The following is a 535,386-nucleotide window of genomic DNA, read 5'->3' as shown; positions in this document are numbered from 1 at the left end:
GGCTCCTTATGTGTTCTTCTGGTTGTTACTGCCATTGTTGACTTCACAAACAGGACATCACGATTCCAAGGACACTGTGTCTTCTGGACCTGTCAGGAGACTCTGCCCTGGCCTGCCATTCTGATGGCATCCCTACCAATTATTGTCCTGTTTTCTCATCCACTCCCTGTCCCCCTTTCCCAGATGTTCATGTATTAATTCTTGCCAGATCCTTGCTATTACTGCTCTTTGGGGCCCTTTCAGAATAAGGAGTGGACAAGTTTACAATTTAAACCTTATGAGTTTACATTTTCAAGTTTTGAACTTAAACCTTTTGGTGATTACTCTTGTCCAAATCAGCTTCCTGCCCTCATGAAAAAAAAAATTGTCTCCAAAAACATTTGACATCTAGTAGCTATTACAGAACATATTGTTGGTGATTAAGTGTAAAGGAACCAGAAACATATGGATTACATTTCCTTTTAAAATGAACATGGTCTTCAAAATGAAGAGAGTCAATGAATTATTTGGCAACATCCGGTTTAGAGGTGGTCAATATTAAAGTATGTGAAAGGTAAGTCAGAGCACGAGGCCTGCTTCCAGGATTTCCCATCTTTGAGTGGCAGGGAGCTGCTATTCTTGGTTCCGTTGAGGCCATTCCCCAGCTGTGAGGCCTGTGGTGCAACACAACCACTGGCCTGGGTTGAGAGATCACTACTGTCCAAAAACATTACTTAGTGATGGTTCACCGCTCAAATGCATTTAACTAACACTCATAAATAAATGGCTCATAAATGCAAGACATAGCACTAATGGGGGTTTTATACACTTGAAGCCATCGCAATATATTAGTTATGAGTCCAGTCTTTGTAAACAGAACGGTCTGGTTTCAGATCCTAGGTAAGTGACCTTGGGCAAATCCCTGTGCTTTTCTCGGTCTATGTCCTCATCCGTATGAGCATTAAATAAGACAATGAACATAAAATGCCAGGTTCAGACCCTAAAAGATTCATTACTATGCAGATTTATTTGACTTCTCAGGATGGAGAAGAATGCGTTTTTGTCACTGCAGCAGGAAGAATGATTACAGCCTTTCTTGTATCAGACCCAATCTGACCCAGGTATGTGTTTCCAAGTTTTGCACAATGTGTAGAGATTGGTCAGAGATCTGATTAAACATTCATCTCTGAACTGTCTTTGTATTTCATATGTTTGGTATATTAGCGAAAATGAGAATCTAATTTGAAATTTGAAATTACTGTAAGAATTATTGAATAGCTTTCAAGTGCGGAACAGTGAGCTAGCTAGGGTGGGTAATACAGATTTGGGGATAAGTTAGCCAAGACCTGTAATCGACAGACAGAATTCAAGACAGTACTGTAATAGCAAGCAACCTTATATTATGGATACCCTGCGAATGCAAATCTGTCTTCTACTTCTAAACCTGTGTGGGGTTGGCAGCCTTTTTGGAATCGGGTCCCGCTGTATTCCTGAGTCATTCTGAAAGAAGCCCAGGTCCCCGGGAAGAGGGACCATACATAGCTGGAGCAAGAGCATTCTCACATCCTTTTTTTTTTTCTTGGTTACATTAATAACCTACATGGCTCTTTCAACAGCCACTGCAGACCTGACATGTGTAACAGGCAATGCACTTCTTTAGGCTTCCCAACCAGCTTCCTTCTACTGTCTTCCTTCTCTTGGTTGTTATGATACCCTCTCCCATTGAACCAAGTAGGTTGCCTTGGAACTATCTTGGACCCAGTCTTCTACTTCATCTCCCATTCTACTAAATCACCACATCCTGTCGGCTGTTTAAAAACACACTTTAATTGACATATAATTCACATTGTACACTTTGTCCATTCCAGGGGTACAATTCACTGGTTTCTAGGATAGTCACAGATATGTGCAGCTATCATCAGAGTCAATTTTAGAACATTTTCATCACCTCCAAAACAAATTTTGTCCCCTTTGGCTGTCACCCCTGTGCCCTCCCATTGTCCACCCCTGACGCCAGCCCTCAGCAACCTCTGCTTTACATTGTGGCTCCATAGATTGGCCTGTTCTGGAATTCCACGTGAATACAAATCTTGCAAGATGTTTTTTTTGGTGACTGGCTTCTTTCACGTAGCCTAATGTTTTCAAGATTCATCCATGTTGTTGCCTACTTCGGTATATCACTCTTCTCGATGGCCAAATATTTAATTATACTGACATATCACATTTTGTTTCTCCATTCATGGGCCTCTGGTGCATTTCCACTTTTTGGCTGTCATAAATAATGCTGCTACCTTTGTGTCCAAGTTTTTTGTGTGAACATACATTTTCCTTTCTCTTAGGCATATACCTGGGAGTAGGATTTCTGGGTGGCGGTAACTCTAAGCTTAATCCTTTGGAGGAACTGCCAGACTGTTTTCCAAAGTGGCTGCACCATTTGCCATTCCTACCAGCAGCATACAGTGTTTCAACTTCTCCACATTCTCTCCCACAGTTATTATTGCCTCCCATTTTGATTCTAGCTATCTTGTCGACTTGAGAAAAATCCTTTTTCTCTGAAAAAAAAAAAAAAAAAAGGCAACATCTCCCTTACCTAGAACTTTTTGTCTTTTCCCAGCACTGCCACCCTGTTTTAGCACTTCATCACCCCATGCAGAGTTCTGGAGTCTAGGCCTTTTTTTTTTTTTTTTAATTTCTCCCCTTTCCAAATCACACTGCCCACTGCTGCCAAACTCTATGAGGTGTGCAAAACTATGAAACAGGAAATGTGCATTCTTCTCTGCTTCATCTTCCTCAGATCCCATCAGTGGCTTCTCTGTTTCTTTTTTTTTTTTAACATTTATTTATTTTTTAGAGACAGAGAGAGCATGATGAGCAGGGGAGGGGCAGAGAGAGAGGGAGACACAGAATCCGAAGCAGGCTCCAGGCTCCGAGGCATCAGCACAGAGCCTGACGCTGGGCTCGAACTCACGAACCACGAGATCATGACCTGAGCCGAAGTCGGACGCTTAACCGACTGAGCCACCCAGGCGCCCCGTTGGCTTCTCTGTTTCTATTACACTACCTCTGAACTCCTCTCCTGGCTTTTCAGGGAGCCCCGGAAAATCCAGCCTCTTCCCATCTGCCTCACCACAATCCTTCTCCTCCCTGACCAGATATTCAGGCAGCTCTGACCCTGCCATCAGAACTGCTGCTGCTGCTTGGTTGTGGCCCATTGTCTTCAGACTCTTTACTGTGAATGGCCCTTCTTCTCTTTCCCTGGACCAACAAACACCAGAGCTTCCAAGAAGACTTCTAAGACTCTTTATCCCTTCCTTCCTCTGTCCACAAAGTGGGTGTGGCCAGTCATGTGTCCAAGATGTCTGCCAATCTTGTACTTTCTGCCTGGAATGCAAATCTGGGCCAAGTGATATTAGGATTGAAAAGCAGTGACAGTGGTTTCCTCCAAAGACTCTTCATTTTTTCCTATTATTCTGATCCCTGATTTGACCTTGAACTCCTGTTTCTTCCATGACCTGACTCTTTAACTCTTTTCTTGAATCTGTAAGCTGTTCCCTTAAATTACCAATACATTCTTTTGTATTTGTTTATGTGCCTGTATTAGCGAAAGTCAGCCTTTACTGATTAACCTTGATCATCCTAACAGCACGACGATACTATTAGGAATGATTCAGGCACTGTGCAAAACTTTCCACCTAGATTATTTCAATTCATCTTTGTGGTCACCCTGTGAAGTAAGTAGCATTTTCTTTCCCTTTTATGCATGAGGAAACTGTATCTCTGAGGAGGCAAGAATCTGTCCCGGGTGACACAGCTGATTAATGGAGGCACAAGGTTGATGCTAGGTTCCTGAGTATGTGCCCTTAGCTAATATGCAGCTAGGCCTCTCTGGCATCTGTCTGGCAGCCAGTGAGGGCTCTTCTCCCCTGGATGCCTTGTACACTCTTTGGTATTGAGGATAGGTCACGTTTCTCTCATGGCACTTAATCACATTCTGCTTGTCTTATAACTCTTTGTGTACATGCTTAAACCTCCATACCCCAGAATCCAGTATATATAAAAAGTAACCAATAAATATTTATGTGTAAGTAAGGAAATGTACAGTTGCTTCTAAAGAAGACCAAATGAAATTTTTAATTCTTCTAAATATTGTTTTAATGTTTGTTTATTTATTTTGAAAGAATGAGAGACAGAGAGAAAGAATCCCAAGCAGGCTCCACGATCAGCGTGGAGTCCAAATCGGGGTTCGATCTCACAACCGTGAGATCTTGACCTGAGTCAGAATCGAGAGTTGGACACTTAACTGACTTAGCCACCCAGGCACCCCAAAATTCTCAATCGTAATTGAAGAAATGATCCATTCTATCAGCCCAATAGAGGGACCTCACCCTGGCAAGATGGCAGCAGCTACCCTTTTCCCATGAACACATTTATAATTTCTTCTTTACAAAGCCTGTCATGTTATTACAAACTACTGATCTCCTTTCCAGTGCTTTACACGCAAACCTTTAATAGTGGATTGTGGTTTCGGTCACCAAGGTTACTTTAATTAAATTCAGCAGTTAGCCAATACTTGGTGGAAAAATTTCTCCCAAGTTATATCATTGGCCAGTGGAGCAAACTGCTTTTTGCCAGGGTCTCTTTGCTGATATATTTTCTCCTTTGCGTTCTTTTAACTTGGTTTTTTTTTTTTTTTTTCTTTTCATCTTGCTTCTCTAAGACTTTCATTATGGCACAGCTGAACCAGTTGCCTGTCTCCTTGTAATCTTGACATTACGTCTGGGAAGGAATTTGAGAAGAAACAGTTTCCCAAGTAGTGGCTATCGGTAAGGGTGAGGACGGAGGGAGGGGAGCAGCCCTGATGGGGTGGACTGATGCCAGAATGGCTGGCTGGTCCTGAGTAGAATTAAGCAGGGTGGCACAGGCCAGCACAAATGACGTCAGTAATAACATTGTCATGTTCCCACAGACTATATGAGTTGCCCAATTGAGGCAAGTTTTTGAAACTTTCACAGAAAAGATGCAAAATCTAAATTTCCCTTTTAAATATCCCCAGCCACTACAATTTACTCTGCAGGTTGTGCTGGCTCAGAATTTGTATTCTGAAACATTTGTATGTTCCATGTCCCCTTTAGTAACATAGCATGCTTTAAGCTGCCCCTGTCCGATTAACGATGTGATAGAAAACCTTGTGAAACTCTGCAGATTATGAGGACAGTTACAGAAGATCAGTATGGAGAAGGAAAGAACTGAGGATTAGCAGGGAGTTTGCCTCATTTCAAAAAGTGAATATATTCTACACACTATTTATATTTCATTTTATTCTATACATTATTTATATTTCATTTAACTGTTCCTCCCCAACATTAATAAATAAGCAGAATGGCTCTTAAAACAGCCATGTCGTATGATGGAAATATCACGGGCCCACAGAACCTAGATTTAAACCTGGGCTCTTCCATTTCTTGGCTCTGTGTTCTTGAGCAAATGGCTGAAGCTCGCCGAGCCTGGGTTTCCATGTTTGTACAATGGAGATAAAAACAACTGCTTGCAGGGCCTTAAGGAGTAGGTGAGATGTGTGTGTATAAAGTACTTGCTCTCATGAGTGGCACGTAGTAGTCGCTCAACATATGCTAGCAATAGATGTGGCCTCCTACCTCCAGTGTGCTGCCGAATCGCCAGCCTCTTCATCATGACAGCTGAAATTAACGTGATGGAGTTACTCTGTCCCAGTCACAAAGAGAGTGAGAGAAGTTAAAAGAATCAGTAGAAAGGCTTCTACAACAAAGAACATTTTTTTTTTTAAGATGGTATAGTTCTCTCATGTACAGTGTTCCTGGCACTGCAAAAGTACCTGAGCATCTCTTTTGTAAGACTGGAGGTAGCTGCAACCTTCAAATAGAGCTGCAGACTAAGTTAAGTACCTCAAGGCGAATGGAGGCTGCCCAGTTTGTAAGTACATTATGACCTCAATACAGTTCTAACAATGTTAATGCTTGCTAACTCAAGCCCGTCTGAGCACTCAGGAAAGCCAAGTTGAATCCCAGAAAGAAAAAAGAATGTTTGAAGCAATGGTGAATTTATGTTGTGCTGAAAGTAAAAGTGTCAGGGTAGAATGAACCTCACTATCTACACCACAGAGCTTTAATAACCTGCAATAGAAATAAACGATCAGCCTTATAATGAGTTATAAAGCCGCTGGATAAAAGCTGGAAAATTGGTTACATACCCATAACCAAAAACAAAAAAACAAACAAACAAACAAACAAACAAAAAACCCACAAGAATCATAGACCTTTGATTTTTATCTGGAAAGACAGATTTTATTTGGATTTGAACATTTAAATTATATGCAATAATTACATCTTCCCCAACCCCCTAGTTTTGGGAAATGACTCCTGGCCTTAGTAATAACATTTTTGAAAGCTGACTATGCTAGTGGACGTAGCTTCCATGAAAATGGAGTTGGAGCAGAGAGGAAAAAGCAGAACTTTAAAGATTGTTCATCAAATTTGCAACTGTCTTTAAACACTAACTTGTAATTTATCACATAGTTCCAGACAATGAGTCGCTCTGCCTAAACAAACTTTGTATGCAAGAACCAAAACAGTTAAAAAAAATTTTTTTTAATGTTTATTTATTTTTGAGAGACAGCAACAGAGAAGGAGCAGGGGAGGGGCAGAGAAAGGGAGACACAGAATCCAAAGCAGGCTCCAGGCTCTGAACTGTCAGCACAGAGCCCGACATGGGGCTCGAACTCACGAACTGCAAGATCATGACCTGAACCGAAGTTGGATGCTTAACTGACTGAGCCACCTAGGCGCCCCAAAACAGTTTTTTTTTAACTTAGCTATTTCTGTGAGGATGTTGGTTACATTTTCAGCATCCTTAGGCAGAATGGACAGCATATGACCAAACTTTGTTGACTTTGACCTGGAAGATAAGGATAGATGGTCTTGATTTTACATATCTAGAAGGCAGAGCAGTGATACATCAGGAAAAGATCTAGTTATAACTAATTAGCTATGAAGGCTTAGACAAATCACTTCATCTGGAATCTCGATGTTCTCATATTTAAAATTAGGGGTTGGGAAGCCTGGGTGGCTCAGTTGGTTAAGTGTCCAACTCTTGATTTCAGCTCAGGTCATGATCTCATGGTCGTGTGATTGAGCCCCACGTCGGGCTCCACACTGAGCGTGGATCCTGCTTAAGATTCTCTCTCTCCCTCTGCCTTTCTCCCCCACTGGTGCTCTTTTTCTCAAAGAAAATTTTAAAAATAGATTTAAAAAAATTAGGGATTGATTTGTAAGTGTCTTCAAGAATTGAAGTTCTTTACTTCCGAGATCAGTTACGGGATTATGCTCTGAAGCCATATGCTGTAGCTAAGCCATGTCTTTATCTTACTTAACCCCTGAGCAGTATTTAACACAACTGATCATCCCCTCCCCTGAAAACAGCACCTCCCCTTGGGTTCCAGGACTCTACTCATCTGTTTTCCACTTACTTCACTTGCCTCCCCTCTTCTGTGTTCATTGTTGAATGCTCCTCATCTTCCTAAAGTCTAAATGTTGGAATGCAACATCCCCTGTCCATGCATGCATCTTTCCTAAATTATTTCACCCAGTTCTATGGCTAAAGCCATAAAAATATCCCAACTATTGACAGTAACTCCCAGGTTTATATGTATAGTCCCAATGTCTCCCCCGAATTCCAGAAAACCTACTCAGTGTCTCCATTTGAGTACCTACTAGGTGTATCAAAATCAGTGATCTAACACAGAACTCCTAATTTCCCTCCATGTGCCTAATCCTTGCCAAGAATTCCAGATGTCAGTAAATGGCACTTCCATGTATCCTGTTTGGCAGGTCAAAGCTTTGGAGTCAGTCTTGGCTCTTTTCTTTTCTTTTCTTTTCTTTTCTTTTCTTTTCTTTTCCCTTTTTCTCTTCTCTTTATTATTTTTTAATTAATTAATTAATTAATTAACTTTTATTCTTATTTAGAGAGAGAGAGTGAGCAAGAATGGGGCAGAGGGGCAGAGGGAAAGAAAGAATCTTAAAAAAATTTTTTTTGTAATGTTTATTTCTGAGAGAGAGAGAGACAGAGCGTGAGTGGGTTAGGGGCAGAGAGAGAGAGGGAGACACAGAATCTGAAGCAGGCTCTAGGCTCTGAGTTGTCAGCACAGAGCCTGATGTGAGGCTTGAACTCATAAGCCATGAGATCACGACCTGAGCAAAAGTCAGACGCTCAACCGAGCCACCCAGGTGCCCCCAGCCAACGTTTTTTATATACAATTTTACTGGCTGAAAGGAAATGTCATTCTGTGCTCAGATCCACCCAAGTGACAAGGAGCCATACTATAAAATTAGCACCCTGGCTTTCTACCCCTGACTGGGGGCTTGAACCCATGAACTGTGAGATCATGACCAGAGCCCTTAACCGATTGAGGCACCAAAACACCCTGAGAAAAAGAGACAGAGAGAGAATCTTAAGCACACTTCATGCTCAGTGCAGAGCCTGGTGCAGGGCTCAATCCCATGACATGGGATCATGACCTGAGCCAAAATCAAGAGTCAGATGCTCAACTGACTGAGCCACCCAGGTGCCCCGTGGCTCTTCCCTTTCACTCAAATGCCGTATGTCTTGTATTAGCAGATGCTCTTACCTCCACTTTCTTTTTTTTTTTTAATATATAAATTTATTGTCAAATTGGTTTCCATACAACACCCAGTGGTCATCCCAAAAGATGCCCTCTTCAATACCCATCACCCACCCTGCCCTCCCTCCCACCCCCCATCAGCCCTCAGTTTGTTCTCAGTTTTTAACAGTCTCTTATGCTTTGGCTCTCTCCCATTCTAACCTCTCTTTTTTTTTTTTTTCTCCCCTTCCCCTCCCCCATGGGTTCCTGTTAAGTTTCTCAGGATCCACATAAGAGTGAAAACATATGGTATCTGTCTTTCTCTGTATGGCTTATTTCACTCAGTATAACACTCTCCAGTTCCGTCCACGTTGCTACAAAGGGCCATATTTCATTCTTTCTCATTGCCACATAGTACTCCATTGTGTATATAAACCACAATTTCTTTATCCATTCATCAGTTGATGGACATTTAGGCTCTTTCCATAATTTGGCTATTGCTGAGAGTGCTGCTATAAACATTGGGGTACAAGTGCCCCTATGCATCAGTACTCCTGTATCCCTTGGGTACATTCCTAGCAGTGCTACTGCTGGGTCATAGGGTAGGTCTATTTTGAATTTTCTGAGGAACCTCCACACTGCTTTCCAGAGCGGCTGCACCAATTTGCATTCCCACCAACAGTGCAAGAGGGTTCCCGTTTCTCCACATCCTCGCCAGCATCTATAGTCTCCTGATTTGTTCATTTTGGCCACTCTGACTGGCGTGAGGTGATATCTGAGTGTGGTTTTGATTTGTATTTCCCTGATGAGGAGCGACGTTGAGCATCTTTTCATGTGCCTGTTGGCCATCCAGATGTCTTCTTTAGAGAAGTGTCTATTCATGTTTTCTGCCCATTTCTTCCCTGGATTATTTGTTTTTTGGGTGTGGAGTTTGGTGAGTTCTTTATAGATTTTGGATACTAGCCCTTTGTCCGATATGTCATTTGCAAATATCTTTTCCCATTCTGTTGGTTGCCTTTTAGTTTTGTTGATTGTTTCCTTTGCTGTGCAGAAGCTTTTTATCTTCATGAGGTCCCAATAGTTCATTTTTGCTTTTAATTCCCTTGCCTTTGGGGATATGTCAAGTAAGAAATTGCTATGGCTGAGGTCAGAGAGGTCTTTTCCTGCTTTCTCCTCTAGGGTTTTGATGGTTTCCTGTCTCACATTCAGGTCCTTTATCCATTTTGAGTTTATTTTTGTGAATGGTGTGAGAAAGTGGTCTAATTTAAACCTTCTGCATGTTGCTGTCCAGTTCTCCCAGCACCATTTGTTAAAGAGACTGTCTTTTTTCCATTGGATATTCTTTCCTGCTTTGTCAAAGATAAGTTGGCCATACTTTTGTGGGTCTAGTTCTGGGGTTTCTATTCTATTCCATTGGTCTATGTGTCTGTCTTTGTGCCAATACCATGCTGTCTTGATGATTTCAGCTTTGTAGTAGAGGCTAAAGTCTGGGATTGTGATGCCTCCTGCTTTGGTCTTCTTCTTCAAAATTACTTTGGCTATTCGGGGCCTTTTGTGGTTCCATACGAATTTTAGGATTGCTTATTCTAGCTTCGAGAAGAATGCTGGTGGAATTTTGATTGGGATTGCATTGAATGTGTAGATAGCTTTGAGTAGTATTGACATTTTGACAATATTTATTCTTCCAACCCATGAGCACAGAATGTTTTTCCATTTCTTTATATCTTCTTCAATTTCCTTCATAAGCTTTCTATAGTTTTCAGCATACAGATCTTGTACATCTTTGGTTAGATTTATTCCTAGGTATTTCATGCTTCTTGGTGCAATTGTGAATGGGATCAGTTTCTTTATTTGTCTTTCTGTTGCTTCATTATTAGTGTATAAGAATGCAACTGATTTCTGTACATTGATTGTGTATCCTGTGACTTTGCTGAATTCATGTATCAGTTCTAGCAGACTTTTGGTTCTTACCTCCACTTTCAAAACGTATCCTCAGTCCAACTCCTTCTCAATACCTTCAACTGATACCACACTTGTCCAAGATACCGTTGTATGTTGCCTTGAGACGGTCTCTTTACTGGAGTGATCCTTTTGAAATACAACCTGACAATATATCTCCCCTGCTCACAACTTTTCAATGGCTTCCCAGCACAAGGAGAAGAGACTTGGAAATCCTTACCTTGCACTGGGTGACCAGGCTCTGGCAGTGCTCTGCTCCATCTGCCTCCTTGCTGTTTCCTAAATTCAGTAAGCACACTCTCACCCTAGGGTCCTCACTCTTCCTTCTGCCTGTAATGCTTTCCCTCCAGATCTGTGCCTGTGCATAGATCCCTCCCTCACTTGTCTCAAAAGTCACTTGTCCACTTCTCTAGCCATTCTGGATAAAATTGTGGCTACCCCACTTCCGCCATTCTCTTCCTTTATTGGCTTCATATTCATTTAAAACCTTTATTTCTACCCAATATTATGGATTTGTTTGCTTGATGGTTGTATGTCTTCCTTGATTAGAATGTCATCTTCTTGAGGGCTGAGACTTGGGCTGTTTCATTCCCTGCTGCATCCCCAAAAGCTACAACAGTGGCTGGCATTCAGTAGGAGCTCAATACATGTTTGTCAAATGACTTATGAAGGTATCGGACTGTTTGCATCTAACTTAACTTGTCCCAAAATATTCGCAAGCAGAACGTTTGATGGCATTACTTCTCAGTGTCCCAGTTTCCCTCCCACCTTTTTATAATCTGCTGCTCCTCATGAACTATGGTTATAACCGTAAGAATCCCAGGGTTCCCAGGGAAAGCAAGATAGATAAACTTGTTATGACAGTGAGATTAATTTTATGCACGATGCTGCATTAATAGGCCGTATCTGTGGCAATAAAGAATGGGAGCCAGAAGCATGGGTGTCTCATTATTATGATTCATCCACCAACCAGCTGTGTGATGAGGGTGAGTCACCTGGTTTCCCATCCCCTGATCTGTCCTGAGGTCCTGAAGATAACTTCATGTGGCTGCTGGAGAGCAGATTACGTAAATTTGTGATACTTATTTCTATCACCACTGAGATTTTTTTTTTCTTGCTTTTGGATTTTGGGCTGAGTGAGAGATATACTTGGTTGAAGTCATATAGTAGTTGATTGGAATTTGGGAATCTTATATTCCTTCATTAACTATATAAAAGACTTATTGGGCATATACAATGCCAAGCTGTGAAATAAGAACTGTAAATAAAGTGGTGAATAAGCCAGTCTTTAACTTTGCCTACATGGAGTAAACAGTCCAGTGGATAAGATAGCCCTCAAACAAGTGATCACGGGCCAGGAGACCACTTAAGAGCCTGAATCAATGCTCCAGGTCAACAGTAACATTACCGTGGCCCAGGAGTGTACACAGCTACTGAGGAGAGAGAAAATTGGAGAGATGTTTTGGAGGCAAAACTGATAAGCCTTGGCAATCGACTGAATGTGAGGAGTGCAGAAGGGAAAACGTGAGTAACTCCCCAAGTCTGGTGGTTGACTGGCTGTGAGAAATGAGGACAAGGGAGGAAACATGGCTGACTCCTAACCTTCTGGCTTGAACAACTGGGGTGGAAAGACAGGGTGCCAATTCTCAAGACTGAACACCCTGGAAGTGGAGCAGATGTGGGCGTTACAGGTCAGGAGAGAAAACGAGGAGCCCGTGAGACAGAGAAGATGTCAAGGAGCAGGTGGGTTCATGGGAAAAGACTGCAGACACAAATGTAGGATTTGTCAGCATATGTGACATATGCGCCTACAGGACAGGGTCCCCAACACTCGGGGCAAGGGCACACAGTCAGAAGAGGACAGGACCCACGGACAAGCCTTGAGGAATTCTTATATTTAATATTTGAGCAGAAGGGAAGATTGAGCCAAGGGATCTAAAAAGATGGGCCAGAGAGGAAGACACCAAGGAGAGCTGGGTCCCAGAGGTCCAGCAGAAGAGAGCAGACAACTGTGATAAACACGGCAGAGAGGCCACGTAAGGCCAGAACTTCAGATTCCACCCTGTCCGCACAACAGTGCAGTTCAAGGAGATGACAGGTTGCAGTGCTTTGAAGAGCGAGTGACAAGAAAGAGTGCCTGAAGGCGAGAAAACAGGGTAAAAGCACATAACTTTTTAGAGGAGTTCTGTAAGGCAGAGGAGACAGAATCATAAACAGAAGGGCACAGGAAGTCAAGGGAATATCTTTTTTTTTTTTTTTAAGTGCAGGCTTAAGCACATTTAAATGGGAAGAGAAATGATCAGCGGAGGGGGAGAGGAAAGAGAGTGGGAGCAAGTGTAAGAAAGAACAAGATAAGAATAGCACAAGATTTCCAAGAAAGAATAATAGAATAACATTGGGAACATAAGTGGAGGAACTGAGTCTAAATCAGAAGCAAATGTTATTTGTTGCATCCAAGGGAAAGGGGAAAAGATGGGTGTGGCTGTAGATAAGTCTGGCTGGTATGGAAACTTGAAGCGGCTCCCAGCTGATGACTTCTATTTTCTCTGTAGAGCAGGAGGTAAAAGGGAGGAGAAGGATCACGAGTGAGGACAGTGGAGAATGTGTGGAGATAGTCGTGGTAGATAGTGAAAAAGCAAGACAGCCAAGATGGTAGGACCAAGGACCCAGCAGAGGCTGGTCACCATGACTGGGGAGTGTTACCAGCCTGCTAGGTCATGTGACCTCCTGGCATCCTGAGCCAGGCGTGGAGACAGCCAGTAGCTGGATTCAGGATGCTTTGTGAACTTGCCAAGTGGTACAAGGTATTCACATGGGAGCTCAGGGGTATACAGAGCGTGGTGGGCAGTTTGAAGAAATACCCCCAAATATTATGGCTGATTTGCATTTGCTTTTTCACACTTTTCTCTATTTTACTTTTACAACAAACAAGGTTGTAACAGACCTTCGGTGTTGGCATACCCGGCATCCTCCCCCCTTCCTCCAGAAATAGCCCCAGCGTTTTACTTGATGATTTTTCCTGATCAACTCTCAGCCCAGATGGTCTGGGTGGGGCCACAGGATGGGTACAAGGGCCCTGTGGTCTGTCCTGGCCTGTCAAATGTCTGCGTCTCCCTGGCCACTGTAACATACTCTGGTGTAACAGCCTATGTCCCCAGCTGGCCTGGTCAGAGTAAATATCAGGCTATAAATATCAGGGAAAAGGTAAGGCCGAAAGTACTGTCACCATCTGGCAACCATGAGGAAGAGCCAACTAAGAACCGACGAAAGAGCAAACATGGCTGAGGAGAGAGAGAGAGAAATCTGCTCCCTAATGACACGGAACCCTGGACCTAGCAATACTGGCACTGACACCATGGCCTTTCTAGTTCTGTGAGCCAGTAAGTTTCCCTTTTTCACTTGAGCGGGTTTTCAAAAGGTGTTTTACCTGGTGCAGAATTTTCATTTTCATTTTTTTTATTATTTATTTTTTTTAAATGTTTATTTTTGAGAGACAGGGAGAGGGACAGAACAGGAGACAGGGAGAGGGAGGGGAAGACAGAGAAGGAGACACAGAAGCCAAAGCAGGCTCCAGGCTCTGAGCTGTCAGCACAGAGCCCGACGTGGGTTTCGAACTCACGGACCATGAGATCATGACCTGAGCCGAAGTCGGACGCTTAACTGACTGAGCTGTTGGTGGTTGTCCTCAAATGGCCACTGATCCTTAGCTATCAGTTCGTGTGTAAGCATGAGGCTCTACATTGCCAGTTGGAGTTTTATGTGTGGTGGGTGGAAAAGTCCTGGAGAGGCTGCTCTCAGGGTCCTTCATTGAGGGATCACAGGACATTGGCTGCTCTTTCTGTCCAGGGTCTCATGCCAGAAGACTTCTCTGTGGAGCTGTTTAGTTTCTCAACAGAAAACTCACCTCTGGTCTGGGATCTCTGCCATCCTGCTAGAATTCTGAGAGGAAGGCAGCATGAGGGGCAGTCCTTCCATTTAGTGTGTAGAATTTAACTAAGCCATCCATTAGTTCATTTAGCAAACACTTGTTGATACCTATTATGTGACAGGCACTATTTAGGGGAACTTGGGAATTCATCAGTAAACAACACAGGGAAGGATCCTTGCCCTCATGGGACATAGAGTCCAGCAGCCTGAAGACAGCCATAGCCTGAAGATAGAAATAAACAAATTATATAGCATCTTGATAGGTGATAAGTGCTGTAGAAAAAGGAAAATAATAGAGCAGGTTGAGGGGGATTAGGAATATTACCTGGTTGCAGTTTTATTTTTATTTATTTATTTATTTATTTATTTATTTACTTATTTTGAGAGAGAGCAAGAGCACACATGAGCAGGGAAGGGGCAGAGAGAGGGAGAGAGAGAATTCCAAGTAGGCTCCACACTGTCAGTGCAGAGCCAGACATGGGCTCGATCTCACACACCATGAGATCATGACCTGAGCCCAAATCAAGAATCAGACGCTTAACCATCTGAGCCACCCAGGTGCCCCGACATGGTTGTAATTTTTAAAAAGGTGGTCGGGGTAGGCCTTTTTAAGAAATTTGGCTATTTGTTTATTTTAATTTTTTTCAACTTTATTTATTTCTTTTGAGAGAGACAGAGACAGCGCGAGTCAGGGAGGGGCAGAGAGAGAGGGAGCGAGCGAATCCCAAGCACGCTCCGGGCTGCCAGCACAGACCCTAATGCAGAGGGCCAAGAGTCAGACACTTAACTAACTGAGCCACCCAAGCACCCCAAGAAATTGGTTTTTAAACAAAAAAGAAACCTGGTGGAAATGGGGTTAGGCATATGGATATCTGGTCTATTCTTATCTACAATACTTCTGACACCAAATGTGTCCTCACACTGATCAGTTCTCCAATCCTCTGGACACCAACTGGGTGCCCTACAATTCTGTCCAGTCATGACACTAACTGCCCAGAGTAGGCACAGACCTCAAAGGTTAAGGACTCAGCCTCAGTAAGACAGCCCTGCTTCGGGAACCACTCACCAGTCCTGGGCCTTCTGTACCTCTGATGACCAGCTATACATCAGAGTTTCCCATAATCCCCACTCAGGTTTGATCATTTGCTAGAATGGCTGACAGAACTCAGGGAAAACAGTTTAGTTGCTATTACCAGATTATTACAAAAGGATACACATGAAGAGCCAGGTGCCTATGGAAAGGTTCCGAGCACAGGAGCTTCCGTCCTCGTGGAGTTGGGGTGCACCACCCTCCTGGTTGGTGGACTCATCCACATGCCAAATTCCTTGAACCCCATCATTTAGGGGGTTTTATGGAGATTCCATTATATAGGCACAATTGGTTAAGTCATTGGCCATTGGTGATTAACTCAACCTCTAACCCTTTTCTCTTCTCCAGAGGTTGAGGGATGGGACTGAAAGTCCAACCTTCTAATGCATGGTTGGTTCCTCTGGCAACCAGCCTCCATCTAGAAGCTATGGGAGGGAAGGGCCCAGCCCTACAAAAGATACTCTTATCTGTGCAGAGATTCCAAGGGTTTTAGGAGCTGTGTGCCAGGAATCAGGGAGGAAGACCAAATATATATTTATCACAGGATATCTGGGGCAAGATTGGAGCAGTCTAGTTGAAAGGAACAGTGAGTCATTTATCCAAGGGATACAGGTGTGCTGTTTCGAAGGGACACATGCACCCCCATGTTTATAGCAGCACTATCCACAATAGCCAAAGTATGGAGAGAGCCCAAATATCCATCGATGGATGAATGGATAAAGAAGATGTAATATATATACAATGGAGTATTACTCAGCGATCAAAAAGAAGGAAATCTTGCCATTTGCAACTATGTGGATGGAACTGGAGGGTATTATGCTAAGTGAAATTAGTCAGTCAGAGAAAGACAAAAATCATATGATTTCACTCATATGAGGACTTTAAGAGACAAAACAGATGAACATAAGGGAAGGGAAACAAAAATAACATAAAAACAGGGAGGGGGACAAAACAAAAGAGACTCATAAATATGGAGGAACTGAGGGTTACGGGAGGGGTTGTGGGAGGGGGGATGGGCTAAATGGGTAAGGGGCACTAGGGAATCTACTCTTGAAATCATTGTTGCACTATATGCTAACTAATTTGGATGTAAATTAAAAAAAATAAAAATAAAATAAAATAAAATAAAATAAACAAATATTCCAATTAAAGTTAGGAACAAGGCAATGGTGCCTTTATTGTTGCTACTCTCTGACATTGTTCTGTATGGCTAGCCAACCCAATAAAGCCAGAAAAAAGGTTTTTTAAACATATAATCTAAGAACACTTAAAAAATAGTTTTAACATTCATAACATGAATGATTAACAGATTAAAAAAAGAAAAAAGAAAGGAACAGCCAGTGCAAAGGCCCTGAGGTAGAAGCAGATCTGTCATGTTAGAGGACTAGAGGACTAGCAAGGTTAATACAGCAGTAAGAGAGTGATTGAGGAGGACACAGAAGGAGAAGGGGTCACAGAGGTGCAAGGAGGGCTTTCTGGGTAATGGGAAGCTTTTACTGAGAATAGAGGGGCACCATTACAAAGTGTGAACCAAAGAGTGACAGGATCTGACTAGGGGTTTCAAAGAATGGCTCGTGCACTTGAGAGAATAAATCACAGGGAGCAGCATCCAAAGTGAGAAGACCAGTTGGGAGGCTATTCCAAGTCATCTAGGAGAGAGAGACATAGAGAGAGATGGTAACTTGTACCAGTGTGGCAACAATAAAGGTGGTGAACAGTAGTTGGATTCTGGATTTATTTTCAAAGTAGAGTCAACAGGAGTTTCAGATAGAATCGGTGTCAAGTGTAGGAGAGACAGAGGTGTCAAGGAGGACTCCCAGGTCTGGAGATCGTTCAACGGAAGGAAGAAACTGCCGTGCGCTAAAATGAGAGGAGTGTCTGGAGTTCAGCTGGGATGTGTTCCAGCTTCCTCCTTTCCTTCCCGTGGCTTACCTCGCCCTCTGCTGGGTGCAGTTCAGTTCTTCCAAAGAACGAACCTGCTGTTCGTTACCCGTATGTGTGGAGATGGGGTGGGAGCCGTAACAAGTGAGCAAAAGGGTGTGTGAGAGCTTGAACTGTTCCCTATGTGTTCAGCCAAGTCCCCTGATTGTATTCCCACATCTTGTTGCTGCCTTCCATGAGAACAGATACCTTCACGTTCTCAGCCTCTCTGGGGTTCCGTGGAGGTTGATTCCCTTGCCGTTCACCTCCGCAGACACCTGGGCTTCAACTGGCTCAGGTTTTCAAAGTGTTCCAAAAATGTGTTGGAATTTCTTATGCATTCTTGCCTGTTCCCATCCTTGAGTAAGCATGCACGTGACTGTGTTTGGCGAACAAGAGCGTATAACGCTTGTGATCAATTTGTGATGTTGAGCTAGAAATATGCAGTAGGAAAAAACCCCACCTTTTTAAAAAGTCTTCATGATTTCATATCATCTCATTTTCCCCTCTCTCCTCACCTTGATGTTTTAATGATCAGCAGTGACACATTACCTGCCAAAGACCTTACAACACACCGAGACCCTGCAGTTCAAAACCCTGGCTTTCCGCATGATGACGGAATCGAGAAACCATGATTTCTGGGACCTCTGTCATTCTCAGGAAGCCCTTCCATTATGAGGCCCAGCTCTGGCTTGGAATTGGAAAATAAAGCATGGCATAGTTAAGAAGGGAGTAATGAGATTAAGTTCTGAGAATGCATTATTCAGAACAGATAAACAACATCTTCTAAAATATTCCATTCCAGCAAAAGGAAACTGAGTCATACTCCTGTGGTTTGGGACATAAATAATGAATTATTAAAAACTGAAAATGTCTTGGGGTGCCTGGGTGGCTCAGTCGGTTGAGCGTCTGACTTCGGCTCAGGTCATGATCTTGCGGTTTGTGGGTTCAAACAAACCCGCTGTGCTGACAGCCCAGAACCTGGAGCCTGCTTCGGATTCTGTGTCTCCCTCTGTCTCTGCCCCTCCCCAACTCATGCTCTGTCTCTGTCTCTGTCAAAAATAAATAAACATTAAAAAAAATTAAATAAAAAACTGAAAATGTCTTCCTATTCTTGGTTCCCTCAACCCTTATTCTTCATGGATTTAGATATTATGAAAGACCATCTGTACAGATGCTCCTGGCTTTTGTGGTTTTCCCCTTAGAATCCAGTACTTGCCATTTCTGATTAATTGGTACAAACTTCCCCCTCACTTCCAGCCACAAAACATTTATTCTGAGCACCTTTGAAGATTGCTTGTTTCACCCCAGTTTGCCAAAGGGGAAAAATCCCTAGGTCTGCTAGAACTATTTAATCTTCCGAAGGGAACAGTCATAACTTCATCAGGCAGTGAACTTCAATTTTTCAGGAAAAAGTAAAAAGTGTATTTTATTATTTTCTCGGTGGAAGAGACACATGACCTTATATTCAAGTATCAAGTAAAAGCAATGAGTTGATCCACATATATGAGTAAGCAATTGTATTGTAGGTTGTTTAAATTCAATTTACATTTTCAAATCATTTGATAGTGACACTGCTTGCTTCCTGGGCATATGTTTGTACATTTGGTTTCGATACCAGTGAGAAGAAAATTTGCTCTCTCGTCCATACTAAGGTTTGTCCTCAAATGTCCAGTGGTCCTTGGCCAGCTTGCCGTCTGATGGTTTTCGCTGTCAGACGACATGGGGGCTGAGCTGTCCTTGTTTTTTTAAAAAAAAATGTTTATTCATTTTTGAGAGACAGAGAGTATGAGTACGGAGGGGCAGAGAGAGCGAGCGACAGAAAATCTGAAGCAGGTTATGCTCTGACAGCAGAGAGCCTGATAAGGGGCTCAAACTCGTGAACCATGAGATGTGACCTGAGCTGAAGTCAGACGTTCAACAGGTTGAGCCACCCAGGTGCCTCCTAAGCTGCCCTTTGTAAGGATGGGGTCTCCCAGGGTCTGTTTCTGGAGATTTGTTTTCTGTAGACATTCAGTTTCTCTAGAGAAAAATCCTTCAGTCTCCCTTTTGGAGATACACGTGCCCAAGTGACAGAGTAGCCTGAAAGGAAAAAGAACTTCAGTTGACTACTCTTTTTGGTAAATTTGCAGCCTAAGATTGGGATAGGGGGTGGGGAGCAGGTAAGGCAAGGCAGGATAGAGGAGTCGTGCATCTCTCTTTGTGAGTGCCTTTACAATGCCCTATCAGCCAATTTCACCAGGTAGAACCTTCAACTTTTGTCCGACTGTCTACTTCTAGAAAGAACCAATGTACTTAGCATTCACATTCTTTAAATGCCTATAAGAGTTCTTTAAATGAACTCTTTAAATGAAGAATATAGCTAACATCTGTTATTGGCTAGAAATGAAGAAATGAATTCTTCAAATGAAGAATATAGCTAACATCTGTTATTGGCTAGGCATCATTTTAAGGCTTTTGTATCCTGGAGGAAAGGCCATGTGAGCCCACAGCGAGAGATGCCTGTCTGTATGCCAGCAAGAGAACACTCAGCAGACACCAAGTCTGCCAGCACCTTGATCTTGGCCTTCCAGCTCCCAGAACCGTGAGAAATACATTTCTGTGGTTTAAGCCACCTGGTCTGTGGTATTTTGTTCTGGCAGCTGGAGATGAGTTAGACACTAGCCCAATGACCATTTAACTGGAAAGCCACAGTCTGAGGAATGAAACCTGGTCCACTCTAATGTCAGCACCTGCTCTCTTTACTACTGCACAAGATGGCCTCTCTGAGGTATAAATAAAACATTAGAACACCAATAAACGAATGTGGGGGGCACCTGGGTGTCTCACTCGCTTGAGCGTTGGACATTGGTTGGTTTGTGAGGACCACCACCTCAGCAAACAACCCCAATGGTAGATTATTTCCTGACTTTGGAATCTGTGACATGATGATATGTTGTCTAATGACATTGAGATGTGTATAGGCAGGGCACGGCCTCACAGCACTAGTTACAGGAACTCTTGGTTCCAAAGAGCAGTGACTCCTTTTGACATGACCATGGCCTTCAACATCAGCTCCATTGAAAAATAGCTTTCTGGGGGCTCCCGGGTGGCTCAGTCAGTTAAGCGTCCAACTTTGGCTCAGGTCATGATCTCTCAGTTTGGGGGTTCGAGCCCCGCCTTGGGCTCTGTGCTGACAGCTCAGAGCCTGGACCCTGCTTCAGATTCTGCGTCTCCTCTCTCTGCTCCTCCCCTGTTCATTCTCTGTCTCTCTCTCTTTCTCAAAAATAAATAAACATTAAAAAAAATTAAAAAAAAAAAAGAAAAATAGCTTTCTGTTTCTGGCTCTTCCATCCTGGGCAGGAGGGACTTAGGGAGAAGTAGTAGAGATTCCAGAAGAGGCTAGATTCCTGGCCCACAACAGCTGGTTTTCATTAATTTTGTTTTAGATTTTCTTTTTCCATTCTGCTTTATTTTCTTCTTGTATTAAGGACTTACCTGTTGTATGTCTCACTATCTTCAAACTCATAATATTAGAGGAATGGATATTTTATCAAAGCACCTGCCTGTGGATTCAATTTGTGATTTAGTTCTCTCTTACCCAGAGAGAAAAGTGCCAGAACATCAATCCAGTCACGAGGGTAGCTTATGTGTGGCATTTGGGGATCAAGCAGGGTGGCATCCTATAGACTTGAGGTATAGCTCCTTGGAGTAACTGCCTGTGCTGGAGAGTGGAGAGTCCTTTGGTGAATGTCAGGGCATTCTTTCAGAAACCCCTGGAAGGAAACTCCTCGATCTTAGGGCTGAATTAACCCTTGAGGAGAAGCTGTTTTAGATCTGGCCTGCCAAAGCCTAAAAACGAGCATCAGCGGCACCAAGCTGCGAGTTAACTGTCTGCCAGAACAAAGTCACAGCTCTCTGCAAGTCTGGATCTTCCCTGAGGCCGACACCGAATGCCAAGATGAGATTAAACGTGCAAGGATTTTACGAGGGGAAATGCCTGTGGGGAAGGAAATAGGCAGAAAGCCAGGCAAGAACGGAGTGTCATCAGACCTCAGTGTAAATCTAACCCCAAGTAAAGAGAGAGGGGGAGACATTGGATGGAAGCGCTCTGACCTGCCCTGAAGTTTATGGCAAGGTTGACAAAGCTGCTGGGGAGTCCTTGAGCCCAGAGATTTCCACCAGAGAGTTCTGTGTCTCCCTGCCTCGCTCAGTGGGGATCAACCCATAGGAGGCATGGCCACCTTTCGGTGATGGCTTTGTAAGCACAGCAGCTGGGGCCCTCCTTCAATTGTATGCCCCGAAGTTCAGCGAGGTGCCTTCTCATGGCTTCCAAAGACCCCCTGTGCAGATCTACTGTTCCACATTGTTTTGGGGAGCAGCCCCTGTCGTGGGCACCCGGGGCATTTTCCTCACCCCCTCCACAGGCTCTGAGCCATGTATCAGGTAGTCTTCCTGTGGTGTCTGCACCTGTTCCCTCTGAGAGCTTCTGAGACCGTTGCTTTGCAATGCCAGTGGGCGCTTTCATTAGTATGGTTAGGAGCTGGAAGTCTGGCTCACACGTACCCATCCCAATATTTCTATAATCAGGGGCTTTTGGATTCCTTCCACTGCAGCAATGGTTCTCAACACAAGGACCCACCTGAGGACTTTTAAAAACACAAATGCTTGGGTCCCACCTCAGACTAATTACAAAAATATCTGTGGGCATGCGGGCCTCAGAGTCATTTTTAGTTTGAAAACGTTGAGGTGATTCTTTTTTTAAAACGTTTTTAATGTTTATTTATTTTTGAGAGAGGGAGAGACAGCACGAACAGGGGAAGGGCAGAGAGAGAGGGAGACACAGGATCCGAAGCAAACTCCAGGCTCTGAGCTGTCAGCACAGAGCCTGACGCGGGGCTCACACTCATGAACTGTGAGATCATGACCTGAGCTGAAGTTGGACACTTAACCAGCTAGCCACCCAGGCGCCCAACTTTGAGGTGATTCTAATGCACACCCAGGGTTGGAACCACTGCTCTAATTCTGGCACATCAGGCTCACTGACTGTAGGTTAGTCAGTGAGTTAAACGGCTGAGTATAGGATCCAATTAATTCCAGTCCAGATCTCCAAGCTAACATATTAAATATGGAGTCTTCAATGAGTTCACCAATATCAAGAAATTTGACCTGATTCAATCTTATGCAGTAAAACCTTGGTTTGTGCTTATAATTTGTTCTGGAAACACGCTTGTAATCCAAAGCACTTGTATATCAAAGGGAATTTCCTCATAAGAAATAATGGGAACTCAGATAAGTGGTTCCACAACCCCAAAATATTCATATAAAAAGGATTACAATACTGTAATATAATACAAAATAATAAAGTATTGTATGCTGTAATAAAATACAAGATATAAAGAAAAATAAACAGATTAACCTGCACTTACCTTTGAAAACCTTCGTGGCTGGTGTGAGAAAGACAAAAGAGACAAGGGTTATTATGTAGAATGACTTTCACTATCACTAACGGATGTCGACTACAGTACAGTATTAATAGACTCTTGTCATCTACTGTATTTAATGTAACTGGCAGTAAGACAGAAAAGGAAAGGGTCTATATCTGCAGGCAGCCTGACTTATACGGAAGCAAAGCATTCCTAAACTTACTCTTATAGGGAAAAGCAAAGAACTGTCCATAGGTGCTTTGAAGTGACAAAAAATACATTAGTTCCAGTTGTGGGCACCTTGCAACGTTCTGAAAAATCGCTGATTTCTGCCAACCACTGTGGCCTGCGACCAAGCATCCAAACATGAGAGACCATCACCCACAATCCCACAGAAATAGAGAGAGAGAGAGAGAGAGAGAGAGAGAGAGAGAGAGAAGAACCATTGGGTCAGATGTGATCATGTAATGTTAGGCATCACGTACTACTCATATTGCAAGACATTGCTCGTTTATCAAGTTAAAATGTATTAGAAATGTTTGTTCATCTTGCAGAACACTTGCAGAACAAGTTACTTGCAATCCAAGGTTTTACTGTGTTTGGTGTAACACCCTTAGAATCTATTCCCATATATGCTCCCCAAGCTTCTGGGGGAATTGGAAGAACCCAGATGTGCAGGCTCTCTTCCTGGAGAAGGAATAGAGCACTTCTTCTTCTGGGCTATTTTAGGGTCTCATTTTAAGCCTTAGGGCAATGAGAAGTGAGTGAGTGAAGCCTGAGAATAAGTATCTCTTTATAAGGCACCTGCTCCAGATGAGGCACAAAGGTGTTTCTGCAAGAAGACACTGTTTCCTCAGACAGAGTGGAGGGTTGCTTCCCCTGGTAAAGAAGGGTCTGAGGGAACTGATGGCTTGAAATTCTCAGCTTTGTTTTTGTCCAAATATCCTCATGCCCCTTCTCAGCCTCCTACTCTTTTCCAAACGGTGCCCTTACCTTAGCATTTATAGACCTGGTGGGGTTGCCCATTTAACTGATGTAGCAACCAGGGCCCTAATCCAAACTATGCTGGTCTCCCATATGACCATAAGATGGTCACAGGATATGAGATGAGATAAGGGACTTCTTTAAAGTAACTGTAGAAGTTTTCTGAATGTTCACTTATACCTTGGAATGGGAATTTAAAGCCTTATACTTATCTTTCACTTTTTGGCTCTCCCTGGGGCATTCAGAAGAAGCCATAATAATCCATAACCCTCATAATCACCAGCTCAGTCAACAGCTCAGTCCTACAGCCTCTCCATCTCTCAATGCCTTGCTTTCTCCCTGTAACCCATCCTGTGCTGCCATTGGTGAAGATCTGGGTAAGCACCATCCCATAAAGGAGGATATTCATGTGCTCTTGAAATATGTGAGCTGCCCAATCCCATAGTCACATTTCGAGAGTCTGTTTCCTGGGACGTATATTCCTGATTAGATGATTGTATCAGGTCCCAACAGAAAACACATTGCACAATCCAAGGATTTAACTGGAGGGAATTTAGCAAAGCGGCTGTTTCTGGAGTTGTGGACATGATAAAGGGAAGCAAAAAGGAATCATCACACACCCAGGGATTAGCAACCGCGAGAAGTCGTTACCACACTTGGACCCCAAGTGGCAAGAGGAAATGGTTGTACCAGTCCCTGGAGAGAGCTGGATTGTGCAAGAGAACCCCTCCACAGGAGCTGAGACTACAGACAGGCTCAGCGCCTGCCAGAATCATAGAGCTGAGTGAGGTCCAGAAGGAGTCAGGGGGAAGAAGTACCTCAACCTCTCTCTGCCTTTTGATCTCTTGATGACACCTCCCACTGGTCAAACTCATCTGGACTCAGAGGTCAAGAGAGGCTGGCTGATGCAGTTAGCAAAGATCAGCCTCCTACAGCAGAGCACAAGGCAAAAATTGAATTAGGTGATGGGAAACAGAATAATTTTCCCGAGATACCAATCTGTGTCCAAAAAGCTGCTGCAGGAGCGAAACAGATCATTTTGAAATCTCTGCTGATCGTAGCCTTTGCTACCTATGAATTTATCTTTGGCCACCGATGAGATGCTTCCAGGATATGGGAATTAAAATAAATATTTTATCATTCTTGATCTTATTTTGATACTGTCCCTCCACGGAGAAGCTTCTTAGTGAGGTCGTAATAGAACCAGGAAGGAAAATGAGATGATCTAACTCTTAGCCTACTGTTCGGTTCTCTATCTTAACTCCAGAACATTCCCTGTCTTGCTTTTGTATGGTGAACCTGACTGACACAAATGCTGAAGCTTCACTTGATGCTGGCTAAGAGCCTTCTGGCCTCTGAGCAGGCTGAGTGAGATGCCGATTATAGGGCAGGGCTCAGTAAAACTCTCGCCTTCTCAGGGTATAGGAAATGGGGTGGAGTGGTGGTAATTTCAGACAGAACCCTGGAGAAGTGAAGATGTAGTTGGCAGCTCTGAGCCTCATTTTGGGGGTGAACTTTGTTGCTTTCCTATGGCTCATAAACTGTGTGACAAACGATAACCACACTGTGAGTGATTTCTGTGCATTCTTAGATAAAAATAACGTTTGGCATTACACAGCATTTTTTCTGAAGTTTAGCTTCGTGGCAGCTTCCTCTTTGTAAGCATTTTATGTAAATCCTGAGGCAAGAATGACCGCACTAAACTGTTTTTTTTTTTTCCCAAGCATGGCAAAACAGCTAATTGTCTTCAATATCTGTTTGTTCCTTCTTTTAATAATATAAATCTTTCCATAGGATTATAGAGACAAATCTCGTTTTCCTTAGAGCTAGATAGATACAGCCATATGATTTCCTAATCGTTGGAATATGAACAAAAAAGACATGTGCAACCCATCTGTGTCCTAAAAGAAAACACTAGCCCTCCACTTTCTCTCTCTTCCCTCCATGGGGCCGGGTTGCAGCTGTATCGGTGGGCCGGTGCTGAGCGCGTGCACAAGGACGACCCGCTTGGGGGACAGGTGATGTCATGGCCAAGAGCCACCTGCTCATCTTGGATCCTCCACTTAGCTCTGGACGATCCTGTGAAAAAGTAAACTTCTGTTTTGCTGGAGCCACTACTCTTTTGTGATCCCTTTGTTACAGCAGCTTAGCCGAACCCTTAACTAACGCTTCAGGCTCGTCTGGAAATAACAGATGACAACTGGCCATTTTGCGCAAACGTGTCTGAGAAGTTCTCCTGTGATCCTTGACTTCCCATCTCAGTAAACAGGTGTCCAAACACAGTATTTTATTGAAAAGCACCTTTATTGGATTTTATGTAATTAAATGGCTAGCTGGAAGAAAGGAAAAGAATTGAGCAGAAATTAAAAAAAAATATTTTTTTTAATGTTTATTTACTTTTGAGGAAGAGAGAGACAGACCGAGTGTGAGTGGGGGAGGAGCAGAGACAGGGTGAGACACAGAATCTGAAGCAGGCTCCAGGCTCCGGACTGTCAGCACAGAACCTGAAGGGGGGCTCGAACTCATGAACCATGAGATAATGACCTGAGCCAAAGTCAGGTGCCCCTACTGAGCCACCCAGGTGCCCCTGAGCACAAGTTTGAATGTATATTTTTTAACAGATTGGTTTTCTCCTTCATGTGTTTTTCTTCCTCTCCTTTTTTTTTCTAGTGACAGTTTTCCCTACTTCTAGTTCCCACGCCAGACTGTGTTCAAGATACTCCACAGAAAAAAACATTCATGACATCATCTTTCTCTTCTTTACAGTTCGTTCTCAATTATTATATATGAACTGCCAAAGTCAGGCAGCATATTTTCCCATTTAGGAGAGAGGGTTGATTTACACAGTCGATCTTTATTTTAAATACATTAACTTAGTGAAAGTACCAAAGATATATACCATATGACAGAGTAAGAGAACTTAACTCTTTGGGGAACTAACTGTTTGGGTCCCATCGTTCATTCCACAAACATTTATTGAACATATTAGGCTGTGAGGGTGCTGTGCTCAGTGTTTCATTAACACTCAGTTCGTGCCTTCTGTGCCAAACGCCTTTCGCGGATGGTAGGGAAGAGAACTATTTGCACGTGTGTCTAGTGTAAGACTGCTAAGTGATGGGGGGAGAGGCCCTCTGTAAAACAGCCTTTCAAGAGAGCACCTGGTACACCCTTCCCGGCTTGCCACTACAATACCCAATCAGCTAGAACTCCACTATCCACTCCTTAGATCAGACACAGTGGTGCCGGTGGTAGTGGGGCAGAGAGTGGAGACTATTTCGAGCTCGAGGAACACAGCCCTGACTGAGAGCCACCGTCACCATCCGTAAGTGTGTGAGACTCTTGATTTCACTCTCTACTTGGTCAAATATCTTTCTGAATACAAAGCCTGGATACTGTCCTTACCTGAGTCTCGATACTGAGTAGATTTTGTCTTTTTGTGCAGCTGTGCTGTGGGAAGAAAACACTTGATGAAGTCTCCAAGAAATACAGAGAAAAATGACTTAAGAAAAAAATAAGGAGGGGGGCTCCTGGGTGGCTCAGTCGGTTAAGGGTGTGACTTTTGATTTCTGCTCAGGTCATGATATCATGATGAGATCCAGCCAGCCATGGGCCCTGTGCTGACAGCTGGGAGCCTGCTTGGGATTCTCCCTCTGCCTCCTTTCTCTGCCCCTCCCCCACTCGTGCCTACGCGCACATGCACTCTCTCAAAATAAAGACACAGTTTTTGGGGTACCTGGGTCGCTCAGCTGGTTGGGCCTCTGACTTCAGCTCAGGTCATGATCTCACAGTTGGTGAGTTCCAGCCCCACGTCAGGCTCTGTGCTGACAGCTGGGAGCCTGGGGCCTGCTTTGGATGCTCTGTCTCCCTCTCTCTGCCCTTCCCCAGCTCGCACTCTCTCTCTTTGTCTTTCAAAAGTCAATAAACATTAAAAAAATTTAAAAACAAATAAACATTTTGAAAAAAATCAATGAAAGAGTCTTGCTCTTAAACACAATGGCAATAATTTTTGAATTATGAAGATAAAAAAATTCTGTGTATATACTGACCAACGTGTGACAGAATTTTATGTATTTATTTAATTTACTTATTTTTAAAAATGGAACGCTTCACGAATTTGCTCACCGTCCTTGCTGCAGGAGCCATGCTAATTTTAGTATATGTGGTTGCCGAAGCGAGCACGTGTCACAGAATTTTAAACAGGACTTGTTCTATCGTGTGCTAGTGTGGGTGGTCCAAGAAGCTCCAAGATGGGATTAGAAGTGGAAAGGATTTGCTGGGGGAACTAAGTGTGAGGGAAAGGTCATGGAGCCAGGGGAGGTGGGTCTGCCTTTGGGCTGTGATGCTGTTGTGACTTTCTCCGTTGGAGGGAGGGAAGAGGAGGGCTGGATGAGAATCGTCTCAGACTATAGCGCTGGGTTAAGAAAGTTTCTGGCAGACCAATGCGAAGTTTTTCAGCTAAACTTGTCCATCAGCCGAGAGTCCTTCCTAGGGCCTTCATTAACATCCCTGCTAGGCTCAGTCATTCATTGGCCCGGAGGAGCCCAAGGAGGCGTGGCCTCAGCATAGACAGGAAATGGCGGAGGGGGGCGGAGTTCACAGCAGCAGCTGGAGCTGTCAGTCAATTGCATTTTCTCTCCAGCCTGAAGGATACCCTTTCATGGTCACCGCATGCAATCAGCCAAAATCCTAAACCTGAGAACCATAGATGGTAAATATTGACTCCTTTACAGTTTAGACACACGTAAGCAGGACTTGGTAACTGACAGCGGAAGTAGTCTAGAGACTGGTACCCCAACCAAGCTCTATAAGGAAAGGCTACAATTTGGAATTTCCAAAGAAAATAATTGAAAGGAAATTTCTCTCTTCCTGGAAGGCTACTATTCTCTCTTCAGTTATCTCTATCCTGCTTTAATATCAGGTATGTGACATATATATCCAGCAAAGGACTCATATCAAAAAAATATGTAGTCAATAAGAAAAAGACCACCGATGGAAGAACATGCAACACCCTTGAATAAGTCCTCCACAAATGAGGAACTCCAAAGACCTAATGATTATGTGAAAAAGTCCTTAGCTTCACTGTAAATCAAAGAGGTGAAAACTGAAACCACACACCAAAGCAGCTAAAAATCACAAGATGGGTAATATTACATATTAGCAAAGTTATGGAAGACTGGGAACTCTCCCACACAGCTGCTGAGAGTGTGCCTTAGTACCACCAGTAGCTTTGCAACCTCTACTTAAGTTGAAGGTACACACATATTGTATAGTTTAATAATTTCATGCCTAGATATATACTCAACAAAAATACATACCAGAATACATATATACAAGAGTACTTATAGCATCATTTTTCATAATAGGTCCTTATTAAAAATAACTCAAATATCTATCAACAGTAGAATGGACAAATCATGGAATATACATGCAATGGAATACTGTAAACTCCATTAAAAATTAAGAATAAATCAAAAGTTGGGACACCTGGGTGGCTCAGTCAGTTAAGCACCAGACTTCAGCTCAGGTCATGATCTCATGGTCTGTGGGTTGGAGTCCCACATCAGGCTCTGTGCTGACAGCTCAGAGCCTGGAGTCTGCTTCAGATTCTGTGTCTCCCTCTCCCTCTGTCCCTCCCTTTCTCGCACTCTGTCTCTCTCTCCCAAAAATGAATAAACACTAAAAAAAAAAAAAAAAAAAAAAAAGAACTCAAAAGTTAAATGCATTATCATGCATAAATCTGACAAACATAATGTTGAACCAAAAAAGCCAGACATCAAAGAGTAATATTAATGTTCTTTTCTATATAAAGTCTAAAAATAGTAAAAACTAATATATAAGGGTTAGAGATGCACATATAGATGGTAAGATAACACAGAAAACAAAGTGAATATTGTAAAACTAAGAAGACAGGAGTTTTAGGGGGAAGGGGGATTTACCATCAGGAGGGAATTGTAACAAGGTTTCTAGGGGATGCTGGTAATGTTTTCTTTCTTTTTTCTTTTTCTTTTTTAAATTTTTAATGTTTATTTATTTTTGAGAGAGAGAGAGTGCGAGTGGGGAAAGAGCAGGGAGACACAGAATCTGAAGCAGGCTCTAGTCTCTCAGCTGTTAGCACAGAACCCGATGTGGGGCTCAAACTCACAGACCGCGAGATCATGATCTGAGCTGAAGTCGGACGCTTAACCAACTGAGCCACCCAGGCACCCCACTTTCTTTTTTCTTATTTCTTCTGGTCTTTTTTTTTTTTTAATGTTTATTTATTTTGAGAGAGAGAGAGAGGGAACGCAACTGGAGGAGGGGCAGAGAGAGAGGGAAACAGAGAATCCCAAGCAGGCTCTGCACTGTCAGCGGCCATGTGGGGTTCGATCTCACAAACCATGAGATCATGACCTGAGCCACAATCATTTGGGGAGCCTGGGTGGCTCAGTCGGTTAAGCATCCGACTTCAGCTCAGGTCATGATCTCACAATTCGGTTCATGCTTGGGTTCAAGCCCCGCATTGGTCTTTGTACTGACAGCTCAGAGCCTGGAGCCTGCTTCAGATTCTGTGTCTTCTTCTCTCTCTGCCCCTCCCCTGCTTGCTCTCTCTCTCTCTCTCTCTCTCTCTCTCAAAAATAAATAAGCATTAAAAGAAAACCTTAAAAAAAAAAAGAGTTGGATGGCTAACCGACTGAGCTACCCAGGTGCCCCTGGTCCTTTTTTTTTTTTTAATTTTTTTTTTTGAGAGAGAGAGAGAGAGGGGCACTGAGTGGGGGAGGGGGCAGAGGGAAAGAGAGAGAATCTTAAGCAGGCTACACGCTCAACTCAGAGCCTGACTTGGGGCTTGATCCTATGACCCTAGGATCATGACCTGAGCCAATATCAAGAATTGGGCCCTCAACTGACTGAGCCACTCAGGCACCCCTCTTCTAATCTTTTATTCCAACATAGTATTTATTTTTTCCAAAAAGATTCTTATTTTTTCCCCTAGAAGCTCAACTGTTACATTTCCAAAGCAACACATACAATTGTAAACAAGCATTCATGGACTAAAACACCCAGACAGTGACAACAACTCTTAACCTAATGCTGTCTGCATATTCTTGAATTTTATTGAATATTAGATCTTGATCACTATTAATAACAAAATCTTACTATTATGCTTAGATTTACAGTCTGTTTTTAATGGTATATATATATATATATATATATAATGTATATATATCACATATATGTGTGTACATGATATATATATCATATATATCTATCTATCTCTCTATATATCATAAGTTTTACCATTTTAACCATTTCTCAGTGTATAATTCAATGGCATTAAATACATTCACACTGTTGTGTAAACATTACCACTATCTATACCTGAAGCTTTTTCATCAATCCCAACAAAAACTTTTTACCCATTAAACAATAATTTTCCCTTTCCCCTCCCCCTAGGTCCTGGTAACCTCTAACCTGCCTTCTGTCTCTGTGTGTTTGACTCTTCCAGGTTATGTCATATAACCTCACACGATCACACAATATTTACTTTTCTGTGTCAGCTTACTTTCCTAAGCATGCTTTCAAATCCCATCCATGTAGCATAAATCAACATTTCAATCCTTTTCATGGCAGAATAATATTCCATTGTATGTATATACCACATTGTGTTTATACACTCATCTGTTGCTGGACATTTGGGTTTCCACCTTTTGGGTGTTGTGAGAAATGTTGCTATGAACGTTGGTATACAAATGTCTTTTTGATTCCCTGTTTTCAATTATTATGGATATATATACATAGGAGTAGGATATGCTTGGTCATATGGAAGTTCTGTGTTTAATCTTTTGAGAAACCACCAAACTGTTTTCCACAGAGGCTGCATCATTTTACGTTCCCACCAGCAATGCATGATAGTTTTTCCACATCCTTGCCAATACTTAGTTTACTTTTTTTTTTTAATTGTAGCAATCCTAATGGGTATGAAATTGTATATCATTGTGATTTTAATTTGCATTCCCTAATAAGTAATGATGTGAGGCATCTTTTTATGTGCTTATTTGACTACTTGCCTGTCTTCTTTGGAGAATTGTCGATTCAAGTCATTTTCCCATTTTTGAATTGGGTTGTTTGTTTTTTGTTGTTGAATTGTAGGAGTTGTTTCTATATTAATAAAATAACATATTAGTATTATTGTAGTATATCAATATTATATTAATTAATAATTACATTATAATATAACTATTAATATATAACATAATTATATTAACGTTAATTACTATGCTCATATTCATAAATATAATTATTAATATATACTATATTATATTACATATAAGGTATGTTAATACCTTATCAGATATATAATATACAAATATTCTCATTCTTTAGGTTCTTTTGTTTTCTTGATAGTATCTTTTGAAGCACAAAAGTACTTAATTTTGATAATGTCCAACTTAAGTTTCTTTTACTCTCTGTGTCTTTGATGTCACATTTATGAAGTCATCACCAAATCCCATGTCATACTTTCTCCAATGTTTTCTTCTACAAGTTTTAGGTTTTTAGCTTTTACGTTTAGGTCTTTGATCCACTTTGAGTTTATTATTTTTAGATGGTGTGAAGTAAGGTTCCAGTTTCATTCTTTTGTGTATGGATATCCAGTTTTCCCAGCACCATCTGTTGAAAAGACTGTCCTTCCCCCATTGAACAGTCTCAGCATACTTGTGAAAAGTCAACTGACCAGGAGCACGTGGGTAGCTCAGTTGGTTAAGCATCTGACTCTTGATTTCGGCTCAGGTCATGATCTCACGGTTGTGAGATGGAGCCCCACGTCAGGTTCTGCTCTGGGTGTGGAGCCTGCTTAAGAATCTCTCTCTTCCTCTCCTTCTGCCCCTCCCCAACGTTCTCTATCTCTCTCTAAAGAAATACATTGTAATCAACTGACCATATACAAAACTTTATTTCTGGGCTATTTTATTCTGTTGATCTATATATTTATCCCCATGCCAGTGCCACACTGTTTTAATTACTTTAGCTTTATATTGAATTTCAAAGTCAAGAAGTGTCTGTCCATCAACTTTCTAAAGATTACATTGGCTATTGGGGCCATTGTAAATCATATGAATTTGAGTACTGGCTTTTCTATTTCAGTGAAATAGGCTGTTGGGATTTTGATAGGGATTGTGTTGAATCTGTATGTCATTTTGTGTGACATTAATATCTTAACAATGTTAAGTTTTCCTATTGATGAATATGGGATATCTTTCCATTTATTTAGATTTTCTTTAAATCATTTCAGCAATGTTTTATCATTTTCATCATATAAGTCTTTCACTTTCTTGTTTCGATTTATTCCTAAGTATTTGATTCTTTTAGATGCTATTTTAAACAGAATTGCTTTCCCAATTTCACTTTCAGACTGTTCATTGCTGGCATATAGAAACAGAACTGATTTTTGTGTGTTGATCTTATATCCTGCATCTTTGCTGAGTTCATTTTTTAGCTACAATACCTTTCATGTGAATTCTTTGGGATTTTCTGTACATAGGATCATGTCTTCTGCAAACAGAGGTAATTTTATCTCTTTCTTTCCAATTTGGGTTGCTTTTATTTATTTTTTTCTTGTCTAATAGCTCTGGCTAGAACTTGCAGTACAATGTTGAATAGCAGCAATAAAGGCAAACACACTTGTCTTGTTCCTGATCTTGGGGGGGGGGGGGTAGTATTCAGTCTTTCACTGTTGAATATGTTATCAGTTGTGGGCTTTTCATAAATATTCTTTATCATGTTGAGTAACTTTCCTTCTATTCCTAGTGTCTGAGAAGTTTTATCAATATAAGTTTTTATAAATAAAAGGTTGTATTCTGTGAAATGCTTTTTTTCTGTATCAATTGAGATGATCATGCTCTATTAATGTGTTGATGCATTTTCTTGTGTTGAACCACCCTTCCATTTGAGGTACAAATTCCACTTGGTCATGATGAATAATCCTTTTAACTCTCCTGGATTTTATTTGCTAATATTTTCTGGAGAATTTTGCAACTATATTCATAAAGATTTTTCTTTAATGTTTATGTATTTATTTTGAAAGAGAGGACAGAGTATAAGCAGGAGAGGGGCAGAGAGAGAGGGAGACACAGAATCTGAAGTGGGCTCCAGGCTCTGAGCTGTCAGCATAGATGCAGGGCTTGAACTCACGGACCATGAGATCATGTCCTGAACCAAAGTTGGAAGCTTAACTGACTGAGCCACCCAGGAGCCCCTCAATTTCTTTACTTGTTGTAGTCTGTTGAGATTTTTGATCTCTTTTTGAGTCAGCTTAAGTAATTTGTGTATTTCAGAAAATTTGTCCATTTCTTTGAGTTAACTAATTTGCTGGCATATAATTGCTTATATTTTCTGTTATATTCCTCTTGATCTCTGTAAAGCTGATAGTAATGTCTCCACTTTAATTTCTGATTTCATTTTTTTATGTCTTCTGTCTTTTTTTTTCTGTCAGTCTAACCAATGGTTTGTCAATTTTGTTGATCTTCTCCGGGAACCATATTTATTTCCATTGATTTTCTCTATTATTTTTCTATTCTCTATTTTCTTTGTCTCCACTCTAGTCTTTATTATTTCCTATTTTCAACTTTAGTTTGCTAAATTTAGGTTACTGATTTGAGATCTTTATTCTTTTTTAATGTAGACATTTATACATTTATAGCTATCAACTTCCCTCTGAGCATTGACCCATTAGTTGTTTGAGATTTGTGTTGTTTAATTTCCACATATTTGTGAATTTTTCAATTTTCTTTCTGTTATTTATTTCTGACTTCATCTTGCTATGTTCAGAAAAGATGCTTTGAATAATGTCTTTCTTTTAAATTAATTGAGAATTGTTTTCTGGCCTAACATATGGCCTATCCATGGAGAAATCTCAGGTGTGCTTGAAAAGAATGGGTATTCTGCTGTTGTTTGGGTGGAATGTTGTGTATAGACTGTTAGGCCTAGGTGGTTTCTTGTATTGTTCAAGTCTTCTAATTCCTTACTTATTACCCAGCTGATTGATCTATCCATTATTGAAAGTGGGATGCTGAAGTCTCCAACTATTATTGTAGAATATTATTGTGGAACTGTCTAGTTCTCCCTTAGACTTTGTTCATTTTTGCTTTATGTATTTTGAGGATATGTTATAGATGTGTATAAATGTTTATAATTCTTACATCTTACTGTATTGAACCTCTTACTGGTATGTAATATCCTTTCTCTTTTGTAACATTTTTTGATTAAAAGTCTATTTTGTCTGATATTAGTATAGCCAGCTCAGTTCTCTTTTGGTCACTATAAGCATGGAATATTGTTTTCCCTTCTCTCACATTGAACACATGTCTTTGGATCTAAAATGAGTCTCTTGTAGACAACAGATAACTAAGTCATGTTTAGAAAAAAATCATTCTGCCAATCTCTGTCTTTTGGTTGCAGAGTTTAATTCATTTACATTTAAAGAAAATTACTATGAGGAGGGATTTAGTTCTGCCATTTTGCTATACGTTTCCTATATGTCTTGTAATTTTTTTCCATTTCCCCCATTAGTGCCTTCTTTTGTGTTTAGTTGATATTTGATTGAAATATTTTGATTCCTTTCTTATTTCATTATGTATATAATCTAAAGATCTTCTTTGTAATTTCCAGGGGGATTATATTTAACATTCTAAAGTCATACCAACCTAATTTGAATTTATACAAACTAACTTCAGTAACATACAAAGACTCTGCTCCCATACAGTTCAATCCCCCCTTCCGGTTAATGATGGCACAGACTACATCTTTATACATCGTGTGTTCAATAACATAAATTAATATTTGTCTTTATGCCTTTGTCTTTTTTAAAAAATGTTTATTTATTTTTGAGAGAGATGGAGTACTAGCGGAGGAGAGGCAGTGAGAGGTGGCCAGAGGGTCTGAAGCAGGCTCTGTGCTGACAGCAGCGAGCCCACTGTGGGGCTTGAACTCAAGAACTCTGAGATCATGACCTGAACCGGAGTCAAATGCTCAACTGATTGAGCCACCCAGGCACCTCTATGCCTTGTCTTTTAAATCACATAGAGAATTAAAAAATGGACTTACAAACCAAAAATTACAATACTACTAGCTTTTATAATTGCCGATCTGTTTACCTTTCTCAGAGATCTTTATTTCTTCTTTGAGTGGTTCCAAACACCTTCAGCTTTTGTTTATCTGGGAATGTCTTATGTCTCCCTCATTTTTGAAGAACAGTTTTGCTGGATATAGAATTATCAGTTGATAGGGATTTTTTTTCTGGCACTTTGAACAGATCAACCTTCTCATCTCCAAGATTTCTGATGAACAGTCAGCTGGTAGTCTTAATGGGAGTCTCTTGTATGTGAAAAATCACATCTGCCTTGCTGCTTGCAGGATTCTCTCTTTGTCCTTGGCTGTCGACAGTTTGAGTATAATGTGTCTTGGTACTCATTTCTTTGAATTTATCCTACTTGCAATTTGTTGAGCTTTGTTAGATTTGTAGATTTGATTCTTGCAAAAAATTGGGGGAATTTTTGGACATTATTTCTTCAAGTCATGTGTCTGCTCCCTTCTCTTGCTATTTTCCTTCTGGAACTTCTACAATCTGTACACTAGTCAGCTTGATGGTATCCCACAGTTCTGTTAAGCCCTCTTCATTTTTCTTTGTTCTTTTTTCCTTTATGTTACTCAGACTGAATAATCTCATTTAGCCTATCTTCAATCTCATTGATTATTTCTCCTTTCCGATAAAAAACAAACAAAAAAAAAAAGACGAAAAAAAACTGCTGTTAAGGCCCTTTAGTGATTTTTAAATTTTCAGTTAATGCACTTTCAGCTCTAGAATTTCTATTTGATTCATTTTTTTAGGTCTTAATCTTTTTATTGATATTTTTCATTTGACGAGATATTATTCCCCTACTTCCCTTTAGCTCTTTAGACATGGTTTCTTTTGGTTCATTCAACCTTATTTAAAATAGCTAATTCAAAGTCTTTGTCTAATAAACCCAATCCAATGTTTGAAAGTCCTTAGGGACACTTTCTATTGATGACTTTTCTCTGTGTATGGGCATACATTTGTGTTTCCTTGTATGTCTCATAATTTTTTGTTGCTGTGGGAAACACAATATGTTAAATAATATGACAAGTCTAAGATCTCTTGCCCTTTCAGGACTTGTTGTTGCTGATTATGGTTGTAGTTATTTGTATGCTTAGAGGCTTTTCTGAACGAATTCAGTAAAGTCTGTATTCTTTGTTTTGGTGGCTACTTATGTCTTTGCTCATTAGCTTAGAGGTCAGCTAATGGTGAGACAGAGAGTCCCCTGAATACCTGGAACCAGTAAATCTCCCATTTTTTAAGATTTTTAAAAATGTTTTTATTTATTTTTGAGAGAGAGAGAGAGTGTGAGCAGGAGGGGCACAGAGAGAGTGGGGGACAGAGGATCTGAAGCGGGCTCTGCACTGACAACAGAGAGCCCAATGTGGGGCTTGAACCCATGAACTGTGAAATCATGACCTGAGCTGAAGTCAGACACTCAACCCGCTGAGCCACCCAGGCCCCCTAAATCTCCCAGGTTTTGCCAAGGGGCTCTGTGTAGGTGTTGAGGTATCCCTTCAACATTCAACCAGGCAGTCGACAACTCTGTCTTAGGCTTGACATCCAGTTTGAGCAATGCCTCAAGATAAGCTGGATGTGCTTAGGGCTTTCTTGGGTCTTTTCCAAGCATGTGGGTAGCCTTAGTCGTGTGCACGGCCCATAGCAGGCATATGGCCTTTTAGTTTTTCAGGAATCTGTTGGAGCTTTTCAAAGCCCCCTCTAGATATATAATTCCTGAACGTTTCCTTTTAAACTTTCTGACAAGCTTAATGTTTGCTTCAATTGTTTGCCCGCCTCAGGCAGTTGCAAAATTAAACAATTACCTATGGTTATTTTCAACCAGTGCCCCTTAGGAAAGGCTGTTCACACAGACTGAACTGTGAATCAGGTCAAATAAAGATAACCTTGAGAGCAGTCTTCCAGGGAACCCCCCCCGGTAGTTCAAATATGACAATTCTCTGAGAATGAGGCTTTCAAGGGTCTTTAAAGGGACTATATGCTCCTTCCAGTGGTGGCCAGGCTACTGATTTGCACCATGATAGCAGGCTGTTGATTTTTAAGGCTACTGCAGAGCTGAGAAGAAGGAAATGAGAATAAAGCAAGTTAGAATGTTATAAAGCTCAGGTTTGTTTCTTTTTAACTGAGATTGGGCTGTTTGTTTATTTTTGAACAAACACTCTCCAGATTGCTCCAAGATTTTGGCTATTTCCCAGAGTTCTGAAATAGTTAATTCAGACCATTTTTTTCCAGCATTCACCTTGCTTTCACGGAGGAGAGGATTTTCAATGCTCCTTCCTCTGCCTTAATTCTGGTTATTTGGTTTCTGACTCTTGATCAATTTATTATGTGTTGACTCAGGTCTGAAATTCTCCCTGGAGACCCCTAGGGTTAGTTTTGTTACTGGTAGTTTGCAGTTGGATTTATGGGTCTGATATACCTGGCTTGATTATTTAAAAGGGGTTCTCTAAGAGTTTCTACTTTGAGCTTTCTGTAAACAAGGTTCCTCTCACAGACCTTGGTGGACTGAGCTGGTGACACAGCAGGGACCGTTTATGCAAATAAGGGCCCTTGGGGAGCTGGCACTGGTGATGTCTCTCTGACCTCCTATACTTGTCTGTAATCTCTGTTGCTGCACTGTATCCTTTGCCTTTGTTTTCCAGAGAGAGAGAGACAGAGAGAGGAGCGTGAGTGGGGAGGGGCAGAGAGAGAGACACAGAACCGAAAGCAGGCTCCAGGCTCTGAGCTGTCAGCACAGAGTATGACGCATTGCTCGAACCCACAGACCGTGAGATCATGACCTAAGCTGAAGTCAGACGCTTAAACGACTGAGCCACCCAGGCGCCCCTCCTGTGCCTTTAAATACAAGCCTATGTGAAGATACTCTGTGGAGTCTGGTGAATCCTTCCAAATAACCAAACTAGGAAAATCTCTGCAACAGTATAGCCATACAATGCAGCTGTAGAAATGAATGTGAAAGATATCTGTGGAGTGATATGGAAAGATCCCCAGAATATAATGTTAAATGAAAATGCAAGGTGCAGAGTGCACTTTACTACACTATTTCTTATGTAAGAAAGGGGAGAGATACAAGAGTATGCAATTGTATAAGGAAACACAGAGAAGATACACATAAAAACTATGGAAGCAGTGGAAGCAACATATCTCAACATAACTGTCCATACTGTTTTGATTGTTGAGCCTTATGACTATATTACCCGTTCAAAAAAATCAGATTTTCAAAGTAAATGAAGAAAAATGAAAAGAAAAATTGAGTCATATGGCCCAAGGGAAATAATAAAGTATCACAGAAGTTCATAATAAGTACCAAGATATAAAGATGGAAGAATAGGGGCACCCGGGTGGCTCAGTCGGTTAAGCTTTGGACTCTTGGTTTCAGCTCAGGTCAGGATCTCACTGTTCATGAGTTTGACCCCTGCGATGGGCTGATAATGTAGAGCCTGCCTGGGATTCTCTCTCTCTCCCTCTCTGTCTGTCCCTCCCCCGTGTGTGCTCTCTCAATAAATAAATAAAGCTTTTAAAAATTTTTTTAAAGATGCAAGAATAATAGACATGTCAAAGCATAAGCATAAACAAAAGTAAATAGGTACAAAGATGCAAAGGTGAAGTCCCATTTGGACAGTATATAAAAGCCTGGACCTCTACCCACTAGATGCCAATAGAACTCGCTCACCCAATCCCCCACCCCCGCCCACCCTTCAAAGCTGTGACAATCGAAAGTCTCCAAAAATTGTCAAATGTCCAGGAGAGAGTCAGCAAAAGCACCTCCAGTTGAGAATCACTGCTTTTAGCTGGTCTGAATAGTGAGTGGATTTTCTGAGCATCTCCTTAAGTTATTTGTTTGTTTTTAGGGGCACCTCGGTGGTTCGGTCTGTTAAGCATGGGTCTCTTGATCTCAGCTCAGGTCCTGATCTCAGGGTCATGAATTCAAGCCCCGCCTTGGGGCTTGGTGCTGGTCGTGACGCCTACTCGGGGGGGGGGGGGGGGGGGGGGGGGAAGAATTTTGTTAAAATTTTTAGTGAATGTATTCCTGGCAAATGGTCTATTTCCCAGAACTATTCTTTCCCTGAAGTGTCAGAAATTTCATGTAATAATATTCTCCAGTTTTTAAGTAATTGACATAAGCATGACTCAGCTAGTGTGTTATTTAGCAACTTTTGAGTGACATGAACGATTTCTCAGAATCATTTGGTGCCATTTTATTACTTTGAGTCTTTGTGTGGTGGCCAATTTCTATTTGTTTAATGACAAACTGAGGGGAGGAACACCTCTAATATGAATTTGAAGTAACTCAGTTAATGACTCCTTTTATCTCTTTAACATTTCCTTGGGAGTCTGGAATCCTTCAAGAAATTGTCCTGTGGGTGGTGAGGACAATTATTAGCTCTACATCTGGGACACCCCACTAGCTCAGTAGCGCACAGTTCCAACAGAAGGAGCTGTTTCTCCCTCAGCTCTACCCAGGACCTTCTGGAAGGTGGCCACCCCACCATTATTTTCAAATATGATCGTTTAGGGGCGCCTGGGTGGCTCAGTCAGTTAAGTGTCCGACTTCGGCTCAGGTCATGAGCTCACAGTCTGTGAGTTAGAGCCCCGCCTCGGGCTCTGTGCTGACCGCTCAGAGCCTGGAGCCTGTTTCAGATTCTGTGTCTCCCTCTCTCTGACCCTCCCCCATTCATGCTCTGTCTCTCTCTCTCTCAAAAATAAATAAACGTTAAAAAAAATTAAAAAACATATGATCATTTCATTGCTGAAGAAAGCAGGTCAAACCTGTAATCAGGACACGGGTCTGTCTACAGATTACAGCACAACCATCTGTGTGAGCTTGGTGTCGAAGTTTCCTTCTTCCGCCCTGTCCCGTTCCGGAAGTTTATTTTTAACGTGATTAATTTCATTGGGAAGGTCAATTTGCCAGGGGAATCACCTTGGTTTACCCCACCTCTGAACTCAGGTGGAGGGGTTTCCTCCTTGGATGGGACCTAGCAGGAGCGTGAAGACTGTTTTCTGGCAGAGATGGAAAATTTCTCTGAGTTCTGAAAGTCTGAAGATGGGATGCGCTCAAGTAAATCTTCAGCCAGCAAGAGAATTTTTAACCACCCTCTCGCCTCCCCCAGTGCCTCCGGAGTACGCGCAACCCCATTCGCAATGCACGCGAGCGCGTGCTTGCAGAGCTCCGCTCCCAGGCCGGGGAACTCTCCCTGCAGCACGGGCTAAATAGCAAACAGATGCCCAGCAAGCCAAAGATCTCACCGACTGGGGCACCGCCTGGGACACGGGTCCCGCCCCGGCAGTTTCCGAGTGGAAAGGCTGGCCGCACTACTATGGCTTGAAACGGACCGGTTTGGAAATCAGAACGTCCCCTTTCCCAGGGACGACCCCTCTCCACCTCGCAGCCCCGGAGGAACTCCCCTTGCCTTTCGGTCGGCCCCTCCTCCAGCCCCGCCTCGCCAGCTCGGAACGGCTCGGGGACTCCTGGCCTTGTCTCCATCTTCGCACTCTCTGCCTGGGCTGCGTGAGTCCTGAGCGTATTCAGGAGGCGAATGTAGGGCCAACGGTTTGGCTCCGGGAGTTAGTTCTGATGGCGTGGATGTCCTTCTGAGGGTCATTTCAGAGTGCGTCTCTAAAAGTTCTGATCCTTAAGCCCCTCACCCAACCTCTAGCCCTCGCTTCCCCAGCTGGTGGCCAGCAGGTGTGCTGTCCGCAGACCGTCCGGCAGTCAAGGAGCAGCGTGGGCCCTGCACTTGTCTCTTTTCCGACAACACCTGAGACCGCACTGGGGCGCATCTAACAAATCCCATGAATCCAGACATCCTCGTCGGAAGCGTCTAAGTTCGAGTGTGGTCCGACCGTCCCTTTCGCGCGTCGACTCTGGAAGCCTCTTGTGCGAGGTCTTTTCCTTTGGACCCAAAGGGGCGCGCGCTGCGGTGCGCGGGATCCGCCTCTTCCCCAGGCTCCGGCGGGGCGGGGGTGGGTGGGCAGGGACCTGGATCTGATTAGCTGGGAGGGGGAAGCCGTGGTCCCAACCGTTCGCTCCTGTCTCCTCAGCTCCTCGCGGAGGAGGAGGCGGGACGGTACAGAGAAGAGCGAAGGGGGTCCCATCACTGAGCACCCGGGCCACGATTTGAGCCGCCGAGGTCTCCCGGCTGTCGCCCGGCCCTCGCCCCGGCCCCAGCCATGGGGCCCCTTTCCAGCTCTGGCTTCTACGTGAGCCGCGCGGTAGCCCTGCTGCTGGCCGCGCTGGCCGCCGCGCTCCTGCTGGCGCTGGCGGTGCTCGCCGCCCTGTACGGCCGCTGCGCGCGCGTCCAGCCGTCCGACCTCCATCACAGCGGGGTCCCGGACGCCGCGTCCTCGCCGCGCGGCACGCAGGAGGAGCAGCTGCCCACCTGGCCGCCCCGCCCCACTCGTGAACCGGCGGGTACGGCCACCCCGGGCCACTGGCGACCCCCGGGCCCCTGGGACCAGCTGCGCCTGCCGCCCTGGCTCGTGCCGCTGCACTATGAGCTGGAGCTGTGGCCCCGGCTGCGTCCGAACGAGTTCCAGTCTCCGACGTTGAGCTTCACCGGCCGCGTGAACATCACCGTGCGCTGCACCGCGGCCACCGCGCGGCTGCTGCTGCACAGCCTCTTCCTGGACTGCGAGAGCGCCGAGGTGCGGGGTCCTCTGTCCTCTGGCGCCCGAGACGGCGCGGTGGGTCGCGTGCCCGTGGACGACGTGTGGTTCGCTTTCGACATGCAGTATATGGTCCTGGAGCTCGGCGCGACCCTGCAGCCCGGGAGCCGGTATGAGCTGCAGCTCAGTTTCTCGGGCCTGGTGTACCGGGACCTCAGGGAGGGGCTCTTCTTCAGCATCTACACGGACCAGGGCGAGCGCAGGTAAGGACAGGCGGGCCCCGGTCCCCCGCTCTAGCTGGGAGTCCCGCTGCTGCCTGCGTCCCAGTGCGCGTCTCCTGCGCTTCCCCGCAAAGCCCCCACCCCTCGCGACGCTTGCTTGCAGAGCCAAAAGGCGAGCGCCTCCACCCCCCGCTGCCCTGTAGAGACCCTGCTTGTCATAAAGCCTCTCGGACCGTGGTCCTGCCTCTGGCCAGTTTTCAGCCCCATCCCTGCCCGTCCAGTTTGTTTCTGTCCTTGCTTTTCTAAGGTCGCTACTACCCTAGAGGTTGATCGAAGGCTTCAGAAAGCCCCGCTTCTGCTCTAACCCCGGAGGGCTTGTTTCACCACAGGGGGCAAATAAATCCCTTGCTATTCAGTTTGGTCCGCGGGCCGGCGGTCGCTGTAATATCTGGGAGCTCGTCCGAAATGCAGATCTCCCCCCGCCCCACCTCGATCAAAGGGATCAGACTCTGCGTTTTAACGAGACCACCGGGGGATTTCTGGGGGTTAGAGGTGGAGAAGCCTGGGGCTGCCGCACCCACACGCTCGCCGAAGTTCCCTCCCCCAGCGCCCCTCCGCGCTCAGCTCCCTGCTCTGCCTTTCCCCTGGGCGCTCCGTAGATGCTACTCTTGCAACAGGCAGACTCACGTCGGTGCTCTTCTCATTTTTTATTTCTTTTGCTGAGGGTTCTCCCAAATTTAAGAATCCCCTTTAATTCATCCCCTCCCACCCCCTGCCTGGGGAAGGCGTCTTGTTTTGGGGATGAGTAGCAGCACCCCCACCCCTCCCAAGCTTTTTGAACAGCTCTCGGGACGCTGCTTCCGCTGGGCGTGGGGGTGGGGGTGGGGGGAGTACTAACAGCGGTGACAAGAGACCTCCCCTCTGAGTCTGCAAGCTCACGCCGCTTACATGTGTTCTCTTTACACTCATTTGGGATAATGTCTTCCACACGGAATGTTTCCAGCGCAAGAATTGCCTCTTCCACGCCCTGAGATCACGCTACTGAACTCAGGAGAGCGCTGGGGAAATCGTTTCTGCGGAAGACACCAGAAAGGTCTTTCTCCAGGCTGGCGAGCTTCTTCACTCACGCACTGGTGGGGCATTTGCGGTTTACACAACTGCATGTACTTTGCCTTTTATTATTAGAGAAAATGTTCTCAGATGTTCTCTGGGGGAGAGGAACCTAGTAAATTATCCCCTAAATCATCTCCTGCCCTGTTTTCAAAACGCCAGGGGTTTTAAAATAAGTTTAATAAGCTGCCTTAGCGGATGTGTAATCTGTAACTTTTGTTTTTAAGGACTGTATGCTTGGTTTGTTTGTTTGTTTGTTTTCTTTCAAAAATGCACCAGTGCTTGAAAAAGAGTTTTGGAAACTTTCTCATTGGGATGATGTGTCACAGGACTTACGGACACCAGAAACCTTTTAAAGTGACTGTATGTGTATTTCAGAATGCAAGATTTTTAGAGGAAACACACACACACACACACACACACACACACACACACACACACACACACACACAAGGGACCACTGCACATACACCTGACAGTATTTTCTGCTGTCAGCCAGTAAATCTTCATCTGCTAACCCATCTCTTCCTTTTTCCTAATAAGGCCACGGCCTGGATGAACTGCCCTAGAAATATGGGAAACGAAAGGCCCCTTTCCATCTTTCCATCGTGTGGCCAACTCGAGTGGTAACTAGAAACCATATTTTGAGAACATGAAAATTCAAACAAGCAGAAATCCTAATCAAGTCCCACAGATGTTCATAGACCGATGTAGAGTTCCAAAACTGTGGCATCTTGAAGGGGCTGTTGCTCAGGAGTTGTTCTCCTGGGTCTCTGCTTTGCAAACCGCAAGGGAAAGCAAACGGCCAGTGGAGCTGGAAGCCAAGGTCGCGAAGAACTTGGACAAAATGATGACTTATGGTGAAGCAGATTTTGGAAGCCCGGCAGGCCCGAGTCTGAGCTGTGTGCCTTGAGTCGGTCTCTTCATGTCTCTGAGCTCATTGCCTCATTCACGGAATGGAGCTGAGTGTCAGCTTTTAGGGCCTTGTGAGAATTAATGAGAGAGAGGTCGGTGCCTGGCACACAGTCCATGCAGTGGCAGCTACTGTCGTTAGCTCACAGTGTAACTGTTAGGGGCAGCTTCTTGTCACCTAAGCGAGAAACCTGCCACGTTCTGGGTAGATCTGAGTCGAAGAAGAAGAGGGCCCCCACCTGGGGGACAAACTGCCTAATCCCAGCTGGGGTTTCTAATCCCAGCTGCCAGTGGTTGAACATGTTTGCCTCTCTTGTTTGGTGACCCCGTATCACAGTCTGGACAGGCTGAAGCCTTTAAATAATTTTACTACTCAACACTAAGGGAAGAGAAAAAGAAAACCCTTCCAGAAAGTGCAAAGAGCATCGCCGTCTCACACTTCTAAGGCTTGGGTGAAGATTTTCTGGCTTAAGAGGTTGCTGGGGAAGCTTCTCTGCCTTTCTGCACGTGGCAGGTGCCATCCCATGTCTGCATGTAGGAGCCATCCACCGAGTGCCTTAGATGTGTGCTTCTGTGTGTGAGTGTGTGGTGCTCTCCTCATTCCATGTGCCAAAAGTTGAGAGCAAACTCCAAATGTTAATGTTCCTTGAAGCGGTGTTTCCCAGACTTGATTCTCTGGCATGTCGCTACCCAAGGTTTTGCCCTATTCACACACCTCTGGCCATATTTTTTTGCTTAAAAAAAATCACTCAGTTTAAACAAAAATAATAAGTAGATTCATTAAAAAGCAACACTACATTATTATCATAAGTCAGAAACCATTTGGAATTTATAGTCATGCAACTGACCAATACAATGAAAAACAATGTCACTGAGTTCTCCCTGCTTTTATTGTCTGCTGAAGAATCCGATGCCTCTGAATCCACGGGCTGCTCTCTCTTTCTTAAAAAGGGAAATTGGAACTAGGTGTTCAAGAGAAATAACATCAAACCAAGGTTTTTCTTTTGATCTTACCAGAATGATTCATAAAATTTGAAAAAGACTGACGTTCTCGTGTGTGAGTCAGATCTCTATAATAAGTGTGTGAGGGTTACCCCAAATCCTTGCCCATCTACACGTGAGGAAATCCTGAATTAGAGCAGTGGTTCACAAACTTTTAAAGTATATTAGAGGGGCGCCCAGGTGGCTCAGTTGGTTGAGTGTTGGACTTTGGCTCAGGTCATGATCTCGAAGTTCGTGAGTTCAAGCCCCGCGTTGGGCTCTGTGCTGACAGCTCAGAGCCTGGAGCCTGCTTCCAATTCTGTGTTTCCCTGTCTCTCTGCCCCATCCCCCTCTTGTACTCTGTCTCTCTCTCAAAATAAATAAACATTAAAAAAATAAAAAAAAATTATAAGAATAAAGCATATTTAAAAAATAAATAAAGTATATTAGAGTCACCAGAGGAGTTTATGAAACAGAGTCCTGGGGCACACCTTCAGAAATTCCAGATCCGTACACATGTTCAGAGCAACATTAGTCAAAACGGCCACCAGGTGGAAGCAATGCATGCCCATCAATGGATGGATGGATGAACAAAAGGCGGTATATACGTAAAAGGGAGTATTATTCCACCTTAAAAAGGAAGGAGATTCTGACCTATGCTACAGCATAGATGAACCTTGAGGGCATTGTATAAGTGCCTAGAGTAGTTAAATTCAGAGACGGAAAGTAGAATGTAGGTTGCTAGGAGCTGGCAGGGGCAGGGAGAAGTTGTTACATGGGGACATTTTGGTTGTTTCCAGGTTTGCCTATTACAAACAAAGCTTCCATGAGCAATTTTGTATACGTTTTTGGACAAACACAAGTTTTCATCTTTCTGGAATCAACACCCAGATTCCACGATTGGTGGGTCATACTGTTGTTTCACATGTAGTTTTCAAGAAACTGCTAACTTGCTTCCCAAAGTGTACCATTTACATTCCCACCAACAATGTATGAATGATAGTTTCTCTGCCGCTTAGCCACCATTTGCTTTTACCACTGTTTTTATTTTAGCTGTCATGATGAGTATGTAGTGATACCTCATTGTGGTTTTAATTTGCATTTTTCCAAGGGCTCATGATATTCAGCTTTTTCTCATGCTTACTTGGCATCTGTATATCACCTTTGATGAAATGTCTCCTCATGTCTTTTGCCCATTTTCTAATTGAATTGTTTGTTTGTTTACTTTTGAGTTCTGAGAGTTTATACATTCTAGATCTGAGTCTGTTGTGAGATATGTGGTTTACAAATGGGTTCTCCTGGTCTGTAGCTTGTTTTTTCACCTTAATAAGGTCTTCCAGGAACACGTGGCTGACTCAGTTATAAAAGGATGCAACTCTTTGTTTGTTTATTCTTGAGAGAGAGAGCACTCGAGCAGAGGAGGAGCAGACAGAGGGGAACACAGGATCCGAAGTTGGCTCTGTGCTGACAGCAGAGAACTCATGAACTGTGAGATCATGACCTAGGCCCAAGTCAAACACTTAGTCAGCTGAGCCACCTACATGCCCCTAAAAAAGGATGCAACTCTTAATCTCGGGGCCCTGAGCCCCATGTTGGATGTAGAGATTACTTAAATAAATAAAACTTTAAAATAATAGTAATGATAATAATCATCTCCAGGGAGCAAAAATTTTTCATTAAATGAAGTCCGATTTATCAATTATTTCTTTATTATTATTTTTTTCCGATTTATCAATTGTTTAAATAGACCAGGCTTTTGTATCATGGCTAAGGATGCTTTCTTAAAAAGGCTTTTGTTTTAGAGCAATTTTAGGTTTACAACAAAATTGGAGGTACGGAGATTTCCCATATAGCCCCTGCACCTACACCTACATGGCCTCCCCCATTATCAATACCACCCACCAGAATGATATATTTTTTTTAACCAAAGGTGAAGCTATGTTGGCATACCATAATCACCCAGAGTCCATAGTTTACTGTAGGGTTCACTCTTGCTGTTATGCATTCTATCTGTTTGGACAAGTGTGTAATGACATATATCATTATAATATCATACAGAGTACTTTAACTGACCTAAAAATTCTCTGTTATCTGCCTGTTCATCCCTTGCCCCCATCACTGATCTTTCTTGTCTTCATTGTATTGCCTTTTCTAGAATGTCTTATGTTTGGAATCATATTATGCAATATGCATTTGAGATTCCTTCATGTCTCTTCATGTCTTGATAGTTCATTTCTTTTCAGCACTGAATAATATTCTATTGTCTGGGTATACCATTGTTTATTTATGCATTCACCTACTGAAAACTATCTTCGTTGCTTCAGGTTTTGGTGATTCTGAAAAAGTTGCTCTTAACTCTTTGTGCAGATTCTTGTGTAGACAAAAACTTTCAGGTGATTTTCTTTAGTTAAATACCAATGAGCATAATTGCTGAGTCATATGATAAGACTGTGCTTAGTTGTACAAGAAGCCACGAAACTGTCTTTCAAAGTGGCTGCACCGTTTTATGTTCCCACCAACAATGGATGAGAGTGCTTGTTACTCCGTATCCTCACCAGCATTTGGTGGTGTCAGCGTTCTGGATTTTGGCTATTCTAATAAGTCGATAGTGGTATCTCGTTGTTGTTTTAATTTGCATTTCCCTGATGACATATGATGTGGAGCACCTTTTAATGTGCTTATTTGTCATGTGTATAATTTCTTCGGTGAGTTGTTTGTTGGGGTTTTGGCCCATTTTTAAATTGAGTTGTTTTCTTATTGTGTGTTGTAAGAGTTCTTTGCATATTTTAGGTAACCATCCTTTATCAGATATGTCTTTTGCAAATATATTCTCCTGGTCTGTGGCTTGTCTTCTCGTTCTCTTTTTTTATTCTGTTTATTTCTGTCATGGATCATGTCTTTGGTGTAGTATCTAAAAAGACATCAGCATACTCAAGGTCATATAGGTTTTCTCCTGTGTTACCTTGTAGGAGTTTTGTGTTTTTGCATTTACATTTTAAAGTGGCCCATTGTGAGTTAATTTGACCCTTTATGAGCTTAATTTTTGTGAAGGGTGTAAGGTTTTGTGTCTACATTCAATTTTTTTGCATGTGAATGTCTAGTATTCCAGAAACATTTGTTGAAGAGACTGTCACTGCTCCATTGCATTGCCTTTGCTCCTTTGTCAAAGATCAGTTGGCTGTATTTGGGTTTATTTCTGGGCTATTCTGTTCATTGATCCATTTGTCTGTTCTTTCAGCAATATCACACTCTTGATTACCGTAGCTTTCTGGTAAGTCTTAAAGTCAGATAGTGTCAATCTTCCAACATTGTTCTTCTCCTTCAATATTGTGTTGGCTATTCCGGGTCTTTTACCTCTCCATATAAATTTTAGAATTGGCTTATTGATATTCACAAGTTTAGCTTGCTAGGATTTTCGTTGTGATTGCATTGAATCTATAGACTAATTTGGTAAGAACTGACATCTTGATAATATGAGTCATCCTATCTATGAACATGGAATCTTTCCCCATTTATTTAGTTCTTTTTAAAATTTCATTCTTCAAAACTTTCTATTTTTCCTTGTATAGATCTTGCATATATTTTGTTAGATACCTAAGTATTTCATTTTTTGGGGGGAGTACTAATATAAATGGCATTCTGTTTTTAATTTCAAATTTCACTTAATTGTTGGCAGGTAGGAAAGCAATTTGCTTTTGTGTATTAGTCTTGTATACTGCAACCTTGCTATAATTGCTTATGAGTTTCAGGAGTTTCTTTGTCAATTCTTTTGGATTTTCTACATAGACAGTCATGTCATCTATGACCAAAGACTGTTTTGTTTCTTCCCTCCCAATCTATATACCATTTATTTCCTTTTCCCGACTTACTGCATTAGTAAGGACTTCCAGCACAATGATGAAGAATGGTGAGAGGGCACATCCTTGCCTTGTACTTGACCTGAATGGGAAAGCCTTCAGTTCTCACCAGTAAGTGTGAAGTTAGCTGTAGATTTTTTGCAATCTTTAATTCAGGATGAGTAAGTTCCCTTCTGTTCCCATTTTACTGAGAGTGTTTTTTTTTTAAACCACGAATGGATGTTGGATTTTGGCAAATGCTTGTCCTGCATCTATTAATCAGATCATGTGATTTTTTTCTTATTTACTCTCTTGATATGATAGATTACATTAATTATTTTTCAAATGTTGAACCAGTCTTGCATACCTGAGATAAATCCCACTTGGTTGTGGTATACAATTCTTTGTATACATTGTTGTATTCAATTTGCTGATATTTTGTTGAGAATTTTTGCATCTGTGTTCATGAGAGATGTTGGTCAATAATTTTCATTTTTTGTAATGTGTTTGTTTTGATATTGGGGTAATGCTGTCCTCACAGGATGTGTTAGGAAGTATTTGCTTCTATCCTCTGAAAGAAATTGTAGAGAATTGTTATCATTTCTTCCTTAAATATTTGGTAGAATTCACCAGTGAACCCATCTGGGCCTGGTGCTTTCTTTTTTGGAAGGTTATTAATTATTGATTCAATTTTTAAAATAGATATAGGCTTATTCAGATTGTGTCTTCCTATGTGTTTTGGAAGATTATGTCTTTTAGGGAATTGGTCCATTTCATCTAGGTTACCAAATCTATGAACATAGAGCTGTTCATAGTACTTATTATCCTTTTAATGTTCATGGGATCTGTACGGATGTCTCCCTTTTCACTTCTGATCTTGGTTTTTTTTTAATGTTTACTTATTTTTGAGAGAGAGAGACAGAGTGTGAGCAGGGGAGGAACGGGGGGGGGGGGGTGGGGAGACACAAAATCCAAAGCAAACTCCAGGCTCTGAGGTGTCAGCACAACACAGGGCTCAAACCACGAACCATGAGATCGTGGCCTGAGCCAAAGTTGGATGTTTAATGGACTGAGCCACCCAGGCACCACTCTGATTTTGGTATTAATATAGTTGAATTAATATTTATCATGTGCATTATTGTTTTTTTTTAATTGCCATTGCTCTTTGCTCCTATTTTTGTCTTCCACTCCTATTCTCCCTTTCTTTACTATGTTCAATCTGCCAGTCCATAAACATAGTATGTATGTACACTGTTTAGATCTTTGATTTATTTCATAAGCATTTTATTGTTTTCACCATACAAGTCCTATACTCTACCCATGGGTAGAGTGCTTTGGGTTTCCTAATCCAAGGTCAAATTGGGCAATTCAAACCGTATCTAACCCCTAAGCACTTAATTTTATTTGAACAATTGTAAATGGTATTGTATTTTTAATTTGAGTCTTCATATGATTGTTGCTACTCTCTAGAAATACTGAATTTTGTATGTTTGTTTTGATATCCTATGACTTGCTCATCTCACTTACTAGGTCTAGGAATTTTTTTTTTGTAGATTCCTTGGGCTATTATACACAAAGATTTGAGAAGTATTCATGTATCAGTCTGTGTATGAATTCTTTGTGTGAATTCCTTTTTTTTTTTCAGTAAATAACTAGTGGAGTGGATGACTGGAAAATACAGTAAGTAGGTGTTTAATTTCTTAAAAAATTATAAAATTATTTTCCAAATATTTTTACTATTTTACATTTTCATCAATACTATAGGAGAATTCTAGTTTATCTTCATCAACACTTGGTATTGCCAGCAGACTTTCTCATTTTAGCCATTCGAATAGGTGACTCTGACTGCAGTTTTAATTTGTATTTCCCTAATAACTAATAATGTGCATCATTTCCTGTACTTATTTGTCATCCATGTATCTTAGCAAAATGTCTGTTAAAATCTTTTGTCCATTTTTGTTGTTTTGTTATTGTTGAATTTTTAAAGGGTCTTTTCTCAAACATATAATTTGCAAATATTTTCTCAGTCTGTGGTTTGTGTTTTTATTTTCTTAATAGCATCTTTGAAAGCAAAAGTTTTCCATCTTGATGAAGTCCAATTTATCATTTTTTTCTTTTATGTATCAGCCTTTTAGCATTGTATCTAAAAAAGCATTGTCTACACAAAGTTCACAAAAAATTTCTCCTATGCCTTTTATTACAAGTTGCATAGTTTTAGGTTTTGTAGTTACACCTATGATCCATTTTGAGGTAAGTTTTAAAAAATGTTTATTTTTGAGAGAGAGAGAGAGAGAGAGCACAAGTGGAGGCCAGGAAGAGAGAGGGGAACAGAGGGTCTGAAGTGGACTCTGTGCTGACAGCAAGAGGGCCAATGCAGGGCTTGAACCCACGAGCCATGAGATTATGACCTGAGCCAGAGTTGGACACTTAACTGACTGAGCACTCAGGCACCCCTGAGTTAATTTTGGTATATGATATGAGATATGGATTGAAGGTCATTTTTAAATTTTTTGCATACAGATATTGAATGGTTTTGATACGATTTACCGAAGAGTCTACTGTTTCTTCTTTGAATTGTCTTTATACCTTGTAAAACATCAATTGTTCATATATAGGAGGGTGTATTTTTGAATTTCCTCTTCTACTTCATTGGTTTATTTGTATATCTTTATGCCAATTCCACAGTGTCTTGATTGCTAAAGCTTTATAATAAATCTTGAAACCTGATAATATTTATCACCAACTTTGTTTTCTTTTTAAAAGTTGTTTAGGCTATTCTAGATCCTTTGTGTTTTCATATGAATTTTAGAATTAGCTTGTCATTTTCTACCAACAAAAACATCTGCTGATCTATAAAGCAATGGGGGAGAATTCAAGTTTTAAAATATTGAGTCTTCTAACCCACGAATATGATATATCTCCCTATTTATTTGTGGTCCTCTTCAATGTCCCTTGGCAAGGTTTTATAGCTTTAAGTGTACATATCTCGCACATGCCTTATCAAATTTTCCCTATTTTATATTTTAAACGTATTATAAATGGTATTTAAAAAAATTCCAATTTCCAATTGTTTGTTGTTAGTTAATTTTTGTGTATTGATTTTCTATGCTGTCACCTTACTAAACTCACTTCTTAGCTTTAGCAGCTTTTTTGTTAATTCCTGTTTTGACTTTGTTAAATTAACATGTTACATAGCCTTGGGGTGTTAGATAGTGAGCCAAGGTTCAACGAAAGACCGCAAAGGAATTGAAATGGAGAAGTTTATTATTCCTAGGCTCTGGAGGAAGTACATGGCACACCTTGAGGGGTCACATGGGGAGATCAAGGCAAGGTATAGGTAGAACAACAGGAGCTGGGGCGCCTGCCTTTATTAGGGTTCATGGCCAGAGTGCTTTGGGGTTTTTAGTCCATGGCCAGATTGTGTAATTCAACTGAAAAAGAGTGAGGTTTTGTTAAGCTTTGCAGGGATGGCCCTGCAGGTGGGGAAGGCTTTGTCACAAGGTATATCAGGAGTCACATCAGGAGCTTGTATTTACCTGTGACTCTGCAGGCTGTTGTCTAGAGCATGTACTTGTATGAGGCTAATGTCAGGTTAAGGCCCCTAAAGGCTGCTTGGCCAAACAATATGGATGCCAAAGCAGCAATACCATGGAGTAGCTTAGCTAAACTGAGAATTCCATTAAATTTTCTGTATCAGTGATTATATAGTCTTGAATAAAGAGAGTTTTACTTTTTGGTTACTTTAAGTGCCTTTTATGTCTTTCCCTTGCTTTACTTCCATGGTTAGAGCCTCAATACAATGTTGGATAAAAGTAGTTAAGTACAGATATCCTTGTTTTGTTCCTTATCATAAGCTGAAAGCATTCAGTCTTGCACTGCTAAGTATGATTTTTTCCTGTAGCTTTTCTTCTTTCTCTTCTTCTTCCACCTCCTCTTCCCCTTCTCCTCCTCCTCTTCCTCTTCCTCTTCCTCTTCCTTTTCCTTCTTCATCGTCTTCTCTTTATAGATTCCCTGTATCAGATTGAGGAAGTTCCCTTCTGTTTCTAGTTTTCTGAGAGTTTTTATCAGATTGGATGCCAGATTTTGTCAAATGCTTTATCTGCATCTATTGAGATGATCATATGGTTCTTCTTTTTTTAGCCTGTTAATATGGCAAATTACATTACTTGATTTTCTAATGATAAATTAACATTGCATTTGCAAGATATATACTACTTGGTTTTGATGTATTATCTTTTTTATATTTTGTTGCATTTGATTTACTAAAATTTTGGTTTTAATTTTTGCATCCCTGTTCATGGGGTTTCTTTTTCTTTGTCTTGTTTTGGTATCAGAGTAACGCTGCCTTCAAAGAATACATTTAGAAGTTTCTTTGATTTTGGGGGAAGAATTTATATGGAATTGGCATTGATTATTGCTTAAATTTTTGGTTGAATTTCACTAATGAAGCCACCTGGGCCTCGAGGGGTTTTTTTTTTGTTTGTTTGTTTGTTTCTGTGGGATGGTTTTAAACTACAAATTAAATTTTTTTAATGAATAGAGGGCTATTCAGGTTATCTATTTCCTCATGAGCAAGCTTTGGTCGTTTGGGTCTTTCAAGGAATTTGCCCATTTAGTCAAAGTTGTCAAATTTAAGTATAATTAATGTTCAAAATATTCCTTTATTATTTTAATATCTGTAGAATCTGTAGTGATGTCACTTCTCTAACCCCTGACATTGGTCAGCTTTTTGTAAGGTAAAAGTCTCTTCCACTTCCAGTGTCTCTTCCACTTCTGACAGACAATAAGTTTGATCAGTGTGCCTTGAGATTTATCTACTTTGTTAATCTGTTTCAATGATTTTCTCTACTGTTTTTTTGTTTTTCAGTGCAATGCTTTATGTATTATTCTTTATTATTTCCTTTCTTCTTCTTACTTTGGGCTTCCTTTCCTTTTCTTTTTCTATTTTCTTAAGGTGGGTGCAAGGTAAGTGATTTAAGGTATTTTCTTCTTCTCTAACATAAATATTTAGTGCTATAAAATTTCCAGTAACTACTGCATTAGTGGCATGCCACAAATATTGTCATGTTGCTTTTAAAATTTTCATCCAGTTCCACATACTTTGTAATTTCCCTTTTGATTTCTTCTTTGAATCATGGGTTATGTAGAACTGTGCTATTTAGTTTCCAAATATTTGGGCATTTTCTCATTTTTTATTGCGTGCCTGACATTTCAAAGTTTATGTTGCTCAATGCCACATTTTGTTACATTGCTTTAATGAATGCTGGTCTTTTTTGGATAGGTGTACAAGTTATTTGGTGACCTTGATCCTTGTTTGATCCGCCATGTCTTGTGTTTAAGTTCTTTGAGAATGGATCTAAAGTCATCTAAAGTCACTAAAGGGGCACATAGGTGGATCAGTTGGTTAAGCATCTGACACTTGATTTTGGCTCAGGCCATGATCTCATGGCTTGTGGGTTCAAGCCCCATGTTGGGGTCCATGCTGGCAGTTGGAGCCTGCTTGGGATTCTCTCTCTCCCTCTCTCTCTCTCTGCTCCTCCCCGACTTTCACTCCCCCCCCCACCAAGATAAATAAATTAATTAAAAAAAAATTAAAGTTGCTTTTACTCCAAGGCTACTTTAGTTCACTGCTCAGGCATTACCTTCCTGGTCTCTGTTGAAAATCCATTTATTCTAGCAATTTCTGTACTCTGGCTTGTGGGAATTGGAACAATTCCTAGCATTGTGTGAGCTCCAGGAATTGTTCACCTTTCCTCTCCATGGTAGCTGTTCTTTCTTTGCTTGACCTCTTAAAGTACAGGTTAATATTTGACCAAAGGCTCGGGGTGAGGAGGGGTTATGTGGACTCTGTGCAGATTTCTGGATTTCTGCCCTGAAGATTCTAGCTATCTAGGTCTCCCTGAGCATCAGTCATAGCCTCCTCAATTCAACGAGACCACTGCACTCTGTTTTTGTTCCCTTTCCTTGTGCTGCAGTTGAGAAATTACATCCAGGTAGGCGAGGTGATTATAGAGTTCACATCTTTTGTTTCTCTTCTCTTGGAAATCACAGTCCAGTGCTTCCTGTTACCTAATGTCTGAAAACAGTTGTTTCATATATTTCATCAGAGTTTTTAGTTGTTTTCAACAGAAGGCTAATTCTAGCCTGTGGTACTACAGAAGTCTCATCATCTCTAGATTTGGTAATGTTATTAAGTATAAAGTTAATCCTCAGTTCTTCCTCATGATATCTTGGTCTGCTCATAGTTTCTATTACATGGTGTTCTACAAAGCACCTAAAAGGATCCCAGGAGAGGGAGCTAGCTGGAAAGGACCCCAGGTTGGGAAGCTGGAGCCTTCGTTCCGGTACTACCCCAACCCCTGCCACTTACTAGTTGTCTAACCAGTTATATAAATTCCCCAGGGTGCCAGCTTCCACATCTATAAATCGAGATGGGACTCTCCAAGGTCTCTTCCACTTTGGAAATTCAGTGAAAGAAAGAATTTGTAATCCCATTGTTGTTCAAAGTGTCCTTTAAGAATACTCGTTGCATTTCCAATCATGCCATGTCCTGTATAAATATAAGGTAGAACAGGGAGGTATTCAGGGGAATGAGAGTAGGAAAATTAAGAGATGAGGGCAGCTCACTAGTGTGAAATGGCTGGAGAAAATTAGGATTTTTATCTGGGACCCGTTAAGGGGAGAACCGCGTGATTAAAATCCATCAGCATGTGCAGGTGTAGAAAGAATGAACAGAGAACTGGAAAAGACGTCCTTCCAGTTGCTGTTTATGCTAGGAAATCTGGCACCAGCCTCAGAGAATGACACACAAGAGAGAAATTTGAGCAATATTAGGAAAGAATTTAGAAGTATCCAAACAAGGTCAGTGAACTCAAATACCGAGCACATGATCTCACTGGTGTCACAGATAAAAGAGGTCATTTCGTTATCCTATAGAGGTGTTGAGCCCACATGTCTCACGAGGCCCAGCTGTCTTCTCTGGGAGATGGTTTTGCTCATCCAAGATTCAGATCCTGTATCTTTTGCAAGCAAGTGTAACCAGCCTATCGAAAAGGCACACCTCCCAGTTCAGTAAAAATGCAACTGTGTTTCTCCCACTGTGCTTTTACAATTTAGTCTCAGAGATCATCTTTCCTGCTCCTGCTTAAATACTCTAACAGCCCCATAATTTACTGCTCATTCTTAGGTGACAGATGAGCTACATTCCCTAAGTCACAAACACTGTCCAGATGCAAAAATTTGAGCATCCAGTCCTGTGTCAAAGCTTTTGAAAGCTTTGAACTGAGTTAGCTGTTAAATCTCCCTTTCTCTCCCTCCACCCTCCCTCCCTCAAGCTTGGGTGGGCTTTCGGGTTAGAAGCCTGCAGTCGGTCAGGGGTAGTGGTGCTTCCTTCCCTTTCTCCACCTCAGGGTTCTAGCCCCCCCCTCCCCTTTATCTTGAGAGCTGCTTCTACGCCCCGACCAGATCCGGTGGGTCTGGGGGAGACATGGAGAGGTGACACGTAGGGCAGTTCTCACCTGAGCCAGCACTCTTGCTATTTGTCCTGACTCTGGCCTAGCACATACCTTTTTTCCCTTGAGATGTCATTTTCTCACTGTTTCCCTTTCTACTACAATGTTCTTGACCCTGCAGAATGCTGCCTCTAGTTCTCCATTCTGGTGGTCACTAGTGACCCCTTCCTCAGCCCCTAGACACGGAGGAGTGCATCTCCAAGCTCTTCTAGTTTCATGCAGGTGGGCCCTGTTGGACAGAACCCAAGTCAGTCCCCGTCCTGGCTCAGCCCGAGTCTCAGGGCCCACAGCTGTTCCAAGGAACACTCCTAATCCCTGGCTTGGGGCTCACGTGGGTCCCAAGGCAAGAGTATTCTTCTGGTTCCACCTCCAACGCCTTTCCTTTTGCCTTTTACATTCCCACTGGTGGGAGTTCAACTCCGACCGGGGTCAGTTTCGGCTTTCCCAGCAGTAAGCTGGGTACCAGGCTCTGAGTCTCTCTGCTTCTGCTCTCTGAGGGATCTTCTCCCCCATGGCTCACCCCAGTTAGGGGGTTTCCCTCCTCCCAGCACCCTGAGATCAAGAAGCTTGGCTAACCCGCACCACCTCCTCCCCCCCACCTAGAAATCTCTCCTCTCATCTCTGGCCTCCGTTGCCTGACCTTCCTTCCATGTGTTTTTGGTGGAGCCCAGAGGCCCCAGAAGGGCCCCAGGTCCTCAAGGCCGTCTACTCCGAAAACTTTCATAAGGTGGTTTGGCACCTCTCTCTGGGATTGCACGTCTATTGTGTTTTGTTGCCTGGTGGAAACTTCAGCTTTAAGATCCTATGACACAAGTAATAAACAAACATGATTCATGGGCCAATCCTTGAACCACAGTCCAGTGGTGTAATATGTGTCTTTACTAAAACATTTTGATTTCTGAGGGTGTTGTTGTGTAAAAACAACTTGGGGAGACGAGCTTTCCGGTCTTATTTAACCCTTGACCAGTTATGTCATGTAGCACTTGTTAGCTAGAGCTGTAGGCAGAGTTCATACAATGACTTGGAATGAATGAGTGGATATTTTTTATATGGCAGTAGATGGATCCCAAAGGATATCACGTGGTCTTGACCCCTAAGCCCTCTTCTAGCACAAGAAAGTGGTGAGCCCATGATTCCCTGGCCACACAAGAGGGCAGGAGAGTGGCTTTGCAATACTGAGCCGCTACGGGACAAATTGTCCCAAATTAACTCCCTCACCAACTGACCGCGCTAAACCCAGACTTGTCAGGCACCATAATAGCATGTTTCGGCGAGGTTTGAAGGGAGCAGAGGGTGGATGGTTCTATTTTCTGAGGTCAAGATATCTTTACAGGGTTGCTTGAATCCAAAGCAGAGAGAGAGAGAGAGAAGGGAAATAAATACCAGTGTTGAGTTCCCAGATGTGGCATAACCAGATCGTGTGTGTTGCTGGCTGGCCCTGACCTTTGCAGTTAGGACTGCGAGCCAGAAGGGCTGTGTGTTGTAGGGACTTTTTTCCCTTTTTGTTTGTTTGTATAAAACCAGGGAGGGAAATAGTTGAGTAAAATCCAAGAGTCTCTTCTATTTCACCTCTCAAGAGGCCTGAATCATGGAATAGGAAGGCACTTGCTTGCTATTTGCTTAAAGTGGTGACTCTCTGAGCTGATGTCTCTTAGCCTTTTTGAACCTGTAGCCCCCTTTGAGAAGGTTAAAACTTTCCCACTTCCTTGAAGAGTCTGATTTTCTCTCTTGACCTTGCAGCTTCCTTGAGAGGCCTATGATTTGTGAGGTCATGGCAGTGGAGATGTTACCAAGCTTTATGTTTTATAGTTTCTATTACAAAAACAATAGGCATGTGGTGGCTTTCCAGATGGATAAGCATGTTTTATAAAATTGGCTGTGCTTTTTCACTCTACATTATACTTTTTCAGGCTAATTTATTACCATTAGTACAAAATGGCCTACAATTCCAGGGGGCTCACAGGCCTCATGGAGGCCAGGCATGAACTTCCAAGGGGGCTGTTTCTCCCAACCCTAGATGACTCAGTCATGGTCACCTCAGGGGCTCCTTTTTCAATTCTGTTGGATGTCTTTATCCCTGTTAGAATCCATTTTGGGGGGCACCTCAGTAGCTTAGTTTGTTAGGTGTCCCAGCTCTTGGTTTCTGCTCAGGTCATGATCTCATGGTTCGTGAGATCAAGCACGATATCAGGCTCTGCACTGACAGCGTGGATTCTCTCTCTCTGACCCTACACCACTCATGCTTGCTCTCTCTCTCAAAATAAATTAATTAATATTAAAATTTTTTTAATGTTTATTTTTGAGAGTGAGCTCAAGTGAGAGAAGGGCAGAGAGAGAGGGAAACACAGAATCTGAAGCAGGCTCCGGACTCTGAGCTGTCAGCACAGAGCCCCATGGGGAGCCCGAATTCACGAACCACAAGATCATAACCTGAGCTGAAGTCAGACGCTTAACCGACTGAGCCACCCAGGCGCCCCATCTCCTTGAATTCTATAGTTCATCTACGTGGAGAGCAGTTTGTGAGGTTGCAAGGAATATAGCAGAATTCAGAGGTGGTTTGTTGATACATTCAGCTAGTAATAATGTGAAAGCTCAAACAGCAATAAAAGGTTGGTAGTGCCATTGCTTTCTGGATGGGGAAACTGAGGCTCGGCAGGAATGTGGGACCTGTCCAGGATTACTCAGCTAGCAGGAGATGGAACAGAGTCCTGCAGACAAAGTGGCTGGTATCAGAGTTCACAGGCCACCTTCCAGTCCATGCAAGCAAGAGCAACATACAGTGGGAAGCTGCAAGTAGGGAAGGCTTGTTGAAAATTACACTTTGGTCACGGTGAGGTGATGAACACATCCAGTTAGCTGACTGTGGGTGGCTTTTGAACGTGCTGATCGTTGCCTGTGAATTTTCATGTGAGTAGAGGCCTTATCGTGGTAGAGGAGGGATCCCAGAGGTGGGTGGTGGTGACGGAGGGACCATACTCTCTTGTGGCACCCTGTTGAATTCCCCTGTTACTTATCTAAGAGCTGGGCCTGAAGTAAGAGTAAATGCATCAGGGACACTAAGTCTCAGGGTCTTAGGAGAAAAAAAAGAATTAGCATCCACAGTTGTCCTCCCAAAACAGGTTCCCAAGTCTCTAAGTCTGTCTTTCTTTCAGAAAGAGAGAGAGAGAGTGAGCTAGGAGGGGAGGGGCAGGGAGAGAGGGAGACAGAGGATCTGAAGAGGGCTCCATGCTGACAGCAGAGAGACCAGTGTGGGTCTCGAACTTGTGCACTGTGAGATCATGACCTAAGCCAAAGGCAGACGCTTAATTGAATGAGCCGCTCGGGAACCCCCTACCCCCACCCCAAACCCCACCCCCACCCCAGGTGACTGAGTCTTAGTGATTCCACAGGTTTATTCTGAGGAGAGTTGTTAGCTAGGCCCCATGTCCTGTCAGACTTAGGCCCCATTGACACAGAATGAACCTGACCATCTCCTCATTTGCTCAGGACACTCTTGACCCTAAACTATTCTCCATAAATCACCAGTGCACTGTGAGATAATGCCACTTTTTAAAAAATTTTCCATGGAGATGGGGGGAAGGAGCAGAAGGGATTTGATAAATCTACCCACCTGGAAACAAAAATTATCTTTTCCACTTGACACGCACCTGTATTGTTTACCCCCAAGAGGGTGCAAAATAAAACATTTTCTAAGTTTTCAACCCAGAAGAACAGGTGAGAAACAGATAAAAATGTGGACATTCTTGGGGTGTCTGGGTGGCTCAGTCACTTAAGCATCTGACTTCAGCTCAGGTCATGATCTCATGGTTCGTGAATTGGAGCCCCACATCAGGCTCTGCACTCACAGCATGGAGCCTGCCTGGGATTCTCTCTCTCCTTCTCTCTCTCTCTCTCTCTCTGCCCTTCCCCAATTCGAGCTTTCTCTCTCTCTCTTAAAATAAATAAATAAACTTTAAGAAAATCTTTAAAAAAATGCATTCTTCAGCAGACACTGCTTACACTTTGGTGGAAGATGAAAGGAATAGTCCGTTCCCCAAAAAGAAATCCTAGTTTAAAAAAATACTTGGTTCTCAAAAGCCTGCCATTGCACATTTGCTATATTTGTTCCTATTTTGTTTGCAGAAGGTTTTAAAGGCATATGATGTAATGAAGTAAATAGTATTTTGTGGTTGAAAATTAAATAGGTCTTTTGTATTTTAGGTCTTACAAGAATTGCAAGGTGCGGTGAGCCTTGGGAGTGTGTGTGTTTTAACTGGAAGGCAGTGCGGAAGATGAGGGGAAATGTTCTAGCTCCTTCCTGAATATAATTACAAGCCATCATCCCTCAATATTTTTGTGTGTGTGTCCACTAACTTGAAATAAAAATAAATAGGGTTTTTCCCCCCCAAATGTGTTACAGGGCCCTGTTAGCATCTCAGATGGAGCCAACATTTGCCAGGAGCGTTTTTCCTTGTTTTGATGAGCCAGCTCTAAAGGCAACCTTTAATATTACAATTATTCATCATCCAAGCTATGGGGCCCTTTCCAATATGCCAAAGCTAGGTAAGTAAGATTTCCTGTCATGATATGTGTGAATATGTTAATTACAATAGTGTGCACATATATGGACCTACAGATATATGTGTATACTCGCACATACATATATATTTAACTCTTTAATAGCTTTTATAGCAATGGCTTTTCTAGGCCGTGTGTTGGTAGCGTATTATAATTAGGGAGAGCAGTCACATGGGGTACGTATCAGCACCCACATTTTAGAGATGGCAAGTCCTGATTCTTTTTGCACAGGAATCTGGGGACACCATTTCGTTCTACTTTGGTAGCCTGTCTGCCCACTAGTTTGGGCTTCAACATTGATCGTTAGTGATAAGCTCGAGGACTTAGGCTGAATCTGGTACACAGATGTGTTTCATTTGGCTCGCGTGATTTTTTTTTCCTTCTGATTGAACTTTTAAAAATCCAGAGATTTCTCATAAACATCAAGATTTTTACTCCCTTGTAAACTTAGAAGATCTAACAACGCAGGGCCTGCAGCTGCTTTGTGACAGCAATAGTTACAGCTCACGAGAGACTGTCCCCTGCAGACGCCTCCCCCCCAGACTTGCCATGGTCCCCACCACTGCCCTGTTAATGTTTGCCAGCCTGATTCACATCAAATACCTGCCCTCGGCTTGGAAGGCCCAGCTTGCCTCTACTGAAGATCTTGCTGAAACCTAGCAATGGCAAAATTATACTTCTATGACCTGTCATAGGCTCTAGATTAAGCATCATGAGAGGTGGCCTGGTCAATGAAACAGTAGAAGTAGATGGAAAAGATGAGACATGGGTGGTGGGCGTCACTTGAGGTGCCCATGGATTAGGTCCTCAGTCAAGACCGTGTTATTCAAGATACTGATTCGGAGCAAAGAGGCTGTCCTTAGACCTTCCTAATGCGGTTTGTTTTTAAATGTCTATTTATTTATTTTGAGAGAGAGAGAGAGACAGAGAGCACAAGTGGGGCAAGGGCAGAGAGAGAGAGAAGAGAATCCCAAGCAGGCTCCACCCTATCAGCACAGAGCCAGATGTAGTGCTCGATCTCACTAACCATGAGATCGTGACTTGAGATGAAATCAAGAGTCAGATGCTTAACCTACTGAGCCACCCAGGTGCCCATTGTTTGTTTTTAATTGAAGTACAGTTGACTACAAGATTACATTGGTTGCAGGTGTATACCATAGTGATTCAACAATTATGTAATATTATTGCAATGCTCACCATACAAAGTTAGGACTTTTATTTTTTTAATCTTTATTTATTTTTGAGAGAGAGAGAGAGAGAGAAACACACATTCAGGGGAGGGGTGGGGTGGGGGAGACACAGAGTCTAAAACAGGCTCCAGGGTGAGCTGTCAGCACAGAGCCCGACGCAGGGCTTGAACTCACAGACTGTGAGATCATGACCTGAGCCCAAGTCGGACGCTCAACCGACTGAGCCACCCAGGCGTCCCCTAAAGTTAGGACTGTTAATGACAGACTTCTCCATGCTGTACATTCTTTCCCCATGGAATTGGTTTTGTAACCTAGAAGTTTGTAGCTCTTAATCTCCTTTACCCATTTTGCTCATCTCCCTAGCCCCCTCCCCATTGGCAACCACCATTTTAGTCTCTGTATTCCTGAGTCTGTGCTTTTTTTTTGTTGTTGTTCATGTGTTTTGCCTTTTAAATTTCACACGTCAGTGAAATTGTATGGTGTTTGTCTTTCCCTGACTTATTTCACTTAATATGGTTTTGACAGGCTTAGGGGTGCAGAAATCCACACTGCTAGACTATGGGTGACAGTCAACTGCACACATTGTTTCAAAGGTAGCTATTACTGCTTAAGTTTAACAGTGATTTGGACTAAAACCAATTTCCGTAGGTCAGTCTGAAAAAAGAGACGTGAATGGAAGCGTGTGGACTGTTACCACCTTTTCCACCACTCCCCACATGCCAACTTATTTAGTCGCGTTGGCCATATGTGACTATGACCACGTCAGCAGAACTGAAAGGGGCCAAGAGGTGAGTGAGGAAGATTCTGCAGGTAAGGGTGCCTTCATACTGGCCACAGGTGGTTCATCCATTCTCTCTGCATCCAGGGGTTATGCCTACATTTCCCATCGTCACCTCCTGGTGGCCCCTCTGACTTTTTCCAAGCCCTGTTGAAACCCTTAGGGTGGCTTTGCAGATGGGACGCCACCATTCTCCCTTTTGGCTCTGTGGAAAGGCTGCACTCAAGGTAGGTTCTGGGCCCCCTCTTCCCGGGCTGTTGGCACCTTTCAGAAGACAGGGGAGCTGCCAAACTAGCACCTCGAAGCTCAGGTTTACCTGTTGTGTAGCCGATGCCATTCATGAAGCGGGGGTGATAATCCAAGTGTCTGGCAGTCTGGGCACCAACCGACCAGAAGGGACACCAGCTGGGAACAACTGTAATGGCAGACAGAGTGCCTGCAGGATGGATACCTGTAGGTAAGTATCGCCCCATCGAGAAGGAGCCCCGCTGGATTCCTCAACTCTGAGACACCCGGCACCTCCCCACAGTTGTACGAAGTGGGCGCTCTGTCTTGAAATACCCAGTCTTCACCCAGTTACAGCCTCATCACATAATAATCCTCTCAGAATGGGGCACCTGGGTGGCTCAGTCGGGTACACGTCTGACTCTTGATCTCAGCCCAGGTCGCGATCTCACGGTTCGCGTGTTCGAGCCCCACGCTGGGCTCCGTGCTGGCAGCGCAGAGCCTGCTTGGGATCCTCTCTCTCTCTCCCCCCCCCCACCGCCTCTCTCTGCCCCCCCCCAACATAAATAAATAAATAAACTTCAAAAAATAATAATTCTTTAGGAAAATGTCAGGGCTGCTGTGACAAGTACTTTACATGCTGGTTCACTGCCCCTTCTGCAGTGTGGAGGGAAGGCCGATTCCGTAGGCTGGGATCTTGCTTGCCAGATGGACTTCACAGAGCTGAGGAAAATCAGGCCCCCACAGTCCCATCTGAGACTCTCTCCTGGGCCCGCCCCAGATCTCCCAGGCTCGTCCCGCTGACTTGTGGAGATAACGAAGCTGTGCATGAGCCAAGTCTGTCGCCAGGAGGAGAATCACCCAGAGCTGCTCCTCTGGAGGATGCATTAATAACAACGTGTTAGACGGAGACCACAGCTTATCTTCCTCAACTGTTGGCTCCAGCCTGAAGAATCACTGGTAGATCCTTGATATCCACAGATGGAACACAGGCCACGCCGAACACAGCCAGAAATTGTGGGCACGACTTAGTGTGTTAATCTCTCTTAATGTTTATTTTTTTTAAAAAAAAAATTTTTTTTAACGTTTATTTATTTTTGAGACAGAGAGAGGCAGAGCATGAACGGGGGAGGGTCAGAGAGAGAGGGAGACACAGAATCCGAAACAGGCTCCAGGCTCTGAGCTGTCAGCACGGAGCCCGACGCGGGGCTCGAACTCACAGACCGCGAGATCGTGACCTGAGCCGAAGTCGGACGCTTAACCCACCGAGCCACCCAGGCGCCCCAATGTTTATTTATTTTTGAGAGAGAGAGAGACAGACAGACAGACAGTGTGAGCAGGGGAGGAGTAGAGAGAGACAGAGACACAGAATTCGAAACAGGCTCCAGGCTCTGAGCTGTCAGCACAGAGCCCGACGCGGGGCTCGAACTCACAGACCACGAGATCATGACCTGAGCCGAAGTCGGCCGCTTAACCGACTGAGCCACCCAGGCGCCCCTGTTGTTGTTTTTTGAGAGAGAGAGAGAGAGAGAGAGAGAGAGAGAGAGAGAGAGAGAGAGAGAGAGGGGCAGAGTGTGAGTGGGGGAGGGTCAGAGAGAGAGGGAGACACAGAATCCGAAACAGGCTCCAGGCTCTGAGCTGTCAGCACGGAGCCCGACCTGGGGCTCGAACTCACAGACCGCGAGATCGTGACCTGAGCCGAAGTCGGACGCTTAACCGACCAAGCCACCCAGGCGCCCCAATGTTTATTTATTTTTGAGAGAGAGAGACAGACAGACAGACAGACAGACAGACAGACAGACAGTGTGAGCAGGGGAGGAGTAGAGAGAGACAGAGACACAGAATCTGAAACAGGCTCCAGGCTCTGAGCTGTCAGCACAGAGCCCGACACGGGGCTCAAACTCACAAACCGTGAGATTGTGACCTGAGCCGAAGTCGGACGCCTAACCAAGAGAGCCACCCAGGAGCCCCCTTGGGCACTATTTAGAAGCGCGTGCTTTGTGCCTGGCATGAAGGAGCCGAGCCCCGGAGCTCACGAGCGACCCGAGGTGGTGTGTCAGTATCCACATCTCAAGTGGCTTGCCCATCTCAATGCTGCCATACTGCAACCACGTCTTACAAAAGGGACAGGTCTGTTTCTTGGTGAAGGACAGCCCTGAAAAGAAAACCAGCTGCCGTTGGAAGCAGAGAGGAAATGGAACATGCCTGAGGAGGTCATGTTCTTAGCCAGAAAATTGAAATTTGGGATTAATTTATCAGCGGAATGCTGCATTTGGCGATGGCTCAGCTCTGCAAAGGGAAGGAGTCCACCATAGTCTACAGGGGAGCCAGAATGTACTCTTGGAATAGTGTCCAGAGTATATGAAGAGTTGCTTATTAAGTAAGAGATAAAAATTTAGTAAAACTGAAAATGCAGTTAAATCCTTGTTGACATCAGGATAAACGTGGAAACGTAACTAAGGATGGAAATCATATATATATATATATATATATATATATATATATATATATATATGTATATATATATATACATATATATATATGTATATTATATATATTAAGTTTATGTATTTTTGAGAGAGAGAGAGAGAGAGAGGAGGATGAGTGGGGGAGGGACAGAGAGAGAGGGAAACACAGAATCTGAAGCAGGCTCCAGGCTCTGAGCTGTCAGCACACAGCCCACGCAGGGCTTGAACCCACGAACCGTGAGATCATGACCTGAGCTGAAGTCAGATGCCCAACAGACTGAGCCACCTGAAAATCACATACTTTGAACAGAGCTTAGCACACACGGGCATGTGTAAAGGTACTCCTCTCTCAGGCGGTAAGGTCCACTGTGTTCATGGAGAACCACAAGAATACACTGGTGGACTAGCCGTGGTGTTGAAAGAACTTTGTGGCTGCATCTCCAAAGTGTTCCTCACTATTTTGTGTTCCTGGCGGCCCTGCTGGGGGCTCCCTGCCCCTTCCCACACAGCTTGAAATCTCCATCCTTTGCCTCCCCTTTGGCTTATAAAATGGTAGTTTATGAGAGGGGCTTTGGAAACGTTGAGTTAAATATACAAAGGCTTGATTATTTTCCCATAGGTTACAGTGGAAATGCACACATCTTGAATGTGGGGAGTGGGGACTATTCTTTCCACTCAGTAGCTTAGGCTTTGGTTCAGCAATCTTCCCCTTGCCTCTGGAGTTAGAAATGAGGGGGGCGGGGGGAAGGTGGGTAGGTGTAGCACAGGGGCAGGGCTGAATCCTGGGGCCACCTTCCGAGATAAGGAGGCCTCTGCAGCACGGGGGAGGCAGAGGAGAACGAGGTAGGAGGCCTCAAAAACAGGTGGTTGCATTTTGTGAAAGGGGAACATTCCTGAAGACCTCACGTAATGCAATGTTCACATAATTCAAGACAAATTTTCCAGCAGAAATAAAAGTGAAGTTAAGGTGGATGTGTTCTTGGGCTGCAGCCATCTGCAAATATCGTTGCTCTGCTTCTCATTTTCCTAGCATTCTCTCTAATGTTTTGCAGAGAACCCTTTCTCAAAGCGACTGTGTTCACATCAGGACAATTGCCCTCATGCCCTCATTGCTAACTTTTGTAACAAGGTTACTGAGTTTCACACATGTTCTGCGGCATGAATGTTAGTGACTCCATTAAAAAGTGCTCCGATGGTGGTGGTGTGGGATAGAAAGTGATTTCATATTAAAATAATAATGAACAGTATAACAAGAGCAAATTAGCCACCGAGTCGCGCAAATAAATTCCCGAGTCCCCAAACAACAACACAGTTACATTAAACTAACAAAACGTGGCAAGGCTTTCTCTTTACCTGCTACAGAGGAAGGGGTCATAAACAATAGAATTCCCTTGTTCAACAACTGTAAAATCATAAGACTTGTGATGCACTTCTTTAAATTAGGGGAATTAACCTTATTGAAAAACTTTGAAAACAAGATCACACTGTTAATGATCTTAGCATTGAAAACATTAACAAACCGTTTTAAATTTGCACAACTCAGGTGTGTTTCATAATGTACCATATTGTGTGAGCCCTGCCAACTACACAGTTCTGTTTTGGAACATTGGAAACATGTCCTAAAAAGGGAAGCAGGGGTCTGAGATAACTTCTTACTCTAAGATAGAGTCTACATTTTCTGTAGGGGTAGATACCATCCCAGAGATTATTTCTGAATTCCAAAAGTTACACATGTCATTGTGAAAAACAAAACAAAACAAAACACGACTAAATAACACCCTTTCCAGAGAATCACAGCTCACATCTTAGTGACTAGCCTTCTGGACTTTCTCCAGAGCATGTACACATTTACAGCTGACCTTGAAGAACACAAATTTGAACTGAGTGGGTCCGTGTACACACAGGTTTAAAAAAAAAAATTTTTTTTAGCACTTTATTTTTGACAAAGTGCGAGCGGGGGAGGGGCAGAGAGAAAGACACACACAGAATCCGAATCAGGCTCCAGGCTCCGAGTTGTCAGCACAGAGCCCAACATGGGCCTTGAACTCACGAACTGTGAGATCATGACCTTAGCCGAAGTTGGATGTTTAACCAACTGAGCCACCCAGGCACCCTAACTTCCTCATGATTTTTGAAAATAACATTTGCTTTTTCTTTTTACTACCTTACTTTATTGTAAGTTTACAATATATGATACATATATAAAATATGCATTAATCTACTGTTTACATTATGGGTAAAGGCTTCCCGTCAACAGTAGGCTGTTAGTAGTTAGGTTTTTGGGGAGTCACAAGTTACAGTTATATGCAGATTTTTGACTGCACGGGGTCAGCACCCTTAACCTCCATGCTGTTCAGGATTCGTCAACTGTCAACATTTCGTCGTGTAGCTTCTTCTGGAAAGGTAAGTCTTTGACTCGAGAGCATCAGAAAATTGGCCCATGCAGGCTGCCTCTTTCCAAAGTTCACTACCGCTTTCCCTAATCACTGCTTAATTGTTTTTGATTTAGATACGCATCTGGGCCCGGAAAGATGCCATCGCAAATGGAAACGCAGCCTTTGCTTTGAACATCACAGGTCCTATCTTCTCTTTTCTGGAAGATTTGTTTAATATTAGTTACCCTCTTCCTAAAACAGGTGAGCCATCTTCTGTTCCAATGCCATTGGTTTCCTATTGTTGGGGCCCTGGGTTAAGGTCAAGGGCACACAGACGAGCCTCCCCTGACCCATTGTTACCACTTAGCCTCTGTCAGAGGCAGCCCTGCGGGCGTCCCATCCGTAAGTGTGACACCTTCCCAAACACAGAGAGGCCTATCGGCTATTTCTCCATACACTGCCCAGTGCCCGCAGGTGTTCTCAGCATTTAGATTCCTCCTGGGTGTTCGATGCCAGCCTCTCCCCCTACAGAGGCTGCCGTCCCTCCTGCATTCTGTCCTTTCCTCTCCTAGTGCATGTGTGTGACAACACAGTTCTGGGTCCTTTTAGCAAGCCTATGTGAGTTACTCCATGTCCCATGAATAAGGTTGGTGGTGGTTTATGGGGGGTAGCGTTTGTATGTCTGTTTGTTTTTTAATATTCTTTAGCTGTGAGTCATTGGATTAGGACGTGGGGGTCCTTTCTGTCATACAAACTTGGAATCACGTGTGAACCCTATACAGTCCTTGAGGAAATATAGAGACATTTTGTTACTCCTAGATCTGTACAGTATGCCCTTAAAATTGTGTTGAGCCCCTCCGCTCAGAAAGCTGTCCGGCGTTTTCTCTGTCTCTGGTATCGTGTCAATGTATCTTGTTCCTCTGACCTGTTCTGCAAAGTCTTGGAAAAAGTGTGCTCTGCCTTTTTCACCATCAGCTCGGCTGATGGTGGAAGAGGGTAGGAAGTAATTGTCCAGGAGCTCAAGCCTCCTGAACACCGGCGAGCCAGGGGTCTAGGCAGCTTGAGCCTTCTGGCTGGGGAGGAACGGGGAGCAAACCAGGCTTGGCCCATTCAGGGATCCCGGAAGTGATACCTCTCCTTCTGGGAGTTGGAGGTATCAGAAGCCTGGGCTTGGAGACATCTGTGACTGGAGGCTGTCACAGTGACACTTGTCTAGGCAAGGAAAGTTCCATTTGTCTTTATTTACATAAACAATGGTCCAGAGTCACCCTCCGTTCCCTGTTCCGTAAAGCACCTCCTCCCTCCAGTTAGTCTCCTCATTATTGTCCCCACCCCTTCCCTGCTGGCCCCCTCGAGCCCGTCTTGCAACACTGAGGCACGGGGGATCTTTCCACAGCAAAACGTGACAACCATGTTACTGTAATATTACATATTGCTGTCCTCTTTAAAGCCTCTCTGTGGCTTCCTGTTGCCCTGAGGATAAAGTCCAAACCCTGTGCCCTGTCTTTACAACAGTGCATCTCTGGCCAAACTCTCAGGGCTTTTGGCAACTCCTCAGAGTTGGAAGGATGCCCTAGCATCCGCTCTGTCCCCTCTCTACCTTCCTCTTCTCCTCTCCCTCAGGCTCTTGCACATGGACTTTGTACATCCTGCAATGCAGTCTCTCCAGCTTGTTACTTTGTATGTTTCTGAACCCAGTGCCTCCTCCTCCAGGAAGCTTTCCCTGATTCCCTTTTCCTCATGCTTCCACAGCATCCTATGCACCCCTCCGTTTGAGCTCTTGACTTAACTACAACTTAATTGTTTCTCTTATTAGATCAAGAGTAACTTGGGTTCAGGATCCGGCTTGTCTTTTTCTTTGTGCACACAGAGCCTATTGAGACTTCTTCTTCTAGAATGGTAGACAGTAACTTTTTTTTTCTTTTTTAATGTTTATTTTGGGGGAGAGAGAGAGAGAGAGAGAGAGAGAGAGAGAGAGAGAGAATGAGAATCCAAAGCAGGCTCCAGGCTCTGAGCTGTCAGCACGGAGCCCAACACGGGGCTCAAATCCACAAACCATGAGATCATGACCTGAGCCCAAGTTGGATGCTTAAGCGACTGAGCCACCTAGGCGCCTCTGCGTTGTTAGAAGATTTGAAAGAAGAAGTGGCATGATGCTTTTAAGAATAAATGTGGACATTTAAAGATTTATAGAGTTTTAGAATAGCAACTTCTCTTCTAAGTTTTAATTGTGCTTTTAACTTAAAAAAATTTTTTTTGACGTTTATTCATTTTTGAGACAGAGGGAGACAGAGCACGAATGGGGGAAGGTCAGAGAGAGAGGGAGACACAGAATCTGAAAAGGCTCCAGACTCCGAGCTGTCAGCACAGAGCCTGACGCGGGGCTCGAACTCACGGATCGCGAGATCGTGACCTGAGCCGAAGTCGGACGCCCAACCGACTGAGCCACCCAGGCGCCCCTGTGCTTTTAACTTTAAATAACAGAGTCCAAACTATATATACTACACATCCACACATGATTTGTATTTTTTGTAGCAATGAAACTCAGGTACAATATAAATCATAAAACAGTGAAATAATGACCATAATCAGTGAGAATCTATGGAGCAAATACTGGTTACCTATTACTTTTCTAGGTGCTTTTTTTTAAAAGATTTTTTTTTGGAATGTTTCTATTTATTTTTAAGGAGAGAGAGAGAGACAGAGCATGAGTGGGAGAGGAACAGAGAGAGAGAGGGAGACATAGAATTCGAAGCAGGCTCCAGGCTCTAGCTGTCAGCACAGAGCCTGATGTGGGGCTCGAACCCACAAAGTGTGAGATCATGACCTGAGCCGAAGTCGGACGCTTAACTGACTGAGCCACCCAGGCTCCCCTCTAGGTGCTTTTTGAACGCAAAAGAAGTAAGTGGCTGGGGCTCTCTGTTTAAGTAGCTGAGTTGGGGTGATACTTTCAATATGTAGAAACAAAAGCAACAGATCACCAAGTAAGGGATAATGTACTGGCTTAAGTAAAAGTCTTAAAAGAAAGAGGGTTAAGAAGTGGTAATGGGAGTAGCCTACATATATAAAGAACACCTACAAATAAATAAGAAAATACAGTAGAAAAAAATAAAAGATACCTGGATAGATGTTATAAAGAAAAAGGAACACATGTAGCTAATACACTTATGAAGGGATATTGAACCTCATTAGTAACTGAGAAACGAATGTCCAAGGCCATGGTGAGGCCCCATTTTATACCTACTCACTTATCAAAAAGGAGGCATGTGACAAACACCAAATGTTAGAAAATGGAAGGGAGTATCAATTGCTACAACACCTTTGAAACATATTTATCATCTTGCAGTGTTGATCATTAGAATACCTTAAGACCCAGGGGCGCCTGGGTGGCTCAGTCGGTTAAGTGTCCGACTTCAGCTCAGGTGATGATCTTGTAGTTTTTGAGTTCGAGCTCTGCATCAGGCTCTGTGCTGACAGCTCAGTGTCTGGAGCCTGCTTTGGATTCTTTGTCCCCCTCTCTCTGCGCCTCCCCTGCTCACACTCTGTCTTTCTCTCTCTGTCTCAAAAATAAGTAAATGTTAAAAAATATTTTTTAGTTAAAAAAAGAATATCTTAAAACCCAATAATTCCATTTCTAAATAGATCTCCAAGAGGAATTTGATCACTTGTGTACCAGAAGACAAGTGCAAGAATGTTCATAGCTACAGTTCTTATAATAGCTCCAGACTGAAGGCAACCAAAATGGTCATTGACAGGCAAATGGATAGATAAATTACAGTTCATTCACACAATGAAAAACTCTGTAGCATTGAAAGTGAAACAATTTTTCTAAAGTTAAAAAAAAAATGAACTTGCTGATAGTAATTTAACTTCTGGAAGAATACACTGAAGGGTGAGTTGAGAGGCAGCACAAAGAAAGATATAAGTCAGTGGTTCTCAAACTTCAGCATGCATTGGAACCACCTGAAAGCCTTGTTAAAACACAGATTGTTGCTGCTGTCCCAAGAATTTCTGATTCATTAGGACTGCAGTTGGTCCCAGAATTTCCATTTCTAGTAAGTTCCCAGATGGTGCTGATGATGTTGGTCTGGGGGGAGTGGATCACAGTATGAGTTATTACTAATATTCTCCATTAGGAGTTGGCAAACTATCAAATATGGCCCACTGCCTTTTTCTCTACGGCCCACGAATTAAGAGTGGTCTTTACATTTTTAAATGAGTTTAAAAAATCAAAAGAAGACTATTTTGTTGACACATGACAGTTATATGAAATTCCAATTCTAAGGTCTGTAAGTAAAGAGCCAAAGTTGGGTGCTTAACCAACTGAACCGCCAAGGTGCCCCTGCTTGTTTATTTTTAATGGAAATGGAACCATAGTTTGAGACTGTTCTTTGACTTTTTTTTTGGTTTGTTTTAAAAGGTTGTTACTGTATGTAGCAACATGGTCCAGGTAGCTATTCTTTTGTATCGTCATTTTTATTTTATTTTTTGAGAGAGAGAGAGTGTGTGTGTGTGTGTGCACACATGCACACGAGTAGGGGAGAGGGACCAAGGAAGAGGGAGAGAGAGAATCTTAAGCAGGCTCCGTGCTCAGCACAGAGCCCAAGGTAGGGCTCGGACTGGGGAACTCTGAGATCCTGACCTGAGCCTAGGAGTCAGACACTTAACCTACTGAGCCACCCAGGTGCCCCTCTATTGTCATTTTAAACACAGAGAATGCTTACACATTGATTTGACAAAATAACTTATTTAATCCTCTGTGGTTGAACATTTGGACTAATTCTACACCTCCCCTCCCCCACCCATTTTGGGCCAGTTTAGAAACACTAAAGAGGGGCGCCTGGGTGGCTCAGTCAGTTGAGCATCCGACTTCGGCTCAGGTCATGATCTCACGGTTTGTGAGTTCGAGCCCCGGATGAGAGCCTGGAGCCTGCTTCGGATTCTGTGTCTTCCTCTCTCTCTCTGCCCCTCCCCCACTCATGCTCTGTCTCTGTCTCAGAAATAAATAGACATTAAAAAAAAAAAATTAAAAAAAAAAAGAAACACTAAAGAAAACATAAGGAGTGTATACAAATATCCATGCTGTTTGCCCTAAATTCCAAAAGTTAAATGACTTAGCCAAAGCGTAGGAACATTTTTAAAAATTATAAAGCATTTTGCTGGATTGTCCTGGAAAGATTGTAGCAGTTCACACCCTTATCAACAGGCATTATGCCAGTTCTCCTTTACCTAATTATTAATACTAATATAGTACTAATTATTAATCTTCTCACACCTTTGAAAGATTAAGTTATATCATTGTTTTAATTTTTGTTTCTGATAATTAATGAAGTTGAATGTTTCAGGTAAGATTTTTGACTATTTTAATTGTTTAGTGAACTGTTCACATTTTTTAAAATTTTAATTTGTTAGGTTTTTTTTTTTAATATTGAAAAAAAACACTGTCTAGTTGTTTGTGCTATATGCTGCAAATATTTTTCCCAGTTTGTGGCTTGCCTTTCATATTTGTTTATGGTGTCTTTTGGTGAACTAAAATATTTCATTGTAACTAGACTATTTTTTAGAGCAGTTGCAGGTTTATCGGAAAATTACACACAAAGCATAGGGTTTTCTCATTTACCTCCTCTCCTCCCCCCGTCCCCAGTTTATCCTAATGTAAATATCTTCCATTAGAGTGGCACATTTGTTACAATTGATGAACCGATATTGATACGATATCATTAATTAAAGCCCGTAGTTTACATTAGGTTTCACTCTTGGTGCTGGACATTCTATGAGTTTTGACAAATGTATATTGACACGTGTCCAAAATTACAGTATCCTACAGAATAGTTTCACTGTCATAAAAATCCCCTGTGCTCTACATATGCATCCCCCACTTCTGCCCAGAGTCCTGATAACCACACATCTTTTTCCTGTCTCTCTGGTTTTACCTTTTCTGTAAGTAAAACCTTGGATTGTGAGTAACTTGTTCCAGAGTTCCAGAGGATGAGCAAACATTTCTAATAAATTTTAACTTGATCAACGAGCAGTGTTCTGTAATATGAGTAGTACGTGATGCTGAACGTCACATGGTCACTACTGAGCCAATGGTTCCTGAAATTCACTTGGATGCACGAGTGCTTTGGATTACAAATGTGTTTCTGGAATGAATTATGCTCGCAAACCAAGGTTTTGCTGTAGTTGGAATGGTACCATTGTATAGCTTTTCCCAGCTAGCGTCTTTTGCTTAGCAATCTGTGTGTAAATTTCCTCTGTGATCTCTCATAGCTGGATAGCTCATTTCTTTTTACTGATGAATGATGCTCTATGGTATGGATAGATATACTGAAGTTTGTTTATACGTTCGCCTTTTGAAATCCATCTTGGTTGCTTCTGATTTTTCCCAGTTACCAATAAATCTGCTGTAAACATTCATTTGCTATTTTTTTGTGGACTTAAGTCTTCAACTCACGTGGGTGAAGGACTTTGGAGCTCAATTGCTAGACTATATGGTCAGCTTTTATTTAGTTTTATAAGAAACGACCGAACTGTCTTCCAAAGCGTCTATGCCATTTTGCCTTCCCGCCAGCAATGAGGGAGAGTTCTGCTGTTCCGTATCTTCTCCAGCATTTGTTGGTGTGTTTTGGATTTAAACCATCCTAATAGTTGTGTCGTAGTATCCCGTTGTTTTAATTTGTAATTTTCTGATGACCTATGATGTTGGGCATCTTTTAATATGCCTATTTCCTTTTTGCCTATCTTATGTCATAAAGTGTCTCTTCAGATGGGTTATTTGCCAAGTTTGAAAAGTTTATTTTTTATAGTTATGTTTTGAGAGTTCTCTGTGCAGATTCCTTATCAAAAGTATGTGATTTTCAGATAATCAAAGCAATTTGTTTTCTGGATTCTGTCTTTGGTATTAGTCTTCTCTCCCCTCAGATTAAAAATACTCACTTGCATTTTCTTTCAGTAATTTTATGATTTCATTTTGACATACTTATATCTGGAAATCTCAGACTTTTTGGAAGAGATGATTTCATTTTTCCCTCCATTTAAATCCACTTAGATATAATTGCCTTGCCTACTTTTGACAACAGTGCAATGGAAAACTGGGGACTATTGATATTCGATGAGTCATTATTGTTGATGCAACCAAATGATCAAGTAACAGACAAAAAGGCTGTGATCTCCTTCATTCTCTCCCACGAGATTGGACATCAGGCATGTGGTAAAATGTTCTTTCTTATTTCACATGAAGATATTCTCCAGCTGCTCTACGAAGGATAGCAAAAACCAAACCAAAACAAAACAAAAAACTGTATGGTACACCAGATTACTTTAATTCATTCATTCATTCATTTAATGTTTATTTATTTTGAGAGGGAGGGAGAGAGAGAAAGCAGGGGAGGGGCAGAGAGAGAGAGAGAGAGAGAGAGAGAGAGAGAGACAGAGAATCCCAAGCAGGCTCCATGCTGTCAGCTCAGAGCCAGATGCAGGGCTGGAACCAGCAAACCCTGAGATCATGACCTGAGCTGAAATCAACAGTTGGATGCTCAACGTATTGAGCCACCCAGGTGCCCCTATGGTACACCAGATTTTAAAAAATCATTCAAAAAGTGGGACAGTGAAGGAAGGATCTGTGTAATCAGATCTTGTGTGGATTTGAACTATTGGTGATGGATCATAGAGATGAGACCTTACAGGCCATTCAGAGGTCAAGTATTCATATCCAAAGGTAGACTTTGCTCCACAGAGCCCTGTTCAAGGAAAGTAAGTCAACCAGAGGGATGATAATTTGTTTTCATTCCATCTTAAAATAAGGGATATTCAAAAAGGTCACTGAAAGATATCCACATTTCTTTCATCAGTACATCATTATAGACTTTGTTTTGTTTTGTTTTTTGAAGAGAGGTTCAAGGGGTGTCAGCAATGTTAATGTCAGTGGGATGAGTAGTTATCAATCCTCAAGCTGCATACCCAAAATCAGTGTAAACAAGGAGTTATTTCTTTAGATCTGTGCCTTCACGCCGTGATTTTAGAAGCTTTGCTGTGTGTTTAATGGAGGTTCTCACACCTGCTTTTTGACCTTGACTCCATTCATACCAGTTTGTCAAGAAAGAAATGATCTAAGCTATGAAATTGTTATCTTCTTGCTATGTGGATCTATAAGAAGTTTTGGGAAAGAGTGATTTACTAGGATAGAATAACCCCTTGTTGAGTAGTCAAAACAAACCATGACAAGTTTTGATCAGTCCCCCCAAAATGTCATTTTTTTATGATTGCTCAAGCGACACATTGTTTTGGAAGACAGGCTGATGACTATTAGTATAACACAGCTGTTATAAGAACTTGACTAAATACTAGGGTATGGATTAGTTGGTTTTAGAAATTATTCTGTTCTTCTTTCCTGATTCTATGCATTGTCCATTTGGCACTTTCTTTCTGTTAAGGTCAAATAGACAATAATTACAGCTGGACCACTTTGTAGAACATATGAGCGATTTGTCTATGGCACAGCTCAAAACATGTTCTTGAAACATAATTGCTTCCAGAAAAATCCTGATGTAGTCTATTTGTAGGATGCTATAATTAGTAGGTGTTAAGTGAACATTCCAAACTTCTGCTTTATTTAACTTAATGTAACTTTTGGGGAAGTGGACAGTTTAGGAAATGATACTCTAGCTTACCTCATCTTTGAACATGACAGGTTTTTTTTTTTAATGTTTATTTACTTTTGAGAGAGAGCGAGCGTGAACGAGGGAGGGGCTGAGAGAGAGGGAGACACAGAATCTGAGGCAGGTTCCAGGCTCTGAGCTGTCATCACAGAGCCTGACATGGGGCTCGAACTTGGGAACCATGAGATCACGACCTGAGCCGCAGTCGAACACTTAACCGACTGAGCATCTAGGTGCCCCTGAACTTGACAGTTTTAAAACAAATTGCTTTCAGTCATTTGGATGTGAAATAATTATTTCAGAGAAATGCACGACTGCCATCTCTTCATGTTAAAGAAACAACCTGCTTTTTGGAGTCCTATTTTCAAGTTTGATTATTGAAGGCAAATAAAGTTTAATTGTGTCTTTGACCTTACATTTATTTAACATGCAATTACAGTAAATATTACTTAAGTCAAATTTAAGAAAGCTCTTTTTTCTCCCATCTCCAAAAGTGGTTTGGAAATCTGGTTACCATGAATTGGTGGAATGATATCTGGCTCAAAGAAGGTTTTGCATCTTATTTTGAATTTGGAGTCATTAACTACTTCAATCCTAAATTCCGAAGAGTAAGTGTGTCTGTTAAATTTACTTATATTTTTTTCTCCTAATTATAAAAGTAATGCATTTCATTGTTTCGAGTGTGTGAAGTACAGAAAAGTATAGGGAATGTTAAATTATCTGTAATACCAGAGGTGATCAGTGTTCTCTTTTTTGTGATTTCTTTTTCCAGGATTTTACTCATTATAAATATTCGTAAAAGTGGGAATTACTTTTTTTACACAGAAACATGTAATGCCTTCTGTACTACCTATTGTATCAAGAGAGTTTCCACAAATCATTATATCATTTTTGAAAACAGGAATTTTTTAAATATGGAATTTATTGTCAAATTGGTTTCCATACAGCACCCAGTGCTCATCCCAACAGGTGCCCTCCTCAATGCCCATCACCCACTTTCCCCTCCCTCCCACCCCCCATCAACCCTCCGTGAAAACAGGATTTTTAAGGGTTGCCTAATATTTTATTATGTCACCTTATGAGATATATACATATTTTATTCCCCTACTCTCAGATTTTAGGTCATTTTCACTTATTCCTACCTAGACTAAATTCTAAAGCCGCTGTAATTAGTAGTCTCTGACTTTAATGGTAAGTAATATCATTAAATAAAATAGAATAATATGGATAATATAATATTTTATAGTATTTATAAAATATATATGTAATATATAATATGTAATGTTACAATATTTATAATATTATATTATTGTGAAATTATATATCAGCTATGTTGCTGATAGCATATGGAATAGTATGGATAATATAATATTTTATGGTATTTATAAAATATAATATATATAATATATAATATGTAATGTTATATTTATAATATGTTATTATATTATTAAATTATATATCAGCTGTGTTGCTGATAGCATATATGTTATAGTTGATAGTATTTTGACATTTTCAATGAATAGTAGTATAAAAATATAACTTCATGAATATGCAAATCTGGTGATTTCAACTATATGTTGTACTTCTGGTCGTTTAAGTAGATTAATTAGGTACTGCTTTTAGAATGTCATGATAAAGCCAAATTGATTTTACTTGACTTTGATCTTTAAATGTTTAGATGTAATATCATCCTTTGCCATGTCCCTCATTTTTTTATAGCAGCCTGGGGTCCTTGCTTCCCCTCTGTCCCTGCCTCCCTTTATCTTTGTTTCTTTCTTTTCATTTTTTAAAATGTTTATTTACTTTTGAGAGAGAGTGCGTGAGTGGGGGGGGGGAGGGGAGGAGCAAAGAGAGAGGGGGACAGAGGATCCCAAGGGGGCTCTATGGGGACAGCAGCAAACCTGACGTGGGGCTCAAACTCACGAACCCATAAGATCATGACCTGAGCCAAAGTCTGCTGCTCAACCAACCGAGCCACCCAGGCACCCCTGCCTTTACCTTTCAGATGCTCAGGGTTGCTTATCCCGCTGCTCTTTGCTGTCCTGTCCCTCATCCCTTCCCCCCAGTGTTTCCAAGCTTGGTTTTTGGCCTCTTTTCTTCTTTCCCCATCCTCACTCAGTATACTGATATTTGAAAGGCTGATTAATCTCCACTGGCCAGGTCATTATTACAGGCTAAATGTACTCACTTTGAAGGAGATTCTAAGCTTATGTTTTTCCTATTACATTGGCAATAAAATTTCTCTTTTTTTAATGAGAGGATGGAGACGGTAGGTAGATGATATTCTGTTTTTTTTTGCTGATAATTTGGCAGAATAAAACATTGGAAAACCTAACTTGGCCCCATGGAAACTTTATTTAACCCCCCCCTTTTTTTTAACCTATTCATGAATTCAGTTTGTGGGAAGCACTGATGTAGCAGCCTCTTTTTTTTTTAAAGTTTATTTATTTATTTTGAGAGGGAGAGAGTGAGCATGGGGGAGGGGCAGGCGGAGATGGAGAGAGAGAATCCCAAGCAGGCTCCACGCCATCAGCACAGAGCCCAACGCGGGGTTCCATCCCACAAACCGTGAGACAATGACCCGAGACGAAATTAAGAGTCGGATGCCCAACTGACTGAGCCGCCCAGGCACCCCGCAATACCCTGGTTCCATGCAACCCACCGTATGCTTTGTGGACTTCCTATAAATCGCCCACCACCCCGCAGTCCAGCTGCCCTGAGGTGCCCCTGCCCCCCTTCCCCTGGGTTGGACATCATTATGTAGATAAGGAAACTAAAATACTGGATGGTCAAGTGACTTGCCCAAGTCATTTGCATGATTGAGACAGAAGTGTGATTATAACCCAGTTGTCTGGGCCCAGTCTGATGACGAAGGTGATGACAATAATAATGGCAATAATACTGCGTTTCCTATACACCAAGCGCTTAGGACTTATGTCCCAGGTAGTGTGAGTTTCGTACGTGCCTCATCTTACTCAGTTCTCAAAACGATCATAGGAGTCTAGTTGTCATTTTGTCCATTTTCCAGTAGAGGGAAGTGGCTTGGGAGCATTAAGTAAGTTGTTCAAGGTCTCATGGCTACTAGATGTCAGAGATGAGGTTCAGTCCCAGGTTTCTCTGACTCCGAGCCCATGCCTTCACCCCACTGTGCTCTGCAGAGAAAATTCAGAGTGTTCTTGTCCTCTAAGAGCTAATGGGATGTGTGTGTGTGAGAGAGTTCATTATATGACTCTTTCCATTTAGATAAACTTTATATATGTAAACATCAGTTGTCTTCAAAAGTCCTTTCAATATACTCTATACCTACAAAATTGTTTATATCTCTCTTTGAGAAGCTAGAATCTATGCATGGTTTATGTCATCCATAAACGTTTATGAAAGCATTTGGTTGTATCCCAAATTAACCCTGCTTGGATTCAATAAGAAAAGAAGTTCCATTCCTGCGAAACAATTAGATTCATCCTTTATTTTCTTAGCTGAATGGAATATATCATTGCCATCAATCAATTACCCCTTAATGCAATTGAAATGGCTAAGGTACTATCATATCTGGGAAAATTTGATGAAAATATATTACTGGTGTTTTTGAAGCAAATATGATAAGATTAGCTTCTTTTTGTAGCATTTAGTTACTTGTTTTAATCGTTGCTTTAAAATTTTTTTTTTAATGTTTATTTATTTTTGAGAGAGACAGAGTGTGAGTGGGGGAGGGACAGAGAGAAAGGAAGACAGAATCTGGAGCAGGCTCCAGGCTCTGAGCAAGCTGTCAGCACAGAGCCCGACACAGGGCCTGAACCAACAAACTGCGAGATCATGACCTGAGCCAAAGTCAGGCACTAAACCAACTGAGCCACCCAGGTGCCTCAGAAAAATTTTTAAATGTTTACTTATTTTTGAAGGAGAGAGTGAGCATGAGTGGGGGAGGGACAGAGAGAGAGGGAGACATAGACTCTGAAACAGGCTCTAGGCTCCGAGCTGTCAGCACAGAGCCTGATCGCAGGGCTCGAACTCAAGAGCTGTGAGACCATGACCTGAGCTGAAGTCAGACACTCAACCAACTGAGCCACCCAGGCGCCCCATACGCCTTGCTTTCTTAATACCTCTTTTCTGAATCTACATTTCTCAGTGTTTGTGAAGCTGACTGAATATAACTCTGGGCAAAAGAGCGTGAGATCCTGGCGCTTGAGGAATCTCCCGTGAGCTTTGCGTTTTAAAAGCTTAAAGCCTTATTTCAATGATCTTTGAGAGATCAAGAACTTTGGCCTCCTTTTAATCTGGTCATTAAATTGACATTGGGGAAGAGAATCACAGAACCATATGCCGAATCAGATTCCCGTTTTTTTCTTTCTTGGTCTCATTTCAGCTGAAAGCCATTAAAACATGTTATGAATGGGTCATGGTCCCAGATTCAGAAAACATCAGGCACCGGTTGGTTTCTTGGTCCCTGAAGCCCCAGCTCTGATGCTGCCACCCACTGACTTTTCTGTCTCTCTTTCTCTGGCTTAAGGAAGCAACAGACTTGGCGGAGGGAAAGGAACATAGGAGCCTTGCAGACAGTCACGTCTTAACTCTGTTTTTACAATCATTGTAAGCTGCCCACCTCTAAGCTTTAGTTCCTCATTGGTAAAGTAAGTTTCATGCAGTCACACAACAAATTATTGAGGATCTACGAGGCAGCATCGTGACAACTACCGTTTATAGAGTGTCGTATCCATTATCTGACTCAGTCCTCAGCGAACTCTACAGAAATCATAATAGTGACAATTTTGATAAGTAATTGTGAGTGAGTAACCCTCACTGAGCATGTTCTGTTTGCCAGGCACTGTGCTACGAACTTTATGTAAATTGATTTAGTCCTGATAATAATCCCATGAGGACAGTTTTCTTCCCTCCATTTCTAGATGGAGAAACCAGAGTTTCAGAGAGATAAAGTTGGTTGCCTTTTATGAGTAACACAGTTCCAAAGAGGGTAAGGTAGGATTCACACCCAGGCAGCTCAATTCCAAATCCTGTTTTTCTTTTTTTCTTTTTTTCAGTTTATTTTTGTATTTTGAGAGACAGAGAGAATGAATGGGATGGGGCAAAGAGAGAGGGGGGAGAGAGAGAATCCCAAGAAACTCTGTGCTGCCAGCACAGAGCCCGACTCAAGGCTCGAACCCACCAACCATGAGATCATGACCTGAGCTGAAATCAAGAGTTGGATGCTTAACCGACTGAGCTATCCAGGTGCCCCCAAAGCCTGTGCTTTTAACCACAGTGATAGTCCATGCAAATTGATTATAATAAATACTGTTGTGTTTCTTAGGATAAAAATAGATTTAATAGGAGTAGATCTTTTTCTCTATAATCTCACAGCTACCGGAAGAAAGTAATGGTGAGTATACACACTCCCTGTCTCCAGTCACTGTATGTAGTGGCTAGATATGAATTTCTAAAAGTCTAACATTTTTGTCAAGTGTTTTCCTCCAGCAGACTGGAACAGGCTGGAACAAGCATTAATTTGTGGGAGGCCCAGAGAAGAATCGACCTCAAGGATATTGAGGAAGAGGTGTTTGCCCCATTCATCACAGTTAACTTGTATGATTATAATGACACCTAGAAGATGATATAAGATCTTACACCAGGCAGGCAGAAGAGACAATCCATTCGGGGGTCAAGGGTGGGGTTCACAAAATCTGGAAAAGTCTATGTATAAAGGTGTTGTTAAAACATTGTTCATAACAACAGAAAGCTGGAAGCAACTTCGATGCCTAATAGGAAAACGATGAAGTCAGTTATGGTTCATTCATCGACTCAACAATGGGCCATTCTGCAACTCTGCATTTATTTATTTATTTTTATTATTATTTTTTTAATGTTTAGTTTTGAGAGAGAGAGAGAGACACAGAGCATGAGCACGGGAGGGGCAGAGAGAAAGGGAGACACAGAATCCGAAGCAGGCTCCAGGCTCCGAGCTGTCAGCACAGAGCTCGATGTGGGGCTGAAACCCACAAACCCCGAAATCATGACCTGAGCAAAAGTTGGACGCTTAACCGACTGAGCCACCCAGGTGCCCCTGAATTCACACATGTTTGATTGTGATCAGATCCACAAGGCATCCTTATTCACATTAAAGTTTGAGATGCACTGGTCTAAATGACAGGCTTTCTCATTTCTAGCAGAGCAGAATTTGATAATCACAGAATCAGTGGTGTTAGTAAATGAAAAAGGAGAGAGTTGGTTAGAACATTGGCTAATGGAAGCAGGCAGAAATTGAAGGAGTCAGCTTGGGGACCCCAGAGATAGCCGTTGGGGAGTTGAGGCTTCTTGTGGATTATTAGGGGGCTCACCCAGCTCTGTGGGGTCTGAGCCAGCTGTCTCTGTCTCTTCTTAACCACTATCCTTTCTTCAGCTTTGCTGTCCCACGCACCTCTCTGGCTGTACCTTGGTTTTCCTTTTATTTTTCCTTCCAAAAAGAAATGCCCTTTGTCATGTGTCTGAGAGAAGTCTATTTGTTTTTAATAAAATTATTTAAGTTTATTTATTTTAAGAGAAAGAGAGTGTGGAGGAAGGGCAGAGAGAGAGGCAGAGAGAGAGTCCCAGGCAGGCTCCATGTTATTAGCATGGAGCGTGATGCGGGGCTCGAACAAACGAACTGCGAGATCATGACCTGAGCTGAAACCAAGAGTCGGATGCTTAACTGACTGAACCACTCAGGCGCCCCTATTTTTTTTTTTTTTGCAGAGTTCTGTACTTCTCATTAAAATATAATAAGTTGTCGTCTCATAATGCATGATCTGTAAGCCGTACTCTCCAGTCTGTGGATTTATTTCCAATTACAAATTCTGACATCATCGTTGGATTTGTAAATCTGGCCTGGTTTTGGTTTGCAAATGTTCATATAAGAGAGGTTGATCCATTTTAAGGGGTTACTAATAAAATAACCAATAAAATTCTAGAGGATTAAAACCACCTAAAGATGCTATTCTCTGGTAGGTCCTGTCTGTATGGCCAGGGATCTGCTTTGGGGGAATGTAGATAAGCTCTCTTGGAAAACACATCAACTTTGTAATGGGTTTGGTGTTTGTTTGTTTGTTTTCATTGAAATAAAAAGGGCTATTCAAGGGGAAGGAAAGTAGCTTAGAATTTTGTTATTCAAGGATTCCTAACTTATTTGGCATACGACAGCTCATAGAGCACATCGGAATGATTTTTGTCCCCTCTTCTGTGTCAGTTTTTGAAAGTATTTTTTGTAAGTATTTTGAAAGCATTTGGATTTTGTGTTTCTGTGAAACCTGAGAAGTTAATGCTGCTCACTCTTTTCCTTTTAGAATGAAGTCTTTTTTTCTAACATTTTACATCATGTCCTCAGTGAAGATCACGCCCTGGTGTCTAGAGCTGTGTCCTTGAAGGTGGAAAATTTCACAGAAACCAGTGAAATAAATGAACTCTTTGACTTATTTACTTACAACAAGGTAAAATTAGTTACATATTTTCTTTTGTTTTGCACTCTCGCATGAAGGTGCATAAAGTGGATTCTAAGAATAATAGATTAATAGGATACTAGAAAACTTTTGATACAAATAACTGTGATTTTATTCAGTGGGTGCATTTCAGAAGAGGTGGATAAATCAATTCTCATCTAGCAAACATTAATCAAGCCCATTTTAGGTGCTCAGTACCATCCATCATTATAAAAACACTGAGACAACTTGCTGCTTTTAAGGAGAACCCTTCTGTTTGGTGGAAATTTATTCTTACCATGTAAATATCTCAGCTTAAAACATGTTGTGTATCCTGAATTCTTTTTTTTTTAAATTTTTTTAATCTTTATGTATTTTTGAGAGAGAGAGAGAAAGAGGGAATGAGCAGGGGAGGGGCAGAGAGGGAGGGAGACACAGGATCCAAAGCAGGCTCCAGGCTCCAAGCTGTCAGCACAGAGCCCGCCATGGGGCTCGAACTCACAAACCGTAGATCATAACCTGAACCGACGTCGGGTGCTTAGCCAACTGAGCCACCCAGATGCCCCCTGAATTCCTTATATGTAGGACATTTGTTCACTTTTTACCTAGTAATTAGTGACAGTCTACTATTTTATCAGCAATTTGGGCATAACCCAAACATTCAACTCAAGTCCACAAAGCAATGAGGAGAAAAGCCCAGAATATTGCTCATCAGAATGGCATGTGTTGGCTTTATATATTGAATTTGTTCAAATGATGGACTGTTTCTTATGTCTTAGGGAGCATCTTTGGCCCGAATGCTTTCTAGCTTTCTGAATGAGAATGTATTTATCAGTGCACTCAAGGTGAGTTTGCAAAATTGTTGTTACTTGGCAGGAAGTAGACTTACATGGTTTAGGCATGTTATTTATTTTAACCTTCGCTTTTCCATTCTTCTATTTTTTACAGTCATATTTGAAGACATTTTCTTACTCAAATGCTGAGCAAGATGATTTATGGAGGCATTTTCAAATGGTAATTGTCCTACTTCCTGACTCATGTTGAATGAATGAATGAATGAATGAATGAATGAATGAATACACTAAGGATTCATTCACATATAGAGTTCAATAGGGTTCTGAATTTGGCCCCGAAGATCACCCACTGGGAATCACTGCATAGATGAGGAACAGAATAGCCAGGTAGTTTCTTTTAGGCAGAAGATTTTGATGGTAAATATCTGCTCTTGTGATGATTTTCTAAAACAGGTCGTAGACGACCAGAGTAAAATTCTTTTGCCAGCGCCAGTAAAAAGCATAATGGACCGTTGGACACACCAGAGTGGTTTTCCAGTCATCACCTTAAATGTATCTACTGGTGCCATGAAACAGGAACCATTTTATCTTGGAAAGGTTAAAAATCAGACTCTCCTAACCCACAAGTAGGTACATTTGCTTCTCTGTACTCACCTTCCTTGGGGGTAGAGCTCTCTGATCAAATGGAAAGCAGCCTGTGGGTGAGGAAGCATATAATTCCAGCTGGGTACACACTCTTCTGCAGAGAGGCTCTGGGATGGCAACTTCATGGTCCATGCAGGGTGTTGTTCCTGGGGTGCTGGGATGAGGCAGAGCCCCTGATATCCTAAGCAAGGCCAGAGACCTGCACTGAAGGGTTCAAGGCAGTGCCCCTCCCCTGGCATTTAGGATGACACCAGCAGCCAGTGCTTTGGGGGTTATGCATTTTATTCGTCCTTCAGACAGAAGGAATCCATTTACTCAGGATTCTGGGTGAGAGACAAGAAAGTAGAACCATGCATGGCCTCATGTTAGTTGAGAGAAAAGAGGATCCTGCAGCACAGCTGTCTTCTTTTCCCTAGAAACAGAATCGAACGGTCACTGCATCCTTGAGAAATCATTCTGTGCATGTCCGCACGTACACGTACGTGTGTATTTATCGCCATGCCTATAATATTAGAATGAGGGCCTTTAGATTCCCTGACACCTGGGTTTAAATATCAACTTCCCCGAAATTCAAACCTTAGGTAAGTCTAATTTTAAAAATCTCTTGAGTTGCGGTTGCCTTAGCTATAAAGTAAATGTGACAGCGTATATCCCAGGGGACTGTTGTTAAAATGAAATGAAAAAATGAGTATAAGGCAGCCTAGCGCCCATCTCTTCCCCTATTTCCCTTCCCTTCCCTCTCTTAACTTGTTAGAGAATGTTCCAGGGTGTTTGATAAAGTTCTGATATTCACTTCTCACTGTGGTGAGTTAGGGGTACACACGAGGGAGTAATTTTCAAACAGCATCACTGTGGTATGCAGGCCATCGTCTTCTTCCTCTAAAACCCCAGGAGAAAGAAAGAGGAGAACTGAAGTTCCCTCACCATGCTGCTATTCTGTGACTTGCTTTTTTTTTTTTAAGCTTTTATTTTAATTCCACTTCGTTAACGTCCCGTGTTGTATTAGTTGTGAACCTACAATACAGTGATTTCAACACTCCCATCCATCACCCTGTGCTCATCAAGGCTCCGTGACTTTTGAGAAGATGTGTGCCTTAGCAATTAGATCAACAACACACCCTCGTTCGAAGTCTTTTGAGAAACCAGGCTTGTGAGCGTTTGAGCCAGATGGCAAGTCTTGCCCAAACTCCGAGGAGTGTGACTCTTCAAATGACTAATGTCCTCCTCGTGGTCATCAGCTTCCTCCAGGTCACGTCTACCAATGTGGGAAGAATGTCGGCATTCAGTAAATATGAATAATCTGGCTGATCCGTGCTGAACACTTTTCAGATGGGGAGAAAGCTTGAGGCAGAAAAGCATTTTGAAATGTTTGTCAAGCTTTTTCTTCTTAAATTACTCTTGGCCTCTCTTGGCACGGATGAATTTGGGTCTGTCTACAGCATTTGGACAACCCCCCCAGTGAGGCCAAGTAGCTGTAATTTAATATAAACAGGCCTTGAGAGTTTCAGATACAAAAAAAAAGAAAGTTTCAGATACAAGATAGTCTTAGTAGCTACTTTAAGTTGTAAGAAAAAGTAAAGAAGAAATAAAAGAGTAAACAGATGGTCAAAGCAAAACTGGCTTATAAAAACAACATTGAATGGGGTCGCCTGGGTAGCCTAGTCGTTTAAGCGTCCAGCTTTGGCTCAGGTCATGATCTCACAGTTCAGGGGTTCCAACCCCGAGTCGGGCTCTGTGCTGACAGCTGGGAGCCTGGAGCCTGCTTGGGATTCTATGTCTCCTCTCTCTGCCCCTCCCCTGCTCGTGTGCTCACGCTGTGTCTCTCTCTCTCTCTCTCTCTCTCTCTCTCTCTCTCTCTCTCTCAGAAATAAATGAGCATTGAAACAAAAATTAAATAAATAATTAAATTAAATAAAAACCACATTGAATAATCCTAAGAGCAAACCCTTGCAGATCCAGAGAAAATGACCAAAGAATTCGGGTTCTGTCTGTTATTTTATGATCTCATTTAATATTGGCTCAGAGTTTATATCTTATCTGTGAGAATAAACTGAAATTTTTTTTCTTTTTCCAAATAAGCGACACATGGATTGTACCTATTCTCTGGATAAAAAATGGAATCACACAGTCTCTAGTTTGGCTAGATAAAAGCAGCAGTAAGTAACACATTTTTAAAATATTTTCACATACATGCATGAATATATATCACCCACACACACATATATCAAGGAAGGGAATAAAATGTTGAAGCATATAGCTTTTGAAAAGCTGTCTTGCTTTAAAGTAAAATGTTATATCATTCTGGTTGAACACAGAGCCATAAAGAAAAGTTTTAAATCAAAGCCATTACTTGTGAAAAAATACATATGGTAAGATCAGTATATATTTTAGAATTCCTTTCTCTTTTTTTTGTTGGATTTACTGGGTTTACTATTTAGGATTAAGAGGATATAGTATAAACAATTATGGGAATATTTTTTAGATGGACCATTTCATACTTTTCCCATATTCCTTTGTAGAAATATTCCCTGAAATGCAAGTTTCAGATTCTGATCACGACTGGGTGATTCTAAATTTTAATATGACTGGATATTACAGAGTTAACTATGATAACGTAGGTTGGAAAAAGCTAAAACAACAGCTTGAAAAAGATCCTAAGGTAAGATTATTTTATGCCTGTTATTAAATAACATTAATATTGCACTCTGGAGTCTTCTTCTTTTTTTTTTTTTCTTTAAAGTTATCTATTTTGAGAGACAGAGAGAAAGCATGGGAAGGGCAGAGAGACAGGGAGAGAGAGAGAATCTCTCTGCAGTGACAGTACAGAGCCTGACCTGGGGCTCAAACTCACAAACCATGAGATCGTGACCTGAGCTGAAATCGAGAGTCAGAGGCTTAACCGACTGAGCCCCTCAGACGCCCCTAGAGTTAAGCGTTCATAAACCTGTCTGGTGGGAGGAACTCTACCCTCGCTGCCACCTCTCACACCATGCCATACAGGACTTTTTCTCCCTCATTCTTAGAAAGGGGAGGTTTGGGTTGAACGTATTATTTTTGAACATTAATATCATTTTTATACAACAATTTTACGTTTCTAGGTGAAAATCAGAATACATTTTCCTATTAACTATTAGTTTTGTGATCTTAGACAAGTTACTTAAATGCTCCGTTTCCATATCTTCACTTTAAAATAGGAATAACAGGGGCACCTGGCTGGCTCCATCGGGAGAGCATGTAACTCTTGATCTCAGGGTTGTGAGTTCAAGACATACATTGGGTGTAGAGACTCCTTAAAAAAAAATTGAAAAAAATAAAATGGGCACAATATATTTCTGTTATTTATCACAAGGATTAGAGACAACGTAGGTAAACATATGTTTAAAAATTTTAAGCCCTTAATGGGTACTCAGTATATGCTAGAAAGTGTTAATTCTTAAAAAATTATATTCCTGGGGTGCCTGGATGGCCCAGCTGGTTAAGCATCTGACTCTTGGTTTCAACTCAGGTCATGATCTCATGGTTCGTGAGATCCATGGGCTCTGCGCTGACAGCACGGAGCCTGCTTGGGATTCTCTCTCTCTTTCTCTCTCTCTCTCTGCCCCTCCCCTGCTTGCTCGCTCTCTCTCTCTCTCTCAAAATAAATAAATAAACTTAAAAAAATGTGTGTGTGTGTGTGTGTATGTATGTGTGTGTGTGTGTGTGTGTGTGTGTGTGTATATATATATATATATATATATATATATATATATATATTCCTACTCTCCCTCAGGGAAGTTAATTCACAAAATATCAATAGAATCTAACACCACTTTATCACAAAATAGAAGTCATTATGGAATATATAAATATTAAAACGTTGGCTAGGTCTAATCAGTCAGATTTTAATTGGTTCCATGAAACCAAATCTCCATTGGTGCAGATGGATGCCGCCGTAGGGGTCTGCGGAGTTGGCTCTGCTGTGAAACCATGGGCGGTTCGTTGAGATGGCCTTGTTCAAGCTAGAGTGTTGACTGGAAGATATCTTTGGTGTCTCTGTCTTCGAAAGCTCTCTGAGACACAGAGCAGAAGACAAAGTACAGTATATTGGTGGGGGTTCTGCATCAGGTAGACTGTGTTCATCGATCACCAGATGTGCAACCTTGGGCTTTCTTATCTGGCGAGTCATGCCTCAGTTTTCCCATCTGTATTATGACGTTTGAATAGACCAACCTTAAAGGGTTGGGAAGATTAGATAAGGTGATATATGCATTATGTTTAACAGAGGCCAGACACAAGCCAGGCCTTAAGAACATAGTAAGTTTTAAAAATTATTATAGGGCTTTTGAATAAGACCACACAATCCACTCATAAGAAAATTTTACTTTTTTAAAATTTGTTTTAGGGGCGCCTGGGTGGCGCAGTCAGTTAAGCCTCCGACTTCAGCCAGGTCACGATCTCGCGGTCCGTGAGTTCGAGCCCCGCGTCAGGCTCTGGGCTGATGGCTTGGAGCCTGGAGCCTGTTTCCGATTCTGTGTCTCCCTCTCTCTCTGACCCTCCCCCATTCATGCTCTGTCTCTCTCTGTCCCAAAATAAATAAAAAACGTTGAAAAAAAAAATTAAAATTTGTTTTAACATTTATTTATTTTTGAGAGAGAGAAAGAATGATTGCGAGCAGGGTGGACGAGCAGAGAGAGAGGGAGACACAGAATCTGAAGCAGGCTCCAGGCTCCGAGCTGTCAGCACAGAGCTGGATGTTGGGCTCGAACTCACAACCACGAGATCATGACCTGAGCCGAAGTTGGAGGCTTAACCGACTGAGCCACCCAGGCGCCCCATAAAATTTTATTTTTAAATCGTTTTCAAGGGTGCCTAGCTAGCTCCATGGTCTATGTGTTTGACTCTTGATTTCAGCTCAGGTCATGATCTCTCAGGCGTGGGATCGAGCCCCATGTCGGATTCCACGATGGGTGTGGAACCTGCTTAAGATTCTCATTCTCTCTCCCTCTCTCTCTCTCCCTCCCTCCGCCCCTCCCCCGCTAATTCTCTCTCCCCACCCCACTCCTCCTCCACTCATTCCCCCCCCTCAAAAAAAATCTTCCAGAGTAGCTACATCCTTATTGATTTCTAAGGGCACTTTAAGCTACAGAGACAAGGTCATCCCAGTCTAGCAATGATTTCTTGAAACCATTGTAGGCTTACTTTTTGAAAAACTGAGGTCAGTTATTTCTACTCTGTAATTGGGGACCAAATGAAACAGCATGTCTGCCATTAATATTAATTTAGAAAACTGAAGTGTTGTTACTGCCAGAAAAGAAATGAGAGTGCTACCAGGGAAAGATTGAAGTCTGGCTTGCTAAGAAGTTCAAAGATATGTTGTAAAGATTGATTTTTCTGGGACCAAACTTGTGAAAATGTGCGAGGTGTGGAAGGAATTCTATAGGAGGCTTTGGGCCCCCTCAGGCCACTCAAGCTGTGACAGAGTCCTGTGGCCAGGCAATGCCACGGAGCTCACTAAGCAGTTAGATTGGCAGTCGACCCTGCCTTTTCTGATTCAAAGGGCTCTGTTGGTGGATTGGGTCAAATTAGGAAAATCTTGAGAAGACAGGATCCTGCTTACCAGATACTGTATTCGATACTGTATTATCAACATGATGCTAAATAATATTTGCGTAAGGCTTCCTGTGCCTAAAAGCTTCCTGACAACAACTTGGACATTATAATACAATTTAATGTACACTTTCTGTTTTGGAGAGCCTTTTAAACATGGCCTCCTGTTTAATTTTCTAACATGCCGTTTTTCGGGGAGTATTTTGGCAAAACGTTCGACCAGCTGAAAGCCTGATGATTGATGTCCAGAGGGATCATTTAGCAAAACCAGATGCATAATAAATAAATCATGGGGACTATCCTTAGTAATTAGCATTTCTCGGCACACGAGCCAATTCACGTGAAAGTGCTTTGTAAGCAACGCTGATTCTGAAATGCTGTTACTATTTTGGAAATTATTTTGGTACTAAAAACATGTTCTCATCTCTTTCTGCACATATTTGGGTCTCATTTGCAGGCCATCCCTGTTATTCACAGACTGCAGATGATCGATGATGCCTTTTCCTTGTCAAAGTGAGTATATTCTCTTCACTCGTGGTTTTGTTTTGTTTTGTTTTAACATTTATTTATTGTTGAGAGACGGAGAGAGAGACAGAGCACAAGCAGGGGAGGGGCAGAGAGAGAGGGAGACACAGAATCCGAAGCAGGCTCCAGGCTCTGAGCCATCAGCCCAGAGCCCGACGCAGGGCTCAGATTCGTGAACCACGGGATCATGACCTGAGCTGAAGTCGGACGCTTAACCCACTGAGCCTCTCAGTCACCCCTCTTCACTCATGGTTTTAAAAGTGTACCTTGAGAACTTTATAAAAATAAACAAATAACCAGATCAGTATGACATGAAATTGGTTCTTCACTGTATACAGGGCCCAGCTTATTAGGATTAGGATCAAATTCCATGGATACAGTGGAATTTTATAACATAAAAGTTGCTGGGGTATGCAACAGCGTGGATGTACTTTGAGGCCATCGTGCTAATGAAATAAGCCAGTCACAGAAAGGCAAGCAGCTTGTGATTCCATTTATAGGAGCTACTTAAAGTAGTTAGAAGCACAGAGACAGAAAAGGGGAGGGTAGTTTCCTGGGGGCCATGGGGAGGAAGAATGAAGAGTTGGTGTTTAATGGGGAAGGAGTTTCGTTTCTACAAGATGAAGTACAATTTGAGATTAAAAAAAAAATTTTTTTTAGTGTTTATTTGAGAGAGTGAGAGAGAAAGAAAGAGAGTGAGGGAGGGGCAGAGAGAAAGGAAGACATAGCATCTGAACCAGGCTCCAGGCTATGAGCTGTCGGCACAGACCTGGACATGGGGCTCCAACTCACAAGCCATGAGATCATGACCTGAGCCGAAGTTGGACGCCTAACTGACTGGACTACCCAGGCGCCTGTAATTCAACATTTTAAAATGAACCCCTTAAAGGAGAAATTTTAGAAGGATGCAGTAGAGAAGATAGAAATTGAAAAGGTCACAGAATTTAAATATTTATCATAAATATTTATAGGATTATCACAAAAAGTGTAAGAATCATTATTTTTTAAATTTCCAGTAAGAATAGAATCTCAGGTAAAAATACAAGTGATTCAGGCTTAGCACTTGTAAAGGCCATTAAATATTAAAACGGATAAATGTAGGAAGAGCGTAGATGCATTGGTATTTTTCTGTGATACTGTAAATTGAGGAAGTAGCTAACATACCCCCCCAAAAAAAGAATTGCCTGAAATAAATACACAATCAACTGAGATTTTGAAATGAGTTTTGTTGCCCTAGGCTGATGGCCATAGGTATAATTTTAATGAGATATGGCCTATATTTTAGTATCCTACAGAATTACATTTTATCTTTATCGCATTTATTCAATATAAGATGTGCTAAGTATTTCAACAGGTAGATTAATATGTGCTCAGAATTTAAATTTTCAGACAATAAAATTAAAGAGTATACATGATAAGTTATCCAGTGTGTTCTCTCTTTCTTTGGCCTGTCCTATTTCTTAAATGGATATCTATTTATTTTGTCCTTCATGCCTTTACCACTTTCCCCTCTGACCTATGGCACATGCCCTTGCCCGCTGCCTCGCTGACACCTCTCTCTGGGACATCCATGACTTTGAGACTTTTGACCACATCATCTGGGAAACTTCTCTTTTGTCTTCCCGAGACTGGGATATGCAAACCCGGTTCTCCTCCTATAGCTCACGTTTCTCCTGCTGCCATGAGCATCCTTAAGACCAATCACAGTTATGGGACACCTGGGTGGCTCAGTCGGTTAAGCGTCCGACTCTTGATTTTGGCTCAGGTCATGATCTCAGGTTTGTGAGTTTGAGCCCCGCATCAGGCTCTGTGCTGACAGCACGAAGCCTGCTTGGGATTCTCTCTCTCCTTCTCTCTCTGCCCCTCCCCCGCTCTCTCCCTCTTTTCTCTCCCTCTCTTCCTCTCTCTCTTTCTCTCTCAATCAATAAACTTAAAAAAAAAGACCAATCATGGTTCTTTTCTCTCACCTTTCTCTTCTGGTTTCCATGATCGTTTTTATTCTGTGCACGTCCAGTGCCCAGCAGATACAAGGTGATCAGGAAAGCCTTGTGAAAGGATCACGACTCCGCCTGTCCCCTCCTGTCTTCTGCTTATCCTGTGGTCATTTACACTCAGGATTTCGGCCGCTGCACTTTATTTCTGTTTCTGAGTTGCTCCTGTTGTCAATTTCTCTCTGTCGAAGTACCACTCTACTTCCCATGGCCCAAACTTGAAGAATCAGAGATATCCCGGACTCCTCTCTCTCTCTCTCTCCATCTGCCATCTAGCCACCCTGTCTTATCTGTTTGTTCCTGAGGATGTCTTCTGGATTCTCCCCTGACTTACCAGCTCCACTGCTTCCATGCTAAGGCAAGTACACGTCTTCTTTCACTTAGCCGGTTACGTGAGCCTTAGCCTTCATTCAGTTCCTTTCAATACCATTCTGTCTCCTTCGGCACCGTAGCAATAAAGTTTGTCGGCAACAACTTCCTGATGTTACCCCAATTGTTGAAACACCTTCTCGCCACACATAAACTCTTGGTCCTGACATTCAAGGTTCCCTGCAGCTTTCATCCACCTGGTCTACTAGCCCTCCCCCTCTTGACTCCCCACAAAAGAAATTCTGTGTCTCAGTTGTGTGGTCTGCCCATCACACCAATTCCTGCTTTATCTTCTTTGTCATATGCTGCCTTCCTCTTTCTCTCCAACCATTTCCATCCTATCCATCCTTCATTGCCCGTCTCAAGTTCCTCCTCCAGGAAGCCTTCCCTGACTTTTCCATCACATGCCTGTGTTTTCCTCCTCTGCTACTTGATTCTGGGACTCATTAACAGCTTCTTCTGCAAAAGTCTCAGCTAGCTCTTGACTGAAATAGTAAGTTCCCCACTGGTAGACAGTTGTGTCCTACATACCAGTTTGTGTTCCCACAAGTAGCTGGCAGAGCATTAGAGAATGACTTCTAATTAATACTTGCTGAATGAAAATTATACTCTCGTAAGAACGCATACTAAATGCGCAAGTATTCTTTTGCCCGATGAGCCGTCCAACATTTGGCCTGGATTTTCCCATAGCCTCCTAGAATTTGGGCACTTGAATGTACCAAATTGCAGTGGAGGGCCTGTCGGCATGGGTTGGCTTCCATTTATCAGTGAGATGGACCCTCGACCCTCTAACTTCTTCATCTCACGTACCTTGTTGAAATCAGGCGTCGAAGCGTGGAACAAATGTGGAAAGTGTGCACATTATTTAGCAAGTGGAGGTTTTTTTGAGTGTGTATCTTTTTGAACCAAACAGAAACAATTATGTTGAGATTGAAACAGCCCTTGATTTAACCAAGTACCTTGCTGAAGAAGATGAAATCATAGTATGGTATGCAGTCTTGGTGAACCTGGTAACCAAGGATCTTGTTTTTGATGTGAACAACTATGATATGTACCCATTATTAAAGGTAATTTCCTTCTTTGTTATGGGGTTTAGAAAAAAATCCTCTCTTCCTCTTTCTGTATCTAGACAGCATCTGTGAAACACATCTTTCCGGAAGTAATAGTCTATTCGTTCCATATATACATTGGTTTTCTTAGGGACGGCTGGTTATTCTTAGAAGAAAACACTTTAGTCATAGACCTGATCTAGGAGTTGAGTGTGAGAGAACTTTGGAAAGGCCTTTAATTCTTGGTGAAGTAAAAGGTGCCCTAAGAATCCAGGAGTGGATGGATATGGTATGCCTTTTCTCTTATAACAACTATTTTCCCAAAAGATTGTTAGTCAAACAGAAAGGCTTTTTCCTTAATGTTTATTTTTGAGAGAGAGAGAGCACATGCATGTGAGTGGGGGAGGGGCAGAGGCAGAGGGGGACGGAGGATCCAAAGTAGGCTCCCCACTGACAGTAGAGAACCCAATGCAGGGCTCAAACTGGTGAACCAAACTCACGAACCATGAGGTCATGGCCTAAGCCAAGGTCAGAAGCTCCACCGACTGAGCCATCCATGCGCCCCTAAACAGAAAGACTTTAAAAACCCCATACTCATAATTGAAATACTCTGATTTACAGGACTAGCACTTAACCAGAGAGGTATGTTCCAGAAAAAAAAAAAAAAGTGCAGGTTTTGAAGCTGCTTTTGATGTTGGCAAGCGAGAGAGGGAAATTGGAATTAATGAGGCAATGACATGCCATCATAACTGAAACAATATAAAAGGAGGAAAGTTCCATTATTAGATCTTAAACAGTGATCAGAAGAAAGATGGCCCAGGGAAGACCAAAGCAACAGTTGGGGAGCAACTGTTTGGAGAGGTAGGGACCAGAAACAAACCAGAAAGTTGCCACGTGATAATGCCAAGTGAGCTTCTGGGGGAGGCTGAGGGCAAGATCACAAATACCTCAGGGGCCCAGGCTTTGCTTCTTCTGCTGTCCAAAGTGCTGGTGGGAAGGTCCTTGAATGTGGGCATGGTGACCAAGGAAAGAAGTCACTTAACTGTTCATGGCATCAAAGTGGCTTGTTGATAATATCTGATGCCTGGTTCTGGGTAAAGAAGTAAAAATTAGTATTTGTTTTTAAAAAATTTCAGTGAATAACATCTACTTTGTTCTTAGGGATGTCTTATAAATGGGTAACTTTTTTTAATGTTTATTTTATTTTTTGAGAGAGAGAGAGAGACTGAGCATGAGCAGGGGAGATGCAGAGAGAGAGAGGAAGACACAGAATCCGAAGCAGGCTCCAGGCTCTGAGCTGTCAGCACAGAGCCCAACATGGGGCTCAAACTCACATGTGAGATAATGACCTGAGCCAAAGTCGGATGCTTAACTGACTGAGCCACCCAGGCTCCCCTCAATGGATAACTTTTATAATCTTATTATTCATCAGCTGATAGAGCAGTTGAAGAAACTTTATTTCAGACTCAGGGCTTAAAATGGTCCAAACCATAAATCAGTTCTTATTTTCTTGGACGTATAAATACTAAGCATGGAGATGTTAAGGTAGAAAGTTTAGTAGTTTAATATTTTTTACATTTCTTTCTCTATGTTCCAGGTGATATTAAGTGGTAATAATACCTAACATTTATTGAGTTCCTACGTGCCAGGCAATGCATTCACATACGTAATATTGTTTTGTTGTCCCAAAACTGTGCTATTGGTATTCTTGTCAATTCCATTTTCCCAATCAGGAAACTGATGTAGAGAGGTTACAAAATAAACCAGTTATACGTATAGTAACAAATAAAGATAACTTCTGAAGACATATCTGTCACTTCTCTACTAATGTCTTTTCGGACAAAGAGAAATATGATGCAAATCCAGTGTTGCAAGCCAAAATTAATAGTAGGTTTTTCCTTATTGTTTATAGAAGTATCTGTTAAAGAGACTTATCTCAATATGGAATATGTATTCAACTGTAATTCGTGAAAACGTGGCAGCATTACAAGATGACTATTTAGCCCTGTAAGTATTTTTGGAGCAGTGATAATTCAATAACAAGATTTGTATGAATAGATAGGCTCCCAGATTCATATTAAAAAGATCTGGACACCTATGATTTCACTGAGAGATTGTGTATGCAATTTGAGAACAGTAGCTCTGGGACTGGTGAGCTACATGTATCCTAATAGGAAATAATAGTTTGGGATCTTAATTTATTTGCAAAGCACATGCATGTAGACACAGAAATTTATAGCTCTAGACTCTCAATTCTGAGGCTGCTGAAATATCCAAGCCATTTACTTGTGAGCATGCGTAAGTATTGCAAATGGTTTTCCTATCATTGGTGTGGTGAGAGGAGTAAGCAGGTTGTCCTGATGGTCTGAGAAGGAGGAGTGAAAGAAAAAATAGGGCTGCGGTACCCCCGGCCTCCCTGTGACCCAAGGTTTGTAGGGGAGTTAGGGGCTTCTAGATTTAGAGAGGGAATTTGTTATCTACAGTGGTACAGGAATTATGTTTACAGCTCTGGTCAACACCAAGCTGAAATCAATGAGGCCAAGTAAGTAATACAAAATACACAAAATGTGATTACTCACTCTCAGGAGTATCCTTCTGAGAGGGGAGACATTTCAGTGCTGGGGCATGTGACTGGAAGGACATGGGGTTGACCAAACACGTAAAGGGAAGATGGCGAGGACTAGCTGGGATAGTTAAGTGGGCAGGCCAGTTGGGTGAATGAAGAGGAAGGCAAAAGTGTGTTCACACAGGCAGCACAGACCTTAACCCGCCATAACCTTGGTTCTCCTCAACTAGACAGAAGTGACCATCCAGGGCCAGTTGTCTTCAGAGTGACTTTGGGGAGTTGGTGTACTTGTAGGGAATTCTGTCTTTTGGCAGCCAACTTGTGATGGGTAGGGAGATGGTGTGAGTGTGTAAACGAATGCTCAGAACCATCACTCCGAGGTCCTCCAGCCTTGGACATTCTTCTTGTCAGAAAGTCAGGCCAGGCTGGGTTGAAACAGGAGGGTGAAGCAACCAGATTTGGCCCTTGCATTTTCTGTAAATTTATGGCCACTTGGTGTTCCGTTACCTCTGACTCCAAGTCAGAGAGTAGGGAGTATAGAGAGACGTACCTCAAAGGCATTGCTTATCTGGATTTATGATTACCCTTCGCCATATTCTTTTGAACTATTTTTGTTTTGAACCATAATGTGTGGTCCTGCTCAGCTATCAAAACAAAACAAAACAAGATTCTCTGGTCTTTTTCTGGATGCGAACATAATAGCCAAACAGAGTAGAGGACAAAACAGAAATTCAAGCAAGGGAAAGCATATTGTCCAAAGGGAGAAAGAAACCATTCCCTCTCCTTTCCGTGTAGAGAGAAAAAAACTTTAATTTTAAGGTATTAGATCAAATACTCCAAAGCCTTCTTTTTTTTTTTTTCTATCCATAAGGCAAATTATTGTAAAAGGGAGGAAAAAATAAATTGATAACAGATGTGGAGTGTGTACTCCCACGTATGTTTGCGGGAGGTGAGAGATGGCAATAATTTATTCCCAACTTTCAAAAAATACCAATCTTGGGAGTTTATTTGGTGCCTGAAAGCCTCTCAGCAAATATTTCTCTGAGCCCTAAATAAGTTTGCCATCCACAAAAGCTATTTTTTTTTTTTAACAAACCTGGTATTATTGGAAGGATATTTTAAAATACCCATCCTTTTATGAAACACACATAGTTGGAGGCAGGGAGAAAAAATGAATATAGTAAACGGAGCAAAATAAAATGTTTTTCTTTGTGCTTTCTTTTAAGCGTGGCCCTGGAAAAACTTTTTGAAACTGCGTGTTGGTTGGGACTGGAAGACTGTCTTCAGCTGTCAAGAGAACTCTTCAAACACTGGACAAACCATCCAGGGAATGAGTAAGAGTAGTATCAGATTGCCCTTGTTTTCGTCCTGTTTCAACACCAATAATGTCTCTCCCTTTTTGATGTTTTCTTTCTGGGAGTGATTGTTTTATTTTTGTTTGGGTAGTCTGTGTCTCCTATTTTTTTCAAGTATCTTTTGTTTTTGTTTTTGTTTTTGTTTTTTTTCCCCCTGTCGATTTGCCTTAGGGTTATGAGTTCGAGCCCCACGTTGGGTGTGGAGATTACTAAAAAAAAAAAAAAAAAAAAAAGATATGAGCCCAAGCCCAATTATCAGCATATGTTGATTGAACTATTATAATTTCCTTCTTTCTTAAACCTCTTTAGTTTCTAAGCTAATCTGATGATTTCTTCTCAGTTAACTTTCTAGATCCCTGCTTTTGATCTTTATATCTGAGATCTCCATGTTTTTTTCTAGGTACATCCTTCTAAATATATAACAGCATAGATTCCACATATGGATGAAATCATATGATATTTGTCTTTCTCTGACTTATTTTGCTTAGCGTAATACCCTCTAGCTCCATCCACATTGTTGCAAAGGGCTAGATTTCATTCTTTCTGATCGCTCAGTAATATTCCATTGTATATATATACCACAACGTCTCTATCCATTCATCAGTCGATGGACACTGGCTTCTCTCCATAATTTGGCTATTGTTGATAGTGCTGCTATACACACTGGGGTGCATATGCCCCTTCAGATCAGCATTTTTGTGTCCTTTGGATACATTGGCTATTGTTGATAAAGGAACAAAACGATGAATGTAGGAGAAGGGAAGGAAAAATAAAGTAAGAAAAAACAGGGAGGCAAGCTATAAGAGACTCCTTTTTTTATGTTTATTTATTTTTGAGAGAGCAAGTGAGTGGGGGAGGGTCAGAGAGAGAGAGAAAGAGGATCTGAAGCGGGCTCCGCACTGACAGCAGCGAGCCCAATGTGGGGCTCGAACTTACGAACCATGAGATCATGACCTGAACTGAAGTCAGGCACTCAACCTACTGAGCCACCCAGGCTCCTAAGAGACTCTTAGCAACAGAGAACAAACTGAGGGTTGCTGGAGGAGAGGTGGGTGGAAGATGGGCCAGACGGATGATGGGCATTAAGGAGGACACTTGTTGGGACGAGCACTGGGTATCGTATGGAAGTGATGAGTCACCGAATTCTACTCCTGAAACCAATACTACACTACATATTAACTAACTTGAATTTAAATTTTTTTTAACGTTTATTTATTTTTGAAACAGAGAGAGACAGAGCATAAATGGGGGAGGGTCAGAGAGAGAGGGAGACACAGAATCTGAAACAGGCTCCAGGCTCTGAGCTGTCAGCACAGAGCCCGACATGGGGCTCGAACTCACAGACTGCAAGACCATGACCTGAGCCGAAGTTGGACGCTCAACTGACTGAGCCACCCAGGCGCCCTGCTAACTAACTTGAATTTAAAGTGAAACATACATATGTGTGTGTGTGTGTGTGTGTGTGTGTGTATTTAACAACCTAAATAAACATATAAATTGACTACTATGAGAAATAGCATTGCACCTTCTACCTTACAGAATACCTTATCCGATTAAAAGTGTAGTTTTATGTTATGGCGTTGCCTTCGGAAGTGATGAAGAATGGGACTTTTTGTTAAATATGTACTCTAATAAAACAAAGGAAGAAGAAAGGATTCAACTCACTTATGCGATGAGCTGCAGTAAAGACCCATGGATACTTCACAGGTAATCTGGCCAAAGTTCTCAGCAGAAAGGGCGGGGTGGGTGGCTGGGTGGCCACTGGGTGGCTCAGTCAGTTAAGCATCTCACTTCGGCTCAGGTCATGATCTCGTGGCTCATGAGTTCGAGGCCTGCATCGGGCTTTCTGTTGTCAGCATGGAGCCTGCTTCGGATCCTCTGTCCTCTTCTCTCGGCCCCTCTCCTGTTCTCTCTCTGTTTCAAAAATAAATAAACATTAAAAATATTTTAAAAATAAAGAGATCCTAGCAGAAGAATGCAATTCATAAACCAAGGGGAGAGAAATAGACCATGTGCTCATATAGGAGTTAAAATAATACCTATTTGTGCGCTGACTCAGAACCCTAAGGGATCTTATGTCCATTTGTTGAAATCCACTCTTTATATTGGATAATGTTTGCATATTTCTTTTCTGCACATGCATTTTTGCAGATATTTGGAGTATGCCGTCACGGCAGCTCCATTCACTTTTAACGAAACAAATATAATGGAAGTTGTGGCGGAATCCGAAGTAGGCCGGTACATTGTGAAGGACTTTTTAATCAACAATTGGCAAGCTGTGAGTGAAAGGTAAGGAGCTAATAGGCAACCTCTCTTTCATACAGGTCACTGGTTTGGGGCTAGAAGCTCAGCTTTAGCCCGTCGAGGTCCCAAAAGTCCTTTGCCTGGATCAGGAAAGTGATGATTTTGCTTGCATTCAGTCTCACTTGTGGAAGAGAAGGTCGCTTACCCCCAGTGTTGGCTTTCTATGTGAAAATGGATTTGCATGGGATACTTACCTACCTCAGTTTCCCCACTGTGCCCACTAAGAAGATTGTCATCAGAGACACAGAGTAGAGCAGGTCATGTGCTTTGGTTTGAGTGCATACCGCCCATTCATTTATTTTGTGAAGCAGACCGCTACATTTCAAGAAACACCAACGCTCATCGCTTCCTCGCGTCTTATTTGTTATAATATTCCCTTTACATATCTGGGTTCCGTATTCTTGAATTTTTCATATTTCTCACCTTTTGAGATGAAATCTGCTTGCTTCATAGCCCCCTGTTGGGTGAAGTAAATGCTGACGGGCAAAAATAAGACAGCATGCTGGGGTACCTGGGTGGCTCAGTCGGTTGAGTATCTGACTTTGGCTCAGGTCATAATCTCATGGTTTGTGGGTTTGAGCCCCACATGGGGATCTGTGCTGACAATTTGGAGCCTGCTTCGGATTCTTCCCCTCTCTCTCTCTGCCCCTCCCCTGATCACGCTCTGTCTCTCTCTCTCAAAAATAAATAAATGTTAAAAAATTAAAAAAAGAAATCAGCATGCCCTTGATGGCTGGTCTTTCTAGAACATTACTTAATCATATCTGATTAATCACATCACTGAAAGCCTAGAATAATGTCTTACAAGTGCTCACATACTCTAGAGTTAGCAAATACAAAGTGGCCAGCAGTCCAGGTCCAAACACCTGTAAAGGTGGAAGATGCTTTTTTGCAAATAAATTTATCCTTGTTGGACAGAAAGTATATTTAGAATATAAATGTTTAAAGAATGTGAATATAGCTCTCTTAAGGAACAAAATCATGGAAAGTTTTTCTTTTGTAAACACTTATTGAATTCCTTTACAATACCAAAATATTGTGCTTTTAAATGGGAAATTTGCAACACACAGGGGCGGCTGGGTGGCTCAGTCGGTTGAGCATCCGACTTTGGGTTCGTGGGTTCAAGCCTCACATTGGGCTCTGTGCTGACAGTGTGAAGCCTACTTCAGATCTTCTGTCTCCCTCTCTCTCTGCACCCCTCCAAATAAATAAACATTAAAAAACAGAAGTTTACAACATGGAGGTAGAGACTTATTTGCACAGCATTTTTCTGGTCATCAGTGGAATGCATTTAGCATAGTCACATACTAAGAAAATTGACCTTACATCCAGTTTTATATTTTCTAAGTTCATTGCTTTGGAGGGTCTTTGGAATTCCTTAAATTTTCTCAGATTCCTAAGACTTTGGCAGTAAAGGGTATCCTTCCCTTCTTGCTTCAGTCATTAAAAATAATACCCTCCTTCCTAGGCCCTACTGGGAATTTGGGAGTTAGGATATAAATCAGAATTATTGACATTGGTCCCCTTGTTCCCTGAGATTTCAGAGATCCCAGCCTCACAGGGGTGTTTCTTCATTTCTGTTCTCTCTCCCTGGAGTTTGTAACAACAGTGCTGTCTCCACTTGGCTTTGCCTGGCCTGGGAGGTCACCTGTCCTCTTGCTGCTGTGGGGCACTCGCTTTGGCTACAGCCCTTGACTGTTTTCTTCCCACGCTTCCTACCAAACAGTCTAGTAGCAGTTTGGGCATGAAAATGTTGAGAGAGCAGCTCCTTTAAGAAATATGTTTTGATTCACCAGAGGTCCCAACTTGTCATCACCACTGGCTGTTGATTCCTCCGATCCTTCCCGTGCACTTTTGGGTCCCGAGGAAGACAGAGGTTCACAGTTATGAACCAGGCTTAGTATTTAGCTGTGCCTGGCACCTAGTATGTCCTTGCAAGTGCTGAGGATTGAATTTATTATCATTGTGGCTCATAGTGACATGGTGCCTGGCGTTCAGGCAGGTGATCCCAGCCACAAGGTTGGAAATCGCCTATAGTAGCTAAGGAACCTAAAGACCTCAAGCCCACCCACCCATCCCCCCTTCAAAATCAAAATCTTCCCGGCGCCTGAGTAGTTCAGTCGGTTAAGTGTCTGACTTTGGCTCAGGTCATGATGTCATGGTTCATGAGTTCGAGCCCTGTGTCGTGCTCTCTGCTGTCAGCATGGAGCCTAGAGCCCACTTCGGATCCTCTGTCCCCCTCTCTCCCTGCTCCTTGCCCCCTCTCAAAAATAAACATTAAAAAAAATAAAAATGAAAATAAGTAAAATCAGAATCTGCCAAAACAGGGCAGAAATCTGCACCTTTCACTAGCTCCCCGGGCAACTCTGGTATAGTTTAACCTGGAACCATTTGGCACCTGAGTAAAATATTATCTGAGGCTGCATTGCTCAATATGATAGCCACTAGCTAACATATAGATATTTGAATTTACATTTGAACTGATAAGTAATGAAATAAAATTTGAAATTCGGTTCTGCAGTTGCACTGGCCCTGTTCTAAGAGTGTGATATGGCCAAGCAGCCGTCACGTTGGACAGCTCCGATGTAGAACATTGTCCTCACCACAGAGAGTTCGGCTGGATAGCACTGCTCCTGGGGGTAATGAGCCCCTCAATTCATTTTTTCCTCTCTTCTTCATGCAGGGCACATGTGCCAACCAAGCCCCCAAAATGCCTTTGACCAACCCGTGGGGAAGACTCCTCTCAATTTAAGTGACTTGAAGTGTATTTTAACTTTTATTCCTCAGAAGAACCCTTTTTCTGTAGTTAGAGAATGAGAACATGTTGGTAACAGTCTCTGAAAAGTCCACCGTGTAGCAATTTATTTAAGTGATGTGCATAACAATATTAAATGGAGAGAATGCCTCCCCTTTCTTTTTAACTCTAAATGGGTCTTATTAACCTCAAGGAGCTCCTAGAATTATAAATGTATAAACTTTTTTTTTAAGTTTATTTATCTTTTGAGGGAGGGAGGGAGGGAGGGAGAGAGAGAGAGAGAGAGAGAGAGCACGTGCATGAGTGGGGTAAGGGCAGAAAGAGGGAGAGAGAATCCCAAGCAGGCTCCACACTGTCAGCACAGAGCCCCATGCGGCACTCGAACTCATGGCCCTTAAGATCATGACCTGAGCCGAGATCAAGAGTCGGACGCTTAACTAACTGAGCCATCCAGGTGCCCGTAAATGTATGAACTTTTAATCCATGGCTTGAATATTTTTATCTCTTATCGACAAAATGTCATGCCCATAAAACAGATACCTATTTACAATAAATTCATCTCAGCCCCCTCCTCTCATAGAGTCTGCTACACAATGTCTTTCAGACTCAAATAAGTTTGCTTTCTACATCAAGTACATTTATTTTTATTTATTTTTTCTTTATTTCATATTAATTGTAATGTTCATCAGTCTTGCTGGATTTTGCCAATAATTTGGTTTCAATAAACGGTGATAACATTTATGGATTCGTAGAAGGAAGTAAAGTTCAAATTAATAATTAAACTATCATAAACACTAAACATGAAACAAGAATGCTTACTCAATTCTTTGTACATCAGAGAAATTAATCATCACGTATTTCAACACTTACATTTCAAGGGCGTCTGGGTTGCTCAGTCGGTTAAGCGGCCAACTTCAGCTCAGGTCATGATCTCACGGTTTGTGGGTTCAAGCCCCGCGTCGGGCTCTGTGCTGACAGCTCGGAGCCTGGAGCCTGCTTCGGATTCTGTGTCTCCCTCTCTCTCTGCCCTTCCCCTGCTCGCACTCTGTCTCTCTCTCTCTCAAAAATAAATAAACATTTAAAAAAAAATTAAGAGTTATATTTGACAAGAAGACTAGCATGTTACCTGTCTCCATACAATGATAAAGACAGCACGAAAGGATAAATAAAAAAATGCCTCTGACAAATTAAATTTTACCTTAATTATGTGAGAAAGACTTATTCTGAGTTTGCTGAAACGTGACTGATGACTAGCAAGTTAGCTTTGAAATTAGTGTTTCTCCAGTACGTTCCACCGAGCATTGTTCATGGAAGACGTTGCTCAGACTTCTGTGAGCAAGAAAGACCGTCAGTTTGGGAACTGTCTGTTCGAATCTCTGCTTTTTGCAAATTCACAGTCTATGCTAGCATCATAAAGACCCCAAGAAGCCCCACGGAAGGAAATCTCGAGTTTTCCACACCCTTTTTCCTGCATCTTATAGCCATAACTGTATACGTAATGTTCATAAAGTGTCATTTTGCCAGGAGAGAAGTTCTGGGAGAGAAACAGACAACAACAAACTGAGTTCTCTGACCCTCTCCTCTGGAGCTGTAACTAAAACAACTGTTTATTGTTTACTTGTTAACATTTCAGCCTTGGTTTCCTCTTACATAGAACGAAAGGTATTTGATCGATTCCAAGGTTCCTTCTCGTAGTGAGAAAGTTCTAGTTTCTCCATGCCAGGGCACAGTTAATTTAAGCTCTTGTCAGGAATACGAGGTGACGAGGACATGGTATCTGACAAATGCTGGAGAGGAGAGCTGGGGAAGGTTTGGGGGAACCCAAAGAGAAGAATGGCATTTGTGTGGGATTTGAACAAGCAGTTGGGAAAAATTACCTTCTGCACGGAGGAGAGGACACCAGAAAATGCCTCAGGGCAGGACTAAGTGTCTGACTTGGGACCTGTCACAGTAAGTGGGCCAGGAAGCCTCCTCTGAAACTATATTTTGGAATATTTGTACGAAGGAAAAGAGCTTTGGTTTGGTCCTGCCCCTCCCTCCCATGTTTAGGGCACTGGTCTGGTTGCTGCAGGGTATTTGAGTTCATTATTGGGCCGGAGATGATCTTTTGAGTCCTGATGGCAATGAGGGAGGCTCCACTGACCACAAAGACATCTTGCAGGCTGCAGAAAAATGCTCTCGGGCCATTAGCTACAGATAGATCTTATGGAAGAACGTGTGGATATAGACATGAGGCAGTAGTGTTTGTAGGCATTATTCCTGGAGGCGGTAGAAACCCTCTCTGTGCCCTGGCATCCTGGTCAAGTGCTTCTGGCTTTCTTACAACGATGTAGACCTTGCAGCCTCTGGGAAAACCCTAGCTTTGCATGAATACAGAACGCAGGGTGTGATCAGTTTCAAATTCAACTGATCCCAAAGGAAATCTTACTCCGTTCTTCACCTAGCACTCGATTTCTTCTTCAAATACTGTTGTTACATGGGCTGCAGTCCTCAGCGTGAAAGCTGGTACACGTTCCTACTCTGTCTCTGTTGTGTTTCATCATGGGGAGTACGGAGCTGAAGAGAGAAATGGAGAACAAGCAAATGGAGAGAAGTTAGGCGTTATGGAGTGGGGCACCCGAGCTCTGAACAGCCTATTCCCACTGCCAGTCATTGGATCAGGCTGGATGCCTTGGTACCCCCATGCTTGTCCAGTGGCCACGCTTGCCTCAGGAAATCAGACATGGCAGGGGAAGGTTGAGGAGGGAGAATTCGAAAGGAGAGAGGAGGCGATCCAGACGAGAGGGGCCCAAATCCCTGTGCACACCCTACCACAGAATGTTACCAATTTTTTTATTTTTCAGTTTATTTATTTTTGAGAGGAGTGGGGGGGGGGCAGACAGAGAGAGAGGAAGGGAGAGAGAATCCCAAGTAGGCTCAACGCTGTCAGCGCAGAGCCCCTAACATGGGGCTCGAACACACAAACTGAGATGGTGACCTGAGCTGAAATCAAGAGTCAGATGCTCAGCTCAACAGACAGAGCCACCCAGGCTCCCTTGAATGTTACCAGTTTTTTAAAACGGTAACTAAACTGACACACATCGGCTCTGGTCGTTCCGTTCATGAGCACGTTCCATGAGCACGTTCCGTTCATGAGCACGTATCGGACAACTGGCAGGATAAACTATTTGTAATGTATATAGTTTTGCTCAGTAAGGTTTCAGAGATGGCTCTCTCAACAAGAGGGACAGATCATCTGTGGCAGAAAGACCTCCTCTTGGAATTTGCAAGAATAGTAAGGGATAAAACGTGCCGGGTACTCTGATGGGTGCTTCAATACATAGCATCTCATTTCATCTCTAGAACAATGCTTCGAACTACATGTCAGTCCCCATCTTTTTTAAGTTATAAACTGCTCAAGATAATTTCAAACCTAGCCCTGCCTCTCAGGGTAGTCTTCTTCCTCTGGTAGAAAATCACACTGGTAGGGCCCTAGGTAGCTCTCCCCTTTTTTTTTTTTTTTTTAAGTTTGGAACTCAGGTTTGTTTTGGCTTTTTTTGTTTGTTTGTTTTTTTTGTTGTTTTTGCAAATATTGCCAAATTTCTTGAGTTGTTTTACAAGCTTTTAATACTTGACCAATAAAAATGGAGAACTAAGGGGGGCGCCTGAGTGGCTTAGTCAGTTGAGCATCTGACTTCGGCTCAGGCCATGATCTCATAGTTGGTGAGTTCAAGACCCGCCTCGCGCTCCGTGCTGACAGCTCGGAGCCCGGAGCCTTTTTTGGATTCTGTGTCTCCCTCTCTCTCTGCCCCTCCCTGACTGGTGCTCTGTCTCTCGTTCTCTCTCAAAAATAAATAAACATTTAAAAAATTAAAAAAAAATGGAAAACTAAGAAGCGTGTCCTCTTTTCCTATAGAAACAAATTTGTTTATATGTAGACTATGTCTCCTTCGCTTTCATCAGGAAGACACAGCTTAAGTTACAGCTGAAAACTTAAAAAAGAATGAAAGCATTGTTTTCTCTCACTGTTGTTTGGATATTATGCCAACGTGAAGTCTTGCAATTTTTAGTGTCAAGTATACATTTTTGAAGTAAGTCAGTCGTGTGTATTAACCGTCAACTATCAATAAAACAGTGTCACTGCAACCCTCTTTTGTTCAGTCCAAAGCATTAACCCTATTTTAATTTTCTTTCTTCTTTAATGCATCCAAAAGTCTTTATTTACCTTTTTAACTTCAGCAAGGCTTTGGGCAGGTATGTATCTGCTGTATTTCCATAACAATGTTTCCTGGGGTTTTATTGCAGAAGATCCCTGTTGGCTACTCAAGGAGACTAAACTAGAGGGGAAGTTACAGTCACTGTGCCTCTTTGAGGGAACAGAAGTACTTAGCCCTTCTGCGATCACCAACATCTTGAGACTCTCCAAAGACATGGATCATTTCTCCAAAAACAATATACAAATTCAAAATTTTAAATAAGCTTTCAGGGTAGTTTAGCCAGAGTTTCCGAAAGTGATCCCATATTAATAACTGTTTGTTAAGGGGCATAATTTTGCATATTTACTTACCCCCTTATAGATTATGTTAATTTGAAGTGTGTGACCACTATTCTAACCACTTCATTTAAAAAGATAAAAACAGTTGTTTTTAGGAGCTTTTTATATGTAACTAAAAGTTTTAGAACTACGTGTACACAAATCGATATTTAACTGTAATGTTTCCTTAGTGCTGATAAAATTCTCTATATAATAGATTCCCTCTTAAATGATGACCCTAACCTTATTCATACATGATTTTGCTTAGATTCAGGAGATAGGAATCAATAGGGGCTGTACGCTTAGCATTTACCTGCTACATAAAGTATAGCTTTATCTTGCAAAACATTTTCCACGTCTGATTAGCATCTCGTTGCTTTGTAGGTATGGAACACAATCGCTGGTTAATCTAATGTACATAATAGGGAGAACCATAAGCACAGATTTACAGATCACAGAGGTAAGTACTTTAGATATTGTGAATTGTAACAATAATTCAGGAGCCATTTTTAACGTAATTTGGAATTGCTAAAATTAAAAACAACAGGCTTGGGGCTCCTGAGTGGCTCAGTGGGTTAAGCATCCGACTTCAGTTCAGGTGGTGCTCACGGTTTGTGAGTTTAAGACCTGCGTCAGGTTCTGTGCTGACAGCTCAGAGCCTGGGGCCTGCGTTGGATTCTGTATCCCCTTCTCTCTCTCCTCTCTCCCTCCCCTGCTCACACTCTCTTTCAAAAGAATAAATAAACATTAAAAATAGATTAAAAACAACAGGCTTATTTGAATTATTATATTCCCTGCTCCTACCGGTGTTATTTTCACTGTATGCAGGAAATTACTTTTAATTCTCTCTTGCTGCTGAAATAGAGACCATTCTTGTTCGCAGAGGACTAGACTCCGTCCTTCCTCACCTAACTTACTGCAGGGGACTCTGGCCAGGGCCCTGTACCCCAGGCTGGTCTTCCGTGCCTCCTAGCCCTCATGCTGCTGCCACACCTTGCCCAGCTGTCAAAGCTTCAGTAGCTCATTGCAGCTCTAGAAGAGATTTTTTTTCGTCTTTTAATTAGCATCCTTTATAACCTGGCCCCCATCTGCCTCTCTGGCTTCATTTTTGCTCACCTCACCGCCGAGCATCGGGGAACAAGAGAGACAGACACTTCCAAATATTTTCCCTCTAGTTGAACTGTACCACATACAGGTTTTCTTAAATTTGCATGTTGTTCCACATTTTCCAGATTTTGGAAACACTCTGCGTTCTGATCTGGGTGACTTCCCCATGCCTGGCCTTGGCTGGATAAATCTCGTTACCCTTTAAGACCCTGCTCCAAACACCTGTTCCAGGAATTTTTCCATGAACTGATTTATACCTTCTCCTCAATCATCCTATGAATATCTGTACCCTGGCTGTGACTACATTATACTGTAATTGGGGTGTAAATATGTCTACTCCCTGAGGCTATAATGAGCTCCCTGAGGACAGAGACCGCATTTTAGTCCTATCTGTATTCTAGAAACTAACAATGGGGCTTGTCATTTCCAGGCTCTGCTTTCTCCTGGGCTGATTTTCTTCTTAGGCAGGCTTTCTCTACGTGGAGGCAAACATAGCTCCAGGCTTATGTCAGCCCTAGCACTGTCACTTGCAGGAAAAGAGGTCCTTGCTCACCTAATGTCAAGTTCCAGCCCCATAGAATGACCCTGGTTGGTCCTGCGTGGGTCGCATGCACCAATCACTGTGTCCGGTGGGGCGGGGGCGGGGGGGCAGTGAAATACTCCAATGGCCTCGCCTGGGTCATGTGCCCACCTTTGGAGCCAGCCTCACTCAAACCTCAGGCCCTGGGATAGGAGAGGAATAGTTCTAGAAAGAAAATGGGATCCTTTAACCAGAAAGTAAACTAAGGGGCCAAAGCAAATAACTATTAAAAAAAGAAATCACACACACACACACACTGTAAAACAAGGGTAATATATAAATACAACCTCCACACACCCAGTAGCATAGGTAAAATTAGAAAGATTTATAATACCACACACTGACAGAGAAGTGAAGCAACCAGAACTCTCTTTTTCTGCTGGTGAGAATGGAACATGGTACAACTATTTTGGAAAATAGTTTGGAAAATAGGCAGTATTTTATTTTATTGAAAAAAATTTTAATGTTTACTCATTTTTGAGAGAGAGAGAGAGAGAGAGAGAGAGAGAGAGTGTGTGTGTGTGTGTGTGTGTGTGTGTGTGTGTGTGTGAGTAGGGGAGGGGCAGAGAGAGAGGGAGACAGAAATAGAAGCAGGCTCCAGGCTCCAAGCTGTCAGCACAGAGCCCGACGCTGGGCTTGAACCCACAGCCGTAAGATCATGACCTGAGCTGAAGTTGGACGCTTCAACCAGGCGCCCCAAGGCAGTATTTTAAAATGTCACTAGACACAGAGTGACCTATTAATTCCACTTTTAGGTTTTTTTACTCAAGAGACATTAAAGCCTACATCCACACAGTCTTCTACATGAATATTCATAGCAGCTTCATTCTCGTTAGCCGAAAAATGGAAACCATCCAAACATCCATCGATAGGTGAATTGATAAAGAAAATGTAATATATCCACACCAGGGAATACTACCCTGCAATTAAAAAAAAAAAAGAAAGAAAGAATAGGTTTGTGTAATGGCCTGGATAGATCTCAAGATGATGGTGCTGAGTTTAAAACACACACGCACATTCTAAACAACGCAAATATAATCTCTAGTGATAAAAGGCAGATCAATGGCTGCCTGGGACAGAGGGAGGGTTGCAAAGTGCCTGAAGGACTTTGTGGGTAGTGGAAATGTACTGTGTTTTGAACGTGTCTATGTGTCTCACAGGTGTATATAGTCATCACAACTCATTTGTATGTTTTAGTGAGTATAATTTATTGTCCATTGATTTCATTTCAATAGACTTAATTTTTTTTTTTTTTTAATGCCTGAGTACAAATTAAACACCATGGCCTGGGACCATATTCCTAAGAACAGAAGGGGCCTGTGTAAATAAGAAAGGAAACTCAATCGCCTCTTGGCCTTTTGGCTCAGATCAAGCGTAGTATCTGTTCTTATCAGTTTTATAACTGACACATCCTCTCTCCGAGGGCAATATATTAAATGGATTTGGGGAGCAGGGAGATGGCCTAGGAGCTTGGTCCGTCCCCTCCATGCATCGAGCTGGTTAAAAAAACGAGAAGAAAGAAAAAATCAACCTCTCTGCCCCAGCAAATACACCAATACACATGTAAGTCATAAAGGCCTGAGGTTTGATCGTGAGACAAAAAAAAAAGAGAGAGAGAGAGAGAGAGGAGAGAGAGAGAGAAGCAGTGAGCTGTGTAGTTGTTAAGAGAGAGGAAGAACCACTAATTCCTGAAGGAATGATCTCTGTTTGCATTTGGCCTGCCTGAGACTGAGCTGTCAGGACGTGATTTACCAGGGACTCCCTGGACAAGAGAGTGAAGGGCACACCCAGAAATGCTGGAAGGAGTGCTCCCACAGTGATGGCGAGTTTGTGCAAGTATCTTCCTTTTTTTTTTTTTTTTTTAATGTTTATTTATTTTTGAGAGAGAGAGTGCATACGCAAGCAGGGGAGGGACAGACAGAGAGGGAGACCCAGAATCCGAAGCAGGCTCCAGGCTGTGAGCTATCAGCACAGAGCCCGACTCGGGGCTGGACCCTGTTCATGAGATATAGTTAGACACTCAACCGGCTGAGCCACCCAGGAGCCCAGTGTGCTGGTATCGTCTAAAGGGCATCAGTTCATCTTTGTGTCTACAGAACCCAGCAAAGATTTTTTGTTGTTTAATGAATGAAGTGTGTATAAATTTATCTGTCCTCAAAGTTCCGAAACTGTACTCACTGATAGTTGATTTTTATTAATGCAAAAGTATGTTTCGCAGGGGTTCAATTCTTGCAGTTTTGAAAACAAGTTAAATTAGCTACTACGAATAGCCTTGCCAAAAAGTAGTCATCTCCAAGGGTCCTGCCGTAATCTATCTGTTCACAGGATCATATGGAGAATAATGACAAGAATAAAAATGAAAAGTCGCACGAGTCTCTTCTCCCTCTAGCGTAGCACAGGTTCTATACACTCTCCACTATTTCTTGCTCAGGGCTTCATACTGCACCCGCCAGAGCCTGGCCTCACGCTCTCCAGCACACATGAAGCCCACCTACGGTCCCACAGACCCCCCCACCCCCCACCATGCACTACAGGTGCATCGGGGCTGTGGCCTGTCGCTCCCACGGCAGGCAGGTGTGGGAGAGGCCGGGAGGTCTGTTCCTGGTTCCTTCACCTGCTCTTTCCTCCAAACTGACTTTTCTTTGGCCTTGTAATTAGGCTTGATGGCCTATTTCTGCTCAATTTCAAGTACATTAGTGTTTAAGTGACATTTTGTGAGCGGGGGATGGGTACACAGTCATCTGGGATGTTCTAAATTCTAATCCAGTGACACAGAAATAGACTTTTAGAATATAACTTATTAGTTCATTGGGGTCTGGCTGATGCAGAATATTGAGGTAGATGTTTCCATAAATAAATGCCCCAGCTGACCCAGTGAAGGAATCTAGCCAGTGGACAAAGCTACTATCTCAATATTTTTTTTTAATGTTTGTTTATTTTTGAGAGACAGTGCAAGCGGGGGAAGGATAGAGATAGGGGGACAGAGGATTTGAAGCAGGCTCTGTGCTGACAGCAATGAGCCTGATGTGGCACTCGAACTCACGAACTGTGGGATCATGACCTGAGCCAAAGTTGGACGCTCAACCAACTGAACCACCCAGGTGGCCCGTTTCAATATTCTTTTTTAAAATAACTTAAAAAGTTTTTTTTAAGTATTTATTTTTGAGAGAGAGACAGACAGAGGGTGAGTAGGGAGGGGCAGAGAGAGAGAGAGAGAGAGAGAGAGAGAGACACACACAGAATCCAAAGCAGGCTCCAGGCTCTAACCTGTCTGCCTAGAGCCTGATGTGGGACTCAAATTCAGGAACCATGAAATCATGACCTGAGCTGAAGTTGGACGCCTAACCTACTGAGCCACCCAGGCCCCCCCGCCCCCGCCACCATCTCAGTATTCTTAAATAAAGGATACACTTGTAAAGGCACAGATGTAAGGTGCCAGCTTTGAGCTTGAGGAGTTGCAAAGTTTCTTTTGAGATAAGAGAAGATCTCACTGTATCTCTGCCCACACATTTTGTATAATCCCCGATACGCATTCAGTAGGTCATTATCAAGCACCTACTGTGTGCCCCCGGGGGAATAGAGCAGTGAACAAAATAGATGAAGTTCCCATTCCACAGATGGAATCCGCACCTGATTCTTCAGGGTAGGTGTGCGGTCTCCCCAGGAGCACGCCATCTAGAGGCCGGCCTTCCCACCCGCCCCTGCCCACACCGGCCATTTGCAAGCCTGTTGTTACTGAGCATGAACTTGGCCTTCTTCTGGCTAAACGAGACCTGAGTTTGCACTGACCGGCCTTCCCTTTGTCCTTCAAGCTGCAGCAGTTTTTCGGCAACATGTTGGAAGAGCACCAGAAGCTCACAGTTCGTGCCAAATTACAGACAATAAAGAACAAAAATGTGGAAAACAAAAAGCGCAATGCCAGGATGACAGCGTGGCTACGGAAAAACACGTAACTGAGCGGCGGCCACTTCCGGCACCCCTCTAGGCCCGTCATAATGTACTTTGTGCAGAGTTTTGTCCTCCAATACTTTGTGAGTCTGGAAAACCTCATGTTCTGTCATTCGTGTGTCCGTCACATTTGCTCCTGGGAGTCCTTCCCGTCCTTCCCATATTGTCACGTTCGGCCCTCAGGCTCAGTGACGGCTGAGGGTTTTGCCAGTGCTGCTCCGTTCCGGGGGGAGATTTCATGTTGGGCTACAAAACCACAGAATTTACTTTAACTGCCTTGTGAAAACAAATTCACCTTAGAAGAGTCTTGCTTGTTCTGTTGTGAAAGTCAGTGGGATGTTAAATCCTTGGCCAACAGCGCACATTCTTTTCTGAGGGAAATACGGATTTGCAATACTCTGGGGTTTATTTAGTGCAGTATTTAAAAGTGTAATGAGCAAATAACACAGCAGTGTAAAGGAACAGAAACCAGAAAAACTAATAGTCCCTAGCACGCAGAAAAGCCAAGGAAAGCAAATTTTAAAAAGAAGAAATAGGTCATTTTATGAGCCATGTTAAGTGCCCTAAAGGCAAGCGATGTGTCTGCCTGTTTCTCTCTCCCCACAGTGCCCGTTGCCTGTGTCACAGTTTACAGGCTACCGAGCCTTTATTGTGTCACGAAAAGAGCCAGGATCGAAGGATCCACAAAGTGCCCTTGGGATTGCTGTCGTGGAGGCCGGAATGAGAGGAAGGCTTTGCTCTGAAGCTGGAGACTGCGTACCCACCTGTGGGCCAGACGCTCATTTGGCCAAAGTCTCTGTGCAAAAATAATGCTGTCAACAGACAGTAGCAATTAGGGGCAGATCTTCAGCCCCAGGGAAGTGGCCAAATACAGAGAAATAGAGCTAAAAGGCCAACATGCTAACCAGAGCATAATCTTTACAGCCAAGCCCTCAGGGGACTAAGTTTGAAACGCGGTTTCATCTGGCCAAATCGAACCTGTTTGTAGTTTGGAGAACTTTAAAGGCGTTCATCAGTTACGATGTATGGAATTAGCTTAGTTTCGTTACACAGGATTAAATCGGGACTGCTAAAGCAAGGCATCCTGCTCTAGACTTTGTGTGATTTAATTCTGTGTTTTCACGCTGATTTTGTTTTTGTTGAATGGGGGTAAAACCACAGATCTCTGATCTACCTCAGAGTGATGTAAACATTAAGAAATATGCCAGTTAAATGCCTTAAAGATGTTGTATAAACTCAAGGCAACGTGATCTCAAGTTTTTCCCTCTTGCTGGAGTAAGTCAATGTAGTCGCAAGTGAAGAAGCAGAACCAAAGTTTGGTTTTGTATTTGTCTCACACAAAGAGGCTCCCTGAGTGAGTGGATGTGGCCATGAAAACCAACCAAAGCACCACCCACCCCCCAGACTTGACCATGGGTCATAGGTCAGAGTCGTCTTCTCCAAATTTACAAATTTAAAACGGGGGTGCCTGGGTGGCTCAGTTGGTTAAGTGTCCGACTTTGCCTCGGGTCGTGATCTCACGGTCCCTGGTTTTGAGCCGTGTGTTGGGCTCTGTGCTGACAGCTCAGAGCCTGGAGCCTGCTTCAGATCCGGTGTCTCCCCCTCTCTCTGCCCCTTCTCCACTCATGCTCTGTCTCTCTCTCTCAAAAATAAAGATGAAAAAAAATTAAAAGAAAAAGAAATTTTAAATGTAAGCAATAGAATATCACCGTGCATCCAAGTCATTATGTGTGAGATATCTCCCGGTATTTTCTAGACCATCCATTCTCTATTTCCTATATTTCCTCTGATGACGGTCCCCATTTCCAATAACCATGTCACCTGTGTCTTTTCTTCCACGTTCCTCTTCCTCCTCTTCCTCTCCCTCCTTATCCCTCTTGGGCTCCCTTCTCCCTTTCCAGCAACCTCTGCCTGCCTTCTGCCTGGCTGTCTGCCCCTCCTGTGACCTTGGTCTTGCTACCCCGCTGTGCTCTCCATCCAAGTGTGCTGGATGTCAGGCTCTGACACTGGTCACCAGGTGTGGGTGACACCGCCGAGGACTGCCTGATCCCACCAGAGGAGTGCCCAAGTGCCACTCTCTAGCTATCTGTTGAAAGTCAAAATCCAGTTACATCTTAGCTTTTGTAGTAAATAAAAAGCACTTAAAGAGCTTATGGGGCACCTGGGTGGCTCAGTCGGTTAAGTGTCCGACTTCGGCTCAGGTCATGATCTCACTCACGGTTTGTGGGTTTGAGCCCCGCATCAGGGTCTGTGCTGATAGCTCAGAGCTTGGAGCCTGCTTCAGATTCTGTGTCTCCCTCTGTCTCTGCCCCTCCCCTGCTCACACTCTGTCTCTCTCAAAAATAAATAAACACTAAATTTTTTTTTTTAAAAAAGAGCTTATCAAATGCCCACCTGATTGGTTAATAGTCCTTCCTCTGAATATGAAAAAGAATTCTGAGTAATATACATTTGTCTTACCTGGATGAAGACAGTTATTCCAGATAGGCATTGCATTTTATTATATTGTACTTACCCTCGGTATAAAGTGAAGTAATTATTGAGTCACTACTGAGATAGCAAGAAGTCAGGGAGGGATACTGATGTAGATTTGTGTAAAGGGCATAAATACTCCATTCACCAATAACCCAGCTTACCTATTAGTGCCCCACCTATACAAACACTTCTCCAAGCCATCCAGTTTACCCAGTTTGCTCTGTACTGTTCACCTTATAAAAAAAAAAATTTATAAGATGTACAATGTGGTCGTGACTGTTTTCCATTTGGTAACTAGAAATGAAAAGTTTTCCTTACAATCTTCTGCTTCTTTCCTGATTAACCCACTCAGTGACTTCCCATCGCTGACTTTAAAGGAAAGAACAGATGCCTTGGTCTTGAGGACTGGAGATCATCTGTAATTTAGAGCTCTGGGGTCAAGCTGTACTGCAGTTTATTCTGAGGAATGAATGAAGGAGAGAAATGAGCTTTATTTTGTTTTTAATTTTTTTAGTGTTTATTTATTTTTGAGAGAGAGAGACACAGAGCGTGAGCAGGGGAGGAGCAGAGAGAGGCAGACACAGAATCTGAAGCAGGCTCCTGGCTCCGAGCTGTCAGCACAGAGCCGGATGCGTGGCTCGAATTCACAAACTGCAAGATTATGACCTGAGCCAAAGTCAGAGGCTTAACCAACTGAGCCACCAGGCTCCCTGAGATGAGCTTTAAAAGGGAAGCCTGCTCGATTGCTTTTTCTGTTTGCTTCAACAAATGCTATCTTTTTTCCATCCAAACTCTAGCAGGATTAACATGGCCAGAGCAAAGCCTTAATGGGGTTCACAGTAAATAGAACTGCCTCCCTCACGCGGAGGAGCAGGAATCAGCATTCGAGACCATGTAAATATTGCTTTTGGCCCGCTCTTCTCTGGAATCCAACAACATTCAGCAAAGATATTCCTTACAACACACATATCTAAGAGTCATGTGGACTTTTCCTCTTCTCCTCCTTCATAAACAGGTTGGTCCTTAAGGTGAGGCAGAGCAAGGCAGGCCTCTTTATGAGGGGGAGTCAGGGGTGGGGCCGGGGAGACCCATGACCTGGAGTGGGTGGGGGAATTTGGATGGGCGATGGGGGAGTCTGTACAGTGGGGAGCAGCTTGGTACAGGATGGCAGAGCCCAGGAAGGTGAGTAGGACATGCACACGGGGCAGGGAGGGGGCTTACAACATGGAGAGTCCGAGCCAAAGAGGGTAAGGTGGACATCTAGCAGGGGTCCACCTAGCATGGGCAGTCGGAGCCCAAACAGGGTGAGAATGGGGAGTCCAAGCCCTAGTGGAGTGAAGGGGACTTTCAGAGCCAGGGCAGTGACCCAGCATGAGGTAAGGGAGCCTGAGGATGGTGAGGAGGGCATCACGTGGGGTGGGGGGAGGACAGTGATGGGAGCTTGGTGACCACAGATGAGTGAATCATATCCAAAGATACATAAATGATAATAGGACCCAGGTTTCTCACTGTTGGAGAAGAGCATAGCAAACATTCAAAAAGGGAAACCTAGAAGGGACCTTTTGTCGTTGGATTGGAGTTGGAGGTATGGATGTGAACAGTCCTCACAGTTTTCAGTATATGGATACAGTCCTGCATAGACATGTAAATGTGTGTAGACGCATCTTGCCCCTTCTGTAGACGAACAGATGTGTAGGTACAGATATGTATACAGATACGGATATAGATATACATGTCAACATCAATCCTACCTTCTCAGCAGAGAGGGCCTGGGAGCAGCCACACCCTACCAACAACGAACACAGCTAGTGCCCAGATCTTGGCTTCTAAACACCATGGTCTACTATGCAAACCAGGGCTCCACAGAGAAATGGCTGATTTCAGGGCTTTCATGGGAAAGGGACAATTTGAGACGGAACGTCTTTTTGTACCGAAAGACAAGGAAGTGTTCAAAGAATGATGGGAACATTGATACTTAAGCCAGCTTGAAGCACCTCCCTTTTCATCCAATCTGGGAAAATTTGAGCACCATAATAAAGACAGCAAGTAACCAAATAGGGACTCATGAATCTATAGTTCTCTAATGAATAATTGAAATGTTGATGAGGAAAAGGATATATACACAATTTCAAGGTGACTTACCATAAAACACGAATAAATTACAAAGGGAAAGTGAGTAATTTACAATTATCACCTGGCAGACATCCCCTCACTCCACCTGTGAATGTGAACATCATCCCAGTGGAATTAATTAAAAAAAAAATTGCTCCGTTTAAAAAGCCGAGATGACACTTTTGTTATATCCTTGACAAACCTCCATGACATGAATCTAACCATGAGGAAACATCGGACAAACCCAAATTAAGGTACATGCCAGAAAGCAGTCTTCAAAAGCCTCAAGGTCACAGAAGTAAAGGAAAGACAGAGGATAGAGGACCATCTTAGACTGAAGGGAATTAAAGATACATGACAACAAAGTGTAATGTGATTCTGAACTGGATCCTTTTGCTATGAAGAACGTTACTGGGACAACTGGAAATATTTGAATGGAGTCTGAGGATTAGATACTAGAAATGTATCCACATTAATTTTCTGACTCTGACAGGTGTGTTGTATTAGGTAGAAAATATCCCTGGTTGTAGGAAATACACATCAAGGGGTGAATGGGGCATCCAGTGACAACTTACTCTTAACGATTCAGGAAAAAATATTTTTGTATTGTAATTCCAATTTTTCTATAAATGTGTGATTAAATAAATTTAAAAATAAATGTTATTTTTTAGTAAAACTGTAATATATTTTTCTTTCAAACCATTTTTGTCTTTCAGGCGTGGTAACAGCCACTCACAGTCCTCAAGTTTATCTGTTAAACATTTCAGTTAACACAAAGGAAAAACTTAAGTTGTCCCAAGAAACCTAATGTCTTGTTTCAGCCAATATTTTCCTAGAGGAAATTTTAGTCCTAGAGGGACTAAAAACTTAAAATAAAAAATTATTGGGCACCAGTGTGACTCAGTTGGTTGGGTGTCTGACTCTTAGTTTCAGGTCAGTGTGATCCCAGGGTCTTGGGATCAAGCCCTGTGTCGGGCTCGGTGATGAGCATGGAGCCTGCTTGGATTCCCTCTCTCTCTCTCTCTCTCTCTCTCTCTCTCTCTCTCTCTCTCTGTCTCTCTCCCCCTCCCTCTCTCTGAAAAAGTGTTATTCAAGGGGTGCCTGGGTCATTCAGTTGGTTAAGCATCTGACTTTGGCTCAGGTCATGATCTCACGGTTCATTGAGCCCCGCATCGGGCTAGGTGCTATCAGCATGGAACCTGCTTCAGATCCTCTGTCCCCTCCTCTCTTTGTCCTTCCCTCTCTCTCTCTCTCTCTCTCTCAAAAATAAACATTACAAAAAAAAAAAAAAGAATGGCCCCTCAACACTAGCATCTCTTACATGGGATCAACACAGTCTGATAATTTCACCAATTCATGCGAACCAGTCCTTAGTGAGGCCGTGGGTCTGAGGCCTCATTTAGGAGATTGTCCTAAGAATGCCCCGTGACAGAGGATAGGTATGGTTTCTTCCAGAAGGCGTTTCTTGGACTTCAACAGTGAGCAGAAGGCCTTCCGAATCACCAGTGCCAGACGGTGGCTTCAGTCTTAGGAGCTTCCGTGAAAGCTAGGCAGGGGGAGGGGACAGATTTCTTCCATGGGGTTGGTGTTCTCCCTGCCCCCGCACCAACACACCCCCTGATTTTACAGAAAATACACTCTTTTTATAAATAGGTACAGAGTGGGGCACCTGGGTGGCTCAGGCAGTTAAGCATCTGACTTCGGTTCAGGTCATGATCTCGCAGTCTGTGAGTTCGAGCCCCGAGTCGGGCTCCATGCTGACAGCTCAGAGCCTAGAGCCTGCTTCTGATTCTGTGTCTCCCTCTCTTCCCCTTCCCCATTCATGCTCTGGTTTTCTCTGTCTCTCAAAAATGAGTAAACGTTAAAAAGTGAAAAAATAAAAACACTTAAAAATTTTTTTAATTAAAAAAAAAGCTTATTTTAGAACTCCCTTTGAAGATCTCTGGTTCAATGACTAGGACTTGAGCTGGTCATTTGCTTCCTGTAAGTGCCCAGCACACTCACAAATGGCCATGTTGTCCCACCTCCTCCCGGTGACAGTGGCTAAACAGCAGCCGCTGGGGCCTTGAAGGTGCTTGTTCGCTAAGTACCCCTTTGTAATTAACCTGATCGACGGGCAGTGTCAGCGCTGCGTCCAAGGCCAGGGGCGTGATCAGAATCCCACCTTGAGAGTCTATTTTCTGGGAGTCTGCTGCCGTCCCTCAGGCCTCAGTCAGGAAAACAGAAACCAGATCTGCTTTCTTTGGACTGAGAGAACTTACCATAAAAAAAAAAAAAAAAAATGGTATAGAGGAGCCCGGGGGGGGGGGGGGGGGGGCTCAGTTGGTGAGTGTCTCACTTTTGATTTTGGCTCAGGTCATGGTCCCAGAGTCATGGGATCCGTTCTCTGAAGAGAATTTCTCTCTTTCTCTTTTTCTTCATTTTTTTAAACGTTTATTCATTTTTGAAAGACAGAGGGGTGAGTGGGGGAGGGGCAGAGAGGGAGACATAGAATCCCAAGCAGGCTCCAGGCTCTGAGCTGTCAGCACAGAGTCTGATATGGGGCTTGAATCCACCAACCGTGAGATCATGACCTGGTCGGAAGTGGGACGCTTAACCGGCTGAGCCACCCAGGTGCCCCTCCGAAGAGAATTTCTTAAGAGATTGTTAAGATCCTCTCTCTCTCTCCCCATGCCCCTCTCCCCTTCTCATGCTGTCCCTCTCCCTAAAATAAAAAATAAACTGGTGCATCTGGGTGGCCCAGTCGGTTGGGCGTTTGACTTCAACTCAGGTCATGATCTCAAGGTTCGTGAGTTCGAGCCCCACGTGGGGCTGTCTGCTGACAGCGCAGAGCCGGCTTCAGATCCTGTCCTCTCCCCCACTGGTGCATGCGTGTTCACTCTCTCTCAAAAATAAATCTTTAAAAATAAAATAGTAAATCAATAAATAGTATATAAGAAACTGAAGGGTTAAAAGAGTAACAATGAGATAACCTCAAGGGAGGTGAAAAAACCTGCAAGAAACGGCTAGCACCTCCCGGGCAGGAGTAACAAGGGGAAGAGGTGAGCTTATGCAGAACCTAGAGGCAGGTGCTGCTGCCTCAGCTCAGAGAAAGGGCGGGCAGGGCGGGGACCCAGACCTTGAGGACGGGGCCTCTGGCACTCTGAGGCGACACACCAGGCTCGGTCTCGGAGACCAGGGGGAATATCCCAGGAACTGGAATCCAACAACCACCCTCAGGAGAAAGGGTCATTGCTGGGGTGATGATGGCAGAGCCGGAAGCAAAGAGGAAGGAGCAAGCCCCTTCGCCCCACCCCAGCTTTTCCGTGAGCCTCAGCGCCCCCTGCTGGCAGGGCTGGCACAGCCCAGATTCGGTTTGCAGAGCCGGGTCCTGCCCTCGCTACAGCAGAGAACAAGGTGGATTTGGGACTGAGAGATGGTGGCCTCCTTACCAACTCAGGTCAGTGTAATTGTTCCAATTTCAACACACGGGGCAACAGACGCAGAAGCCAGAATTTAACACATGCTGTGTACTGCCAAACCTCATTTACTGTGGCATTTTCTTTGATCTATCAATTCAGGACACGGTGAAGATGCTCTTATAGGAATCACACACACTTACTATGGGCCAGAACTAGAGAGTGGGCCAGCTTTTTTTTTTTTTTTTTTTAAGTTTATTCATTTTGAGAGAGACACAGACAGCACAGTGTGGGAGGGGCAGAGAGAGAGAGAGAGAGAGGGAGACAGAGAATCCCAAGCAGGCTCCAGGCTCTGAGCTGTCAGCGCAGAGCCGATGCAGGGTTCGAACTTACCAACAGCAAGATCATGCATGACCCGAGCTGAAACCAGGAGTCAGATGGTTAACCGAGGCATCCAGCTGCCCCTCAAGTAAGCAGCTCTTGGAAAAACAGGCAATGCTTCATGCAGGCACAGCCTTCAGAACAAAAGAAAACTTTCTAAGAATGATTTGTATAAGAACATTAGATTTGGACCTGTATTGAAAAGAAACCTTAGGGTAAATGCATTTAAAGAGGTTATTGGATCTACTTTGCAAACACTATTTACATAGATTTTTAAGGAATGGCCAAAGTTCTAAAATAACTAGCTTCACGTTGTCAAATCATTAATTGCTATGGTTTATAATTACATTTAAAACCTATGGATTATATAGAAAGTATAGCCTAAGGATACTTTATTGATAGAAATAAACTTTATTCATGTAAATGTGACTCACAGATATGCTTATGCTACTCCTAAAAGCTAGCTTTAGTGGTAACACTCCATTCCTACTGGTTTCATAAACCACATATGGCCATAAAAAGGATTTAAGTGAGGGGCGCCTGGGTGGCTCAGTCGGTTAAGCGTCCGACTTCGGCTCAGGTCATGATGCTCAGGTCATGATCTCATGGCTCGTGGGGTCGACCCGCGTCGGGCTCTGTGCTGACAGCTCGGAGCCTGGAGCCTGCTTCAGATTCTGTGTCTGCCTCTCCCCTGCTTGCACTCTCTCTCTCAAAAATACATAAATGTTAAAAAAATTTTTTTAAAGGCTTTAAGTGACTCCAAAGTTAAAAATCCCAGAAATTTAATTTAATATGAATTCCAAATGCAGATGTCAAATTTGTGAAAAAGTGCTGAATTTATTGGTGCATTTTGACTGTCCTTAGTGATGTTTTCCTTTGAAAGCAATTAATGATTTTCATCTTTTTATGTAATTTTTTTCCATTTGAAATTGGAAACTCTCTTCCTGTGAGCAATCCTTTTCCTTGGTAACTTGAAAGTAATGCAAAGTGCATTATTGATTTTCTCTAGCGTTTCTTGGAATTATGCTATGGATTCTATAGATGTTGATTAAGCACCTCCAATTCCTTGATTATGTTGACCACCAATGGGGGGCAGGGGAGGACTCAGGCAAAGGGAAACCCAAAAGGGTTCTTGTTCCCAAACTCCATTTCACTTGAGATACCTCTGGTTTTGTGGGTTTCACGCGTTGGGGTTGATTTAGAGGAAAATCTAAAAAATGACGTTTGAAAACTGATGGACTCCGTGATCTCCAAAGCCCTTTCCAGGTGCGACATCACATAGACATCTAGCTTGTTTGCTCCTCAAGAACCTTCTAGACAAATCATGTTGTTCTGCAGCCTCTGTAGGTCCCACACATGCCCTCCTCAGACGCCCGTCGCTTACCTCTGACATAACTCACCTATGGCTGTAGAAGAGGTCAAACAAATGATATTTGGTGGGCATGAAAATTCTGGAGCAGCAGTCCATTTACTGATGCTTGGCCGGTAAGAAACGTGCCCTCCACATGGCGTTCCTGAAGATTTTCTCTCTGGATTGAGGTTTTGCGCCATCTGCTGGGCATATTTATTTTGCACATACTCTGAGAAATTGCGTTTATTCTCAGACCTAGGTTTCAAAATATTTATTACTAATTTTAAAAACTGTAAAATAGATGGTTAGTCTAGGAAACATGTAAGTGTAGGGGATAATGAAGGGTAAAACAAAAATACAAAGATACCTACTATTCTTAATGACAGTTCCTTGTACATGCACACAGGAATATGTTGTCTTTTGGTTTTGGCTTGTGTTTTTTTAATTTTAATTTTAATTTTAATTTTAAGTTAGAGAGGGAGAGAGAAAGAAAGAGAGAGAGAGACCAGGGTAAAGGGGCAGAGGAGGAGAGTGAGAGAATCCTAAGGAGGAATCCCCAGCCCTGGGATCGTGACCTGAGTCGAAATCGAGAGTGGGACCCTCAACTGACTGAGCCACCCAGGCGCCCCTTGTGGTTTTTTTTAAACACAAATTTGAGATCAACACTGCATTAGTTTAGGTTGTGTCAGTAGTAAAAGGAGAAGACACATTGCAGATCTAAGATTCATGGGGAGGGACGGTTGTGTAATTTACTTTTGCTACGCAAGGCAGGAATCTTATGTTCCAATTTAACAGGCAGGCAGGATAGAGGTAGGGTTAGGGGACTGGGTGAGATCCTAGAAGAGTGCCCTACAGTGCTCAGAATCACAGGAAACAGATCCCCAAGTTACTATTTCCAGTGGTAAATGTGGCATCCCGCTTTTCTCTTAGTGGATATGTCGTGAGCCCCAATGTGCTAGTCACTGAGACACGTGTTCTAGAACCAGGAGGCCTTACAGATGCTGCTTTGAAGTGAGAGAAGGCCAGGAGGGGACGTAAGTGTGTACAGAAGCAACTATAAATACAGACTTGGAAACACGGAAGCAGGGAGCTTATCCTAATTGGGCAAAGGGACTGTGTGGAACACATAAGTGGGTCCTGAAGGTGGGAACGTTCCTTGCATTTAGGAATGGCTAATGGAAGTCAGGTTTGAGGGAAGGCTGCGGTGACCGTGAGCTGGGAAAGTAGATGTAGGTCATGTCACGGATGGCCTGAAATACGGGCCAAGGATCACACAGCATCACTAAGGTGTTGGAAGGGGAAAACGACACAATGGAATCCATTTTAGGAGAATGTCACTGTGGTCGTGATGTGTGAGGACGTGAAGGACTGAAGGCAGAGACACCAGGTTCGAGTCAGAAGATGGCTTTGTAGGTATGGGAGGTATTAAACAGACATGAAAAATCACTATTCGGCGGACCTAGGAACAGAGCGCGGTCAGAAAACCACAGTCCACGAATAATGACTGCTAAATAAAGCAAAATTTGGACCCAGTTGTGAAAGAAATCGGACAGCAAACTTCGCCCTGTGGATCTTTAACGATATGCAGCCTTCCAATTTACATCATGCACGCTGACGGAAACCGGAAATCCTTGAAACTGCAAGCCTCAGGCTTCCAGAGCAACCCTGGGGCCTGAGAGACATCCTGGAAAGACAGAAAATGGAACGGAATGGGGACATGCACAGACAAGCCACCTTGCTACTGGAGTGGTAGGGGGTGGGGGTGGGGCAGCCAGCCCTGCACGTCCTGGCCTCCATCAGTGAAAGGACCAGAGGGCCTTCCAGGCTTGATTGTAAGCCAAGAGCACATGTGGAGGCTTACACCCAGAGCAGGGGGTTGGTGGGAAACTTTCCAAGTCAACATATCTCTGCTCTCCCCGGTTCACCTCCCCAGTCCCTTTTCCCATTATCTGTCATCAAATAGCTGTCCCAGAAAGCCTGGCCTCCATGCATGGTCTCCAGACAATCAGAGAAAATCAGCCTGGAACCTTTCCAAAGGCACTGGGGTAAACATCACAAATAACTGATAAAGAATGCATAAGAAAACAAATATACCAGAAAGCAGAAGAAAATACCAAGAAACTTCTCCATGGAATAAAATATTAGGAAAATATTTCTTCTTTGAAACAAGAGTTCAAATTGTAGATAGGACTCAAATATGGTAAAAGGAGACAAGTAAATCGAGCAGACAGAAGCAGACCTAATGAGATTTATATCCACAAATGCTCATATTAGAAGAAAAAAAGGAATAGGGGTGTCTGGTGGCTTAGTCATTTAAGTGTCCAACTTCAGCTCAGGTCATGATCCCACAGTTCACGGGTTCAAGCCCCGCATTGGGCTCTGTGCTGACGGGTCAGAGCTTTGAGCCTGTTTCAGATTTTGCGTCTTTCTTTCTCTCTGCCCACCCCCTCAAAAATAAATAAACATTAAAAAATGTTTTTTAAAAGAAAAAAAAAAGGAATAAAAACTAATGAGCTGAGCATTCATCTTAAGACAAAAGAAAAATAACACGAAAAGAGACCCAAATATATGAAATGGAAAAAAAAATATATATATATATAAGAATGAATGAATGAATGGAAGGAAGAGAAAGAAAGAAAGGAAGGAAGAAAGAAAGAAAGAAGGAAAGAAAGAAAAAGAGCTTTTTTTGATAGGATGAGAAATGTCTAAGAGAGAAGGCACAGATAGCATTAGGAATAAAAAGGGAAACATAACTACAGATACTTCTGACAGAAAACATAATGATGTTTTGAACAAATTTATGTCAATAACATTGAAAACTTGGAAAAAATGGTTAAGCTCCTAGAAAAATGTGATTTACCAAAATACCTCTAGGGGAAAAAAATACACCCTGTAGATTCTCATCTGAAATGTTCTTTCTTTCTTTCTTTCTTTCTTTCTTTCTTTCTTTCTTTCTTCTTTCTTTCTTCTTTCTTTCTTTCTTTTTCTTTCTGTCTTTCTGTCTTTCTTTTTAATGTTTATTTATTTATTTAGAAAGAGAGAGAGAGAGAGAGAGAGAGACTGTATGTGTGCACAGGAGTGGGGAAGGGCAGAGGAAGAGAAATAGAATCTTAAGCAGGCTTCATGTGCAGTGTGGAGCCGGACGCGGGGCTCCATCCCATGACTGTCAGATTATGTGAGATCGTGAACTGATCCGAAATCAAGAGTCAGCCGCTAACCCCCTGAGTCACCCAGGCGCCCCTGGAATGTGCTTTCTTAACATTCAAGTATGTATATATTTCTTCCTGTTAACAAATACATTTCCACAGCATCATTTTAAGGGCTACATTGTATTACATAATTTTGTTTAATAAAGAAGTCGTTAAATTTTTGCTCTCCCAACTTAGCAACTCTATAATCTAGCAATTAAAACAAGATGCTAAATTTTTGCAAAGAGCTTTATCTTTCCTTAGAAGAAGTCCCTCAGAGTTAATTGCTGGGTCAAAGATGCTCTTTAAAGATTTTTTACACACCACCTGTCTATAGTTTTTTTAAGGCATGATGGGAAGTCACTTCTAGAAGACAGAACAACAGAAACAAATTGAGGTACAGCAAATACAAAACGTGTCCTGAGATTGGGAAGTAGTTCATGAAGAAACAAATGTTACTATGACATTAGTAACTGAAAATAGCACAGCAATATTTACTTAATAGTTATGCTAATAGCAATAGTAAATATACAGTAATAATAATCAGTGTCATAGTAATAATAGTAAAACAATTCAATCTTTTTTAAAAAAATTTTTAACGTTTATTAATTTTTGAGAGACAGCAACAGAGCACGAGTGGGGGAGGGGCAGAGAGAGAGAGACACGCACACACAGAATCCGAAGCAGGCTGCAGGCTCTGAGCTGTCAGCACAGAGCTTGACACGGGGCTCGAACCCACAAACCAGGAGATCGTGGGCTGAGTAGAAGTCAGATGCTGAACTAAGCCACCCAGGCGCCCCAAACAATTCAGTCTTTTTCAAAAGAAAGCAGTTTGCCTGCACACCATAGAAACTTTTACTGATCTTTGTTCAGGTTACAAATTGTGTGAAATCAGTTTGACTAGTTTTCCAGAACAGAGATGCTGGAGCTCTCAAAACTACATACCTCTGCTGACGCTCTTCTCCCTTGCCTCATTCATGTCATCTGCCAGCAGCCACTCTATTGTTGTCTGGGAAAGGCATTTAGTAGAGTCTATAAATACACAGATGCTATCTCCATGCACTTGTGGCTCAGCCTTACCGTAGCCTGGACCACGCCTCCACCTGCCAGCAGACCCTTCTGAAAGATGTAGACTTCCCCTACCTATAGCTCTTGCTTAGAGCAGCTCCATCCACCTGGAATGCCCTTCCCACTGTCTCTCTACCTAGTTTCTCCGTTCTTTTTTCAAAATGAACTCAATTGGCACCTCTTCTCGGGAGCCCTCCTTGATATCCCTTTCCAGGGAAAGCCACTAGTCTCTCTACCCCATCCCCTGGCCCTGGCAGTGTCCTGAGCAATTATGATGCATATGTTGTATCTGTTTGATTTACATATCGCCTTCTAGACTTAGGAGCTCTTTAGAGAGAGAACCATGTGTTACTTGTCTTGTTATCTTTCACACAGTTCCTGGAAGGTAACAGGTATGTAATCAATGCCTGCTGAGTGAATGGTTGGAAAAGCAGATGCCCCTGGACGCCTCTGGAGCTGGAGCCACGGCTCCTGGCTCGGGTTATCAGCTCCATGCACCATCGGACTTCCATGGAGATTCCCCGCTAGGAAGCCTGCCTTTTCAAAAGTACAACTCATTACAGTTTCATAGTGTAAAAGCACCTTAATCAAACACTAGCCACAGTGAACCCACAGCAATAGTGCCCAGACAATGAAGATTATTCTCAGTTGGATTCTTTCATTAGACTGTTAATAAGCCCAGCGCGAGCTTGTCCAGTAGCTGACGAGGACGCTAACACATTTAGGAAGATAAAACTAGAAACTTACCTACCACAGATTTCCTCCCTAGATGCTTACCGCTCTCGGAGCCAGTGACTTTTTGATTATTTCATAAGCAACACCTTACACCATACTGAATTTATTGAAATTGTTTGACTACAAGTAACAGATTGTCTCAGATCTCTTTCTTCCTTTTTTTTTATTATTTATTTATTTTGAGAGAGAGAAAGAGGGTGGGGGGGGCGGGGGGGGGGGGCAGAGAGAAAAAGGAAGAGAGAATCCCAAGCAGGTACAGTGCTGTCAGCACAGAACCCAACACAGGGCTTGAACTCATGAAACCGTGAGATCATGACCTGAGCTGAAATCAAGAGCCAGTCACCTAGGCACCCCACAGATCCCTTTCTTTCCTACATGAAGGGTAGTAATACTTCCTTACCCGGAGAGTAGATATTCTATCACACTCTGTTATTTTCATTAAATAATACAGTCTATAGATCACTCTGTATCGCATCATAGGGATCTTTCCTACTCTCTTCTCATGTTTATGGTACACATGGATATACCATACGTTATTCAACCACTTGCCCATATATGGGCATTCCAATATTTTGCAATAATAAGTGTTATCACGATAAATAAGCTTATAGAGCCATGTTCCCTGTATCGTCCAGTGTATATTACACATTAATATTCAACTAGCTACAAACTGATAAAATAAGTTAATACAGCTCTCCAACACAAAGATTTTTACTCTCCAGGAATTAGTAAGTGAACCGAAGAGTGTTTTAGTACGTGAATCCTTCATTTGAAAAAGCAACCAATTTTAAATATTGTCCAGAAAACCTGAAGACATCTGAAGATGAAAGAAATCATAGTTTCTTAGCAAAAGCTATGTAGAAAATGCAATACATTTGCATTTTCCATTCCATTCCAAATATTCCATTCCAAAAAATGGAATAGCAAATTTAGTGAGGTATTATTAATTTTTATTCCATCTTTTAAGATTAAATTTTAATCTTTGTGAAAACATGATGTAAAACTCTTCTGAAGATTTGCCAGTTAAACCATGAGTTTGAACAGCTAATAGATTTTGCTTGAGAAAATTGGAAATAGTACAGGATAATTATTTTGTATGATTTATTTTCTTTTTTCAATTGAAGCAATAAGAGGAAGTAATAATCTTCAATCCCCTGGCACACTGTTCTTTCTTAGCACTTCAATTTTTTTTTTTTTTTTTTTTTTTTAAGTTTTCAGTTGGAACTTTTGGTTGGTGAAAATCCTCATTCTTTAGACGGCTTTCCTCCATCTGGTTTTAAGAGGATTCCTGTCCTTGCGTTTGGCCCTTGATGTGATCATACCTTCTGTGTTCATCTTGTGTGGTAAAATCAGGGACGAGTACCTTTTCCTGTGGAATGTGTAAGAACAGAGCCAAATGCTGGCCAAAGAATGTATATTTGTAAGATGTGATTGTGGGAAAGCCTGGTGGGATTTTTAGCTGCTTTGAGGTTTTTGGATCTTTCATCAGCGAGATGGGATTGGCAATCCTTAAATGGCAAGATGGCAACATTTTTATATGCAAAATTTCCTGTGTGATCTCAAAAATATAGCAGTTGCTTAGCGGATATAAAGTTTAGATCAAATATACTTAATTCTGGCACCACCGTAAAGTATTGTATCATTGCCAGATGGATTGCAAGCTCTTATAACTGAAGATTTTGTTTCTTTTCCCTTGTTCTTTGTAGCAAAAGTAATTAGGAATAAAATGGTGGTTTTTTACCCTCTAATTCACAAATGAACGGGGCGGGTATGAACCTGCCAGTGAAGCGGTTTTAATGACTCACAGCACAATATCAGAGTCCTGGTGGCAGAGGACAATCGTTAGAGGGCTGTAATTTAGAGATTAATATATACCTTAGGCACGACTTGTAAACATGACCTGGCTTTCTCTTGGGACCACACAATTTTTTCCCTAAATGGTTTTTAGCTTAAATGTATATATGTTTAAATTTTGATATGCAAGGTTTACTGTGTAATCTGAAAGATACAGCAGTTTGCTTAAAGGATGTAAATTTTAAATCAAATATACTTAATCCTGGCACAACCTTAAGGTTTTGTAGCATTGCCAGATGGGTTATAACCTTTTCTAAGTGAAGATTTTGTTTCCTCTCCTGTTCTTCTTAAGAACACTATATATATACTTTATATATATATATATATATATATATATATATATATATATATATACTGTACTATGTATACTGTAATATATACTATATAAATAACAATGTATAGATAATATATAATATATACAAGTTATACATAATATGAATAATATATAAAATATGATTATCATATTATAAGATATTATAATACATGAATATATGAATCATAATATATCACATAATGTAAATAATGCAAATAATAAAAATAAGAATATATAAATAATATATAATTTTACAGTGGTAATATAATACTATAATATTAATGTAGTTATACATTACATAATATAATTATAAATTGTATGATAAAATAATTAAATTATATAATAATATAGTTATAAATTACGTAATAATACAATATAAACTATACTTCATAGATACTATATATGTGTGTGTGTGTATATAAAGTATCTCTACTTTAGAGATACTATGTGGGGGTGTGTATGCTGTTTACACTGAAATATAAATACAGCCTGGGGAGCAACTGGGGTTAACATTTGTTGAACATTTGCAGTCAACATAGGAGACTCAATAGTAAAGTCAAAACTTAAGCTTGAGACTCACTGCTTCGGGGCGATGGGAGATGGTGAGCAGATTTACCTTCATTCCCTGATGTCGTATGATTTTAGAACAGGGTCTCGGTGGAAGAGAAAGTCAAGGATCACTCTCCACCCCTGACACCCACCCCACTTCCCATTTGCCACCTCTGCTCCTCTCCACCATTATTAAAAAAGCGTTCAACTGTAGGAGGACCTTAGAGGCCTTGTGTCTTTTTCCCTGGAGGGCTCTACGGTTTCTCAGCAAAACAAAGGAAACAAGGAAGAACATTTTCTCTTGTTTCCACTATTCCTTCCTTCTTTTTCATCCAACTGAAAGGTATGTGCTCTTTCTCTTTACCCCCCATCGCTGGGCTTGATGCGTCGACTCTCCTTAGGAAGGAGAGAGCGAGGGAGAGTGGGAGGTCAGTCATTTCAAGGATGCTCCTTCTCTGAGGATGCACATAAACTTGATTCCCTCTGAGCGTGGTAGAGAGAGACAAGGCTAAAGCAGGCCACCAGATATTGACTCTGAATAAATATTGCGATACTAATGTGTTGTCATTAAGAGTGGAAGAAAATTGGGGGTCCTGTTGTTACAGTGTGGACTGAAATAAAAACGGCAGCAAAGAAATGCATAGAAAAGAAACTTACGGGGGTCTGGAGCGAAGAACCTCCATCCCTAAAAGGTGGGATGAGTAGTTGGAAGTATATCTGTCAGGACAATGCTGTGGTAGGGAGGAAGAATTTCCTCTGCCCTTCAAGATTTTTCTCACTGGACTTAGAATCAAATTGACAGGAGACAGATTAACAGGAGAAAATCAGATTGAATAGTGTACATACGGGGAATCTACACGGACATGGACATTTCAAAGACAGTAAGGCAACAGGACACTTACGCAAACTAAGAAGGGGCTAGGGGTCTGAAGATAGGAACAGGAGGAAAACTCAGCAGGAAGGTGAAAGGGGATGTTTGAAAAACAGAGTGCCCTCTTATGTAGATACATTTCTTAGGTAAAGGGGAGTCTCTGTTATTGGCTCTCATCCTGGTGCAAGCAGGCAGTTGAGGGGGGGGAGTGTGTGTAAAGAGCTTTTCCTGAGTCTGCTGGGTTTTGATTGCATTTCACTTGCAATAATGTTCATGCCAAAGGTCCCCCTACAGCGGAAAATGGCCTAATCTTCTGGCGTCATTAAAGAGTTGTCTTCCTTCTTTCCTTTCCATTGATGGGGCAGGCTAAACACACAGCTTTCTGTTTTTTGTAGTCTTTGAAATTGAATGAAAATGTGTAATTCAGGAGATCCAGGTTATAACTAAGGTGTGACTGGAGAGGCCCTTGTGGCTGCAGATAATTTAAGTGACCCAGATATGCTTTTCAGGAGGTTTAGTTACAGAGTGATGCCCGGTTACCACATTCTGGCAATGGCATTAACACCCCTGTGGTCACATTGTCAATTTCTGGTGACCGTCCCTTCAAATTACTTTAAAAGCATGATGTTTGTTTTCACATTATTTTATATTGAGCCACAGAAGGGTGTGTGTATGTGTGTGTGATGTATATTTTATATTATTTATATATCTTTATAAAATATATATATTATAGTATATATATAGTTGTATACTATATATTTATAAAAATATATATATTTACAGCAATATATATATAAGATATATATAACTAGGATACATACTTATATTTTGTAAATAAAGTTGTTTCTAAAGTGTCCACATTGTTTATCTAAAAAACACCCCCAAAGGCTTGGATCCAAGTTACTATGAATACTTTTGGACAAATGGCAGTCAAGGTTTTGTTAGAGGTTATTGTGCAGTTTTGTGGCTTTGAAACCAGCTGACTCAGCTGGGAGGGAGCAGCAGGGGAATGGCTTAATTGATCACCAGCACAGTGTTTCTCTTTACCAGGGTGTCCCTGGTGGGATCTGCGTCACCTGTCAATTACCTCAGTGACTTATCATTTTTAGCAGGTATGGGAAACTAAGGCTGGAGACAGAATGAGATCAAAATAGCTCGAATCTCTACTGTGAGTCGCAGCTTTTAATGAAAACCTTTCGATCCATTCACTACCACACTATGCATTTGAATGTTCTCTATGGATGTCTATGTGTGTGTCTTTTCTAAATATTTTCTGAGGAGTGTCTTCCAGATAGTTCTCAGATTACACAGCTTTATCAGCTCCTGAATAAAAGCAGAGGTCAACTTTTGGGCTAGAGTATAAACTGAACATTTTTCTTGCTTTGCTAATTTGCTAGTGTCATTCGGGATGAAAAGTAGGAAAAATAGGGGCGCCTGAGTGGCTCCGTTGGTTGAGCATCTGACTTTAGCTCAGGTCATGATGTCGCAGTTTGTGAGTTCGAGCCCCACATGGGATTCTCTGCGGTCAGCGTAGAGTGTGTTTCAGATCCTCTGTTCCCCTCTCTCTGCCCCTTCCCCCACTCTCAAAAATAAATAAACATTGAAAGAAAAAAAGAAAAAAATGTACTTATTCCACCTTATGCAAGATATAATCAGCCCTTGGGGCACCTGAGTGGCTCAGTCAGTAACCACCTGACTCTTGATCTCAGCTCAGGTCTTGATCTTAGGGTCGTGAGTTCAAGCCCTGTGTTAGCCTCCTCGCTAGGCATGAAGCCTATTTAAAAAACAAAACACAAAAGGATATAATAAGCCCTCAAAAATTCAACTCTATGGTGCTGGGGGCATCCTAAAAATAAGTGTGAATGATTCAAGTGTGAGCCATTTTCCTGCATTCCCCTCTATGACCAGTGCCCCAGAGTGACCAGGAAGATGATCTGGACCTGGGCTGCTTCTAGGGTGACATAGTTCCCAAGGCCTCCATAGAGCCAGCAACTTGCCAGGTGATGTGATTCTGAGGTTTCAAGGTAAACAATTTATCCATGGTGGCTCCTACCCTAAGCCAACTACTTCATTTGATGTTCAATAGAAGAAACAATGATTTATCCTGATGCTGGTGAAATGTCTGGCTGTATAAAGCTATTCTCTATGTAGCATTTTCTGAAGGCGTTTTCAAGGTAACTTTGCCTACACATGACTTTCTTCTTTTTTCTAAGTAATCTGTGCCCCCAACATGGGGCTTGAACCCACGACCCTGAGACCAAGAGTTATAGGCTCTACTATCTAAGCCAGCCTGGCACCCCACTGGCTTTCTTCTTTTATGCTGACTTCTGAATCCCATCCTGAAATCAGATGTGGCTCATGTGCCTCAGGTGGAAGTCTTTTCCCAGCACACCCTTTGAGATGTGAGGGCAAACTTGAGGTTATCTAAAGTGCATCCTCCCTCAGTCCTTCTCCATACCTTCTTTTGAAAAGGACAACAATATCCCCTCCCTCTGCAATGTCCTGTGTAGAAATGGTGGTCATCATTAAAACAAATACATATTTTTAAGTTTATTTATTTATTTTGAGAGAGAGAGAGAGAAAGTGTGCGTGAGTAGAGGAGGGGCAGAGAAAGAGCATCCCAAGCAGGTTCCACGCTGTCAGCATGGAACCCAACAAGAGGCTTGATCTTGAGGTTCTCGAGATCATGCCCCGAGCCGAAATCAAGAGTCAGAGGCTTGACCAACCGAGCCACCCAGGTGCCCATAAAACAAATCTTAAAGCTGTGTAACATCCTGAGAAAAGCTTAGTTTTGGGGGCCAAAGAGATCTGGGTTTCAGACTCATGTAGCCTACTTGTACCTGTGGGGCCAAAAGGATCTTTCTGGGCCTTAGTTTGGTCATCTGAAAGATAGACATAACATCTAGTTCACAGTCGTGGAATCGAATGAAGTAGTCTAAGTGCCTGGCGCTTAGTAGGTCTCTAATAATTGGCATCCACTAGCCTAATATTCAGGGGGTACGTATCGAGCAGTAGGCACTAGGTAAAGAAAGGTGTAAGACCACTTCCAGAGCTGAAGACCCAGTAGAACTCCAGTTTTCTCCAGGTCCTCAATCACAGTGAATTAGAGCTTATGCCAGCATGTCTATCAGTGAACTGCCTTCTCCAGGAAGACCGTCGTGCTATGAAGAAAAATGTCCGCTAAACTACCCAGTGTTCTGGGGGCGCACCTGGGTGGCTCGGTTGGTTCAGCATCCAACTCTTGATTTTAGCTTGGGTCATGATCTCACAGTTCGTGAGTTCGAACCTTGCATCGGACTCTGCACTCGTGGACTGTGCAGAGCCTGCTTGGGATTCTCTGTCTCCCTCTCTCTCTCATTTAAAAATAAATTGAGTCAGTTGATTTCCATTCGGGCTCAAAGCCCCATCCTTGGCCACACCTGGAGGACCCCTGCTCTGGGAGTCTCTGCTCCCTTGGGAGCCTCTTCTTTTTGGGCTAGATCATATTTTGGGTCTTTCATATGCAATCTGATGTAATGTGAGGACTGAACACAGAGTTTGTTAAATCGATGTTCTCTTTGCGTTCCATTAAGTGTGATAGCCTAGGACATACCACATTGCTTCCAGCCCTATGAGCCTCTTCTACAGCCTGGAGCTGTTGTTTTTCAACTCTAGGATCAGCAGAGGTGGTGGCAGTGGGTCTTCCTGCCTCTGTGCAAGGGTTTTAAATCTGACTTTTGTGTCCTGGACCCCTTTCGGCCAACAGGGTTAGATCTATGGACAATTTCCCAGAATGTTCGTTTGTTTAGGATGAATTTTTATGTTTTTTTAAAATTATATTTAAAAATTTTGTTGTTGTTGTTATTTACATAATCTCAACATCCAGCGTGGTGCTCGAACTCACAACCCCAAGATCAAGAGTACCATGTTCCTCTGAGCCAGCCAGGTGCCCCTAGAATGATGTTTTTAATCATATGAAATAAGATCTGTGAGGTTACAAAGGAAAGCAATTACACTGAAAGACACTTATCCAAATGTTAAAAACAATTTGTGATAGCAGTATATGTGTTTCATTATTCACCTATCAAATACATTCTAGCAGTGGGCCAAGAACTACCATCATTTTAAAGAAGGGGTAAGTGTAAATAACATTTGGACGGGTCGACAGCAATTTTAACGGGTGATGAAAACATCTGTGTTTTCAGTGGCAAGAAAATCACAAGTACTGCTAACACTATTATTATTTGTTGGTTGCCTTGTAATAGAAGGAAATGCCAGAATTTCGGTTAGAGGTTAGTGGGAATAAATATGTACTGTATTCTTTACTCATGCAAGGTCAAGAGCCCCTGCCTTGGGAAAACCAAGCAGGGGGGAAAAAAGGGGGAATTCTGAACACTTTTATTACTTTTCCTGGGACAGATATTTTGGGCTTATAATAGAATCCAATTAAACTTCAGTCCCCAGGGATATTGTATCATAATTTCCTTTTGCTTTATTTGTAATATGAAGAAGCAAGTCCCCCTACCCCCACCCCCAATCTATTTGTGGAAAAGTGTATTTCACAAAGCACTTAAATAAAAGGCTCTCAGGCAGAGGATTTACATAAGATACTCATTTCTCTCATTGCAGTTACACGGATGCCTTTTCAGGAAAAATTCTAGCTTGCAAGGATAATCATGAGCTCGTATTTATTCCCATGAGGAGGAAAACTTGTTACATGAAGAGGGTAGAGGGTTTAGGGTCCCTTGGTGGGGGGTGGGGGGTTTGGGGAGGAGAGATTTTCTTCAGGAAGCACCAAAGAGATCCCAAGCCTGCAGGGACTAGAGAGATCAGAGGAGGTTTCTGGAGCCTTCTTGGAGCAGAGACCAGAGTTCAAAGGTCAAGTGCCGAGTTAGGTGGGAGGTGAGAGGTGTGTTTGTTACTGGGAATGGTGAGATCAGGCAGGCTCAGCCCTGAATGGGGGTGTGCGGGGAGTCGAGTGTAGACATGGGTGAGTTGGGGGTAGTTGGGACCGACCTTCTCTGCTATGGTGGGCTTGTGGGGTGTTATTGTGGGAACTCATCGAAGTCTTATAATAGGAATGAGATAAAGAAATATCGGATTTAGGAAAATATTATCACAACCACAATGGTTTGGATGAATTGAGGGTGGGAGGAAAATACAGACAGTAGTTTTAGGATCAGATGGCAAGACTGGTTGGAGAAAACTAACACCTACTTGTTGTTGTTGTTTAAGGGGAGTTTAAGGGGAAGATTCACCTGCAGGGCTCATTAATGATATAGATTACCAGGATTCTGCTTTGCAAATTGCAAGCCCAGTAGGTCTGGAATTTGAAAGTGTAACTGGGGGCCAGGGGTGCAAGAGCCAAACAGATGAGGTTCTGCTGCTCACGGCTCACAAAATCCAAAGGCAGAGAGAGGAGGGATTTATTTCAGCAAGGCCAACACCGGAAAGATCTCAAAGATTGTCTCCAAAGTGCTAGAAATACTTGTAGGTTTATGTAAGGGAAATGTGGGACAGAGGTGGGTGGGTCTCCACAGGTGGGCAGTGCAGGTCAGGTGTATCTTTGTCTTGGGATCAGTCACTTGGGGTCTTGCTGGCTCAGGCCAGTCCTAATTGCTTGAGCCGGTAGTTGGGTTCCCGTAGGGGCTGCTTTGCTCTCAGGGTCTTTTGCCAGAGTTAAGAGGTAAGCTGGAGATTTCACTCACATGTGGAATTTAAGAAATAAAACAGATGAACATAAGGGAGGGAAAAAAGAAGAGAGAGAGAGAGAGAGAGAGAGAGAGAGAAGCAAACCGTAAGAGAGTCTTAACTATACAGAACAAACTGAGGGTTGATGGAGGAATGGGGGGGGATGGGCTAAATGGGTGACGGCCACTAAGGACAATACTTGTTGGGATGAGCACTGGGTGTTATATGTAAGTGATGAATCACTAAATTCTACTCCTGAAACCAATACTACACTATATGCTAACGAACTGGAGTTTAAACAAAAATTTCAGAGGTGCCTGGTGGCTTCGTTGGCTAAGGGTCCAACTTCGGCTCAGGTCATGATCTCACAGTTTGTGAGTTCAAGCCTGGTGTCGGGCTCTGTGCTAACAGCTCGGAGCCTGGAGCCTGCTTCAGATGCTGTGACTCCCTGTCTCCTCTGTCTCTCCCTTGTTTGTGCACTCTCTCTCTCTCAAAAATAAATACACATTAAAACAATTTTTTTAAATAAAACTTTGCGAAAAAAGATAAGCTGGAAAGATCTTAATTAGGAAGTAGACATGGAGGTCAGAATGGAAGTAGTTCTAAGTCCTCCTTCTTCAGGAAATTTACAATTTTTAAAATAGCTCCGTGTGATTTTATCTTCAGATGAATTGGAAAATACTCCGCGTGAGTGTTTGGCTGATCACAAGTGACACTGCATGTGAGACTGTCAAAGGAAAAATTGCACGGGACACAGGTAAACAGGCAAGACTTGGTTCAAGACCGTGATGACAGGGGAGAGAAGCCAGAACTCAGTGTGAACTCAGCGTGACCCAAAAGGCAGAAGGAAACAACTGGAGGGCTTGACAGAGGCTGATCCAGGAGATGTGTCGAGCACGTTGAGTTTTGCAAATGGTTTTCTCCGTGATTAAGCCACCTGTGTTTGCTAATTGGCACCCACCAATTAGCAAGTTAGGCTCTACCTTCCCACAGAGACTGGCAAACGCAAACACAGGTGCCATCTTCCTGGCTGATTACATTTCAAAGGGATGCCTCCTAATCTTTGAGCAAGACATTCCTGGGTTGTAAAACTGGCTGGAGGCTCTGAGAAGATTTACATGTCAATGGGACAGAGAAAGAATTTATAACGATGAGTTTTCTGAAGTAAAAACTCTGGGAAAAAGGAGGTCAGTTTCAAGAGTCAGGAAGAAGCCTGGGCTGGGGTTTCGTCAAGCTGACGCAAACGTTAAAGCTGTCCTGATCAAAGGTAAGTACCATTAATACTAAGGCCGCTATCTGTAGGGTGGATTCCACCTGATAGAGAATGAAAAGGAAAATCAATTGTTAGGGAAAGAAAACTCAACTTCCTGACCTACTATGGGGAACTGGAGAGTGCGGGATACAGAAGAGTGGACGGTCTATGACTTAGACCTGGGAGAATGCAGATACGCGGATAGATCCAGCTGGCAAGCAGCAAGCCTGTGGTGCCAAACGCCCCCAGGGACCTTGGTAAAGCATAAGTCAGGCTTCTTCGGTAGAAACAGCACCCTTGTAGACAGTCCCAGCAGTGGATGAGAGGTAAGACAACCCGCAGGGCTGTGGGAGCCACCTCTGGAGCTTGGTCCTTTCTGAGAGAGAACACTGCAGAGCAGCCTGGGATATGCAATTTGCGATTAGCATCCCATGTTGACCTCACCTGAGTCACGCATCCATAAACGGCACCCTGTGTATACAACCAAGTATTTCAGAGCAAATTGTAGGCATGTTAGCAGCTGGGTTTTATGGACACCGGATGCCTTCCCTTTTGCCCATGTTGTACTAGAAATGTGTCAGAAAACTTGAGTGAGGAAGCCAGGGCTTTTAGAGCACCCTGAGGAACTATCTGCACAAAGAGGTGACACTGAACCCACAAGAGTGGATGGGATTTTCACAATGTTACTGGGGACATATGACATTCACGTGTCTTACTTTTTGTCAAGGGATTATGTGTAATGGGGGAACAATGGGGGTCTAAGAATGCAGACTCTTAAAGAGAAGTGGGGTGCCTGGGTGGCTCACTGGGTTTAGTGTCCGACTCTTGGTTTTGTCTCAGGTCATGATCTCACGGTTCCTGAGTTCGAGCCCCGCATCAGGCTCTGTGCTGACAGCAAGGAGCCTGCTTAAGATTCTCTCTCCCTCTCTCCTTCTCTCTCTCTGCCCCTCCTCTGCTCACGCTCTCTTGCTCACTCTCAAAAATAAAATAAACATTTAAAAAGAGAGTGAGAGAGAGAAGTGGATGGTCCCAGGGTGGTCTGCTCCAGCAAAGTCTGTGATGCTAAGAATGGTTAGAAGTTAGGTGTGATTTGTTCATGGAACTCCCGGCAGATAAAAGCATTGGTCAGGTGGTCTGGGGGGAGGCAGATATGGGATTTTGGAGTGAGGGGTAAAAAAAGAAGCCAGGAGAGTGGATGGCTTTTGCAGGAAACCTGGCTTTGAAAGAAAGAAGGATGTAGTGAGAGAGCCAGAAAGTCCCAGGATTAGGTTACCGGAGATATATCATACTAATGTGTTCTCTTTCGGTCCCAGTTCCTTCGTTTAGTGATTGGAAATGAATGAACAATCAGAGAAGAGTGTCACGCAAGAGGGACACACAGGTCAAAGCTCTCCTGAGAAAGACTGTCAGATCGGACAAAAGCAGCTGGTATGGCAAGTGGATATTAGGGTTTCATGGTATTTGGAGAGGTCTCAGCTCGGGGATCTCGGAGGTGAGCCTGGTCTTGGGTGGAAGGTGGGTCCCATCAGGATTTCACAGGAAGGTTCTCTGCTCCTCCATACGGGTGGGGCTTTTCCCCCATTTCTTTCTGCTCTCTGAGGGGCTGGTCTCACTTCACGTACCTCCTCTCTGCCACTCACCTCCCTTGATTTACAACCCAATGTTCTGTGCAATAAAATCCTGCCCCTTGGAGAAAAATATTTGCAGAGACTATAGTCCAGTGTTTTTATTTAACAAGCCCTAAGGTTTTTTTTTTGCCCCCTATTACCTGCTGGTCATGATTCTAAAACTTGGTACATATTAATTCATCAAACTTGTATCACAGGGTACTATCGTGACCCCGTTTTGCAAAGGGAATCAGTGAGGCTTAGAGAAGTGGGAGCTTGTTCAGTGCACACCCCTGACAAGTGGCCAAGGTTTGAACTTGCGTCTCATGTCTGTGTTCTTACACTTTTGTCATGGAACTGACAATGACAGTAGACGATATGAAGTTGTCTTTATTTCACAGCCATACCTAAATACAGAATTGTTTCATACGGTCTAGTTTGTAAAACAAACCCATACACACACACCAAAATGAAAATTTAAAGAAACATGTGGCACCTGGGTGGCTCAGTGGGTTAAGCATCCAACTTTGGCTCAGGTCATGATCTCGTGGTTTGTGTATTCAAGCCCTATGGCAGGCTGTGCACTGACCGTGTTGTGTCTGCTTGGGATTCTCTCTCTCTCTCTCTCTCTCTCTCTCTCTCTCTACCTCTCCCTTTCCCTCTCCCTCTTTCTCTGCTCTTCCCCTGCTTGTGCTCTCTCCTTTCTCTCAAAGTAGTAAATAAATAAACTTAAAAAATAACCCAGAAAATTTAAAAGAACATATTTATATTATTTTAGACAAACTGGACTATTATTATAAGCTAAATCAACTGCAGACAAGGCTGAAGTTGTTACTGACTTGTTACGTTGAAATTCACACTTTGAAAGTTTCCCTTTTGTTTCCAGGTGTGGTATTTCATCTCTGTATGACAGCCTGTGTGTTTTGGGGCCAATGAGATTATATTCTTCTGAAATCCTTCAGAATAGCATTCCCTTCCCTAGTGACCTATGTGCCACATTTTTGAAATAAGGTGTCAGGATTTATTGAAGAAGCATCTTTGTTCCTTGTCTTTCTCAATTGGGCTCCATTTCTTTTCCATCTGTAAATGTCCCCAGATGGAGTCTTTTGAAAATCTCCACTAACACTCTAGAAAGCCATGCGAGGAAGATTTTCTTCCTCAAATCTGGCTCTTACTGAGAGTGGATCCTTCAGGTGGGTGCACACTGCCTTGAAGTGATCCAACAACATGATTGTTGTGAAACATATTCCAGAACACGGGGGGGGGGGGGGGGGGGAGGATGGGGCTGTGTGCACTTTGGGGTCCCATTGTGGTTTGAGACCCTTCACCTTGAGTTTCTGCAGCCAAGAGTTGCAGAAGGGCTCTCTTCCCTTTTTCCCTCCCTCCATAAAATGCTAATTCTGACTTTCATCCCCATCAGATTTGAGAAGCCAACTGGTATTTTCCAGGTGTAAAAGGATTTCTGTTCCTGCTGGGTTGTTTTCTATGGTTTTCCTTTTTTAATTATATGAGTTTTTTACTGTGGATTTCTTCATTCAGAAAGAATGACCTAATGTGAGGAAATTTACACGTGAGGACATTTATATCATCTTTAGAGACTGAATCAAATAAAACTGTTTCTTTCTCTAGGTAAAACATCTGTGCTTTCATGATATTATGGCGGAAGTTTATTTTGATACAACATAAAACAACTCTCAAATTCTTACTACTAATACATTTTATTTGTTTTGTAGCAACAGATAGAGCGGCAGTTAAAATGCTTGGCATTTCAAAACCCTGGACCACAGGTAGCAGACTTTAATCCTGAAACAAGGCAGCAGAAAAAGAAAGCTCGGATGTCAAAGATGAATGAGTATTTTTCTGTAAAATACAAGTAAGATCATGATTTATTGTATTTGATTTGCAGGATTGTAACATGCCTGAATTCTCCCGGACAAAGCAAAGATTGCCTCTTCTTTATGTTTTAAAAATATCTTTTCTTGGGGCGCCTGGGTGGCTCAGTCGGTTGAGCATCCGACTTCAGCTCAGGTCACGATCTCACGGTCCGTGAGTTCGAGCCCCGCGTCAGGCTCTGGGCTGATGGCTCAGAGCCTGGAGCCTGCTTCTGATTCTGTGTCTCCCTCTCTCTCTGCCCCTCCCCATTCATGCTCTGTCTCTCTCTCTGTCTCAAAAATAAATAAACATTAAAAAAAATTAAAAAAAATATCTTTTCTCAAGTGCAGTATTGCCCCACGTATTTGGAAGTTAGCAACTTCAAGAAATAGACAATAATCCCAGACTAGTAATCAGTTTTTTAAAGGTACCAGAAACCCTTGGATTAGAGTAATAGCTTTAGTAAGAAAGATGATTAAAAGTAAGAAAGATGTAGGGTCCAGCTTTGGCTCAGGTCATGGTCTCACGGTTGGGGGGTTCAAGCCCCGTGTCAGGCCTTGTGCTGACGGATCGGAGCCTGGAGCCTGCTTCGGATTCTGTGTCTCCCTCTCCCTCTCTCTCAAAAATAAACATTAAAAATTTTTTGAAAACTTAAAAATTTATGCCCATTAAAATACGCCTTAAAAATAGTGAAAGACAAACCACAGGATAGGAGAAGTTATTTATAATTTGGAAGGTCAGTATCCAGAGTTTATATAAGTCAATAAGAAAAAGATAAACATCTAAAGAGAGAAATGAACCAAACAATGAAGAAAAGGCTAATGAACATTCAGGATACAGAACCTCATCAGTACAGCAGAGAGGTTCCAGAGAGAGGCAGCATTTAGTCTGACAATACCAATGTTGATGAATTTTGTTTTTTTATGTTAAATCTTTTTTAACATTTATTTATGTTTGAGAGATAGAGCACGAGTGCGGGAGGGGCAGAGAGAGAAGGAAACACGGAATCCTAAGGAGGGTCTAGGCTCTGAGTGCCGGGCTCGAACCCACAAACCATGAAATCATGACCTGAGCTGAAGTCGGACGCTTAACCAACTGAGCCACCCAGGGCCCCTTAATTTTTTTTAATGTTTATTTATTTTTGAGAGAGAGAGACAGAGAGTGATCGGGGAAGGGGCAGAGAGAGAGAGAGAGAGAGAGGGAATCTGAAGCAGGTTCCAGACTCTGAGCTGTCAGCGTGGAGCCCAACATGGGGGTCAAACTCATGAGCCACGAGATCAGGACCAGAGCCGAAGTCGGACACCGAAGCGACTGAGCCACCCAGGCGCCCCAGATGCCCAATGTGGGGCTTGAAGTCATGACCCCAAGATCAAGAATTGCATACTGTACCGACTGAGCCAACTCAAGACCCCAAGGGATTGTTATTACTTAAAGCTGTGGTTCCTCTTGGAGGGCCGGGTTGAGGGATGCTGTGGGCGGGCCATGGAGAAGACCTCAGTGCCATAATACTCTTTTATCAAGCTGGGCAGTGGGCAAGTAGAGATTTGGTTTATTCTTCTTCTTTACCTGTGCATTTATGTTTTGCACACTTTATTTTTTAAGTTCATTTATTTATTTAAAAGTAATCCCATTGGGCGCCTGGGTGGCTCAGTCAGTTAAGCATCCGAGTCTTGATTTTAGCTCAGGTCATGATCTCACGGTTCGTGGAATCAAGCCCCACGTCAGACTCTGTGCTGAGTGTGGAGCCTTCTTGAGATTCTCTTTCTCCCTGTCTCTCTCTGTCCTGCCCTGGCTCGCGCATGTGCTTGCGTGCTCTCAAAAAATAAATATATAAACATTTAAAATAATCTTTGCCACCCAACATGGTGCTCAAACTCATGACCCCAAGATCAAGAGCTCTTCTAACTGAGCCAGCCTGGCACCCCTGTTTTGCACACTTTTGTATGTCTGATATTTGAGAGTTTTATAAAAGAAAGCATCAGATGAACAGGAAACTATAAAATCTGTGTGTTGGTATCAGAGTTAAGGCAAAGGAATATTTTTGGGTTAAGGCAAGGTGACAAGGACAAGATCTGGTATGTGCTCTCTGGTGGCTTCATGACCACGGTTTCCATATTGGATTTTTTTTTTATTAATTTATTTTTTAATGTTTAGTTTTGAAAGAGAGAGAGAGAGAGAGCATGAGTAGGGGAGGGGCAAAGAGAGAAGGGAGACACAGAATCTGAAGCAGGCTCCAGGCTCTGAGCTATTAGCACAGAGCTCAATATGGGACTTGAACCCATGGACCGTGAGATCATGACCTGAGCCAAAGTCAGACTCTTAACTGACTGAGCCACCCAGGCGCCCCCATATTAGATTTTAAATCTCCTGGTCTGCTGGCACCTGAATTTCCTGGTGGACATGGGAGGGGGTGGTCTGTGCATCCCACAGACAAAGCACTCCAGATGTAAATCCTCTTTGGAAGGTATTCCCGATAAAGTGAGAAAATCGGGCAGCAAGTTTCCATAGTGATCCCCAGCCTCCCCTGCTTTGTTAGGAGAGGGAGGAAGAAGAAACAGCGTTACTCAGCTGAACCGGAAGAGAGGAGATTCTGTGCCTGTTTCAGGATAAAGGGAGCAGAAAAGTGGACAGTCTCACCACACCAGCTTAGGGCCAGCCCTTGTTAATTTTTTACTTCCAATTGTTAATAAGGGATACAAGCTATATAGAGGCACTTTTGTCACACTGAGGCTTTCACGCGGCTCACTTTTGAAGGGTTTATTTCAGAAGGGTCTGTTTGGAGAGGATGGCAGAATTCTTGTGGAAGCTTTTGCCTCCTGGACGTGTTGCAGGGGCTGACAGAGAAAGTGTGGGCACTTAGAGCAGGGTGTGGGCTCCACTGCTCGCCTCGGGTACAGAACTAATTGCCTTCACTTAGCTCATGACGGATCCTACCACCTTGATCACCTGCTCTCTCTCCTTCCACTGGGTAAGAAACAAAATCAGAAAGGAAGGGAAGCAAGGGTACCTGGAGACTGTTAGGTAGCAAAGGACTGTTAGCGCGTGTGTGTGTCTTTCTTCTTAATGATGATGGCGTAGTAATGCACAGTTCTAATATTTATCTCGAGTTATTAAAAATATAACTGTATTCACTGTAGTGCTTTAAAAAAAGTTTATATATTTTGACAGAGAGTGCATGTGCATGCGCAAGTGGGAGAGGGGCAGGCAGAGAGAGGGGGAGACAGAGAGAGAATCCCACGCAGGCTCTACGCTGTCAACCCAGAGTCCGACGCGGGGCTCGAACTCACCAACTGTGAGATCATGGCCTGAGCAGAAACCAAGAGTCAGATGCTCAACCGACTGAGCCACCCAGGTGCCCCTCCCTCTAGTGTTTTTTTTTTTTTAAGAAAGAAAAAAAGAGTGCAATTTTTCAGGGAAAACTTCATCAAGGATGATTACAGTTTTGAAGAAAAATTGGGGGCATTCGTAGGAAGAAGCTTTTATTCAGCTGTTCTTTCTCATTTGCTTCGGTGGAATATTCTGTTCCCCAGCATGCTGGGAAAACAAAGTGACTAGCCTGGCCGTGTTGGGAATCCGTGGCATGTTGGCTGAATTTCCCCAAACACCACTGCCATATCACATTCTGGAGCATGGCTGGGTAATCTTGAGGATGACATTTGCTCAGAATAGACAGGCTGTATTTATGAAGTGAGCTGCATAGTCCTTCATTCTCCGTGCTGAGGAAACCGGGACTGTCGTCTGCTTTCTCGGCAGGGTCAGGAAGAAGTACGACAAAAGTGGTCGGCTGATCTGTAACGACGCCGATCTGTGTGATTGCCTGGAGAAGAATTGTCTGGGCTGCTTCTACCCTTGTCCCAAGTGCAACTCCAACAAGTGTGGGCCCGAGTGCCGGTGCAACCGTCGGTGGGTCTATGATGCCATTGTCACCGAATCTGGGGAGGTGGTCAGCACACTGCCATACCCCGTTCCTGACTAGGAGCTGTTCCCTGGGAACAGCTTTGTTTCTTCTTTATGTTTCTTCTTGACAGTGAAGCCAACCTCTTTCTCATGGGTGGATTTTAGGGCTTGGGGGAAATGCTGGGAGAAGATGCTGAAGGTTCATGTTCTCTGAAACTGTAGAACAATGTAGAATGGGCAGTCGCTCCAATGCCTTCACTCGTGACCAAAGGGTGACAGTGCATGGTCTCAGCATCGCCTCCCTCGAACACCTCCGTCTCTGCCCTCAAGTCAAAAATGTCTTTCGTCTTTACTGGTACCTGAGAAGATGTAGTTTTAAGATGTTCAGAACTCTGTAGCTGAGAGCTCTCCTTACAGAGAACATACAATCATAAGTTTGTAAGAGCTAGCTACCCTTGCAACCTTACACACCACAAGTTCCAAGTCCGACTCACTTCTTGAATTAAAAATACACCCCCACACTCTGTGACTTTGCACTGTATTGTCTTGTTTTTTATATGTTGATAACATTAAAATTAAATTTGGTAATACCTGGCAGTATTTTTATGAAAAATTTGTATTTTATTTGCAAACTTGAGAAATTGGGATGACGGTATCCTACACGCCAGTGGTTGACTTTTTCTTTGCAATTCAGGATCAGTATTTCAAGATTCTTTTCAAAAGGAGGAAACAAGTTATGTAAAAGTGTGTTGTTGTAGGTTAGTTGACTAAGTAGACGTGATTTTTTTCAATTCTGATACATTGTAGAAGGTTATACAGACCTTTGAGCTGAGCCTTCTTTGGATTTGCTTTTATTTTTTTAATTAATTCCTTTTTATTTGGGAGAAAGAGCATGGGTGGGGGAGGGGCAGAGGGAAAAAGAGAGAAAGAGGAAGAGAGAGAATCTCAAGCAGGTTCCAAGCTCAGCATGGAGCCCAAGGCGGGGCTCCATCCCGTGAACCATGAGATCATGACCTGAACTGAAATCAAGAGTCAGATGCTTAACTGACCGAGCCACCCAGGCGCCCCTGGGTCTGCTTTTGTAACAGAATCCTGTTTACCGTAAGTCAGGGGTCTCATACTTCAGAGTGCAACAGAACCACTTGGAAGACATTTACATCATTGATTTTGCTGTCCCCCACCAAGAGTTTTGGATGCCTTAGGTCTGGGGCAGGGCTCAAGAATTCGCATTTCCAAGGTGATGCTGCTGGTGTGTGCATTTCACCTGTAGAACCATTAATTCAAGTTATATGAACAATATAATATATGGAAGCCTTTAAATAGAGTAATGTATAATTTTTTAAAAAAAGATTTAGTATCGGGGCGCCTGGGTGGCTCAGTCAGTTGTGTCCAACTTCAGCTCAGGTCATGATCTCGCGGTCTGTGAGTTTGAGCCCCGCATCGGGCTCTGTGCTGACAGCTCGGAGCCTGGAGCCTGCTTCAGATTCTGTGTCTCCCTCTCTCTCTGCCCCTCTCCCACTCACACTCTGTCTCTATCTCTCAAAAATAAATAAATGTAAAAAAAAATTAGTATTTGATTTTAGAATAAACTTGAAATGTTATAAACAAGAGTTTTCAGGGTTTATTTTTCCTTCTTTATCAGTGTCCCAAGCACATGTGCCAGGGAAGGTTCTGAATGATTCTCGACTTGTTACTTGACAGTATGTTTTGGGACTAAATTAACAAAAATCCTAAAAGTTATGCTATGACTATGGTATTCCTGTGTACGTGGCCTGAGAACTTACTCTGTTTTCCACATAATTTCCTGGGTTTTCCAGATTCAACTCCCTTTTACTGAGCCTCTACTTAACATTTGTGAGCCACATGTGATGCTAAGTGCATCCACTTCATCACCTTGAACCGTCACCATCCTGTGAAGAAGGCGTGAAACCCAGTGACCCAGGTCTGATCCTTTGAAATGCTCACCAGCCACCTGCCAGTCAAAGGAGTGGGGGGAGCTGTTTTGTCTGTTTATATTTTGTTTTGTTTTGAGAATATTGTTTTGCAAATGGCTGACCAAATGGATTATTTTATTATTGATTTTAGAATCATATGGTTTTAAATTTGAAAAGGAATCTTCTATGTTGTCCAGCTAGTGAATTGTTCAACAAATAACCAAGAGGTTGTCCTGTGCTGGGGAACTGGGCTAGGCAGAGATCCAGCTGTGAGCATAGGCCAGTGGGTTCCTGTCTTCAAGGGGATTTTGGACTAAAACCTGTCTTGCTGTTGTTTTATTTTTACGAGCGAGGAAATTTAGCCCCAATGAGATCAAATGACTCAGTTAAGGACACACAGAAGACCTGGCCACTCTTGGTATTTTTGAACCCCAGTAGTAGGTCAGTCTTCTTTCCATGAAACCAAGCATTTCCCTGGTTTGCCTGATCATGAAATTCCTTCAAATGCTTTTAATAATACTCATTCTGAGCCCTACCCTAAACCTCAGGAATCAGAGCCTCCAAGGAGGGGGCCTGGAAATCCATACTTTTTTTTCCTCCAGCACCCCAGGTAAGTCTTAATGATCAAGTAAGTTTGAGAAACACTGCCGTATTGCTAGCTGTCCTATTTTCATGTTAATAAATAAATAAATAAATAAATAAGGCAGGGAAGCTGGGTAGCTCAGTTGGTTAAGCATCTTACTTTGGCTCATGTCATGATCTCACGGTTTGTGGGTTCAAGCCCTGCTTTGGGCTCTCTGCTGTCAGCACAGAGCCTGCTTCAGATCCTCTGTCCCTCTCTCTCCCTATGCCCACCTCGCTGTCTCTCTCTTTCTCCCCCAAAAATAAACATTAAAAATAAAATAAGGTAAATTAACCTTAAAGTGTCTTTACCTTTGGTCTCTTCTTATCATTGAGTCTTAAACATTAGATGAGATAATCTGATTTAACTGGTTTGGGGGTGCCTGGGTGGCTCAGTCAGTTGAGCATCCGATTTCTGCTCAGGTCATGATCTGATGGCTCCTGAGTTCGAGCCCCACATCGGGCTCTGTGCTGACAACTCAGAGCCTGGAGCCTGCTTCAGATTCTGTGTCTCCCTCTGTCTCTCTCTGCCATTCCCTGCCTTGTGCTCTGTCTCTCTCTCTCTCTCAAAAATAAATAAACATTAAACAAAATTTTTTAAATTAAAATAAAATGTATTGATTTAAAAAGTATGTTGGTAAATCATGTTGGTAAGTTCTCCAAGTAAAGCAAAAAATAAAGAATTTGAATGATTACTAAGCAGACCCCTCCTACTGCTTTTATAGAAACCTAGCAAAACATTTGATGAAGTGCTTTTTTAGAAACCACATTATTTCATCTTGATCTAATGCCATTTCTATGCATTTTTTAAAAGGCTCCTGCACTAAATGATTATGGCAAAAATAAATCTAGGGGAATTGTCAGAAATTTATTTTGCAAGTGTCTAATTTTTATCACAAAATGAACAAAGCTCTTTAGTGATCTGAACTAAATTCAGATTAGCCAAGAAATGTAGCTGTCCTGTCTGATGACACGAACCAAGGAAATTGTCTTGTCATTGTAACAGGATTTTCCTCTTTCTTGCTTGGCTATCTTTCAATCCTGGCATATGTCTTCATGAATATGTATAGAAGTTGTAGATATCACAGATCGTTCTTCCATAATGCCTTGGAAACTGAAACGTATGAGTGGGTCTGCGGTGCTTGGCCATAGAGGTTATTTGCTGCATGCGCCCAGGGGATTCCTTTCCCATAGTCTACACTGCCAACCACACCTCCTACAGTTAGTTGTTCAGCAAAGTGGCCCTGTAGGCAGGTGCCATTGGATATGTGGATTTCTCTATCTCTCTTTTTTAAGTTTATTTATTTTGAGAGAGAGACAGAGCGCCTGCAGGGGAAGGGCAGAGAGAGGGGGACAGAGGATCTGAAGCAGGCTCTGTACTGTCAGCACAGAGCCCTATGTGGGGCTCAAACTCACAAACTTATGAGATTATGACCTGAGCAGAAGTTGGACACTTAACTGGTTGAGCCATCCAGGCACCCCTGATGTGTGGATTTCTCAATTGCTTGCATTTATTGACACTTTTAATATGTGCCAGGCATTGAGTGCTTTAGCTTACCCCGTAGATAAAATCCTTTTATCTTATTTCTTTTCCTTCCTTCTTCCTGGTGTCTACAACAGAAGTCAGTTTTCAGGAGCATTCAGGAGAGTGGCCCATATTTATGATCCAGGCTAAGCAGTTTTACTCTGTGTTTCTTTTTCAGAATCTCTATATTTTAATCCTGTATTTGGAATATTCTTTTTCCAATTGACAGATTTCCTAAAATTCTGCCTATTTTATGGTACTTTTCCTTCATCCTATAGAAGGCAATGGGCTTATCATCACTAGTCATGCCTAACAAACAGTGGATTTTGTGTTTACAGTTTGTAGTTTTAGCTGTTTTACACTTTATATGATTGTGTTCTTGGTTTTTTTTTTTTAATGTTTATTTATTTTTAAGAGAGAGACAGAGCACGAGCAGGGAAGGGAAGAGAGAGGGGGACACAGGATCTGAAGTAGGCTCCAGGCTCTGAGCTGTCAGCACAGAGCCCCATGCAGAGGTCAAACCCATGAACCATGAGATTATGACCTGAGCTGAAGTAGAATGCCCAACTGACCTAACCACCCAGGCACCCCTGTCTGTGTTCTTTTTAAATTCGCCAATGTTTAGGTCATATATAATAAATTCAAAGAGATCAAGGACTGGGTTTAAATGGTTTTCTTCAATAGTGCTTTCAACAGCCCTTCATGCTTAATAGATCCATTCATTCATTTATTTATTTGTTCATTAACCAAGCACCTCTTACTTGCCAGACACTTTATTAAGCACTAGGGATACAAGGTGTAAGAAAGAAAGAAAAAACCCTAGGCTATATGAAGTAAAAAGGAACCCCCATCATCATTCCTCCTGTCTGAGGCCCCTATCCACCTGCCTGCTTATCTCCTGCTTTCAGAGACATCTTATGTTTGTTGTATATGTAATGTCCAGCCTTTTTAGCTGTACTTAGAGGAATAGAAAAAGTGCATCCACCCCAACTTTCTATAAGCTGAAGTTCCTTGTTTGGGTTTTGATATCAAGGTAATGCTGGCTTCACATAAGAAGTGGGAACTCCTTGGAACACCTGGGTAGCTCAGTTGGTTAAGTGTCCGACTTCGGCTCAGGTCATGATCTCACGGTTCGTGGGTTCGAGTCCCACATTGGGCTCTGTGCTGACAGCTCAGAGCCTGGAGCCTGCTTCGGATTCTGTGTCTCCCTCTCTCTCTGTCCCTCCCCTACTCAAGCTCTGTCTCTCTTTGTCTCTCAAAAATAAATAAACATTGAAAAAAATTAAAAAAAAAAAGTGGGAACTCCTTTCTTCTATGGAAGGCTTTGTTTTAGATAACATTTTTCTTCCTCAAATACTTGCTGGAACTTGGCAGTAAAGCCATTTGGGCCTCAAGGTTTGTTTTTTAACCCATTTTATTTAAATTTTCAAATTTGTGAACATTACGTCACACAAAATAAACTCATCATTTTACCTATAAAACATTTTCCGCTAATTTTAACTGTAAACTACGAAAAGGAGAGTACAAACCAGTATCCTTTTAATAAATTCCTTTCCCCTCTTAAATTAGCCCGAATTGGGTTCTGTTGTTTATAAACCAAACACCCTAACTAGTGTAGGTACCACCCAGAAAATGGAGAGACATTTATAACTGCAGCAAATTCCTTTTCAACAAACTTTTTTTGAGATTTGTGTTCCTTTTCTTTTTTAAGGTATACCTAAGGCCTGATTTAGGAGGTCTGAGTTAAAGGCTCTCCAGGTTCTTTTCAACACATCTGTTTCCAGTATGAACCGGTATGCTCCTGCAATGGCAATTGAAAATGTGTTGTTATACAACTCACAGAATGTGTCAGCTGAAATAGAATACAAATTACCTACTTTTCAGGAGTTATTGCAAGCAAGTCCCAGAGACAGAAGAGAGAAAGAGAGGAAGGAAGGAGGGTGGGGGAATGCTTCTCTTTAGAACTGCTTGAGATTCAGAATCTCCTTCCAGCTTTAAAATTTTCTATAGAGCACTTGGCAGCAGAGTAGCATTAAATTATATGATTTCTATGATTTTTGCATATATTTTTGGAAAATGAAGCTCATTTGCATTTTGCAGTTTTTAATAACCCATTTTCCTAAAAGGTTTGTAGAGAAGAAAAAAAAATTACATGTATGGTTTTGGCTCCCTCTGCTGGCCATTCTTGGGCACTTTAAGTCTACACAAGAGACTCCATCACTGAAATAGATTTGGGATTCTTTTCCCCTGAAAGTTCAATTCAACATTTAGTCTAACGTCTCCAAATTTATGACAGCTCTTTAGGTTTGGTAAATATATTTTTATTTTGCTACTCTTTTTTCTTTTTGCTTCAGAACTATCCCTGAAAACAGGAGGCATTTAGCAGAAAAATAGTTTAGAAAATATTTCAGATAAAATGCGTAACTCACATGTCTCTCAAGCTGTCGGTGGTGAAGGTACCCAGTGGACTGATATGTGTTTTGTTTTGCTTTTTTAAGTTTCTTCGTTGTTTTTCCACGATCAGCATGTAGGCATGTTTATGACAGTTGGGGTTTTGCAACTACAAAGAGCTGGGGCTAATTGAAGCCGAAAAAGAGTCCATCCCATGTAAGGAAATGTACAAGAGCTGGCCTTGGGAAGAACAGATGCCCAGGCAGCTCTGTGGGGCTGGGTAGCATTGTCCTCCAGGACCAATTGCCAGGTGAGCTGGGGGAGAGGCAGGTTGTTAGGTGTCCCAGTAGCTAATTAATGCAACAAACAAGCCAAAGAGGAAGACGTAAGGTTTTTTTTTTTTTTAATTTTTTTTAAATGTTTATTTCTGAGACAGAGACAGAGCATGAGTGGGGGAGGGACAGAGAGAGAGGGAGACACAGAATCAGAAGCAGATTCCAGGCTCTGAGCCATCAGCACAGAGCATGATGCAGGGCTTGAGCTCACGAACGGTGAGATCATGACCTTGAGCTCAGGAACCTTGAGATCATGACCTGAGCCGAAGTCTGATGCTCAACCGACTGAGCCACCCAGGCACCCCAGAAGACGTAAGCTTTTAATCACTGCCTCGCTTTAGAGGGAGACTGAAACCAGACAAAGCATGACTCCCCCTGTTCCATTTTCCTAATGGTTGAGTTCAGGTGGATCTGGGCAATTGCTGCCAACGAGCCCTGAACAAAGGCTTCTGCAGTTTCACACACCCTGTGTTGGGGTCGATAAGCTGGGGGGTGTGGGGGAGGTCAGGTCTAGGATAATGGCTACTGTAGTCAGTAATGGCTGGAAAAGTAATGGCTACTGTAGTCAGAGGGGGGAAAGGTGTCTTTCAGATTCCCTTCTCCTCTCTGTAAGGAGCCCCTTCCCGAAGTGCCTAAAGAAGATGTGTGTGTACCCAAAGCCTCAGACATAGAGACCAAGGAGTGAAGACACTTGGCCAGAAATTGAGATGTGCCAAGAACATGTGCCAAAGGCGCCCAAGTCCTCGACTGTGACTCCCTCAAATTCAATGCACTGGCCGCACACCCTGCTGCCATGGGGTGGGCAAACTCCCTCCCGAAGTCTGCCAGGGAAAGCTTTTGAAATTGCCTGTGGTCAGGCTGAAAGATCACACATAGATTTTTAAGTAGGAGCCGGATTCCTCCTCATTGTTGGGGTGAATCAGCTCCTGGGGTCAATCACTGGAGTTTTAGAGTCCCTGGGGAAAGTCGTTGAGTGGTCCTGAGGCGGATCAGAACCTACCCTTCACAGACTAAAGATCCCAAGAAGACAGCATGGAGAAGGAGAAGGGGATTTACCCAAATAAGATCAGGAGCTGTTGCAAAACTGAGAAAGGAAAAGTTAGGTGGGTCAGCTCACTGCCCATGTACAACCCCTGCTCTGGTCTCTCCATTCTTAGAAAAAGCAAAGCAAAACCAGTTGTAGAAAAGATATCTCTTGAGGCGCCTGGGTGGCTCAGTGGGTTAAGCATCCGACTTCAGCTCAGGTCATGATCTTGAGGTTTGTGGGTTCGAGCCCCGCATCGGGCCCTGCGCTACTAACTCAGAGCCTGGACCCTGCTTTGGATTCTGTGTTTCCCCTTTCTCTGCCCCTCCCCTGCTTGCACTCCGTCTCCCTCTCAACAATAAATAAACATAAAAAAAAACAAAATATTAAAATAAAAGGTCTCTCTTTAGGTTGATGTCTATTGCTGACCCCTCCCTTTATCTGAACAGCCAGGCTTCTAGAAATAATATTCAAACATTGCCGTATTTTTTTTTTTTTTTTTTTTTTTTTTTTAGCTTTTAAGTAAATTCTACCCACAACGTGGGGCTCGGACCCACAACTCTGAGATCAAGAGCAACATGCTCTACCAACTAAGCCAGCCAGGCGCCCTTCAGTGTATCCACTTCTCTGTCACTTATTTCTTCATTTGTCAACTCACTATGTTCTTTGCATTGCCACCCCTGCCCCACCTCTCCCACTCCAGTCCTCCACCCCATGCAACCCAAACTTCCCTTGCCAAGATCCCCAACGACCCCACTGTGGTTAAAGCCCAAGAACCTTTATATCATTGTGTTGGTTGACCTCCTCTTGGTGTTTGATGCTGCTGGCCACACTCTTTGTTTTTGAAACCATCTCAACCCTTGATTGTACCTCTCTCCTCCCTGACGGTTCCTTCTCAGCCTTTCCTGTTATGCATTCATCACAACGTTTCTGTCGTGAGTCCTTGTGAAAGTAAAGCTCCTTGATACCCTCAGCCTTTCTGGATCTCTCAGCAGGACAGTGGCTGAGAGCCAGTCTTGAGTTAGCACAAGGTGTTCAGGTCCTGGCTCTACCCACCACCGACGAGTGAGTGACTGTGGGAAAGTTATGCAAATCCTCTAAGGTTTGTGAATTTCCTTACCCACTCCAGTGGACCTGCCCACAGGACTGTCGTGACGTACAATGAAATAATGTTCTTCAAACAATGCTGGGCACAAGCATAGCTTGATAAAGTGTGGCTCTCATAGTGTATTCAGAGCATCCACAGTGGCCTGTGTTCACCTCAATCACGACACTTTTTTCCGCCTTATATCTTTTTTTTTTAATTTCTTTTTTAAAAAAATTTTTTTAATGTTTATTTTTGAGAGAGACAGAGACAAAGTGTGAGCAGGAGAAGGGCAGGGAGAGAGGGAGACACAGAATCCGAAGAAGGTTTGAGGCTCCAAGCTGTCAGCACAGAGCCTGACACGGGGCTCAAACTCACGAGCTGGGAGATCATGACCTGAGCTGAAGTCGAACGCTCAACTGACTGAGCCACCCAGGCAGGCGCCCCTTTAATTTCATATTGGTTTGTAAATTCCTTGAGTGGGCGGACTGTGTTTTTAAAATCTCAGATCTTAATCTGGAGTATTTTTTACAATTGCTAAACCTATACTGATACATCACTATTAACTCAAATGCGTACTTTATTCGGGTTTATTAGCTTTTGCCGATGTCCTTTTTCTGTTTGAGACTGTATCACAAAGGAGAAACTTCTCCAGTGTAGACAGAGAACCAAGGATGGGTTGTTAGAACAATGAGGTTGGGTGACATGCCACACAAATTCTGTGAATGACCTGGGGCTCTCTTGAGACCAGTTAGGACCTCTCTGGCTATTTGACTTGTTAGAAGGATCACTTTATCTTCAGTGATGCGGCACTGACTGGTTCTGAAGAAAACTAACTATGCCCCTCTCATCAATTTAGGAACATAAACAGACGCTAAAGGGAAAACCTCTTAAAATCCTGTGTAAACAAAAGAAAAGCAGTTATACCGAAGAGAGAAATGATCAGCATTCTTTTTAAATGCAATAGTCTTCATAATTTACTGTGAGCTTTCCTTTCCCCATACACACACACAAAAACCATCCTTAAGTGAATTTTGATGATGATTGATGAATTAAAATTATTTACAAATTACCCTGAGAAATAATGTTAGTATTTGGGTCACTCAAAGTAATGTTATTGATATGTAACCTCTTTTAGTACCTAATGTACCTAATGTAAAAAAAAAAACCTGGGCACACAGTAATTCATTTATTTTCATTATGTTTTGAATCATGACTTTACTGTTACTGTAAAAATAACACATCCTCATTATCAGAAAGTTCAGCAATACAAAGAAGTACACAGTAAACGGTGAAAAATTATAGAAAATATTTTTATCTTTATTTTAAGTTTTTTAGCTTTATTTATTTTGAGAGAGAGAGAAAGAGAGAGCACAAGCCAGGGAGGAGCAGAGAATGAAGAAGAGAGAGGATTCCAAGCAGGTTCCGCCCTGTCAGCTCAGAGTCCAGTGCAGGGCTCGAACTCATGAACCGTGAACTCATGACCTGAGCCAAAATCAGATGTCAGATGCTTAACCGACTGAGCCACCCATGCGCCCCCCAAATTATAGAAAATCTTACCCACCAGAAATATTGTGAACATTTGCCAAAGTGAATTCCAGTAATCTCTGTACGCATATTTATATCTAAATCTCAGTTTATATAGGATACATGCAATCTACATATAGACAAATAGAAATGATTTTATTCAAGTGGATAAGAGAAGGAAAAGAAACTGAAGAAATTATTTTAGGTAGTTGTTTCTTCAACAAAGAAAGGTTTGTGTGTTCCTAAAATACTCCTCTAAAGCAGGGGTCTCAAACTCAAGTGGCTTTGGGCATAGACTATAAGTCACAAAGCAAGCTGTAATTGTTAAATTGCTTAGTATTGTTTCCAAAATAAAAATCTCTCGGATTACATTGCCTATGTCCTCACTGAGTTGGTCACACAAATGGAGCAAAACACCTCCACAGTCCGTGGCCCAGTATCTAGATTGTTACCCTTGCGACAATTAAGAATAGACTAAGAAGTCCTAGTCAATTTATTGCCTGAGTGATGTATTACATCCCATTTCATATGGGGTGTCTGGGTGGCTCAGTCCACTGAGCGTCTGACTTTGGCTCAGGTCATAATCTCACAGCCCTTGTGAGTTCAAGCCCAACGTCGGGCTCTTTGCTGAGGGCTCAGAGCCTGGAGCCTGCTTCGGATTGTGTCTCCCTCGCTCTCTGCCCCTCCCCCACCCATGCTCTGTCTCTCGTTGTCTCTCGAAAATGAATAAACGTCAAAAAAAAAATTTTAAGATAGGGTGAAGTATGTAGAGAGTTTAATTAAACCTTAGTTCTACAATGGATTTAACATTCACTACATGCCAAAGGACCCCCATTCCTGACTCGTTTGTTTTCATTAATCTCTTGGTTGGCTTGTTTTTAACTCTCAGTTTCCCCAGAAGGAACATGTAAAAATTACAAATGCAATCCCGTTTGAGCATATGGGAACTTTGGTTAATAATTGCATAGCATATTGGCTGGATTTAGGCATTTTTCTCAAAACTTTGTTGCCAGTGAAGAAGTCTGAGGCTGGTTGATTCTTTTTCCTCTATTTTTTTTTTTTTCATTTGGATACCCAAAGAATTGTCTCTTTATCCTTGGAGGTTGAGAACTTGACCAGAATTTGCCCCAGCCTCACCATTTTATATCAGGCTCTTCAGAACACAATCTGTTCTTCCATCAAATGACATATACAGGGTTTCCAATGTTATAGAGAAAGTGTCTTCTGGTGTATGTGTGTTGTGATCTTCCCATAGGCATGAGGCAGCCTCACCCACCCCCAGCTGGAACTGGGTTTGGTGCAGAGCCTGATGAAGGTACACGCATGCCAATAAGGTGTGAAATGGTTAATTACTCACATAATGAGGCTTTCTTTTATATGTATATGTATATTTTTAAATGTTTTATTTATTTATTTTTGAGAGAGGGGGCTGGGTAGGGACAGAGAGAGAGAGAGACAGAGGCTCAGAAGCAGGCTCCGGGCTCTGAGCTGTCAGCACAGAGCCTGATGCAGGGCTGGAGCTCATGAACTGTGAGATCCTGACCTGAGTTGAACTCGGATGCTTAACCGGCTGAGCCACCCACTGACAGTGAGGAGCCTAAGTGGGATGTCTCCCCCTCTCTACTGTCCCAACTCACTCTCATTCTCTCTCTCAAAATAAAAATAAATAAATAAATAAAACTTAAAAAAATATGGGACAACTGGGTGGCTCAGTCGGTTAAGCATCTGACTTCGGCTCAGGTCATAATCTTGTGGTCCGTGAGCTCGAGCTGTGCTGACAGCTCAGAGCCTGGAGTCTGCTTCAGATTCTGTGTCTCCTTCTCTCTGTGTTAAAAATAAATGAACATTAAAAAAAAAAACTTAAAAGAAAACTTAAAAAAATAAAAGAAATCGAATTTGCAATTGTGTTTAGTCTGTTTGTCTCAGTGTCTAATTTACGTATTAGTTAGGAAATGGCATACTTTTGGTCCTCGGTCTCTTTCTTTTGTTTCACAATGCCTTCTATGCCGATTTGGGTGTTTTCTCAAGTTGTCTCTTAGTTTTCGTTCCATCAAGTTTATTTCCTTATTAAGTTCTATCTTGAACATTCACATGGGATTTGCTGCTGCCTCTTTGGTCATTATTTTATTCCAGATTCCATTATTTTATTCCATTATTTTATTTTCATCTGCTTTTTTTTTTTTTTTTTTTTTTTTTTTTTTTGCGTACCGTGCGCCTCTTTTTCGTATATTTCTTTCTGTAGGATGATCGCGTACTTGCCGCGTCCCTTTTTCTCATCCAATTTGTGTGGGTCATGGACCGCTCTGCCCAGACCTCTGATGTGGTGCCAGAATTTTCCAGTGCCTGTGCCTGCCACTGTGAGATCTGTTTGTTTTTCCATTCAGGATGCCAGCTTGATGGCTCAGTGTTGCCTTCTATCTGTCTACAAAAAGCTTAAGGGGAAGTTGGGACCCAGGGTAACAGTTTTTTGGTTTTTTTGTTTCGTTTTTTTTTTTTTTTTTGGTGGGTGTGACTTTCAGTTTCTCAACTTGGAGATTTTATTCACTGTCCTGTAGCAGGATTCACTCCACTTTTATTTTTTAAGTTTATTTATTTATTTTGAGAGAGAGAGCACAAACAGAGGAGGGGTAGAGAGAGAGGGAGAGAGAGAATCTCAAGCAGGCTCTATGTCAGCTCGGAGCCTGATGTGGGGCTCGAACTCACGACCTCATGAGACCATGACCTGAGCAGAAATCAAGAGTAAGATGCTTAACTGATACCCAGGCATCCCAGATTCACTCCACTTTTAGGGGGCAAGTTCAGTCCCTGAGCAGGGACTGAAATTAAAATTTTTTTATGTTTATTTATTTTTGAGACAGAGAGATACAGAGCATGAACAGGGGGAGGGCAGAGAAAGAGGGAGACACAGAATCCACAGCAGGCTCCAGGCTCTGAGCTGTCAGCACAGAGCCCAACGTGGGGCTTGAACTTGCGAACTGTGAGATCATGACCTGAGCTGAAGTTGGGGGCTTAACTGACTGAGCCATCCAGGCGCACCTGGGATGCCCCAGGCTTTAGATCAGCCCTTCATTAACTGTGGTACCCCAGACCCTCTGATCCCTCCTGAGCCCTGATGTTCACTTTTTTCATTCTTTCATTTCCCCTTCCTGTAGTGGAAGGACTGGGGTGCCTGTGGGCTTCAGCCAGTGTTAACAGTGGGGGAAGGGAAGGCTATTTTCACTGCAGCTGCAATGTAACCTCCCCCTGGCTTTTGTCTATGGGTATCTTTGCTTCTTGTTTTCTCTTTTCAGATTTCCAACTCCTTCATCACTTGGGGAGTTAGATATAGTTTTGTTTTTTTCTGCCTTACCGCTCTATGCTCTTCTTTCCCCTTGGCCCAGAGGCAATAAACCTGTGACTCCTGGAGGCTCCTCCCCTGAGTGCTGGATCAGCCCTCAGACGCTTAAAGCCTCCACAGATAGCCTTCCCCTTGGCTGCCTATTTCTCTCCCATTCTGCTCCCTTCTAAACCGGGGAATACATACATTGGGGAATTCTCATGGCTTTGTGGACACCTTTCTTCAGCACTGTTTCAGCAGGTGGGGGATCACCTTTCAAGTCCATCTTGACAGGGGCAGATGCTTTGTTTCTTTTCCTGGCAGACACTTCTTCAAGTGTGTTATTAAGTCAGGCTTCTTTGCTCGTTTGCTGTTGGGTGGGGTTTTCTTTTCCTGTTGCGTGTTTGAGGTGTCTACTGCCTTTATTTCCTTTACTAGTCACTGGGTCAAAGGGATGTGTACCAGCACCACTCGCAATATGTCTATGGGGGAACTGCCATCAGCTTCTCTTCCTACTGGGTTCGCTGGTGGAAATTACTGAAGAATCCATTAAATCTGTCACATGTCCTGTGTGTAAATATCAGTCCTGTTAATGACATAGGCCTCTGGGAAGTAGAATGGAGAAAAGCAAGTGCCAATTAAAACAGAGGGGTGGGGGCGCCTGGGCAGCTCAGTGGGTTGAGCACCGGACTTCAGTTCAGGTGATGATCTCATGGTTCCTGAGTTTGAGCCCTGCGTTGGGCTCTGTGCTGACAGCATGGAGCCCGATATGGATCATCTGTTTCCCTCTCTCTCTGCCCCTCCCATGCTTTCTGTATCTCAAAAATAAATAAACATCAAAAGAAATTTAAAAATGGATTAGAAAGGGATCTGTTCATGTATCACAAAGTATATTTTTTGTTACATTTTAATAAACATTTCCCTCCCATACCGTCCCCCACCCTCCATTTGGTTAATACTGTGTTTTGTTTTGTTTTGTTTTCTGGGCAAATGTGGCCTGCAACTTTGATGCTATTCCTTTTCTCTTTTCTTTTCTTCTCTTTTTTTTTTCTTTTTTTCCCCTAAGCTTCTTTCTTCCTTTTCACATCACAGCCTGGCATGCAAATAAATACTCAGAGAATAGATTATGTTCCTGCGTTCCTTGTTCCTGATGGATCTCACCTCAATCAGGCACATTCACATAACCACCTCATAAATAAAAATATCCAATTTTGAAACTCCATTCCCCGGAGAATCTCTGGAGAAGCTGTGGAACAGACTGTTGCATGTTTCCCGTCTAGAAGGCGTTCTTCAGTTCTACTCCTATTGATCCACTCACAGTCATAAAGCAAGTGCTGACTACTGAGCTAAAAACAGGGCTAGCAACTGTGACCGCGTGGTGGTGTGGAGAGGGGGTGGTGTGTTCCTTGTGGTGCTGAGGAGGAGGAAAACTGGGCCAATGGCTTCTGCAAGCAAATGCAGCTGAATATGAATTTTGTATTTGATAGGACATGAGTGGCAGGTAGTTTTAGCCCTCTGCCTATGTGATTCTAAGCTACCTTTGAAAGTTCACCCGAGACACTCAACATGAATTGTAGGACCACAGACACTCACAGGGTTAAGGACCTGGGCCAGACGCTTAGCTAACCCACTGCCAGAATAATCTGGGTGTGTAATAAAATGCCCATACCCCCAATCTGACCATATATATCAAGAGCTTCCTTGCAAGGTTGTTTCAGCTGAACTCGGTTCCTGGGGCTCAGATACTAGTCTGTTGGGTGAGTAGGTGTTACCTTTCCTCCAAAGATAACCATTTGCATTGGTAGCTGGAATACTGAGGTGTGGATTTGGGCTGGGCTTGTAGGTGTACCCAGGGTTTACTTAAGGGTTGGAGGAGACTTTTGGAGGGGAGGGAAAGGCTCAGATCCATTGAGTGCCAAAGATATAAATCATGCCTAGCAGGTAGAGAGTGGGTGTAGACTATATTGCAGGAAATGGCCATGGGGCCCGGGAGATGGAACTCACCCAGAGGGTGGGACTTCAAACCGGACAAAGGTCACACCCAGAAGGAAGTGTTAGCTCTCAGGACACAGAGGACCTTGCTCCAACCTGTGCTGTTATAGACTTTGGTAAAACAACTAGGCATATGTGAAATAAAAAGGCTGCATCACCAAAGAGCTAAAACATTCAAGGCTTAAGCAACTCTTGTGTTGAAATTCCACTCAAGGAGTTAAATGGTCTCTGAGTTATGCACCCCCCTCACCCCCAGATATGCTCAACCTTACTGCATCCCAGGCTTCAGTGTATTGTTCAACTTCCCTGACAAAGTGGCTGCTGGGAACTCTGAACTGTTCCCATGGTCTTAAAGCCCTTGCCATTTGCTGCCACCCTTGGCAGGGTAGGGGGTGGGAGAGGACACATCTGGATTAGGTATGGGCATGAGCTCACTTCTTTTACAGTTTTTGGGACTTGGATCGTACTCTACCAAACTCATGGAGGCTCTGGATTTTCCAATGATGCCTAAAGGCAACAGGTGACATACCTCGGGAGGACAGGGGAGGTATGAGCCATGGCACAAATTGTGACCAGCAAGAGACAGAAGATTGGAAAGAGTCTGCAGACAAATTTGTTTTCCCCTCACTCCCACCTCCTGGCGGTTCTAAGACACAGTAACTCAAAATAGTGTGTCTGGAAATATCCCACAGTACCGAGAAATAAACTGGGTTTTAAATCTATTGTAATGCCCCCGATTTCGAATCTGAGAGACCACCAAGGAGCCGATACTGATGCAAACGCACGAGGGTTTATTTGCAAGCTGGAGCTTGGGCCCAAGTATACCCGACACAGCGGAGCAGGGACTTGGACCCCTAGGTTAAGAGGCATAGCAGTTTTATAGGGGCCAGTGGCCAATGAGATTGTAACACACACAGAAAGTTGCATAGTCATGTCAGTCCACACGCAGGTGGCCAATTGAATTACAATTTACCCTATAGTAACTGTTTGAACTAGCCTATCACTCTGGTCAGAATTGGTGCGCAAGTTTGGCAGGCAAAAGGCGGGGTTTAAGAATTGGCACGCAAGTTTGGCGGGCAAAAGGCGGGGTTTACATTCTTTGGCGGTTAGGGGTTCCGCATTCCTATATGAGCCGGTTTCCAGTAAGGGTGTGCTCAGCGGCTTGACTAGGGTGGGGGAGTGTCTTAAGGAATAAGTAGGTCATGTGGGGGTTATACATGAGATGGTGGGTGTAGCACAAAATGGAGTTAGTCTTGCTCTGCTTGTCCAGGGGTAGGGGATTTTTGTTAAATTCCTTGGGTCCCACACTATAACCAACTGGATAACATGCCACCTTGTATAACATACACACACACACACACACACACACACACACACACACACACAATGTTAGATTTGGTGAAAGTTACAGTGAAGACAACGATATGGAAGAAATAAAATTGGGGGCATTCAGCATGTTTAGTAGTCACAACAGATCAAGGGCAGCCATTCTGGGCTCCGGATCCATCATAAAGTTGGGATGACACGTTCGAGGGTTAGGGGTAAAGTGTGGTCATGGAACTGTGTCTCCAGAAGGTACATATCCTGTTCTCTAGCAGGTGGTAACAGGTAGCCAAGTATAAGGGCTTTTTCATGGAAATATATATGTCTATACCCTAGAGACCACAGAAACATTTTGGGTGAGAGTTTCATGTAAGGGGTGAAATTATTTTCTGCATCAAGCCTTTATAGCAATGAGTGCCAATAAGAAGTGATCACCCCGTCAGTGAAAATGATGAGAATTACCAGAGACTTTTTTGGTACAACCTTAGAAGTCTGTGCTTTGTGTTATAAAGGAGGGGAGAATGCTTCTTGCACATATACATCACATTGTTAAATTCTTATCACAGCTCAGGGGAGCAGACATTATTCTCATCCCCATTTTACAGATCAGAAATAAGAAATTTAAGTGAGGAAAAGTGCTCTGTTCCAAGTTACATGGATTCAGGGCTCAAACCACCCTGATGCCTTTTTGCTCAAAATCCCAGCTATGGTTTTGAAGGAAACAGGGAGGTAAACTTCACTAGAGAGTCAAAAATGCTGGTTAATGGCTCTACTTTAGGTAATGAATGGAGACAAAAGGGAAATTATTCAGAAGTCGAGGGAATTGGGACCCTTCTAAAATTATGCCAGGTAAAGTAATCTGTGTTTGTATCAGAGACCTATAATTTATGTAAATCCACATACCTCTTTTTCAGATACTGCATAAATTGGGGAGCGTGTGGCGTGTTGTGGAATTAAATGTATTTGTATGTGTTCGACACACTGTATAATTGACTCAATTATCCATGTGGGGATTATTCACTTTTAATTTGCAATCTGGCTTCTCCCTTCAGTTAGGATGTTTTTGGGCTGCTCTAGGAATGCCAACTAATTTAAATAATAATTTAAGTAAAACATAATTAGGTAAGAAAATTACATTCAATCTTTTGCCAGCTCCTGAAGATTCTACAGCTGAAATGGAACTCTAATTCACTCCCTGCCTTTTTTTTTTTTCCATTCTCCAATGCTATTTTACTACCACAGGATTTTAATGCTTTCCATAGATTATTGCAATAGTTCCCTGTTTGACTTTCCTGCTTACCTCTTTCCAATCCAATCACCATTCTGCTGACAGTAATCTTCAAAAGACGAAAAACAACACACAGGCACGCACACACACACACACACGCGTAATCAATAGCATCTCTCATCACAAAAATTTCTTTACTGGAAAACATTAATGACTCCCTATTTCTCACTAGCTCAAGCGCACACACCATAATCTATCATTCAAGACTTCATGCCACCTGCAACAGGAAGTTTTCCTCATCCTAATGCTCTACCTCCCATGCTTTATCATTCTTCCCACCTCTGAATCCCTTTAACACACCACGTGTTTTTCTCTAAGGCGACAAAGGTAATCACGAACCCATGTTGTATCCCTGCTCTACTGTGAGATTCTAAAGAGCAGCCTCTGCGGGGATGCGTCTCTCCTATTAAGCAGTACCTAGCTCAGTGCGGCACCCCAAAGGGGCACAATAAAACTTGTCCCTTTGAACTGCTGGCAAGCCTTGAGGGCAGGGATTTTGGTCTTTTGCATCCCAAGTGCCTAGCATAGTGCCTGCTTACAGGGTCTGGTGCTCAGTAACTACTACGGTACATACTACATACGAAGGTACATACTACAAGCTCTGTGGGGTGCCCTACAGAGTTCCAGGCAGGCAGATACTGGAAGGGCTGATCGCACAGTACCTAGGCTGGTGGCGCAGACTTCTACTGCGGGATGTTGTGTGACACCCCCCACTGGTTTGGGGAAGAGTGTTCCCCTTCCTGCCCCCACGCAGCACAGGCCAGACACTGGCTGGGATGGGGTGCTCACTCTTCGTTAAAAAAACCGTGTATGTACATGTACACACACCTAAATATATGTTTATACACACCTACTCCATAAAAATACACATGCATATCCAAATTTGAACTGTGCATGCCTACTCATACTTGGATTCTTTTGATAAGCATAGTACAGTGCCATAATGTATTTTCCTAGTAACATTTTCATTTCTCTAGCTTGCTTTAGCTTATTTTATTGTAATAACGCAGTACGTAAAAAATATACAAAATACAAGCAAGGACTATGTTACCAGTAAGGCATCTGGCCAACAGTAGACTATTAGTACTGAAGTTTTGGGGACATCAAAAGTTATACGTGGAATTTTGACTTTTGGGGGAGAGGCACCCTTAACCTCCAGGTGTTCAAGGGTCAAATGTGCATATATAACAAGTAAATAGATAAATATAAATAAGTTAATATGCGAACAGGGTTAAGGCAGAACACTGCCGGTTGGGAGGGTGGCTGCGACCCTCCCTTGGCCTGGAGGACCGCAGGAGAAGACACAGACCTCGAACCTGAGGGGCTTGGGCCTTCCGGCGTTCCGTAGACCCGCCGCCATTGGCTGAGCTTGAGACAGCTGACAGGCGGCGGCTGGGCGTGGGAGCTTGAAACATGGCGGCCACCACGGCGCTGATCCTGCCGGAGAGCCCCAGGTAGTCGCCAGAGGTGGCATGGATGGGACCGACGCAGGGACTCCCTTGTTAGCTGTCGCCTTTGGCTCCGAAGCGGGGCGGGCCCTGGGCTGGAGATACCGCGGTGCGGCCCTGCAGGAGTGCGGGGGACTGTGGGTGTCTCGCCTTCTCGGTGGTTCACTTACGTGGGGTTACAATGCGCCTGGCAGTTGGGGTCAGTAGGACAGTGTGTGATGTGTGTCACCGTTCCCAGAGTGTGGGATCAGAAGTACCCAAGTCTGCCTGGAGTAGTGCTGAAGCACGTGGAGAGCTAAACAGTTTCTGTTTTCAACTCTCCTTCAGGCCTGATTACAAGAAAGGTTCCCATTAGTGCTGGAAGGTCTTTAATCCCTAACACGTGCCATTACCCCTTTTCAATCAAGATGGACTAGGCCTCGTTTTGGGCTAGTAAGGTGCCTAAGCAGAATTTGGTAACATTGCTTTTGATTTCATTTTAAAATTTATTTTTAGCTCATTTCTACTTATGGTAGGGAAGCTCGGTTGTCCAGGGTGGTGATATAAAGTTCTGTCTTAATATACAATTATTGAAGTAGAAATGACTCCCATTTCATGAAAAACAAGTAATAGTGCAGGTAGTGATGTGGAAAAAGTTGGACAGTAACAATTTCCTTGCGCCTGAATTGGGCAGGAATCTTGACGAAGAGAGTTGTCATTTTAAAGTTTTTTCCCTTCTTCCCGGATTCCTTGAGTTCTGACAGCCAGTTGTTCTCCTCATATCAGTGTCCTGCTTAAGAGCCGCCACGTCACTAAGCCATATCCAGTATGATGCAGAATTGTTCTTATCACATAATTTAAAGTTGATGATTACAGGAGAAGTAAGGTTTTAAAACAACTGTGTGCTGTTACCCTAAATGATTTCATATGTCATATATACGTTGTTTTATCGCATTATCTGCCATGCAGTATTCTTTGCTTTGTATTTTGGTGTAACTGCCACTTTGCTCCTTCTCTTTCCATAGTTCCATTGTGGGTTAAGTGGATATTAAATATTTACTGCTGAGTGATTAATGGCATTCCCCACAGAGTGCAAGCTTCCCCTAGTTGTCTGCCTTGCCCAAAAGAAAGAGAAACTTTTCCAAATGGACTTTTTCAACACAAATACTTTTTGGGAGGCATCTGTTTGGAAATGTCCTGCCTCTTTTGCTGGCCATCATCTGTTTTTCTTTATAGCAATCAGAGTTGTTGAAATGGAAACTTAAAGACAACTGCACTTGTAGACAAGCATGCTTATAGCAAGTACAGTTTCACCTGGAAAACTCATTTTAAAATTTTGTTTTACACATTTATTTAGCATGAAAAAAGCAGTGTCGCTGATAAATGCAATAGACATAGGAAGATTTCCACGATTGCTCACCCGAATTCTTCAAAAACTTCATCTGAAGGTTTGTATTTTTGCATTTCTGTAGTTTATAGTACTTTTCTTGTGATTGCACTGAAACTCTTTTGTTTGTATTTGAAAAACTTTTTGTGACGTATAGTGTTCTCCAGTGTGTCCTAGGGAACACAGGCTCTGTACAAAATTTTGTAATGTCCCAAAAGTTTGGGAAACTCTGTCTTCATTAAAGTTAATCTTTTTTTATTATGTAAATTTTCAGAGTGTATATATATATATATTTTTTTTCAGAGTATATTTTATGATAGTGTTTACAGTAAATATTTAAGGGTGAATATGATGTGCAAAACTTTTCAAACAAGTTTGACCTTGCAACTGATGTCTCATGGTATATATTTTGGGACTCAGGTTCCGTGTAACATGCTTTGGAAATATTCTGATTTCATTCTTCCTCTTAAAAATAATGCTTTTGGGGCTCCTGGGTGGCTAAGTTGGTTAAGCATCCAACTTCAGAGCTCAGGTCATGATCTCACGGTTCATGAGTTCGAGCCCCGTCAGGCTCTGTGTTGACAGCTCAGAGCCTGGAGCCTGCTTCAGATTCTGTGTCTCCCTCTCTCTCTGCTCCAACCCCTCTCATGCTCTGTCTCTCTGTCTGTCAAAAAATAAACATTAAAAATTTTTTAAAAAATGCTGTAGTTTTCTTATCACCCCAGTATTTAATCTTTCCTTTAATCTTTCCCTTTCACTTATTTCAAGGGTGTGGTTATTTTGGACACATTAATGTTTAGTGATTCACTGCTTGGTCACCAACCTAAGTTAACTTCTTTTTCAGGTTATAAAAATTTAATTCCATCCAACACATGTTTATGGAGCATCTAGTAACTGCTCTTCCTGGTGGTACATGGCATCACCATTAAATGAGAATTAAATGGACTTTTTTTTTTAAATTAGTTTTTATTTTATTTTTATTTTTATTTTTTTAAATTTTTTTAAATGTTTATTTATTTTTGACAGAGAGAGAGAGAGAGACAGAGCATGAGTGGAGGAGGGGCAGAGAGAGAGACACACACAGAATCCGAAGCAGGCTCCATCCAGGCTCTGAGCTGTCAGCACAGAGCGTGACACGGGGCTCGAACTCACAGACTGTGAGATCATGACCTGAGCCGAAGTCGGACGCTCAACCCCAAATTAGTTTTTATTTTAAATTCCAGTTAGTTAACATACAGTGTGATACTAGTTTTAGGTGTAGAATATAGTGATACAGCACTTCCATACTTCACCTGGAGAACCCGGACCCTCTTCTCTTATTTTTCCTCAGAAGCCAGCTCACTTCTGAGTCCCTTCTCCCTCTTAAGTGTCTCTCAAATCCAAGTTCTCTTCATAGTCTTAGTTCAGATCCTTATTATCCCTGTCTTAGACTGCAGTGACTGCCTCCAAACTGATACCTCTACCTGAAGTCTACTCCCTCCTATCACTTCTTCATAATGCTAGTCCATTTATCTCTACAAATATTTTTTTCTAAAAAAAAAAAAAAAAAAAAAGAATTCAGTGTATCTTTACAGTGTTTGAAGCTGTCATTGACTTCCCATTGCCTCATGGAAAAAAGTTCAAAATCTTTAGAATTGTATTGTAATCACGTTATAACAACATTATAATATGGCCACAGGCTTTATTTTCCCATTTTGCAAGTGCTCCAGTCACACCGGGCTGTGCACTTTTACCGGAATATGCCATGAACTTTTCCAACTCTGTTTCCATGCATATACTCTTTCCCTTACCTGCAATGTCTTTTTTTCCCCTTTTTTATTGAGTAGACTGGATGTCTCAAGGATCTTGCTGTCTCACTCTCAGCACTTTGTTTTCTGTGCTTCTAAAACACTTGGTTCATTGTCATCTCATTTTAGTCCTGCAGTGTAAGTATTTGTTTTATGGTGCCAGGGTCTTTCGCTGACCTTGAAGATCTTGAGCATCATGTCTTACTTATCTTTATATTTTCCATGCCTAATACACTTATATGGTCTGCGCTCAGTAGCTGTTCTTGCAGTTAATTCTTATCCTTGCATGGGAAACACAAAACAAATGCAGGTCCTCTAAATTCCGGGCTATAAGGAATTTGTGATGTAGATGGAGAGACAAGAGGAGCCAGCAGAGTAATATAATAGCAGCCACATTCTGAAGTATTTGTGATTCAGTTATGTTCCTCCCTCTGGTAGTGTTCTAATGACTTTGTGGTGTTAATTCATCTGATCCTTACAGCAACTTTAGGAAGTAGGTACTATTGTCACCCTTATTTCATCCAAGAAGAAACTGAGATAGACACCAGTTAAATAATTTGTGCACGGACACACACCTAGCTAGTAAGCTCCCTGGTTCCAGAATCCATCCCTTCAATCCATCCCTGTTTATTACAATCAACCTCAGGAAAGAGTACAAAACAGTATATAAGTTAGTACAAAAGTGAATGATGTAAGCAATCAGTCCAGAAGTTCTGCTGTGATTTCCCGAGCTGGTAGCTGTCTTCTCAAACTTACAAAACAGTGTGGGACAAAAAACTCTCAAACGAATCTTTTGTTCTTTATGATGAGGGAGGATAGGAAATTTGTAGGAAAACGGTGATATGTAGTTTGTCTTTGATCCTCTCAGTCATTTCTGGGGTTGTGAATAAGTTAGCGTCTATCTTAGAGTAAGTGGGTGGCCAGAGCATTCTATAGAGATGCTTGGATGCTATGCCATCAGTGGCAGGGGAGTGAACATGAGGAGGTCTGGTCGTTGACAGCTGAAGCAGTTGAGAACAGAAACATATGCAGGTGATAACTTTGCCAGCTAAGATAGAAAGCAAAGGTGCATTTTTTTTTTTCCTGGACAGTTTCAGGCAGTGTTCTTCTAGAGGGGTTCCTATTGTGATAAGAGTTTGTAGCAAGTAAAGTTTGCAGTGACATTCAGGATCTGCCAGATTTCTTTTTGTGTTCTTGGTCTGTTAAGTTGGACTTTGCCTTGAGACAAGCAGAGCTCTTAGAACAGTGAAACCTGATGCGGGTGCATAGGTGAAGAATTTTAGGGATTGGGTTGCTCTTCTAAATGTCATCAGCTTAACACTTTCATTTTTTTATGGGCTTTGTCCAGACTGGTTCCTTGGAATCCCTAGTTGGAATAAACATAGGGAGAAGCCTTAAGCATGGAATATGGGTGTGCTTAAGCAGGGGTCTGGGAGTCCTCTTTGAACTGGTCATCTTTCTGGCTCATCCTAGCATATAGAAATACATGGGAAGTTTTGGGGGGTTATTACTAATGCCCGGGAACTAAATGTATTGTGCGGAATGGTCCCACAAGGTTTGTCTCATCCAGCATGCTAATGGAGTCTGCATTGGGAAACACTGACAGAAGTGAGATTAGGGACTTAGAAAGAACAATTTATGGCCTCTGAGTTTAAAAGAAAAAAAAAAAAATAGCTGTCACAACTCATGCAATTAAAAAAGCTCACATACTTTGCTCCACTGGAGAGACTTGTAGGCCATCACACAAAGCCTGTTGGTCCAGCTATGCTGTATGTCTAATTCTGAGAGATCAGTTCTTTGGATACCTGGCTGTGGCAAACTAGAAACAGCAAACTGGGGGGTGAAGATGCTGCTGTGATGGGCGTGGAGGCAGTTTCAAGAATTGACTTATAAAAATCAGATGCAAGAAATGTAAATGCCTAGAAATCTGAGGGTTGGTTGTTTACTTACTTACTTACTTTATTTATTTATTTATTTTTTCCTGAAGTGAAAAATCATTAGTGTATCTTAGGAGTTCCTTGCAATACTGTTCATAGCATTCTGATGCTCATCATTGTGACGGACTCATCATAAGAAATTAGTTTAAACCAATATACTTTGTTTACAAAAGTCTAGAATGGGTGTGATACATTTTAGAAAGATTGCTTTCATAAGTTGGAAAAAGAATTCTTGTATTTGATAGATTCACTTGTGGAACCTCTGTATTTCCTCATTATGACAGATAGAGAAGTCTCAGTATGTTAACATAAAGGACAGTCACAAATGCGAATCTCAGCCTATAGAAATGCCTAAGAATTTTTCTTGGCTATTATAACGTATGGAGGGTGCCACTAGCATTTAATGCCTGGGACTTTAAGGGTCCTGTGTGCAGGAGAGGCCTGCGCAAAGGAGAATTGGCCCCACCGATCTAGATAAAAAAGAAAAGGGCAGTTCATCTCTGAAAATACATTTATTTTGTAGTTAATGTAAGATGGTATAAGTTAATATAGGATGTGTAAGGTCTTCTTACACATGGGTTTATTGGGTAAGAATGATATATATACACTTTGAATTATAATAGTTGGAAAATAGTAGTACTGTGTGTTCTTCCATTGAGGTTTTGTGCGTAAGACAGTGAATGTGAGTCAGAGCTTGGGCTCTGGACAGCAGGCCTCTCTGTTTCTAAATCCATACTCTGAGGTTGTTTTTGTTTTTGAGAGCGAGTGAGCACATGAGCAGAGGATAGGGGCAGAGAGGGAGAGAGAGAATCTCAGGCAGGCTCCATGCTCAGCACAGAGCCTGACCAGGGGCTCTGTGTCATGACCGTGAGATCATTGACCTGACCCAAAATTGAGAGTCGGACACTTAACCGCCTGGGTCACCCAGATGTCCCCCCCATGCTCTGAGTATTTAAAGCCTAATTGCTTTCATAATTATTTACCTAATATACTATCTTCATATAGTAGAAGACATATTTAATTTTCTAAGGAATGTGACCTGATTGCAACTACTGAGGTTAGTTTACTCATCATGCATGTTAAGAAAACGAATTCTTCAAAAAAGATAAAAAAGAAAAAGACAATTCGGAAAAATGGATTTTTTAATTTGCTTTTTTTGTGGCTTTCTAGCTCAAAATTCTTAGAGCGTTTAAATTAAGCATCTTGATAACAAATTTTAGATTTCACAAATAGTTTATGAGTAAGTTTTTGTGTTAAGAAATTTACATAGTGTGGACAACCTGAAATGCCCCCTTGGTTAACTCTGGCTCTCCTTTCATCTTCATTCTCTCCTTTATTATTTATTGCTGAATTACAAATTACCCCCAAACTTAGCACCTTAAAACAAGAGTAAACATTTATTATACTCGCAGTTCGTGTAGGTCAAGAATGTAGGAGAGGCTTGACTGCTGTTTCTGGCTTGGCTGCGTGGTTCTGGCTTGGGGTTCTCATGAAGTTGCTGCCAGATGTTGTTGGGGCTGCTGTTAATCTGAAGGTTTGGCCGAGGTTGGAGGATTTCCTTCCAATATGATTACCTGGTGGGAGGCCTCAGTTCCTTGCTGCACAGGCCTTTCCTCCCAACATGGAGGTTGGCTTCTTCCAGAACCAGTGACCCAAGAGAGGGAGGTGCTGTCCTTTTTGTGACCTGGCGTTTGATGTCACAGAGCTTCACTTTTACTATATTATCCTTGTTAGAAGTAAGTCATTCCGTCTGGATCACATTCAAGGGAAAGAAACGAGGCTCCATCCTTTGAAGGGAGGAGTACTAAAGAATTTTGAGATATAATAAAACCACCACACCTCCCCAGAGGTAGCCTTGTTACCAATTTGGTTTTTATTCTGGATTCTTCATGTGTTAATAAATACAGACGTGCATACACATGTGCATACACATATACATAGAAATGTGCAGTTTGTGTGTTTTTACGCAAGTGGTATCGTACTGTATATATTGCCCTGTTGTTTACCTTTTCTCGCTTGCCACTTTTTTTTTTAATTGTTTTTTTTAATGTTTATTTATTTTTGAGACAGAGAGAGACAGAGCATGAATGGGGGAGGGTCAGAGAGAGGGAGACACAGAATCTGAAACAGGCTCCAGTCTCTGAGCTGTCAGCAGAGAGCCCGATGCGGGGCTCGAACTCACGGACCGTGAGATCATGACCTGAGCCGAAGTCGGATGTTTAACCGACTGAGCCACCCAGGCGCCCCTTGCTTGCCACTTTTTTAAGAGACCTTTCCACATCACTTCATATAGCACTGCCTTATATTCTTCATGTGTTGTTTTTCCTTTCTGCTTGTGTATGTGTATTTATGGCATATGTTCTTTAAATATATAGAAAAAATTAATACCCACTTTCCATTCTATTTATTAAAAAAAACTTTTTTTAATGTTTATTTTTGAGAGACAGAGACAGAGCGTAAACAGGGGAGGGGCAGAGAGAGAGGGAGACACAGAATCCGAAGCAGGCGCCAGGCTCTGAGCTGTCAGCACAGGGCCCGACATGGGGTTTGAACTCATGAGCTGTGAGATCCTGACTTGGGCCGAGGTCAGACGCTTAACTGACTGAGCCACCCAGGCACCCTGTCACTTTCCATCTTAAAATTTAAGTTTCGGGGCGCCTGGGTGGCTCAGTTGGTTAAGCGGCCGACTTCGGCTCAGGTCATGATCTCGTGGTCCGTGAGTTCGAGCCCCGCGTTGGGCTCTGTGCTGACAGCTCAGAGCCTGGAGCCTGTTTCAGATTCTGTGTCTCGCTCTCTCTCTCTCTCTCTGACCCTCCCCCATTCATGCTCTGTCTCTCTGTCTCAAAAATAAATAAACGTTAAAAAAAATTAAAAAAAAATAAAATTTAAGTTTCTTGGACATTTCTTCTCTAATTTTATAAACCTAGACCTTAATTTTTTCCCATTGAGAGGATAAAAAAGAATGTATCTTGTTTACCTTCTCTTTTACTCCTAGATATGTGTGGGTTGCTTTTGGTAGACAGAAATAAGTTAAATTGCTGCTTTTTGGGAGCAAATAGAGGTACTTCATGCTTAATATTTATTTGACCCAAGGTTGCTTTTGGAGCAGGGTATTGAATATGTGTTTGGAACTTTTTTTAAAGCTGTATTCTCTATTTGCTCCCATATTTTACACTCCATCTTATTTTAAGGTTGCATTCCTGATGTACCCGTGGATGGGGGAAAGTAAATATTCCCTTAGCCCCCTTCACTCCAAACCACTTTATTTTTTTAAATATTTATTTATTTGTTTTAAACATTTCTTTAAAAATTTTTATTTTTTTTTTTTTAGAGAGAGAGCTAGTGTGTGAGTGGGGGAGAGGGGCAGATTGAGAGAGAGAGAGAGAGAGAGAGAGAGCGAAAGAATCCTAAGCAGGCTTCCATACTCAGCATGGAGCCTGACACAGTGCTTGGTCCCCTGACCCTGGGATCACGACCTAAGCTGAAATCAAGAGTTGGATGCTCAACTGACTGAGCCAACCAGGCATTCCTTATTTTTTTTTAAGTTTACTTACTTGTTTTGAAGGAGGGAGAGAGAATGAGTCAGGAGCAGAGAGAGAGTCAGAGAGAGAATCCCAAGCAGACTCTGTGCTGTCAGTATGGAGCCTGACACGGGGGCTTGATCTTACAAATTGTAAGATCACAGCCTGAGCCAAAATCTAGAGTCGGATGCTCAACCAATTGAACTACCCAGGTGCCCCCCCCAAACCACTTTATTTAAAAAAAAAATTTTTTTTTGCATCTTTATTTATTTTTAATAGAGAGAGAGAGAGCGCGCAAGAGCGGGGGAGGGGTAGAGAGAGAGGAAGATACAGAATCTGAAGCAGGCTCTAAGCTCTGAGCTGTCAGCACAGAGCCCGATGAGGGGCTCGAACTCACAGATTGTGAGATCATGACATGAGCAGAAGTCAGACGCCCAACCAACTGAGCCATCCAGGTGCCCCTCCCCAAACCACTTTATTAATATAATGCCCTTGGAAATCTTGAGAATGTCTCTCTCTCTCTCTCTTCTTTTTTTGTTTGCTGTATTTTTTAAACAAATTTCCCTTCCTTGTACATATTGGGGACACTGAAAGTTTATTTTTGTACCTCCTCAATCACTATTATTATTTTGTGAAAACAGCTTATTTAGCATGTGTTCCAAGGCATCAGATTGCCTGACTTGGTTAAATTATAAGTATCCATTGAATTTATTTGTTATTTATTTATTTATTTTTTTAATGTTTTATTTTATTTTTGAGAGAGAGAGACAGCATGAGTAGGGGAGGAGCAGAGAGAGAGGGAGACACAGAATCCGAAGCAGGCTCCAGGCTCCGAGCTGTCAGCAAAGAGCCCATCGCGGGGCTCGAACCCACATACTGTAAGATCATGACCTGAGTCGAAGTTGGACGCTTAACCGACTGAGCCACCTAAGCGCCCCAATATCCATTGAATTTAATACAACACGTGGTTCTGATTATATACATGTAATACCATTACCTTCCTCACATTGATGAAATCTGGTACTCTAGGTCATTATTTCAAGAAGACATATGGTAGTCACAGAAATTCTGAAACTTTTAAGTCAAAATGTTGCTCTTGAAGTAAGTAATTGGCATTTTGGCTAAATTTGGCTCATGATTTTCTCAGTCATAAAACAGGGAGTAGAGACTGGAAGTTCTGGTGAGTAGCCTCCAAAAGTACGCTAGCTTAAAGCTCTAATGCAGCTTTGGTTGAACAGCCAGATAGGTGTACGTCATCGTAAGCTGTCAAGGGAGGGCTTGTGAACTTCTGAATTTTCTCCCTATTGCTGTTCGGGAGAGGCAGCCATAGGGAGAGTTGTTTTTAGTATGTGTGGATAATATGGGTTATTTATTTTGTTTTATATCTTATTTTATATTATTTTCTTTTAATTCATTTATTTTTAAAGGAGTTCTTTTTATTTTAAAGTTGTTCAAGTGGTACACATTTTTCCTACATAATAAACTAATGTCTTTAGATCAAGGAGATTATTTTGGATACAAAAGAAAGAAGACTTCTCAGAGGTTCTATTCAGATGGCTGTCTTCTTTCATGTATTGGTCATAAAATTACTGTGTATAATGTGTGAGTTTTGGAAAATATGTATGAAAATGATAAAAAAGACCTAATTTCTTGCTTTATGCATGCTCTTATAATAACTCACATTTTTGCAGAACTCATCAAAATGAAAATTACATGAATGAGTATTTGTATTTGTATGTCTAACTAGAGTACCGTATACTTGAGGACATGAACTGCCTTTCTCTGTAGCACATAATAGATACTCAGTAAATATATTTGAATGAGGAAGGCGGACATTACTGTCAATTATTATTAACATTTTGGGGTTTTACCTTCTAGTATTGTTTTTTCTAAACATCCATTTCTTTTAGTAAATACTGGTAGTTTCCACCTCCTATAAATCATAGAACTTAAAGTAATGTGTTTTTTTAATTTATTTAAAATGAGCTTCATTTGGCATGATCCAGATAATGAATTATACTATGATTTTGAGTTGTTGAAATTTATAAACACATCAGATTCTTTCGCTTTTTCTTAACATTTCTCACCCATGTTTGAATAAAGGAATCTTCAGATACTCTTCTGTGGAGTATCTAAGTTTTGAATACCTGCATGTGTGCTAATAGCTTGCTTTTTGTGTTGTAGGCTGAGAACAGTTTCAGTGAGGAAGAAGAAGAAAAGCTTCAGGCTGCGTTTTCTCTAGAGAAACAAGATCTTCACCTAGTTCTTGAAACAATATCATTCATTTTAGAACAGGTATTTTTATTGCCCCAAACCTCCTAAACATGCTTTCTTTACTGCATATCTGTATTGCTATGATAGCTATCAATTTTTTTTATTTACGTACTTTTTAATTAAAAAAATTTTTTTTAAGTTTATATTGAGAGAGAGAGAAAGCACACGCATGATTGCGAGCTAGGGGGAGGGGTAGAGAGAGCCTTTGCAGGCTGTCAGCACAAAGCCCGATGTGGGGCTCAAACCCATGAACCGTGAGATCATGACCTGGGCTTAAATCAAGAGTTGGACACTTAACCCACTGAGCCACCCAGGGGCGCCTATCGCTTTTTATTTTTTCAAAAAAAGTATACGGTTGGAAGCTGTGAATATATTGTACTTGAGAATTTGAAGGTAGTAAAAATATTTGAATGTATGATTTTTTCCTACGGTATTGCAGTCTACAAAACAATCTAAATGTTAAGTAGCATGAGTAAAGTATTTAACAACGTGAATCAGGGCTTCATTGACTTGAGACAGGTATAAAACATTTTAATTCATTGTTACTGGGTTTATAACTTGGAGAAGTGAGCGCATTTTATTTAAGAAATTTAAGAAATGATTTCGGGGGGATTTATTTGACTAGGATGATAAAACATTTAGAAAAGACATAGTTGTCAAAGGACTTTTTGTCATACAATTTCTTCCTATTAAACTGCCCTTTTGCATCCCTTTTTCAGCTGTTAAATGTGGTTCAAGTCCCATCTCCTCTCACTGTAGCTTTGACCCCTTGCACTTGGCAGTTTTGCCCTAATTTGGATTCCTTTTATCCTTGGCTCATCCGAGTGGAGCACATTGTTAGTCTTTGATTATTTCATGTGTGTCAGCCTTCATTAGGTTTTGAATTTGTGAGGGACCTGTCATATTTTTAATTCACCTTCTATAAACCTAGCACATTGCTGGACTTAAAATAGATTTCAATAAATTCCTGTTGGGTGACTTCATAGAATACTTGTGAAATAAAGTTTAAATAGTACTGTAGCTTCATAGGCATTTTAGTGAACAGATATGGTTAGGAAGACAAGTACCCAGGCGTCTACTACACACAGCCTTATGCAGATTACAGGCCAGAAACAGGACTATGGTTCTGAACCCTGGTGAACCTCCAGTAGAAGGAGGGATAATCAAGGAGGACCCAGCAACATGGACTTCATGAGAAAGTCGTTCCAGAATAATGTTAAGAACTAGAACAGATATTATTAAAAATGTTTTATTTTCACATGTTTACAATATTTTATTATTGTAAACTATTATTGTATGTTTACAATATTTATTACGTATGTTTACAATGTTTTATTATGTATTACCTAGGCAGTTGGGTAGACGAAGGTGGTTTTGAGAAAGCGCTTCCTGGAAAAAGTTTGTTTGTTGGGAAATGAAACCGTTGTACGTTTCTTTGAAATAGTTCAGTGAAATGAGGAAATGATAGCTTATTTTATTTGCTTACATTATTTATTTATTTAAGTAATCTCTACACCCAGTGTGGGGCTCACGGTCATGACCCTGAGGTCAAAAGTTGCAGGCTCCTCCGACTCACCCAGCCAGGCACCCCAGAAATGATACTTTAAATAGAGTATCACTTACATAGCTAACGTAAAGAAGACATTTTTCCGTTAAGTGGATTTAGGATTACTTAAGACACAGGCAAAAGTGGGAAAATGTAGCCTGAATAGTTTAAATTAGGCCATTTAACCCTGCGTCTCCCTGTTGTGTATATTATTATTGGTAAATAGATATAAAACACTTACGGGATGCCTGGGTGACTCAGTCGGTTAAGCGTCCGACTTCAACCCAGGTCATGATCTCGCGGTTTGTGGGTTCGAGCCCTGCATCGGGCTCTGTGCCAACAGCTCAGAGCCTGGAGCCTGCTTTGGATTCTGTGTTTCCCCTCTCTCTGCCCCTCCCCTGCTCATGCTCGCTCTCTCAGTCTCTCTCAAAGAATAAACATTAAAAAAAATACATAAAACATTTCTGATAGAAATAGGAAATTTTTTGTTGATTTAAATCATTTAAAAATAATTTTGTATTTGAGTATAATTCAAGGGATCTGAGTATCAGGGACAGAGGTAATGTTTGCCCTCTCGTAACTAGGCGGTGTATCACAGCGTGAAGCCAGCGGCTCTGCAGCAGCAGTTAGAGAGCCTTCATCTCAGACAAGACAAAGCGGAAGCGTTCGGCAATGCTTGGTCTTCTATGGGTCAAGAAACAGTTGAAAAATTCAGACAGAGGATTCTTGCTCCCCACAAGGTATAGGGTTATACTACCCCATGATATTTTCCAGTAAGAATGGCAAAAATGGTTGTACTGGAAGGGTTTTCAAGGTGATCATGTTTTGTACAGAGGCAGTCTGGCAAAAGAAAGAATATATACACTAGGCCTTAAGGTTATTTCCATACGTATTGGACACCACGATGTGATTTAATTTTACTTACGGTTTAAAATATGTCTCTGTAACTTCAGAATAGGAATGAGTCAGTCTGTTTTCCCTTTTTTTTTTTTTTTTATCTTGGGCAGAGTGGGCTATTCTTGTTAACGGTGTACCTGTGTATAAGTCTTACGATATGTTTACTGAATCACGTAATTGTGTGTGTCTGTATTAGTGCCTAGCAGAATGTACTTGGTATGTGTGGAATAGCAAATAGCGAAAAAGGGAGCACTTTGGGACAAATACAAAATAACAGCAGTGTTTCAAAACTGCTGGGGGACCTTTAGTCACTGTTAATAGAGGTTAAGTTGATCATACAGATTTTGACCTTTTTTCTAATAGTAGGTTGTATTACATCACTGATTTTCAGATTTACAGCCCGCTGTATTCCTGGGATCAGTCTCATGGGTTGTTGTGTATCATGCTTTTTATATGTTGCTGTTTGATTTGCTTATGTTTTGTTAAAAAATTTTCCATCTGTGTTCATGAGGGCTCTTGGTCTATATAGGTTTCTCGTGATGTCTTTGGTGGTATCAGAGTGCAACTGACATTGGAAAGTGAGCTGGGAAGTGTTCTCACCTCCTCTTCCATTTTCTGTAAGAATTTGTGAAGGATTGGTATTATTTTACACTTTGCCAGCATTATATGAGAGTTCTAGTACCTTGTCAGCACTTGGTATTGTCACTTTTTTAAAAAAATATTTTTTTAAAAATATTTTTATTTTGAGAGAGACAGAGAGAGAACGAGTGGGGGAGGAGCAGAGAGAGAGGGAGAGACAAAATCTGAAGCAGGCTTCAGGCTCTGAGCTGTCAGCACAGAGCCCAACGCGGGGCTTGAACTCATGAACCGTGAGATCATGACCTGAGTCAAAGTCAGACGTATAACCGACTGAGCCACTCAGGTGCCTCACATTTTTTTTTTTTTTTTTTTTTTTTTAATGTTTATTTCTTGGGGAGAAAGGGAGAGTACAAGCAGGGGAGGGGCTGAGGAGGAGGGGAACAGAGAATTGGAAGCAGGCTCCGTGCTAATAGCAGAAAGCCCGATGCTGGGCTTGAATTCACGAGCTGTGAGCCCATGGGCTGAGCTGAAGTCAGACACTCAACCAACTGAGCCACCCAGGCGCTCCATTGTCACTTGTTTTTATCAAAACTATTCTGTTAGGTTTCTAGTGGTATTTTGTATTTTTAATTTGCGTTTTCCTAATAACAAATTATATGATCTCTTTATTTGCTTACTTGTCTCCATATATCTTCATTGGTAGAATATTTGTTCACATCTTTTGCCTAATTGTATTTCCACATTGTGAAAGATAAGGAAGTTCCATTATAGTAATTTAAAGGACAGTCTCAGGAGTAAATCCCAGCATATGGAAATGCACGGGAATTTTTTTGTTCTGGGTTTTTCAAATGTGTGGAGGGTGTTTGTTTTCTTTCAGCTTTTGTGAGGTTTTTATATATTATTCTAGGCATGTGTCCTTTCTCACCTATGATTTACGGGAAAGCTTTTTATTCTAATGAAGTTTGATTTATCAGTTATTTTCTTTTATCGATCCTTTTGGTTTTGTATCTAAGAATTTGTGGGCTAATGCAGTATCACAAAGATTTTATTTTCTTCTGTTTTATAGGTTTATTTTTTCCATTTAGCTCTAAAATCTATTTTGAGTTAATTTGGTATAAGGCTCAGATTAAATTTCCTTTTTTCTGCGTATAGATGTTCATTTTAGATGTTCATTTATACACGTCCAGCATAACTTACTGATAACATCTTTTTGTCCCTGAAGTGCCTCACCCTTTTGTCAAAAATCATTTGACATGTTTGTGTGGGTCTTTCTCTGGACTCTCTGTTTAGACCATTGATCTTTCTATCTTTATGCTAATATGATACCTTAATTTCTGTAGCTTTGTAGTAAACTTTAAAAGTCAAGTATTGTGAGTCTGCTAACTTTGCGGGTTTTTTTTTCCCCATAATTGTTTTGGATATTCTAACTTCTTTGACTTTTTATATAAATTTAAAAACCAGCTTTGCTAGTTTTAAAAATCCTGCTGGGATTTTTGATTATGTTTAACTTACAGATCACTTAATAGAGAAATGACTTCTTAGCAGTACTGAGTATACCTCTCTATTTAGGTCCTCTTTGATTTCTTATGTCACTTTTGTTCATTTTTCAGCCTACACATCCTTCATATGTTTTGTTAGATTTATGCCTGAGTATTTTGTGTTTTTGGAGTTGTTGTAATGGTACTGTTTTTGAAATTTTGGTTTTTAGTTGTTTCTTGCTAGTATATAGAGTTGATTTTTGTATATCGACCTTGTATTCTGTGACCTTGGTAAATTCCTTAATTAGTTACAGCAGTTTTTTTGTGTGGATTTTTTGTGATTTTCTTTATGGATAGTTACATTGTCCATGAATAGAGACTGTTTTGTTTCTTCTTTTCCAGTCTGTTCAGCTTTTATTTTTTTTCTTGCCCTATTGCACTGAGTTGGACTTTTTTTTTTTAACGTTTATTTATTATTGAGAGACACAGAGAGACAGAGCATGAGCATGGGAGGGGCAGAGAGAGAAGGAGACACAGAATCTGAAGCAGGCTCCAGGCTCTGAGCTGTTAACACAGAGCCTAACGTGGGGCTCGAACTCACAAACCGCGAGATCATGACCTGAGCTGAAGTTGGACGCTTAACTGACTGAGCCACCCAGGTGTCCCTGAGTAGGACTTTTAATATGATTTAAATAGGACTCAGAAGTCCAAACATCCTGCCTGCTTCCAATTTTATCTATCTATCTTTTTAAGATGTTTATTTTTAAGCCATTTCTGTGCTCACCCCAGGGCTCAGACTCACAACCCTGAGATCCAGAGTTGCATGCTCCACCAACAGACCAGCCAGACGTTCTGCCTTGTTTCTAGTTTTAGAGGGAAAGGGTTCAGTCTTTTACCATAAAGTATGGTGTTAGCTACAGGTGTTTAAAAGTGCCCCTTTATTGTTTTCATTTCTCTCCTGTTTTTTTTTTTTTTTTTGAACTCTGCATTCTCAGTGTCCTCAAGCATTCTCCACATCATTACTTCATTTTACATCAGTTAAATTTCTACTTTTCCCTACATCCTTTACAGATTTTAGGTTTTCCCACTTTGTGTCCCTGAAATTCTTCTTTCATCCATTCCCATTTTTAAGCAATCTCACTTGCCTTTTAATATTTGCCTGTTTTCTGTTTGTATAATTTTATTTTATAGAGTTCATTTTTTCTTGAATTTATACAAGTATAGTATACTTGCACAGTTAAACATTTTTTTTCTGCTTCCGTTAGTCAGTAATTTTTCAGTGTCTTCCAGATGATAGTATTTTTATTTTTATTTTTTAGAGAGAGAGCAGGGAAGAGGGATAGAAGGACGGGGGGAGAGAGAGAGAGAGAGAAGAGGAGAGGGGGGAGAATCTTAAGCAGGGTACACGCTCAGTGCAGAGCCTGATGTGGGGCTCGATCCCACAACCCTGGAATTGTGACCTGAGCCGAAATCAAGAGTCAGACACTCAACCAACTGAGCCACCCAGGCTTGTTCCTTTTTCTTTTTTTAAGGTAATATTTCTTCTCCAAATTATGTTGCATTGTATCAATATCTAAGAAGTGGTTTAGTCATTTGCCATATAAAACATGCAGGAAAGTTGTAAGGACATGATTAATTGTACATCATTCCCTTGATAATGCAGAAAATTATCTTTTATTAATACAGATTATCTGAGAGGATAGCTAATACATTATTTTTTATTTTTTTATTAAAAAAAATTTTTTTTAACGTTTATTTATTTTTGAGACAGAGAGAGACAGAGCATGAACAGGGGAGGGGCAGAGAGAGAGGGAGACACAGAATCTGAAACAGGCTCCAGGCTCTGAGCTGTCAGCACAGACAGAGCCTGATGCGGGGCTCGAACTCACAGACCGTGAGATCATGACCTGAGCCGAAGTCGGACGCTTAACCAACCGAGCCACCCAGGCGCCCTGCTAATACATTATTTTAATACCTTAAACAATTAATACAGTGGTAGCAAACTTCCTTTTTTGTGCAAGTATAGTTGACACACAATGTTATATTAACTTCAGATGTACAACATGGTGACTCTCCAAGTCTGTATGTTATGCTATGCTTACTACAAGTATAGCCCCATTTTGTCATTATACACTGCTGCTACATTACCACTGACTTTATTTCCTGTGCTTGTATGCCCATAACTTATTCCATAACTGGAAGTCTGTATCTCCCACCCCCCTTCACTCATTTTGCCCATCCCCTATCCCTGTTTCTCTCTGGCAGCCATCTGTGTAGCCTCTGTATTTATGGGTCTGTTTCTGCTTTTTGTTTGTTTATTCATTCTTTTGCTTTTTAGATTCTACATGTAAGTGAAATCCTATGGTAATCGTCTTCTGTTGGAGTTATTGGACTTGGTATAATACTCTCTAGGTCTATTCGTGGTGTTGAAAATGGTAACATCTCATTCTTTTTAATGCTCGGTACTATCCCATTGTGTATATATAGCACATGTGTCTCGATTCATCTATCGATGGACACTTGGGTTCTTCCATATCTTGGCTGTTGTAAATAGTGCCACAATAGACATAGGGGTGCGTATATATTTTCAAATTAGTGTTTTCATTTTCGTTGGGTAATTATCCAAAGAATTACTGAATCACATGGTATTTCTACTTAAAAAAATTTTTTTGAAGAAGCTCTACACCCAATGCAGGGCTTGAACTCATGACCCTGAGATCAAGAGTCACTTGCTCTACCAACTGAGCCAGCCAGGTTCCCCTCTGTTATTAAGTGTTGGAGGAACCTCCATGCTCTTTTCCACAGTGGCTGCACCAATTTACATCCCCACCAGTAGTGCACAAGCATTCCTTTTTCTCCACATCCTCGCCCTGTTCCTGTCTCCTTGATTCTCACCATTTTGACAGGTATAAGGTGATATCTCATGGTGGTTTTGATTTGCATTTCCCTGAGGATGAGTCACATTGAACATCTTCTCATGTATCTGTTGGCCACATGTATGTCTTCTTTGGAAAAAGATCTGTTCAATTGACCAGTTTTTAATCAGATTGTGTTTTTGGAGTTGAGTTTTATAAGTTCTTTATTTTGGATATTTACCCCTTATCCGATACATCATTTGTGAATATCTTCTCCCATTCGGTCGGTTGTCTTTTCGTTTTCATTGTTTCCTTTGCTGTGCAAAAACATTTTCTTTTGGTGTGGTCCCGGTAGTTTATTTTTGCTTTTGTTTCCCTTGCCTGAGGTGACATATCTAAAAAAATGTTGCGATGGTCCATGTCATATTTGCTGCCTATGTTTTCTTCCAGAAGTTTTATGGTTTCATGTTTCACCTTTAGGTCTTTAATGCATGTTGGGTCATTTGTATGTGTGGTGTTAGAAAGCGGTCCGGTTTCTTTATTTTGCATGAAGGTGTGCAGTTTGCTTAGTACTGTTTATTGAAGACACTATTTCCCATTGCATATTCTTGCCTCCTTTGTCTCAGATTAATTGACCATATAAGCACGGGTTTATTTCTGGGCTCTATTCTGTCCCATTGATCTCTGTGTCTGTTATTGTGCCCGTACCATATTGTTTTGGTTACCACGGCTTGGTAATATATCTTGAAATCTGGAATTGGGATACCTCCAGCTTTGTTCTTCTTTCTTGAGATCATAGCAAGCATTTCTTGTGTTTATTGAGGGCCACATACTCTGCTGGGTGCTTTGTATCTTGTAAAACCTGCTTATAGTTATAGCTTATATTTAAAATACAACTGAGGTTTAGAAGGATTAAATAATTGGTTCAGGGTCGTGTAGCTGAGTAAGTTTGACACAATAGTCACCCTTGTAAGCCATTATACTATACTTCTACCTAGGTGTTACCTACACAGTTTTTCCGTGAAGAGTGGTTGACATAGTTTTGTGTGTAAGTAGGATATCTTTGGAAAGGAAGAAAATAAAACCTCATACATAAAGTGTAAGTTTATCACCCCAATCAGTTGGTCTTTTGGTAAAACTGACCTGAGAATCAGATGTATTTTTTAAGCCTTGTTTTTCGTTTTTTTAAAATATTTATTTAATGGGGCATGTGAGTGGCTCAGTCGGTTGAGCATCTGCCTTCAGCTCATGTCATGATCTCACGGTTCGTGAGTTTGAGCTCCGCGTGGGGCTCTGTGCTCACAGCTCAGGGCCTGGAGCCTGCTTTAGATTCTCATTCTCTCTGTCTCTCTCTTTCTCTCTCTCCCTGTCTCCGTCTCTCTCTCTGCCCCTCCCCCACTCACACTCTGTGTCTCTCTCTCTCTCCCCTTCAAAAATAAATAAATGTTAAAAAAAAATTTAAATACTTATTTTTGAGACAGGGTGTGGAAGCAGGGGTGTGGGCAGAAAGAGAGGGAGAGAGAGAATCCCATGCAGGCTCTGCGTTGTCATCGCAGAGCCTGATGTGGGGCTCGATCTCACCAACCGTGAGGTCATGACCTGAGCTGAAATCAAGAGTTGGATGTTTAACTGACTGAGCCACCCAGGTGCCCCTTAAGCCTTGCTCCTTTTAAGTCATGCTACCTCTGGCAGCGATAATGCTGTCTTCCTTTTTGGCTCTGCTATTTATTTCGGCTATGTGTGAAAATAGATCCTGTCCATGGCAGAGACTTGTTATGTAATGAACAAAAGGTATATTTACAGTGCTGCTTTTGGTAATTTAGGGGCTCACGTGCATAAACTCTCTGTGCAGTGCTGGCAGAACATCTGTGGGTAATAATTCTAAGTTCAAAGAGTCAGGTTCCATTAAATAATAAGTTGTAAAATCGAAGGTGCTTATTTTTGATTTAATTTTTTAAAACACCTTCTTTTGTCTTATATTATTTAGATCCAATAAGAGAGAGGGAGATTGAAAATTAATCTTAATGGTAGCCTTTTGCTGGATATGATTGAACAGATTTTTAAATTTTATCCTATTTCACTTTTTTTTTTTTTAATATGCTTTATTTTAATCTTTTCGGAGACTTGAGACTGAAATGTCACCATGACTTATTTGAATTTCATATTCTTCCCTCTTTTATCACCATTGCCTCTGTCAGCATTGTCCTCCTAACAGGGTCTTCTCTTGATTTTTGTTACAATGCCTGTGCTACAACATGTATTAAGTTGCGAATTTCCTTTCAGACAGAACTTGAATGCTATACTTCATTTTACTCCTTAAAGTCTGCCAGGAGTTCCCGTACATATATTCCTACTATATAAATGTAAAAACTTATATGTCAGATGCTATTGACTTGTCTATTTTCTGAGACCTGAAAGTGGCAAAATGGGGATTTATTACAGGGAATCACACTCGTAAGCCATTATGCTATATTACCGTAACCTAGATGTTAGCTGCACAATTGATACTAGAGAATATAAAGGCTTATTTTTCTAAAATAATTTTACATTCCAAATTAACTTTGCTCCTCAGTTAGTAACAGATGTGATGATGAGAAATATATGTAAGGCATATTTTAAGCACTCTGAGTAGCCAGCTCCTTTTCTTAAAATGCACTTATATGCTAGGGAATTCTTAAATACATATTTGACACTTAACGTTTGTTTCCAATGTTTGAAGTAGGTTTATTTATTTACGTTTTTAATATATATATTTTTAATGTTTATTTATTTTTGAGAGAGACAGAATGTGAGCAGGGGAGGGGCAAAGAGATATAAGGAGACCCAGAATCTGAAGCAGGCTCCAGGCTCTGAGCTGTCAGCACAGAGCCCAACGTGGGGCTCAAACCCACAGACTGTGAGATCATGACCTGAGCCAAAATCGGATGCTTCACCGACTGAGCCACCCAGGTGACCCTGTTTGAAATAGGTTTAATGGGAATTTCTCTCACTGAGAATGTTCTTTACCAATTACTTGGCGAATTTATTCATAGTATTTACTCACTGCATTGTACTCTAGTGAAATTTCATCCTATCTTGCAGGTTCTTGAGAAGTCTCTGTTTAAAGTTGGATAGCCACTGTTTCTGAGGTTGTAGTGTTCCTATAACATTCTTACAAATGTATCCCCTTTTAGCCTTTAGAGTACAATTTACTTTATCGTTAAGTGCAACAGCTAATTGTTTGAATTACTATTAAAAATACCTGTTTTTTATATGGAGTGTAAGAAATTAGACATTTGGACTTGATACTTGCAAAATTTACTGTATTATTTTGCTTTAGTATTTTCTTTGACATCCTTGTTTCATTTCTTTTGGAATCCTAAGGATGGATAAATAGCTTTATATAAAGAGGGCAGAAAGAGCACACTTCATGCAGCTAAATCTTGAGATTTTTAAGAGTTCAGTCTGATGAGTTTCAGAAATTATACACACCCATTTAATCATTATCCATAACAAAATAAAGAATTTCATCACCCGGAAAATGCCTAATGTTGGTTCCTCCGTTCCCACCTTTGCTTTCCATCACCAGCGATTGGTTCTGTCTGTTCTTGGATATAACGTAAATGGACTCAGAAAAATGTGTCTGACTAATTTCTCTCAACGTGATATATTTTTTGGATTCATTTATGTTGTTACTTGGATCAGTCATTTTTCTATTGCAGAGTAGTATTTCATAGTATAAAAATACCACCTTTTGTCTCTCCATCCCCATGTTGATGGACATTTAGGTTGTCTCTAGTTTCTAGCTATTATGAATTAAGACTGTTGTGAACATTTGTGTACAAGTCTTTTTGTGGACATATATTTTAATTTTTCTGGGATCCATACTGAGGAAGGGTTTGCTGGCCCCCTGGAGCGAGATCTGAGAGTTTCTATTTAAGTTTGAGCCAGCCTGTGCTGGGTGGTTTGGGGAAACTCATATAAATGTGAATCTATCACCTTGTGTGGTTCCCGTCTTAAATGAGTTGAATTCCCTTAACTTCTACCTGCTTTTAGCCATTCTCCAATGCCTTCAAATCATTGTTTGGAAGATATTTTGTATAGTGGTTATAATTTTATTTGTAAAGAGGGTAATGTAATATAAACTGTTTCCTACCATTACCAGATTAGGAGCTCTAAAAGTGATTTTTTTGGGGGGTCTGGGTGGCTCAGTCGGTTGAGCATCCGACTTCAGCTCAGGTATGATCTTACAGTTTGTGGGTTTGAGCCCCGCTTCGGGCTCTGTGCTGACAGCTCAGAGCCTGGAACCTGCTTTGGGTTCTGTGTCTCCCCTTTTCTCTGCCCCTCCCCTGCTCACATTCTGTCTCTCTCACTCTCAAAAATAAATAAAACATTAAAAAAAATTTGTTTAAAAAGTGATTTTTTAAAATTCTAAGTCTTATTCTATCTCTCCTTTACTCCAAATCCACCAAAGACTTTCAATGTTTCTTATAATAGAAGTCAAATTTCTTAGGATTCCCCATGATCTATAACCTCCTTAGTCCGCTACCTTATCTTGTTGACCTTCTCCTTTTAACATCCTTCACCTGGCTGACTTTGGTCACCTCTGATCTCTTTACTTCAAAAGCCCTTCTCCTGGAGATTCATATGACTGGCTTCCTTTTTCGACTCTTTTGTTCTAAAGCATCTTTGTCATTGAATCTTGCCCTGATCATCATCATGAAAAGTGGCCACATCTCTGTGGTACTTTTTTACTTCATTTTTTTTTTAACATAACATTTAGTCTTATCCAGCACATTATATATTTCACTTGTTTATTTTTAAAATTCTCTGTCTCTGTTACTAAACTGTGAGTCCACAAGGGTATTTGTTCACTATTGTATTTCCATTGCCCTAGCCCTTGGAAGATAGTGGGTTGTCAATAAATAATTGTTGGATGAATAAATGCACAATATCTCTGCTTTACAAGTTGTACTATTTTGAAGTGCAGTCTTTTAGGTTTTCTTTTTTTTTTTATTAAAAAAATTTTTTTTGGTAACATTTATTATTGAGAGACAGAGAGAGACAGAGCATGAGTATGGTGGGGGGGCCAGCAGAGAGAGGAGGAGACACAGAATCCAAAACAGGCTCCAGGCTCTGAGCTGTTAGCACAGAGCCCAACACGGGGCTCGCACCCACAAACCGTGAGATCATGACCTGAGCCGAAGTTGGATGCTTAACCTACTGAACCACCCAGGCGCCCCATTAGATTTTCTTACAAAGAAGGGTATTTGTACTGATTAGTGGAGAAAGACCAAATAAGAAGGGGGTATGGATATATTTTTTATTTCCTAGTATTCTTTTTTTTTTTTAAAGTTTATTTATTTATTTTAAGTGATCTTTACACCCAACATGGGGCTCTAACTCACCACTCTGAGATCAAGAGTCACACGCTCTTCTGACTGAGCCAGCCAGGCGCCTCTCTCCTAGTATTCTTCTGTTTTTATTTTGGTTGTACTTCAAACCTTTTGTGGTTCATTTATTTCATGACTCTTGAGGTTTGCTGGAATACTTGATTCAACCATTTACATTTTTTCCTTTTTAAAACTGGAAATATAGAAAGAATTGCTGTAGCTTGAAACCGAAATTCTCCCAGAAAACAAGGTGATGTCATTAGCTGTATTGCAGCAATCAATTAAAAGAGCTGTAGATCTAAGAGCTCCTTAATCAGTCTTATTTGAAACAGAAATGTGTTCTCTGCTTTATAAATAATTGCACAAAACCAGAACCATTAACAAATTAAATAAAGATTTTACTAATGCCAAAAATTGTGCTGTTAGCAAAATTACTCTTATGTGCCTAGCATTCAGAAATTGCTAAATAGAGTTGATGTACTTTTTGAGAGTGTTGCCAATTGTGAGAGCATTAGTTGAATGACATTTCAGTGTCCTCAACCTTGTGCTATCTTTTTCATAAATTCTTGGTATGCAGACGTGGCAAACAGTTTGAAGGATGGTTCATTGGTGTTTTCCCTCCTTTTCAGCTTGGATGTAAAGACCATGATTAGGTGTTTTGGCCAAGTCTGTGAGTCAAGGAGTATAATTAAGTTCCATGCCATCCTAGCGGTGAGACTAGGTTGGCTTTTGTGACATCTAAACTTAAGGATATAGATTAGGGAGTATCCCTAAGTTGTGATACTTACAGTAAAGCATTTGTACCTCTTATTATGATTTGGTGTAGCAGCAGCATTAACGAAGGGCATTGGCTTAGTCACTTTGGGAGTTTTGATGTCGTCTGGAGATTGCCTAATGTGTAGCCTTTATGATTTATGTAGTATGTTTTATGGAGGTTGGCAGTCATCTGGGTGGAGGATAGAGCCAGTATTAATTCAAGAAGTTTATCTGTTTGCATCTTTGTGATATATGCTAATATACTCACATCAGTGTAATATGGATGTCATATTACATAGCAGTCGTTTCCAAGATCCTGACATTGATTATACCTAACAGATGTCACAATGGAGGATTCTTTCTCTAGGATGCAAGCAGTAGTGAGTGTGGCTTGGTCCTTGGAAACTTATTGCCTCCTGTTCTTGCCCATGATTAGAGGGTGGCAGAGAGGGTGATGGGAGTGGGTGGCTGAAGATGTTCTCCCATTTGCAGCTGTCATTCTTCTGTTAAAACCTTTAGTGTGTTGTTTTTTGTGTTTTTTTTAAAAGTTTATTTAGTTTTGAGAGAGAGAGAGAGAGAGTGAGCTTGGGCGGGGCAGAGAGAGAGAACTGTGAGATCATGACCTGAGCCAGAATCAGGAGTCAGACGCTTTACTGCTTCATCGAGCCACGCAGGTGTCCTGGTGTATTGTATCTTTAAATTTTTTTTAAAAAATTTTTTAATGTTTATTTATTTTTTTACACAGAGAGAGACAGAGCATGAGCAGGGGAGGGACAGAGAGAGAGAGAGAGAGACAGAGAGAGAGAAAGAGAGAGAGGGAGACACAGAATACAAAGCAGGCTCCAGGCTCTGAGCTGTCAGCACAGAACCCGCAGGGCTCAAACCCACAGACTGCAAGATCATGGCCTGAGCTGAAGTTGGACACCTAACCAGCTGAGCCACCCAGGCGCCTCCAGTATATTGTATCTTTTAAAAAACAATGTTAGTTGAGTTATAATTTACATAGTGTAAACCGTATCCTTTTAAATTGTACAGTTTGATGAATTTTGGTGCATGTACACCCATGAGATCACTACCGCAATCAACACACAGAGCATTTTCGTCACCTTCAAAAGTTGCCTCATGCCCCTTGGAAGTCCCTTTTCCCCCTAATCTTGGCCCTAGGAAACCACTGATACACTTTCTGTCACTGTAAACTGCATAGCAGTGTATGAATAGAATTAATACAGATGTTCTTTTTTCCTGTCCGCCTTCTTCGTCTGAGTCAGATTTTGATGTTCATCCATAGTGTTGTGTGTATTAGTAGTTTGTGCTTTCTTACTGCAGCATAGTGTTCTGTCTTGTGGATATATCACTTTGTCCAGCCACCTGCTCATGCATGGGTCTTTGGGCCATTTCTGGTTTTGGGCTATTTTAAATAAATCTGTCAATATTCATATATACATCTTTGTTTGGACATATATTTTCATTTCTCTTGGATAAATACTCAGGAGTGGATTGATTGGTTAAGTGTTAATATCAAACGGTTTTCCAAAGTGGTTCTCCTATTTTATATTCCAGCCAGTAATTTTTTTTCACATAGTGGTCAACACCTGGTATTGCCAATCTTTAAAAAAAAAATTGTTAAGTTTATTTATTTTGAGAGAGCGAGAGTACATGCATGTGAGTTGGGGAGGGGCGGAGGGAAAGAGAGAGTCCCAAGCAGGCTCCGTGCTGTCAGCATAGAGCTGGATACAGGGCCCCATCCCACAAACCATGAGATCAGGACCTGAGCCGCAATCAAGAGTCATACGCTTCACTGATGGAGCCACCCAGGTGCCTCCTAAATTTTAGTCCTTCTAGTAGCTGCAAGGATAGTGAACCTAAAGATGTTGAGCACCTTTTATGTGTTTTTTGGCCATTTGTGTGTCTTCTGTGAATTATCTGTTCACATCTTTGCCCATTTTTGTATAGACTTGTCTTTTTATTCCTGAGTGGTAAGAATCCTATTTGATCAGTCTGTGGCTTGCCTTTCCTTTTTCTTAATGGTGACATTTGAAGAACAGAAGTTTTGGAGCACCTGGGTGACTCTGCTGGTTGAGCGTCCAACTTTAGCTCAGGTCATGATCTCACAGCCCATGAGTTCACGCCCCCTGTCGGGCTCTGTGCTGACAGCTCAGAGCCTGGGGCCTGCTTCAGATTCTGTGTCTCCATCTCTGTCTGCCCCTCCCCCACTCGAACTCTGTCACACTCTCTCTCAAAAACAAATAAACATTAAAAATAAATAAATGAAGAACAGAAGTTTTAATTTTGATGAAGTCCAGTTTATAATTTTTTTCTTTTATGGTTAATGCTTTTAATGTTCTACCTAAAACCTCTTTGCCTATCCCAAGATAACAAAGGTTTTCTTTTGTGTTTTCTTCCAGAGGTTTGATGGTTATAGCACTTACATTTAGCTCTCTGATCCATTTTGAGTTCATTTTTGTGTTGGGTGTTAAGTAGGGGTTGTTGTTCATTTCCTTCCTGTGTAGATACCTAGTTATTCTGGCATCATTTGCCCTGGCATCTTGGTCGGAAGTCAGCTAATGTGTCTATATTTCTATTCTTTTGCCAGTGGCACATTGTCTTTATTGCTGTGGCTTTGGATTAAGTCCTTTTTTAAAAAACGTTGTTATTTTTTTTCAAGTTTAGTTATTTATTTTGACAGCGGGAGCATGAAGGAGGGGGAGGAGAGGAGGACAACAGGAGAGAGAGAGAGAGCGAGAGAGCAAAAATGAATGAATCTCAAGCAGGCTTGGCATTGTCAGTGTGGAGCCCGATACAGGGCTTGAACTCACCAGCCATGAGATCATGACCTGAGCCGAAATAAGAGTGAGACATTAACTGACTGAGCCACCCAGACACCCCTATACTAAGTCGTAAAGTTAGGTAGTGTAGTTCTTCCAAATTAAAACACACAGACACACACAGACACACACACACACACACACACACACACACACACACACACACACCAAACTGCTTTGGCTCTTTCAGATCATTTCCATTCCATTTAAATTTTATCTATCTATCTATCTATCTGTCTACCTATTTATTTATTTATTTATTTATTTATTTATTTATTTATTTATTTAAGAGAGCGTGAGTGGAGGAGAGGGCAGAAGGAAAGAGAGAGAGAGAAACTTAAGCAGGCTCCACACTTAGCGCAGAGCCAGACACGGGGCTTGGTCTCACCACTGTGAGATCATGACCTGAGGCGAAATCAAGAGTTGGATGCTCAGCTGACTGAGCCACCCAGGCGCCCCTCCATTCCATTTAAATTTTAAAATCAGCTTGTCAGTTTCTATGAAAAAGTACCTGCTGGGAATTTAATTGGATTGTTCTCAATCCGTAGATCCCTTTTGGAAGAATTGACCTTCTAACAATGTTAAACTTTTAAATTCATGAACATGGTGTATCTCTATTTACCGATACCTTCTTTAATTTATTCCAGTAATGTGTGTAGATTTTCAAGGATCAGGATATACACAGATTTTGTTAAAGTTATCCCTATGCTGTTGACTGAATGTGTCTTCCCAAAATTCTTATGTTCAAACTTAACCTTCACGGTGATGATAGGAGGTGGGGTCTTTGGGAGGTGATTAGTTCATGGGGGCACAACCCTAATGAATGGGAATAATGCCCTCATAAAAGAGGCCAGAGAGAACTGCGTTACCCCATCTGCCTTGTGAGAACACAAAGAGAAGTCGCAGCCTGGAAGGGGGCCCTCACCCAACCATGCTGGCACTCTGATCTTGAACTTCCAGCCTCCAGAACTGTGAGAAATGTTTACTATTAAGCCACAGTCTGTTGTATTTTGTTATAGCAGCCCAAACCGACTAAGGCACTATGTATTTTCATGGTTTGGGTTGCTAGTATAAATGGGATTGCATTTTTTTATATTCCCTATTTGTTTCTACTGTCTTGAACTAATACTGATTTTTCACATTAATCTTGTGTGCCATAGCTTTCCTAAAATCACCCACTAGTTTTAGTAGCTTTTTAGCAGATAACTTGAAAGTTTCTGCCTATATGATGATATGTTACATCATAATTGTTTTTGTATAGTTTGTCTTCATCACTAGACTGAGAGCTTTGGGGACAGATTGTAAATTTATACGTTTTTATGCCACCAGCACCTACGATGGTATAAAAGTCAGATCCACACTCCCTTGGTTTTTCCCCTTTCTGGCTGCCTTTTTGGTCATGTTTCCTGCTTTCGTGGCCGTGACTCATTTCCACACTTTTGCATATAGCTAGGACTCAGTCCTTGGTTCTCTTCTATTTTCTTTTGTCCCTTCCCTGGCAATTTCACGTAGGCCTCGGGGTTTAAATGCTATTTTATAATTTTTTTTTCCTCTAACCTGCGCTCGCCTACTTGATAAATTTATTGGATGTCTAATAAGCATCTCAAACTGAACATTAAAAAAAAACAAACAAAAAACTGATCCTTGGAACATTCCTCTTGGAATTGTTCCTGTAGTTTTCCATTTCAGCTAATGGTAATTTTGTTATTTTTGTTTTTGTTTTTCTCCATTTGTACAAGCCGGTCTTTATATCATTTTTTGCTAAAAATGAATAGAAAACTAGGATGAAAGTCTGATTCTCTTGGTAAGAAGTGTGGGTTTCATAAACTTAATGGAATTTACATAAAGATAGGAATCATTAGTACCCTGAAAGTACCAAGCTTTTCTCAGATTGGATACTTGTGTTTGGGCTGATATTTGTGTATAGAATACTTAGGAAAGCCACATGTATATAAAATGCTGGAAATTGAAGATTTGTCTTAATCTAAGGTATTACTTATTTTTAGCCATTGGGTGAAGGGGCTTTGTTATATTTTGTCCTAACTGCTCTGGTTAGGACAAAAGTAGACCCACTTGCGTTTCTTGTGTTGAATTACTTGGGAATTACTTGGTAACTTAGTCACCATTTATAATAGTATTCTCTTTGCAAATTTGTTCTGTGTTCCTAATGAGACGTTTTAGAATGCAACTTTGTAAGTAGGGCACAAACAGCTTAAAAGTGGGGGGGGGGTAAAATTTGGGATCTCCTGGAGGGCCTCCAAAGGACAGACTGTTTAAAATGTTTGCTGATTTGATTAATGGATCTATTTGAGCTGATGATATGTCCGTTATTCATAGTCTCTATTATTTTCTTTCCAAAGAAAAGGTCAAAATTTGAGGAATAATCATCTGTACTCTTACTGGTATATAGAATGTTTCCAGTCAAATGTACTTCTAAATTGGTGGTGTTGTCTTGTGTCCTTGGGCAAATTCTGTACCTGTTTTGCCTGAGGAAATGTCTCCCTACATTATAATGGAAATACTGGAAACTTTTCTGTTTTAGACGAATGTAAAATTACTCTGACTCTATCATTTTAAACAAAGATTAATTGCATACACATACATACAGTCATGCTATTATTGAGAGATTGTAAGTATGACCTTTTAAATATTCAGAAATTGATTTTCCCAGCAGGTATTGCTTTCTTGGTGATACATGTTTATAATGAGAAATACTTCAAGGAGCTAACCTTATTAAACAGATTACATGGAATTGAAAAATTCCCTTCTCTGTGTGGAAGATGTAGAAGTTCTTACCTCATGCTTCATTTTTATACATCTAATTTTTGGAAACAAAGAATATGGAACAGCCAATTAGAATTATAGGGACCTTGTTGAGCAGTAGGTTTGCTTTAAGTGCTATAATCATATACCTAAGAATGAGGTGTAAAGATGAATTTGGCAAAATTTCTGTGATTATTTACATTTATTAATCTTTCTCCTCTTCTTCATGCCATTCCTCTTTTAAGTGAATTAGCCTTTTGATAATGATACATACACATGCAGTGGTAGGAAGTGATACAGAGAGATCCCTTATACCCATCCCCCAGTTTCCCCTAGTGATAACATCTTGCATAACTCTAGTACAATATCTCAGCCAGGACATTAGCATTCATCCAGTCAAGATACAGAACGTTGCCATCACCACAAGGTTCTTTTATGACCCTTTATGGCCTGATGATTCTCTTCCCATTCATGCCTGCCATGCCATACCCTTCAGGCAGCCACCAATTTCTTCTATAATTTCTATGTAGAACTTCTTCTGTAAAATCTGTATTTTACAGAAAAACTTCTGTGATTTCAAGAAGTATAATGTAAATGGAATCATACAGAATGTAACGTTCTGGGATTGACTTTTTTTCCCACTTGCCATAATTCTCTGGATATCCGTTCTGGTTTAACAACCAGAATTGGTTGTTATAATTAATACCTAATGAGGTATTAATAGTCCATTCCTTTTTATTGCTATATAGTATTCCATGGTATGTATATAAAACAGATTGCTTAAGCATTTAGCTTTTGGAAGATATCTGCATTGCTTTCAGTTTTTGTCTGTTATAGCTGAAGTTGTCATAGACATTTGTGTATAGGTTTTTACATCAGCATAAATATTTATTTCTCTAGAATAAATACTCGTAAGTGAAGTTGCTGGGTGGTAGGATAGTTATAGATTTAGTGTTTTATTTTTTAAGGACTTTATTTTTTTAATGTTTATTCTTGAGAGAGAGAGAGACAGAGCATAAGCAGGGGAGAAGCAGAGAGAGAGGGAGAGACAGAATTCAAAGCAGGCTCCAGGCTCCGTGCTGTCAGCACAGAGCCCATCACGGGGCTGGAACCCAGGAACCATGGGGATAATGACCTGAGCCAAAGTTGGACGCTGAACCGACTGAGCCATCCAGGTGTCCCAATTTAGTTTTTTTCTAGCTTTTTTTTTTTAAGTTATTTATTTTGGGAGAGGGAGAGAGAGAGCTCAGGCATGCATGCATGAGCAGGGGAAGGGCAGAGAGAGGCAGAGAGAATCCCAAGCAGACCAGCATGGAGCCTGACATGGGGCTTGATCTTACAAACTGAGATCACGACCTGAGCCAAAAGCAAGAGTCGCTTAGCCAACTGAGCTGCCCAGGCACTCCTGTATATTTAGTTTTGTAAGAATCTCTCAAACCATTTCCCAGAGTAGTTAAATCATTTTGTATTCTCATCAGCAATGTATGAGGGATCCACGTTCTCTGCATCCTTGCCAGCATTTGGAGTTGTTACCATTTTTTATTGTAATTGTTCTGATAGGTATGCAGTGATACCTCATTGTGGCTTTTATTTGCATTTCTTGGATAACTAATGATGTCGAACAGTTTTTCTTGTATTTATTTGCCATCTGTAGATCCTCTTCAGTGAAATGTCTCTTTATGCCTTTTGCACATTTTCTAATTGGATTACTTCTTTTTAAAAAAAAAAAAAACTATTAAGTTTTGAGAGTTATTTGTGTATTTTAGATACTAATCCTTTCAAGTACATGGTTTGCAGATGCTGTCTTCCAGTCTGTGCTTTGACTTCTCATCCTCTTAATTAGGATCCTTTGGAGAGCAAAAATTTTTCATTTTGTTGAAGACCAATTAATCAGTTTTTCTTATAATGGATTTTGCTTTTGGTGTCATGTCTCAACTGTTTCCCTTACCCTAGACCATTTAAGCACTCGTGGCTTAGTTTTGTTTTTATTTCCCTAAAAATTTGTGGTTTTGAATTTTTTATTTATGCCCATGGACATTTTTGAATTAATTTGTGTATAAGATACATGAGTTGGTTGAGGTTAACTTTTTTGCCTGTGGTTCTTGAGATTCTTAGGTCATTGATGTGAGATTTTTCTTCTTTTCAAATGTAAGTATTTGGTAGTTTTTTTTAATTTTATTTTTTAATGTTTACTTATTTTGAGAAAGGACAGAGTGCACGTGGGGGAGGGGCAGAGAGAGAGGGAGATACAGAATCTGAAGCAGGTTCCAGGCTCTGAGCTGTCAGCACAGAGCCCAACGCAGGGCTTGAACTCACGAGCTGTGAGATCATGACCTGAGCTGAAGGCAGGTGCTCAATTGACTGAGCCACCTAGGCGTCTGGAAGTATTTGGTACTTTTAAATTTTCTTCTCAGCATTGCCTTAGCTATATCCCACAAATTTTGATATTTTATGTTTTTTATTTTTAAGTTGTTCACTGTGTATTTTGATTTTTCTTGAGACTCATGGATTATTTAAAATTATGTTGTTGAGTTTCCAGATTTTCCTCTTTCTGTTACTGATTTCTAGTTTAGTGCCATTGTGGTGAGAAAACACATTCTGTATGATTTCAGCTCTTTTTATTTGTTAAGGCATATGTTTTATGGCCCGGAATATGGTCTGTCTTGGTGTATGTTTTGTAGGTGTTTGCAAAGAATGTTTATTCTGCTGTTGTTGAGTGAAGCGTTCTATAAATATCAATTAGATTCTTTTGGTTGATGTTGAATTCATATATAGTCTGGCTGATGTTCTGTCCAGCTACTCTATCAGTTGTTGAGAAACAAGTGTTGAAGTCTAACTATACGTGTGGATTTATCTAGTTCTTTTAGTTCCATCCATTTTTACTTGACATATATTGCAGTTCTAAGACCTTTAGTATTGTTTTCATACTTTTATTGTTATTTAATGTCCTCCTCTGTCTCAGATAATTTTATAGCCTTCCCTGCTTTGTTTTGATCAATGTTTGCATGATATATCTTTTTCCATCATTTAACTTTGAAACTGCCTATGTCATTATATTACAAGTGTTTTTCTCTAGTCTGCATGTACTTGTCTCATTTTAAAAAAGGGAGATGTAATTGGCTTATAACATTATATCTGTTTCAGGGGTATGTGATGCAGTATTTGTGTGCATTGTGAAGTAATCACTATAGTAACTCTACTTAACATCCATCACCATGCACAGCGATTGTGTGTGTGTGTGTGTGTGTGTGTGTGTGTGTGATGAGAACTTTTAAGATTTACTCTCTCAGCAACTTTCAAACACACGACACAGTAGTATTGACGACAGTCACCATTCTGTACCTTATACCTCCAGCAAATATATATATATATATATATATATATATATATATATATATATATATATATATTTGCTTTTGTTACATTTGCTTTTGATGTCAGATCCAAAAAGTCATCACCAAGAGTGATGCCAAGGAGCTTACCATCCATGTTTTTTTCTAGGAGTTTTAGGTTCCAGTCTCTAATTTATTTTGAGTTAGTTTTTGTGTATGGAACAAGATCGTGGTCCAGTTTCATTCTTTTGAATGTGGCTGTTCAGTTTTCCCAACACCATTTATTGAAGAGATTGTCCTTTCCCCATTGGTATTTTTGGCTTCTTTGTTGTAGATTAATTGACCACACATGTGTGGGCTTATTTCTCGGCTTTCTGTTGTGTTCCACTGATGTATGTATGTGTTTGTTTCTATGCCAGTGTCATGTTTTTTATTTCTACAGCTTTGTACTGTAGTTTGAAATCAGGAAGCATGATGCCTGCAGCTTTGTTCTATCTCAAGATAGTTTTGGCTATTAGGGATCTTTTGTAGTGCCATACAAATTTTAGGATTGTTTGCTCTATTTCTGTGAAGAATACCATTGGCATTCTGATAGGAAATGCACTGAATTTGTAGATTGCTTTGGGTAGTATGGACATTTTAGCAATACTGATTCTTCCAATCTATGAGCATGGGATATTTTTCCATATATTTGTGTCTTCATTTGCTTTCATTAGTCTCTTGTGACTTTCAGTGTACAGGTCTTTCACCTCCTTGGTTAAATTTATTCCTAGGTATTTTATTCTTTTGACACAATTGTAAATGGGATTGTCTTCTTAACTTCTTTCTGATAGTTTATTATTAGTGTAGAAAAATGTAGTAAATATGTTGATTTTTGTATCACACAGCTTTACTGACCTCATTTATTAAAATTTCAAGAGTTATTTGGTGGCTTCATTAGGATGTTGTATATATAAAATCTTGTCATATTGAGGAGGGCACCTTTTGGGATGAGCACTGGGTGTTGTATGGAAACCAATTTGACAATGCATTTCATATATTGAAAATAAATAAATAAATAAATGAACATTAAAAAATAAAAAAAATAAAATCTTGTCATCAGAGTGACACATTTACATGTTTCTGTTGGATTTGGATGCCTTTTATTTATTTATTTTTTTTTCTTGCTGAATTGCTTTGGCTAAGGCTTTGAATATTTTGTTGAAGAAAAGTGGGAAGAGTGGCCATTCTTGTCTTGTTCTTGATCTTAGAGGAAAAACATTAAACTTTTCACCGTTTAGTATGATGCTAGCTGTGGGCTTGTCATATCTGTCCTTTATTATGTTGAGGTATGTTCCCTCTGTACCCAGTCCTTGGGGAGTTTTTTTTTTTTTTGCTTCTTTTTTTTTTTTTTTTTTAAATCATAAATGGATGCTTAATTTTGTCAAATGCTTTTTCTGCATCTGTTGAAATGATCATATGATTTTTATCTTTCATTTTGTTAATGCAGTGTAGCACATTGATTCATTTGTGGGTATTGAACTATCCTTGCATCCCTGGAAAAATCCCACTTGATCATGGCATATGGTTCTTTTAATGTATGGCTGAATTTGGTTTGCTAATACTTTGTTGAGGACTTTTGCACCAATGTTTATCAAGATATTGGCCTGATTTTTTTTTTTTTTTCTTTTCTTGTGGCACCCTTGTCTGGTTTTCATGGTGATAATGCTGGCCTTATAAAATGAGTTTGGAAGTGTTCTCTCATCTTTTATTTTTGGAAGACTTAGAGAAGGATTGATATTAATTCTTCTTTAAATATTTGGTAGATTTCACCAGTGAACCCATCTGGTCCTGGACTTTTGTTTGTTTGGAATTTTTTTTTTTTTTTTTAACGTTTTTATTTATTTTTGAGACAGAGAGAGACAGAGCATGAATGGGGGAGGGGCAGAGAGAGAGGGAGACACAGAATCGGAAGCAGGCTCCAGGCTCTGAGCCATCAGCCCAGAGCCCGATGCGGGGCTCGAACTCACGGACCGTGAGATCGTGACCTGAGCTGAAGTCGGACGCTTAACTGACTGAGCCACCCAGGCGCCCCTGTTTGGAATTTTTTGATTAGTGATTCAGTCTCCTTATGAGGAATTGGTCTATTAAAAAAAAATCGAATTGGTGTGTTCAGATTTTCTCTGGTTTTTTTTTTTTTGTTTTTTTTTTTTAATGTCTAATTCAGTCTTGGTAGGTTGTGTGTTCCTAGGGATTTATACATTTCTTGTAGGTTACAATATGTTGACATTTAATTTGTTCATAGTATTCTTTTATGGTCTTTTGCATTTCTGTGGTATCAGTTGTAATGTTTCTCTTTAATTTCTGATATTATTTATTTGATTCTTACCCCCAGCCCTTTTTTGGTGAGTCTTGCTAAAGGTTTGTCAATTTTGGTTTATCTTTAAAAAAAAAAAATCTAGCTCTTAGGGGGTGCCTGGGTAGGTCAGTAAGTTAAGGGTCTGACTTCTGCTCAGGTCATGATCTCATGGTCCACGGTTCGAGTCCCGTGTCAGGCTGTGTGCTGACATTCAGTGCCTGGAACCTGCTTCAGATTCTGTATCTCCCTCTCTCTCTGCCCCTCCCCGGCTTTTGCCACTCTCTCTTTCTCTCAAAAATGAGTAAACATTAAAAAAAAATAATAATAAAAGACAAGAAATTGTAAAAAAAAATAACTAGCTCTTAGTTTGATCTTTCTTTTTAATGTTTTATTTTATTTTGAGAGAGCACAAGCAGGGGAAGGGCAAAGAGAGAGGGATAGAGATCTGAAGCAGGCTCTGTGCTGACAGCAGTGAGCCTGATGTGGGGCTTGAACTCTCGAACTGTTAGGTTATGACCCAAGCTGAAGTTCGACACTAAACCAACTGAGTCACCCAGGTGCCCCTGATTGATCTTTTTTTAAGTTGTCTTTTTAGTTTCTATCTCATTTATTTATTATTTAAAAAAAAATTTTTTTTAATGCTTATTTGTTATTTAGAGACAGAGAGACAGAACGTGAGCAGGGGAGGGGCAGAGAGAGAGGGAGACACAGAATGGGAAGCAGGCTCCAGGCTCTGAGCTGTCAGCACAGAGCCCGACGCGGGGCTCGAACTCACAAACTGTGAGATCATGACCTGAGCCGAAGTCGGTTGCTTAACTGACTGAGCCACCCCAGGTGCCCCTCATTTATTTCTAATATTCATTTTTTCCATCTTTTTACTTTGAGTTTTGTTTATTCTTTTTCTAGTGTAAAGTTCTTTGAGGTAAGTTTTGTTCATTCTTTTTCTAGTGTAAAGTTCTTTGAGGTGTAAAGGTAGGTTGTTTATTTGAGATCTTTTTTGTTTCTTGATGTAAGTAAGCATTTGATACGAACTTTTCTTTTCAAACTGGTTTTGTGGCATCCCATAAATTTTGTTATGTTGTATTTTCAATTTGTCTCAAAGTAGTTTTTTTATTTCTCTTTGATTTCTTCTTTGACCCATGTGTGCTAACATTGTATTATGTTTTGATTCTCTAAAGTCTATGTGCTTTTGTTCCTTATAGAGCCCTTAGAGAGTTGTTCTTTGTATTTTGTTGAGAGTTTGTAGGTGTTGTTCATGGAAAGATTGTTTTTATTTTCTTTTTTTTAGATGCACAGCCCTTGATACCAGAAGTCACTGTTTCTTAAATTGGGAGCTTCATAGAATTAATCAGATTTAGAGAGGAAAAAAAAATCATTGAAGTCAGAAGTGGTTAAGAAAAAATTTGTAGAGCAGGCATTTAGCTAAGCTTTACAAATAGGTTTATGTTCTTAAATTAAGCATTGAGTCAACTTCCTAATTTTTGTATTTTCATTAGAGTAAATAGAGGTATATAGTTTCTGTAATGAGCCATACATAAATGAAATTTCTGCTTATGGTATTTTCTAGTTATAAAATAAATGGTGGATTGTAGCAACAGAATATAGATAGTGTTTTCTATTTTAGCAGTTACAGCTCTAATTGTATGTATTTTCATGATTTATTATGATAAATAATAAAATGTTTCATGAATACCTATGCACATAGTTCCTGAAACTCATTCAGGGTTTCTGAGCAGTATTTTCCTAGCTATAGATAGCCTGAAATATTAGGGTTTATTGGGTAATGAAATCAATTTAGAGGGTTTTCAAATAGCATTTTCAAAATGAAACGTAATAAAGCTTATTAAAGAACTCGGCTCTGGGTAAAAATTGTTCTGTGTAACTTTAGTATATCGGTTTGCACCGTAAAAGTATTTCTTACTGTGTTGTATGGTTCAAACAGTGGCTTCTGTTTTAGAGTGCCCCAGTAGTTAAAATCTGGTATAAAACTTTACCTTTTCTTTTTTGCCACTTAAAAGGGTTAATATAATCACAATTTTGGCTGAGTTTTGTGTGTGTTTGGAATGGTGGTTTAAAAAGCAATTATGAGAATTTAAGTTTATCTTGAGGTTGTTAAATTAAAATTAGAGAATAAAGTCGTTTTATACACACACACACGTGTATGTATTTGTTTTTGAAGTTATTATACTTTGGACTGACATCTTAGTAACATTGTCAGGTAAGAAGTAATGTTAGTGAGATGTGTAAGAACTACCATTTAAACAGTTTAGCTTGTGTTGAAAAACATTAAAAGTATCAGTGGCTTGGGGTGCCTGGGTGACTCAGTCCGTCCATTAAGCATCCAACTCTTGGTCTGAGCTCAGGTCTTGATCTCAGTGTTGTGAGTTCAAGCCCCGTGTTGGGTTCTGTGCTAGATGTGAAGCCTACTTAAAAAAAAAAAAAAAAAAAAAAAGAAAGAAAGAAGAAATCAGTGGCTTATTTTTCTTGTGTTTTATGTTATTTTGATGATGCTTAAATTTAGGATGTTGAGGGGGCCTGGGTGGCCCAGTCACTGGAGTGTCCGACTTCGGCTCAGATCACCATCTCACGGAATGTGAATATGAGCCCACATCTGACTCGCTGCTGTCAGTGCAGAGCCTGCTTGGGATCCTTGGTCCCCCTCTCACTCTACCTCTCTCTCACTAGTGCTCTCTCTCTCTCAAAAATAAGTAAAACATTAAAAAAAAAAATCTAGGATGTTGATTAAGGCCTAAGGACCCTCGGATGTAAATCTGAGCATAAAATTAAAAAACAAATGTTAAAATATTTCCTGGTATTTTAATATACAGATTCTGCTGTACACAAGGCAGAGTTTTATTTTAAATAGAAGCAAATGTAGTTGAGCTCATGTAAGTCAAAATCCTTCACTAGATTTTCTTGTTTTATATGTAATTAAAATATTGATGACTGTTGTATTTGTTTCTTAGTTATGAGTCTCAAAGGAATAATTCAGTACAATACTATATGATTTTCACCTACGCAAAGGGATTTTACTTTTTCTTATTTATATTACTGCTGCCTATTAGAGACATGGCAAATAATATAATAATATGTTGTAAGCAGTGTAAGGAATTGCTTCTTTCTTGGCTTTTCTTTGTTTTTTTAGGACATTTATGTTTCTGAAGTGTATGTTTCACTTATTTTTCATGATGTTCCTTCATTTTATTTTTCTTTTGTTTCTTCATAATCAAATTGAGGTTATGATTTTTTTTTTTTTTTGTCTAGAAAGCTACATAAATAATGTGGTCTTTGCAGGGTTTCGCACCTAGGGCTACATGATGGTTTTTTTTTTTTGCCACTTTTTGATGATGTTAATTTTGTTCTTTGGTTAAGATCTTTGTTTTCTTCACTGCACAATTGCTTGCTTTCTTCTGTAGCTAACCAGCAGTTGTGGGTGGAAACTTTGTGACTTTGCATTCCAAATTAAACTTTCCCCTCCTAGATTTAGTATCCATTGATGATTCTTAGTTGAATCAATTTCTTATAACTTGTGATTTTGATTTTTATGTAATTTGAAACTTAGTGAAAAGAAGAATTGAAATAATAACATAAGGACGTTTATATACTCTTTGCTACAGTTCACCAGTTATTTACATTATATATATTTAATTTGTAAAAAGGGTGTAATAAGAGTCCTTATCTCAAGTAGTATTGATTTTCATTGCCTCTGAGTTTCACTGAAAAGTGTGTTTTCTTGTTACTATTCTGTGTAATTGTAAAGTATTCTTTTATAATTCTCCTTATTCTTTCTATATTCCCTCTCCATTTTAAGGCTTCTGAATACTGGTCATTTTCTACGAAATTTTACATGTAGTTGTGTGATGTGCATATACATAATATGAACTTAGCAATTCTTTGTACTTTTTAAATTACTCTTTAACGTGGGTGTGGGACAAATATTTTCACATCACAAAGTTCTGTAGATAAGGTTCAGGAATTTAAGAAAGGCAACCTATCAACTCTTTTAGTCATGACTCTTAAACATTACCTTTCCTAGCAAAGGGCACCTGGATGGCTCTGTTGGTTAAGCATTCATTTAGCTCAGATCATGATCCCGGGGTCATGGTATTGAGCCCCACATTGGGCTTCATGCTGAGCATAGAGCCCACTGAAGATTCTCTCTCTCCCTCTGCCTCTCTCCCTCGCTAGTGCTCTCTCTTTCTCCCTCTTAAAAAAAATTACCTTCCCTTGGGAGTATTCTTTGACTCATTTCAATTCAATTCAACAGATAGATATAGAGTGCCTACAGTATTTAAAAGATAGTGTAGAAGAAACCAGGTAATCGAAATGCCTTATATTTACAATGTTTTGCAGTTTTCAAAACACCTTTGAATATGCATTTTCTTTAAAAAAAATTTTTTTTTAATGTTTTATTTATTTTTGAGAGAGAGAGAGAAAGAGTGAGTGAGTGAGCAAGCAGGGGAGGGGCAGAGAGAGAGGGAGGCAGAGAATCCCAAGCAGGCTCCAGGCTCTGAGCTGTCAGCACAGAGCCCGACCTGGGGCTAGAACTCACAAACTGTGAGATCATGACCTGAGCCAAAGTTGGATGCTTAACTGACTGAGCCACCCTCTGAGTATGCATTTTCTTAATTGTCATTACCATAACTCAGCAAAGTAGATAGTTCAGATAGATTTATTCTCATTGTATATGAAGAAACTGAAGTCTTGAAAGATTGTGACTTAACCAGGGTCCCATAGCTAGGGAGTGACAGCTTAAGCATGAACCAAAGCATAAGCTCAGTGCTCTTTTAAATTCTCCTTCACCACCTGTATATAGTGACTGTATATTTATAGTGACTATAAATTAACATATTAATTTATTATGCAAATTTACTGACCACAACAGAGGTATTTTTTAATTTTTTCACTTAATATTTATCTTAAGTGCTTCAAGGGCAGGGATAGGATCAGTAAAATAAGATCAAGACAGTGTCTTGTAAGTTAATATGAGTACCTTCCAGATACTTTCAACTAAGACAGTGATGTGTAATCAGCTCAATTGGTTAAGCATTTGACTCTTGGTTTCAACTGAGGTCATGATTTCACACTTGGTGAGTTGGAGTCCTGGGTCAGGCTCTGCGCTGACAATGTGGAGCCTTCTTGGGATTCTCTGTCTCTTTCTCTCCCTGCCCCTCTCTTGCCTGTGCGCTCTCACTCTCTCAAAACAAATAAGTAAACATTTAAAAAAAAAGATAGTGATGTGTATCAGAATGCTTGGATATATGAGAGTGGTTATGACATGCTTTTTCTTGTTTTGTTGGTGGGTCTGTTGAATGTGACTATTAAAAATAGTGGTGGGCAGGTAAAGGAAACAAAAGCAAAAGTGAACTATCAGAACTTCATCAAAATAAAAAGCTCCCCTCTGGGACACAGCAAAGGTGGTCATAAGAGGAAAATATATAGCAATCGAGGCCTTCCTAAAGAAGGAAGAAAGGTCTCAGATACACAAGCTAACCGTACACCTTATAGAGCTGGAAAAAGAACAGAAAAGAAAACCCCAAACCAGCAGGAGACAGGAGATAATAAAGATTAGAGCAGAAATCAATGCTATCGAAACCAAAAAAACAGCAGAACAAATCAATGAAACCAGAAGCTGGTTCTTGAAAGAATTAACAAAATTGATAAACCACTAGCCAGTTTGATCAAAAAGAAAAAGGAAAGGACCCAACTAAATAAAATCAAGAATGAAAGAGGAGAGATCACAACCAACACAGCTGAAATAAAAACTGCCAGAGTCCAGCTCCAGCAGGTCCAGGGGTTCCCAAAAGATGGACAGCATCGGTGAAAATAAAACCAAACTAAAATAAAAAACTAAAACTAAAATAAAAATGGACACAGACAACAACAGTGTGTTGAACTGGCCGATTTATTGTAGCAAATGTGGCATTGTATTTGTTAGTGATTTTTTTGTAGTATATGTCATCTATGGTTTTCTAACATTACCTAATCTTGAAAATGTTCCTATGTGTAATCAACCTTTAAGAAATAACATGGCGATTTTCTTGTAATGTTCCCTCATACCCTTTGATTATTGATTAATTTCCTACATTATTTCATTATGCATCTGTGTTTATCTATAATCTATAAAGCATTTGCTTTGCTGTTCTCATGAAAGGCCCCTTATCTCTTAACACCTCAAGTCCCAGGTGCCAGGAAGGGGCCGAAAGGACCTTAGAAACCCATGCCTCACACATTCTCAGAAAGACAATGCACCTAGGAATTAATGAACCATTCTGTACCTTAACCGACTAGGTTCAGTCATCATCTGGAATGCCTTTTGGGGGCCGGGTAGGCCTAGGGGTTGAAGTCACCTGTGCTCATAGATACACTCCTTAGTTGCCGGAGTGGGGCTCTCAAATCCATATGTCTCTCCTTTGTCGGCCTCCTTAGCTGGCAAGTGTATGAGGCTATCCTTCCTGTAAGTAGAGGAGTCTCCATAGGGGATGGCAAGGGCTAGATGTAAGGCCGCACAGTTTCTTGCGGAACCTTATTTTCTTTCCTAATGGTTCTTTTCCCAGGGGGCCTGTCGAGGGCAATTCCCCAATCGACTGAGACAATACCCTAGGTAGTCTTACGGCCAAATTACCTAAAAGCGGGAGTCCAAGAAGCTTCACTTTCGGTGGGTCGCCTTGCAGTCACCAATCCGTCCGCAGCCCGGGCCTTGCCATCAGGCTGGGATAGCTCGGCTTCCAGCAAAAAACAATAATAAGAGAATATTATGAGCGATTATATGCCAATAAAATGGGCAATCTGGAAGAAATGGAAAAATTCCTAGAAGCATATACACTACTGAAACTGAAACAGGAAGAAATAGAAAATTTGAACAGACCCATAACCAGTAAAGAAATTGAATTAGTAATCAAAAATCTCCCAAAAAACAAGACTCCAGGGCCAGATGGCTTTCCAGGGGAATTCTACCAGACATTTATGGAAGAGTTAACACCTATTCTCTTGAAGCTGTTCCAAAAAATAGAAATGGAAGGAAAACTTCCAAACTCTTTCTATGAGGCCAGCATTACGTTGATTCCAAAACCAGACAGAGACCCTACTAAAAAGGAGAACTATAGACCAATTTCCTTGATGAACATGGATGCAGAACTCCTCAACAAGATATTAGCCAACCAGATCCTACAATACATTAAAAAAATTATTCACCATGACCAAGTGGTATTTATACCTGGGATGCAGGGTTGGTTCAGTATCTGCAAAACAACTTGATTCATCGCATCAATAAAAGAAAGGACAAGAACCATATGATCCTCTCAATAGATGCAGAGAAAGCACTTGACAAAATACAGCATCTTTCTTGATAAAAACCTTCAAGAAAGTAGAGATAGAAGGAGCATACCTCAAGATAATAAAAGCCATATATGAATGACCCAATGCTAATATCATCCTCAATGGGGAAAAACTGAGAGCTTTCCCCCTAAGGTGAGGAACAAGACAGGGATGTCCACTCTTGCCACTGTTATTCAACCTAGTATTGGAAGTCTTAGCCTCTGCAATCAGTCAACACAAAGAAATAAAAGGCATCCAAGTCGTCCAGGAGGAGGTCAAACTTTCACTCTTCGCAGATGACATGATACTCTATATGGAAAACCTAAAAGATTCCATCAGAAAACTGCTAGAACTGATTCATGAATTCAGCAAAGTTGCAAGATATAAAATCAATGCACAGAAATCGGTTGCATTCCTATTCACTAACAATGAAGCAACAGAAAGAGAAGGAATCAATCCCATTTACAATTGCACCAAAAACCATACAATACCTAGGAATAAATCTAACTAAAGAGGTTAAAAATTTATACACTGAAAACTATGGAAAGCTTATGAAAGAAATTGAAGAAGACACAAAAAAATGGTAAAAGATTCCATGCTCTTAGATAGAAGTGAAAAATATTGTTAAAATATTGATACTACTCAAGGCAATCTACATATTCAATGCAATCTCTATCAAAATAACACCAACGTTCTTCACAGAGCTAGAACAAATAATCCGAAAATTTGTATGGAACCAGAAAAGACCCTGAATAGCCAAAGCAATCTTGAAAAAGAAAACCAAAGCAGGAGGCATCACAATCTCGGACTTCAAGCTATACTACAAAGCTGTAATCAGCAAGACAGTATGGTACTGGCACAACACAAACACTCAGATCAATGGAACAGAATAGAGAACCCAGAAACGGACCCACAAATGTATGGGCAACTAATCTTTGACAAAGCAAGAAAGAATATCCAATGGAATAAAGACAGTCACTTCAGCAAGTGGTGCTGGGAAAACTGGACAGCAACATGCAGAAGAATGAACCTGGACCACTTTCTTACCCCATACACAAAACTAAACTCAAAATGGATGAAAGTCCTCAAAGTAAGCCATAAAAGGAAGCCATAAAAATCCTTGAGGAGAAAGCAGTCAAAAACCTCTTTGATCTTGGCCGCAGCAACTTCTTACTCAACATGTCTCCAGAGGGAAGGAAACAAAAGCAAAAATGAACTACTGGGACCTCATCAAAATAAAAAGCTTCTGCACAGCGAAGGAAACAGTTAGCAAAACTAAAAGGCAACCAACAGAATAGGAGAAGATATTTGCAAATGGCACATCAGATAAAGAGTATCCAAAATCTGTAAAGAACTTTTCTTTTTTTTTTTAAAGTTTTTTTTTTTTAATGTTTATTTATTTTTGAGACAGAGCCAGCATGAATGGGGGAGGGGCAGAGAGAGAGGGAGACACAGGATCGGAAGCAGGCTCCAGGCTCTGAGCCATCAGCCCAGAGCCCGACGCGGGGCTCGAACTCACGAACCGTGAGATCGTGACCTGAGCTGAAGTCGGACACTCAACCGACTGAGCCACCCAGGCGCCCCTATAAAGAACTTTTCAAACTCAACACCCAAAAAGCAAATAATCCAGTGTAGAAATGGGCAAAAGGCATGAATAGACACTTCTCCAAAGAAGACATCCAGATGGCCAACCGACACATAAAAAATGCTCCACATCACTCATCATCAGGGAAATACAAATCAAAACCACAATGAGATACCACCTTACTCCTGTCAGAATGGCTAAAACTAACAACTCAGGCAACAACAGATGTTGGCGAGGATGCGGAGAAAGAGGATCTCTTTTGCATTGTTGGTGGGAATGCAAGCTGGTGCAGCCACTCTGGAAAACAGTATGGAGGTTCCTCAAAAAAATTAAAAACAGAACTACCCTACGACCCAGCAATTTCATTACTAGGTATTTATCCAAGGGATACAGGTGTGCTGTTTCGAAGGGACACATGCACCCCAATGTTTATAGCAGCACTAGCCACAATAGCCCAAAGTAGGGAGCCTAAATATCTATTGACTAATGAATGGATAAAGAAGATGTGGTATATATTACACGATGAAATATTACTCAGCCATCAAAAAGAGTGAAATCTTTCCATTTGCCACAATATGGATGGAGCTAGAGTATTAAGCTAAGTGAAGTAAATAGAGAAAGACAAATATCATAGGATTTCACTCATGTAATTTAAGAAACAAAACAGATGAACATATGGGAGGTGGGGGAAAAGAGGCAAACAAACCGCAAGAGGCTTTTAATGATGGAGAACAAATTGGGGGGTATTGATGGAGGGAGGAGAGTGGGGATGGGTTAGATGGGTGATGGGTCTTCAGGAGGGTACTTGTGATGAGCACTGAGTGTTGTGTTGTATTTAAGTGATGAATTACTGAATTCTGCTCCTGAAACCAAATGCCCTGTGTGCAAAACCAAACTAACTGGAATCTAAATAAAAATTTGAAAAAAAAATTGTGGTGGGCTGGTATTAGAGACTACACTTACTAAGGTCACTGTTCAAGATCAGTATGTTAAAGATCCTTAACACACACCATTACACTGATTTTTTTATTTAGGTGTTGTGGATTATGTCCGTGTGACATCTTCCCTCTTTTTACCCATAACCTCTCAAAGGTTCAGTGCCAGAAAGAACAGAAATACATCTTTATTTTCTCATCGCATCCTCTCTTGAATAGATAATACTTCCATTGCTCTCTTTCCAATTTGGCTTCGAGTCGCTGCTGTGATTCTGCTGTTGAACAGTCTTTTAAGTCAGAAGTTAGTATTCTGGTTAAGTAAAAAAAAAAAAAAAAAAAAAAAAAAATTGTGAGACTGCCCATCTTACCAGTGTAGCTAAGGTAGTTTTTACTAAATCAGTTATTAGGGCCATGTTGTGAGAGGCATGTGACAATTGCATTTCACACATCTTTCCTAAATAGTGTTTCTCGAATTTATTGGAAATTTAATACTCCTGGTACTGAGGTTCTGAGGTTAGCGAAACCAATCATGTCTCAAGTTCAGTAAAACCACATTTGTGCTATTTAATATTTTAGAAGAAAACTTAAACAGTTTTAGTCTGTCTTTACTATTTTTGCCTTACCTGATTGAATTTTGCTCTTGTGTTAATTAATAAGTTCATAGGAAATGTTCTAATTAGTTTCTGTCATAACTGGGAACCATAATAAGTTAGAGTACTTTGGAAAGCATGATAACACCTGCTCACTAGTAAATATCAATTCTTGGTCTGGCTCTTTTCCAGTCTCGCTAACTGTGTCTAAATGTGTGAACCTCTTACCATCTGCGTGCTTCAATTTTCCTCTAAATTAAAAAAAAAAAAAAGTCTTACCTGTATTCTATGCAGTTCAGAGTTTTGAAAGACAACGAGAGGTCATTAAAGTGTAAAATCCCTAACTGTTGAGAAAACCATTGGCTTTAAAATATACTGTTGTGAAATAGTAATATGCTATTTAAAGACCATGGACTCTTTTACTGTACTTTGTTGCTTAGTCTAAGACCTCTATTTTCAAAATGCAGTGTATTTGAAGACGAGTTTTACTGTTGAATTTGACAGGCCTGGCACAAGGCCAATCTCATGAGCCCAAAGGGAGAGTTTGCAGAAAACGCAGGTTGAAGGAGCCATAGAATTGACTTTCCATGAAGTCTAGGCTTATCCATGTTCATTCCTACGGGTGGGAGATTTGCTGAAAGTTGACTGTTTTCTTCCTTCCATACCATCTGATTCCAATCTGTACTTGTCTTTTATAGCTAGAGACGGTCGGATGGCAGCTTAACCTTCAGATGGCTCACTCTGCCCAAGCGAAACTAAAATCTCCTCAAGCCGTGTTACAGCTGGGAGTGAGTGGTGAAGATTCAAAGGTAAGAAATGGTACCTCAGTGAAATGCTGCATTTTGTTTACCAGGTAGGTCTTGTAGTTTATTGTGAGCAGAGTCTCTGCCCCCTGGATTGAAATTTTAAACACAATTAAATTAAAATTCAACAAGGATTAACAAATGGCTAGATCTTTGTGACAGGTTTTGAGAATCAGAGTTACTTATCCCTTTGTTATTCATTTGAAGAAATGTCTTGCACGAGCATTTCATAACCTCTTCTTTTAAATTCTGCAGTGGGAAAACTTGGTAACAGCCATATAAAATTAAGATTTTAATGATTTAGATATTTGTGGATATTTGTAGGTGTTTTGTGTTTTAAGATGCTTACATATAGTAGAAGGAATTTTGTTGTCTAGCCAATGCCTGCATTACCAAGATGATGTGAATTGTGTTTGTGTGTGTGTAACATTAGCGTGCATGAGTTTAAATCCCAGCTGTTGCAAAATGGAATTTTGGATTCGTTTATACTGCGCGATGATTTCTTTTTTAGCGTTAATTTCAGGAAGCTTGATTTGGAATTTTTTTTTTTTTTTTTACTGTAGCGTATAGAGAAATATATATTTAAGATAGCAGTGAAAGATATTTGTTATCTTTTTATTGTAATCGATTATCTTTTTAAGATGGATAAAGGGGAGTGACTTTTTCCCCCTAAATAAAGGAGACTGCTTCTTTTTAACACAGAGAGGTGAAAATCAGGTAGGAAGATCTGAGGAAAGAGAGGTAACTATGACTGGATGTAATCAGAGAATAATTGGAGAAATGTTATTGTTTATAATGGGCATTGAAGGATGAGAGCAGTATTACTTCTTTGTTAGAACTTTCATCATGTGTTATATATCATGCGCATTTTTATCTTCCATGGTAATGGGGACCAGTACGTAGCCCAGGTTAACAAGTCTATAAAATTTTAGGCAATTGAGTTGGGACTCACTGTATATAATTTATTAATTCATTCAGTGTTTCAAAAGTATTGCATTTCACACATTTTAAGTTGGTGAATACAGTATAAATAACAATAATTTATAAAATAATATAAGTTTAGTAGTTAAGAGTTGAAGTGACTGGTATATTATATATGCTCTACAATTTAGAAGTGGTGTAGCTTTGGGCAGGGCAAGTCACTTCATCTTTATGAGTATCAGCTTCTTCATCTGTAAACCGGGGATAACATTACCTGTTGCACGGGGTTACCCAGTGTATGGAGTGCTTATTTAGTCCGATGCCTAGTGTTAGGTAAATGCTTAAAAAAAGCAGGCTGCTGCCATTTTCATCATCGTCGGCAATAAAACTTATTTTTGGCTAATGAATAAATAAATGCCTTTGTTTTAAACCAAAGCTGACAGTGAATTTATTTCCTGATGAAATTAATCATTTCCCTTTCCTTGCCCCCTTCCGCCTTGTTAGTTCTCGATCTTCTTTTTCATATCTGTGCTTACTGAGACCTCGGGAGGGGAAGGGCAGCCTGGAAAGCCTGATGTTTTCTTACAGTGAACTAGGGAAGGCATTCCTTTAGGTTTGGGATAACAGTCTGGAACTCACTAGTTCCAGTGTAGACTGGAACTATTCTGAGTGAAGACACACACGCGTACGTATGTACAGATGTACGTACACACATTCGTATGTTCTCCAAGTGTCTGTACACCTTCACTGTTGTATTTCTCTGGACTGTCATATGTTAAGTCTGAACAGGTAAATGGAATTGATAGGCTGGAAGGAAACTGTTGTGACCGTATATGGGGTGTACTTTGAGCATCATTGTGTAGGCAGTGGTGGACCTTGGGATGCCTGAGTCCTCCCGGCTCCTTTATCATGTCTTCAAAATACGTTTATGTCAGTTCTATGTTGAGACAGTAGGAATGAATGAGTAATACTTCTAGTAAAAGAGTCATGTTTTTAATCCATGTTACTCAGAAAATCTCTACAGATGTGAAATCCAGCTCACTGGGAGATAGAACCTGGAGTACATTTGTATTTCCCTGTGTGTTGCTATTTTGAAGTTTTGAACGAGCGTTTGGTTATCCATGTAACTTGTAGAGCTGGAGAACCATTTGCATCGACAAACAGACGATGCAAAGAAGAGCAGCGGCCTACAAAGGAAAAGGATATTTTCTTTTTTTTTTTTTTTTTTAAGTTTATTTATTTTGAGAGAGAGACAGAGCATGAGCAGGGGAAGGGCAGAGAGGGGGGAGACACAGAATCCCAAGCAGGCTCTGGGATCTGACCTGTTGGCACACAGCACGATGCAGGGCTCAAACCCATGAGCCGTGAGATCATGACCTGAGCCAAGATCAAGAGTCAGATGCCCAACCAGCTGAGCCACCCGAGCACCCTGATATTTTCATTTTGGTGCAGACTTAAGTGCACCTCTTTCCCTTGTATTGCCTCTCTTCCCTATGGCATTGTGTGGATTTGACCTGTTTCTCATATCTGCTAAAGAAGACACACGTAATGGAGCGTATCACAGCTGTCAGCCTGGACAGACACCTGCCATCTCCAAGTGCTGTGTGTCCCAGCTCCAAGGAGCAGTTAACCACCACACCTCTGTTCTCTCAGTGAACTGCTGTTGGGAAGATTTACTTTTTCTTCTTTTCATATTCTCCCTCTCTCTTTTTGTGATCTGGTACTCTGTTCTTTGTACTCGTGTGAGACTTTGGGAATTCTTGACAGGTGGGAATATTAGATGAAAGGAACAGGAATATGGAACATGTTTTAAAAACCATGTTTGTTAAAAGAAAGGAGAACTTTTTCTAAAAAATTTTTAAGTTTGTTTATTTGAGAGAGAGAGAGAGAGAGAGAGAAAGCAGGGGAGGGGCAGAGAGAAAATCCCAAGCAGGCTCTGTGCTGATAGTACAGAGTCTGATGTGGGGCTCGAACTCACAAACTGTGAGATCATAACCTGAGGCGAAACCAAGAGTCAGACGCTTAACCAACTGAGCCACCCAGGCGCCCAAGAAGGGAGAAGTTTTATTGAAAATGATGACAAGTTATCACTGGTTAGTGTATGATGGAAAGTATCATAGAATGCAGAGTTGCCATATTATGAAATTGGCATTTGTTTAAAAAGCAGAAAGCATGAAATAAAATTCTTTTAAGTGTGTATGTTAAAGGGTATTTTTCCTGAAAGTATTCATGTATTAAAATAATTCTGAGAGGGGTACCTGGGTGGCTCAGTCAGTTCAACATTTGACTCTTGATTTTGGCTCAGGTCATGATCTCACGGTTTGTGAGATTGAGCCCCATGTTGGGCTCTGTGCTGACAGAGTGGAGCCTGCTTGGGGTTCTCTGTCTCTTCTTTCTCTCTTCCTCCCCTGCTCTCTCTCTCAAAATAAATAAACTTAAAAAAAATTCTGAGAGGGTTAGTCAGTGAACATTATGAGAGACTCTTTTGATGGTGTTTACTTTTGAGCTGCTGAGCTGAAAACTTCCTGCAGTTCATCAAAGTGTGTGGTTTCTAAAAGTCTTTCTTCTCATTCACTTCCAACATACACATGAAAAGCGTAGCCTGCAGTGAAGTTCTAATTGCTATCATATTAGATAGCACTGTTGCATTCGTGTCCTTTCTCTTGGAACGTTCCTGTCTCAAGGCTTTCCTGTTTTGCTACTAATTTTATCATGAAAACTGGGTGATTGTAACTTCTCTTGCAGTATTTTGATTTATATATTCTAGTTGTTTGCAATTAATTGTCTTAGTGTTTATCTACTGCATTTAGCAAAGTAAGATTATTTTCCTGTTCTGAGATACATCAAAAAGAGGGTTTTTTGTTTTTTGTTTTTGGTTTATTTCATTAGAGGGCAGTAGAGCTCTGCTTACCTAACCTCTGGCACTTACAGTGTTATTTGAAATAACATTCAAAATAATTTGTGAAGTCAGTAGTTGTGGGAAATGCTAAGTGTTCACATTTCTAATCTGTATATAACAATAGAGTTCTTTTGTTTCCATCAACAAAATTAATGCCTATTAATCAGATATGTATAGAACAAATAAATGAAATCATCATGATTTCATTGTTTGTTAGTTTCTCTGTGATTATTTGCCAAAATGAAGTTTATTAAAAAGCCTTCAACACTATTGACTATTTTTGTAACATTCTGTCGCTTGTATTAATTTCTTTGTGAGAAAAGAGAACACAGTAATCCCAAGATAGTTGAATGGCTCTAGTATAACTACTTCCAGGCTAATCATAGTTGGCATTTCTTTATTTATAGAGAATAGCAATTTTATACTTAACAAATGTTGGTAATTTTGAGTATTCCAAGCACCTTAACTTTAAATATCCTAAAAACACTAAAATACTTAAATTTTGCTCTTGGTTGTGCATTATTATGTTTCCCCCAGTAACTTTGCACTTCTGAGACAATCACGTTTTGTTAGTACAGTGACTCTAAAATTTTTTGGTACATCTTTTAAGAAAGAATCTTGGTGTTTCATTCGTTTCTTCTTTTGAAACAACTGGGATAAAATCGCCGTGGAAGGGAACTGTCATTTACCTTAAGGTTAAGTTGGATTATGCTCAGGTTGCACAAGGTACTTTGTGGTGGGTTACGATTTCAAGTGAATTTAGGACTTTAAGTACTAATTTGTTGAGTTAGAGATCTTCATTCTTATTTCCAAAATGGGTGACAAATTCTATTTAGAGTGACGAAAAAGGAGGGAAAGCCCTGTTTTAGTGCTTATTCTGTGCTAGACATGGTATCTCCTCCTTTACTTCTGGGGTGCCTGGGTGGCTCAGTCAGTGCAGCTCAGGTCATGGTCTCACGGTCCGAGTGAGTTCGAGCCCTGCGTGGGCTCTGTGCTGACAGCTCGGAGCCTGGAGCCTGCTTCAGAGTCTGTGTCTCCCTCTCTCTCTGCCTCTCTCCTGCTCACACTCTGTTTCTTTCTGTCTCTCAAAAATAAATAAACATTAAAAAAAATTTTTTTTTTTAGATAAAATACTTCTTTCACGGTTACCTGGGTGGCTCAGTTGGCTAAACATCCAACTTAGGTCATGATCTCACGGTTCGTGGGTTTGAGCCCCACATCGTGCTCTGCACTGACAGCATGGAGCCCTCTTGGGATTCTCTCCCAAGGAGTGTGTATGAACTCCTCTTCTCTCTGATCCATCCCCGCACCTGCATGCACTTTCTCTCTCACATGCTCTCTCGCTCTCTCAAAATAAATAAATAAACTTAAAAAAAAAAATAAAGCTGTCATCATATTGAAAAAATGAAAATAAAAGATTTCTTTCTTTTATGAATGAATTGTTATTGTTATTATACTGTTATTGTCATTATCTTGTTATTATCCCTATTTTATAGGAAGATGGAGAAATGGAAACACATAGAGATTAACCCCGAGGTTATACAACCAAAAACAAGTAGAACTAGGATTTGAAACCAGACAGTTTAACTTCAGAGCACTGTACTTTATTCATTGCTGAGATACTGCCTCTTTTTGCTTGTTTAATGACTTAGCAGTTGATCCTGTAATGTATGTATGTTTGAAGTTGCTGAACGTGTTCTAATACGCACTGTTGTATCTTGTTGGTTGTTGTTCTCCATACAGTGATAGGCATATGGATTCTCAATTTCATTTTGCTTTTCTCTGATTAAGCTGAAATAATTTTACACCTAAAGTCAATGAGAGACACTAAGAAATACTTTTACATAGTAAATAAAGTTTTATGTTTTGATGTTACCTGTTAGTTCACTAAAGACTGTGTTTATTGACACACTTTACTATAACAGCTATATGGCATCATGGATGTTGATACCTTATGAACAAAGAAATAGGCTATATCATTGAAAAGAAAACATCCTTAGATCTGTTTATGACAGATTCCTTAGTAAGAGAAAAATACGTCTTTATTCAAATTATGAACTCTTGTATTAGAAATGTGAAGTATTCTGATCTCCCTAAAAGTGATGGTTGTATTGACTGATTTTGAAGGGCCTTCAGATTTCTCGAGCTGCTCTCACAAGCAGGTCTGAATTTTACAAATACTGTATTTTTACTAATCTAATCTGTATAAATAAATATATTTCAGTATATTTCCCTTGATAATTTAAGTTTATTTTTCTCTTTAACAAAAATTTTTTTTAAATGTTTATATTTGAGAGAGAGAGAGAGAGGGACAGAATGCAAGTGGGTGAGGGGCAGAGAAGGAGGGAGGCATAGAATCTGAAGCAGGCTCCAGGCTCCAAGCTGTTATGACAGTACAGAGCCCACAAGGGGCTCGAACTCACAGATCACGAGATCATGACCTGAGTTGAAGTCAGATGCTTAACCGACTGAGCCACCCATGCGCCCCTATTTTTCTCTTTTTTAAAAGTTGTGCATCTATTATGGACATTTTTAAAAATATAGGAAAAAAAAGACAAAACCGTACCCACAACACTGTTATGTTTTGCTATAGGACTTTCTAGTTGTTTTTTACTTTGCATCTCTTAACTTGTAAATGATTAAAAAAAAATAATGATGTTTGCATTTGGTTTAGGAAAAAATTGAGATTTTATTATTACTGTTCAGTACTTGATATGGTTATGAGAAGATAATCTCATTCATTAACCAGAATTTTTTTCCATTTTGATAAGTAGCAATTACTGCTTTTTCTAGAACGTGGTCTCCTGTGATCTGAAGAAACATTCAGTAAAGTCTTGGGCTTTTTACTCACTGATTTTGATGAGAAATTTTATAAAATGAGCTTTGCTTCCAGCAGTTCTGTATTAAGATACTAATTTTCATTTGTGCCATTTGGGATGGTTATTTAGGGTTCAGAAAATTTTGAAGACAGGTCAGTGGTTTTTCTTCTCAAATGAAATGATTGATAAGTATCGTCTTTTTAAAAATTGTGGTTCTTGGGGCACCTGGGTGGTTCAGTCAGTTGAGTGCCTTTGTTTTTTTTCTTTAAAGTTTATTATTTTGAGAGAGAGAGAGATACAGTGTGAGTGGGGTAGAGGCACAAACAGAGGGGAGAGAGAGAATCCAAAGCAGGCTCCATGCTGTCCGTACAGAGCTTCACGTGGGGCTCGAACTCATGAGTCGTGAGATCATGACCTGAGCCGAAATCAAGAGTCAAATGTGTAACCAACCTAACCACCCAGGCAACCTGAGTGTCTGAGTCTTGATTTTAGCTCAGGTCATGATCTCACTGTTGTGAGATCAAGCACCATGTCAGGCTCTGTGATGGGTGTGGAGCCTCCTTCAGATTCCCTTTCCCTATCCCTTTGCCCCTTCCTTGTGCAGATGCGCTCTCTCGTGCACGCGCTCTCTCTCTCTCTCTCTCTCTCTCTCTCTCAAAAAACAGGAAGTAAATAATTATGGTTTTTTTCATTAGTTAGGTTATGTATGTTTATTGTAGAAAACTTGTAGAAAATTGTAGAAATTGTAGAAAATTCCAGAGATATAAAGAAAATCTCAGAGGTTTACCCCCAAGATGCAGCCAATCTATTTGACCTATTTTATTTCCGTGTTTATTCTACGGATACTTTCTTCTGAGAGTGTGATTCTATGACTTTTTTGATTTTATGTTCTGCTTTTGTCCTGTAACTCTGTAAAACTTTTTCCATATTGCTTCCAACTCACCATGCGTGTATTTTAAATGACTGTATTGTACTTTGGCTACGAAATACTATGGTTTTCTCCCAGTTCCTCCATTGTCAAATAATGGGTTTGTTTCCAGTATTTTCCTGTTATATTGTGACAAACATATTTGTGTATATATACATAGTAGGTGCTTAATAAACATGTACTGACTGACTGACTGACTGAATAAAGCCTCCTTAGTATATAGGATTATTCCCCGGGAGTATAATTAGTGGGTAAAAGGGTATAAACTAAAAAGAGGTCTTGCTATAGTTTGATAAATGGCTTTCCGTAATTATTTTGGAAACATGCTCAGAAACTCAAGGGGTGCATTCAGAGGATTTAAGAGCTTCTGGAGAAAGGTGTGACATTACTATCTCACATATAGGCTCTTTCGTAACTGGTTAATTAAGTACTTTGGATAATTGTAGGAGATCAGTTAAAAGCTCAAATACTTTTGTGATATTAGAGAATCGTCCATTTTATAATTTCTTTATTCCATTAGTGTACGTATAAGCTTTCATTATGTGTGTTTTGGTTTATTATAGAACGTGCAGAAGCAATCTGATCAAATACTCTGGCAGTTAAAGAAAATAGAAATAGCCCTTATTTGTGAGATAATTGCCCAGATACTCTGAGAACAAAGCCTGGTCCTTTGCAATCTAATTTATTTAAGTATTCCTAAGGCTGTGTGGCTCTAGTTTTCTTGTTTTTAACTTTGTTTTGTATCCTTTTTCAGTGTGATCAGTTTCTCAATGACTTTGTCCTTCAAGGGGTCATGTTTTCTACATAAGAACAATACAAAATGTTTTTCCTCAATTTAGTGCGTATTTTGGTTTTGTAATCAATTTGACTTTCTAAAAGCCCTTATGTATTCAAGTCATATGTGTACATTTTCATGATATCACAGTGAATCTCTTGGTCTCTGTGTGAGAGCGTATGTGTGTGTGCAAGCTTTTTTCAAATTTCAGGCTCCCTAATGGAAACTCTGCATTTAACCGTAAGAAGACTTTATAAGCTTAAAAAAAAAAATACTGTTTGGATACTATCTTTGAGGAGTAAAAACAAACAGAATATTAATACACAATTAGAGTGTGATAGTATTTAGTATTCATGTGGGGAAAGTGATAGAAGAGTCTTGGAGAAGAAAATCCTTTCTAAAAATAATCCAGAAAGTTCATGCATTTCAGACTTAAAATATCATCTTTTCACTAACATTCTTTTAAAAAATTCTGTGGGATTCCAAAGTAGGTAAACAAACAGTATCACCCTTAGTTGTCTTTCCTAGCTTGGAGCCTTTTTAACTTTTTATATCCAGAGGCAATTGATAATTGTGGAATTCCCCAGACATAATAGAATATATTTAGAAGTACCTCTAAATTTTGTTTGATGTATTTTTATGGATTAGAAATGACATTAATGTAAACCAGTGGTTTAAGTATTTTGATATGAAAGTGTTTACACTGCATTAGACAACTGAACAAATAAAATGCTGTTTCAGAAATTAAATAAGCAGTAACTTTTTGAATAGCTCAGATTCTGTTCAAGAAGTACTTATTAAGGGGCACCTGGTGGCTCAGTCGGTTAGGCGTCTGACTTCGGCTCAGGTCATGATCTCACGGTTCGTGAGTTCGAGCCCCACGTCGGGTTCTGTGCTGACAGCTCGGAGCCTGGAGGCTGCTTCAGATTCTGTGTCTCCCCCTCTCTCTCTGCCCCTCCCCTGTTTGTGCTTTGCCTCTCAAAAATGAATAAATGTTAAAAAAAAATTGAAAAAAAAGTATTTACTAAACATTTTGTATGTAAGAGACACTAGGCAAAATGTTAATGATATGAGAAGGTCTTATTTTCTATCATGGAGTTTACGGTCTAGCAAGCCAGTAAATATAAGTTTAGTGACTGTTACAAAAGAGGGAATATATGGAGCCCCAGAGACTGACAGCAAGTAGTTAGAGACTGTGACAGGCAGGGGAGTTTCTGGTGAGAGAAAGAGCACATGAAAAAGGATGGAGGCTTGTCTCTTGAGCCTGTTGAGTATGAGGTAGCTGTAATATCCAGGTGGAGATTGGTTGGCAATCTGGGGCTTGAGAGAAAATTATAGACTAGAAACTGAGATTTGGAAATCATCGAGGGTTAGATTGTAGTTTCAGTCATGAGAATGGTGGAGATCAATCACTTAGGGAGAAAATATAGAAATTTATGAGCTCAGGATACTGGGGGGTGGGGGGGAGCTCAGTTAATTTAGCATCCGGCTTCAGCTCGGGTCATGATCTCGTGGTTTGTGAGTTTGAGCCATGCGTCGGGCACACTGCTGTCAACACAGAGCCTGCTTCAGATTCTCTTTGCCCATCTCTCTCTTCCCCTCCCCTGCTCACACTCTCTCTCTCCTATGAGCTCCTAAATTTAAAAGGCAAGTAGAGTTGGAGGAGCTTATGACAGCGAATAGGAAGGAGCAGTCTGAGATGAAAGGAAGAACATTTCTTGGAAAGTGAATTATGTCACACATTCCTAAGAGGTAATAGAGAAGAAAAAAGTAAATTAACTAATTTAATCCTCAGAGCTGTGAATTAGGTCCTGATATTTTCCCTGGTTTGCTCAGTGGTTAAATATCAGTGCCTAGATTGAGTACTAGAAAGTGAGAGAGTCAAGATTTGAATCCAGGTCCGTGTGACTCAACAGCCTCAACCTCTAATCACTATACAGGGATAAAAAAGTGAATTCAGTGACATGGAGATCACTGGTGATCATTGTCTAGGGGCAGGAGGAGCTGTTTTAAGATGGCGGGTAGTACTGAATGCTGTTGAGAGGTCAGGAAAGAGAATAGGCATGTGAGTGTTGTATTTGGTTAGATGGACCTCTCTGATAACCTTGACAGTGGTCATCTCGGTTACAACTGAGAGGAAAAAGAAACCTGCTTGGATTAAACTGAGGAGAGAATGTGAGGACACAAAGTGGAAGCCACCAGATAAGTTAACTCTTTCAAGAAGCCTGGAGGTAGGATGGTCCCTGTAGGGAGTGTGGATTTAATGACTGCAGATGTTAGAGGAGGCTTGTATGCCGATGCCCCAGATCCATGGAGAGAGAAATTGATAACGCAGCACAGAGAGGGATATAATTTTCTTGAGAAAGTGAGAAGTTGCAAGATCCAGAGTGCAAATGGAAGGGTTGGACTGTGAAAGAAGTGAGAACATGGCATTTGTTGTAATAGGAAATAAGAGTATGGGTTAGGTATGTAGTTTTGAGTGTTGGAAGAGAAATTTGTGTCTGATTCCTGCTTTTTTCTCCAGGCAGCTGAGGGAGTGGGTAGGTTTAAGAGGTTTGAGAAACAGAGGAGAAAGTATGAAATAGTATTTTGTATACTGGGAAAATGAACAAACTCGGGATTTTAGTCTGCTTCACTGTGTTGAACAGTGCTGATTGCCCATTTGCAATTTGTGGCCATAAATTTAAAATGGGAACTGTTGGAAGGTTGTACATTTTTCTTGATCCATTTTTAGCTGCAGAGGTAGAGCAGGTGGGTAATTGGATTTAATCAGGGTTTCATCTTTGCCTGGGGTATCAGATGAAGGGAGAAAGGGAGAAAGGATGGCCTGTGTGTAAAAGGGAGCGATTCTAAATTGAGTCAGGTAGAGAGACAGCATAATGTGTGTTGGGGGTAGGTTGTTGGAGAAGAAATGGCTGGAGACAGAAATGGAACCCCGAGCCACAGCCTCCCTAGAGTAGGTTGTGGTGTAGAGGGCCCTCAGATAGGTCCAGGATCACTTGGGGAGTTTTTAATTTGAATCTTCAGACTTCTTTGGCTTGGTCTGGTGTATGGCAAGCATGTCCTTTAAGAGAGAGAAGTAGATAAAAGTAAAACCTATCGTCTGATCTTGTCGGAACGTTTAGCCCTGCATCAGCTTGGAAACTGAAGTGGTCCAGATATATGAAGATCGGTTCCATATCTAAGAGCTCTTAACGTGTGGCCACTGGCTACGCCTTGGTCTGTTGCTTCCTTGGCTGACGATATACCCAACAGCTGCTGGAAAATACTGGAGTAGTTCACAATGAGCCCTCTATATTAACGATACTACAGCCAGAAATCAGTTAAAATGTGTAAAATGTAAATGTTTTATGTCTCAACTGAATTTATTAACTTTTGAACACCATTGGTGATTTTCTGAATTGCTTTTCTAAATCTAGTACTCTAATTTGGGAATAGTACTATAAATTTTAGATTCAAGAAACAGTAAAGTTGGCTAGGCTAAGTTTTCTCGCAAGTAAATTGCAGTGTTGAATATTGAATCAGTTCTGATAATTTTGGCAAAAAAAAAAAAAAAATTTGACAAATTTCTCTCCTGGCCTAATTTATGTGAGATTTTAAGCATTTTTGCTGTTATGTCACCATGTGAGTGCTTAAATGTATCTTTAATAGATTATGTAAATTGTGTTTCTTTAAAATTTTTTCATTCCTTTTCCTGAGAAGCATTTGGAGAAAATTAAACTTATATGAAGAAGACTCACTTTGTTATATAATATATTTCTCTCCTCAGAACAAATTTTTGGGCACTATTGACTGTATTTATGGTATTGGGGAAAGTAAAGATTTTTCTTTATATTGGTGTTTTTGGTTGTTTGTTTTTGTTGTTGTTTTAACTTTTCTACTATCCTTAATACTTATCCCGAATTATGTAATCTTTAAAAAACATCTCATGTCTGTATATAAAGCGCTTTAATGATTTTAATCAGATCCTCAAGTCTTGGGTCACCTGCCCTCTTATCTGGAAGTGTGGCCGTCCCAAGATTCCTGGTCATTGCGAGTCTGTGGCCGTTTACATGTTTGTGTGTAGCATCTGCTCAGTGTCACAGGTTCTGTGTTTCCGGTCTGTATTTGGGTGACATGTCTGAGGGTCTGAAGGCAGCTGTTCAGTTAGTGCACAGACTGTAGTCACTTTCAGTCACCTTATGCAATGGGGAGTGGAATTCCCACGCAGTGGGAACATACCACAGCGAGGGCTTTTAGATGAAATAAGGGGTAGCAAGTCGGGCCGGTGGAGCAATGCTGTCCTTGTCTTACCACTTACCCCACCTCTTGCTACTAGCAGAAACAAGAGACAGAATAGAATCTCATTTTTGCACATCTTGGTAACTTGTTTCAGAAAAGTTTTGATCCTAATTAATGAAGTGACCGACTATATACCATTTTTACAATGTCATATTTTGTTTTTAAAACTTGTTTTGTGGGGCGACTGGGTGGCTTAGTCAGTTAAGCGTTGGACTCCTGATATCCGCTCAGGTCATGATCTCATGGTTCATGAGTTCGAGCTCTGCGTTGGGGTAGATAGAGCCTGCTTAAGATTCTTTCTCTCTTTGCCCCTCCTCCCCCCCTTCAAAATAAATAAACTTAAAAAAAAAAATTGTTATTTTTTGGAGTTTATATACATAAAATTTGCTGATACTCAGTAAATATCATAACATCAGTGAAATGCTATATGTTTGTTGTAGTGGTTGTGGTTAGTTAACAAAAAAAACATAGCTGACAAATTATTCAGGGTGAAGATAAAATGTAATAATAAGTGAATGTGTAAAAAGAGGTTCCTTTTTTTTTTTTTTTAATTTAGTTTGAGAGAGTGTGCATATTCACATTTGAGCAGGGCACGGGCAGAGAGAGAGAGAAAGAGAATCCTAAGCAGACTCTGCACTGTCAGCACAGAGCTCTATCTACTTGGGGTTCAATCTCACGAACCATGAGATCATGACCTGAATGAAAATCATGAGTCAGACGCTTAACCAGCTGAGCCACCTAGGCATCCCATGATAATAATTTTGAATGAGATATTTTAATTGATATATGGCTTTCTGAGTATATGTATTATAAACTAGTTGTTTCCCACCATAGAGCATTACGTTGTAAATACCTTTCAACCTTTCAATGTCAATAAATGAAATTTTAACCAGCAATATCACTTTAAATGGCTGCAGAGTATTGTGTTGTTTATATATTCCATCTTCTTTTTCTTTTCTTTTTCTTTGGGGGGGGGTAAACATGGTTTATTTTTCAAGTAATCCTTCAGCAATGCCTTTCCTTTTGAAGCCATATTTAAGCCTTTTGGTAGACACGAACATTATTGGCCAGTTAAAATAAGGGAAGTAGATCTTAGAAATGATTCCATGTGTTAGAATTCTAGTAACTGCCAGAGTAATGAGTTTTTATTGCAGGGTAAGCTGTCTTTCCACGGTTTATCATGTTTGGACATTTAGTCCAGAACATCCTTTTTTTTTTTTTTTTATTATACTTATTTTTTATTTTATTTTTTAAGTTTTCATTTAAATTCAACTTAATATACAGCGTAATATTAGTTCCAGGCGTACAGTATAGTGATTCACCTCTTCCATACATCACCCAGTGCTCATCACAGCAAGTGCCCTCCTTAGTCCCCATCACCTATTTCACCCATCCCCCACTCCCCTCCCCTCTGGTAACCATCAGGTTGTTCTCTAGAGTTGAGTCTGTTTCTTGGTTTGCCTCTCTCCTTTTTCTCTCAATGATTGTGTGTTTTGTTTCTTAAATTCCACATCTGAGTGAATTATATGGTATTTGTCTTTCTCCCACTGACTTATTTTACTTAGCATAATACTGTCTAGCTCCATCCACGTTGTTGCAAATGGCAAGATTTCTTTTTTTTTTTTGATGGGTAATATTCCATTGTGTGTGTATATATACATATATACATATATATGTGTATATATACCTGTGTGTGCGTGTGTGTATATATATATATGTATATATACACATATATATATGTATATATACACATACACAAATTGCATCTTTTTTATCCATTCATCAGTTGATGGACATGTGAGCTATTTCCATGATTTGGCTATAGTATATAATGCTGCTGTAAACATGGAGGTGCATGTTGGAATGGCTTTTAAATTTGTATGTGTGTGTTCATTAATTCATGAGGTTCTCAAACAGTGTTTGCTTCCTTCTTTCCTCTCTTCCTCCCTTTCTCTTCCCCCCTTCTTCCTTTCTTCTTTATAATGGAGGAGAAAGCAGTTTCTTTCAGAGCTATCCCATTTTATCTCAAGGAGTTCCAGCCCGACCATCTTATTAACAGGGTAATTTTATCCATGCTTAAAATCCTGCCACTTCCTTGATAAGGACAATGTAATAAATACTCCAAAATAACCCAGCAGTAAAACAAAGAGAGTTACTCAGGTACAACTTTATTTATGAAATGAGCAAAAGCTTATGGAATACACCAGCAAAAAGAGATCTTAGATGGATATGGCAATGAATTCTTAGGGTAGATAGCAAAAACACGAACAGCAAAGGAAAGAAGATAAATTAGACTTCCTTGAAATGAAAAACTTTTGTGCATTGAAGGACTGTGAAGAAAATGAAAAGATAACCTAAAGAATGGAAGAAAATGTTTGCACATCATATATCTGCTAAGGGATTTGTTTCTCATATATTTGACGAACTCCTGCAACTCAACAACAAAAACAACTCCACTAAAAAATGGGCAAAGGACTTGGATAGACATTTCTCCAAAGAAGATGTACAAATGGCCAAAAAGCCCGTGAAAAGATAATGTACCATTAGGCATTAGGGGAATGCAAATCAAAACTACAAGGAGATATCACTTCACACTCATTGGGGTGGCTATAATTACAAAGAGAGAGGAAGGAAGGAAGGAGGGAAGGAAGGAAGAAAGAAAAAGACAGAAAATAGGTGTTGGTAAGGATGGGGAGATATTAGGACCCTTGTAATTGCTGTAGGGAATATAAAATTGGTGAGCCCCAATACTTTGTCAGTTCCTCAGAAATTCAAACATAGTATTATCATATGACTCTGCAGCCCCACTGCTAGAAATATATCAGGAAGGACTCAAGTCAGTAAATGTACATGTGTGTGGAGAGCAGTATTAGTCACAGTAGCCAGAAGGTCCCAGATGTCCCATCAGTGGATGCATGGAGAAACAATGTCTGTAAATACATACAAAGGAATATTATTGAACCATAAGAAGGAATGAAGTACGATACATGCCTCAGTGTGGATGAACCTCAGAAACATTCGCTTAGTGAGTGAAACCAGACCCAAAAGGTCACATATTGTGTGATTCCCTTTGTGTAAAATATCCAGGTTAGGCAAATCCATAGAAGCAGCAATCAGATCAGAAGCTGCCAGAGCCTGGGGGAGGGAAGGAAGGTAGAGGAGTGACAGCTTAAAGGTTAGGAGTTTCTTTTTGAGGTGAGGGAATGTTCTGGAATCAGAGAGTGGTAATATATTGTGAATGTATCAGGAACCACTGAATTGTATACTTTAAAGTGATTAAAATGGTAAATTTGATAGACATCAGGAAAGAGAATAAGGGAAACTGACTTTAGGAATAATTCAAACTTCTTCCTAAGTTTATTGATGAGGAAAGTCAGGCCCAGTGAGATTAAATGATTTGTCAGTTATTTTTTGCACAGCCGGATGAGATCCTTGTCTGACAGAATGGAGGGGACCGTGGATTTAAAGTGACAAAACTGGGGCGCCTCAGTGGCTCAGTTAAGCATCCGACCCTTGACTTCAGCTCAGGCCATGATCTCACGATTCATAGGATCACGCCCTGTGTTGGGCTCTGTGCTGACAGCCCGGAGCCTGCTTGGGATTCTCTCTCTCCCTCTGCCCCTGTCCCCTTCTCATGCTCTTTCTTTTCTCAAAATAAATAAACATTTTTTTTTAAAGGTAAAATGATAAAACTGAGTTTAAATTCTTAGAATGTGGGCAAGAATCTGAATTTACAGCAAACTTCCCTTTTTGAAAATGTGTCTAGTAATACCTCTCTTAGGATTATTGTTGATAGAACTCATTGAGATAATGTCAGCAAAATGCCTATTAGAGGGAGTCCCACATAGTAGGTACTTGATGTTAATTGGATCTGAATTTGCAATGCTGTAGTCTAACCTTGTGTTAGGAACATAAGTTTTTCTGGAAAATTTTTTTAGGAATATATTATCTTGGAAGTACTTGAGTGCTGGCTTCATAGCTTATATGATAGTTTGCTCTTTAAAAAATACTGTGCAGCATTACAGTATTCTAGCTTCTAAGCAGGCTCTTAGAATTGAGATTGAATTGTCTGTAGCCATCGTTTTTAACAAATCACTGTTGCATTTCTCTTATTTAGTAGAAAGGATTCCCAAATGAATATGGAGGAAGGATACTACTTCCTTAATTGCTAATACTGCATTGTAGGCTACTTGAACTCGCTGTGGGACCTTTTTTTTTTTTTTTTTTTAACCCGCAGTGACCTTTCATAGAGTGTGTGCTCTGAGAGACCAAATTGGCATGGCAGTGTGCCAATTATAAGTGTAATTTTCTGTGATATTAAATCATCTTTGCTTTTATTTGATCATTCTCAATGACAGTACTTTCTATTTACTTAGTAGCTTTCAGCAGGGCTCAAAACTCTGCAAATATTGAGCCTCAAAACACTCCTTTGAAGCAGGCATACTGTAATCATCCATATTTGTTAGGAGAGGAGGAGGATGTTACCACTTCATTGTTAATACTGTAATAAGAGAAGAAATAGTCTATTAAAAATCGGTTGCTAATTAGAGGATGGTTTTCTTTGAAAATGAGAACCAAGGGCGCCTGGATGGCTCAGTCGGTTAAGTGTCTGACGTTGGCTCAGGTAACGATCTCACTGTTTATGGGTTCAAGTCCCGCATTGGGCTTTCTGCTGTTGCCATGGAGTCCACTTTAGATCCTCTGTCTCTCTCACTCTCTGCCCCTTCCCTGCTCGTGCTCTCCCTTTCTCAAAAATCAACAAACATTTAAATGAATAATAAATAAATAAAGTAAAATAAAATAAAAAAGAAAATGGAAACCAAGTTTTTCTGCCTCATGTAGATGATGCTCAGGATTTCCATCCTCATTTTAATTTGCCTATTTTCTCTACTTTTCAACCAATTGTAATGTGTATTGACTTCTTCAGATTCTCAAGTACAAGAAGAAAGTTGCAAGCGTGTACCTAAAGTAGTGTAACTGAATTATATCAGTTGTCAAGTCTTTTTGTTCTAGACAGATCAGTAGAGTAATTTATATATTTTTTTAGCTTTGAGCGTGAGTACTGTGTAGTCAGTTGTAAGTTACATGACAGTCACCTCCTCAGGTATTTTAGGTTGGCATGGCAATGACTAATAATACCACTGGCATGTGCTTCGCATTGATGGTATGCATTTTATGAATAAAGTACTGCCTAATCCAGTATCTTTTGGCTGTTTGTTTCTTGAGCGTTGATCTTTGGAGATGGGGAGATATCCTATAGGTTAAGATACAGAACAAGCTTAAAAATGCGGTTTAAAATGGGGCCTACTTAATGATAATTCCCGAAAAAAGATAAAACATTTCTCATAAGGAAATTTAGTTTGTTGTTTTTGTTTGTTTTTTAAAAATTTTTTAGTTAACATACAGTGTAATTTTGGTTTCAGGAGAATTCAGTGATTCATCACTTACATACAACACCCAGTGCTCATCACAAGAGTCCTCAATACCCATCACCTATCTAGCCCATCCCCCACCAACCACCCTCCATCAACCCTCAGTTCTCTGTTGTTAAGTGTCTCTTGTGGTTTGTTTCCCTCTCTTCCCCCCCTTCTCGCATGTTCATCTGTTTTGTTTGTTAAATTCCACATATGAGTGAAATCATAGGGTGTTTGTCTTTTTCTGATGGACTTACTTTGCATAGCATGGTATGCTCTAGCTCCATCCACATCACTGCAAATGGCAAGATTTCATTCTTTTTGATGGCTGAGTAATATTCCATTTTACATTTATATATAACACATCTTCTTTATCCATTCATCAGTCATTGGACATTTGGACTCTCTCCATAGTTTGGCTATTGTTGGTAATGCTTCTGTAAACATTGGGGTGCATGTACCCCTTCAAATATGTGTTTTTGTATCTTTCGGGTAAATACCTAGTAGTGGAGTTGCTGGGATGTAGGGTAGTTCCGTTTTTAGTTTTTTGAGGAACCTCCACACTGCTTTCCAGAGTGGCTGCGCTGGTTTGCATTCCCACAAGCAGTGCAAAAGAGTTCCCCTTTCTCCGCATCCTCGCCAGCATCTGTTGTTTCTTGTGTTGCTAATTCAATGTTAGCCATTCTGACAGGTGTGAGGTGGTATCTCATCGTGGTTTTGATTTGTATTTCCCAAATGATGAGTGACGTTGAGCATCTTGTCACGTGTCTGTTAGCCGTCTGGATGTCTTCTTTGGAAAAGTGTCTTTTCGTGTCTTCTGCCCAGGGAATTTGGTTTATGCTAAGAAGCAAATCCATAAGTTGCCTTGCGGTCGGTTAATATGGGCCAGGGCCCGTTTGGAGGTTGAAGGGACGTCTCATTTCTTCTTCATACTATATACAATTTGCAGTTGTCTGAGATATCTCGTTGTCTCCACTTCTCTCCTGCTGAACTCTGGCCAGCCTGGGTGGGTGGGGCGGGTTGAAGCTGAATCTTAGCAGCTGCAGTGCAGACAGTAACTGCTATACAGATTCTACCACATTCAAGCAAGCAGGAGGATAACGGTAATTTTATTGACCACTTAATATATGCCAGGTATTCTTTGTGCTTTGATGCTTTGTCTCATTGGACCCTTGGACTTAATAAACAGTGAGTCACTTTTTATTATTTGCCCAGGAGGACTGAAAATAATTTACAATTTAATAAAGTAGCCACCGTTCTAACATAATGATTACTTTGCCTCCTGCTTTTAGTGTGGTTCATGGCTAGTGCCTATTCTCACAGTCTATATTTTTGTTTTTTAACGTTTACTTATTTTTGAGAGAAACAGAGCGTGAGTAGGGGAGGGGCAGAGAGAGAGGGAGACACAGAATCCGAAGCAGGCTCCGGGCTCCGAGCTGTCAGCACAGAGCCCCATGCGGGGCTCGAACCCACAAACCGTGAGATCATGACCTGACCCAAAGTGAGATTCTTAACCGACTGAGCCGCACAGGCACCCCTAGCAGTCTTTATGGTTTTATCGTTGCTCTTAAACATTTTGTTTTGATGGCCATGAAAATCTCCTGAGGGTAAGTGATTTATTTCCATTTGCCAAGTGTGAGGAGTCAAAGACTGACCTTGATAGAGATGAGGCTGAGAATTGTTCCTGTTCTTTTTGGCTTTTTGGCAGGGCTGTCTGGGTGATCAAGTACTTATAGTACTAGGGCATCAGAGAATTTCTGGTAGGAAAATAGTCTGCACTGAATTTTTCTCAAGCATATCTCCACAGCTGTAGAGCAAGTAGGGAATAGGTCAGCTGAGATACCGACTGAGCCTCTGAGCCCTCGGGCAGCCAGGCAGGGTCTCCCGGCACTGGTGTTTTCCGATCACCCAGCCGCTAGCTGACTTGTGGACTAAACACACTGTAAAGTACAAACATTATCATTTGCTGTCAGTGCCAGGATGGGAGTTAGGCTGAGGAAACAGAATTTCCCTCAAAAATGGTAGGAAGTAGAAATTGTAAAATATTTTGTCTTTTTTTAAAAAACCGAATTCACTGTCTCATCTTCTGTTTAATTACTGGGAGGATATTGTATTCAGAGCTTGAAATCTACAGTTAGCAGTTTATTGTTAGTGATCTCAGAAGTTAGCAGTAGTGATTTGCAGAAAAATATAAGCATTTCCTGAATGCTGTGTCTACTGGCTGATGGTGTGGATTGACTGAGGGCAAATTTGACCTGTTTTCTGAGGATGCCTTTCACCCCCATTATTCTCTTGGGGGAAGTTTGGTTTACTAGCAGTTTTAGGTAATTTTTGAAGCTCTGACATAAAAATTCTTTTAGATAGTGAAGATGAGCTACTTCATCACTGATTGACAAACAGCAAGTTGACCCAAATCAGTTTCGAAGTGGATTCACAGACCACCTTAATTATTGCCACATTCTCATTTCTGCCAGCCTCTCCCACAAACCCTCATAGTTTTGTTTTTGCACCTTAATGTTAAAAAGCATCATGATCTCTTTTTTTCTTTTACGTACAGTGTCACCTCATCTAATGGGGAAACAGGTTTTAGAGTCTAAGGTCACGCAGGTGATGATGATCTCATGGAGAACACATTTTTTTTTTTTTAATGTTTACTTATTTATGGGAGACAGAGAGAGACAGTGTGAGTGGGAGAGTGGCAGAGAGAGAGGGAGACCCAGAATCCAAAGCAGGCTCCAGGCTCTGAGCCATTAGCACAGAGCCTGACACTTGGTCGAACCCACGAACAGTGATATCATGACCTGAGCCGAAGTCGGATGCTTAACCAGCTGAGCCCCCCAGGCGCCCCTTAGGCAGAGGGAATCCCTTACGAGCACATGGCATTGGACCCCAGCATCACATTCCTGTAAGGACATGTCACCCATTTTACGGTGCTTTGGCAGTTTGTTTGAACAGTTCAGTGTTTCTTTAGTTGAACATTTAGAGAGCATGTATGTCCTTTAGCACTGGAATCGCTGTTAGCCCACATGGGACCTCAGCTTGCATTGACTGGTGATACTGAGGGTGGACATTTTCCACCTCACTCCAGGACTTAAACTCGTTCAGGCGAATGGTGGGCCTAACTGCCTGTATTATTTGATTCTGTCTCTGTTTGCAAAGGGTATACTTGAGGTCATATAAGGGAATCATAGTTGAATTCACAGATTCAGTATCTTGTCACTCCATTGTGTCACCTGATACTTGTTCTGTACGTGCTTTGTCCCTCATATGTTTCACTTATTTATGCCTTCAGGTTCTTATTTCTGAGAATTTAAAAGTACTACTGTGTTCATTAAGAAAGTCCCCTGCCTGTTACCAATCTCCTACTGATGTATAGGATTAGAGCCTGTTAGGAGAGAGAAAAGGCTTTAAGTATAAGCTCACTGGAATTCTGTATTTGTTGTCTAAATATATTCTTTAAAAACCTTGCACATAAACATTCTGTGTGCCCAGTGAAAAAAGGAAGGGATAAGATAGTGAAGGTGATAGTTGCTAATTTTTAAATTGACAGGGCAGAGTGTATCTTGACCTAATTAGTGCCAGTTTGAAGAATACTAACTCTGATATGATTCTCTGTTTTCCTCCAAATATATTGAGCTGGGTTCTAATTGCTACCCACCAAGCAATTTTAATTGGATTTAGATTCAGATATGGCTGTCTCCCATGGTTTCCACTCTTGTAGACTCGACTTAGGCCGCTTTATACAGTAGGGGTTTGCCTTTATTTATATTAATAACATTAAACACCTATTTTTCTTCATTCTAGGCCATTAAAACCTATCACAGCCATTAGTGTAAGAAGCATTCTAAAAGTCAATCGTAACATTAAGACCTGAAAATTTTGAGAGCTGTAACATTTAATTTATTATATTTTAAAAGGTTTGGTTGAAGATTACTATTTGTGGGGTTTTTTGGTTTTTTTACACGCTAATATTGTTGCAGAGAGGGTTTAGACTCTATTACTAAATAGCTGTGTGTCCTGAGACAAAGCATTTGATGCTTTGCCTCTCTGATCTTGGTGCTATCCTGTCCAAAATAAAGGGCTCGGATTAAGTGATTTCTCCCATCCAGCTCATAAATAAGTCCGTATTAGATTTTGACAGACAATGGAGAGTGAGGTTGATGAATTTCAAGGTGGCGTTGGCGTTGGCATTCAGTGAAAACAACACAGGCTTCAGAAGCACACTGTTAGCCTCTTAGGAAGAATCTCAAGTGGGTTACGTATCTGCTTCGGGCTCAAATTCTAATCTGAAAATTTGGATAATAAGAGCTACCCAACAAGATTTGTCTGAGAACTAAATATGATAGGAAACGCAAAAGTGTCTATTACAGTACAGTTTAGTTCCTGGATATCTTTATCCCTTAAAGATAAGGTGAGGACAAGGCAAATTGAAATGCCTCACCCTTTATAAGGCTGTTACTGAGTTTTGCCAAAAGTGGAACTGGCTGTTAAAGTAGAGGCATAAAGAAGACAATTCTTTGAATCTTTAAATATTCTCTCTAATATCTTTAGGATAAATTACTTTTGACAGCAGTTGGAAGAACATATTTAAGGGAAGTTTAGGTCTGTCACAAGACGTTACTGAATTTTCTTCTTTAGCACTAGTAACCTTCTTTTCTTTTCCTGGAGCATTGGAACTTAAATCAGAAATGAATACTAAGTAAACTTTCAGGCAAAAAGCTGGGTCCAGTTCTGTTGCTTTTATAGTGACTTTGGACTCATCACTTAACAGCTATGTACCTCTTTAGAGATAATGCCAATTTTAGGGATACTAGAATATACGCACTATCTTGAATATTTAAAGGAAACTAGCAAGTATCAAAGAATATGGACCATCAGAATATTTTGGAGGAATGGCCTCCAAGGAGGCCTATACAAGGAGTAAAAGCCTATAAATTTGTCAGTGTTTTCTGTTAGTACCTCATTGGTAAGAAATCTTAATGCGGTAGACTCTGTTTTGAATTTGTGGCTCTTGGGGCACCTGGATGGCCCAGTCAGTTAAACGACTGGCTTCAACTCAGGTCATGATCTCATGGTTCGTGAGTTCAGGCCCCACATTGGGCTTTGTGCTGACAGCTCAGTGCCTGGAGCCTGTTTCAGATTTTGTGTCTCCCTCTGTCTGTCCCTCCCCCACTCACGCTTAGTTTCTCTCTGCCTCTCAGAAAAAAATACACATTAACATTTTTTTTTTTTTGAATTTGTGGCTCTATAGTTGGTATCTTTTAAAAATTACTGGATATTTAATTATAATCTAGTTGGCATGTAGCCTTGAACTGAGTGTATGGGGTAATGATAGTGTACCTTTACGCACTGATTTGTTAAATAAATTATTGATAGACCAGGTGTGGTAGTGGTATTTGTTTGAACTTAGGCTTTGGTTTGTTATTTTCTGTTAGGATTGCAAAATCTTAACTTTTATCACTGGAGTTGGGCTAACCATTTGGGCTTATTGTGTTAGCTGTTTGAATCAACTGGAAAAAGCCACTAAGAATCTACCTTGATATTTGACTATACAAAAAGCTGTATGCTTAAGGGAAACCCTATCCCTTTGCTTACAACACATGAGAGAGCATAACTTTGAATGTTTGATGAATGGCAGGAGCTAGGACTATATCTGCTCAATTTTAAAATAAAAGTAAAGAAGTTAGAAGTAGGTAAGAGTATAACTTATTATGGAAAAATGTATAGAAGATAAAAATTAGGGAAATTATCAGCATTCCAATTTCACATTTGTGATGAAGATCTCAGAAGTTAAATGGAGTGTCTTAAATTTTGAATTTCTAGCCAGAGAAAAGTCATTTTTTATGAATACTTTAAAAAAAAATTTTTTTTAAATGTTTTTGTTTATTATTGAAAGGGAGAAAGACAGAGCATGAGTGGGGGAGGAGCAGAGAGAGAGGGAGACACAGAATTTGAAGCAGGCTCCAGGCTCTAAGCTGTTAGCACAGAGCCTGACGCGGGGCTCGAACTCACAGACTGTGAGATCATGACCTGAGCCGAAGTCGGTTGCTTAACCAACTGAGCCACCCAGGCGCCCCATGAAAACTTCTTTACAAAAAAATAGCCACTGACTTGGTTCTTAAATATTTAGACTAAGTCCTGTAGAAATTTCATCTGAAATGGATCTAGCAGCATGCAGTATTCATAATTATAAAATCAGCATGCTGTTTGGATCTTCTAAAACTGGTTCAGGAAATTTACTTAGTACAGTTTTACCCAAATGTGTAAGCGACCTTGAGATTTTTTTTTTCTTTTTTCTTTTAAATTTTTATTTTAATTCTAATTAGTTAACATACATTGTTACATTAGTTTCAGATGTACAGTATAATGATGCCACATACATCATCACCCTGTGCTCATCGTGACTAGTGCGCTCCTTAATCCCCAGGAATTTTTTTTATGTTTCGTTTTTTTATAATTTTTTTAATGTTTATTTATTTTGAGAGAGAGAGTGAGAGAGACAGATTGTAAGTGGGGGAGGGACAGAGAGGGAGACACAGAATCCGAAGCAGGCTCCAGGCACCCAGCTGGCAGCACAGAGCCCAGTGTGGGGCTCCAACTCACTAACTGTGAGATCATGACCTGAGCCAAAGTCAGACCTTAACCGAGCCACCCACCTGCCTCTGGAGCTTTTTCTTTTCTTTCTTTCTTTTTTTTTTTTTTTTTTAACAATACCATTCACAGTGGTGTCCTGTCAACGAAGCTTCAGTGAAACTGAAGCCAAAAAATTTTTTTAATGTTTGTTAGTTTTTGAGAGAAAGAAAGACAGCATGAGTGGGGGAGAGGCAGAGAGGGAGACACAGAATCCGAAACAGGCCACAGCCTTGAGCTGTCAGCACAGAGCCTGACGTGGGGCTCGAACTCATGAACCGTGAGATCATGACCTGAGCTGAAGTTGGCACTTAACCAACCGAACCATTCAGGCACCCCTGAAGCTAATTTAAAATTACTTAAGATTGGGGCTTGGTCAAGAGAAACTCTTTCACCTACCATTTCCCTCAATTGAAAATAACATAAGCAGAGAAGTAGATTTAAAAAAAAATATTATGGGTGAGTTTGTTTTCATTAAAGCCAGGAAAGTAAACTTATAACAAATTCCATTGTTGATATAAATAAAATATTTACATCTAAAATGTTAGGAGTCTCAGCTTTTCAGTTAATGTTCTGGAAAAATATTAACCATTAAAATATACATTCAAATAATGTGAATGGAACACACAATTTTTTGCCTCAGGTTCCAAGCACTTTATCAAATAACGAATAGAACTTTACAGTAGCATTACTACTGTTTCTCCTCTCCTAGCCTTTTGCTGCTGCTGCCATGCATTTTTCTTACATATGTTTTAAACCTCACACTATATGACGGTATTGGTTTAAACAGATCAATTATCTTTTAAATAAATTTAATTAAAGATCCAAGTCAGTTGACCTAAGGGAGATTATCAGGATGGGCCTGACTCGTCTGACTCATTATTTTTATTTATTTTTTTAAAATATGTTTTAGGGACGCCTGGGTGGCTCATTCGGTTAAGCATCTGACTTCGGCTCAGGTCATGATCTCACTGTTGGTGGGCTCGAGCTTGCATCGGGCTCTGTGCTGACAGCTCAGAGCCTGGAGCCTGCTTCGGATTCTGTGTCTCCCTCTCTCTCTGCCCCTCCCCCACTTGTGCTCTGTCTCTCACTCTTGCTCTCCCTCTCTCTCTCTCTCTCTCTCTCTCTCTCTCTCTCAGCATGTGTGAGCAGGGGAGGGACAGGCAGAGAGGGGGAAAGAGGATCCCCAGAAAAGGACTCAGTACTGCCAGCACAGAGCCCAATGCAGGGCTCGAACTCAGGAACCGTGAAGTCATGACCTGAGCTAAAGTCGGACGTTCAGCCGACTGAGCCACCCAGGTGCCCCCAGGTATACTGTTTAAAAGCACAAGGTTTGGGGGTGCCTGGGTAGCTCAGTTGGTTGAGCGTCTGACTTTGGCTCAGGTCATGATCTCACGGTTCGTGAGTTTGAGCCCCGCATTGGGCTCTGTGCTGACAGCTTGGAGCCGGGAGTCTGCTTCGATTTCTGTGTCTCCCTCTCTCTCTGCCCCTCCCCCGCTCATGCTCGCGCTCGCGCTGTCTCTCTCTCTGTCAAAAATAAATAAACATTTAAAACATTAAAAAAAAAACCGCAAAGTTTTCACTGGCTAGTAGCAGAAGAGGAAGTCAGGAAGCTTCACAGCAAGAGACTCCACGTGTTGCCAGTTTGAAGATGGAGAAATTAGTGAGACAGAATGAGGGCAGCCCCTAGGAGAAGAGAGTGTTCTCTGGTTGATGGCAAGGAAGTGGAGAACACAGACCATTAGCTGCAGGAACTAGATTCTGATTCTAGCTGCATCAATCTGAGTAAGCTTGGAAGCAGTTGCTTCCCCAGAACCCCAGATAGGAGCCCAGCGTGAGTGACACCTGATTACATACCCTCGTGAGAAACACAGAGGAGACGCCAGCCAAGCCTGACTGAAATTCTTACCTACGGAAATGTGAGCTACTCATTGGACGTTGCTTTAAACCACTAAGTTTCTGGTAGATAACCGTAAAAAACCAATATACCTTTGTAAGACCTTTTAGCAGTCTGAACGTTTCTAAGAGGCTCTGTTAGATCTTTCTGAAGTCTTCACATAGGACCTTCCAGTCCCACTCTAGATTTGACCTTTGCCTGGAAGCTGTTTCCTTCTTTGAGAATCATCTTATCAGCTGGAGGTGCTTGTTACCTCAGGGTTGTATTGTTAAATCCCGCAAGTCCCTGCCCCTCCAGAGTTAACGGTGTATTCTTTAGCTCATCTCTTTTTCTTTTCATATGTCATCATCATAGACAGTGAGAAGAAGCCCAGTGGGCACATTCAGTCATTGACTTCATTAGGAACATGTCCTATTTTCAAGTGTTCTGCCAACAACAGTATTTCTAAACTTCCTTCCAAAATAAAACCAGCATCCCTGCGACCTTTGCCAGGTCTTTTAAGCTTCCGCTAACACTCTCTTCACTCCCTTTTAGGCTTTAATATTCTCCACCTGGTTTCAATGCCAGTAGCAGCTAAATTCCACACGTTAGTGGCCTAAGGCAGAAGTGCATGGCCTTTTTATGACCCAGCCCCAGAAGTCCCATAGCATAATTTCTTTTTATTTTATTTTATTTTTTTAACATTTATTCATTTTTGAGAGACAGCATAAGCAGGGGAGGGGCAGAGAGGGAGACACAGAATCTGAAGCAGGCTCCAGGCTTGGAGCTGTCAGCACAGATCGTGACGCAGGGCTGGAACCACCAACCATGACATCATCACCTGAGCCTAAGTCAGACGCTTAACTGACTGAGGCACCCAGGCTCTCCCTCCCCCCATAGGATAATTTCTATGTGACTGTTGGTTGAAGCAATCACAAAGGTCTACCAAGTTCAAGGAGGAGGGATATTGACCCTACCTATCTATGGGACAAGTCTTAAAGTCATATTGTAAGAGAAGGATAAGAGATATTGTGTCTATATTTGGAGAATTAAATTGACCACAGATCTCAAAATGTTAGCTTGTATTTTAAAATTGCATATTGTCTGCTTTGTAATGCTCTTTAAAAATAAAACGGTACTAATCTTCTAGCCCATTTCACAATTACAGATTCATCGGAAAATGAGTTTTATTTATAATAGTGTTACAGCATATCCCGTACTAACATCAGCCAACTGGTACATTCTGAAAATTTAATTAAAGGTATTAGGTGCCAGTTCAAGCAGATTTTTTTTTCTTTTTTCTTGTTTAATGAGTTTATATTTTTTATTTGAGAGAGAGAGAGGGAGAATGACTGGGGGCAGGGGCAGGGGGTAGGAGGGATAGAGAGAGAGAGATAGTGGAGCTTGATCTCACCACCGAGAGACCATGACCTGAGTCGATAATCAAGAATCAGATGCTCAACTGCCTGAGCAGTTGCCGAGGTGCCCCAGTCTTTGTTTGTTTGTTTGTTTTTTAAAGAAAAGTATTCTCTGAAGTCAATCCGTCTGTAACTCTTTTATACTTGGGTTACAGATTTCAAAAATTATTCAACAGTAGAATATGAATTGGGCAGATAGGAGTTAATGTGTGTTTTTTTCAGTATGTTTTTGTGTATATTTGTTTTATAGTGGTTAAGAGAAAGTTCTAATTGAAGGTAGGTAATTTAGTATATTATTGTTTTGTACCATACATGTCTCTTATCACACAGGTCAAGTTGATACACAACTGGGATACGGTTTTGAAGCCTTGAGTGGGGTCTTACCTTGTGGGGTCTGCCATCTCTGGTCTTTGCCTGGCACAAAGGTCTTGTGTTTTCAGCTGTCAGGGCACAAGGAGGGAATTCTGCTCAAGTGTTTCTCCTCAAGTAAAATTTCACAAGAACTTCTGTAGAGCAACTAGATAAATGACGGAAGAAGCCATTTTATAACTATCAGGAATTTCTGAATTGCTATAGAACAGAGATCTCAATAAAGTATTATTGAAAGCAAATGGTGCTTCTGATGAGACACAGTGACCGGTTCCCCTCGTAATACGGTACCTGCTAGATTTTATCATGATGGAGCAAACACCGGGAATCCTTTCTACCCCTTTATTCTTAAGCAGGCTGACAGAATATATCACTGTTGTTTTGATTACATGTATTAAATAAAATCTCAGCAAAGCATCTCATTTTAGGAAATGGCTCTGTTCTGTGGTGCTCGCCAACCTAGACATGTTCTTAGTTCTCTTACTACCTGAGTCTGACCTGTAGCATCACTTATTCACATCTCTTACACATGCCAAATTATATGTATACAGAAAAATGCATAAAACATAGATGTCCAGTTATTCACAAGGGTAACATCTGTGTAACTACCACCCAGATCAAGGTCTAAAATAGTGCCAGCATGCCAGAAGTCTTGGCTTCTTCCAAATAAATTCCCCCCATGCAAATCTACCTTCTATGATACTATTTCTTGTTTTTCTTTATGCTTTTATCCCCTAATCATGTATCTCTGAACACTGCAGTTTAGCTTTGATGGTTTCATTTTTGACCTTATCTAACACAAATTATATTGACTATGCTCTTTTGTTTCTGGATTCTTCAGTGTTATGTTTGTGGTATTCATCCATGTAATATACAGCTGTAGTTTGTTCATTTGGTGTGTTGTATGGTGTTTTATGATATGAGTCAGCCATGTTTTACTTAGGCATTTGGGTTGTTTCTGTGTTTTTTTTTTTTATTTAAACTTAAAAAAAATAAGTTCTTTTATTTTGAGGGAGACAGTGAGCACAAGTAGGGGAGGGGCAGAGAGAGAACGTGAGAGAGAATCCCAAGCAGGCTCCACACTGTCAGCGCAGAGCCTAACACGGGGTTCGGACACATGAACTGTGACATCATGACCTGAGTGGAAATCAAGGGTCGGAGGCTTAACTGACTGAGCCACCCAGGTGCCCCTGGTTGTTTCCAGTTTTTAACTAATATATATACTGCTGCTGTCAGCATTCTTGTACGTGTGCCTCCTGTTACATGTGATCACCCATTTCTGTTTGGGTAGATGCCTGTGAGTGGAATTGCTGGGTTTTATGATAGGCCCAAAGCCATACTTTAAGTTCTTTCGGAGACATGCCTCTTCCAGTAGACTTACTTTGGGGGCATTCGCCTGCTGTGAGGCAACTCCTTTAAGCCTAGAAAGCTTAGCTGAGAGGGTCTGGTAGACCCCTCCATAATTCTTTTAGGTTAACAAAGGGTTTTATGTCTGGTCCCTTGATTTGGATCTACAGCCCTTGATGGTATTGTATTTGGTGAATGTTAGCCAGCTGAGAGACTGGAGATGAGAAACCGTCTTATTTTCCAGCCCAGCAAGGCTTGGCCCCTCTTTACGCCTCCTAAATTTTCCTTATAAAGCGATCACTTTTTTCTTTAGGTTGTGTCTTTCTTGCCATCATTAGCTTATCTTGCACGGCCAGGGACAATGAGCCGACTTTGAACATTTGCCTAGAGATCTCCGGCAAATCCAGATGTCCATCGAGTAACTTCTTCATCTTCTGAGTATTCTCAGTGACACGATTTTGCCACTTGTTTTGTTACTACAGGCACAGGCTCCTAAAATTTACAGCCTCCAGTGCAAGCTGTGTTCCCCTTTTCCAGCTTTTGCTAACAGTTTGCTCTCCATTTTTCAAGGCTTATTAGGCCACTGTTCAGTTCCAAAGCCAGTATTACATATATAATACACATATATAATCATATATATCATCATGGCTGTAATTCACTTTGGGTACCGTTAGCTCTTGCTGTATCACAAACCACTTCAAGATTCAGTGGTTGAAAACACTCACCGTTTATTATTGGTCACGAGTGTGCGAGTGGGCGGGGTAGTTTGCTCTCTGGGCTTGCCTGAGCCCAGTTGGCATCGCTCATGTGCCGGCAGTTGGCTGGGGGCGGGTGAGTTTTGGATGGCTTTACTTGCCACGGTGACTGGGGTGCTCGGGCTTCAGGTCTTTCATCACTGAGCAGCTTAGCCTGGGCTTGTTCACCAGGTTCAGAGGGGAAACACGAAACGACACCAGGCTTCCTGAGGCCTCAGTAAGGAACATGCGCACTGTTGTTTTCGTCACATTCTGTTGGCCAGAGTAAGTCACAAAGTAGGGAAATCGATTCTAATTAGTTCTCAGAGGTGCTGCAGAATCACATTTCAGAGGTAATGTCTTGTAGCAAAGGGTGAAGAATTGGGGTTGTTCTTACAATCTGCTCAAGGATGTGTGTGTTTAATTTGGAAGTAGTTGCACGGAATACACTCACACGGGCAGTGTGTAAGAACGTGTGATTGTTTGACATCGTTCCCAGAACTTGGCAGTAAGTCTTTTTAGTTTGTAGCCTTTTTGGTGAATGTGGTTTTTACTATCATGGTTTTAATATTTATTTTGTAAATTGCTGATAAGATGGATTGCCTTTACCACCCTCCCTGCTTTTTTTAATTGGTCATTTGAATGTCTGCTTCTCTTAAGGAGGAAGGGAGGAGTGCCCCCAAAGAATGAGTTTACATCCCTGGGCCACCCCAGGATCCTGAACTATAAATCGTCCCTTGGTTGTTGGCTCTCTAGTGCCTTCAAGGAAATGTTTTTTTAATTTTGCTTTCAATTCTTTTTTGTCAAGTTTTTCTACTTAATCCTTAGGGGGAGAGCTGGGCTTGGTCTCCCATTCCTGGAAGTAGATAATTCATTCCTGTCTTTGTAGTTTGGCTTTCATGAATCTGGCAGATTTGGGCATGTGCATCTAAAGCTTTAAGGATTAATCTACGTTATGGAAAAACCTTTGTAAATGAAGTGTCATTTGCCTTGCAAACAATTATTATTTTTCCCCCCCAGGTCTGACTAATTTGTTGGCAAACAGTTTTGTCGTGCTTTGACATGGAACAGGTGCTAACATCTTTTGCAGTCTTGTCGCCGGAATAGAGGTCACCATGTTCATTAATTAAGTCCAGGAAATTTTATTTTCTCCTGTGGCTAATCATTTATATTTGACAAGAATCTGTCATCTGTGCTTCTAGTCTCCCTGCTTCTACCTTTGTTCTCTGTAGCTTATTTTTCACACAGCAGTCGTAATTTTCAAACATAGTTCAGATTATGTCATTTCTCTGCTCACTGTACGCTTTGTCCTTCCCCTTATAACTGAGATTAAAACCCAAAGGCCTTAGCATTGCCTGTAAGGTCCTCCATGAGATGATTTCATGCTGTCTGTTTAACTTCATCTCTTACCTTTTTCCCTCCCTGTCTTCTAACCTGTTTTTTCCAGAGCACTTCCAACATGCGTCTGCCTCAGGGCCTTTGCACTCTCTGTATCCTCTTCTAGAATGCTTCTTCCCTTGACAGCCACATGGATTGCTGTTTCCCTTCTGCTAGGTCTCTGCTCAAATATCTTCCAGAGAGAAGCCTTCCTTGAACACTTTATATATAGTTACTCTCTGTTCCTCTTACTCTACTTTTCTTCATGGAACTGTCATCCCCTGACATACTATTACTTAGTATGTTTATTTGTGTATTTGCTGTTCCCCTATCCTAGAAAGTAAACTTCCTGAGAGCAGGAACATGCCTAAAACAGTGCCTGGCACGTGAGCTCTTCAGTTATTACTGTATTTTTAAAGAATGAATGTGTGGCTATTGCAGTATTTTTATTTCACACTTACAGACTGTTCTAAAAGGCTGAGCTCGATAGTTAAGTTGAACAACAGTAAAACCAATAGAGACCTTTCTGACCTAGTAGAAGAGCAGCTTTGAGCCCTGAGCACATCTGGCCATGGTGATAATGTTAGCTGTCTCTTCATGCAGTGACAGGGATGACAAGGGCATTCATTGCCTTTCTGATTTTATAAACTAATAAACCCTAGGGGCTTATTTGGGTTGGCTGGATGGCTCAGTTGGTTGAGCGTCTGACTTCGACTCAGGTCATAATCTCACGGTCCGTGTATTTGAGCCCTGCATTGGCCTCTGTGCTGACAGCTCAAAGCCTGGATCCTGCTTCAGATTCTGTGTCTCCCTCTCTCTCTGCTCCTCCCCAACTTGTGCTCTGTCTCTCTCTTTCTCTCTGTCTCTGTCTCAAAAATAAGCATTAAAATATTAAAAAAACTAATAAACCCCGAATTAGGAATTGGTTATAAAGTGAAATACTTTTTCTACATCTTAATTTGTAGGAGAATTTAAAATCAATATAATTATTTTAATTAAGCATGTATTACTAAGGAAGCTGGCTATATTGACAAGTATTTATTTGACAAATATTCTAACTTAAATAGAATAAAATAGATATATTTTTAGATATAATAAAAAATAGATATAAAAATAAATATAAATAGATCATCATCATCATATCTTAAAAAATAGATATAATTTTTAAAAATATAGATATAAAAATAGATATAAAAAATAGATATAAAAAATAAAAATATATTTTTTTAGATATAAAAAATTTTTTTATTTAGATATAAAAAATAAAAATAGATATAAAAAAATAGATATAAATTTAAGTTTGTTTATTTACCTAGAGATAGAAAGACAGAGCAGGAGGGGCGGAGAGAGGGAGAGAGAAAGAATCCCGAGCAGACTCAGCAATGGCAGTGCAGAACCCGACCCAGGCTCGAACTCACAAACTGTGAGATCATGACCTGAGCCGAAATCGAGAGTCCGACGCTTAACCGACTGAGCCACCCAGGAGCCCTTAAAATATGTCTATTTTAATGGCAAATAGGGAACTCAGATTTGGCCTTTTAACATTTTGTTAATAAATGGATTTGGGTATGGACTTAAAAAGTTTAATAAATTTAAAATTTTAAAATAGTGATTTCAAAGTCATCAGGGGATAGTTTTCTAGCTTTGTGCCTATACCTACCTTCTCTTGTCCTTCCACCAATGAAAACTCTTTCAGGATAGTCACACAAGTATTTGTTGTGTTCTTTGTTAGATACACTTGTTTGAGTACCACTGGTCTAAGCTAAGACTGTAATAATCATGGCTGAAATAAGGCTAAGTCTGTGTCACATGGACAACAGTGCCCACGTACTGGGTGTTTAGTATGTGCCAGTGCTTCAAATTTATTATTTAATTTACTCTTCTCAATGGTTCTGTCAAACATAGACTATTATCTCTATTCTAGAAACGAAGAAACAAAGCAAAATCATACAGCTAGTAAATAACTGAGTTGAGATCTGAATACAGGTCTGCCTCACTCTGATGTAATAAAGCATGCAGCGAATAAGTCTTCTGATTTAGAGACCAAGTTATTTCAACAGTTGTTTTTGTGTGGAAAAAGGGGAAAAAATGTTAGGAGTGAGGATGTGACGTGTGGAAAACATACTGATGATGTTAAGCAATTATTTATGTCAATTTGAACTAGAGAAGAAAATCAAGAATCAAATTTTGCTTTAGAATAAAAAAACTTGAAGATGGTGATAAAATTCTAGCTTATATTTTAGGTGAACACACAAGTGTATATTTCTCTTAATAAAATGCATAGTGTTAATAAAGTATCGAAATTCATTCAAAACCTCTTAGGTGCCATGCTCTGTGATAGGTACTGCATGGCTAAAAATGGGTGTGAAGTTTTTTCCTCTAGACAGACTCTCATTGATGTGAGAAAGGCTCAGAAACAGTGCAGTTAAGTGGGAAATATGTTAAGCACCTAAAATAGTGCCTGACATACGAGATGCTTATAAATGGTAATGAATTATGGAGGTTTATTCAAAGTGCAGTGTGAGCACATATATGTGTGGGCTTGATCTTTTCTAGATCCATAGGGAAGACTCCACAGAGGAGCGAGCGCACATTTGAATTAGGCCTTCAAAAGTGAGTGATCAAAGGAATGGACAGCATATAGAATGAATAATGAAATTCAGTAAGATTGAATCCTAAATATGTAGCCCAGAAAAATGCTTAATTCACCCTCCTTGTAGTTTTTTTTTTTAATTAAACAGTTAGAAAGCATTTTATTTTCAATATTGAGTAGATTGTTCTGATAACATCATATTATGACTTTAAGGGTGTCAGTGACAAAATCAACAATATTCATTTTATTATTTAATCTTTGGGCAGTGTCAGTACATAACCTAACTGCACCATGTGAAACGTAGGGCATCAGGATACTGTTTCATCCTTAAAAGAGAGAATTTGCCAATTACGTTGGCCTTATAAGAAGTATTTCATAAAAGCAGGAACTTTATTTCAAAGTGACCATTTAGAAGCTTTAGGCATCCAGTCTCCATTCTGAAGACTTTTGAAAATCAATCGGGATGGAATAGTAGAGCGGCAGGCGGCTATGAGGTACCTCGTGTGGTGCCCGATACACTAGGTGTTTATAAATAGTCATGAATTGGAGAGGTCAGTTCCAAGTTCAGCTGCAGCAAACAGCAGGTGATTTTCTGTCTGTGTGCCTCCCTTCCTAGACCCTTGATCCCATCCTTTGCCTGGCAAGTCAGTGAAATTACAAATAAATATAGTGCTTGAAAAAAGGTAAATATTTAGGTTTCCTTTTAGAAAATGCTATCAAAACATGAGTATTTATAATTTGTTGTGAGATGCTTGTATTAGTGACAAAGATATAAATTAAGGGGCTTAATCAAATAATTAGGCAAATTATTTTTTTCATTGGTTAAGTATTAAGTGAGAAATATTATAGAAACACATTTATCTGCTTTTTGAATAATATCACACATATATAGTGATTTTCCTTCTACCTTCGTAAACACTCTTAAGGTTGGTAGTATTCCTATCAGAATACAGTGTCAGCCATTCCATGACATGTGGAACTTTAAGGGAATAATTAGTAAGAGTGAGTTGTTCAGACTGCCGAGATATCCAGAAATGTCCAGAGTTCTCATGCCAGCGGAGAAGCATTGGAATACAATCTGAAATTCCCTGTGTTTATAGTTTAAATATGGAAGAGACTGTAGTGACTATTTGATGCATGCACTCAGAATTGATGTCTTTTGCTAGTGGTCACTGTCTTGAGGACAGACTGTGATTTTTTTTTTTAAATTTTTTTTAAGTTTATTCATTTTTGAGAGAGAGAGGCAGAGTGTGAGTGGGGGAGAGGCAGAGGGAGAGGGAGATACAGAATGGGAAGCAGGCTCCAGGCTCTGAGCAGTCAGCACAGAGCCGGACGCGGGGCTTGAACTCACAAACCTGAGATCATGACCTGGGCCGAAGTTGGACGCTTAACCAACTGAGCCACCCAGGTGCCCCAGACTATGAAATTTTTTAAATATAAATTTATTCTGAAAATTTAGCTCAAATTCACTTATTATTTGCATCTTTTTCTGGCTTGGCAGTGAGATAATAAATTCATTGTATACCCATCCTCAAAGAATAACAGCATTCTAATGTCAGATGCTGCATCAAAACATGAGAAAGACACAGCCCTGGCTCTTTTTAATTAAATGTGATAGGTAAGGCTGAGAAGACAGGAGAGCAGCTGCAGATGGATGGGTCTCTCAGGTACAAGGTAATAGATTTAGTCTTTTTAACTGCTCTTTTGATTGCATCAGGTGCAGAGATTTGATTTGAAGGAAAAACCTCAGGAAGCCCCGCTCTCTGTAACAGTACTGAAAATGTTCACTTACTGGTACCAGGAGCTTCTTTACCTTCTTTTTAAGCCTCTGATGATTTTCTTTGTCCGCAGAATCTTGGCACATCTAACTTTGAAAGAGCCCGTGGCTTTAGTCACCGCAACATGCATTCTTTATGTTTATTTATTTTTGAGAGACACAGAGACAGAGTGCAAGTGGGGAGGGGCAGAGAGAGGGAGACCCGGAATCCGAAGCAGCTTCCAGGCTCTGAGCCATCAGCACAGAGCCCGACACAGGGCTTGAACCCACGAACCACGAGATCATGACCTGAGCCGAAGTTGGATGCTTAACCGACTGAGCCACCCCGGCACCCCAGCGCAACACGCATTCTTACCACCACTATACTGAAAATAGGAAGAGTCTGTAGGACAATGTTTTAGCTTCTGTGTTTTACTCCTCTTGTACTTGTTCTCATCCTGCAGTTGGAGGCCCTGTGCTGTTCTGTGGTGAAAATTGCAAAACAAAAAATCAAAAACAAAAACAAAACACAAATAAAAACAAGCCTTCCAAAGAACGAACAGTTGACAACCTTTTTATATGGTTGTTTTATAAGGCTGTCAAACTTGTTTCTTATTTTGAGATTGTCTTTCTGTTCTGTTTCATTACATTATCCTTTTGTTTTAGGAAGTAATGGTGATAGTAGATAGGAGGACTTGTAAAAATATATGTTATTTCTTAGAAAATAAAATGTTGCCAGCGTTGTGAGGTCCACCAGTATTGTGTGTGTGTGTGTGTGTGTGTGTGTGTGTGTGTGTGTGTGTGTGTGTGTGTATTGTACTGGCCTGTGAGATACAATTATGGGAACAAATGTAACAACCTGTGTTACCTACGTTCAAATAAAGTAACACGGAATGGAATGGAATGGAAACTGCTGACGTAATGGAAAGATCCTAGGCTTTGGATTCAGCATATATGTAGTTTAAATGCTTTCTCTGATGTGGTGCTCATCTTTCTCATCTCTAAAATGTATGTGAATACTTGTCTCCTGGGGTTGTTGTGAGGATTGACCGAGATGATGTAGGTATGATGGCACAGTGCCAAGTGCATGAGGGGTGTGGAATAATTTTAGTTTGTTCTCTTCTTTCTTCTTAGCAGTAGCTGGGGGTGGAGGGAATTCAGGTAAAGTTACCATCCAAATGGAATGTAAACCCAAGAGGAAAAAAAATGAAGAAAGCAAAGGGCCTTGGCAGTCCACAGTTTGATGAACGTCTTAATAAAGGCACATGGATGGCATAGTGCCTTGTACATACTCAGAATTGTATTGATTTTAAATTATTTGAAAATGTTGGATAAGGGAGTTAATGATTGAACTACAAAACAAAGAAAAATATATCAAATTTAGAGAAACATTGAGGTTTGACATTTTATTATTATAGTAAAAGAAATCTGGCAATGAACAAAATACCATTTTTACACTGATAAGTCATTTTAGTAAAGTATTAAAAGTACATTTTTCCAATCTTATTATTTATACTTATAGCTATAATTTGTAACAATCCAAATATGTATTCTTTATTTTTCTGAAATATTTTTACACATTATGTCCTTAATGCTTCTATGTATGTACTGTGCGTATCAATATTAATAATAAATGAAAAAAGGCTGAAGGCAAGATGGTTAAGTGACTAGTATAGTTGTCATGGTTAGTCAATGATAATCAGAACCAGATCCTTTTTTTAAAAAAATTTTTTTTAAAATGTTTATTTTAATAATGAGAGAGAGGGAGACAGAGCAGGAGTGGGGGAGGGGCAGAACGAGGGAGGCACAGAATCTGAAGCAGGTTGCAGCCTCTGAGTTGCCACCACAGAGCCTGATGTGGGGCTCGAACCCATGAACTGTGAGATCATGTCCTGAGTAGAAGTCAGGCGCTTAACCAACTGAGCCACCCAGACACCCCTCCCCCTTTTTTTTTTTTTTTTTAAGTTTATTTATTTTGAGAGAGAGGGAGAGTGCTTGCAAACACAACTGGGGAAGGGACAGAGAGAGAGGGAGAGAGAGAATCTGAGGCAGGTTTTCCACTGTCAGTGCAGAGCCTAATGTGGGACTTGAACTCACAAACCATGAGATCATGACCTGAGCCAAAGTCAGAAGCTTAACCGAGCCACGCAGGTGCCCCCAGAACCAGATCTTAAAGTTATCTTTGTTTCTGTTGCTTTTGTTTATGACAGAGATAACTTTATTAGGACCTGGTGCATTTCAGCTTTTTACTTTTCTCTTGTGTTTCCGATGAATCATTTTAATCCTTATTCTTATAAATTGACAGTTTTATAAAGAGAATGATTTCCCCAAGGTCACATTATCGATCTTATAATTCTGAAACAGAATAGATCTGTCTAATCACTAAACTCCTCTGCTTGCCCTGATCTACAGTGGCAACAATCGTTGCCATGACAATTGAATAAAAACAGCCAAAGAAAATCTTTCTTGGTGTAGACATTTGGAATAGATGTCCCAGATACTTTTTCCATGTTTATGAGCTACTGAAGTTTTAGGGTTTACATATTTTAGAGAAACTTTTTCAAACTGCTTTAAACGTCCAAAGGTTTCCATGTAAAGCAAATTCAATTGTACCAAACATATACAAATCAACTCTCACTTAGTGAAATATATATATACATTATATATATATTATATATATATATAATATATATATAATGTATATATGGTGTCATCTATATCCTATATATGATATGTGGGTGGGGGGGGGTTAAAATTTTACCTGGTCACGGGCTACAACCTTTGGTAGCTATTGTCTCTGTAATTAGGTTCCCAGTTATCAGGCTAGGCTGTGATCTAACCAAGTAGTTTTTGGTAAATTTCTTTGCTGTAAGAAAGAATGTATGTTTTAGAGCTGAAAGGTCACCAAGCCCCACACCAGCTGGGTGGATGATGTATATTCATCATTCTAGATAATCGAACTTGGTTAATTTCGAGCTAATTGTGGTTGAAGACTTTAAAGTGGGGATAGCCCCACAATACAATGTGCACCCTGTTGCGAATGAACAGAGTGTGTACTGTCTTTGTGACAGAGTGTGACAACTTTGTGAGATGAAGTTGAGAAACAGAAGTCTTTTGGAAGAGAAACTGGTACATGTCCCCATCACTGTTTGGTTATCACACAGAGACACCTTGTAGGGTCTACTTTGGAGCAATAATTTTGTAGCTATTTTAGGTATAGGACTTTGCCTTCAAATAGATAAGATATTCAAATTGGTATTCAGACCCTCCCCCAACTCTTTATGTGTGTGTGTTTGACAAAAATGGAGCAAGTCTTGTTAAGTGAGCTGGAGTGAGGGAACCAGGCATTGTTAGAAATTTGGCCAACTCACACTTCCCCCTCAATTCCTGGAAATCTTTCTACCACCTTGAGGGCTCCTTACCACTTTCTTAGAGATTTAAATAAGAAAAGAGGAATCTTTCAACTTAAAGAATAAGCTAAAGGGAAATAATTATTTACCTTAGTGGAAATGTTTACCTCGATTAAATAGATATATGTGAATATTTACAGTATCAAAATATAAAACACATTTGTTAGTATCTTTTATATGGGTGCACTTAGATCTTTTAAGGCATTTTACTAAAATTTATTTATTTATTTATTTTACTTTCTTAAATTTTTTTTTAATGTTTACTTATTTTTGAGACAGAGGAAGACAGAGCGCAAGTGGGGGAGGGGCAGGGAGAGAGGGAGACACAGAATTTGAAACAGGCTCCAGGCTCTGAGCTGTCAGCACAGAGCCCGATGTGGGGCTCGAACCCACGAACCGTGAGATCATGACCTGAGCCGAAGTCAGATGCCCAACCGAATGAGCCACCCAGGCACCCCCTAGCCACCCAGGCACCCCCTAAAATTTATTTTTAAAATGGTATTGACTTTTTCTTCTTGAAAAGATCTTAAAACTATAATTTTAAAAACTCAAAAACCTACATGAGGAAGGTATTTTGGTTATTTTGTGAATGGCTTATAGTTTATGGTTGGATTTATTTTGTGGAATTAAATTCTTGAATTAGTATGAGATTGCTTTTTTGTTGTTATAATATAAAGTATTGATATTTTAAATAGTATTGATATTTAAGTATTGATATTTAAAATATCAAGTAGTGATATTTTACTTTTACTCTTTTTAGTATAGAACACTGTCGTATTGGGGCACCTGGGTGGCTCAGTCAGTTGGGCATCCGACTTTGGTTCAGGTCATGATCTCACAGTTCGTGAGTTCTAGACCCTGCATCAGTCTCTTTGCTGGCAGCTCAGAGCCTGGAGCCTGCTTTGGATTCTGTGTCTCCCTCTGTCTCTGCCCCTCCCCAACTAACACTCTGTCTCTCAAAAATGAATAAATGTTAAAAAAAAATATTTTTAAAGAAGACTGTTGTGTTAAAAGATAGATGTTGCATCTATTTTAATTTAAAAATTAAATGATGTGCAAAGAAAACCCAAATTCCATTCGAATGAAATTTATAAGTTTTTGGTTTTGCCTTGCATATGAGTAAGCAAACATAGTTTCTTCCTTCCTTTGTTGAAATTACTAGTTTATAGCTACATGGGATTACTTTATATTTTTATATATTGGTTTATAACGACATTAAGATTAGTTTGTGTAGCTATTTTCCCTACCCAATAGACACTAACTCTGGATTAGTCTCTAATTTGAATTACTGGTTAACTTTCCCCGATTTCAGTGTAAGTGTGGATAACTGATGGTTGTTTGTACAAAGCTTTGGATAGATCTGTGGTGAAATGTTCCCTAGTTTGGAATAAGTCCTCCAAGTGAGCATGTCTTTGTTTTCAAATCTTCATGCTATTACTGCTAATGAAATAAAAATGTTAAGCTAAAATAGAACCTGTCTAGCTTTTGAAACATGAACTATAAAAGCTAGCTGTCATGTTTTGCAAATAACTGCATATATCTCTTTATTTATAGTATAGTATAGTAATTTTTTAAAGTAGGTTCCATGCCCAGCATGGAGCCCAGCACAGGGCTTGAACTCACAACCCTGAGATTCAGAGCTGAGCTGAGAGCAAGAGTTGGATGCTTAACCGACTGAGCCACCCAGACACTCCATTTTTTTAGTTTATTTTTTTATTGAGATTTAATTGACATACAAAATTATATTTAGTTTTGGGTGTATATTGTAATGATTTAACATTTGTATAACTGGGAAATGAGTATAATGAGTCTAGTCACCATTTGTCAGCATAAAAGTTACAAAATACATGTGTATGTATATATTTTATAGCTTCATAGCTTTCAGTATACGAACATTATATAAACTAATGTTCGTATACTGAAAGCTATGAAGCTATAAAATATATACATACATATATATATGTGTATATATATATATATATATTGTGTTTGTGAGAGCACATGAGCAAATGAGTGAGCTTTCAGTATCTGCTCTCCCAGCAGCTTAAACTATGCACCACAATCCCATTGTCACCATGACCTATTCATCTTACAGCTGGAAGTGTGTACCCCCTCATCCCCTTCACCCATTTTGCCCATCTTCCCAACCTCCTCTCTGGCACTAACCACTCTATTCTCTGTATCCATGAGTTTTGTTTTGTTCGTTCGTTGATTTGTTTGTTTTTCCATGTATAAGTTAGATCCTGTGGTATTTGTCTTCCTTTGTCTGACTTGTTTCTCTTAGTAAAAACTTTCAGGGTCTTTCCATAATTACTGCAAATAGCAAGATTTCTTTTTTTTTTTTTTTTTTTTTAAGGCTGAGTATATCCCATTGTGTGTGTGTATCAATATCTATCTATACATATTCTCACACACACACACACACACACACACACACACACACACACACACACACACTGCGTCTTCTTTATTCATTCATCCATCAGTGGGCACTTAGGTTTTTTTCCCTATCTTGGCTATATGAATACTGCTGTAATGAAATGAACATAGGGGTGCATATATCTTTTCACTTGGTGTTTTCATTTTCTTTGGATAAATACCCAGAAGTGGAACTGCTAGGATCATATGGAAGTTATATTTTAAATATTTTGAGCAGCTTCCATACTGTTTTCATTGTGGCTGTACCAATTTATATTCCCAACAGTGCACAAGTGTTCCCTTTTCTCCACATCTTGCTCAGCAGCTGTTGTTTCTTATCTTTTTCATAATGCCATTCTAACAGGCATGAAGTGATATCTACAGTAAGACTACAATAGGATTTGATTTGCATTTCCCTGGTGATTTACTAATGTGGAACCTGTTTAGTGTACCTGTTGGCCATCTGTATGTTGTCTTTGGAAAAATGTCTGTTCAGATCCTCTGCCCATTTTTTAATCATATTGTGTTTTTGTTTTTGTTTTTTTTGCTGTTTAGTTGTATGAGTTTTTTTATGTATTTTGGATGTTAACCCCTTATTGGATATATGATGTGTACATATTTTCTCCAATGCAAGAGGTTCTCTTTTCATTTTGTTGATAGGTTCCTTCCCTGTGCAGAGGCTTTTTAGTTTGGAATAGTCTCACTTGTTTATTTTTGCTTTTGTTGCCTTTGCTTTTGGAGTCATATCTCCAAGACCTCTCCAAGACTGATGTCAAGGAGTTTACTACCTGTTTTCTTCTATGAGTCTTATGGTTTCAGGTTTTACATTCAAGTGTTTAATCCATTTTAAGTTAATTTTTGTGTATGGTATAAGATAGTAGTCTAGTTTCATTCTTTTGCACATGGCTGTTCAGTTTTTCCAGCACCATTTATTAAAGAGTCCTTTCCCCATTTTATATTCTTACCCTCTTTGTCTGACTGTATATATGTGGGTTTACTTCTGGACTCTTGCCTGTTTTATCTGTGTTTCTGTTTTTATGCCCATACTATACTATTTTGATTACTATAGCTTTGAAATTAGTGAACCTGAAACCTGTATCCTTGTTCTCCTTTCTCAAGATTGCTTTGGCTATTTGGGACCTTTTTTGGTTCCATACAAATTGCAGGATTGTTCTTTTTCTGAGAAAAAAGTGATGGGATTTTGATGAGAATTACATTGAATCTGTAGATTGCTTTGGGTAATATGGACAATTTTAGCAATATTAGTTCTTCCCATCTGTGAGCACAGATACCAGTTTGTGTCTGTCTCAGTTTCTTTTATGAGTATCTTTTTTTTTTAACATTTATTTATTTTGAGAGAGAGAGAGAGAGAGTAAATGCAAGTGAGGGAGGGGCAGAGAGAGAGAGGGAAAGAGAGAATCCCAAGCGGGGCTCAAACTCACAAAACTCAAGATCATTACCTGAGCCAAAATCAAGAGTTGGACACTTAACCAACTGATCCACTCAGATGCTCCTCTTTCATGAGTGTCTTACAGTTTTTAGTGTAAGGTCTTTCACTTCCTCAGTTAAAGGTATTCCTAGGTATTTTTAATGCAATTATGAATGGGATTATTTTCTTAATTTCTCTTTCTGAGAGTCCATTGTTACTGTATAGAAATCCATTGTTACTGTATGTTTTTGTACTCTGCAACTTTATTGAAATGGTTTATTAGGTCTTACAGTTTTTTTGTAGAGTTTCTAGGGTTTTCTGTATATAAAACCATGTTATTCTCCAATAGTGACAATTTTACTTACTTCTTTCTGATTTGGATGCCTTTTATTTCTTTTTCTTGTCTGATTACTGTGGCTAGGATTTCCAGTACTATGTTGAATAAAAGTGGGCATCCTTGTCTCTCCTGATCTTAGGGGAAAAGCTTATAGCTTTTCACCAATGAGTAAGGTGTCAGCTGTAGGTCAGTTGTAAATGTCCTTATTTATATTGAGGTACATTAACCCTTTATCCACTCTTTTGAAAGTTTTTATCATAACGGGTGTTGAATTTTGTCAAATGCTTTTTCTTCTTTTGTTGAGATGATCATATGATTTTAATTCTTTTTGTAATGTGGTATACCACATTGAGTTTGATGTTTATCGAACCATCCATGAAACCTTGGAATAAATCTTATGTGATCATGGTGTATTTTAATGTATTGTTGAATTTGGTTTGTGGAGGATTTTTGTGGAGGATTTTTGCATCAATGTTCCTCAGGGGTATTGTCCTATAATTTTCTTTTTTTGTCTCTGCTTTTGGTATCAAGGTAATGCTGACCTCATAAAATGATTCTGGAAGCATTCCTTCTTCAATTTTTTGAAAAGGATAGATATTCAATTTTGTTTAAATGTTTATTAGTTATTAGTAAATTCAACAATTTAGCCATCTAGTCCTGAATTTTTGTTTGTTAGGCAATTTTTATTACTGATTTAATCTCTTTATCAGTAATTGATTTATTCAGATTTTCTATTTCTTTATATTTCATTCTTGGAAGATTGTACATTTCTAGGAACCTGTCCATTGGTCAGTTTGTTGGCATATAATTGTACATGCTAGTCTCTTATGATCCTTTATATTTGTATGGTATCACTTAAAACTTTTAGTCATTCATTTCTGATTTTATTTATTTGACCTGTCTCTTTTTCTTGATGAGGCTAGATAAACATTTGTCAATTTTGATTATCTTTTCAAAGAACCAGCTCTTAGTTTCATTGATCTTTTCTTTTGTCTTTTTAGTGTATATTTCATTTATTTTTGTTCTGGTCTTTCTTTCTTTCTACTAATTTTGGTTTTTGTTTGTTCTTTTTCTAGTTTCTTAAGGTATAACTTTGCGTTGTTAGAGATCTTATTTTGAGGTAGGCGTATGTTACTATGAACTGCCTTCTGAGACCTGCTTTTGCTGTATTACAGAGATTTTGGTAAGCTGTAATACTGTTTTCATTTGTCTCAAGGTGTTTATTATTTTTCTTTTCTTTGTTGACCATTGATTGTTCAGTAGCATGTTGTTTAGCTTCCTTGTATCTGTATTTTCTCCAGTTTCTGTCTTATAATTTTCTATAGTTTCATACCATTGTGGTCAGAAAAGATGTCTGCTCTAATTTCAGTCTTCTTAAGTTTATTGAGATTTGTTTTGTGGGCAAACACATGATCTATCCTGGAGAATGTTCTATACATGTGAAAAGAATTTGTATTCTGCTGCTTTTGGATGGCATGTTCTGTATATATCTATTAAGTCCATTGGGTCTAATGTGTCATTTAAGGTCAATTTTTCCATATTGATTTTCTGTCTGAATGATTTATTCATTGATCTAAGTTTGATATTAAAGTCCTCTATTATTATTGCTATCTTTTTCTCCCTTTAGGTCTTTAATTTTTGCTTTATCTATTTAGGTGCTTCTAAATTGGGTATGTACATATTTACAAATGTTATATCCTCTTGTTAGATTGACCCCTGTATCATTATGTAATCCCCTTCTTTGTCTCTTGTTACACTATTAAAATTTTATTTTAGAGAGAGTATGAATGGGGGAGAGGGGCAGAGGGAGAAAGAGAGAATCTTAAGCATACCCATGTTCAGGACAGAGCCTGACACAGGGCTTGAGCCCATGACCCTGCGATCATGACTTGAACTGAAATCGAGTTTGGATGCTCACCTGACTGAGCCACCCAAGCGTTCCTACACTCTTTGTTTTAAAGTCTATTTTGCCTGATACAAATAATGCTACCTCACCTTTCTTTTGGTTTCCATTTGCATGAAATACTTTTTTCATACCTTTACTTTCAGTTTGTTGGATCCTTCTTACATCCAACATTAGCCTCTTATAGGCAGTGTATAAATAAATGGGTCATTTAATTGGAGAATAATTCAGTCCGTTTACATTTAAAGTAATTATTGTTAGGTGTTGCTTTGTTAATTGTTTTCTGTTTTGTAGTTCTTTTGTTTCTTTGTTTTGTTCTTTTACTTGGGGTTTGATGACTTTCTTTATGCTTAGATTTCTTTGTTATTAATTTTTTGTATATCTCCTGTAGGTTTTTGCTTTGTAGTTACCATGAAGCTCATATGTAACAGCCTGTATATAAAACCATCTATTTTAAGTGATAACAACTTATGTTTGAACACCTTCCTCTATATTTTTATCCCAACCCACATTTTATGTTTTTAATGCACATTTTACATCTTTTTATTTTGTGTATCCCTTAAGTGATGTTGTTATAGTTATCTTTGGTACTTCTGTTTTTTAACTTTCATACTAGCTTTATAAGTGATTAATCCACTACCTCTACTATATATTTACCTTTCCCAGTGATATTTATGTTTTCATATATTTTCTTGTTACTAATTAACACTTTTTCTTTCCAGTTTAAAGAAGTCCCTTTAACATTTCTTGTGAGGCTAGTTTAGTGGTAATGAACTCTTTTAGCTTTTGCTTGTTTGAAACATTCCTTATCTCTACTTCAGTTCTGAGTGATAATTTTGCCAGGTGAAGTATTCTTGGTTGGAAGTTTTTTCCATTCAGCACTTGGAATATATTTTGCCACTCCCTTCTGGCCTGCAATGTTTTGCTGAAAAATCTGCTTATAGTCTTATAGGGGTTTCCATGTATGTAACAAGTTGTTCTTTTTTTGCTCTTCTAAGATTCTTTCTGTATCTTTAGCTTTTGACATTTTCCCAAAATTTATTTATTTTTGAGAGAGAGAGGGTGTGGGGAGGGGCAAAGACAGAGGGAGACAGAGGATCTGAAGCAGGCTCTGTGCTGACAGCAGAGAGCCCAATGTGGGGCTCAAACTCATGAACCATGAGATCATGACCTGAGCTGAAGTTGGACATGTAACTGACTGAGCCACCCAGTTGCCCCTAACTTTTTACATTTTAATTATAATGTACTTTTGGTACTTTTGGGTTCATCTTTTTTGAAACTCTCTGGGCTTCCTTGATCTAGATGTCTGTTTCTGTTGCCAGGTTATGGAAGTTTTCAGCCATTATGTTATGTTATGTTATGTTATGTTATGTTATGTTATGTTGTTTTGTTTTTTATTTTTTTAAATTTATTTATCTTTGAGAGAGACAGAGATAGAGCATGAGCGCAAGAGTGGCAGAGAGAGAGGGAGACACAGAATCTGAAGCAGGCTCCAGGCTCCAAGCTGTCAGCACAGAGCCTGACACTGGGCCTGAACCCACGAACTGTGAGATCATGACCTGAGCCAAAGTCAGATGCTTAATGGACTGAGCCACTCAGGTGCTCCAGTTTTCAGCCATTATTACTTCAAATAAGTTTTCTGCCTCTTTTTCTTCCCCTTCTTCTTCTGGGACCCCTAATATATGAATGTTACTCTGCTTGATTTGCAGTTGGTCCTTTAAGCTATCTTCAGTTTTTCAAATTCATTTTTCTTTGTGCTACAGTTTGGTTGAGTTCTACTACCCTGTCTACCAGATTACTGATCCTTTCTTCTGCTTCATCTACTCTGCTGTTGCATCTCTTTATATTTCTCATCTCATTTATTGTATTCTTCAGCTCTGACTTCTGTTTGATATTTTCTTATATTTTATTTCTCTTTGTTGGAGTTCTCACTGTGGTCATCCCTTCTTGCCCCAATTTTGGTGAGTGTCTTTATGACTATTTGAACACTCTAGCAGGTAAATTGCTTATCTCTGTTTCTTTAAAATTTTTGTCTGAAGTTTTATGTTGTTCTTTGGTTTGGAGCATATTCTTTTTTCTCATTTTGCTTGACTCTTTTTTTTTTTTTTTTTCCTATGTATGGGGTGAAACTGCTACTTCTCCAAGTCTTGAAGAAGGGGCCTTACATAGGAAGTGAGCCTTATCTTTCAACCTTGCCCTAGCTCTCTCACCTTAGGCTAAGTGGGCTGATTCATTCTTGATAGGTCCAGTTGCTGAGTGTGTGCCAAGATCTGTCATTGTTCCAAAGTAAGGGATTTAAGTCAGCACCTAGTTTTAGGCTGATTAGAAGCCAGACCCTGAGGCAATTGCTTTTAAAGTATGCAAATATATATAATCTTGTGGGACTGCAGGTGTAATCTCTGCTGGTCTCCAGATCAGGCAATCTGGAAATGTCCTCTAGGTGACAGTTGCAAAAAACTGGGGCTTTAGATGAACATATGTGCTCCTTTTGAGGAAGTATGGAAGCTGTAGCAAGTTCAAGGAAGAGCACAAAGATGGTGTTCCCTGTCCTACATTCCCTAAAATCACCTTTGTAGCCTCTAGATGTGTGGCAAACCTGAAATCTGCCCCTCAGGCCAGATAAATAAATAGGCCTTTTTCATGGGAAGAGTGGGGGTGTGATAGCCTGCCTAGAATGGTCTCTGATTGGTACAGTCCCTTGGTGCCCAGGAATATAATCTGTCCTGCCACCAGAGCCAGGTGATCAAAGAGCATCCCTTGTGTGGACTGCATGCTCCCACTGGCTTTACTGAGTCAGTGAGAGAGTGCAGGGCCAGGGTGTGCCCTCCATCGTTTGTGGGGCAGCAGTACATAGGGCCACGGTACAGCTATAAGCTTTAGAGTGGACTGTGCAGGAGAACGAGGCTGGGGTGTGCCCCCAGTGCTATCAGGGGAGAGAGAGAGAGAGCACAAAAATGGCATCTGCTAGCACCTCCATACCTGGAGAAAGTCCCAACAGGCCCCTGCCCCTCAAGCAGATGCTTTAAGGTTAGCAAATGAACCTCCCTATATAGTCAAGGTACTTTTCAAACTGCTGCTTTTGTGCTGGTCCCTAAGGTGAGTGAGTCTGTGTGTGAGCCCCGGTTCCCTATAATCCTTTGGGTCTTCTAGATGTAACCCCATTGGTTTTCAAAGCCGGATGTTTTGGGGGCTCATTTCTCCATTGTAGGTCCCAAGGGTTTGAGTTGCCTAATGTGGGGCATGAACCCCTCACTCCTCAGGGAAAAGCTCCAGAATTGTGAGATCCGTGCTGATTTTGGGTCAGCATTTCAGGGGTGGGATTTTTGGCAAGACTCAGTCTCTGCCTCTCCTACCTGTCTCAGTGTGGCCCTTTTATTGTTTTTTTCATGAAAAACCAGTTCGGCTAGTTGAGATTTTTCAGAGAGAATTGTTCCATATGTACTTGTAGATTTGGTGTGTTTGTGAGAGGAGGTGAATTTAGGATTATCCTGTGCTGCCATCTTGGACCGCCCCCTCCACATATATCTTTATTACAAAGAAATTTATGAGTTACTTCATTCATTCACTCATTTATTTTAATGTCTATTTTTGAGAGAGAGAGTGCACATAAGCAGGGGAAAGGCTTATGTGAGAGAGGGAGACAGAGGATGTGTCCTCTAGGTGACAGTGGGCTCTTTGCTGACAGCAGAAAGCCTGATGCCAGGCTTGAACCCATGAACTGTGAAATCATTACCTGAGCTGAAGTCGGACACATAACTGACTGAGCCACCCAGACTCCCTATGGGTTACTTCATTTATATACTCATAATATATAAAGTAGTAAAAAGAAGATTGTGATTCTGGGCTGTACTGCTTGCTAAGACTCACTTCCATAATTTTGGGGGGAAAACGTTTAGATCTTTCTCAGGAGAGATTTTGTTGTACTGATCAAATAGGGTATTTTACACACAGCCCCTTAATAAGCTGTAATGTGCTCTTGGCAAAATAGAACAAACGGTGGTTATAGGTCTGAACCTTGGAATCTGTTTAAAGTCCTTGGAGTGTAGTAAAGCACACCTAAAGACTTGGAAATGAAGAAAACACTTCACCCTGTGAGAGTTGTCTTGTCCATACACGCAATGAATCATGGCCAAGATAGGAAAAGTCGCTGATACAGTCAGTATTTATCTCAGTCAATAGCTTATAGCTTTTCCAATTTATTAACATATGCAAAGAAAGTGTGCGGCCCTCTGAAGTTGCTAAGGTAGCCTTGTGCTGTTGAAGGCCAAAGAGAGCCTCTGAGACAAGGACCATAATTGGCAGGGCGTAAAGAAAGGAAATTTAACTCAGAAAAGTCTGAATGATCAGGTTCTCTTGTTGAGGGCATACCTTTGTGAGAAGGATATTTCAAGCCGTGAAAACATCATACCCTTGAAACTTCCCTGGTTTTGCCTCTTGGCTCCAAGTACAGTTCTATTCAGGAATGCAGGTGACCGTGTTCTATTTTTAGTAATTGTACTTTCTTATCATAAAGTCATAATTTAGCCATTCTTCTAGCTCCTGCATCCATAGTGTATTATTAGTCTGCTCTGGCTGCCATAACAAAATACTACCAACTGGGTGCCTTAAACAACAAACATGTATCCTCACAGTTCAGAAGCTGGGCAGTTCAGGATCAAGGTGTCAGCACATTGTTGGTGAGGTGAGGGCTCTCTTCCTGGTTTGTAGATGACTGCTTTCCCACTGTGTCCTTGTTTGACCTTTCCTCAGTGTTTGCACTCAGAGAGAGCAAGTGAGTTGTCTGTTATCTCTTCTTAGAAGGACGCTGATTGTATCATAGTAGCCTCATTGTGTTGTGTTGCATGTTGTGGCCTCATTTGACCTTAATTACTTCCTTAGAGGCCCTATTCAAATAACAGCCCCGTGTGAATTTGGGGGAGCACACATTGTTTATGTGCCCCTGCCAGATGCCCCCCGCCCCGGCCCACTTTTTTGATCAAATGAGGTCTGGGGGACTTGCATTACCATGAGTATACTGACTGCGATAGCGTATTCTCTAAGCTTGTTCTTTGCTCTTTGGGAGCTATTTTTCATCCCTTCATCTACAGATAGCTCTGTGGACTTGAGTCTGTTTCTCTCTCTAAAATAGTGGTAAGCATTGTTCCACAGAGTGGTTACTGGTCATGATTCTTGAAGGGAAAATATTTTAAGAACTGGAAAGTCAGAAGCAAAGAGGAGTTATTTTCATCAAGGCGTTCAGTGTTCCTTTATTTGCAAAGCTTAACGAGTTGAACCCAAATCGTCTAATTCCAAGTTTAGGATTCTGTGCGTGGCCAGACATGCTCATTTTCCCAGGATTATTGTAATTCTATACGGGCAGGTACTCTGGGGAAAGTCCCACAAAGTTTACTGGCACCACCTTGTGCAGTACACCCAAATACTGTGGTTTGCTTTGTGAATTAGCACGTCTAAACTCAGCTGCTGGTGGCTGGTGCCCCAAATAAAAGATTTCGCTTTGTGATATGTCTAGAGCTTATAGAAGAATAACCCAAGACTGGAAAAATACTTCTCTTAGCCCAGCCACTTTGCATATTACATATTGATAAGTTTGAAAATGTTAAGGAAACATCCTGTATTGCCTTACCAACTGGTATTTTTATAGAGAGAAAAATCTGATTTAAGTTAATATCTAAGGCTCAAGGGAGGTGGGGAGAAAAGGAGAGAAAAGCTTTGGATCATTACAGGACTGGGAAGGGTATAAATTCTCCCTCCTTAGAGCTACCAAGGGGGTAAGGAGAGGGAGAAAGAGAAAGAAAAAACTCTATGGTGATGCTAATTGTATTCTTTTCCCCCCTCTATATTTGCTACCCCAGATTAAGAGGCACCTTTAGTTTTGATTCCACAAAAGATTTTCCTCAGACTTGGAGCATTTGTTCAGACTAGCTATTGCTGTATGCTATCTATCCTAGGTAGGAGATATTTAAGGGCTTTTTCTTTACTCCTACAGAATTTTAATCTCCTACCATAAGAAACAGAGCTGAGTTCCCAACCAGAGAAAGGAATTTACTTAAAGTGTTCTGTTACGAAGCCATCCTGCCACTAGGGTGTCTCCTTCTGTAGCCACAGCCCTGGGCCTGGCTAGAAACCATGGAGCACAGGGCTACCGGGACCAGTGCCCTGGAGTCCTGACTATGCATGTATGTAGATTGAAGTTAAAAATACTAACTTATGCCATCCATTTGAATACATGAGGTTTTGGGGCTTGAACTCTCTGTGCTTTTAACTTTTTGAAAGCATGTTTAATGTTTCAGTGTTGTTAGGCTTGTAAAACTTTGCGTAATACATAGATGAATTAGTATGAGAAGACATCTTTAATAATTTTATTAATATTATCAAACCTTTGTATTCAGCTCTTGTAAAATTTGTAAGATTTAAATTGCCTAAAATTATGTCCGTATTGCAGTCTTCATTAGTGTTTATAATAATGGAGATTATTACATACAACTTTCTGTTTTGTATTCCTGTTTTCTTTTAATATAAAATGAAAATATTTAGGAAATCAATGAGTTAAGGTCAAGACAAAGCCATATAATCTTAATTCATCTAACAGCTGTCTCTTGTTCCCTGTTTTTTTGGTCATTTTTAAAGTAGTTTACAAATGAGAAAAGCTTTGGCATTAAATTTTCTTTCTTAGAAATGAAATTTTTAAGTGATACTTCCTTCAGCAACCATATTTCAACATTATTTCTGTGAGTGTAGTAATTTTCAATTTTCCTGTTGTATATACCTTTCAAATGCTACATGAGGCTAGTTAAGGAAGTTAATATCAGAGTAGGAGAATAAACTTTAGAATTTCCTGACTTTTAAAATTGTAACTTTTTCCTTTGGTGGGCTGGATCATGCAATTTAATTTATATAGTAAGTATAGATGTATTTTCTTTTCAATATGTGAAATTTATTGTCAAATTGGTTTCCATACAACACCCAGTGCTCATCCCAAAAGGTGCCCTCCTCGATACTCATCACCCACCCTCCCCTCCCTCCCACCCCCCCATCAGCCCTCAGTTTGTTCTCAGTTTTTAAGAGTTTCTTAGGCTTTGGCTCTCTCCCACAGTATAGATGTATTTATATTCAAAGAGGTAGTGGTTATTTTCAGCCATCGCACTGTGAATAGCTTTTAAAAAAAAGACTAATTTGCATTGTAGATAATGAAGTACTTGGTGTTTGCCCTTCACTTTTGATAGCTTTCAGTTTTCACCTCTCTGGCTATGACCAGAAGTCATTCCAAAAGTTGCAGTCAGATTTTTTGTAGAGGAGTTACAGTTGAATAATTATCCACCTTCTGTACGTATATTTGTACAAATACCAATAGAATTGTATGTGCTATCTGAAGAAGCCAGTGCAGTGGGTATTTATTTCCTTGTTGAAGTATTTTTCAACTGTTCCTCTTCCCAATAAGGACAGTCAGATTGCTAGTAAGAGGGATTCATTCATTCATGTATTCATTCAACAAACATGTGTTGAAAGCCTACCATGTGCCAAGCACTTCCAGGTATTGAGGATATATTAGCAATCAAAGCAAAGTCCCTGTCCTCTTAGATATTTCATTCCAGTGGGTAGAGAAAGAACATACAGGGATTGGATAAGTGTACACTCTGTGAGGTAGTTATAAATGCTATGATGAAAATCTAAGTAGAATAGGGAGATACGGAGTAATAATGGGGTGCTGTTTTGGGTATGGTGGTCAGGGAAGGCCATGCTCTCTGATAAGATAATATCTAACTGGAGACCCATAAGAGGTATGTGTATCTCAAGGAAGAACAATCTAGTAAGTAGGAACAAGTACAAGTGCAAAGGCCCTGTGATGGACGTGTGCTTGCAGTAAGTATTCCCAGGATAGTAAAATGACTGTGGCAGGGGTAGAATGTGTGGGGGAAAAAGAGTTTCAGTTGTTTGGTGAGGGTAAAAATAGGGGTCAGAGGACATGGAATCCCATAATGACTTATATAGGCCCTGGTAAACACTTTTTCTCCCAGTGGAGGATATGGAGCCAAAGAGAGGCAGGATCTGAATGAAAGTCCGCAAGGATCGCTGTGGTAGAGCAGAATGACTGATTGGTAGGTTAGTGCAATAATTCAGTCAAGAGATGATAGTGGTTTATGGGGCCCCTGGGTGGCTCAGTTGAGCATCCAGCTCTTGATTTTGGCTCAGGTTGTGATCTCACAGTTCCTGGGATTAAGCCCCCGAGCCCAGCTCTGTGCTGGGTGTGGAGCCTGCTTGAGATTTTCTCTCCCTCTCCCCAGCTCATGGACATGCACGCTCACGCTCTCTCTCTCTTGCTCTCTCAGAGTCTCTCTCTCTCTCTCTCTTTAAAAAACAAACAAAAAAAAAGGTGATCGTGGTTTAGACCAGAATGAAAGTGCTACAGGAGGTGGAAGGGGGATTCTGGAATACTTAGAAGGTAAAGGTGGTAGGATTTGTTGGTTAGAGATAATGTGTGAGAGAAAGTGAGTAATTAAGAACGACTCCAGAATTTACCTGGAAAATTTACGTCTCTCTCACTTGCCTCTTGCTACGTTTACTATGTTTACAGAAACCTTTTCTTCCTCATTCTGGTGATCCCCCACATTGTAGCCCCTGTGTCTTAATGTTTAGCAAAACTAGCAACCTTCCTGTAAGTCTGTTGATGTGGCCCATCTTAACTTTTCTGTAAGAAAATGGCCAAATTCTGAATGTTCACCAGATCTTTGGAATTCTTTTAAGCCATTTAAAATAGAAGGTTAACTTCTTTCTTTGAAATAATTGTATTTTATGGCAGATAGGATAAAATAGAGCCTGCTGATTAGAAGCCGTGGGGAACTAGTTTGCTGGGGAGCAAGTCTCTTTTGCTCTTTCGGCCTCTAAGAGCAATGTCTCCTCCCTCAGCATTCTCCTCACGTGGCACCATTCAGAGAGGACTTCTCTCACCACTCCGCTTAAAGCGCTGCCCCTGGGGTGCCCAGGTGGCTCAGTCAGTTAAGCATCCGGCTCTTGATTTCAGCTCAAGACTCTTGGGTTCCGGCTCAGGTCATGATCTCACAGTTCGCGGGATCAAGCCCCACGTCGGGCTCTGTGCTGACAGCATGGAGCCTGCTTGGGATTCTCTCTCTCTCTCTCTCTCTCTCTCTCTCTCTCTCTCTCCCCCCCCCCTTCTGTCTGCCTCTTCTCTGCTCACATGTACGTTCTTTCTCTCTCACTCTCTGTCAACATAAATAAACTTTAAAAAAAAATAAAGCACTCCTCCCTTTCTTTCTATCACCTTACCTTGTTTTGTTTGTCTCTCCTGGATTTATCATCATCTGTCATTGTTCCTTGTTTTTGTCTCTGTGTCACCCCACTGAAATATAAACTCCATAAGGGTAGTGGCATTGCTTTTTCTTCTGTTGTAGCGCCAGAGTCTAACACGGTACTTAACATGTAGTAGTTACTCAGTAAGTGACTGCACATGAATCGAATGAATGAATAGTTTTAAGCATATGTCCTTATGTGAAAGTATAGCACAGGATGGCACAGAATTGGTGTTTATTAAGTGGCCGCATGCGAAGAAAAACAGATACCCTTGTGCGTTGCCAGGGAGAATATAAAATGGCACAGCTGCTGTGGAAAATGATATCGCGATGCCTCAAAAATTAAACATAGAATTACCCTATGGTCCAGCAATTCCCCTTCTATGTATGTGTTCAGAAGAAGTGAAAGGAGGAGCACAAACATGTTTGTTCACCCATGTTCATATCAGCATTATTCATGGTAGCTAAAAGGTGGAAGCAGCCCACATTCTCACTGACAGATGAATGGATAAAAACACAGGAATGCCTAGGTGGCTCAGTAGGTTAAGCGTCCGACTTCGAATCAGGTCATGATCTCATGGTTTGTGGGTTCGAGTCCCGTGTCGGGCTCTGTGCTGACAGCTCGGAGCCTGGAGCCTGCTTCAGATTCTGTGTCTCCCTCTCTCTCTCCCCCTCTCCTGCTTACGCTCTGTCTCTCAAAAATAAATAAACGTTAAAATTTTTTTAAAATATGGTAAATATATATAAAATGGGATTTTATTCTGCCTTAAAAATGAATGAAATTCTGATATGTGCTACAACATGAAGACGTTTTGCTAACTAAAATAAGCCAGTCACAAAAGGACAAATACTTATGATGCCACCTATATGAGGTACCTAGAGTAGCGAAATTCATAGGGACAGAAAGCAGAAGGGTGGTTGCTAGGGATTGGGGGGAGGGGAGAATGGGAAATTAGTGTTCGTGGGTACAGAGTTTCCGTTGGAGAAGATGAAGAAGTTCTGGAGATGGATGGTGGTGATGGTTACGTAATTATGCGAATGTACTTAATGCCACTTAATGGACACTTCAGTATGTTTAAGATGGTACCTTTTATGCTATGTCTATTGTACTACAATTTAAAAAAGAAAAAATAGAAAAATGGACCTGAAAGCAGGGTATTCTGAGTTTGAATTTCACCTTGACCTTCTCAGTTTTCTGGGCTTTTTCATGGTTCCGCTTTAGGCTTTAACAAACAGAACCTGAAGTATTTACTAACATTCACTGTGTTGGGATCTTACCAGTACTCTTGTGAGGACTTTAATTTTGTATTTCCTCATTTCTAGGTACTTAAACTCAATTTTATTGTGGTTCTTTTCTGTAATTTTAAACATGTTTTTATGTATCTCAAATTCTTATTCTAAAGCCTTAAATCCTGTTTCCTGATGTTTAAGTCCTATCAGGTTGTACCCTTAATAGATGGTTTACTTTCATTTTCTCATTTTATTATTTATGAAAAAAAGATTTCCTAGTTATTAGTTCTCATGTTCTTCCTTCCCAAATAGTAAGTTACTTTTTACTGTTGCTGTCAGAACTTTCTATGTCTAACCAGGAAACAGAAACCACACAGTGATTTTATTTTAATTTTTTAAATGTTTATTTATTATTGAGAGAGAGAGAGAGAAAGAGAGAGAGCGCACAAGTGGGGGAAGGGCAGAGAGAGAAGGAGACACAGAATCCAAAGCAGGCTCCAGGCTCTGAGCTGTCAGCACAGAGCCCAATGCGGGTCTCGAACCCACGGGCTGTGAGATCATCACCTGAGCTGGAGTTGGACACTTAACCAACAGAGCCACCCAGGTGCCCCAGAAACTACACAGTGATTTAAACAGGAGAAGCTTAATATAGAGCTATTAGGCTACAATAGGTGAATAACTGTAAGATGTAAAAGAGAATGGTAATAGACACCCTAGGGCTGGAGGAGAGTGTTCAAGGAAGGAACACCTCCAAAGAGGGGACCCCTATCCAGAGCTGGAGTTCAGACCTTTCTGGAGAAGATGTGATTGTAGCTTCTCGGGCGGTGGAGAAGTTTGCTGTGTTGCTGGGGCCAGTGTTGGTCCCTGGGCACTAAGCAAGCAGGAAACAACCCTGTGGGGCATAGTCGAGCTGAGGCTGCTGGGTGGTCATGCTGGGCGCCACTGATTGGGAGCATGGGGCCCGGAGTGCAGGCTACAGCAAGGGGGTCAGGGATCGTACGCATAGAGCACTGATGGAGACAGAGAATCTGGAAGGGGCTGATGGCATTGGGTGTAGCAGAAAGAAGCTGGCATGTTTGGAATGGTGTGTGAGAAAGGACAGGAGGAGATTCAAGAGAAAGGTTTTTTTTTTTTTTCCCTCCTCTAATCCTCATGTGTTTAAAATGCATACCAGTAGCGTAAATGCTGCTTCTATTAATATATTCCTCTCAACCTCATTGCTTTAGCTTAGGCTTTCATCATCCCCATCCCAGGGGGCTACATTAATCTCCCAGTTTGTCTTTCTGCCCTCGGAATCTTTCTCTTTCATCTAGTATTAAAAATAAAGGGGCACTTGTGGGGGCTCAGCTGGCTAAGCATCCAACTCTTGATATTGGCTCAGGTAGTGATCTCATGGTTATAGATTGAGCCCCATGTCAGGCTCCATGCTGGGTGTAGAGCCTGCTTGGGGTTCTCTCTCTGTCTCTGTCTCTGTCTCTGTCTCTCTGTCCCTCTCCCTCTTTCGCTCCCTCCATCCCTCCCTCTCAAAAAATAAAAAAAATAAAGATCTGACATGACATTTTGCTACTTAAAATTCTATCATGACCCTCACCTCCACCCCCCACTGCTGAGTAACTCCAAGCTCCTCTGGTGGCATACAAGGCCCTGTAGGTTGGACGTCTGCCTTCCACCAGCCACCTTAGACACTTTCTGTATTGAATTTCTCTAACATCCGCAGACATGATTTTCCTCCCTGCATATTTTGTCCCCTCCGGTGTCCCTTACTTACCTTGACACCTGGAAAATACCTTCTCATCCTTTAAGTCTTCAATGTCACCTATTCTATCCCTGTTTGCCCAAGTCTTCCTCAGTGCCAGGTGACCACGTTACTTTCAGCCTGTTTCTGTTTGTTGATGTATGTCTCATCCCACAGTGGAACTGAGTTGTTGTTGTTGTTGTTTTTACATTATGTCTTAGTCTGTTCCGGCTGCTATAACAAAACTACAGACCGATGGCTTATAAACAGCAGAACTGTATTGCTCGTAGTCTGGAGGCTGAAGCAAGATTAGGGTGCCAGCACGACGGGGTGAAGGCTGTCTTCTGACTCTCAGACTTCTCATTGCACCCTCACATGGTGGAAAGGGCTAGGGATCTCTCTGGATCTTCTTTGGTCAAGGCATTAATCCCACTGATGAGGCTTCCATCCTTGTGAATTAAGTACCTTCCAAAGACCCCATCTACTAATACCGTCACATTCAGGGCTGAGGATTTCAGCATGTGAATTCGGTGGGGGAGGAGGGACACACACTTTCAGGCCATGGCACCCTATTCATCTTTTCACCTTGGTACTTAATGTACCACACGGCCTGTAGTAGGGCTCAGATGTTTGTTACGTGAATGAATGAACCACATCCACGCATACTTCGCTTCAAATAGTTTTTCACTCACGTAACATGGTCATCTGCCGTAACTTGAAAAAATAGACTTCAGAAGGATAAACGCTATGTTTGAGAATTATTGGGATTCTGTGTGTTTATACCTGTGTAAGAAATAATACTCTAATTTCTATACTGCTGTTTTCCTAATCCTTCAATATATATTGCCGTGGGATTGGTAGAGCAAGTTAGAGCTAAGAAAAGCAAGGTAAAAGTGAGCCCAAATCAAGGAGACAGATACTTAAGAGCCCCTTATACGTACCATAGTATTACATCTGTGACTCTGGGTACTCTTTCACATCTCAGATTCTGTGATTACTTTGTAAGATTTAGGCTTTACACAAAAGTTATTTAATGTTTTCCTAAAGTGGGTGGTTATGTTAAATATTTAAATATAAAGTTGTTGTAAAATTGTCACATTACATAAAATACAATAAGGCTGTATAATATACAGTGAACACTATGCTGTACTCCTTGACGATACCAAAAAATGCATCTTTTTATATGTCTGCACATGCACACTTTTACTCACAAAAACGTATGTGTGCCTATTTATAATTTCTAAAATCGGCACATAAATTTATAATTTGAAAAATTGGTACATGAATATAATATTGGTGGTGATGTCCCTTTTTTGAGTTCCGGTATCTGAAAAAACTACCATTCTAATTCCTAAAAAGCACGTAAAATTTTAGTGCCAGGAAATACATCCTCTTTGGCAAACTTTGTTTTCTAGCCTATGTAAGGCCTTTTGAGGTTGGTTCTGCTTTTCCTAGTAGCCTTAAGGAAAATTGATTTGATAAGATTTTAACAAAAGATTTGATGCCCTGACATATCCTCAAGAGTGGTTAGCTGTGAAAACAGCTGCTAGAATATATTCATAGAAACTGTCTTCCATTCCTAAGAGTTAGAAAAATATAATAAGGTATGCCTTAATCATCCAGTTGCATTAGGTTTGGTTATTCTATAATGCACCTGGACCAGGGACATATGGATTCCAGACACTTTTTGTTAAAGGGATACAAAGTAAGCATGGCTTTGTTTTTGTTTTTGTTTTTAAGTAGGCTCCACACCCAAAGTGGGGCTTGAACTCATGACCCTGAGATCAAGATTTGCACACTCTACTGACCACGCACAGGGCCAGCCAGGTGCCTCCAAAGTAAACATGTTTTAAACATAATTCGTAAACGTAATTCTGGGCCCATATTTATCCAAGTAATTTTATGATCCCATAACCAAAATAAAATAGCTGAAAGGGAACTAGTATGAAAAGAACAGTATTTTACTGTAGAGGTTGCCAAACGAGCTCTGCTAGAGTTTGCCACTCTTGCCACAGAATAATTTTCTGAAATACTGATTATAACTATTAGCAAATACATACTATGGCTTTCCTAAAAAAGAAATTCTCACTTTATCATTTGCTACTTATGTTAATTGAAGAAAACAAAAGGAAGGGAAGATTTAAAAAGCGAAACAAGTTGCCCCCCCATATCCTAATTTCATGATTTTGAAAATCATGACATTATTTTAAGGTTTTATTATTTAAAAGGGTATTTCTTTATTTATCTTGCTTGATATAAACAGAGGAGTTGTCACAGTTAATCAGTCACAGATATTTATTAAGGATCCTCATATCAAACAGTGTGCTATGTCTTGTTGAGTTTGCAGAAACATATAATACATAACTTTTATCCTCAGGAAGTTTATAACCTAGTAAAGAAGATTAAACATAGATAAAACATTTTATGTACGATTAAGTGTTGAATGAAATATTAAGGCACTAAATATGGTAGGAGTTAAAGAATTTTCAAACCAAAGGAGATTTTAGAGATAATCTCATTCCGTTTCTCGTTATACTGATGAGGAAGCAGAAGTCTGGAGGAGATGTTACCTCAGAAATCTGCCCAGAGTCCCACTGGATAATGTCAGAACCAGAGGTAGAACCCAGGCTTCTTGACTGTAGCCTTTTTGTAGTACTTTCTGTTTATAAGCACCTATGAACATGTATGGGTGGGCTTGATTCAAGACCCAAGGAAGAAGTGAGTTCTTGAAGGGTAGGGTTAGATTCTGGGGAGAAGAGCTGCTGTTTCCTGATGGAGAGAGGTCAGAAGGCTTGGGGAAGAATGGAGGGAATAGCCTAATGAGGGTAGAAGGCACATGGTAGGGACTGTTACTAACCTGGGGTTGGATAAGGAGCCCTTGCAAGCCAGGTAGATTTTTATGTTCTTGGTACTGGGGTGCTTTTATAGATCTCTTAAATGGACTCACTTGATAAAAATTATGTTTTGGGAAGATCAGTCTGTGATGGTGACCTTGAAAGATGGAAGTAAGATCACTCAAGGGCAAGGTGGGTTGGGTTATCAGGTTGTTGTAGTAGGAATAAAGTAGAAAATTAAAACCCACAAGGCATTTCTAGGAGAGGAAAACAATAGCCACAGATTGTAGTTTTATAAAGAGAATGAAGGGTAGAAGAGTGTAGAAGAATGGTATTTCCATGGACAGAAATAAAATAACTTGGATGAAGACCAACGTGTATTGAGTATTTTTGTGAAAACTTAAAATCAAGTTGTAAATGAAGGATTTTGGAAATCATCTGTGCTGAGTTGGGGGATAAATACTCTATCATCCAACTAAATGTATCCATTGGGGATTTGGAAACATAACAGTGAAGTGAAAGGGCCAAAATAGAGATTTTAGAATCTTGTCGATATGACTGTGTTGGAATTGTCAGGAGATACGAGTGCACTAAAGAAACAGGGGCGCAAGAGAGGAGACGGTCTTGGCAATGTTACCTACAATTGTAGGGGAGAGGGTGAAGAAGAGGAGCTAAAAGAGGAGACAGAAAAGAATGAATTAAAAATGTCAGAGTGCTGAGCACTAGTTAAGAGCACCATGGGCCTCAGGCCCACACAGACCTACAGTGAAGGTCATCGTCTGTCTCCACTTTGCTTTGTTACAGTCATCTTCTTTTAAGACTCGATTTTCCTCCTATGTGAAAGGCAATAGTAATAGTACCCCCATTTTAGGTAGGGGTTACTGCAAGCATTGAATAAAGCCAGGAAAAGTGCTTAGCTAGCTCAGGGCTTGCTACACAGATACAGTCAGTAAATCTTAGAAGATAAAGAGGGCCATGGAAGAGGTCATTTTCATGACAGTGCCTCTGAAAAGCAGAAAGATAAACTAACATCTGAAAGGTGGGTTTTGGGCAAAGCATCGTTGGAATAGAGTCATGATGCCGTAATTTGGCGCATATTCATGTGCCAGTTGTACGGTGGCGAGTCAGCTTTGAAGTAGAATCATATACTTTCCCATTCTAAGAATGAGAACTGAGAAAGCTTTTCCTGTTGGTCTTGATGTTAAAAGAATTACTACTGAGTGCTAATGAAGACTTACTGTAAATGTATTAACATGCTTTTTTAATGTTCTTTTTTATTTTTGAGAGAGAGAGAGAGACAGAGCACCAGCAGGAGAGGGGCAGAGAGAGAGGGAGACACAGAATCCGAGGCAGGCTCCAGGCTCTGAGCTGTCAGCACAGAGCCTGATGAGGTGATCGAACCCATGAACCGTGAGATCATGACCTGAGCCGAAGTCGGACGCTCAACCGACTGAGCCACCCAATTGCCCCTAAATGTATTAACATTTAACCTAAAATAGGATTTAGGTTTTAATTGGAGTTTCCCATATCTTTGGATAGTCAATAATGAAATGTGTGCATTTTAATTTAGAGTTAATAATCAGTTGTACCTGTTGTGTACACTTGGAGACTGTTAGGTTATCTCTGCATTTTTCATTTATACATATAAACAGCTTTGAATGGAAGGCTACTTACATTCAAGTTTATAAAAACCACTATGGATATGGTTTAAATCGAACAGCAGTAATATAGCTGAATCTGTAGTTGTCACTGCTTCTTTGTTTAGTATGCATTGTTAACACATTCACCAGTTCCCTTTTCTAGTAAAGTTATCCATTTACCTCTCGTTTAGATCCTAGGCCACCGGGATAGAGGAAAATATAAGAAATGGGCATTTTTTCCAGTCAATTTTTTTCCTATATTATTCTTTGAATAATGGATTTACTTTTTCATATAAGATGCTAGTGGTGCCTCACATCGTTAATAATACTTTCCTAAATGAAAGTAAAGCTTATTGTAATATTTCCTTCCTTCCTTCCTTCTCTTTCTTCCTTCTCCTTTTTAACTTTCTTTCTTTCTTTCTTTCTTTCTTTCTTTCTTTCTTTCTTTCTTTCTTTCTTTCCCTCTCTCTGTCTTTCTTTCTTTTGAGGCAGGGGGAAGGTAGGGGCAGAGAGAGAGAGAGAGAGAGAGAGAGAGAGAGAGAGAAAATCTTAAGCAGTGTCCACACCCAGCACAGAGCCCCACTGGGGGCTTGATCTCATGACCATGAGATCATGACCTGAGCCCAAGTCAAGAGTCAGATGCTTAACCGACTGAGCCACCCAGGTACCCATTGAATTTTCTATTAGCAATTCTTTCATAAATTTTTGAGAAATCATTAGCTTTTATGTTTGTGGCCTCAATCTTAAAGTTCATTTGAAAAATGTAGTAAAACTAAAATTTAAAAAAGAGAACAATTTTCCGGGTTAAAAAAATGAGTTTTTAAAGCTGTTTTCATAAAATCAGTTCTTTTAACTCAGGGACATTTAGGGAGATTTTGTATATTGTAGTATCCTGTCACCCCATGACTACATTTTTATACTTGTCATATTAAAAACTTTTTTTGTTATCATTTTGAGGAGAAAATGGAGAGATATTTGTTGATAAATCTTTATTATTCTTGTCATGCATCTATTTTAATCACAAATTATTTTACTTTTACTATATTTCTCTGTTGGATATATTGAGATCTTTGGAAATGTAGTAGTATGTGGATGTATGGTGTATGGATATTCAGTATGTGACTTCTAAAGCTGATTTTTATGCTATGAGATGTTTGTTTATCAGTGTCCTTATTATAGACCATGATTATGCTTTCTATATGCCATCTTCTGCAATTGTGTGAAATAGCAATATAAAGTAAATTAAAAGTAAGCTAGTGATTTGTAACTAATTTGTAAGATATTAGAAGTCAGAGTAGTTTAACCTCCGTACAGGCTGTATTATTTCTGAGTCACAGATTTAAAAAGCATAAAGCATAGTTAATCATGAAACTCCACATAAAGTAATAGGAAAATGATAAGAGGGAGTCTGTTCAGTTGAAGTCAACATTGTTAGAGGACCGCCATTTTGAAAGAGCACTGTGGTCCTGGTACTGCTGGTCCAAGGTAGACCTACCTGAAGGCATCAAGATGAGAATGAAAAGGAAGATTTTCTTTCTTTTTTATTTTTTTTTAATGTTTAATTATTTTTGAGAGAGAGAGAGAGAGAGAGAGAGAGAGAATATGAGCGGGGGAGGGGCAGAGAGAGAGGGAGACACAGAATCGGAAGCAGGCTCCAGGCTCTGAGCTCTCAGCACAGAGCCCGATGCGGGGCTGGAACCCACAAGCCGTGAGATCATGACCTGAGCCTAAATTGGACGCATAACCGACTGAGCCACCCAGGCGCCCCAAGAAGGAAGATTTTCTAATGTAAGAAAGTTATTTTTAACTTCTGGCTTCCCTGGTCTTGTCTACCACAGTTGTATGTATTATAAAACTGACCAGCATCTCAGCATTTCTTTATCTAAACTTGCCAATGTATTTATTCAGTTTTTCAATAAATATTTACTAAACATTTAATATGTGCCAGGCATGTTTTGAGCAGGGGAGAAAGAATAAGACCGATGTAGCTCCTACCCTCATGGAGGTCACATTCTCCTGGGGGGCACATAGGGGCAAAAACAGGTAAATAGGCAAATGATGTATTTGCTGGGTGAAGTATGTCATATGAAGGACACACACAAGGGGAAGAAGATTGAGAAGATCGGAGAGTAAACTGTGTCAGTTGTGGCGGAAGAGATGCCATGAAGTTGAAACCCTAAAGAGAAGGAACTAGGTCTTTTAGGAGGGAGGAACAGGGGCCGGCGCCTGGGTGGCTCGGTCGGTTGGGTGTTGTTGGACTTCCTCTTAGGTCATGATCTTGTGGTTCATGGGTTCGAGCCCCGAGTCAGGCTCTGTGCTGCCAGCTCACAGCTTAGAGCCTGCTTTGGATTCTGTGTCTCCTTCTCTGTCTGCCTCTCCCCTGCTGGTGATCTGTCTCTGTCTCTCAAAAATAAATAAACATTAAAAAAATAATAATAAAAAACCTTAAAAAAGGACAGAGGAACATTACTTCAATAGGGATAATTAAATGGCCATAGACCCTGAGGCAAGATTAAAATTCTTTATTCTTATAACTGGAAGTGGGTTAGCTTGCTTATAAATTTGGGGTTGGGAGCCCCGAGGGAGGTGAGGGAAAAGGAGAGAAATTAAGGGCAATCCTTAGGTTTCTAGCTTATGTAAATAGATGAATGGCAGCATTGTTTATGGGAATGGGGAAGGGTTATGTGTTTAGGATCAAGTGGGGCTCAGCTTTGTTTTGAGAATTTGGTCCAAGAAGTGGTCAGTTGAGGGGATTAAAATTGTTACTATATTAAGGTAAAATTGTATAGAGAAGAAACTTTAATTATCGCTGAGAAACTTAGGAGATCCCTCAAATGTTAATAAAATTTAGGAAGCCAAAGCAGTACTCTAGGGAAGCACCAAGGCTATCAAAGGATTTAGCAAAAAGCAATCTGTTTGGGGGGATTTGATGTACTTTGACCCCCCAGAAAGATTAAAAAGTTAGAAAGTCAAGTAAAAAAGTGTTAAAGTGGAAAAAGGTAGATTGTCCAGAAGGCACATGAAAATGATAAATTAAAATACATAATCATCAAGAGATTGTTGGTGAGAGAGGCCATTGGCTCATCAGATAATACAGAAAATAATTACGATAGACACAGAACATCTAACGCTATGGTTGAAATACGAGATGTTAATGTTCATGGGATATACTAAAGAGATGATGCCAGAATTGAAAGAAAAAGAAATTTCTAGAGGATCTAAAACCTAAAGATTTTAGCAAACTCCTTGAGAATAAACTTTCAATGCCTGAGTAGTTTTTAAAACTCCAGGTTTAGCTAGCTCATGGCTGAGAATTTCAATGACTACTTAGAATATGAACTCATTAAAATGAAAGTCAGTCTTGTTTTTATTTTTAATGTGATATTTCCCAGTTCTTTAAGTCCTTATTTAGAAGGACTTAAATGATTCATATCCTTACAAAAGTGAATGATAGGCCTTCTTGAAATTAATAAGGGTGAAGACTTGCTGAGTAGCATTCAGTTTAAACTTGGGACTTTCTTGCGAAAGAAAGCTTTGTTCTGAGAGAACCCTACTCTACGTCAGAAAGAAACAGACCATTTCTGTTTTGTTTCCCAATACGTGTGCTCACCATACTGGACACAGTGCTGGACGCATAGTAAGCTTTTAGTAAATACTTGTTGGATGAATATGAATTTTACAGTTTGGGGTTTTGTGGGAAGCTGATACCCTACAAAGCAGTTCAGTTGCGGTGCCTGAGGCGAAGTCTCTCCTATTACCGCATTCAGGTATTATGCTGTAGCAAGGCTGTCATGGAAATAGTGCTGATGGTCAGAAATGGGGTAGGACATTTTTAAGATGATGTGTTCCCATGCATCACAGAGAATACTGGTTATTTTAAGCCACCATAAATTCCTCTTAGAATTTTTGTGGATTGTAATTATTTTGATCAGTATCTTCTTTAAAGTTAATAATTTATGGTTGACTGTGTTGTTCCTAAATTCCAAGTAGTAAAAGATTGAGTTCATGGTGCTTTTGAGAACAAATACTATCAATGACTATTGAAAGAAGTTTTATGGATGATAGATGACCTATCCCAGGACCTCATTTTACTTGGATTCATTTCTAAAAGTCCAGTAGATATGCTTATTACTGTAGTCACATGTGGAAAAATGACACACATCTCTGCTCCATAGTTCTCTGTATTTTTTTTTCTAGCAGATCATTTCTTTTGTATTCACTCCCTAATTTTGGATCCATACTTTATTTACGCTAATTATGTGTCTGACCTTCCTTCTTCCTCTTTCTTTCTTCTTTCTTTCTTTCTTTCTTTCTTTCTTTCTTTCTTTCTTTCTTTCTCTCTGTTTCTTCTTTCCCTCTCTCTCTTTCTTTGTTTCTTCTTTCTTTCTCTTTCTTTCTTTCTTTCTTTCTTTCTTTCTTTCTTTCTTTCTTTTCTCTCTCTCTCCCCCTCCCTCCCTCCCTGTCTCCCTTCTTCCCTTCCCTTCCCTTCCCTTCCCTTCCCTTCCCTTCCCTTCCCTTCCCTTCCCTTCCCTTCCCTTCCCTTCCCTTCCCTCCTCCTCTTCTTTTTTCTTGACTACAATAAACTTTCTTCTAGAATAATATGAATTGACTTGGGATCCCTTTGTCATGCTCCTGTAATTCAGTGTTTATATTCTCAAATATTTGTCTCCACAACCTCTGTTCCTTTTATGTAGACACATTTTAGTGGTTGCAGACTCTTCTCCACCAGCCTTTCTGGATCACAGTAGTGGTTTACCCTGACCACAAGGATGGAACCTCATCAATCATGGAGATATAGAATTAGGTCATAGTGAACATTAAAGAAGCAACATCACCTTTTACTCTGGCACCCGTGGGGAGGATCATTATTTACCAAAAGAAAACAGATTGAGCGGAGGTCTATTAGAGTGAATATGTTATGTGCCATTACTGAAAAACAGTTATGCAATAAATTCTCAAGGGTTGAGCTGTTTTCAATGTTATGTATGAGAGCACACTTTATGGGCTTATAGCTGGGAATTTTATATATACGTGATGATAGAGGAACAGTGTAACATTTATAAACTTGGAGGCAAGGTAATGTGATGGCTTTGGGGTCTTTGGGATGAAATGCTTCGAATCCTGACCCCCTTCACTTACTAGCTTTATAACTGTGTGGAGGTTACTTTGACCTCTCCGGCCTCAGCCTCCTATTGTGCAAAATGGAAATAATATGATTTCCTGGCAAGAATTTTGTGAGAATCGAATGCAGTTACATACAGAAAATGCCAAGTGAAACGTTCGGCACATGTAGATATTTCCCCCAAAGAAAAATAGATTCTGCTGCTAAATATAGAAGGGGAGAGATAAAAAAAAAAAAAAAAAAAAAAAAAAAGTTTCTGCATGATTCGCTAGAGCTTTGTGCCCATAAACCTCTAGACTGTCTCAGCCTAAGGGGTCCACTATGATCTTAGCATGGATGTGTGTTTGAGAAAGGCATGGAATTTTTTTATATTTTTGTTTGCCTTGAACAAAAGGTCCACTTGTGCTCTGAGGTTGTAGGTGGCTGCTGGATAGAAGGATACGTATGGGAAGGAGGAGGTCGTGCAAGGGCAATTTAACAGGCCCCAGTCTACCTTCTGGCAGAGCAGCTCTTACCTCTCCGTTTTACCTTTTGTATTTTCATGGAAGGCATTGAATGAACAAAAGGGTCTGTGTTTTTCAGAAAAGTTTGCACAACCCAAAGCAGGCTCAGGTACCCCATTCCTGGACTTCCCTTTCCCTCAGGTCTCACTCTGCTTTTCCCTCAGCCTTTTAAAGTTTGTGGGAAAGGGTGGGGCAGGGAAGGATGTCCACTTCCAGGCTGTGTTATTGGTGGAGTTCTCAGCCAACAAAGCATGGAAAGGCAAGTGTCCTGTGCACAGAGGAGGGCATTCCTGGTGGAAACATTCCTTGGCCTCTTTACCTCTATAGTTGATCACTCACACAGAGCCACCTTTTGAGCCGTTATCAGAAATTTTGATTCAACTTTGAAGTAACAGCTACTGATGACTTCTTCTCTGCCTTTAGTTGACCCTTCTGGATTTTCCTTCTTTATCCATCTTGGACTCTTGTGTTCTCCAGCTCTTTCCCTACTACCCTTCCCTGCACCCGCCCATGAGAACTCTGACTCTGGGTGAATCTGTCTGTGTGTGCTCTGCCATCCAGCGCTGTTGGAGAAGATAACACACACATTGGGTGCATTCATTGCTTGTAGTTTTCTGAGCTCTGGCTCTGTCTCTTCCAGTTCTCTGAGTGGCCCCTCTGCCTTCTGTGCTCAGTGTCTTCTTCTCTGTTGGCCTCTCACTGACAACATGTAAATAAGCATGCTCAAAGGAGCCCAAGCATCACATGAAAATAACAGATGAGCCCATCCACTGCTTGAGGTACAGCCCTCTCTTGCCTCACAGACTTTTAATGTTTATTTGTTTTTGAGACACACACACACACACACACACACACACACACACACACACACAGTACAGTGGGGGAGGGGCAGAGAGAGACAGAATCTGAAGCAGGCTCCAGGCTCGGAGCTGTCAGCACAGAGCCCAATGTGGGGCTCGAACCCACGAACTGGGAGATCATGACCTGGGCTGAAGTCGGACGCTTAACCGACTGAGCCACCCAGTCGCCCCATCATGAATTTTTATTTAAAATCCATTGTTTATTTTCATGGTCCATGCAGTTTCTCCTCCTATAACCCAAACTGCTTGTGTAAATGTGTTTCACTTGCCTGCTTACTAATGTCCAGCAGCTTGTGTTCCCGCAGGAGGGAGTCTCATATGTGCTGCCTTATGTTCACGCCCTTCTGCTCCTCCTTTCCGCTCAGGCACACTGCCTTCATTTCCTCATGTATACTTACTTTTTTACTTATACTAGGTTTTTACAGATTCTATTCCTTCTTCCTGGAAAACAATAATCAGACTTTCTGTTGGGTCATCTCCTGAGAGAAGTTTTTCCCTGACCCGACCTGGCCAGGCTTGGTCCTCCTGCTTTATAACCCCCTCTTCATATCACTTGTCACATTTGTGGCTATCCTTTTACTGTCTTTCTTCCTATGTCTTTCAATGTGGCTTCTAGAGAATTGGCATCTCGTTGGTCATGAGAGCTGGTACTCGTAAGGAGTCCAAGGAATATATGTTTAAGAAATGACTGAGTAGGGGTGCCTGGGTGGCTCAGTCAGTTGAGTGTCCAACTGTTGATTTCGGCTCAGGTCATGATCCCAGGGTCATGAGATCGAGTCCAGCGTCAGACTCCACACTGAACGTGGAGCCTGTTCGAGATTCTTTCTCTCTCTCTCTCTCTCTCCCTCCCCTGCTCGCATGCACTCTTGCTCTCTAAGATTAAAAAAAAGAAAGAAACGACTGACTAAAGGAACAGCTTTATCTCTCCCTAGCTCTATGTCTTTGGCCTTGGGAGAACTTCTTTTTCCTTGGTAGAGTAAAAAGTTTTAAGTGGAGGTGAAACTGTTAGTTTCTCTACTGGAGTTTATGACTACAGTGTAGTCAATTGTACATAATAGCTGCAGAGTATACATACTTTTTCCTTATGGGTTTCTGCTTTTTGCTCTTTTAAAAAAACTAGAGGGGCACCTGGGTGGCTCGGTTGGTTGAGCCTCTAAGTCAGGCTCAGCTCTGGTCTTGATCTCAGGGTCTTGAGTTCAAGCTCCACGTCAGGCTCTGCACCGACGGTGCGGATCCTGCTTGGAATTCTCTCTCTCCCTCTCTCTGCCCCACCCCTTCTCAAAAAAAAATAAACATTAAAAAATTAGAAGACAAAAGTAACCTTTATATTATTTGCACAGCTACTTTATTGGTGTAAAAAAAAAAAAAATCCCCTGTCAACCTATCTACGTATGAATATGACAAAGAACCGTGACACTATTTGGGCTCTACTATAAAGTAGATTACATGATCTCTTAATTACTTCATGTATTCACATTTACATGTAAATATGTTCCTAGCGTATTTCAATTCAAACTCACAACATAAATGGAGAAATGACTGTAGTTTATATTTAACTGAGCTGAGAAAACATATTGTGGTAATTAAACTTTTTTTTTTTAAACAAAAGCTTTTTTTATAAATAAAATAGCTGGCTTCCAAGTACTTGTACTTTAATGAAAACAACTGTATGTTGTAAGCCAAATTTTCCTCTTAAATACTTCCTTTATATCTTATGCTGTATTTTCTCTAAATTATAGTTCTGTGTTTGGGGTTGAATTCTAAGAGAGTAATAATGGACTGTACCCTGCAGCCACAAAAGCAGTTTGGTAATACAGGAGCCAGGTGACACCTTTTCCCCTCCAAGTGTGTAGATCCGTGGTGTGGACGGGGATCTGCAATTATTCTGTCAGTGGACAGCAGAGTAGTGACCCTGTTCATTTCCACTGGCCATAATGGAAAGCGGCTTAGATGCACACTGGTACTGACCGCTTGACCAGTTACACTCAGGGTGGAGAAGGAAATAACCTGTACGTGACCTGCCATAACCCACCTCAGAAGCCAAACTCTGATTGCATTCCAGGTCTATCAATTGCATGGTTAAGCCCACCTGACTTAAGTAAAGCATGTTGTACTGGCAGGGTAAATTAGGGAAGGGGGCAGGAAATGGGAGTTTATAGAATTCTTTCTGTTGGAATTAGAGCTAAATAGTTGATTCAGAATAATCCGTGTGCTTACTTTCTACCAATAATTGTGTGATTTGGGAAATTACCTTTGTTGTGTTCCTTTTTAATGACGATCTATCAATCATATGGTGCCGCATAATTACTTAAATTCTGCTTTTAGGAGAATAATAAATTACATTTATTCAAGGCTCATTATAAGTTAGGATTTATTCTAGTTGCTGTGGTCCTGCCTCCCACTGAGTGGAGGCACTGATGCCAGCAGTGATGGCTCTAGCACTTTCAGCAGGTGCTTCCTAGTGTGACCCGTCCTTCGCATGATTTTGGTCACAGCTCTGGCTTCCTGGTGCCCCTTAGTTCCAGCTTGTTTCCCACTTCTGTTTCTTCACCATCATCCTTTTGTGTCCCTTTCTGCTTAAGTTCTCTGCAACCAAGAACTCTAACTGGTACAATGATTTTTGGCAAAAATCAATCTCTATTTGGAAATCTATCCCCCTTTTTAATTTTTTTTGGCAGCCATAGCTGTCAAAACCTTGTATTTCAGGTAACATAGTACAAGGGAATTTGAAGGGTAGAAAATAGAAGTTTAAATGCTTTGAGTCGTGGTATCAGAAGGAAACAGTAATGAAAGTCTAATAATGAATTACAATTTTCAAAGAAGTATTCCTAGTTTTCAGCACACTAGAAAACTTACAGAATTTTTTTGTAGATGTTATTGTCTGTTCACGTAAATTTTTTAAATGTTTATTTTGAGAGAGAGGGAGAGAGAATCCCAAGCAGGCCTCCTGTGAGCACAGAGCCCAACACGGGGCTCGAACTCATGAACCGTGACATCATGACCTGAGCCAAAATCAAAGAGTCCTAACACTTAACCGACTAAGCCATCCAGGTGCCCCTGTTCACATAATTTTTATTATGAAAAGATGTAATTTGTAATAGGCATGTATTCTTGATATCCTGAAAAACATCCTTTCAGTTTTCCTTTGAAGAATCCACCCTTTCCCTGCTCTTGGGGTCAGGTCACACTGACCAACCATCTCAGAGATGGTGTATGTGACTGATGTTAATCAGCAGCAAGCACCTTGCACCTCCTTGGACACATTAATTGGTCCAGGTTGAGTAAGTATAGTATATATCAGTATGCAGCGCCTTCAAGGTCTACTATAGACTCACATATCACAGGGAGCCTGAGGAGGAGACCAACATCTCAGGAAGTAGAACTAAGAGAATGGAGAGAGAGAAACTGAGTCCTGATTATATATTTTGAAGCCTAAATCCATTATTTCTGAAGCTATCCCTATTCCTCCACTTTTTAAAAAAATTTTCTTATTTATTTATTTTGAATAAAAATAATATTCAAGAGGGAGGGAGGGAAGGAGGGAGGAAGGGAGAGAGAGAGAGAAAGAAAGAGAAAGCACACACACAAACAGGGGAGAGGCAGAGAAGGAGACACAGAATCCCAAGCAGGCTCCATGCCATCAGTGCAGAGCCCAGTGTGGGACTCGAACTCATGAACTGTGAGATGGTAACCTGAGCCAAGATCAAGAGTTGGATGCTTAACTGACTGAGCCACCCAGGCGCCCCTCCTACGCTTTTAATCCTGTGAGACAACGTTATTACCTTTTTGCTTTTGCCAGTTGGGTTAGGTTTTTTGCCACTGGCAATCAAGAGTTCTAGTTCCTTTGGAATGTGAATGCTGCATCATCTTGAGTTTTTTCATGATACATTGCAACAACATTTTAAGACTAACTTTTAATTTATATCTTAATTACATACTGTTTTCATATATGAAATATTAATAAGGAAAAGCAGCTAAGACTTGAAGGTGACGTATGAATCCAGAAAGAGATGAGCAGGAAAATTCAAACCTTCAATTCTGTAAACACTTTGAAGTAGCTGCATTTTAACTTTCTATATGATTTAAATCTCTAAAACATGAATTTGGGAAATGCAAACTTAAAAAGAATAGGTAGGTCATGTAAAATGTGTATTTAAAAGAATAAAATTAAAACAAACATATTACAGACAGTAGCTGGATTATTTACAGACATCTGATCTGTAATAAGCATTTCCCTACATTTTATACTGTCTTGTTGCCTTATTATATAACTGTCTATGGTTTGACATTGTACCATTGTGATTTTCTATCAGACATCATCACGGAAAATAGGACTTCATGAAACAGAGTCATACTACTTTCAGATTTTGTACATAGATAGATATCCTAAGTAGGGACGCCTGAGTAGCTCTGTCAGTTAAGCGTCTGACTTTGGCTCGGGTCACAATCTCACAGTTCATGAGTTTGAGCCTAGCCTCAGGCTCTCTGCACTTACAGCGCAGAACCTGCTTCGAATCTCCCCCACTCACACATGTGCACAAAATAAATAAACATTAAAATTATCTATAAATATTGCCCTTAACTGCCCCAAACTCATTCTAGATCCCTGTATTTTCACCCTTCACTAGTCATCTTGAGCTGAAATTGAAACTGCTTTTCTTCATTTACCTTCTTGGTTCCCACATCCTCGGGCACTGGAGTGGAGGAAGAAAAGAACTAATAAATGAAGGCATTCCCCAGGGAGGATGACCTCAAGAGCAAACCCTCAGAAGCCTGTTAGTAAGGATTCTTTTGGGTGCTAGCATCCTGTTGTGAGCTAACTTACGTGAAGTTAGTCACCGGGTCAGGTAGCAGCTCTGAAACACGAAGACGCGAATCTCTAACCTCAGTCATGGCAGGATTCAGGGGCTCAGGCAGTGTCATCACAGCTTTGGGTCTGCATCCTTCAGCACTGCCTTCTTCTTGTCGGCTTTGTCTCCGGCAGGTACCGTCCACGGACGGCACGCACCCCAGATGTATATCATTCTCACAGTCCCAGATTTCAGATAAGTGTGAATGACTGTTGTTTTTCCAAGTGGCAACTAAAAATCTCTAGGAAAAAAAAAAAAGGCACTGACCCTCCTTGGTCCTTGTCACCAGGATTGGGGGCAGGCCACAGGATTGATAGTATCGCACTGAACTGGACTAGTGATATTTCCAAAAAAAGCAACAATGCCAGTGAGGAAAGTACATGTGTCCTCTTCAAGAGGGCCAATCTCCTTCTCACAGCAAGCTGTTCTCTTACTTTTCCTTCACTATCTACTGTACTGTTCTTGACTTCAGTGAAGTTGCCTCCTTTTTAAAAGATGAAAATACTGCTCCTGGTAGGATTTAGTTTAGTTATGCTCAGTGTCAATTAGATCAGAATACTTTCTTCTGATTTATGGCCGGGATCACCTGTGTTGAAGGACTGGGGATTTGGGCCGTGGAAAGTAAAGTACGTATTTTGAAGCACAGCCCACATGGCCAAGGGGTAGACAGAGTGGACCTTGGAAGCCATGTGGACCTGGGTATGACTTTTCCACTCCCCAGCAGTATGACTTGAGGCAGGTCACGTCATTCTTCAAAGCTTGATTTTTTTTTTAAACCTGTAAGATAAAAACGATACCTATCTCATACAGTGAAAATATGAAAATTAGTGGTAAACTACGTAAGGCGTTTGTCGCAATGCCTAGCACATAATGGATGACCAGTAAGGGATTGCTGATACTACTCCGCCTACCGACAACAGTAATAATCAACGTTTGTCCACTGCCATCCCTGTTTCTAGACAGTCCCCAACTACCTAGAATCAAGAGTTCACGATGGTTCCGTAGTTCAGCCCCGGTAAGGTCACGTTGAATTTTACCAGAATCTGGAAGCCTAAGTGCTGTTCATGACATTGGGTCCATGGAGATATTTTTCTTCCACATGAAGAAAATATATTTTTGTAGTAGAACTCCTTCTTGAGTGGAGTTAGCCTCCATTTGCTGTGTCTTTAAATTGTATCCCATTGTACTTTTATGAGGGGCAGGCAGTCCAACGAATAAGCGTCAGAATCTGTTTAATGAATGCATAAAGTATATTCACGGAGGCTTTTGACTGCTGTATAAGAACTTGTATCGTGATCGTGTGGCTTGCTTTGGGGGCTGCTTAACTGGGAGGCTTGATCGAGCTACACGTGAAATTTCAAGCTTTTTCATTTTGTCTGTGTATTCAGATGTTTAGCATTTCACGTTAAAAGTCCTGTCAAAACTTGCGGCCCTTTATAGTGGTGGGCTGGTGGACTCAGTATGAGGAAGTGTGGTTATGGTAAGCAGGCAAGGAATTCTCCTGGAGACCCTCTTATCGTTGTGAACACGGATCTCTATGAAAGCTGCACAGATATGCCAGGATACATGTACACAGCCAAATAGCAGGTGGTCGAGTGAATCTGTTGTCCCTGGTTTTATCAATAATATACAGTGCAGATGGATATTTTTTAAGGGTTTAAATAAAATAACTTTAAATTTTTTTAAAGTTAGCTAACATACAGGGTGTACAGTGTGCTCTTGGCTTCAGGAGTAGATTCCCATGATTCAGATGGATATTTTTAAAGGCTATTTGTATTCAGAGAATTTAGAGTAATTGTACTTATGCATATTTGCAAAAGTTATTTTCCACTTTCAACTGCTTTGTTGTCAGTGAGAGAAAAATCGTGGATGAATAATCTTACACACACAGAGCCATAAGGGTGACTTTCTAGTATAAAAATCTTAATAGCCAAATCTGTTAATACTCCCTATGCCTGTGCTGGTTAATGTAGGTGATTATCCCATGAGGTTAAGGTGTCAGAGTTACAAAATTGATATTGTACTGGTTTCATTTAAGAAAGAAAGTTAAGGGCGCCTGGGTGGCTCAGTTGGTTGAGCATCCAACTCTTGGTTTCAGCTCAGGTCATGATTTCACAATTCGTGAGTTCGAGCCCCGTGTCAGGCTCTGTGCTAACAGTGCAGAGCCTACTTGGGGTTCTCTCTCTGTCTCCCTCTCTCTTCCCCTCCCATGCTTTCTCTTTCTCTCTCAAATTAAATAAACTTAAAAAAAAGAAAGAAAGTACACTGTTTATGGCTATAAATTGTGTACAGCGTGCTGTTTTCAAACATCCCTCATGCTGTTATTAGTCACAGAAATATGTATGTGTATATGAATGGCTCATTCTAGTCTAATGTAGTGATTGGGGAAATAGCTAATACGGTATATTCTGAATTATGTGCCTGGGTAGCATATTATTAATTTTCAAATTTACCAAGAAGGCACTAAAAACCTAACAAATAATGGATATTGGTTTTGTGTGACAGATGATTTTCTAAATAAAGCTTAGAAGCGTTGCTATACCTGTATTCCTGTCTTCCAATATGTACATGAGTAACATCTTGATGTTGAGTGTTTTCCCTTTATAGATTGTTAGTAAATTTGTATCAGAAGTATATAATCAAGAAAGGGTAATTGTTTCTGCCAAATATCTATCTTTTTTTATCTTTTCTGCAGTAAACACTTCTGGCATTTTTTAATGTGAGGATGTCTTTCACATTTCACATAATGTAGTTTACAATGATAGGATCTTCATCATGTTCAGTTTTGGAAGAGACCATAAAGGTCATTTCATTCATTCCCCCGTCCATTTGATGGTAATGTGCTTTGTAGGTTTACTATGAAATTAACACCTTGGGTAACATTTTTTTTTATACTTTCTCGAATGTCCTTGACTTTTCTTGTAAACAGTTTTGTTTTTTCCCTTTCTTGCCAATGAGAATTATAAGTACAGCCGAGGACAGAATTTTATTTTTATAGAAATAGAGCATCTGTGGAAGAATTCCGCTACTTTAGCTACCTTTATGAAAGTGCAGTGAAGTCTCAGTTACCATATCGGCCCCCATGGAGGTGGCCAGTTACCGTTTGAGCAGAATTCATTTCAGATATGGAAGCATGGGGAGCATGTTGCACGACCTGCCTACGTTAAGTGTGGAGCTAGAGGTAGAGGTAGACTTGAAGCCTACTAGCCCGGTTCTCAAGTCAGTTCAGAGCCAGAGCGATAGGTGCTTTCTTTCCTCGTGGTTATCATGTGGAAGGCTTGAAACCAAAGATGTAAAGCGAGTTGCCCCACATCGTGTCCCCCCTCCCCTCACAGACATAGTCTCGGTGAATTTTGGTCATTTTTTTTCCACTGCATATGTACACACCCCACACGCAGTTTTGATTAGCTCTAGAAAAACTTGAGCCTTAAGGCAAGTTATCTTCAGAAATGTCCATTGCTCCCCTTGAAGGGAAGGACTTCAATTATTAGTTACAGTTGGAGAAAGAAGAGGAAACCTAGAGGGGGCACTTTAATTGTCAAGTACAATTTGATTTCATCCTTGCTATATATTGGAGATGTGTGCTTTCCAGTAGATGTTCACCTGTGATTGCCAGTGTCTTGCCTTTACCTGATGCTATAAAGGATTCCTAATACTATACTGACATTGGTTTGGTTGCTGTGGAAATCATTGTAATGTCATAAGCTGACACCCTGACAATACTGTAGCATTAAAGGAAGGGAATAAGAAGTTGCTGTTTGGTTTGGAGTCTATAAAGCAGATTCCTGGAAGGTCTTTGATTTATCAAAGTTACATAGCCTGTGAATGCCAGAGGTGGGACTAGAACCTAAATTTTTGCACTCTCAATCCAATTTCCTTTCTCCCGTGCTAAACTCTGCTTTTCTGAAAAGGAATATGCGGGGTGCCTGGGTGGCTCAGTCGGTTGAACATCCAATTCTTGGTTTCGGCTCGGGTCATGATCTTCGCGGTTTGTTGAGATCGAGCCCTGCATCTTGCTCTGTGATGACAGTGCCTGTTTGGGATTCTCTGCCTCTCTCTATTTCTGCCCCTCCCCTGCTCGTGCACTCCCTCTCTTTCTTTCTCAAAAATAAATAATACACTTAAAAAAAAATAAAAGGAATACAAACTGGTTCATATAGGGAAATGTTACACTGAGGCTTAAGTTAGTGTTTCTGATCCTATACTCATTTAGGTGTTTTCTGTTCTTCTCCTCTTCTCTGTACCTTCTTCTTTGATTTTCCTTTTGAACCTGTTTCCTCTGCTGAATAGTTACATATAAATGGCAAGTATTTGTACTGCTTTGAGGAAAAAATAATGTCTAATAATGTAACCCTTTCTTATATCATAGGCAGAAGGAGAACTGGAACACAAACCTGTCTTTCCTTTTGCTCACTGGAATTTACAGAATACATGAAAATCAATTGTAATATGCAAACAAAAGCATCATGCAGTCACAGCTTATATGCTTAATAAGAATTCAGGAAGATAATTAAATTGCAAAGTTTAGCATCATTGTACTTCGTTTTCCCGTGAATATTTGAACTTACTTATAACGGATATCTGCGTGTGAACTTGTTATTTACTGTGGAGGTCGGAATATAGGATTAAAGAAGACATTCAAGTAGAACTTGATTTGCCTTATGAGCTCCCAGGTTCCCACAGCAATTTTAGGCAACACATGCTGCTTTACTGGAAGAGTAACTAGAGGATAGAGTCTGATCACTCTCTACCTCCCCTGGTAAGCCTTCTGTTTGTTTTGTGAATTTAGTAGCTAAAGGTGCATGATAAAACTTACCATCTCTGTTAGATGCTGCTAAATCAGACAGTAATAAAATGGCTCCCAGGCTCCAGCAGCTCTTCTTTTTATTCCATTAAACATCGATTTCCTAGATGGTCATACATATGGTGTGTCTAAAACCTTACTCGGAAAGTGCTAAAATCCACGACGTCCATTTTAAACTCCAAGTGCAAGGGAGGAGGGAGGTTCCTCATTAAGTGTACACGTTCTTCCAACAAATGCAAGAAAACAGAATTTTTGGTAGAAATTTATCATTACTTTTCTGACCATCATATGATTTGCCTGGCGATATAAAACAATTCCCTGCAGTCCCTCCCATTTAATTGCTGGAGCAGAAAAGTACATTAAATCTTAATTAGCCATACTACCTATGGTAGCATCTGGTGTTATTGAGTTTTCGCCGGCATCTAGAAGCGGCACGGTAATCATTCCTTACCTGGAGGAAGATTCCACCATTCTGTTTCATTTGGTAGTTTTTCTCGTCTTTCTTTCATTACATGATTTGTTGAACAAAAAGTGTATATTCAGGTACATGATTCATTACAAAGATATACACATGCATGCATACACATGTGCATACATACAGACATGTTCACAACATATATGTTGTGTTGTGTGTGTATATATATATTATGTGTGTGTGTGTGTGTGTATTGTATATATATATGCATATGTGTTTGTGTGTGTGTGTGTGTGTGTGTGTGTGTGTGTGTGTGTTCCTGTCTAAATAGTATAGCATTGTATACCTTGGTAAAACATAAAATAACAACCAAAAAATAAGGTTGTGATGGCTTCTTTTAAAGAAACCTAAGACATGACATCAGTTTCTTGAGCACCTTCACAACACAGATGTTAGGCAAAGTTGAGGATTATTAATATGGTTTAGACATTTTGGTTTTTCCTTTTCTTTCTGCATCCTCTCAGTTACATATTTGCTTCCTGTTATTCGCAGTGTTCCTTATTTGTCTGAAACACTTTGCATTCCACCTCCACTGCTTCTTTTCTCTCCTTTGTTAGTTTGCATGCATTACTGACATGCTAGAATCTGAAAGTGAAAAGGAAATTCAGAAACAAAGCTGAATAAAATCTCATCATTCTTAATTCTGAAGATGGTTGCCTGAAATTATTAGCTCATTGCTGACTTGTCTTCAAGTCAAGCATTCAGCATATCAGCTCCTAGGTGGTTCAAAATTAGTTGATAGTCGCAGTATATGCCTGTGTATTGTGCACTATTCCTGAAGGAGATTTCCGCAGGTTGATCGTGAATTTTGGGCCAGCTGAACTTTTAAACTTGCTAATCCATTTGTTCCACTGAGTAGTCTTAGAGTTGAAATAGCAGTTTCCACTTCACTTATGCGTAGGTGAACCTGTGCACACATTTATCATTGATGTCCAGCCCTGAAACTATGTAGAAGTTAGAAGAGTTTGCTTGCTTATATTTAAAGGAGACCATTTTGAGGGTGTTTTCCTGAAAATATGATTGGTGAAATAAAAATTAAAATTCATATTTACTTTATGGGAAATAAACTATCAGACACAAACCTCTGTTGCCGATACTTGAGTTAGATACATTCCAACCAAGGCAGGTTCTTCTTCTGTCTGACTTTCCTTTGAGAAGCAGGGACACTCCATGATGTTGGGCTGACAGGCATGAGGAAGCAATCAGCGCTCCCCTTCTTTCTTCCTTCCAAAATATTATGAATGGAAATGTTGTGTTCAGATAACTGCAACACTATGATATAGCTTTTTTCTTCCCCTATTTTAGTGAACCTTTTTAATTTTTTAAGAATTAAGGTGAGTGGGGACCCCTGGGTGGCTCAGTTGGTTGAGTGTCCAACTTTGGCTCAAGTCATCATCTCACAGTTCGTGAGTTTGAGCCCCACATGGGGCTCACTGCTATCTGCATAGAGCCCGCTTTGGATGTTCCGTCCCCCCTCTCTCTTCCTCCCCCGTCTCTCTCAAAAATAAATAAGCTTTAAAAAGAAAGAATTAAGGTTAGTGAACTTGAAGAGACCATCTGAAGTACTTTTTATTTTATTGAATTGAATTGAATTGAATTGGTAGATTTCTCTGTTAATAAAATTGTTGCCTTACTATGTGCATTGCATTATATGTTAAAATCTGGAATACTTTTGGTCCTTTTACTCCTATAATGTTGAAATAATAATTTAATTTCTAGGTATTATAAATGTCTAATAGCTGTGTTTTGAATTGATATGAATTGCATTATGTTTTCTTACTAATAGTTGAGATGAATCTATATAACCAAGTCTGGGCCCACTGAAATGAGTAATCTCCAGTATAGTAGTAGGAGTAGAGATTTCTTGAACGGCTGGATTCTTCTTGTTGGTCCTTCAAGAGATTGCATAAAGATAAGACAGGTGCTCCATCTCACTCGTCAGATTTTCTGAATGAATTTCAGAACATTGCCTTATCAGAGAGGGGTGAAAAATCTCTCTCTCTCTCTCTCTTTTTTTTTTTATATCACACTCACCACCTCCGGTATTGTTTTTCATTCTTTCTTTTGGCCTGGCTAATGAGCCAGGCATTGTTCAAAGCTCTACCAATAAGTGACCATAATAGTTCTTCATGAAGTTGCGATTTAGTAGATATGGTATGTAAGAATGTAGATTCCAAAGTCACACTACCTTGGTTTTACTCTTGGTTGCACCACTAGTGATCGGGACGGGTCACCTAACCATCTGTGTCAGGTTCCTCCCTTCTACAATGAATATCACAACTCTATATTAAATGAGATAAAGCAGAGCTTAAATGAGATAACACCGATCACACTGAAGTTAGGAAAGGGAACATCTGGGCTCCTATCTTTAACTCACAAAAGTGAGTCAACCAGCCTTATTCAATTTATAATCATTTTATTTCACTTTGGGAGCCTTTTCCCCAGCTCTCCTGTAATGTTGGGAGTATACTCTGTTCACCTTTCCTTGTTTATTTCAAAAAGCTCCTTATTTAACGTCTCCTGGCTGGACATTGCCATACATGTAACACCCAGGACTCCCTGTTACACACACTGTGTAGTCATGGGCAGTTACTCCTTCCTTGTACATGTTGCTAATGGGGATTATTCATTTATTTACTTGAGTGAGACTGTATGGTGTCTTTTCAGTTGTGTATTATTTGTCTCTTATTGTAAGCCCCTTAGAAGGGAAGAGACCATAGCAGTCTACAACGGTAGGCATTTAATAATGGAAATATGTAAAAACAATTTCCATTTTCAATAGAAGTGAGCATAAGCTTTTTCTCACCAGGCCGTTTATGTGGTTAAGAACAAACAGGGCTGTCAGAACTGTACTATTATCTTACGCTTTAGATTCAGAGGCATACCTGTTTCTATTGAACCTTTTGTAGAAGGAGTTGCCTTTTTTTCCCCCTTAAAGCGTTTACAGTTCTCACTGTATTTGTGGGATGCACGTGCAATTTCTCCATTGTAGCTCATTTGTTAGATTAAACATTGGGAGTGTCTGTTTTATTGTGAGTGGGAAGTTTCTAGATTTTTACTTTTGTTTTGCTTTTTTATTTTTCTGCGAGATTCTTACTCTCTTTTCACAATTATTAGCATACACACATTTGATTCCTTTCCCATAGCCATTCACTTTTTCCCATCTTGCTCTAATGCCTTTCACAGCTATACAAGTAGATTAATAAATATTCTTCTTTCTTCTTCTAATTTTATGTGGAAATGTTTCATTTTTCTTTTGTAATCTTCCTTTCTTTACAGAAACAAGAATCAACTGTAACACTTCCTGGATAAGTACATACCAAGGCTTTGTAAACCTGGCATTTGAAATTTTTATTGTTCGAGAGAAAAGGTTGTGTGAACTGACCACCAACCACATAGGCTGCCATTTTGGTGCAACAAATCTGTCTGGATTTCCAGATAGTATTTCTTGGCATAATAAAAGCAAAGCTACAGACTACTCTGTATGATTTTTAGTTCTAAAGAAGTAACGTGAAAGTATTGCTGTTCTTATCTTGTAGCGCAAAAGTAAGCTAGAAGAGTTAGACTTGTTATTTGTCTATTCATATTGTTAGGTTAGTGGTACTGGCTCGCATGTGGTGGTATCACTAAACTTAAACCAAATTACCTGCCTCCTTGTTGAATTACCATAAGTCAAAATCAAAACACTAAGGAAAAAGTCAACACTAAAAATAGAATAGTAATTGGTAGTAGTGACCTAAAAGGCGATAATCAGATTATGTATGTATATACACACACAAACACACGTATATACAGACATATTCGTGTGTTTATTTGTTTCACTTATAAATCTTTTTCTCCAGGAAGAATAATAATTCTTTGTTTACAAAGTAACTATCGACTGATTGTTGGGATGACAACAGAGGAAGATTTGAAATACAGTCTAAGTATTATTATAGAGAACATACTCTGTACTCTGAGGACTGCCTAATAAATTAGTGTGCATCTGTTGACAGGTAATAGATCATTCTACAAACTTGTTAGTAGATATTGTTATTCATCCAGTCAAACATTCACGAATAGTCTGTCATAATCAGTGTATTCACACCCCACATCCAGTCCATCACAAATCATGTTGTCTCCACTTTCAGGTATATGTTAAATGTCACTGCTCCCTACCTTTATCACTACTTCCTTCCTTTGGAACCTTATTTCACCTTTTTAGAGACACCTTCCCTGTGCATTTTATCTAAAATAAGACCCCATTCCCCACTTCCACATTCTTCCTCTTTATCCTGTTTAATTGTTTTCCATAGCATTTCTACTTTTTGATATTCTTTTTGTTTTTTAGCTTACATATTAGCTTTGTTTAATTGTTGGTCTTCCCATTAGAATGTAGGTACCATGAGGGTGAGGGATTTGTCCTTGTTATTAATCTGATGGTCTCCAAATGTACAACAATGCCTGGCCTACCGTAGGTATTCAGGAAAGTGAATATAGGAAGGAGTGATTGCTGCAGAGATCCAGGAACGTGGTGCTGGCCGTTTTCACCAGCATCAAGCACAGTGCCTTCACACATTTTCATTTTTAAAAATCAGAGAATGAGTGAATGAATGCAGAAATTAGACTTTGGTATTCCACTTTGGGAACTATTTGGGAACTATTTGTTATTGTTGTCTAAAATGGAACATACATATGCCATGTATCCTGGAAATCCCACTTCTAGGTGTATCCCAACTGAAGTACAGAACTGATCACCAAGAGACATGAACGGTGTTGCTCATGGCAATACTCTTCATGAGGGCCGCAATGTAGAAACTACCCAAATGCCCATGAACAGTAGAATGGATAGATTGTGGTATGGTGATACGATGAAATACTATACACCAATTACAGTATAAATACTATGGCTATATTTAACACCATGGGTAAATCACCCAACTACAATGTTGAGTGAAAGAAGCCAAAGGCAAAAGAATATGTATTCTATAATTTTACTTCTTTGAAGTTCAAATCTGTGTTGTTAGATGTCAGGATAGTATTTACCTTAGAAGGCATAGCACGGGAAGGGGACATGAAGAGAAATTTTCGGGTTCTCCAATGTTTTATACCTTAAAAATACGTTTTGTATTTAAAGACCTTACCACACAACAATCCTAGCCTTAGAAGAACTAACTTAATGAAAGAGCAACAAACCAACATTGGGCTGAGTAAAATAAGTGATGTATAAAATGCTTTCAGTAAGCAGAAGCTGGAATCATTAATTTTATTGAGGTATGTGTAAAAAGATGACATTATAAGGACTTTTAATGTCTTTAATATTGCCCTTTGTTGTAAGTGCCAAACGTTTATATAGTATAAAACTTAAAAGTACTTTTCTTTTTAATTAATAGAATCCTCAAAACCAGGTAAGTTTGTGATGAATACACCAAGCACTTTTTAACAGATATTGTGCCTAAGTAAAGGCAGAACTAGAACACTTTATAAGAGGGAGAAATTAGATTTCCAGACTTAAAAGTTCAATTTTTAAATCTTTTAAATGACAGCACTCCAAAATGACTGTGGAAATATGTAAACACCATCACAATGCATTGTCAGCACTAAGAAAAATAAAATTTTATATCAGCAATGAATTTCACCGATGAGGCAGTGGAGTGATAAACCAAACACGGATGAGATAGCATTTGACATACCCATCAAATTGGCAAAAATGCGGAGGCCTGGTATTGCCAGATATTTATATAGGGAAATGAGAATTCTTTATACATTTCCGGTGGCAAAGGAAATTGGTGTAGGCACTTAATTTTTTTTACGTTTATTTATTTTTGAGAGAGAAAGTGAGTGAGAGTGAGCATGAGTGGGAGAGGGGCAGAGAGAGAGGGAGACACAGAATCCGAAGCAGGCTCCAGGCTCTAAGCTGTCAGCACAGAGCCACATGCGGGGCTTAAACCCATGAGCTGTGAGATCGTGACGTGAGCCAAAGTTGGATGCTTAACTGACTGAGCCACCCAGGCACCCTGGTGTAAGCACTTTAAAAAGCAGTTACCTAGGAGTTTTGGAGTTGCACAAACCCTATCAGCCTGAAGTTCACACCTCCGTGTGTCAGTACCAGAAAGCATTGTACATGTATAGGATGATCATTACATCTGTAATAGTGACAAAGTGAAACAATGTGAACGCCTATTCTAAGCTGATAATTAAAGAGGTCTCTGTACCGTGAGATAGAACAAAGTGGAAGAATTCGACTTCTGTGTTACCTTCAGAGATAAATTTCAACAAACAGTGCTGATTTTTTTTTAAGCAAGTTGCAAGATGAAGTGTACGGTTTGGCAACAATTTTGTCAAATTTTAAAACAGAACAACAGTATTCTTTTTTAAATATGGTGAAAGTAGCAAGTCTGAAACACTCTCATCGCTCAATAGTATCCCTACAGAGAATATGGTATGGTTCCTTTCTTCTGCAAGGATTTGACTAGAGATTTAGGGGAAGAAAAGTAAAGCATATAAGTTAATGTTATTTGAAATTGCAGTCAGCAGAATTTCAGTTTGTTACCTGATATATTACCATGAGATCATGTTAAATAAAAGAATTTGGTAATTATTTAGCTTGCTGTCTTTACTCATTAGTAAGTCACATTAATTTGTTGAAATTATTTTCATGTTTATTTTTGAGAGAGACAGAGACAGAGACAGGGACAGGGACAGAGTGCGAGCAGGGGCGGAGGGAGTGGGCAGAGAGAGAGGGAGACACAGAAGCCGAAGCAGGCTCCAGGCTCCCAGCTGTCTGCACATAGCCCGACGCAGGGCTTGAACTCACAGATGGAGAGATCATGACCTGAGCTGACCTCAGACACTTAACCAGCTGAGCCACCCAGGTGTCCCGACTCGTGGAATTTCTAGTAAGGTCCAAATCGCATATATAGACATTTTTATTTTTCAATTACTTCTTCAAATATATGCAGAATTTTAAATACATGGATTTTGAAGAGCAAAAAAAGTTTAATACATCTCTGTTTTAAACTACATTTTGGGGGCACCTGGGTGGCTCAGTCAGTTAAGCGTCCAACTCCTGATTTGGGCTCGGATCATGATCTCACAGTTGGTGAGTTCAAGCCCTACGTCGCGTTCCGCGCTGACACTGTGGAGCCAGCTTAGGATTCTCTCCCTCTCTCTCTGCCCCTCCTGGGCTTTTCCTCTCACTCTCTCTCAAAATAAGTGAAATCAACTTTAAAAATAAATCAATTACATCTTACCCATACACACCCTCAACAACTCACAAAATAATTATACAGTGATATTAAAGATTATATTATACAGTGATGTTTAAAACTTGAAATATACATAAGAGACAACAATGTGGAGCAGCTAAGAGAACAGACATGGATCAGGAAGAACTGCCTTTGAATTCCAGCCCTGTCAAGTTAACTGAACTTCCTCTGGTTTTCTCACACCTTGGTAAATTGCGATACCTCCTGCTTCATTGTGTTGATTAAACGAGAATCTATGTAAACAGCTAAGGTCAGGGCCTGATACCTAGCATACTTGGTAAACCATCAGTATATTAATTCTAACTTCTTTCTCCTGAAAAGCAATCTGAGAAATATCATTTGGATTTCCATCCCAGCCCTCAAAAGTTGACTTGATCCATCATTTAACTCAGAGTAATGTAAACAGTACCTAGAGTGAAGCAACCATCTGTAGCAGTGGTTTGATGAGAAAATACAGTCAGAGTTCCTATTAGAAAAACCAGAAACACTCTCTCCTATAAAGTTCTAGGAATAGAAGCAGTAATTCTCTTTACAGGCACCCTTACATCTTTTAATAAATTCACATATCTAAGCCAGTGGTGGTGGCTCTGGTTGCCTGGGGCTGGAGCTTTTTGTGGGGGCACTAGAAGGGAATTGAAGGTTGGAAGTGAGGTTCCCGGGGCTCCCGGGTGGCTCAGTTGGCTGAGCGTCCAACTTCAGCGCAGGTCATGATCTCACAGTTCGTGAGTTTGAGCCCCACTTCAGACTCTGTGCTGACGGCTCAGAGCCTAGAGCCTGCTTCGGATTCTGTGTCTCCCTCTCTCTCTGCCCCTCCCACACTCAAGTTCTGTTTCTCTCTCTCTGTCTCTCAAAAATAAATAAAACATTAAAAAAAAAAAAAAAGGAAAGAAATGAGGTTCCATTAAGAGACGCTGAAACACCATGCACGTGTGGGGTGAAAACATGTTGGCTGGGGAGGTGGGTAAAGGAGGGTGTCAAGTGTAGGCCAGGGTGATAGATGAAATAGAACTTCTGATCAGACAAACAAACATGCCAACTATACACTATTTCAAGAAATTATCTTGGCATTTCAGATAATGAATCCATCATATTTTATGATCCCAACCTTGTTTATTTTAAGAAAACTAACCGGATGTCTCATGGTTTGTCTTCATATGACGTAAGTTAGTGCAGACATTGAAGGCGATTATCAGCAAACCCATGTTAGAACTTTAATGGTTCTAGGAATTGGAGAACATAGTAAATGTATCTGTCACTTCTAACTACTTGTTTTAGGGTGTCCATAGTAAAACTTCAGCCATGTGGTTCTTTGTGGTCAATATTTTTAGAAATAAACATAGTGGATAATATGGAATGCTCATAGAAGATTGAGTAGGTTTTTGTTTTTTTGGTTTTTTTTACGTCTCTAAACTGCACAATGACTAGGAAGGATCTTGCACAAAATAGGGATTTAATAAATATGTTAATGAATGACTGTCTATGGAGATAATATACTTTTATTTATTTATTTATATTGGTTATCTTTTATAAGCCTGCTTTCATTTAGAGAATCATTGTGTTGTAACTGTCGAGGCGCCTTAGGATATGAAAGCACAGGTACTCTTTTTATTATGAGAAATTCAAAGACCTTCAGAAGATATTAATGACTGCCACTAAAACACTTCTTCATAATGATTCTACTAATGATGAGTCGTAAAGCTGCCAGAATCAAACTGAGATGTGAATGCCAGCCTCCCCCCAACTAGCTGGGGGGCTTCCTCCTTCACATCGGTCTCTGAACTTTGTTTTAGTGTAATTCAAATGTGTGCTCCAGCAAAATGACAAATTATCGCAGGACCTGGACCTTTGGGTTGCCATGAAAATGGTCATTGAGTATCAAGAGTCTGTGTAAGGGTACGGGTTCTGTGTTCAGAAGGTCTGTGAAGCTCCTAAAATTATCTGCTACATTTTGTGTCTATTTGCATACCCTATACCCTTTTTTTTGTTTGTTTTTCTGAGAAGAGGCCTGTAGCATTTACAAGGACTATCAAGTCTGTAAATCCAGAAAGGGTAAGGACTGATGCGTTCCTCACCTCTTCAGAGGTCTTTTACATTGAATAAACATTTGCCATCTCATTTCCTTGATAGGCAGCATATACATCTGGAGAAATGAAGATACCGTGTGAGTTTATTTATCAGTGTCATTTTCATTTTACATTTTGTGGCCTTTTCATAATTTACTGGTATTTCTTTTTTATGTGAATTCATATCTAATGCAAATGCAGTGTCAACGAATGTGATGGATAAAATGTGAATGATGTTTTATGTAGTTTTATTATGTGTGGTCAGCATTGTCTTATAAAGATGTAAGTATATAAAGAAAGTTTACTTACATTAAAGAGAGTACCTCAGAATATTTTAAGCACTATAGCTAGCTAGCATTGATGCATTATGGTCAAGTTCATTTCATTGAGAGGAATACAATAGAAATAATATTGAGCCAAGCCTTGTTATATCTAACTTTTATAAAATGGGCAATTAAAAAGATGTTGGTGACGGTTTTATTCAGTGTTTTGCTTATGTATATAGTATTTAGTTTAAATATAAATGGCTTTTGCCCTTATTCCCATCTGTTTATCTTTGATATCTTAATATTGCCTAATTATTTGTAGATGAATGCAGAGCTTTTTATTTTTTCCTTGAAGATTTCCTTTGTGAGGAAAATTTGGGTATAAATATCGGGGGATATACTGAGTGCCGTGAAGAAAAACGTTTTTTTTTTACTTCTTCCTATCAGGGTTAAAATGGAAAAGCTCCTGTTGAGGTTGCTGTCCTGTGGGAAAGGAAAAGCCTTATCATTTACAGAATTTAATATCAAGGGACAGTTGTTCTGAAGTAAGACATCCCAGACCATTACAGCACTGATACTTCTTTTCTCCAGTTAGATTAGAAGTTTAATCCTAAAAGAACACATTGTCCAATATTTTTGGATTCGGTGTTTTTGCAGACAAAAGAAGCACTTTAACGTTAAGGAAATCTTTTTTCCTTTGATATGTATTTTTAACCATGACCTACAGTTTTAGTTATTGGAAAAAGACTAGGTAGCAAACTGATCGGAAGATTTCACATTCGGGAGAAAATTTGAATTTCTCCAGAGGTTTTATTTGTAATATTTCCTATTGTGTTTCTGTTAATTCAGATTATTTTACTCACTGCTCAATTGTCTGCATTACAAAGATGAGATTAAAGCTGATCACCCAGATTACGTACAGTGTGTATATGTGTACAACCTTTACATGAACCAGAAAGGTTTTTTTGTGCTTTTAGTGGAAACATAAGACAAATCTGATATTCTCATAGAAACAGTTTTTAGAGCATTCAGTTATATTTTTGAAGAAGACCCATATTTTCACCACAACTACTATAAACAACACAGTTAATCAGCAGTAAATTTTATCATGTTTAGCACGGAACTTTCAAAACTGGGTATAAATTAAACATACCAGCATGGAATTATAATTTTGTTCAAGTTTCTATTATCTTTTTTAATTCCTGCACTACCAACACAAAGGTGAAAACTTTTAAATTAGGATTGTAGGATTCACAAAGATTTAGGGAGGAAGAGGTTTTAATAGTGTTTTAAAGATACTTTTGAGTAAACACATTGATTAAATAGCCATTAAGAAACAATGACATATATTTTTACAAAAGATGTTTTTTATTAATTCTGAAAATAATAGATAACCATTATAGAAGATTTAGAAAATACAGAGAGTATAAAGAAGGAAAAAAAATTCCCCCCAGTTCCACCACCCCTAATCAACCACTCTTAACGGTAAACTTCTTACAAATATTCCCTACTGTGTAGATTGGGGTTGTTTATAAGTTTACACAATAGAAACAGGTTTGCCTTGCATAGTTTCTGAGGATACATACTAATGAAAACAGAACACAATTTTCTAAATAAGCTGACCCAACTTAGTAAACATAATTAACAGGTCTTTATTTGGACCTTTAGGAACAGTACATGGGCTGGCTGTAGGAGTTTCCCTGATCCAGGTCTGGCATAAATTTGGGGGAAGCAGGAAAAGTGGAGCCAAATACCTAGGAAGCAGTCTCTTATAAGACAGGGTAGAAAAAAAAGGGAGAACCCTTTAGGGCCCGTCGTGGGTGGTAGAGTAATAAAGAGCTCAAAAAAACCTTGCACTTAGTTTTTTATCATTGGAATGTTTTTTTTTAATGTTTATTTATTTTTGAGAGAGAAATAGAGACCGAGCACAAGCAGGGGAGGGGCAGAGAGAGAGGGAGACACAGAATCCGAAGCAGGCTCTAGGCTCTGAGCTGTCAGCACAGAGACCCACATGGGCCTCAGTCTCATGAACCATGAGATCGTGACCTGAGCCGAAGTCGGACGCTTAAGTGGCTGAGTCACCCAGGTGCCCCTATCATTAGAACATTATAACTAGCCTTGACTGGGGCTTTGACTCCTCCCCCACATGAACCTTCTTTAGAGAGTGTTATGGACTCCCGTTATTTCCCCAAAATTCATATGTTGAAGCCGTAGCCCCTAATGCAATTGTATTTGGAGATAGGTCCTTTAAAGAGGTAATTAAGGTTAATTGAGGTCATAAGCGTGGGTTCCTGATCCAGTATGACTAGTGTCCTTTTAAGAAGAGGAAGAGAGATCAGGGATACATGTGCACAGAAGAGGCCTTGTGAAGACAAAGCAAGAAGGCGGCGACCTGCAAGCCAAGGAAAGAGGCCTCAGGAGAAACCCACCCTGCTGGTATCTGATCTTCAATTTCTTCCAGAACTGTGAAAGTAAATTTCTGTTGTTTAAGCCACCCAGTCTGTGGTATTTGGTATGGCAGCTCTAGCAAACTAATATTTGAGAAAAATGTTTTGTGTTTGTTTGTTTTTTTAAAGGAAAAGTGTGGTAGGTAGAATAATGGCTCCCCCAAAATATCAGGTATTAATCCCTGGACCTTGTGCATATTATCTAATAAGGAAAAGCATCTCTGCAGATTTGATGAAGTTAAGGATCTTGAGATGGAGAGATTATTCTGGAGTATCTGGGTAGGCTCTAAACGTAATCACAGATTCCTTTTGAGAGGCAGAGGGAGATTTGACAGACGTACATAGGAGAAGTTGATGGGATCCCTAGGGTAGAGACTGGAGTGACATGGCCTCAAGTCAAGAAATACTAAAGGAGATTCCCAGAGGGTACAGTCCTGTGACAACTAAGGGTTTGGCCCAGTGCATCTGTTTGCAGACTTTGTGAGTGAATACATTTGTGTTGTTTCAGCCATCAAGTTTGTGGTCGTTTGCTACCGCAGCTGTAGCACACTAAACACAATCTACCGACTAAATCTACCAAGTCCTGTTGGGCATCTATCCATGCCGTCTGAGGGTTTTGTATCCTACGCTGTTGGCTTTTGTTTTATGAAATGATGAATTATATTGATGATTCTTCTATCATTGAACCATCATGTTATTCTTGTAAAAGCTCTGCTTAATTTTGGTATTTTAATTTGTTCTTAATACCCCAGTGGATTTGATAATAATTTGATGATGGTTTCGCATTTTTTTTTTTCTTACCGTATGAAGGAATGAAATTGGTCTCTAGTTTTCCTTATTTATACTGTCTTTGTCAGGGTTTGGTCATAAGGTTATGTCAGATTTGTTTACCTATGTAGCCGGAGCCCAGATTACGCCAACTTTGAAAACCGGTCATCAAAGCTGAACCTTCCTATGATAGACATTTGGGAGCTGTTGTTGGTTATTCTTTTATATGTATATAGTTTATTTATTTTGAGAGACAGAGAGAGAGAGAGAGAGAGAGAGAGAGAGAGAGAGAGAATGAGCGCAGAAGGGGGAGAGAGAGAGAGAGAAAATCCCAAATAGGCTGTGGGCTATCAGCGCACAGCCCAATGTGGGGCTCAATCTCATGAACCGTGAGATCATGACCTGATCTGAAATTAAGAGTCAAATGCATAACCAACCAAGCCACCCAGCACCCCTTGTTGGTTCTTAAGCAGTAGAGAGACCTCATAAAAAAGACAGGAGTTAGATACTAAGCCATAAGAGTGCATCCAGCGTCATCTATAATTACCTATAGAGCATTATCAGGTATTATAGTATCAGGTAACAAGACCAGGTATTGAATTTCTCAGACGTACTGCACTCCATCCATGTTCTTGAGGAGCGAAGACTTACGTGCATTATGGGGCATTCAGTCAGAAAGCAAACTCTAAGGCACTGGAAAATGTCCTAGTGGGTGATGAAGAGTTGACCATACTTATCTTTGCTTCGTGATCCTTTCATTCCATTCTGTTCTTGCCTGGATGAGGTAGGCATCATAGAATCATGAACTTCGGGAAAGTTGGGGGATGATAAGGAAGGATTGGTATACATCACAGTTTCTCAGCTGATGGCCCTAGACTCTGTTGAGAGAAGGAAGAAGAGGGTTATTGCTAAGGATCCATTGACATATATGTAACCCAAGCAGTATCTGAGCACTGAAAAATAAAACGGCACACATTTGTTACTTCAGATTTTCACGTATACTCATTTATTTCATAACCCGTCTCAATCACCAAATGAACAATTAGGTTTTTGAATTTGTGGAACATCTAGTCGTTCATGTTTTTAAGCAACAAGTAATAAGAGCTTATACTTCTTGTCCCATGGGAATATGTCAAGTGTCTTGTTTTTGTGTTTTTAAAGCGACCGTCTTCTAAATAAACACCAGTCCCTTCATCTTACTGCTGAGGATATTCATGGTGATACAGTCCCTCGTGTTCACACTCCCAGTCAGTCACAGACTCCTGGTAGGAGCCTGTGTTCTCCAGATCCCTTAGAAAGGTATGAAAAAGACTTCTGAGATTTATAGTACTAATTACTGATGTTTAACTTTGAAAAAGTATAGATACCTGCATCTCTAGACATAGAGATACGTATACGCAGCACAGGCTACGTATAGATCGAAATGTATACTGTCACTTTTTGAAAGTTACAGGATAGCTTCTATTTTTATAAAATTGTTCTTAAATAAAAACTTTTTTTTTTTTGTACTTTCAATTTAGTGAGCTATGTGCGAGGTGGCTCTCCCGGTTGTTTTGGACGTTAGGTTTCAGTTTCAGCCACTGTTCTTTGTTTAAATGGGTTGTATGTCAAGAAGGAAGTAGAGGTTGATTTTTGGAGTCCTTTATCTTCTGAGATTTTTTTTCTTCCCAGAGGAAGAATAACTAGATAGATAAATAGATAGATGGGAGAACAGACAGTTCAACCAGGAAACAAAAACAAATAAACCTGCACAGCAGGTTTGTGAGAAGATGTACCGAGTCCCTTCATACGCGTATGTCCTTCGGTGAGCGCACGGGTGTAGGGATGCCTAGTACACCAGCCAGCATTGCTAAGTATGTGAATATATCGCAACTAGACATGGGATCAAGGGTGGAAAACTTATGAATGCTCCCTGGGGTGTTAAGGAGTTGGGGAGGACACAGAATACAATCAAGAAGAAATTGTGATGTCTTACTGTCTAGGGATAATTGAGCTCCATTTAAGCCTGCTACTGTGTTTTCATGAAAATGTTCCCCAAGTTGAAAAGAATAAATAGTAAGGCAGTTTACGTGGATCTTAAGAAAAGTAGGTTTTGACTGTTGGAATTAAATTTTAATTAAAGTTTAATTTGGAAATCCACTTATCCTGAAATCTCTCTTGGTGAAAACATGGAAACTTGTACTTTGGATTAGAATTATTAGAAAACATGGAAACTTGTAATATGGTTAACAATTATGGTTTCTGTACCTATTAGACTATCAAACTCTTATATTCCAAAGGGTTTTACATTGACTCATTGCCTCATCTAGTTAAATGGGAACGTGGTTTTAAAAGTAGAACAGAATCTCCTTGTAATCGTAAATTGACAGTGTTTTATGAGCAAATTTAACATTCTTTTCAGAAACATGAGGTTGGACAGAAAGATAACCTTATAAGAAATTACCTGTTATTCATTTGGCCTTTTTGTTCACAAAAGAAACTAGAATTCAAAAGAAAACAACATTTAGACTTTCTTTTAATGTTATGGTTATTTTAATTGATTGGTGTTTGCAGACTGCTATTAAGTAGACTATATAAAATATTTAATAGTATTTTGTGTTATTTTAGTTTTCTTTGTCCGTGCTTGTTATTTCTTTCAAGTTGACGTCTTTCACTGTATTTTTGCTGTCCACCTGTAAATTATATACTGAACGTCTTTACAGGAGTCAGATATATTCTATATTAAATGATTTTTTTCTTTATTAAAAAAAAAACAAGAGAAAGGGTGAAGAAGTGAAATCTAGGAGCTACTTTGGAAATGTCACTGTATTTCTACTTATTCACTAATGGCGAATGTAAAATAAGTTAAATTTATATACCAGGGGAAAAGGTTTTCACTACAAGATAATATGTGAAGTGAGAAATGATGAATATGGTTATTCATATTTTGTCTGAATGCCATTTATTTATTTATTTATTTATTTATTTATTTATTTATTTATATTTTAGAGAGAGAGTGCGTGAGCAGGGGAAGGGGGACTGGGGCAGAGGGAGAAAGAGTAAGAATCCTAAGCAGGCTCCATGCCCAGCCCCGAGCCCAACTCGGGACTCGATCCCATGACCCTGGGATCATGACCTGAGCCGTAATCAAGAGTCAGTCTTAACCGAATGAGCCACCCAGGCTCTTGATTTCAGCTCAGGTCATGATCTGATGGTTCATGAGATCAAGCCCTACAATCAGGTTCTGTGCTGACAGCATGGAACCTGCTTGGGATTCTCTCTCTCCTTCTCTCTGCCCCTTCCCTGTTTGTACTCTCTCTCTCTCTCTCTCAAAATAAAAAAACTTAAAGTTTTTTTTCTATATTTTCTTCCTGAAATTTTATAGTTTTATAGAGGAAAGGATAGTCTTTCAACAAGGGGTGTTGGGACAATTAGATAGCTGTATGGTCTATTCTTTATTTCATATAATTCCCTGGTGGTACCTTTGTCTAAAATCAGTTCATCATAAATGGAAGGGTTTATTTCTGGACTCTCTGTTACGCTGCATTGATTTAAATGTCCATCTTTAGACCAATACCACATCATCTTGATTGCTGTAGCTTTATAGCAGGTTTTTGAAATTGCATTAAATAATTCCTTCCTTTCTCAAAATTATTTTGCCTACTTTACATTCTTTGCATTTCCATATGTATATTAAGATCAGTTTGGTAGCTTTCAGTGAATAGATGTTATGCTTTTGTTGCTAAATTTATTGCGAAGGATTTTATTTTCTTAGAAGCTCTTATGAGTTGAATTATTTTCTCAGTTTCACTTTTGAATTGTTGCTGGTACACAGAGATACAATTTACACGGGCCTTGTAACCCATGACTTTCCTCAATGGTTTCTCAGTTCGAGTAGTTTTTGGAGAGGGCGAATCTCTCAGGTTTTTCTACATACAAGGGTCATGTTATCTGAGAATACAAACACTTTACTTGTTTTCAAATGTGTTTGCTTTCCATTTTTCTCTCTTACGGTATTTCACATTCCAAAACTACCTGTACATTGTTGAGTAAAAGTGATGGCAGCGTCTTTATGTAGTTTGTTTGCATTTTAATCTAGTGTTTTATCACTGCTGTCTCTGGCATTTTGTGTGACCACTTCAGTCATGACCAGAACGTGAACTCAGTTGATTTTAATAGTGCATATTAGAAAAAGAAAAGAAAAGAAAGAAAGAAACCTCTAAATGTTCAGTCAAATTCAAGTGAAGTTTTTCGATATTAACTTATACCTCAACTCTTCCATTTCCATGTTGATAGTTAATACCTTTTTTTTTTTAAGGGCTAGCATATTTCTATTTTAGCTGATGGGCTCTCCGCAGCTTCTATCAGTTTGTGTGTTTGTGCATTTAATAGTACAGCTAAAGCCACTATTGACTCCTCACCACTGTCAGATTTCTAGGCATTTGGGTGGAAAATAGTTTGGCATTAGTCATGGTGGTTATTGGAGAACTGAGAATTAAAAGGCAAGGCAAATATTTTTATTCTCAAAGGAAAATTTTCGGTCCTGCTGTGTTGTTGAACACTTTGTTCTCTTGTGAACTAACCCATTTTTAGGTTTTCTGCGATGACTAGCATTGTAACCATGAATTTACATGGCCAGAATTTATTGACTGTTCCCAGGTTAAATCAGTAAACAGTAATGTTATGTTATTGTCCTTTGATGTGGGAGTGTTTTCTCTAAGAAGAGTCAGACTTTTGTTTCTCCAGCTTTTCCAACATATTACCTCTATTATTGGTTATTTTGATATAGTTCCATGAACTTACTGAGTTTCACAGCTGGAAGGAGAGAACAAATGATTAGAACTGCAATCTGCTTACTTAATTGATGAAAAAAACTCAAGTGCAACCAGTTAAAATACTTCAAGTGGGTTAATACTAATGGGCAGTGTCAGAACTAGCTCTTGAACCTTGCTTCCCCACCTGTTTGGTATACCTAAGTTGACTTCCTCCTCAGAAAACTTAGAATGGTGTGACTTCCAAGAAGCTTTCATGTCCTGGGGCACCTGGGTGGCTCAGTCAGTTAAGCATCTGACTCTTGCTTTCGGCTCAGGTCACAATCTCATGGTTGCATGAGTTCAAGCTCCGTGTCAGGCTCTGCGCTGACATCACAGAGTCTGCTTGGGATTCTCTCTCCCCTCCACTCTGTCTCTCTTGCCCTCCCCCCATTCATGCTGTCTCTCTTTCAGAAATAAATAAATAAACTTAAAAAAAAAAAAAAGCTTTCATGTCTCTTTCAAGAAACCATCCCACCTCAAAATCATACAGTTTTCTTACTCTCTATATCTATATTTGATTAGCACATACAGCTTCTTTTGTTTCTTCAGTTATCAGAGTCTCCATAAGCTGCAAAATACGTATTTTTAAAATTTACTTGGAATGAAACATCAGTAAGTATGTGGTTGTGATTTTTTTCTTAAAACTGTAGAAGAAATTTGTTCCAACCTGAAACTAATTTTAATTTCATTTTAATTATAGAGCATGCTTGTTTTATGCACATTATCTACTAAATGGAAAAGAGATATGGAGATGGGCAGATAAACAAAAAGAATCAGCCTGGGCACATTGTATAATACCCTGTCTAGTGTTGTAACATAAGGTTGGGATATTGGAATGTCTCGAATAACGGCAGAGATTCCTGCTGTCTCTCTCTCTTTCCCTTCCTACTTCCCTCCCTCCCTTCCTTCTTTCTTTAACTAGTCCTGTCCTAAATCATAGCTCTTTTTTTAAAAGGCCCTTTGAGTACACTGGGACTTGGATGTTTGGTGTACTGTTACCTTAAGTTTACTCAAGGCGGAAACTTAGGACTCAGTCCTCAATTCCTCTCTTGCGTTCCCCCTATCCGTGTTTCAGCCATATTGCTTATCTCTTCAAATTATATCTTGAATCCACTTTTCCTCCCATATATCTGTTGCCACCTGTTCCAAAGTGTCATTGTTCTTTGACTTTCCAGATTCCCACTTTCCTCTCTAATCCATTGTTACACAGTTTACAGTTGACCTTCTTAAAATGTTATTTGGATAACCTCACTCCCTGCGTAAACCACTTTCCAGTAACTCTCCATTGTACTTAGTATAACATCTAGACTCTTTTTTGCTTATGATACCTTTTCCAGTGGGCCCAACTCTCTTGCTCTCCCACCTAATCTCGTTCATTGACCAATCATACTGATATCCTTGTAGTTCCTTACATGCTGGTATTTTTCTGCTGCACTTGAATCACAATGCTTTTTCATCTGCCCAGAACTCTTTTTCCAGCTTAGCACACAGCTAACTCGTTCCCTCTGCTTTCTTAACTCAAATAGATGTCCTTAGAAAGGTGTACCATGAACACCCTACCCATCCTGGTCCATTGTTACCTTCATTTTTACCTGTTATTATGGCTTGCAGTTCTTTTTGCCTGTTTCCTTGTATTTTCGTTTTTCTAAAATTTAAACTTCATGAGGGTAGGAGATCCTAAACACACTGTCTGGTCCATAGTAAGCATTCAGTTTTTACTAACTGCTTGAATGAAAGTTAGAGTGTTTTTGGACAAGTAGCTCAGCTTAAGCTAGAATGTCTGTAGGGGGGAAGAAAAGAACCTGTAAAATGTAATTGATTTTATCTAATCTTGCATTTTAAATGTGGCCATAAATTTATTTTGTGACTGTTAAATACAGCATTCAGTATGTAACATTAGACTGTAAATGTGTCTTAAAAATTTAAGTGCCACTGTTCCAGACTACTTATCAACTGAAATTATGTCCTGCTTAAAGATTTATCATTTTTAAATGATTGTACATAAAATAGCATGACCATTTTGTATTCAGTCTTCTCATTTGTGACATTTCCTGTCATGTATGCTTACCATTTATTGCTTATTTTGAGGAATTTATATAGTCTGTTTCCTGTGGAGCGCATACCAAGAGTTTTATAATTTGAGTGGTAAACATTTTCTGACTTTCACTTTTTAGAAGCCAAGCGGTAGTTGGGTCCGAAGTGGAGCACAGACAGTTGGGCATATTCACATGGTTAGGTTGTGGGGAAGATCCAAGTTGTGGGACCCACATTCCCATTTGTGAGCTGCAGAAGGCTGAGTTCCTAAGGTTGGAGGGGAAACTGGAGATCAGCCTGACAAGACTTCAGTCGCCTTCATTCTTAGCCTCACTGCAACCCCCTTGAGTTGGAGGAAATTCATCTTCTGCCCTTATCCTGAGGAGCAGTGATTTCTCGGTATGGATGAAACACCTGGAGAATTCCGAGATATTGGAGAAACACTTTAAGTACTACACAGCCCTACTCAGAATACTTAAACTCTTCCCCTCTCCTGGTCACCTTCAACGGGGAGACTGGGATCATGGTTCATGGCTGTGGCCATGTTGCTGCTTCTAGCCTTAGGTAATGATACTCCCAGAGTTCCACTCTGTGGACTCTCAGTCAGGCCGCCAAACAGAATATGCTTCTGGAGCACAGGTCTTACCAAAACATCCCTCAGCTCCTATCACCCCTTACCTTCCACGGAACCTCGGACAAATTCTAAGCTCAGTTCCATTATCAAGCGAGGTTAAATCATAGCATCACCTTCCTCCTAACATCATTGTGAGAATTCAGTGAGTTAATGCATACTAAAGTGTTTTTCACGGCAGCTGGCACTAGGTAGATATCATTGGTTGTGGCTGTCATCATCGTGGTTAAGGAAATCCACCACCCCCCCCACCCCCACCCCCCACCACAACAGCACCATTAGAGATCCTATAAAGAGTGTCAGGGGGAAGACTACTTTTTTAAGTATTCTAGAATTAGAAGTCTGTTCTGGGGTATGTACTCTTACCCTGACCTCCACTCTTTGCAAAATGATTCCCTCTCCCTCATGACATCTGTCAGAATAGAACATTTTCAGAGGCTCCAGGCACACCATTCTGGGAGTCAGTGTCCAGTCACATTAATGGGAATAGCCCTGTGATCTTTGTTCATGTCCTACCTGTCACCTACCCCAGATTTTTCTGGTAGCCCCCCAGGACGGTGTCACTATTGCACACAGGCTCCGCATGTTCCCCTACTCTTGTCTTGTCATGGATTTGCAGGAGCATAGACCCTTGCCACCACCTCTGTAATGCCTGCCCTGGGGGGCTCTTCCTCATTAAGATGCTGTCTGTTAATGTCTGTTGGAGCTTCCAAAATGGCATTGCGTTCACTTTAATAAATGCCGCTGTGCTTGGACTCCAGGTCTCACAGAATCCTTCCTGAAAACAACTTTTGTCTATAGGCCTAGCCCTAGTTTTTCCTCCCTTACCTGTCCTCGTCTGCCACCAGGTGTTGTTAGGCTTCCTTTCTGTGTGCGGGTCAGGCCGTACGTCCACTTGGGGATGTCCCTATTCTCCCATCCCATCCCACCACGGACATCCAGATACCTCTGGGTCCCAGCATGACTTCAGCCACACTGAAATTCCATACTTATTCATCAAAATTGCAGTGATGATTTATTATACCATACCCCTCATATACTATTAGGAGTTTATCATATAGGCAAGTTGCTAATCTTGACAGTTGAAGACATGAAACACTTGTCAGACTTCATCTAACTTCTCTTTGATTTTGCACAAATTCACGTTATTTCTGTGTTCAAAGCCCAAGGTGTTGGGAAATGTGCCTCTTCTGCTCACTCTGCCTGACTCTGTCTCACTCTCTTTGGCCTTTCTACTTTATGAGGCTGGTAAGCAGCACCCATTTCTATCAGTACGACAGGTTCACCCTTCTTGACATAAGTCAGAGTTGATCGTTTAAAATGAATTCTGGGGCACCTGGGTGGCACAGTCAGTTAAGCGTTTGACTCTTGGTTTTGGTTCAGGTCATGATCTCATGGTTCATGAGTTCAAACCCCACATCGGGCTCTGCACTGATGTTGCAGAGCCTGCTTGGGATTCTGTGTCGACTTCTCTCTGACCCTCCCCCACTTGTGCTCTCTCTCCCTCTTTCTCAAAATAAATAAACTTAAAAAAAATTTTTTTTTAAAAATAATCCTTACTTTAATACTAGATTCAGGCCGCAGACACATTCTTTTCTCTTACCTAGCTAGCTTCCCCCTCGACGGAGCCTCGCATTTGCCATCAACAAGGCTTAGGCTTGGGTTTCTTGGAGCAGACAGTATTATTCCCACCAGTAATTCTAATACCTTTGTGGTAAATTGGTTGCAGTTACCCCTCCTCTGCCTTTTCCTTCCATCAGTTCCTTTGAGGACCTCTTCCACTTTGCTTTCTCTATCTTTCACGGTATCTTTGAACGACTCCTTGATTTTACATCTGTAACGTGGTGCTACCCGCAGAGGCTTTTTACATGTATACTTCCTAATCATTTAACCTAGAATAGTACTGTCCTTGAAATTCCACATTTATGCCCTGTCTCAGATGCCTCCCAGCGCCAGTCCACTGTTACCTGCGGGGAACAGGGAACACGGCCAGAAATCCTAAGCCCACCCACTTAGGTGATTTCATTCTTCTTATCTTCATTTCCCAAGGTATTGGCTTCAGGATTTTTTTTTTTTTTTTTAGCTAGTGTTATTACAGGGCTTAGTTTTCTGACTTGATTGATGATACCAAGCGTTCACAGCTTTTCAGTTTCTCCATTTAGAAGCAAGGAATTTAAAAAAGTCACTATCGATGCCTTTTATCATGAAAAAGACAAGTAGAAGGAATTAGTCTCTCTCACCCAGGGATGTCAGTGTGTGTATACCACTGGGAACCAGACAGCATGTCTAGGTAAAATCACTTATCACAGTGCAGCTACTTTTTCACTATGGTAATTTCAGCTGAACCGGGTCATGTTAGAAATGTCAACAAGGCAAGAGAGGGAATAAAATGTCATCGGAATAATGCACATATGCTTACGTTTCAGTAGAGCTTAACATCTTTTATAGGAATCAGGATTAGAAGGGTGTTTTGTTTTCTCATTGTGGTGATAAATGTGAATACAGTCACTGTCACTGTGACTCCTAGGTGTTCATTTTGGCCTTGTTCCTGCTTTCCTTAAATTAGAAGAAAAAAAAAATCTCAATTTTTCCAGTGGAAGTTGGTGCAGATAGGAGTTTTTCAGCTAAATAGGTAATAGTCATTGTACTGGCTTGATTTAAAAACACACTTTCCATTCACCTTTAAAAAGTGGGTTAGGAGAAATAAAACAGCGTAGTGTGAGCCCCAAAACCACCATTTTGATACTAACATCATTTATATTCTAGGCCAGAGTTTTAAAATTGGAAAAATAAAATACAGTTTTTTTCATTATTGTTGATTTTGCATGACACAAACTAGAGGTTAATTTTAATTTAAATCACTTTAGGCAAAGTAATTAATGTAAGGAAATAACACACGTATCATGTTCATATATAGTCATTTCTTATTTCAAGTAAGAGAATTAGAGATAAAAAGGTATAATAAAATAGATTTGTCAAAAAGCCTTAAATAGGCTACTGGGTTTTTTTTTCCTTCAAATTTTCAATTAAATCTGAAGAGATGATATAATCCTGCTCTGACTTTAAATGAATGTTTTCATGGCTGCATAAATTTGTCATGAGTTGTAGGATTGTAAATGACAATTAAGCCTGGATTCTGATCCTTTTCCTTTCGAGCTTATTAAAATAGGACCTTTTGGGACCATTGTGACTATTTCCTTGATAGTTTCATGTTCTAATTTAACCCTGATTATAAACAAGTTTTAACTACTTCGTAGTTCAGTTTAATCTTTCTGCACTGGCAAAGAAAAATTTCTTCACCGTAAGTCAATAAGCATTGAAACATGGGCTTCTATTTGGAACATTAACTTACTATGAGAATCGTATTTTTTATTTTGACTCCCAGTTTATGATAGGATTAAGGTCGATTATTTTATCTCTCTCTTTTTTTAAGTTTATTTACTTATCTTGAGGGAGACAGAAAGTGCACAAGTGTGCAAGGGTGGGGCAGAAAGAGAGGAAGAGAGAGAGAGAATCTCAAGCAGGCTCCGCACTGTCAGCACAGGGCTCTAACTCAAGAACAGTGAGATCATGAGCTGAGCCGAAATCAAGAGTCAGATGCTTCCCTGGCTGAGCCACCCAGGAACCCTGATGATTTTATTTCTTTATAAAATAGTGTAAAGTAAATATCTGCCTACAGACATTATAATTCATATTACCTTCACATTTGGTCATACACATGCCTGTATATAGAGAACACTTACAATTTATCTACTTTAAAAATAATTATTTCCCTTTGTACTGTTTTTTAATTCCCACTTAGAGAATGAAAGATACAGGCAGTGGTTGTATATTTAAGACTGATCATTTGTGTTGAGACAGGTGCAGGCTTAATAATGACTAAGTCTGGTAAAGATATTTTGGGTTCAATCTCTAGGTGACAAGGTACTCTCGTGTAATAAAACTCACCACTTGAACTGGCATTGATTGTCATTGTTGTGGATAATCCTGGCAGGAGCAGCATTGATTGAATAAATGTAAAGATTGAAGTTGCCTTCTTCTCTAACGGCGGTCACAGAAGCAGGACGAAGTATAAAAGCTGACAGCACCACAGCATTAAATCCATTCAGCTGTACTTCAGAGAACAGAAATGACAGCGATTAAGGGCGCTGTTCGCTTCAACAGGCAGTTACTGAGTAGTCCTGTGGCCCAACACTGTGTTAGCTGCTAACAGATAAAGAAAGGAGAAGACAGTGTGATTTTTCTCTAAAGAAGTTGATCATCTAATTTGGGAGACAGACCATCCATATATGAAACAGCTGGAGAACAAAGTACAACAATATATATACTCTAGTGTAGCTTTGTGCCACAAAGGATGTGCCACTTGCCATCCGTCTGGCAAGTGAGAAGATATTTTTGTATCATGTGAAATTCTGTGTGGTGCCACGGAGTCACACAGCCCGGGTTATTTGAGACTTTCGATTACTTAAAAAGTCATTTAAAGGGGCGCCTGGGTGGCGCAGTCGGTTAAGCGTCCGACTTCAGCCAGGTCACGATCTCGCGGTCCGTGAGTTCGAGCCCCGCGTCAGGCTCTGGGCTGATGGCTCGGAGCCTGGAGCCTGTTTCCGATTCTGTGTCTCCCTCTCTCTGCCCCTCCCCCGTTCATGCTCTGTCTCTCTCTGTCCAAAAATAAATAAAAAACGTTGAAAAAAAAAAAAAAAAAAAAAAAAAAAAAAGTCATTTAAAAGATGTTTATTTGAAATACATTTAGCTCAACCTAAACACCAGTTAGATACATGATCACTTCATACGTGAGACAGTCAATAAATTCAAGAATCTTTTACTCCCTTTTAATGGCTCAGTCTATTGAATATAAACTTTATTAGGTTTTATCCAGGATTCTCTCTTTTCCTGTGATATCCTAAAGTTTCATTTAGTTTTTTCATTTCAGTAAGTCTTCAGTGTATTCTAAACATAGTTTATTTTTCCAGTGGCCAGGTATTCTGAAGGGTTTATTAGAAAGTAAGCCTCAAAGAGGACAGTCACCTGCTTGGCTTTGTGTAAGGAGGCCATGCGGTCAAGCATCCTGACTACCTTCTGTTTTTCTTATTGTTTTCTCCATTGCTTCTAAATGGTAATGGTGTAGGAGATTTTGATTGTTTTATTATTATTATTATTGGAAGAACAATTAACATGAGATCTACTCTCAACAAATTTTGAGTTATAATCCAATTTTGTTAACTGTAAATAGGCACAGTGTTGTACAGCAGACCTTTAGAACTTAATTGTGTTACATAACAAAACTTTATGCTTATTGTTTAGCAGCTTTCTCTCTGCTTCCGTGTGTGTTTTAGAGACTCATCTAAGTGGAATCATGCAGTATCTGTTCTTCTGTGACTGGCTTACTTCACTCGGCATAATGTCCTCAAAGTTCACCTATGTTGTTGCATTTGAGAGCATTGCCTCTTTTTTTCATTTTTTCCTTTTATAAGGCTGAAAAATATTCCATTCCAGTCCACATATACCACATTTTCATTATCCATTCTTCTGTTGATGGACATTTGAGGTTGTTCTGACATCTTGGCTTTTGTGAGTAATGCTTCAGTGAACATTAATGCAGATATATCTCTTCAAGATCCGATTTCAGTTCTTCTGGGTAAATACCCACAAGTGCAATATGGTATTTCCATTTGTTTTTTAATTTTTGAGGAACATCCATACTGTTTTCCATAGAAGTGGCATCATTTTACATTCCCACCAGTGGGGTACAAGAGTTCCAGTTTGCATTTCCCTGATGACTGGTAATGTTGAACATCTTTTCATATACCTGTTGGCCATTTGTATGTCTTTTGTGGATAACTTTTCAGTTCCTTTGCCTATTTTAAAAAATATTTGGTTTTTTGCTATTGAGTTGGAAATGTACCTTTTGTATTTTGGCTATTAACCCCTTATCACATATATGTTTTTGCACGTATTTCCTCCCATTCCATAAGCTCGTAGCTTGGAGTGGTTCAAATCTAAAATAAACACTCTCGAAATGGTTTTGCCAACTCTTAGAGTCTCTCAGAAATTCTACAATTAAGTCGAGCTGATGCCACAAGCTACTGGTGGTTGGTATTAGTGCTGTCATTTTGGCTAAATGTCATTGACATGAAATACAGTCATTAATCTGGTTAACAACTCACTAATTATTCACCTGGAATTTTTGGTGTCACAGTTTTTCATAGAGCTTTTTAATGTCAGCTAGTTTATTTTTGGCTATTATACTAAAGTGCTTAAACACCAGGATGTTGGGAGACTAACACTGTCGGGCAAATAGGAAGTCTTATATTTTAGTATGATCTGTTTTCTTCAGAGTCATTATTTCCTTAATCAAGGTATCTCAGTTTTCACTTCTGTGGGTGATATTTCCTGGCCATGAATTATACAAGAAATTCTCCAGTTCAACAGAGTGAAATTTGAAGGTTTTGTTTTTGGTAACCAGGCTTTCCCTGAAAACCTGTTTCAAATGCAGATTGAGACAGTGTGGTTTCGGCCTTCTTCTGACTGTAGTGTGGTGGTGTTAAAAGCACTGAGGTCACATCTAGGACATTACATGTTACAGAATGTAGTAACCACAACTGCACTTTTCTCTATTCATGGTGTGGTCAGTATTTATCATAATTTAAAAATATGACCATTTTTTTCTTTTTATCCGTTAGTAGTCCTTCTTGGATGTCACTGGCACTTCAGGTAATGGCCTTAATTTCTGTCCAGAGCATTATTTTATAAACATAAGGGAGGAGATTCATGGAAACATTTTTAAAAAACAAACATTTTCATTAGCATTTGAAAATTCAAATGATTTTATTAATGAGACACCAGACAAGTTCCTTCACCTCAATCGGAATTTGATCTGTTTGTCCAAGTTCACCTCAAATGTACTTCCTTTTTTAAGCCTCTCCATTCTTTTCTCTCTGCTCCATTCTGTTTTCTCTTTGGCCTCCTGAGTTTTACTTTCTCTTCCTGTATTCCTTTCTCCATTTGTCCACCTTTTCCCGTGTTAACCTCTTCCGTTTCCTCTCCCGTGTTGCTTGCATTTTGCATTCACGTGTATTCACTTCCTTTCTCATAGTTAATGTGCCTCCTTCATGTGCCATTGTGTCTTCTCCTCATTGAGTTTAATAAAGGATACAGTCTGTCATTCTCTTCTCTGCCTGGCTTTGCTTATGTTCATTTTTCTGTGACAAAGTTGAAGGGTGGATGGAAGAGTTTGGATGGGGTGAAATAGAGGTTCATTGAAAAAAAATATTTGTTATAGGGGCACCTGGGTGGCTCAGTCAGTTAGCGTCCACTTTGGCTCAGGTCATGATCTCACCATTGGGGAGTTTGAGCCCCGCCTCAGGCCCTGTGCTGACAGCTTGGAGCCTGGAGCCTGCTTCAGATTCTGTGTCTCCCCATCTCTCCGCCCCTCCCCTGTGTGCTCGGCTCTCTCTCTGTCTCTCTTTAAGTTGCACTAAACCAAAAAATATAAACATTAAAAAACAAAGTTAAAATATTTGTTGTTAACTTTAATTAACAAATATTGTGACAGTTGTTAGTTAACTAGGAGTGGGTAAATAACACGATGATCCTTGAGTGAAAAGTTAAGTTAGTATAGCAGTTGTGGTTGAAAGCCATGACTTAAACTGAGTAAAGATTCGTGACTGACATTAGAAGTAAGCTTTACTGTTCCCATTCCTTTAATTAAGGAGACAGTAGTTAAGAACACTGATCTCTTTAGTGGAAGATACTTATTTTTTAAAAATCAACTTGTTGATGCAATATGTTACTAGAGGGTGCCTTGAACTACTCTAAGTTTGAAACAAAGCCAAAAAACCAAAAACTTGGACAGCTAAATGCCAAGGCTTCAAAGCACTTTGGGATCCTCCAAATGGTGGGTCCAAACAAGGGAAGGCATTCAACAGATCCGTATTTGAAAATGACCTTTGTGATTACTGCTTTAAGTATGACCCAGTGGTACTTTGTCAGAGCTAAGTTAAGTCTCCATCACGGTCTTGGTCCTGTGCTTTGTTGGGCCCTTTTCCTGGGAATTTGTTACATATAAGGGGTATGGGTCTGGGTTTTCGTATTGTTGCCTGTAGAAATAGGTTTCTATACCTTAAGTAGAATTGATATTACTTGCTTCACTATGAACTCCTGGAGAACCTACACATGAAAAAAAGATTCTTACCAACTGTTAGATTAATGTTGAAATACACTACTAATCCTGTTACAGCATAGAGGGTACTTGCTTATGAGGTTCTTGGCACAGAACCTTGAGGTTTGTTAAATAAAACTTCATGGGAATATAGCCTGGTTTCTAACCATTAACAGATGTAACATTTAGGGAAACATTTTTAAATTGCAGTAAACCAGTTAAAAGTGGTCAGGACAATCATCAAAGATGTGAAAGTTGCCCAGTCTAGATTCATTGAAAACTCCTGCCTTTTAGCCTATTAATCATGAAAATGTTCTGTTCTTAATTATCATGTGCTCCAGAAAATTTGGGCAGTTTTTCTGTGTCACCAATGCTGTGAACAACCAGGCTGACGATTTCCTGATAATGTTTTATTATGGTGGTCGCAAGCCATTCTGGAAATAGCATTTGAAGAAATGTCTTGCTCAGAAGCATCATTTCTTCCAGGAAATAGCCTTTCATATTGGCCTAAAAAAGTTCAAGGATATGGCTTCCTGTTGGAGCTCTGGGGCGTTACCATTTTCAGACCTGGTTTGTATGCAACTGTGAGCCTTATTGATTTCCAGATAATATGAATTTATTCAAAACAGGAGATTGTAACATTGTACAACCAGATTGTTTTTAGTTTTATTAAAATTACTTGGATTATAACTAAGAAAATTGCTTTGAAACAACAGTGATATTATCTTCTGACCCCTGAGCTTTGCTGTCATTGACTACCGAAAAGTCCACCATTAGCCTAACTCTAATTGATAGTACAGATCAGGAAACGTAAGATTTAACAACAGTGTTGACTTTGGAGGAAATGCAGGATGTATTTATTGCATTTAAAAAAATAAATATAACCAACTGAACTTTGCTAAGTAATAATTTGGCCACTTAATAAAAAGCCCATTAGAGACGATGATTACTTATGATGGAAATCTTTTCAAAGAGTACTTCAGCTTACAGATCTTGCATATAATTTTGTTTGTTAGTTTGTTTGTTTTGGCATCCCTCAATTTAGAATAAAGGCATGGTGTGGTACAGTTCTTTTTCAAAATTTCCGGGCTTATGATAGAAATAAGTTAAATATAAATCACATAATTTTTATAACTGGAACACTAAATCTGTTTTAATAATAATACTAATGAAAGAGGAAATGTGCCATTTATTTTAAGTGTGTTTTGTTTTGTTTTGGAGGGAGAGAGTACGCACATGGGAGGGACAGAGATGGAGGTTGAGAGAGAATCCCAAGCAGGCTCCATGCTGTCAGCGCAGAGCCCGAAGCGGGGGGGCCCAACTGCATGAATTGTGAGATCATGACCTGAGCTGAAATCAAGTCAGTCGCTAATTAAGCGACCCGTGTGTCTCAGGAAATGTGTGATATAACCACACGTTTTACCCTGCAAAGACTTGCCATTCATTCAAACTGAGAAGTCTCTGTTAGCCTACAAAATCCTAAATGATCTTATTATCCAGTCTTCTCTCTCCGTCACTCAGTTCCCTGCAGCCACACTAACCCTCTTACTGCTCCTCACACATGCCAGGGACTTCCTGCTTTATGGTCTATCACTTTCTAACCTACTGTATAATATTTTTACTTTTTAAGAACATAATGTGTGAAATAAAACACCGAAGGCTGTTCAAAGATCATGGATGGGCACAAATAATGTATGTGCACTACAGAAAGGAAGTTAAGGGAATAATAATAATAATAAAAAAAAAATCACAAGACCTGAAGGTAGCTATTAATTTTCAGATGGAAGGGCTAAACAAGTATTAAGCAGAATAAATGAATTAAAATACTGCCATGTAAATACATACTCTTGGAGTTTCAACATGCCAAAGATAAAGAAGAAAATCCTAAGAGATACCAAAGAAGAAAAAAAAAAGTTACCAACAAAAGAACAGGAATCAAACTGTTAAACTCATCAGCAACCCTAAATTCCAAGGCGCAATGGAGAAAAGGTCATTAGGGCTCTATACGAGACTGGTTTTGTTTTTAATATTTGTTTTTGAGAGACAGAGTGTGAGCCGGGAAGGGGCAGAGAGAAAGGGAGACAGAATCCGAAGCAGGCTCCAGGCTCTGAGCTGTCAGCACAGAGCCCGACACAGGGCTCGGGCTCATGAACCTCAAGATCATGACCTGAGCCAAAGTCTGTTGCTTAACCGACCGAGCCACCCAGGCGTCCCAATATACGAGGCTGGTTTTGAAGCTAGAAACATATATGCACAGCCACACTATCCATGAAATGTGAACACAAATAAAGATAATTCCGACAGGCAAAAACTCTGAAAGTGCATCTCCAATAAAATGACAGGAGGTGAAGAGATGAGAGCTGAGTAACAGGGATTCTAGCCTCAGGAGTGTAATAGGAAAGTCAGATGCCCGAGATACTTACGTGGCAGCTTCGCAGCTATCGGAGAAGGCAACCGACTCAAATTGGGACTCAACCTCTGACAAACACACAACAGTCCCACAATTAACAGCCAAAGGGAATTGCAGTGTTTATAATTCTGAATCCAGAAGGACCACAGAGACTCCTCAAAGGAATTAAAAAGTATTTACTCTCTCCATTTAATGTATATTTTTAAATGAGCTTATTGTTAGCCCACACTCTCTCTTCTTAATTGTGTCTGTGTTTTTGTTTGTTTGTTTGTTTGTTTGTTTAACAGAAAAAGTAAATGAGTAGATTCTGGCACATTCACAACTGGAAAAAATAAAGGGTGAAATAATGTATAAAAAGCACAGCTCTGAAATCATATCACACAAGTGATTGATTTCTGTGTCCTGTTACAAATGGTACCTTCAAGGTTGAAGTTCATTGGTAGGGTATAGACAGTTGGATAGACAGGGTGAGGGTTTTCTAGCAAGATGAAAAGTCTCAGACCCCACACAGACTGCTGTGACCCAGACTCTTTTCTGGGTGGCTGATTAGTAGAGCTGTTGCCCTTTTCCCCTTTTCCCCCAGCCGCCACTCCCGCCCCCGGCTCCTTGTCAGCTCCTTCCTGTGCTCCATCAGCCATTTATACTTTAAGGGATCTCTGCACAAAAGGGACTCTGAGACCCTTTTAAAATCGGCTCTTTTAACCTTACAGATGAAATTATCCTATTGGGTGTGTTTTTAGAACTCATACTATTTTTTTAGCCAGTTCATAACTCGATCTGTGTTTAAATTATTTACAGAAGAGTACAGTTCCAGCCAAATTGCCCTATTTAAATGCATCATTACTGGACACTTCAATAGTTTGTCCATTGAACACTTGATTTTTTTTTTTACCTCATTCCAACTGTGTTTGCCTAAGCAGTCTCTGTCATTCTCTATTCACCCCTATTGCTGTATGAAAGAAACAGTTTTACCCATCTTCAGGGCCATATGCATTAGATTATTGCCACCATGAGAATTTCTATGTGAAGTATTTCCCTGCTTTGATGACCCTGTTTTAATGGTTGTTGCAGAATTGAAGTTGTTTCCTTTTCAATGCTACCCATTCCTTTGTTTCTAGAACAGTCTTTCAAATGCCTTGAGAGTGTCTGTTGGTAAGCAGAGCTGTCCAGATGACATTCTCTGTGTTTCCCTGGCAGTATTTCTCTGAGGGATTCACTGTGTGCTGCTGCCTGTGCCTTTTCTGGTTACTCCTGCCTCCACTGAGGGATTCACTGTGTGCTGCTGCCTGTGCCTTTTCTGGTTACTCCTGCCTCCACTGTCACACTGGCATCCTCAGCAGATTTCAGACCCATCTTCCCAACCCCAGTGCCAGGGGAAGCTGTGGCCTTGCCTCACGTCCTTCCTTACTGCCCGTAGGGATCCTGACCGGTCAGCCTTGTTAACTTCACTCCATCGTCCTATTTTCGTTTATTACTCTTCACCTGTTGTGTTAATGTGAAACCTCCATTTTCTAGTTGCCCAGGATTCTTTTCAGTTTTTTTTCTTTTTAATTTATTTATTTGAGAGAAACAGAGACAGCGTGAGTGGGGGAAGGGCAGAGAGAGAGAGAGAGAGAGAGAGAGAGAGAGAGAGAGAAGAGAAGAGAAGAGAGAGAGAGCCGGAAGCGGAGCTTGAACTCACAAAACTGCTGTGTCATGACATGAGCAGAAACCAAGAGCCGGCTGCTTAATGGACTGAGCCACCAGGCACCCTGCTGAGGATTCTTTTATAACCCTTAAAACCCAAAATATTTTGAATTTTGGATTTCTGTACAAATCCCTCAATTGGCTTCCCATCTAAAAATAGCCAAAATCCTAACAGTGGAATCCTAACAATGTCTCTTCCCGAATCCTCGAATGATTTCTCTCTTGGTTACTGTGTCCCAGTCATAATGTCTCCTTGTTGTTTCTTAAAAAGAATTTTTTATTTATTTGTGAAGAGAGGGAGAGAGAGACAGAGCATGAGCGGGGGAGGGGCAGAGGCAGAGAGGGAGACACAGAATCTGAAACAGGCTCCAGGCTCTGGGCTGTTGGCACAGAGCTTGATGCAGGGCTCGAACTCAGGAAGGGTGAGATCCTGACCTGAACCGAAGTCAGAGGATTAACCGATTAACCGACTGAGCCACCCAGGTGCCCCTCCTTGTTCTTTCTTAAAAGGCATCATGTACACTTTCTCCTCAGGGACTTTAGTAGTTGGCTGATTTCTTTGTCTGGAATGTTCTATTCCCAGATAAGCTCATGGTGCATTCCTCTGCTTCTGTGTCAAGTCTTTACTCAAATGTCACCTTACCAGTGAAGCCTTCCCTGTCTCCTGTAGGAACTAATAATTCATCATATTTTCAGGGGTTTTTTGATGTTTCTTAAGTTTTTGAGACAACATGAGTGGGGGAGGGGCAGAGAGAAAGGGAGACATAATCTGAAGCAGGCTCCACGCTGTCTGAGCAGAGCCCTGGGCGGGGCTCGAACTCACGAACTGTGAGATCATGAATGACCTGAGTCAAAATCAAGAGTAGGAAACTTAAATGATTGAACCACCAGGCACCCCCATCATATTTTTAGCATACCTCCTACCTCACGGCTTCAGAGAAGCTATATATTTTACTTATTTAAGTAAACTATATTTTACTTGTTTGTTTATTGTCTGTTAGCCTCCCCTGGAATGCGTAGTTCACCAGAGCAGGGAACTTTAGTTTTATAAACTTTTCTGAGCACCTAGAATAGTGCCTGACACATCATAAATAAATATTTGTTGAATTAATGAATATAATAAATGCTACGATGCTCCATATTTTACACGGGCATACATTTTGGCTAGAATTGACCAGTCTCTTGCAGTATGAGCATGGAATTAGAATCACATTACTGGAGTTTAAATAGGCTTCGTGTGACTTTGCATACATGTACTTAGTTTGCATCTGTGTCTCAGGCCTCAGAGGTTGCCTGAGGATTAAATGAGTTAATATATAGCAATTTTAATAGTGTCTGGCACATATAAGTGCTTTATAATTTTATGCCTAAGAAAATATTCAACCTCATCACATTTGGTTTTGTCATTTTTTTTTTTTTTTTGTAGGTGATTAAGCATTGTTATTTCTGAGTATTTATGCTAAGGTACTTTTGAGCAGAGTACTGGTCCTGATACCATGGATTGAATTTTATTCTAACTCATTTGTTCATCTTTTTTTCCTTAGGATGACTTTGATACTTCAGCATAAAAAACTTTATTTAGGGGCACCTGGGTGTCTCAGTCCCGCGTTGGGCTCTGTGCTGACAGCTCAGAGCCTGGAAACTGCTTGGGATTCTGTCTCCTTGTATCTCTGCCCCTTCCCCACTCGTGCTCTTTGTCTTTCTGTCTCTTGAAAATAATAAGTAAAAATGTTAAAAAAATTTTTTTTAATTAAAAAACTAAAAAAAAAACCCTTTCTTTAGGACAGAGATATTTAACTTGTATGTCCCAACAACGTCACATCAACCCACTTCTAGCCCCCCCCAACCCCGGCCCCCGGCCTTGTAACATCTTTAAAGCCTTCCGTCTCCAATGAGAGCTGCCACTTTGGTTCAGCCCAGTTTGGCTCAAAGCATTATGCCAATGGATGCCTCACAAAAGGCAGCGTATATGCTGCAGGTAACAAAACAAATATGCAAATATAACTCCGACTTCCTAAACAGATACAGTATGCAATCCTGGCTTGCTCTTAGGGGCAAACCCTTGAGAATGTACAAGTGAAGTTTGTGGCTCTCCAGCAACTAGAAAAAATTCACCTCAGTATGAAGTGGCTCTTGAGCTTGACACAGTGGAGTACAACTAATTCAGATAACTTCTCGGCCTTGGAGGGAGCGTGAAGTACTGTTGTTCCCTTCAGAAGTAGTTGTTTTCATACGGATCTTAAATAGTTCTTTGCAACTTGACTTTGATGTTAAACACATTTCATTTTTATCCCTCTTCATCTGTTCGTTTCTGGATTAGATTGAAGGAATTGCTCAGGTCTTCGTGTTCAACTGTTACTTCCCTGTTGGTTTCTTTGAAGACTTGTAAGTTTCCGGTGACAAGTTCTACAAAAATTAAAATAAGAAAATACACTTGCTCCTGGTGATTTTTTTTTTTTTTTTTTTTAATGAGAACATTTTAGCTGTTATGCTGAAATAGCTTCCTCTTTCCCTCTCATCAGGATTTTGTGAAAAGTCAGAAGAACAATTGGCCCATTGTTTAAGAAAATAATAAGTTCATCTTCAGACTAAAGTTCTAAAGTTACCCTTTGGTGTTCCTATGTCTTAATGAAGTATAACACCTGTAGCTCTGTGAGTTACTAGAAAATGAATATGCCTGTGTAACCACCACGCATTGAAGAAAGAAAACATTACCTGCATCTTCCAGAAGCCCTCTTACCGATTCCTAACCACTCTCCCTCCTTTCCTCCCTGAAGTTAACCCCTCTCCCTACTATTCTAATATGCTGGATTAGTTTTGTTTGTTTTATAAACTTCTTATAAACTGAATCAGTTGGAATGTACTGTTTTGCCTCTAGGTCCTTTTGCGTAACTTTGTATGTATGAGCTTCCTCCATATTTTGTGTGGCCCTACTTTATGTCCCTGGCTGCATAGTATTTCATGTAGTATGACCACAGCATATTCAACCATTTTTCATATTGATGCAAATCTCAGTTCGTACTGTGTTTGAAACACACATGTGTGCCTTTCTGTTGAGTCTATACTTAGATATAAAGCGTAGGATCAGGGGCGCCTGGGTGGCTCAGTGGGTTGAGCGTCTGACTTCGGCTCAGGTCATGATCTCACGGTCCGTGAGTTCGAGCCCCATGTTGGGCTCTGTGCTGACAGCGCAGAGCCTGGAGCCTGCTTCAGATTCTATCTCCCTCTCTCTCTGCCCCTCCCCCACTCTTGGTCTGTCTCTCTCTCTCTCTCTCTCTCTCTCTCTCTCTCTCTGTCAAAAATAAACAAACATTAAAAAAATAAAATGAAAAATAAAGTATTGGATCAGAGGCTCAATTTTGGTGGATAACCAAGTTTCCCAGAGTGGCTCTACCAATTCGCTTCCCACCAGCTGTGTAGAGCTGTGATTGCTACATATCTTTAAATCTCGGTATTGTTGTGTTTTTAATTTCTGGTGAGTTTGTAGACAGGTGTCACACTGGACTCGTAGTTTTCATTTCCTTGATTATTAGTGAGTTGAACATTTTTGACATGTGTATTGACTATTTAGATATCCACTGATATAGAGTACCTTCTCAAATCTCTTGTCCATTTATCTACCAGGTTGTCTTGTTTTTCATATTGAGTTGTTGATATTTTAGATACAAGCCCTTTGTTAATTGTATATATTGAAATTTTCTTTTTCCACTCCATGCCTTGCTTTTAAACTGTCTTAAGGTATCTTTTGAAGAAAGGAAATTTTAAATTTTGCTGTGGTACAACTTATCTCATTTATTTCTCAACATTTTCTTTTATGGTTTCTACTTTCTGTGTCCTATGTAAGAAATGATTCTATTCTAATGTCATGAAATTTTCTTCAATGTTATTGGAGGAATTTTTTTTTTTTTTTTACTCCAGCCTTCCCCGATTGTATGCCCTGTCAACAAAAATGTAGGAATATGCATAGTGTATATACATATCATTTATTTATATGTATCATATATATACTATGTATACAGTATACCCATTTTTACATAAAATTTAAAAAGCTAGAAAATAAGAAAATAATTAAATATAGATATGTCTTTTTTCCCACACCCTGATATTATATTAAATATTTCCTGATTTATACAGAGCACACTTTATGTCAGTCTTTTTAGAATCAAATAATATTGTCAAGTAAGTTATTTAAACTGTCACGTAGGAGGGGGTCCCCCTCTACTTGCTAGATGGAATACTGCCCAATTCATGAATCACTTAAGAAAGCCAACTAGATCTTCTAAATAAATAAGTAAGTAAGTAAGTAAGTAAGTAGTGTCATGTAGGAAACCTCACTCATTGAAAGTCCAGGCAGAAAGTTTTATTTGGAAATCTGCTTGATAACATTTTGAAGAAATAGTCTATAAGACAAGTTATTCCCCAGATTTTTACAAATTCTAATTTGGGAAGGGACATGGTCTTAAGTTATTTAGGCCTAGGATAGCCACTCAGCAAATACTTGATTTTTTTTCCCAAAATGTAGTTTTAATCATTTTATTTCCCTACTTTGAATCCTCAAATGATTCACCATACAGGTCCTTGCATCATACATTTGTCTGAAGGTTTTCTTATGTTTATGAGATTTGCTCGGATAGACTAAAGACTTGAACTAACCATGAAATGTTAAGAAAAAAACATGGCAGTTTTCTTTTCCCTTTTTTAAATAGCTGAGCCGAGACTTTTGTATTTTAAAGAATGTTTCTATTTTCCAATATGTAAATTTGTGGTTTATGATGACTTGAGTCACTAAGCACAATAAATGTCATCTGGTTCTTTCTCTCCTTTTCACAAAGCTTCTTATGTGGGATCAGTAGTCCCAAAGTTAGACCTTTTACAAATGGTGCTTTGGGATAAAAGCACATTTAGATTATCTGTTTTGTGCAGGAATTGACATAGTTTAAAAGAAATCTTCTCTGAGCTCAAAACAAACTCAGATTTGTCTGTTTATTTGACCTTCTAATCTATTCATATCTTGGGCAACTTATTTTGGAATCTTTACCCAAAAAAATGTAGAAAATAGAGGTTATTTCTGGCTCTTAAGTTATTATCGTTTTAGTGTTAAGAGTATTCCCTTGTATCAAAAATAAAATCCTCTTTTTCTTTAATCTGTATGTGAGGGTAAGGTCAAAAGAAAAACAATTTAAAGAATATTTTAGTATTAGTTAGGTTTCAAAACAATCAAGAAGGAAATAGGTTTCCTGGAATTATTTAAGCATCTGGTTTTCCAATAACCTCCACTATGTAGCCATTAGTTTTTAGAGGTGATTACATAATTATCAGAAAATTTGAATTCCAATGAAATGGAGTTTTAATGCATTTGGACTAGAGTAAAACGTTTTAGATATGGATATAAGGAGTGAAAAACAAAGGCGCAAGTCTGCTGTTGGCGGAACTCATTGTACTTAGAGCAACTGCTAAAGTGTATGTATTCCAGTGACATGTGTACATAGTCTGAAGGTTGATAAATTATGTATGTTAGCATCATAGGATCAGAGTTAGTATTATGATATTCATAGGAGCTTACCAATCGCAGAATAAGAAATTAGAAATCACTAAGATAAAATAAAAGCTGTTGCAAAAACATTATAAATGTTTCCCAAAATATCAGAGATTAGAGGAAACAAATTTCAAACCAGACCTCAATGCGTCTAACCATTTCTAGGCCACATAATCTGTTTAAATCCAAAAGAGAGGTACCATGCAAGGCCACTACATTAGATTCCCCTATCATGACTGATGAAAACTCTCTTAGCACTCAGAGATGCTTTTGACCAAAAGATTATCAAAGTTTTTTCCTTCAGATTGCTGAGTTCCAAACCTATCTTGGGGTACCCAGTGAACTCTGCCAGGTGTAAACTGAGATATCATTATCCACTACTTGTCACCATAAACTCGTGTTCTTTGTCATGTATTATGTTTCTTAACTGAATAAAGAATCAAACACTGAGTATTTTTCCTTAGACTCTGCTGCCGTGTGCTCACATCAGAATATTCATTAAATAGTCATCCCTCTGTGACCTTGAATTCCCCTTAAATAAAAGTTTAGACTCTCTCTAAAAAATAAATAAACATTAAAAAAAGATTGGGGGTGCCTGGGTGGCGCATTGTTTGAGGGTCCAACTTTGGCTCAGGCCGTGATCTCACAGTTTGTGAGTTGGAGTCCCACGTCGGGCTCTGTGCTGACAGCTCAGAGCCTGGAGCCTGCTTCGGACTCTGTGTCTCCCTCTCTCTCTGCCCTTCCCCCACTCACACTCTGTCTCTGTCTCTCTTTAAAAAAATAAACATTAAAAAAAAAGTTTAGAGTGCATAGGTTGACTTCAGTGTAGCTTTTGCGCAACCCTGAAGTTTCACTTCTGATGAACTACAGGGCAACCCTGTAAAGGAATAATCAGAGAAAGTACAATGTGAAAGTTAGAAAAAGTGATGGGGATTAAGGAGTACACTTGTTGTGATGATGGTGACGTATGGAAGTTAGTGTTGAGTCACCATATTGAATACCTGAAACCTAACACACACTGTGTGTGTGTTAACTATACTGGAATTACAGTAAACTTAAAAATCGAAAGCAAGTTAGGAAACGTAAACTGGATGACAGAGGAAGAGTAAGATTTTTGCACCGAAGACTTGGAAAGGTCGAGGAAAACGTGAGAGAGTAAAGCTGGTCTGTGCCAGGCATTCCAGATCCTACACAGGCATCAGAACAATTGTGTTTCGGTTGATGTAATTTTTTATTTTGTTTGTTTTAATGCATCTATCTTGGCCTAAAGATTTACAGAGTCTTTGGGAGTGGCCCTGAGCAAAGAAAATAGTCTTCCCTGTTGGTTCTGTTAGAACCCGAGCTGAAAAGCACTGTGGCCTGGCTGTGCAGATAATCTTTTATTCTTTACTTTCCCACCAGTCTTTAAAAATAACACTAAAGTAGGGGCGCTTGGATGGGCTCAGTCAGTTGAGCTTCTGGCTCTTGATTTTAGCTCAGGTCGTGATCTCATGGTTATTGAGTTTGAGCCCCGTGTCGGGCTCTTCGCTGACAGTGCAGGGCCTGCTTGACATTCTTCCCCCCCCCCCCCCCCCGCCACTCTCTCTCTGTACGTTATTAGAGTTTTATGCTGTGTTACATGTTAGTGATCCTGTCTTTAGCAGTTTTTATTGTTTTTAGTGTTAGAAAACACATTTATTGAACTATGTTATCAGTTCACTTCAAAGCATGGTTAGCAGCGTATTCTTCCTTTAAAGTCAAAATTTGTATCACATGCTGTCTTTACCTTGGTCTGTTCAGGACTGTTAGGGTTTGGGGTACTTCAAATATATAAATGATTACAAGTAGATATTTCCTTTTTATTGAAATATCTTTTACTTTATAACAGTAGTTAGGTAAGTTCCCAAACATTATTCTAGTGATTGTTGCAAATCAGCATTGAGATCTTTCATCTGTAAGACACGTGAGTAAAGTAAATGCGCCACAGCAGACCACACCGTGCTTTTTCCGGTGCTTATTTGTCTTCATGTAGGATCTTTATTCCAAACACATTTGTCTTGGGGCACCTGGGTGGCTCATTCAGCTGAGCATTAAACTCTTGATTTCAACTCAAATCATGATCTCAAGGTTCATGGGATCGAGCCCCTCATTGGGCTCTGTGCCAGGCGTGGATCCTGTTTAAGATTCTCTCTCTCCCTCTAAAATAAAAAAAATTAAAAACAAATTTTTTTAAGTAATTTTTCTTTCTAATGGTACTAAAGCGTTAATAAATAAAGGACTGAGATTGTGAAACCAAGTAGTGAATTTAGCACCAAGAAGACATTGTGGCGGTCAGTATATTCCCTTTTCCCACCGCCACCTTGGCCCTCCTCTTCCACTACATTAAATTTGAATTCTGAAAGATTAAGAGATAATGCCAGCATGGCAGAGATGTTCTGTGGGTTTATATCACATAAAACTACACTGTTTGGTAATTTTTCAGAATGTTTTTCTACAGCTTATTAAAATCTTAAAACTAGCATATAATATGGTGCAGACTTTAAGCTGCCTTTATAGGGCTTGTGCTTCTTGTTATCCTTCTGTTTCGCTGGGAATTCTTGGCCAGAGATCAGTTCCGCATCTGCTTTTATGAACCAGCAATGAGACAATGGCAGTAATGTCATAAATCAACATAATGATTCAATTAATTGTGATTCACATAAGTCACTTAACAATCATATTTGTTATTCAGTGGTGTGTTTGTCATAAAATTAGTGTCTGTTTCTAGAATTTTTAAGGATTATGTTATTGCTATTTTTTCTAATTTGGTTTTATGAATAATGGTAAACTCTATTCCCCCAGACTTTCATTATTATTGTCATTGATCCTTTTGACTCATTGCCTTCTTTTGGGGAAAAAACAAGATTTTTATTTTCGTTATCTTGCAACTAATTGATAATCATTCATTTGCTGAGATAATTGGAAAAAATATATTTTATCTTTTAGTTTGTAAAGACACCCTTGAACTTGAAGCAGAAGCTGAATCTTCTTGAGATTCACTGGAGGGATTGGGTTTTCTTCAGTAAGCATTGGGTGTAGCAAGAGTAATTTGTTATCATTCAGGTATGAAAATAACTGCTGATTTCCCATCAATTTATGTTAAATTGAAATGCTGTAGAGTTTTAAAATGTGTTTAGAACTGAGAAAGGTTAGCCGTGCTACAAGTTAGCAAATAAGATTTTTATACACAGTTCTAGGCACTAGATGGAAGTAGGCTGGTTAAAATTTTTGAAAAGTAGGGGCACCTCGATGACTCAGTTGATTAAGCACCCAACTCTTGATTTCTTCTCAGGTCACGATCTCACGGTCCATGAGATCGAGCCCCACATTGTGCTGACAGCGTGAAGCCTGCTTGGCTTTCTTTCTCCCTCTCTCTCTGCCCCTCCCCTGCTCGCTCTCTCTCTCTCTCTCTCTCTCCCTCTCAAAATAAATAGCAAAAAAAAATTTTTTGACAAGTAGTCCCAGCCAGTGTGGGATAGAGGCCTGAGCAGAAGGGTGGACTTCTTGCCCCTTCTGAGACTTCACGAAAATAGACACACACAGAGGCACATAAAGGAGTAGATCCATGCAGCAAAGAAAACCAGAGAGGCTCACTAGTGCTTGCAGCTTTTCAAATAGTGAGAGAAGAGAGGAATGAGCTGATGACTGAAACAAGCCATGAGGGGCCGCAGAGACGAGAAGAAACCCCACCCTCCGGCCGAACCCAAAGGAGCCTCAGCACTGACAGTCTGTGGGTATGAGGAAGGGCAGGAGGACGATGTAGAGCTGAAAACAGGAGGATTCATGACAGGTCTGTCCAGGAAACCAGGACAGTCAGCACCCCTACCCACGTCCACATCCCCAGGCCGAAGCCAGAGCCTCGTCCCAGGAGAAAGGGAGCAAACCAGGTGGGAAGGGGAAAGGTTTCTTTTGTGCACCTTGGCACTGCACAGATAGGCCTGCATTATTCCGGCCTTTGAGGGCTTGGAGCCTGGCAGGCGGCTTCCTATCTGCTGTCCACGGCTCCTGCCTAACATGGAGCTTGCCTGCGTCCGGGTGCACCTGTGCGCACAGAGCTCCTACTCACCGCCACCAATCAGGCCGAACGACAGAGGAAACTTATTTTCATTATCATGCGGGTCTGTTGTTTCCGAAGCCATCATATTACTACAAGTGCTGGCTTTTGTGTTCTGTTATCTTAATTTCTATCGTTCGTTTAGTTTTTCTTCCCAGTCGTACAGATTGTTCACACATTGCAGCAGACTCTCTTTTCAAGAGTAATTTCACTTTTGGTAGCCCAGCCTTAGGGCCAGAGACTACTTTTCTACCAGAAACTACTTTTCCCCTCTGAAGACGTTTTTATTTGCTCATCTATTGATGGGAATCGATCTAGGAACAGTTAGTCTTTACATTTCATAATCTTAGTTTGAATTTAATGATGGCATGAGTTGGCACTGATATTTAATAGTGTATGTATATGCTAACTTCAAATTCACATTTATTTAGACTCTTGGGTTGTATTCTTTTTTTGCCTGTAAGAGATATAAAATGCTTTATTAAAACATTGAGAAATGTTGATCTCATTAAGTGGCAGAGAAGAACATATTTCTTGTCTTTAAAACATTTACTAATGCGAATTGAGTTGCAATGTTCAGAAACACTGCAGTTAGACCCAATCTTAATTTTTCTCATTTTCTTAAATTTTCATGGATATGCATATGGAGCTATTTTTGTCTTCATTCTCAGCTAAATAAATTAGCCCAAATATGCATGACTGAAATTACCTTCTATAAAAATGTTCAAAAGCATCTGAAAAATATCCCAAGGGTGGCAAGTCCATAATATTTTCCTGTATTAACATGCTGTGCCTGGCTTCTGGATGGATATTTGATCAGAAGAAAAGAATCTTTGAAAGTTAACCGTAGTGCTGTAAAGTCCAAGATGATCTTGTATCACTGAATGAGACTGAACTGAGAAGCTGGGGGAAAATTCACATGGTAGTTTCCAACTTCTCTTCATTTTGGAGTTACTGTATATGAAGAACACTGTTATATCTGTTCCTAAAGGTCAGTAAGTATGGACAAGATGATGCTGAAGTATAATTTGAGTATGGGTTTTAATCTGTAATAGACTTTTATGTTTCTTATTCTGAGCGCTACAGAAATTACTAGTTCCATGCGTGTATATGACAGTTGAGATCCAAAGAGCCTTGATTAATGATCCTTGGATTTGTGTTTCAAGAAGCCAGAGGATGGGGATCATCTCCCCTCTGTGTCATATTGACATTCAAAACAAGATACAAACAAGTCTTCCAAATCTTATAAAGACCCTTTCTAGATATTTTAAGTATATAGCTTATTGTTTACTGAGTAGTGTTTAAAAAAACTTTTTTAACTGAGTAAATTTTGAAGACTTTATTAGTTTTCTTCCTCGTCATTCGTGAATCAGGCAGCATCTCATCTAACAGAAACGAGCTCCAAAGAGCTGCACAAAGATTTTTATAGGTGGGAGGAGCCAGGACAAGAAAGTTACTAGCAAGAAGTCTGTTGTTTCTGGTTAACTTCCTATAGGGGATGACGGGGGTCCGTCAGGCAGATGATCTCACTAGTACTCACCAATAGTTGCAGGTTGACTGGTTTAGGATTCCACTTCTGAGAGAGGTTGAAACTAATTAAGTTAGGTGTTACCTCTAGTTTTCCTGACATGTGACTCCATTTTGAACCTGTTGTTTGTGTGTGTCTCTCTCTCTCTCTCTCTCTCTCTCTCTCTCTCTCTTAACAATAAGAAGTTAGACTTCTTTTGTTTTTCTTCTATTTTACATTTTAAACCTATATTACCCATATCCAGATGCCCTGTGCTATAGAAACATTTATTTACTTTCATCTGAGATTTATGAAAGGAGATTGTGCAGAAGGCATTTTAGTACAACAATGAAGATGAAACAGCTTTTGACACTGGTTTGCTCTAAATGAGAACATTGTACATTGAAGGCTCATTTAGACCCTCAAAATTAACTTCCATGAGCATTCTTAGTAGAGGGCCCTCTCTCTGAAATCATGGTGCTAGTTTAGGACTTGCTATTCTTTTTAGTAAATACCTGTTATTTTCAAAATTATGTACATTTCTCAGAAATAAAAATAAGATGTTAAACTTGTTTACTGAACAAAGGAAGGCTGTTATGGTGGGTTCAGGTCAATTTTAATTAGAATGTAAGCATTACATAATTTGGATATTCTCATGTCTGGACTGCTTTTATACAGTGTAACTCCAAAATCAAGATTTTGTGGTCAGGAGAGGAAGACCACAGTGGAGTAGGTGGACCCTACACTCACCTCATCCCGCAAACACAACTAGATAACTATCAAATCATCTTAACTACCCCAGGAATCAACCTGAAGACTGACAGAAGAAACTCCACAACTGAAGACAGAGAAGAGGCCACACTGAAGAAAGAGTAAGAGATACAACTGGCCTTTCTAACACAGAGAAGAATGCAGACACTTAGACAAAATGCCAAGACAGAATAATTGATCCCAATCAACATAAGGCCATGGCCTTAGATCTAAGAAAAACATATGCCAGTAACATGCCTGGTGGAGAATTTAAAGCAACAATCATAAGGCTACTCACTGGGCATGAGATAAGAATAGAAGACATCAGTGAAACCCTTACCACAGAGATAAAAAAGGTTAAAAAAAAAGTCAGGAATGAAGAGTGCAATAGACAAGATTGGAAACAGGATTGATGCAATGAACAGCAGGCTAGAAGAAGCAGAAGAATGAAGTAGTGACCCAGAAGTCAAAATAATGGAAAATAATGAAGCTGAACCAAAGAGAAGAATTATCCCAAGAATAGACTTGGGAACTCAGTGATTCCATCAAAAGTAATAACATTTGTATCATAGAAATCCCAGAAGAAGAAGAGAGAGAAAAGGGGGCAGAAAATTTATTTGAAGAAATAATAGCTAAAACTTCCCTCATCTGGGGAAGGAAACAGACACCCAGATCCAGAAGGCACAGACAACTCCCATCAAAATCAATAAAAGCAGACAACACCAAGACATACTGTAATTAAATTTATAAAATATAGTGATAAAGAAAAAATATTAAAAGCAGACTAGGGTGCCTAGGTAGCTCAGTTGGTTAAGTGTCCAACTCTTGATCTCAGCTCAGGTCATGATCTCAGAGTTCATGGGATCAAACCCCACATTGGGCTCTATGCTGCAAGCATGGAGCCTGGTTGGGATTCTCTCTCCCTTGTCTCTGTCTCTCTGCCCCTCCCACACTCATGTGCATATTCTCTCTCTCTCTCTCTCTCTCTCTCTCTCTCTCTCTCTCTCTCTCTCAAAATAAGTAAATAAACTTAAGTAAATAAATAAAAGCAGAAAGACCAAAGAAGTCCTTAACTTACAAGGGAAAACCCATAAGGTCTAACTGCAGACTTCTCAACAGAAACTTTGCAGGCCAAAAGGGAATGGCATGATATATTTAAAGTGCTGAATGGGAAGAATCTGCAGCAAGAATGCTTTATCCAGCAAGGCTATCATTCAGAATAGAAAGAGAGATATTTCCCCAGACAACAAAAGCTAAGGAGCTCATGACCACTAAACCAGCCCTGCAAGGAATATTAAAGGGGATTCTTTGAGTGGAAAGGAGACACCCAAAGTGACAAAGACAGGAAAGCATCAGAGAAAATCTCCAGAAATGACAAAACAAGCAATAAAATGGCAATAAATACATATCTGTCATTTATTACTTTGAATGTAAATGCACTAAATGCTCCAATCAAAAGACATAACGGTGTCAGAATGGATGGAAAAAGGAGACCCCATCTATATGCTGCCTATAAGAGATTCATTTTAGACCTAAAGACACCTGCAGATTGAAAGTAAGGGGATGGAAAAACATTTATCATGCAAATAGATGTCAAGAGAAGTAAGAGTAGCAATACCTATATCAAACAAACTAGACTTTAAAACAAAGAATGTAACAAGAGACCAAGGAGGGCACTATATAATCCTAAAGTGGACAATCCAATAAGAAGATCAAAAAATTATAAATATTTATGCACCTATGGGATCACCCAAATATATGAAACAATAACAAACATAAAGGAACTAATTAATAATAATACAGTAATAGTAGAGGACTGTGACACCCTGCTTACATCAATGGACAGATTGTCTAAACAGAAAATGAACAAGGAAATAGTGGCTTTGAATGATACACTGGAAAAGATGGACTTAGCAAATATATTCAGAACATTCCATTCTAAAACAGAGTGCACATTCTTTGCAAGTGCACAGGGAACATTCCCTAGAAAGATCACAATACTAGGTCACAAAATAGGCCTCGACAAATCCAGCAAGATTAAAGTCATACCACACATCTTTTCTGAACACAGTGCCTTGAAACTGGAAGTCAACCACAAGAAAAAATCTGGTAAGACCACAGATACATGGAGGTTAAACAAGATGCTACTAAAGAATGAATGGGTCAATCAGGAAACTAGAGAAGAAATTAAAAAAAAAAAAAAAAAGCAAACAAATGAAAATGGAAACACAACAAACAGTCCAAAACCTTTGGGATGCAGCAAAAGTGGTCCTAAGAGGGAAGTTTATAGCAATACTGGCCAACCTCAGGAAGCAAGAAAAATCTCAAACTAATCATACATGTAATGGAGCTATAATAAGAAACATCAAATGAAGCCTAAAGCCTGCATAAGGAAGGAAATAATAATGATTAGAGCAGAAATAAATGATAAAGAAACTGGAAAAAAAAAAAACAATAGAGTAGACAAATGAAACCGGAAGGTGATTCCTTGCAAAAATTAATAAAACTAATGAAAGTCTAGCCAGACTTATCAAAAAGAAAAGAGGGGTGTCTGGGTGGCTCAGTCAGTTGGGTATCTGACTCCAGCTCGGTCATGATCTCGGGGTTTGTGAGTTCGAGCCCCATGTCAGACTCTGTGCTGACAGCTCAAAACCTGGAGCCTGCTTTAGATTCTGTGTTTCCATCTTTCTCTGCCCCTTCCCTGCTCACACACTGTCTCCTTCTGTCTCAAAAATAAAAATAAATGTTAAAAAATGTAAAAAGAGAGAGAAAAGAGAAAGTACCCAAATAAATAAAATCACAAATGGGAGAGGAGAAATAACAACTAACACCACAGAAATATAGTTATAAGAGAATATTTTGAAAACCTATTTGCCAACAAATTGGACAAACTAGAAGAAATGGATAAGTTTTTCAAAACATATCAACTACCAAAACTGAAACAAGAAGAAATAGAATACTTGAACAGACCAATAACCAGCAAAGAAATTTAATCAGTTATCAAAAAACTCCCAAAAAACAGAAGTCCAGGACTAAATGGCTGCACAGCTGAATTCTGTCAAACATCTCAAGAAGAGTTAATATCTATTCTCTCAAAATATTCCAAAAAATAGAAATGGAAGGAAAACTTGCAATTCATGCTGTGGGGCCAGCATTAATTACCCTGATACCAAAGCCAGATAAAGAGACCACTGAAAAAGAGAACTACAGACCAATATCCCTGATAAACAACAGATATAAAAATTGTCAATAGAATACTAGCAAACCGAATCCAACAATACATTAAAAAAGCCATTCACCAGGGGCACATGGGTGGCTCCATCCGTTAAACGTTCGACTTCAGCTCAGGTTATGATCTCGCGGTCCGTGGGTTCGAGCCCCGTGTTGGGCTCTGTGCTGACAGCTCAGAGCCTGGAGCCTGCTTCAGATTCTGTGTCTCCCTCTCTCTGCTCCTCCTCTGTTGCTCTCTCTCTCTCTCTCTTTCTCTCTCTCAAAAATAAATAAACAGTAAAAAATTTAAAAAAAATCATTCACCACGATGTATTTATTCCTGGGTTGCCAGGGTGTTTCAGTATTCACAGATCAGTCAACATGATACGCCACATTAATAAAAGAAAGGATAAGAACCATATGATTATTTCAATAGATGCAGGAAAAGAGTTTGACAGAGTACAACATCCATTCATGATAAAAACCCTCAACAAAGTAGGTTTACAGGGGGACATACATCAGCATAATAAAGTTCACATATTAAAAAAAAAAAAAAGCCCACAGCTAATATCATCCTAAATGGGGAAAAACTGAGAGCTTTTCCTCTACAGTCAGGAACAAGACAAGGATGTCCACTCTTACCACTGTCGTTCAACATAGTACTCAAAGCCCTCGCCACGGTAATCAGAAAACAAGAATAAAAGTTATCGAAATTGGCAAGGAAGAAGTAAAACTCACTCTTTGCAGATGTCATGATACTCTGTATAGGAAACGCAAAAGACTCCACCAAAACTGCCAGAACTGATAGAAGAATTCAGTAAAGCTGAAGGATAATCAAGGTACAGAAATCTGCTGCGTTTCTATGTGCAAATTTTGAAGCAGCAGAAAGAGAAATCAAGGAATCGATCCTATTTACAATTTCACAAAAACTGTCAGATACCTGGTAATAAACCTAACCAAAGAGGTGAAAGTCCTGTATCCTGAAAACTATAAAACACTGATGAAAGCAATTGAAGAAGACACAAAGAAGTGGAAAGACATTCCATGCTCATGGATTGGAAAAACAAATATTGTTAACATGCATATAGTACCCAAAGCAGTCTACACATTTAATGTAATCCCTATCAAAATAGCAACAGCATTTTTCACAGAGCTAAAACAAACAATCCAAAAATTTGTATGGAACCACAAAAGACCCTGAATAGCTAAAGCAATCTTGGAAAAGCAAAGCAAAGCTGGAGGCATCACAATTCTGTGCTTCAAGTTACGTTACAAAGCTGTAGTAATAAAAACAAATAGTACTGGCACAAAAATAGACACAAAGATCAATGGAACAGAATAGAAAACATAGAAATGAACCTATAACTATATGGTCAGTTAATTTTTGAAAAGCAGGAGAGAATATCCAGTGGGAAAAAGTCTCTTCAGTGAATGGTGTTGGTAAAACTGGAAAGCAACAGGCGAAAGAATGAAACAGGACTGCTTTCTTACACCATACACAAAAATAAATTCAAAATTATTAAAGACCTAAATGTGAGACCTAAAACCATAAAAACCCTAGAGGAGAACACAGGCAACAACTTCTTTGACATCAACCACAGTGGCTTCTTTCTAGATATAGTTTTAGAGGCAAGGAAAACAAAAGCAAAAATAAACTATTGGGATGTCATCAAAATAAAAAACAAAGGAAATGATCGGCAAAACTGAAAGGCAACCTACAGAATGAGAAAAGATGTTTGCACGTGACATATCTGATAAAGTGTTAGTGTCCAAAATCGATAAAGAACTTATCAAACTCAACACCCAAAAAACAAATAATCCAATTTAAAAATGCGCAGAAGACATGCATAGACATTTTTTCCAAAGACCTACAGATGACCAGTATACACATGAAAAGATGTTCAACATCATTCATCATCAAACAAATACAAATCAAAACTACAATCAGCTATCACCTCACACCTGCCAGAATGGTTAAAAGCAACAACACAAGAATCAACAGGTTTTGGTGAGGATATGGAGAAAGGGGAACTCTCTTGCACTGTCGGTGGGAATGCAAACTGATACAGCCACTCTGGAAAACAGTATGGAGAATCCTAAATAAGTTAAAAATAGGCCTATGCTACAGTCCAGCAATTGCGATACTAGATATTTGCCCAAGAATGCAAAAATACTAATTCAAGAGGTTACATGCACCCTGATGTTTATAGCAGCATTACATACAATAGTCAAATTATGGAAACATCTCAAGTGTCCATTGACTGATGAATGGATAAGCAAGATGTGTGTACACACACACACACATACACACACACACACACACACACACACACACACACACAATGGAATATTACTCAGCCATAAAAAAGAATGACATCTTGCCATTTGTAGTGAAATGGATGGAGCTAGACATTTTTATGCTAAGCAAAATGTCAGAGAAAAATAAATACCATATGATTTAACTCACATATGGAATTTAAGAAATGAAACAAAGGGGAAAAAAAAAGAGACAGAAGCAAACCAAGAAACAGACTCTTAACTATAGAGAACAAACTGATTGTTACCAAACTGGAGGAAGGTGGAGGGATGTGTTAAATAGGTGATGGGGATTAGGGAGTGCACTTGTTGTGATGAGCACAGGGTGTTGTTTGGATGTGTTGAATTACTGTATTGTATAACTGAAACTTATATTGCACTGTATGTTAACTAACTGGAATTTAAATAAAAACTTAAAAAAAATAAAATGTATGAAACCTAAAAAAAAAAAAAAAAAGTTTCTGTGGTCATCTGAACTTTGGGGGAAGTATATTCCAAGAATTAATACTGAACCATTCCAAATCACAATTCCATACATCTGATCATTGTTTGGTTCCACTCCATACATTCAATGCCATATATTATCATTTTTGTCTAATTAGTTTTAAAGAGGGCTCAGTAGCTCCAGGAACAATATAATGGTGATGTTTACGTACCAGTAAGGATGTATTGCTGCTTAAATATGGGTATATCTGGAGTTAAGCAAACTCATTTTAACTATAAAAGCACAGAAATTGAATCTTTTTTTTTCGTTGTTTGGCATTTCTTTGTATAACTGCTTAAAAAGGATATTTTGAGGCTATCCAAAAGCTTTTCTTTTACTGAATGTTGGTGTTCTTTTAGAATAGTATCTAGACTTTTCGTATAGATTATTTCCTCCCTGGTTTCATTAAAGTACTTTTATACTTTAATTTTAGATTGTTATTTCTTTTTAACTTTATCAATAATTATTTAAATTTAGTTTCATTGCTTTTGGACATTTTTATTTTACATCTTCCTCATTGATTTTGTTTTGTTTTGCTTTGTTTTACTAGAATTGACCACTTAGTAATTCTTTTATTTTTATTTTTTTATTTTAAGTTTATTTATTTAAAAAAATTTTTTGATGTTTATTTATTTTTAAGAGAGAGACAGAGTGCAAGTGGGGGAGGGGCAGAGAGAGAGGGAGACACAGAATTCACAGCAGGCTCCAGACTCTGAGCTGTCTGTCAGCACAAAGCCCGACGCAGGGCTCTAACCCATGAACCATGAGATCATGACCTGAGCCGAAGTCAGATGTTTAAGAAACTGAGCCACCCAGGTGCTCCTATTTATTTATTTTTGAGAGAGAGAAAGGGAGAGAGAGAATCCCAAAAAGTTCCATGCCGTCAACTCAGAGCCTGATGTGGGGCTTGAACTCACAAACCGTAAGATCATGACCTGAGCCAAAATCAAGAGTCAGATGCTTAACTGACTGAACCACCCAGGTGGCTCAGCAATTCTTTAAGATTATATCTGAAGGTGTAAGCTAGCCTGAGTTTTTGCATGACTTTAAGTGTGCATTTATTTAATCTCACACTTGACTGCTTATTAGACTTAACAATTCTGCACTGAAGAATTGTGAAGACATTGCTGTAGTGACTTTCATTATCTGATTTTGTTAAAAAGAATTGTGATATCCATACAATTTTCATACCTTTGTAAATAACCTGTTGCCCTCTCTTTCTGTCTCTTCCCCTCCTCGCTACCCTCCCCTCCCCATAAGATTTTGCAATCTGTGTCCAGAGTTCTGCTGTTATACAAACATGTGATTAAGTATCAGTTTTTATTATTAGCATTCTCCTTTAGGTGCCTCTACCCACTCTTGTCTGAAAGCCCAAATCTATTCTTAGCCAAGTGAAAAATTTTTTTCTTTTATTTCTGTGATTACTTTTTCACCCACTTCTTTCTCTCTTATCCTTCTGTTAGGTGGCTACTAGAGCTTCTAAATCTGCCTTCCATTTCTCTTACGTTTTTCTCATTTTGCAATGGATTGTAGAGACTCTATTGTCCTCGTCTAAACTCAAAAATTTGATCTTTAAATGGGTCCTTTACATTTTCAGTCCCTTTTTTAGGCTTTGTTTTGTCATTTTATCATGTTTTTAGCTGAGTGGGACTTTTTCAAAAGAGTCTTTTTTATTGAAGCATAGTTGACATTCAGTGTTCTTTCTGTTAGTTGCATGTGCACAACATTGTGTTTCAACAATTCCATACATTGTGCAGTGCTTACCACAGTGAGTGTAGCTGTCATCTATCACCATACAAAGTTATTACAATATTATTAACGGTATTCCTTATGGGTTATAGGATAAAAAGAACAATTTTTTATCCCTATGACTTATTCTGTACCTGGAAGTTTGTATCTCTCTCTCTCTTTTTAATGTTTTATTTATTTATTTTGAGGGAATGGGGAAGGAACAGAGAGAGAGGGAGAGACAATCTCAAGCAAGCTCCACGCTGTCAGCACAGACCCCAACATGGGGCTTGATCTCACAAACCTTGAGATCGTGACCTGAGCTGACTGACATCAAGAATTGGACGCTTAACCGACTGAGCCACCAAGGCGCCCCTGGAAGTTGGTACCTCTTACTCCCTTTCACCTAATTCAACAATACATTTAAAGGATTATTCAGCAACATCAAGTGGGATTTATTCCAGGAATACAAGAATGATCCAGGATCTGTAACTCGGTTCACATGGTACACCACATTAACAAAATGAAGGGCAAAACTCATATGATCATCTCAGTAGATGCAGAAGCATTTGACAAACTTCAACATCTGTTCAATGATGAAAAACTGTCAACAGAGTGGATGTAGAAAGAATGTCCTCAACATAATAAAGGACTTACATAGCAGACCCACTGCTAACATCATACTCAATGGGGAAAAACTGAAAGCTATTCCTACAAAATAAACATGCCCCTCTTACCACTTTTATTCTAGTACTAGAAGTCCTAGCCACAGCAGTCAGACAAGGAAAAGAAATATAAACATCCAAATAGGTAAGAAAGAAGTAAAAGTACCACTATTTGGAGATGGCATGAAACTATATATATAGAAGACCCTAACGACCACCTTGAAAACTATTAGAACCAATAAATGAATTCAGTAAAGTTGCAGGATGCAAAACTAAAATACATTACATTTCTGCCTTGTACTTCTATACAGTAATAATAAAGTAGAAGTAAGAGAAATTAAGAAAACAATCCCATTGGCAGTTGCATCAACAAGAATAAAATACCTAGGAGTAAATTTAACTGAGGAGGTGGCAGACCTGTACTCTGAAAACTGTAAGGTATTGATGAAAGAACTTGAAGATCACACACACACACACACACACACACACAAATGCAAAGATTTACCATGCTCACAGATTGGAAGAATTAATATTGTTAAAATGTCTGTAGATTACTTTGGATTAGATTCAACATAGATTTAATGAGATCCTATCAAAATACCAAGAGCTTGTTCCTTTTTTTTGTCATTGATGTGTTTTCATTTCACTTAAGAATGTCTCTTTTTTATATATATATAATTTTGTAGAGTCATGAGCAGGGGAGAGGGGTAGGGGTAGGGAGAGAGAGAGAGAGAGAGAGAGAGAGAAGGAGAGGGAGAGAGAGAGAGATGAGCCTGGGGTCATGACTCAGAGCCATTATCAAGAAGTCAGATGCTCAACCAACTGAGCCATCCAGGTGCCCCTATTTCTTTAGTTTCAATGTGATGACTTTCTTGCTAATTTCTCCTCAAGTGATTGTGATTCTTGGTTGCTTGTATGTCTAGTTGAAACTCAAGGTAGAACAGTTTTGGTGGTTGTAGGGTATTTACTCCTCAGTCCAAATGGGAATCTGTTCCTCTTCATTTTGGGGGATAAGAAGATTCTTACTACAGAAGCCTTCAGCCAGTGACTTACAGGGCTGGGTGTGCCTTGTTGCAGGAATATGGCATCTGGGCTTGAGACTTCCTTCCCATAAGTGACCTGACACCTTGCTCTGTTCCTCTAATCCCACTTTGCATTCTGGGACTCTGCACGGTCACGAAGCACATGTGAGACATTATGCTCCTCCTTTTATTATTTACTGATCAGGAGCTTTGTTTTTGTGAGCTTCTGTAATGGCTTCTCCTTTGCCTATTTTTATTCCAGTTTTCTCTGATTTGGTGTTTTTCCCTTTAATCAAATCTCCTCTGCTTTTTAGCTTATAGAACTTCCTCTCATTTTCTGTTCTGCAATGGTATGCTTTCTTGTTTTCCTAAACTATTAATGTTTATTTTTTAATACATTCTGTGTGGAATTTCAGGGAAACTGAAAGAGGTAAATGTGTCCTCATTTGCCATCGTGATTCATTTTCTCTCAAAAATAAAATGTAAAAAAGTACAGACTTTGAAATTAAGAGAAACTGGGAAAATGATGAAACCATTTAATGGAGGCTTATCAACATATTTTAAAGGGAGGAAAATGTTAGGAATGTTTATAGTACGTAATGAATCTATAAAAGCTATTTATTTAGCATTAACCTTCTTCGTGAGTTCATTCCCCGCCACCCCCCACCCCGCCCCCGGAAAGCAGATTTAAAGTCGACTTCTGAGATTTGAGTCATTTCTTGGGCATTATTATTAGTCATCCTATTTAAGAAAAAGTTGTTTAAGTGGGTTTTTTTTTAATGTTTTATTTATTTCAAGAGAGAACGTGTGTGAAGGAGGGGCAGAGAGAGAGAGAGGGAGTCCCAAGCAGGTCCCACACTGCCAATCCGGAGTCTGATGCAGGTCTCGATCCCACAAACCATGAGATCATGACCTGAGCCGAAATTAAGAGGGAGTTGCCCAACCACCTGAGCCACCCAGGTGCCCCAATTAAGTGGTATTTTTAGTCCAAGGTAACATGGGTTATTTTGATATATTCAGTATTCTCTGTTGACCCAATTTATTAAGTAGGCGTGCAATTTTCAAAAGTAGCATGGTGTATCAACATTTTGATCAGTACATTTTAACTATCAACATTAAGAGAAGTAAACACATACTTTAGTGGGCATTATAAAAGAATTTCACTGTCTTTTTCTAGACACAATTCAGTAGAAAGAGAAAGTCAGGGATTATATTAATAGTCATGCAAAGCAGCGGCTGATCTGTGCAAGTAAATTAATTATCTGCTAAAACGGACAGATTGATTTCTTTATAACCTCATTGTAATTAATTACATTTCTGGAAAAATGAATGCAATTTAATATTAGACCCCAGGCTTGAATTTGTCATATTTTTCATAATTGTTTTCTGAAATAAAGTTTGCTAATAAGTGTTTAGAGGAGAAAAAGTAAAGAGTTTAGTTTACACTGTACAGTACTGATTTATTTATGGTATAAGTATTATATACTTTTCCATGAAACTCTTCAGAAATAGGAGAACATGAAACAACATGAAAGTTAGGAATTATTAACAAATCAGTCCGAGTGGTTTTGTATATGAACGGCCTCATGGAGACTTACAAAATTTGATTTCATTTTTCTTTTACTTTTTCTACCAAAACCAATTTCTGCTTTAGAGACCTCAGTCGCCCATGGAAATTTGCTGCTTTTCTTTTAAAAGTGCACCTGCATCCAAAACTGATTAAAAACGTATTTAAAAAGAAAACTGCCATAATGAATTACATTTCTCAGTACTACCTAATTTGCCAATATGACTAGTTTTGATTAAAAAGAAGTTGATTATAATGTTCAAAACTGTTTATTGAACAGAAAATCTGGATGCAATCAGAAATCAGAGATGAACCCGTGGAGATACCGAATCTGAAAAATCTTGATGTGACAATTGCTATTTCCTTTTTAAGTTTGGCTAATCTTGCCATGGTAATACTAAGTAGTTCTACAAGTATTTGGAAGATTTTCTTGGTTTTGGGGAGAGTGGGGGGGGGCAGTGTGGAGGGAGGTGATGTTTCTTAGTTTTTAGTAAAGTTAGAGTGATGTTAATATGTACTCTTCTTATATCTTAGTAAAATTCTTTTATCAAGTTGATTAGTACAGCCTGCAGCTGGGTCCTTTCAAAGATATGTTACCATGAAAAAAAAATTATCTTACTATGTATAGTTTTCATTTCAGTGCATTTATTTGACATCTTTGTGGTTTTTATTGACCAAAACACCTGACTGTTGCCTCTTCTTTATTTTCATCCCTTTTTTAATTTTTATTTTGCAGCCTTTTGCATACGTACAGATCTGTGGCTTTTTCATTCCTGTCAACCTGCACTGAGTTTTAGTTTCCCTTCATTTTATCTTCACTTATCAATTCTAGTTGTTCTGGTTTAAGATTTACCAGCAGATTCCATGCGCCTGTTCTGTGTCCTCCAGATCTCTCGTCAACCCCTGGTATTACTAGCCAGCCATTTGTAGAGTTTGGGCGTCAGAAATATTGTTTCCCTTAGTTTTTAATAATATTAACGAATACTTATTGAGCACTTACTTTGTGTCATTTGCTCTTCCAAGACCTTAAATGACATAAGATCTTCACTACAGTCCTCAGCTAAGTTACTTACAGATAAGGAGTGTGAGGAACGGAGAGATGAATTACTTTCTGTGAAGTTTCACCACTCAGTAACTGGAGGACCCAGGATTCAGACACAGGCAGTCTGACCCCAGAGCCAGTGCTTTTAACTTCTCAGAGCTCTGCTGCTTTTTAAATCAGTGTTTCCTCTCATCATTTTCTGTTTGAATCTACGTTTTTACATTTTTCGTTTGACCCACACTTACCTGTCATGTTGAAAATTTCTACATCCCTCAAAACTGTCCAAATATCGGGTAGTGTAATTTGCAACAGAGTGGAAGCTTGAGGACATGTTATGGACGAATTTCTTTTTGTTGCCCCTTGGAATGAAATTTAAAGGAGAACAATCATCACAGGGTTCAGAGTTAGACCTAAGAGGATTTATAGGTGGCGTACATATGCGTTTTTATTTTATCCATAAATCTTTATTTCTTAATTGCCAATACTGTAACAAGACGTTATAATGCCTGGATTTTATCGTTCGCGATTAAGGTATGATTTTCTTAGAGTTGAAGAGTGAATCCAGGCCCAGTTTTTTCATTGTTCATTATATGGAAATGTATGGCTCTATTCATTAGAAACAGATTACTGCCTAAGTATTGGTTGTGAGGTCCAAATGTATGCGTTCCCAAGTCTTTCATTCTGAAGTGAGTCAAAGATAAAAATGCTTCTGCATTTGGTTCTTTGCATTTTGTACCCGCACAACAAAAACAATTTTTCAGAACTTTGTTCCTCATTTCCAAAACAATCTGAGGTATAAGTTAGGCCCATTTGGACAATATTTGGCAATATTTCTATGTCAAATATTTTACAGTCTTGCACTTAAAGCAGCCAGTGTATTATAAGGCATGTTACTACCTTTTTAAAAACGAATATAAGGCCCACACGGGTGGCTCAAGTCAGTCAAGCGTCCAACTCTTGATCTCAGCTCAGGTCTTAATCTCAGTGTCATGAGTTCAAGCCCTATGTTGGGTTCCATGCTGGGCGTGATGCTTACTTAAAAAAAAAAAAAAAAGAAAATATAAAATTCAAAAATGGTGCTCTGGAAATTGTCTCTTTAGTCTCTGTAATAGAAACAGTTAATGTAGCAAAGAAAAAAAAAACTTGAATTTTGATATCTGGTTGTCATGACTGAAAATTTCTATGGTTTTACGGTTTTTCACAGATAAACTTTTATTTAGACACACATGCATTTTAGAAAATGCATAGTTCATACTGTGCTCTTCGAGGACTTTCCTTGAACATGTGTTAAATGCTCAAATGTATTTGAATTGCAGCAAACCATACTTGCCGGAAAGATTAAGAACTAAAGAGAGCTGGACGTGATCCAGAGTGTGAACCTGGTTTTTCAAATGCCAGCACTTAAGAGCCTTTCACTACTAGTGTGGCCCCTAAATCAGGCCAGACTGTTCCAGGCTCTGCCTGCCTCTTGCCAGATCGGCTGCATCTGGCTGTACTTTCTTGGGTGTACGTTTCCCCCGGTGATTACAATGCAGAACATGGTGCTGTGGGGATGAAACAAATCTTGCAGATTTGTTCAGTAGTAATTCAGGTCAAATTGTGAATGTATGAAGGAAGCCATAATACTGTTTAATATTCTAGTTCATCCCCTTCAGTAGTTAGAAAATGTACTGCGTGGTGCAGGTTCAGCTACTCAAGATATCCCTTCACCAAAATCTAACTGCCATTTTGCAACACTTCACAGCACCTACCGCCACCCGTACCCCCACCACAGTGCTCAGCATGTGAAGGCTGGATTTTCGACAAGTCTTAGTTTCTTCTCTTATCAGAAGAGAAAAGTGCATCAACCACAGTGTCACGTAAAACACAAACCTAAATTGAAAATAGAAGCATCCAGTTTCAAGACCTACTTGTTGACATAACAGACACAGCATTTTGAGCTCCATTATGACCCTGCATTGTATTGCTGATTTCTCGCTTGCCTGTCTTAGCATGTATTTTTCCTAATTAGGAGCGTGATGGGGAGAAATCCCATTTCTGTCAGGTTTTGCAAAACACCTTGAACTCTTTGAAAGGTAGGTGTCATCTCCATGAAAAATATGGTCAGTTCTTTCAGTCTGAGACATCATTTGATTTATCTGCCTTGCCATCGAGAATAATACAGTACTTGTTTAAAACAAGTCTATGTTTGTTTCAAGTACAAGTCTGTCCTGGAGTACAAGTCTGTACCGTATGGCTGTATAGTACTTACCACGAGTAAGTTCATGTCCAGATTCAAGTAAGTTCAAGTAAGATGTCTCGGATACTGACTATATTTGGAATAGTTGGCATTTCATTTTGCTTGCACGTTATTCATGAAAAAGAGCAGTGAAAATGTTTCTGATACCGATATTATGGCTTCCCCTCTGGATTAGGTCACCGGTGGAAATGAACTCCATAGACTCAGCCTATTGAAGTCATTTTTGTCTACTTCACAAAACAGTAACCTAGTTCTGCATTGTTTGGTGGTCTGTGTTCAAGAGACATTACATATAAAAATAGCTGGAAGTTGCAATTAAAATTTAAAAAAAATTTTTTAATGTTTATATACTTTTGAGAGAGACAGACATGAGCTGGGGTGGGGCACACAGAATCCAAACCAGGGTCCGAGCTGTGAGCACAGAGCCCAATGCAGGGCTCGAACTCACAGACTGCAAGATCATGACCTGTGCTGAAGTCGGACACTTAACTGACTGAGCCACCTAGGCATCCCCGGAAGTTGCAATTTTAATAAGAAGTAGTGTCATGTGGGAAAGGAAGCCTTCACTCCCCATGTTCTCTGCCTAGATCGGTATTCTACATACTGGCTTTTTTTTCATTCTTTGCCCAAAGCCAGGATTTTTTGTGCAGTTCTGATAATGCCGTTGAAACCAGTAACCTTCATTTTACATGTAAAGGGTCTCTCAGACCACATGTAGGTATGAAAATAGCTTTCAGAATTGTAACCATATTTAGATTATGTCCAAGCAGTGATTTTACACCCTTTCCAAAAAGTAATATATTTGGACAACATTTATATAACTATGTGTGTTTAATTATTTATTTACTGCTTATTTAAAATGTTACATTGGAGGGAGATTTTGTTTTTTACTTTCCCTACTCAGTATTTTACACATGGCTTTATTTTCCATTCGATTTAAGAAGCTAAAAAAAAAATTCTATTCAACTTAGCAAGCATATATGAAACGTCTGTTACATTCAAGGCTCTGGGCTGTGTACACGTGGAGCATAAAATATGCCGATGACTTACGAAGACTGGTTTAAAACACAAGCAGTTTGACACAGGAGGCCACACTCTTAACCACTGTGCCATACTAAAATGAAGACAAGACCCTACCCAACAGAAGCTTTCATCCTGCTAGAAAGGGGATGATATATTTGGGGGAAAAAAAAATCAGTACTGGGTAGAATTTTTCTGGTGCTACATTACTACCTCAAGTATGGAAGATATTGGAGCTCAGAGGGAGAGATGCATTCCTTTTGGGAGGTGGGGGAAGGCCTCATAGATGAGGTGTTTGGGCTAACCCTTGAAGAATGGCAGGACTTTGCCGTACGGTAGTTAGAGGAGTATATTCTCATTGAAGGAGGCACTGGGAACAAAGGCATTGTTTGGAGAAAACGCAAGTGTTCATGGGTAGTAATTAGCAAGTTTGTATAATAACATCCTTGGGGAAGTAAGAGGAAGAAGATAATTCAACCTGAGTTGTGGAAGGACTGAAGTGGTAACCTGAGGAATCTGGACTTCTGCCCATAATGGAGAATCTTCACAAGACCTAAACCCTAGAGAAAGAAGTCCGTGGTCAGAGTTAGATGAAATGAAGTGGGAAGAGGAGAGTGGCCCAGGAACTTTTTAAAACTTGGGGAGAGAGCGTAGATAGAGATTGCATCACATACTTAAAATATATTTTACTCTGTAACTAAATGAAAACGAGAGTGGCCAAAGTTAGTTTGAATATATAGAATAGGAAAATCTTTGTGCTCAACAGATCCTTGAATATAACACACATGTTTTTATTTAAAATTGGAAACTTTACATCATTTTGGAGGTGTTAGAAAATTATAGATCCAAATTGTAGATTATCTTAAAATTGAATCGCTACATTTTTCTTCTTTAACTGTAGGAGAATTGTTCAATGGAAGAGAATTATCCAAACTAGAATCTCACCACGGTGCTACACATTAACATCACTTTCCTGTAAAGATATTATAAAATATTTTATATATTTTAATGTTTTATGTCTAATTTTAAAAGACACTGTCTGTAGCTGAGCTAATAGGTTTGGTGTTAATGCAACAAAAATAAACCTACCTTCTAAAGAACTACTCTTGGGGTGCCTGGATGGCTCAGTTAGCCTCTGACTCTTCATATCGGCTCAGGTCATGATCTCGACTCATGAGATCAAGCCCCACATGATTCTCTTTCCCTCTGTCTCTGCCCCTCCCCTATTTGCATTCTTTTTCTCTCTCTCAAAAAAAAAAAAAAAAAAATAGTAGTAGTAGTAAAGAATTACTCTCAGTATACTTTTTACTTTAAATCTCTTCCTGTAACTTGCTGATATTTAAAGTATAACATTAAAGAGACTACTCGTATTACAAGCCATCACCCATTTATCAAATTAAAATTTATTAGAAATGTTTGCCCATCTTGTGGAACACTTGCAGAACAAGTTACTCTCAATCCAAGGTTTTGCTGTATTTTGGTTCTACAGCTTGCAAGTCATCTTGGTTTGCACATATATAGGTTTTTTTTTTCCCTTTAATGTTTATTTTTGTGAGAGACAGAACATGAGTGGAAGAGGGGTGGAGAGAGAGGGAGACACAGAATCTCAAGCAGGCTCCAGGCTCCAAGCTGTCGATGCAGGGCTCAAACTCACAAACTGTGAGATCATGACCTGTGCCAAAGTCAGACACTTAACCATATCAGAGCCACCCAGGTGCCCCACAAACATATAGGTTTTTATTTTTATTTTTTCAAAAAATTTTTAAGTTTAGTTATTTTTGACAGAGAGAGAGGCAGAGAATGAGCAGGGGAGAGGCAGAGAGAGATGGAGACACAGACTCGGAAGCAGGCTCCAGGCTCTGAGTTGTCAGCACAGAGCCTGACGCGGGGCTCAAACTCACAAACTGCGAGGTCATGACCTGAGCTGAAGTCAGATGCTCAACCAACTGAGCCACCCAGGTGCCCCACATATAGGTTTTTAAAGAAAATTAACTTCTAACCACTTCTGATCTATGCCTTGCCAGTCTTCATTTTCTACATTTTGTTAGAAGAATAAGGGGTAGAAGAGGGAGAATTCCTGAGCATTTTTAACCCTATTTCTGAATATTCAAATCCCATCCTGAAACACGAAGTCTGACTTCACCTTTTGTGCAAATTTGAAATGAAGGTAAAAAGAGATATTAACTGCCGTTTTGTTGTTTCCTTCTTATTTTCAACTTTTCAATCTAAGACTAATAAATGGATACCATTTTAAAAGAAGAATTCTTGGGGTGTCTGGGTGGCCTAGTCAGTTGGGCGTCCAACTTTGGCTCAGGTCATGATCTCACGGTCCGTGAGTTTGAGCCCCGCATCGGGCTCTGTGCTGACAGCTCGGAGCCTGCTTTGGATTCTGTGTCCCACTCTTTCTCTGCCCCTCCCTCACTCATGTTCTGTCTCTCAATCTCTCTCTCAACAATAAAGAAGAATTTTTTTTAATTAAAAAAAAAGAATTCTTATCTTAGTGTAGTTAATAATTATATTTTTACATTTTTAAGTCTTTTGTTCATTGTCTCCTATTTCCTACTTTATATCTTAATCTCCAGTAAATCTTCATCCTACTAAAGGGAAAGAAATCTGATGGATGATGTCAGACTTTAACTGTATATTTACTCTTTCGACAGGCAAAATAGTAAATATGAGATAAATATGAGTGTTGGGAATACATGAATATCTGCCAAATCAGTCCCTATAATTTTAATATTTTAAATATTTTGTAATTTAAAAGGAAAAGATAGACTAGGACCAGTTCATGGAAAGTTTGGAGCTCTAAGGCAAAAGAGGTAGAACTTTAACTGACGTTAACGGTGGCGATACTGACCATTGTTAGTTGAAGAGCAGTCTATTGAAGTGGCACGTAGAAAACTGGATTTGGCCTCAGTATTTAGAATGATCTAGAGAATGATGAAACTGGAGAGATGGATTTTTTTTTTTTTTTTTTAATTCTAGAGAGAGCATTCGCATGTGGGGCAGAGGGGCAGAGGGAGAGAGAGAATCCCAAGCAGGCTCCATGCTCGGCACAGAGCCCGACGCAGAGCTCAATCCCCCTGGGATCACGACCTGAGCTGAAGTCAAGAGTGGGACACTCAACCGACTGACTGAGCCACCTAGGTGCCCCCTGAAGAGATGGAAGTTAAGAAAATTCAGCATTCTGGGTTTTGTTAAATACGTTCTTAGACCAGGTGGTGGCATAGAGAATAGAGAGGAAAGGGGAAGGAATGCTCCTTCTATTTTTGGTAAGCGTTCTGGAATGAATGTTCGAGTATATTATCAATTCTGCTTAATGCATTTTGTATACTGCCTCTCTCAGATCTGGCTATTAATGCTTTGAATATAAGCCCTCTCCGTGAACTGGGTTAACATTTCCAAACCAAGACCAGGCCAAGATCATGACCAGTAATATGGTCATCCATGTGGAAGATGATCTTCTAAGAACATCAGTTAGCTCTGTTACCAGCAATACAAATTTCAAATTAAGTCTGGCCCGTCTGCATGGAGCCTGTCTATTTGGCAGAGCTCTGATTTGCAACACAGTCTTTGGCTGCTTCTACAGGTTTCTGCAGACTTTTGCTTAAGCCAGTCTCTTTATAAATGTCTAAAAGAGAAATCTTTATTTCACCCCACCTTAAATACCCATTGCTTCACACAAACATTCTATATTTTTACAAAATCACTGACTTTTTCCAGTTCTGTGCCACAAATGAGTAATTGTTTCACAGCTATTTGGGTAAATCCCACCAACCTTATCAATTTTCCATTTATTAACTCAGATCTGATTTGAAAGTAAAAATTACTTGTAATCGCTTTGGGGTTAAACAGACCTAACCTCTTCCAATACTGTATTCCAGTCATCTGTGGAATAATGTACATCTAAATTCCCTCTTCCATTAATCTGTGATTTTGAAGCAGCCCTATGTGACCTGTAATCAAAAAGTGGTATTTGATAGATGCTCTTACCATTCTGTCATTTTTTCCCCCCATCAGGATAGGAAATGCCTTTGAAACCCTTGTTTATTTTCCAGCACTATAAAAAAAAAATCCGTAAAGTAATTTCAACTTCAAAATTATTGAGAACTTCTTAATTGGATATTTAAAGTTTTATTTTTATTAACTTGGCCTAGGTCACAAAACTCATTAATATTAATGACTAGACTAGCGAGGCATTAAGGCTCTCTAATCATCAACAGATACAAAGCATTAAACCAAATTGTGTAGCTTTATTATGTTATGAGTCATTCCAGGCAGAGACCACATAGGACAAGCAAAAGCTGAACAATTCCGTTTTAATGCTTCTGACCCAAACCTTTGGTTTCTTACTTCTATTTGTAGACACACTGGAGCTTTAGCACTGAAACACTTGAACGAAGTTCTTATGGACTTCATATGAGTACACGGCTCGTTAAAATAAAACACTTGGAACTAATCATTCAAAAAAGCATTTGTGAGTAGTAAACTTTAGAAAAGAGATAAAACTTGAGCCAGCATTTACTTTTTAAAGAGTATCAATTTGTAAATTACATTTGTGTTCTCTTAAGGAAGTGTGCATGAGATCAGATTTTACTCATGTTTGAGAAATTACATAAATAGGAGCCACTAAGGGATGTAGCCTACATATTTGGAAGGTGAGATCTAACAGCCTCTGCACCTGTCACCAGCCTTTGCTGTAAAACAGCAGTACATCGGATTGTGGTAAAGAGAGTCGGAAGTTGTCAGCCTTGAGATGAGTAGCGATTACTCTGTTTTCAGTACAGCTGAATTGTCCCCTTGCCTATAAACAACCAGGCCTTTAAAACTGGCAGCAGTGACTGTACCATGGAATGTGGATGATGATTGGGTCATTTTTGGTTAATAGAACTAATGATTTGAGACATTTGTCTACAAGGGGTTGGCAGACTTTGTTCTGCAAAGGGCCAAATAGTAAATATTTTAGGCTTGTAACCCAAAAGCAGCCGTAGACAGTACCGAAACAAGTGAGCGGAGCTGTGTTCCAATAAACCTTTATTTATAAAAACTGATGGCAAGCCAGATTTGGCCTGTGGACTAGAATTTATCAAGCCCTGGTGTCACTAACCTTCTCTTTGTCATTTAATCTGAAATAAAAAGTTACCAATACTTGTGTCACTTGGTTCTTGGGAGCCTTTGACATTTGAATTATTCTTTCCTTCTTAAAACTCTTTCCTTAGGGTCCATGATAACACTTTCTAGGTTGTTTTTTATTCTTTTTTTTTTTTATCCTACCTCTCAAGGCATTCCTCATTTCTTTTGTGTTTACAAAGTTCCACTTGCTTATACCATTGCTTAAATATTGGTGTGCATGAGGGATCTGTTTAAAATTTATATCATTTCCAGAATAGGCAAATATACAGGCACAGAGAGCAGATTGCTTGTTGCCTAGGACTAGGGTTAGGAGGGTGGGTGGATAATATCTAAAGGGTATGGGGTTTCTTTGGAGGTGGTGAAAATGCTTTAAAATTAATTGTGCTTATAGTTGTACAACTCTGTGAATACTCTCAAAACCACCAAATTACACACTTTACAGGGACAAGTTGTGTGGTATATTAATATCTCCATAAAGTTAAAAAAATATTAAATTCTCCAATGTTATTATTTTCCCTAGATTGAAAATAAAACCCATGTTCCACCTTTTCCTCAAGTACCATAGCACAGAGTGAACTGTCTGCCAGAATTCTCTGTGTTGAGCTCATAGTAGCTAAGGCCAGACACAGTAGTAGGCCCCATTAATGTGTAGTAATTATAGTGTCTACATTTGCCCATATCAGTGCCTCACTTAAACACACTATTTTGGGGGCGCCGGGGTGGCTCAGTCAGTTGAGCGTCTGACTTCAGCTCAGGTCATGATCTCACAATTCATGAATTCGAGCCCTGCGTCCAACCCCACCCCATGCTGACAGCTCAGAGCCTGGAGCCTGCTTTGGATTTTGTGTCTCCCTCTCTCTTTGTGCCTCCCCTGCTCGTGCTCTCTCTCTCTCTCTCTCTCCCTCTCTCTCTCTCTAAAATAAACATTAAAAAAAAGTTTTGTAAATACAATTTTTACTGGCTATGTAATGTTCCATCGAATGGCAATGAATTTCTTTGAAATTAATCTTCTTTCAACCTTCCTGTTTCTTAGAGTAGATTTCTTGGAAGAGTATTTACTGGATCAAAGAGCATCAGCTTTTAAATTTTTTTTTTAATGTTTATTTTTGAGAGAGAGACACAGACAGAGTGAGAGCAGAGCAGGGGCAGAGAGAGAGGGAGACATAGAATCCGAAGCAGGCTCCATGATCTGAGCTGTCAGCACAGAGCCCGACGTGGGGCTCGAACCCATGAACCATGAGATCATGACCTGAGCCAAAGTCGGATGCTCAACGGACTGAGCCAGCCAGGCATCCCGAGCATGAACTTTTTAAAAAAAAACTAATCTGTACAAACAGATACTGCACCCTTATTCACAAGCTCCGGATATACTCAGGATTATATAAAAGTAATAACTCATTAGGACCATTTCATTTTTGGACTGTGCATTGTTAGTTAATTTCATGATTCCAAGAGGATTCTGCAAATCGTAATCAGGTAATTAGGTTAGCAGGGAACTAATGTGGGTGGAAAAATGAGCTTAGTCTTCATCTGTCACCATTACAAGTTAAAAATTTGTAATGGAACATGATTACAAGATAACAGTTTCTAATAGACAGTTACTGCCTTAACTCCATGATGAAATTTGTTATTGTTCCCCGCCAGTCTCTAGGACTTAGGATCCCTAAGGGTTGAGAATAGAATCAGGGGTGTCCTCTGATTATGCTGCAGATTTGCAAACGGTGCCTTTCTGGGTGCCCGTTACATGATACATTCAGCGCCCTTCAGAACATGAAGCAAATGCTGAATTTACCCTTGTGTTTATTTTCCAAAAACAGAGCCTCCAGGTAGCCAATAAGAAGTATAAATTGTAACTAAATTGTGAAATTAATACTCATTTAGATGCACATAGTGGTCTTCTTTTCCTTGAAGACTGACGTGATGGCACAAGACAGAAAAAAATGAAACCAACATATGTTTTTAATTACCTTTTTCTTAACACTGTGAATTATATTAGGTTATTTAATTTAGGATGCAGAATGCATGGTAGCTCTTGAAAGTACACACACATCATCCAAATTTCTGTCTCTGAATACAATAAAGTGATTTTATGAACAAAGGAGAAACCCCAATTTGGGCATTGAGCTCATAGTCTTTAGAAACCACGCACTGGGAACATGATTTCAATTTAGTGTCTAGTTTACCCGGAATCCCTCAACTGGGATACTAACACATGTTTTGAGAAGTTAAGTAATGCAGCCATTCTAAATCTGTAATGATAATGCTTCAGTAATCAGATAAGTGCTTATAATTAGAATAAAGAGTAATTTCCAGAAAAAGATAGCATCACCTATAATATTTATTACAGAGAAATGCTCCATTTTTTTTTTTTTAGCTGTCAGTGCTCTTAACATAATTTCTCACTACATTTAAGGAGCTTCTTGTAATCATATTCAAAACCTCTTATCTTGCTGATTATATTCAGCAACCATAGCTAAATATTTCAGTACCAGAGCTGAAAATCATAATGACATATCAGCATACACATAATAAATTACAGTTAATGAATACTCTAAGAGGTGCATTGTGATTGGCTCCAAGTTTGTGATCTGCTCATGCATAGCACATTGTAATTTTTTTTAATGTTTATTTTTTAAAAGAGACAGAGTGCAAGGGGGGAGAGGGGCAGAGAGACAGAGACAGAATCCGAAGCAGGCTCTAGGCTCTGAGCTATTAGCCCAGAGCTGAATATGGGGCTTGAACCCATGAACTGTGAGATCATGACCTGAGCCAAAGTCAGATGCTTAACCATCTGAGCCACCCAGGAGCCCAGAATGTTGTAATTTTTCAGAGGATAGAAAATATGGTCATGAGATGACTGCCATACACACTGTTTGTCTACACAAGAATGAAGTAATATTTTAGCCAGAATGCAAAGGGCCCATACAGAAAACAGGTTAAATGTCCTCACAGCTGAAATAGTTACCTCTGATTAAACATTTTGTGACAATATGGCATGGACACTTTGACACCACTTATCTCTTAAATAAAGGTTTCTGGTTAAAAATGGTTTATTGTTCTCTTGACAGCCAAAATTTGTGGTTTTAGCTAAATATGTGCAAAACCTCATATCTTCTGATTTCACCAGCTCAGGCAGGACCCTTCAAGTGTGAAAAGCCATTTTTCAAGCTAACTAGGAAATCAATAGCAAAATTACTGTACTTTGTAGCACACATACATGCTGAATAAACAAGACTTAAGAGACCAACAAGACTACTGTCATCACTAGGGCAAATATTATAGTATAATTGGAAAATAATTGTCATCATTTAGGCAAAATCCAATTATTTTGATACTCTCTATATAGTATTTTCCCCCATGGGGGAAAAAGTAAATTTAAATTTACCAGCTACCTGGGTGCCTGGGTGGCTCAGTCGGTTAAGCATCCAACTTCAGCTCTAGTCATGATCCCGCAGGTTGTGAGTTCAAGCCCTGTGTCAGGCTCTGTGCTGACAGCTTGGAGCCTGAAGCCTGCTTCGGATTCTGTGTCTCCCTCTTTGTCTCTGTCCCTATCCCACTCATGCTCTGTATCTCTGTCTCTCTCAAAAATAAAGAATAAATTTTTTTTTTTAATTTACCAGCTACCTTTTCTTAAAATTGAGCTCAATAAACATCTGTGATACCGGGTACTGGTGATCAATCCCAAGCTAGGCTATTGGTCTACAATAAAGAAAGCATAGCCCTGCCCTTGAAGTTCCTCCCATCTATAGTACAAAGGTAGGCAATTCCATACAGTGTATTAGGGAAGGGGAGTGACTGACATATGCACAAGGAGCTATTAGGTCAACTGAATTGAGAGTTAAAGGATCTGGAGGTGCCTGAGTGGCTCAATCAGTTAAGTGTCCAGCTCTTGATTTTTGGCTCAGGTCACGATCCCGTGGTTTGTGAGTTCGATCTCCACATCTGAGCACAGAGCCTGCTTGGGATTCTCTGTTTCCCTCTCTCTCAGCCCTCCCTCATTCTCTGTCTCTGTCTCTGTCTCTCTCTCAAAATAAATAAACTTAAAAAAAAAAAGGACTCAAAGATCTAGACAAATGCATGTGTGTGCTCTGTGCATGCACAAGAGCTGTGGGGAGTGCTGCTGAGAGAACGCAGGGAACAGCATGAACAGAGACTCAAAGGGCATTGTGGAAAGCCTGCTAGGACTGCAGGTGTGCACAGTGCACTCAGAGGGTGCTAGAACTCGAGGCTGTAGGCAGCGTTGGGGGCAAGATTTTGGAAGTCTTGACTGCCACGCTGACAAGCATGAAATTTGCTTTTGTTGTGTATGTACTGACTGTATTCTTAAATGGACAAGTGTCTTTGTCAAGCTGCATTTTTTCAAAGACGGCGAAAAGGAAAGTTCAAATTTGGTTGACTTAACCCCAGGAAATAAATGCCTTTTGTAACTTGTGTTCCATCTCTTTGCTGAAGTTGTCCTTTTATGACTTTTATCAAACCTTGATCAAAGCTCAGGGTTTCCACTTTGCCTACTACCCTCCTCCAGCAACAGGACCATCCATGCCCAGGAGGTGTCGGGGGCCTACTGGACTGGGCAGTAGTTTTCATGAAGAGCCTTTGGAATCACAGGGGTCAGTGGAGCAACAGGAATCAGGGAATCAGCTCCATATTCAGGTGCAAGTGATTATTTGTCTTCCTCTGTCTCTGAGTCATGTACTTTATCCATTGGGCTGACATATTTTTGTGTGTTTGGAATTAGAATTTTGAGCACGGTGGAGTGCTGTGTTAACTTCTATGAAATACTCCCAGTGTTTTTTTTTTTAAGTTTATTTTATTTTTTTTTTAATGTTTTTATTTATTTTTGAGACAGAGAGAGACAGAACATGAGCGGGGAAGGGGCAGAGAGAGAGGGAGACACAGAATCTGAAGCAGGCTCCAGGCTCTGAGCTGTCAGCACAGAGCTGGACGCGGGGCTCGAACTCACAGACTGTGAGATCATGACCTGAGCCGAAGTCGGCCGCTTAACCAACTGAGCCACCCAGGCGCCCCTTAAGTTTATTTTTGAGAGAGAGAGAGAGAGAGAGAGAGAGAGAGACAGAATCTGAAGCAGGCTCCAGGCTCTGAGCTGTCAGTGCAGAGCCCGATGCAGGGCTCGAACTCAGGAACTGTGAGATCATGACCTGAGCCCAAGTGGGATGCTTAACTGACTGAGCCACCCAGGCGCTCCTCTTTTTTTTTTCTTCTTCTTTTAATTAATTTAACCAAGACAAACATTACCTTATGTAGCCATATTTATCAAAATATGTACTCTCAGAACAGCTTTTATGTATTTCTGTGTAGAATTAGACAGGGGACATAAATGTGCAAATTCATGGAGAGAAATGTTTTCTTTAAATTAGCTTGAAGGTGCAGTTTTATCTTGAGTTATCATAATAGTAAAGCAGAAAGAACAGCGATTGGTCTCACCATAATATACTGCGTATTAGTTCATCTTTGTGGGACCTGCTGCCTCATTTCGTGAACAAAAGGGTTGAGCTAGGTTATTGCCAAAGCTCTTTCTTACTACCATTTTCTGATTCTCAGTTCACTAGCTTAATTTGCTTATGTCGGGTACACCTTCCAACATCGTCAAGCCATAGAACTGAAAAGAACCTTGGGAGGTCACATAGTCAAGCTGCTTCAAAGAAGAGTAGAAATTTGCTCTCCCTCCACCTACAGCAAGCTTTTGCTTGCCCCTTCTGAAGCTGGCACCCTCTGAATCAGAGCCCATTGTAACATCTGTTACCCCCTTTGGTTGCCAGGATTGATTTCACGGATCTGACAGATGGGCAGAGGATCCCCTTCTCCCTTCTCTCCTATATACCTTCTTCCTGTAGTTGGGAGCTTAGCTGTAAAGGGCAACCAGCCTGCTTAGAGAACGACCTTTCTTTGGTTAAGGGTATACACGTTCCTGTTTACCTTTGTATTGGCACTCTCTAATGTTTATTGAATGATGGAATATTACAGGTGACGGAAATGGCTAATGCCTGTATGTATCGGTAGAATTTCATGGGTTTTTTTTTTTCTTTTGGTGGTGAGAGCTTAAATTACACCCCAGGGTTTTTTGAACAATAATAGTGAAGTTAGTCAACAAGTAATAATAGAGATACTAGAATATATTCACAATTAACATATTGTATATTGTTATGTAGAACATAAACTGTAGATATATTTGTTAAATAAATGGTGTCTAATGATTTATGTGCTATAAACCCATTGAGCATTCAGTAGAACTTGAAATACTTATATATTATCTTTGCCCTTCATTTCTGTAACTGAAAAGGAGAAAACTTCCTCTTGAAATACCTAGAAAAGTATTTTTAGATCAGTCAGAACATGAGATTAGTAGTTTTTCTTTTCCTGGCATTCCTTATTCCTGATTTTCTAGGTGAAAAGCTAATTGTATCATTTCTAATTCTGATATCCAACTTAAGTATAAAAGGAAGCACTGTAAATGTGGTTTAACTCTTATCCAGTTTATATCTGTATTATTTAGAGGCTATTTTTACTTGGGTAATTTGTACAGAGGCTAATGCACTTCTCTCTTGGAAAATGTATAGGTGTTCCTAATTCCTAACTAATGGGAAGGCAGAGGATATTTTTACTGTCAGCTTTCATCAAGTTAGACCTCTCTGAAGGCCTCGCTACATTTTATTTCCATGGGAATTTTGCTAATGGGTATGTGCAACGTTACCCAGGTACTTGTAGACAGGATTACAAATTAAAAATGAAAAGGAATGGGCAAACAAATACATTTTTCTTCTCTTTTAAGAAATTGGCAGAATTTTAATCTTTGCACTTCGATTTTCACTTTGCGGTGTTTTTCAGATAGGACGCAGAAAGTCTAAGTTTGGTTTTAATGCAGGAGACCAGCTTAGGCAACATAAGTAATGAATTTCCTAAGTGGGTGCTTGGCTGTAATCTTATATGTATAAGGCAGAAGAGAGTAAATCTTCTAGTCTGTGTGTGTTTACTTAACAATATTAGTGACTTTAATGGGTTTTACTGGAAAATGCAATATTGAAGGCATATTTAAAAAAAAAAGCTATCCAGTTTTATTGCCTGTATACTAACTCACTAAATTATTTTGATCCACATAATAAAACATGTAATAATAAATGTATGCCCACCATACATTTCCACATACCACGCAAAACACATTTGTGGACCTGTTGGTACTTACTGTTTCTGGAACATCCACCTACCCTAAATGTTGCAATTCCATAGATTTCAGCCCCAGGCTTGCCTCTCTTCTCATACAGCATTCTTATCTTGGGTGGTCACATCTACTCTTGCTGGGGTTTTTTGTTTTGTTTTTTAAGTAGGCTTCATGCCCAGCATAGGGCTTGAAGTCACAACCCTGAGATCCAGAGTCACACGCTTTACCAACTGAGCCAGCTGGGCATCCTGCAGTCTTGCAGTTTTAAATATCAATATATAATATGGAAATATCAAATGTACGTCTCTTACCTAAGTCTCTTTTTTGGCTTCGTAGACTTATTTCATTTATTTTCAGGGAAGTCTCACAGACATAGCAAGCTAATTGTGTCCTAAACTGCCCCTTTGATGCTCTCCTTCTTCAGATCTTCTCTAGAGTTTCCTTATCTCCACTGCCTCTGTCCACTTTCTCTTGCCAGAAACCTGAGAGTCATTCTGAGTATTGTTCCTTCACACACACACCTCCGTTCAAATCTGTCACCAAGTACTGTCTCTTCTACCTCTAATCCACATCTCAAGTTTTTCTACTTTTCTTTATCACCATTGCCATCACATTAGGTCAAATTACTGTCTTTTGCTGGGACTAATGCCGTAGCCTCCTCATTGGTTTCTCACATCCAGTTTGGCCATCTCCATTTAGAAATAAAAGCCATGGAGCGCCTGAGTGACTCAGTCAGTTAAGCGTCCAACTCTTGTTTTTGGCTCAGGTCATGGTCCCACAGCTTGTGAGTTCGAGCCCCGCATTGGGTTCTGCACTGACAGTGTAGAGCCTACTTGGGATTCTCTTTCTCTCTATCTCCTTCTTCAGATCTTCTCGCTGCCTCCCCCCCCCCCTTATAGATAAACAAACAAACTTTAAAAAATGAAAAAAGAAAAGAAAAGCCAAGACAGGGGAGTGAGGGGAATAGAAGTCAAGGGCACTTGTTAATATGTAGATGTAATCATATAATTTTTATACTTAAAACTCTCCAGTGGCTTTCCATTTTTCTTAGAGGACAGATCTTCTCTTCTGTCCATCCCCAAAGAGGTGTTGGGGCTTATCCTAGTTTGGTAGGACCTCCATAACAGAGTACATCTGACTGGGTAGCTTAAAAAACAAATTTATGTACTCACAGCCTGGAGATGAGAAGTTTTGAGATCACCATGTCATTAGGATTGGTTTCTTCTAAGGCCCGTATCTTTGGCTGGTAGGTGGCATCTTCCCCCAGTGTCTTCACATGGTTGTCCCTCTGTGTGTGTGTCTGGGTCCTAATTTCCTGTTCTTACAAGGATACCAGTCATGTTGGACTGGGCTCCCATCCACATGACCTCATTTTACCTTAATTACCTCTGTAAGACGCTAACACTATACACAATTACATTTTGAGGTACTGGGGGTTAGGATTTCAATGTGAATTGGGTGAGACACAACTCAGGCCACAACAGGGCCTAAACTGATGGTCAATGGAGGAGTAAACATGTACAGAATGTACTACTCTGAGTAATGTCTCTATGTTCCTTATGGTCTTACCTCCACTCCTATCTTTTCATCGAAATCTTAACTGTCATTAGGTCAACATATTACCTTAAAATACTGTTGAAAAGATACCAGAAACATTGGTGCACAAGTATCTGTTTGAGTTCCTCTTTTCATTCCTTTCAGGTGGATGCCCAGGAGTGGAATTGCTGGGTCATATGGAACTTCTTTCTTTTAACTTTTTCAGGAATGGCCAGTGCTTTCCACAGCTGCTGCACCATTCTATATTCTCACTAGCAATGTATGTGGATTCCAATTTCCCTATGTCCTCACCAACACTTGTTCTCCACCCCCCCCTCCCCATTTAAAAAAAAATAACAGTAAAACCTTGGTTTGCGAGCACAGTGCATTTCGGAAACATGGTTGTAATCCATAGTGCTCATATCAAAGCGAATTTCAAAAACCGTTGGCTCAGCTGTGATCATGTGACATTCAGCATCACATACTACTTGTATTGTGAGACGTCAGTCATTTATCAAATTAAAAAATTTATCAGAAATGTTTGCTCGTCTTGTGGAACACTCGCAGGACAAGTTACTCCCAATCCAAGGTTTTACCGTATATCCTCCTTACTAAGTGTGAAGAGCTGTCTCATTGCAGTTTTGATTTGCATTTCCCTAATGACTTAGGATGTCGAATATCTTTTCATGTGCTTACTTAACCATTTGCATATCTTTTTTGAAGAAATGTCTGTTCCAGTCCTTTGCCTTTTTAAAATTGGGCTTGGGGCGCCTGGGTCACTCAGTCAATTAAGCATCCGACTTCAGCTCAGGTCATGATCTCTGGGTTTGTGGGTTTGAGCCCCACGTCAGGCTCTGTGCTGAGAGCTTAGAGCCTGGAATCTGCTTCAGATTCTGTCTCTCCCTCTCTCTCTGCCCCTCTCCCACTTGCACTCTGTCTCTGTCTCTCTCTCAAAAATAAACAAACATTAAAAAAAATTTAATTGGGCTTGTCTTTTTGTTGTTGAATTATAAGAGCTCTTTATATATTCTTGGTATTAGACTCTTATTAGTGATTTGCGGTATTATCTTCCATTCTGTGAATTGTCTTTTTTCTTCCTCACTTCTTTTAAATCTTAACTCAGATGTCACCATTTCAGTGAGACCTTTTCCGACCACCTACCACTGAATCTCCTCCTACCTCCAAACACACATTCTCTATCCTTGCTTTTTCTTCCTAGCACTTAACACCAACAGACATTTCTACATGTATGTATATGGATTGTTACCGTTATTATTATCACAAATCTTGTTTGTTTTCTGTCTTCATCAACTAGAAAGTGGGACATTTTTGTCTCTGTCGCTCAATATGTAAATGTATATGTAGTGCCTAGAACAACCCTTGTAGGCTTTTAATTCGTATTTGTTGAGTAAGAATGAATGAATGAATTTTACACCTAGCAATGCCATTTTTTTTTTAACTGGGAAAATATAGCACACATACAGAAAAAGAGTACAGTGATTTGTCATAAGAAAAAAAAAGCACCTTTTACCCACCACCAAGATTGAGAAATATATACATTATTGCCATTACGTCAGAATGGCCTCCCCTCAATTATGACCTCCTTTCTCCAGTCACCCAGAGGTGATCACTATTCAGATACTTCTGGTAACATCTTTGTTGCTTTGTTACTTTATAGCTTGGATGGTTGTACCACCCAATCGTTTGTCTCTGAAACCTTTTTTACTATTGTTTTTTAAATCCCCACATAAATGAAACCAATCAATGTGTCTTCTGTGCCTTCCTCTGACTTTTAACATTATGTTTGAGAGTCATGCATGCTGTCGTATTTAGCTCTAGTTTATTTTCATGTCTGCATTGTTGCTGTACTACAGTTGATTTATACATTCTTCTGTTGAAAGAAACTCGTTATTTCCATTTTTTGGTTCTTTTGAATATTGGTGTTATCAGTGTTCTCATACCTGTTTCATGGTGTCCAAATGTGCACATTTCTATTGAGCACGACACTCATACTTCGGTGTACATTTGGATGTAATGGGGCATGAGTATACTCAGCTTTAGTAAATTATACCAAAGAAGTTTTCACAGTAATTATACAGATTTCCACTCCTTCCAGCAGTATGGTTACTAATATGTGTTACTGTGGTTTTGGCTCTTTGGACCTCAGCTTTTGCGAAGTGACTGATCAAGTCTCTTCTCTTTTTTTTTTCTTCTTTCTTTTTTCTTGTCTTCTTTTGTTTTTGTTGTTGTTTTTTTTAAATCAGAGCAAGACTGTCAAGCCAGGGCACTCTTGAGCAGCCTGGAGGTACCCCTCTCTGCAGGGAAACTTCCGGGAAACCTACCAAGAGGAGGACTGTCTGTAATTGTTAGTTTCTTTCCCACTTGTATTCCCCCCCAGAGCCAGGTTTCCAGGGCAGCACATTAGCTGGAGTCCCTTTTAAGAATCTCATCTGGCATCATGATAGTTTGTCTCTGTGGCTCATTATGTAAATGTATATGTAGTGCCTAGAACTGATAGTTTCTTTCTTCACTGCAGCCTAACACTGCCACCCAGGTGGCTTTCTTTTTTGCCTTAATGAGGTATAATTGACACAACTCTGTGTTAGTTTTGGATGTACAACGCAATGATTGGGTACATGTTCTTGTCCACTTTTCAATGGTGTTTTGCCTCTTTTTTCATTAATTTGTAGTAATTTTTGTATATTCTTGATAGAGTCTCTGTGGCTTACCTTTTAGTCTTTTGATGTGTCCTGATGAATGGAAGTTTCAGATTTTAATATATTTTCATTTATTAGTCATTTTCTTTAGAGTTGGTATATCTGCTCACAGCTTACTTGTGAACTAACATATATCTTCATGTCTTTTTAAAGGAGTCTCTATATATGCCAAGATTATGGAGAAGTTTGCATGTATTTTCTTTTAGCTTTTTTGTCTTGACTTACCATTTAGAAGTACAGTCCATCTGGAAGGAGGAGACCACATGAATAAAAACCGGCAGGAAAGTGTAGGATATTGGGGAGAGAATGAGTACAATAGTTTGGTTAGAGCACAGAGGTCTTTTGGTGGGCAGGGGTGGAGGGTGGTGGCGAGAGGGCCTTGTGGGAAATAAAACCAGAAAGGTGGATCCGAGGGGTGCTTGGGTGGCTCAGTCAGTTAAGTGTCTGACTCTTGATTTTGGCTCAGGTCATGATCTCATGGTCATGAGATCGAGCCCTTTATCAGGCTCTGGGCTGGCAGTGCGGAGCCTGCTTGGGATTCTCTCTCCCCCTCTCTCTCTGCCTTTCCACCACTGATGCATGCACGTGCTGCCTCTCAAAATAAATAAACATTAAAAAAAAAGATCTAGGAGGATTGTGTAGAATAAGAAAAACGTTATTCTGCTTTTTTGTCACATGAGCAAGTATCATTTATAATAGCCTGCAAAGGGGGCGCCTGGGTGGCTGAGCCTGGGTGGCTGAGCCTGGGTGGCTGAGTTCGAGACCCTCATCGGGCTCTGTGTTGACAGCTCAGAGCCTGGAGCCTACTTCTGCTTCTGTGTCTCCCTCTCTCTCTGCCCCTAACCCACTCACATTCTGTCTTTGTCTCTCTCAAAAATAAGTAAACATTAAAAAATTTTTTTTTACAATAGCCTGCAAAACATCTTGAGTACTGGTACTTTTGTCTCAAAAAAGGGACCATTCAGTAGTGTGGATGACTCCATACAAATCACCCACCCTCTCTCCTCCCAACCAAACAGTAGCAACAAAGCAAACTAACACACACACACACACACACACACACACACACACACACACACACACACCTATCTTATTTACCGACTTCACTTTTATGTTTGAAAAATTCTTCATTTATGTGGAAGGGAATGTATAATAATATCTTCACCTAGTTGGCTATCATAAATTACTTCCCTTTTTTTCCTCGTGACATTTACCTATTGATACTGTTCTCTGTATTTTGTGTCACATTAAGAAACAGTCCTGAATAGGCCTTAATTTCCAGCTCTGACTCTTCTAGTTCATTGCCCATTGTTACATGGTTGTTTTCCTTAGGTGGCTTTCTTACCACAGTGTGCCTCTGTGCCCTCATCTGTTAAAGGGTCATATTGTATGACATGCCCACCTCCTTGGACTGTTTTAAAGTTAATGCGAGGTAATGTAGGTGAAAGTGTTTTGAAATGTTACCAGTGTCAAGACTTTGAGAATGTATATAACCACATGAGTCTGTTCTTTATTTGTGTGAGAAAAACAACTACAATGCTTTCAATTTAAAATCACATTTATGGGGCGTCTGGGTGGCTCAGTCAATTGAGCATCCAACTCTTGGTTTTGGCTTGGGTCTTGATCCCAGGGTCGTGGAATTGAGCCCAGTGTCAAGCCACACTGAGTATGGAGCCTGCTTGGAATTTTCTCTCTCCCTCTGCACCTCTCCCCTGCTCATGTGTACTCTTTCTGTCTGTCTCTCTCTCCCTCAAATTAAATAAATAAATAAATAAATAAATAAATAAAATCACATTTATGGAATTAAGTGTTATCCATATTAACAGGAAAAGGGAGTGATATAAAAACATACAACCAAACAATTTTTGTGGGACGTATGTGGTCCATCTCTATGAAGAGTTTTCCTGGGAGTTACCCATTACAGCTAAAGCCCTAGGGTGAATTTTCTTTTTCTTTTCTTTTTCTTAAAATATAGTTGATGTGCAATACTATATTATAGTTAACCCTTGAACAATATGAGTTTGAACTGTGCTGGTCCACTTATGTACAGATTTTTCTTCTTAAATATAGTATAGCACTGTAAATGTGTTTTCTCTTCCTTGTGATTTCCTTAACGTTTCCTTTTTTGTAGCTTACTTTATGGCACATACATATAGTATATAAAGTAAAAGCAGTATATAGCTCATGTAACTTACAGAATATACATTAATGAACTTCCGGTCAACAGTGGGCTATTAGTAGTTAAGTTTTGACAGAGTCAAATGTTACATATGGATTTTCCACTACATGGGGGGCCAGCACCCCTAACCCCCATGTTGATCAAGGGTCAACTATAGTTTCAGTTATGCAACATTAGTGATCCCCTTTTTGTACATTACAAAGTGATCACCATGATAAATCAAGCTACCATCTGTCACCATACATAATTAGTACATATTATTAACTATATTCCCTATGCTGTACATAGTATTCCTGTGTCTTACTTATTTTATAAATGAAAGTTTTTTGTACCTTTTAATCCCCTTTCCCTGTTTCACCTACCCCTCCCCGCTCTGCCCACTGGCGATCACCAGATTGTCCTCTGTATCTATGAGTCTCTTTCTGTTCTGTTTGTTCGTTTGTTTTAGTTTTTGTATTCCACTTATAAGTGAAATTACATGCTATTTGTCTTTCTGTTCTTTCTGTCTTATTTCACTTACCATAATACCCTCTAGGCCCATCCATGTTTTCAAAAAAGGCAAGATTTCATTGTTTTTTATGAGTAATATTCCCTGGTGAATATATATACACCATATCTTCTCCATTCATCTGTTGATGGATATTTAGGTTGCTTCCATATCTTGGCTATTATAAATAATGTTCAGTGAACATAGGTGTGAATGTATCTCTTCAGATTGGTGATTTGTTTTTTGTTGGGTTGTTTTTTTTGTGTGTGTGTGTGTTTTTTTTTTTCCATAAACATCCAGAATTGGATTTACTAGACCATAGCAAATGGTGGGTCTATTTTTAATTTTTTGAGGAAACTTCATACTGTTTTCTGTTGTGGCTGCACCAATTTATATTTCCACCAACAGTGCATGAGGGTTGCCTTTCCTCCTCATCCTCACCAACACTTGTTGTTTCTTGTCTTTTTGTTAATGGCCATTCTGACAAGTCATGAGGTGGTATTTCATTGTGGTTTTGATTTGCATTTCCCTAATGACTAGTGATGTTGAGCATCTTTTCATGCATCTGTAGGCCATCTGGAGAAATGTCTATTCTGTTCCTCTGCCCATTTTTTAATCATAATGTTTGGGGTTTTGCTGGTGGTTGTGTGAGTTTTTTTATATATTTTGGTTATTAACCCATTGTCAGTTATATCATTTGCAGTATCTCCTCTCACTCAGTAGCTTGCTTTTTGTTTTGTTGTTGATGGTTTCCCTGACCATACAAAATCTTTGTAGTCTGATGTGGTCCCATTTGCCTACTTTTGCTCTTCCTGCCCTTGCATGGGGAGACAGAGCCAAAATAATAATGCTCAGACTGATTTCTAAGAGCTTACTGCCTGTGTTTTCTCCTGGTAGTTTTATGATTTTCAGCCTTAATATTTAAGTCTTTAGTCTGTTTGGAGTTTATTTTTGTATATGGTGTAAGAAGGTGGTCCAGTTTTATTCTTTAACATGAAGTTGTCCTGGTTCCCCAACACCATTTATTGAAGAGACTGTCTTTCCTCTGTTGTGTGCCCTTGACTCCTTTTTTGAAGACTAATTGACTGTACAAGCATAGTATTTCTGGCCTCTCCGTTCTGTTCTGTTTATGTATGTGTCTGCTTACGTGTCACTGCCATGCTGGGTTGATGACTACAGCTTTGTACTATATCTTGATATCTGGGATTGTGATACCTCTAGTTCCATTCTTCTTATTCAAGATTGCTTTAAGTTATTTGGGGTCTTTTTTGGTTCCATACAAACTTTAGGATTGTTTGTTCTGTTTCTGTGAAAGGTGCCATTGATATTTTGATAGGAATTGCATTGAACCTGCAGATTGCAATGATGTTATTTCTTCCAATCCATGAGCAAGAACAGCTTTACATTTATTTGTGTCATTTCCAATTTCTTTCATCAATGTGTTGTAGTTCTTAGAGTACAGGTCTTTTACCTCCTTGATTAGATTTATTACTAGGTATTTTATTCCTTTTGAAGCAATTGTGAATAGTATTGTTTTTTAAATTTCTCTTTCTGTTATTTTGTTGTATTATTTTTTTTTATTACTATTTATTGTTGAGAGTGATAGACACAAGCAGGGGAGGGGCAGAGAGAGAGAGAGAGCCATAGAATCTGAAGTAGGTCCCAGGCTCTGAGCTGTCAGCACAGAGCCCAATGCAGGGCTTGAACTCACAAACTGTGAGATCATGTCCTGTGCCAAAGTTGGATGCTTAACCAACTGAGCCACCCAGGTGCCCCTCTGATATTTTGTTGTAATTGTATAGATTACAATTTATATATATTACGTAAGTTATACAATTACATTTATGTATATTGTATATACAGACTTATATATGTTAATTTTGTATCCTTCAACTTTATTGAATTTATTACCTCTAATAGTTTTTTGGTGGAGTTTTTTATTAAGGTTCTATATATTTAGTATCATGTCATCTGCTAATAGTGACAGTTTTACGTCTTCTTTTTCAATTTGGATGCTTTTTATTCCTTTTTCTTGTACAAATACTTTGGCTAGAACTTCTAATGCTGTGTTGAATAAAAGTGGCTAGAGTGGCATCCTTGGCTTTTACTGATCTTAAGAGGAAAAGCTATCAGCTTTTCACCACTGAGTAAGATGTTTACTGTGGGTCTATCATAGGTACATTCCCTCTGTATCCACTCTGTTGGGACTTTTTATCATACATATATGTTGAATTTTATCTAATACATCTCCTGTACCTATTGAGATGATCATATGATTTTTATCCTTCTTTGTTAGTGTGGTGTACCACACTGATTAATTGGTGATGTTCAACCATCTTTGCATTCTGGGAATAAGTTCTACCTGACCATGGTGTGTGACCCTTTTAATGTATGGTTAAAATCAGTTGCTAATATGTTGTTGAGGATTTTTGTATCAATGTTCCTCAGGGATAATGGCCTGTAGTGTTCTTTTTTTATGGTGGCTTTGTCTGATTTTAGTATGTGGGTAATGCTGGCCTCACAGAAGCATTGTCTGGAAGCATTCCTTCTTCCTTTTCTTGGAATAGTTTGAGAAGGGTAGGTATTAACTCTTCTTTAAATATTTGGTAGAATTCACCTGTGAAGCTATCAGGTCCTGGACTTTTGTTTCTAGGGAGGTTTTTTTGTTTTGTTTGTTTTTTTACTGATTGAATTTCAATACTAGTCAGGAGTCAACATTTTCTGTTTCTTCTGGACTGAGTCTTGGAAGATTGTATGTTTCTAGGAATTTACCCATTTGTTCTAGGTTATCCCATTTTTTGGCGTATAATTGTTTGTAGTAGTGTCTTATGTATTTCTGCAGAATTGGTTGTAATTTCTCTCCTTTCCTTTCTGATTTTATTTGGGCCCTCTCTTTTTTTTTTTTCTTGAGGAGTCTGGCTAAAAGTTTAACAATTTTGTTTGTCTTTTCAAAGAACTAGCTCTTAGTTTCATTGATTTTTTTTTGTCTCTATTTCATGTATTTCCACTTTGATATTTATTATTTTCTTCCTTCTACTAACTTTGGGTTTTGCTTGTTCTCTTTCTAGTTCCTTTAGGTGTAAGGTTAGATTGTTTGTCTTAAATTTTTTCTTGTTTCTTAGGATGGGTATGTATTGCCATAAACTTCCCTCTTAAAGTACTTTTCCTGTGTCCCATAGATTTTGAACTGTTGTGTTCCCATCTTTATTTGTCTCATGGTATTTATTTATTCTTTCTCTGTTGTCTCATTGTTTGTTTATTATCATGTTGTTTAGCCACCACATGTTTGTGGTTTTTCCAGTTCTCTTCTTGTCATTGATTTTATTTTCATACCATTATGGTAGGAAAAGATGCTTGATATGATTTCAGTCTTCTTAAATTTATTAAGACTTGTTTTGTGACCTAACATGTAACCTTTCCTACAGCATGTTCCATGTGCACTTCAGAAGAATATGTATTCTGTTTTTGGGTAGAATGTTTTATATGTCATTTAAGTCCATCTGATGTAATGTGTTGTTTAAGGCCAGTGTTTCTTATTGATTTTCTGTCTAGATGATCTATCCATCGAAGTAAGTGGGTTGCTAAAGTCCCCTACTATTATTGTATTACTGTCATTTTCTTCCTTTATGTCTGAATTTACTTCTTTTTTTTTTTTTCCACCAAATCTAGTAAATGTTACCCATGAGCTATCCTGGATAATAGCAGTATCCATTGATAGGCCTGTTAAACACACAAGCAATGAAAAGCCCTTCCAGAAATAATTTGTAGTACTTACCTAGTTATTATATTCCTCTGGAAGACAGTATAAACTGTTAGAATTAGAATAATTTAAAAAAATGATAACTTAAAATATAGTTTGCCTTATATGTAAATATCTTTTGTATCTAATTACTGGAAGAGTGGGGATATAATGTTCTCATAAACTTTTTCCTAAACATTTGACTATGTAAAAAGTGAGGCACAGTACTATCTAAAGATGTGTGTATATATATGCACACATATGAAAAATACACATGTGTGATTTAGAGGTATGTAGTTCAAGTTTAAAATACCGTATATGATTGACAAGATGACAGTGCATTGTGATTATTTGCCACTGTAGTTTTATGTCACAAAGATATTTCTCTTCTTATTTACTATGACATAACAGGCTACTTTTTATTATCCAGACTATCTTTCTGACTCTTTAGGGGGAAAAAAAAATAGGACCAAATAGTCAAGTCTCATTATCTATTGACAGTGATAGACAGGAAGCACATGGATATTTAAACCCATTGTCAAATACAGCCTATAAAACTACAGTAGCCAGGATTTTCTACATAGTCCTTCTGAAAGCCTGTTGTTAGAGTTGCTACTGTTAGCTGAGATGGCGTGTTTGAATTTCATTTTCTCTTCTTGCCTTAACAAAGATATTAATGAACCATGAGTTGAGTCAAAGTCTTGGAGTGTTTACAGAGCTAGACAATCCAAGCACAAGCACCCCTGAAATACCAATAATTGGACTGACATTTAACTTAATGCATTTCTTACATTTTTGTTGGGTCTGGACTGCCACTGATTTGTGACCGGACATGAAACTAAAGAGAAGTTGTTTGAAAACATGCTTCCTTAGTGAAAAGAATCTTCCATACATTCTCTGCAGAATGAGCAGTGCAGGTAGAGAGTTGATTGTGGTTTGATAAAGCACATTTGTGACTTTCTAATTATATTCTCAAATAAAGCTCAGAGTGTGTTTTCCTCTGAAAAAATGTCACGGTCCAAGGAAAGATTTGACCACACCTGTTCCTAATATGTGCGGGACCTAAACCATGAGTAAAAATGGAGGCCATGGGCCATATACCGAAATTTCATGTCGTAAATAAAGCTCTCAAACTATTAAATAGATGTGACCTATGCTCTTTTTGTGATAATATACCTTCAGTAATGTCCCAGAAGGAAAGATTTGAATTTAGAATTCTTGGACTCCATGAAGTTCATGTCAGAGCATGACACTATGGAATTGAGTTTTCGCCAGCCCCCCTTTCCTTTTTGTCCTACACAACTAAATTCCATCATGACCCCCCTAAAACAACTGCCCTTGGCCACCCCTTGGGTAAACATAGCTTCTCAAGTTCTAAGGATAATCTCTATACACATAGATATGCAACACTTAAAACCATTCCTGTATTCTCCAGAATTCTCCTGGTCTTCCCTAAATCATTGCAGGTTGAATGGGAAATGAAAATGATAATGGCTACCAGTGATTATACCTACCAGACATCAGTATAAGTTCTTTGCATATTTTATCTCAGGTATCAGCATTTTCCCTTCTTGGGGCTAAGTATTTCAATAATATACATATCTCCCCGAATGTATACATATATGTATACATACATACACATACTCACGTGTGTGTGTGTGTGTGTATGTACACACATTATTTTATCTATTGTTATTTCAAGAATTATGTTTCCAAAGTTGCCTTCCTTCCCTTTCCTCAGTGTAACATTTTAGAAAAACACTACCTTGAAATAAAGCAAAATTCAGGAAACAAGAACCTAGCTTGACCACTACCTGTAAGTATCCATACAGCAAATCACTTGTTCACATACTAATTCAGTCTTCAGTCCCTCCTAACATTTGGATTGTGGAGAGAGGAATGAACTTGCCTTGATTTTCCATAGGGTAAACTGAGGCCTGCCCTCTCCCTTTAACTGCTGGAAAGAAATACAGCACTGCTAGATAATGCTGATCTCAACCTTTGGGGTTTAGTGATGTGTGGCAGTTAGCCTACTACTTTTTTTTTTTTTTTTAATCATCTGAAGGATGAGGCTTTAAAGCAGCTTTGTGTCCTTATTCATTTTAAAGTTTAACTATTTTAGTAGGTGTTACAAGAGAAAAGGAAGAAGTGTGGAATTTGATCCTCTGTGCCTTGGCTTTTTTTTTTTAATTTTTTTTTTTTAACATTTATTTATTTTTGAGACAGAGACAGAGCATGAATGGGGGAGGGGCAGAGAGAGAGGGAGACACAGAATCGGAAGCAGGCTCCAGGCTCTGAGCCATCAGCCCAGAGCTTGACGCGGGGCTCGAACTCATGGACCGTGAGATCGTGACCTGAGCTGAAGTCGGACACTCAACCGACTGAGCCACCCAGGCGCCCCGGTGCCTTGGCTTTTTTGAAAAAGGAAATGCCGTATCTGAAGATAGCCCCATCGACTCTTCTGGGGTGTGCTGGAGTGAACTTGTTTTGAAAATGCTGGCTTTGTCAACAGAAATGGAAATCCTTAAAACCGGGATGCCTCGGTGGCTCACTCGGTTGAGCCTCTGACTCTTGGCTTTGGCTCAGATCATGGTCTCATGCTTTGCGAGCTTGAGCCCTGCATCAGGTTCTGCGCTGGCAGCACAGAGCCTGCTTGGGATTCTCTTTCTCTCCTTCTCTCTGCCCCTACCCTTCTTGCGCTGTCTCTGTCTCTTTCAAAATAAATAAATAAGTAAATAAACTTAAAAAAAGAAATCAGGAAAAAAAAAAAACCGACAGATAAAACAAAGGGAAAAAAAGTAGCCATAGAAACTGAGAAGTAGAATTAAGAGAATGTTGGAAATGATCACAAGCGATTAAGTACATGAATTAATGTCGCTTTCAACATTTGTCCAGTTCTTCAGTTCCTGGTGCCTGTTTTTAGGTTTTGTTTTTTTTTTTTAATGTTATTTGTTTTTGAGAGAGAGAGAGAGAGAGAAAGAGCACGACCGGGGAGGGGCAGAGAGAGAGGGAGACATAGAATCTGAAGCAGGCTCCAGGCTCCAAGCTGTCAGCATAGAGCCCGACACGGGGCTCGAACTCTTGAACAGTGAGATCAAGACCTGAGCTGAAGTCAGTCACTTAGCTAACTGAGCCACCCAGGTGCCTTCCCTGGTGCCAGTCTGGTCAGAGCGGGTAGCACGTTCTTGGCTTTCTCTCCTTATTAACTTTCACTTCCCAAAGGCACCTTTAGTAAAGAGACAAATCATAAGGGACTCTTAAGTACAGAGAACAAACTAAGGGTTGTTGTAGAGGAGGTGGGGGATGAGCTAAATGCGTGATGGGCATTAAACGGGCACTTTTTGCAATGAGCACGGGGTATCATATGTAAGAGAGGAATCACTGGGTTCTGCTCCTGAAACCAAGACTACACTGTTTGTTAACTAACTTGAATTTAAATTAAAAACAAATAAAAATAAAGACATGTTTAGCCGATCTTCAGAAACTACTCAAAGTGATGCCTCAGTTTACAAAACGAACCAAAAGTAGGTTGGGGTGGGCTGGATTACTGCTGCGCTTTGCTGTACCATCACACGTACGTGCACAGTATTCCTTGGTGCCCACAGCACCCAGGAAGGTTCCCCATCATGTCTGGAGCAAAAGGAAGGAGCGTGTTTCAGTCTCTGCTTTGAAGCTGTCATGTTAATTGTGAACTTTTGCTGAGTCCGTACATTAGGAAAGGTAACCATCTCAGCATGATAAGATCATAACTGCTAGATTAATGCGTAGAGGCAGCAGCTGTGCTGACGGGAGGCATTAATGCCTAGATGAGTTCAATCAGACGTGCCGCCTCCAATGTCTTTGTGTGATGGTATTTACTCGATTTCAAATGGACTGCTGAGAAAAATGAAATACAATCTCCATGTATCTCGGTCTAGAAAAAAAAAAAAAAAAGATAATGAAATTGTTCTCTTGCCGGCTTATATTTTATTAACCTCTGTGGAGTCAACTTTAAAGAACAGATGTCCCTCTAGAGTTGAAACCTTTTGCTAAAAGTGGAGCATTATTAAGTGCAGCTGTGAGTTCTAGGAACAGTGGGGTTGAGTAGAGCAGGTGAGTGTTTTGTTTTGTTTTTTTTTAAACCACTCAGAGAATAATAGGGCATCTTCTGGGGCCAGCCAGAGAGAGAAAGAAAAAAAAAAAAAATGCAATGCAAATTGCGTACAACTGAATTCTTTCTTCTTTCTTGTTCTTCCTTGCAGAGCGTGGAGAAAGTTCTTGTGGAATTCAGTCACCAGGAGTTGTTTGATTTCTATAACAAGGTCTGTATTTTTCAAATAATTTCTGCTGTGTGGGGTTTTGCATAATGTTTCCTTCATTTTTATGAATCCTTATTTTTAAATGCCCTATTATGGCGCTAAGTTCTTTAAACATCCCTTGTAAACACCTTATGTTTCACAGCAGGAAGCTTTGCGGAGATGGAGAGAATCTGACAGCCTAAATCAGGAAGAAAGTGGAAATGGTTTTAATTAAGGCAATAGGATTATTACTTTAATGTAAAGCATTAAGGAATGAACTATGTGGTACCTAGCCACACTGGCACTTTATAATTTAACATTAAATATTTTAATTCTGGGCCCAAGGAAAAAGGGAGGTGCCAAGCCTGTAAAGATTTAACTTTGAGTGCATGTTATGTTTCTTTACAAATACTGACTTTGTAATCCAGGGAAATGTACTCCCCCTCCTCCTCTTCCCTACCTTCAAAAATCTTATGTAGTGATCACTTAAATTAAAACAGCTGAGTATATTTAAAACTGTATTTAGCCCTTTTTTTTAAAGTGTATTTTTTTTATTTTTGAGAGAGAGAGAGAGAGAACGAGTGGAGGGGCAAAGAGAGAGAGGGAGACACAGAATCTGAAGCAGGCTCCAGGCTCCGAGCCATCAGCACAGAGCCTTATGTGGGGCTCAAACTCATGAACTGTGGGATCATGACCTGAGCCAAGTTGGATGCTCAACAGACTGAGCCACCCAGGTGCCCCAGGTTTTTTTTTTTTTTTAATGTCTAGTTATTTTTGAGAGAAAGAGCGAGCATGCACAAATGGGGGCAGAGAGAGAGGAAGACAAAGAATCTGAAGCGGGCTCCAGGCTCCAAGCCATCAGCCCAGAGCCTGACGCGGGGCTCAAACTCACAAACTGTGAGGCCATGACCTGAGCCAAGTCGGATGCTTAACTGACTAAGCCACCCAGACACCCCAAACCATGTTTAGAAATCCTCCTTTACAAATTTGCAAACTTAAATTGCAGGCGTGAATTGTAATATCTTCACATAAGAAGAAAACTTTTCTGTGTGCTTCATCTGTTGCTGTGTAAATGGATTTAATATGCACGGTTGCCACTGCCATTCTTTCCCTTCTATTTGCAAGTTTCTGAACAAACCTTCATAGCATTTCTCTGCTTTCAGCAACTTGTTCTCTTGTTTTATCTTTATAAATAGCTGGAGACCATACAAGCACAGCTGGATTCCCTGACGTGATGTTCTCGAAGACTGGTTTCCCCATCACACTCTTGCCACCTCATCATTCCGCCCTGAAGATAGACTGCCAGGTTGTGTTTTCAGAAGGATTCAGTAGCTTTCTTCTTGTAAATTACCCGGCTTATCACTTCTGAGAGAAATAACCGCCAAGGGAGATCACTGTTTCCAGAGCTTCTAGGACACATCCCCTCGTTCTTTGAACCAGCAGCAAACAGTTGTTAAGAATACTTTTGCTTTAAAGGAAACAGCAATAGGGGTGCTTGGGTGGCTCATTTGGTTAAGCCTCCGATTTCTGCTCAGGTCATGATCTCACAGTTTGGGAGTTCGAGCCCTGCGTCGGGCTCTCTGCTGACAGCTCAGAGCCTGGAGCCTGCTTTGGGATTCTGTGTTTCCCTCTCTCTCTGCCACTCCCCTGCTCATGCTCTGTCCGTCTCTCTCAAAAATAAATAAAAACATTTTTTAAATTTTAAGGGAAAAAAAATAAAGGAAACAGCAGTAAATACCATACTGTTTTTATTGTCTTGTTTTTGCTTTATTGCCTGACCTGTTTATTTTTTACATTTTTGATGACACCTTTATGTATCAAGGAGGGTTCGTGGATAGTCCATGGATGCAAAGTATAATGTGTACCTCGGAATACAGAACGCGGCTATTTATATTAACAAAAGCAAGAACAGAACCAAATGCAATCAGATACTTCCTTTTTCCTTGAATATAATGAGTATGTTTGGTTGGGAAGTAACATAGGAAAGAAATTTAAACTAGAGCTGGTAGTGGTACATCAGTTGATTCCAGTGTGAGCTTCTCTGTGCACTTTAATTTTTTCTCTGAGTGTAATGATTTAATAATAGTCTAGGTTTTTGTGCTCTTTTCTTTGTACTGCAAGTTAATAATGATTCACTTCATAGTATGGAAGACAGATTCAGATCGTAAGTAAAAATAATTGTAGTGAGTGTGAAATATGGGTATCCTTAAAATTTTGAAACAGATACCTTTGACACTTTATTTCTGTAAATATGTTAATTAATTTTAGTCAATAAAATTTTTATGTTTTAGAATTAGTTGAAGTCCACAGTGTTTTATGCTTTGACTATATATAAATGTGAGTATGGTTGCCTATAAAAGCAATATTATCAGTTGGATTTTTTATGAAATGAAATATCTGTTCTGTGTTGTTTCCAGAGAGACAGACAGAGGGAGAGGAGGAGAGGAGAAAATGATAGAGACTTAGAGATATTTGAGTCAAGCATGACTTTCTGTATAATTATTTTTTTAAGTTTATTTATTTATTTTGAGAGAGAGCATGAGCGGGGGAGGGGCAGAGAGAAAGGGAGAGAGAGAATCCCAAGCAGGCTCCATGCTGTCAGCTTGGAACTCGTTGTGGGACTCAAACTCACGAACCATGAGATCATGACCTGAGCCGAAGTCAAGAGCCGGACATTTAACTGACTGAGCCACCCAAGTGCCCGTAAGCACAACTTTGTTCATATGAAGGAATTTGATTTCAGAAATGTCCTGTGGCTAAACAAACAGAGCCATCAGGATTAAATGCATCTGCATAATACAAGTGTTAAAGGTCTTTCAAATAAATGTTCAGTATATGGAATTTATGCCTTTATTTATGTGTGCTATAATGTTGCTTAGAATTGGGAGTTTGGATTATGTCAGAAAGTAATTTATAGTTGCTGTCCATAGTTGATTAATTTGAAAAGTTTTTTTAACTTTAACTTCCATTGATAAGATATCAGGAAGACATATTTATAATATAATGGCCTTTATTTCCGTATCCAGCTTATGGGAGCCGCCTTATTTTTTTATGCTGTGTTCTGCTACTTCCAGAGGGAACTACCTGACTGCTTAAACATTTTGGTAAATACTCTTTCAGACTTCTTATATGCAACAAAACATACATCATCTCAAGTTAAATTTGTTAGGCCTTCCTGACAGTGACCATATGGCTAGGTAGAAGTTTTCATTGGTTTAATGGCCAATTTAACTCCCAGTCTAGGTACCTAAATTAAATGTGACATTCCAAAATGAAATTCTCGATTAGTAGCTCATTTTACGCTCCCTAAAAGACCTGCTTTTATGCTCTCTAAAGAGTATATCTAAACCTGTACAAAAATGTGGTATGTAGTTTTCTCTCCATGAGTCTTGTACAAGAAAGTCTGACCAAAGGCATTGAAGAAAGGACACGTAGAAGGTGTAATTCCAACTGAGAAGATAATTTCTTCCTGAAATATATTTTCAAAATAATTTTTAACGTTTATTTATTTGAGAGAGAGAGAAAGAGAGAGACAGAATCTGAAGCAGGCTCCAGGCTCCAAGCTGTCAGCACACAACCCAGTATGGGGCTCGAACCCACGAACTGCGAGATCATGACCTGAGCCGAAGTCAGATGCTTCACCGACTGAACTACCCAGGCGCCCCTTCCTGAAATGTATTTAATTGCGGATCCTTTCATTCCTTAAGGTACCACCATCGTTACAATACACAGGTCAAAGAAAATATCATTCCCAAGCAATATTAAATACATGCTACCCAAATAAGATGGGTGTAAGGACAAATGGGAACTGAAACCTCTTAGCATTCTTGTGTGAGTGCTTGGCATGAGTATTGAATACAAATAGAAAGGAACCAATTGCTAGAAAGGAACCAGCGTGATATTTTTACACCTACTGCAAATAATATCTGAAGTTCTCCAGTCATAATTTGTGATTATTTTGAATTAGGAAAAACCAAAAATAATAAAGAGGTAACATAAAATTATAGAATCTTATCATCCAGAATGGCTGTTAAAATGACATTTTGGTAGATTTTATTGAAGTGAGTTTTTTTCCTACCCTTATATCTTTCTCGTTCCTTTTTTCTCTTTTTTCTTCCTTTCCTAATACATTGGAATAATGCCATAAATACCATTTCGTACTTTGCTTTGCTTATGTAACATTCTACAAGAGCATTTTTCCTGTCCTTTATCTAAAACATAATTTTAATGTATATTAAATAGCCCACCATGTGCATGAGCTATACTTTCTCTAGTTAGCCAATCTGTTGTTGGACGTTTAGACTATTTCCAGTTTTTTAACATACTAAAGAACTCATTGGTGCATATTTTTATATCTGTAACCCCAACACTACATCTGTCATTATATTAGCATAGGTTACTAGGGGTGGGATTATGTAAAAAGTATATAGATATATTTTCCAGTTTTATTATAAAATTATATATTATTATAAAAATAGTAATTTCCCATAGTCAGTGTATTATGGGATGGGTCTGGAATCTGAATTTTTTATTTTTCTGGGACTGTCTTTCCACAAAGCCCTTCTGGCTCTGACCAGTCTTTTGCTCTGACTCTATTCTATGAATTTCTCCCTCTTACCTTAAAGAACGTCTTCTACACCTTATTCACTATTCCAGGGCTCAACAAACTATGTTCCACCCACCACTTGTTTTTATCAAGTTTTATTGGAACAAAGCTCTAGTGGACAGGCTCCCAGTGACCCCTGCCTTTTGGTATTCACATTTCACTATAATCCTCTGTCCTTGAGTGTGAACACCACCTGTTACAGGCTCCTAACCACTCAAATATGGCAAAGAAATGGTATGTCACCCCCAGGATGGTTATGTTATGTAAAATTCTGTCATGCTACCAAACTCACTGTAGAGATTTTCTCCCTTTTCGGCTTTGAAGAAACAAGCTGCTGTGTTGTGAGAGGGGCTGTCGACAGAGCCACGTGGCAGGGAACTGTGGGTGACCTCTAGGAGCTGACCAGTAGCCAACAAGAAGTCAAGGCCCAAGGCCCTCAGCCCTACAGCTGCAAGGAAATAAATCTACAGACAACCTGAGTGCACTAGGAAGTGGATTCTTCCCCAGTCAAGCCTGTGGGTGAGAACACAGTCCTAACTGACCGTGGTTGCAGCCTTGTGAGAGTCTACACGAAGGACCCAGAGTCCTGACCCATGATAATTGTGAGGTAATAAATGTGTGTTTATTTAAACTTCTAACTGTAGGGGACGCCTGGATGGCTCAGTCAGTTAAGCATCTGACTTTAGCTCAGGTCATGATCTCACGGTTCATGAGTTCGAGCCCCACGTCAGGCTCTGTGCTGACAGCTTGGAGCCGGGAACCTGTTTTGGATTCTGTCTCCCTCTCTCTCTGCCCCTCCACCGCCCTCTCAAAACTAAATAAACATTAAAAATTTTTTAATTAGGGGTGCCTGGGTGGCTCAGTTGGTTAAGTGTCTGACTTCGGCTCAGGTCATGATGTGACAGTCTGTGAGTTCGAGCCCCGTGTCGGGTTCTCTGCTGATGGCTCAGAGGCTGGAGCCAGCTTCGGATTCTGTGTCTCCCTCTCTCTCTGCCCCTCCCCTGCTCATGCTCTGTCTCTCTCTGTCTCAAAAATAAATAAAAACATTATTAAAAAAAAAACAAGATTTAAAAAAAAATTTTAATTAATCTATAAATAAATGAATAAACATCTAACTGTATAGTAATTTGTTAGAGTGTATTGGATGGCTAAAACAACAGCCGTGCTCTTTTGTTTACATGGAATCGTGTCATCTGACTGCTTTTGCACTATAGAAGCAGAGATGAGCAGTCACAAAAGACTACCTGACCCAGAAAGCCTAAAACATTTACTACACAGCTCTTTGTAGGAAAAATTTGCAGACTCGTGCCTTCTGCCGTGCTTCCCTGGTGCATCCCTAGAGGAATACAGCAGTTGCCATGGGCTACGTAAATCTCTAAGGTGGATCTGGTGTATGGTTTCGTAGCATCACTGTAATTTTTGTCAGCCACGTGGCCATCAATTGGAAATTACATTTTCCATCCTCTGCAGCTACTGTAGCCATGTGACTAGGTCTCACCAATGAAATGTGAGTGGAAATGACACTTGTCTCCAGTTTTCTTTGCCCTTCCTAGGGCTAAAAACATAGATTTGCAGCTGGGTCAGCTTTGGCTGAGCAGACGAGGATAATGCCGTCAGGAGTAGGGAGCAACAAGGTAGAAAGAAGCTGGGCCCCTCAATGTCCTGTCGAGCACTGCTGCTGATACGCCCTTGACAAGCTGCCATCTGTATACCGTCACATGAGAAGTTAAACATCTTTGTTTGAGCCATTGTGTTGGGGAACTTTTTAATACAGCCGCTTAACCTCGAGCCTAACTAATATGGGGGTAACCTGATTTTAATTAGCCAGTTATTTAGAGAATTTTTTAAAAGATTTATTTTTTTTAATGTGAAATTTATTGTCAAATTGGTTTCCATACAACACCCAGTGCTCATCCCGACAGGTGCCCTCGTCAATACCCATCACCCACTTTCCCCTGCCTCCCACCCCCCATCAACCCTCAGTTTGTTCTCAGTTTTTAAGAGTCTCTTATGGTTTGGCTCCCTCCCTCTCTAACTTTTTTTTTCCCCTCCTGCTCCCCCATGGTCTTCTGTTAAGTTTCTCAGGATTCACATAAGAGCAAAAACATATGGTATCTGTCTTTCTCTGTATGACTTATTTCACTTAGCATAACACTCTTCAGTTCCATCCACGTTGCTACAAAAGGCCATATTTCATTCTTTCTCATTGCCAAGTAGTATTCCATTGTAGATATAAGCCACAATTTCTTTATCCATTCATCAGTTGATGGACATTTAAGCTCTTTCCATAATTTGGCTATTGTTGAAAGTGCTGTTATAAACATTGGAGTACAAGGGCCCCTATGCATCAGCACTCCTATATCCCTTGGGTAAATTTCTAGCATTGCTATTGCTGGGTCATAGGACGCACAAAAGTATGGCCAACTAATCTTTGACAAAGCAGGAAAGAATATCCAATGGAAAAAATGCAGTCTTTTTAACAAATGGTGCTGGGAGAACTGGACAGCAACATGCAGAAGAATGAAACTAGACCACTTTCTTACACATTCACAAAAATAAAGTCAAAATGGATAAAGGACTTGAATGTGAGACAGGAAACCATCAAAACCCTAGAGGAGAAAGCAGGAAAAAACCTCTCTGACCTCAGCCACAGCAATTTCTTACTTGACACATCTCCAAAGGCAAGGAAATTAAAAGCAAAAATGAACTCTTGGGACCTCATGAAGATAAAAAGCTTCTGCACTGCAAAGGAAACAATCAACAAAACTAAAAGGCAATTGACGAAATGGGAAAAGGTATTTGCAAATGACATATCGGACAAAGGGCTAGTATCCAAAATCTATAAAGAACTCACCAAACTCCACACCCGAAAAACAAATAATCCAGTGAAGAAATGGGCAGAAAACATGAATAGACACTTCTCTCAAGATGACATCCAGATGGCCAACAGGCACATGAAAAGATGCTCAACGTCGCTCCTCATCAGGGAAATAAAATCAAAACCACACTGAGATACCACCTCACACCGGTCAGAGTGGCTAAAATGAACAAATCAGGAGACTGTAGATACTGGAGAGGATGTGGACTAATGGGAACCCTCTTGCACTGTTGGTGGGAATGCAAACTGGTGCAGCCGCTCTGGAAAACAGTGCGGAGGTTGCTCAAAAAAGATTTATTTATTTTTGAGAGAACGCGAGCAGGTTAGGGGCAGAGAGAGAGGGAGACAGAGGATCTGAAGCAGGCTCTACGCTGACAGCAGCGAGCCCAATGCAGGGGCTCGAACTCACGAACCGTGAAACCGTGGCCTGAGCCGAAGTCAGATGCTCAACTGACTGAGCCACCCAGGCACCCTGACAACATTTATATTTTTAAAGAGACATGAATATTTTGTGGCATATAGTTGAGAATACATATACATGTTAAGGAGAAAATGAGAAGCTTTAAAAATCTTTGTGCTGGCAGTCTACAGGCTAAACCCATGAGGCTACTGAGAAGATATATTCACCCCCCTCCCCCAGTGTGGCTCCTTGGGGGAAAAGTTTGAGAAGCCTATGGATATGTATTGTAAATTTCCCCCAAAGGCTTCCCATAATCCTTTTTTCCCTGTTGAAGAAGAGGGCCAGGACAATTCTGACTTGTTCTGGCTCATTAGTCAGAAGCCGCTCAGGAATTAGAATGTGAGTTTCAGATGAGTCCATTTTGCTTCTCTGAAACTTTGGTTTTTGTCATCATTATGCAAATAGTTCTACTCGATACAACAGCCCCGTTGAATGCTAAAATTAGGAACACATTAATTTGAAGGATTTTATAGTAAAGCTTAATGGCATTTATAATTTTAGAGAATTTCAAGGATTTGATCACTGCTCCCTCCCTGCCTCCCCGCCGCCAAACATGTACTTTTGAGGCTTTTAATAGTCCTCTGCTTTTCTCTGAGGTGTGAGGTTGTGCTCGGTGATCGAAGGCCTACGATTTAAATCCAAGCAATGGCAGTTTTCACAGCCTGCTTTGTTTATTTGAAATGGAAAGTTTTTTCTTTCAAAAGAAATAGCCGGCAAAGAGAGGACAGTTGAAGCAGGTCCGTCTAAAAATCTAGAAGATGCCGCAGGATTAGTGAAACTGGCAGGAAAAATAATGAATACGTAATCAGGTTCCCTTAGTAAAAACCCAGAGTTCAGTCATTTTTAGCATCTTTTAATGAGAATCTGAGAATCTCATTTTCTAAATGACTTGGGTTTTTTAAAGTATTTTTTCTTCCAAGGAATGTAGGTAAAGGACAGAAGGGGAAAGAAAGACATTAATAGTACATTTACCAGTTGCATTTATTTCTGGAACTGAGTTTTGAAGAACACAATACATCCCACCTGAACTGTTTAAGGAAAAGTCAATAACAAGGTTTTTCTCGTCTGTAATAAATGTAGATTCGCCCAGAGGCACAGAGCTGCGTGGTTTCTCAAGGTCTTTCCCCATGCCGCCTTGCTCCCGATGATGCCAGATTTCCTTTTCTGCTGTCTCTAGTCTGCGTTTCACATTCTTCCTACAGGTTCACTTCACACTCTTCTTCCAGGCTACTCACGGACAAAGCTGTCCCAGAACCAGGTGGCTGTATCACTGCCACCTTGGATGCCTCAGCATCCCTCCCCACCCACAAATGGGGCTATGCTCTGGCAGCAGAACACAGTAATTTTCCAAGCGATCGGAGAGAGTGGTGACTCATCCATCCCAGGCCATGTGCTCTACTTTGCAAGTCCAGCCTCTCACCCTGTTAACACACTGATGTAAGTAATCCTGTGGACATCAGGGTCCTTAAGAAGTATTGGCTGAGGGGGTTAACAGAGTACATAGTTTTCCTCCCCACGCCTCTCTTATTTTCACAGTACCATCTGAATTCTTTAAAACAAACAAAACCAGGGCACCTGCGTAGCTCAGTCAAGTGTCCGACTTCTGCTTGGGTCGTGATCTCTTGGTTCATGGGTTCAACCCCCGCATCAGGCTCTGTGCTGACAGCTCAGAGCCTGGAGCCTGCTTCAGATTCTGTGTCTCCCTCTCTCTCTGCCCCTCTCCTGCTCACACTCTCTCTCTCTCTCTCTCTCTCTCTCTCTCTCTCTCTCTCTCTTCTCTCAAAAATAAATAAAAAAAGATTTTAAACAAAACCATCATAACTCTCAGATTTACAAGAGTACCTTTCAAACTGATTTGGCAATATGTTAGTCGTCCCACCAGGGAATGGCCACATCTCTTCTGGGGAGGATCTCTGGAAAGTCACTGAGCCTTCATTCATCGAGCAGAAAATGTACCTGCACAGAGTAACAGCCAGCTAACCTGCTAGACACCCAGCTTTCTCCCATCCAGAGTGTTAAAATAAAGCAAGATCTCCCACTGCTCTGAGATATGTGATAGTCATGAAGTTGACCCAGACAGGTTTTTGGTGCCGATGTCCTGAAGACTGGAAAACAATTACATTCCTACCAAATTCAGAGATGATTTATGTAGCAGGGTCAAATGAGGTGCTCCGGAAAGACATCAGCAACCCTCTTACATAGAGGTGTATGTAAAGTATATATAGACTTTGTGAGCTCATCATCCAGATTTTAATTTCCTGTCAAAGAGTCTACCTTGATTAATGACACACACATACACATACTGCCTACAAAGAGGCTTTCCTCACTGGTGTGGGGCGATTCAGTGACAAGGTTTTAGAAAGAGGTCTCCACTTACATGGCACAGATTGTTTCAGGTCATCCCAAATACACAGGCGGGGCAAAAATTCGAAAATGTTCACCTAGATAAGGCAGGATGCAAACAAGGTGCAGAGAACCATGAAGAAAGCTGTTTAGTAACATTTAAAAAAATTTTTTTTAATATTTATTTACTTTTGAGAGAGAGTGTGTGTGTGTGTGTGTGTGTGTGTGTGTGTGTGAGCAGGGGAGGAGCAGAGAGAGAGGGAGACACAGAATCCAAAGCAGGCTCCAGGCTCCGAGATGTCAGTACAGAGCCTGACGTGAGGCTCAAACTCACAAACCATGAGATCATGACCTGAGCCAAAGTCAGACGCATAACTGACTGAGCCACCCAGGTGCCCCTGTTCAGTAACATTTTAATTAAAAATCTCCCTATGCAGCCAACTGTGTTTTTAGATGTAGAGTCCAGGGTGAGGGATGATTTTCTTCTTGAGTGATGATTTATAACATCCAGCTTTTCTACCTCATGGCCAAAAGTCCTCTCACTGTCCAAGTTTTGGTGTTTCTTACTGCATCATATGTTCTGCACTGCATGTGGTCTCAAGTGATTAGAGTAGTAATAAAAAGCAAGTTTGGATGCATCAACCTTCTGGACTTGCAGATTACCCAGAGCATGTGTGCCTCATTCAGCAGGCTCGGAGAACTTTGGGAACAGTTGCCTTCACTAGGAATGCTCTTAACCTCCCTTTGTGTGTTTGGGTCAGTGACCTTACTAAGTTCTGCCTGGCAGGCTTAGATGTGTTGATAGGTGCCCTGAGCTGTTGGACCATGAGAGTGTAACCATCATCTGTAGGGTTATTCCTTCAGGCACTCTCTGAGAATCTGCCCAAGTGTGCTGATCTTAGAGTGCTATGATTCTCCTCTACTGGCTTCCAGGAACCACTCTCCCATTCCTGATTTTCCTGGGTCATTTTCCTGGGGTTCATGGTATTCCCTTAAATGCATTTATACTTTTGGATCCCTTTCTTTAGGTTACACTTTCAGTTAAATTTACAATCTGGATAATCTCAAAGACATTTTAAAATTACTTCCTTTTTTTTTTTTAACAAAAATCCTCACTAGAGTTTCTATGGTTTTAATTTTTTTTTAATGTTTATTTTTGAGAGAGAGAACACAAGCTGGGGAGGGGTAAAGAAAGAGAGAGAGAGGGAATCAGAGAGGGAATCACAAGTAGGCTCTGTGCTGCCAGCAGAGAGCGCTATGCAGGGCTTGAACTCAAGAACCATGAGATCATGACCTGAGCCGAAGTCGGACACTTAACCAACTGAGCCACCCAGGCATCCCAATAGTATTTCTATTAAAAAGTTCAAATATTCTTAAATGCTAATAAGCGTCATTCTACTTTAGCCCTATTTCTGCCTTCTCATTCTGCACAATTTTATATGTCTGTCTTTATTTTTTTAATTCCAGTATGGTTAGCATATAGTGCTATATCTGTTTGAAGTATACACTATAGTTATTCAATACTTCCATACATCACTCGGTGCTCATCGCAGCAAGTAAGCTTCTTAATCCCCATCACCTATTTCCCCCGCTCCCCACCCCCTTCCCTCTGGTAACCATCAGTTTGTTCTCTATAGTTAAGAGTCTGTTTCTTGGTTTGTCTCTCTCTGTCTTTTTTTTTCCTTTGCTCATCTGTTTTGTTTCTTAAATTCCACGTATGCATGAAATCATATGGTATTTATCTTTCTCTGACTGCATCATACTTCCTAGCTCCATCCATGTCATGGCAAATGGCAAGATCTCATTCTTCTCATGGCTGAATAATATTCGTGTGTGTGTGTGTGTGTATACTACACCTTTATCCATTTATCTATTGATGGACCCTTGGGCTGTTCCATAATTTGGCTATTGTAAATAATGCTGCAATAAACATAGGAGTGCATGTGTCCCTTTGACTTAGTGTTTTTGTATTTAATTTCGGGGTAAGTACCTAGTATTTATCTAGTTGTACAATTACTGGGTTGTAGGGTAGTTCTATTTTTAACTTTTTGAGGAACCTCCATACTGTTTTCCAGACTGGCTGCACAAGTTTGCATTCCGACCAACAGTGCAAGAGTGTTCCTTTTGCCTCCACATCCTTGCCGATACTTGTTATTTCTTACGTTTTTGACTTTAGCCATTCTGACAGGTGTGAGATTATATCTCTTTGTAGTTCTGACTTGCATTTCCCTGATGATGAGTGATATTGAGCATCTTTTCATGCATCTGTTGGCCATCTGTATGTCTTCTTTGAAGAAATGTCTTTTCATGTTTTCTGCCCATTTTTAATTGGATTATTTGTTGTGGGGGGTGTTGAGTTGTATTCTTTATATATTTTGGATACTAACCCTTTATCAGATATGTCATTTGCAAATATCTTCTCCCATTCCATAAGTTGCCTCTTAGTTTTATTAGTTGTTCCATTCATTTGCACAAGTTTATTTTAATGTAGTCCCAGTGGTTATATTTACTTTTTTTTCCCTTGTCTTGGGAGACCTATCTAGAAAAATGTTGCTATGACTGATGCCAGAGACCTTACTGCCTATGCTCTCTTGTAGGATTTTTATGGTTTCAGATCTCATATTTAGATCTTTAGTCCATTTTGAGTTTATTGTTGTGTATAGTGTAAGAAAGTGGTCCAGTTTCATTCTTTTGCAATCTGTCCAGTTTTCCCTACACCATTTGTTGAGGAGATGTTTTTCCCCCCCATTGGATATTCTTTCCTGCTTTGTCAAAGATTAACTGACCATGTAAGTGTGGATTTATTTCTGGTTTTTCTGTTCTCTTGCATTGATCTTTTGTCTATTTATGTGTCAGTACCATAGTATTTTGATTACTATAGCTTTGTAATATAACTTGAAGTCTGAAATTGTGATGCCTCCAGCTTTGCTTTTCTTTTTCAAGATTGCTTTGGCTATTTGGGGTCTTTTGTGGTTCCATATAAACTTTAAGATTGTTCTAGCTCTGTGAAAAATGCTATTGGTATTTTAAGGGATTTCATTAAATGTATAGATTGCTTTGTGTACTATATGCATTTTAACAATATTTGTTCTTCTGATATGTGAGCATGGAATGTCTTTCCATTTCTTTGTGTCTTCTTCAGTTCTGTCATAAATGTTTTATAGTTTTCAGAGTACAGGTCTTTTGCCTCGGTTAGGTTTATTCCTAGGTATCTTATTATTTTTAGTGCAATTATAAATGGTATTGTTTTCTTAATTTCTCTTTCTGCTGCTTCACTATTAGTATATGGAAATGAAATAGATTTCGGGGCGCCTGGGTGGCTCAGTCTGTTAAGCGTCCGACCTTGGCTCCAGTCATGATCTTGTGGTCCCTGAGTTCGAGCCCCATGTCGGGCTCTGTGCTGACAGCTCAGAGCCTGGAGCCCGCTTCGGATTCTGTGTCTCCCTCTTTCTCTCTCCTCCCCCCGCCTCATGCTCTGTCTCTCTCTTCTCAAAAATAAATAAATGTTAAAAAAAAATTAAGAAAAAAAAAACAAATGGAATAGATTTCTTCACAGTGATTTTGTATCCTGCACTTTTACTGAATTCACTTGTCAGATGTAGTAATTTTTTGGTAGAGTCTTTCAGGTTTTCTGTGTGTCAGTTAATTGCTATATTTAGCTGTTATTTAGTTAATTGCTATATTTAGTGTATTCTGTGCTGGGACATCCAGGTTACAAAAGTGTCTACTTGAAAAGGTGGGCCTCAAAAAGTCTAATTTTCTTTCTGTGGAATCCTATCTTTGAGAAGAGAGTAATTGCCCTATAATTAAATAATTACTCCCTATTTCATCAGCTAAGACTAAATATGTATTCTACATTTTACTAAAGAATCATATATTTTATTATTTCACAAGCTTCTCTGTACAAGTTTTAAATAGAACATTTATTGTGCAGAGAGGGTGAATGTTTTATAGGGGAAAACTATTTCTAGTTCTCTACTTACTTTCCTATTGTCCCTATTAACTGTGTCTCTTTCTCTCTCTCTCTCTCTCTCTCTCTCTCTCTCGCTTTCCAGTGTCTCTTAAGGGAAAATGATTTGCCATTCCATTTGATCAATTATAAGATATTGGTTGTCATCATACTATACATAGAAAACTCTAAAGGCTCCACTAAAAAACTCCTAGAATAAATTGATTCAGTAAAGTTGCAGAATATAAAGTTAATAGCCAGACATTGGTAGTGTTTCTATACACTAATAACAAAAGTAGCAGAAAGAGAAATTAAGAAAACAATTCCATTTATAATTGTACCAAAAATAATAAGATACCTAGGACTAAATTTAACCAAGGAGGCGAAAGAACCCTACTCTGAAAACTATAAAACATTGATGACAGAATTTGAAGAAGACACAAACAGAAAGATATTCCATGTTTGTGGATTGGAAGGGTTCATAATTGTACAGTGTCCAGACTACTACCCAAATCGATCTATAGATTTGATGTAATCCCTACCAAAATACCAACAGCATATTTCACAGAACTAGAAAAAAATAATCCTAAAATTTATATAGAACCACAAAAGACCCAGAATAGCCAAAGCAGTCTTGAGAAAGAAAAACAAAATTGGTGGTATCACAATTCGAGATTTGAAGATATACTACAAAGCTGTAGTAATCAAAGCAGTATGGTACTGGCACAAACATAGACACATAGATCAATGGAACAGAATAGATCCCAGAAATAAACCCATGCTTATATGGTCAATTACTCTGTGTCAAGGGAGGCAAGAATATACAGTGGGAAAAACAGTTTCTTCAACAAATGGTGTTGGGAAAACTGGACAGCTCCCTGCAAAAGAATGAAACATTCTTACACCATACACAAAAATAAACCAAAATGGCTTAAGACCTAAATGTGAGACCTGAAACCACAAAACTCCTGGAAGAGAAAATAGGCAATAATTTCTCTGACATCAGCCATAGCAGTATTTTTCTATATATGTCTCCTGAAACAAGGGAAACAAAAGCAAAAATAAACTGTTGAGACACATAAAAATAAAAAGCTTTTGTATGGTGAAGAAAACCATCAAGAAAAGAGGCAAGCTACTAAATGGAAGAAGATAGTTGCAAATGATATATCTGATAATGGGTCAATATCCAAAATATATATAAAGAGCTTATATAACTAAATACCAAAATCACAGTCTGGTTAAAAAATGAGCAGAAGACCTGAATAGACATTTTCCCAAAGAAGACATCCAGATGGCCAACAGACACATGAAAAGATGCTCAACATCACTTATTATCAGGGAAATGCAAGTCAAAACGACCATAAAATATCACCTTACACCTGTCAGAATGGCTAAAATAAAAAAAGACAAGAAGTTAACAAGTGTTGGTGAGGATTTGGAGAAAAAGGACTTGTGCTCTTGTGCACTTTAGAGAAAAGGACTTGTGCACTGTTGGTAGGAATGCAAATTGATGTATCCACTGTGGAAAACAGTAGGGAGGTTCCTCGAAAAGTTAAAAATAAAAATACTGTATTCAATAATTCCATTACTGGATATTTATCCAAAGAAAACAGAAACACTAATTCAAAAACGTATTTGCACCCCTATGTCTATTGCAGCATTACTTACAACAGCCAAGAAAGAGAAACAACCCAAGTGTCCCATCAATAGATGAATGGGTAAAGAAGGTGTAGAACAATGGAATATTGCTCAGCATTAAAAAGGATGAAATTGCGCCATTTGTGCCAGCATGGATGGACCTAGAAGGTATCAGTCTAAGTAAATATGTCAGGCTGAGAAAGACAAATACCAGATGACTCCACGCATATGCAGAATCCAGGGAAAAAAAAAAGCAGAATCAGACCTATAAATACAGAGAACAAATGAATGGTTGCCAGAGGGGAGAAGGGCTGGGGGATGGGCAAAATGAGCGAAGGGGAGTGGGAGATACAGGCTTCCTATTATGGAATGGATAAGTCACGGTAATAAAAGGCACAGCATAGGGAACACAGCGGTATTGTAAAGGCATTGTGTGGTGACAGATGGTGACTACACTTGTGGTGAGCGTAACGTAATGTATAAAGAAGTTGAACACCATGTTGTACACCTGAAACTAACATAAAATTGTGTGTCAACAGTACTGAAATCAAGTTTTTTCTAAAAATTAAAAAAAGGAAACACTGTTGGCCATGTTTACCAGCGAACAGAGTAATGTAAAGAGACCATGTCTGTGCATGGTAATCCTCTCCTGGTACTCTTGCACTCCTTGCTTTCAGTTCATGGGTTGGAATTATCAGTGGAACCAGGAATCCCTCGGGGCCTAGCCATCTTTCTCTACCTTAGTAAAATGCTGTTGTTTTAGTTACATGCCATATAGTTGGCAGGAGCTAGTAATACTGTAGAATTTGAGGTGAAGCAGAGTGTATAGGGGAGGGGGAGGCCGTTCTTAAGTCTTAAGAGTGAGCCATGTGCTCTGATCCAGCTATATGAAGCTCAGAAGAGTAATAATAAAGTCTCACTCTGCTTCCCATTTGCTATCAGTTTTTCTGTATGCAGCTCCCTTGGGAACGTCAAAAGTTGAGGAGTGATTGACAGGACAAGATTTGGGCACTTGGAGTTCTCTATTCAAGTGCCATTGAATGCAATCACAATTTTCTCTGTGTCCCTTGTAGCTTTTCTTAACAGATCTTTTCAGTGGTAAACATGTTAGAGGGCTATGGACAAAAATATCAAAGGCATCGTTTATACCTTTCAATTCTCAAGTAGACACTGAGTAAGAGAAGTCTTTAAAATCAATGACTGATTCTCAAGGCAGAAGACCAGCTTGACACTCTTAACCCTCCATTCTAAATAAACAAAATACCCCCTTCTCTGAAAACAGGGGAAACATTGCTGTGTCCCTTTCAATTGGCTACCCACCTGCCACAACAGAGCAGTGAGACCAGTTCCCTACAGGGAGGAAATGGACCTCACCCTCACCTTCCTCTACACTTCTGAGAACTTGAACTTCAACCTCTCCCTTCACTTCCCTAGGAAGCCAAGGAGGATTGTACCTCTGGTAGCCTGACGTGATTCTGTCTTTTTACCATTTGCTGAATTTGTGGAAGGAAAAGAACAACTGAAAACAGTGCTCCCTCTCTTTCCAGACTAAGTGTTGATAGTGTAGCACAGCCAAAGAGGAAACCGAGAAAAAGAGTGGATGAGATATCAACCGACTGATCAGGTTACCTTTGTGTGGTACAGAAGACCAACCCACTTCAGGGCCACCTCTGTGCCTCCTTTTCTAAATGTGTTCCCTTATCTGCAAGTAGATCTCATTCACATTATATGAAACTCACAGGATTTGCTTCAGGCAGGGGAATGAATGAATGAAAGACTTCTTCCATATGTTAGTTTCACCCTGCAGCATTGAACCCACCCTCCTGTGTATCAAAAGCAGAGCAAACTGATTCTGCAATGCCAAGTTGTTTCTGCCTCAGACAATTAACCAGCACCATGCCGAAATCTATCTAAGGGCTTACTGGTTGAACTTCATCCACAAAATGTGTCCTAGGCTGGGCAAAACACACACACACACACACACACACACACACACACACACCACCCAAATTCTAATTGCATCAGTGATGTTTAGTTTTAAAAAGCATTCAATGCTTCAGTTTCCTGCAGGGATCTCTGAAATGTCCCAGGATATGTTTGAGACTAATTAAACGTGCTTGCCTTTTTCTACTTCTCCTTCAGGACTGCCTTTATGGGAGAGGAGAGCCAAATGGCAGGAGGTTTCTCTCCTAGACCAATCAGCATGTCCACAGGTTTTGCCCCCTCCAGCCACAGCTTGCTTCTAGCTCTCTCCCTACCTGAATCAACAGCAGTGCCAGGACGAGCAGGGTGGAGGCTGCGGATGCCCAGGAACTTACCCTTCATACAGAGTGAGACTCTTCTGACCGAGAGCTGTATCCACGATGCCCAGACAGAACCACGGTGTATTGTGCTGTGAGATTTCTGCTGCAAAAATTCAATAAGTTGTTTTGCATATATACCCATATTTCTTCATTGATTTAATAAAAGGTGGGGGGAGGGGCACCTGAGTGGCTCAGTCAGTTAAGTGGCTGACTCTTGATCTCACCTCAGGTCGTGATCTCACAGTTCATGAGTTCAAGCCCCCCATCGGGTTCTGAGCTGATATCACAGAGCCTACATGGAATTATGTCTCTCCTTCTCTGCCCCTCCCCTGCTTGTGTGCTCGCTTGCTCACTCTCTCTCAAAATAAATAAACTTAAAAAAAAAAAAAAAAAAAAGGAAGGGAGGGAGTAATAAGAGAAAGGAATGGACAAAGATTTTTGTCTGTTTTTTAAAGACATATATTTAAGGAACAATTGATTTTGATAGCCTCGTGATTATCACACTCAAATAGGATACTGTACAAGACCTTAGCTGGGCAACTCTGTTTGCTCATTCATTCATAAATGAATAACGTATAAATGAATACGTTATTCACCCACTTCGTAATCGGTCAGCAAGCGAGGTCCTACTGGAACTCCTGTTTTGCTTGAGTATCAGGATCTACAATGAAGGCATCACCCCAGGTCCCCAGGAAGAGGCTGGTCAGGAGGCTAAGAGGCTCTCCTCAGCAATGCCTCCGGCAGCTTTCTGGTGGTAGGAAGAAAGGTGGGGAAACATGAGAGAGATTCACTTGCAAGGAGCTGACCCCTTCATGGGTCAGATACAGCATGGCCTGCAGCTTCCACACCTCAGTTAATCAGATTCTGGGGCGCCTGGGTGACTCAGTCAGTTAAGCGTCTGACTCTTGGTTTCCTCACAGTTCATGGGTTTGAGCCCTGCGTCAGGCTCCCTGCTGACAGTGTGGAGCCTGCTTGGGATTCTGTCTCTCTCTCTCTCTCTCTCTCTCTCTCTCTCTCTGAAGTGAGTCTCTTGGGATTCTGTCTCTCTCTCTCTACCCCTCCCCTGCTTGCTCTCTACCTTTCTCTCTCAAGAATAAATGAATAAACATTAAAAAAAAAATCCTTAAAAGAGATTCTCAATAAATAAGTGAAACATATAGTTCTGGTAACAAAGACCAATTAACCACCTGCTTCGTGCCTAGAGCGCTAGCTGCCAGCAATTCAAAATACATAAGACAGGGTGTCAGGGTCTCATCGCCGAGGCCTTAACACCAGGTGGCACATCACCCAGCTTGTTGGGGCAGCAAATGTAACACTGAGCACAGCTAACATGGCAGGGACCCGCCAGAAACGTGTACCACTTTACGCTCTACAGAGCCCTTTCACGCTGCTTATTGGAGCCTCACAGTATTGGAGCCTCACAGCCAAGACACCCAAGTTTCAGGTGCACTCAGAAGGTCTGACCCCCACCCCCCAGCATAGGGCCCTTTTGATAGCAATTCTGCCTCTCAGCTCTGAATGTCCTCTTCAATAGCTGCTCCGAAAATAATGGTTGGAATCCCTTTAACGTCTTTACAGTGATCACAGGTTAAGCTTTCTTGGTGGAGGCCGCTGGAGGAACAGAGCAGGAGGAAGAGGCTTCTCCTGTGGGTTCTGCCAGCGGCCCCATCAGTCACGCCTGTGAACGTGAAGACATCTGGTGGCGCTCTGCCCCAGCCAGAGGCCCAGGGTACTCAGTCCCCTAGTGACCCTGCAGTGCTGCCCTCACACTTCCCCACGGTTCTTTCAACACAGACACTGCATGCGGTAGGTCCTCTTCCCAGACTGTGACCTTCAGCCTCTCCACATGCCCACTCACGCGAGCCATGGCTCCCTCTGCTCATACGCCCCTTCCCCCTCAGGTCTGCCCTCGCCACATGGACACCAGGTGCGTCATGCCTCCTTGAAACATCTGGTCACTGGCTGTGGCTTACCTACCTCTCAGAAGGTTGCTTCCTGCTCTCCCAGGAACTGTGGACCAGCTCTGGCCTGGCCCATCCCACACACTTTTCTTCCATCCGACAGACTTCAACTCTACCTTCTTCAACCAGGTACGGGACTTTGGGTACTCTCTCTCAGCCCTATGGTACCCTATAAAGCTCTCTTTTATAGTTACTGTTTTGTCATTAGGTAATAATTCTTTATGTTAAGCTTCCCTTATTTAAATAGTTGTATAGTGTCTGTCTCCTGATTGGACCCTGACTGATGTCCTAACTGTTGGTGTGGAGTCGCAAACAAAGCAAAGGACGTGGAGTTTCTTACGGGCAGGGATCTTTTCGTATGTCTTTGACCAGTGCAAGCATTTCCTACTTTGATGCCTGGTACATAGAAGGTCCTGAATAAGGACTGAGTAACGGAGCATAATTTAAATTAATTTTTACACTCCTGTTTGATTGGAAGTGATAGCAGCCTACAGAGAAAGCCAGTGTGCAGGAAGGAGTCAGGAATTCATTTATGTATGTGATTTTTCATTCATTTGTTCAGTAAAGTTGATCGTTGTTTATTTTTTGTTTAGATGATCTGTCCATTGCTGTGAGTGGAGAGTTAAAGTCCCCTACTATTATCATATTATTTCGATGAGTTCCTTTATGTTTGTTATTGTTTTATATATTTGGGTTCTTTCATGTTGGGTGCCTAAATATTTACAATTGTTAGGTCTTCTTGCACTAGTGAAGTTGATCAAATGCCAGGTGGGAGCAACAGCATTGGCCTTCCACTGGGAGGCCAAGTAAATTGTTGTTACTAGAAGACAAGCTAAAGGAGCATTCTGGATACAACATGGAAAGATTCAGAAGGAGCTAGGGAAATTCCACGTGTGGTCTAACCACTTGTGAGGTTCAGAGAAAATAAGTGACTTATCTAAGGTCATTTGGCCTCTAATGGGCAGCACCAGGAATAGAAAGCTAGTCTCATGGGGTGCCTGGGTGGCTCAGTCGGTTAAGCATCCAACTTTGGCTCAGGTCATGATCTCACGGTTTGTGGGTTCAAGCCCCACGTCGGGCTCTGTGCTAACAGCTCAGAGCCTGGAGCCTGCTTCGGATTCTGTGTCTCCCTCTCTCTCTGCCCCTCCCCTGCTTGTGCTCTGTCTCTCTTTGCCTCTCAACAATAAATAAATGTTAAATTTTTTTTAAATAAAAATAAAAAGAAGAAAGCTAGTCTCATGATCCTCAGTCCAAATCATTACCGTTAATTACATTGTATTGCTTCTTCAAGTTGGGCAGAAAGAGGTGGTGATAGAAACTGCCATCTCCGAAAGTGGGGGAAAATACCCCAAAACATAGTTATCCCTTACCTAGTATTCAAAAGAGTCTTTTGGGGAATCCAAGAAATTCCTCTGCCAATGCTATTACCTTTGGGAAAGCAGTTAGAAGTCTGTCAAATATGTTGAATTTTGGGGCACCTGGGTGGCTCAGTCAGTTAAGTGTCCGACTTCAGACCAGGTCATGATCTCACAGTCTGTGAGTTCCAGCCCCGCGTTGGGCTCTGTGCTGACAGCTCAGAGCCTGGAGCCTGCTTCGGATTCTGTGTCTCCCTCTTTCTCTGCCCCTCCCCCGTTCACGCTCTGTCTCTGTTTCTGAAAAATGAATATACCTTGAACAAAAATTTATTTTAAATATATGTTGAACTTTGGGTTTCATGATCATTAAGGTAATTGAGCACTTGTTAACTCCCAGCATCCCAGGCTTGTGGGGCAAAGCACAGTCCTCCCTGCCCTACCCTCCTCAAAGCATCACTGGTGACCCCACACCCTCACATAACTCCCCTCTATCACTCGTCTCTAATGTCTGTGGCTTCATCGTGCTCATAATTTTCCTTTATCATGTTGGTTTACTTAGCAGGACATTTTGCTATTTCCGATCAGATGTTTCCCAGGGAGCCGAGGCCCATCTTACTTAATGGAAGAGAGCCAACACAGCCTGTTCCACACACTTCTCTGCAGCTTTCCCAAAAGCATGACTTCTAGCTTGAATCCTACAATAAACGTATGGGCATATGTGACACACTGTGTGTCGTTAATTTCTCATCAACAGATGGGTCACAATATGAGCCAAGGGGGAGTGTGGATGTAGCAAGAGCTGTGTGCGCTAAGTCAAGCCATGTTTAGAATGTCTTTGTTGGCTGTCATTGGGAAGAAGCCCATGCTGATTAATTGATTTGGGATGTGCATACGCTTCTATGGCGGGAAGCAAGAGGCACTGGGTGCAGAGAAAATAAGCCTGCCTGGGAGTGGCCTGGGAGAGGCCAGATGCTCCACAAGGGGTTCCGGTAAAACGAGAGCTGCACTTTGCAGGCTGGCCCTGACTGGAGATGCACCTTATTTGAGGGTTGCAGGTGCATGGACATAAAATCTCTCACTGGGAAATCTGCTCCAGTGAGGATGGCTCTGTTGACCTGGCCCAGTGAAGTCAACGAAGAAGGACGCTGCTAGGATTTGGAAAGGCTTAGGCTGTGCACTCCCTGGCCGGGGCTTGCTCTAAGAGCCAGTACTGAGGCACTTCCTGGCCTGATGGTTTTCTTTGAAGCCACTGCATGGCTCCCTCCCCCAGCCCCCTCTCTCAGTCTTTGCATTGGTACCATTCTAAGATCTGAGGTTTCCTCTGGAAATATGCTTCTTTTACCCATGTCTTACTCGTCCATCCAAGAGGCACTGTGCTAGACTCTGGGAGTACAGCAGCTCTAGCTGGTTAGCTACCACCTCGTCACACTCTCCTAGCACCTAGCATAGGGTGCTGTAAACAGAGACATTCAGAATAGTGGACTCCTAGAGCTGGGATGTCACTGTGTTTGAAGGAAAGCAGTCCCAAGGCGTTGGCAGACCTTGTTCCATTACCATGCATCACCCAGATGCACAAGCCCCGGCTGTCTCTCTGCAAACTAAACAAAACAAAACAAAACAAAAACTGGGGTGCCTGGGTGGCTCCGTCGGTGAAGCATCCAACTCGATCTCAGCTCAGGTCATCATCTCACCGTTTGTGAGTTTGAGCCCCACGTCGGGCTCTGTGCTGACAGTGCAGAGCCTGCTGGGGATTTTCTCTCTCCCTCTCTCTGCCCCACCCCCCCACTGCCACCACCACTCTCTCTGTCATTCTGTCAAAATAAATAAACTTTAAAAAATAACGAAGACAGACACCAAAACCTAGAATTTATTTTTTATTTTTGCTTACATATGTTGAGATTCAGTTTACATACAAAGAAGTATACTCATTTTTATTTATACATTTCACTAAGTTTTGACACACATATAGATGGAATCACGTAATCACCATCACAGTTAAGATACAGAACATTTTCACCTCCTAAGAGATCCCATGTATTCCTTTGCACTCAGTATCTTCCAGCTGTGGCCCCAGGCAACCACTGATTTATTTCCTGTCTTTGTAGATTGGTTTTGCCTATCCTAGAATCTTATGTAAATGGGAACTATACAGTGTGTATACTATGGCTTCATTTGTTCACCATATTTTTAAGACGTATTTATATGCAATATTTGTTCCTTTTTATAGCTGAAGAATATGCCATAGAATGCTTAGGCCGCAAAACGTTTATCTGTTCGTCAGTTGATGGGTCCTTGGATTATTTCCAGTTTGGGGTCTATTATGAGTTAAGCCGATCTGAACATTTGTGTCTGTCTTTCGTTTTGATTTTTCTTATGGAAATGCCTGGGAAGTAATGAGTTGTATGGAAAATATTTAACTTCTAAGAAGTTGCCAAACTGTTTTCCAAAGTAGTTGTAGCACGTTATGTTCCCACCATTCATCTATGAAGGCTCTTACTGATTCACATCGTCCGACACTTGGTATTGTCAGTCTTTCCAATTTTAGCTTTTCTAGATGGGGGTAGTGGTTTTAATTTGCACTTCCGTGATGACTAATGCTATTGAGCAATTTCTCTGTGCTTCTTGGCCATCCATATATCTTGAGAACTGTCCTTTCACATATATTGCTTTTTTTTTTTTTATCATGCTGATTGTCTTCTTAATGTTGATTTATAACAGTTCTTTATATTTTCTGGAAATAACTCCACTATCAGTTATATTTACTGTATATATTTTTCCTTGTCAGTGGCTTGCCTTGTAAAAGCAGAGTGTTTAATTTTGAAAAAGTCTACTCTTAGCAATTCTTTTCTGTTGTGGTTCATGCTCTCCGTGTCCTAAGAAATCTTTTCCTTCCTCACATTCACACACATTTTTTTTCCTGTATTTGTTTTTAAACATAAAAGCTAAAACTATAATTCATTTTATTTTTTTATTTTTATTGTTTTTTTCAAAAAAAATTTTTTTTAATGTTTATTTATTTCTGAGACAGAGAGAGACAGAGCATGAGTCGGGGAGGGGCAGAGAGAGAGGGAGACACAGAATCCTAAGCAGGCTCTGGGCTCCCAGCTGCCAGCACACAGCCTGATATGGGGCTCTAACCCACAAACTGTGAGATCATGACCTGAGCCAAAGTCAGTCGCTCAACCTACTGAGCCACCCAGGTGCCCCAAATTATAATTCATTTTAAAGTAATTTATGGAGCGCCTAGGTGGCTCACTTGGTTAGGTGTCCGACTTCGGCTCAGGTCATGATCTCCTGGTTCATGGGTTCGAGGCCCGTGTCGGGCTCTGTGCTGACAGTTCAGAGCCTGGAGCCTGCTTCCAAGTCTGTGTCTCCCTCCCTCTTTCTCTGCCCCTCCCTGCTCACACTCTGTCTCTTGGAAATAAATTTAAAAATGTTTTAAAGAAGTAATTTTGATAAAGGGTGTGAGGTAAAGGCCAAGGTCCATTTTTTTTTTTTTCTAAATAGATAACCAGTTAGCTGGCATTGTCATTGAAAAGAGCATCTTTTCCTGAATCATCTTGGTACCTTTGTCAGTATCATTTGACCATTGGTTATGAGGGTCTATTTTGGACTCCTTACATGGTCCCATATCCTTACACTGAACCTACACTATTTAATAACTTTAGCTATATAGTGATCATGAAGTAAACTTCATTATAATTTTTCAAGATTGATTAGGATATTCTAGATCCTTTGTATTTCTTTCTAAATTTTAGAATTAACTTCTCAGTTGGAAAGGAAAAAAAAAGCCTATGTAATTTTGACTGAGACTGCATTTAATCTATAGATCAATTTGGAAAGAATTCACATCTTAACAGTGAATTTCCAGTTGTTTAATTATTTAATTTCTCTCAACAATGTTTTGTCATTTTCAGTGCACAAGTCTTATACTTGTTTTTTATTACATTTATCTCGTGGGGTTTCCGTTTTTAATGCTATGTAAAATGGCATTTTTTATATTTTACCTTCTAATTGTTCACTGCTAGTGTCTAAAAATACAACTGACATTTGTATTTTAATCTTGTTTCCTGTGAACTTGATAAACTCATTTCTTAATTCTGGTAGCTTTTTGAGGGTCCCTTTGGATTTTCTTCCCCTGGGATCATGCAGTCTGAGGAAAATGATGATTTTACTTCTTCGTTTCTTACATCTATGCAATTTTTTTCTCATTGCACTAAGAGGGCCCCTCGGGATAGTATTAAATCGAAGTGATGAGAACAAATAATATTGCTGTGTTCCCTATCTTAGAAGGAAAGCAAGGCTTTTTGTTGTTGTTGTTGTAATTCTAGTTAGTTAACATACAGTATTATATTAGTTTCAGATGTACAGTATAGTGATTTAGCACTTGCATACATCATCCAGGGCTCATCACAAGTGCCCTCCTTAATCCCCATCACAAGTCTTTTTTAAGTTTTTGGGGTATGTCTCCATGAGACTGAGAAAGTTCTTAGATTGCGGGGACTTTTTATCATGATGGAGTGTTGAATTTTGACAAGAGGAAAATGTTTTTGTTGTTCCCTTATTCTATTAATATGATGGATGACACAGACTGATTTTTGAATATTCAACCACACTTATATTCCTGGGACTCAATCCAAATTTATCACTATATATTGTGCTGGATTATCATTTTTTTTTAGTGTTGTTAGACTTGACCATAAAGCCATGTGAGTTTCATTTGTGGCAAACGATTTAATGACACACTTAGTTACTTTATGTTTTTGAATTGTCTTTAAGTCAACTTTGCTCATTTCTTCTTTAAAGGACTTGTCCATTTCCTCCAAACTGTTGAATTGATGGCCATAATGTTATTCGTAAGAATTCCTTGGCAGGTGTTCAATATCTGTAGGGTCTGCAGTGGATATTCAGCTTTTATTTCTAACACTGGTAATTTATGTCATCTCGTCTTTTTCTTGATCATCAGATCTTCAGATGATATCATATCTTGATCTTCAGATGATATCATATTCATATCTCATATCATATCACTTCATCTGAAGATGAAAGCTTATCAACTTTATAGATCTTTTTAAAAACCCTGCTTTTAATATGTTTTCTCTATTATTTTTCTGTTTTCAATCTCATTGATTTCTACACTAATATTTATTAGTATTTTTCTTTTCTCTACCTCTTCAGATATAATCTGTTTGTCTTTCTCTTGCTCCTTAAGATGAAAGGTTAGGTTAGTCCTTGTAGATGCTGTTTCATAATACATAAGCATATAATGCTATATATTTCTCTGTAAGCACTGCATTAACTGTATCTCACAAATTTGACACATTTTGTTTTGATTTTCATTCAATTTAAATTTTTCACATTTTCCTTAGGAATTCCTTTTTCACCTCTGGATTATTCAGGAGTGTAATGTTTAATTTTTCATACATTTGGGGCTTCCCCCCCAATTTTTTTTGTTATTATTTTTTAGCTGAATTCTGGCATGGGCCACAAATATACTTTGGATGTTTTCTATTCTTGTATAAGTATATAAAAATCTGATAGGCCACAAAACTTGTGGCCAATCTCCAAGATTGGCTATCTTGGAGAATATTCTGCATTTGAGAAGAATGTGCATTTTTCATTACTGAATGGAATGTCCTATAAATGTCATATAGGACAAGTTGGTTGATAGTTGTTTAGATCAGATACTCTTATGATTTCTGCATACTTGTTCTCTCAGTTACCAAGGGAGGAGTGTTGAAGTTTCCAACTACAATTGTGGATTTGCATATTTCTTCCCTCAGGTCTATCAGTTTTTACCTTATTTGTTTTGAAAACTCTGAGATTAAGCACATACACATTTAGGATTGTTGTGTCATCTTGAAGAATTGACCCCTTTATCATTATGTAGACCTCCTCTTTATCTCTGATTTCATTCCTTGTTGCAAAGTGTACTTCATCTGAAATTGAAATAGCTAATATAATCCAGCTTCTTTGTTGTTTAATGTTTATCATATGTCTTTCTCCATTGTTTACTTTTAATGTATCTGTATCTTTATATTTAAAGTGGGTTTCTTATTGAGGTCATAAGTTTGGGTATGCTTTTCCACCCGCCCCCGCATCTGACATTCTCTGTCCTTTAGCTAATGTTTTTAGGGGACTCACATTTATTGTGATCACTGATGTTGTTGGATTAAAATAATTTGTTCTTTATTTCTTTTTCTTCTGTATTTAACTTCTTCTCTGTATTTAACTGTGCGTTTTTTTATTCCATTTTATCTGCTCTATTGACTTATTTATGTAGAATTTTAGTGGTTTTCCTTGGGTTTACAGTACACATTAAAAATTTTTTTTTCATGTTTATTTATTTTTGAAAGAGATAGAGAGACAGAGAATGAATGGTGGAAGGGCTGAGAGAGACAGAGACACAATCTGAAGCTGGCTCCAGACTCTGAGCTGTCAGCACAGAGTCTGATACAGGGCTTGAACCCACCAGCCATGAGATCATGACCTGAGCCAAAGTCTGACACTTAACCTACTGAGCCACCCAGGCGTCCTACTATATATACTTTTTTCATGTTTGTTTATTTTTGAGAGAGAGAGAGAGAGAGAGAGAGAGAGAGAGAGAGAGAGAGAGCATGTTCATGAGTAGAGGAGGAGCCAAGAGAGAAACAGGGAGAGAATCCCAAGCACACTCTGCACTGTCAATGCAGACCCTGACAAAGGGCTTGAATTCACAAACCGTGAGATTATAACCTGAGCCAAAATCAAGTCAGATGCTTACCCAACTGAACCACCCAGGCACCTCTACAATATACATTTTTAAAGTAATCTGAATCTACAGTCAAATCATCTTATAGTAATTTATGTGTGGTTTAAGGACCTTCTAACATACGAGCAATGCCTCCCATTCATCATTTGTGCTATTGTTGTTATATGTTTTACTTCTAGATAAGATATAAGTACATAATACGTTGTTCCTATTTTGCTCTAAATTGTCAGTTGTCTTGTAGAACAGTTTAAAATTAAGCAAGGTCAAACATTTCATTTTCTCTTCATTTTTTTGTATAAAAGTAAGTTTCTGACCTCTGTCATCTTTATTCTCCCTGAAGAACTTGATGGAACATTTTTTTGTAGAAGGCAGTGAATTCCCTCAGTTCCCCAGTTTTTGTTTTGTCTGAGAGAATCTTTATTTCTCCTCCATGTAAAAGGATATTTCCACTTCATATAGCATTCTAGGTTGACAGTGTTTTTCTTTCAGCCCATTTAAGATCTCTCTTCTTGTCTTCTTGCTTGGATGGCTACTGCTAAGACATTGACTCTAATTTTTATACTTGTTCTCTTATTGATAATGTGTCTTTTTTTTTTTTCTGACTGCCTTCAAGATTTTCTTTTTGTCTTTGGTTCTCAGCAGTTTGCTGTGATATGTTGACCTAGGTTTTTTGGGTTGTTTTTGTTTTAATCCTTCTTGGTGTTCTCTGAGTTTCTTGGATCTGGGTTTGGTGTCTGTCATTAATTTTGGAAATTTTCCAGCCATTGTTTCTTCAAGTATTTATTTGAGTCCATTCTCTACTTTCCTAGGGATTCTAATTTTGCACATGTCAGGCCATTTGATAGTGTTCCACATCTCTTTGATGTGTTTTCTAATTCTTTTTTTTTCTAATCTCTTTCCTTTTTGCTTTCAATTTGCATAAATTCTACTGACTCTTCTTCAAGTTTACTGATATTTTTTTTTCTCCATCGTCTGTGTTATTTGTACTGATGAGCCTATTAGAGGCATTCTTTATCTCTTTACTGTGTTTTTTATTTCCTACATTTCCATTTATTCTTTCTTATGGTTTACATTTCTCTGTTGAAATAACCTATCTGACTTTGTATATTGTTTACCTTTTTCATTATAGCATTTAATATTGTTAATCATAACTGTTTTCAGTATCCTGTGTGATAGTTCCAACATCCGTGTCATAGTTGAGTCTGTCTCTGATCATTACTTTATCTCTTGTACAGTGTGAAGGTTCATCACGTGTCTGTGATGAACGAAACATTGCCGAATTTTTTATTTGCCTCAGGTTTCAGTAGCGCTCAGAATGACACTATTGCTGATCTTATCTTTATTTAAAATTTTGATATTTTCTTCATTGTGAAAACACTGTATTACTTTTGAATTTTTGAAAATTGCATTAAATATTATATATCTTGATTGCAGCTTCCCCTTAAATTTTGTTACTGAGGTCAGTGCCTCACTTGGCTACCCTAGTGCAGGACTTCTGCTTTCTATATCTGAAGCTAAAAACATTGAAATTTTAATAAATTACATTGAAATGAGTAACCCTAATGTCTACGCAGAGGGATTTTAGGATGAAAGGCCTTCTGGAATTTTCTATTTTAGACAAAAAGCAGTAAAGCATACGCTTCACCTGAGCACTTAGCCCGGGGAGATGTGTCTCACTGACTTTTGACAGAAGGGGTTTAGGTAGCTGTACTCATGGCCTCACAGAGGTTTATTCCACTCTATAGAAGTCAGGGGCTCCCATAACCTAGCAGGGAAAACTGAGGTAGGTGCAGCCTAATAGTTGTAAAGATTATTAGCTCTCATCTGTATGCCAAAAGGATTCTGGGGCTTGTTCTCTGTAAGAAAAAGTAACCAGGGCTGACCAGGTCCTGCTGTTGAGGAGGACCAATACATAAAAGAACCACCACCTTGTAACCAAGTGACAGTGTCTGGGGCTTAAAAAGGTACCACTTTAAGAGAAAGTGTTTATCCTAACACCTTCCCAGCCCCCCTCCAGTGAGGGAAGCCAGGAGGAAGAAATGGGACTTCAGTATCTACTTTCTATGACCTTCATGAGGTCACCAGGCCCTACCTGTATTGTAGGACTCACACAGAGGGGTGGGAAGGCCCTTGTGACTATGTTCTCCCAACCTCAGGAGGTCACATTTTGAACAGGAACATATGCAGTCACTTATGTGGCTGTTTTCCTTTAGCTGTGACTCTCACTGTGCTCTTACCCCCACCCCATCCCCACCCCCCACACACCCACACATACACTGTAATTCTTTGCATGAGAAAATAGAAAATAGAAATAATAATAAAATTTTTTTCTGTGTCAGTGCTGGTGAGGTAACTGAAAACTGAGCCACCTCCTTAGAGACCCAGGGAGTGCATCCCAGGACAAAAAGGCCAAAAGTCTGCTCATAACTGGATCAAGCATTCCATAAATGTTGTGGCTCTAGGTACTGTTCTAGATAAAATCACTCTCCCCGCCCTCTTGCCTCTCAGGGTCAAATGGCAAGACACTTTGGGTCCAAAACACAGGCTGCATGATTAGACATTTTAGGAAGCATATTAAGATTTCCTTTCTACTTAAGTGTCATTCTTCATCATTCAAAGCTTTAAGTTACTGGGGCAAGCTTTCTAAAGCCTGATGAATCTTTCCTGTGCTTCAGACCTGATGACTATGCCCAGGGGAGTGGTGACGCCAGTGGTGGACAAATAGGCACAAAGCTTAGACTTTTCCTAGCAATTAGGTAAGCTATTATAAAGCATTTTCTAGAAACTTCTAACAAGAATCAGGATATGTTTTCAGAAATAGGTAGTTTTGGGGGTGCCTGGGTGGTTTAGTTGGTGAAGCATCTGACTCTTGGTTTCAGCTCAGGTCATGATCTCATGGTTTGTGAGATTGAGCTCTGTACTGGCGGCATGGAGCCTCCCTGGGATTCTCTCTCTCCTTCTCTCTCTTCCCTTCCCCTGCTCCCTCTCTCTGTGTCTCTCTCTCACTCTCTCAAATAAATAAATAAACTTAAAAATTTTTTTTTAAAGAAAAAGATAGCGTTCCCTGGGAAGAGCATGCTAGAGCAAAATTCAATATAGCCTCCAGGGAAATGTTAAGAACTCTTTTGACCACACATGACTGTTAACATACGTTACTTACCTCAGTGCCTCCTAAACTTTTTCTCACGTGATCTTATGCACAGAAAATACTTGCTCAGCACATTGGAGTAGATCATAGAGGAGTTTTGAACCCTTAACTAGACTGCTTGCAGCCTGAAAAATTGGAAAGATGTTTGTGTCAGTGGGAAAGAGCTATATCCGTGAAAATATAGGGAGTTTACACCTCAGTGAAATACATAGGGATCTGGTTAGTGGTCAGGTACCTACCAAACAAGTTGATGAACCTTAGGTCCTGTTACGTTGAAGAGAGCACATCATGCTTGGTGGGCTCATTTGGATTCTACAGGCAGAATTTTTCTTGTTGGAGTGGCAGCTTTGCCCATTTAGCAATAACCTGATTAAGATCTTTTGATGATCTAGTAAGTGAAAATATTTTGCTAGCCTACTAAGTAATCGAAAATAAAATTCCACTTTATGAAAGACAGAATTAGTTTGCTAAAATTAAAAGTTTCTAGATTTTCATATTTCAAAAATTGCAATAAGTTCATTAAAGGTGAATCCATCAGTATCCCTCTCTTTGTCTGTCTGTCCCTCTTTCTCCCCTGAGCACATGTTTTTTTCTGCTTAATGAATAATCTAGCCTTCACTTGCCAGGGGATTTTTATTCACTTAGTGTTTTCTTTATTTTTGAGAGAGCGAGCAAGAGAGCGAGCAGGAGAGAACAAGTGCAGGCGGAGCAGGGGCAGAGAGAGAAGGAGACAGAAGATCTGAAGCAGAGCTGGAACTCACGCATTATGAGATCATGACCTGAGCCAAAGCCAGATGCTCAACCGACTGAGCCACCCAGGCACACCAACCATGTGATGTTTAAAAAGCTGCAAGGTTCGAGTAGGTCCTAAGGAAAGAAAGGGCACTCCAGTGAGTCTAGAAACCAGTGCTAGTGACCCAGCAGATTCCAAGAGCTTTTGGTATCTGTAGCAACTTGAATGTCATATAAAGTCGGCGTGGCCAGTAAGACTCTGGAGCAAAAAGCCTTTGACAGGCAACTGCTCTCCTTTTAGATGTAGCTCTCGGCTCTTTGCTTGGCTCTGGTGAATGTTGGACATGCGGCGCTAAGCGACCATATGATCCAAACCACCCCAGCATGAATGCTATCTTCTCTCCCTGTCTGTAATGATGAGCCAGCTAAGAAGCATTCCATTATGGGGTAGAAGTAATGTTTATGAGACCAGCTACCTGAGGGGGAGAATTTTAAATTCAGGTGTAATTACAGATGGTTGTGCCTGAAATGTTGGCAGCTGGAAACACTGGAAAGTTGAGCGGCAGTATCCTGGTCCCACTCAAGGTGCCTTGAAAGATGGAAAGGCAGGAAAATCTTCCCAGTAGGCATAACTTCTTGGTCAGTACATACTATTGTCCATTTGTTGGAAAGTAAATGTGGCCTGAGCCCAGGAACACAGTCAGTGCTGATTCCAGCAAGAATCTACACAAGGATTGGGGCACCTGGGTGGCTCAGTTGGTTAGGCGGCCGACTTCGGCTCAGGTCATGATCTCACGGTCCGTGAGTTCAAGCCCCGCGTCGGGCTCTGTGCTGACAGCTCAGAGCCCGGAGCCTGTTTCAGATTCTGTGTCTCCCTCTCTCTCTGACCCTCCCCCGTTCATGTTCTGTCTCTCTCTGTCTCAAAAATAAATAAACATTAAAAAAAAAAAAAAAAGAATCTACACAAGGATCAAAAACAATTGGTGTTCCTACTTTACATGTGTGAAGTATATGAAGGTCCTGGTAGCCACATAGCCACTGTCTATCTAGATAGATAGACAGCCTGAGGGACTCCTAGACAGGATTTAGAGGTTTTACCCTTTACAGGTGACAGGTAGCGGGAAAAAATATGTCCTTGGAGAATTGGGGTGACATCACTGAATTTTTCTCCAAAAATCGCAAATGAATTTTAGGTCCACTCCACAAGCATTTATTAAAGCAAGCACTTACCTGGTTCAGACACTGTGCTTACTACTGGAGATCTGGCAGGACCCAAATCATGATGCGTGTCCCAGGATTCAGTGGGATAGCTCCCTCCCACAGTCTGGGAACTGAAATTCAAATATTTGTTTCAAGGAGCCCAGATATCCGCTTCACATTTATGTACTGCTGGGGTAAGAGATCGGCTTGTTCATAAATACAGAAAGCCAGATGGTGGTGAAATACAGTAGGGGGTTGAGAAATGAGGAATGAATTAATGACTAAAACTATTCCTAAGCCCTCTTTCCCCAAATAGTGGCAGCTAAAGCCATAAAACAGTCCCAATGGGCTCCTGCTAATGATGAGATCCTGTGATAATCCCAAAAGCCCCACTTGAGGCATGATTCTGAGCCCATTCTGACTTTAAGAGGTGAAACATAGAGGATCATACTAATTAATAATCAAGCTGCATACTGTTAGGCCTGTGGTGGGTGGTGGCTTCCTTCTGAATCTAGTTCTTTAAGTTTTAGCTACGGGCTCCTTCCAGCTCTCCCCAGCGTGTATGAGGCATTAATCAGTCAAAGACTTGGGCTAAATTAACACACAGAATTACAATGGGATTCTCTCTGGCTTTCTCCTTTCTAACATGCCCTCTTTTTCTTCTTTGATGGCTATCCTTGTCCCAGGCTTCTTTCTCTGCTTCTGACAGACAATAAGCTGGTGGATTTTCCTACCAAAGCGTTAGTGACCTGACATTGTTGCCACCACATCTGTGGCTCCCTTCAGGGTAGTGACAAAAACAAGACGCTCATTCTGTGCCGATCACTTTTCTAAATTTCAGCTCCCTTCCATAATTAGCCTGTGTTTTTCTTTTTCTTTTTTATTTTTTTTAATTTTTTTTAACGTTTTATTTATTTTTGAGAGAAGGAGAGACAGAGCATGAACAGGGGAGGGTCAGAGAGAGGGAGACACAGAATCTGAAGCAGGCTCCAGGCTCTGAGCTGTCAGCACAGAGCCCGACGCAGGGTTCGAACTCACGGGCCGTGAGATCATGACCTGAGCCGGAGTCGGCCGCTTAACCGACTGAGCCACCCAGGCGCCCCAGCCTGTGTTTTTCAATCTCCAGAGTCTTAAGGTAATTTTTCCCCATTTTGTATTTTTTTTTTCTAGGGGTTATAGCTGTTATTTGAAGGAGCATAGGTTTTTTTGTTTTTTGTTTTTTGTTTTTAGGAGTACACTCCTTCTAAACCAGAAGCAGAACCTCAATCATATTTTGCAGGTTTAGGATGTCAGTTTGACTCTTTTTATTTTTGTTTATTTATTTATTTATTGTTTCAGGTTTTTAAATTCTAGTTAGTTAACATATAGTGTTCTCTTGGTTTTAGTAGAATTTAGTGATTCATCACTTACATGTAACACCCAGTGCTCACTGTTGTATTGATTCTTTTTAAATATAGATACAAGTTCTCTGTTGCAGTGATTCACTTTTTCCATTCAGAAGTTCTATCCATTTTTCTGTTTTATTTTTCTGTGAATCTTATTTATTTTCAAGACCTTGTCTGCAAACTTTTCCTCTCTGGTTCATTTCTCAGTCTGCTTTTACTAACTGTTTTATCTCTTGATTATTAATTTCTTTCCTCCTTAACTTTAGTTTTATTTTGTTGTCCACTGGACATTGTGGATTTTTAAACTTTTTAGAGGCTTCAAATTATGTTTTCTTTCACGAGAGTTGATCCTCCATTTCCTTTATGAGGCTTACAGAGTGGGGAATGATGACTTAGTCAGAGACTCAGCTAAGAAAATGCTTAGCTGCAATTTTTGTCAAGTCTCAGTCTACCTCTGGTTCATCCCTGCTCTAGGGTATAGTCGTCCAAGTCTGTCCTGACGTGGCCACTAGGTACACCCATCTTGGTAACAACTCTGCAACTCTAGCCTTTGTCTTCTCATCACTGTGAGACTACCCCAAAGCCCATTCTGCTTTTCACAGATTTTCTACTTAGCTTTTTAAAGCTCACAGTCGGTATAGCTTCAGAATTTGGCAGGTGTTTTTAGGGAAAAAACTGGAAGTGTAGTGAGGTCACGCAGGTTTCTAGCCCTGTGAGATGGCTAAAAAATTCTGATTTTTCTCATTCTGCTTTTTGGCCAAAATCAACAAATGCCTGAGGAGATAAAGTGGCTATACAGGATCAGTTCACTTCTCTTCATTTTGTCTCCAGAATGTTGGTCTCTGCTATCCCCTCAGATATCTCTATACAAATGACTTCTAGAAAGAAAAATGGTGTGGCTTTTTGTTACGGGGTTTATCTGTTATCAGTGGGAGCCTTAGTATGTCATAAGCCAGAAGCCAGTCTACGGGAAAAAGTGATAGATGTATAAATAAAACAAGAGAAACCTAAACAGACCAGTTATGATAATATGCCACGAACAAAGGAATATGATTCACTCTGACCTCTGTACTCACTCTCCACAGCCAAAACGAGAAACAAAACACAGAGAAAGAGAGAACAGTTTCAAAAACATACCATCCAGTCTCATGCCCTACATTAACACAGGCTATTCCTCTGCTGGAAATACCCTAATTCACAACCAAGACACGAGGACAGGTAAAAACAATAAGACTTCACATTTTGGCCATAATGGTAAAGGATGAGTCCGTCTGGGAAGATTTGTCTTTGAAAAGGGGAGCTCCATCTGGGTCCATTTTGCTTCTCTTGACCACCATTTCAGCAAGGAAAGGGGGAGAGGCATATTTCTTCTCAGAGAGGGGGGCTCCCCTGGGTTCCACAACTGACGATACATCACATGTGCTGAGCCCCTGCTCTGTCCAGCAGTGCACTAGACACTGTAAACTCAGGGGTAAAATGAAGTCCAAATCTCTGCCCCGGAGGAGCTCCCAGTGTCTCGTCACAGCTTTTTCTGCATGTTTGAGAGCCTCGCTAGCAGTTGCTAAGGGACAAGCTTTAGTAATGTGCTCAATGAGATGTCTTTTGTTTCTCCTTCCTGCCTGTATCTTCTGCCAACTTTATATCTCTCCAATTAATGCCAAACCAGGCAGAAAGTTGTAAGCCAAAGAAATGAGAAAGGCTTGTGCTTCTCATAGCTTGAAACTGACCCCATAGTCCACTCTCCTCTGCTAAACACATTAATGCCATTCTCAAAGCTTTGCCACTGGGTTGAAAATGGAAAAAAAAAATCTTTTATAGGGATTTTTATATCAACCAGATCCAATCATGCCTGGGTCCTTTTTTGATAAGGCAAACGGGGAGATTACTATCTAATGATCTCTAGCCAGTAATAGTTAAACTCTGAATTTGGATTTGAATAAAACGTTAACACTCCTGGCATGCAAAGATTATAGAAATGTAAATTGTATCATAAGAAACAGTCCCCATTGCATAGCTTAAAAAATACCAAATTCTACTTGCAATTATTGCCAGAGACTTAAAAATTAAGTTTGCTTCCCTGGAGAAGTTTAACTTTCAGAATGGTTACTTCCATTATCTGCCCATCCAAAATTATTCAGTTGATTTAATCCCCTCAAAATTAGGGGATTTTCACCATGGGATTTAGCCAGGGGATTTTTTCCAGCCCTGCTGATACCAACATTTAAAGTGATTATGTATAATCTATTTCCTTTCCACTATTTCATCTCAGAAAATACGATTTCCCCAATTTTTCTCTCTTCAGCAGAAAAGAAATCAGGACTGGGTATGCTATCAGAATTCAGCCCTATGCCATTTATTGGACAGAATGGCTTTAAGAATTGCTGCTGAGATCTCTCTGGCAGTGGATTGTCTTTCCAAAATCCTGATATGTTCCAGCCAGAGCAGTTCACAGGTCAGAAAAGAGCAGGGTGTTGGGTTGTTGACATAAGAAGGGTTGGATAACCCAGGAAACATTTGGAGATACTGTCAAACGTCTTTGTAATAATATATCCCCTGTGAGCGTTTCTGTTTGGAGTGATAGGAGGCAAGGAGAAGGAATGGGCATTGTTGTTTCATTCAGTGTCAAGGGGTGGTGGGAATTGACACAACTACGTTATAGAGGTTAAAGTCAAAGCTGTAGTCATCAAAGCATAGAGCACGCAATAGATTTTACATAACTTTAAAAGCGGCATCGTTTATGGTAGTCAAGTACTAATACCCTTCACCAGGTATTCCCTGCTTTATGTAGAGCAAGGGCCAGAGAGCTGATGTTGGCTATCAGGCAATTTAGATATGGTCGAAAACAGCTTGTTTTTTAATAATAAAGTCTAAATCTTTAAGACATAAATATTTTGGACAACATTTATCAGAAACAACTTTTGGTCCCTTTAGTCTTTGAAAAAATGTGAAGTTGAGAGCAAGAACATGGTACAAGATTCCTGCATCTCCCTCCATCCCCAAGAAACATAGATACAGCTGTTTCTACTTCTGTCCATGAAGGATTAATTGCTATAGAAGCATGCATAGGCATCTTTTGAGTCTTTGGTTGGTTACCAGTCTGAGCATACTCTGTTTGTTCAAGGAATTAAAGGGAAACATGAACATAATGAGTACCAAAGTGGAAAACATCCCACAAAGTTGGACAAGAGCAACTTCCAATGTAGTATAATTATGGGAAAACTATAAAATAAACAATTACCAGGGTTCACACAGGACCAGGAATTGTTTGCCTAATGTGCAGCCAGAGCAAAGAGGCACTGTTGAGTTGAAGAACATTCAGTAGAGACATCAGAAGAGCAAGTCTTAGAAGTGGGGAATAAGGGCTCCTCTAGGCCCTTTTATAAAGAGTTTTTAAAAAATACTTCAAAGGGGTCAAATTTAATGTGAAAGTAACTGCCTGCCGGAAAATGTTGAACTCTATTTAAAGGAATGCAACAAAACTCAGCATTCACCGGTGTTAAACTGACAATGTCTGGGCAACCACTAAAAATTACTATACACGTAGGGGCGCCTGGGTGACTCAGTTGGTTCAGCGTCTGACTCTTGATTTCAGCTTGGTTCATGATCCCATGGTTTATGAGACTGAGCCCCATGTTGGGCTCTACACTGACAGCACCAAGCCTGTTTGGGATTCTCTTGCTCTCTATCTGCCCCTCCTCTACTCATGTATGCACACGCTGTCTCTCAAATAAATAAACTCAAAAAAATTACATATAAAGAAACAAGGCAATCCACATTGGGAGAAAAATCATCAATAAAGATGAACTCAAAATAATAGAGATAATTGAATTAGTAGGATGTTAAATGGCTATGATAAATATGTTCAGTTTATTCAAGTAATTAAAGAAAAACATGGACATAACGAGAAGGGAAGTGGAAGAAATAAAGAATTAAATGCAACTTCAGACAATGAAAAATACAATATCTGAAATGAAAAACATGCTGAGTAGGTTTTAGAGCAGATTAGACACTGCAAAAGGGAAGATCAGCATACTTGGAGTTTTAGAATATAAATCCAAAGACAGAAAAATGTATCCAAAGTGAAATAGAGAAAAAATTTTGAAAAAAAAGTGAACAGAGTGTCCACAAGCTGCATGGCAATATTAAACAGTCAAACGTATGTGTAATTGCAGTCCCAGAAGGAGAGGAAGTGGCAGGAAGCAGAAAAAAAAATTTGAAGAAGTGACCAATGTCTTTTCAAATTCGGCAAAACATGAAACCCATAGATCCAAGAAACTCAATGAGCATGAAACTGAAAAAACATAACAAAAACATACCAAAGCACATGATAATCAAATTGCTGAAAGCCAATAATAAAGGGTGTGTCTTAAAAGACACCCAGCCTTCTGGTTTGGTATGTAAGGCTTTTGGAAGCCGTCACTGAGTCCTAATAAGTAAAAAGCTGAACTAACTGAAAAATCAACAACTCTTCTTAGATCTGTCAGAGAAGTGAGGTCATAGGGCAAACCCCTGCCCCCCACATCAGAGAGAAAGACAGGTTCAGAGAATCACAGTGTACTGGAGCAGAAACCCATGCGCACAAAGCTCTGTGGGAACCATTACCAGGTAGAATACCTGAACTGTAAATGATGAATTGCCGAAGGCTCAGTGTGGATGAGTTGGAGAGTTCAAAACTCCAGAGGGACTAGTCAGAGAGGAGCCTTCACACTTCAGCTGTTTCACCACCAGGAGCCCTACCAGGAGTTCTCATGGTGAATATTGGAGGAATAAATCCCTCAAGCTTATGTGGTATGAGGAGGGGAGGGACACATTTTTGAAATGTGCCGGGACATTCTGTTCTTAACCAGGCCTACACTTGAGAAAAAACTATTTTATCAGAGCTTCATCTAATGGGGTTTTCCTAGAGCCTAAACAAGTTGGGGGAAGGGAAGTACCCAACTCCAGTCCCCTCTAGCCATCCTGTCCCACCCAAGAGGGAAAAACATTGAGAAACTCTTGTGAAGTTCACTGTCATAGGCACGGGCTCACTAAAAGACTGAGACCTAATTGTAGAACAGAATGCTTCCCCTTTCCTCATTCCCTACCACCACATAACTAAAGACCTATTTACCACAGTTTCTTTTACCCAATATAGCATATGAGACTTTCACCAAAAAGTTACAAGGCTTATAAAGGCAAAAAATAGTTTGAAGAGACAAAGCAAGAGGTGGAATCAGACTGAGACATGGCAGAGATGTTGGAATTATCGGGTTGGAAATTTAAAGCAACTATGATTGGGGCACCAGGGTGGCTCAGTTGGTTAAGTGTACAACTCTTGATCTCAGCTTAGGTCACGCTCTCACAATCATGGGATCGAGCCCCACATCAGGCTTTGCACTGGGTGTGGAACTCTGCTTGAGGTTCTCTCTCTCCCTCATCCTCTGCCTCTTCCCCTCACCCCCTCCAAAAAATAACTATGATGAATACATTAAGGGCTCTAACAGAAAAAATAGACAACATGCAAGAATAGATGGGTAATATAAGCAGCGAGGTAGAAATTCTAAGAAGCAAAAAGAAATGCTGGAATTAAAAATCACAGTAATGGAGAGGCACCTGAGTGGCTCACTCAGTTGAGCCTCTGACTGCAGCTCAGGTCATGATCTCACCATCCGTGAATTTGAGCCCCACGTCAGGCTCTGCACTGACGGCTCGGAGCCTGGAGCCTGCTTCGGATTCTGTGTCTCCCTCTCTCTCTGCCCCTCCCCCACTTGTGCTCTGTCTCTCTCTATCAAAAATAAATAAATGTAATTTAAAAAAAATTTTTAAATTCACAGCAATGAAAATGAAGAATGCCTAGTAGTAGGCATTAATAGACTGGATACAGCTGAACAGATCATCTCTGAGCTTGAAGATGAGAGAATAAAAACGTTAAGGATGAAAAACCAGGGTAAAAAAAAAAGCCTGTAAAAAATGGAACAGAAGGACGCCTGGGTGGCTCAGTTGGTTAGTCCAACTTCGGCTCAGGTCATGATCATGCAGTTCATGGGTTTGAGCCCTACACTGGGCTCTGTGCTGACAGCTCAGAGCCTGGAGCCTGCTTGGGATTCTGTGTCTCCTCCACTCTGCCCCTCCCCCACTCACATTCTGTCTCTCTCTCTCAAAAATAAATAAACATTAAAAAAAACTTTTTTTTTAAATGGAATGGAATATCCAACAATATCCAACAGCATTGTTGGATATTGCTGCATTACTGCATTACAGCAATAATGATTGAGAATTTCCTCCAGATCAATGTCAGACACCAAGCCACAGATCCAAAACTCAGAAACACAGAGCAAGATAAATGCAAAAATTAAAAAAAAAAAAAGCATAAAAAGGAAAAACTATAGCTACACATATCATATTAAACCTACAGAATTTTCAAAAAGTAAGAAAAATTCTTGAAGGGGGGGAAAGCTTACCTAAAAAGGAACAAAGATAACAGTTGCACCCACCTTACCCTTAGAAGCCACACAAGCAAGAGAGTGGAGAGAAATATTTGAAGTGTTGAGAGAGAAAGACAAAAATAAAATCACCACACCAATTTAGAATTCTGTGTGCTGTGAAAGTATCTTCAAAAGAGAAAAGGAAAGACTTTCTCAGACAACCAAAAATTAAGGGAATTTGTTGGCAGTGGATCTCCCTTGCAAGAAATGTTAAAATAAGTTCTTCAGAGAGAAGGAAAATGGTTTGGTCAGAAACTTGAATCTACACAAAGAAAGAAAGAAAATTAAAAAGGAATAAATGAAGGTTAGGGAGCATAAAAATAGGGGCACCTGGGTGGCTTGGTTAAGTGTCCGACTTTGGCTCAGGTCATGATCTCACGGTACGTAAGTTTGAGCCCTGCATTGAGCTTTGTGCTGACAGCTCGGAGCCTGGAGCCTGCTTCAGATTCTGTTGTCTCTCTCTCTGCCCCTCCTCCACTCGTGCTCTGTCTCTGTCTCTCAAAAATAAATAAACATTTAAAAAAACTTTTTAAGCATAAAAATAATACATTACATCTAGAGAAATAAAGCTAAATGTGACAGCAGCCTTCTCAAGAACATGTGAAAATGACATCTTTTTTTTTTTTTTTTAAATTTTTTTTTTCAACGTTTTTTATTTATTTTTGGGACAGAGAGAGACAGAGCATGAACGGGGGAGGGGCAGAGAGAGAGGGAGACACAGAATCGGAAATAGGCTCCAGGCTCCGAGCCATCAGCCCAGAGCCTGACGCGGGGCTCGAACTCACGGACCGCGAGATCGTGACCTGGCTGAAGTCGGACGCTTAACCGACTGCGCCACCCAGGCGCCCCGAAAATGACATCTTTAAAGTGCAAGAAGAGGGGCACCTGGCTGGCTCAGTTGATAGAGCATGTGACAATTTTTTTTTTTTCAAAATTTTATTTCAGTTCTAGTTAGTTAACATACAGTGTAATATTGACTTCAGGAGTAGAATTGAGTGATTCATCAGTTACATATAGCACCCAGTGCTCGTCCCAAGTGCCTTTCTTAATACCCATCAGCCATGTAGCCCATACCCCACCTCCTCCCTCCATCAACCCTTAGTTTGTTCTCAACATTTAACCATCTCTTATAGTTTGCCTCCCAATTTTTTTCCCTTTGCCTATGTTCATCAGTCTGTTTCTTAAATTCCACATATGAGTGAAATAATATGATATTTGCCTTTCTCTGACCGATTTTGCTTAGCATAATACACTGTAGCCCCATCTACATCATTGTGAATGGCAAGATTTCATTCTTTTTGATGGCTGCGTAATATTCAATTGTATATATTTTATAATTATTATATTATTTATATTATTTTATATGTCATATTACTTATAAATATATTATTTATATTTATTACATATAATAATATCATTAATATATTATTTCTAATTACACACACACACACACACACACACATACCACATCTAATTTACCCATTCATCGGTTGATGGATGTTTGGGCTCTCTCCACAGTTTGGCCATTATTGGTAATTTTGCTATAAACATTGGGGTACATGTGCCTATTCGAACTTGTATTTTTGTATCCTTTGGGCAAATACTTAGTAGTGCAATTTTTGGGTCTTAGGGTAGTTCTATTTTTTTTTTAATGTTTATTTATTTTTGAGGGAGACAGAGCATGAACAGGGGAAGGGCAGAGAGACAGGGAGACACAGAATCTGAAGCAGGCTCCAGGTTCCAAGCTGTCATCCCAGAGCCCGACGTGGGGCTTGAACCCACAAACTGCGAGATCATGACCTGAGCCGAGGTCAGACACTTAACCGACTGAGCCACTGAGGTGCCCCTTGGGGTAGTTCTATTTTTAACTTTTTGAGGAACCTCCATACTGTTTTCCAGAGTGGCTACACCAGTTTGCATTCCTACCAAGAGTGTAAAATGGTTCCCCTTTTTCCACATCCTCACCAACTTCTTGTTTCCTGTGTTAATTTTAGCCATTCTGACAGGTTGACAGTCCCATTGTGGGTTTTTGTTTTTGTTTATTGTTTTTATTTTGAGAGAGAGGAAGCATGAACTGGGGAAAGCCAGAGAGAAAGGGAGAGAGAGAATCCCAAGTAGGCTCTGGGCTGTCCACATGTAGCCGGACCCAGGACTCCATCCCATGATGGTGAGATCATGATGTGAGCCAAAATCAAGAGTCTGATGCTTAACCGACTGAGCCAACCAGGTGTCCTGCATTGTGGTTTTGATTTGTATTTCCCTGATGATGAGTGATGTTGAGTATCTTTTCCTGTGCCTGTTAGCCATCTGTAGGTCTTCTTTGGAGAAATGTCTATTCATGTCTTCTGCCCATTTCTTAACTGGACTATTTGTTTTTGGGGTGTTGAGTTTGATTCGTTTTTTATAGGTTTTGGATGCTAACCCTTTATTAGATACGTGTTTTGCAAATACCTTCTCTCATTCCATAGACTTTTAGTTTTGTTGATTGTTTCCTTTGCCGTACAGAAGCTTTTTATCTTGATGAAGCCCCAGTAGGTCATGTTTGCTTTTGTTTCCCTGGCCTCCGGCAACATGTCTAGTAAGAAGCTGCTGCAGCCAAGGTCAAAGAGGTTGATGCCTGTGTTTTCCTCTAGGGGCGTGATGGTTTCCAGTCTTGCATTGAGGTCTTTCCTCCATTTTGAGTTTAGTTTTGTGCCTGGGGTAAGAAAGTGGTCCAGGTTCATTCTTCATGTCGCTGTCCCAGCTCCACTTGCTGAAGAGACTGTCTTTATTCCATTGGATATTCTCTCCTGCTTTGTTGAAGATGAGTTGACCATATAGTTGTGGGTCCATTTCTGGGTTTCCTCTTCTGTTGCATTGATCTATGTGTCTGTTTTTGTGCCACTACCATACTTTCTTGATGACTACAGCTTTGTAATATAGCTTGAAATCCAGAATCTTGATACCTCCAGCTTTGCTTTTCTTTTTCAGGATTGCTTTGGCTATTCAGGGTCTTTTGTGGTTCCATACAAATTTTAAGATTGTTTGTTCTAGCTCTGTGAAAAGTGCTGGCGACTCTTGATCTCAGTGTTGTATTGGAGCCCCAAATGGGCATGGAGCCTACTTTAAGATGAATGAATGAATGAATGAATGAACGAATAAACAGAGGAGAAGAGGGAGAGAGCTAAACCTAAGTTTTTTTCTTGCTGGAAGTCCAGTTGTTAATAATTTACCAACACAGAATGCCAGAGCATTCTGTTCTTACCAAGGGCTGCACTTAAACAGGGAAAACAAGCCCTTTCATACTATTATTGTTTTGAATATAAAGCAGCACAATCTCCATGTGGGATTTTGTTAATACAGTAAAACCTTGGTTTGTCAGCATAATTCATTCCGGAAACATGCTTGTAATCCAAAGCACTACTATACCAAAGTGAATTTCCCCATAAGAAATAATGGAAACTGAGATGATTCGCTCCACAACCCAAGAATATTCATATAAAAATGATTACAATACTGTAACATAATACAAAATAATAAAGAAAATATAAAATATAAAGAAAAATAAATCAACCTACACTTACCTTTGAAAACCTTCGTGGCTGGTGTGAGGGAGACAGGAAAGAGGGGGGTTATTGTGGAGATTTACTTTTCATGATCACTAACGGAATCACTGCTATCTATTGGCTCAATGGAATCTTTTTTTTTTTTTCATACAACTTTAACAAGTAACCTGTCCAATGACCTAGAATGAAGCAAAGCATTCCTAAGCTTGCTCTTGGGTGGAAAAGCAAAGGACTGTCCATAGTGCTTTGAAATGACAAAAAATACACTAGTTCCAGTTGTGGGCACCTTCCAACCGTCTGAAAAATCACTGATCTCTGCCAAACACCACAGCCTGAGACCAAGCATCTGAGCGTGGGAGACCATCACCCACAATCCTGCAGTGAGAGAGAGAAGAACCATTGGCTCAGTTGTGATCACGTGACATTCGGCATCATGTACTACTTGTATTGCAAGACATCGTTCGTTTGTCAAGTTAAAATGTGTTAGAAATGTTTGTTCATCTTGCAGAACACTCGCAGAATGTTCTGCTTCTAAGAACATGGTCTGCATATTTCTGTACACATGTGAAATGGTATTCTTTTCTTTTCTTTTCTTTTCTTTTCTTTTCTTTTCTTTTCTTTTCTTTTCTTTTCTTTTCTTTTCTTTTTTCTTCTCTTTGGTAATCACACAAATGTCCATCAATAGACAACTGGTTTAAAAATTGGTAATACAGGGATGCCCGGAGGGCTCAGTCCGTTAAGCGTCAGACTCTTGATTTTCGGCACAGGCCACGATCTCACAGTTTGTGGGATTGAGCCCCACGTTGGCTCTTGCACTGACAGCATGGAGCATGCTTGGGATTCTCTCTCTCCCCCACCTTTCTCTGCCTCTCCCCACCTGTCAAAATAAATAAATAAACTTAAAAAATTGTAGGTTATTTTATACAGTGAATGCCAGGCAGCTGTTAAAATAGATGAGAGCATCCTTCATGTGCTAACGTGAAATGAGGTCTATGCAATAAGTATCATGTATCTTTCTCTAAAGCAGTGTGGTGACATGTAGCAGATTTTTTTTAAGTTTTTAATGTAGCAATTACAGTTTGGGGTATATATCTTGAGAAAATTAAGCAGAAGTAAAAACAAAGATTTATATACAAGATGGTCATCATGGTGTTACTTAGAACAGTGAAAGATTAGAGACAGGTATTTGCTGACTGGAAAGAGTTCAATAAATTTAGTTCAGCCATACAAATGAAGGAATAGCCCTTAAAAATAATGTGTTGAAGCGATGCAAAGTGTCATACCTATTATAACCCTAATTTTGCTAAAAACCTATGTGTACACATTCACATGCTCACATCGTATTACGTACAAACACAAGAACAAATACACAACACGTTAAGAGGATTATTTCTGGATAACTCAGTATCCTGGAATTGTGCGCTCTCTTCTTGATAAGATTTTCCATATCTTCTGGATCACATATATTTTATAAATTTTCTATGATTGGCATGTATTTTTTTTTAAGTCAGCTTAAAGGGTGTTTAGAAAAATTCAAATCTTTAATGCCTTACAACATTTTAAACATAAAGAAATCCTTTGCATCCTATTGTACGGTTCCCCCCACAGTCACTGTGTGCATTGTTACCAAATAAAGCATGTGGAGCTATAAAGCATCTCATCCATAAAAATGAAGACAGAAATACAAATATACCCACTCTTACCCAAATTTTGTTGTGAAAATTAGGGCTTCCAGAAGGAGAAGAGTCCTGTGGTCAAATAAAGAAATATTGGGGCTCCTGGGTGGCTCAGTCAGCTAAGCATCCAACTTCGGTTCAGGTCATGATCTCCCGGTTGATGGGTTCGAGCCCCACGTTAGACAGCTCGGAGCCTGGAGCCTGCTTCAGACTCTGTGTCTCCCTCTCTCTCTGCCTCTCCCCTGCTCACACTCTGTCTCTCTCTGTCAAAAATAAATAAATGTTTAAAAAAATGAAAAATATATTAAAGCAACATTTCATATCTTCCTCATGGAGATATGTAATTCATATTACCATATAACATGTCAGAGCGATCCTGTAGTAAGGAATATTGTTTGACTGTTTATAGTTTCTTTTTCTTCCTCCTCCCCGCCCCCCGCCCCCCCCCCCCCCCCCCCGCCACCAACTATCTAAATGTGACCTAGTGTTCCAAAGAACAGAGTTTAGAACATGATAAGCTCAGGACCTTTGAGACTCCTTTCTCTAATCTCTAACATTTTTTTGGCACTGTGGCATTGGCTTGCTCTAATATAGGTGACAGCCAAGTGTAACTCTCTTATCTCCCCCAAGTCAGGAAATCACACCTGGTCACTTCATTGTCCTGACACCCCCACCCAGCCACAGGGTTTACCTGCACACTATCACTCCTGCTCATCAGCTTATCAGAAGGAAAGGACCAGAAAATACTTGGACTCCTGTTAAAACACCGTGCATTGTGTTTCTGCTGGGATGAAAAATGATTAGCATATAGTTTTTTCCATTTTCTAGCATTTCCATTGCCTTCCATGGAAGAAGGATCTTGTTTTTCAGTTTCCTCTGCTCAGTTTTTTCTCTCTCCTTTGCCCTCCAAGGAAATCTGCCATTTTTAGAGGTACTCTCTGAGCTTCAGTTGCAGATTTGGAAGAAAAGGGGAAAGATAAGGGGTAACAGGCAAACTGTAGGGAGGAAATTTGAGAGAGAAATACAAGGGGGAAGGATATGGAATATATGAGAGAAGTAGAATGAAGAGAGAAGTGGAATTTTAAGAATTGTTCTTTTGGGGGTCGCCTGGGTGGCTGGGTCGGTTAAGCGTCCGACTTCGGCTCAGGTCATGATCTCGCGGTCTGTGAGTTCAAGCCCCACGTCGGGCTCTGTGCTGACAGCTCAGAGCCTGGAGCCTGCTTTGGATTCTGTGTCTCCGTCTCTCTCTGCCCCCCCCCCAACTCATTCCCCCCCCCATAAATAAGCAAATAAAAACTTTTTTTTTAAATGATATAGAAAGAAATGTGTGAGGAAGGAAACAAGGAAGGAAGGAAGGGAGGAAGGAGAGTTACCTTGAAAATTCTGTTCCAGTCTCTAGACTGAAGTTGTTTGACCATAATAACACAGCTCTTAGATGGGTTGTGGATTCACCTTCCGTAATGCAACAGGTTTCAATCTGCATTCTCTAAAGCCCGCCCACTGTTAAGTAGAAGACTTTACAGGCTTGGAAAAAACTGCTGAGATACTGCCAGTCATTCAGTTTCTATGATTAGAGAGGTGAGAGGAAGTGAGCAGATTCTGGAGCATAAAGAGAGAAAATACTTGGAGCCTTGAAATTAATATCTTTGTCACTCAGGTAACTGCATCCTAACCAGAAAATGTGGTTTGAGAGACTCTGAATAATCCTGCATCCTAAAGACCGCTTTCTGTCCTGAAAGGAAATGTAACCAGCATGATGAACTTTCCACGGGACAAACTAATGAAAGGGGGGAAAGCAGAGCAAAGTCAAGGCTGAACAGAGGAAATGCAGTACATAGGGATCCAGATAGCCCGCCAGACAGTCACAGTTCAGAAGCACAGTTTGGAAAGAAACGCAGAGAATAATGCTCAGAGCATCAAAGAAGGGAAATATTAACAAAACTCAGGGCTAAAAAGCATGCTGCCAATGAATTGGCACTTTTATTAAATTGATGTGATGGAGGGACTGTGAATTGGCAAAACTTTCTGGAGGGCAATTTGGCAATATGTATCAAAATCTAAAATTTTCAATGTATACACTCTTTGTGTGTGTGTGTGTGTGTGTGTGAGAGAGAGAGAGAGAGAGAGAGAGAGAGAGAGAGAGAGAGAGAGAGTGTCTTAAGCAGCCTCCACTCTTGAAGCCGAGCCTGACATGGGGCTTGACGCAGAGCTCAACATGGAGCTAGACATGGGGGTAGTACCCTGGGACCATGACCTGAGCTTAAATCAAGAGTCGGATTCTCAACTAACTAACCATCCAGGTGACCCTAAACATGTATAGTATTGACATGGCAGTTCTCTTTGCAGGTATTTATTCTGAGGACATAGGTAAATAAGTACATAAAGATGTATGGCAAGGAATTTTTTTAACTTATTTTTATATAATAGCAAAACAGACTTTGAATAATTTAATAATCCATGAGTATGTGGCTTGATTTAATACATTAAGTGGAATACAGTGAAATGCTATGTACTCCACAGCTCTTACAAGCATAGGCCTCAGGGATGCCCGGGTGGCTTAGTCAGTTAAGCTCTTGATTTCAGCTTAGGTCATGATCTCACAGTTCACAGGTTCAAGCCCCACCTCAGACTTCACACTAGCAGTGCGGAGCCTATTTGGGATTCTCTCTTCTTCTCTCTCCCTGCCCCTCCTTCCCTCCCTCTCTGCCCCTCCCAAACTCGCAAAATAAATAAATAAACTTAAAAAAAATTAAGCAGAGTCTTGGGAGTCAGTCTGTCAGAACTCAAATCTGGCCCTACCACTTATCACCTGTGTGATTCTGATCACATTATTTAATATCTTTTTTGCCTATTTTTCCTAATCGAGAAAATGTTTTAAAATCTCTACAATAGCTTCATAACCTATTAAAATTTATTTCAGAAAGTTGTTCCAAAGATTAAATGAATTAATTACATTGAAAGTCCATGCACGTAGTAAGTCCTCAGTAAGTGTTAGATGTGGTTCTTATCCAAGCATTATAAATGGTGAGATCTATATTAACATGGAAAATGATCCTATTGGGCAAAAGTTACTAGCTAGTAACATAGGTTTATATAGAATAATGTTGATGTATGCATACAAAGAATTTTGAAAAGAAGTTTACTATAACTTTAATAATATACCTCTGATAATGGTATCTCAGATTACTTTTATAATTTATGCTTTGACATTTGTTATTAACATGTGATATAATAATAACTCCTGAAATGCTTAGGTAGGAAATTTCAATTAGCTTTTCTTCTTGGAAAAATCAAAACTCCAGATGAAATATAAAAATTACAATTAAAAAAATTTTTTAAGTTTATTTATTTATTTTGAGAGACAGAACAAATCGGGGAGGGTCAGAGAGAGGGCCAAAGAAAGAGAATCCCAGGCAGGCTCTGCACTGTCAGCACAGAGCCAGAGCGGGATTCAGACCCACCAAACCGTGAGATCATGACCTGAGCTGAAATCAAGAGTCAGATACTGAACCGACTGAGCCCCCCAGGCACCCCAAAATTACAATTTTAAAGTGCTATGGAGCCTAGTTGTTAGGGAAGAATTACCAAGGCAAAATCTTGGAAATGTGAGTTACTCACTGAAAGCAACTTTTACTCTGAGGGCATTAGCTACTATGGAAGAAACAACTGCTGTCTGAGCTGTAGTTGTGAGGACCTCTTTTGTGACAGGGGAAACAGAAATTAAAGCCAAGGATTTGCAGCTCAAGATGTAAGTCTGATACCCATTCTTCCATATACCTATTAAGCTGGTACCTGGTTGGTTTCATCCTCAAAATGATGAATCAAAAGTGATTCCTTCTTTATTCAGTTTCTCTTCATTCCTCCTCATCCTTCCCTTTCCCCTCCTCCTTCTCCTCCTTTTCTTCCTTTTCTTTTTCTCCCCTCCTCCTCCTTCTCTTCCTCCTTCTTCTTCCTCTCCCTCCCTCCCTCCCCCCCCCCAGCCTTGCAGCCTGAGTTAACATCACCTTGGTCCAAAACAACTTCCAGCCCTGAACTTGGATTAAGGTGATCCCAGACTGGTGATGAGCAAAGAAAACAAAAGTCCTTTCTGAAGGAAGGTAACTTTATCTTTGTTAGCTTTGAATTATTTCTAAAAACATCTTACTTTTAAGTACAGTGGCCAGCATGCATTCAAGGAAAACTAAACATACAAGGAAATAAGACACTTTGAGCAAGAACCAGCTCAAAGATATAACATAAACAGATTTTAAAAGATCAGAATTATCATATACAGACTATAAAACTCTTACTAAGGTCAATTTTATCAGCAAAAAATTGGAAAGTATGAAAAGTGATATAGCAGATGTTTAAAAAAAAGCCAAATAGAATGTCTAGAATTAAAAATGATATAATTTAAATTAAGAATTCAGTAAATCAGATTATTAGCACATTAGATCAGACTGAAGAGAGAATTAGTAAATTGGAAAATAGATCAAAAGAAATTCTCTCAACCACAGCACAGAAAGAACAAAAAACAAATTAATTAAAGAAAGGAAAAATACAGGAGAGGATGAGAAACACAAGTGATAGTGTAAGAAGACTTAAAATAAGTGTAAAAACAGTTCCAAAAGAAGAGGGAAAGAATGGAATAGAGGCAAATTAAAAGAGATGATTGCTGATAAATTTCTAGAACTAAAACCACAGATTTAAGGGACCCGCCATATGCCAAACAGTGTAAACAGAGAGAAATGCACCCCTTCACAATGACGCACAGAAAACCAAACCAAAGAGAAAATCACAAAACAGGTACAGAAAAAAAGGTTATCAACAAAGGAATAGCTACTAGAGTGACAGCTGGCTTCTCAACAATTACATGGAAGCTAGTGACCAGTAAAGTGATGAGGTCCATATGTTGAAAGAATAAAATTCTACCAGCATAGAATTCTATACCCACGCAAATAGTCTTCAAGAGTAAGAAGAAATAGGGGCACCTGGGTGGCCCAGTCGGGTGGGTGTCCAACTTTGGCTCAGGTCATGCTCTCATGGCTCGTGGGTTTGGGCTCCACATAGGGCTCTGTGCTTACAGCTGGGAGCTTGGAGCCTCCTTCGGATTCTGTGTCTCCCTCTCTGTGCCCCTCCCCTGCTCGTGCTCTCTCTCTGTCTCTCTGTCTCTCTCTCAAAAATAAGTAAACATTAAAAAAATTTTTTTTAAGAGTAAGAAGAAATAAAATATACAAACATAAAATCTAGAATCATAACAAAAAGATGGAGAGATTTTTCTATTGATAGACTCACACCAAAGAAAATTCTAAAGCATGTACTTTAGGCAGGAAGATAGTGATTCCAGATGGAACGTGTAAAATGGAAGGAATAAAGTGAGAATAAAATGGAAAATATGCAGGTAAGCCTAAATGAACTTTGATTGTATAAACAGTGATAATAATTTGTGGGACGGGTGGATTTATTTATTCATTTATTTTGAGAGAGAGAGAGAGAGAGAGAGCGCAAGCATATGCATGATAAGGAGGAGGGACAGAGAGAAAGGGAGAGAGAGAATCCCAAGCAGCTCCTCACTCAAGTGTGGAGCCCAACTTGGGGCTTGATCCCATGACCACGAGGTCATGACCTGAGCCGAAATTAAGAGTCAGATGCTTAACCGACTGAGCCACCCAGGTATCCCTGTGGGGGGTTTTATAATACAACTTTAAAATACAACTCTGTGTGTGTGTGTGTGTGTGTGTGTGTGTGTGTGTGTGTGTGTATTTGTGTGTCTGCACATATAATGAACAACTGGAGATTTTAAAACATTCTTGTCTTGGGCTCTGGAACAATGTGATACGAATGTCACCTGTGAGTGTGAGAAGAATAGTCACAGGAAAGTTGTCGAGGGACACTTTGGGCCATAGCAATCTTAAGCAGTGTATTTTGAGAAAGATTCTGGTTAAGGAAGGTATAGTGGGCATCATTTTTTTTGGTCTGTAATCACTCTTCTTTTCATCTTGAAACAACACCCCCCCTTTTCTTTGGAGGAATTTACCTTCCATTCCTTCCACATCTTTTTATCGGTACTTTCAATCATAATACCCAATAGTCATGGAAATGGGCACAAAACCTGATTGTCTTGATTACCGTGTATCTACTCTGTTCGGGCTGCTATAAAATACCACAGACTGGATGGCTTATAAACAATAGAAATTCATGTCTCACAATTCTAGAGGCTGAAGTCTGAGATCAGGGTGCTGGCGGGGGCAAGTAAGAGCACTCTTCCAGGCTGCAGACTTCTCGTTGTGTCCTCACGTGGTGGGAAGAGCTAGGGATCTCTCTGGATCCTCTTTGATAAGGCAACAATCCTCCTTCATGAACTAACCACCTCCCAAAGTCGCCATCTACTAATACCATCACTTTGGGGGGTTAGAATTTCAACATGTGAACTGGGGAGAAGGGGACTCAAACATGCAGACCCTAGCACGAGGCCAGGTCACTCAGAATCCTTGTCTAGGATTGTGTGTGTGTGCACATACACTGTAGAAAGAGATTAATCCCTCTCTCATGACAGGCTGTATGTTGTGCGAGTGGCTCATGGCCATTTTCCAACCAGGTGAAGGAAGCTAACCTTAGGAAAATGGACTGGACACCAGAGGAGGTTGGAGAGGAGATTGGAAACGGAAGAACCTGGAAGTAGTCAGGTCCTTTGTTGCATTAGTCCTGAGGCTCGACTCCTTCCTTTCCTTTCCCTTCTCTTCAAAATATTTACCTTTTTGCTGTACCCAGTTCCATTCCAAATTTTTCAAGCAAGTACAGAGGGGAGCAGCAGGGCAAGCAAGAAGACTGTGTCTGAGGGCGTGGTTGGGCTATTAAAAGTAAGCTGCATAGGGGCACCTGGGTGGCTCAGTCAGTTAAGCAGCCAGCTTCGGTTCAGGTCGTGATCTCATGATTTGTGAGGTCGAGCCCCACAATGGGCTCCATGCTGATCGCTCAGAGCCTGGAGCCTGCTTCAGATTCTGTGTCTCCCCCTCTCTCTGCCCCTCCTCTGCTTGTGCTCTGTCTCTCTCTCTCTCTCTCTCAAGAATAAACATTAAAAAAAAATTTCTTTTTTTAAGTAAGCTGCCTAACAGAGCAGAAGCCACGGAGGGGAGGCAGGCGATGTTCTTAACCACAAAGGGGACAAAATTGTTCAGCAACTGACTGGAGTTGGTTGGAGGCCCATTGCTGGGTCACTGGGTTTTGTCTTGTTATGTTTGGGCGGGGGGGACGGTGCCACCTACATTTCATGGGTGGGGGCAGGAGAAACAGGGACCTGTGGACATTACACAGAACTTTCAATGCTGAAGCCACAAGTGATCTGTGGATAGTTAGGGAGAAGCAAGCGATCTGGATTTTAAAACATAAGGTTTTCTGAGATGATTCCTTGAAAAGTGTAAATAAGTTCAGAAGCTGTGAATTATTAGTTACTAAAGTCTTGTTAGATACCCATGTTTACTCACTTCTTAGAGGTTAAAATTAGGATGCACTGGTGCTCCTGGGTGGCTCAGTTGGTTGAGCATCCAACTCATGGTTTCGGCTCAGGTCCCGATCTCATGATTTGTGGGATCAAGCCCTGCATTGGGCTCCACAGTGATAGCATGGAGCCTGCTTAGGATTCTCTTTCTCCCTCTCTCTCTGCCCCTTCCCCACTTGTGCATGCACACACACACTCTGTCTCTCTCTCAAAATAAATACATAACTTTAAAAACTAACATGCATTTCTGCTACCATTGTTAGGAAGAGTTGGCCTGTCTAGAGAATGTTGCACTAGTTGGGAGTAAAGGAGAGCTAAATGTCACATTGGCCCTATGTTCTCTTGGTGGCAGCCGCTCAGTCTGCAGGCGTATTGCCCGTGTCGGGGATCTGATAGGGACTTTGCTCACAGACTTAACTGCTGAGACATGGTATTCATGTCTTGGCTTTGTCACTTAATTGTTTCTCCCCTCATACACGTAACCCTCTGCCTCCCCCTGCCAGTTTAGGGTGGTATTATATTGTAGTTTTCAAGAACAAAGACGTCCCGTCTTCCAGACGGTTTCTGTTGAGGAGTATTTCCTTGTAACACATGCTGCTGTCCTACGTGTTGTCAGATACATGTTCTACTACAGGTAACACTCAACAAGATGTAGACAGAATTAAAGGCCAGGTCACAAACCATCCTGGAGGGCCAGATGGGAGACTGGCTGTATGGAGGCCATCAGGAAGAGAGGCTATATTTCATGCCTCAGGGCTCACCTTTTCCTCACCCAGGAGGAGGGACCAGAACAGGCTCCACTCACCAGTGGACTGGAAACGTCTGAAATACCGCCATCCTGGGTGCCCGGTGGGTAGCGTCCTGGGTGGTATCGTACTGGCGGGCAGCTGGGTTCTTTGTGGTTAACAACTGGATTGGAAGGGCTGGCTTAGGCTGGGTTAAAAAGTAATCCTACTGGAGGTTCCAAAATTTGAGGTCTCTCTCTCTCTCTCTCTCTCGTGCTTGTGAAGAACCAAAAACCTGTTGTCTGAGGCATGACTATGTCTTTTTGTTTTTGTTTTTGTTTTTAATCCTCCAAGTGGTTGTCCTTATCTAAGCGAGTGAATAAGTGATCCAAATAAGTCTAGTAGCCGAGAGATCTCCTCTCCAGCCTGCATTTTATCAAATCCTTATAGCTCTGTGGACCTTCCTGTACATGGCTCCATCACTCTGGGTTTGAAGCCCCAAGGATCAGAGTTCGAAATGTCTACCTGCCTTATCTCTCTTCTCACAGATCCACGGCAGACCAGAGGAGTTCAGTCTCCACAACGTTTACCGAGGGCCTGCTAGGTGCCAGGCCTTGGGGCAGACACAGAAGACATGATCCCAGACAAGACAGGCTGCCTCCTCCAGCAGCTTTTGTTCTGAAACAGGTAGTAGGCTTGAAAGAGGTTTGGTAAAATTATGCTTTGAGCCCCAGAATAACTTAAGCAAGCCCCAAATACAAATATGACTGCTTTACCCGGTTTGGGGTGAGTGGCACAGGTGGAGAGGCCGAGACTGTCTCTCATCCAGGGTCTGCCCTTTTCTCCACCCCATTGGTCTCCAGGACGGACATGCACAGATAGAAAATAAATCAAGGGGCACCTGGGTGGCTCAGTCAGTTAAGCGTCCGACGTCAGCTCAGGTCATGATCTCGCGGTTCATGAGTTCGAGCCCCACATCGGGCTCTGTGCTGACAGCTCAGAACCTGGAGCCTGCTTCCGATTCTGTGTCTCCCTCTCTGCCCCTCCCCTACTCACACTCTGTCTCTCTTTCTCTCCCTCTCTCAAAAATAAATAAACATTTAAAAAATTTTTTAAAAAAAGTCAAGACAGAGCCCCAGAGTTACTGCTCATCCAAAAAACCAACTCACATTTCCCCGCAGATTTATCCTGCTGGTTTTTCTTTTCCGTCGTCTGGTAGATCTGAAGCCCAGCTTGGGTCTCAGACCTCTTGATGCCATAGGCTTCCTGGAAAACGGACGTGTCTCTCCTGCGTACTGTCCTATCCAGTTTGTCGCAGAAAAAGATTATGCTCTGACCTTTCTGCCGTTGTGCGGGACATATTTTGTTCCTATGTCCTGAGTGGTGGCTTTTGGGTGGTTCAGGGTGGGTCGGAGCGGGGAGATGCTGTTGGGCTGTCTACTGGAGCGTGGCTGGAGCAGCTCACTCACGGCTGTGGGTGCCGAGGAGATGGAGAGAGACAACTGCAGGTGGAAGGAAGGGCCGAGTGTGTGGGGTCCGGGGGATGGGGAGCCGGCAGGGACTATGTTTCGGCACAGGGGGCTCGGGCCCTGAAGGAGCAGCACAGTAGGTCTGGCGAGACCCCGCAAACTTGGTCTGTGAACTCAAGCCATAGAGAAAGGGGATCGGCCCCTCTTGAGCCGGGCCCTGCGTATACTTTATGCCGCCTAATCCTCACAGAAACCCTGGTCGTGGAGCGCTACAGGCAGCTGAAGCGGAATAGATTAAGTCTCGAGTTCGTGAGACCACACAGAAGATGCTAGCCTCAAATTCTGACAGGCCTGCTGATGGCAGAGATTGTGCTCTCCGCCACCCGTGCCCGGCGGGGAAGGGCCCCTGCTCACGTGCCATTCAGAACAATACCAGTGGTGGTGTCCTAGGACACGGGGGACAAAGGCTCGACTCCCTGCCGCCTTTCTGTCATTCAGGAGCTGGTCTCTGGCTGCCAATTTGTATTGACTCCTCTCCCTGTGTTCTGGGGGGCAGTTGACTGCAGCCAGCCCATTCATTCCACCCTGGGACTGCCACAGGACCATATAGATGCATAGAGACTGGTGAAAAAGCTGTATTTCTAGGTTGAAGTTCATTGTTACACTGTTAAATTAAATCACAAGATAGAAGATTCCAGATTCCAGCCGCATGGCTCCCCCCTGCAGCTCTCCCTGTGAGTGCGTGAGGCCCACATCTCTGGCCAGCTCTGAGGAGAGGTTCACGGAGGACGCCAGTCCCACCGAGGGGTGGGGGGCATCAGACCTGTGGACAGAGGTGGTGACCTCTGGGCCACCCATGAGGTCAGCCACACCCCTGGGCTGTCCAGGCCAGTTCCTGGGACTTAGCCATGACACAGCCTCCTGCAAGAATTCCGGGACACCTGCCTTTCCAGGTGGAATTTCCCACTTCCTTCTGGCATTCTTTCTATTTTAATGTTTATTTATTTTTGAGAGACAGAGACTGAGTGTGAGCAGAGGAGGGGCAGAGAGAGAGGGAGACACGGAATCTGAAAAAGGCTCCAGGCTCTGAGCTCTCAGCACAGAGCCCGACTCAGGGTTCAAACTCATGAACTGTGAGATCATGACCTGAGCTGAAGTCAGACGCTTAACTGACTGAGCGACCCAGGAGCCCCCTTTCTGGCATTATTTATGCAATAAAGGGCATGGGGACTGGGTAGAGTCAACACAGCCCTGCGAGGGGTGGAGGGCTCAGGGCTGGCTCAGGTACCATGCAAGGCTCTGGAGATGGAAAAGAAACAGAGCTGGGTGCTCATTTCCACCACGTAGACGCCCTATGGCTGATGCCTCCTTTGGGCTGGTTTGGTTTGTCAAAATAGAACCTTCCTCTGCTAATAAGCTAGCAGAGCTCATGAGCTGGTTCCACCAACGCTCAGCTACATGTTTCTCAACTGTTGGTTTTTCGTGGCCTCACACCTCTCCACTCCACATTTATTCTGCCGGTTCCCTCCTCTCTCTCCCACCTCCTGATTTCCCAAGCTTCCTCCTAATAAGCTCGGCACAAAGCTGCTACCATGTATTAAGTTCCCACCAGGTGCCAGGTATGTATTCACCACCGTATGTGCCCAAATCTCACTTAATCTTCCTGGCAAACTTAGGTGTCCCTCTTCAGTTTACCAATGAGAAAACATGCCCAGAGAGGTTCAGTAACTTGCTGGGCATTGCACAGCTTCTCATAAGCGGTGGAAACTGGGATTTGAGCTTCTGTCTGATGCCAGAGGCTGTGCTCCCGGCACTGCCTCCCTGCCCTGTACCGCTCTGGGGATGGCACGTGGGTGGGGGCAGGGCTAAGAGTGTACCACTCTGAGCGGGGGGAGGGGCCATTCTGCACATCGCACTTCCGGATCTGTGATGTGGGTAGCGGACACCTGAACCTCGCATTCGGCTGCTGCTTCCGGGAACTGGCAGGATCACGCTACCTGGGGCTCTGGGTGTTTGCTGTTGGCAGAAGCTCCTCCAGGGCTGCCTGATGCTCTGAGCAGGCCATCAAGGAGCCCTCGCCCCGCTCCCCGGGGCAGCAGCTGTTATTCTCAGCCCAGTGATCTGAGCAGGGCCTCCCAGAGAAAAGAGTTATTGCAAACCTGGCCTTAACCCCTCCCTCTTCCAGTGACTGCCGCTCCTGGCCCTGGCTGGAAGTCTAGATTGCAAGATAAGGAAGGAGTGGGGCCAATTTTCTGGTGGCTTCTTGGCATCGAGCTCTCGTGTTTTTGCAGCAGCCACAGGCCCTACCTACATCCTTCCTGGAGACGCGAGGGTGGAACAAAAGCAAACCCCCCTCTCCCCACTTCCCCAGCCCCTGGCGTGGAGGCTGTCTTGATCTGCTAGGCACAGAGCCTCCTTTTGCCTGGCGGGGGCTTCTGTATGGCCCCCATTAGAAAAGCATGGTTTTTGAGGGGCTCCTGGAAATGTGTTGCAGGTGGGCTCCCGGACGCTTGGCTTTGCGGCTGCCTCTTCGGCTCTGTTTGCTTTGCCTAATTGTGTTTTCTCTGCTGATTTGCCTGAGTAAAGTTTTTCTTCCCCCCTTTGTGCGAGGTCTCCATGGTGCATCTGGTACCCATTTGGCTGGGGAGGGGGCAGAAGCAGGGTGGTTAATTGAATGCTTGGCACGCGGCTGCGAGAAGCAAACTGAGAAGAGAAGCAAGTCCTGGGAGAGCTTGGGGAATGCGGTTGGCCAGAGCCTTTGTACAAGGCGCAGACTCCACAGCATCCGTCCTTCCGCTTGGTTTCTGTCCAGAGACAGCGCCGCAAGAATCTGAAGGAAGGACTTTGGGGGCGATTCTGACACTAGCTTGCGACTCCTGCTTTGGCATATGCCCATCTCTCCTGCACAGAGCCCAGGGCTTCTCAGCAGGTGGCCCTGCCTGCAGGAAGTGGGGGTGGGGTGGGGTGAGGAGGCGGGGCTGGGAAAGATACCTGGGTCTCTATTCTTGCCTCCGTCTAGCTTGCGGTGGGGCCTCGAGTTCCGCAGCAGGAATCTTGGCTCTGGACTGCGGTCTGCTGTGGGGACGCCGCACAGAAGCAAAAGTGAAGCAGTACCACTTCAAGCTCCGGCTGTGGCAGGGGCGCCCTTTCCCTGTTCACCTGCCTGCCTGTCTGGGCCTCTTTGAGAGGTCAAAAAGACCCTGGGCTTCAGAGTCACACAATTTGGGTTTCAGGGGCGCCTGGGGGGCTCAGTCGGTTAAGCGTCAGACTCTTGATTTAGGCTCAGGTGATGATCTCACAGTTGGTGCAATCGAGCCCTGGATCAGGCATGCCCTGGGACAAGCCTGGATCGGGTTTGGGACTCTCTCTCTCTCTCTCTCTCTGCCCCTCCCCTGCATGTGCGCATGTGCTCCCTGTCTCTCAAAAATAAATAAATAAAAAAAAAAAGTTTGGGTTTCAAATTGCGGTTCCTACTTCATGCATGCCGTTCAGTGAATGCCTATTCATTTTGGAGCCTCTATTTCCCCGTCTGTAAAATGGGACCAATTATACTGTTGGGAAGAGTAAATGAAATGGTTCAAAATATACATCAGCTCTGTACCTCTTTCACGATTATACATATCACTTCAATCCGCACAACCATAGTAGGAGGGTAGTGTCTTCATTACCATCGCCATCCCTGTTTTATGGAGGACGAAATTGAGGCAGAGACAAACCAAGTGACTTGTGCATGGTCTCCCGGCCAGGCAAGGAGTGTGGCCTGGAGCAGGTGCACCCGGGCTGGACCACGGCTGGTGGGAGGAGGCACACTCTGGACACGAGCCCTTTCTCTCGTTACCTCAGACCTGCTGGAGCCGCTCAGGAAAGGACAGTGACGTGGGACCAGCAGACAGAGTACGGGAATGGGATCTGAGGAGAGGAGGCTGGGTCAGGGGGACATGCCAGGCAGGGAGCCTGAGGGCTGGGGAGCTGGGGTCGGCCAGGGCTGTTCTGGCTGCCCCCACCCAGGCCACAGCTTCTCCATGCCGGGTGTTCTCGAAATCCACACTGTCTGTTTGTGGCCCTGATGCTTCTGATCATGGGTCAGCCCTGGTGGCCTGCTGCTTCTTCTCCCAACATATCCAGATTTGCAGCTTCTCCATCTGATTGCTCTTCCTCAGCCTCTGGGTACCTGTAAGAGGGGCCGGTGTGCCCCCAGCACCTCGCCGCCTCCCTGCCTCTCCTGCGAGAGAGGTCAGTCTCTGATTGGGGTCCTGCCTGCACCCGTCCCTGCCCCAGCCTGCGAGCTGTCATTACCGCAGTATCACTCCTCCCGGCACAGACCAGGGTTTCCTCGAGGAAGGAGGTGGCCTTGAAGCTGGTTTGCTGTGCCTCTGGACCTTACCCAACCCTGCGAAGGGTGACCTGCTTGGGTGTTGTGGATGGGGCCCTTCTGGGAAGGGAGTGCCCTGAAGGAGAAAGGTGCCTGCCTTCCCTGGATGGACTTGAAGGACTCCCACTTACCACTCTACCGGAGATGCGCCGCTCCTACAAGAACAGTGGGGAGAGAAGAGAGAGTGCCATGGGGAAGAGCATGGGGGGAGGGGGGGAGACCCCAGGGGGCATGCCGAGTGGCTGGCCATGTCTCCGTGCTCGATTCCGTGTGTGTTTTACACACATCTGATCGGGTCGAGCTCTCTGGGCCCTGCAGGGTATGTTCTCACCTGTCACCTGACTGACCTCACCCCCCAGGTTGGAGGCACAGGGCTGACGGGAACGGCTGTGGGATCCATCCTGTGGGCGAGATCCGGCTTGGTGAGCTGGCTTCCTGTTCTGATCAGTTTCCCCCCGATGGAAATGGGGACAACAATGAAAACAAGGCACCTAGGCTGCCTGGCACACGATATGTATTCGAGAGAAGACAGGTCCTTCTTTGTGAGGTTAACAGAAAAGGTCTTTGGCATTACGTCCCACTCATGTGGAAGACTTTTGGAGCTGACCTTCTCGGCTTCTAACAACTCTTTATCTCTGTACCTCTGACCTTCTTCCCAGGTCCAGTGCCCTCACACCCCTCATGCTGCCCTGGGAACCAGTGGGGTGAGCAGCCAGCCAGCCTACAAGAGCAGGGAAATCTGTGTTTGCGCCCAAGAGACCTACATGAGTGGCTTTCAATGCTTTCCTGTCCAATAACTACGTACATGGGCAATTCAGCACCCGTGACCGGATGTAAACGCAAGGCCTTGAGAGGCAGACCTCTCAGGGGACAAAGATCATTGACCCTGCATACAGCAATCAACTTAGACCTGCTCAGTGCTGGCTGAGGTGGAGGGCAGTGGAGAATGGGTGGTAGAAATGGACAGTATTGGCTATGGCCTTGAGATTAGCTGGAGCGGGGGGACTGGAGCTTATATCACTCACTCTCTTGCATGAAGTCCTGGCAGAAGTCGCAGCTTTGGGTAAAGACTCAGTTGGACTTGGAGGGTCCGTGACAGAAGTGAAGGGTGAAAGGGGCTTCCCTTGTGCCTCAGTTCAATTCTCCTCTCAGGGAGACACTCCCTACTTTACAGACTGTTGGAGGGACCGTTCTGGACTGGCTTCAAAGCAGCTCAGCCCAAGAACAATGTGACAGTGTCTGGCCCCGAGCGTTCTAGAAGCTGCTGTGTGGCATTCACCCTGGGATGGCCTGGAGATGCGGGGAAGTTCTTGCAAGAGGCCCCCACTGAGCAATGGGAGACAGGAGCCTGGAGGTAAATGCTCACCTGTTCCATTCCCTGAGTGGAAAAATCTGAGCTACAGCCGCTCAGGCTCTTCAGAAGGTCCCTGAGATTGGTCATCCATCACCCATAACTCATCCATCACCCATAGGTCATGGGTGCTGAACTGCCCATCTACCAGAGGTCATCCATCGCCTTTTCCACTTTTCCTGTTTCACTCCTCAGGTCCTCTCTCTGGATCTCTGGGTTCACTTCCCATATAAACTACCTTCAGGTAGACCTGTGTCTCAGGCACAGCTTTTAGGGGAACTCACATGAAGCCAGCCATGTATAAAGCTTAAAGAGGGAGGAGAAGGGGCAGAACAATCTTTTCACAGAGTAGGATTGTAAAACCACCAAGCGCGCTGGGGTCCTATTTGGGGTGTGCAGTAATGTGTTGAAAGTAAACCCTCCAGCCACTTTATATCTTCTGTCACAACTTCGAGCCTCTCAGCTGTGGTCACAAACTATACGGGTAAGGATTTAATCTTGAATGGGCTTTTGCCAGATGAATTTGATGAAAAGAAAAAGGCATGGAAATGAGAGAATACACAAAGCAGTCACTATAATGAAACATCATGGAATTAAGCAGAACAAGGAGGCAAGTGAGGATATGAGGAGATTATATATATATATATATATATATATATATATATATATATATATCACATATGTTAATATCTCCTTATATATACAATCCCATTATATATAAATAATCTTTGCATTTATACACACATATATGTTATCTTTGCATATACAGTAAAACCTTGGATTGTGAGTAACTTGGTAACTTGTTCTGCAGGTGTTCCACAAGACAAGCAGACACTTCTAATAAATTTTAACTTCATAAGCGAGCCATGTCTTGCAATAAGAGTAGTACGTGACACCACATGTCACATGATCACAACTGAGCTAAGGGTTCTTGAAATTCACTTTGATATATGAGTGGTTTGGATTACAAGCATGTCTCTGGAACGAATTATGTTTGCAAACCAAAGTTTCACTGTATTTTGTATCTTTATAAAGAAAGACACAAAGGTGGTAAAGTCATGGATTGAGACCAGAGAGAACTGATACTGGGGTTTAGAACACAAGCATGAGAGTGTGGCTGGGGCGCCAGGGAGTAGAAATGAAAGATTGTTGGAGGTGAGAAGGTCATAGAATTCAGGGAGCAAGGTGTGGAATGGACCACTATTCTTCAAGGTTAAGTCACCAAGAATGGTGTCAGGAATAAACATGGAGAGCCAGATGCTGGAGTCATTAATGAACGAAGGAGAGTAAGTTGGTAGATAACAGTGGCAGGTAGTAAAGTGTGCCCTGAATTTTGAAGGATGGGAGTTTTGAAGGAGGAGTGAAGAGAACTGAATTACAGGTACAATGGGACAGCTATCCCACCCTTGAGCCTTGATGAAGCCCAAATAACCTCCACTTGAGAGTCTGCGGATGAGGTGGCATTTGCAGAGCACAGCCAACTTTCCATTAGGGCAAGATAGGAAGACACCTTACAAGAAAAGACACAGGGCACAGATAGAGGCATTTGCTGCTGATGACAGATCCTGTGTGTCAGGATGAATAGTACATAAAAGTTGGGAACGTGGACAAGGAGTAAGAAACAGAGACAACACTTGCCTTGTAGGATTATTGTCAATTGGAGAGATAAGTTTATGTAAGTGGCCAGTAGCCTTCTGGTGAAGGTGATGAGGATGATGGTGATGATGGTGATGATGGTGGTCATGGTGATGGTGGTGATGATGGTGGTCATGGTGATGATGGTGGTCATGGTGGTCATGGTGATGATGGTGGTCATGGTGGTCATGGTGATGATGGTGATGATGGTCATGATGGTGGTCATGATGATGATGGTGATGATGGTGGCCATGGTGGTCATGGTCATGATGGTCATGATGGTCATGATGGTGGTCATGGTGATGATGGTGATGATGGTGGTCATGGTGGTCATGGTGATGATGGTGGTCATGGTGGTCATGGTGATGATGGTGGTCATGGTGGTCATGGTGATGATGGTGATGATGGTGGTCATGGTGATGATGGTGATGATAGTGGTCATGGTGATGATGGTGATGATGGTGGTGATGATGGTGATGATGGTGGCGATGATGGTGATGATGGTGGTCATGGTGATGGTGGTGGTGATCATGGTGATCATGGTGATCATGGTGGTGATCATGGTGATCATGGTGATGACATTAATGGTGGTGATGGTGATGATAATGATCTCAAGAAGAGCAAGAGCTAAAGATGAATTATAGGTAGAGTCAGGAGAAGCACAGTCTAGGAATCAAGTGTCCTTGAGTCTCATCCTGGCTCTGCTATCTACTAGCTGTATGGCCTGGAACAAATCAATCACCTTTCCTCTCTGGACCATGGTTGCTTCATCTATAAAATGACAGGGTTGGATAACATCAGTGGCTGTCAACTCGGAAGTGGCAGAGCGGTCATACATACAATAGAGGTGATAATTCCCTTAGATACTTTTTCAAAATGTATATTTGCTTCCCCCAAGTTCCCCTAACCCCTACCCCACCATCCCAAGAGGTCAAATCTTATTCTCTGGGGTTAAGGACCCTGAACAGGCATTTTTAAAAAGTCCTCCAGGTGATTTAATAAATGCTCCCCTCACCCCCAGCCCTGTTTTCTTTCTTTAGGGAATTGTTGTGCCAAGAAGCTGGTCTTTCCTTTCTCACATGTCATTGCCCAGAAAGTGATAGTGGGAAAGATGTGGTTTGTCAGGCAGAGCTGGGCCAGAGCATTTATCAAAAGGACCAGATGCCCTGAGCTCTGCCCTTGGTGGGCAGATGGCCAGAGAGTAGGCAGGGTTATTTTTATAGCTTTGTTCTTTGGGCATTTCCCCATTGAAATGCATAAGAATGAGAACTGAATCAGCACAGGTCAGTTTTGTTGCTATTGTTTTTGGGTTTTTGTCGATTATCAGACCACACCGTGCTGTAGGCCAGCCTAGGCGTTGACTAACTTTGAGCAGGGCGGCCCCTCGGCCAGTCATCAGGGGGAAACCTAGGAAGTCCACACACAGTGGTGGTAGTGAACCCAGCACACCACACACAGGCCTATGTCAAGCCCCCTTGTATCCTCAATACCTAGAAATACACTCAGCACATAATAGGGATGCAACAAATACTTGTCAAACTGAAATATAAGGGAAGGCAGCAATAGATCAAAAGGATAGCAGTTTGGGGGCACCTGGGTGGCTCAGCCAGTTAAGTGTCTGATTTCAGCTCAGGTCGTGATCTCACAGTTTATGCGTTCGAGGCCCGCGTCAGGCTCTGTGCTGACAGCTCAGAGCCTGGAGCCTGCTTCGGATTCTGTGTCTCCCTCTCTCTTTGCCCCTAACCCACTTGCATTCTGTCTTTGTCTCTCTCAAAAACAAACATTCAAAAAATTTTTTTTAAATAAATAAACATTAATTTTTTTTTTTAAAGGATAGCAGTTTAGGGGAATGCATTCATTTTCAACTGCAGGAGAAAGAATGGCTCCAGAGAACTACAACGTTATGCTGAGCCAAATTAGCAGTGAAATTGAAGAGCAGGATAAAATGACTGACACGCAAGGATTCAACCCCCACAGATCCTCTCTGAGAAGATACACTTGAGTGTTTCTAGCAAGAAGAAAAGCGACCCTAAGAAAGTGATCAAGTCACAGGAAGGTGGTAAGCCAATAAACCTATAAGCTTGTTAAATCTTAAAAGATTTTGATAGCGTGATGTGAAAAATAATGAATAGAACTAAACAAAAACTAAAATCCCAAATGATTTCAATGTGGTGGGTTTGGGACACAGAAGAAATTGAAAGCAGGCTAATATTGGAATTACATCAAATCAATAGATAACTTTTCAGGGGAAGTATAGAGATATTGACAAATACCTGAGATACATAGAAAGATATATGCTTAAGTGTGTTTGAAGTGTAAGGATAATCACCAGAAAAAATAGAAATAGGGTATATAACGTCTAAACTATTGGAGGAAAAAAAAATTCAAAGAATTCAAAATCCATTGAAACAGATGGTTTAAAAAAGGAAAACTAACAAAGATATTTTTAAAGTGGATACATGGTAAACATTATAGTAAGGCTGGGGGCACCTGGGTGGCTCAGTCGGTTAAGCATCCAACTTCAGCTCAGGTCATGATCTCATAGTTCATGGGGTCAAGCCCTGCGTTGGGCTGTGCTGACAGCTCAGAGACTGGATCTTGTTTCGGATTCTGTGTCTCCCTCTCTCTCTGCCCCTCCCCCGTTCACACTCTGTCTCTCTCAAAAATGAATAAACATTAAAAAATTTTTTTAAACATTAAATAAGGCTTTAGAAATATATCTAGTCATATTAGTTATCACAATGTATGTAAATGGGCTAAATTTCTCCTATTAAAAGACAGAGACTCACTAACTGGGGAAAATAAAATCCACTGTGGGCCATGATGTGAAAAAGTTGGAAAGCTTAGTTCTGGAGTATATACCCAGGAGTAAAATTTCTGAGTCAAAGAGTATATATTACTAGATATTGCCTCATTGCTCTCCAAATTAATTCTATTAATTTATTTTTGGAGTAGCATTAGAGTTCCCATTGCCAAATATTGATATTGTTAGACTTTAAAATTTTTGCCACTATATCAGGCACATGTTATCTCATTGTTACTATATTTTGTGTGTTACCTTACTTACTAATGAGGTTGGGAATCTTTACATGTGTCTTTTTTTGGCAATTCCAATTGATTATTGTGAATGGCTTGTTCCTGTCATCTGTCCACACATTTATACATTTTGCCTTGTTCTTATTGATTTGTAGAATTTCTTTATAAATTTGCAACCTTTTATCAGCCATATGCATTGCAATATCTTGTCCTTGTCTTTGATTTGTCTTTTCAATTTATTTATGGTATTTTTGAACTATACACGTTAAAATTTTTTTTAAGTTTTATTTATTTAAGTAATCTCTATAGTCTACATGGGGCTCAAACTCATGACCCCAGGATCAAGAGTCACATTCTCCTCTGACTGAGCCAGCCAGGTGCCCCTGAACTATACAAGTTTAAATTTTAATGCAATAAAATTTTATGAACTATACTTACTGTGACTTGTTTAAGAAATTATTTTGTATTCTAAAGTCATAACCACATTCTCCTCGACCCAAATACTACTTCCTTAGGAAAGTCTTCTCCAGTCCCTCAAAATAGATGATGTTTCATTATATACTCTTATGATACTGTTTTCTTTCATTGCACTTATCCCAGCATAATTATACATTTATATATGCAATTGACAAAAAGTCTGACTCCTCTATTGCAAGGTAAGCCCCAGGAGGTCTCAGACCATGTCTTATATTCTCTCTTTCATTGTAATATCTCCAGGGCTTACCATAGTTTCTGTCATATAATAGGTAACATTTATTAAGTCCTTATTATATGCAAGCATTATTCTAGGACTTCACATGTACTTATTTAATAGGTATGACAGATACATAGACAGATACTATACTGTCCACATCTTAAAGATATAGAAACTGGGGCACAGAGAGGCTACGTGACATATTCACTGTCACACAACTAGTCGATACCAGAGTCAGAATTCATGCCCAAGGGTTCTAGCTCCACACCCTTTCCTCTCAACTGTTAATGTATGTTCCTCAAAGGGTAGGAACTCAGCAAATGTTTACCAGATGAAATGAGTGGAAAAAGCCACAATTTTAGCATAGTTCTCTCAGAAATAGAAATATCATTTAAAAAAAAAAAAAAAAAACGAAAACTGGTATATTTGAATAAGACACTACAAGCTGTATAGGTTATTTTTAACAGAATAACATATATTCTTTCAAATACTTATGGAGCAGTAACAAAAATGCACTATCTACTATGATTCAAAGGAAATCTCAGCAAATATTAAGTAGTTGAATGTATTTAAATAAATTTACTAGCCAAATGCAATAATAGTATAAATTAACTACAAAAGGAGGGGGGAAGGGAAACACTTTATGTTGTTGTTGGTGTTCTTCTAAGTATAATTTACATAGTTAAAGTATTCAGTTGTGGAGCTCACAGAATTTTGATGTCCACCCCTCAGTAATCATCCAGCTGAAGATCTAGAACATTTCCATCACCCCAAAAAGATTCCTCCTGCCCCTTTCTGGTCATGCCCCCACCCAGAGACAATCACTGTTCTTGAACTTTATGTAAATGGTTCACATAGCAGATACTCTTTTGTATCTGGCTTCTTCCACTCAGCATGTTTTTGAGATGCATCCCTGTTGTTTGTGGTACGTACGAACTGTTCATCCCTTATTTACTTACTCATTTTTTAAGTAGTATGTCTCTGTGCAGATATATTACTGTGTGGTAATCCAGACTTCAGTGTGGGGTTATTGCACCTGCATAAAGCTAATAGAAACATTAAAAAAAATTTTTTTTAATGTTTATTTATTTTTGAGACAGAGACAGATCGCGACTGGGGGAGGGGCAGAGAGAAGGAGACACAGAATCCGAAGCAGACTCCGGGCTCTGGGCTGTCAGCGCAGAGCCCAATGAGGGGCTTGAACTCACAACCCATGGGACCGTGACCTGAGCCACAGTCAGACGCTCAACCGACTGAGCCACCCAGACGCCCCGAAACATTTTTGTACAAGGACTTTTCTGAATATGTGCCTTCATTTATTTGGGGCATGTACCTAGTAACAGAATCTCGGGCTTATCGGGTTGAGGTAAATTTCATTTCATTAGAAACTGCCACCAAACTGCCACTCTTTTCCAAAGTGGTTGTGCCATTTTATACTTTTGTCAGCCACATACGAGAGTTTTTCTCCTCTTTCTCACCAATATTTGATATTTTAACATCATTGATTCATTCATTCATTCATTTATTCATTCATTTATTCATTCATTCAATGTTTATTTTTTGAGAGAGAGAGAGACAGAGCATGAGCAGGGGAGAGGCAGAGAGTGAGGGAGACAGAGAATCCCAAGCAGGCTCCGCACTGCCATCACAGAGCCAAAGGTGGGACTCAATCCCATGAACCCGTGAGATCATGACCTAAGCTTAAGTTGGACACTCACCCGACTGAGCCACCCAGGCGCCCTTGATATTTTCACATCTTTTAAATGGCAACCATTTGGTGGATGGCAAGTGGTATCTCATTGTAGTTTGAATTTGCATTTCCCTGAAGACTGCTAATGTTGACTACCTTTTCACATGTTTTTTTAGCCATTCATATATCTTCTTGATGAGTTGCCTGTTCCAATGTTTATTCATTTTGTAATGAGCTGTCTTTTCTGTATTGATGTGTAGGAGTTCTTTATATAGTCTAGATACAATTACCGGGACATTTTAACACAGACTTTTAAATGACTCCTAGATTGAAGAGAAAATCTTACTGAAATTACAAACAAGTTAGGAATAAACAAGAATATGAGCACAGCATTAAAGAAAAAATTTGTGGGATGCATGCAAAATAATAGAGAACATTTTACAGTTTGAAATAGTCTAATTAGATAATGAGGAGGGTTTTTTGTTTTTTGTTTTTTTACTAAACTTATGAATCAAGAAGCTAGATAACAAATTGTAAGGTAATCCCCCCAAAAGTAGGAGAGAATAAACATGATAAAATGCAGCAGTTAATGGAGTAAATGCAAAAAAAAAGAAAAATGATCAAGGCTTTGATCGAGGCCAATTATTAATAAGGAGAAAATTGATGAAACATCAGAAATAAGAAAGGGTGTATATTCTGTTAGAAGATTTAAAACATAAAAACATACCGTGCTCAACTTTTAAAATAAATGTGCAAATGTGGATTTTAAAATGGTGATTTCCTGGCAAATATAAATTCTAAAATTGACTAAAGAGGTATAGTTATAGAAACATTTAAAAGTTAGGCAAAGTTAATCATAAAGCTCCGATCACCAAGAAACAGATAATTTGGGGGGTCTAGTACTTCTTTCTGAACCTAGAATAAATTTGGAAGCTTCTCTACAATCTATGAGGCTTGTGTAACCATATAACAAGACTAAACAAAGATATCGAGGGGAAAGAAAATATAGATCAATCAAATTTATGAACAAGGACACCAAAATCCTAAATAAACAGTAGTAAATTAAATCCATCTGTGTCCTAAAAGAATAATACATCTTAACAAAGCAGGGCTTATCCCTGGAATGCCAGGATATTTCAACATGAAGAAATCTATTAATGTAATTCATTTGATCAAGAATTACGAGAAAAGTCATAACGTCATCTCAATAGATTCAGAAAAACTGTTTTAATGAGCTCAACAAAGACCCATTTGTGATGTAAAAAAGAAAAACACTTAACAAAACAGAATTAAAATGAAACAGCCTCATTTTCATAAAGGAAAGAAACCCCTCTACAAACCTCATCTTCAGCAGTGAGTCACCTGTTTGAAATCAGAAACAAAGACGAACACTGTTATTATTCAACATCCGAGCTAATGGAATAAAACGGTATAAAATAACAAAATGTATTAGTATTGAAAAAGGAGAGACAAAACTGTTTTTACTTGCAGACTGTATAATTGTCTATTTGGAAAATCCTTCTCAATCAACCGCAAAATGATCTGAACTAGTAAGAGAATTTTAGTAAGTTGGCCAGATACTACACCCCATTCATAAGCAATTGCAATATTGGGAATGCTAAACTAAAAAATGTGTAAGGACTAAACGGGTGGGGGGTGGGGAACCAGAAACATTTCTCATAGATTGCAAAAACCTTAGGAAGTTTTGGGAATTATTTGGGGACCAATCTGGGTGAAACGTGTCCACATTGTAACACTTGACTGATGACTACCCATGACCATGACCATGGGTTTACTTTCTCTCATGGAGATTTCCTGAAATTTAAATCCCCGATTCCATGCACCTGTCAAACAAAATGAGATCTTATTTTAGCCCCTTACCCTGATGACCCTAAGCTGTGGGTTTATTTGTCTGCTCTTCAATTTGGTGTGTAGGTTTTGCAGAACGGAAAGCTAATGCTCAGAATGACCTCTGGCCATTGACTGACTTGCTTGGTTGGAGCAAGTCATACAATCGTTGTGGCTTCTAGAAAGAAAGAAAGTGGGTTGGAGGGATGAAGGCTGGTGTTGGGGCAGCAGGCAAAGACTGGAATTCGGTAACAACAGTGATCATGGAGTTAATGTTATCGAAGAAGACAGGAAGGGGGGTTGAGAGGAATATCTGGGTATGCTGGGATATTTTCTGTCTTTTGAGTCAGGCTGGCATCAACAATGGCAGCTTTCAAGCTCTTGTGGGTTTATAGGCATGGACAACATATTTGAAACTGGCTTGCACACTCATCACGGCGTAATCCTCATGTCCCACCTGGGGTCCACAAGACATCAGGATGCACCTTGAGGGTCAGTTTTCACAAGGGCTTTAGAGCTTGAGGGAGAAACGGTGAAAAAGACTTAGATGTTTAAGGGTCTTGGAACACTGATAATCAAGTAGCCTAAGTAAAGACAGGAGACGAATACCTGCCCCAAACTTCGGGAAATACAGGTGACGGCATAGAAAGGTTTCCCAAGGAGTTTGCAGCTTTTCTTGAGGCAAGGGGCAGTCATATAAACCTATACCTTCTGAGGGCTTGGGTGCTCTGAAAAAAAATCAGGGCAAACTAAAACAATTGACCAACTTCACTCCTGATTCTAAAGAGAAATGATCAAACACATGGTCACAGGGTCGTTTCTCCGTGCTTGTTTCGTCATCCTTTGGTTTGTCCAGAGAATGTAGAGGGTGTACCTATCAGGTTCCAGTCCCGGGAACACAGTGTAGGCTGCTGATTCTAGAAATAAGGTCCCATCAGGAATAGTTACAGCTGCATCGGGGACCTGCCTCTTTTCTCAACCACCTTTGTCTGCACGGATAATGGAGACTGTGTGGCTAGGTGATTTCCAGCTGCAGACGTGAGTCTAGGACAGCACTGGCTGATCATTGCCCCTCTCTCAACTCTACTACCCTGGAGAGCAAAGCAGACAGCCTACTCCAGGCCCATTTTGACATTTGGCAGATAACAGAGGCAGTAGCAGGAGCGAGGGAGGTAGTTTTCTGGTTTTAGGATAAGAGCAACGGAATGTCCTATTTGGCCAAACTTGAGAGAAGCTGGCCAGTTCTGGAGCAGGTGGGCTGTTCATTTTTCTCCTTTACAAGGAACTGAGGTTTTGTGTTCCCTTCTGCAAATCCCACCTCCCCACACCTGGTCAGGTGTAGCCAACAGTCCTGCCTGACACCCAGGCAACGTTCTTTTGGGACAAAGGCAAGCCAGGCGTGATCTCTGCTCCACGTCAGGTTTTGCGTCTGATCTCAAGTTCAAGATCTCAAGTCTCATCTCTGCTTAGCTCTGCCTTCAGTCAAGTTAGGATAATGACATGCATTGTCTTTCCTTGAAGGTACCTTGCATCCTATGGGGACGGAGACTGAATACTTCAGTTTCAAAACAGGACGAGGTTCATGTGACAGAAGGAAGCGCCCATGAATCAGCTGTCCAGACTCCTTTTAGGTGAACCAGAACCCCCACAGCCACAGCCTCTCAAGTGGAGATTTTAAAGCAGTAACGTCCAAGCGCTCAGACAGGTATTTTAAGGCCACAATTTAAAATTATAATCTTATTAAAAAACCAACAGGTTTGGCTGTGATGAGATTTTTTTTTTTTTTTTTTTTTTTTTTTTTTTGCATTCGACCCTCAATGTACCTGCTTCACCTTCTCCTTGGAATATAAATTGTCAGACTGTTCATGGGTTTTGACATAAGGTTCATTTGGCTCCAGCCACTCTGAAAAAAGGGAGATTTTTTTTGTGTGTGTGTTTGGTTGTTTTTTTTAAAAAATTTTGTTTCTTTTGCTTTTAAATTCTACATTCTCTAGGACATGTACTTGAGTGGCATTCAGTATACATATTTGCAAGACTTAAAAATGAAATATCCCCTAATGCAAAGGAAGGCCACAAGCTGACATTCCCTGAGTTTGCCAAATTTTGTTCCAGAGGTTGGTGACCTTCTGTTTCAAAACAGGAAAGAAGTGAAATCGTGGGGAGTCACCTACACACAGGCTTTGCCAGATAATTATTCAGCTGACAGTTCAGGGAGCTTAACAAACTCTGCTCTGTGGTCTCTGAAGACTGAATTCGTTATGCCTTAAACAAGAAAAAAAAAATTCCCATTGGGATTTTCAGATCTTAGTGCTTTCTTTAAATATGTGGTTTACCTGTTTAAGGACTTGGCAAAGAAAATAAAAACGCCTTTCTTAACAGTTACATCTCAGGCTTTAATTATTCCTATTTTTGATCTTGTAGCTGTAGCTCTAGAATTAAATAGTCCTCCTTTAATGTGGGTAGGCGCTTAAAAAAAAGCCTTTCAACTTGTAGTCTTAAAAAAAAAATTTTTTTTTTCTTGCATGAACAGCTTGGGTGGGGAGAGAATTAAAATGCCAGCTATGGCCTTTTTGTTTTACTGGGAAGCTGATGGGCAATGATTTGGAAATGCCCGGGGTATACGTTGTGCCACCCGGATGGGGGGGTGTGAGCAGGGTGTAGAGTCTGGTTCAAAGCGGAGGTAGCTCCCTCCCCGCCCCCATCCCACCCTCCTCCCCCTGTGTCTTTGGCCAGCACTTTCTGGGAAGATGACTTTGTCCCCGAGCTGCTATCAGGGCTGTGAGGATTGGGGTCTGGGTAGGGAGAGGATGTGGGGTAGGGTTTGGGAACATTATTTCCACCACTTTTACCCAAGTGGCCAAAAAAGACAGGTTTACCTGTGAGAATTCTTCATTAATTCTACTCCTCTTGTTGTTGAAGATTTTATTGTTTCATTTTTTTTAAGGTTTATTTATTTTTGAGAGAGAGAGACAGAGTGTAAGCCAGGGAGGGGCAGATAGAGGGAGACACAGAATCTGAAGCAGGCTCCAGGTTCTGAGCCGTCAGTACAGAGCCTGACGCAGGGCTCGAACTCACGGACCACGAGATCATGACCTGAGCTGGAGTCAGACGCTTAAACAACTGAGCCACCCAGGTGCCCCTTATTGTTGAAGACATTAAAAAGATGGCTCTTCAGGATAAATATTCAGAAGAACCAAACCATCCCACATTTAGGGAGAGCGAGAATAGGCATAACTGCCTTTTTCTTCCCCATCTCGCGCCATGGTGTGGGGTTAAGCATGACAGTGGTGGGGTTGACGTGTTTGGGTAGTTTGAGTTTTTTTAAAAAAATTATCTATGTCCTTTTGTAAAATATAGATCTCTATTTCTCTCTACGTAACTGGGGAGGGTGGATCTACAGAAATAAACAGAAAGTTCCGGAAGAAGAGGAACCATCCCAAGAACAGGAAGGACTGAGCTGCCCTAGGATCATGATAAACAAAGAAGAGTCCAACTGTGTTTTGCAACACAATGGATTAACTCAGCGTCCTGGTGGAGAGCTGACTGGACAGTCTCTGCTCCCTTCCTCCTGTGAGATGATACCTCCTCCTCACAACGCCACTAATTACGAGATGTCACTGACGCATAAGAACACAATAACAAGAAGCCAGCAGTAATAGTGTTTAGACTCTGACAATCACTTTACCTGCATAAACTCACTCAGTCCTCAGGACAGCTGTATAAAAGGAGGAGCTATTATTACCTTTTTTTTTTTTTTAACAGGTGCAGAACAGGAGACACAGAGAGATTGGGTAACTTGGCTAATGTCGCATATGTAGGAAGCAGCATTGAAATTCAGGTAGTGTGAGACCAGGGTCCTTGCTATGAATGACCAAACGTTGAATAGTAAAAACGAAACAAAGAAACAGTGAAGGCCAGGTTGGAAATGCTGTGACCAAGACTTGACGGGACATCAGATGGGGGAGCAGGGCAGAGTTCCACTGGAGGACTCAGAGATCCTCAGGAGAAGGACAGGAGGAGGAGGAGGCTTTTCTGTGTATCTTATCAGAGCCACAACCCGGAGTCATGACGTCCCTACCACATTCCAGCTGGATGTGGACTCTGTCTAGGGGCTGGCGATCTTTAGTAGGAATCAGGTGCTGAAGGTCCCCGTTCTGTTGCCTCCAGCCTGCTCCCCCCTCCCCCCCAGGTGCGGGGGAGGGTGACTACCTGTGGGAGATGGGGGAGTGCTCCCCCTGCCGGTGGCGGATTTGCAGGCTCAGGGCTGTACTGGCGCAGTCCAAGTAGGTAGACTTGCCGCAATTTGGGAGTCCAGTCCGGCGGGCGATGAGCTAGCTGCCTGCTTTTGGTTGCCAGTTGATGGAGAGATACCAAATGGTTAATGCAGTTGCCTACCAGCCATCAACGGATCTGGGAGAGAAGCTGAGTAGACTCGGCACCAACAAATACTGAGCTGTAGAACACTGTCTCCACCATGACCCTAGGAAGGGAACATTGCCAGGCTTTTACCTTCTCCTCCTCATAAAGAAGGAAGTGTGGTCTTGGAGAAGTCTGACTTGTCCACAGCTGGCAAATGGCAGAGGCAGAATGAGTGAACCCCTGACCGCGCCCTTGATCCCCTTGGTTCAGCCTCGGGTGCCACACTAAGACTCTGGGTATTATTCCTCTTTTTATGAAATGATGCAACTTCTTCCTTTCTAATCGAGCCTGGGTGCGTTTGAATGCCCAAACCTCAACTAAAAGTTATGGAACTCTAACGAACATAGGTGCAACTGAAATTATCGAGGCTGGAAGGAGGGTGACAAAAATGACTAATTTCTCACCTTTATCTACGGAAAGCAGAGGTGGTACTTCTGGACTGAGTGAAGTCACAGGTGCAAAAATCAGAGCTGTCGGCTCAGACCCAATGAACCACTTCGTGCTCCCCACAAATCGGAAGGTTCATCAGCCCCCGTTCCTTCTCCTAGATGAGACATGGAGGTCATATCAAATGTAACTCCTGTGATGCCCTGTCTTCAGGGGACTTTGGGCGAACACAGAAGGGTTTGGGGGATCCTTGGGACACAACAAAACATGAGCTACATGCTACTAAACACTTCCTACACACCAAGTACTTGGCATAAACTCTCTCACTGAATTGGTGCACCAACCTTATGAAGTCCAGACTGTTTTTAAGCCCATTTTACAGATGAGGAGATTAAAGCCTTAGTAGATGAAGTCACTTGTCCCAACTTTGTGGCCCCAGAGCCCAAGGCAGTAACCATTAGGAATATTCTCTCTCCCAGTCTGATTACAGTAGATAGATCACACGCACCTGTTGCAATGGGTTGATTTTTGGGGTCTGAGAGGAAACCCGGTTCTACCCTATTTTACAGGCCCCTGACCCCTTGGCCAGTGAGGCTGTGGGAGTCCTGAAGAGGGAGGTCACCCAGCTCTAAGAGGAAGGAAGCATCTCATCCTTTTCCCACACAAAACCTCCCATTGCCTCACCTCCAAATGGATTTGGAAGAACTTCTGGATTTGACCTGGGATGAAGGGTCTGAGAGACACTAAAAGGGGTCTTCATGGCTACATAATCTCAGTTCTGGTCAGGGAGTTCCCAGTGTGGGAGGAATATATCTTTAAATGCCAAATCTGAGTGATGGACTAGAACCTTCAAGATCTTTCTATATCAAGAAAAGGAGTTTGTGAACTACAACTAGGACTACATATGGAGGATGATTATCCCAGGTGGAGTTTCCCTCAGAGGGCAAAACTGTAATACAGAGCTTGGGATTTGCTCAAAGGTATCTTCCTCCATCACTTGCCTTGAGTTGAGGGCTCAAAATAAGACAGGTAGCCTCTAAATTTACTCTCCACATGATGGAGCAGGTTTTGGAAGTGAGGTCATCTCTGAAGATAGGCCATTTTAGACATTAATACAGTCTCTCCATTTTGCAGCCAAGGAAAATGGGACCAAGCTTTCTCAAAGTCGTTCCCTGACTGGCAAGGCTGAGGCCGGAACCCATGTCTCTTGACCAAACGAGTCCAAATCCCAAGACCTGTTTCTGTCCAATGGCTCACTGATGCCTTTGAGTACTTGACGCTTTTGTCTAGCTTGGCATGTGGACAAATCCTCCCTCAAGATCCCTCTTCTCCAGAAGAAAATGTGATATTCAGGCTGGTATAATCTTAAACACTTACGTTTAGGATCTCATAGGTGGACATTTAAACATCCAATTCCCTGCTTCCATGAGAACAAAATAGAAACTTGTTGCAAATCTGCCCAAAATACTTGTGATCACACCCATGTCTTTGTCAGTAGAGGTTGATGAGCAAGCCAAACATTTTCACACGAGTCAAGATCCTGCAACATCTCAAGTTCCTGGTCCTAGAGATCTCTAATGTGTAGCTGCTGAGACATAACCTAGTCGGACATTTTTTATTTGTATTTTTATTGTTTTTGGTTTATGTTTATAAAAGTAACAGTTAAATGTCTGGTTAATTGAGAAGTTATGGTTAGCTGACTTCTGGTTATCTGAGGTTTTTAAATATTATATAACCTGCTCTACCTGGGTCTTCCCAGCCTCCTCAAACAGGCTGTAATGAATATGTAATGGCATAGAAGCTTCTCGACACTTGTTAAAATACTGTGCATTCTTTCTCTCCTAGAGCGTGTTCATTATAGATACAACAGGAAAAAAGATAAAACGCCTGAGTGACTGACACCCAGTTTGGAATGTGAATCTCTCATCTTGGGTCAGTGTCCACAAGGATCAAGGAACCAGGCAGAATAGGGCTTTGACCTCTTAGGCCACATGTGCTGGGGGTGCCAATGTTGCTGGTCTTTCCCAGAGGGGGGACATGAAAGCTGCCTGCCGTGACTTCAGTTTTTCACGTCTCCAAAGGGACAGCCCTCCTAGCAGGAGAGATCAGACTCCCCTCTCTCTCCCTCTGAGGCAGTCAGGTTACTCAATAATCTGTATAAATTACAGATTATAATATACAATATAATATACAATAATCTGTATACATTACAGCCAATGCCTTTGGCTGCCTGATCACCTTCCCTGGATCTGGTGATCGCCTTGTAGATCAGAATTCTTTTTCCTCCTTCCTTTAATCAAATAGAACAGCAACAATTAAATGTGTTCTTTTAAAAAAATTTTTTTGAGAGAGAGACGAGAGGGTGAGAGCAGGGGAGGGGGAGACAGAGGGGGAGACAGAGAATCCCAAGTCGGCCCTATGTAGTCAGCACACAGAGCCCGACGTGGGGCTCGAACTCACAAAACTGTGAGATTATGATGTGAGCCAAAATTAAGAATCGGATGCTTAACCAACTGAGCCCCCAGGTGCCCCTTAAATGTGTACTTAATATAATCACCCTTTCTTTTTTGGACCCTGGGAAAGCTAGTCTCCTCAGGGTGTCTGTTGTTCTGTTTTCCAGGTTTATCTTCAGGGAAGGGATAGAGACTTCTTGAAGCTAGCCAAAGGGAAGGGGAATTAATGTTAAGGTATATGTGCAACAATGAGGAAGTCCAAAACCTAGGACAGAAAACCGAGGTACAGAAGGGTCATCTGGAAATGGAACAGAAGGATTCAAGGGGGCTTCTGTGGGGTCCTCCTCAAATACTGCACCATCAGGACAAAATACCTACCTGCTGTGTCTCTTTCTTGCTCACTCACAACCATCAGTGTCTCCTTGTGTTTGCCCACTGCCCCAACTCACCCTTACCTTTGGCTTCTTTAGTTCTAAATTTACTTCATGACTCTTCAGAAACGATTTCTCCTCCCAATGGGAAATTCTCTTATTCATGGCTCAGCTTCAAGGGAGAAAGAGAGAGAGAGAGAGAGAGACAGAGAGAGAGAGAGACAGAGAGAGAGAGACAGAGAGAATGTAATAGGTTCAATGTTTCCTCCTCCACTTACATAGTTATTTTCTTAGAAACCATATGGCTCCTAAGTCACTGGAAAGGTTCCATTGGTTCTTTTTATGGGTTAGGCCCCAGCCCCTGACTCGATGAGCTGTGTGGAAGGGATCTAGATGGAGAAGCAGCAAGGGCTTTACATGGGTCAGTTTCCCTTTGAACAGAGTATCCACCAGGATGACCAGCATTTGAGAGTCTTTTTAGAGGAACCATAATCTATCCATAAATGGTTGCTTCCATGGAAGACTTGGTTCCACCAGAGACTGGAAAAAAAATGGGAGAAAGTGAGATGTGTATCTGTGGCTCACAGTCCAACGCACATTTTTCAATTGGAGGACAGAGCTGTGGGCGACCTGGCTATTTCCGAGTGGAATGGAAGAGACACACCCACAGCCACCGTGCCTACCCTGTGCCTGAAGCTTCATGTCCCGCTCCGGAATCAAGACCGTGCCTTTGCGCACACCGTCACAAGGGGGCAGGACAATATGGGGGCTTTGGGAAGGTGCGAGGATGCCCCACAGTCACGATGGGTGTTCTCCTGTTGCCCCTCTCGTTGGCCTGAGCCGAGCAGCTGGCAACAGCTCTTGCCCTTTCAGACAGAAATGCCTACAGAGATGCTATTGTTTCCCTTAGGTGACAAATGCCACAGGCCTGGGCCGGCCAAGCCATCCTGGAGCCCAGCTGCTTCCGCACTGCCACCACATGAGAAGGGTGCTTTGTTTTAATTGTCACATTTGTTGTTTGAAAGGATGCTCTTCAACCACGGAATTCTCGGGTGACCTTTCCGTAGGAATCACATGCAAATGTCCCAGTGGAAGGTCATGATTGGTCTGCAAAGGTCATCTCCATTCGTCTAGACGGTTGTCTTCACAAAAGAAGGAAGTTCAGGTAAGGAGCCCAGAACCAGAGAGCACCAGAGGAGAAAGGTCGTCTGGTCTACCCTGTTGTGTCGGCTGGGCCCCACCTGCAGGTGGCACATCCATTTGCTTCTGGCCTCCCACGGTTCACCTTGGCCTAGAATAGCCCTGCTGGCTTAGACGCCATCCCAAAGCTTCCCCAAACAGGTGCTCTTTGAACAGACGTTATGCATCCTCCAATTGCCCAGAGATAAGCCGTGTGCAGGAGGAATCTCTCTTCTGAGCAACTGAGGCTCTGTTGATAGGTTCTTTTCTTTTTCTTAATGTTTATTTTTGAGAGAGAGAGCCAGAGCGTGAACAGGGGAGGGGCAGAGAGAGAGGGAGACACAGAATCCGAAGCAGACTCCAGGCTCCGAGCTGTCAGCACAGAGCCCGACACGGGGCTCGAACCCAAAAGCTGCAAGAACATGACCTGAGCCAAAGTCAGACACTGACTGAGCCACCCAGGTTGATAGGTTCTTGAAGGGTTTGTTGCGGGGACAACTTATTAATGATTCACTCTCCAAACAACACTATTTGAGTAACTGCCCTTTCTGAACCGAACAAAACAAAACACCCAGCATCTCTCTGGAAGTTCAGCTGAGATGAATTTGTCCCTATTACCACAGAGCAATCTCCTAACCCCTCATCCCCCATGTCAGGCTGGCAACCGGAGAGGAATGGATTTTAAGTGAGACACACTCAGATGGAAGCTGCCAGAGAGAAAGGCCTGCGCGTGGATTTCTGCGTGTGGGGAAAGGATTTCTTGCCCCTCTGCCCCGTCACTCTCACTGAAATCAGACTGTTCCTTTTCCTTCTGGGTGGAGGCCCTGGAGAAAACATAATTAACCCTGGGCGGGGAGTCACCCAGGGCAGGGGTGGGAGACAGGGAGGACAGGAAGGGCAGGGAGCATGCAGCCACAGACTGTGAGCTGGGCATGAAGGCTAGCAGAGAAGGTTCGAGAGGCGTGAGGGGATTGCCGGGCAGGAGCCTGAGGTTCTAATGAGTCATGTCAGCTGTTGACTGGGGATTCACAACAGCTGCGTGTGCGAGCTGAGGCACAGTCCTTGGGGAAGCAGGTGGCGGTGATGTGAGGGACGGCCTGCCCCGACCTGCCTCCATTAGCTGTAATTATGCTTGTGACTTCTGCTGGGGGGCGGCCGGGAGCCAGCGGGGGCCTGTGGAGACCACCAGAGACCCGCATTTTTAGCCCGTGGTCAGTCAGCTGTAAAACTGGGCCACATTTGGCAACAACAGAAGGAGCGTGAGGCCCGAAGCAATTTTTCTTTGAAATCAGCTTCTAAATTGCAGGGAGCCCAAGTAAATTGACACATTTACTAGCTTGAGCTCCTTCCCCGTTCCTGCTTCCTTGCCTCAGCCAGCCTCTGCTCACCGGAGCAGTTCTGGGCCTGGGGATGTGGGGGAGGGAGCGCTGCCCTGCCTGGGGGGCGGCGGTGATTTCTCTGTGCGCACATTTTCATTACTGACGCTGATGAGTGCTTTTCAACTTACAAACTGAAAATGCTCCCCCCCCCACAAAAGAAACCTGGAATCTGCAGGAGGAACCCCCCCCCATTAAATGAAAAGCAAAGATGGGGTGCCTGGGTGGTTCAGTCGGTTAAACGTCCGACTTCAGCTCAGCTCATGATCTCACAGTTCGTGGGTTTGAGCCCCATATCAGGCTCTGTACTGACAGCTCAGAGCCTGGAGCCTGCTTCGGATTCTGTGTCTTCCTCTCTCTCTGCCCCTTTCCTGCTCGTGTCCTGTCTCTTTCTCAAAAATGAATAAACTTTAAAAAAAAAAAAAAAGGAAACAACTACCCAGTGCACATTGCACAGCAAATGCGAGTCGCACCGCGATGGAGGCCCTCTTGCCCATCCAGCCTCCTGGGTAGAGAAAGCCACTTTCTTAGCCGACGTCTCTTATAATGTAGCCAGCTCGAATCCTGGGGGGTTTGCTTCCCTAATCAGAACTGAAATTACATGACAGAAGAAGGGCCTCATGAGTGTAACACTGGATAGGTTGCCAGCATCTACTGCAACATCTGTGTCACGGAGCCTGGAACTGCAGGGCCAGGTGGGCAGCCTTGAAGCGGTGGGTGAGGAATGTGGAGTTGAGAGACCTCATGTTCTAAGACTCAGGTTCCTCATTCTTCAGTGGGAATAAGAGTAACTACGTGAGGGCGCCTGGGTGGCCCAGTCAGTTCAGCATCTGACTCTTGATCTCGGCTCAGGTCATGACCTCACGGTTTGTGCATTTGAGCCCCGCGTCGGGTGGGCCCGAGCCCGTCTTTGGGCTCCTTGTTCTCTCTCCCTTTCTCTCTCCCTCCGTGTGCCCCTCACTCACTTGCACGCTCTCTCAGAAGTATAAAATAAATACAGTAAATACCATACGATAATAACTGCCTGCGGGTTAGTTTGGGATTATGTGGTCACGCACCAGCCCCAGCACACTGTAAGCGCCCCGAGCGTCAGCTATTCTTTGTCATCACTGAAGATCATCAGGCTCACCTTTTGCATTCGCGGCGATGGGGGAGCTCAGGCAGCGGGGGGATCACATCCTAGCATCTTCCTCGACGTGAGCCTTGACTTTCTGCCTCCCGTTCTCTGCACATTCAGATAGCTCACTGGGGCGGGGGTCGAGGGGACCTTCCCTGGCCCCAGTGAGCCTTTTGAACTCTGGCTTGTGCTCCTCTGCTGTCCTCCTCCTCCTCCTCCTCCTCCTCCTCCTCCTCCTCTCCATCCGTCTTCACGCACTGGTGGAAGTCCTCCGACTCTGGGAAACCTCCCTGAAGTCCCCGTAGGGATTCCTCCTCGCCTCTTACCAGTGTGACACTGTGAAGTCAGTCAGCTTCAGATGAACGTATGTCACCTCTTAAGCCAGCGGGCACGAGTGGCCTTCTCTGCTTTTCTTTGCATTTTCTTCAGGACCCAGCCCAGGATCTGGCTTAACGCAAGTTCTCCGCAGATGCCCGCTTAATTTCTGGACTGCCGTAGAAGTACAGAGTGGGTTGAAAACTTGCAGAAGGATCAGAGTTTGTGGGGATGGTCTCTGGACTTGACCAAGCACCTTCTAGTGGCAGTGAACGATGGGGTTCTTGAGCAAACAGCTAAGAAAGAATTCTTGAGATGTCTTTGGTGCAAAAAGGTGATTTTATTAAAGCACGGGGACAGGACCTGTGGGCAGAGAGAGCTGCACCGGGGTTGTGAGGAGTGACTGACTATGTACCTTTAAGTTTCTGGGGGTGAGGGAGAGCATTAAGTCTCTACAGAGTTTGAAAGCAAGGCTTTCAGGACCTTGAGGGGCTAGCTGCTGTTAAGATAAGGTTACTTTTAGTCTTTAATGAAACAGAAACATGAAGGAAGTAAGACGGCCATGAATTGCTTGAGCAAGGTCACTCTCTGCATGTTTCAGGCTGCAAGCTGTAGGGAGATTTAATTTCAGCTACATTTCTCTTGCCTGTGTTTCCCTCATCAGCGAACACAACACACAAGGGTGAGAATGAATGTACCACGCTGGGATTGCTGTTTCTTCCACAGGTGGGGGTGAGGAACACGGAAGTTCACCCCCCTCTTGCGTTGGCAAGCTCTGAACGTGGCCCAGGGTGGCAGGTTCTGCCAAGTCCTGGACCCAGTGTGCACACAGCTCTCGGCACAGGGAACCCACTTCTCCCGCGGGTCACCCGCGGCGTCAAGGTGATGAGAGACAGAAGCAGGTTCCATTTCCCCTCCTGGTTCCAGATGTCATGTGACCCTCCCCTCACTGCTGCAGGCTCTAGTTCATTCTTGCTGTCACCTGCCTCCGGCTTTCTTCTCCACGGATGGCTGACCTATAGTAACTGCACCTGGAGGTGAGACATAGAAGCAACAGCCTGCAGGGACTGCATGGCCAGCATAGCCTGCGGTCTCCATTGCAGAAGGTCTAGCCCCCGTAAACGCTACAAATCCTTCCTTGGTAAATTACCCCCAGAGGTTCTCCTTCTCTGATCAGACCCCACCTGATCCAGTGGGTACAGCTGATCACACATGCAGACCCTCACAATTGCAGGTACAGTGGAGGCCACGCCTCGCGTCTAAGAGTTCACGTGCAACGAGGCAGCATGGACCCTGCCAATCCCCATCTCAGAGGCTGTGGCGCCCACCACGCCTTTTCTCTCCCGGGCTGTTGAGGTTGGGACTGGGGTTGACACAGAGGTGGTGGGACTTGTGCACGTGACCACAACTGGAGGAAGAGCGTGCTCAAAGGGAAGTGGACAGGATGAAGGTTGCCATGCAAAAGCTTGCCGTGACTGGTGGCGAGAGGGGCAATGCTTTCATTTTGGGGCAGCAGGTTGTTGCCTGGTGTCTGTGAACTGGTAGTGGGGAGGGATCCCAGGGAATCCCATGCTGCAGATTCTGAGGGATGCATTTGCCTTCAAAGCAGCAACAGCAGCTGTACCCGGTCCTTGAATGGTGCTGTGCAGGGGCCAGCTGGGGCCGCAAGCGTTTACATAGGAGTGGCCCCTTGGGAGGCAACACTGGAGAGTGGGGCCGATCACAGCCCTCCAGTGCAGCTAGGCTGCATGGATCCGAGGCAGACTGAAAAAAGGAAAAACATCCAAAATGGAAGTAAAATATGCAACCATGTATATGTTCACAGGAGGAAAACATAGGGATGGGGAGAAAGGAGAGAAGTGGAAACAGTGAACCTCCCAAGACGCCCTGTTACGGAGAGATAAAATGAAACCTCCTGTCTGTCACCAGAATGCCATAATTTTATCATTCTTCCCACGCAATGCTATGCTATTTTGGGTTCTGGGGTTCCCCCCCACCTCTGTGTGCCCAGGATGTCTGAGAAACAAACGTGTAAGAAAATGTTTTATTCTCCCCAGCAAGGGATGGAGAATTCATTACAGGAAGCGCATCTCTGAGCTGCCTCCTCCGTGTCATCGTGCTCTGCCCTGCAGAAGATTTCGTCTGCGAGCAGAAGCCTAATGAATTTGCCCACTGTGGTCCTGTGCCCAGAAACTGAAATCCTGTTGTGCTTCACTGGTGGGATCCTTTTCCTCAGCCACGGAGCCAAGCAGAACGGAAAAGATGGCCAGCCTCCCTTTTGCAAAGACAATGTGTCTCCCCTCCCCCTTACACACCATGCCAGTGATTTCTACATTCTGCTGGGTCTAATTTCCTTTGTAAAAGGAAAAAGGAAAAAAAAACCCACAACAAGACAAAACAAAACAAAAGAAAGAAACTTGGAACTCTTTTGAGGACAAGGAAGGAGAAGCTGGAGGAAGGGGAAGCATTTGATGTCACCTGATTACCATCTGTTCACCAAGTTAGATATTACATCAAAGGAACAATCGAGAGCCTGTATAAACCAGGACACTGATGGTCGTCCTTGTACGTGTTGTGCCTCCCTTCTTGGCCTTTTCAGCCAGGCTTCCTCTGTCTCAGGATGGCTATGGCCTTCATCACCTGTGCACCTCTTCCCACTCTGGATGAGGTCAGAGCTGCAGGCTGGGCCCCGGGAAGGTCCTGGGCGGGGTCCCCTCCACACCTCCGTGGTCGGGGCAAGCTTTCCTTGGTGGAGGTCACTCTGCCCAGAGCCCGGAGGCTGGGACAGCCCTGTACAGAGCCCACCGGAGGCTGTGTTGTTTCCAGAATGGTATTTTCAGCAGCAGAGCAAGCCAGGAAACTTAAGGAAAGAAGCTGCCATTCATCTCCAGCAGGACACAGGACAGGGCAGTAGACTGGTCACCAGCCAGCCCGAACAGCCATCTGCTAAGATCAAGTCATTTCTCCTTGGAACACGATGACACTTCAGCCTAAAAAGGGAACTGAGCCAGTTTGGGACCTCGGCTTGGGCCCGTTCCAGCTCTGATAATAAAAAGTTATGTTTTCCTCAGAGGGGTCCGTAGTGACAGGGAAAGGACTACTGCCAGGTGCCCTCAGACCTCCCTGTTTCTCCTTGCACCCCCAGACAGATGCTCTTACATCCTGCCATTTATATGCTATTCTGTGAAAGAGTCAGACCAAAGTGAGCCCTACAGTGCTTGGAAGATTTATTTTGCAATATAAAATGCACCTCCTCTCTGTAAGCCACACGACTCTCCTTTAACTCTTTACCTGGATGTTTTGCCATTTCTGTGCAAGCTGGGTGTTTCTCTGTGGCTTCTAAGACCGCATCATGTCTACCCAGAGATCTCTGATCGGTCCACTTTTTCCAAGTTCATCCATTCTTAAAGTTGAGCACAAATGCTATCTCCTCTATGAGGCCTTGGCTGAGATCCCAGAGTTCCTGCTTCCCACCCAAGGTGATCTTCTTTCTAGATTCCCCTAGAATTCCCCTGTTTATTGCAGACTAAATTTTAAGGATCCCATTCATTTCTGCATCACTTAATGGTTGTCTAGGTACATAGTACAGTGGTTAAGTATGTGGATTCTGGAGGTAGATTTTCTGGGTGCACAGCTGGGCTTACGTATTCACTGTGTGACTTGGGGCAAATTATTTAACCTGTCTATGTACCAGTTTGTAAGATGAGGATAATAACTAACTATCACGTATGACTGTTGTACAAATTAAATGAGCAAATCTCTGCTGAGTGTGTAGAACTGGGACTAGCAAGGCCCAGCAAAGTTGGTTGTGTTTATTAATATGATTTATTATTATTTTTTCCTTTAAGTTTCCTGATGGCAGGGGTCCATCTTGTCTAACTTTCTACTCTACCACAGTGTTTTGCATATTGATACATGTTTATTTACTTTGCGTATCAATGCACATTTATTTATAAATAAATAGATGTCCAATGAATAAATAAGACTCGCGTTCCTTACAAGCTGGTCTCATTTTCCTCCATTAGTTGAGTTACAGGAGACTTGATAAAACTGATATAGACGTTAAATGATATTATTAACACACCTCTTAAATATAATACATCAGATGATCATCCTTTCTATCTCAGCTTGCCATCTCATCACTGCCCAGAGGCAGTATAGAAACCCTCTTGGTGGCATTGTGTGGAGGTGGCATAAAGCCAGTCCTGACCCTCTGTGAGTCCATAGTTCAAGTCAAGCCTTCTAGCAATAGATAAATAATAAATCACTGCTGGCCTAGGTCTCTCTCTCATAGTGCCTGGCATCTGGCAATACTGTTTGACCCACCATGTAGAGACGGGCCCACTGAGGCCAGATGTGGGTCCTAGAAGTAGAAGTTAGCGATTCATACACACCCCCAGGTCTGGGAAGGGCTTTGGAGAAGCCATGGAATTTTTGTCATAGACCTGGTATGACCCCTCAAATTTTGGGAGTTGTCTCCACACAAGTATTGCTGTCCATAGTTCTGAAGATCATTTGTAAAAGGACCTAGTTGTTTCTGCTACGCCTGGGTTCTGCTTGTTCCTGTTCTAGCTCTCTTTGGAATTCTTGAGCAGGTGAGAAAAAATATGGGGATGGGAAAGAGGGGGGGGGGGAGAGAGAGAGAGAGAGAGAGAGAGAGAGAGAATATGAATTAATTACCAAGGAGAAAAAGGAGAGATTTCAATTTCAACACCTTTTCCCACTGTTGTTAACCATGAATGAGACAACCGTGGATCCCATCCAAAATATCCGTCACCCGAGGGAGGGTGAGGAACATGTGCACCCAGGGAAGACAAGGTATGTAAGTGTTGGCCCTGGGGAAGGCCAGTCTTCTGGGAGAGAGAAGGTGCACCAGCCAGGTGGGTGTGGATGATGAGAGTATCATGGCAGCCAAGTGATAGGAAGCATTCACAGCTCTTCTTTTCTTTCTTAATGAAAAACTCGCAATTTTTACACTGTGGCAGAGCAAATAGAACTGTGACTTACGATTCACGATTGATATTGTTTGACACTTTTCTCATGTCCCTTCTGGCTCGGAGCTTTACTGTGCTCAGCTTCACGGAGAGAAGACGCAGAGGCATGGAGAACCACAGTGCCCACTCTGTCCTTGAAGTCGTGTTTACAGCAGATGTTTCTTTCTTTATTTAAATTCATCCCCTGGACCTAAAAGCCTTCTCTGAGCAGAGTGGGAGTCCCCAGTTGCTTGCAGAACTAAGCGGGAAAGACCAGGTAGGCTCAGAGATCTGACTGGTCCAGGAAGGAGAGGGTGTCTTGAATAAATGACGGCGTCAAAATCCTGCCCAGTGATAGCTTAGACATGATTGTAAGGCAGTATGAATTTCTGTATTTTGTGATGTAGTTGACCTCGGTTTATAAGCACAAGAAAACCTAGTGCGAACCCTGCCCCCAGCCCCGCAGGGATGTCTGTCTGGGGAGGGGCGGATCCAAGTAGACCCCAAAGCAGTGGTGAGCCACCCCAGGGGCTTCACTGAGTCCCTTTCAAACCAGTAAATACGGCAGTTTTCTGTTGAAAGCAAATATGATTACAGTGGTTTAAATCATTTAAGGCCAAATAAAATCTTTGCGGAGTCGGCTGAGGTGTTAAGCACGAATGTCTTGTGAGCAATTAAAATTTCAGTCCAGATCACAGCAGGAGCGGAGCTGCAGGGAAGGCAACGCACCTGCCTTGCGCATGCGCAGTGGGGGAGGCTCCTTCCCGAGATTTCCGGGGAAGAGGAGGCCGCTCCCCCTTGATTTCCCTCCCTGCGCGGGACAGTGGGAAGGGAATTGTGTCAGGAACTGAGCTGCGTGGCCCCTTGAATGTTCCATGCAGAGCGAACCGCCCTTGGCCAGGCCTTGGCTCCCAGGCTGGAAAGTCAAGGTTGAGGTGTGCTCAGTTTGTACCGGGAGCTGCCCTCCCACAAACTGGAGGCTGTAGATTATGAGGTAGGGGTGCCAAATCCCATGCCACGGCCTGAGGTCATCCCATGCAATATTCCCTCTGAAGACCCTAAAGCTCTTCATCCAGCTAGGGGGGAGGGTAAGAGGCCCCTTCCTTGCCTGAGTACCCTGAGTACTATCACAGAGGACCCACTTTCTGCTTAGCTGAGGCACACCACACAGCCTAGAGGAGCCCCCAGAGCCCCTAGGACCACCTTGCCCCTAGCCCCTAACATAATCCTCAGGGGGCATCAGACAGCCATTTAAAGAGCAACCAGCCTGTTTCTTATTGGATGACAGACTCAGTGCAAAATGTGGGGGGGGGGGGGGGGGGTGGCGGGGCAGGGAGGGCATCTGGCATATCAGCCTACATTTTAAAGGACTCGAGCCTTAGACCTAGCAAACCCACTTTCCAGGCATCTATGATATACAGATAGACCTGTGTGTATGTTCCATGTGTGCAGAAGGCTGTTCACTATGGCATTACAGTAGCCAAAGAGTAAAATCAAGTATTTATGAATAGGGAACAGGTAAGACACATGATGGTCCGCCACAAAATGGAATACCATGCCACTATAAAAAAAAAAATGGCAAATCTGCATGAACTGATACAGAAAGATCTCTAGGACATATTGTAAACGGAAAGAAGCAAGGCACAGGACAGTTTGTATCCTATACTGCTTTCTAGAACAGTGTTTCTCAAATTTTTCATCATCATCACCCCCCCCCAAGAAACCTTTAAAGACATCCGTCCCCCGTGAAATGTTGATATCATGTATATCTGTCTATATGCGGCGTGTCTAATGTATATTTGTGATTTACACATAAAAAAGGGAAGAACTTTTCACTTCCCAAAATCAATTTTCACCCCCTTGGGGGTGGTATCACCCCAACTGAGGAAGCCTCTTCGATAAGAAAGTGAGAAAATATATTATGAAACAAATTGGAAGGCTACTTAAGAAACTGAGAACACTAGTTGCCTATAAGGAAGGGAGCCGATGGGGAGATGGGCACAAAGGTGTGATCAAGATTGCCCCACATAGGGGTGCCTGGCTGGTTCAGTGGGTAGAGTGTGGGGCTCTTGGTCTTGGGGGTAGTGAGTCTGAGCACCCCCCGGGGTTGAAAGATGACTTACGACTTAAAAAAAATAAATGTAAGTTAGAGGCGCCTGGGTGACTCAGTCAGTTAAACATCTGACCCTTGGCTTAGGCTCAGGTCGTAAGTTGGAGCCTCACATGGGGCTCTGTGCTGACAGCACAGAACCTGCTTGGGATTCGCCCTCTCTCCCTCTCTCTCTCTTTCCCTCTCCCCCTGCCACTCCCCCACTCGTGCTTTCTCTCTCTCAAGAAAAATAAACTTAAAAAAATAAATATAAGTTAAAAAGATTTCCCCTTGTAGTCTCTCTTCTATTATTCTTGTCTCTGAAGTTTGCAAATGTATTATTGCCTATTGGAAACCATTAAATTGAAAGGCTGTCTACACTGTTCCCTAAACCAAGGGGGTCCCTGCCCAGGCTGGAGGCACCACCCGGGGGACCCCCGCTCCTCAAGAAGAGTCTTTTGTCCTCTCAGGTTTATTTTTCAGTGCAAAAAAGATTGCAGTTTCGAAGATTGCAGCTTCTACTTTAAAAGCAGCAGTCTGGGGGTGCCTGGGTGGCTTAGTCGAATAAGCGCCCAACGTCCACTCGGGTCATGATCTCGTGGTCTGTGGATTTGAATCCCGCGTTAGCCTCTGTGCTGACAGCTCAGAGCCTGGAGCCTGCTTCGGATTCTGTGTCTCCCTCTCTCTTGCTACTCCCAGGTCGTGCTCTGTCTCTCTCAAAAATAAATAAAAATAAGCACTAAAAAACAAAAAAAAAATTTTTAAAGTAGCAGTCTGTTTCAAATCCCAGGGAAGAGATTTCCAGGGAGTATTGGGCAAGCAGGCAGCAGCCTTTCTAAGAGAGAGAGAGAGAGAGAGAGAGAGAGCAAGCAAAATGAAGGAGGAAATCACCCGTGCCCTCTCTTCCTCCCTTGGCGAACACAGTCTGTCTCAGGGCCCTGCTGGGGAGAGGTGACAGAGCAGAGATCCATGGCCCAGGAGTTCAACCAGAGCCGGGCTGGGTCAGCTTCCTCCAAAGGAGTGTGTTTCCTCCTTCCACAGGCGGGGGCCCTCCCAAGGAGGAAAGGCCATGCTGAAGGTTGATTAGTGGATCAGCAATTCCATTGTGGGATTAACAGAACAAAACAAAAACAAAACACAACGTTGGGCTCGCAGTTCAGTGTGTCAGCAACTTTAATTTGATTGTGTAACGAGGCACGATGGTAAACAACATCTGCATGATCGCGCCCTAACCTTCGCTTAAATATCAAACACTGCGGTGTCTCATTTGGTACAAACACCTGCCTTTGAATGAGTTCTGTTTGGTAAATGCCCCAAAAAGTCACCTAAGGAGGAGGCAGTTAGTACATTGGGGTCAAGTCCTGGCTGTGCCCCAAAGTCTGTAGAATGGGTATAATAATACTCAGTTTCCCCATCTGTAGAATGGGTATAATAATACCCATCTACATGATGATGCTGTTGCGAAGAGTGAGTGATTTGATAGAAGAAATGCTTCATAAGAGGATGATATCTTCGTTGTGGGCCTTGTTACTTCTAGGAGAGGGAGGGAAGGAGGGAAGGAGTCTTGCTTTTCAGAGTAGAGGCACTCGAGTAGAGGGCATTCGGCAGCTTGCTGAGCTGAATTGAAATGCCTCTGCCTTATTTGAGGGTGATTCTTGGAACAGACATCTCCCTTCTGGAATGTGGATTCATGCCTCAACGTTTTCAGAATGTGGAAGCCACTTGTGAGCGTATGATTTGGCTCTCCAGGGCACTATGTGCAAAACGGCAGCCTCCAAGGCTGGGTTTTCTGCCCTGTTGCCACTATTTCCCTTTTGGGCCTCCGGGTTGTCACTGAAGTTTCGTGTCCTCTCCTCTTGCCACCTCTGATTGTTGCTCTTTGAAATACACGCTGGGAAGTACAACTTCGGGAAGGCAAGCAACATTTCCCTCTGCTAAGCCACACGGATGCTGGGCTCTGGGCTGTAAACCTTAGGATGCTTCTTTCAGAATTGCCTGGTTCCTCAGGACATTCTCTACCATAATAAATTACCACTGCACCATCCATCCTACTAACTGGGGCTCTAACAGAAGAATCTGACCTTTACAGTTTTAAAGTTATTTATTTAAAAAAATTTTTTTAATGTTTATTTTTGAGAGAGAGAGAGAGAGAGAGAGAGAGAGAGACAGAGCACAAGTGGGGAAGGGTCAGAGACAGAGGGAGACACAGAATCTGAAGCAGGCTCCACGTTCTTAGCTGTATGCACAGAGCCCAACACAGGGCTCAAACCCATGAACCATGAGATTATGACCTGAGCTGAAGTCAGACACTTAACCAACTGAGCTACCCAGGTGCCCCTAAAGTTATATTTATTATTTAAGGTCTTTATTGAGGCACCTGGGTGGCTCAGTAGGTTGATCATCAGGCTCTTGATTTTGGCTTAGGTCATGACCTCATGGTTCGATGCTTCAAGGTACCGCTTGGGCTCTGTGCTGGCAGCGTGGAGCCTACCTGGGATTCTCTCTCTCTCTCTCTCTCTCTCTCTCTCTGCCCTTCCCTGAGTCTCTCTCTCTCTCAAAATAAATAAATAAACTTAGAAAACAAAGAAGTTGTACCTTTAAGATCTTTATTAACAAGTGTTTGCTGTTTGTTGATCCTTTTGAAAAAGCAAGTCGGAAACTATTATTATAGATTAAAAATGAGGTTCCTAGAAATTTCAATTTGACCACATAGGAAAAAAACCTCTAAAGGTGTGTTGAGAAAAACCAGGTTTTAAAACACACATGCACGCACGCACACACAAACATTTGTCATGACCAAAAAGAGATTAGGTAAAAATAATAGAAACCCCATCCTGCATAGCTAATGCAGATAGTTTGGGTATCTGATCAATGGGCAAAAAGCAAGCACTTAAGGCCCTCAGCTCCAATCTTTTGTTCATTTCTTATTGCTGGAATTTCATATTCGTTCTTGTTGGATGCCTCAACCAGCCGGTGGTAGAGACGGTCAGTGAGCATTTACTCAGCCCTGCACTGCTCATGCTGGAGCAAAGTCTCAGCCGGTGGGTCCGCTGCTTTGGTCTCTGTGCTATCCAGCGGTTTCCAGTTTTCTGAGCCTCTGTGTGGGAAATTGAAGTTTTGTGGGTACTAACCTTGAGGGACCTGCTGACCTTGGGTCTCATCTCCTTGATTCCCCTTACCTTCTTCATTGCCATCCTCTCTAGGCCGTCTTTGATAAGAAGGGACCCCTGGGAAGTCATGGTCTATAACCCCGATACACATTCTGTCTTTATGGCCTACCTTCTTCTCCTGCACCCCGCTTGTCAGCCCCCTCCACCTTTTCTCCCCCAACAGAAGGGCTGGGATCCTGGGGTCCACGCCCACAGTCTGTGCTCAGCAGGAAGCTGGGAGCCTACGCGCAGTATGGGAGTGCCGGGACTGTTGGCCCTGATCTTGGGGAGCCCTCCAAGAGCCATCCCCTCTCTTTTCACCCTACTCTCATCGCTTTGGTAGCTCCACTGGTGATTGTGTGGAGGACCCGGCCGATCTTGGATAGTCTATAATGCCTCTGGTGAGCTGTGTCACCGCCTTGCACTGGAACCCCACCAGGGCGCGTGACCTTTGCTGCCCCTGTACCCTTTTCTCCTGCAACAAGATCAAATTCCAGTCTCTCCACCAACTACACTGAGAAAGTTCTTCCTGGGGCTTTTCTTCTTTATGGCAGTCTTGGTGTACAAAATACGTCTTCCTCAGTGTCCTTTTTGTTTATTGAAACCATATTCGTTTCTCACAAGGAACCATTTTATTGTTCCCCAAAGCTTCATTGCAATGACCCTGACCCAGCAGGCAGAGGTCGTGGATGTGAGTCCTCTGCCGCTGCTCCCTGTGCTTGGCATTGACCTTGCGGACGAGGGCGAGGCAGGGACTGCTGGGAGCGATGGCAATTAGGCTGGTGCCGTGTTGGAGCTGCACAGGGCTCTCTGAGCTTCCTTCTTTTTAAATTAAAGGAGAAAAAGATGCTTGTTGTGGAAAACAGTTACAAAACAAACATAAAGCATATGCAGAAGAAGGCAATAGATGTTACATATAATCCTACTACTTAGAAATAAGGAGTATTAACATCTAGGCGTATAGACATCTATGTATATATGCATATGTGTGTGCAGGTATCCCTATATATACATATAGATGGAAAGAAAAACAAATACGGATAAATATCTATGCATGTGTGTGTGTATATTTGTGTGTGTGTGTGTGTGTGTGCATATTTAGGTTGGATAGTTTTGTTTGTTTTTACTTTTATGCACAAATGGCATACACACCGCACAGGGTCGCGTGATCTGCTTGATGCCTTCTAGAAAATTTGCTAATATATCGCAACCAACCCTCAAAATCAATAAACACATTTCTTATACATTGTCCCTGACTCTCCACTTAAGAAGTTATTTTAGTTTTTGACCACGATAAGCTCGAGGTACTGAAAATCCTTGCACAGGATTTTGTTCAAATTCTGAATTCTTTCTTGAGGCTACGTGTTAAAAGGCAGACTTCCTTGCTGAATTGAAGGTTTGCACGTCATGCCAAATATAAGCAGCTGTTCTTACCAGCTGTGCGTGTCCTTCTTTTGCATCATGCTTAATATTGTCCTTTGCCCACTTTTTCAAAAAAGATATTGGTTATTTTCCTATCGATTGATAAGATTCCTTTCTTCTTAATAGGCATTAGTTGCCCACCCTAGTGCTTAGCATTGGCTGCCCTGTCTTTTTTTGTTGTTACTGTCAATTTTTTAAGTTTATTTATTTTGAGAGAGAGAGAGAGAGTGCAAGCGAGGGAGGGGCAGAGAGAGAGAATCACAAGCAGGCTCCAACCTATCAGCGCAGAGCCTAACATGGGGCTCCATCTCACAAACCGGGGGATCATGACCTGAGCCAAAATCAAGAGTCGGACGCTCAACTGCTCAGCCAACTAAGTCAGGCGCCCCAGCATTGGCTGCCCTTTCTGACACCTGTGTATTCTGCTAAGTACCACTAACAAATCGATTTTGTTCAACTCCGTTCAAACACACGCTGAACTAAAAAGCCGGATATTTCCCCATCACGTTATCCAAAGTGTTATCCGTGTTGTTTACTGGGTTCTGCTGCCCCACTGCCACCCAATCAGAATTTCATTTCTTCCATCAACTAAAGCAAGGTCATTCCTGCCCCTAAAGCTCCAGGAAAATTGTTCCTGTTTCTCAAGTTGTAGTTCAGACATCACCAACTCCAGGAAGCTTCCCTGATTTCTCTTTCATTGTAATCCCTTGACCCTTTCTTTGAACTCTTGAAGAACTTGCTGTCTCTACACATTTAGCAGTTCAACTTGATATTCTTTTGTATTATTAGTATATATGTGTGTATAGATACATGTATGCCTATACATATTCCATTGATCAATGAAGGACCCAGTATTTCTCATTCTCCTTCTAAATGTTCTTTAAAGACTAGGGCAGAGATGACGAGTTGTTAATGATTGGCTGATTGATTAAGAAAGAAAGACCATGAGCAATATTTCTGTGCTTAAAAGCAACACTAGAATGTATAAAAATATTGAAGGTCACCAGTAATGATGGACTTTCCCCTCTGTGTAAGTGGGGATATGTGGTACCCTGGTAAACCAGAGAGTGATACATTCAAAGAGGAGGTTGAATAAGCTGTTCTACTTGCTATCCAGTTTAGCTCCATATTGTGTGTGTTTCCCAAGGAATCATATGAAACTGGGTAACTCAGTGTTTGTCTGTAATACTTGGGATGTGCTATAGGTGTGGTCTCTTGCCAGACAGTTTGCCATCTCACCAGGTAGGAGCCCTCATGGGGTTCCCAGGGGAATAAATAATCCAGTAGCAAAATAACCCTTTCTCTTGTTGATATGGACCCCCTCTGGAGTGCAAAACTGTGGTGGCTTATTATGATAACAAAGCCTCTGACTTTTGGCTCTCACTTCCTGAGAAGGGGTGAGGGGAGGAAGGAAAGAAGAGGAAAAGGTAAAAGAAGGTCCCTACCCTGGAATAAAAGAGGAATCTCTAGGAGCACCTGGGTGGCTCAGTCGGTTGAGCATCCCACTTTGGCTCAGGTCGTGATCTTGTGGTTTGTGGGTTCAAGCCCTGCTCTGGGCTCTGTGTTGACAGCTTGGAACCTGGAGCCTGCTTCGGATTCTGTGTCCCCCTCTCCCTCTGCCCCTCCCCTGCTTGTGTTCTGTCTCTATGTCTCAAAAATAAACATTAAAAAAATTTTTTTTGAAAAGTGGAATCTCTACAGAGTTTGGAGGACTGGAGGTGGCCTCAAGTAGGGAGGCCCCTCCTTTAGAAGGAGGTCCCCACCCCAGAGGTCCAAATCCTAAGTCTGATTCTGCAGATGGGGGCTCTGAGCAGTCTTTTTTTTTAATGTTTTATTTATCTTTGAGGGAGACAGCATGATGGGAGAGGGGCAGAGAGAGAAGGTTGGGGGGTAGGACAGAGGATCTGAAGCAGGCTCTGCACTGAGAGCAGAGAGCTCCGTGCGGGTTTCCATCCCACCACCCTTGAGATCATGACCTGAGCCCAAGTCAGACGTTCAGCTGACTGAGCCGCCTGGGTGCCCCGGGCGCTGACCAATCTTAACCTTTTCAATCTTCAGCTTCAGTCCATACAATGGGGAAGAGTTGGTGTCTCTGGTATTTCACAGACACAAGGCAGAACAGGACTGAGGCTTTGCAATGATGTCAATAACTATTACTTCGGTACAGTAATTCTTTGGCGAAACTCTTAACAGTTCGTTGTTTTCAGAGGGGCTCCAAATGCCCAAAGGCTATCATTCTTCCCCTGTGGCCACATGAGGCAACGGTGGGCGCCATCCCGCCAACTCATGTTTCAGATTCCACAGCGGACAAGGATGGGTGCCTTGTTCCAGACTAGAAACGGTGCCCGCGGAGGGGCCAGAATTATTTGCTCAGATTGGCAGATTGCACTTTCCAGAAAGAGGAAACCTCTTCTTCTAGAGGCTTCTAGGCTGCTCTGGATGGCAGTAAGGCGGTGCCCTGCCAGGCTCTGGGGCATTGCCCGGTGGGCTTGGAGGGAGCAGGGCAGCCCAGGGCTGGCCGCGTGGTGCCCTTGCAGGAGCACTTGCCTACCCACGGGAGAGACGGAGCGGCGTAGGCGCCTGGCGGAGCCTGCCCCACCAAAAACTACTGTCTGAACATTTCAACCCACCATTGTAAACGGGACATTTCATATACAGATGCAGATGTCCTGCCTCTCTTGAAAGATCAGCCTATCCGATGGCGGTGGCTTCGGACTCCCGTTGTCTGATGGCAACAAGAGAGTTTGCTCTCCTGTTTGCTTCTGCCTCCGCTTGGCCTCTCTGGCACTACCCATGCCCGTCAGATTGCCAGGCTGATCAAGGTCAGGAGGGCCTCTGCTGCCCCACTCCCCACACCCCCCTTGAGATGGAGCTGGGAGCAAGGTGCACTGTTAAAAAGAGAAGGGCAACTGGTGGAAGATGTTGTTTCCTACACTTCCCCTTTGCTCCGCAGAAGCAGTGGACAAACAACCGACCGGCCACAGTGAGGATGCGCTGAACTGCCCAGGAGGGAGGATGCTGTGCTAGGAGGGAGAAGACTGGCTTTCCTGAGCTTTGTGCTAAGGGCATGGACCTGAGCCTTTTCTTAGGAGACAGGCTCTTCCAGGTTTGCATTCCCAAGTGGAGGGGCCGCACAGCCCGGATGCTGAGGGGTCTCTGGGCTTTCACAGGAGCCCAGCATCCAGTGCCCTCCTCCCCTCGCCCCACTGGTTTTGCCAGACCTCAGGACTTCTGCAGAGAGGAGAGGCGCTCCCTGGCCAGGTGACTTTCGCATTTGTTGCCTGCACCACCGCCCCTGGCTTCTGAAACTGTTTTGTGTGGTTGCTGTTGCTTGTGTTCTTGCACTGGAAATATGTAGCATCTAGACACTTCCTTGGGATGTTTTCAGCTAGCTCTTTACCATCCTGGATTCTGCCTGTTGCCTTGTTTCTTCTGGCTAGCGGGGGCTGCTGCCCGGCCCCTTCTGTTAGTTCTTGTTTACCTCCAGGTGGTATTCTTCCTTTCAAGACAGGATTCTGTAGCTCGCTCAGCTCAGGGCGAGCTGTTAACATTCTTTTCCTGGGGCTAGTCAGCTTGCAGAGCCAGAGAGGCTTTGGAGTCTCTCTGCAGATTGCACTCTGCCCGCACCAGGTCCCCTGCGGGCATCCAGTGGTAACTGAGTATCAGTTTCCATGGTTCTAGAAACCTGCTCTCTTGGGGGCGCCTGGGTGGCTCGGTCGGTGAAGCGTCGGACTTCGAATCAGGTCATGATCTTGCAGTTTGTGGGTTTGAGCCTGACTGGGCTGGCGGCTCAGGACCTAGAGCCTGCTTCAGGTTCTGTGTCACTCCTTCCCTGTTTATGTGCTCGCTCTCTCTCTCTGAAAAATAAATAAATAGACTTTAAAAGAAAGAAAGAAACTTGCTTTATTGAGGGAGAAGCAGGGCTGGGAAGGATGAGGCTGAGGCCAAGTTTCTGCAAATCTAAGTACTAATTCCAGAGCCACACCTTGGACCCTGTCTGCCACTCATGCTCTAGGCAGACGAAACCACTCATGGAAGTCTGGGAACAAAGGGTCCCGGTTCTCAGAGAGGAAGAACAGAGGAGTCTTATCTTCCTACAGCAACAGTCCTTATGGGATCATGGATGTCTCAAGACACAAGGAGGCTCCGGGCCCTGTAGCATCCCAATAGAGGCTGGTTGGGAACCAATAGGGACTCTTCCTGCCATGTGCAGTATAGACTAGATGCAGACAAGTTCAAGTTCACAGACCCACTGACATTCAGCCAAAGGCCTGTTGGGAGTCTGGAGCCCAGGAAAAATTTCGGATTGGAACTTTCATTGGAAGGATTGGAACTTTCATTGGAAGGCAGCCCAAAGCCCTGAAGAGCTATTATCCACCTGCGAGCCAAGAGGAAGGCAGAGGCCATTTTCAGGATAAGGTAGAGACAACTCCTCCCTTCCTTCCATCAATATTTCTTTTCTTTTCTTTTTAAATTTTTAATGTTAATTTTTGAGAGAGAGAGAGCATGGGTGGGGGGGGTGGGGCAGAGAGAGAGGGAGACACAGAATCCGAAGCAGGCTCCAGGCTTCGAGCTGTCAGCATACAGTCCGAGGCGAGGTTCAAACTCATGAACCGTAAGATCATGACCTGAGCCAAAGTCAGAGGCTTAACTGACTGAGCGACCCAGGCTCCACCCTCCATCATTGGGTGATGGCCACCCTCCATCAATATTTCCTTACACTGGAAATTCAAACCAAAAGTTTGTCATTTGCTAGGTACGTGGCACCTTCTCTGCTGGCCCTAGACTCTTGTCCTGGGCCGTGGCTTTGTGCACAGCTCCTGCCAGAGAGGATTCAGCAAAGCTGAGAGGGCAGGCTCTGATCCACCAAGACTTATGAATTGAAAAAGAAATCTGGCAGCACTCACTCTGGGTTTGGCCTGGGGGTCCCCCTATGCCCTGGAAGCTGGGGTCTTTGAATGGATTTATCCTGCAGACGGTGGGGAGACATGGGCCCCCTCTGCCAGCAGAGAACGGAAGGCTTCCTGGCCTCCATCTGGATACATTTCTTTTGCTGTGGCAGGACAATGTCGTGGCCCCAGAGCAAATCCCTCAGCATTACTGATGGTGGCTTTGGCTCTGAGCTCTCTATCAGGGCAAGCGCCTGGCCGTGGGTGCGGGGCCCTGGCCGGTGAGGGCAGACACAGTGCAGGCAGCCGGTGGCAGCTGCAGTCAGGGAAGGGCCTCTGCAGGCCTAGCCCTGGCCTCTGGGCTTACATGCTATGCTTGATGGCCAAGGGGAAGGACAGCTAAGTCCAGTCCCACGTACTTAGGACCTGAAGATGGCCTCAGGCAAAAGTGGAGGGCCTGAGAAGTTTCCCCTCTACCCTTCCAGCTGCTGACTGACCACACCCTTTAAAGGCACGGCCCTCCCATTATGGCCCAGCTGTGCCAATTCTGCAGTTTTTAGGAAGAGCTCTTTTGTTTTTAATTTTTTAATGTTTATTTATTTTTGAGAGAGAGAGAGACAGAGACAGAGACAGAGTGTGAGTTGGGGAGGGGCAGAGGGAGAGGGAGACACAGAATCGGAAGCAGGCTCCGTGATCTGAGCTGTCAGCACAGAACCCGACACGGGGCTCAAACCCATGAACCACAAGATCATTACCTGAGCTGAAGTCGGACGCTCAACTGACTGAGCCACCCAGGCAACCCAGGAGGAGCTCTTATTTTGCAGGGCTTTGTTTTTTTTCTAACCCCTATGGGGGTTGTTAATATAGTCCTTACCTCAGTGTTGAAAACGTGCTTTTGGGCACCTGGGTGTCTCAGTAGGTTAAGCGTCCAACTTCACCTCAGGTCGTGATCTCGCAGTTCATGGGTTCGAGCCCTGAATCGGGCTCTGGCATCGGGCTCTGTACTGACAGCTCAGTGCCTAGAACCTGCTTTGTGTTCTCTCTCTCTGCCCTCCCCCATTCTCTCTCTCTCTCTCAACAATAAATGAAACATTTTTAAAAAAGAAAACATGCTTTCACATTTGAGCTGCACAACGGTCCTGGGATGTGAGTAGACTTCGTACTGGTATGTGCATACTCCTCCCCATACTCACACCCTCCTTTACAGACAGGGGTCCCAAGATTCTGAGAAAGGGAGGAATTGGCCCCTTTACCTATGAGGTAAAGGCTGTGACTTCTGGGGAGCCCTGTGTTGGGAATCAGAAGGACCTGGATTCAAATCAAAGCCCCGCCACTGGCTTGCGAGTTCGCATCTTTTAGTTTTTTTAGACCATTCTGAGCCTGAGCTTCCTTATAAAAGGTATAAAAAGGGAATTATATAATGTATGGGGTTGATAGGAACAAGAAATGAGAGCACAGGGGAGGCGTTCGGTCATCGTGGAAATCCTGGCTGTAGTCTGTTGAAAGCCCAGGCGCCATGTTTGGTTTTTATTTGCTCACATACCACTCGCGTAGAGCCACCTCTTCATGGCCATATTCCGTCAGCGATGACCCCAAGTGAGACTGAGGTGCTATTGCCGGGACATTTCCCAGCGTCCTCACACGGAAACGACCGGGTTTCATTATTTTGTCCCTACATTATCTTAAATAGTGCGAACCCAAGGGGCCCTTTCCATCCTCATTCCCTGGGCAAAGCACTTGGTGCTCATTTCCAGGATCTTCTTGGTGACTCTCAGGTATTGGTTGGCAGATCATTGTACTACCAAGGCAGACAGAGCAGAGCTGAGGATTTAACATTTCCAAAATACACATCATTTCTTTTCACACAGAACTTTCCATTATAGGCCCTTACAAACCCGTTCTGTGGGTTTCCAGCTGTCAGTTCTACCTCTCACACACCCACTGGCACTGGCTAATGTTGGCTACTTGACCGTACAAACGTGCTCACGTCTAAACACAATCCATAGTGTCCACTAGAGGACGCTCTTTCCTCCTGCCTTCCATGGCCTTCCTCACCCACAGACCACCTTCCCGGAAAGAATGCCCGACACCAAGACATGTCTTCTCCCGCAGCTGGAAGGCAACATCTCTCTTTCCCTCAGAAACTCCTAGCACTTGTCTGTGTCTCTCACATACCGACTTATCCCAAAATATTCATTTAATCTAATCTTCCTGGTTTACCACCTCTTTTCATAGAGGGACTTGAAGACAAATTCCTTTGATTCATCTTTGTAGACCCATGATACCAAAGATTGTGCCTTTCACATATTTTCAGGTGAATTAGCAAATTACATAGACACATTAAAACCTTTAAGTACGGAAGAAAATGGTGGAACTAGCTTGAATTATTGAAAAGTGAGAATATATTTGATGCTATGTAGTCCTATTATTTTCAAATATATACCTTCAACTAGGCTAATCCAGTCTTTCTTCATCCATATCATTAGGGAACCTATGTCAATGAATAATTAAGTTATGACTGATATTATATCAATTATTTACACGTACTTGATGTTTCTGAAATACTTCTCAAGTCTTTGGAAAGAGTTTTTTCTCCTCCTCAGTATTTTACCCATTTCTACCTTGACATCTAGTTTATTAATTTATTGTTCATAGCTCATGCATAAATATATTTCAGCCCAACCTCTGTCTGAAGGACCAAAATACAGTCTGGGAGAATCACCAGTCCTGGGAGATGCACCATGAAAACAATCTATTTTGTCATCCAATAATTTTAGGAAATACTGCCATCCTATTTCTAACTTTTTTTTAATGTTTATTTATTTATTTATTTATTTATTTATTTATTTTGAGAGAGAGCGTGAGCAGGGGAGCAGCAGAGAGAGAGGGTGGGAGAGAGAATCCCAAGTAGGCTCTGCTGTCAGCACAGAGCCCGACATGGGACTCAATCCCATGAAGCATGAGGTCATGACCTGAGTCAAAGTCAGACACGTAACTGACTGAGCCACCCAGGCGCCCCATCCAGTAACCATTTCTTGGAGCCTCCAGTGGGTATCCGAAACCCAGACAAGTTGCTAGGAATACACAGGAGACTAGGAGACTGTCTCTACCCTGCCCTGAAGACATTATCTGAAAACAAATCCTGACAAGGCAGAGTGAGGACAGCAGTGGTCGTTTGCAAGCAGCTCATGGAAATAACCCCTCTGTCTTCGGCATCCACCACTAGGAGGGAGCAGGGTCACTTCCGAAGTCCCCAGTCTGTGCCACCTCCCCCATGGTGGGGCACAGACAGAGGTCTCCTCCGAAGCTCAGCCTCCCCCTGCCTAGCTCCTGCCACAGACAAATCTGAGAGGGTTTCGCACCCTCCCTCCCCACCATTTCCACTGGGTGATTTTAGGTTCAATCACGTGTGCTGTTGCCAATAGTCAACTGGTTGGTGCCTGAAAATGGCAATTTCAGATGGTTCAACTCCACACTTCTTTCTCCCTTGGTGCCTCTGTGAGCTTCCTTTGGAGTAAGGGCCAAAGAGGCGTTTGCACAGGAGGAAGCAAAAAGACTGTCGCATGTGGGGACCCTGTCACTCCACCTGTCTCAATCCCTATTTCCCCCAGCTCTGATCTCCATCTGTGGTTACCTCTTTTTTTTTTTTTTAGTTTTTTTTTTTTTTAACATTTATTTATTTTTGAGAGACAGAGCATGAGCAGGGGAGGGGCAGAAAGAGAGGGAGACACAGAATCCAAAGCAGTCTCCAGGCTCTGAGCTGTCAGCACACAGCCTGACGTGGGGCTCCAACTCATGGACTATGAGATCATGACCTGAGCCGAAGTCGGAGGCTTAACCCACTGAGCCTCCCAGGTGCGCTATAGTTACCTCTTGATACTCAAGCTCATCGGCTCATGGCTACAACTGGCTACTTCCTAGACAGACCCCAGGGCACACTCCACCCTCTCCCCTGAGATACAACCCTACGTATGTCTCAGCTGGAGAGGCCTTGCAGAAGATCTTGCGTGAGGGCTGTGCCCCACCTGTGATGGCCCCTCACCCCTCACCCCGGAGTGCGAATGGACTTATATGCCCACTTCCACTTCGGGTCACACAGCTGCGACCCCTGCCCCTCTTCACCCTCAAGGGTACCATCTTCCTCTCCGTACAACTCCCCCAGAGCAATGACTGTCAGGCTGAGGGCAGATCTCTTTGTAAAGACAGAAAACTGAGGCACTGAGAAGTGAAACAGCCATCTGGCCGAGTGGTCAAGGCCCTTGCTCAAAGCCAAGGCTCAAAAAAATATCAATCTGACTTAAAAAAAAAATAAATACAGGGGCATCCAGGTAGCCCAGTCAGTTAAGCATCTGAGTTCGGCTCAGGTCATGATCTCTCTGTCTGTGGTTCAAGCCCCTCATTGGGCTCTGTGCTGACAGCTTGGTGCCTGGAACCTGCCTCGGATTTTGTGTCTCCCTCTCCCTCTGCCCCACCCCTGCTCTCTCTCTCTCAAAAATATTTAAAAATATATATTTTTTTAACAAAAACAGAGAATTAATTAAAAACCAATTCTCTCGGTGGGTATGGCCTGGTGATCATGTTATCATGTGTCTGATGCATGCAATGTCATGTGTGGGGTCCCAGGGGACAAAGGGAGTCTGGACAAGGGGAGTCGACCCAGGGGAGGGGTCGAGTTCCATAACCAAGGGGAGAAATCACGTTGGATGCATCAGGATACATTTTTGGCTTCGGTGACCCAAGGAATAAAACATTCTCATGTATGTTGTGGTCACATTTTATGCAACGGGTGCTTTTTTGAAGACCTTGCATAATTCAAGACAAACTTTCCCATGGCAATAAATGTAGAGTCAGGGGGATGTGTTCCAGGAGAGCATAAATCTGTAATTATTACGTTGTCTCTTGGTTTGAAAGCTCTGTCCCCCCCCGCTCCCCGTAGCATTATCTTTAATATTTTGCAGAGCCTTTTCCTATATTAATAGCGTGTCAGAGTGTGTGAACGGGTTTCACTGTGGCATTTTACCACATCTAACTTCCCTTGCACAGATTTCGATTTAGGGGAACTTTTTATCAGCCTTAGCACGAACATCCCTATTCAGGGATCTTTTAGGTGACAGTAAATGGCATCAGTGAAGATAAATATTGGCAAAATCATCACCAGGATGCTAACAAACTCTTTGATATATGTAAATAATAAGAAGATTCACGGATTACAGATGCTGAGAAAAGATGGCAGGCATTTCTGTGGCCTGGCGTGTGGGAAAAGTAGAAATGGTTCCCAGGACCTCCCCTGGTCTTGAAATTATGCAATTCGTAAAATTTTTTTTTAACATTTATTCATTTTTGAAAGACAGAGAGGCAGAGTGCGGGTGGGGAAGGAGCAGAGAGTGAGATACACAGAATACGAAGCAGGCTCCGGGCTCTGAGCTGTCAGCACGGAGCCCAACGCAAGGGCTCGAACCCATGAACCGTGAGATCATGACCTGAGCCGAAGTCGGACGCTTGACCAAATGAGCCATCCAGGCACCTGAAATTATGAAATTCCTGATGGCTTTTAAAAAAAAAAAATTTGGAGTATTCACGTTAATTCTAATTTTGTGTATCGCATGAGACTGTTAAGTGAGTACTATTTTATATCACATGGTTCAGATTGGCTTTGTGTGCATCGTGGTGACGAAATGGGATCCCATGTGCCTGATGACCTAGAGCTGGAGATCTTGGACAGAGACTGGGGGGAGGGGGAGGGGGGTGGGGTGGCCTGCAGGGTAGTCTGGACCCAGGAGACAGCAGGCAGCAGTAAGTGGGTGAGTGTGCCTCCCTGCCTGGTGGTCTCCTCTACCTTCACGGAAATGAAAACTCACTACTTGTCTCTTCTACACCCACAAGCAAATGCCCCAGGGGGATACTCAGGTATGTGAATTCCCTGACCGTTCTACAGCAGTGGTTTCCTTTCTTTTCTTTTCTTTCTCTTTCTTCTTTTGTCTTTCTTTATTTCTCTTTCCTTTCTTCTTTTGTCTTTCTTTCTTTCCTTTCTTCTTTTGTTTTTTCTTTCTTTCTCTTTCTTCTTTTGTCTTTCTTTCTTTCTCTTTCCTTTCTTCTTTTGTTTTTCTGTCTTTCTCTTTCTTCTTTTGTCTTTCTTTCTTTATTTCTCTTTCCTTTCTTCTTTTGTTTTTTTCTTTCTTTCTCTTTCTTCTTTTGTCTTTCTTTCTTTATTTCTCTTTCCTTTCTTCTTTTGTCTTTCTTTCTCTTTCCTTTCTTCTTTTGTTTTTCTTTCTTTCTTTCTCTTTCTTCTTTTGTCTTTCTTTCTTTCTCTTTCTTCTTTTGTCTTTCTTTCTTTCTCTTTCTTCTTTTGTCTTTCTTTCTTTCTCTTTCTTCTTTTGTTTTTCTTTCTTTCTTTCTCTTTCTTCTTTTGTCTTTCTTTCTTTCCTTCTTTTGTTTTTCTTTCTTTCTTTCTCTTTCTTCTTTTGTCTTTCTTTCTTTCTTTTTTTCTCTTTCTTCTTTTGTTTTTCTTTCTTTCTCTTCTTTTGTCTTTCTTTCTTTCTTTCTTTCTTTCTTTCTTTCTTTCTTTCTTTCTTGTTTATTTACTTATTTTGGAGAGAGACACAGAGAGAGAGGGAGCAGGGTAGGGGCAGAGAGAGAGGGAGAAAGAGAATCCCAAGCAGGGTGCCATGCTATCAGCACAGAGCCCGATGAGGGGCTCAAACTCACGGGTTGTGAGACCGTGACCTGAGCCCAAACCGCTTAACCAACTGAGCCACCCAGACACCCTAGAGCAGTGGTTTTCAAAGTGTGGTCCCTCATCAACCACATCCATGCCACCTGGGGTCTCGTTGCAGTGTGGATTCGGATCCAATCTATGGCACCAGGAAGGGGCCCGAGTTTCTGCATTCTATAGTAAGCTCCCATGGGATGCCGATGCTGGTAGTCCGAGGTCCACATTTTTAGTAGTAAGACTGTAGGGTGTCTTTACAGGCCCTTTGCTTCCATATCTCTTCACCCACTTTTACAGGTGCATAACACCTCCCACCCTTCTTATACAACCCGAGGAATGGTTAAACAGCCCAAGTGACAGTATCAGTGATGAATTCTTCCGTAGGATACAGTGAACGGGGAGTTGTGAAAAAACTCTCCCTTCTGATGTTGGAGAGAGGATGAGGGTCCTAACTCTGACCTGGGGAGCCTGGGGAAGCCAGAAGCACTTTGAGGACTCGATCGGTCTGCATAAGGCCTCGTGAGCATCAGCCACTGCCCGTGAGGGTGTCTCAGGTTTCGTGCTGCTGTTGTTATTTAATACGCCTGATCTCATAGAAAGGAGCTTTGTTTGGTGGGGGTGGGGAGCTAATGGAGGCATCAAGGTATATGATACAGCCCTTGCCCTCCAGGAATGTAATACAGCTTTTAACTCTTTCCAGAACAAGGCCTCAGCAGCCCAACGCTGGGCAGAAACCACTGCGATTCATTTTCAAGTTTCTCAGTACTTGTTCATTCTGGATAGAGAAGTTGAAAATCATAGAGGGGGAGATGCTGTACTTCTCCAGAAGCTACAGGTCCACGACGTGTCAGAATACATTCGGCCTCTTGGGGAAATGACAGGACAAGTAATTTTCAACGTGCAATTCATCTCGGCGTGCCCACATGCAAAGACCGGCGGGCAATATGCAATCACTGTGCGTGGGATTACTGAGATTTCTTTCTCTTCTTTAAACATTCCTTTTACTGTGGTTTGAATGATGTGTGTACAATAAGACATTCATTTTAGGAGGCCTGAGAGACTCTGAACCATTTCTATTGTGCATTGTATTGGTAAGGATAGAATAGGGTCATTATTCCAGTACAGTCAGGAGAGCGGGAAGTGATTAAACCTTTTGATAAGAAGATAAATGATAGGAAATCCATCTGAAAGCCCGCACTGCCCCAAGTCTGAGTTTCCACACTGAGCTCGCACAAAGACGTCCTTCTGTGCAGGGCGCCCTGGGCGGCCTCATCCCTGCCAGCTGTGGTCCCACATGGGCTGTGACCCTCTTTAAAGACCCACACCTGGGGCAGCAGGGTGGCCTGAAAGCGGAGGACCCCAGGCACGGTCAGGCCCTGGGTTCTGTGCTCCTATAATAGGATTCTGTGTCAGATGGATGGACACACGGATGGACGGGCAGATAGCAGTTTCTCAAGCTTTAAAGTGACCGTGATAGAGCACTTGGCTCTACCCCAGACATCAGGTGATAGACCAAATGATAGCATAAGTCACTTACCACCCTAAGGTATAAGCGCCCCTTGAGGGCAAGGTCCGGGAAGCCCACCGTTCTCAGGAATTTTGCACGCACACAGTGACTCATTTGAACATACCTTGACCACCTACAATCTGACTGCGCCAGACGCCGTACCTCTCCCAGCTACCTCTCGCTGTGTCCCAGGTCGTAGCAGAAGAAGGTCTGCTCTTCCAATCCTGAGTTTAGTAGCCACGAAGCAGGGGGTCGAGAGGAGATTATAGAAATGCTGATCTGCCGTATTAGGGCCCACCTATCCCCCTCCCTGCTTTCTGCCCTTCAGGTACAGCACTGCATCCTTAGAACTCGTGGCTGGTCCACTACCAGCACATGTCCACTCATGTCTTTGAAACTCCTGAAGTTTTGTGAAGCAGGGATACGGATTTTTGAATCGCCTGGGTGGCTCATTCAGTCGAGTATCTGGCTCTTGATTTCGGCTCAGGTCATGATCTCCGGGTCGTGGGTTTGAGCCCCAAGTTGGGCTCCGTGCTGAGCGTGAAGCCTGCTTACGATTCTCTCTCCCTCCCTCTGCCTCTCTCCCCACTCGTGATCTCTCTCACTCTCTCTCTCTCTCTCTCTCTCTTTCTCAAATTAAAAAAAGAAAATCAAATTGGGTGCACCTGGGTGGCTCAGTGGGTTGTGTCCAACTCCTGGTTTCGGCTCAGGTCATGATTTCACGGTTTGTGAGTTCAAGTTCCACATCAGGCTCTGCACTGGGAGTCTCTCTCTCTGCCCCTCCCCTGCTCATGCTCTCTTTCTGTCTCAAAATGAATAATAAGACTTAAAAAAATTTAAAAACAATTCAAATTGGTCATTTCTCTGGAGAAAAAAAAATGTTTTTTATTAAATGTCCAAGTGAATAAAAGCAAACCCCCAAACTTTACATTTGTCACCCTGTTTAGACTCTTGTCCTCTTGTCTGACAAACGGACAACTTCGTCACCTCCACAAACCATATTCTGCTCTCTCCTTTTGGAATTAATCATGACAGGTTGACAGCACTCCAGAGAACGTTGGAGAATACACTGGACTCTGTTGCCTGCTTACTCTTATGTGCCGCTCATGAGAAAGCGTCAGCGCTCTATAATCCTGAATCAGGAGTTTATCAAATTAGAGCTTTCTCCGATGTCAGACTCGATTAGTGCACCAATTATTATCTCGAACAATACTGATAAAATGAGGCCAATGATTGCATTTGCTGTCTCATATATGAAATGATTGTGTTTACATGGGTTTATTTTCAGCAGGTCCTTTATCTAGGCGTGCGGGAGAAATTGAGTTTCTAGACTGCACACTTACCTCTTAACGCTGGCTGATAAAATATAAAAAGAGGGACAGCAATAAGCAAAGGTCTTTGGGTTAGGAATCAAAAGATGTGAGTTTGAATCCTGGCTTTGCCGTTTACTTAGTGGCTCTGGGTTCAGAGTGGATACCTCTTTGTGTCCCAAAGGAGTCGAGTCTGAGGTTTTGCCAAGCCACCTCCATTCCTGGGGTGCCCCATCGAATCCTTGGGAGATGGTCATTGTAGACGTGCAGCTGGCCCTGGGCATATTGGCTCTGCCACCAGGCTGTTTTGGCAAGGCCCTGCCTGTAGGCTTCTTGAGGCGTGAGTCTGACCCAGCCTCTGTCCCCAGCATACCCCCGGGGGACACAGGTCAGACTTGCCAAGTGATTCTTCGGAAGCCTATCTCAGCTGGGTTGAAAGGAGGGAAGTCTTGCCTCTCCTTCTGGACCCCAGAGTAGGAGGGAGGACCTGTAGGGGGCTCAGTGTGCCCTCATCTGTCTTTAAAGAAAGTCTGGAATCTTCCCAGCCCCAACCTTTTGAATCCACCAGGGAGATTATGGCGAGAAAAGAAATCTGCACAGTGGCCTGCCTGCACAAATGACCCAGCACCCCACTTACGACGGGGCCTTTCTTGGCTCCTGGCGTTCACTGATACTTCTCAGCTTCTGGAGCTTTAACCAAGACTAAGTCATACTGAGTCCCATTTTACCAACCTACTCTGTGCCTTGGGGTCCATGTCAGAATTTTCTGGTTCTACTGCTCAGTGTGGGTGGGATCTTCTCCCTCGAGGAGTCTCCCATCTCACCTTTGGAATTGTCTCCAAATCATCCCTGTGTCCAGGAGCCAATACGTCTGAGCCACACACAGTGGCCCCAGGAGTGACAGGTGCTTTCCTTTCCGGGGAGCGTTCCCTCAGACACCTCGCTGCTGAAGCTCCCTTGGGACGATTTCAGTCGCACACGGTGGGCCTTGCAGCCACTCTTCCAGGTAACTTGCATGATTATTTAGATTCTAGCATAAATTGTTGGTCTCCACACCTTTGTGAGTTAGCCTCCGGAAAGAAGGCTCTGCGAGGTTAAGAACTCACCCAGGGTCTCGCAGCAGAACCGTAGCAAGAACCTGGGAGTGTGACCACCAGTCCATTACTCTGGCCTCTAGACCTCGTGAGTTCCTTCGTCAGCTCATTATCCTCCCTTACAGTCCCTTCTCCCGTTCTGCACACGGCAGCCGAGATGTCTGTAGATTCATATTCAACAGAATGCAGACATTTCCAGAATTCATTTCCATTTCCATTTCCGGCGCTGAGGAGGTGTTAACTTCAGAGCACTTCGCTGATCATTTTTCCTCTAGCAGCAATAATTGTTTTGAAGAACTTGACACACATTTCACCAGGGCTCAGTGCTACTGAGCGGCCAGGGAGCAGCGAGGAACTGAATTCCAAGAGCCGCGTTTTCATTGTGGTGCGCCCTGAGAGGGAGCCCGACACCCCGGTGCTATTAACAATAATGATAGGTGTGCGCTAAGCTCTTCCTCGTTGCCAGAAATATATTTCATCCTTTGGGGATCTGTTCTGATCCTTGGCCCTTCTGCGCGCACAGCCTCCACCGCATTTGCTCTGTAATTTATGAAAGGCGTGTGTTGCAGCTGGGTGCCTCAGAAAATTTAAAATAATTTAAAAGCGTTCAACACCGTCTTTAAATTAAAGCTCCCCAGATCCCTTGGCTGACGAGTATAATTAAACTCAGACCCACACAGGTGAGTCTTTTAAGACATCCGAGGGATCAGGAGGCCTGGACTGGGTCTCAAGCAGGAGTAATCCCGCAGATGGGAGGGAGACAAGGTTCATCCTGAAGGCAGCATGGCGTGCTTAAGGCAGATGACGGGGTTTATCGATCAGTTTGGGAGAGCGCCATGATGCCAAGATGTCCTACGTGCTTAACAGACATCATCTTAATCATCTTACTCCACCCGTCAAGGAGGATGGATTTTGCTGCCCGTTCAACACACTGGCTAGCAAGGTCAGGGCTGGTCTGACCGTAGGATTCTCAGCAGAACAGGAAGGCACCAGACTTTCTCCCAGTTGCCGGGTCAGGCTCGCTCAACCAAGGGAGGCTTGCGCACGTGGAGCCTTTGAGGTTGGGACCCGAGTAATCCGCTAAAACAACAACAACAGCACTTCCCACCTCACTTTAGATTTTTATTTTCTGGGACAGTTGTTTTTACACCTGAAGCCCTAGAAACCTTGGGCGCTGTGCAAAGCACCAATTTTGGAATCAGAGGGACCGGGTTCGAGGCTTGGATCTCCGTCTCCCTGGTGAGTGGCCTGCACAAGTCACATTACCTTTCAGCGTCAGCTTCCTCATCCGTAAGGGGCAGAGGGATCACTGTTCATTCTGCAAAAGCTGTCTTGACAATTCAACAGAGCTGGACGCAGTTTGAGGTTACCAGGGTTGGCCTACTGCCGTGGTACAGGCTGGTAAGTCCCCAAGATGCTGGGTCCTTGGCACATTTCCCCAGGCTGCTGGATCATCCCAACCTTCGCCTTATTTCCAAATCTGGAAGCAAGGGTGCATCCATAGATTCCAGGTAAATATGTCTTTGTGCTCCAAGATAGTCGGAGTTGGGATTCTAGAGAAACAAATCAATTTATTTTTTAAAAGATTTTTATTGTCATTAATTTCTTTTTGAAAGTTTATTTTGAGAAAGAGTGTATTTGCACGCATGAAAGAGGGGTAGAGAGAGAAGAGAGAGAGAATCCCAAACAGGTTCCAGGCTGTCAGAGCAGAGCTCAACATGGGGCTCGAGCCCACAAACCCTAAGATTATGACCTGAGCCAAATTCAAGAGTTGGATGCTTGATGGACTGAACTACCCAGGCGCGCCTGAAGATTTTTATTTATGTACTTTTTATGATTTTTTAGTGTTTATTTTTGAGAGCAAAAGAGAGACAGAGCGTGAGCAGGGGAATAGCAGAGAGAGAGGGAGACACAGATTCTGAAGCAGGCTCCAGGCTCTGAGCTATCAGCACAGAGCCCGACACAGGGCTAGAACTCATGAACCTTGAGATCACAACCTGAGCCGAAGTCAGACACTTAACAGACTGAGCCACCCAGGTGCCCCAAGATTTTTATTTTTAAGTAATCTCTACACCTAGCTTGGGGCTTGAACTCACAACCCCAAGATCAAGAGTCACATGCTCTACTAACCAAGACAGCCAGGTGCTCTGATCACTCAATTTAGGTAACAGAGAAAAAGATGACCTTAGGACCTGAATGATTGAGATAATGGCTTTAATTGTGTACTTGGTGGGACTGGACGCCCCCATTCCAGGGGCCCCTAGAGATGTGCAAATATGTTATCATGTTACATGTATTGTATAATAATTAATAGTAATAAAAGACTGTAATTTATTTTATAATATATACTTATATTTATAACATTATATAATTATATATGATAATTATATTTAATTTTAAATACATAAAAATTTCATTACATGTTTTAATACTGATTACATGTGGAAATAGTACTTTGGACATATCGAAGTAATTGTTAAAATTTATTTTGTTGGCTTCTTTTAACTTTTTCGTAGCACGTCTACTAGAAAATTATTTAAAAAAATCCCCTGTGTTGGTTGTATTACATCCGTACTGCCCTTGAGGCTCTTTCGTGTCTTGCAAGTAAGTGGTAGTTGCACAGCAAGGTTGGCTCAAACAAGGGGCTTGATTATCTCGATTCACATGTCACTGCTCGGAAGCCTCAGAATCCAAACCCCAGGGTGGCCACAGCTCAGAATGCCTGGATCTGGAAAACACTCCTGGGTCCTCGGTGGCTCCAAGGCCTCCAGCAGTGGGGTCAGAAGTGCCCTTCAACCTGCACTGTGGTTCCACACTTCTTGTCGCTGGGCCTTTTCTTTCTTCCTACAGCCAGTGGGGAGGTTTTACGGATTTCTTGTTAAATTCATGAGAGAAAAGGGATCAAACTGACCTTCCTACTGTGATTCTTCTCCCTCAGCATTCTTTGCAGAGGCCAGCAGCACCCCACCGTTGCTTGGATTCTGGACAGAGCACCCAGGAGGTGTAGGTGATGCATTCACGAGGCGAGAGAGCCCCTGGTATGGGCTGAGTTTTGTTCCCCCGAAATTTGTATGTGGATGTCCTAAACACCAGTACCTTGGAATGTGGAGGCTGGGCTTTTAACGAGGTAATTAAATTAAAATGAGGTCATGAGCTGGGCCCCAATCCACAATGGTCAGTGACCTTATAAAAGCAGAGCTTAGAACATAGACACAGACAGGGAAGGACATGAGATGAATGGGGAGAAGACAGCCACTTACAAGCCAAGGAGAGCAGTCTCAGAAGCTAACTGTGCCGACATTTTGTTTTTGTTTTTTTAAAGGTTATTGATTTCCTTTGAGAGAGTGAGAGAGAGAGCACAAGTGGGGGAAGAACAGAGAGACAGAGAGAGAGAGAGAGAGAGGATCCCAAGCAGGCTCATCAACATGGAGCCCAATGTGGGGCTTGATCCCACGAACCGTGAGATCATGACCTGAGCTGACACCAAGTATCAGACGCTTAACCGACTGAGCCACCCAGGGAGGCCACTTGATCTCAGACTGGTGGTTTTCAGAATGGTGAGGAGATCAATTTCTATTGTTCACCGCACCCAGTCTGCCGTACTCTTCTGTGGCAGCAAACGAACGCCCCCCCAAAGATGAAATTTCATGACAGAAAGCCGGATCGTCCAGCTGTCTGCGCCTCCCCAAAGCTGTGGCCAGAAACACAGGCCGCATGGGGAGCTCTCCCCTCACACTTGCTCTGGTGCCACTTCAGCCAGCCGCTCCTTTCTGCTCTGTTAGCTCCTGGAGGACGAGGTCCGGTTTCCACACCTGCTGTTTACACTGCCCTTCCCTCCTGAGTTCGCAGCAAGAATACAAGGCCTTGCCCTGGCTTCTCAGCAGCTGAGAGGCAGCCATTTTTGCTTTGAAAGTCACAAACCCGGGCAAGAGCCGCAGGCTCTTGGGTGGAACAGGCCCCAAAAGGGCAGGTGGCAAGGGCGCCAAGTGCCAAGAGGAAGCTTAGTCATCATCTGAGGCCTTGAAACTTTTCATGTGACTCAGCAAGGCTGTGTAGACGCAACTGTATCAATTATGCATCATAAATAAGTCATTTAAATGCACAATGTGCTAATTGAGTATTACTCTAATTCATAGCAATATGGAGTAATTGCAAACCCCACCCCATCCTTCTTCAAAATGCAGACGCCAGCAGCATGGACTGCCCTTGAGAGGCCTTGCTGTTGGGGGGATATGCCCAGAGTATATTAACGGGAGGCAGGAGAGAAATGCGGGGTGCTAAGGCTCTTTCGTGCATTTCTGTCTCTGTCTTTGCCCATCCTCCTCTGGTTGCAGAAATCTGGATGGGGCAACCCCCATTCCTCCTCTCTGCTGGCTTCTTGAGGCCAAGGATGGGACGGCTCTTTTGCTCCTGGCAGAATGTGACAGACACCCCTCACCAGCCCTGGCCTCTGAAGGGCACACCTGGCCCCGGGACCCAGAACCAAGAGCCCCGAATCGTCTTGAAATGTGCCGGGAGCCTTGTTATATTGGAAGAAAATGTCTTAGAAGGAACAAGAGTTACAGAGTAATTTAGTTTTTAGCTAAAGGAGGATGACGATGCTTCTAGATTAGATTCACTCGCAACGGTTATCTCCAAGGGGTGAGGTCACTGGTGGCTTTTCAGTTGGCTGCTCTGTCTATTGGTATAGGCATATATTCATTTTTCTTTTTTTTTTAAGTTTATTTATTTATCTTTTGGGGGTGGGGGTGGTGGGCAGAGAGAGAAGGAGAGAAAGAGAGAGAGAGAGAGAGAGAATCCCAAGCAGGCTCTGCACGGCCAGCACAGAGTCTGACATGGGGCTCGAATCCACCAACCATGAGATCATGACCTGAGAGGAATCCAAGAGTCAGATGCTTAACCAACTGAGTTAACCCAGGCAACCCCTCATTTTTCTAAAAATAATAAAAGAGACAAAACCTACAAGCGTCTCCTTTCTACCCTTGAATCAGATGCCCTGCACCATGGCTGTAGCTGACGCATCCATCCCAACTGCACAGTCTGGACGGCGTCCAAGCCATGTGACCAGCCAATGGTCAAGCTCATCACTTGGAGTCTGAATGCCAAGCAGGCCTGTGGACTGGAGAGAAAGCCCATAGGAGGCAAAATCCAAAACGCATCCTCTGGTAAGGGAGGGGCCCCTGGGCAGAGCAGGCTGGGAAGCACAGCCTTGGCCGCTGGCCTCAGCCCAGCTCTCTCTGCCCTTGCCTGACCTGTCTCCTCCGTGAGGTCCCCCTTCCTTGTGGCCAGATGGCGTCAAGGAGCTGGTTTCCCTGAGAGCACAGCAAAACGTTCGTTCCTGTCTCTAAGGGGAGTATAGCTGTAGCTTTCTGCCTACAAAAACCACAGCCAAGCATCCCGCCATCTCTGCACCCCCCACCCCGCCCCCCTCCTGGCAGCCACCAACTCCCCTTCCTCCCACGGGCTTGTGCATTTGAGGGAGGGAAGGAGGAGGGAACAAGGGAATGAACAGTCAGCTTTTGCCCAACTGTCAGCCAAGGGCTCTACATCAACTAATCTCGCTGAATTGTCACAAGAACTCTGGGAGATTGGCGTGCTAATGGACTTTTAAAAATGAGGAAACCAGAGCCAAGGATAGAAGAAGTAAGTCAACTAACATCATGTAGCCGGGAAACGAGACAGACAAGGTCTGAATCTGGGTTTTCTGACTTTGGCATTCAGGCTGAGGCTTTACTTCCGGTGCATCCCTCGGGGTGACAACTAGTTCTAAGACTTCACGTCTGTGATTTTTTTTCCTAAGATTTATTTCTGTGATCTGAGAGGCTCTTTTGCCTGGCTTTGCAATAGGTATAGATATAGAGACGTAGACATATATGGTCCCCTGAGCGTTAATCCCTCAAGAGTGACTGCAGGGTGTCTGCACCTGGGCTGGAGAATTGTGGATAAAACAGGCTTGTGGCTTTGCCACCCTTCCTGTGACTAGACAGGGACCTCCCTGAGTGTGGAAAGTGTCAACCACCCTGCACTGACCCTCCAGTCTCTCCCACTCTGGACATCTAGCACTGCTCTCCCCTGAAGCAGAAGTTAAAAAGTGTTGAACCGGAGTCAATGCAAAGTAGTGAACAGATGAGACTTTGATGTTATTTTCTTTTTTATTTGACCATATTCCCTATGCTGTACGTTTTATCCTGGTGGCTTTTCTTTTTAAGTGTTTATGTATTTATTTTGAGAGAGAGAGAGAGAGAGAGCAGGGGAGGGGCAGAGGGAGAGGAGGAGAGAGACTCCCAAGCAGGCTCCGCACTGGAAGCAAATAGCCCATTGTGGGGCTTGATCTCATGAACCATGAGATCATGACCTAAGCAGAAATGGGGTCAGATGCTTAACCGACTGAGCCACCCAGGTGCCCTGACTTTCTCATTGCATAGCTGGGAGCCCAGACTTTCTACTCCTCTTTACCCATTTTGCCCATCGACCCTGCCCCGACCAGCAACCATCACTGTGTTCTCTGTATTTATGGGTATGTTTCTGCTTCTTTGTTTCTTCATTTGTTTGCGTTGTTCTTCTTATTTATTTATTTAAAAATTTTTTTTAATGTTTATTTATTTTTGAGAGAGAGGGGCAGAGCAAAAGCAGGAGAGGGGCAGAGAGAGAGGGAGACACAGAATCTGAAGCAGGATCCAGGCTTCAAGCTGTCAGCACAGAGCCCGACTCAGGGATCGAATTCACGAATTGCAAGATCACGACCTGAGTTGAATTCGGACGCTTAACCGACTGAGCCACCCAGGCGCCCCTGTGTTTTGTTTTTAGATTCCACATATGAGGAAACCATATGGTATTTGTCTTTCTCCGTTTGACTTACATCGTTTAGCATAATACCTTCTAGGTCTTTCCATGTTACTGCAATGGCACAATCTCATTCTTTTCAATGGCTGAGTAGTATTCCTTTGTGTGTGTGTGTGTATATCTATCTATCTATCTATCTATCTATCTATATAGATATATAGATATCACATCTCTATCCATTCATCAGTCGATGGACACTTGTGCTGTTTCCATATCTTAGCCATTGTAAACAATGCTGCAATAAGATGAACCTTTTATTCTATGCCTTACCATGAAGCCTATGCAGTATGTGTTTGTTAGAATCACGTAAAACTTACACCACCGCTGTGGTCCATTTAATAATGTGACTCACTGTTCTTTCGGTGCAGTTTAGGAAGTTCTTGTGAGCCCAACTACCCAGGCACTGTTTTCACATAGCCACCTGTGACGTTTCTGTGTTCTTCTGAGGGTGGGTGAGACATGGAGGCTAAGCAAAACTGAATAATACTCTAAAGGAATGTGGTCCAGAGAAGCAGACCCCTTTGAAGATGCTAGAGCGATAGCTGAGGGCAGAGTTTACCGAGTTCCCTGCCTTTCTCTACCATCCATATGGTTTTTGTCATTACAATAGATTGCTGAGCCATTATTTAAAAAAAAATTTTTTGTTAACATTTATTTATCATTGAGAGACAGAGAGAGACAGACTGTGAGCAGGAGAGGGGCAGAGAGAGAGGGGGAGAAACAGAATCCGAAGCAGGCTCCAGGCTCTGAGCTGTCAGCACAGAGCCTGATGCGGGCTCAAATCGACGAACTGTGAGATATGACCCAAGCTAGAGTCAGATGCTTAACCAACTGAGCCACCCAGGCACCCCTAAATATAAAATCTTAAAAGAAAATAGCATTTGTGTAGCACTATAAGTCATCTGAAGAGCCATACTTTGGTAATTAAGTCCAGGGGGACCAAGAACTGTCTTCTTCTTCTGCATGGCCTTCTCTGTACTCAGAGCTTCGAGAGCTGCAGCCTGCCACCTCCGAGCCTCCCTGGTTTGGTTGGGACAGTGACAGTGCAGACAAGCCTCGTGGTACAACAGGGCAGCCCCTACCCTCTGCGATGGGAGCCGCATTTCCTGACACAGGCTAGCTGGGGTGATGCTTTACGAACAGTCACCGTATTTTCATGACGCCAAAGTGGGATGCACCGTTTGTCCACAGGATAGGATATTCAAAACTGAGATATTTCCAGAAAATGCAGGCATTGAGCTCGCTGTTGTCAAACAGCTTCTAAGGTGGGGGGGGGGGGGGAGGCGGCCCTTCTCCTGCCCCATCACGGGCCTGGGGACAGCATGTGCCCTTTGCTGCCTCGCTGGGGTTTTATGAGCTGTTTTGAAAGTAGCTAGACATTTTCACAGACTTTACTTCCTTGTACATTACTACTTCATGGCCTGAGGTTCTTTGATGAGCATTCGCTGGTGTGGTCGAAACTTGCTGGAGAGAAAGAGCGAGAGAGCGAGCGCAGCCGAGTTGAGGTGGGGACTAGGGGCCTCCCAACTGAGAAGGAAAATAATGTGGAAGCCCAGGAGTCCCCCACCAGGCAGAAAAAGGGGGATAGAAGAGAAAATAAAAGTGGTCCCACTTGGGTGGGGTCTTCATGATATTTACAGAGTAAAGGATTTACCATGTGAGTTTCCTGCCTCGGTCACCCCGGGGAATTTTCTTTGTACGCATTGGTCAGTTAGGACTCTTGACTGCAAGTGACAGAAAAGCCAGCTCAGATGGCCTTTGGCACACACAAAATGCGGGGACTCCGGTAGGCTGCAATGCACAGGGCGGGGCTGATTGCAGGCACGGCTGGACTTGAACTTCAGCGTATTCAGGACTCACCTTCTCTGAACTGCAAAGGAGAAAAAAAACGAAGGGCAATGACCAGACGTTGAACGTGGTTCAGAAAGATCTCTCCCAGGGTATTTGCACCCAATGGGCAAAATAATGTATGGATTTCCATCACCAAATTGGGACGTGGCCTGTCAGACTTCTACATTAGAAAGATGGGGAAATTCTTTTTTTTTTTTTTTTTTTGTTTTTGAGACAACAATACAACAGTCCTTTGCAGTGATTGAGACTTTTAGAAACACCCTCCCGGCCAGAATCACTGTGGCCAAGGATGTGCCTTCCTGCTTGTGTCCCCAAATTTATCTGACACCGCAACCCAAAGATATGGGCCACATAGGAAGCCAGAGAGACTTGGTTTAGTATTTCCTGACCAAGAATCCAGAATAACTCAAACTTACCGCTAGACACGGACATTTGTTTCCTTCCAGAACCTTTAAAATAAAATCGATATTCTTCATGTATCTGTCTGGAGGAAGGGTCTCAGACAACCTCCCAGGGTCATCTTTTGCCCTGAGGCTTGATAAATAACAGCGGTCTGTGACTGCGCCTTCTCCTTGCCCCAATCCTCACCAGCCTGGCTTCTGTGCTGGCTGCTGTTAGCAACTGCCTCCTCTCCCCTGAACACGAGCCAGCTGCTGACTTGTCCGGGAGAACCACGGCTTTGCTGCCATTTACCTTGGAATCATACAAATTAAAGCTGACTTGATGCTCTCCGATGTACCAAGAGCTTTCACTTTTCATACTGTATCTCAATGGATTACCTAATACCCTCTACCAGGAAGGCTGAGATTATGAGCATTCTCGGTTATCGCTGCATACCCGACCACCTCTACCCTCAAACACAGTGGCTGAAAACACTAACAATTATTGTTTTAACCACATGGGTTTCCAACTGGGAATGTGCTCCATTGAGGAAGGCTCATCCCAGCTCCACGAAAGATAAGCAGAGACCATTGGACAGGTGGGCTTCTCCAGGAATGCTTGGGTTTCCTCTGAGTATGGTGGTTGGGCACGAAGAGCATGCATCCAAGAGACACGGAGTGAAAATTTGCCATTTTTTTCTAAAGACCTGAGTCTGGACACTGCCATAGCAGAATTTATATCAAATTCTACTGGTCAGACTGTCACAAAGCCCAGATTGAAGGGGCAGGGACAAAGGATTCTACCTTCCATTGGGGGGAGTGGCAGGGAATCAGGGGGCCATGTTTTACAATCGCCAAACTGAGATGGGATTGTTGAAGTATCAAGAAGTCTCGTGATTTGTGTGAGATCACTTCAGTTGACATCTGTAGAGGTAACCTGTCTAATTTGTTACCACCTTCGCAGAGATTTGCTCTTTATCCATGGACTGGTCCCTGAAGCCCTGTTCATACTCTGGAATCAAGTACCATAGGATTTCCATGGTCTATGTGAGTGGTGCCCCTGGCATGGTGCAATGCCCCCGCGTAAGAGCCCCATTGTGACTTGCTCTCAGGAATTTGGAATTGGTATGCTGGCAGACTGGGACTGTAATAGGTTGGGTTTACGTTCCTTGAGTACGGTGGGGTCAGTCTTGGGGTCAGAGAGCGAGGCACGAGAGCAGGGGGCGAGAGCAGGGGGCACCACTGATACATGTTTGACATAGGGGAGATTATTTCTTTTTCTCTGGGTGTCAGTGTCCCATAAATAAGGACAGTTAATGATGTTAATAATCTGTGTTCTTGTAGTTCAAGGTGGGGCTGGAATATCCAAACGTGGCCTCCTAAAGTACTTTCAGTGTCTTGTAATATTTTGATTCCTGTCTTAGCATTGCCAAATGACTGAGAATGGGTAAAAGGTGACTCATTTTGTGATTGATGCACAATCTGAAGCCACTGGTCATCTACTTCAGAGTTGGGTGGCTGAGGCAGAGCTCCCAAGAGCACTGGGATACCTGGGCGATGGGTCACTGCGACCATGGAAAGTTCTAATGAAACAGCGGACCTATGCCGGCTGACTCCATCTTGTTCTGTGTCCTCCACCTTGAGTGACTATGTCCCCGACATGCCCCCTTTCTGGGAAAATCGCAGACACCTCAGACCACGCCTCCTCCCCTTGAGTAACCTCCTGCTCACCTGTTCAAACTTCCCAATCAAAACAAGACTGGTGACCTGCGTAACAGGACTCCGACCCTTCCCCAGCCAATCGGCTGAGGCCACAGCCATTACCTCACCAACTGCCCCTAGACCCCTATAAAACCTTTGTGCTTTTGAAACTCGCTCTCTCTCCCTGGCATCTCACTGCTGCGTTGGTGCAGGTAGGGGATTGAGCTCGAGCTAGCTCAAATAAAGGCTCTTTGCTTTTGCATTGGACTCAGCTCCCTGGTGGTCTTTGGGGATCACGAATTCTGGGCATAACATTTGGGGGCTCGCCCGGGATCCCCAAGACCCCCGAGGGACCCCTGACCTGGAGAGCCTGACTGGCCACGGTTAGTGTCTGTTCGTTCTGTCTTTTCTGTGTGAGCTCATTTCTGAAATTCTGGTAGTGCCCGGCGCGGTCTAAGTGGATGCACTGGAGGACCTCGGGCCAGGAGTTTCGGAAGACATTCCGATCCTCCCTTCTGGAGGGACGTGGAATCCCCTCATTGGTTTTGGAGGGACATGGAATCCCCTCAAAGGTCTGAGACGAGGCAGGTTGCTCCCGCCGGTCGGCGCGAGGCCGTCGTCTAGCTTTCAGTTTTGCTTCCATTGAGTTGGAAGACTTTCTAGGGGCCCTCTGTTTGTCTGTTTCTGTGTTTCTCTGTTTTGTTCTGTGGACTTACTGGACAGACATTATGGGACAGACTCAGACTACTCCTCTAAGTATTATGATTGATCACTTTAGTCTTACCCAGCCTTCAACACCCCTCTACCTTGCCCTACAGGGGGGCACTGAAGAAGAATTAATTTTTCCTCCCCCGTATAACCCCCCTAGGATGCCGGAAGAACACCATCCTCCCCCTCCGGGGGAGGCAGACGCTCTTCCAAGAGCGGGAGGTGGAAACGCTCCAGTGGGAAGCCCGCCCTTTACCAGACAAAAGGCTCAGAGGGAGCAATCCGTCTCCACTGCCGACTCCACTATTCTGCCCCTGCGAGCCACCGGACCCCCAGACGCGGAGGGGAATCAGCCCCATCACTATTGGCCTGTCGCCACTAGCGACCTCTACAATTGGAAGTCTCAGAATCCTAAGTTGTCCGAGAAATCGGCAGGACTTATTGATCTATTAGACTCTGTTCTTTTTACCCATCAGCCTACGTGGGACGATTGCCAGCAGCTTTTGCAGGTCCTGTTCACGACTGAGGAAAGAGAAAGAATCCTCAATGAGGCCCGAAAACTAGTTCCGGGTGCAGAGGGGAATCCCACCACCAACCAGGCTCAGATAGATGCCTCCTTCCCCTTAACTCGGCCCCAGTGGGATTTCAAAACGGCAGAAGGTAAGGAGAGGCTCCGGGTCTACTGCCAGACTCTAATGGGGGGGTCTCTGAATGGCTGCTAGAAAGCCAACCAATTTGGCCAAGGTAGGAAATGTACAACAGGGAAAAGATGAATCTCCGGCTGCCTTTTTAGAACGGATCATGGAGGCATTCTGTACCTATACCCCCATGGATCCAGAGGCTCCAGAAAACAAGGCAGCTGTTATCATGGCCTTTGTAAACCAATCGGCCATAGACATTAGGAGAAAATTACAGAAAATAGATAGACTAGGAGAAAAAAGTCTGCAGGACTTACTGGTGGTAGCCGAAAATGTATATAATAACCGGGACCCTCCTGAGGACAAGCAGGCTCGCGCCATGGTGGCTGCCAGCAGTAAGCAGACTCGAGACCTGGCCAGAATACTACTAGCTACCACTGCTGACTCCCCGGAGGAACGAGACCGCCGTCTCCGGCAGCTGGCAGACGACGCAAGAAAAGGTAAAGGAACCACCAAGGGGGGGAAGCAGAGGCTGCAGAAGGATCAGTGTGCACACTGCAAGGAGATAGTACATTGGGCCCGAGATTGTCCGAAAAAGGCCGGCGGGAATGGAAGCAAGACTGATCGAGTAAAAGTCCTAGAGCTAGATGAACTAAGTGATTAGGGGAGTCGTGGTTTCGACCCTCTCCCTGAACCCAGGGTAACTCTTAAAGTGGAGGGGACCCCTGTTGACTTCCTCATCGACACCGGAGCACAACATTCGGTCCTCTGCACCCCACAAGGAAAACTAGCCAGCAAGAAGTCCTGGGTACAAGGGGCAACTGGTATGAGCCAGTATTCATGGACTACCCGAAGAACAGTAGATTTGGGAACGGGCCGGGTATCCCACTCCTTTATGGTAATACCAGAATGCCCCTACCCGCTGTTAGGACGGGACTTACTGACCAAGATTGGAGCTCAGATAACTTTCAGACAAGGGGGGCCTCAGGTCACCGATGGCAAGGGCCACCCCATCCAGGTCCTGACCATGAAACTGGAGGATGAATACCGCCTCCACCAGGAGGCGCTCCCGAGAGAGGATAATATAGACAGATGGCTACAAGAATTCCCCTCGGTTTGGGCAGAGTTGGTGGGGGGGGGGGAGGGATAGGACTAGCTGCTCACAGGACCCCGGTCCTGGTAGAGCTCAAGCCAGGAGAGAGTCCGGTAAGGATCAAACAATACCCCATGTCTCAGGAGGCCCAGAAGGGGATCCAGCCACACATCCGGAGACTACGAAGCCTAGGGGTACTAGTTCCTTGCCAGTCTGCCTGGAACACCCCCCTAGTGCCGGTCAAAAAGCCTTACACAAATGACTACCGACCGGTACAAGACCTCCGGGAAGTAAATAAGAGGGTCGTGGACATACACCCAACTGTTCCCAACCCATATACTCTCTTGAGCTCCTTGGCGCCTTCCAGGGTCTGGTATACTGTACTAGATTTAAAGGACGCCTTCTTCAGTCTGCCGCTGGCACCCCAGAGCCAACCCTTGTTCGCCTTCGAGTGGCATGATCTGGAGGAGGGCTACAGCAGGCAAGTGACCTGGACAGGGCTGCCTCAGGGATTCAAAAATTCACCCACCATCTTCGACGAGGCACTACATGAGGACCTGGGTGAGTACAGAAGGGAGCACCCTGGCCTCTCCCTCCTGCAGTAGGTAGATGACATCCTGATTGCTGCCGACATGGCCAAAGACTGTGAGCGAGGGACCCAGGACCTGCTGGCTACCCTGGGGGCCTTAGGGTACCGGGCATCCCCGAAGAAGTCTCGGATATGCAGGGAGAGGGTAAGTTACCTGGGATACATCCTGGAGGGCGGACAGCGGCGGTTATCAGATGCCAGAAAAGAAACTGTCCTAAAGATCCCTACTCCCACCTCCCGAAGAGAAGTGAGGGAATTCCTAGGATCAGCCGGCTACTGCTGCCTCTGGGTTCCAGGTTTTGCTGAGATCGCCAGGCCCCTATATGAAGCTACCAAAGAGGGGGAAACATTTAAATGGGCTGAAAAAGAAGAAACTGCCTTTAATCAGTTAAAAAAGGCCCTCCTAAGTACCCCAGCCCTGGGCCTACCAGACATTACGAAACCCTTCCACCTCTTTGTAGACGAACATAAGGGAATAGCAAAAGGGGTTCTAACTCAAGCCTTAGGCCCCTGGAACTGCCCAGTGGCTTACCTGTCTAAGAAACTAGACCCAGTGGCTGTCCGCTGGCCGCCATGCCTAAGAATTATTGTGGCGACAGCACTCCTAGTCAAGGACGCAGACAAACTGACCCTAGGACAGGAGATCTGGATCATGACCCCACACGCCATTGAAGGGGTCCTGAAACAGCCTCCTGATAGATGGATGAGCAACACAGGTATGACTCATTACCAGAGCCTCCTACTCAACCCTCCACGAGTGAGGTTCCGCCCCAGTGTGGCCCTCAATCCTGCAACCCTGCTGCCCGACCCTGACCTAGGTGCTCCACTACATGACTGTGCGGGAATCCTGGAACAAGTACATGGATTCTGGACGGACCTAACCAACCAGCCTCTCCCCGATGCCAAGGCTACTTGGTTCACTGATGGCAGCAGCTTTGTGCGAGACAGACACAGGTATGCGGGTGCAGCAGTGGTCACCGAAACGGACGCCGTATGGGTGGAGGCTCTACCCTCCGGAACGTCAGCCCAGCGAGCAGAGCTCATCGCCCTTACCAAGGCGCTAATGTTGGGGACTAGAAAACGGCTTAACAACTACTGGATCCGGGAGACCCAGTTTTACCAGACCAGCCCAAATACTCCCAGGAGGAGTTATAGCAGATCAAGAAACCCCCCATGGCCCAGGAGATAAAGGGATGGTGGTATACACCTAACAAGGAGCTCGTGCTGTCAGACCGGCTCGGAGTCTCAATATTCGAGCACATGCATCGGTCTACTCACATGGGGGCCCAAAAATTAAAAGACTTAATCCTACATGCCGGAATCAAGATTCACCAACAGGACACCAAAATAGAGCAAGTTGTATCTGCCTGCAAGACCTGCCAACTCACCAACGCGAGAGCCACATCAAATAAAAAAGGAACCAGGCTCAGAGACACCAGACCGGGGGCCCAATGGGAAGTCGACTTCACTGAAGTCAAACCAGGAAAGTATGGTTATAAATATCTTTTAGTATTTACAGACACCTTCTCTGGCTGGGTGGAGGCATACCCAACCAAGCATGAAACGGCTCAGACGGTGGCTAAAAAGCTACTAGAAGACACCTTACCCAGGTATGGTTTTCCTGCCATGGTAGGATCAGACAATGCACCAGCTTTTATCTCGCAGGTAACACAGGCAGTAGCCAAGGCTGTGGGGGCAAACTGGAAATTACATGGTGCTTATAGGCCCCAGAGCTCAGGACAGGTAGAAAGAATGAATAAACCCTAAAAGAGACCCTTACCAAATTAACCATGGAGACTGGCAGGGACTGGGTGACTCTCCTACCGTATGCCCTTTACCGGGTTAGGAACACTCCTTACACCTTGGATTTTACTCCCTATGAGGTCATGTTTGGCAGGCCACCCCGTTATTCCCAACCTTCGAGCTGAACTTCTTGCTGAGTTTAAAGATCAAGAACTTTTTCTTTCCTTGAGAGGGCTCCAGAGGGCACACGATGACATTTGGCCACACCTCCGTGACATCTACGAGGCCGGCCCAACCCCGACACCTCAGTACAGGCCGGGAGACTGGGTCTACGTCAAGAGGCACCGCTGAGAGACCCTTGAGCCGCGCTGGAAGGGACCCTACATCGTTGTGCTGACAACCCCCACCACTCTCAAAGTAGACGGCATCGCAACCTGGGTCCATCACACCCATGCTTGATCCAGAAGGACTTCATCACGCGATGGGCCATCAATCGGGACCAACACAACCCTCTCAAGCTGAAGCTACAGCGCATTTGACCCACCTAATATTGGTAACTCTGTTAGCTCTGCTTGTCACTGCTCATGCTGCCGGGAGTCCCCATGCCCCCCAAAACATCACCTGGAAGATCATAGACACTAGCTCGGGGACAATACTTAATCAGACCTTCCAGAGCCACCTCAGGGACACATGGTTCCCAGAATTTTGCGTAGACCTCCAAACTCTGTTCCCCTTGTCACCATACGCCCCCGGATTCCATGCGCAGATGCAGCCGGTCCCATGATTGGGTCCGCAAGCTACATGACAAGGGGGGAATGAAAGAGCGGACCTACACCAGCCGACTCCATCTTGTTCTGTGTCCTCCACCTTGAGTGACTATGTCCCCGACATGCCCCCTTTCTGGGAAAATCGCAGAAACCTCAGACCACGCCTCCTCCCCTTGAGTAACCTCCCGCTCACCCGTTCAAACTTCCCAATCAAAACACGCCAGGTGACCCGCGTAACAGGACTCCGACCCTTCCCCAGCCAATCGGCTGAGGCCATGACCCTTCCCCAGCCAATTGGCTGAGGCCACAGCCATTACCTCACCAACTGCCCCTAGACCCCTTTGTGCTTTTGAAACTCGCTCTCTCTCCCTGGCATCTCACCGCTGCATCGCTGCATCGGTGCAGGTAGGGAATTGAGCTTGAGCTAGCTCATCAGACTCGGCTCCCTGGTGGTCTTTGTGGATCATGAATTCTGGGCATAACACTAACAGGGCCAGTCTTACCTTGCAGGGCTGCTGTGCGGGCTAAAGGAAATCATAGCCACAGAGGAACTCATCAACCATGGGACACCTCATGACCTTGGTTTTGCTATATTCCAGTGGTTCTTAACTGGCATGATTTTTCCCCCAGGGCACAATTGGTAGTGTCTGGAGACATTTTTGGTTGTCACAAGTGGGGAGGGGGTGGTACTGGCATCTAGTGGGCAGTGGTCAGGCCACTTACAATGCACAGAACAGCCCCTCACCCTCCCCAATAAAGGATTATCCAGCCCAAAATATCAATAGTTTCCAGGTTGAGAAATCCTGCTATATCCTACCACCCAAGAGAAAATTTGAATTTACCATTTACAGTGACTCAGAGTTTATATTACAGCTCAAGTTTGTAATACTGGGGCTTTTCTTTCTGGGTCATGACTTTGTCATCTTGAAGAAAACCCAAATATGCCTCTTGTGTTAATGTCATGAGTCCATACCTCCTTGCCCCGGATACACACACACTTTCACGTGTGACTTCCGGTCGTCTCATTTGACTACACACGGTGTGCCTGTTCTGTCCCCATGTCAGCTCATGTGGGAAACTCACTCTCTGTCTCAGTATCCACTGCAGTGTGAGGGTGTGTGTATTCATGCCATACCCACTAGACAATTTGTGCATGCGTGCAGGACAGTATCGTGTGTGTGTGTGTGTGTGTGTGTGTGTGTGTCTTTCAGAGGCGATTGGGATAGAATAAGAGATCTATAAGGCAACAATATCCCAGTCCTTAGTTTTTCACCTGCCGTGCTAATGGGCCACATGTAACCATAAGTGTTGCAACAATGGGTGTCTGAAAAGTAGAGAGTGAGCGGGTGCCATTCATTAGAGGGAGCTATGAGAGAATGGTATTTTAAAAATGGAATGTTCTCTGGGGCTCCTGGGTGGCTCAGTCAGTTAGGCATCTGACTTCAGCTCGGGTCATGATCTCGCAGTCTGTGAGTGTGAGCCCAGCATTGGGCTCTGTACTGACAGCTCAGAGCCTGGAGCCTGCTTCAGGTTCTGTGTCTCCCTCTCTCTCTGCCCCTCCCCCGCTCATGCTCTGTCTCTCACTCTGTCAAAAATAAATAAACATTAAAAAAATTTTTTTTAAATAAAAAAATAAAAATGGAGTGTTCTGGGGGTGCCTGGGTGGCTCAGTTGGTTAAGGGTCCGATTATTATTCTCATCTCAGGTCATCATCTTGCAGTGTGTGAGTTTGAGCCCCACGATGGGCTCTGCACTCTTGGTGTGGGAGTCTCTCTGCCTCTCCCCTCTCACTTGCATGCTCTCTCTCTCTCTCAAAATAAATAACTCAACTAAAAAAAATGGAATGTTCTGCAAAAAAAAAAAAAGTGCCAAGAAAAGTATCTTTCAAACTTTTTTTGACCATAACCTTTGGGGAAAAAAAATCTGCTATCACCGCCCCGTATACCTCTCAATACATATAATTCAAACAAAAGTTGCACGAGAAAAATACCCCCTTATTACGTGGAAGGCTGTCAGGTATTTTCTTTTCTATTTCATTTGGCAAAAATGCTGCAAGTCCCCTGAAACTAACTTTGGGACTCACCAGTGGCTCTGACCTGCATTTGAAAACGGTGAGGGGGCGGCGCTAGACTGCGAGACCCGCCCACGGGAGGTGGGCGTGGGTAAGGAAGGTTGAGTGAGGCTGCCGGAGTTGACAGAGGTGGCACCTGTAAGGCCCAGGTACCACATGATCCTTCACGGTGGTATCCCCGGTCCCTAGCAGAACAAGGAAAGGTTGTAATGCAGGAGGCCAAATCAGCAGTGAATACAAGGGCATCACCGGGGCGTCAAGGGATAGCTGAAGCTGGGGAGAGAGCGTGGGCACGTTGGGACAAACCTCAGAGAGAGGGTTTTTCTCTGAGTGGAAGCATATTGGTGGTAGAGAAGAATCACAGTCATCCTTCTGGGCCCATGAACTCATGGCTCGAAATGCAGCACAGCTGCGTCCATGAATTTGTTCTTTTGCAAAGCATGTATTCAGCGCCAACTAAGTGAATACAGCAGCCACACACTTCCGTGTCCCGTTGTGTTCTTCCTAAGAGCATCCAAGTGCATCTTAAACTTGATGCTAAGGGCTTGACAGCTACACCCGGGGCCCTGGTAACATGCTCTGCTTTCTCTCATACTTGACCATCTGCACTAACATGCAGGGAGCCAAATGCCAGACAGCAACAAAAAAAGGGTACAAATGTGAACTCGTTCTAGAGGACTTGAAAATGGTTCTTGATCCCATTATAACATAGATTTGAAGGCAAGGTTGTCTGCCTCAGATGGGCTTGAATACCCGAAAGAGCCCTGGGAATAAGCAAGCAGCCAATCTACAGCCTAATGACAGAGGACTCGGGTCATTGGACTCCAATTATTGCTTCAGGCATAATGTCCCTGCTTCAAGCCCTTTGGGAGAAGCCTGGGTTTGAAAAGATCACAGTTTATTTACCTCTTTCTGGCTCAATATCCATCTGTAGTTCTGAAAGAGCAAGAGGCAGCTAAAGATGCTGCTATCTCTGCCTCTTGGCAGAGTCTGGAGTCCGTTGGACCTATGTGCAAATTCCGGCTTGGTTGCTCACCAGCTTTCCCACCTAGATATCTAGATGTCAGTTTTCCATTTTTTTTTTAAGGGGGGGGTGGGGTGTGGAGAGGGAGAGACAGAATCCCAAGCAGGCTCCACACTCAGCATGGAGCCAGACACGGGACTCGATCCCATGACTCTGGGATCATGACCTGAGCTGAAATCCAGGGCTGGACATTTAACTGACTGAGCCACCCAGGTGTGCCCCATTTTTAATAAAGGGTTCTTGTGAACATTAAAAAAATTTTTTAACATTTATTCATTTTTGAGAGACAAAGACAGAGTGCAAGCAGGGGTGGGGCAGAGAGAGAGGGAGACACAGAACCTGAAGCAGGCTCCAGGCTCTGAGCTGTCGGCAAAGAGCCAGATGCAGGGCTCGAACTCACGAACCACGAGATCATGATCTGAGCCGAAGTCAGACACTTAACTGACTGAGCCACCCAGGTGCCCCTGTTCTTGTGAACATTAAATAGAATTTTGAGCCTGAAACACATAGCCAAGTACGTGGCTCAAAGCCAATCCCTAAAAATCTTATTTCTTTTGCCATCTTTCCCTTTTTCCTGCCTCCCTATGGTCAGTGGCTGATTACTTTCAATTCTTCACCCTTTTCTGTGTACCATTTGCTACAGAACGTTGGTATTCCTTCCATGAGAGACAAGAATATATTTTTCTGCCCCACTGATCGTGGGCCGGGTTACTTGATTTGGGCTTGGCCAGGTGAGTTGCTTCGGCCATTGGGATATTAGCAGATACAACATGAATGGAGGCTTGAAATGTGTTTTTATGGGTGAGCTTATGCACTTACTGTCCCAATTTTTACCATGAGAACAACATGCCCCACAGAGCTGCTGAACCAGGAAGAGTCCGGTGGTGAAGGAGCTTGGAGTCCAGTCCAGCTGAGCCCTGCCTAGATCAGCTCAACCCCAGCCGATCTGCAGACGCACCAGGGAGAAATAAATGTTGATGCTCGTGTGCCTTTGAGTTGACGTTGCATTGCCCTAGCAATAGTTAATGGACCTTACAGTTAATGGACCTTACAGTTTCCACACTCCATAGTAAATGCGTCATATATTAAATAGCCCAGACACCTAACTGTTCCGGGGCAGGATGATGTGAATCGTGGCACGTAGAAGGGACCGGAGCTTTTGTCTCCTGCTAAACCCAAAAAACATTTTGTGGTGTCACGTGCTGAAACTCCCCTCCATCTTTATTTGTGATTGGGGGTTTGATAGCAAAGCGAGACTCTTTGGAGGTGGCGCTATTTCCTGCCAGGTAATAATGCCAGAATTCTCGTCGCTTTGAGCAGGGTCAAACGATTGGTAATAGAAAAAGGTAAGCATGCTTTGTATGAAACAGGATCGTATTGATTTCAGAAGGACACGAGAATTCTTCTTGGGTGAGGTTGTTTGCTCTCAGGTGATCATAAGGTAGCTTGAGCTATCAGTGGTGCGGAAACTCAAAGGATTCCGGTCACAGAGCTCCAGGAGACTGCCTTCACAATGGCCCTGCTGATTCATCTGGGTGGGGGGGGGGGGCGGGGGGCGTTGTACCCAAGCAGATGTGGGGGGGGGAGCTACAGAAGTGTCCTGAGATAGAGCAGGTGAGGTCATTTACACTCTGAGTATCAGTGAGCTGGTGGAGTGATTTTCATGGGGTTTTGGAGCCGCGGGGGTTTGGAGCCAACAACCAAGAAAGAATTCCTGAAGACGTCTTTGGTGCAAAAGGTGATTTTATTAAAGCACGGGACACAGGACCCATGGGCAGAAAGAGCTGCACTGGGGTTGTGAAGAGTGACTATTTAAGATGGAGTTGGGGAAGGTAAGGTCAAAGGGAGGTCTCCAGAGGGACTTTGATATGCTAAAGAGGACTCCTAAAATACCTGAGGCCTTGCTTTTGTCCCGCTAAGGTTGTTTTCCCTCTAGTAAGGCATTAACATTAGGATGGGAGGGGGGGTCCTAGAGAAAGGTTCTACTCTGTATTGGCCTCAAGTATTTGTCAATGGGTTGCAGGTTATAAAGAAGTGAATTTTACCTGCCATTTCCTTCTTGCCTTTGTTCCCCACATCAACTATGGGGGGGGGAGGGCGGTGATATTAGGGGCTCCAGAAAACTCAGTCTGTAGGTTTCTGGAGATTAGGCTATAGTTAAGATTGCCTTTTTTTCTTGTAATTTACTAAGATATTTGCAAATTGATGGAGACTCCTGTCCTGCAGGACTGTGATCTCTATCATTTAACCATTGGTGTTCTGTCCTTTCCTTTGTCCTTGGGCAGTTGGGAGTGCCTGAGCAATATCACACATGTCCCACTTGGAGGAGGGGGGCGGGGTGATAGCTTGTGTTTTGGCCTCAGCTTGCTCATCAGTTTGACGGGAATCCCAGCCATGCTCCACCTGCCAACCCAGGTAGTAAGTACGTCCAGCACCATCGAGAGAGCCGGGAGAGCTTACTTTTTCTAATTCCCCCAGGAGCACAGCATAAACTGGCCACTGCTCTAGGCCGGAACCAAGCACCTGTGTCGGACATCCCTGCAGGCCAAACTCTGGGGTATTGTTCTTCACCACCGAGGGAACAAAGTTAGTTAAATAAAGCCATTTCTTCCGGCTCCTCTGCCGTAGGACACCTTCCTGAACTTTCAGTAAAGTGCCCTGCGGAGTTCAGAGTGGGCTCCTTCTGAGGAGGATGCGGGGTGGTCCTTCCAAAGAGGAAGCACCTGTTTCCTGGTCACCTGGCAGCGACCTGACCTTCCGCAGCTGAGTGCTAGAAGGAGCCAATTGCAGACCACAGACAATTCCTCTGGCGAGGAGGACCCTGAAGCGTTTTTCTCTGCTCACCAGGGGCACACTCCCCCCGCCCAACCCCATTAGGTAATGAGGGACATCCATGGTGGGACAGAAAGCAGGGAGTGTCCTGACACACCCTGGTTACAATTCTCTTCCATTTCAAAAGCAAAAGTCATTTTCAGCTTTTAATTTTGTGCCCAGGGCTCTGCGCTTCCTCATTTTCTCTTTCCTGTTTGTAAAACACTCAGGATAGATCCAAGTGTGGTGGGGTCTGATGCTTACGCAATCTGGAGGGACTGTTTTATGAAAAATAAAATGTAAAAGAACCTTACAGATGTAGGTATAAAAGTGAAACGTTATTGACTATGAGAATAGAAGGAGTTGGTATCAGTACCCGGTCCTGAAGTTTGAGCTTTCCTAGCTTCAGGAAGGGGACTTCTTCTTCTTCTTCTCCTTCTCCTTCTCCTTCTCCTTCTCCTTCTCCTTCTCCTTCTCCTTCTCCTTCTCCTTCTCCTTCTCCTTCTTCTTCTTCAAGATTTATTTTTGAGAGAGAGGGCACAAGCGGGGAAGAGGCAGAGAGAATGGGGACAGAAGATCTCAAGCAGGCTCTCTGCTAACAGCTCAGAGACCAATGCGGCTCGATCTCACAAGCCATGAGATTGAGAAGTAGGAAGTTCAATCACCCAGGTGCCCCTAGCTTTCGGGTACTTATGCCTCTGGCCACAGTTGGTTCAGTTGCATCCCCCTTTTGTCCAGAACAGGGAGAGGAGCCGGGAGCCAGAGACTCCTCAGAGGGGACGAGGGGAAAGCTCCTCCCTGGGCTTCCTGTGGGGAAGGCCCTTAGTTCACCCTTCACTGTTCACAGCCAGGCCAACATGGCCGCTGGCCACTTTCTGTGGGGTTGCCCTCACAGGAAACCAGCAAGGCCATGGCAGAGCTACTTGGGCGGATTCAACCCTCCTGACCACAGAAAGAGTTGGGTACTCCTGCTGAGGGTCTCTGCAGGCGTGTGTCAAGTGTTACCCTCAGCCCTTTGATCATCCCTCCAGGGGGAGCCTATGGGTAGAACAACAGGGAGGCTCTCTCATGTGCTGGAAAATCTACCACCACTTCCTGTTTTCTCAGGGAGCACACCCAACCCTCCCAAAGACCACGTGGTCTAAAGTAATGTCTTCCAAGCCTTCCTTTTCTTAAAATGTGAAGTTTATTTATTTATTTTGAGAGAACAAGTGAGAGCATGAGCGGGGGAGGGGCAGAGAGAGAGAGAGCGAGAGAATCTCGAGCAGGCTCTGCACTGTCAGCGCGGAGTCCAGTGAGGTGCTCGAACCCACAAACCATGCAATCATGACCTGGACTGAAACCACGAGTCGGATGCTTAAACAACTGAGCCCACAGGTGTCCCCAATTTACCATTTTTTTGAGGTAAGAAATGGTAATTAGGGCTTTTTGCCCTACAAATGCATCTAAGGGAGAATGAAAAATGAGGTAGGAGGGATAGAGTAGGTACTTTACTGGATAGTTTTTTAGGCCTTAGAAAGGACAAGAGAGAGAGGAACCAGACTAGGTGTGGAGATCTAGATCTCCAGAATTAATGCACGGCGCTTTTTTTTTTTTTTTTTGCATTTATTTATTTATTAATTATTAATGAATTTTGGATCAATTGTTTTCTACTGCTTTCCTTTACTTCGCTCAAGGAAAGCCAGCTCGTCCCATTTAAGGTCCTGTGACCACCCCTTATTTATGACAGATAAGGTCATCCTGAGCAGTAGTCCTGTCAAGGGGGCATGAAATGAAGTTCTGCAAAGGGATTCAGGGCGCCGTTACCAGGAATAAACGGGGAAAGGGTGCGGGAGGCACACACACCAAATGCATGCTCTAGCGGCAGAAGCAGCTTCTTGTTCAATCATAGAATCACACTCATATGTGGAATTTAAGAAACAAAACAGGTGAACATAGGGGAAGGGAAGGAAAAAAGATAAAAACTGAGAGGGAGGCAAACCATAAGAGACTCTTGAATACAAAGAACAAACTGAGGGTTGGTGGAGGGGTGTTGGGTGGGGGGGATGGGCCAGATGGTTGATGGGCATTAAGAAAGGCACTTGGGATGAGCACTGGGTGTTCTATGTAAGTGTTGAATCGCTAAATTCTACTCCTAAAACCATTATTACACTATATGTTAACTAACTTGGATTTAAACTGAAAAGAAGGAGAGAAGAATGCAGCATTGCACATTTTTCTAAGGGTACCCGTTTATGCATATAATTGTTGTAAAACTATGTAACAGACCAAAGTCATAAGAGTGTGTGTATATGTGCTTGGGGAAAAGACAGCCATTTGCTATTAGCATTGAGACTTAGAGGGGTCTTTCGTTTAATCTGGCACTTGTGTGTAGCTTGTGTTACAAGGAATTTGAACTAATTTAAAGATTGAAGGGGGAAAAAAGGTCTAGGTCAACTTCATTTAATAAAGAATAAAACTCGGGGCACCTGGGTGACTCAGTTGGTTAAGCGTCTGACTTCGGCTCAGGTCATGATCTCACGGTCCATGAGTTCCAGCCCCACATCGGGTTCTGTGCTGACCGAGTCACAGGCTGGAGCTTGCTTTGGATTCTGTGTCTCAGTCTCTCTGCCCCTCCCGTGATCACACTCTGTCTCTCTTTCTCTCCCTCTCTAAAAAATAAATGTTAAAAAAATTTTTTTTAAATAAAAAGACTGGAAAAATGCAAATTAGCACAAATGTAGCTCAGATTTGTCATAGATTTAAAATGTACTATTTAGGGGCGCCTGCGTGGCTTAGTCGGTTGAGCATCCGACTTCAGCTCAGGTCATGATCTCACAATTTGTGGGTTCAAACCCGATGTCAGGCTCTGCGCTGACAGCTCAGAGCCTGGAGCCTGCTTCAGATTCTGTGTCTCCCTCTCTTTCTACCCCTTCCCAACTCACAATCTGTCTGTCTCCCCAAAATAAATAAACGTTAAAAAAATTTTTTTAATGTACTATTTAACATACCCTCCATGTTTATTACTTCTCTTTTACTCATATACACAATCCTATATATAACCTTATGAAAACTTAGGAAGGATCATCATTCCCTAAAATAAAGCATTCAGTTGAGCCATATTGAATGTTGAACACATTCTGGTGGTAACTGTTGGATTCATAATTGTCATGGCCACTATGGGTCAGTTATCAATAAATGTCTTTAATTTCCATGGCAAAAAACCCCCCAAAAATCTGCCATCAGAAGGGGCTTTCACAGCTGGGTGACTTCACCACTAGATTTAATAATGGAGTTCAGGACGTGAGGCAATGGAGCACCAGCTGGTGTGACGGAAGGTGGGGCTTCAGGAAAGGTCTGGAACATGGAAAGTGGTAACAGGAAAACCTGGGTGAAGGATCCAGGAGAAAGAAGAATCTGAGCCCTAGAGAGACAGAGAGAGCATAGGAAGTTGGTGCCAAGTGAGATGGGAGGGCCAGGAAGAGGAGGATGGACCATGACCAGAAAATGTGTCACATCCACCAGCTTGTCTAGGGAGCACAAAATCTTTCAGTTTGAAGTTTCTTCTCTAAGCGCTATTCCTTCCTTTGTAGCCTTTTTCAAAACCGGATCTTGGTATCCCAGTCCAAATGGGGTCAGAGAATAAAGGAGGCAAGCTCCAAGGAGATAACGGTTTTATCTCTACTAGCGGAGTCAGAAGCTCTGAGGAACATGTATCTCTGCAAGGGATTCTGGGAGATCTGAAGTGTTGAATGGTCATAGGCAAAGTTGGCCAGAGACATAGTTGTGGGGAAGTCATAAAAGCCATGGGAGACTATCAAAGATTGGTTCTCAGAGCTGAGAGAACATGAATTAAAAAATAAATAAATAAAGAGCAGAGAGAAAATAAATCCCTTCTAAATTTTGAAAAGGTAAATAAATGTATGACATCATTCAGCCCTGTTAGGGAGGACTTCCTGTATGACGTCCCGATTAATTCTCAGGATCTATCCTCCAGGGTCTTGATAGTCATAGAATGAGAGTAGGTTGGCTGCTTTGCAGCCCACACCTGCTTTCTGGTATCCTAAATCGCTTGTATGTTTGAACTATGGAACTATGTCCTTTTTCTGACCAGATGCTTCAGGTTCAGAACACATGGAATGAACACATCCTAGGCTGGCGAAGCGGGTCAAGGACCATGGGCCCTGAACGGGAGGCTGCTGACACTTGTCAGGGAGGAAGAGGGTAACTGGTGATTGTCAGAGGCAGAGCGGAGGTGAGCGGTCCCCTCTTCCTCCCCATAGAGAGCAGGAAGAGCAGTGCTCTCTGGCTTCTTGCTTCTTCCCAGCCTCCTAGGCTTTCCTTCTCCCCAATATTTGGAACAGGTGCATTTCTGGGGCACCTGGGTGGCTCGGTCGGTTAAGCATCGACTCTTGGTTTCTGCTCAGGTCATGATCCCAGGGGTGTGGGATCCAGCCCTGTGTGGAGCTCTTCACCAAGCATGGAGCCTGCTTAAGATTCTCTCTAACCCCCAGTCTCTCGGGGGAAAAAAAGGTAAATAAATAACAGATATATTTCCTGCCCCAGTTCCCCACAAACCACTGGGCTTTGCCTGGAACCACTGTTCTTAGTCTCTGTCCATTCTGGGCTCATTCAGCTGTGCTGCCCTTAGCTTTATATCCCATTAGAAACCTGCAGTACTAATGGGAACAAGGCAATTTTTTTTTTTTTGTTCTTTTAACTACAGAGAAGCAGAAAGTACCTATGTGTCCTTCACCAAGGAATATATTTTTAGATGGCTTCCAAATGCATCTTTTCTTTTTTTTTTTTCTTCCCAAACTCCTAGGTTTATTCTTGGAAGCAGCCCCCCGCTGCTGACTTTACTTCTCTTCTTGGCTGTGCCTAAGAGGATTGCTGGGCCAGAGTTCCTTGTTATCTGTTTTATGATGAGGAAGGACACACAGTTCTGCTTTGCTAAAGAACATTGAACTTGTCTGAAATGCCCTTGTTTCAACTCTTAGTCATTACAGGTGAGGGTTTGTTGACTGAATTTAAAGTTTTATTTGTATGTATTTATTTATTTTTAAAAGTGTATTTATTTTGAGAGAGAGAGAGAGAGCACATGCATGTGTGGCGGTAGGGGGGAGAGAGAGACAGAGAATCCTAAGCAGATTCCACGCTGTCAGCACAGAGCCCGATGCGGGGCTCGAACTCATGAACCGCGAGGTCATGACCTGAGCCAAAATCAAGCACTCACACAACTGAGCCACCCAGGCACCCAAGCTGATCAAGTTTGGACTCTCTATAAGTTTTCTGAATATGGATTTAAGGATCTTCAGCAAATGCACAAAACCCACAATGTGAGCTCATCACTCCCTGCTTAAACATCTTGGATGGTTCTCACACCAAAGCCCAGATTCTTTAGCCCTTCATGATTTAACTACAGCCACATTGTCAAGCTCCCACTTGTTGCATCATGACCATGCACACACTGTATGCCTTCCACCTGGCATCCTTCTGCTGACACTGGCTACCCGCTTCTGCACTCTCTCTACCCATACGAGGCCCTCAGCTGGGAGCTCACCTCTGCCCCATCCTGGGCTTCCAGGCACTGGCATCCCTCCCAAGTGAAGTTGGTGGCTCCCTTCTGTGCTGCCATGTTTGAGGTTATCCTTTACTGGACACCCAGCAAGGCACGTTCCATCTGTTGGCTCACATCTCCCTTTCTTGAGTGTGAGCTCCCCGAAGGAAGGCACCAAGTCCTCATTCTTAATTTAATTTTCTTTTTTTTTAAGTTTATTTATTGATTTTGAGAGAGAAAGAGTGTGAGGGAGGGGCAGAGGGAGAGAGAGAATCCCAGGCAGGCTCCATCCTGCCGGTGTAGAACCTGAGGCAGGGCTCGATGTCACAAACCGTGAGAATATGGCTTGAGCTGATAATCAAGAGTCGGATGAGTAAACGACTGAGCCACCCAGGTGGTCCCTTACTCTTAATTTTAAATCCTCATTACAAAGTCTGGCCAGATCAGGTGCCCAGCACGTATTTGATGAGTAAAATGAACAATTCTCCAACTCTTACCTTAGATAACAGAAAATTAGTGCTTTTTAAATGGACATACATCCCTGTGGCAGCTGGATGTTTGGGGAGGGACTCACCTATTGTCCTCCCCTTGCCTAGCTCTCTTCTGGCCAAAGAGGCCATATTTCTAGGGTGGTGGCTAATGCCTCTCCTGGTGATCTGTTTCCTTTTACTAGCTAAGGGGAACTACATGCCATTGTGTATTCTTTCTTTCTTCTTTCCCTCTTGGATGATGGGAAGTGGGCGCTAAGCCATTGCTTTCCGGTATAATTACTCTATAATTGTTCTATCCCTTCCCCTGTTGCCTCTTGTCCTTCTTGGCTCTTGTCCTCTGACCTTAGTTTTAGAGTTTGTATGGTTCTTTCAGAGCTGAGCTTTTCATTGAAAAGTCACATCCCTTTGGAAGCAGGTGGAGTATAAATAATAAATAAGAGAGGAACATATGATACGATGCTCTTCTGATGCTTCATAATGGCCTTGCCTGCTAATGCGGAAGGTTTGTCCCCCTGTTTGGGGGTGTGTGCCCCCCAAGGTACACACTCTGGATCCTTGGTCACCCTTGGTCACACAGGAAAAGAGGTCTATCACTGTTCGTATCGTGGCTAGCTGGACCTGAGGAGAGAGTCCCTTGGCTATATTACTCTGCAGAGCATCTCTCATAAATTTCAGAGGAAGGGTTCTATGCATGCCATGAATTCATCTTTCCTGTGAACTGTCCACCTTGACTTGCCTGTCAGGTGCTTTGTAGGAGATTCTGAAAAGGTGGGGAGATTTGAAACTGTTATGGGCAGAGTGATCACTTTTTATAGCATCTCTGGACACACACACACACACACACACACACACACGCACACAGTTTATATACAGCTTCAAGGGGGTCAGGAACTCCAGTTTATTTTATTATTTTATTTTATTTTATTTTATTTTATTTTATTTTATTTATATGAAATTTATCGTCAAATTGGTTTCCATACAATACCCAGTGCTCATCCCAACAGGTACCCTCCTCAATGCCCATCACCCACTTTCCCTTCCCTCCCACCCCCATCAACCTTCAGTTTGTTCTCAGTATTTAAGAGTCTCTTATGGTTTGCCTCCTCCCATCTGTAACTTCTTCCCCCCCTTCCCTCCCAGTTTTCTGTTGAGTTTCTCAGGATCCACATAAGAGTGAAAACATATGGTATCTGTCTTTCTCTGCCTGACTTACTTCACTTAGCATAACACTCTCCAGTTCCATCCACATTGCTACAAATGGCCAGATTTCATTCTTTCTCATTGCCAAGTAGTATTCCATTGTATATATAAACCACATCTTCTTTATCCATTCGTCAGTTGATGGACATTTAGGGTCTTTCCATAATTTGGCTATTGTTGAAAGTGCTGCTATAAACATTGGGGTACAAGTGCCCCTAGGCATCAGCACTCCTGTATCCCTTGGGTAAATTCCTAGCAGTGCTATTGCTGGGTCATAGGGTAGATCTATTTTTAATTTTTGGAGGAACCTCCACACTGTTTTCCAGAGCGGCTGCACCAGTCTGCATTCCCACCAACAGTGCAAGAGGGTTCCCCTTTCTCCACATCCTCGCAAGTGTCTATAGTCTCCTGATTTGTTCATTTTAGCCACTCTGACTGGCCTGAGGTGGTATCTCAGTGTGGTTTGGATTTGTATTTCCCTCATGAAGGAACTCCAGTTTAAAAACCCATTCTCAGGACTCCTAATTTTGGCTCAGGTCATGATCTCACAGTTCATGACTTCAAGCCCTATATCAGGCTCCACGCTGATGGTGCAGAGCCTGCACGGGATTCTCTCTATGCCCCTTCCCCTCTCGTTCTGTCTCTTTCTCTCTCAAGAAACAAATTATATATATATATATATATATATATATATATATATATACACACACACATATACACATATATACACACATATATATACACATATACATATACACATATCTATATACACATATATACACATATATATAGTTTGTTTCATATGTATATGTATATATATATATATGAATATATGTTTATATAATTTGATTTTGGCTCAGGTCATGATCTCACTGTCTGTGAGATCGAGCCCTGAATTGGGCTCTGTGCGGAGCATGGAGACTGCTTCAGAGTCTCTCTCTCTCTCTGCCCCTCACCGTCTCTCAAAACAGTAAAAATAAAAACCCATTCTCTACAGGATGGCATAAACAGGATGTTCCAGGTTGGGGATGACTACGTATTAATCGGGGCTACCTCATATGTGGGTGAATAAATATGTGAAAAATGCCAAGTTAATGTGAAAAACAGAGCAATGCAGTGGGTTTTCTGTTCCTGCTTTAAACTGTCATAACTAAAAAAAGCATAGTACTGACACAAATACATACGCTGATCCATGGAAGAGAATAAGGAGAGGGATCCAAGTCAATTCAGAAAGAACATTTGATAAAGGTGATGGTGTCACTCAGGGTCGCATCACAGGAGGGGAACCACCGTCAAGGACATGGAACAGCAGTTCTCAGTAGAGGTGACCTGGCCCCAAGGGACATTTCGCAACCTGTGGACACATGTTTTACAAGCACAACTAAGGGGCAGGTCCACTAGTATGTAATCGGTTGAGGTCCCAATGCTGCTAAACTTCCTACAATGCACAGGACAGCCTCCCATAACAGAATTACCCAACCCCGATGTTAACAGCAATGAGACCGAGAAACCCTGATACAAAGGATTGATTATAGAACCTCAAGCAACAATGGGAGCTGGGCCCTGAGTCACCAGAGGGCAGCCAGGAAGAAAAACGGATGTGGAGCTGGTGAGAAAAAGGACAAACTTGGGTAAACCAGGGAGGATAAGCTGGAACCCACGAGAAACAACTGGAACCTGTGAGTGTGTCTCGCCACCTTGATGTCGCAGGTGACCTGCTGGAGAAGCTGGTGCTCTGTGCCAATGACCTACGTGTGCATCCGGCCCAGGACTCAGAGAGGCCGTGGAAGCCCCAGTGCTGGTTGACGCCCCAAGCCAACCACATGTGAGAACACCTTGCCCTCTACAATGACCTTCAAAACCCAAGAGCCGCCGTGTTACCTCCACCTTGTAATTTTTTCTCATAGTCATCCCTAACCCAGAACCGTATGGGAAGGAATTTGGGGAAGTTGAGTTCTAGCTTAGCTGAGTTGACAGAGTTCAAAGTCATCACGGTGATACCGTAACAGTGGAGAGGGCTGCCTCACTTAATACATAGGGTTATAACAAGTTGCACCTATTTGAAAGACAAGAAGCTTCAAGCCTTGCCTAGTGCGTGTACAAAATTAAATTAAGAAAATGGAGAAAATCCATGGAAAAAAGAGAAAACATCCTCTTTTTCTTTTTCTAAGCAAATGAAGAGTTGCTTAGCTTTACTCACATTCATGAACATGGACACGAAAAACAGACTTTTTGCCTACAAGATTAACGAAACGTAAAATGATGGAGGCCATCGGGGTGCCTGGGTTAAGATGGTTAAGCGCCCCACTCTTGATTTTGGCTCAGGTCATGATCTCACAGTTCGTGGAATTGATCCCTGAGTTGGACTCTGAGCTGACAGCACAGAGCCTACTTGGGATTCTCTCACTGCCTCTCTCTCTGCCCCTCCCCTGCTCACACTCACTCTCTCTCAAAATAAATAAATAAACTTGCAAAAAAAAAAGATGGAGTGCTTCCAAGGGTGGTTAGGGTAGGGGGAGAAGGGTAATCACATTCGTCGTCGGTTATTGTGGATGAAATATGCTCCTCCCCAAATTCTTATGTTACAACCTTACCGCTCTGTGAGGTGGTGTTAGGAGGTGGAACCTTTGGGGAGCACTTCGGGTTAGATGGGTCATGAGGGTGGAGCCTTCACCAGTGCAGTTAATGCCTTTATGAGAGCCACAAGAGAGCCTGTATCCTTTCTCTGCTTTCCGCCATGTGAGATTTCAACAAGAAGTATCCTGTCACCCTGATCTTAGACTTCCGGTCTATAGAACTGTTGTTTATGAACCACCCAGTTTATGGTATTTTGGTCTGAGCGGACTAAGACATTGCTGTCACTATGGGGACACCAGGGTGACTTAGTTGGTCAAGTATCTGATTTTGTCTCAGGTCGTGCACGACCTCATGGTTCGTGAGTTCGAGCCCCGAGTTGGACTCTGTGCTGACAGCTCCGAGCCTGGAGCCTGCTTTGGATTCTGTGTCTCCCTCTCTCTGCCCCTCCCCACTCATGCTGTCTCTCTCTCTCAAAAATAAACATTAAAAATTTTATATATTAAAAAAAGACATTGGTATCACTATGAATCAAAGGAGCATTTTTGACTGATTTTCAGACACATGGGCATCAAAATACATGTACCTTTTTGTCATACTGATCCAACTTCTTGGAATGGAATGAATAAAAATAATGTCAGGTTTCTCTTTTTCTTTTTTAAAATTTTATTTGTTTTCAAATTAGCTAACTTACAGTGTAGACTTGGCTTCAGTAGATTCCAGTGATCCATCACCTACGTATGATACCCAGTGCTCATCCCAACAAGTGCCCTCCTCAATGCCCACCACCCATGTTCCCCTCTCCCCCACCCCCCCATCCACCCTCAATTTGTTCTCTGTATTTAAGAGTCTCTTATGGTTTGCCTCCCTCTTTGTTTTTATCTTCTTTTTCCTACCCTTCCCCTATGATCATCTGCTGAGTTTCTCAAATTTCACATATGACTGAAATCATATGATATCTGTCTTTCTCTCACTGACTTATTTCACTGAGCATAATAATGTCAGTTTTTAAAGCTACAGATTCAAGTTTATGAATCACATCCTTGCTAACACGGAGACAACAAAATACATCATGCTACGTATTTGGGATATTTGTACCATTATGGAGACCAATACCACTCTTCATTGGGTGTCTGGTTAGTGCAAATAATGTGGTTAGCAATATACGGTTAATGGAAATTAGAGAGGTTCCATATTGGAAAAAATCCTGCAAAAGAAAATGGGTGGGGGGGGCAAATGTTTAATAATGAACAGTGGTTGCAGTGTGTGTGTGTGTGTGTGTGTGTGTGTGTGTGTGTGTACAAGAGGATCAAGCCACCCAGGGTAAAAACAATAGTATGTGTAGATACTGATTGTGTAATGTGTACTTCCTTCAGAGACCTTACTATTTCAAGAAATGTGTCTATCCTAGATGTAAAGACTTGGGGTACCTACACATTCTTACGGGAGCCATTTTCTATGGGATCTTTATTTATGTATGCTGGGGGTTTTTTCTCATGGAACCATCCCTCGATGCTACCCTATGTCCAAACACAAGCACCATCCTCCCTCTTACAGCTAATTCCTGCTCATCTTTCAGGCTTCGGGGCTACCTCCTTCAAGGTCTTCTTGGAGCCCCCTCCAGTCTCACAGTCTGGGGAGGGCGTCCCTCCTCTGGCTTCTCAATGGCCCACACGTGTCCAGTCGTAGCACGTGCCCTACCTACCTCCACACTGATCTTGTGATTTGCTCACAACATGCAACCTGACGTGCAATCCATGTGTGCTGGCTAAATTAATTTCAGATTTCCTGATAGGTACTTTGGGAAAATATGTTGTGTGTATGTGAGTATGTGACCTTGAGGATAACACCACAATTCCTATGAGCCTAACATTAAAACAACCAGGGTGAGGAAAGTCTATATTATGACGGCTCTGTTCCTACCCACTGCCTTCAAGCGCCCCGCTCCTCACCCTGTCTGATGACAATGCATGCATTGAGATTTTTCCTCCTCACCTGGCTGGTGTTCTGATATTCTGAGGAAGATACATTTTAATTTTAACATTAAAGAGTAAAAATATATTGGGCACCACTTGACTCCCATCAGCCACGTGGAATGTCATGTTTGTGTCAACACGTTCAGGGCCCAGAGACTGCTTATAGAGCTGTCACGCGGCCTAATGCTCTCACACGTGGCGTGGAGATGTCAGAGCCAGCTCAGTGAATTTGTATTTATAGCCGGAATGGACCTTCCGAAAAGCTGAGAAAACTCCTGCACTGCCTACGTGTGTGTGAATCCTCAGGGCCATGTGAACACCACAGGAAAGGGCCTCTGTCCTTTGCTCCCCCTGTGACCCTCTACGTGGCCAGGCAAGATGGCGAAATGGCCGCCATTTCTTGAGAGCCAGTGTGTACCAGCACTTTTCTTCAGTGATCTAATTTAATGATCTCCAAAAAAAACTTATCTTTTTTTTGGATGTTTATTTATTTATTTTGAGAGTGAGCGAGCAGGGGAGGGGAGGGAGAGAGGGAGAGAGAGAATCCCAAGCAGGCTCTGCACTGTTGGCACAGAGTCCAACGTGGGGCTCAAACCCACAAACCGTGAGATCATGACCTGAGCCAAAACCAAGAGTTGGATGCTTAACTGACTGAGCCACCCAGGTGCCCCAAAGCTTATCTTTTTTTTAAATGAGGAATTGGGAGCTCAGGAAGATTAAGAAAGAAAGATTTGGGTTTTCTCTCCAACCTCCCAGCTGAAAAGTGGTAATTCTTGAACCTCCAAATCAGACTGTGCTCCCTCCTTCTATCCTTAGATGGCACTTGAGAAATTCTCCAGAGGACAGGGCAATGCCTCATCTGCATGGAGCCTCATTGGAGCACAGGGTGTCTTCCTGGCCTCCCCTGGTGTCAGCCACCCCAGCTATAGACTCCAAACCCTGAGCTCCAATCCCAAATCCGAAGGCTGAGCCTCAGAAAGGCTGGTCAATCTCTGCCAAGTATTTATTGATTGATTGATTATTTAAAACAATTTTTTTATTGTTTGTTTATTTTTGAGAGAGAGTGCAAGTGGGGGAGGGACAGAGAGAGAGAGAGAGACACAGAATCTAGACACCGATGGAGCACAGAGCCTGACACGCTTCTCGAACTCACCAACCGCGAGATCATGACCTGAGCCAAAGTTGGATGCTTTAACGGACTGAGCCACCTAGGCGCCCCTTTGTCAAATATTTAAACAGAGAATTTATGTGCTTTGAAAGTTACCTTTCTGGAGTGGCTGCTTTAGACTCATGTGTAGATGGTCAGAGAGCAGCAGTCTCTGGGACTAGGCCAAGACAGGGCACTAGAGGCCAAGGGGCTCCAGAGAGAAACAGAGAGCACCCTGTTTCTTGACTTTCTAAGTTTTGGGTTCTAAGCCCTCATGAGGCCCAAAGAACTCTTACAGTCAACATTTGAGATAACCCCATATCCTGATAATGAACTCTGATTTTACTCAATTGAATCCTGACTATGTGTCATGTTATTTTGGTCCCCAAGTTGTACCCTATATCCAGAAGGTTCAGTGCCCCCTGGTTCACCACTGCTGGGTGCAAACTGCCATTAATCACCATGGCTTCCAGAAGATTGCCAAGGGTGATTTAGCTGAATGATGCAGCCTATAGTCCCACTTGTGGTAGACTCAGTACAGTGGCTCCTACAATGGCCTCTACTTCCTGTCTCACTTCCTCATGTGCTAGTATGTGCCTTTCCCCTCAGACTACACTCATCCCGGCCCTTAGGGGATATGTATGTTTTACTGTCGCCGTATTCAGGGTAGCTTTTGGCTCTGAAGACTGAGCCTCGGCTTTCAAGGGTGCATCCTGGTGACTATCCAACTGTTAAGGCATGAGTGCTAACTACGGAGGACATCTTTCTCTTTAAGATTCTGGGGAAAGTCTTTGATCTAGGTTGGGTCACCTGTCCACCTCTTGTTTAGGGGAGAAGAAGCAACCTTCATTTATGGCCCCCATCAAGATCATGACGAAGGGGACACCACTCTTCAAAAGGGAAATAGGGTGCTGTTATTAAAAAAAAAAAAAAAAAGCAAGGAAACATGGCCTCCACATGTCCACTGGTACCTGAGACTTTGATGTGTACCTTTGGCTCGTGCTCACCTGTTTCCTTATTATACCGAGGCAAGTGGGAAGGGTTGCTTTCTTCTTTCTCCACTTATGCTGCAGCTGCTTTTAAAGTTGGATTTCCCACCTTCAAATGAGGTTCCCTGTATTCATAGAACTCCAACTCAACCTGCATTTAAAAAATAAATGTGTAGGCTGGCATTGTAGGGTCCCTTCAGGGCCTACCATGTCCTTTGGCACGAGCTGGATCCCATGAAGCCCTGAGGGTACTTACTGTGTGTGTCAACCTTCTTTTGTTGCTTTGGCATTTCTCTCTCTTTTTTTTTTTTTTAAGAAATATCTTGCCTGGATTTAAAAAACAATTTTTTTTTAATGTTTATTTATTTTTGAGACAGAGGGAGACAGAACACAATGGGCAGAGAGAGAGGGAGACACAGAATCTGAAACAGGCTCCAGGCTCTGAGTGGTCAGCACAGAGCCTGACGCGGGGCTGGAACTCACGGACCGTGAGATCATGACCCAAGCCAAAGTTGGACGCTTAACCAACTGAGCCACCCAGGCGCCCCTAGATTTTTTTTTAAGTCTATTTATTTTTTTTTGAGTGAGAGAGAGTGGAGGAGGGGCAGAGAGACAGGGAGGGAGACAATCCCAAGCAGGCTCCACACTGTCAGTGTGGAGCCTGCCGTGGGGCTCAAAGCCACGAACTGTGAGATCATGACCTGAGCCGAAATCAAGAGGCAGACGCTTAACCGCCTGAGCTGCCCAGGTGTCCCTCATGGTTTTTTAAAATCTTCGTGAAAGGTCTTCAAGTTCTGGGTGTCCCTCTCTTCCTGGGCAACTGTCGCATCCCAAAAGGCAGCTATTAAATGTGTTTTGGTGACCCTAAAGGCTTGTAGGCTCAAAGATCCTGAATGAGAAACAATGGTATTGTCTTCAGCTTGAAGAGGTTTGCTCCCAGAATGTCATGGTCACCCAGACTCAGTGATGGTGACGAAAGGCAGATGTATGTGGTCTGCTGGTGCTGAGAGACAGTCCATCACCAGCGGTCTCCCTGGCTGTGCGCCTCTTCCAGACCCTCCCCAGGTCTTTGCACAGAGGTGGGGAAAGAGCCACGAGTGAGGACCTTCGCAGGAGGTCGCAGCCCCCTCCCCACCTTGCGCCCACAGACACATCCCAAGCCTCTTTAAGCCAGCATTATGATTTCCATCTCCAATTGTTGAATAAGTGCAACTTGAAGCTTAGATGCCTTATTTATTTGAAAATCAAATTTAACTCCTTCCCACACAGCCCAGATGTTCCCTCACTTTGCCTATTTTGATTTCCTCTTGATGGGAGTGATGACTGATGGAAATTAGGGCCCGTGGAGGTGTCCTTGCAAAACAGCCTCATGCTCCTTGAAGGATTCCTGACCTGCAGACTCCCCATCTCTTCGTCCACAGCTTCCCTGCCACCTCTAGACCCTGGTGATCTTGCGCCTGAACTTGGGAGATGTGTAAGCCTGCTAATTCAGGCATCCTCCAGCAGCCTGCATATGCCAGCACATCACAGAGACGGATGGAGAGCCAGAGTAAAAATAAACCTAAAATAAATGGTATTTGAAGACCTTGAAACAGATTAATTTAGATGTGGTTTGAAAAGGAGTGGGTTGGCTTTTTTTTTTTTTTTTTCTTTAATGTCTTAGCTGGGATTTGGGGATTTTTTTTTTTTTTTTTAATGATAGAGCAAAAAGTTCAAATTCTATCCCTTTAATTTCTTACTCTAAATTGCTGCAGAGTGTAATGAAGGCTCAACTTGGCTCAAATATTTTTCCTTTGTGCAGATCGGGCACTCAATTAATGAGAGGACACTCCCGCTGCTGGGTACAAGAAAGATTGTTCTCTTCTAGCTCCCACTGCAGAGAGGGGGAGAGGCAGATATTAAACACCGTTCAAAAAAAAAATTAAATAAGTAAAGTGGAGTCCTGGTCCTTGAACTACCTCTAAGAGATATCATATTACATTTTTTTCAGGGTTTCCTAGGAAACCAGTTCAGTGTAAAAACGTATTCTTTGTCTTCTGCTCTTTGCAAAATTGTTTGAACCATCATATCTCATAAAAGGTTGCTTCACAGGCAATTTGAACAGCATTTAAAAAAAAAAAAAGCGCTTAATCTGCAGTTTGCTGCCCCAATGACGGCGCTACACCTTTATCGGGGGCTTGAATGCTTGATTGTATTTGCTGTAAACGGATAAGATTATGCCATTATTTCGAAGTGTCTGTGAAATCAAATCTTGTTGTCTTTTTTGCCTTCAAATCATGAGTCTTTCCCCCCCCTCCAACACACCCAAGTTGCACTAAAATATCTCCTAAAATAGTTTTAGGAGGTTCTTATCAGCACTTACACACAGCAGAGCATCAGCGAAGGGAGAAATAAACCTCTCTCTCTCTCTCTCTCTCTCTCCTCTCTCTGATATTCAGCACGCATGGGCTTGGTCTCCAGAGCTGATGTGCTTATGTGTCCCCAATGTCACCACCAGCTCAGAGTCCCCTAATGCTTGCTCTGCCATCATGATTTATATTACGTTACATATATTACATTACATGCATAAATTTCTATCATTACATAGTCAGTTGTTATCGTTGTGCAAACGATGAAGATTCTTGAAGGTGCGGTGGAGTGGGGAATCTCATGAGGGTCAAGGATTTAGGGAATTGGAAAGTTTGATTGCTTTTAATACTTGAGATTTCAGCTCCTAACTTTATGTCCAATGTGAAAAACCCTCGGAAAACAGGACGAGCATCGCCAAGTACTGACGTGGGCGTGCACGTATGGACGATCCGTGGGGTGGGCTGCATGTTGTCTGGGTTATTGGAAGTGTCCCTAAGGGATTAGTGTGATTCCCATCCCTGGTGTCATTAATCACCTAGCTCCCTACAGGGTTGGCTATCTCTTGGTTTCCAATAGGCTTTCTTTGTCATGTGAAAAGAAAAGAAAAGAAAAGAAAAGAAAAGAAAAGAAAAGAAAAGAAAGCATTCCCTAGCTCACCTCCCTTAATAAGACACAGGATGACTAAAAGCACTGGCTATGGGTTCCACCCAAATGTACACCCTGGGTCTGCCAATTACTAGCTCAGTGAATGTGGGAACGTTCTTTAACCTCTCCATGCCTCAGATGCCTTACCTTTCCAAAAGAAGGAACAAAGGGTAGGATTCTCATAAGGATTGAGGGGGCTAATGCTGGGGAAACACATAACCCAGTACTTGGCATCCGGTGGTGAGCGTGGGATTCATGCTATGGCTATTATGACGGCCACGGCAATTCCTTAGCAATAATATCGTTTCTGTATGGATGTGAGTGGAGACTCACCCCTTACCATCTTATGTCTGATGATAACTTAGTTTAGCAAATGATTTGTGGTGCACCTACAACTTACCCAACTCAGTGTGGACTATGGACTTATAAAGGTAAAAATAAATAAATAAATCGGGGCGCCTGGATGGCTCCGTCGGTTGAGCGTCTGACTTCGGCTCAGGTCATGATCTCATGGCTTGTGAGTTCAAGCCCCACTTCGGGCTCTGTGCTGACTGACGGCTCAGAGCTTGGAGCCTGCTTTGGATTCTGTGTCTCTCTCTCTCTCTGCCCCTCCCCCAATCACACTCTGTCTCCCTCTGTCTCTCAAGAATGAATAAACGTTAAAAAAAATTTTAAGGTAAAAACAAACAAACAAACAAATAAATAAAAATACAGTTCCTGCCCTTGATATGCTAACAGGTGAATGGAGAAGCATATCTTTCCAATACATGGTGCTACACATTCGAGATCTTTATGCTTTGGAGGGGAGGAGGGAAGGGGAGCCCAATACTGCCTGGGAGCTCAGGGTAAGCTTGGTAGAGACAGGTGGTGATGTAGCATGTGCAGTGGCTGATTAAAATTTATTTTTGTAAAATGTGTATGTGCACCTATGCACACATGCACGCATATATTACATGTATGTACTATGCAATAAGATTTACGTGTTCTTCTGTGTACAGAATGTGGCAGATTGCTGACTTCCTGCAGTATGCATTCCCGCTCCATTTTTCATTTTTGTTTTTTTAAAAATTATTTTAGAGAGAGCATGCAAGTCAGGGAGGGTGGCAGAGGGAGAGGGAAAGACAATGTTAACCAGGCTCCATGCTCAGCACGGAGCCAGACACGGGGCTCAATCCCACCAAGTGTGAGATCATCACTTGAACTAACATCAAGAGTCGGACCCGCAACTGACTGAGCCACCCAGTCGCCCCTCCTTCCTATTTTTAAAGCACTATGTGTTCCCAAGTGTTAGCAGGTCACAAGGCACTAAAGTCTACACTCCCCAGCCTCCCTTGCTGCCTGATGTAGTCACAGCTGTGAGTGTACTTGTGTTCCTAGGATGTGAACTAAGGTATTCTGTGCCACTACGGAATAGCCCCTAAAAATGGCTGGGTATGCTCCACCCACTCTTTCCTTTGCCTTCCCTGTTGTTGGAGAAGTTGGCACGAAGAGAAATGTCTTGATCAGAAGATTAAAGCCACACGTGGAAGATTACAGAGCTGCCCCACCAGTGATGGATCCCGTGCTGTGGGGCTGTTGCTTAAGAGTGAAACAAATTTCTTTCTTTTTTTTTTTTTTTTAATTTTTTTTTTTTTAACATTTATTTATTTTTGAGACAGAGAGAGACACAGCATGAACAGGGGAGGGGCAGAGAGAGAGGGAGACACAGAATCGGAAGCAGGCTCCAGGCTCTGAGCCGTCAGCCCAGAGCCCGACGCGGGGCTCGAACTCACGGACCGCGAGATCGTGACCTGAGCTGAAGTCGGACGCTTTAACCGACTGAGCCACCCAGGCGCCCCAAGAGTGAAACAAATTTCTATCTTTTGTTCAGCTGCCTTGTTCTGGCAGTACTTTGTTGCAGAAGTTAAGTCTGTATGTGACAGAGTATGGTATCAGGCAGTGAATTAGGAACTGGGTTACCCACTTCTTGCCATCAAATCTGTTGCCAACGAGCAGTGTGTTTTTGAGCAATGTCTCAAAATGATTTATTCATCTCCAAAAAGAGGGGCTTTCAGCACCATGAGATAATGGCTATCACTTACATTTTTGGTATGATGCTTTACTCTTTTTTTTTTCTTAAAATCTTTTAACGTTTATTCTTGAAACAGAGACAGAGTGTGAGCAGGGGAGGAGCAGGGAGAGAGGGAGGCACAGAATCTGAAGCAGGCTCCAGGCTCCGAGCTGTCAGCACAGAGCCTGAGGTGGGGCTCGAACTTGGGAACCGTGAGACCATGACCTGAGCCGAAGTTGGACGCTTAACCGACTGAGCCACCGAGGTGCCCCGCTTTATTCTTACAACAAAGTAGTTTCTCTGTCTCTCTGTTTAAAGTTTATTTATTTATTTTGAGAAAGAGAGAGCTAGCACAAGCAGGGGAAGGGCAGAGAGAGAGAGAGAGAGAGAGAACACCAAATAGTATCCACGTGGTCAGAGCAGAGCCCCTCGCGGGGCTTGGACTCACAAACCCTGAGATCATGGCCTGAACTGAAATCAAGAGTCAGACACTTAACCAACGGAGCCACCCAGGCGCCCGTGTCACAAAGTAATTTTTCTCTTAAAAGAAATGTCTCAAGTCTCTGGCCAGGAGATGGGACAAGGCTTGGGGCTAAGCAAGCAGTTACTTCCATCCAGGTTAACCGCAGCTGAGATTCTGAGGTTGGAATGGCCCTGGGACCAAGCAGGGCAGCAATGTAGGTGTGTGCAGGGAAAAGAGCCGTGAGAATCGGCTCAAAGAGCAAGTCAGCAAGCAGATGGGCAATCCAAGGCCTCCAGGCATCCTGTACTGATGGCCAGGAGCCTCCTGGACAAAGGGGGTGAGGGACCTTATAGTTTTGTTCTTTGTAGTGCATTCTGGGTCCAGTCTGGGGTCCAGAGAGTCCTGCCCAGAGGCACCAGTTCAGGCTAAGCAGATAGGACTTCCCAGACAGCACAGGAGGCCCGACTGAGTGATGATAAGTTCTGTTCTCCCCAGACCAGCCATGGGGGAATGGCAGAGGACGGCCCTGAGGTGTTCAGAGCCCCCCAGGCCTCCGTGCAGGCATCCTGTGGCACAGATGGCTATACGTGTGACAAAGAGCCAGAACTCTATCCGGCCAAGCAGGGCTTTTGTTTAACCAGGTCTGGCTGGCTGCTTTTGTTGGCAGATAAGGAGTATTTAGGGGAGAGAGAAAAGAGACATTTTCATTATCAGCAGGATGGGGGACTCAGAGTCATTTATTTAATCTGAAGATTTCGAGGACTGGGATCTTGTGTGTGAATGCCAAGTTGGAGAAGAAGGACATGGTGGGATTTGGAGTTTTTCAGGCGCCGGTAAAACATTCACCTCAGTTGACTTTTACACACTCCTGTGGGGTAGGCAGCACAGCCATGATTTAAATCGATTTTGCAGCTGGAGAAGGTGAATTGTGGAGAGTTTGAAAGACTGCCCCGCAGTCACAGAGGCCAGCTCAGACTAGAAGCCAGGCCCACAGACTCACCACGGGTGTGCTTTCTAAGCGACTTTGTCTTGGGAGAAGCTGAAACTCCCAGTTGCCAGATTAGGGATGACTGTTCTAAGAGCCTCTGGGGACTGGCCTCTGTGGGGGCTGGTCTCGGGGCACCTCACCCTCACGACGCCACCACCACTGAGCCCTGGTCTGTCCCTGGCCCAGGCCTGTCTGCTGTTCTGGCCAAGTAATTAGAGAGGACCTTTTTGGGTCACTCTCTCCGGAGGACAGAAAGAGCCCTTTGGTTTCTGGATTAGAAAGCTCCCCAGATTGAATGACGAAGAGAAGTTTTTGATCTCGCTATTACAGTCACCTAATTAAAACGAAATGCAGATGGTCCAACACCTAGTAATTTTCACCTCACGTACTTTGGATCCAAATACAGCCCTTCCCTACTGACTTACACTGTTTAAATTACAAAGTCAGAAGGAAATATGACTGTTTACCTATTTCTATTCATACATATAAGTCTAACACGTTCTTTCTTCTCCCCAAGCAGGAAATGTGATCACAGATCTTCACCCTGGAAACAAAGAGGGATGAATCTTTGGTTCTTAAATAAAACACCGGTAAGAATTTAAATCAGCCAACACCTATGTCAAACTTCAGTAGACAATTCTGTTTCCTGTACACACAAAAAATGTATCCTTTCCCAGGAATGGAGAAGGGAGGTCTTCAGAAGAACTTTAGCATTTGATGTTGTCCTGGAATGCATCCTTTGGAGTAGAAAACTTCCTTCACAAAGTCAATCGGTTATTGACGGGCACCCTTCAGATCAGGGAATATCAGTTGTTTCAAAGGTTGCTACCTTTACTGAGTACATAATTAGATGGATATCACTGTGTAACAACTGTAATTACATATATATCTTGTACCAGTGCTACCAAAGTTGGTGGCAACAGCCTTGGTCTTTACTAAAAAGCATTAAAAATTTTTTTTTTTAATGTTTATTTATTTTTGAGAGAGAGACAGAGTGTGAGCAGGGGAGGGGCAGAGAGAGAGAGAGAGAGAATCTGAAGTAGGCTCCAGGCTCCGAGCCATCAGCACAGAGCCCGACGCGGGGCTCAGACTCACAGATCGTGAGATCATGACCTGAGCTGAAGATACTTAACCGACTGAGCCATCCAGGTGCCCCAAAAGCATTTCTATGTATTGGGAAAAGGCTTTATGGGAACAGGGCTTCAACTGGCAAACAAACGAATACAAAGCAGAAAGAGAACAGTGCAGTTCTAAGAAGAATGGCCTTTTCCCCCTCCCTCTGAGTGAAATTGCCTAAGGCTATCCGTCATGGTGGCTAATGGAAGATGCCGGCTTCTTCTGAGGGCAGAAGAAGCTAGTTGCGTGTAGTACCTGGCTGGGCCACACTGTCCCCAGGGCAGGAGGGAGGCCAGGCGTCCCACTGCAGAGAGGTGGTCCTGCCTCTGCTGCATCCTGTGCATTCACACCAAGTAGCTTATTCATTCCAGGAGGGCTAGTCTGTGGCCAGAGCAACATGGAATATGGGCAGTGATATGGAGGAGGAAGATAGGTACTGAGGTAGAGGCCACTGCTACCTTCTGTCTCCTTCTGGGTGATTTTTTAAAATGTTTCATTTATTTATATTTTTGAGAGAGACAGAGAGAGATCACAGGTGGGGGAGGGGCAGAGAGAGAGAATGAAATGCACGATATGAAGCAGGCTCCAGGCTTGGAGCTGTCAGCACAGAGCCCAACACAGGGCTCAAACTCATGAACTCTGAGATCGTGACCTGAGCCGAAGTTGGACGCTTAACTGACTGAGCCACGCAGGCACCTCTAGTTCTCAACCAAATGGTCCCATCGTTGACATCAGAGAGGAAGTCGCTTTGTTGACCTGGTACCCATAGTGCCGAAGTGGTCAATGGTGCCAACGTGAAGAGCAAGAGTGATATTTCTTACTCGTCAATTACTTTCTATGAAGCGAAGGGGGAGCAAATTCTTTACCCTGGTAGGTGTAGGGCCTTTCTTCTCTGTTACCAATTAACCCTGTGCTCTCTTAAGCTCCTCGAACTTCTCTTGTGATCCGTGTGGCTTGAGTAGGATGAAGAATCTGTAAAAGCTGGCCTTTCATCCCCTTTTTTTTCCCACTGAGGGTCTCTGTCACTGCCCCGGAGGTGGCAGGGTGCGTCTCCAGAAGGGAGGTCACTGACTTTGGCTTCAGCTCTCTCTTTTCCTGCTTTGTTGACAGTTCGTAATAACACTGCTGGCATCAGGACTTTGCAGACGCAGGAAGGAAGAGATGTGTTCTTTAATGATGGAAAAATCTTAGAGCACAATGCCCTTAAAATAGAACGTGTATGCCTAGCCTTTATTTCGGAGGCTTTATTGTTGTAACCGTGTCTCCTGGGAAATGCTGTGGGTGGCTTTTCCCCTTTGGTGAAGCGGAGTGATTGTGTAACCTGAGGTGTCCCCAAGGGGGCCGAGAGGGTGATGTCAACACACAGGTTTATGAAACATGACTCCATTTTCATGTCTATCGGTGATCCAATAGATTCCTTCTCTCCAAATTCCCCTCCCTGTAAAATGAGGATGCCTCAGACATGATGCTGTTATGAGGATCAAAGAATACCATGGACAAGGTTAGGTCTCCAAACTGTAAAATGCCACCAATGTAAACTGTCATTGTTACTGACCATTTCTCTTGTTGAAATTCATGCTTGTGCCCTCTGTGTGCAAAATGTTCCGCATCCACGCCAGAGAACTGATACTAAGTTTGTCAAGATCGGCTCCCTTCCTTACCAACCCTGTAAATGTGGTTGAAGGCAGTTGTCATGCTGAACAGGAGAAAACAGAGCTTTGGGCTCTCACACAGATTTTACATCATCCAGTGCATCCTAGGAACCCCCTGGGAATCCCGCCTGAACCTCTTTCTTGTTGGTCTCCTGGCGTTTGGTGTTGTGTCCAATGTCACCTTCATCTGTTTTTTTTTTTTTTTTTTGGCTGAAAATCATCAATGAAAAATGCTTCTCATTTCATGGTTACCTATTTTTCTCCTTCATTAGCATCCCCTTATTTGGACCATTATTGCAGCCCATTAACAGGACCAATGACTTGTTCTGGGGATGATCTTAATGATTCCTGACGGAGTCTACTATGTGAAAGTGATTAGAAGAATCAAAAAGTTGCTGGTCATGGGAGTCATTGTCCACAGG

At 41.6% G+C, this 535,386-nt stretch overlaps 3 protein-coding genes, 1 non-coding gene and 1 pseudogene across 8 annotated transcripts; 4 read left to right on the top strand and 1 right to left on the bottom strand.

Moving 5' to 3' along the window:
* Nucleotides 1-42,087: 42,087 nt before the first annotated feature.
* LVRN (laeverin) lies at nt 42,088-120,224 on the top strand. The gene is made up of 21 exons (XM_019469607.2): nt 42,088-42,874; nt 61,582-61,724; nt 63,578-63,717; nt 68,910-69,036; nt 75,824-75,978; nt 77,927-78,040; nt 84,743-84,886; nt 85,654-85,719; nt 85,823-85,888; nt 86,122-86,294; nt 88,393-88,469; nt 88,833-88,972; nt 92,357-92,412; nt 95,698-95,851; nt 97,746-97,840; nt 99,626-99,733; nt 101,294-101,461; nt 101,906-102,043; nt 109,711-109,786; nt 114,826-115,044; nt 115,568-120,224. The coding sequence occupies exons 1-20, from the start codon at nt 42,177-42,179 to the stop codon at nt 114,964-114,966; spliced, it is 2,979 nt and encodes a 992-aa protein (XP_019325152.2). The 5' UTR covers nt 42,088-42,176; the 3' UTR covers nt 114,967-115,044; nt 115,568-120,224.
* On the top strand, nt 112,356-112,548 carry LOC128778490 (U2 spliceosomal RNA). The gene has a single exon (XR_008424076.1). It is a non-coding gene; the product is annotated as a U2 spliceosomal RNA (small nuclear RNA).
* A 19,231-nt stretch (nt 120,225-139,455) lies between the features above and the next one.
* ARL14EPL (ADP ribosylation factor like GTPase 14 effector protein like) lies at nt 139,456-148,154 on the top strand. The gene is made up of 4 exons (XM_019469606.2): nt 139,456-140,193; nt 141,492-141,606; nt 143,519-143,658; nt 147,411-148,154. The coding sequence occupies exons 2-4, from the start codon at nt 141,514-141,516 to the stop codon at nt 147,631-147,633; spliced, it is 456 nt and encodes a 151-aa protein (XP_019325151.1). The 5' UTR covers nt 139,456-140,193; nt 141,492-141,513; the 3' UTR covers nt 147,634-148,154.
* A 19,123-nt stretch (nt 148,155-167,277) lies between these two features.
* COMMD10 (COMM domain containing 10) lies at nt 167,278-442,508 on the top strand. 5 transcript variants are annotated; one of them, XM_019469604.2, is made up of 7 exons: nt 167,278-167,368; nt 168,699-168,789; nt 178,158-178,268; nt 180,378-180,533; nt 214,114-214,224; nt 380,081-380,140; nt 381,313-381,856. In XM_019469604.2, the coding sequence occupies exons 1-7, from the start codon at nt 167,328-167,330 to the stop codon at nt 381,349-381,351; spliced, it is 609 nt and encodes a 202-aa protein (XP_019325149.1). In that variant the 5' UTR covers nt 167,278-167,327; the 3' UTR covers nt 381,352-381,856. The 5 variants fall into 5 exon arrangements, with proteins under 5 accessions (XP_019325149.1, XP_053763520.1, XP_019325146.1 ...); XM_053907545.1 differs by lacking the exon at nt 167,278-167,368 and adding an exon at nt 167,384-167,471; XM_019469601.2 differs by lacking the exon at nt 167,278-167,368 and adding an exon at nt 167,410-167,499.
* A 29,975-nt stretch (nt 442,509-472,483) lies between these two features.
* LOC109278991 (Y-box-binding protein 1-like) lies at nt 472,484-473,361 on the bottom strand (annotated as a pseudogene).
* Between the last annotated feature and the right edge of the window lie 62,025 nt (nt 473,362-535,386).

The sequence above is a fragment of the Panthera pardus genome, unplaced genomic scaffold (genome assembly GCF_024362965.1).
Source record: "Panthera pardus isolate Hobbes unplaced genomic scaffold, ASM2436296v1 HiC_scaffold_2, whole genome shotgun sequence".
Taxonomy (NCBI): domain Eukaryota; kingdom Metazoa; phylum Chordata; class Mammalia; order Carnivora; family Felidae; genus Panthera; species Panthera pardus.
The sequence above is the reverse complement of the archived record's forward strand: the minus strand, read 5'-3'. Positions and strand labels throughout refer to the sequence as shown.

Excerpts from the sequence above, each read along its gene's own strand:
- COMMD10 (XM_053907543.1), top strand. Across the intron at positions 398,385-400,194 it reads GAACCACGGTGTATTGTGCT|GTCTGCCCTCGCCACATGGA; the intron begins GTGAGATTTCTG and ends CTTCCCCCTCAG. Across the intron at positions 435,400-441,727 it reads CAGCTTTTGTTCTGAAACAG|ACTGTTGGAGGGACCGTTCT; the intron begins GTAGTAGGCTTG and ends CCTACTTTACAG.
- LVRN (XM_019469607.2), top strand. The coding sequence starts at position 42,177 with ATGGGGCCCCTTTCCAGCTCTGGCTTCTACGTGAGCCGCGCGGTAGCC. Across the intron at positions 97,841-99,625 it reads CAAGATGACTATTTAGCCCT|CGTGGCCCTGGAAAAACTTT; the intron begins GTAAGTATTTTT and ends CTTTCTTTTAAG. Across the intron at positions 102,044-109,710 it reads TGGCAAGCTGTGAGTGAAAG|GTATGGAACACAATCGCTGG; the intron begins GTAAGGAGCTAA and ends GTTGCTTTGTAG.
- ARL14EPL (XM_019469606.2), top strand. The coding sequence starts at position 141,514 with ATGAATGAACAATCAGAGAAGAGTGTCACGCAAGAGGGACACACAGGT. Across the intron at positions 141,607-143,518 it reads AGATCGGACAAAAGCAGCTG|CAACAGATAGAGCGGCAGTT; the intron begins GTATGGCAAGTG and ends TTTGTTTTGTAG. Across the intron at positions 143,659-147,410 it reads TATTTTTCTGTAAAATACAA|GGTCAGGAAGAAGTACGACA; the intron begins GTAAGATCATGA and ends CTTTCTCGGCAG.